General features: G+C 42.9%; 8 protein-coding genes, 1 long non-coding RNA gene and 1 pseudogene across 15 annotated transcripts in view; 3 read left to right on the top strand and 7 right to left on the bottom strand.

The window, feature by feature from the left end:
- Positions 1–123: 123 nt before the first annotated feature.
- On the bottom strand, positions 124–12,417 carry LOC110520269 (vesicle-trafficking protein SEC22a). Its single transcript, XM_021597452.3, has 7 exons — positions 12,141–12,417; positions 11,146–11,360; positions 8,340–8,503; positions 7,855–8,028; positions 4,866–4,984; positions 4,515–4,583; positions 124–924 (listed from the first exon to the last, which is right to left on the bottom strand). Exons 2-7 carry the CDS (start codon positions 11,325–11,327, stop codon positions 724–726), a joined length of 909 nt encoding a protein of 302 aa, XP_021453127.1. The 5' UTR covers positions 11,328–11,360; positions 12,141–12,417; the 3' UTR covers positions 124–723.
- A 22,532-nt stretch (positions 12,418–34,949) lies between these two features.
- LOC110520270 (protein disulfide-isomerase A5) lies at positions 34,950–85,132 on the bottom strand. Its single transcript, XM_036974745.2, has 17 exons — positions 85,000–85,132; positions 73,527–73,656; positions 71,719–71,806; positions 67,521–67,604; positions 67,301–67,346; positions 66,173–66,265; positions 64,907–64,967; positions 62,664–62,731; positions 59,512–59,603; positions 57,529–57,600; positions 55,900–56,036; positions 53,329–53,396; positions 52,029–52,192; positions 51,329–51,459; positions 48,807–48,877; positions 39,133–39,267; positions 34,950–38,975 (listed from the first exon to the last, which is right to left on the bottom strand). Exons 1-17 carry the CDS (start codon positions 85,063–85,065, stop codon positions 38,904–38,906), a joined length of 1,578 nt encoding a protein of 525 aa, XP_036830640.1. The 5' UTR covers positions 85,066–85,132; the 3' UTR covers positions 34,950–38,903.
- A 1,291-nt stretch (positions 85,133–86,423) lies between these two features.
- On the top strand, positions 86,424–273,222 carry LOC110520272 (semaphorin-5B). Of its 7 annotated transcripts, none has more exons than XM_021597457.3 (23): positions 86,459–86,634; positions 118,125–118,198; positions 155,253–155,506; positions 174,222–174,321; positions 177,036–177,081; positions 195,517–195,579; positions 196,413–196,511; positions 197,213–197,426; positions 208,601–208,886; positions 217,235–217,370; positions 218,568–218,778; positions 219,044–219,251; positions 231,362–231,479; positions 231,883–232,064; positions 232,825–232,968; positions 233,334–233,481; positions 237,852–238,077; positions 249,817–250,029; positions 251,887–252,057; positions 255,387–255,524; positions 256,645–256,689; positions 266,406–266,611; positions 268,454–273,222. In XM_021597457.3, exons 3-23 carry the CDS (start codon positions 155,308–155,310, stop codon positions 268,622–268,624), a joined length of 3,324 nt encoding a protein of 1,107 aa, XP_021453132.2. In that variant the 5' UTR covers positions 86,459–86,634; positions 118,125–118,198; positions 155,253–155,307; the 3' UTR covers positions 268,625–273,222. The 7 variants fall into 7 exon arrangements, with proteins under 7 accessions (XP_090086123.1, XP_021453132.2, XP_021453130.2 ...); XM_021597455.3 differs by having other exon boundaries at positions 266,406–266,623; positions 268,454–270,524; XM_090229997.1 differs by lacking the exon at positions 118,125–118,198 and having other exon boundaries at positions 86,424–86,634.
- A 35,399-nt stretch (positions 273,223–308,621) lies between these two features.
- On the bottom strand, positions 308,622–374,772 carry LOC110520273 (solute carrier family 49 member 4). Its single transcript, XM_021597462.3, has 9 exons — positions 374,145–374,772; positions 368,286–368,379; positions 352,084–352,367; positions 347,097–347,226; positions 338,239–338,347; positions 333,700–333,767; positions 326,781–326,908; positions 324,242–324,424; positions 308,622–313,062 (listed from the first exon to the last, which is right to left on the bottom strand). Exons 1-9 carry the CDS (start codon positions 374,437–374,439, stop codon positions 312,947–312,949), a joined length of 1,407 nt encoding a protein of 468 aa, XP_021453137.2. The 5' UTR covers positions 374,440–374,772; the 3' UTR covers positions 308,622–312,946.
- A 15,016-nt stretch (positions 374,773–389,788) lies between these two features.
- LOC110520274 (HSPB1-associated protein 1 homolog) lies at positions 389,789–400,232 on the top strand (annotated as a pseudogene).
- A 706-nt stretch (positions 400,233–400,938) lies between these two features.
- Positions 400,939–428,691, bottom strand: LOC110520276 (solute carrier family 15 member 2). The gene is made up of 23 exons (XM_021597463.3): positions 428,271–428,691; positions 427,102–427,148; positions 426,699–426,786; positions 419,089–419,230; positions 415,757–415,849; positions 415,546–415,645; positions 413,483–413,573; positions 413,280–413,357; positions 409,522–409,604; positions 409,246–409,329; positions 408,865–408,954; positions 408,349–408,393; positions 408,084–408,119; positions 406,051–406,139; positions 405,064–405,145; positions 404,695–404,820; positions 404,182–404,346; positions 403,979–404,025; positions 403,668–403,775; positions 403,346–403,442; positions 402,953–403,096; positions 402,446–402,550; positions 400,939–402,165 (listed from the first exon to the last, which is right to left on the bottom strand). The coding sequence occupies exons 1-23, from the start codon at positions 428,284–428,286 to the stop codon at positions 401,935–401,937; spliced, it is 2,187 nt and encodes a 728-aa protein (XP_021453138.1). The 5' UTR covers positions 428,287–428,691; the 3' UTR covers positions 400,939–401,934.
- Positions 428,692–439,571: 10,880 nt separating this feature from the next.
- cyp27a3 (cytochrome P450 family 27 subfamily A member 3) lies at positions 439,572–459,686 on the bottom strand. The gene is made up of 9 exons (XM_021597464.3): positions 459,168–459,686; positions 456,256–456,446; positions 452,954–453,153; positions 450,061–450,258; positions 446,696–446,859; positions 446,247–446,413; positions 445,844–445,925; positions 445,299–445,511; positions 439,572–441,152 (listed from the first exon to the last, which is right to left on the bottom strand). Exons 1-9 carry the CDS (start codon positions 459,408–459,410, stop codon positions 441,030–441,032), a joined length of 1,581 nt encoding a protein of 526 aa, XP_021453139.3. The 5' UTR covers positions 459,411–459,686; the 3' UTR covers positions 439,572–441,029.
- A 30,879-nt stretch (positions 459,687–490,565) lies between these two features.
- On the bottom strand, positions 490,566–501,468 carry LOC110520278 (ELL-associated factor 2). The gene is made up of 6 exons (XM_021597465.3): positions 501,080–501,468; positions 500,547–500,641; positions 500,323–500,459; positions 499,956–500,128; positions 499,386–499,655; positions 490,566–492,163 (listed from the first exon to the last, which is right to left on the bottom strand). Exons 1-6 carry the CDS (start codon positions 501,180–501,182, stop codon positions 492,114–492,116), a joined length of 828 nt encoding a protein of 275 aa, XP_021453140.1. The 5' UTR covers positions 501,183–501,468; the 3' UTR covers positions 490,566–492,113.
- Positions 501,469–503,498: 2,030 nt separating this feature from the next.
- On the bottom strand, positions 503,499–506,724 carry LOC118963713 (uncharacterized). The gene is made up of 3 exons (XR_005050883.2): positions 506,489–506,724; positions 504,788–504,850; positions 503,499–504,458 (listed from the first exon to the last, which is right to left on the bottom strand). It is a non-coding gene; the product is annotated as an uncharacterized LOC118963713 (long non-coding RNA).
- The window catches only part of arhgef49 (Rho guanine nucleotide exchange factor 49), a 72,912-nt gene continuing 53,827 nt past the window's right edge, over positions 505,916–525,000 (top strand). The window contains exon 1 of the mRNA XM_021597468.3: positions 505,916–506,203. The gene's annotated coding sequence lies outside the window, so the exon portion shown is untranslated. The remainder of the gene's footprint in view (positions 506,204–525,000) is intronic.

Consider the following 525,000-nt stretch of genomic DNA (forward strand, 5'->3'; position numbering starts at 1 on the left):
TGCCATACCCAACTCTGCTATCAAGCAATAGCATATGACTGATGCCTGCAACAAAAAGTACAGGCTTAGTAAGTGTTCATAATTGCATGCCTTAATCACTGGCCAAAATAAAAGTAGACCATAATCATGCACATCATTTATTCAAAAGTAAATTCATAATCAATACAAATATTTACTAGCCATGTCAACAACAAAAAATTGAACTACAAAAATGGTCTAAACATGTGAGACACGTATGGGATGTCAGGGATTCAGAGAATGACAGTTGAGTACTGGCCTAACCCTCACTGGACATGCAGTACACATGGCAAAAAGAGGACCACATTAAGAAACCCTGGTCTCCAGTAGTCCAATTTACTAACATGTCCTAATAGTCTAAGACAGAAACCCCTGTTCAGAATCCTGTTAATTCCACCAAAGACATTCATGATTGTTATTAGCCAATTAACTAATAATTTAGCTGTAGCGGCACCACCCATTAATCCTATTGGTCTGCATCACTTTGGAGGTCACTCGAGTGAGCTCAGCATCCATCAAACCTGAGCTGTGGTGGAGAAGCAATGGAAGGAAGATAAAGGCAGAGATACCTCTTTTCCTTAGACATTGTAGTGGTTTCTAGTTTTGCTGTTGGCGGTAAGTATCTTTCAGACAAAGTTGGTTTGTTTTAGTATCTCCCCCACCCCACTCTTGTTGTTTGGTTGTAAGTCTCGTGGTTGTGGTTTGTCAGACGTTGTAGTCCGGAGATTTGCTCTGCAGCTGCCTCAGTCTGATCTGTAGTGTCATGAAGGCCGCTACAGTCACGTGGAAGAGGATCTGCCACACGTTCCTCAGTTCAAACAGGCAGATGTTGGACAGACAGATCAGGGCGAAGGCCAGGAATGACTTACTGTTCCTCCTCACAGAGAAGTAAGCAAACAGGTAAAACTGCAGAGAGAAAGGTCAGACTAGAGCTACTGCATTGTATTGAAAATTAAGATTCCTTGCAGAAAGCCAATCTTTTTGCTTTCAAACCAAGCAAGTAACGATCAATGATTTTAAAATCAGGATGCCCCAATTTAGTGCACGCGTCAATCCGCTACGAGAAATCAAAAAAAGCCATGGGCTCCATTTAAAACAAATACATATTTTTCAATGTACCCAAGGACACTTGAGTACAATGTGAAAATAGTAGCTAGACTACACAACCAAAAGTATGTGGACACCTGCTAGTCGAACATCACATTCCAAAATCATGGACATTAATGTGGAGTTGGTGCCCCATTTGCTGCTATTACAGCCTCCACTCTTCTGGGAAGGCACCCACTAGATGTTGGTACATTACTGCGGTGACTTGCTTCCATTCAACCACAAGAGCATTAGTGAGTGCGGGCACTGATGTTGGGCAACTAGGCCTGGCTCGCAGTCAGCATTCCAATTCATCCAAAAGGTGTTCGATGTGGTTGAGGTCAGTCGACAAACCATTTCTGTATGGACCTCGCTTTGTACACGGGGTCACTCATGCTGAAACTGGAAAGGGCCTTCCCCAAAACTGTTGACAAATTTGGAAACACAGAATCTAGAATGTCATTGCATGCGGTAGTGTTAAGATTTCCCGTCACTGGAACTAAGTGGCGTTGCCCGAACCATGAGAAACAGCCCCAGGCCATTGGCACTACGCATTGGGTAAGGTAGCGGTTCTCCTGGCATCCGCCAAACCCAGATTCATCCATCAGACTGCAAGATGGTGAAACATGATTAATCACTCCAGAGAAGGTGTTTCCACTGCTCCAGCATCCAATGGCGACGAGCTTTACACCACTCCAGCAGTCACTTGGCATTGCACATGGTGTGGCTGCTCAGCAATGGAAACCCATTTCATTAAGCTCCCAACAAACAGCTATTGTGCTGACGTTGCTTCCAGAGGCAGTTTGGAACTCGGTAGTAAGTGTTGCAACTGAGGACAGCATTTTTTACGCACTGTGCTTCATCGGTCCCTTTCTGAGAGCTTGTGTGGCCTACCACTTCGCAGCTGAGCCGTTGTTGCTCCTAGACATTTCCACTTCCCAATAACAGCACTTACAGTTGTCCGGGGCAGCACTAGCAGGGTAGAAATTTGACAAACTGACTTGTTGGAAAGGTTGCATCCAATGACAGTGCCACATTGAAAGTCTCTGGGCACTTCAGTAAGGCCATTCTACTGCCAATGTTAGTGTATGGAGATAGCATGGCTGTGTGCTCAATTTTATACATCTGTCAGCAACCTGTGGCTAAAATAGCCTAATCCACTCATTTGAAGGGGTGTCCACATACTTTTGCATATACAGTGAATTTGGGAATTATTCAGACCCTTTGACATTACAGGCTTATTCCAAAAATGGATTATCTTTCTCTCCCACATTCTTGCTGTGCTGTTTTGTTCAGTTTAATTCAGTAGCTAGCTAACTATAGCTAGGTGTCATCTAAAAATAACCCTAATTTATAAGACTGTTCTTATTTGATTAATGGAAGTCAGACCCATCTATGTGAAGCTAGCCACAAGTGTATTTTGCCGTTAGTAGAATTATGCCATACTTATGGCCATTTGTATTACTGTCAACACTTATTTTGAAGGCAAACGGCAAATGCCACTATTGTGCCTAATCCTTACTGTGGCTAGCTTCACAAACCATAACCCGGTGCAGTCGAGTCTCACTAGCCAGATGAAGCTAGCTGGCTGCTTATAAGGTTAGCAACTTAAACCTGTTGCCCAAGCTAACTAGCTATTTATTTTCATGAACTGAAGTTCAATTTCAATAGGCGAACGGTTGATTGTCAAGGGCAATGAATTCCATTTTCTTGGCTTCAATGGATTTCGTACTTGTTACTCTGTTGACTGCTCGATCCACACAGCATACATTGTGGGCTAGTTTAGGAATGCTGTGTTGCACATATAGTGCCACATTTTTCGTGGCGTCATTAAGTCACATACGTATGTTATATAGATATGCACGTCAGCTTTGACATCGGTCGATACCAGATGTTGGCATTTTTAGCTAATATCGTCCGATTCCGATATATTGTGCATCCCTAAAAACAGGTTTAGAAATGTTTGCAATATTACATTTACATAAGTATGCAGACTCTTTACTCAGTACCTTGTTGAAAGCCCTTTGGCAGCGATTACAGCCTTCTTGGGTATGACACTACAAACTTGGCACAGCTTTATTTGGGGAGTTTCTCCCATTCTTCTCTGCAGATCCTCTCAAGCTCTGTCAGGTTGGATGGGGAGTATCGCTGCACAGCTATTTTCAGGTCTCTCCAGAGATGTTTGATCGGGTTATAGCTGGGCCACTCAAGGATATTCAGACACTTGTCCCGAAGCCACTCCTGCGTTGTCTTGGCTGTGTGCTTAAGGTCGTTGTCCTGTTGGAAGGTGAACCATCACCCCAGTGAGGTCCTGAGTGCTCTGGAGCAGGTGTTCATCAAGGATCTGTACTTTGCCTCGATCCCGACTAGTCTCCAAGTGTTTGCAGCTGAAAAACCATCTTCACACCACGATGCTGCTACCACCATGCATCACTGTAGGGATGGTGCCAGGTTTCCTCCAGACATGACGCTTGGCATTCAGGCCAAAGACTTCAATCTTGGTTTCATCAGACCAGAGAATCTTGTTTCTCATGGTCTGAGAGTCCTTTAGGTGCATTTCCACAAACTCCAAGTGGGGTTTCATGTGCCCATTACTAAGGAATGGCTTCCATCTGGCCACTTTCCCATAAAGGACTAATTGGTGGAGTGCTGCAAAGATGGGAGAACCTTCCAGAAGGACAGCCATCTCTACAGAGGAACTCTGGAGCTCTGTCAGAGTGACCGTGGTCACCTCTGACCAAAGCCCTTCTTCCCTCATTGCGCAGTTTGGCCAGTCAACCAACTGTAGGAAGAGTCTTGAGAGTTCCAAACTTCTTCCATTTAAGAATGATAGAAGCCCCCGTTCTTGGGGACCTTCAATGCTGCAGAAATATTTTGTTACCCTTCCCCAGATCTGTGCCTAAACATAATATTGTCTGAGCTCTGCAGACAATTCCTTCAACCTCACGGCTTGGTTTCTGCTCTGACAACTGTGGGACTAATTATATATGAGTGCCTTTCCAAATCATGTAGAATCAATTGAATTTACCAAAGGGTAAATTCCAATCAAGCTGTAGAATCAAGGATGATAAATGGAAACAGGATGCACCTGAGCTCAATTTGGAGTCTTTTTTTAAATTTTATTTTTTACTTTTAATACATTTGCAAAACCTGTTTTCATGTTATCATTATGGGGTAGCATAGATTGATGCGGAACTTACTTATTTCATACATTTTAGAATAAGGCTGTAACATAATGTGGAGAGGGAAGGTGTCTGAATATTTCCCAAATGCACATGGTCTAACACCCCCCTCTGTACACAGAGTTGTGACGTAAATCATTCTGTGATGTAAAGTGCAGGGTTGTTAGTCACTCGGCAGTGTCAGCCAGGCAGAGGCAAGCAGCTCTTACTCATACTAGCATCACTTACCTGATACAAACCAGCTGCTGTGCCCAGGAAAAAGGAAATCATGTCATTAAAGTCTTCGTCGTTGTAACTCTGCAGATGCACAGGACAGGTAAGGAGGTAGAGAAGGGAGAAGTATAGATTGAGGTAAATGAATGTTTAGCAGCAGGTAGGCTTGGTGAAACCAGAAACAATAAGCTAACAAAGGCACTGGACAAAAATAGCTGCTGAACTGCGTAAGCTCACCTCCAACTAAGAGGTGTTTAAATGATTCCTATGAAGGCTTGGTTTTACATATTATACTTACAGGTGTTGACTTTTGTCATACCCATAGAATGAAATAAAATGCAATGCATCTCTCCGGTCTTACTGTACCTGCATAAAGCCCTCTACGGCATGAAACCCTTGGAGTAGATTGAGGCCTCCACAGAAGATGCTTAGCACACAGGAGATGATGCCAGGTAGAGACACCGGCTCAAACTGCTGGCTGGGAGCTGGGAGGAGAGGAAGGGAACTAAAGAATCAGCAGTAATGACCTGCTGGCCAATGAGCCATAGATGCATTAAGAAGCTCTGATAAACAGCCACATCCTGTCCTGAAGGACATCACAATACACACTCCCTGCCAGAGACTTCACTGACTTAGGGTTTGGTGTGAAGTAGTCATCATATCAATATTAAAAATAGCTACATAGAGGATTAGTTTACGGGTTCTGAGAATAGGTGAAAAATAAATGGTAAAGCACTACACCAGGGCTACTCGACTATATTTGTTATGAGAGTCACATTCAAAAAGTTAATTGCTGGAGGGGACAGACACCAACAAAAAGACAACCAACAGCAAAACTAGAAACCACACCATCTAAGGAAAAAGAGGCATCTCTGCCCCTGCTATATTCCTCATGTTGCTTCACCACAGCTTAGCATTGTGGGATGCTGAGCTCACTCTAGAATGGCCTCAAAGTGATGCGGACAAACAGAATTAATGGGCGGTAACACTAAAGCTAAATTAGTTAATAAGTCTCATACGAATGTGTTTGGGGTAATCAGGAGTCTGAACAGGGGTTTCTTAGCTTATTAGGACATGTTATCCAATGGGACTACTGGATGCCAGGGTTGCTGAATGTGGTCTTCAGAAATATCAAAAACAAATGCCATACAAAGCACTTAAAATGTTGATTACAGTAATCAGGTAGTTTTAAAATCCTCTGAAAACAAAATGCTTCCTCCTCTAACAGAGTGAAAACATGGACCAGCAAGCTATTTATTTGATTCTCTGTTTTAAGAAACATGTTTGAAGCTGACCTTGCCATCCTCTCAATAAAAGTTATAAATAACAAATAGATGGCAATCAAGTAACCCAATTCCAAATGTCAGTCTGAAGGCTGCTTTGAATTCATTTCCCCCGGTCATTAGGTTATAGCGTTACATTTGAACATGTTGCAGCAGAGAGAAACAGAAGACGTGTACAGTATGTGTTCCTGGAACATACTTCCTTCAGACTGAAATTTGGAGTCGTAGTGCTCATGCATGGGGTCATAATAGCTTATAGTCCAAACCATTGAAAGAGCCAAAGTCAGTGAATTACTTTTATTTATTTATTTTAAACATACCAAATTAGCGCTAGAAAAATAGCCAGAAACCACACTAATAGGCCTTGTAGCACTTGCCATTTTGACAATAGGTCAGAATTGTTTTTAATTCATGTTCACTATGGAATAAATGTACATTTTTTAAATTGATTCAAAGTATTCATTGTGATGCAATGCCATTTCTTTTCTGCATCAACTCAGCATTCATTTAATCCATTAACTGCACTGTCACCTCCAAACATTACCAGTTGTATTGCCTAATTGGTGGGAATGGCTAATCGACACAGGTGCTGTGTTTCCTGAATGTGTTGAAAAAACATTTTGTTTTAGCCATCAGCCATGTGCGTTTACTTTATGAAAGTACTTCATTTATTTTTAAAACTGCGGACTTACTGAAAAATAAATGTTTGTTCCTCTTTCAAGCCTTTAAGATGACAAGGTATCAAATCAGCCAGTCTGTCACAAGGGACAGGACTAAATTGATGAAAGGGTGAGATCTAGCCCTCGGGCCTCCAGTTGAATAGCCCTGCACTACACCATCATGCGCAATCTTAGAATTCTCCCAACATCTGAAAAGAAACCACTGATTCAATCCCAAAATGTGGAATCTTAACTACAGCGTTAAAACAATGTGATTATCAATCCCCCTACTCTTCCCATATCCACAGTGAGCAATAGGAAGGTGAATAGGAAAGCAGTGGTTCTTGAGGGAGAGAGAGGAGCTGTGGTAACATATTTTACAGTGCTTAAAAGCATCAAAGGCAGCTAGGTGCTTTGATTGAAAAAGGCCTCAGCCAACAAGTCACTAGCCAAACACTGGGACAGTTGTGAAAGAAGTAGGCCTAGCCAAACACTGGGACAGTTGTGAAAGAAGTAGGCCTAGCCAAACACTGGGACAGTTGTGAAAGAAGTAGGCCTAGCCAAACACTGGGACAGTTGTGAAAGAAGTAGGCCTAGCCAAACACTGGGACAGTTGTGAAAGAAGTAGGCCTAGGTCACATTAAAATAAACATTTTAAAAAGCAATGAGTGATGCAACAGATCAGAGCATATAGCTTAAAATGTTGATAAACTTATTTATTCACATAAGTGCAGCAATGCACACAAGGCAGTAGGCCATGCAGTAATGTTTGTTCCATAATGCAATTAGAGGGAAAACAGTTTGACAGATACAAATATCCATTATAAAATTTAGAAAGAGACCAATAGGCTACTTTGACATGCCTCATTATGTATTTAAACATTCAGGTTTCAAACAATGAAGTATGTCTAAATACATACTGCCTCCAGCTCATTACAAAGTGGTGTGACCCCGATTAAGCCTGCCTTCAGTTGCTGCGTTCAGTTATTTTGAACTCGGAAAGATCTGACTTCGAGCATTCAAGACAACTGGGGGGGAGAGACTTGTAAAAATGTACTTCAATTGTCATCCAACTCGGGAACTCTGGCCTCTTTCTAGATCTCAAATTTCCAATGCTCTGCATCTGTATGCGTGTGTTAAGATGCATAATGAATATACTGTACGTGCCAATTTAATTCAACTAAATCATGCAATTTAACCTATAGACCGATCAGCACGCCCAGTCAAATGTATTTACGTCGACTGGCATGTCAATCATTGAATAGGCTAAAAAGCATGTCGCAACGGGAATTGTTTTATCCCGGACAATTGGCCAGCACCAATATTATTCATCAGCTTTTCAAAAAAATAATTCCAGCCAAAAGCCAGCTATTACCTAACGGAAACCCCGGTGTGTGCATGTGTGGAACTTACTTATGCTCTTGTACTGGAAGACCTTGCGGCGTGAGAAGCCGAACCGTAGGTCCTCAGAGGACAGCTGGTATGTCGGTATCATCTTGAGCTCTGACTGCATGTCAGCCAGGTTGATCTTAGAGGTCAGAGAGCAGGAGTTATTGTAGCGCTGCTTCGTATCCTGGAGGAAGTCGTCTGGAAGTGCCAGTTTTAAAAAAAAGGGTATTAAAAATACAACCCACGCTAGAAAGGAAGGTCATAGCATCATCTGTCGTTACAGGATTAGTATAATAGTAATTAGAGGTACAACAGGGTTTTAATTTGAAAGTTGTTTAAAAAAAATAAAACAGGGAAACACGGTTTGATTTGACAGTAAGGCAAAATATGCATTTGTAGAGAAAACATAGCCGGGGTCACATATGTTGTCATGCGATACCGACCATATGAGTTGGTTACAGGACCAACAAACATGGGACCAGGCTAGGGAAAACAGAGGAGAGACTCACCAAACTCTCTGAAGGAGTAAGGCCTCACAGCGTTGCGGATGAGAAAGCCGTCGCACCTTTGGAGAACCTCGTTCTGCAGCTCTTCCAGGAAACAGAAGGCCATGGCGTTGGGACAGTTCTCCGTACACACCACCAGATATCCTATTCCCAGAGAACTGGTGAAACTAACACACAACCATCATCTACTGCAATTGCAGTGCTGAACAGTGGGAAGTACAGTATCTAAGTACACCAACCAAATCAGAAAAACTAAGAAATGTCCCTGCATGTGATGACCTTCAAGACCAAATTCAATTAATGTCTGTAACAAACACTGGCATCATACCATCTGTTTGGAGAATGATCTAAGATATAGCCTAACAAAAAAAAAAGAAACCTCCCCACAGACGTGTTTCCAAAAAATTAATCAATAAAACAGAAAATCTAATCAACATCAGGTGGCTTGAAGGCTTGTTGTGTGACTGCATTATAGAGCAGAGCGATGCCAGTATGTTTACCACTAAATAACTTCAGAAAGAAACACTCACCCAACATGCATTTAAAAGAGAGGGGGAAGTGGGAACAGCGAGCCCCCCCCCCTCTCTCTGTGCTTATGATGAATAATTAGGAGAGTTCCAGGCAGGGGCTGACTAAAGGCCCCACCCACCCAGAGCAGAACCCCTTAAAGGTCCAATACATCCGAGTTAGGCATTGCCCAAAAGGATCTTTAAATCTTTCCATTAAATTAACCAGTGATTTAAATGCTGTCTGGCACGTCCTCAGTTACGTTCCTTCAGTGTCAAGGCCAACGTTGAGTCTTGATTAAAGGACCTTGAGATATCAAATGAGGCTTCAGACTGTAGAGTGTATGGCCAACCAACCCTGCTGCTGGAGAGAGGGATGTGTGTGTATACACTCCTTTTTATTCAAGCCAATATCTGCTGTCTTAATGGGACCAATTAGCTAATAACCCATTTCCATGTAAACAGATGATCTCTAAGCATTTTATAAAATGAGGACAGAGTGATAACACCACCATTCAAAGCAAAATTATACTATCAAATATTATTGGTCCCGTAGACATTGTAGGTTTTTGCAAGTGCAGAGAAATGCTCATGTTTTATAACAGTGCAGTAATACCCAACACACACAAATCTCAAAAATGTCAATGAAGGAATTAAGAAATATAATTAGCCATATCAGTCCAGAATATGACGGTAAATGGACAGTAAATGAATAGAAGGTGTTTACAGCAGTAGTTATATAGGATAAGCCTAGACCACAATACAGAATATACATATGGTGGGTAAAAGAGTATGTCAACATTAAAGTGACCAGTGTCGAATGACTGTACACATAGGGCAGCAGTCTAAGGTGCAGGGTAGAGTACCGGGTGGTTCCTGGCAAGGAATAGTGGCTAAGTTCAGGGCAGGGTACTGGGCAGAGGCCAGCTAGTGGTGACTATTTAAGTCTGATGGCCTGGAGATCTAAACAGTTTTTTTCAGTCTCTCGGTCCCAGCTGTACTCTCTGCGTCTTCTAGATGGTAGCGGGGTGAACATGCCGTGGCTCGGGTGGCGGAGGTCCTTGAGCTTCTTGACCTTCCTGTGACACCAGGTGCTGTAGATGTCCTGGAGGGCAGGCAGTGTGCCCTCGGTGATGCGTTGGGCTTACAGCACCACCCTCTGGAGAGCCCTGCAGTTGTGGATGGCGCAATTGCCATATACGAATGTGATACAGCACAACAGGATGCTCGCGATGGTGCATCTGTAGAAATTTGTGAAGGTTAAGGGACAAGACACATTTCTTCAGCCTCCTGAGGTTGAAGAAGCACTGTTGCGCCTTCAACACATTGTGAATGGATCATTTCAGTTTGTGAGTGATGTGCACGTCGAGGAACTTGAAGCGTTTCAACCTCGCCACTGTGGCCCCGTCGATGTGGATGGGGGCGTGCTCTCTCGGCTGTCTCCTGAAGTCCACGATAGGCTCCTTCGTCTTGTTGACTGAGGGAGGGTGTTTTTTTGTTTTCTGGCAACACTCTGCCAGAGCCCTCACCTCCACCCTGTCTTGTCATTGTTGGTAATAAGACCTATCAATGTTGTGTCGTCTTCAAACTTGATTGAGTTAGAGACATGTGGACACAGTCATGGGTAAACAGGGAGTACAGGAGGGGGCTGAGAACGCACCCTTGTGGGGGCACCATGTGTTGAGGATCGGCATAGTGGAGGTGTTGCCCACCTTCACCACCTGGGGTCAGCCCATTAGGAATCCGTTGCACAGAGATGGGTTCAGACCCAGGGCCTGAGCTTAGTGATGAGCTTGGAGGGCACTATAGTGTTGAAGGCTGAGCTGTAGTCAAAAAACAGCATTATTATAATTATACATAGATATTCCTTATGTCCAGATGGGATTGGGCAGTGTGACTGCGATTGCGTCATCTGTATCTTTTGGGGCGTTACGCAAATTGTAGTGGGCCTAGGGTGTAGGTTAAGTTGGAAGTCATGTTCCTTAACTCTCAAAGCATTTCATGAGTGAAGTGAGACCTACAGGGCGATGGTAACTGAACAAAATTACTTTTGCTTTCTTGGGCACAGGAACAATGGTGGACAGCTTGAAGCAAGTAGGGACAGACTGGGATAGATGTTGAATACATCCATAAAAACTCTAGCCAGCTGGTCTGCACATGTTCAGAGGACACTGCTTCGGATGCAGTCTGAGCGGTTATAGAGAACTGCTAGCAACTTTGGGTGGTGAAAATATCAAAGTCTACAAGAGTTAATATAAAATATTGGATAATACCACTATGATTCACAGTTAAGCCAAACTTACTGGATATTGAACTTTCCTGTCTTCAGAGAGCAGCGGCTTGGGAACGTGGAGAGTTTCTCAGACAGAGTTTTGATCTGCTTCTTGGTTTCCTGTAGGCCTTCGTCCTGCTCATAGTCTGTGGTGGCAGACAGGGGTAGACCATCCGTACTCCTCATCACCAAGGCAAACAGGACCATGGACATCTTTACTGCTCTATACGCACTCCGGACTGACACCTTCAAAACAGAGCATGTTCATAGATTCAAGGGCATGAGGATTGTGAAGTCATGAGCATTCTGATAAAATTTAACTAAATCTGATCAATTTGAACTAAAATTGCCAGATCAGCCTGGCAGCATATCAATACTACCATCTAATCTAGACTGCCACGGTTCAGTACCTTGGATAGCACCTTGGATAGCACCTTGATGAACTGCTAGTACTAACGACAACTGTGTGCCCACCACACCGTCTAGACGCTCGCTAGCAAGCTAGTTATTAACAGGGTATATGTGTCTTGAGTGAGCCTGAAACATTTGTCAGTTTGCCATGATATGGTCCACGCATAAGCGATTGTCTGGGCATTGCTAGCTCAGCAACACTGGACAAGTAGCTAGTTACCTTTTGCAGCAGGATAATGCTGGGTAAACTTTTGAAGGTGGCGCAATTAAAGATTGTGCTAGTTAGCGGTTTAGCTTAATTTACATCGCATATTCAATAGTCGGAGCTTTTAAAAGCATTGCAAAAGTATTGCAAAATCTAGCTATATCTATGTCGCATAACTTCAGAAACAAAGGCGCCACCTTGCTAAAGTTATCTGGCTAGTTAGTTAACGTTAATTCCTCAAACAAGCCCTTTGCGCTCTCCTACCTGCTGTCAATTAGCTAACTAAAGTTACCAGCTAGTTAATGCACATGGCTACTGCTGTAGGACGCTAGCTAGGAAAAGCAAAACTAACATGGTCAAGCATGGCCTTCAAAACACATGGACATGAATTGTTATTTTTGCAAGCTAACCTGAAAAGACACGCGTCAATGCACCGCTGCGAAGTTGCTGCTACCGTACCATCACTGGGCACGTTTCATTTTTATAGCTACATCCATTCTTCTTCTATGGTGTATTGGCAATCACACAATTGTATGTGCACCCGCCACCTACTATGCGGGATGGAAACAGAACAAAAAAAAACGAACTAACTAAAAAAAAATCGAACAACTTTTCTGTTATTTTTTTTTACTGATTTGACCTGATGCTTACACAGGCTCAAGGGGAACATGGGAGGGCGGGTCTTCCGGTGCCAGTACCCCTTATAAGTCTTCAGAAGTAAAATCCTTATTAAGTCCCCAAAACGTTTCTGCCACAGCCACAATAATGTCCAGTTTCTTAGACTTCTTTGAGACTTGTACTGTACAATTTATAACTGTGGCAATGAATGTAACAAATTCCAACGTTTTAACACACAGAGTATCTTTTGTCTGGAAGCAAACATTTACCAAAGGCTGTGGAGTATCCACTACCATATCTTCACTAGCATCACTCAATTTTCTCAATTCTTTTAATCGCCTCCATAGGAGATTCGATTGAGCGCTCTAACTTTTGCAACCTCAATCTCCTACACCCTTAAAGGTCACTCCAGGAACTCATGATCCCCACCACAATTGCAACACAGTCGTCCTTCTACACACCGTTCTTCAGTATATTCTGTTCGTCTGCACACACTTTAAACATGGCCAAATCCTTTACAATTCATACAATGCAGGGGTTTGGGGATGAAACCTCTTATGGCGGATCTTATAAAACCAAGAAACACTTGCGTAGGTATTTGCTCGACATCAAAAAAACAACAGGACCAACAGACTTTCGTCTTGTTCGCCATTCACCCAGTTGGTCAATTGCTGGGCACCAACCACACCAGGAATTCTCTTCAGGTATTCAACCTGAATATCCGTCATCACCCCTGAGATGACTCCTGTGACGGGTGCTCTACCCCCGAAGTTCAAAACACACACTTCAGTTGTCCGGATCCTTTTGAGACCCACTGAAATCTTCCTCTGTTCTTCAGAAATACAATGAATGAAATACAATGTAATACATCCTTACTCAACAAACGCATCCCAACAAACGATTCATTAGCATTCACACACGTATGCTCCACTCCAATTTTAGACAATTTCCTTTATGTTCCAGTTTTTGATACTACTGTTGTCCATTCAGAACCTTCGTCTTCACCAAATTTGCTCGACACACTGTTTGATTCGAACTCTGCATCCACTTCCGCCATCTTCCCACCAAGCGTGGTCCGTTCCAGTTACATCCATTGGAAAGCTAGCTAACTACTGTACACACAGGATATAAACTGTCTGTGTTTACCAGACAGAGTTTAGATAGACATCACAAAATTGTATCTGTCACATTATGGCATCTGTGAGAGCATGGCAGCGCCATCTTGATTTTGAAATAGTCAATTTCTTCTTCTATGAGTTGGCAAACAAACTGAAAGTGTGCACACTGTCACATAGAGCAGTGGTTCCCAACCTTTTTCGGTTACTGTACCACCAACTGAATTATGCTCTGCCCGAAGCAACCCTGAAGCAGTGGAGGCTGCTGAAGGGAGGATGGCTCATAATAATGGCTGGAACCTAGCTAATGGAACGGCATCAAACCATGTGTTTGATGTATTTGATACAATTCCATTCATCCTGCTCCAGCCATTACCATCCACAATTAAGGTGCCACCAACCTCCTGTGCCCTGAAGTACTTCCTCATGTGTATTTCACCAGTAAGCCTATGGTCTCATGAGTCCTATCAAGTACGCCCTGTGGATAGGCCAAGTACCCCCAGGGGTCCCTTATATCCCTGGTTGTGAACCACTGAATTAGAGTGTGTTGTTTGAACAGGTATAAAGGTTGGTGTTTTACTGTCACCTGCAGTTCTGGAATGTTCCCTCACGAGTATAATTCATTGGCTGAGCACTCCTGGTGACCTGGATGGAATTATGTGATCCTTCCTTAACCCATAGGAAGTCCCACCCAGTTGACTACTTCAAAAATGTGAATGTACTCAATGGCACAAGAAGGGGGTATCTGCATCCCAATATTCTGTTTTTCAGGATGAGTCAGTCAGTTTTACAAAAATAATTGTAAATTTTCAGTTATGAAACTGAAAATGTAGTAGACTGTATTTACAGTGCATTCGGAAAGGTTCTTCTCCCCCAATTGCTCAGTTTGTCAGGGCGGCCAGCTCTAGGAAGAGTCTTGGTGGTTACAAACTTCATCCATTTAAAAATGATGAAGGCCTTCAATGCTGCAAACATTTTTTTGGACAATTCCTTCGACCTCCATGCTTGGTTGTTGCTCTGACATGCACTGTCAACTGTGGGACCTTATATAGACAGGTGAGTGCCTTTCCAAATCATGTCCAATCAATTGAATTCACCACAGGTGGCTCCAATTAAGTTGTTGAAACATACATCATTTTAGCACATAGATTGTGGTTCCAACAATGTAATTGTCGGAATCATTTACAATCCCCCATATATATAATTGCAAATAATATACTTTTTTCTTTACATAGTTGAATGTGCTGACAACAAAATCACACAAATGATCAATGGAAATCAAATGTATCAACCCATGGAGGTCTGGATTTGGAGTCACACTCAAAATTAAAGTGGAAAACCACACTACAGGCTGATCCAACTTTGATGTAATGTCCTTAAAACAAGTCAAAATGAGGCTCAGTAGTGTGTGTGGCCTCCACGTGCCTGTATGACCTCCCTACAACGCCTGGGCATGCTCCTGATGAGGTGGCGGATGGTTTCCTGAGGGATCTCCTCCCAGACCTGGACTAAAGCATCCGCCAACTCCTGGACAGTCTGTGGTGCAACGTGGCGATGGTGGATGGAGCGAGACATGATGTCCCAGATGTGCTCAATTGGATTCAGGTCTGGGGACCGGGCGGGCCAGTCCATAGCATCAATGCCATCCTCTTGAAGGAACTGCTGACACACTCCAGCCACATGAGGTCTAGCATTGTCTTGCATTAGGAGGAACCCAGGGCCAACCGCACTAGCATATGGCCTCACAAGGGGTCTGAGGATCTCATCTCGGAACCTAATGGCAGTCAGGCTACCTCTGGCGAGCACATGGAGGGCTGTGCGGCCCCCCAAAGAAATGCCACCCCACCCTAATTTGAATTTGCCAATCTTGGTGTTCTCTGGCAAATGCCAAACATCCTGCACGGTGTTGGGCTGTAAGCACAACCCCCACCTGTGGACGTCGGGCCCTCATGCCACCCTCATGGAGTCTGTTTCTGACCGTTTGAGCAGACTCATGCACATTTGTGGCCTGCTGGAGGTCATTTTGCAGGGCTCTGGCAGTGCTCCTCCTGCTCCTCCTTGCACAAAGGCGGAGGTAGCGGTCCTGCTGCTGGGTTGTTGCCCTCCTACGGCCTCCTCCACGTCTCCTGATGTACTGGCCTTTCTCCTGGTAGCGCCTCCATGCTCTGAACACTACGCTGACAGACACAGCAAACCTTCTTGCCACATCTCGCATTGATGTGCCATCCTGGATGAGCTGCACTACCTGAGCCACTTGTGTGTGTTGTAGACTCCGTCTCATGCTACCACTAGAGTGAAAGCACCGCCAGCATTCAAAAGTGACCAAAACATCAGCCAGGAAGCATAGGAACTGAGAAGTGGTCTGTGGTCACCACCTGCAGAACCACTCCTTTATTGGGGGTGTCTTGCTAATTGCCTATAATTTCCACCTGTTGTCTATTCCATTTGCACAACAGCATGTGAAATTTATTGTCAATCAGTGTTGCTTCCTAAGTGAACAGTTTGATTTCACAGAAGTGTGATTGACGTTGAGTTACATTGTGTTGTTTAAGTGTTCCCTTTATTTTTTTGAGCAGTGTATATACAGTGCCTTGCGAAAGTATTCGGCCCCCTTGAACTTTGCGACCTTTTGCCACATTTCAGGCTTCAAACATAAAGATATAAAACTGTATTTTTTTGTGAAGAATCAACAACAAGTGGGACACAATCATGAAGTGGAACGACATTTATTGGATATTTCAAACTTTTTTAACAAATCAAAAACTGAAAAATTGGGCGTGCAAAATTATTCAGCCCCCTTAAGTTAATACTTTGTAGCGCCACCTTTTGCTGCGATTACAGCTGTAAGTCGCTTGGGGTATGTCTCTATCAGTTTTGCACATCGAGAGACTGAAATGTTTTCCCATTCCTCCTTGCAAAACAGCTCGAGCTCAGTGAGGTTGGATGGAGAGCATTGTGAACAGCAGTTTTCAGTTCTTTCCACAGATTCTCGATTGGATTCAGGTCTGGACTTTGGCTTGGCCATTCTAACACCTGGATATGTTTATTTTTGAACCATTCCATTGTAGATTTTGCTTTATGTTTTGGATCATTGTCTTGTTGGAAGACAAATCTCCGTCCCAGTCTCAGGTCTTTTGCAGACTCCATCAGGTTTTCTTCCAGAATGGTCCTGTATTTGGCTCCATCCATCTTCCCATCAATTTTAACCATCTTCCCTGTCCCTGCTGAAGAAAAGCAGGCCCAAACCATGATGCTGCCACCACCATGTTTGACAGTGGGGATGGTGTGTTCAGCTGTGTTGCTTTTACGCCAAACATAACGTTTTGCATTGTTGCCAAAAAGTTCAATTTTGGTTTCATCTGACCAGAGTACCTTCTTCCACATGTTTGGTGTGTCACCCAGGTGGCTTGTGGCAAACTTTAAATAAAATTTTTATGGATATCTTTAAGAAATGGCTTTCTTCTTGCCACTCTTCCATAAAGGCCAGATTTGTGCAATATACGACTGATTGCTGTCCTATGGACAGAGTCTCCCACCTCAGCTGTAGATCTCTGCAGAGTGATCATGGGCCTCTTGGCTGCATCTCTGATCAGTCTTCTCCTTGTATGAGCTGAAAGTTTAGAGGGACGGCCAGGTCTTGGTAGATTTGCAGTGGTCTGATACTCCTTCCATTTCAATATTATCGCTTGCACAGTGCTCCTTGGGATGTTTAAAGCTTGGGAAATATTTTTGTATCCAAATCCGGCTTTAAACTTCTTCACAACAGTATCTCGGACCTGCCTGGTGTGTTCCTTGTTCTTCATGATGCTCTCTGCGCTTTTAACGGACCTCTGAGACTATCACAGTGCAGGTGCATTTATACGGAGACTTGATTACACACAGGTGGATTGTATTTATCATCATTAGTCATTTAGGTCAACATTGGATCATTCAGAGATCCTCACTGAACTTCTGGAGAGAGTTTGCTGCACTGAAAGTAAAGGGGCTGAATAATTTTGCACGCCCAATTTTTCAGTTTTTGATTTGTTAAAAAAGTTTGAAATATCCAATAAATGTCGTTCCACTTCATGATTGTGTCCCACTTGTTGTTGATTCTTCACAAAAAAAATACAGTTTTATATCTTTATGTTTGAAGCCTGAAATGTGGCAAAAGGTCGCAAAGTTCAAGGGGGCCGAATACTTTCGCAAGGCACTGTATGCTGAGCATTTGTTGGTTGCTTTTCCATCACTCTGCGGTCCAAATCATCCCAAACCATCTCAATTGGGTTGAGGTCGGGGGTTTGTGGAGGCCAGGCCATCTGATGCAGCACTCCATCACTCTCCTTCTTGGTCAAATAGCCCTTACACAGTCTGGAGGTGTGTTGGTTGGGTCATTGTCCTGTTGAAAAATGATAGTCTCACTTAGCACAAACCAGATGGGATGGCGTATCGCTGCAGAATGCTGTGGTAGCCATGCTGGTTAAGTGTGCCTTGAATGCTAAATAAATCACAGACAGTGGCACAGGCAAAATACCCCAACACCATCACACCTCCTCCTCCATTCTTCATGTTGTAACCACACATGCGGAGATCATCCGATCACCTACTTGGCGTCTTACAAAGGCAAGGCGGTTGGAACCAAAAATCGCAAATTTGGAATCATCAGACCAAAGGACAGATTTCCACAGGTCTACTATCTATTGTTCATGTTTCTTGGGCCAAGCAAGTCTCTTCTTCTTATTGGTGTCCTTTAGTAGTGGTTTCTTTGCAGCGAAATAGATCATGAAGGCCTGATTCACGCAGTCTCCTCTGAACAGTTGATGTTGAGATGTCTCTGTTACTTGAACTCTGTGAAGCATTTATTTAGGCTGGTAACTCTGGGTAGTTCTATCTCAATCTCTTCCTTCAAAGACTCAATCATGGACACTCTTACTGACAGTTATGGCTGCTTTGCGTGATGTATTGTTGTCTCTACCTTCTTGCCCTTTGTACTGTTGTCTGTGCCCAACAATGTTAGTACCCTGCTTTTTGCTGCTACCATGTTATGCTGCTGCCATGTTGTGTTGCTACCATGTTGTTGTCATGTTGCTACCATGCTGTGTTGTCATGTGATGCTGCCATGCTATGTTGTCATCTTTGGTCTCTCTTTATGTAGCGTTGTGTTGTCTCTCTTGTCATGATGTGTGTTTGTCCTATAGTTTTATTTTATTTATTTTATTTTTAATCCCAGCCTCCATCCCTGCAGGAGGCCTTTTGCCTTTTGGTAGGCCGTCATTGTAAATGAGAATTTGTTCTTAACTGACTCGCCTAGTTAAATAAAGGTTAAAAAAATCCCTTAACACAACTGATTGGCTCAAATGCATTAAGAAGGAAAGACATTCCACAAATTAACTTAAAACAAGGCACACCTGTTAATTGAAATGCATACCTCATGAAGCTGGTTGAGATAATTCCAAGAGTGTGCAGAGCTGTCATCAAGGCAAAGGGTGGCTACTTTGAATAATCTGTGTATTAATCATGTATTCTGATTTGATGAACACTTTTTTGGTTACTACATGATTCCAAAAGTATTTTCCTCAATTTTCCCCTAACCCTACCATCCCTCCCCTAATTGGAGTAAACTAATGGACAACTCCTCTTAGGTTTCTACTTCCAGCTTACACATAAAATATACATTTACAGACACAGTATAGTTTACAAGTTATCTTTTGTTTGTTTTTAGTCCCATCCTTCAGCTCCACTCAACCCCTCCCATCTATCTCTGAATACCATCCAGTTGTTTTCTATTTGCCATATATTTTCAAACGTTCTGAACCTTTCTATTCTCATAGATTCTACATATCGTAAACACATTTTTTTTTGCTATGAGTATTATTATATTATTGATTGTCTTCCTACATTTTTTATTTATTTAACCAGGCAAGTCAGTTAAGAACAAATTCTTACTTACAATGAGGAACAGTGGGTTAACTGCCTTGTTCAGGGGCAGAAACACAGTCCAGTTGGCGACTGATGTCAGCTTGAAGGTGCCTGGCCCGCTAGAGCACATTGGGACAAGGAAATCCCGGCCGGCCAAACCCTCCCTTAACCCAGACGAGCCTGGGAAAAGTGTGCGCCGCCTCATTGGTCTCCCGGTCACGGCCGGCTGTGATACAGCCTGGGATCAAACCCAGGTCTGTAGTGACACCTCAAGCACTGCGATGCAGTGACTTAGACAGCTGCGCCACTCGTGAGGCCCCAAGCCAGACAGTTTTAGGGGAATTTTCAAAATAACTGCCAACATGCCAAATTTCCATTCAAACAATGCAGCCAATAACATTAGCCAGATAAAAACTATAATAATATATATATACAGTACCAGTCAAAAGTTTGGACACACCTACTCATTCAAGGGTTTTTCTTTATTTTGACTATTTTCTACATTGTAGAATAATAGTGAAGAGATCAAGGCTGTGTAAAGGCTATTTGACCAAGAAGGAGAGTGATGGAGTGCTGCATCAGATGACCTGGCCTCCACAATCACTGACCTCAATCAAATTGAGAGGGTTCGGGATGAGTATGACCACAGAATGAAGGAAAAGCAACAAACAAGTGCTCAGCATATGCGGGAACTCCTTCAAGACTGTTGGAAAAACATTCCTCATGAAGCTGGTTGAGAGAATGCTAAGAGTGTGCAAAGCTGTCATCAAGGCAAAGGCTGGTACTGTGAAGAATCTAAAACATAAAATATATTTTGATTTGTTTAACACTTTTTTTTGTTACTACATGATTCCATACGTTATTTCATAGTTTTGATGTCTTCACTATTATTCTACAATGCAGAAAATAGTCAAAATAAAGAAAAGCCCTTGATTGAGTGCTGAAGGTGTGTCCAAACTTTTGACTGGTACTGTATATGTTTATTTCTGTCTAGAATATATTTTATTTGAAGGCCCTCCTTTCGGAATGACGACAGGTGCAGGAAATACTGTAACCCAGAAAGTTATGTATTGCAGCAGGGTTGTACAACTCTGGCCCATGGGGAGCCACTGTGTCTTCATGTCAATCATTTACTCCTGTTACAAAGACTCAATTCATTGCCATAATTTGAATCATTTTAAAGTATACCTATTCTGCTTGCAACTGCTTGAGCTAAATGGTTCTGTTTGCCATATATATTTTGGGCAACAGACATAAATGAAAAGGTATCGTGCAAGTGACTCAAGCAAATTGACAATAGAAATAGGCAGGTGAATATCACTCCTTAGAGAAAGCACTTGAGGGTACTCATAAAACGAATGAACCCACTTGATGGAAATCCACAGTGCCCTTTCTCTTTCAGTGTGTGTGTGTGTGTGTGCCTGGAACGGTAGGATCTCCATTAGCCGTATGTAATGTTATGACTGTGACACTTCTAATAATATTTTGAAGATAAATACACAACGCTGAGGACGAGAGGTCAAAAGTACTAAAAGTCAATAGAGTACTAACATAGGGAATTATCAATGGAAATAGTTGGTTTTCAGTTCAACTGTTAGCAATGTCAATCCTGAACTTATGGGGTTGCATGTTCTCATTGGTCCAACCTGAAATAATAGGATAGTTTTATTGCAAGGAATTCTAATTGGTCAACCACAGGCTAGGGCTGGGTTATAAACTACATCCTGTTCCTTTGTTCTGTGAAGAAAAGCACTGAGAGAGCATCACTGAGGACAGGGGAGAATGCTCATCTGCCACCCCGTATGATTTGTTCTCTTTGAATTAACCTATTTTTCTGCCCCTGATTTGCTTTGCTGTCTGTTTTATTCAAAAATAACATCACCTGCTAACACACTGATCGGAGGTAAGGTTCACAGAGAAGAGGAAAACACCACCTCATCACTGCTATTCCTATTTGCATTCATGGAATTGCCATATGAGTATCACCATGGAGAACTAGCTAGCTACAGTTTTTGTGCTCTAATTATTAAAAGTCCAGCTAGTGCTCAGGTGAAGCAGACCTGCATTAAGATTCAGCACACGCAGCATTACGGATGAACTAACTGTGTCCAGCTGTGGATGTGTCCCAAATGGCATCCTATTTTTTATATGGTGCATTGTTTTTGATCAGGGCCCATAGGGTTCTGGTCAAAAGTAGTGCACTATCTAGGAATAGGGTGCAATTTGGGATGCAACCTGTGTGATTCTCCATGCACCCTTTAGGAATGCATGGATTATTGATGAGCCGGTAAATATTTGTAATTACTGTGGTTCAGGTCTGCTAATGATTTTCAGATACGCGCTCCTCCGCTCCTGCAGGTTTGGGCTTTTACCTTTAACCTTTTATTAAATATGTGCTCCCCAGTGGATTGGAGTAATTTGCATTGGCAAATATTAGACTCAGTCAAACAAAGCTCAGTGTTCTGTTGTTATCATTATGGTTGGGTTTACTTGAACTGTTCAGACTGCAAGTTGATTATGACCTGATATTCTAGTAATGTGATTGACATAAAGAAAAGGAAGCATTATTAACTTCAATGCCCTTTCATCATTGGTGGCAGTCTTGAGAGAGAATGTATGAATGACAGAAATAATTCCGACCTAGCCTACCAACAGCTAATTCTGAATAAACAGTGATAAACCCCTTGAAAGGCAAACTTATTGCACACTTTACATTGCAATGGAAAATACTCAACACATGAAACAATAAAAAGATGCAATTAACATAAGCATTCCGGTTCCTGGTAAGGTTAGTAAAAAATCTCCAAGACAGGGAGAAACCACATGACAAGAGACCTTTGCAAAAGGAGTGAATTTCCCAGCCCACCTAGGATCGAACAATAGAGATTCAATTGCTAAACATTTCTATATAAATTATATGGCTAGCAGGCATTTCTTATTTATGAAACAGAGTATTATAATCTCCACCCGGCACAGCCAGAAGAGGACTGGCCACCCCACATAGCCTAGAAACCTGTAGGTTTCTTCCTAGGTTTTGGCCTTTCTAGGGAGTTTTTCCTAGCCACCGTGCTTCTACACCTGCATTGCTTGCTGTTTGGGGTTTTAGGCTGGGTTTCTGTACAGCACTTTGAGAGATCAGCTGATGTACGAAGGGCTTTATAAATAAATTTGATTTGATTTGAGTATTGTAGCGAATTGGAGGGGTGGCCCCAACAGGGTCTCAACCAACGATTTACAGTGAGCTGTAAATGTGAAATGTGTTGTTGTTTTGGCTCTGTACTCTGGCACTTAGAATTTGAAATTAATTTGCTTAATTTGCTTTAATTTGAAGGCATTTTCATCCATATCGTGTGAACCGTTTAGAAATTACAGCACTTTTTGGACATTGTCCCCCCATTTTAGGGGACCAAAAGTATTAGGACAAATTCACTTACATGTGTATTAAAGTAGTAAAACTCTAAGTATTTGGGGCCATATGCATAGCACACAATGATTACATCAAGCTTGTGACTTTACACACTTTAAGTATTTGGGGCCATATGCATAGCACGCAATGACTACATCAAGCTTGTGACTTTACAAATTTGTTGGATGCATTTGCTGTTAGTTTTGGCTGTGTTTCAGATTATTTTGTGCCCATTACTGAAACCTTAAAAGTTCTAAATTATGTTACCAGTGCCCTTGATTCTTAGCAATGTTGTGCTGCTATTTTTATTGACTTACCCATAGCTTTTGATATGGTAGACCATTCCATTCTTGTGAGTCAGCTAAGGAGTATTGATGTTTCTGAGGGGTCTTTGGCCTGGTTTGCTAACTACCTCGTTCAAAGAATGCAGTGTGTAAAGTCAGAACATCAGCTGTCTCAGACACTGGCTGTCCTCCAATAAATCGGGATATCGGCGTTGAAAAATCATAAATCGGTCGACCTCTACTATGTACAGGTGCAGTGATCTGTAAGCGATCTGAAACACAGCCAAATATAAATCGGCATGTAAGGGTGGCTAGATGTTCTTACCATTTGGCCATCAGATTTGCTACCAATGCTCCTTATAGGACACATCACTGCACTCTATACTCCTCTGCAAACTGTCCATCTCTGTATACCTGACGCAAGACCCACTGGTTTATGCTTATTTATAAAACCCTCATAGACCTCACTCCCCCTTATCTTAGATACTGTACCTACTGCAATCCTCAGCCACATACAACACTTGTTCTGCCAGTCGTAAAACCCTCAGACCCCACTCCCCCCTATCTGAGATACCTACTGGAATCCTCATCCTACACATACAACACCCCATTCTGTCACATTCTGTTAAAGGTCTCCAAAGCACACACACCCTGGGTCGCTCCTCTTTTCAGTTCGTTGCAGCTAGCGACTGGAACGAGATGGAAAAAACACTCAAACTGGACAGTTTTATCTCCATCTCTACATTCAGACTCAATCATGGACACTCCTACTGACACTTGTGGCTGCTTCGCATGAGGTATTGTTGTCTCTATCTTGTTGCCCTTTGTGCTGTTGTCTGTGTCCAACAATGTGTGTGCTGCTGCCATGTTGTGTTGCTACCATGCTGTGTTGTCATGTATTGCTACCATGCTGTGTTGTCATGTATTGCTACCATGCTGTGTTGTCATGTGTTGCTGCCATGCTGTCTTGTAATGTGTTGCTACCCTGCTGTGTTGTCTCTTCATGTGGTGGTGTCTCTCTTGTTGTTATGTGTGTTTTGTCCTACATTTTTATTTTGAATCCCTAGCCCTGTCCCTGCAGGAGGCCTTTTGCTTCTTGGTAAGCAGTCATTGTAAATAATAATTTGTTCTTAATTGACTTGCCTAGTTAAATAAAGGTTAAATAAAATAAATAGAAATGAATCATAAATAATGTATTTTGTCATCTTGGAGTCACTTTTATTGTAAATAAGAATATATGTTTTCAAACACTTAATGCTACCATGATTATGGATAATCCTGAATGATGAGTGAATAATGATGAGTGAGAAAGTTAGACACATATCCCAAGACATGCTAACCTTTCTCCATTCCAATAACAGGGGAGGGGGGGTTATGATATTTGTGTCTAATTTTTTTACTCATCATTCAGATTTTCCATAATCATGGTAGGATCCACATTAATGTAAAGTGTTAAAAAACATATTCTTAATTACAATAATCTGAAACACAACCAAAACAAACATATGGAACCTACTTTAATACACATATACTGTAAGTGAATTTGTTCCAATACTTTTGGTCCCTTAAAATGGGGGGACTATATACAGTAGGTGCTGTAATTTTTAAACGGTTTTCCCGATATGGATGGAAGTAAAGCTGACACTAACTTCCTAGTCATGATATAATTTCAAATCCAGAGTGCTAGAGCACAGAGCCAAAACAACAACACATGTTTCACTGACCATGTGTCACTGACGCACAGTTTTCTGGAAAGTAGCACATCGCTTAAGGTCTTATTTGGGATAAGCTGTTTACATGCACCTTTGATATCTCGCTCCCAAGTATTCCTGTAATAAACAGAATATTCCTAATTTAAGTTTATATGGGTTAGATGGAATAGTAAGTGAAATATGGACACTGACTGTAGGCCTATAGCCTCTCACATGTAACATAATATAATATTAACTCCAGCAGAATTATGCATTTCTTGCAATAAAATGTTATACAACAAATGTTAATTTTGTCTCAGAAAGTAGAGAAATATGATTTTTCTTTCATCATTTCGAGAAAATGCAAATGTGCGTGTAATGCGTTATCTTTGACACCGTTATGCAAGCAGACAATATTTCAACCACATAAAATATGCACTTAAGACGAACTGAAGTCTTATCAGAAATGTGTTTCACCCCAGGACCGAGTCTGTGAAACCCTACTATGGTGCTTCTTCTGAGGAGTACCAATAGGGCCTACCGGAGGCTTCAAAGCCTCTCATTGGCCAAGACACAGCATCAGCAATTTAGTGTTTATATACATCATTGTTCTCAAACCCGAATCCAACGACTGTCAAGTTAACTTAACTGTCATGCCAAGAGGCCTGAACCTGATAAAGAGGTCGCTAGGTTAACTATCGCGACATTAACCCCTTCCTTCGGGAGAGCGCATCCACATGCTTTTCTAAACCAAGCCCCTTATGTGTACATGCCTCTATGATGGACTCACAGCACCAATGTGGCGAATTTGAGGGAAAGCCCGGTAGCACCGACCGGGACTCAAATCCAGGTCCAGCGACTGTCAAGCCAACACCTTAACCGTTATGTCACGAGGTGCAAACCTCTTGATGAGGTCGCTAAGTATTTGGTTAAGGCTGCTAGTACAGTGTTTTACTTGGCTAGCGGTAGCTTAGCAAGTTGCAAGCACCATGCTCTACCAACTGAGTATCAGAAAAAGAGAATAATCACATTTGAAGCCAGTTTCTCATCACTCCCTCACTTTAAACAAAACCACCCAATATCCCCAGAGTGCACTGATCCTCATGTGGCCATTTCAGCATGGAGGGACATCCCTGAATCCTTGTCTTCCAGCTCTCTCAGTTCCAGCAGGCCAGGCTGTGGGTCCTGTAGCTACACGTTGACGATGATGGATGTCTGCTGCACTGTCAACTTGATGAATGGCCAGTGGTCCAGGGGAATGTTTTGGGGTGAAAGACTGTCAGGTGAGAGCAAGACGATGCTGTCATTCACACGGACTAAATAAATGGGGAGGGACAGTGGCACAGAGAGATGTGGTCTCTCTCTCTCTCTTGTTTATGTAACGCTGATTCACTTGTGATTGGCTGTAAACTTTTAAAAGCATTTACCTTAACCTTGATGTTCTCAACAATCAAATGTATTTTATAAAGCACTTTTTACATCAGCAGTTGGCACAGAGTACTTTACGGATACTCCGCCTAAAACCCCAAAGAGTAAAGACTGCACTGGGTAGAGATTTAGGAGTACATGCAGCCATTAAGGTCAGATCATTTTTGAAGATGTTCAAATGTTCATAGATGACAAGCAGGTTCAAATAATAACCATGGTGACTATAGAGGGTGCCACAGTTCAATACGTCAGGAGTCAACGGCAGTTGTCCTTTCACAGTTAGGCATGGTCTCTTAATTGATTTTTGGAGCAGAGTTTTTCACCAGACCAGGTAGAGAGATAAATTAATGTCTATTGAAGACTAAGTCAGTTTAACATTATAATGATGGGAGTTTGGGTGTGAATCAATCAATGTACTGGATCTAGGCAGGCTGCAACCCCCTGGGCTCGATATCTGAAAACCTCGTCTTCCTGTAACAACAGCCAACGGTCGATTCAACTAGAAACACTGATCAATTTGGGATACATTTCGACCCATTCAACATGGTGACTGGATTTGAAAGCCATTTCAATCCACCTCGATTCACTTCGGTTTCTCCCACTCAGTTTCTCCCATTGACAGTACACTTTTTCATTCAGCTTTTCCCATTGATAGTGTAGACTGGAGCAATGAAGTATGAACACTCAGTTCTGACATAATGGAACTGAGATGGGCACGCAAAACTATCATTTTCCAATTTCTATCAGCAAACAAAGAAGGAAGCAGTTATAGTGGCCATTGACTGGCAGCTCTACAGCACTCCGAACTAAATGAGAGTATGGATCTTTCAGCTGAGGGTGTAAATCATTTTGATTACTGCGTTGAAAGAAAGCAGGATAAAATCTTTATTTTGCCAGATAGACCCTGGAAGATCTGCTCTATTTATTTATTTGACTTCTATTATTCAGACCAATTTGTTCACACGCCTCTGTGTAGTCTTCCAGGCAATTCATTTCCCAAACCTCATGCAGGCATAGCCACAAAGGCAGAGACCTTTTTGTTTAGGATCAATGTCTAATATTTCCAGAGATGCAAAAATATAAAAGGGAAAAAGATCCAAGCAATAGTTAACAGGATGGTATTATATATATATATATATATATATATATATATATATATATATATATATATATATATATATATATATATATATATATAGAGAGAGAGAGAGAGAGAGAGAGTATTTTGTCAGCACAAAAGGACCAACCCACTGAGAACAGACCAATTCAACATGACGTGGAAACAACGTTGATTCAACCGATGTGTGCCCAGTGGGAAGTGGGTAGTTGTGTCTTCCTGCCTGATACTAACAGCTATATCAATCATTTAAAGTCTGGACATAACAGTTCAGTGTTATGAAGTACAGTGCCTTCAGAAAGTATTCACAACTCTTGACTATGTCCACATTTTGTCGTGTTAGTCAGAATTGAAACTAGATTAAATTGAGATTTTTTGTCAATGGCCTACACACAATACCCCATAATTTCAAAGTGTAATGAAAAGCTAGATGAAAAGCTGAAATGTCAATACGTTTTTAAACTTTGTTTCCATTCAACATGCCATACAAATAAAGACATTTTAATTAATTATATGAAGAGTGCCTTGGTCCTCCTTTCTTTTTTATGACCAATTTACCCCTTTTACCAAAGAACACCTGTCTAAAAAAATATACTATTGTGTACCTTAGCAGCACTTCCCTTTTCTACAAGTATTCAACCCCTTTGTTATTGCAAGCCTAAAGTTCAGGAGCAAAAATGTGCTTAACAAGTCACATAATACGTGGCATAATCTCACTCTGTGTGCAATAATAGTATTTAACATGATTTTTTATTGACTACCTCATCTCTGTATCCCACACATACACATACACACACACATAAGGTCCCTCAGTTGAGCAGTGAATTTCAAAGACTGGGGAGGTTTTCCCAACACCTCGCAAAGGGCACCTATTGTAAAAAATAAAAATAAAAGCAGGCATTGAATATCCCTTTGAGCATGGTGAAGTTATTGTATGGTGTATGAATACACCTAGTCACTACAAAGAAACAGCTCAGGGATTTCATCATGAGCCCTATGGTGACTTAAAAACAGTTTGTTTTCTCCTGTCACAGACATTAAAATCTGAGGGTGGATCAACAACATTGTAGTTACTCCACAATACTAACCTAAATGACAGAGTGAAAAGGAAGCCTGTACAGAATAATTAAATATTCTAAAATATGCATCCTGTTTGCAATTAGACACTAAAATAAAAATACAAAAAAATTGGCACTGAAATGTATTTTATGTCCTGAATACAGAGCGTTATGTTTGGGGCAAATCCAACTCAAAACATTGTTTTCATATTTTCAAGCATGGTGGTTGTTGCATCGGGTATGTCATCGGCAAGGACTAGGGAGTTTTTTTGTTGATTAAAAGAAATGGAATAGAGCTAAACAGTCAAAATCCTAGAGGAAAACCTGGTTCAGTCTGCTTTGCAGACAAATTCACCTTTCAGCACAACAATAACGTAAAACACAAGGCCAAATATACACTACAGTTGCTTACCAAGATGACATTACCGAGTGGCCTAGTTAAAGTTGACTTCAATCACCTTGAAAATCTATGGCAAGACCTGAAAATCATTATCTAGCAGTGATCAACCACCAACTTGACAGAGCTTGAAGAATTTTAAAAAGAATATTCAAATATTGTACAACTCAGGTGTGTGCACAGCTCTTAGAGACCTACCCAGAAAGACTCCCAGCTGTAATCACTGCCAAAGGTGATTCTAACATGTATTGACCCAGAGGTGTGAATACTTATGTAAATGAGATGTGTTTTTCATTTTATACATTTGCAAACATTTAAAAAAAAAAAAAAAAATCACTGTCATTATAGGGTATTGTGTGTAGATGGGTGAGAAATAATTATATTTAATCCATTTTGAATTCAGGCTGGAATAAACTAAATGGGTCTGAATACTTTCTGAAGGCACTGTATACAGTGTAGCTACTGAATACTGGAAGCAATTGACGGTACGGTTTAATTTAGAGTATTGTGTCTTTATTCTGAGTAAAATGTATCTGCTGAAAGAATGCTGGAAAGAAAACAAAACAAAAAATCCAAGCCAGCAGTAAACACTTAGCATGAAAAGCACAGGTCTGGGAAGATCAAGAATATGCATAGAGAACAGTTGGAGGACAAGAAGATGGGACCCATTTGTTCGCAGTGCAGCTCTCAGACAGAACCCAATTACCTGGAAGGAAATCTGTTTTTGTTAAGGAGACCTAATATCATTCCAGACAGTCCTTGGGTTGCATTAACACTCCGTCTTATCGCTTATCCTCTAGTTCCATTTCCTTGTACCTTTTGCAACCCTCCTTTCAACACAAAGGATTGTGACCAGCCAGGAGAAAATGGCCCGCTCCCTCCAAAATCCTCCCAAGTGAAATTATGATTGAGTGGAGTATCTAGTCCTGCTCTCTCAGGCATTAATCAGCTGGACTGGCTACTGCAGTCGTACGTTGTATGCATCTACCAAGCAGTATTTTATCCAAGTAGCCATGCATAGTCTTAAATAAGCTAAAGTTAAAACTGAGTCTAGGTTTTTAGACTCAGTCCAGTTTCCAAGTCTTGTAGTCAAGTTTGACATAAGAACTCTAATGGTGACACCTTATGGTCTTGCTGAGAGGGAGGCTTTTAATAACGACACATGGCCATTCTCCTCCAGTCATCTCTCACAATAAACTCCTGGGTGTCAGCTCTGCTGAGCACTGCTACAGGTCTATTTGTCTTTAATCCTGGATGATGGAGAACCAGGCCAGACCCCAGACAGAGGTCCAAATGTGTGGGTTAAAAACAGCTTTCACTTGTCTGGGTCCCAGATCTGTTTGTGCAGTCTTGCCAACTTCTTGTGGAATTGTAATGCCAAACGTTGTTTGGGAAACATACAGATCTGGGACCCAGGCTAAGCTTTCACCGGTTATGTCAATCAAGTCGCTGACCTTTAGAGGTCAAACTATTTATTATATTTCTACTTATTGTATGGCGGTGACAGTCTTATATTGTGTAAACTCAGCAAAAAAGAAACATCCCTTTTCCAGGACCCTGTCTTTCAAAGATAAATTATTTGGGTTTTTACAAATTCACAGATTTTCATTGTAAAGGGTTTAAACAGTTTCCCATGCTTGTTCAATGAAACATAAATAATTAACATGCACCTGTGGAACGGTCGTTTAGACTAACAGCTTACAAACGGCAAGCAATTAAGGTCACAGTTATGAAAACTTAGGACACTAAAGAGGCCTTTCTACTGACTCAAAAACAAATCAAATCAAATGTATTTATATAGCCCTTCGTACATTAACTGATATCTCAAAGTGCTGTACAGAAACCCAGCCTAAAACCCCAAACAGCAAGCAATGCAGGTGTAGAAGCATAGTGGCTAGGAAAAATTCCCTAGAAAGGCCAAAACCTAGGAAGACACCTAGAGAGGAACCAGGCTATTAGGGGTGGCCAGTCCTCTTCTGGCTGTGCCGGGTGGAGATTATAACAGAACATGGCCAAGATGTTCAAATGTTCATAAATGACCAGCATGGTCAAATAATAATCACAATAGTTGTCGAGGGTGCAGCAAGTCAGCACCTCAGGAGTAAATGTCAGTTGGCTTTTCATAGCCGATCATTAAGAGAATCTCTACCACTCCTGCTGTCTCTAGAGAGTTGAAAACAGCAGGTCTGGGACAGGTAGCACATCAGGTGAACAGGTCAGGATTCCATAGCCGCAGGCAGAACAGTTTAAACTGGAGCAGCAGCAAGGCCAGGTGGACTGGGGACAGCAAGGAGTCATCATGCCAAGTAGTCCTGAGGCATGGTCCTAGGGCTCAGGTCCTCCGAGAGAGAGAAAGAGAGAAAGATAATTAGAGAGAGCATACTTAAATTCACACAGGACACCAGATAAGACAGGAGAAGTACTCCAGATATAACAAACTGACCCTAGCCCCCGACACAAACTGCTGTAGTATAAATACTGGAGGCTGAGACAGGAGGGGTCAGGAGACACTGTGGCCCCATCCGATGATACCCCCGGAAAGGGCCAAACAGGAAGGATAACCCCACCCACTTTGCCAAAGCATAGCCCCCACACCACTAGAGGGATATCTTCAACCACCAACTTACCATCCTGAGACAAGGCCGAGTATAACAGGAAGATCACATTAGTGGCTCAACCCACTCAAGTGACGCACCCCTCCTAGGGACGACATGAAAGAGCACCAGTAAGCCAGTGACTCAGCCCCTGTAATAGGGTTAGAGGCAGAGAATCCCAGTGGAAAGAGGGGAACCGGCCAGGCAGAGACAGCAAGGGTGGTTCGTTGCTCCAGAGCCTTTCCGTTCACCTTCACACTCCTGGGCCAGACTACACTCAATCATATGACCCACTGAAGAGATGAGTCTTCAGTAAAGACTTAAAAGGTTGAGACAGAGTCTGCGTCTCTCACACGGGTAGGCAGACCATTCCATAAAAATGGAGCTCTATAGGAGAAAGCCCTGCCTCCAGCTGTTTGCTTAGAAATTCTAGGGACAATTAGGAGGCCTGCGTCTTGTGACCGTAGCATACGTGTAGGTATGTACGGCAGGACCAAATCAGAGGGATAGATAGGAGCAAGCCCATGTAATGCTTTGTAGCTTAGCAGTAAAACCTTGAAATCAGCACCGGCCTTGACAGGAAGCCAGTGTAGGGAGGTTAGCACTGGAGTAATATGATATTTTCTTTTGGTTCTAGTCAGGATTCTAGCAGCCGTATTTAGCACTAACTGAAGTTTATTTAGTGCTTTATCCGGGTAGCCGGAAAGTAGAGCCTTGCAGTAGTTAACCTAGAACTAACAAAAGCATTGATTAATTTTTCTGCATCATTTTTTAACAGAAAGTTTCTGATTTTTGCAATGTTACGTAGATGGAAAAAAGCTGTCGTTGAAACAGTCTTGATATGTTCGTCAAAAGAGAGATCAGGGTTCAGAGTAACGCAGAGGTCCTTCAGTTTTATTTGAGACGACTGTACAACCATTAAGATTAATGGTTCAACAGAAGATCTTTGTTTCTTGGGACCTAGAACAAGCATCTGTTTTGTCGGAGTTTAAAAAGTAGAACGTTTGCAGCCATCCACTTCCTTGTCTAAAACACAGGCTTCTAGCGAGGGCAATTTTGAGGCTTCACCATGTTTCATTGAAATGTACAGCTGTGTGTCATCCGCATAGCAGTGAAAGTTTTCAAATGACATCCCCAAGAGGTAAAATATATAGTGAAAACAATAGTGGTCCTAAAACGGAACCTTGAGGAACACTGAAATTTAGTTGATTTGTCAGAGGACAAACCATTCACAGAGACAAACTGATATCTTTCTGACAGATAAGATCTAAACCAGGCCAGAACTTGTCTGTGTAGACCAATTTGGGTTTCCAATCTCTCCAAAAGAATGTGGTGATCGATGGTATCAAAAGCAGCTCTAAGGTCTAGGAGCACGAGGACAGATGCTGAGCCTCGGTCTGATGCCATTAAAAGGTTATTTACCACCTTCACAAGTGCAGTCTCAGTGCTATGATGGGGTCTAAACCCAGACTGAAGCATTTCGTATACATTGTTTGTCTTCAGGAAGGCAGTGAGTTGCTGCGCAACAGCCTTTTCTAAAATTTGAGAGGAATGGAAGATTCGATATAGGCCGATAGTTTATATTTTCTGGGTCAAGGTTTGGCTTTTTCAAGAGAGGCTGTTTTATTGCCACTGTGAGTTTGGTACACATCCGGTGGAGAGAGACGTTTTTTTATGTTCAACATAGGAGGGCCAAGCACAGGAAGCAGCACATTCACTAGTTTAGTTGGAATAGGGTCCAGTATGCAGCTTGAAGTTTTAGAGGCAATGATTATTTTCATCATTGTGTCAAGAGATATAGTACTAAAACACTTGAGTGTCTCTCTTGATCCTAGGTCCTGGCAGTTGTGCAGACTCAGGACAACTGAGCTTTGAAGGAATACGCAGATTTAAAGAGTCCTTAATTTGCTTTCTAATAATCATATTATTTTCCTCAAAGAAGTTAATGAATGTATTACTGCTGAAATGAAAGCCATCCTCACTTGGGGAATGCTGCTTTTTAGTTAGCTTTGCGACAGTATCAAAAATACATTTTGGATTGTTCTTATTTTCCTCAATTAAGTTGGAAAAATAGGATGATCGAGAAGCAGTAAGGGCTCTACGATACTGCACGGTACGGTCTTTCCAAGCTAGTCGGAAGACTTCCAGTTGTGTGGTGCCATTTCCATTCCAATTTTCTGGAAGCTTGCTTCAGAGCTCGGGTATTTTCTGTATACCAGGGAGCTAGTTTCTTATGAGAAATATTTTGTTTTTAGGGGTGCAACTGCATCTAGGGTATTGCGCAAAACACAAAAAGAAAGATGCCCAGGGTCCCTGCCCATCTACATGAACATGCCTTAGGCATGCTGCAAGGAGGCATGCAGATCTGGCCAGGGCAATAAATTGCAACGTCCATACTGTGAGACACCTAAGACAGCGCTACAGGGAGACAGGACGGACAGCTGATCATCCTCACAGTGGCAGACCACATCCAACACCTGGATCGGTACATCACACCTGCAGGACAGATACAGGATGGCAACAACTGCCCGAGTTACACCAGGAATGCACATTCTCTCCATCAGTGCTCAGACTGTCTGCAATAGACAGAGAGCCTAGACTGGGGGCTTGTAGGCTCACCAGACATCACCGGCAACATCGCCTATGGACACAAACCCACAGTTACTGGACCAGACAGGACTGGTAAGTGCTCTTCACTGACGAGTCATGGTTTTGTCTCACCAGGGATGATGGTCGGATTTGCATTTATCGTCGAAGGAACGAGCGTTACACCGGGACCTGTTGGATCGGAGGGTGAGGGCTAGGGCCATTCCCCCCAGAAATGTCTGGGAACTTACAGGTGAGTTGGTGGAAGAGTGCGGTAACACCTCACATCAAGAACTGGCAAATCTGGTGCAGTACATGAGAAGATGCATTGCAGTACTTAATGCAGCTGGTGGCCACACCAGACACTGACCGTTACTTTTGAGCCCCTTTGTTCAGGGACACATGTTAGTCACGTCTGTGGAACTTGTTCAGTTTGTCAGTTGTTGAATTTTTTATATTTTTTTACCTTTATTTAATTAGGCAAGTCAGTTAAGAACAAATTCTTATTGTCATTGACGGCCTAGGAACAGTGGGATAACTGCCTGTTCAGGGGCAGAACGACAGATTTGTACCTTGTTAGCTTGGGGATTTGAACTTGCAACCTTCTGGTGGCTAGACCAATGCTCTAACCACTAAGCTACCCTGTCGCCCCAAATACAAATATTTACTTGTTAAGTTTGCTGAAAATAAACAGTTGACAGTGACAGGATGTTTTTTTTGCCCACTTTGGACACCCATGCTCTGACTGAGTTTGTAAGTAACTAAACAAAAGAGCTCAGCTGCACTCGGTATGTAGGAGCTCACAGGACATAGGTTGAACATACTGGAACAAAGGTTGGACACACAAAATCCCAAGCTCTCACCATCTTTGGCTCTGATTTTATGTTACATGGTATTCTTCACTCAGTTTATTGGCTCAGTTTCAAATAATCTATAAGTAAACAAATACGTCGCTATTGCATTATAATGAAAATTAAGAGATTGACAACAATATAAATCGAGAATGAGAAAGGCCATCGAGAACATGTCTTGGAAATGTTTGAGTTTTTATTTTTTGCAAAGTCCTTATTCAAAAGGTGCAAAACTGTACATATGGCTGGGCACAGAAAATCAACAAATTGCAACAATGACTTCTTGGCATAGGTGTGACAGTTTATACACAATACGAAGTGCTTTGGGATAAGACAAAAGGTTGTCTTTATGAAAGTTTATGTAAAGTCTTCAACCATTTGCTAGAACTGAGGCCATGTGATGAAGAAACAATAGTGAAAGGAGACAAAGAAAATGATCAACAGAAAAATAACAGAACATCTAAAAACAGCAGTAAAGCAGTATTCCAACACTCTGTGATGCAGTTAGTTTTGCATGTTGCAGAAATGTAATGGTAACATTAAATGGAGATCTTGTTCTGTCAGTCAGCAGTCATTCCAAACGGACCTAATTTGGAAGTAGCCAATTTAGAATACCAAACAATGTATTAGTTCATTAACCCCCATATGGACCATGTTTTTTTTTTTTTTTAATACTTCCTGCCATGATTCAGCACAGGAAATGTAAACGACCATTTTAAATCTATACATTTCATTTTTCATACAAGACAAATGTAAACAGTTCTTTTAAATGTGGCGACTCTAGAGCACAAAACCTTCCAACTGCAATGCAAACAAGCTAGTTCCCTTTGTTTTCACTATCCCTGAGAACCTTATTCAATAATGAAAGGACCCAAACTCCTGAATAATACAAGTTCAGCTACAGATAGGCCTTTAAATATTTATGGCGGCTTAAGCAGATGAGTTGAAAACATACAGCATTAATGTTGCCAAAGATAATGGTAATGATCCGGTATCAATGATACTGCCAAGCTCAGGGAGTGTGTGTGTGCACCAAATGTTTTATTTAATACTTCCTGACCATTTTAAATCTATAAAAATGTTACTTTTCAAACAAGACAAATGTAAACAGGTATTTTAATTTGGCAACTCTAGAACTCAAAACCATTCAACTGCAATACAAACAAGCTAGTTCCCTTTAATTGTGTTTTTGCTATCCTGAGAACCTTACTCAATAATGAAAGGAGCCAAACTCCTGAATATTGAAACACAAGTTCAGCTACAGATAGGCCTTTAAATATTTATAGCGGCCTAAGCAGGGGAGTTGAAAACACAGCATTAAAGTTGCCACGAAGGTAATGGTAATGGCTCCAGTATTGATGATAGTGCCGAGTGTTAAGGGGGTCCGTCGACTTTCTCACATCTCTGCGCTATTGTGAAATCTGAAGTCATCCAGTTGGATGTGTTGGGACATAAGGGATAACATTTCCCAGACCAGGGCACAGAGACAGTCATACAGAGGCATTCTGCATCTTGGATCATGGAATTTTATTCTACGGAGGTGCAGCTTCTGCTCGTTCGGTTCTAACTGATAATGAATTGCCCCCACCTGCTGTCCCAGGTCTAAATCAGTCCCAAGAATATAAAAAAAATGGTTCTAGACTATATTCATATTCCCATATGCCTACTGATATTGAGTTGAATGGTTCTGACTGCTAACCAAACAAAAGGAGGAAAAGATGGACTGGGACAGTGTCTTGTTCCAGAAAACATTTTAAGGATGGAGCAAAAAAGTCATGTTCAATAGGAGACGGCACATTAACGACCATATTTGGTCCATAGCTTTTCTAAAGCCTCTGTTTTTGATGGAATACACTAGAGTAATGCAGGACTATTATAAAGCGGTAATACTAGGCATATCACTACAACAGGAGGATTCTGTAAATCATTGTCTGGAAATGAAATGTACAGTAACAATAATTCTGATTTATTTGGCACTTTACGTTCCTGTCAGATTTGATTTACTTGTGTTGCCAAGTCAACCATGGGACATGGCAGAATGGAAGCACCAGGCCTCAAAGCACCACTACAAGAGCTCTGCTATGTTTAAGAGCCTATGATCATTCACAACTATCCTTCTGACTCAGATGAGTGATTAACTTCCGTACATATATTTAAGGCCACAGTTTTCAGTTAATAGATCATTGTCCTCCTGAAACAAACCAAGACCTAACATGACAGACCGGTCGGTACAAAAATATTGAAACCGTAATATTGGAAGATCGTATTCCTCTTCAGGGCAACAAACCAAGGTGGATAGGACAGTAGTGTAGTGATCCTTGTAGCTGGCTGTAGGTGGCACATGCAACACAACCACAGCTCAGCTAGCCCACCAAATCACAGATTCTCAGGAGTGGGAAGGGAGAGTCTGGTATTGCATAGATACAGTAAGGCAGTGTTTCCCAAACTCGGTTTGGACTGAGGACTGAGTTTGGGATACCCTGCAGTAAGGTGTAGCTTTCCACAAATGCAGTCACGGTATTTGGGCAAAATTTTCCTGCTGATTTCTTTCTGGTTCTGTTTTTGATTTTTTTATCATTCCATCAAAATGTAAAAAAAGAAAGTGGCCACTGGCATTACAAACATGATCGCTAAAAAAATAGCTGTGTTCTGGGAGAGGCTATATGGACACGCCTGGTGCCCAAAATGTATGACATATGTGGTGCAACGAGAGTTGAGTGTCGACGAATGGATTCAGTTCAGTCAGTCCAGTCAGTCGTACTAGTGAGCCCTCCCCAGCTAACTAGTTTATGCTTGCGTCTAGAAACTTCAACGAGAATTTGAAATTTGTCTCCCGAATTTCAGAATCACTGTTTTTATCAAAGTAATTCTTTGTTTTTTAAAATCGGGGTAACAATGTAGATAATGCCGTAATTGTAAATTTTCTGTGAACATCACCACAATAAATGTGCAACCGATATCAGAACAAGATGACAGCTATCTAGTTATTTCCCTCTCCTGACTGTAGGACAGAGGTGCTCAGCAAGCGGGAGCGAAGTCAACACTGTGGCTCGTGTGGTGTTGCCCTCACTGTCACTCAGAAATGATTCCAGTGTCTGCCTGCTGAAAATCCTTCCCAGTTAGGTCTGGTCTAGCTCTCAAACTCTAGATGGCATTATGTGTAATGGAACTGAGAGTCATGATCAAGGGCTAGCTCTGGTCCAACGTTAGTTAAGCCAACTCTAAAGTTCAGAGACTTTCAGAGATCCTTCATAGAAGCCACTCCTCCGTAACAAAATGCCCAGCGCTCTCCTCACCTGCAAAAATTCAGTCGCATGTCACTCTACACTACACTTTGTCCAAAGCATGTACATAGCTTGCCTGCACCATACTGCTTTATCCATTGGTGAAGTAACTTAATGTTGAGCTAAATGTTAATTAAAAAAAAAAAAAAAAACACGAAATAAACCTCTACTTTTTTGGGGTTCGAAACGGTTCAGAACTTTTGCTGGTCGGAACAGTGGAATAAAATGAAGAAAAAAAATTGTTCTGTTCAGACCTAAATTATTTTGGTTCCAGTTTCTGCTACTAATATTACAAGTTATTTCTCGTGTAGGCTGCTATCCTACTCAAGTGGGATGGAACAAATTGGCTACATTAGCTGATACAGCATATGATACAGCTGCCGGTGAAGCAAATGCTGCTCAGTGGGAAGCACCGACAACATCGTTGCACTGGTCATTCACACAGGCTTGTCATTACGTTAGCTAATAGGCATGTCATGGTAACATCTAGAGTGTGACCAATACTACAAGTTATTTCTCCCTTGCCCATCAAATTACACATCACTTTCTGTAAAAATAAAAAAAATAAACTAGCGCCATGCTGCTGTTTCCCGCATGAACTAGCTAGCTGGGAAGGGCTCACCAGGACGACTGACTGAACAGAATCCATGAGTCTCCCAGCTGCGCAACATGTCATCAATTTAGGTACCCGGCGTGTTCATATAGCATCTCCCCTGAAACTCTGAGGTTCTCAAGTCTCCACCCCGTGATTACACGTCATGACGACATCACGTGATGTCAGTGCTAAGAGGCCCCTGCCACGGTCACAGTGCAACGACAGGCTCCTCCCCCTCTCCACACCCTGCCTTAAAGCTCCTCTTTCCTCTTGCCCTGGTCCCGCCCCCGCAGGCTGCGCATGAAACCTATAAATCCTGCCTCCTAGGGAGAGGAAGAGAGAAGAGGCCTGTGATAAATATAATAACTTAGTATAGGTTAATGGTGTAAATACAGTACATAGTGAAATATTATCTTCAACGGTAACAAGGATACAGTGCATAAATGAACATAACTAAGACTAAAGATCAGTGTCGCTTACCCCTCGGTCTCCGTTGTATTTTTCTGCAAACTTGCCATAGTTGTAGTAGTTGAAGGTGGGGTAGCCTTCCACACTCTCCTGCTTGCACAGCTCCTGGTTCTGTCCTTTAGTGCAGTCCACGGCAACATAGGCTATCTGGGGGTATAAAGCAGGTAGAAGCTTAGCTTCAACATATGGTCATACACAGAAAGCAATATGTAACAGCAACCACAACTTCCAAAATGGTCAGCTACATAAGAACCAAATGTGTGCATGTTGCAGAATACTGTAAAGTTATGCACAACAAGTAGACATTTCAAGTATATGCTTTCAACAAGGCTACTTTGGCACTGAGCTGTTCTGCATCCACATTGATTCCCTCCACATTCCCAAACTGAGCCTGCCAGGTTCCCAGTTAGATGAACTTCACCTGCTCAGTTGCCCCTATCCCTCCCATTGATTTTGAGCTAGCTGTGGTGTCAGTTTGTAGTGGCCGTTTAAAGCTGGAATCCATAGTGGTGAAACTGCCTTGTCTGTTCGGAACTAAAAAACAACAAATAAGTTATGCAAACAGTTTTGTTATCACGGCACAGTTATTCAAATATCTGAACATACGTTAATATTCGATTACTTGGGAGAGTATTCATTTGAGAATTAAAAATAAATAAATGTAATGCTTTGTCACGCATACTCCTTCCTCCCTCCGGCACTCGACGTCACCGGTCTACTAACCACCGGTCCTGGCAACCCAAATTAAGCACACCTGGACTTCCCCCTGATTACTCTCCCTTTATTTGGTTCTCAGTAGTATTAGTCATTAGTAGTATTAGTCAATGTTCTCTCACGTTCAGAACGCTTCATTTTGTTCATCTGTATTGGTTCATTATTAAACTCCCATTCTCAAATCAAATTTAATTTGTCACATGCGCCGAATACAACAGGTAGACCTTACCGTGAAATTATTACTTCTGCACCTGCTTCCCGGCATATATATATATATATATTTTTTTTTTCCAGGCTTTATCTAACATTTTATGAAACGATCTGTGACAGATCATTTGAATGTAATGGTCCATCATTAAGCTTGATGTAATGGTCTATCATTAAGCTTGATGTAATGGTCTATCATTAAGCACACTATAGAAAAGATGCACTAGTAGCCTAGACACATTTCACACACGTAGCTTGTTATTGTCAGAGTCACTAGTTAGAGGCTCCATGTGTAACAAGTGGGAGAATTCTAATCAATGCACAATGGAATTACAATTACAGAATTAAGCTTGCTAAATGAGTTTGCAATTCAGTTTGGCTAGTTTCTCCCTCTCTGGCTGTCTAAACTTACATGCGACTTCTGATATCAGAATACGAAGATCGCTTCGAAAAGACCGGTCTAAAAACGTACGAAAGTCCGGTTGTGGTCGGATTGTGTTCAGATCTGGCTGACCAGCATTGTGCGTGGATTTCTCCTCAGTCTGGACTAGAGCTGTTGCAGTGACGCATTACAGCCACGCCGGCAGTCACGACTGCAGCCAAATTCCCTGTCACGGTAATCCCAACAAAACTATACAAAAAAAAGCAATTTTTTTTACTATTTTATCAAACCCAGAGCCATTACAAAAAAGGGAGAGAGAGAGAGAAGGGCACAGAGCGAGCAGCTGTAGGCTATTAGAGTAGAGGCCGTGCCGTGTGTGTAAGAATGTGTGAGTAATAAAAGCTTCCGCATGCATGGGAGCATAGGCTTGTCAATAAGGTTAGGGGAAGCTAAGCTTTCCCTAAAGTGCATTTAATTACATTTCCAAAATGATAAAGCTTAATTAGCCTACTCCAGACTATACAAAAATAAAATAATTCAAAATAGGCTACTACACCAGAACACATGATTTGGCCACACATGAACATTAGCTTCTTTAAAATAAAAAAAAAGCTGTTGACTACAGTTATGGCCCATAGACTACTTTCAGGGTGCGGAACCATCTAACATTAAGTTGTACACAACTGAAATGTTCCTTTAAGAAAAAATTACTACTACACTCCTATCAAGCTAGACCACATCCCCATCAGGCTAGACCATGAAGCAATCACTCCTACTTGAAAACGACAAGAGATGTGTCTTGGCTGTCGCAGCCAGAAAGAAACAGGACAGTCGTAAATACCATCTCTGATACAGTGCACCCCTTCCCCTCCACTTGTCTTTTTGGATAGATCAAATGGCACCCTATTCCCTATGCAGTCCACTAAATTTGGCCAAGTGGTGCACTACACAGGGAATAGTGGTGCCATTTGGGACATAGACAGCCTCAAAGACAACGCAGCACATTGCGCTTGTCACCATTAAGTAATCACCAGCCGTCTCCTGAGGACCAATATGTTGAACATTAGTTTAGCTGAGGCGGAACTAATTTGACAAGTTGCAATCATTTTGACTTGCAATAGGTAGGACAGTTTTTGCAAAAAGGATGATCAATGTTTCCATTGATCATCCTTGAGATGTTTCTACAAATTGACTGGAGTCCATCTGTGGTAAAGTCAATTGATTGGACATGATTTGGAAGGAATTGTCCGTAGAGCTCAGAGACAGGATTGTGTTGAGGCAGAGCTGGGGAAGTGTAACAAAAAAATGACTGCAGCATTGAAGTTCCCCAAGAACACAGCGGCCTTCATTCTTAAATGGAAGTTTAGAACCACCAAGATTCTCCCTAGAGGTGGCCGCCTGGCCAAACTGAGCAATTGGGGGAGAAGGGCCATGGTCAGGGAGGTGAACAAGAACCCGATGGTCACTGACAAAGCTCCAGAGATCCTCTGTGGAGATGGGAGAAGCTTCCAGAAGGACAACCATCACTACAGCACGCCACCCATCAGGCCTTTTTGGTAGTGGCCAGACGGAAACCAATCCTCAGCAAAAAGTCACATGACAGCTGACTTGGGAGTTTGCCAAAAAGGCACCTAAAGACTCTGGCCATGAGAAACAAGATTCTCTGGTTTGATGGAACCAAGATTGAACTCGGCCTGGACGCCAAGCATCACATCTGAGAAAACCTGGCACCATCCCTACGAGAAAGCATCTTGGTGGCAGCATTGTGGTGTGAATATGTTTTTCAGTGGCAGGGAGACGAGTCAGGATAGAGGTAAAGATGAACAAAGCAAAGTACAGAGCCATCCTTGATGAAAACCTGCTCCGGAGTGCTCACAACCTCAGACTGGGGCGAAGGTTCACCTTCCAACAGGACAAGGATCCTAAGCACAAAGCCTAGACAACGCAGGAGTGGCTTCGGGACTAGTCTCTGAATGTCCTTGAGTGGCCCAGCCAGAGCCCGGACTTGAACCCGAACGAACATCTCTGGAGAGACCTGAAAATAGCTGTGTGACTCTCCCCATCCAACCAGAGACGATCTGCAGAGAAGAGAAACTCCAAATTCACTACTTTATCATCCAAAAATGCAGCTCACGTCAGCGGGATGGGGTGCCTTTTCATTAAGAGAGATGTCTACCGTGGATCGCTAATATAATGATTATCAAATATTTGTCACGTGCGTGATGTTGACAGCAAGGAACTTTAAGCTCTCAACCGGTTCCACAACAGCCCCGTCAATGAGAATGGGGGCGTGCTCGGTCCTCCTTTTCCTGTAGTCCACAATCTCCTTTGTCGTGATCACGTTGAGGGAGAGGTTGTCCTTGCACCACATGGTCAGGTTTCTGACCTCCTCCCTATAGGCTGTCTCATCGTTGTCGGTGATCAGGCTTACCACTTGTGTCATTAGCAAACTTGGTGTTGGGAGTCGATCAGTCATGAGTGAACAGGGAGTACAGGAGGGGGACTGAGCACACACACACCCGAGGACCCATGCATGCTCAGAGTACACGTCATGGTAATCCGTCTGGCCCCGCCTTGCGAATGTTGACCTACAATGGTCTTACATTGGCTGCAGAGAGCGTGATCACAGTCATCCGGAAGAGCTGATCCTCTCAAGCACGTTTCAGTGTTACTTGCCTTGAAGTGAGCGCATAAGTAGTTTAGCTCGTCTGTTAGACTGTAATGGTTTGCAAGCCCTGCCACATCCGACGAGCATCGGAGGCAGTGTAGTACTTCTCAAACTTAGTCCTGTAGTGACGCTTTGCCTGTTTGATGGTTCGTCTGAGGGCGTAGCGGGATTTCTTACAAGCTTCCGGGTTAGAAGCAGCAGCTCTAGCCTTTAGCTCAGTGCAGATGTTGCCTGTAATAAATGTTTTTTGGTTGGTACATACAGTTACTGTGGTGACGACATCATCGATGCATTATCGATGAAGCCAATGACTGATATGGTGTACTCCTCAATGCCATCGGAAGAATGCCGGAACATATGCCAGTGTGCCAACAGTCCTGTAGCTTAACATCTGCTTAATCTGTCCACTTTTTTTAAATTGACTGAATCACTGGTGCTTCCTGCTTTAATTTTTGCTTGTAAGAAGGAGAATATAATTATGGTCAGATTTTCCAAATGCAGGGCGAGGGAGAGCTTTGTACGTGTCTCTGTGTGTGGAGTAAAGGTGGTCCAGAGTTTTTTTCCCCCTCTGGTTGCACATTTAACATGCTGATAGGAATTTGGTAAAAACGGATTCAAGTTTCCCTGCATTAAAGTCCCCGGCCACTTGGAGCACTGCCTCTGGATGAGTGTTTTCCTGTTTGATTATGGTAGTATACAGCTCATTGAGTGCAGTTTTAGTGCCAGCAATGTGTTGGAGGCTACACCGTGCACCTGGCAACCTTGGCTAGCGCACACTGCGCCCAGGACACGCCACAGGAGTCGCTGGTGCGCGATGAGACAAGGACATCCCTACCAACCAAGCCCTCCCTAACCCGGACGACGCTAGGCCAATTGTGCGTCGCCCCACGGACCTTCCGGTCACGGCCGGTTACGACAGAGCATGGGCGCGAACCCAGGGACTCTGATGGAACAACTGGCGCTGCAGTACACTGCGCCACCTGGGAGGCCCAGCTGTATGTTCTTAATGTCGTCGTTTAGCCACGACTCGGTGAAACATAAGATATTACAGTTAATGTCCCATTGTGATTCAGTCAATAATTTATACGTGCTTTCAGTTCGCCCCATTTATTTTCCAGCGATTGAACGTTAGCTAGCAGGGCAGAAGGCAAAGGCAAATTATTGACTGAATCACTGGTTGGTTAAGAGCCAATAAGGCGGCAGCCATCCCCGCCGGTGCTATCATTCAACCATTATGATCACACTTCCTCAATTTAAATATTATGTGGACACCTATACATTTGGCAGCCAAGCACAATATCTATACAACTAGAATAAAAACCTCCAGGCTATCATAAATCTCAATTCAATAAAAAGGAAAATAATTTTAGGGGGCAGATACCAGACGGATGGATCCCGTTGGAAACAGCCTTCTGTTAAATCTAGACGCTGCTTTATCAAGCAGACAATAGCAGATGACCAACATCAATTGAGGGATATTGACTAATTGTCCCGCTGATGGCTCATCAGGTGTCAATGTGGGCTCTTAAAGTATTAAGATGATTGGATCATCATGTAAGTCAATACATGGCACAAGTGGGGGGGGCTTCACTTTTGTTCTCTATTGCTCCTCAAGCAAAGGGGGAGGCCGATGACATCATGGATCCCCATCAGACCAACTCCTTGAAGTTCAGTTGTGTCTCTGAAGAGGTAGTATTTCCTACCTGTGCAGCTCAGTCATATTCAGTGTTCTTTTCATAGAAAAAAATGCAACTGGATCTTAAATATTGGTTAAATTCACTAGTAGACTAATACTCCTCCAATCAATGGAGATTCTTTGGGCTGCTGATAAGTTCGAGGGGGATCAGCCAGGAAAAGCTGCAGTGCCTTGCTAAAGGCAATTAATATCCAACATATGCTGTTTGAGTATACTTTCCAAGGAAATAGGAGTTTAATTATTGAAATTGGATTCTTAAATGCATTACTACCAGGTTAAAATGACTAGGTTTCTTTGTTTCTTCTAGGCTATTGAACATGGGAATGTTTATTTAAATACTACATATATATAAGTAGGCTTTTAGATTAGGCTAGTACATTCGTCAAGTAATCCGCCCAAACCTGGCTACAAGAAAAGGCAACAAAAGGCACGCATGCTTCCTGTGGCTTGTTAAATCACACCCAGCTCAGATTGTCAATAAACAAAGATGTAGTAGAGGCTGTTTTTAAACCAGCTTAAAAACAGCCAGCAGTGACACACCAGCAAACGCACAGTCAAAAGAGTGGCCCACGAAGGAGTTTGCTTCTGTAGCATTCACTGTAAAATACACCGCTTTGCAGCAGTGCTGTGAAGGGATGAGAAGGTGCATGAGGAGTAAGAGAAGGTACCCCTGTGTATGTTGCATTGGAACACCTGCTTCCTCACCCAACCACAACACCAAGCAACCAACCAGCCATCCCTCCCTGGATACACAGCCTCAAATGCTTAGTGGCAGTAATAGTTACTACACCACACCTGCACACAGTCTGTTTTAAGTGTTTACTCCAAGTTGACACATAAGAGATCCTTCAGCCAAGCAGCGTTAGACACCCGCTCTGCTCTGGGCTCGTTATGGAGAGTCTCAGTGACGAAGTGCACAGAGAGTGACTTGTTTCAGCCCCACCCCGTGACTGGGATCTAGGCAATAAAACAGAGCTAGTAGATGGTGATTCATGTGAATCTAGAATAAAGACAAATTCTTGGACCTAGGTGTGCGTTTAATGCCACACGTATCCACAGCAGAGAGATTCACATTCTGGGCTGAGGGTGCAGATCTCATTCTGAACAAGAACTAATATTTGCTTGATAACAATATGAACACCTAAGTCCAGAATAAAGAGTTACATTACAATCAGTGATTTAGTAAACCTTAAGAGATTTATTTCCACAATGTGAATAATGAAAACTACGCAAGCCAAATACCAAAAGAGCTTAGTCAGATTGAGTGACGCAACCATTATGCTTAATTTAACACTAAATACTTATGGCTGGGGGCAGTATTGAGTAGCTTGGATGAATAAGGTGCCCAGAGTAAACTGCTTGCTACTCAGTTCCAGTTGCTAATATATGCATATTATTAGTATATTTGGATAGAAAACACTGAAGTTTCTAAAACTGTTTGAATGATGTCTGAGTACAACAGAACTCATATGGCAGGCAAAAACCTGAGAAAAACATCCAACCAGGAAGTGGGAAATCTGAGGTTGGTCAATTTTCAACTCAGCCCCTATTGAAGATAGTGGGATGTTGGTCATGTTACACTTCCTAAGGCTTCAACTAGATGTCAGTCTTCAGAACCTTGTTTGAGGCTTCTACTGTAAAAGAGGGGCTCATAAGGGCCCTTTGAGTCAGTGGTCTGGCAGAGTGCCAAAAGCTTGTGACACTCGTTCACAAGAGTGTTAGCTCGCGTTTCATTGCATTTCTAAAGGAATTCTCCAGTTGGAACATTATTGAAGATGTTAAAAACATCCTAAAGATTGATTCTATACATCGTTTGACTTGTTTCTACAGACTAACCTAATTCTGACATTGTCTGCTCCTAGTGAAAGCGCTTCATGAGTTTTGGTTACCAAACACGCTAACAAAAGAAGCTCTTTGGCCATAAATGGACATTATCAAAACATTTGGAACTGGGATTCCTGGGAGTGCATTTTGATGAAGATCAAAGTAAATAAAGTAATTTGACTTCTTTTGACTGCACAATATGGCAGATATTTTTTGGTCTGAGCACCGTACTCAGATTGCATGGTTTGTTTTTTCCCGTAAAGCTTTTTTGAAATCTGACACAGCGGTTGCATTAACCTCTAGGGCATGTGGGACGCTAGCGTCCCATCTGGCCAAAATCCGGTGAGATTGCAGAGCGCCAAATTCAAATACAGAAATGCTCATTATAAAAATTCCGAAAACATAATCTTTAAACCTATGTAAAATATGTTAACTTCTTGTTAATCCAACCATAGTGTCAGATTAATAAAATGCTTTTTGGCGAAACCATACCTAGCCCAGAACATAGCCCAGTTGACAAATTATTACAAACAGTAACCAGCTAAGCAGAAGCGTTACAAAAACTCAGAAATAGAGATAAAATTAATCCCTTACCTTTGATGATCTTCATATGGTGGCACTCAGAAGACATTTGTTTACTCAATAAATGCTCATTTTGTTCGATAAAGTCTCTTTATATCCAAAAACCTTAGTTTTGTTCACGCGTTTTCAGTAATCCACAGGCTCAAACGAAGTCAAAAAAAATCCAAATTGTATCCGTAAAGTTCATAGAGACATGTAAATGTTTATATTCAAATCCTCAGGTTGTTTTTAGCCTAAATGATCTATAATATTTCAACAGGACAATAACGTCGTTAATATAAAAGGTAAACAAGAAATACACTCGCGGGATTGCGCATGAAAAAAGCTCTGTGACACAAGGGTCCACCCATTCAGACTGGTCTTACTCCCTCATTTAGAAGAATACAAGCCTGAAACCATTTCTAAAGACTGTTGACATCTAGTGGAAGGCATATGAACTGCAAATTTAGTTCTAAGTCAATGGATACTAATGTAATTGAATAGAAAACTCCAAAACCAACACACACAAAAAAAAAAAAAAAAAAACTTTCTGAATGGATTTCTCAGGTTCTGTTATACACAGACACTATTTTAACAGTTTTGGAAACTTGTGTTTTCTATCCAAATCTACCAGTTATATGCATATCATATATTCTGGGCCCAAGTAGCAGGCGGTTCAATTTGGGCATGCTTTTCATCCAAAATTACAAATGCTGCCCTCTACCCTAGAGAGGTTAAGGAGAAGTGTATCTAAGGTTCCATGCAAAACACCTGTATTTTCATCAACATTTATTATGAGTATTTCTGTAAATTGATGTGGCTCGCCGCAAAATCAGATGGAACTACTGAACATAAACGCGCCAATGTATACTGAGATTTGATATAAATATGAACTTTATCGAACAAAACATGTATTGTGTAATATGAAGTCCTATGAGTGTCATCTGATGAAGATCAGCAAAGGATAGTGATTAATTCTCTCTATTTCTGATTTTTGTGACTACTCTTTGGCTGGAAAAATGGCTGTGTTTTTCTGTGACTTGGCTCTGAACTAACAATCGTTTGTGGTGCTTTCGCTGTAAAGCCTATTTGAAATTGGACACTGGTGGGATGAATAAGAAGTGTATCTTTAAAATGTGTGCAATACTTGTATGTTCGAGGAATTTTAATTATGGGATTTCTGTTTTGAATTTGTAGTCCTGCACGGTCACTGGCTGTTGTCATATCGATCCCGTTAGCTTCCGTTTGTGGTCAGTTAGTGTTATGATCATTAATGCTTACTGTGAGTACAGCAAAGCACGCTTCCCTGTTGTTCAGCGAGTTCACGTTACAGTGTGTGTGCACAGAGGTGAGTCAGATAGGGTCTTGCTAACAACTGGAAACAGTGACTGAGTTAGGGAATCAGAACATAGACTTAAAGGAGGAGGGAGGCTGTCAGATGGATTGAGAGGATGGAGTCAGAGGTTAACTGAGGCTGGAGGTAGAGAGGGAGTACAGTATCTGACTTAAGTTCAAGCAAGAGAGTGCATCTAAAAGTAGTAATGCTTATGAAGGTCAACGGTACATTGAGACAGAAGAGGAATAAAGAAAAATAGACAATGTGTACATTTCAGGAGGGTTGGAGGGAGGCTCACCTTGCGGTCCTCTTTAAAGAGATCTGCTGCTGTGGTGAAGTGAGGGACAGCGTTCTTACAGTGGGGACACCCTGTTAGGGAGCAGAGAGAGACACACTCAAGGTTATTACAGAATAGACTGACCCTTGGCTCACCCCAACTACCTACCATTAATACCACATAAAGACAACAGGATTTATTGTAATTCAAAACACACAAAACCTAGTGATCATTATGCTCTCTCACATACTCAAACACACCCCCCCCCCTCCAACACTCTCCCGGGCTAGCCTGTCCCTTTCAGAATTACCCCACATTAGTGATGGCTCACTTGTATTTTATAGGGAGATATAAATCCCTTTATTGGAGTCATAAATGAAACCTCCCTGCCGCTTTCCGCGGGCCATCCATATCTGTCCCAGCCACCGGCTGGCTCCCTGAACTCCACCACACAAAAGGTATGCATGTGTGCGCCACCCATCCTCTAGTCACTGTACAGACCAGGACAGGCACATTTACAGCCCTCCTGTGTGGTACACCAGTCTGTTTGACATGCTGCCCACGTATCTAACAGAATGACATCACAGTTCACCAGTGATAAGGTTAGCAAAAAAGGTGACGCAAGCATTAACTCACTAAAAAGGTTTGTTGAATGACATTTTGAAAGATACAAATACATTCAGGTTTCGGGTTCTGTAAACAAAGCCTGGATTGTGCAACACTCTCCACTTCCTCATTTATGGACCATGACTGAAAATACATAATGGTGCAAAAAAATACTGTTTACAACCAATTTCCCCACTTCTTATTGTTGTTGTTATGATGATGACCAGCATCAGAGCTAAGGATGGGCCCTGCCTCATTGACCACAATTCCCTGGCTATGTTCCAAATGGCACCCTGTCTCCTATATAAAACACTGCTTTTGGCTCATAGGGCCCTAGTCAAAAGTAGTGCACTATATAGGGAATAGGGTGCCATTTGGGACAGACCACATTTACCAGGGCTCAGAACGGCAGGAATACCATTTTATACTAAAGAATGCTGGATATGTCAGATAATGACTGCCCCCTTGACTTTCAGCAAGGGGATGCACATCCACAAGAGACGCTTTACCTGCTTAGGGTCAACTACTGTAAGAACTCTTTTTTAAAGTGATTACTGATACCACTTTTGCTGCCACTGACTAAGATTACCAAGTAAGTGAATACTTCTGGATAGTTTGCTTTGCTGCTGAAAATGGACCAAAAAAAAAAGACATTAAATGAGAACCCTCTCCTTTTCACCATGAGAAGGCCTTCAGTCATTTCAGTCCCTTTCACATCAGTAATAATTGATACTCAACAATAGAACCACAGGGAGCTGCAGCAAGCCTTATGCTCTGATTTTCCCATTCTGTTGAATGTGAAATATGTTGAATCTTCTTATGTAATTGGTGTAAGAGCTATAGTAGTAAAAACGATGTGCTGTGTCTCTTCAATACATGCAGGGTATAACATACCAGTTTGTCCGATCCCATCTTGATTCTACACTTCAAATATTAAACTGACAATTCCCAACAAGTCCAATTGAAATATACAGTAGCTTTCTGGTGTAAGCAGAATGTTAAATGTTAATGCTTTCTTATTTACAAATAATTTCCAGTATTTAGCCTAAAAAGGTATGATACAAATAAGCATTTATTGAATTGCAACAAATAACTAGGAGGAAATTCCTGGGGATAGGAGTAGGTAGCGTTGCTCTGATACATGTTAGAGGTAGCAGTTTAGTTCAGAAGATCTGACGAAGAGGAGGCTGCAATTAACAGATGCCCTCCTTTAGCTAACAATTTACATATTGTCTGAAGGCATTAGATTAGACAGTCTTCATGTGTAAGTCAGTAGTTTGATCTCTCAAAGCCCCTAATAGGCGGTTGTTACAAAGAGGATTAGGAGAAGAGGGACAAAAACAGAGAGCAGGTTGTTATTGCTGTGTTCTGCTGGGTCTCCACTCTTCACAACCTCTTTGAAAGGCGTTGTTTTGTTTCATGTTAACTAAGAGGAAGACGGGCGGTGCAGTGATGTGGTCTTTTAAGTCTCTTATCAGACAGGGACTGCAGAGCTTCTTTACTGTCAGCCTGCACAGCCCATGAACCTGTCCTGAATTACTTGGGAAGGAAGGGTGTGCGAGTCCACTGAAAGGATATGAGATGCTGTATTGGCCTGACAATGCTGTCTACTACTCCCCCCCATTGGTACTATAAGGCTATACTGAGCATTGTCATTTTCCACCAGATGGCAGATCTTGGCAAGAAAAAGTCTAGAATGATTGTATTGGTGGTGTAAAACCTTAAACCCTTTTGTTCCTTACGGAGCATAGATCATTTAAAAACAAAAAAAAGTGTAAAAAGTTCAATCAAATGTTGTTATAGCGGACACTAACAAGCGGTGCAGTGTCATCGTCACTAGCAGGATGCTAATGTAGCAGAGACGATTTGGACTCACTGTCTCGTGATGAGGTAGCCCTGCCTGAGACTAGTTATTCCAAATGTCACATTCGTCTTACATGGTGCGTAGAACATGACGAGGGCATGCTTCTTCTTCTTCAAAACTTCCCTGAAGTCCTCCATTCCAAGATGGCTGACACCAGATGGCTTGTCTTCCCAGGACTGCTCTGGGGGAGGGGGCGCCTGGGGGCTGGGGTCACAAACAATGGAAAAATTGTGGATCAGTTTGAAAAGAAAAGACATTCAGCAACTTTTGATAGCACTAGCTTAATAGAAGGAAAAAAATAAATCTCATAGTTTTAACAGAGGGTTCCAACAATACAAAACATGAGCATTACATCACTGCATCTAGCAGTATAGTAAAGCACCCTCAAAGCAGCTTACTGTTGTTCATTTGCACCATCTAACATCCTCGTGATCTCGCAAGACTTCATAGTCCACTGGAGATAACAGGCATCATATATCTAGCCAGTTAAGCTCAGCAGAGAATGTGACGTGTCAGCCCGAATCCTAACATACTACATCAAGTCAATGAAGGGGTGAGACACACCAACACTTGACTCCAGAAATTGAGAACTGCCTCAGTTTAAGCCCATTTTCCATAAACTAATCTGGAACTGGTGTGTTGACCTGGTCCTAGATCAGTTTGTGCTGAGAATATTACTAGGAATTGGCAAAATAGCACAAACAGATCTGGACCAGGCTTATGTTGACCCTGGGTTATGGAAGGACAAAGTACTATAGAAGAACATGGCTCACTTCTGTAGATATTCAATGATCTTGTCCTTGCTCCTAAGGTGGGGTAGAGTGAACTTTTCCTCTCCCTTCTCAAAGTACTTGACGGTGGGGAAGCCGGAGATCTTGAAGCGGTCTCCCACCGCCTTGTGAATGGTGGTGTCCACAGCTGCCAGAACCCCAGGGCTCTGGAGCAACAAAAGGGCAGGAGTCAGATCAGGATACACCACCACATAGATCAGCTAGTTCAGACTGGATCACAGCACTTAAAGGTCAACTCAGCCCAGTGAGAACAGAGGAGAAAAAAAAAAACTCACAGAAAAGTAAGCACATGCAGTTCACGCCACACAAATAACTCAGGCGAGATTAAAATAAGTTCAAAATACTTTTGGAACATCATTGTAGAGGCAAGAAAAGCCCAAAAACTGTTACTCAGATACAAATTCCCCCCCCAAAACTGGTTGACCCTTCTAGAGTGAGGTAATTCAGAGGCTGAATATAAACCCTGAAAAGTACACCTCATCATTTCTAGAAATACATACACTGACTGAGTATACCAAACATTTGAACACCTTCCTAATATAAAGTTGCACCCCCCCCCCCCCTTTGCCACAAGAACAGTCACTTCATTGGGGCATGGCCTCCACAAGGTGTCGAAAGCATTCCACAGGGATGCTGGCCCATGGGGAACCCAATGCTTCCCACAGTTGTGTCAAGTTGGCTGGATGTCCATTGGGTGGTGGACCATTGCTGATACAAAATCCAGCAGTGTTGCAGAAGAGCGGAACACAGCAGATCGGGGATGGAAGAGATAATTGTTCCAATCCCCATGCGTTCTCTGCTGATTTGTATTGGCCTGACCCTGGCTCTGGGCTGGGGAGTGTAGAGGGCAGACACACCCAGCTAATCAGAAACACATAAGGAGCTCTGACAGCACCAGCCAAGTAGAAGGGTTTAACTCTGTTCTGGTGTTCACTTCAGGCAATATCTCACAGCTGGGGTTTGGAATAAATTGGTGTTGAAAGGCTTCAACAGAAGTATGCACATACATATAAATACACACATCACAAGCACTGTTTTTAGAGCGTTGGGCCAGAAACTGGAAGGTTGCTGGATCGAATACCCAAGCTGACAAGGTAAAAATGTGTTCTGCCCCTGAGCAAGGCAGCTAACCCAGTGTTCACCGGGCGCCGAAGACGTGGATGTCAATTAAGGCAGCTCCCCGCACCCCTCTGATTCAGAGGGTTAAATGCAGAAGAAGCATTTCAGTTGGACAACTGACTAGGTATCCCTCTTTCCCTGTTACATACACCATCGTACTTACATTTGTGTCTTTGAGGTATTCAGCGGCTTCCTCATACTCTGGCTTCATCTTTTTACAATGGCCACACCCTGCGGTTCAAAACACAAAAACAGACATGAATAGCTGAGCGAGGATGACTTAATGCTAGGGATTCTCACCATACATGCCCATAATCACATTATAAGTGGCCTTATAATAGAAACAGAAGAGCCTCTTGAATGAATCAAGCCATTCGCAACACTATGTTCTCAGTAGGGCCTCATCCAAGTACATTCAATTAAAATTCTCCTCCCCCCCACCTGTTTTCAACTTACCATTGGCAGTTTTACTATATTAAAAATGTAGAACACCTAATGTTGCCCAACTTGTGCTTTGTTTACTTAACAAGTCAGACACCAACACGCAGAACTAATGAGCAACATTCTCACCTCGTAATCAAGTGGGTTATTTCCCTAGAAGGGACAGTAAATTGTAAGACATTTATCAGAGTGAGTTAACTCCCTGAAGTATAAGCCTGAAGGATATAGTCATGTCTGTCCACTAACTATAGGCATGACTCCATCCATATGGCAGGGTGTAGCTGTAGGAATTGAAAGGTTTTGTCCTCATCACCTCTAGCCAGTGTAACGGGAGAAAACAGTGGAACTGAGACCAGTGACGTGAGAGGATAATAGGACTAATGTTCCCCACAGCGCAAGCTCGTCAACACAGCTGTAACATTGAATTCCAGCATCATGAATAAATGCAGCGCTTTTATATAAAAAAAAAATAATTAAAAAAAAAATTAAAAAATGATGAGCTCAGCATCTTATTTTTAGAACTGAAAAAAAGTTCAGATTCTGAACTCAATATTTGTAACCAGCATCCACTAGAGGTTTTTGTAAGGCCTGTATTGCCTAAGCTCTGAAGAGCAGAATGCATGCTGTGTTTGTTTTCTAATAGCATTGCTGTGCATGGCTGGATGCATCTGCTAGATCTTAAGTTGGCACATGGCCGTTTTGAATATGGCAAGGAACAGTCCTCAGTAACATCTGAACTCCACATTACACTGTTGCATGCAAAATACTTAGTGTTTAATTTGAATCTTTTGTAGAATTGTCAGACAGGATTTGTGGAGGAAAGCACTGCCTCTGACCTTAAAATAAAAGTTGTTTAAAAACAGGAGACAGAATAATAGTGCTTTATTGCTTCATCTTCTGCATCACCTCACCTCTGCTGGTTTCATCACCTTCATTTAGTGTCTGGGAAAGGAGAGGAGTTTTGGGGGAGGGCTAAGCTACATGAAATGTTGATTCACAGCAGGGGAGTGTGCATTTCCTTTTGGAGTGTTGAACAGAAAGACTTCTTGGGTATTAAAATAAGGCTGCTCTGCTGAGTATGGCTCAGTGTGTGTCTGGCCATGTTTCCTCCTATCACTGGTCTGAATAGACTAGTGGATGATGGTAATTTGGCCAGATCCTGTTTTTAACCTTGGTGTGTGTGAACAGGTCTGAGACACACGCCCACATATATCACCAGCATCCGTCATGCTTGAGAGGATCCACCAGGGCCATTCAGACAAACCAGTAATTTGGTCTCTATACATCCTGCGTCGGCAGATGCACACAGACAAGGGAAACTCCGTAAGAGTTTGGACAAACGCTGTTGCTCTTGACCATGAGGCCATTAATCTCACTATGACAGCTTGACCATTAAACTGCTTCCAGGCAAGTGTGTGTTTGTGTGTATGCATTTGGTCTTGCTAGGAGGGGCTCCTGTGTGTGTTTGAGAGAGCTGAAATGTCTGCCTGATGTGCTTATATCAGTTGGTTGCTCTTGGCTTGGGCATCTCAGTGAGTGGCCACAGCAGTTCCCAGTGGAGTGTGACAGCCAGGATGTGCATTGTGAGAGGCAGGGCACCATGGGGCGAGGGTGGGTCGGTCTAGTGGCCTTTCTGTGTTATAACAAGGAGCCATATAAAAAAGGGGCTTTTATCCCCAGTGAGCCATGGTCCTTTATATACACACCACGGGTGGGTACCAGGTTGACAGGCAAAGTAAAGAGGGCCTAAGTGAGGACCAGCCAGGAGGAGGTCATCCGCAGACAAGAGGGAAAGATTTGAAAGTGCTGAAAAACCTTTGATTTTGAACTAGTTGAGCTCGAGTCAAACAAGACATGTGGATTGTTTTCAAAACCTTAAATAGTGCATTAACTAGGCAGGGAGAGCATCTTCATGCAGATTCGGAGTGTAACAATGCACAATTCAGTTGTGCAACTATTGCATTCTAAAATGTGCATGTACAGTATTTACATATATTTGAAGTTATACAGTGAGCCATGACAATCACTGCTTTTCAACTGTCAAATCATTCCCCTGACGTTTACTTGCTTCTCTACTCACAGATCAGATGAGTTTTGTATGAGGATGTTTCGCAATGGAAATCTAAACAGCTGAAGATTTTAACTTTGGCACTTTTACAAAGTGTTTGCTATTGTTACAATGTGTTGCATAAGCTCTAGCAATGACACGATGAAACTTATGTAAAGCGTATGATGTCATAATAACCTGTTACTTTGAGTGTGTGTGTGTGTGTGTGTGTGTGTGGCTACTCACATGGAGCGTAGAACATGATCAGGACAGACGGGTGTTCGGCCAGGAACCCATCGAAGGAGTCGTCAGTCAGGTGAAAGACAGGGGAGTCAGTCTCCGACCACTGGACCTCTGGGACCTTCGGCTGGGGGGGCTGGGGACTGGAGAGACAGGCGAGGGTGGGAGTGAGAAAAGAATGATTTAAAGAACTGAGAAGTGAGCTAAAACATGTTTATGAATAGAGGCAGGCCCAGCTGTACTGTAGCGCCTACTCCACCTCACGGCATGTCAGACACATCTGGCCTGTAGTGGTCACACCCATATGACAGAGCCCTCCCTAGCACAGCCAAGACCTTGGAGGCACACAGACACCACTTCTTACAGTCTTTTACTCCTACTAGCCACGAGTCCAGGAGAAGACATACGAGTGTTAACAACCGTCTACAGCACGTGTAAATGAGCCTAGGAGGTTGAATCTGTTTTCATGTGCAAATGGGATGCAGCTACAGATTGACAGCTCCTGGACAGTGTGCTCCAGAGTACTGCATGTCATCGCCAATATATTCAAGTGCACAGCAGGTGCATACCTATTCACAGTACTCATTCATAGCCAGATGTCCAGCTCGTTTCTAGGCAACATCAGGTGCACTTCCTTATTACTTAGCCTACTGATGCCTGCTGCAGTACCACTTTGTGTGCGTGTGGTGTTCGTGCCCCCTTTCATAACGACAGACAGCCCATAATGTCACCATGGAGGAATCTAAGCACCAAGCTCTGCAGTGTTTTTCTCCTCTGCCCATTCAGGTTCAGCTCATCTTGCAGAGGTGATGTGAGGACATCCACAGAGGCATGTAATGTTCACTAAGGATATTGGATCATTAACTATTAGTACTACAGACCTCCTAGCAGGTCATACTGGACCCTAGAGGAAGACTGAGTCAGGATCATTTCTACAGTGTGTACGTACAGGTGTGTGTATGGGTATATACCGTGGGATTGTTTCTGAAGTGGTTAGTGTACTCCAAGGAGAGGAAAGCTGTCATGCCTTGAAGCATCTGCCTGCGAGAACCACTGGAGACTCAGTTTCCGCCGTCTTTGTTCCCTGCAATAGCTGTGAAATCTGCTCTGTGCCCTTTCAATAGACTAGAGCACGGTGAACAGTCGAGTGTGACAGCCAACCGGGATCAGAGTGAGTGGGCACATTTAATTTATTTTACCTTGATTTAACTACGCATGTCAGTTAAGAACAAATTCTTATTTTCAATGACAGCCTAGGAACAGTGGGTTAAGTGCCTTGTCCGGGCAGCAGAACAGCTCTGGGATTCGATCTTGCAACCTTCCAGTTACTAGTCCAACGCGCTAACCACTAGGCTACCTGCCACCCCACAAAGGGGTGAGACCACAGGGTAGGTTGATAAACTCTGTACAGGTGTAATATGCCACTTACAAGATACTTTTATCCAAAGAGTTACAGTACGGCAAGTATACATACTCATTTCATTGGCCTAGGGGTTGCTAACACCATGCTCCTACCAACTGAGCCACACAGAAACATGCCAGAGTTTTCCCAGCTCTCTAACTCGTGGTCAGTAAATCCTCCTGACCCTATTTTATGAGGGGAAGTGATGAAGGAAAGGAAACAGTTAAACTCACTTCTTCATCCAGTCAGTGATGTCCTTGGCTGTGCCCCCATAGTTTTCATAGTGGTGCCGGAACTTCCCCTTCCTAAAAAGGAATATAAAACATTGCTGGCATCAGTACAGTATCACCCAGAATAATTACTATATTTAGGAAACCCACTAATCCATGTCACGCGTGTTGCACAACATTCTGAGTTCAGCTTCTAGAAGTTCTAAGAACGATGGAAAAACTACAACGTAACCTACTGACTTCACTGAAAGAGTTGACCTCTAGGAAAGTGCATTTTATGTCCAGAGGACATGTTTCTTCAGTGAGATACAGAGAGATCGGGGTCACTTGTGGAAAGTCGAAAGTAAATGCTTTGTGACAAGTTAAATTGAACATGAATTGTTTTACCCCTTCCTTAAATGTACCACTAGTTAAAAGAGCAGAAGTACATGTCCATTGTCCCCTCACCATGTATTATAAATAAGCTAAAAACAGTAGCTAAAATTACAATTGTGTGGATATCTATGTGGGTCTTCCCACACAGAAACGGATCCTCATGTAACAGCTTCTTTATCCTTTCCGATCTCCTGAGACAAATGAATCAGCAGCGGAGGGTAGGGAGCGAGGAGCACTAGCTGCTGCAGCTGAACAGAATGCCTGCAGATCATGCTCATCTGTAGGGAACCGTAAACATCGGGCCAATGGAATGTAAAATTCAAAACAGCAGCCGTACAGTATTAGTGCCACGCATCACACGTAGTTTAAGAGGCACAGAGGGAGAGAGCTTGGACGCTTACCTTTGTTTCAGTTCAGCAAAACTGTTGGAAACACTGGACATGCAGGTATAACGCATTATGATACAGCTATCTAACGAGTTAGAAAACACTTAAAGCCTGCAGGTAGAATGCTATCAAACTGTTTAACTGTGTGCCCTTGCTCTCCTTAGATACATTTTCTTTCCGGTACAGAGTGGGTGTATTTGAAAAGGAGCTTGAACAGCAAGACTGAAAGACAATTCTAGAAGCAGCAATGATTGGTTCCTGGGCTAATGCACTCATGTTTATCAGTGAGAGAAACTTATTACTGTAACCAATGGTACTGTATGGTTGTTAGCCCCACCTCCCCCCTGGGCCAAGGACTCTGCTTAATTAGCCCATCAATAATTAAAGGGCTAACAGAGAGAGACGATACAGTACTTAACACGGAGAGGACAATGCTGCTAAGTGTTGAGGCTGGGCTGGAGGTAGAGGTTGGCCTGAGATGAGAGCCTAACGCCAAATTGGAGAGGATTAGGGCTGGAGGCTTGAGAGAAACACTGTTTACAAGAGACCGTTTGAGTTGACAGAGGTGATCTAGGGTCAGACTGAGCGCACTTTGAGTCTGTCGTGACAGTTACTTCTAGGACCCCCTGATGTGTGACGTCTGAGACTTGGGGACGTTGATGCAATGCAGAGGAGAGAGAAAGCCCAGACCAACCTCCTTCAGATGCCCAGATATCTTTGAACCAACAGCCAAGGAACCCACTAGACACCAGGCCTATGTCCTCCCCAGCCAGCCACAGCCCCCCATTGTGAGCCTGCTTCAAACAGAATACGTTAAGACCCAACCAAAACCGCAAAGAAACTTTTAAGTGATAAACAGATTCAGAACATCTGGAGCAACACTTGCCTCCTGTAAGGAAGGAAGGGGGAGTGAGGTCTGCCAGTGCCTACAGACAGACCCACCACCTCTACCTTCTCTCCATCCTACCTACATTCCCCACTGCTAGAACACTCTGAAGCCCTCCCCGCTGCTGCAAGAACCCTCTGAAGCCCCCCCCTCTCCTCCCTGCTGCGAGAATTTCTGAAGCCTTTACTCCGGAGTAGGCAACTAGATTCAGCCACGGGACGATTGTCAGAGCAAATGGTAGGACCAGACCACAACTAGGCTTGCCTGTTAATGGAAACAGTATGACTGATTGAGTTGTGGTGTGTGCGCATTTACAGTGGCCTATAGCGAGAGACTCACTCAAAGTAGCAGAAGGTCGGGTAGCCCTTGACATTGTACTCCTGCTTGAGGCCATCAAACTCAGCTGGGTGCACGTTCATCCCAGCCAGCACCTAAAGACCAGACACACAGGGAGCGCGCACACAGTTAATTCATCATAGAAACACAAAGTTCCACTAAATGAAGAGGATTCAAAAAAGGAGGGGAAAACATGTAAAACAGAATGACACCTGAAAACCAGATGTTAGATGAAAGGGGACAATGAAATATGCATGGTAATAATCTACCTAGGTTAGCTTTCAAAGGGCAATTCAAAAAGCTCAAAGCAACCCATCTGCCATATCTAGTTCAAATCTGTGAGGTTCCCTGCCTTCATAACGTGAATGTTTCATTACTTGGGTGTCGACTCAATTTGGACTCTTATGAAGACTTGGCACATACTCAAGCTTGATGAGGAACTAAAATAAACTTCAGGAGAAATTATCATCACAGATGTAGGAAGAGGATTTAGGGAAAAATGTGTTGGATCGGATGACTTGGCTGACCGTTGTTTGCGCAACAAAAATCACTTTTCGCACACCACACACAGCCAAAACAGAACACTCCACATGTGTACATGAGCTAAATGCATCGATTATGCAAATCTCTAAACAGGAGACTTCATTTATTCACTCATCAGCCTGCCTTGCTGAAATTAGACAAAGTATGTGTCCCAAATAGCACCCTATACAGTGTACTACTTTTGACCTGGGCATGTAGGCACTTTAAAGGGAATAGGGTGGTATTTGGGACGCACATAACACCTTCAATTAGAACCCATTCTTTTCCATGAGGCACACACACACGGAGTGATTACATTGTTTTCTCTAGAAGAAGCCTCTCCTGTATGTTTAAACACTGGGTGTACTTTCTCCCTTCAGACCCTCGGCTGTGAACACTTAGTTCTCTTACAGAAGATGAATCATGCAGCAAGGCGTGTTTCTAAGCGGTGGCTGGGTGTATTTTCTCCCCAGACTTTCTGCTGTGCCTGCTTTGCTAGGGGATGAGCGTGTTAAACAGTCTGTGTTTTTCTAGGTGGTCACATGGGGGTTTCTTACGTGATTTCGATCTGTGGTTGACTAGTCCACCTCTTTGTTGAGACGTTTTATTTCAGCCCAAGAGCCCCGTTGCCTAATTGTTTTGTGCACCCCCCCAAAATAAAACATTATTTTATATATTATTTTAGAAATAACACCCCAGCTGTGCACATTCGGTAATACTATATGTATATACACACACGGTATGGTACAGAAAAATACCATATGAAAATCTAGATACTGCCCCAACCCTACTCTGGGGAAGTACAGTACCAGTCAAATATACACCCATTTAAGAGTTTCCTTTATTCTACATTGTAGGAAAAATCCTAGAGCTCATTAAGGGACATCTCTACCACCACATCACTTCCCAAGTCTCTGCTTACTTTTGTCAAAAGTAGTGCACTATGAAGGACATAGGTTGCCATTTGGGACAGGGCATACGTTTAGTTCTGAATCTTGACAGTTCTGATGTACAGTACCAGTCAAGTTTGGACACCTACTCATTGCAATGTTTATCTTTACACTGTAAAAAAGTAGTGAAGACATCAAAACTATGAAATAACATAGTAACCAAAAAAAGTAGCCACCATTTGCCATGACAGCTTCGCGCACTCTTGGTATTCTCTCAAACAGCTTCATGAGGTAGTCACCTGGAATGCATTTCAATTAACAGGTTAAAAGTGACATTTGTGGACTTTCCTTTCTTACGTTTGAGCCAATCAGTTGTGACAAAGTAGGGGTGGTATACAGAAGCAGTCCTATTTGGTAAAAGATCATGTCCATATTATGGCAAGAACAGATCAAATAAGCAAAGAGAAACTACAGTCCATTACTTTAAGACATGAAGGTCAGTCAATTCGGAAAATGTCAAGAACTTTGAAAGTTCAAGTGCAGTCGCAAAAACCATCAAGCTCTGATGAAACTGACTCTCATGAGGACCTCCACAGGAAAGGAAGAGCCAGAGTTACCTCTGCTGCAGAGGATAAGTTCATTAGAGTTACCAGCCTCAGAAATTGTTCAGAGTTCAAGTAACAGACACATCAACTGTTTAAAGACTGCATGAATCAGGCCTTCATGGTCAAATTGCTGCAAATAAAATCACTACAAATAAAATCACTACTACTGGTCTGATGAGTCCAAATTTGAGATTTTTGGTTCTAACTGCCATGTCTTTGTGAGACGCAGAGTAGGTGAACGGATTATCTCTGCATGTGGTTCCCACCGTGAAGGACGGAAGAGGTGTGATGGTGCATTGCTGGTGATTTGTTTAGCAGTCAAGGCACAGTTAACCAGCATGGCTACCACAGCATTCTGCAGCAATACACCATCCCATCTAGTTTACGCTTAGTGGGACTGTCATTTGTTTTTCAACAGGACAATAACCAAAACACACCTCCAGGCTGTGTAAGGGCTATGTAACCAAGGAGGAAAGTAAGTGCTGCATCAGATGACCTGGCCTCCACAAATCACTGACCTCAACCCAATTGAGATGGTTTGGACCGCAGAGTGAAGGAAAAGCAGCCAACAAGTGCTCAGCATGTGGGAACTCCTTCAAGATTGTTGGAAAAGCATTCCTCATTAAGCTAGTTGAGAGAATGTCAAGTGTGCAAAGTTGTCATCAAGGCAAAGGGTGGCTACTTCCAAGAATCTCAAGCTAAAATATATCGATTTGTTTTATACTTTGTTGGTTATTACATGATCCTATGCGTATTATTTCATAATTTTGATGTCTTCACTATTCTACAATGTAGAAAATAGTAAAACCCTTGAATGAGTAAGTGTCCAAATTTTTGACTGGTACTGTAGATAAAGTGCTTCATCGCCAAACTCCTGAAGTATCCCTTTAACCATGATCACTTAACAGAGCTTCAGTGCATTCAAAGTAGCTTTCTACCAAGAAGTGGGGCTATGGTAGACAGGCAAGCAATTGAATACTTTATTAAATTTGACTGGCTGAACGGATTTGAGCCGTCTTCGAACCGAGAATGTTTGGGACATAACTACTTGACAACTAACCCAAAAATGAATTCAGAGACAGGCAACAAAGTATTAAGATTTTCACGCAATGAAAATGAGTGAGAGGAGTTTACTTACAAATTTACCCTTGGTCTCTGTAGCTGCCTGTTGAAATACGGGCTGCATCCTCTTACAGACACCACACCCTGTAGGAAAAATAACAGAAGACATTACAGAAGCTCTAAGGACTCATCAGTCAGCTTGTCAACATACTGAATAAGAGGATCATCTCATCATTCTATCAAGGGACCAGTAAATATGAACAGAACTTTGTAGTAATGCATGATTTATCAAGATGGACACAACACAAAAATAATACTGCAATATTAACATTCATGCCAAGGACCCAGTGTTTTTCCTTTATACAGCTACAAAGGGGCAATTGTTAAGATTTAATCTTCATGAAAAAGTTGGAAATAGTTTTATTTTTAAATTTTAAAGTATAATCTAGAGCTTCCAATTTGGCCAGAGGAGCCTGGTTGAACATTTCATGAACAATTTTATTCAATAAATCTGATTATCAAAATCAATGACAAGCTGCAATGGTAGAGTCTAGCACTGAGGGAAAAGGAAAAATCCAAGAGAACCTTAAGGGACTTCCCGCTACCACCACATAATCTTACACTAAGCAGAGTTTTGAGAAGTTAAGTCCCAAATGGCACCCTAATTTCCAATGAAATACACTACTGTACTATGAAGGGCATAGGGTGCCATTTGGGACAAGACATAAGTTTCATTTCCCATCTTGACGGAGTTCACTGATGTACAGTACCAGTAAAAAGTTGACGAACCTACTCATTCCAGGGGTTCTTCATTTTTTACATTGTAGAATAGTGAAAATATCAAAACTATGAAATCATGTAAAAAGTGTTAAAATCAAAATATATTTTATATTTGAGATTCTTGAAAGTAGCCACCCTTTGCCTTCACAGCTTTGCACACTTGGAATTCTCAACCAACTGAGGTAGTCACCTGGAATGCATTTCAATTAACAGGTGTGCCTTGTTAAAGTTAATTTGTGGAATGATGCATTTCAGCTAATCAGCTGAGTTGTGACAAGGTAGGGTGTTATACAGAAGATTGCCCTATTTGGTAAAAGACCAAATCAAAGTTCATATTATGGAAAGAACAGATCAAATAAGCAAAGACAAACGACAGACTTGGTCAGTCATTTCAGAAAATTTCAATAACTGAAAGTGCTCATGTGCAATCTCAAAAAACCATCAAGCTCAATGAAACTGGCTCTCATGAGGACCACCACAGGAAAGGAAGAGCCAGAGTTACCTCTGCTGCAGAGGATAAGTTCATTAGAGTTAACTGCACCTCAGAATGCAGCCCAAATAAACGCTTCAGAGTTCAAGTAACATGCACATCTCAACGTCAACTGTTGAGGAAACTGCATGAATCAGGACTTCATGGTCAAATTGCTGCAAAGAAACCACTAAAGGACACCAATAAGAAGAGAATTGCTTAGGCCAAGAATCAGGAACAATGGACATTGGAAATCTGTCCTTTGTGGTCTGATGAATCCAAATTTGAGATTGGTGCCAACAGCTGTGTCTTTGTGAGACGTTGAGTAGGTGGTGAAGCATGTAGGAGGTGGTGTGATGGTGCTTTGCTGAAAACAGTGATTTATTTAGAATTCAAGGCACACTTAACCAGCATGGCTACCACAGCATTATGCCATCCCATCTGGTTTGAGCTTAGTGAGACTGTCATTTGTTTTTCAAAAGGTCAATGACCCAACACAACTCCAGGATGTGTAACAGCCATTTGACCAAGAAGGAAAATGATTGAGTGCTGCATCAGATGACCTGGCCTCCACAATCACCGGAGCTCAACCCATTTGAGATGGTTTGGGATGAGTTGGACCGCAGAGTGATGGAAAAGCAGCCAAGTGCAAAGCATGTGGGAACTCCTTCAAGACTGTAAGAAAATAATTCCAGGTGAAGCTGGTTGAGAATGCCAAGAGTGTGCAAAGCTGTCAAGGGAAAGGGTGGCTACTTTCAAGATTCTCAGATATATTTAGATTTGTTTTACACTTTTTTGGTTACTACATGATTCCATAGATGTAACATAATAGTGTAGACAAACTATGAAATGACAATGCAGAAAATAGTAAAAAAAAAAAAAAGAAAAACCCTGGAATGAGCAGGTGTCCAAACTTGACTGGTACTGTATATTCTATGCAAGTCATAAAATATGATATACCAATAGGCGCCACTTGCTCTTATCCTTACTCTAAACTGCATTGGTAGGAGCGCTTATCATAAGTAAATGTGAACTCAGGTGCGTGTCGGTCTGTGTATGCGATGACTCACATGGGGCGTAGAGCATCATGAGGATCGGCCTCTCCTCCCTCTTCAGAAGCTTTCTGAAGTCCTGAGTGAGATAAGAGAACTAGTGATCTCAGAGGTCATCGTGCACAATGTTAACTGTCCTTTTCCCTCAGTGTGTGGCTTCCTATGGGTCACTAAAATCAAAGCGACCGGTGTCATCTTTAAAAACCAAGTTGTTTTCCGACATGACGCTAGTCCCTCATTGAAGATGGTGTTATGTCAGACGCACAATTTCCAAGAGTTATCACAACACTGATACTGACAAACCTGCTCATCAATACACCAGAAGTAGACAGTGTTTGAATAGATGCCTTTGATAGAGAGGAGATGAGGCTTCACTTAGAGGGTGAGCTCTATTTCTTTAGTCATCCTTCCTCATACTCTCATTCAGTAGAAGCTGCAGACACCCCTCAACACCCCCAGGCATGGTACACCACCAAGTAGAGGAGTACAAAATAGGATCTCAAGTAATCAAAATAACTTTCCTGTGTACGCAGAGCTGGGTTCTGATTGAGCGTCAGCCTCGCTGTTGGAGAGCTGTCTGTGAGAGTGCCAACTGCAGTCAGACCAAAGCCCCATTAATAGATTGTGTTTGAACTTGACTGAAGTGAACTGCAGAGATTCAGCTTTCTGGTGTAGTCTACTTTTATGTGTGGTTTATATATTAATCTGTGTTGTCAGCTTGGGATGCATCAAGGTTGGAGGGTAGAGTGGACAGAATCTCTCGGCTCACAACTTTGAAGGGATGTTAAGGCATTGGTCTGTGGGTTGATGGTAATTAACGAGACCGGGCCTCAAATAATATTTAGGGATTTTCTGATGGTTTCAAAAGATATTTAGAAGTAAGTATTTTGAAAATACAAGTACTTGAAAATCAGAATGTATTTGGAAATACAGCTGGAAAGCTGCCATGAATTTGAAAATACAAATACTTAAATACTCCATGCATTTGAACTTAGTTCTGTTTGTCCTAGGGGTATTTAAAATAAATGTATTTGGAAACAGGTATTTGCAAATAGTAAGCCATTTATATGATTTTAAAAATATTCTTTCAAATAGAAGTAGTTGATTTTCAGCCACACTATTTGAAAATACATTGAAAAGTATTTCAAATACGCCCATTTTAACCCAGGTCTGCCATCTCAACCCATTTCCGTTCTGAACTGAAGAGTGTCCATATCGTGCCAGTAAAAACATGACCATGCAGATGCACCTTGTTGTAAGACAACGTGTTATTTCTGTACTTACTTTTTCAGTTTCTACATGAACAATATCTTTGGCTTCTGGGTTCTCCTCCCAAAGAGGGGCTCCTGTGGGGTCTTTTAAAAACGCCACCATGGACTGGCGAGAAGGAGCACGTGAAAGAGAGAGTAAACATTTAGCATACTGTAACAGATTAACGTGAGGTTAACCCTAGAGTCTAGACATAGTGCTAAACAGAGACATTCCATAATTTATCCCAGTCTTCATATTAAACCAAACAGGAGGAGTTCTAATAGATGGCAGATGGCATTAACTTCCATCTCAATGTTCATCCATCCATCGTAAAGTAACCATGTAAGCAATTTCCCCACGTTCACGGTTCATAATGAGTTTGATAAGCCTTCCAGGCCAACATGAAGAGCCATATGCCTCCAGAGACAGAAGGTAGGACAGGAAACATTATTCACCCCTAACTAATACACTTCTACTGACAATGACACAGCAGTTAAATCATGAAACATTTTCCTTGATTTTGAAGAATGAATTCTATAAAGACCTTAGTGAGAACCCTCATCTTAACGTATCATGACCAACTAGGCTACTACTAACATGTTCAGATTATAGAGGTCTAGCAAAGGCCAGTCCTAATAGTGCAGACAGTACCTTTAATACAAGACGAGCAACCAGACTGACAAATGACCATCAACGTTGAGTTTAAAAGGGGGGACCCTTTACATTATGACAAGACAGCTTTCTTAATGTCCATGAGTATCGATGTGCTCACAGGCTCATCCCCAGCCAATGGGCTGGCTAGCCAGGCCAGGGAGACATCAAGGTCAACCCCAGAGCAGAGCACTCCATTACTCCAGATACTCTTATGCCAGCACCCTGATTATAAAGCACTCATAAACCCATTGGATTATCAAGTCTTGCCTAAGCAGGACTCTGTCCAATTGGCATCATGTAGGAAGAGAACCATCATAATATACAAAAACAGTAGGAGACAATGAACCCCCGTTCATTTAACCAGGAAACAAATATTACTTGAATAATTGCAATGTTTCATATTAATTACTGTACTGGTGTCTTCCTTAAGTCAACATTGAAATAAATACATTATATTACTGTTGATTGAGACCTTGGGGGACAGTGGGACAATGAGTCAGTAATTACCTTGTATGTAGCAGGCCTGTTGTATTCTGTATGGAATGTCCCATCTCTGCAAGAGACAAGCACATTGTTCAATCAGGGAAGAGAAGTAGATGACTTTGTTTAGCATGGCATGACTCCCTAGAGAACATTCATACATGTCATTCTCTTCTGACAGGTGGCATCACAAGCCTCTGGACATACAGTAAAACAGTGAGGTACATGTTAACGTTGAGATACTCACTTATAATGCAAGAGTTCTGCGCCACCACTTTTTGAGCTGGGATCTACCTTCACTTTCTTACACAGTTTACGACCCTCTGAATCCCTGAGAGACGAACGACACAGAGAATGAGATAGAAATGTTGACAACAATAGCTGAGGTTCCAAAAGGGATATGTGGAATTATTATTCACAGCATCGAGACTTGTTAAATGAAGACTGTCTATGCAGAAATCTTATTACCATAAATTATTCTCTGTCAAACACACTCATGTCGGTGAACTGATATATCGGTCGGGCTCTAATATACAGACACACTGATCTATGGAGAGGAGGTTGATTAGACTGGTGTATGTAAACACAAATCTACATAAGTACATTGAGCCTCACTTTTGTAATTGAAGAGGTACCATCTTTAGAGAAATGCGCACACCCTCTCCCTTTATATCCAGTGACCCACACATTCACAATGCAAGCACAGGTCTCTCTTGACAATAACTCCCCTTCTCTCCACTGACAATGAGCATGGAAATTAATTACCTGAGTACACACAGAGCGACAGACTGTCCAACTACCTAGAGCAGAGCTATGCCCTAAGCTAATGGAAGAGATGGAATTAAATTACAACTGACAGCACAGGCCCCCCCCATCAGCAAAATATATCCAGCGCTCTGTCCTTTAAGATAAGAGACACCATTATTAGTGATACATACATGGCAGAGAGAGCCCATTGTCTGCCAGGAGAAATAGTCAATGCAGACCTGGAGCAGGAGGAAAAAGGGTATTTGTCTGTCAGGTGGCGATGGTAGACTATCATTACACTTGAGTGTCCCAAATTGCACCCTATATAGTGACTCATTTCGCTCTAGCGACTCATTGTGGTGGGCCATGCGCCTGCAGGCTGACTTTGGTCATCAGTTGGACGGTGTTTCCTCCGGCACATTGGTGCAGCTGGCTTCCGGGTTAAGCGGGCGGGTGTCAAGAAGCGGTTTGGTGGGTCATGTTTCGACCTTCGCCTCGAGCCCGGTGGGGAGTTACAGTAATGAGACAATATCGTGATTGGAAATCACGAAATAGGAAGAAATTTTAATTTATAGCCCTTTGTTTCAACCCACCGGAGTCTTCACAGCAATCAGATTGACTCACTGACCAATCAAAACCCCCAGCTGGTGGGAAAGACACTGATTTGGCAAAGCTCAGCAGCACCACCCACAGCCAGGAATCATGCCATGTCACACTACCTGATAATGGTGATGTAGTGTAGCCTCTCGCTAAGGTGCGTCAAATCAATTACAGACAACAGGGTGGAAGAGGGAACACAGTGGGTGTTGGAAGAGGCAAGAAGGAGAGTGGTGGGAAGTTATGGAGTGTTAAAAGGACGTTCCTTGAAAAGTTGTAAGTGATGAGGGAACTGTCAGCAATTCACCTCCAGAGGTAAGGTGAAATCAAATTGATAGGCAAGAGACAAGTACTCCAGAAAAGTAAGCCCAGTGTGCAAAACTGCTTGTGGCTTTCCTGCTGGGAAGAGGCTTCAGGATACCATTTAGTCTGATTGTACACCAAGCAGTCAGATTGATTAGCCTATTGCTCATTAGCAAAAACAACAAACTAGTCATTTTGTTACGAATCTCCTTGTTTTATCAGCAGCAGCGTCTGTAGTCTGGCATCCATGCCTGACCTGGCACTGTCTCCTGCCCAGTTCCTCTGACATCACTGTTGGCCATCTCTCAGGTCCTGTCATGTGGTGAGTGTCATCCTGGGCTTTCATCCCTCTGTTGGCATGGGCCACCATTCTCATACTGACACTCGTGAGGAGGTCTCTCTCCCTGTCCAAGCGCTCAACTAAGCTTTTTTTTTGGGGGGGGGGGGGGGGACTGGTCCATTGGAGAAGGTGGGAAAACCATAGCCAGTCTCACAATGCTAAGCTAGCACTGAATCACCTATGTGACTGAACAGCAGCAAAGAAGCATGTCATCTAATGCCCCGTAAAGGGTCTCTGGCACAGGTATATGTACAGTAATTGCTGTGAATTTTCAGAAGATTCCACACCTTTGAGTATTTTAGATTTTTTGGAGTGGACTGATGGTTGAAATGAATGGGGAGAGGGGGAGATCGGGTAGTGGGCAGGATTCGTACCCTCGCTGAAGGTAATATACTGTATACAGTATGTGCTGCAGACGGCAGTGTTTACCATTAGACCAGCCTCAGGCACCACATCCTTCAGTATTAAGGCATACGGTGGAGAAAGAGGGTTGACAGATTTACTGCACTGAAAAGAAAGAAACTCATTGTAAATATTTCTAGGTCTATATAAAAACAGCTGCCCAGGCTACATTGTTCTTAAACACTTTTCCTTATTCATTCATCCATCTTGGACAGGTTTGAGAGAAACTTTGAGGGATCCTTTAAGTGGTAGGTGTCAGAGGGGTGATCTTTATTCTTTTGTAGTTCTGTTAAGACTTTTCTCCCCAGAAAAAAAAGTCTCATGTGGTTGAGGTTGACAGGTAAAAAAAAACTGGAAGATAAAATGGAAGGAAATCATGTAGGGTAGAGGTCAGATCACACGGGGGGGGGGGGGGAGAAATGTTTAAGGAAAACAATTCTAGTGCGCGTCTTGGGACCGTGGTGGATCCTCCCAGTATGAACACTTTCAGAGACTTAGTTTCAAATGGTTCATCTGCCCAGACAGGTCTATTGAGTGGGCTTCAGGAAGACAGATATGGGAAAGCGTGTTTTTTTTCCGAACAGTGCCTATAACTCATTCGTAGTCATACGGACAACACAAATGTAGGGTCCTTATTTCTATCTGCCGTAGAGCCCTCAGCATGGAGAAAGAGACTCCCTATTTTAATGAGCATATCTATTCTCCAATCTCCACTGACTTCAGGAGGATATGCCAGGGAGAGATGGAGATGGCATGGGTAGAAAGAGATTTGACATGAGCGCATTCAGCTGGCCTAGGCTTCAATAGCTGCTATCGATTACTTAGTCCAGGCCTGTCTGACTGTGCTATTACAAGGCAGCCATATAAAGAGGGTTTTACATCTTCCTTCCTATAGCTATACATCTGAGCTGGGAGGAATGCCTCAACATTTTACAAACCTAAAATGTTATTCAGAAGCATAATGGGACATAACGTACGTGACTTGGACATTTTTCCTAACCTAAAACGCTTCTTGGAAATCTCTTTGAAGCTATATACTAGTGATGCACGATATATCAGTGAACTTATCGGAATCGGACGATATTAGCTAAAAATGCCAACATCGGCATTGGCCCGATGTCTAGTTTAGCGTCGATGTCAAAGCTGACATTCATACCCATAACGTAGGTACATGACGCATTCCTAACCCACAATGTCTGCTGTGTGGATCAAGCAGTCAACAAGTCGAGCAGTCATTTGAAAAATAACTTCAGCGAGACAACTCAAAGGCAAACTCCATTAAAGCCAAGATAATGGAATTCATTGCCCTTGACAATCAACCGGTCGGTCATGGGTGATGTTGGCTTTCGCCGACTCGTCGAGCACTGGTACACACTACCAAGTGCATAATTTCAGACGTTGCCCTACCAGAGTTAAATAATAGCATCACTGCTATTAGCTTCACAACTGAAAATGATGGAAATGGACACAGTGAGCACTGAGGAAGAGGCAGAGATGAAACCACTGCTTGACATGCATGATGAAATTCTGGCTGAGACTGAACGTAAAAGCACAGCAAGTAAGTGAAAGAAATAGGTTTTGATTATGTTTTACTGGTAATGGGAACATACATAAACGCCAACAAAATAACTTTTTGGTCAGTGTGGTATGTGTAACCTTTATTTAACTTGGCAAGTCAGTTAAATTCTTATTTACAATGATGGCCTACCCCGGCCAAACCCAGGCGATGCTGGGTTAATTGTGTGCCACCCTATGGGACTCACAATCACGACCGGATGTTATTCAGCCTGGATTTGAACCAGGGACTGTAGTTACGTCTTGCACTGAGATGCAGTGCCTTAGACAGCTGCAGCCATGTGTATGTGTTATCTATAACTGTACAGGAATGCTTAAAAGGTTTTTCTTAATATTAAATTGAAGTTATTTAATAATAGGTATCGATTTTTTTTGGGGCAAGGAAAATCAGATATTGGTGCATCACTACAATATACTGTACAACATGTGTGACACATTGACTAATGTATTAATGCATGCCATCAACCAATCATGTACTTACCCACAGTTGACCCAGGCGATGGTGCCCTGTCCTTTGACGACCTGGGCCACATCAGACAGCAGCTTGAACTTAGAGTCCCCGGAGGTAGCTATTTACACACGATAAGAGGGGTGAGTTAGGCCTATATTTCACCAAAACACAATTCAGTTTTACTACTCAAGTCGCCTTATGATAAACAGTAAACAGGTTATAATTAGGGTTGCAATTATATTCTAACTTTCTCTCAAAATCATGGTTGTAGGATTCCGGATTTCCTGCCTACTCCTTACGGAATCCAGGAAACTTCCAACCAGGGTTAAAGGATAACCTGGGAAAGTTTCTGAAATTTTGAAACCCTAGTTAGAATTCAATGAAGGTTGGAGTCAGAGGTCATAACACTAAAAACACAGACTATGAACTCAAACAGCAATCACACAAGGGTACCATATCCATGAACATTAATCTAGTGTTACTTCAATAGACCTTGTCTCTGGGAGAGCATACGAGTCACACATCACCTAACAGAGTCGTCACTAAACTACTTCCACCATGTTATAAAAATCATAAACACATAGTCCAAGGCCTAGTGAGAAACCATCAAATAATAAACTGCATTACACAATGTCCTTTGAGATACAATGTGGATTCAGAGAAGCAAGCACACTGATTCTGCCATCTCTGTTGCACAACAATACATACATTTCACAACCCCTTCAACATTTATAGTATTGTGTGTTGGACACCTCTATCGTACATTTTGGGGCATTGCCATGGTCATCTGGAGGTCCTGAATCACACCAGGTTGGTTGGTGGTAATACAAACATTGGGCATTGATGTTATGTCACCATATATGTTGAGTTCAAATTGCTTGCAGATTCAAGTTACTGGAGAGACTTTTCCTCAAGTTGGTGGTGGGGTCTCAAAAGTTGGAACACTTATTGTCTGTCACAAATACTTCTGGAGCTTTTTGGGCCCCTCTTGTGAAGGAACCAAGTAATGCACCAGTGACGGTCAGGGAGAGTATCCGACAGCAGGAAATGGAGTGAGTAAACATTCCTAAACCTTCCCTTCGGAGAATGCCAGAACGCAACAGTACTGGCAAGCAATCAATCCCAGGGTGACATTCGATACGTGCAAGTCTTATCCAATGACCTAACACTGGCTGAATTATGAAGCCGTACACACACACACACAAAATTCATGGGAGTGGTGGGGCCTTGAGACGTAGATTGTTTATGATCAGCATAGAGCAGCACGTACTGTACACACTGCACTTTCTGGCCTGAAATATGCTAATGAAAATGTAATTAAATGCAAGAGAGGGTGATTTCCCTAATGGCTGTCAGTGAATGTAGTTTCATGGCTTCATTTGATCACATTGAGCTTTTGGGTGTCTTTCTGAACAGTACACTGTTATATGTAGCACTTCCAACTCCAGGGAATAGAAGAGAACAAGATAAGCTGCAGGTCATTATAAACAAGCAGTGTGATGCATAACCACGGCCCTTCCAATGATTTACCATTATAAATGACGGATTGTCAGAGATAAGAGAACACTTTTAAGAGGTCATTTACAGCGAAAAAGGCAGCTTGGGGACCATATTCACAAAGCGTCTCAGAGTAGTGCTGATCTAGGATCACTTTAGCCTAAATAATGAATAAGATTACATGGAGGTGATCCTAAATCAGCACTCCTATTCTGAGAGGCTTTATGAATACAGATTTCAGCCTTTTTTTGTGCCAGTCAACAAAGGCCTAAAGTACACCCACTAACTCACCTGACAGGACTGACTTAGGGTACAGCACCAGGACATTGGCTCTAACCCACCTGACTTAGTGTAGAGCACCAGGACATTAGATCGGGTCCTCAGGAGCTTCTTTAAGTCCTTGTGGTCGCTGACCTTCTCTATCAGAGGAGAGACCTTCACCGCCGCCTGCAGCACAGACGCCAGGCACACCTGCAGACAGATACCATTTTATTCATTCACTGTATTATTTCAGAGGCCGACTCATTCAGACTAACTCACACTTTGGATGCTTCAGTGCAGAAGAATGGTCATTTTTGTGATATGAGATGCCAGACACCTCATGTGCAAAACAAAACCCTATGGTGGTCAGCATCAGGTGAAACAAAGACTGAGCCATCGCATTGTGTGTGACTGAGGGTCTCAATGGTGGGCACAGACACATTAGATTATGTAAATGGGGTCTAAGGTACAACATGTGAATATGAAAATAGTAGTTTGAGTTTAAATATTTTACCTTAAGTTTAAGAATCAGACCCTTTTTTTTCAATTTTTGCCTAAAATGACATACCCAAAGCTAACTGCCTATAGCTCAGGACCTGAAGCAAGGATATGCATATTCTAGATACTATTTGAAAAGGAAACACTTAAGTTTGTGGAAATGTGAAACTAATGTAGAACACAGATCTGGTAAAAAAAATAAGGGGGGGGAAAAAGTGCATTTTTTTGTACCATCATCTTCAAAATGAAAGAGAAAGGCCATAATGTATTATCCAGCTTAGACAATTTAGATTCTGGACACTAGATGGCAGTAGTGCATGTGCACAATTTTAGACTGACCCAATGAACCATTGCATAACCGGTTCAAAATGTATCAAGACACCAAATGTGCCCAATTGGTTTATTAAATCATTTAAGTTTATAATTGTACACGCTACTCAAACAATACATGGTATTATTTCACTGTAAATTGGACAGTGCAGATTAACAAGAATTTAAGCTTTCTGCCCATATCAGATGTGTCTATGTCCTGGGAAATATTTGTTGCTTACAACCTCATGCTAATCATGTTAGCCTACATTATCTCAACCATCCCGAGGGACACACACACGTTGCTTTCTGAGCACTCCTACAATAACTGTATGCAAAAAAAAAATATTAGTTAAGACAAGGAACATAACTGATATTGACGATTGAGTGTGAGAATGAGTCAGTCCTCAGCTATTTGATAGTTCAAGAGCTGCCTTCAGCTGCTGAGGCAGAGCAGGCTTATTTCACAACTACATTAACATTAGAACCTTTAGAAACGTAGGAAAGGCTGGTGATGATTTCTCCCCCACACGATCACATTTCTCCAGGCTCATTTGCGACCTTAGAGTGGGTGTGCATAGCGCATATTGTTGAGAAGATCAGTGAAAACGTACAAAGAGCACAATTACATTCACAGGAAATTGATGGACAGCATAGTGTTATGGTGAAATGAAAGCAGCACTATGGAGAGTGGCAAATGTGAGGTTGGGAGAGGATGCGGAGGCGAGGAAGGACACAGACATCAGCATGGATGGAGTTACACAGAACGAGTAGAAGATTTGCAAAAACCTTTCCTGGAACATTGACCTTGTAGTGCTCGCCGCTCACGCATCACATGCCCTGACAGCTGACAGGCAGCCAATACTGCAACAATGGCTGGGCAATCAGTGCATTGGTTGGTTTCCTTACCTAGGTACCTACTCCTTGGCTAAGGCTACATGACATAATGTCACTGTCCCATGTCAATGTGAGCAGCATCCTAATGACGGTCTGCTTCCGCAATCCCCCCCCTCCGTTATATTAGCAACATCTAGTGAACAGCAGGAGGACTGTCTCAGACTAGAGATTAGACTTCCAATCGATGGAGACAGAACAGACAGGGGAAATACACTGCATGCTAGGCAGCTAATCATCCACAGCTGAAGAGGTAAAGGCCTAGCTCATGTCCATAGCCTCAGGGATGTTCTAGTGAGCTGAGAAAGTAATGAGGGGAATTTTTTTTTTTTAAGTCCCCTTGGATGTCAGGCACTTATTTCATGTGGTTGGTTATAAGACAATTAGCTTATTATGTATTTGTATTAGAGGTCGACTGATTAATCGGAATGGCTGATTAAGTACATAACAATCGGAAATCGGTATTTTTGGGCGCAGATTTATTTATTTATTTTTTTTACACCTTTATTTAACTAGGCAAGTCAGTTAATTTTCTTACCAATTCTTACCATGTCCATTATTAAAATAGGATTTCCTGCATATAGAAATAATTTGTTCAACATTTATCACAGGTAACTTTATTTTTATTCAAACAGTTGCGTATTTCTCCTAAGCAGACTTCAGTATCATTGTCACTTCAGAGCTGTGTGTGTTTTACAGATGGCAGAGAAAAGCAGAGCACCAGTGTGGGACTATTACATGGAATTGGCACCACGGTAAGCAAGGTGTCTTATTTGTGATAAAGATGTAAGCATGGGGTCAGCAATGGTTAAATAAAAAAATACCAACCTGTGGAGCCACCTTAACACCCAGCCAAAAGTCCATATGTATTATATTAAGTTAAAATAAAAGTGTTCATTCAGTATTGTTGCAATTGTCATTATTACAAGTGTATAATAATATATATATATATATATATATATATATATTTTTTTTAATTGCCATCAGCTTTTGTCCTCCAATAATCGGTATCGGCGTTGAAAAATCATAATCGGTCGACCTCTAATTTGTGTATTTCTTTCTGGTGAGTGTTTGAAGCTGAAGACCGAGGCTAGCTGTTCTGTACACGTGTATCATGTTTCTGAAGATATACCTACTCCCTTTACCACACAATGCACAACTCAAACTAAGCCTATTGATACACTATGATTCACCAAATCACGTTGTTTTCTTGTTTGCATTTGGGCAATTCCACAGTAACAGTGAAGCTGAGACTCTTTTTCACTTTAAAATGGATGTCAAACCAAAACCATTACGTGCAAATTTACACCATACAACTCGATGCACAAGGATTCCTTTTAACAATGTCCACAATTCAGGAGTCTCAGCATCACTCTTACCATGGAATTGCCCATACAGTCATGGCCAAAAGTTGAGAATGACAAATATTAATTTTCAGTCTGCTGCTTCAGTTTGTATGATGGCAATTTCCATAAACTTCAGAATGTTATGAAGAGTGATCAGATGAATTGCAAAGTCCCTCTTTGCCATGCAAATGAACAGAATCCCCCAAAATACATTTCCACTGCATTTCAGCACTGCCAAAAAAAAGACCAGCTGACATCATGTCAGTGATTCTCTTGTTAACTTTTGGGATAGGGGGCAGTATTTTGACGTCCGGATGAAAAGCGTGCCCAAAGTAAACTGCCTGCTACTCAGGCCCAGAAGCTAGGATATGCATATAATTGGTAGATTTGGATAGAAAACTAATGTTTCTAAAACAATGTCTGCGAGTACAACAGAACTGAAATGGCAGGCGAAACCAAACAAACCATCCCCACAAAATATATATTTTTTTAAATAAGACACCTCATCCTACGACTGATTTCAATGGCTGGCACTTATAACAGGGCGAAATCGTGCCCGATTGCAGTTCCTAGGGCTTCCACTAGACGTCCGTCTTTAGAGCTTTAGGCTGATTTTTGGAAAAATTAGCCAGAAATTGTAGTTTTAGGTGACTCCCATTTTGGCTGTAGTGTTTCCAAGCACATGAATGAGAGTGCGTTTTGGTATTTTTCTCCGGTAAAGACAATAACGATCGTCTTAAATTTGATCGTTTATTTGCGTATTACGGTACCTAAGGTTTGATTATAAAAATGTTGATCGACTTGTTTGGATAAGTTTATTGGTAACATTTGGGATTCATTTTGTAGGGAAACCAAGTGGATTGACTGAACCGCACCAGCTAAACTGAGTTATGGATATTTAAAAAACAAAACAAAAAGGACCATTTCTAATGTAACTGGGACCTTTGAGTGCCAACAGAAGATCTTCAGAAGGTAAGGCATATTATATCGCTATTTCTGACTTTCGTGTTGCAACTCCCTGGTTGAAAATGAGTTATGCATTTGTGTGCTGGGCGCTGTCCTCAGATAATCGCATGGTTTGCTTTTGCCGTAAAGCCTTTTTGAAATCTGACACGGCGGCTGGATTAACAAGTTAAGCTTTATTTTGATGTATTGCACTTGTGATTACATGGTTTAATATTTATAGTAATTTAATTTGAATTTGGCACTCTGCAATTTCACACTAGCGACCCACTGATCCGCAAGAAGTTTAACACAGGTGTATGTGTTGACGAGGACACGGCTGGAGATCACTGCCATGCTGATAGAGTTCGAATAACAGACTGGAAGCTTCAAAAGGAGGGTGGTGCTTGGAATCATTGTACTTCATCTGTCATCCATTGTTACCTGCAAGGAAACACGTGCAGTCATCATTGCTTTGCACAAAAAGGGCTTCACAGGCAAGGATATTGCTGCCAGTAAGACTGCACCTAAATCAACCATTTATTGGATCGTCAAAAACTTAAAGGAGAACGGTTCAATTGTTGTGAAGGCGTCAGGGTGCCCAAGAAAGTCCAGAAAGTGCGCGGACCATCTCCAAAAGTTGATTCAGCTGTGGGATCTGGGCACCACCAGTACAGAGCTTGCTCAGGAATGGTAGCAGGCAGGTGTGAGTGCATCTGAATGCACAGTGAGGCGAAGACTGAGGATGGCCTGGTGTCAAGATGGGCCGCAAAGAAGCCACTTCTCGCCAGGAAAAACATCAGGGACAGACTGATATTCTGCAAAAGATACAGGGATTGGACTGCTGAGGACTGGGGTAAAGTAATTCTCTGAATCCCCTTTCCGATTGTTTGGGGCAACTGGAAAAAAAAAAGCTTGTCCGGAGAAGACAAGGTGAGCGCTACCATCAGTCCTGTGTCATGCCAACAGTAAAGCATCCTGAGACCATTCATGTGTGGAGTTGCTTCTCAGCCAAGGGAGTGGGCTCACTCATCTTCAGAGAGCAACTTCTCCCAACCATCCAGGAACAGTTTGGTGATGAACAATGCCTTTTCCAGCATGATGGAGCACCTTGCCATAAGGCAAAAGTGATAACTAAGTGGCTCCGGGAACAAAACATTGATATTTTGGGTCCATGGCCAGGAAACTCCCCAGACTTTAATCCTATTGAGAACTTATGGTCAATCCTCAAGAGGCGGGTGGACAAACAAAAACCCACAAATTCTGACAAACTCCAAGCATTGATTATACAAGAATGGGCTGCCATCAGTCAGGATGTGGCCCAGAAGTTAATTGACAGCATGCCAGGGCACATTGCAGAGGTCTTGAAAAAGAAGGGTCAACACTGCAAATATTGACTCTGCAACAACTTCATGTAATTGTCAATAAATAGCCTTTGGCACTTAAATGCTTGTAATTATACTATTATATAGTAACATCTGACAACAAAACAAATCTCTAAAGACACTGAAGCAGCAAACTTTGTGGAAATTAATATTTGTGTCATTCTCAACTTTTGGCCACGGCTGTACACTTAAGGATTATGGTTTAAGATACCCTGACATTAGTCCTTTCTGCACTGAATTGAAAAATAAAAATCTTATTTGGTAATGCTGAGTGCAAAAGACAAAGGTAACTAATATCACACAGAATATTGTGAACTGATGGCGCTGGAAGATGGCAGCTGTTGTCTGTGGGGGGGGGGGGGGGGGGGGGGTGTTTACGTTGGAAGAAACATAACAGCAATAAAAAAAAAAATTAAAAAGCACTTCTGGATATCAGGAAAGCGATCACACACACACACACACAACCCCCCTTTGGTCATTAATATGATCGAATCCGGAAACTATCATTTCGAAAACAAAATGTTTATTATTTCAGTGAAATACGGAACCGTTCGGTATTTTATCTAATGGGTGGCATCCCGAAGTATAAATATTCTTGTTACATTGCACAGCCTTCAATGTCATAATTATGTAAAATTCTGGCAAATTAGTTTGCAATGAGCCAGGCAGCCCAAACTGTTGCATATACCCTGACTCTGCGTGCAATGAACGCAAGAGAAATGACACAATTTCACCTGGTTAATATTGCCTGCTAAACTGGATCAGTAGTTATAATTAGTGATTATGATTGATAGTTTTTTTATAAGATAAGTTTAATGCTAGCTAGCAATTTACCTTGGCTTCTACTACATTCGCGTAACAGGCTACTCGTGGAGTGCAATGGTTAGAGCGTTGGACTAGTTAACTGTGCGGTTGCAAGATTGGAACCCCTGAGCTGACAAGGTGAAAATCTGTCCTGCCCCTGAACAAGGCAGTTAAATGGGGTTAACTGACTTGCCTAGTTAAATAAAAGGTATATAAAATATATATAAGAAATCTGCGCCCAAATAGCGATTTCCGATTGTTATGAAACTTGAAATCGGCCCTAATTAAACCGGCCAATCCGATTAATCGGTCGACCTCTATTACGTGCATACCCCAACCAGAAACTATGGATTACAGACAACATCCTCACTGAGCTAAAGGGTAGAGCTGCCACCTTCAAGGAGTGGGACGCTAACACGGAAGCTTATAAGAAATCGCTCTAGGACAGACGAACCATCAAACAGGCAAAGCACCAATACAGGACTAAGATTGAGTCGTACTACACCGGCACTCGTCAGATGTGGCTGAAAACTATTAGACTACAAAGGGAAGCACAGCCGCAAGCTGCCCAGTGACAAGCCTACCAGACGAGCTAAAAATCACTGCTATGCTCAGAGGCAAGTAACACTGAAACATGCATGAGAGCATCAGCTGTCCCAGATGACTGTGATCGCACTCTTCACAGCCTGTGAGTAAGACCTTTAAACAGATCAAAATTCACAAGGACGCAGGGCCAGACGGATTACCAGGACATGTACTCCGAGCATGCGCTGACCAACTGGCAAGTGTCCTCACTGACATTTTCAAACTCTCCCTGTCCAAGTCTAACACCAACATGTGTCAAGCAGACCACCACAGTCCCTGTGCCCAAGAACACTAAGGTAACCTGCCTAAACGACTACCAACACATAGCACTGACGTCTGTAGCCATGAAATACTTTGAAAGGCTGGCTAACATTAACACCATTATCCCGGACACCATAGACATACTCCAATTTGCATACCACTCAAACAGATCCAGAGATGATGCACTCCACACTGCCCTTTCCCACCTGGACAAAAGGAACACCTACGTGAGAATGCTATTCATTGACTATAGCTCAGTGTTCAACACCATAGCACCCGCAAAGCTCATCACTAAGCTAATGATCCTGGGACTAAGCACCTCCCTCTGCAACTGGATCCTGGACATCATGATGGGCCACCTGCAGGTGTTAAGGGTAGGTAACACGTATGCCACGCTGATCAACACTGAAGCCCCTCAGGGGTGAGAGCTCAGTCCTTTCCTGTACTCCCTGGTCACCCATGACTACATGGCCAGGCACAACCAACACCATCATTAAGTTTGCAGACGACACAAAGGTAGTAGGCCTGAACACTGACAGCAACGAGACAGCTTATTAGAGGTCAGAGAACTTGCCAGGTGGTGTCAGAATAACAACCTATCCCTCAACGCAATAAAGACAAAGGAGCTTGTGGATGACAGGAAAAGGAGGACCGAGCACGCCCCCATTCTCATCGACGGGGCTGTAGTGGATCAGGTTGAGAGCATCAAGTTCCTTGGTGTCTACATCACCAACAAACTAGAAATGGTTCAAACACACCAAGACAGTCGTGAAGAGGGCATGACAAGCCTATTCCCCCTCAGGAGACTGAAAAGATATGGCATGGGTCCTCAGACCCTCAAAAGGTTCTACAGCTGCAACAGAGAGCATCCTGACTGGTTGCATCACTGCCTGGTACGGCAACGGCTCAGCCTCCAACCGCAAGGCACTACAGAGGGTAATGCGTACGGCCCAGTACATCACTGGGGCTAAGCTGCCTGCCATCCAGGACCTCTATACCAGGTGGTGTCGGAGGAAGGCCCTAAAAATGGTCAAAGACTCTAGCCATCCCAGTTATAGACTTCTACCACATGGCAAGCGGTACCGGAGCGTCAAGTCTAGGACCAAAAGGCTTCTCAACAGCTTTTACCCCCAAGCCATAAGACTCCTGAACAGCTAATCAAATGTCTAACCGGACTATGTATTGTGTCCCGCCAAACCTCTACCAACCCCTCTTTTACACTGCTGCTACTGTTTATCATCTATGCATAGTCACTTTAACTAATCCTACATGTACATATTACCTCAAATAGCCCAAATAACCGGTGCACCATTGACTGTACCGGTACCACCTGTATATAGCCTCTGCTACTGTTACTTATCTATTGGTTTACCTAATACCCATTTTTTACAAAAACTGCACTGTTGGTTAAGGGCTTGTAAGCAAGCACTTCACTGTAAGCATTGCATTCAGCGCAAGTGACAAAAACTTTGATGTGTTAAATCAAATCATTAGGTATATCCCATTAATTCTGTTTAGTGCAGAACTATAATCTATGGCAAATCCTTTCATTATTGATCACATATGCCATAGCTCAGCATATCCAATAAAGATATGACGTACGCAGCTGTCTGTATTGTAGGCCTACGTGCAGGAGCTCCTCTCAGAAACTGCATCCCAAATAGCACATTATTCCATATGTAGCGCAATAGAAAGGGCAGCACTTGGGAAACCGCCAGAATACATTCAGGAAGTCTATTAGAACACTACCCACCTACCTTTATCTAAAGAAAAGTGTCACGTTACATCAGTGTAAAAAATATCACGCTAACTAAGCAGCCAGCAGAGAGAAACCCAGCCGGTCATCACACACTCGCTCATCGGCGCCCGCTGTACCCGCCATCTGGCGTGACAAATCTGCTTAATAAACAGCATCCTGTTTTAAGTTTTGTTTTAACGTGAGCACTTAATCAGAACAAATCAGGAGTGGGTTTGTCAAACACTTCAATTTGTCTGATTCAAATCAAAATCAAATTTATTTTATACAGCCCTTCGTACATCAGCTGATATCTCAAAGTGCTGTACAGAAACCCAGCCTAAAACCCCAAACAGCAAGCAATGCAGGTGTAGAAGCACAGTGGCTAGGAAAAACTCCCTAGAAAGGCCAAAACCTAGGAAGAACCCTAGAGAGGAACCAGGCTATGTGGGGTGGCCAGTCCTCTTCTGGCTGTGCCAGGTGGAGATAACAGAACATGGCCAAGATGTTCAAATGTTCATAAATGACCAGCATGGTCCAATAATAATAATAATAATAATAATAATAATAATAAGGCAGAACAGTTGAAACTGGAGCAGCAGCACAGTCAGGTGGACTGGGGACAGCAAGGAGTCAAGGAGTCTGATTAATGACTCAAACAGCAGTAGAGAGAATGTGTGTGTGTGTATGTACATTGTGTTATTCCCTCTGTGTGACTGTGTAGGCCTACATGTTTGTGTGTGACCATGCAAGTGTGTTTGTATGTACATGCATACATAAGTACTTAACTATGGGTGTGTGAGATGCTAAGGACACTGCATCTAATAACACCATTTTAGCTGATATTTAGATTGCTACACAACACTGAACAAAAATATGAACGTAACGTGTAAAGTGTTGGTCCCATGAGCTGGAATAAAAGTTCATCTAAATGTTCCATCCGGGCAAAAACCTTACTTCTCAAATTTAGTTTACATCCCTGTTAGTGAGCATTTCTCCTTTACCAAGGTTATCTATCCATCTGACAGGTGTGGCATATCAAGAAACTGATTAAACGGCATGCTCATTACACAGGTGGACCTTGTGCTGGGGACAATAAAAGGCCACTAAAAATGTGCAGCTTTGTCACAACACAATGCCAGAGATGCCTCAAATTAAGGGAGCATGCAATTGGCATGCTGACTGCAGCAATGTCCACCAGCGCTGTTACCAGAGAATTTAATGTTTATTTCTCTACCATAAGCCACCTCCAATGTCATTTTAGAGAATTTGGCAGTAAGACTAACCGGCCTCAACTGCAGACCACATGTAACCACACCAGCCCAGGACTTCCAGATCCGGCTTCTTCACGTGTGGAATCATCTGAGACTAGCCACCTGGACAGCTGATGAAACTGAGGAGTATTTCTGTCTAATAAAGCAATTTTGTGGGGTAAAACAAATTCTGAATGACTGTTCCTGGCTTCCCAGTGGGTGGGCCTACACCCTCCTAGGCTCACCCATGGCTGCACCTCTGCCCAGTCATGAGAAATCCATAGATTAGGGCCTAATGAATTTATTTCAATTGACCAATTTCCTTATATGAACTGTAACTGAGTAAAAATCAATGAATTTGTTGCATTTATATATTGATTACTGCACTGTTGGGTAGAACATGCACAAGAACAGTGAAGTGCTTAACTTGCATGTGACAATTGAACTTGAATTCAAACACACAATTTCCCCTGCTTGCCATTACACAACAGCAGTACCCACCTTTGTTTGACATGGCAGTTACTAAACCACCAAATAGGATACTGAACAAATAAGGTCCATGAGCACAAGTTGTGTGATTGGAATGATGTCAAAATTCAGCCATTATGGAGACAATCAAGGGATGAGTGTTGGTAACAAAGTAAAATAATGTAGGCCTAATGTAACATGTCAAATTTGTAGCAAACAAGGTTACATTTCTAGCAATCATTCCTCAATAAAATGTAGTTTTATTAAGATATACTAATAAAAGTGTAGACATATGTTCAAATGACTGGCCAACATACCCATCCATGAGTCATAATAACCCCACCTCTAGTTCAAACACCTAGCTGTCTGTAACTGATTCCAAAAAGGCATTTTCAGCAAACGTAACCATGCCCACCCCGGAAAAAAAAAATTGCAACTTGTGGGGGGGTGGTCTTTGTCAGTCACACTTCAAAAGAAAAGAAACCGTTCAATTTAGGAGGCTAATTTACGCATTCAGCCAAATCAGTTCTGTTCCCAAAATCTGTGTCCCAAAATAGACAGCGCAAAAAACGACTACTGTGCCTTGAAGCCAGGCAATCACATGAATAACACAACACAGACGGCCAAGGTTTGCAGGACAATTAGGTAGAAAAAGAGGAATAAACTTCAATAGGGATCTGCAACAACGTAAATGAGATTGGGTTCTATTGTAGAATGTGGAATAATTGTCCCCCCCATTTTCAAGGTTCTGTTCCAGCCAGGTTAACTTTACGTCATCATAGGAATTCTATATCCATTCCCGGAAAAGGGACACTAGATGCCTGTTGTGCTGACAATCCATTCAGGAGGATCTACACGTTTTGACCAAACAATATGAAACTATAGTAAGATTATTATTAAGCCTCAGGTTCAGGCTTGGATTTAAAATTGCTATGGCTGTCAACTTTGCCTCCCTGCACAAAGACCAGGAAAAGATACATAGCAGGCTTTTGTAGATTAAATAAAACGAACAACATTTACAGTCAAACATGTCTCTGTTTACATGACACAAAGAATGAGCACAAACAACTTACCAACAAGACGAATATGTACATTTTCAGCTCTCTCATCCCACTCCCGTAGCGGTTCCAAGAAGCCATGATGCCGTTGCCACGTTTGGATACGCACGCGCAATCGGGCTTTTCACTGATTCTTGAGAAGCCCGCAAGGCTTCTTAGGAAATGTAGTTTTGGAGGATAGCCCGTTCGCATTACCAGGAATGGGCCCTGGCCTCGCCACAGACATTTAAGCGCTTCTAGAATTTGAGAGCTCTCAACGATATTTGGTTGACCCCACCCCAGCTTTTAAAGTTAATGTCCTGAAATTCTTCAAATTTTGCTATGGGTTGTAGATACATTTTTAAATCACATTTTCCCCAATTCTAAACATTTAGCAGATTTTAAACTAATTTCATGTGATTCTACAAATTCTGCCATGGGATGGATACTTTTTTGGGCAGTTTTAAAGCTAATTTCCTGCAATTCTACCATGACTTGTGCCGGTCATTTAGCAGATTTAATCTTTATTTAAATAAGCAAGTCAGTTAAGAACAAATTCTTCTTTACGATGACAGCTTACCTCAGGCAAACCCTAACCCAAAAGACACTGGACTAGTTGTGCACGCCCTATGGTAGTCCCAATCACGGCTGTTGTGATGCAGCCTGGAATTGAACCAGGGTCTGTAGTGACACCTCTAGTGCCTTACACCGCTGCACCATCCAGGAGCCCCCAGATGCTTTTATCAAGAGCAATTAGGTTTAAGTGCCTTGCTCAAGGGAACGGCGACAGATTTTCACCTAGTCATCTCGGGGATTTGAATCAGCAACCTTTCGGTTACTGACCCAACACTCTTAACCTCTAGTGCACCTATCCTTACACCATAATCTATTTAAATGCAAAGTTGCTCCAGGTCTATGTTATTTATCTGAAAATAAATGGGAACATAACTCAGGCAACGATCCAAGTCTGGAAAGGCAGCTCGATGTGGGCGCATCATGTAGGCTACTGCTCTCAACCTGTGCTAGTGCCGGGAAATCAGGAATTGCCACTACAGTCAGACCACTGTGACTGAACTAAACCATTCAAACTTCAAAACTGAAATCAACTGCCATCAGAGATAATTTAATGTTTTTATTTTTTTTATGTGTGAAAATTATCTTGAACTTCCGTAGATTCAGATATAAAGTCATTGTAAGCAGGTTGACATGGGTTCCCTTAAAAAACAACAATAGTCAGGCTTTATATTGGTACCAACCTCACATAGAAGATCAGCATCCGGGGAGACCATGAACAATGAGGGGTGTTTTTGTGAGTAAAATAACATTTATTGCACATCACCAGATAATAATTAAACAAATCACGTTAGTGAAGTGTCTTTAATATGAAACACAGGGAGGTCATCACAAACCTTTACTCCATACTCCAAGTATGTATATGCGCTTGTCATTTTTTTTATAGCAAATTCTCTCTTGTGCACCCCTCTCGGTTAGAGTTGCGATGGTCCTTGTAGTAGCTTCCAACTCGCAGAGAGAGCGCAGTAACCAGCTGCAGGTCGTTTTGATCGAGACATTGGAGAGAGGAGGGAGATAGACTTCTGTTGAGCCTGAAGAATCAAGGAGAGCCCTCGTGCTTTGCGTGACATTTAGAACGAGTTAGAAAAAACATCAAAGGTAAGAAAACACTTTCATGTATCTATTGGACTGTTGAATTGCATGGCTCTTTGTCATATTGGAATATTTGCGATGGCACAATAGTAATTCGATTTAAATTGAACTTTTAAAAATAAATAAACAAATAGCCTAACTTTCCAATAAACATTTTATTCTGGAATGATTATCCTTTTCCAAAATGGTGCTAGTTATAGATGAGGAATAAAACACTTTTTTTGTCAAGGTATTGATAGAATAGCTTATATTGAGCACCGTTTCCACATTTTACATCCAAATCATTTATCATGCGATGAATTAGAAGTTTCAGTTAACAAATCCTGTTACTTACACATAACAGTATTTCTGTGTGCCTCCTATCTTGTCAATGTAATCATACATTGAATAGAGGGCACTGTTGGCGTCGTAGTTTGTTCCATAATATCTTATGTTAATTCAGAGCAGTTAGCGGGTCTTTTATACCGCTCGAGCTTTACTTTCTACTCACGTCCAGCCGAGGATCAGAGGCATTTTTGGGCTGCAGGAACCTACCGCCACATTTCCACTGTTGTAAACTTAATTGTGTTGTGCTGTCCGTAATCAGGACCCGTGGGGTAAGGTTAGAAAGATGCAGAGGTCCAGAGAGTAGACTCTCCACATTCGCTTTTCTCTTTCTTTCGTTATCTCTTTTGTCCTATGATTAGAAATGTCTGTTTTTCTCAAATAAATGAAAAAAGTAGTGTCATAAAATAACAATGAAATGACTCATGCAGCTTGGAGAATAGACCTTGCACCGGTTGTCCTTTTTCTTTAGTCTTGCGCAACGGCATGGGTGCCAAGTTGATAGTGGATGTATAATAATATTGCAGATGTATTACTGGCATCCCGCTGATACCTGTTAAATATCAGTTTTACAGCTTGCGGATTTTGCACCCACAAAAAGAGCGAAGGTAGGTCGTTGCGCACAGAGAACATTATATTCCCAACAACCGCGAGTTGCCTTCCCTTATTCCCATATTCCTCCTTGATGTGAAGTTGATTCATTATTAGTTTGTAGAAATTAAAAACTATAAACGAATGCAGTAAATGTCACATTTCTGAATTTAGCATTGATTCTTATGGTAGGTGAAGTCTTTCTCCCCTTTACGCATCTCAGACACTTCTATTCTGCAAGCCATGTTCACCCTGCGGCCACATTGCATAGAATAACATATAATTACTTCAGGTATTACAACACACCCAAAAACAGAGAAAATGTAAATAATGACGACTAGGCTAAAACACAAATTGATTGCTTTTCAAGTTCAAGGCTCCGTTTAAAATTGGTATTGAATCCATTTGAGAATGTTGCATTTTTAGAACGCGATAGAGGGCAGTGTTCTGCAAAGCTGCACAGCTGTAGAACCACAGGCAGGTGAGAGGGAGAGAGAGTGTGGAAGCAAATGTGGCCGAAAGCATGTACACCTGCATTGCTGACATATTTTCGTATACTTTCATATTTTTGAATACTTTATCTAAATATGAAATCGCCTCTTATTTGTTGGGCTTGAATTGCCCTGAAATACTGTCGGGAAAAATGTTGTTTTGTTGGGCTACAGAGTGAGGACAGTGAGGCTATCTGTCTCGAAATCCGAGGTTTATCGTTTATTTTCGGAATCGTTTGTCTATGGAACCTCTGCAGACACATCTGTTCCTGTTAATTAACGAATTGCGGCTACGCTGTTGAATGTTGTTCACTAAGCTATCTGCATGTCAAATGTATTAGTTCAGCCCGTGAGCCGTTGGTTCGTTTATCTTTAGTCCGTTTGTTTATACTCAGAAGTCTGTCATAAAAATAGGTTAATTGTAATTAGATACAATTTTTTCAGTAGGCCCATAGCAACCAATTGGTTAATTCAGTGCGTACCACTATGCATCAAAGCTCTTGATAGACTGTGGAGATGTGCGTAAATTTGGTTTGTTTTTCCACAATTTGCGTAAAAAACATTTTACGCATCGCGTTTACGCACAATACTTTAAATGCGCTTGGTAGTAAACTATTTTCAAAGTTGCTGCTTATTGCTGTCACTTCCTTATTACTTTTCGTGTTTATATTCAACTCTTGGATACTCACTTCCCTATAATATTTCCATTATAGCCTATATCAAGCACCATGAAAGTTGAGAATTTGTTTCTAATTTACACAATCCTCCCTTTATCTGGCATTAATTGGCTTTTGTATAGACAGTGTATCAGTAACAATGCAAAGGGATTTTCCAGCCATTCACAATAGCATTGGGAAACAATCACGGTATCAGTGAACTAACGTGAAGCATACTGCACTGCTGACAGCTTCTCTCACAGTCACACAGCGTTGCACATAATAACACATTGCTTATTTCTGATTTGATTCTATCTAATTCTTATTCAAACCTGGATGTATACACTGTTTTCCATCAGACACCTGTAATGAGACCAGGGTAATGTTTTCAGTCTCCAGTTTGCCCCGAGCAAACAAATATGCTCATCTGGTGTGCATCCCAGACTGCACCCTATTTTCTTTATAGTGTACTACTTTGGACCAGAGCCCTTGTTCAGCAGTTCACTGACGTCTTTACAGCACCATGCCTTGAACAAATGCCCTGCCCATTCTATTACAATTCACACAAACCCCTACTCAGATGGACGTTAATTCAAGTACTGTCTTAGTCCGTCCTTTCAAATGTAAAACAGGTTTTCATCTTTAATGAACTTATGAGGGCCCTTGACAGTTCTTGGTTGGTGGGTTAACTGAGCAAAGGGTCTCTCTGAGACAAACACACACCAAGCCTTGTGGACAGACGACTATAGTGGGGGTCTATGTAACCATGGTGTCCACATATCTATTATATGGGGGTATGGCAATGTCAAAAGCCATCTGATATCAGCATAAATTATTTCTATTCATTAATATGTCGGATGGGTGGAATGAGTCCTTGGCGCTCATCAAAGTTTTAATAGTGCATATTTAAGCCATATGAATTATTTCTGATGTCGGCAGTCGGCGCATCAATTGAGAGGGGACAACTGAGATAAAAGTTTAATGCAGACAGACCGAGGAACTTGATCTGACCGACCTGCCGGCTGCAGTTAGATGTCAGTACCTGGATGGAAAAATGGGAGACCATGAATACGTCCGAAATGGCACCCTATTTCCTGTTAGTGCACTACTTTTGACCATAGCCCTATTTCAGACGCAGCCCATGCTCAATATAGTCCTGACTGCTGGATGCTAGAGGAGAGCGTGCGTGTCAGAGCCAAAGGAGATAACGAAGACTCTGAAGATACAGTGGATCTGGTGTTGTGTACTATAGGGGAGAGATAAGGCGCATGCAGAGGTTTAGCTCCATTTCAATTGCACACAATCACTTTAGTTTATGTGCAGCTGCCAGCTAATGTTGATGTGAGAATATGATTTTAGAAAATACACCTTTTTTGGGCCCAGAAATAAATGATATGTTGATTGAACTACGTTTTTCATAAGGTCTACATAATAATGAAATGCTATACCAGTGTTATTTCTCTCAAAGCATATTGAATAGCCAACCCTTGGTATTCAAGGGGACTCCTGCCACAATAGAGACAGATTCATCGTTAGAATGCCCCTGAGTTATTCTGTCAGGAATGCCCCTTGACAATAATAAACATATAAGCTATACAGCACCTCACCTATTGATCTGTCGCTTGGCACAGAGAAGTTGTTTACATAATCCACGCTTTTACAATGGTGGAATTGTGAGTGAAGTATGCCACTACTTTCAAAGCAACTTGCCAATGCCATACTTTGACTTGGTAAAGATGCCAACAGAACTGCTGTAAGGCTGTCTGGCTCTGTCGTACCTCCTTCTCCTTCCAGTCTGGGGAGTTTGGTTTTTCCTGTTGAGCTTTGTTCAGTGCTGTGGGCCGTTGGAGGGAGAGGGAGAGTGATCTATCCTTTAAAAGTGGGGTTCAGTTTTATTCATTTGGTAATTTGGTTAGTGGTGAGCAGAAAAAACCCAACTACGTAGCTACCCACGTGCCTTTTCAGAGAAAACCTCTCTCTGATGTGTTTGGTGGTATTGGTGCTAGATCTAAAGGTGTGTGTGTGTCAGTGCGTGTGTGTGTGTGTGTGTGCTACCCACCTAGTTTTGTGGCTTTGCAGACCCCTGTTCTTTACTATCAAATGTTTAATATTCTGAACACAAATGTCAAACACAGTCAAGTCCTTCCATCGCCATCCACTGTGTAAATACATTGGAATAATAGCTTGAGACACAATGACTTGTGAAGGCCCTTCTTTGCCATTCCATCTATCTGGAGATCCTTCAGTTGTTTGTTTGTCCACTGGTGCTGATGATAGGTTTCCTCCCTGATGGGACTGTCATGGGGCTTGTTTGGTGTAAGGAGGACAGGTTAGACTGTCACCAACTCCCTAAACTCTTGGCTCTGCCTCAAATCCATCTCTGTGTGACCAAAGAGCTCTATTTTCATGTCATCCAACAATTGTAAACACCGGCAGTTTGCTAAATGGTATTGGCACTTGGTTTGGAACCGGTGCTTTGGTCAGGATGACATGTAAATAGAGCTCTTTGGCCATGCACACCAGTGGTGGGTTTGGCGTCGAAATGAGAATGCAGGAGCAGAAAAGAACCCCATATCTACTGTAAAATACTATGGTGAACCTTTGATGCTATGGGGCTATTTTGCTTCCGCTGGCCTGGGGCATTTGTTAAGGTCAACAGCATCATGAACTTTACCCAGTACCGACATTTTTGCCCAAAACGTGGTTGTCTCTGCCAGGAGGCTGAAGCTTGGCCACAAGTGTATATTCCAGCAAGACAATAACCCCAACCACACATCAAAATCCACAAAGAAATGGTTAATTGAACACAAAATCAACATTTTGCAATGGCCATCTTAGTCTCCGGACTTAAAACCTGTGGTTTGAATTGCAGTCCATAAGTACAGAGGGAGGATATCAAGGATGTGGAAGGATTCTGTATGGAGGAATGATGTAGGGGCTCAGACACACCAATAGCTTTTGCTGGCTGAGAGTACTTAGCACCTTTGAACAGTGTGCCGGCCATAATTTGAGAACTGAGTGAGCATCGATGTAGAATTGCATGAAAATGTCGTGATTCAGGTGTACTGAGGGTGGTACCTAAAATACACTAGATCCACATTCGGTGTGATGTGTGCAAGCCTTAAGATCCTACCCAATGTGGGGAAGGCTCTACATTGTAGAAAAAGGTTAATTTCCGTTATTCTCACAAGGTGAGGTATTGAAAGGTATTCAAAACAGGTGTGTCACTTATATTGACCACTGTGTTGTTGAGAGGAAAAATATATATTACCTGTTAAACAAAATATATTTCTCTGAGCAATTGTATTAGTATAAAATATAATTTCCATTTTTTTCCATACAATATAGCTCAGTATGTTAATAATTTCTTTTATACAGTCATTATTGCTCATCTTTATCAAGGGTGTTAATAACTTCGGACCCCACTGTATTTCACCTGCTGCTGGTTGACAGTAAAAATACTGGTGCCTTTGTGGACAGCTGGTCAGGGCCCTAGATTTCTCATGTGAGGGGGAAAGATAACATAATGGAAAGTGCCTATTTAGCAGAGTGATAACTGGGACCTGTTGCTTGTTTGATTCATTATTTCACTTGCCATTAAGCAGGAAAAATGAAGGCTAGTTCTGGGATAGTTTGACTATTTTTTATTGTCTCGTTGCCAGCAAAATACAGGGACTTTTCTTAGGCCTTAATGCAATAAGGAAGTGAGGGTAGAGTGTTGAACGGATGAAAAGTAATTTTTAAAGCTTTATCACCAGACAATCTAGACTAGTGAGAAAAGGGAGAGCCTACGTGGGGCTTCTCTCTGGGCGGAGAGGTTGCTCACACAGAGAGAATACATGGATAGAATGTGAATGAATTATTATATGAAGTGTCTCTGGACTCTGACTGGACCCATTCAATCTCTCAGGACCCATGGTGGTCATTGTGTTTGAATGCTGTGTATTTGGCATGGTCTTCAGTGTCTGTCAGTGTGCGTCCTAAATGGCACTCTATTCGCTGTAGTGCACTTTGGCCAGAACCCTATGGATAGGGTGCCATTTGAGACAGATCCTCCGTGTGTAACCTGGTCTCTGCGGTTCACTGCTCTAGCCAGTTTCACCAGCCTGTGAAATCCGATATGGCCGCTCTGCCTCCGGGCCGCGTACTGTGTGCAACCCTTAATTAATGCTTGATGCGAGCGAACAGGCTCAATTTGTCTGCTGAGTCTTATCGATGTTGTCCTTGTTGTTATTGTTTTCCTCATCCTCCCCTCCTTGTTGTCGTAAACAGACAGATTGGAGAAGAAAGAGAAGACAATGGCCATTTAAAGTCCGGGAGTTAAAAAAAATATCTCTTTAAGTGCTGAAATTCAGTTGATTGACAGTCTGGTCAACAGTTTATGAAGGGATTGTTCTGCCCTGAAATGACCTTGTTATAATCATTGTTACTTGCACACATGTATGTTTGTTATGGTCCTGAAGGGGCACTATAGTGTATGTATCTCATCCTAACCTCAAATGACCACATAAATTATGTATTGTTGATATGCTTTTGTTGTTGGACAAGAGACTATGAATGTGCTCAGCTTTTGTTTTTACATTTCTGACCATTGTCGCACCCCCTTGCTGTCAAAAGAAGTCTAGCTGTAGTTGTACATGAAGCAACGTGAAGGCATGTGCCTGTTCAGCCCTACAAGGCCTCAATGAGGAGGAGAAAGAAAGGGGGAGAGGCAGAAAACGCTCCCACAGTTGATTTGGCCATTGTGGGGGGAGGAACACTATTCCCATTGATGCCGTGGATGCGTGATAGTGAAATGGTGAACCCCCCCCAAAGCTTTAGGAAAGGGGTCTCTTTGAGAGGAACAGGCGACCCGGAGGACTGTGTTAGGAGATGGGTGTTAGAGGCTTTGTGGTGATGGTGGGAACATTATCCCTGCTCCAGTGATTTAATACCCCTGTGTTCAAGGAGGAGCACTCTGACTGTGTGTGTTGTGTGAGTGAGTGAGTGTGTGTGTGTGTGTGTGTGTGTGTGTGTGTGTGTGTGTGTGTGTGTGTGTGTGTGTGTGTGTGTGTGTGTGTGTGTGTGTGTGTGTAGGCCTCTGAGGCTGTCTCCCCTCACCATACCCTCTATGAGTCTTTGGTCTTGTGGCCTTTTGCCCAGGGTCAATGTCCCGTAGGAACAGGTATTTTGTGAAAGTGGAAATGCACTGTCACACAATACAAAACCTTTCCCTTCCTTTTTAGACTTACCTGAGGGGAGAGAAGTCTCTATTCTTGCCTAAGGCTTTGCTCCGAGAGGAAATAGCTGTAGGCGTACTGTAGGGCATGGTTCATATAGGAAGACGCCTCTAGCATACATCAACGCAGTCTAGCTAGCAGACCCCAGGACTATCACGTCTGGCTTTTCACTTTTTATATTTTTGTAGCACTGTTGAATATTAACATTTTCTATCATTTTTTATTTTAATTTACAGTCACCTGTGTTTTGGCCTCTTCCTCTTCCCAGTCCAATAACACAGAGGGGTTGTAAAGTGAACCAAACAAATTTGCCCATGAACTGTATTTGATTAGCTGTCTCGAGTGGGACATACTGTATAATGGTCTCATTAGTGTTAGAGACTGACAGTCCTGTGGTCCTCAGCATGACTAGAGAACAGCCAGTGGCTTTAACAGTGTGTGTGTGTGTTTTAGTGTGCTTGTGCATGTGTGTTTGTGTGTGTGGCATGGCTAGAGAGCTGCCAGAGCCATTGGTGACATCCTCTCCCCCTGGTCAGTAACTCTTCAACACAATCAGATAATCAACAGTAAGGGTGTCTCCTACATGGCTCCCTATTCCCTATATAGTGCAGACTTTTGACCAGGACCCGAAATACTGTAATACTGTAATTAACAGTTGATTATAGTAACACTGGTGAAAATAGTGCACTATACAGGTAATAGGGTGCCATTTGGGATTCACCCTAAGCATCCAGCCTTTTCTCTTTTTCCCTCCCGGCTCTCTTCATGTTCTCATGTCTATTTCGTCATATCTCATCAGCACGTTCAAATAGAGCAGGGGTCAGCCCGCAAGTGATTTTGGTATTAAAAAAAAGACTGTAAAGTCACCATTAATTCAGCTTAAAATATTTTTTTATGTAGGTAATCTGATCACAAGTGTGACGGTTCTCACTTCGTCACCATCTAGTATAAGTCATCACAGATACAAAGGTGCTATTTAATTGTTTATTGAGCACCGGTGTGTGTAATGTGCAGCTGTATGCGCAAAGTGTTTGTTGCTCGGGGCAGACACACAGCAAGCTGGCACAGAAGCAAAAAACAACACATTTTAGCAATCTCTTGGCCATTATTACACTGATCACCTAATATTGTTAAGAATCCTAATTCTGTTCTCTGTATGTGAATACCTGTTCTCTAACCGCGGTTGAATTTCAGAAATTGAGATGTGTACTTACAGTAACTTGATTTAGGCCTCATCCTGGGAGTAAAGGAAGTGAAGGCGCATTCAGACCCTTTTTATGAATGGGTTCCCGCCACTGTACAAAGTTTGCAGTGTACAAATGATTATGTTCTGGCCCCCCATAATTGGCCACCAGCTGAATCTAGTTACCTACCCCTGAAATAGAGGGTCTTAAAACTTCTGAGGGCTAGGCCCTCTTTTTTTCCATTTCCACCTGAATGACGTGTCCAAAGTAAACTGCCTGTTGCTCAGGCCCTGAAGCCAGGATATGCATATACTTGGTACCATTGGAAAGAAAACATTTTGAAGTTTGTAGAAATTTTAAAATAATGTAGGAGAATGTAACACAATAGATATGGTAGGAGAAAATCCAAAGACAAACCATACGTAATTTTCATTTTTTTGAGAGATCATCCTCTTACAATGGCAAGTATAAGGTCATAAGGAAAATTTGCTCCCTGGATGCAATTCCTATGGCTTCCACAGGGTGTCAGCAGTAGATGTCCAAGGCTTGTAAATTCAAAAACGAATAAGAATGAACAGTTTTAGTAGAAGGACACAGTCATGGAAATTCGCCATGAAGACAGGGCACCTGCTAAAATCGGTTTCACATTGAACATACTTCTTTCCGTAAGAAATAATATAGTTTGATTACATTTTAGGGTATATGATGGGTATATAGAAACTTATTTTGACTTGTTGAAACAAAGTTTACGGGTAGAATTTCGGAATCCTTTCTCATGTTGAACGAGTGGATTACTCAAATCAATGGCGCCAACTAAACTGACTTTTGGGGATATAAAGAAGGATTTTATCTAACAAAACAACACAACATGTTATAGGGACCCTTTGGATGACAAATCAGAGGTAGATTTTCAAAACGTAAGTGAATATTTAATCGCTATTTGAGAATTTATCAAACCTGTGCCGGTAGAAAAATATTTTGACGTGGGGCGCCGTCTTCAAACAATCGCATGGCATGTTTTCACTGTAATAGCTACTGTAAATCGGACAGTGCATTTAGATTAACAAGAATTTAAGCTTTCAACCGATATAAGACACTTTTATATGTACCTAAATGTTTAATATCCCACATTTGTATGATTATTTATTTGAATTGGCTCCCTCCAGTTTCCCCGGAAGTTGTCTAGCGGGACGCCTAGGCTTAAGAAGGTAATTACACTGGCTGAGAGTCACAGTGTGGGCCTAATAATATTGCAAAGCTAAATGTGATGGGAGAATCAGAGTTTGTTAATAAAACCATGGACAAATGTAACACCCTGGGGTTGATTGACAGTTACTGTATTGTTGGGATAAACCCACACAGTTCTGAAACTTGGATGGATGGACAAGGTCCCTAGGGGATGCTGTGTTTGGGTCCCATCCTTCCAGGCTGTTTCACAACTGGCCGTGATTGGGAGTTCCATAGGGCAGCGCACAATTGGCCCAGTGTTGTTCGGGTTAGGGTTTGGCCGGAGTAGGCCATCATTGTAAACAATAATTTGATCTTAACTGACTTGCCTAGTTAAATAAAGGTTAATAAATAAATAAAAATGCAAGGCAAATGCAGCGTTCCATTGGAAATTAATGCACTTCTGGTGTACCAAATCGCAATGAAGCTGTCGGTGGGATCGAAGCATTACTCTACATCTGTTGTTTATGAAGCATGTGACAAATAACATTTGATTTGATGAGGCTAAGGTTAGAAGGCTGGAATAGCCCTACTACACTGGCCTGATACAGATACAGGCAGTGGTGGAAAAAGTATTGAATGGTCATACTCAAGTTAAAGTCAAGATACCTTAATAGAGAATGACTCAAGTAAAAGTGAAATTCGCCTAGTAAAATACTACTTGAGTAAAAGTCTAAAAGTATTTGGTTTTAAAAATACTTAAGAAAAGTAAATGTAATTTCAAAATGTATATATATTTCAAATATACTTAAGTATCAAAAGTAAAAGTATAAATCATTTCACATTCCTTATATTAAGAAAACCAGACAGCACCATTTTCTTGATATTTTAATTGACCAATACCCAGGGGCACGCTCCAACACTCAGACATAATTTACAAATGATGCATTGGTGTTTAGTGAGTCTGCCAGAGCAGAGGCAGTAGGGATGACCAGGGATATTCTCTTAATAAGTATAACAATTGTTGTCGGGAGAAAGAGAGGACCAAGGTGCAGCGTGGTAAGTATTCATTGTAATTTAATAAAGAATGAATACTGAAACAAAAACAATACATGACAAACAAACAGTCCTGACCGGTGCAACAAAACACAGAACAGAAAATAAACACCCACGAAACACAGGTGGAAAAAGGCTACCTAAGTATGATTCTCAATCAGAGACAACTAACGACACCTGCCTCTGATTGAGAACCATACCAGGCCAAACTCAAAAACCAACATAGAAAAACGAACATAGACAACCCACCCAACTCACCCCCTGACCATACTAAAACAAAGACCTAAATAAAAGAACTAAGGTCAGAATGTGACAATAAGTGTGTGAATTGGACCATTTTCCTCTCCTGCTAAGCATTTGACATGTAACCAGTACTTCTGGGTGTCAATGAAAATATATGGAGCAAAAAGTACATCATTTTCTTTAGGAATGTAGTGGAGTAAAAGTAGTCAAAAATATAAATAGAATAGTAAAGTACAGATAGCCCAAAAAATGACTTAAGTAGTACATTAAAGTATTTTTACTTAAGTACTTTACACCACTGGATATAGTATGTGTCCCAAATTGCACCCTATTCCCTATATAGTGCCCGACTTTTGACCAGAGCACTATGGACCCAGGTCAAAAGTAGTGCACTATAAAGGGAATATGGTGACATTTGGACCTGATACAGTAGAACCAACTGCACTCAGCAGCCAGGCGTTCAGGGGAATAATTCTCTTGTCTCTAAATGACCTTTTGTTTGGCAGTTGAGAGGAATCCATTAGTCTGATGCCAAAACCCCAAGTTATCCTCCACACTCCCAAAAAGGGTCTCTTACCAGGGCTCTGAGTAGCTGGATACCAAGCAGCACTCTGGTTATGGTGAGCGGATGCAATGTGGGTACAGTGACAGTTCAGTGGTCAGACACAATGGGTGACATTTCGACAGCCGGAAAAACACAGACAGAGCTATTGTCAAACCAGATAAGATCACTTCCAATACAACAGCACTGACTCAGCACCACAAGGCATTCTGAAAGCTGTTTCGATGCTAGCCTTGCTTTTTTGCGTTCTTAAAATGGGGGCCGAATGTGTTTCATGGTTTGTATGGTTGAGAGGTGTCTTAAGTCCTCAGCCTCAAACCATACAGTTCAGGGAGGCATGGTCTCATCCAGGCTAAAGAACAGCACACAAGAGGCTCTGAATGTTTTCTCAAGAGGTAAACACTATGAAAGGCAGCATAAAGTGTCATGTATATCCTTGCAGCTTTTATAAATTAAAGCTGCAATATGTAACTTTTTGAACGACCTGACCAAATTCACATAGAAATGTGAGTTATAGATCTGTCATTCTCATTGTAAGCAAGTATAGGAAGCAGTGGATATGTTTTATGTGCGCTATTTCTATGCTTCCCATTAAGTTTAGTTTACTTTCAGTTTTGTACATCAGCTTTAAACAGATTAAAATAAAAATTAAAATAAAATAAGATTAAATTAAAATATATTTGGTAATTGAAAGGAACTATTCGAATTTTGGTAACCAGGAAATGGCAGAGCAATTTCTGCATATTGCGCCTTTAAATGCAGAAATACTTTGTGAGCTAAACCAAACCACTTCTCTCCTTGTCACTGGCTTGTTTTGCGTCAGTTTGGCGCTTGTTTCTATGGCAATCAGTAGTTTTGTGCGGGGGCACTGATGTTCCTCCCAGACATATTTAAACAGAGGAGAGGGTTGACAGTGATTAATGTCCAGGGTGTGTGTGTATGTGTGTGTGTCCAGTCAGAACCAGCCCGCAAGAAATACAATGCCATCCTAGTCATGTTTCTATAGCCTCCACTACTTCCTACAGTGGGACTCAAAGTTTAGTAACCAAACACTTTGTTTATAACCAACTTGATAAATTATCTTTCTCATAGCTACAACCCACTTGTTTATGGCCAATTTCGAGCCACCCTGAATCTGTACAATACTGGAAAGAAATATTCATCTCTGTGGTGTCTTGGACAAACCTTTCCCATTATTTCCTCCTAGCCATGTCGTTGATTACGATACCCACCCAGCCCCATCCTCTCCCCTCTTTTCATTTTTCCATCCCGAGACATCAAAGAGGTGTTAGCGTTTTCAGATGACACGAGGGCCAGTCAACTCTGAGATGTGGTGCAGTACGGCATGGTGCCATGGTTAGCGTGCAACCCATTAATGAGGCAAACGACTCTGATAAAAGACTGCAGGCAAGACGCCTGCATGACACAGATAAGGACCAACCCCTGTTTCCAGTCACTGTTTCCTCATATGATTCCAGGAACACTGCACAGTACTGTCAATATCTACCTGGGATATTTAGCTCCGAGGTGTTGGAATAATGTCAGTGTTCATACTGTACGTGCCTTTCCATAATCATAGCCTTTCCCAAATGGCACCCTATTTCCTATGGGCCCTTGTCAAAAGTAGTGAACTATATAGGTGCCATTTGGGACACAACCATAATATTAATGGGAGAAACCATTAACCAGGATCCCCTATACATCTCCTATAGCTAATCCTTTAACAGTTTTTCTCAGTCGCTTTGGTGCATTTTTCACATCATCCTTAACATGTGCAAAATAATAAGTGCATTTCTCAGAACAATATGTACAAACTGCAAAATACAATAGATATGTTTCTAAAGCTAGTCAGTCACTAAAAATCCTTAGTATATCTCTCAAAAGTAAATATTCATGCCAATGATCATGTCATTGTCATCAGAATGATAAGTCATTGAGTCATTGTTCACGAACATCAAAATGTTTAGGCATGTTGTCAATGTAACTGTGTACTTTGACAGTATTACCTGATGTAAACTTAGGCTACAGTTTGGATGACAGTTACTGTATTGAAAATGGACAAGGCTGCACTTCTATGGCATATATCAATTTCAACAGTACTATTTACATATTACTGTATGTGGGTTATTGATTGAAAGAGACTGGGGCACAAGAGAAAAGAAAGAAACACAGGAAACACAGGAAACCACCCCTAAGGCACAACTTTGCCCGCAGCACTGTTGTGCTGTCTCTACACATCCAGAAGTTCCTGTCTGTCGGCCCACATACTCTCATCCACATCACACCGGATATTTTCCCTTCCAATGCGTGGAAAGAATCTTTTGGAATGCCTTATCCATCCTCTGCAGGCGTCTACTGTGATGTCCTCACATGCTGCATCCATTGCAGCCAGCAGGGTCATCTGTGTGTGTGGCTGACGATCGTACACCTTCCACCTCCATGCTGAAAATAACTCCTCAATTGGGTTAAGGAATGGTGAATAAGGTGGGAGGAATTCTATGAGCATCCTCGGGTGGGTCACAAACCATTGCCTTATGATGTTTGATCGATGGAAACTCACATTATCACAAATGACCACATACTTTGGCAAATCCTCTCTAAACTGACCCCTCTCATCATCAGGGATGAGAGCCCTGTAGAGAGTCTCTAAAAAGTTGAGTAGATGCTGGGTGTTGTATGGCCCTATGGGTTAAGACACCATGCTCCGAAATAGCAGCACACATGGTGATATTTCCTCCCCGTTGGCCTGGCAAATCCACAGTAGCTGTGACCGATGATATTCCGACCCCGCCTTCTGCATTCGGTCAGGTTGAAGCCAGCCTCATCCACGTATACAAAGTTGTGAGAGGGTTCACTTGATTCCAACTCCATTATACGCTATATCCCAGAACACACAGTTGAATTTGTTTTGGTAAGGAAGAGTGACATAAAATGTACATATATTGCATGTGTAACAGTAGCATCGTTACCCATCGCTCCACAAAAGCCGCGGCCCTTGCAGAGCAAGGGGAACTACTACTTCAAGGTCTCAGAGAAAGTGACATCACCGATTGAAACGCTATTTAGCGCGCACCGCTAACTAAGCTAGCCGTTTCACATCCGTTACACATGTTCCTTCCACAGCAATGGAAACTATAAAATGTTACTGTAAAGTAGTTACATAGATATATGTTTTACCTGTACATATTGGTACCGTAGCTCTTTAACTCTGTCCTCATTCCTTTGGAATGGTACACGGTACAGCTGTTTCATACTCATCTGGTTTCTATGTAGCACCCTGTCGATAGTTGAGATGCTAACCGTATGGATGTTTTCAAAGGCCTCCTTCTATAATGGTCCTTTGTATTTCCCTGAATCTCATGGCATTGTTTGCTCGGACCATGGTGCAAATAGCCTCCTCCTGTTGAGGTGTGAAAAGGCGTCCTCTGCCACCTGTTTGAGGTAATCTTGCAGTCCTATGTGAGAAAAAAATCACACACTTTCACATAGACAAAAACTATGCGAACACACATTTTACTGTAAAACATACAGGTGGGTGCATGTAAGGTGCAGTATGTATCTGTATAGAGTATATTTCTGTATGCTGTGAAATACAAGTGGACTACTGTAATATGAAGCATGTAGGAAGTATACAGTATACTGCTTATATACAGTAACAGTGCACTGTACATTGGTGGACATACCTGTTCTCTCTTCGAAACGTTTGAACAATTGAGGACACGGTTGATCTCCCAATATTCGGCTGCACCCTTCGACCCGCCTCAGCCATTGTAAGGCCATGATTGACAACATGGTCTACAATAGTGGCCCTTATGTCATCAGATATGCGCCTATGTCCTCTTCTGCCTCTTCCTCTGTTTTGCCTTCCACCACGCATCCTTGCTCCTCTTCTTCCTCCTCTTGCTGTTGACCCTGTTCGTTTCCTGGTCCATCCATTATTGGAAAATTGCAACTCTGTGTTGTGGTCTGTCTATATATGCTTGCCAATTGATTCTTCATGAGATGCACCTTTGAGCAATTTAGACAACTGGTTGATTGTTGGTTGAACTAACACTTTACATTCCTTCATGAGTGAGGGTCAATTTCACCTGCACAATTCATCCATTCACGTTTTTGTACAAAAGGTCTAATAGAAATGTATAAAACTATGCTTGACAGTTTATGACAAATAGTTCAACAATTTTGCATGTAATGGCTTATGCAAGGAACTAATGCCTAGATGTTTTGAGGGGAAAGACTATTCAACAGAGAACCATTTACTATATTTTGATCAACATGACATGAGCAATTGATAATGTGGAAAAAAGCTGACACTTGTACATTATCAACTGCAATTTGTTCAAAGGAATAAGAAATTGCTTTAATGATGTGCACAAGTGACTAGATGATTTGGAATTTGTACAAGTAGTATCAAGAATTGCACTTTTGATCTAAGAAATGCACCAAAGCGACTGAGAAAAACTGTCACACATGGATTAGCCTGACCTCAGCTCCATGTTAATGTGAAGGGAAACCTCAAAGCGGTGATAGTGGGACCTGCTTTCCTTTCATGTTCTGACTGTGGCCAACCAGGCTGGGATTCCAGGAACATTTAAATCCCTTTGAGGGCCTTTACTTTGGGAAAGGTTTCCTCTATATTTCTCTCCCTCATCCTCCCCTCCAATGCTCCCTCTCCTTTATCCCTGGAGAAAAGAGCACCTGTTGGGCTGGTGTGTGTATGTGTTTGGTTAAGCATCATGGTCATAGGAGAAAGGCCTCCATCTTTGGATGACCTTCACACCTGGCTTCTCTCCCCTCCTACCCTGTGGCCTGGAGCAGACTGGGGGAGACTGGGGCAGACTGGGGGAGACTGGAGGAGACTGGGGGAGACTGGGGTGACGAGCGACAGACAGACAGACAGACAGACAGACAGACAGACAGACAGACAGACAGACAGACCTGCCTGACCCTGGAAGGGAAGCACAACACTCCCTCCCAACAGAGTGTAAGTCAGGCTGGGCTAAATGTTTTATGTCTCAAAGTAAATATGTCTGCTGCCAGGCCTCCCCTCCTCACAACTGAGTCCAATGCCTTGGCTTGGACAAGGGCCCCATTGAAGGCTTCCCAAGTGGAGGGTGTTTACAGGGTTAGAGGTTTAATTTAAGGGGAGCAGAGAGAGGACACGTGGAGGTGGGTTGGGCTAGATGAGGGGGACATGCTGGCCGGTATTTGACAAGTTTGCAAACTTGTCAAAAACATTGCAGCAGAAATTGCCTCCTGGACAGACCTGGTGGATCTTTATCTTTTCATGTGACAACACTGAAGAAATGACACTTTGCTACAATGTAAAGTAGTGAGTGTACAGCTTGTATAACAGTGTACATTTGCTGTCCCCTAAAAATAACTCAGCACCAGAGCTTCACAGGTTGCCTCTGGAGTCCTCTTCCACTCCTCCATGACGACATCACGGAGCTGGTAGATGTTAGAGACCTTGCACTCCTCCACCTTCCGTTTGAGGATGCCCCACAGATGCTCAATAGGGTTTAGGTCTGGAGACATGCTTGGCCAGTCCATCACCTTTACCCTCAGCTTCTTTAGCAAGGCAGTGGTCGTCTTGGAGGTGTGTTTAGACATTAATGGCTGTGTGTTGAATTACTTTGAGGGGACAGCAAATTTACACTGTTATACAAGCTGTACACTCACTACTTTACATTGTAGCAAAGTGTAATTTCTTCAGTGTTGTCACATGAAAAGATATACTCAAATATTTACAAAAAAGTGAGGGGTGTACTCACTTTTGTGATATACTGAATGTGTGCCAAAACAAATTCATTTATGTCTTATTTTCAAACCCTTGGCCTGAATCTTTGATGGGCATGTTGGTATAAGAACAGACAAGACATCTGAGTTTGTTCAGACAGACATCAGTGCTCCCCTGTGTGTGTTTAGTTAACACACCAGACCAGCATCAGCCCATGCATGTATCTAGTCTGTCCCTGTCTGTCTAGCATGTGTGTATGTACGTACGTGTGTGTGTGTGTGTGTGTGTGTGTGTGTGTGTGTGTGTGTGTGTGTGTGTGTGTGTGTGTGTGTCTAGCATGGCCTTGAAGACTGCATGATGACTGACATTTTGTCTCGACAGCCTTGTCTATCTGCTCAGCTCAATGTGGCAAAAGTCCTGCCTGAGGGTTGTGTGTTCAATCCCAGTGCTAGGCACTCGTTGATTTGTTATTTTGTTTTAACCCTATCCCAAACCTTAACCCTTACCATAAGCATTCAGAATGAATCCCTAAACCCTAACCGTCGAAATTTGACGTCCCCCCCCCCAAACAAATGTTGACTACTGAAGTCAAACCATGTCGAACCGTGATAACTTGTTGGGATGTTCTAGGTGTCTGTTCATGTTGTAAATCAAATCAAATCAAATCGTATTGGTCACATGAGCCGAATACAACAGGTGTAGACTGAACAGTGAAATGCTTACTTACGAGCCCATTCACAACAACGCAGAGTTAAAAAGTAAGACAAATATGTGCTAAATAAAAAAGGAAATAGTAACACAATAATAACAATAACGAGGCTATACACAAGAAGCACCGAGTCAATGTGCAGGGCTAGGAGGTAGTTGAGGTAATTGAGGTAATACAGTATGTACGTGTGAGTAGGGGTAATAGTGACTAGGTAATCAGGATATATAATAAACAGTAACAGCAGCGAATGTGAAAGTGTGTCAATGTGTGAGTGTGTTTGTGTGTGTGGCATCAATATGCATATGTGTGTGTGTGAGCGTATGTAGTGTGTGTGTGTTGGGGGATGGATGGATGATGGATGGTGCAATGATAGAGAGATTGATAGTTTGATGGGTAGGTAGCAGATGGACAAAGGTAGGACTTGTAATTACACTATTTCAACACTGGTGTATGTCTTTTTCAGCTGCACTGCTCTCTCATTTCAGCAACGTGTTGTAAGTGAGTTATGATGTCCTCTGGGAAAGAGAGACATAGAAGAGGTTTGGATGACAGTTACTGTGGGGCTGAAGCCAGGTTACCACACTGTATCAAGGCAGTAAGTCAGGTTACCACACTGTATCAAGGCAGTAAGTCAGGTTACCACACTGTATCAAGGCAGTAAGTCAGGTTACCACACTGTATCAAGGCAGTAAGTCAGGTTACCCCACTGTGTCAAAGCAGTAAACCAGGTTACCACACTGTGTCAAGGCAGTAAGTCAGGTTACCCCACTGTATCAAGGCAGTAAGCCAGGTTAACACACTGTATCAAGGCAGTAAGTCAGGTTACCACACTGTATCAAGGCAGTAAGTCAGGTTACCACACTGTATCAAGGCAGTAAGCCAGGTTAACACACTGTGTCAAGGCAGTAAACCAGGTTACCACACTATTTCAAGGCAGTAAGTCAGGTTACCACACTGTATCAAGGCAGTAAGCCAGGTTACCACACTATTTCAAGGCAGTAAACCAGGTTAACACACTGTGTCAAGGCAGTAAACCAGGTTAACACACTGTGTCAAGGCAGTAAGTCAGGTTACCCCACTGTGTCAAGGCAGTAAACCAGGTTAACACGCTGTATCAAGGCAGTAAACCAGGTTAACACACTGTGTCAAGGCAGTAAGCCAGGTTACCACACTGTGCCAAGGCAGTAAGTCAGGTTACTCCACTGTGTCAAGGCAGTAAGTCAGGTTACCACACTGTGTCTTGGCAGTAAGTCAGGTTACTCCACTGTAACAGTCAGTCATTACAGTCATTACATGTATAATTCCCATGGGAATGCATAGTAGTTTCTGATTCAACCCCCCCCCCCCCCCCCCCCCACACACACACACACACACACACAATGATGCGCCCTGCTGTGCCTCTGCTGGCATAGAGCCCAGCCACCCGGCTACCCTCAACAGTTTATAAAGCAGTGGTGATGGTGGCAGCCCGCTCTTTGACTTTGCCTCATTAAGCTTTGGACAATGACAGAGTCTGCTTCTGTTTCTGCTGTGAGAGGAGTAAACAAGATGTAAAACAGGTGGGTGTTAAAGACTCAGACAGACAGTTTTTGTAGGTCTTACGCTGTTAAGCTTTTTTCTCTGCCTCCTTTGAGAGGTGCTATATCTATATCAAATAGGTAGAGCAAGGCAGGCAATTCAAATAACTGTGTAATGGCCTTGTGTCCTTTTGAAAGATTTACAATAGAGGCGTCATTGAAGCTCTGCAGATTTTGTTGTGAGGATACAGAATCAATAGACCATTTATTTTGGTATTGCCTGTTTCTGGTCTCAGATTCAGGAATGGCTGAAAATGCATAGCATTGATCTAAAATTGACCCTAGAAATAGTATTGTTAGGAGATATGGAGAGACCCGGTCAGTCAATTACTAATATACTAATACTTTTAGTAAAAGTATTTATCTTCAACACGCAGTCTGAAGATTCTATTCGATTAGATAGATTGAAATTGTACGTTAAACATCATAGCATAGTTGAAAGATATGTGTTGCGTAGAAACACGAAGTGGGTGGCCAGCAGAGATAGATGGGATGGGCTGAGGGATGCTGAGGGTTGGGATGTGGAATTAGAGACAAGTGGGAGTGGAGTTGCTGTGTGAGAGAGAGAATGATGGTCAAAAGATAGAGGGGGGAAAAAAGTCAAAATAAAACAAGAAAAGTACATTTGAATGGCACTAAGTGGCAGTGTTTTTACAACTAATGCCGGTTTGCCTGAGGCTGATGCCTTGCAGGTGTTTGTACACATGCATATATACACACTCTCATTCAAATAAACACATACAAGAACACACACATACATGTAATAGTGCCAGAAATGCACACAAACATATACAGTTGGCATTGCTGTTATGATTTTAGTTGTCCTTGATGTCCTTTATTTAAACAATATATTTGTTATATTTGTCTAAAAAATATATTTTGCATTGATGTTTGCTGTTTTCTTCTGTCCTTTTCTTTTTTCTCTTTAGTTCATTCTCTTGGTTGTTGGTACATTGGATTGGGGGGTTCTTGGGGGTGGGGAATGGAATTCATTGTTGTTGTTTTTTTCTTCGGGGGGGGGGGGGAGCTGTGGGAGGGGTCTCAAATGGTTGAGGGACAGCTATTGGGGAACTATGGGGGGATCTTGGAGGGTTCGGGTTTAACAAGGTTACGATCATGAAAAAGGAAACTATGACATATATTTTATATCACTATCATGCACACGCACCCTCACACATAAGGATGGCTCTGCTGCGGAAAGACTGATACATGTTTGATAGTGTCTTGATGCTGTATTGTTTGTCCTTCATGTTCTAATATTTTAATGTTACCCCTTCCTTGTGTTTTTTTTGTAATAAATTATTTTTTAAAATTGTGACGTCGGTACCAAGTCAGAGATGTGGGCACTCTAACTGTTTGATTATCTATCTCGCTCCCGTTCTTTTCCTATTACTTACAACATTTCTTCATCACTCTCACACAGTTCATGTGTACAGTATGTATTGTAAGCATGAAAAAAAAAAGTCTAACAAATTTAAAGAAAATAAATAACAAATAAATAAATACATACATAAAAAAATACAAAATATAAATAAAATTGTAAGCATGAAGTTTCCATTATAATGAGTGATGTGATCCTCTCCTCTAGAACAGGTTCACAGAGCAGAATGGCCAAAGCGGTTCCTGGTTAATTCATTGGCATCATCATAGCTAAAGGCTGTAGTTTATTCTGTCTGTCTTCCACAGAAAGGTGGACCAATTTAACCCAGCTTCTCCTGCTGCGATCTCAGGGTTTGATGTTGAGATCAAACCTACTGTGGTGGGCATGGTGGAGAGGGTGTCCTGAAGATACTCCCCAACCCCACTGAGAAGATAGTCAACCATTGTATGTCATTGGATCTCCTCCTGGGCTGATGTAGATTTATGTATGGCAGTCTAAACTCTGCATTTGTTCTCCGTGCCAGTTAGCTCTCCTTCCCCCAAGTGTTGGGCCTGTGAGGTCTCAATTGAGACATTGACAGCATACGCCGAAACACCCAGCTTTGCAATTCTTGACACACTCAAACCGGTGCGCCTGGCACCTACTACCAGGCCCCGTACAAAGGCACTTAAATCTTTTGTTTCAATTGTCTCAGTGCTTAGAAATCCTTCTCTAACCTGTCTCCTCCCCTTCATCTACACTGATTGAAGTGGATTTATCAAGTGACATAAATAAGGAATCACAGCTTTCACCTGGATTCACTTGGTCCGTCTATGTCTTTGAAAGAGCAGGTGTTCCTAATGTTTTGAACACTCAGTACACACACACACACACACACACACACACACACACACACACACACACACACACACACACACACATTCCTGTGTGAGTCTCATGCTGTCCCACCCTGTGGAGGGAGACACTGAGACACAGCAGCTGTTGTGGGGATGTGTTTGTGCGTCCGTGCGTCCACGCTTGTCTGCTTGTGTGACGTGGGTGCGTGCCTGCAACCTGCGTGTGACGTGTGTGTGATGTGTGTGTGACGTGCGTGCTTGAGTGGTGGTGCCAACATCAGTGATCTAGTGTCTCTGCTCAGCCCTCAGAGACACTGCAACAGAAACCTGCCAGGACACTCTCACATTGACTAAAGGATCCCACTCTTCTGTGTCATCCTCCTCTTCTATCCTCCTTCTCTTCCTTGTCCCCATTTCCCTCTATCTCTCTCTTCCTCTGCCAGAAGTTGATTCACTTTTGGTGGGCGTGTGCAGTGATCTACACACCTGATGCAACTACTTTGGAATCCAGGTGAAGTGAAAACTTGTCATAGGGGGAAAAGATTGCGTTCAAACCTTGCCTTGATGAAAAACGATGGTGTCACTCAGTCTTGTGGATGTCATAAGCTCTGTTGAACAGCTCAATGATCATATATTTTTTTATTATAGAAATGTGCTTCTAATCGAATGGTGTGCTATTTGATGCATGGTCATTTTTTTGATGTTTTATTGAATATCCTCGCCAACAGCAGTAATTAATAAGGAATGTCCCATGGTGATTTGTTACATCCTCCTGATCCACATGGTCTTACTTTAACTGTGTTCCATTTAGACTGAGGGTTTGTCTCAAAAGGGTGTGTCCCATTTGGAACCCTGTCCCCTATATAGTGTAGTGTAGTAGTAGTGTAGTGTCCCATTTAGGACACATCCTGACTGTTTTCCCTCTAAGCTAAGGGATTTATACTATGGCATTAATTGCAGTCATGTCTATTGGGGAAGAAAGTGTAGCACTGAGGACGCACCCTTTTGCCTTTGAGTATTTGTCTCTCTCTGACGGTATTTACTTATTGGATTGGCGCTTTATTCAGTGGCTTCAATTCAATGGTATTATTGAAGTGTTTCACATAGTTTATGAGGCTCACACAGTACTCCAGAAGGGCAGCATAGACAGAGGATATGCTTTAGAGGAGTAGTGCCTATTGTTTTTAGAAAGTCACTTAAATGGGGTTCATCATTAATTGCAATAAGTGCAGCTTGGAGCAGGGGTGGATCCCAAATGGCGTCTGATTCCCTATAGTGCACTATATATAATGGACCATATGGGCCCTGGTCAAAAGCAGTGCTGTATATAGGGAATAGGGGTGGCACGTAGCCTAGTGGTTAGAGTGTTGGGCCAGTAAACGCAAGGTTGCTGGATTGAATCCCCAAGCTGACAAGGTAAAAATCTGCCAATCTGCACCTGAACAAGGCAGTTAACCCACTGTTCCCCGGTAAGCGGTCATTGTAAATAACAGTTTGTTCTTAACTTACTTGCCTAGTTATATTTAAAAATAGGGAGCCATTTGGGACATGCGAAGGGTGGTGGGAGTTTAATCTGGTCTGTGTTTGATCATCTGTGGTCTTTAAACAGACAGTGGGATGATATGATTTAGTTGTAGACAGATAGTATGTATGTGTGGGTCTATTATATTACCTTCCCCTCTGTGTTGTCAGTTTTATGCTCCACAGGGGACAAGTCAAGTCAGTAAGTGTTGTTATCAGGAGAGAAGCTAATAAAGTTGTCTCCAAGTATGACATATTGTTTGAGATTTTATACTGCAGCCATTATCAATGTTTTAAAGCCTGAGACAATTGGACACACACACGAACAGAGACACATGTCCGGACACACACCCACACACACACACACACACACACACACACACACACACACATACTTTTCAGGCTCTTTGTCTATTTATTTCCTTCTTAGGATACGATCTCTTTGAACCTAAATTAACGGCCTCTTTTAGTATGTCGCATATCATTTGAACCTGTCTCTTGGCTCGGTTATTCAATGTTAATTGCTAAGTGCTTTAATTTAAAGAGTTGTTAAGCATAGGCATGTACAGTATGACTGATGAGTCTCTGGCAGTAAACATCACATTATTCAATCATTCCTCTTGTTTTTCCTTCAGTCATTCAGAGATAGGTGAAGCTCTTCTGAAATGCCTGTGTTTTCATGTTCTATGCAGTCCACTGGTGAAGGCAATGGCACAAGGCATTGCATGGTTTGATGGTCCTCAAGTTAATAATGAATAGTCTTAAATTCTAGCTTGTGAAATGAAAAGGAATTGAGTCCCACCCCATCAGTGTGATTTCTTCTCTGTTGGTCTGTCCTACTGTTTGTCTCTGTTTGAGCCACATAAGTCCTCCCTCGCTATTTCCCAGTGGAGTTTACCCAGAGTGCTTTGTTTTTATTAAACAGAGTCAGACAGTCCTTCACGTCTGAGCCCAGGCCGAGTCCAACTGAAGCCTCCTTGAAGCCTTTTATGTTATAAAACTTTGCCTCACTTCTTCCCATTTTCCCTCCTTTTCTGGCTGTCAGCTACAAAAGCAGATGAGTCTTTAAGACAACTGAGCGGCATGACTGAGTGGCAGAGGGACTACTACTGCGATAGGGAGGCCTAAGACCGTATTCATAGGACTGCTGATCTAGGACCAGGTCCCCCCTGTCAATATAATCACATTCATTATAATCTAAAAGGCAACACTGATCCTAGATCAACACTCCTACTCTGAGATGCTTTATGAATATGGGAGGGCAATAAGCACATCAGACATCAGATAGCTTAGGGGTCAGTGTGTGGCATGGCATGGATTGAGCTCCTAACACATTAATGGTGAGAGGTCACGTCAAACAGACCAGATCAAACTGTGGCCAAAATGGATGTTGGGTCAGGTCAGCACCATGTTCTGTGCATGGAGAGAACTTCGTCTTAGGCTTATGTAGCCAATCTGAAGTCAACTGAGTGACATGCTTTCTTCTTGGTCTGTCAGTTAGCACAACTGTCTTAGGTCTGCATAGGGCTAAACAGACGCCTCACAAGTCCTCAACTGGCAGCTTCATTAAATAGTACCCTCAAAACACCAGTCTCAATGTCAACAGTGAAGAGGCGACTCCGGGAGTTCCTCTGTCCAGTATCTGTGTTCTTTTGCCCATCTTAATCTTTTATTTTTATTGGCCAGTCTGAGATATGGCTTTTTCTTTGCAACTCTGCCTAGAAGGCCAGCATCCCCGAGTCGCCTCTTCACTGTTGACGTTGAGACTGGTGTTTTGCGGGTATGTCACGCCCTGACCTTAGAGCTTTTTATGTCTCTATTTTGGTTTGGTGTGGTTTGGGTGGGCACTCTATGTTCCTTTTTCTTTGTTTTGTATTTCTTTGTTTTGGCCGGGTATGTTTCTCAATCAGGGACAGCTGACTATCATTGTCTCTGATTGGGAACCATACTTAGGTAGCTTTTTCCCACATGTGTTTTGTGGGTAGTTATTTTCTGTTTAGTGTTTTCTGCACCTGACAGGACTGTTTCAGTTTCGGTTATTCTCTTTGTTATTTTGTTGTAGTGTTCAGTTTAAATAAAAAGCAATCGAACCCACAAATGCTGATGCTCCAGATACTCAACTAGACTAAAGAAGGCCAGTTTTATTGCTTCTTTAATCAGAATAGCAGTTTTCAGCTGTGCTAACATAATTGCAAAAGGGTTTTCTAATGGTCAATTAGCCTTTCAAAATTATAAACTTGGATTAGCTAACACAATGGTCCATTGGAAAACAGGAGTGATGGTTGCTGATAATGGGCCTCTGTATGCCTATGTAGATATTCCATTAAAAATCAGCTTTCAGTTTCCAGCTACAATAGTCATTTACAACATTAACAATGTCAACACTGTATTTCTGATCAATTTGATGTTATTTTAACGGACAAAAAAATGTGCTTTTCTTTAAAAAACAAGGAACTTTCTAAGTGACCCCAAACTTTTGAACGGTAGGGTATATAAAAAAAAGAATTTGCTATTCAAATAATTATAACAGTGACCGCGGTCAATTGGCTGACAAATAACCGTCATCCAAAATTCCATGACCGTCACAGCCCTAGCTTTGCATATTCATTGCAAGTTATCTGCAGACTCGGCTTCCACTACGAGATGTGTTTCATCTGTTCTGAATTCCCCTATAGTGAGGTACTGTGTGCCGCACTGCGTCCTCTTCTCCTTTCCACCCACTCTCTCTCCCAGGCACTGGGGCCTTATTACACCCCCAGTCGGGGTCATAATTAGTGACGCTCCCCCTCCACTCCAGCTATGGCTGTTTCCAGGCCAGCAGTGGTAGGGAGAACAGAACAGGGCTGACTGGAGTGGTGCCTGGTTCCCCCCTCCAGGTGGTCTCTCCTGGATCAATGTCCCACCTCCGCACTGCATCGTGCCTCTTCTTTATCCCAGAGGCACTGTTTTGTTCTGGGCCTCGCCTCAGTTCCCTGCATGCCTCAGACAATGCAGCCTGGAGTAACTAGCTGGGAGAAAAATTGCAAACATGAAACATTCTGATGCTATACTGGGTCTGCAGCATATCAAACATGTTTCTATGTCAGAGTTGTGTGCCTGATTCAGGTCTGTTGGAAGCCTGCGGGAATGGAAAAATAAATGTTGGTATTAGGTATTGGAAGCCTCTCTTGTTAGGGGGTTTCAGCTATGAGGGGCAGAGAGGAGATGGTAAAATGGATAGACAGATGGAAAAATCATAATGGAGATTGAATTACTACATAACATATGTGATTTCTATGTGATTTATTTTATTTATTTAGCTCCTTTGCAACCCAGTATCGCTACTTGCACACTCATCTTCTGCACATCTATCACCCCAGTGTTTAATTTGCCATACTGTAATAATTTCGCCACTATGGCCTATTTATTGCCTCGCCCTCCCCTTATCCTACCTCATTTGCACACACTGTATATAGACGTTCTCTATTGTATTATTGACTGTATGTTTGTTTATTCCATGTTTAACTCTGTGTTGTTGCTTGTGTCGCACTGCTTTGCCTTATCTTGGCCAGGTCGCAGTTGTAAATGAGAACTTGTTCTCAACTAGCCTACCTGGTTAAATAAAGGTGAAATAAAACAAATCGAAATAAAAAATTCTGTCAGTTTGTGGGGTTTGATCTGTGTCAAGGTTACCCTGACCCCAAGTCCATTGGTGTATCAACTCTCCATTGTCTGTCTGAGAGACTCTGTGTGTCTGAGAGACTGTGTGTCTGAGAGACTATGTCTGTCTGAGAGACACTGTTTGTCTGAGAGACTCTGTGTGTCTGAGAGACTATGTGTCTGAGAGACTATGTGTCTGAGAGACTCTGTCTGTCTGAGACACTGTTTGTCTGAGAGACTCTGTGTGTCTGAGAGACTTTGTGTCTGAGAGACTATGTGTCTGAGAGACTATGTGTCTGAGAGACTCTGTCTGTCTGAGAGACACTGTTTGTCTGAGAGACTCTGTGTGTCTGAGAGACTATGTGTCTGAGAGACTATGTGTCTGAGAGACTATGTGTCTGAGAGACTCTGTCTGTCTGAGACACTGTGTGTCTGGGAGACTGTGTCTGAGAGACTATGTGTCTGAGAGACTCTGTCTGTCTGAGAGACTCTGTCTGTTTGAGAGACACTGTCTGTCTGAGAGACTCTTACCTTCATTACCTCAAGGATTGGCCTTTCACAGGAAAGTAGTAGTGCTTTTCTCCCAACTTTAAAAAAAAGTAAAGCTTTAATCCTACTGTATAATCCAAGTGTCTGTGATGATCCAGATAGGAGACATTGGAATGAATTTGATTTTGTTTATCTGGAAGCAGTTGTGGATTGGCTGGTTGGCTTTTAGAGCTGGCTGTGTGTGTGTAGCTGCAGACTGAGGCTGTCATGGCTGATGCTAATACCTCAGGGTGCTCTAATGGCTTCGCTATTTAATTACTACAGAGTGCCACTTCAGTCTCCTGTGTGTGTGTGCTCCAGTCTCCAGCCCAGTAACACACACTCAAGTGGAGAAACAGAAACACACAAGGCCCTAGGGGGTTTTACTTAGCCAGTCTGAACACGGCTCTCTCTGTATCCACAAGCTCAGACTTGTTGTCAACGCTCTCTCACACACTCATTCACTAGTGACTGTGGTTACACAAGTTTACACAAGTTTATAATTGAGCTCCTATCTTTTAGCGCCTGTGAGCTCAAGAGAGAAGGAGACAGAGCGAGAGAGAAAGGGAGAGGGGGAAAAGAGAAAGATAGAGAGCCCTCATTTCCATGGTTCTGTCAAGATGTGACCGTTGGTTTCAGTGGTGGTTAACTAGCTAGAGCACACTGCTGTCAAGGGCTTTGATGAAGGGCTAGAGACATCTGAAACTGGGCTGGAAACTACGTTCCTCTGCCAACACAGGCAGGCGACTGTCTGAGATATAGGACCCCGTTTTATAGGGACAGACCACGGAGGGAGAATAGAAGAATAGGGTAATGCAGATCTTCCCCTGTCAGCGTGATACCATGGTTTCAGGTGTGGAAGCTAAGACGCTAGCTGCGTCCCAATTCAAATTCACTATGTAGGGACTAGGGTGTCATTTGGGACGCAGATGCTGTCTAGCTCTGTCAGGCTGACCTTTTTAAAGCAGCGTCTCTCTGTGTGTTAATGGATTTATTGAGCGTGGCCCTCTGATGCGGTCATCTCATCTCATCTCATCTCACATCGTTCTGAGCTCCCAGCTCTCAGCCTTCCGGACCAGTCTTATTATCTACTTCCTAATTACTATCCCTCTATTTTACGCTGTCACTTTTTTTTGGCACACTCTCTCTCTCTATCCTAGCTCCCTGAATTTAGCTTTGCACTTTCTCCCTCTCTCGTTCTCCCTCTCTGCTCTCTCTCTCTTTCTCCCTCTCTGCTCTCTCTCTCTTTCTCCCTCTCTGCTCTCTCTCTCTTTCTCCCTCTCTGCTCTCTCTCTCTCTTTCTCCCTCTCTGCTCTCTCTCTCTTTCTCCCTCTCTGCTCTCTCTCTCTTTCTCCCTCTCTGCTCTCTCTCTCTTTCTCCCTCTGCTCTTTCTCTCTCGTTCTCCCTCTCTGCTCTCTCTCTCTTTCTCCCTCTCTGCTCTCTCTCTTTCTCCCTCTGCTCTCTCTCTCTTTCTCTTTCTCTGCTCTCTCTCTCTTTCTCCCTCTCTGCTCTCTCTCTCTTTCTCCCTCTCTGCTCTCTCTCTGTTTCTCCCTCTCTGTTCTCTCTCTCTTTCTCCCTCTGCTCTTTCTCTCTCTTTCTCCCTCTCTACTATCTCTCTCTTTCTCCTTCTCTGCTCTCTCTCTCTTTCTCTATCTCTGCTCTCTCTCTCTCTTCCTCTATTTTTATTTCTCTCTTCCTCCTTCCCTATTTCCTTCACTCCCACCCTCCAGCCATCCATCTATCTATCTTTCCCGCTCTCCAGCTTCTCTAAAGAGACTGTGACCTCCAGGCAGGTATTCAGGGAGAACTCTAAAACTTTTAAACCCTGTGCCCAGCTGGCACAGCCCAGGCAGGCTAACTGCAGCTCTGTCTCTGTCCTCCTCTAATCTTAATTAAGTCCTGCACTGACTGCCGCACCTCTCCTCCTTCATCAGTTTGGGAGGCTGTGGGTACCGATGGGGCCGTGGTGCTGTTGGATGGTGTTCGAGGCAGATCTGAGGAGGCCTAATGGAATGTGTGTGGATTGATAATGCCTTGAGTCAGTCAGACTGACTCAGCAGTGAAGAGGTCAAATGAATTGGTCTGACGTATGCCGGTACTTTCCTCAGACTTTCATATCCATTAACCTTGATATAATCTTGATGCACCGGCTCCCTGTCCAAGTAAAGAAGTCAAGTCTGAGGGCAGTCCGGATGGCTGTGAGTAAAATGTCTTCTCTATTAAGACCATGAGTTACGTTTGTCTATGAGTCCCAGACCATTTTAATAAAGACGATGAGGAAAATCCAACCTACAACTTGTCAGATCGTTCATCATCGTGCTGTGCTCCTTTACAACCACTAAATAAGCATTTCATTCACATTGCCTTGATTCCCCATTGAGTCTAGTGCATTCCTGCTACACCGTGTTACAGTGTGTGAGCATTGTAATCGTGCAGGGTACAGTGGCACCTGGCTCCCACCAGGGGACAGAACATGGAAATGGCTCCAATTAAGACCAAAGTGGAGCCTCTGGTGCTGTGATTTACACCACTTGTTTAGCATGCTGTGATTTTAATTGGGATTTTAAGTGGCATCCCACCACAGCCACTCCTCTCCATCACTCTGGTTCTGGATGAATGGTTGGATGTCCTGTCCCGCTGTGAGCCGTTGTTTCAGAGGTGGGAGGTGGGAATAAGAACGAGGTGAATCAGCACACTTCTCTTAACAGTTTACCATTAGCATTCTAGTCAATCTCACAAATATTTATTTGTTTCTAGACATGCTGTGCATGTTTGTCTAAGAGTTTGTCTCAGTCTGTCTCTCTGTGTGTCTGTGTGTGCGTGCATAATTGAGAGAGTGAGCAAGAGCGTTAGAAGGAAAGCAAGGAAGAGGAAACCTTTTAAAGTGGCCGAAGAGAATAGTTTAGACATAACCAATGTTAAAGCTATAACCCTGTTACTCTTTGTATTTGTGAGAATTCTCTGACCTCTTGATTTGGTGAAAGAGAGAGAGAGCATTAGGCCATGTTGACACTAGGATGTGGGTGCTTGCTTTGTGCAGCCATAACATTCCTGCTACTGTCTGTCTGTAGTGGTGCTGCCTAGATCCAAATTCAGGGTCTGTGTCCATAGCAAATCATCCAGACATTCCTATTTGCATTGGTCCACCTGTTTTTGTGTTTGCTCCCTAATAAGGATATTAGAACTAAGTAATCAGAACTTGCAGAGAAGCAGGCATCAATCTGCAGTTTATCTCCAATCGTCAAGGCTCCGCACTAGTTACGGGAACTAGTTACGGGAACTTTCTCAAAAATGGTATGTGCTGGCTTAGTGGCATTCGCTGATACACGTCCAGAGTCTAGGGTGTCTAAGCCTAACACAGCGGTTGCTGTAGAAACCGCAGAACACTATTATGATCCAATTTGCTGATCAGAAGCCTAAAGCCCAAATGGTAACTGTAAAGTATATTAACCTGTTAGTTTGATTGAACTGTCTGGAGCGTATAGATCTTGGGCAGATATATATTCATGAAGTCTTTAAATTAAGTTACAGTAAATTAGGCTTTAAATTATAGCCTACAGTGCGTGGTTTAACATTTGAACCGTAATGGACTTGTTGGGGAGATTTAGTTGGGGTGGAGATCCACCTTTTCCCAGTTCCATCTCACCCCCCGCCCCCCACAGCCCCCCCAGAGCCCATAAAGCCTAATAAACTCCAGTTTAAATGCCATTCCAGGTCCGCCCTCTCTCCACCATTGACGGTTTGGCGGTTTGTTTACAAGAGTGTGAGTGGTTCTTTGTGGCACTGCACACTACTTGTGGGAATGAGGCGAATGACTAGTGTGAATTGAAAGACTCACCCCTCCCCCTTCTATTTCTTTCTCTCTCTCTCTCCTCTCTTCTCTCTCTCTCTCCTCTCCTCTCTTCTCTCCTCTCTTCTCTCTCTCTCTTCTCTCCTCTCTTCTATCTCTCTCTCTCTCTCTCTCCTCTCCTCTCCTCTCCTTTCTTCTCTTCTCTCTCCCTCTCTCTCTCTCTCGCTCTCTCTCTCTCTCTCTCTCTCTCTCTCTCTCTCTTTCTCTCTCTCTCTGAAATAGGTTTCTAAAAGATAGAACAGCCCTCTCAACCCATCCCTGTAGCCACAGGACCATGTGCCAGTGATGACTAGCTGGTGAGTACTATGCTTCGCTTCTTGTACAATTGAATCTAGTTCAAAACGTGATTGTCCATTTTGGGGTTAAAATGGAAATGTATCTTTGGCTTAAAGGCATATCTTCCTACTTTATTATTCTGATAGGAAGCAGTGAATGTCCTTTATGTCTGTTTTCTACCCTCGTCAAACTGATCATGTATTTTCTACAGTATAGGGTTCATTAGACAAAGTCCTTTCAAACTCTAGCCTACACATTACTTTTTGTTACGCTTTTGTAGAAGTTTTCAGGTTGGGATTGATATTGGTTTTGTTTGGTACGTGTGTATATTAGATATTAGGTTGGACAGTGTTTAGTTTCCGACTGCGTCCCACACGTCCCCTTGTCCCATACCTCTGAGATCGTTGGACCCAGTGGAGACCAAACGTAGGAAGCTCAAAGTCATCTATCATTCCTTCTCTCTCTCTCTCTTTTCCCTCCCCTTCTTCTCTACAGCCCATGTAGTAAAGTGCCTGAGGCAGGGAGCCTTTTATGTAAAATCCCTTTATTCTAACTCAGAAAGGACCGTTTTGAAAAGAGGAGCGTGGTGGTGATGGAGAGATGGAGAGAGGAAGGGTGAAACCGGTTATTAAATCCAGCCTGTTAATGGTGAAGTTCTCTCGCCCACAGCTCCTCTCTCCTCTCTTCTCTCCTCCGTCCCACAATGAGTGTTTGGCGGCAGGCGGAAGTCCACCAGGAACTCGGCTTCATCTAATTGGCTCTATGTGGGCTAATCAAAGAATCAAAGCTCAGAGGTGATGTGTTTAAAAAAAACTGCCTTTGAAATCTCCTCTCTTCTCTGCTCCTCTCCAAGAATGTGGAAGTTTATGTAATTGATTTATGTAATAGCTAAGTGTACTGTATGCAGCTATCAGTTATTTATCTTCTAAAAGTGTTTTATTGAGATAGTTGTCTCTGTAAGGTGAGGATTGAGGAATGGATGTTTTTCCAGTACCAGAGGGTGTGCTTCCTTTGAGTGGAGAAAGAATGCCCGCCCGGCCAGTAAAGATTTGAGCTCATTGAGCACCTAAAGTTTCAGACGCCAACTCTCCAACTTCCTCACCCAGTTGTCATGATAAGGCGCATGGGCCAACTCTGTAGAAAGTCGACCCTATTGAAGAGCCTAGTTGGCTGGCACTAGCTTCTATTGCGCTTTCTAATTTCCTTCTCCTTCGTTGCTCTGACTTGCCCAGCTTGATTCGTTTTGTGCCCCAAATGTCTCCGCAAACCCTGTCAGTGGACCAGAAATGCCCCGTCCTGTTTAGGCCTTGTGTAAAAGCCTGTGAAGAAGCTCCTTTCTGTTTGTTGTTTTTGTTGTCCTCCTTTGTCTTCCTTTCTCCTGGATCTATGTGGACTATCTGAAGCCTGTGAAGCGCGGGCCGTGTTAACTTGTGTCGTCGTCCCCCCCTCCCTGTTGTTTGCTGATATTTGGTTCAGGATGACAACGAGCCGCTTTTCAAGTGTAAATGGAGGGATGGAGGGATGGAGGGAGAATATAGAGATGATGGAGGGAAAGAAAACCCAGTTTAAGGGCTCATCTCAACTGTAGTCTAGGGCTACATCCCAAATGGCACCCAATTCTCTTTATAGTGCACGACTTTTGATCAGAGCCCTATGTGTACTATATAGGAAATAGGATGCCATTTTGGAGGCGCCCCCAGTCTTAAAGGCTCTGTCAGTTATTGCCCTTCAGGCGATTTAAAGGGAGCATCATTCTCCCTGGTAAATTACCACATCGACTTTGTCGGTCAGCTATGGTACGTTAGTGTGCCTTAAAAATGTGGCCTAGCGCTGTCCATTCAGGGGACAGAGAGAGGGCCGCTGGCAGAACCTTTGCCGATCACACAGAGGAGCCATTCACACAAGACGAAGGATCGAAGAGAGTCTTACCAACGATGAGCATTGGTTCTGTACTTACACAACCATGAGTTTCGCTGCATCTAGCCACCCCAGTGACTTCCATAGCTTCATCTAGCCACCCCAGTGGCTTCCATCGCTGCATCTAGTCACCCCAGTGGCTTCCATAGCTTCATCTAGTCACCCTAGTGGCTTCCATTGCTGCATCTAGCCACCCCAGTGGCTTCCATAGCTTCATCTAGCCACCCCAGTGGCTTCCATAGCTTCATCTAGTCACCCCAGTGGCTTCCATAGCTTCATCTAGCCACCCCAGTGGCTTCCATAGCTTCATCTAGTCACCCCAGTGGCTTCCATAGCTTCATCTAGCCACCCCAGTGGCTTCCATTGCTGCATCTAGCCACCCCAGTGGCTTCCATAGCTTCATCTATCACCCCCAGTGGCTTCCATAGCTTCATCTAGCCACCCCAGTGGCTTCCATAGCTTCATCTAGCACCCCCAGTGGCTTCCATAGCTTCATCTAGCACCCCCAGTGGCTTCCATAGCTGCATCTAGCCACCCCAGTGGCTTCCATAGCTTCATCTAGTCACCCTAGTGGCTTCCATTGCTGCATCTAGCCACCCCAGTGGCTTCCATAGCTTCATCTAGCACCCCCAGTGGCTTCCATAGCTGCATCTAGCCACCCCAGACGCTGCCATAGCTTCATCCATCCATACCCAAGGAGTTTCCAGGCCATGTGAGTTATGATAGAGGTGAGGATTTTTTTGTGGATGTCTTTGAACAGTGTAGGTTTGGATGTAGACCATGTGACCACTCACCTGGGTTTAAAGTGATTAGACAGGTTCCGATCTATCTACTTTCTATACTTTGATGAAGTGCTTATAGTCCTCATGGGGTATAGTGTTTGTCCCCTTTCATCCACTCAGAATTCAGAATTTCAGACATTGCCGAAGACTTGCAGGATCAAATGACTCTATCAATCAATGATTTATTGTGTTCTTTGCCTGATTTTGAGCCTTGTATTGCATACACAATATGCAACCACTTACGAGATTCTGATGAAGATACCAAAAAAAACTGATCACACAGTACTGTCTATTTAGAGTTGTGTATGGGCCTGGAGGATGTACGATCAGGAGGTGATGCAGAGCGTCTTGGTTTTCTCAGAGGAACATTTCATCACTCTTCTAACATTGTTTTCTTCTTTATGAACTACGTCTCTCCCCAGCAGTAAATGAGAATAGAGGGAGGGCTTTTGTCTATGGGCCACGATGGGGCCACAGAGCCCGTAAATCAGCTCCTCTCTCTGGGTCATTAAGTTGGCAGCTCCCCTGGTCCTCTTGTCCTCTGGATCTTTATCATCCTCCCTGGCCCTGGATCAGCAGCCAGAACAGAGCAGTAGCTAACTGGCTAATGATTAGCTGTGCTGTCCTCAGCCTCAGCAGTACCATTACTGTAGGATGGTAAAGGCTATGAAAACATATGAATCAGCTTGGACATTCTCTCTATAGTACTCTTGTGAGAGTTATTCCATATTGGACCGATTGCGATGTTTGGGCTGGTGTCTTAAGCTGACAGTGAGGATAACTGCTGGAAGTGGAATCAAATGGGTGATGAATAATGCAATGGTTTTTGTCTGTGTGTAAATGTTTATTGGTACAGTTGAAGTCAGAAGTTTACATACACCTTAGCTAAATACATTTTTCACAATTCCTGACATTTAATCCTAGTAAAGATTCCCTGTCTTAGGTCAGTTAGGATCACCACATTATTTTAAGAATGTGAAATGTCAGAATAATAGTAGAGAGAATGATTTATTTCAGCTTTTTTTTTTTTCATCACATTCCCAGTGGGTCAGAAGTTTACATACACTCAATTAGTATTTGGTAGCATTGCCTTTAAAGTGTTTAACTTGGGTCAAACGATTTGGGTAGCCTTCACACAAGTTTCCCACAATAAGTTGGGTGAATTTTGGCCCCTTCCTCCTGACAGAGCTGGTGTAACTGAGTCAGGTTTGTAGGCCTCCTTGCTCGCACACGCTTTTTCAGTTCTGCCCACACATTTTCTATAGGATTAAGGTCAGGGCTTTGTGATGGCCACTCCAATACCTTGACTTTGTTGTCCTTAAGCCATTTTGCCACAACTTTGGAAGTATGCTTGGGGTCATTGTCCATTTGGAAGACCCGTTTGTGACCAAGCTTTAACTTCCTGATTGATGTCTTGAGATGTTGCTTCAATATATCCACATAATGCTCTTTGGCTTGCAAGCCTCCCCTTTTTCCTCCAAACATAACGATAGTCATTATGGCCAAACAGTTCTATTTTTGTTTCATCAGACCAGAGGACATTTCTCAAAAAAGTACAATCTTTGTCTCCATGTAAAGTTGCAAAACGTAGTCTGTCTTTTTTATGGTGGTTTTGGAGCAGTGGCTTCTTCCTTGCTGAGCGTCCTTTAAGGTTATGTCGATATAGGACTTGTTTTACTTCAGATATAGATACTTTTTCACCTGTTTCCTCCAGCATCTTCACAAGGTCCTTTGCTGTTGTTCTGGGATTTATTTGCATTTTTCGCACCAAAGTACGTTCACCTCTAGGAGACAGAATGCGGTATGAATCCTTCCTGAGCGGTATGATGGCTGCGTGTTCCTATGGTGTTCATACTTGCGTACTATCGATTGCACAGATGAATGTGGTACCTTCAGGTGTTTGGAAATTGCTTCCAAGGATGAACCAGACTTGTGAAGGTCTACAATTTATTTTTCTGAGATCTTGGCTTATTTCTTTTGATTTTCCCATGATGTCAAGCAAAGAGGCACTGAGTCTGAAGGTAGGCCTTGAAATACATCCACAGGTACACCTCCAATTGACTCAAACGATGTCAATTAGCCTATCAGAAGCTTCTAAAGCCATAACATTATTTTCTGGAATTTTCGAAGCTGTTTAAGGGCACAGTCAACTTAGTGTATGTACATTTCTGACCAACTGGAATTGTGACACAGTGAATTATAAGTGAAATAATCTGCCTGTAAAGAATTGTTGGAACAATTACTTGTGTCATGCACAAAGCAGATGTCCTAACCGACTTGCCAAAACTATAGTTTGTTTACAAGACATTTGTGGAGTGGTTGAAAACAAGTTTTAATGACTCCAACCTAAATGTATGTAAACTTCCGACTTCAACTGTTTGTGTGTGTGATTAATTGGCAGTAAATGCCTGTATACAGGTTACTTTGTGTGTCTGTGAATCTGTCAAACAGTATTTTTTCCACTTTCAATTGAAAGTACATTTACATTTACATTTTAGTCACAGAGCGACTTACTGTTTGTTCATTCATTCATCTTAGGATAGCTTGGTGGGACAACCACATATCACAGTCATAGTAAGTAAACAGATGGTTGAATCTGAGAGAAAGATGATTGGACATCCTGAGAAGAGAATGAGAAAGAACAGAGCAGGACTTGTGTTTTGGATAATGATTGTAATCTGTGTGCTCTATAGAGAACACCATATAATCACCTTTACTCGCAGTATAGACATTATTGTCATGTGAACATGACTTTATTTCAATTCTCTACAGTCTTTTTAGAATACAATGGAATGGTAACGATTCTTTAGTGCTGTCTTGTCCATTTATCAACAATTATTTCCCACCAATGTGGTTAGAAGTCGATAATGTGCAATTATGACTTGATCTTTGGAAGGAGGCGTGTGATTGTCTCAGAATGGTTGACATGAACTCTGAATACAATCCTCCAGATCATCTAACAGCATTGCACATTCACAGACATGATGCTCCAACAGGTCTGGTCACATGACTTCAGAGGCTTTGTCTGAACTTAAACTCAAATCTAGACCTGAGTGCAAGGCTGCTCTCTCTCTCTCTCTCTCTATCTCTCTCTCTCTCTCTCTCTCTCTCTCTCTCTCTCTCAGTCTTTTGGGTTCCTCCAGATCCATGAAAATTGTGGGAAATGGAACAACAAAGCACCAAACCCTCAGCCCAGCCAGTTGTCAATTACTCCTATAATCCTGTGTTTCTGCTTAATCATTCAGGAATTATAGAGCTGGCCTCTCAGCCTCTCATGTAGCAGTATACACACAGTGCACCTCGTCTTGGAGAGGAGCCAGAGGGTCTGTGTTATGGAGCTCCTTTTTTCTCTTTCACTTTCTCTTCTCTCTCTCTCTCGCTGGCTCTCTCTCTCACTCTGTCTCTCTCACTCTGTCTCTCTTCATCCTCTAGTTGGTCTGAGAGAGAGAACAAATAACTTTCATTTTGAGTTAAATAACCTAATGATAGAATCATTATTAGAAATCCCTTCTTATCAAATATGGAGCGAAATACATCAAGACTGAAAATAAAATGAGATTTTTTTTACTTAGAACACAATAAACTAAACCAGTCGCTGTTCCGTCACATCCTTTTCACACTTTAAGAACAATAGGTTTGATTAGTGCTACTTGAAAAACCCATCAACCCCATTTCTTTCTTTTCTATTTCCATTTCAAGTATGTATTAGGAACATAATGCATCTTTGTTGAAGCGCTTTCTGTCAAGGTCCTTAGATGAAAATAATATATTATCAATGCTCCCAAAATCTGAAGAGATTAACATTGAGTGAGTGTTGACAATCATAAATGAATCGTCTTTAAAGGTAGACTCAGCGATATGACGTAGATGCAGAAAGTAAACACCATAGTGGGTCATAGTGAGGCTCAACTCAACTACCTTTAAGATAGATGACTTGAGAGAGCCTGTATGGACATCTTATATCTCACGTCCAAGTAGACATACAGTGAGCTCCAAACTATTTGGACAGTGACTAAGCATATCTAACATTAATGTGAAGACTACCATGACTACGGATAGTCCTTTACGGTTAGACGCACAAATAACATACCCCCAAGACATGCTAACCTCTATTATAAGTACAAGGGAGGTTTTCATTCTTGAGGGGGTATGATATTTCTCACTTATCATTATTCACGATTCAATCAGGATAATCATGGTAGCATCCACATGAATGTAGAAGTGTTTAGAAACACATTATTTACCATTAACAATTTAACTTTTCTTTTTTTAAACACAAGTGAAAAACAAACAGTAAATGCTTCCAACAAGTTTGTAGAGTCACAAGCTTGATGTAATCAATGCATGCTAGGAATATGGGCCCAAATACTAAACTTTGTACTACTTTTAAATCACATGTTAAGTGAATTTCTCCCAATACTTTTGATCTCCTAAAATGGGGGAACTACAACATGTACAAAAAGTGCTGTAATGTGGCTGAAAAGCTGCCAGTCCCCACTTTAACATAGTCATTGTATCATTTCAAGTCCAAAGTGCTGGAGTACAGAGCCAAAACAACAGCAAAGTGCCACTGTCCCGATGCTTTTGGAGCTCACTGTATATATTTATGATGCTGCTGTTGCAATAGCACTGTATGTGCCCATCCTGTGAAGCTTCAAGGAGACTTGAAAAGTGAGGTGGACAGTGGTGAAAGATGCAGAGATGGAAGGATATGAGGTGCCACCCTCCTCCTCCTATCCTCTCTTCTTCTCTTGCCCATGATTGCACAGAGATGTCTAATACTTTTCGGGAACTTCTGACAGACTTCAGAAACATGCTAGTGGCAGTGTTCCAAAATGCGCACTTTTGTTCTGTGTTCTCCCGTTCTTTCAAAGGTGATCTTCCAAGAACGTCTACAGTGTAGCATGGAAGAACGGAGAGCGCTAAAAATCTGTTACACTGAAATGTACTTCTGCGTGACCTCTTAGCATAAACAGGAACCAGCATCATCACGCAGCAGGCGTCAACAAAGCGAGCTTTTATGCGAGCTAGATACGTCTGTTTACATTGTATCCAATGTCGCAGCGTGAGCAACTAGTAAACAAGTAACTGAATCGATTTTCTCAGTACCTGTTGGTTAGTGATTTAAGCTGACACCGACCAGAATCATTTTATGTGGGGTCCTCCACTCACAAATTGCAGGTAAGTTTTCATGCATTGTACAGAGGTTGAAGCAACAAAAATAATTACATTTGCTTACTGTTTAAGAATGATAAATAGCCAGAATAGTGTTGTTTCACTGTGAAACTAATATTGCATTAGGACGGCTGGTGTTGCATTTCCAATTAGCAGGCTTGCATTGTGATACTTTCATACAACTACAACACCTATGCATATTATGTGACACTGACGTGCAACATAGCCTGGTTTTATTTTCACCTTATATTATATTCACCTAAATGATAGGCAATATGATACAATACAACTAGATTAGAAGGCCTAGGCTACTTCATCCTAATGTAAGCTAAATACAAAACAAACACTGAGATATTTGCAAGTCAAACAGGAATATATATTCAATGAAATGCATATACCATTGTAATATTATGAATGTCGTCCTTTCTCCTTGCAGGGGATTAGACAGATGATTTGCACCCCACAGATACCCAAGCCTCAAAACCAGAACACAGGACAGGAGTTTACAGGTTTTTGTTCCAGCCCTTCATTAACACCTCATTCAACTAATTGTGATCTAAATTGTGGACCATGAATAGTTGAACATGGTGTTTGTGCTGTGCAGGAGTAAAAACGTGTACACGGGGCAGTAATCCCCCACGTCTGTATTTTAGAATGGGCTTCAAATATTCCAATGAGTTGACAATTCTGCATGATAGAGACTAACGCGTGGATTTACTTCTACAGTGATGTTGCACACGGCTGAATAAACTCCGGACTAAACTCCTGGGATAGGGTGATATTCCTGGTGGATGGGAGATTCCCAAAGTTCTTTCCATCTGTCTGGATGATGGGGTGGGATGTGCTTCAACCTGAGGAGAGCAGAGCAGAAACATAAGGCCAAGGGGGGAGAAATTAACCTCACTGTTCACATTTCAGTGTTGGTTTAATTTGCTGAGAATAACAACTACCCGCGTTAATGTGCAATGTTTTCTAAACAGTTTTGCACATTCATAGCCTTAAGTGGTCAGTTTGACATTGAATTGATAATTTCGTTATTCAAAACATGTTCTTATATGCAATGGTGAAACACAGAAGGGGAAAGTGACTAGAAGAAAGTTAACTAACATTAGGTAAACAGACACTGCATGAACATATTGACTGATTGTCGGGAAGAGTGGGGTGTGCCCGACTATACAAGCAGCAATGAGTAAACACACAACAAAAGAGTTCAAGTTTCAGACGCTTTTACTTGAGCTTTTAGTGTCTCTAGCACTCTAGTCCACAAGCCAAGCGAGAGGGTGTTTAAAGATGGCAGCCACCTGTGGCGGTGTGGCCTCACTGGCAGAGTCTGTGGAAGGAGAGTGAACAACAGTTGAAGTGGGCGAGCAGGCACGCTCTGGCTGTGTCTTCCTCGCTGTTCCACTTGAGTGAGGTCCAGCCTGCACTCTTGTGCCAGTCAGTTGATTAGGGAATTCCTTGAAGGTGTGCTGATTAGTAATCCTGCACAGGTGTGTTGGGTGAGCAAAGCTGTTGCGCTGTCTTCGGCTGGCCTGGTGCTGAAGGTAGTGCAGCCTTCCACAGTGCTGAACTGAGTGCCGCTGTCCATGGTGCACTGGGAATCCTTCACTCACACCCATGACCATGCCTCTCACGGTGCCACTCTGATCATGTAAGAATGCACAAGTAACTTGGCTGGCTAGCAGGCCTAGATTGAACAGAACATAGCTTGCAGCATTTCCTACGTTTTTAATCGGGCACAACTGTTTTGTCCTGCCAAGCCAATGCTATGGAGTGAAATGAACGCATCAGTTGCTATCTGTCCCTTGCTCAATTTGTCATTGGCTGGCTAGCATGTTCACCGATTCAGGATTAAAAAGCTGTCCAGGTCTTCACAATTGATGCTGCTGATTTTTGTTCGTTTAGATGTTCATCACTAACGCTTCAAACACACCGACAGCGTCATTGCCTTTTGGTACACCAGAGTTCCATTCATTTCCAATGAAATGCTGCGTTTGCCTTGCAGCCTTGCGTTGCAGAGGCAGTTGCAATGCGTTCGGTGTGGTGCATACGTTGGATTTATTGAATGTATGCATCAAACTGTATGCCTGGATGGCTTGACAGAAATGGTAGCAGAAGGTGAATGTTGAACTTTTGTTACATACATATCCAGATGATGCTGCATCCTATTTTGCGCAATGACGTTGTCGGTGTGTTGGAAGCCTAAACAGCTGATAACCAGGATGAGGACATTCTTATGTTTGAAATCGCACTTGAAAATGACAGTTGACTTCCGTACTTGCTATACGCTCTAGATAGAACACAAGTACTCATGTTGGAACACAGCTAGTGTGTGTTATAGCAGCATGCTTTGTTCAGGTCTAAGGTTGATATCAAGTCACAGGGAATCTAAAGCTCCATTTTTCTTCAAGGCACCCCATATAATGAATGTAATGATTTAATCTATATGTGATCACAAATATCACGTCGAATGACTTTAAATACTGTAAGATTATCTGCACTGTATTTTCCCCACCAAAGTCATATAATTAGGCATTGACATGGAAGGAACCATGTCTGCCAATAGAATTTCAGAGACTATTCCCCTCTGTGTAAAGTCCCTCCCCTGAAATCAAACATGTCCTCTCTCTATAAAGTAGTTCCAGATAAGCCCCTTCTTTCAAAAAATGCACTCTGTCCCCTGTTTCTTACAACAGTCTGACCTCTTCATCTGTAAAGGAAGTTGGAAGTTGGCGTTCTTACCAAATTAATTACTCTGAGGTTTGGGACTGGCTAGCTAAGGATTCAAAGCCTTGGATTATCTCTCTCTCTTTCTCTTTCTCTTTCTCTTTCTCTTTCTCTTTCTCGTTCTCTTTCTCTTTCTCTCTCAGACTGAGCCATGTGGTTCTTTGTGTCTCCCTGTGTTTACCTCAGCAGGAACGACTGACTGACAGCCTCATTAGCTGGGCTCTCTCTGTGGTTATGTTGCCGTCAGAAAACATGAAACGGTCAAAGGGCTCAGTTTAAAACCTTTACAATGGCTTGAGAGAGTGAAAAATATACATGATTGTACATTGGGAGAGTTAGGATGTGTCCTAAATGGCACCCTATTCCCTTCATAGGGCTCTTGGTCAGAGGGTTTAGATATTTTCTTCTTTAAGGTTGTAGCCCCTATCATCGCAGAGCCTATCTATCACCTTTATAACGTATCTCTCCTCTCTGGGGAAGTTACCAGTGCTTGGAAGGCAGCCCCGGTACATCCTTTATATAAACTGTTATAGAGGCTATATACAGTAGCGAGGCTATAACAGTAGTGAGGCTATATACAATAGCGAGGCTATATACAGTAGCGAGTCTATAACAGTAGCGAGGCTATAACAGTAGCGGGACTATATACAGTAGCGAGGCTATAACAGTAGTGAGGCTAAATACAGTAGCGAGGCTATAACATGTGTGTGGTGGGTGGCGGGACACAGTGCAGATAGGCCGGTTAGCCAATGTGCGGGGGCACTGGTTGGTCGGGCCAATTGAGGTAGTATGTACATGAATTTATAGTTAAAGTGACTATGCATATATGATAAACAGAGACTAGCAGCAGTGTCAAAGAGGGGTTGGGAGGGGGCACACAATGCAAATAGTCCAGGTAGCCATTTGATTATCTGTTCAGGAGTCTTATGGCTTGGGGGTAAAAACTGTTGAGAAGCCTTTTTGTCCTAGTCTTGACACTCCGGTACCACTTGCCCTGCGGTAGTAGAGAGAACAGTCTATGACTGGGGTGGTTGGGGTCTTTGACAATTTTAAGGCCTCCCTCTGACACGCCTAGTGTAGAGGTCCTGGGTGGCAGGCAGCTTAGCCCTAGTGATGTACTGGGCCGTACGCATTACCCTCTGTAGTACCTTGCGGTCGGAGGCTGAGCAATTGTCGTACCAGGCAGTGATGCTCTCGATGTTGCAGCTGTAGAACCTTTTGAGGATCTGAGGACCCATGCCAAATCTTTTAAGTTTCCTGAGGGGGAATAGGTTTTGTTGTGCCCTCTTCACAACTGTCTTGGTGTGTTTGGACCATTCTAGTTTGTTGGTGATGTGGACACCAAGGAACTTGAAGCTCTCAACCTGCTCCACTACAGCCCCGTCGATGAGAATGGGGACGTGCTCAGTCCTCCTTTTCCTGTAGACCACAATCATCTCCTTAGTCTTTGTTACGTTGAGGGATAGGTTGTTATTCAGGCACCACCCGGCCAGGTCTCTGCCCTCCTCCCTATAGGCTGTCTCGTCGTTGTCGGTGATCAGGCCTATCACTGTTGTGTCGTCTGCAAACTTAATGATGGTGTTGGAGTCGTGCCTGGCCATGCAGTCGTGGGTGAACAGGAAGTACAGGAGGGGACTGAGCATGCACCCCTGAGAGGCTCCAGTGTTGAGGATCAGCGTGGCAGATGTGTTGTTACCTACCCTCACCACCTGGGGGCGGCCCGCCAGAAAATCTACGATCCAGTGGCAGAGTGATGTGTTTAGTCCCAGGATCCTTAGTTTAGTGCTGAGCTTTGAGGGTACTATGGTGTTGAACGCTGAGCTGTAGTCAATGAATAGCATTCTCACATAGGTGTTCCTTTTGTCCAGGTGGGAAAGGGCAGTGTGGAGTGCAATAGAGATTGCATCATCTGTGGATCTGTTTGGGCGGTAAGCAAATTGGAGTGAGTCTAGGGTTTCTGGGATAATGGTGTTGATGTGAGCCATTACCAGCCTTTCAAAGCACTTCATGGCTACGGACGTGAGTGCTATGGGTCTGTAGTCACTTAGGCAGGTTGCCTTCGTGTTCTTGTGCACAGGGACTATAGTGGTCTGCTTGAAACTTCCAAATGGATATCACTAATTTGGGGAGAAAATGGGGTAAGAATAAATACAATAAAACTAAACATCTATAAAAATGTGTTATGGATGTGTCACTGCAACTTTAAAGGTCCTAAATGATGTCACCACTGCCCTTGACTCTAAGCAATATTGTGCTGCTATTTTTATTGACTTGACCAAAGCTTTTGTTACGGTAGACCATTCCATTCTTGTGGGCCGGGCTAAGGAGTATTGGTGTCTCTGAGGGGTCTTTGGCCTGGTTTGCTAACTCTCTCTCTCTCAAAGACTGCAATGTGTAAAGTCAGAACATCTGCTGTCTCAGCCACTGCCTGTCGCCAAAGGAGTACCCCAAGGCTCCATTCTAGGCCCACGCTCTTCTCAATTTACATCAACAACATAGCTCAGGCAGTAGGAAGCTCTCTCATCCATTTATATGCATATTATCCAGTCTATCCATACTCAGCTGGCCCATCCCCGGATTTGGTGTTAAACACTCTACAACAAAGCTTTGTTAGTATCCAGCAAGCTTTTTCTGCCCTTAACCTTGTTCTGAACACCTCCAATACAAAGGTCATGTGGTTCCACCGGTGCGATTACTATTGCTGAGGTTTTAGAGCTTGAGGTAGTCACCTCATACAAGTACTTGGGATCATGGGTAGTATGGATAGAGTATGGTACACTGTCCTTCTCTCAGCACATAATATCTGCAGGCTAAGTTTAATCTGTATTTGGTTTCCTCGATCTATTTTGAGCTCCCAAATGGCGTAGCGTTCTAAGGCACTGCATCTCAGTGCAAGAGGCATCACTACAGTCCCTGGTTTGAAACTAGGCTGTTTCTAATCTGGCCGTGATTGGTAGTCCCATAGGGCGGCACACAATTGGCCCAGCGTCGTCCGGGTTTGGCCGGTTTAGGCCGTCATTGAAAATAAGAATTTGTTCTTAACTGACTTACCTAGTTAAATAAAAAAATATATATATCATAGTCGCTCCTCTTTTAACCCAGCTGCCAAACTAACACTGATTCAGATGACCCTCCTACCCAGGCTAGATTCTGGAGACTTAGTTTATAAATCATGTTCAGATATTCTTACCATTCGGCCATCAGATTTGCCACCAATGCTCCTTATAGGACACATCACTGCACTCTATACTCCTCCTCTATACTCCTCTGTAAACTGGCCATCTCTGTATACCAGGCGCAAGACCCACTGGTTGATGCTTATTTATAAAATCCTCTTAGGTCCCGTATCTGAGGTACCTACTGCAGCCCTCATCCTCCACATACAGTACAACACACATTCTGTCAGTCACATTCTGTTAAAGGTCCCCAAAGCACACACAGCCCTGGGTCTCTCCTCTTTTCAGTTCGCTGCAGCTATCGACTGGAATGAGCTGCAAGAAACATTCAAATTGGACAGTTTTATCTCCATCTCTACATTTAAAGACTCAATCATGGACACTTACTGACACTTGTGGGTGCTTCCTGTGTTGTATTGTTGTCTCTACCTTCTTGCCCTTTGTGCTATTGTCTGTGCCTAACAATGTTTGTGCTGCTCCAATGTTGTGTTGCTACCGTGTTGTTGTCATGTTGTGTTGCTACCATGCTGTTTTGTCATGTGTTGCTCCCATGCTGTGTTGTTGTCTTAGATCTCTCTTTATGTAGTGTTGTGGCGTCTCTCTGGTCGTGACATTTGTAAAACTGTTTTAGGACAAAAGAAGCCTTTTGCCTCTTGGCAGGACGTGCTTATAAGAATTTGTTCTTAATTAACATGGCTAGTTAAATAAAGATTCAATAAAATAATTAGAAATAATTAGTAAGGGCTTTAGAAATGATTTATTTTACAATGTTATGTTACAATTTCAGTTATACGACAAGCTCTCTCTTCAGAGGGGGAGAGAGCGAGAGAGAGGAAGAGCAGGAGAGAGAGTGAGCGAGAGGGGGAGAGAGATAGAGAGAGAGAGAGAGAGAGAGAGAGAGAGAGAAAGAGAGAGAGAGAGAGAGAGAGGAAGAGCAGGAGAGAGAGAGAGAGAGGGGGAAAGTGATCAATTAAAAAAGTTAGAGAGAGAGAGCAGTGTGACCTTTTGAAATCCAACAGCGGAAGTTGAGCTGTTGTTCCACAGCGGCTGAGACAATGTAGGCAATGATCACAGTGTGTTGTTCTCATTTCATCTTCACATTTCCTGGCACATTTCCTGGTCATGCATCAAGACATCTGTAACGGGAAATTGTGTTGTGAGACCACAAAGCAATTAAAATAGGAAGCAAGATGTTTTTTTTCTAATTATATCACAATGAATGTAATTATTGTTGTGTGCTTTGCCAGCAGCAACATTGTTGTTGTTGTCTAGTGTATTGAAGCAGCATTGGGTTGATCAATAACTTTGCTAAAATGATGCCCTCCTCCCCTTGCTCGTTCTACTATAATGAACATTCTAAATGATGGAACCAGACTCAAACTAGCTCATTATGTATTTATACACTGTTTATTGAGTACATATGTAAATGTATAGTTACATTTACACATGCCAATTCATTGTTCCATTCTCACGTGTCATGCCTTGTAATTTCACTACTCCCCATGCATGTCCAATTTGTACTGCTGATTGGACCGTATGATAACAACCTGTCTATCCATTCACAAAGTGTGTTATTGGATGTTTCCTCTGATTAGCCTAATAGCAGCCTAATAAAAACATGTTCAGTATACAAATACACAGTAATGACAATGACAAAACCTCAGATTCAGATTCAGATTGCACTGTTTCAGGCTATAGTCTACGATGATGCCCTGGTGTTTCATTTCAGCTCCACATCCCTCCTTCCTCCCCCCTCTCTCCGACATGAACAGAGGCTCTGACAGCCCTGGTAGAAAGGTGATATTGGCTGCTGTATTCAGGTGTTAGTGGTCTGTGGTTAACCTCAAACCACAGCGCAGAGCATGTCAGCTAGCTACCTATCACAGGACTGTGTGTGTGTGTCACAGAGCGGGATGCCACAAACCTCATAGCCTGCCACCACTTTATGAGTGGAAAGCTGAGGGAACCAAGATCACGAGATCAGATAGAAGTGGCCTGAGGAAAACGCTCTTAAAGACTTACTTAGAAAAACACACGGCTGTAATTGCTGCCAAAGGTGATTCTAACACGTATTGACTCAGGTACTTGAATACTTATGTAAATTAGATATTTCTGTGTTTCATGTTCAATAAATTTGCTAACATTTCTAAAAACATGTTTTCACTTTGTCATTATGGGGTACTTTGTGTAGATAGGTGAGATTATTTAAATGGTTTTATCCATTTTGAATTCACGCTGCAACATCAAAATGTGGAATAAGTCAAGCGATATGAATACTTTCTGAAGGCACTGAAATTATTGGTTGAGATAAAAATAAAAAAAATCCATATATGTAATTATAAGTTCATTACAGGAAAGTATACATGTTTAAAAAGCAAGCATGTCTTTAAAAAGCTATTCCGGGGAGGTATATGGTAAGTACAGTGCATTCGGAAAGTATTCAGACCCCTTGACTTTTTCCACATTTTGTTACAACCTTATTTTAAAATTGATTTAAAAAAAACCCTCATCAATACACTGTAACGGTTTTCTTCCTGGGAAGGAGAGGACCAAAATGCAGCGTGGTTATGGTTTAACATCTTTAATAAAGATGATAACGTGAACAATATACATATATAAAACAAGAAACCGTGGAACAACCGAAACAGTCCTAACTGGTGCAAAACACAGAGACAAGAAACAATCACCCACGAAATACCCAAAGAATATGGCTGCCTAAATATGGTTCCCAATCAGAGACAATGATAAACACCTGCCTCTGATTGAGAACCACTCTAGGCAACCATAGACTTACCTAGAATACTACACTGAACACAACCCCATCAATCTACAAAACCATGTCACACCCTGGCCTAACCACAATAATAAAGAAAACACAGAATACTAAGGCCAGGGCGTGACATACACCCCATAATGACAACAGGAAAACAGGTTTTAGACATTTTTGCAAATGTATTAAAAGTAAAAAAAACAGATACCTTATTTACATAAGTATTCAGACCCTTTGCTATGAGACTACAAATTGAGCTCAGGTGCATCCTGTTTTCATCCTTTTTCTTTTACCCAAATTGGTAGTTGGAGTCTCATCGCTGCAACTCCCGTACGGACTCAGGAGAGGCGAAGGTTGAGAGCCATGCGTCCCCCGAAACACAACCCAGCCGCACTGCTTCTTGACACAATGCCCATCCAACCCGGAAGCCAGCTGCACCAATGTGTCGGAGGAAACACCTGTGACCTGGTCAGCATGCACTGCACCCGGTCTGCCACAGGAGTCGCTAGTGCACCATGAGACAAGGATATCCCTGCCGGCCAAGCCCTCCCTAGCCCAGACGACACTGGGCCAATTGTGCGCCGCCCCATGGGCCTCCCGGTCGCGGCCGGCTGTCACAGAGCCTGGACTCGAACCCAGAATCTCTGGTGGCACAGCAGCAGTGCCTTAGACCACTGCGCCACCCGGGAGGCCCTGTTGCCATCCTTGATGTTTCTACAACTTGATTGAAATCCACCTGTGGTAAATTCAATTGATTGGACATGATTTGGAAAGCACACACCTGTCTATACAAGGTCCCACAGTTGACAGTGCATGTCAGTTCAGAAACCAAGCCATGAGGTTGAAGGAATTGTCCGTAGATCTCCGAGACAGGATTGTGTCAAGGCACAGATCTGGGGAAGGGTACCAAAATATTTCTGCAGCATTGAAGGTCCCCAAGAACACAGTGGCCTCCATTATACTTAAATGGAAGATGTTTGGAACCACCAAGACTCTTCCTAGAGATGGCCGACCAGCCAAACTGAGCAATTGGGGGAGAAGGGCCTTGGTCAGGGAGGTGACCAAGAACCTGATGGTCACTCTGGCAGAGCTACAGAGTTCCTCTGTGGAGATGGGAGAACCTTCCAGAAGGACAACCATCTCTGCAGCACTCCAACAATCAGACCTTTATTGTAGAGTGGCCAGACGGAATCCACTTCAGTAAAAGGCTCATAACAGCCTGCTTGACGTTTGCCAAAAGGTACCTAAAGGACTCTCAGACCATGAGAAACAAGATTCTCTGGTCTGATGACACCAAGATTGACCTCTTTGGCGGAAACCTTGCACCATCCCTACGGTGAAACATTGTAGTGGCAGCATCATGCTGTGGGGATGTTTTTGCTTTGTCATTATGGGGTATTGTGTGTAGATTGATGAGGAAAAAATCAGTTTAATCCATTTTAGAATAAGGCTGTAACGTAACAAAATGTGAAAAAGTCAAGGGGTCTGAATACTTTCCAAATGCACTGTATATACTGGTGTGACTAACTACCCATTGTTCTGTCAGTCAATCTCTCAGCTGGCACAGTTCTGCAAGAGGCGTCTGAATTAGGCTGTTTGAATACCACAGTTCAAAGTTGGTCTGCAAATTCAAAGACATTTTACAGTTTTTTCCAACTGCTTACACACAAAATCTTTTCATGTCACACGATTTTTGAAACCTCTCACTCAAAGTGCAAAACTACACACCAAATATCCAAATCCATAAGCTATTTCTCAGCCTTTGAATCAGTTGTCAATTGCATAAAACACTTTTTTCAAAACACTACACAATTCTCTACCTAAAACACAAAAATCTTGCTTTCCTTTCCAAACACAACCAATCAAAATGCTACACTTATTTACCAGGTCTCACACACTCCTCACATGTGCAAACACTAATAGCTTAACTTATCACTAACCAATCACTGCTTTACTGTAGTATAGGCCTATAAATAGGTCAAAGGTCAGATGACCTGTTTTGAACAATGGATGCCAACAATGGACAGAGAGCAAGAGGAGTAGGAGGGAGAGGAAGAGGAAGAAGAGGACGAGGGCAAAGAAGAGAAGGAAGGAGAGCCATCTCTGATGAGATTAGGGCAACACTTGTTGATCATGTGATCAACTATGGTATGACCATGAGAGAGGCTGGAGAGAGCCCAACTTGAGTCGATTTACAGTGGCGTCCATAATTCTAACCTTCAGAAATGAGAACAGGTATGCAAATATCTAATGACTATTCTAGCATTACAGTGATGTACTGTAAAATACGTATGACTGCATAGTATTGCATAAACATTTGTAACTCTAAGCCATCCATTTACTGCACGGCATTGAATGAATGAGGTTGGTTATCATGCTGTACTACATTTTTTTATACATTGTTTACAGTTCCTATGCTGAACACATACTGTATTTGAATTCTGTACAGAGTGGAAAGGCAAAGACATCATGGTGGACGAGGACGCTTGTTTACAGATGTACAAGAGACTGCAATTATAAATATGGTTTTGGCCAACAATGCAATTAGGATTTGAGAGATAAGAGAGCATATCTTGAATAATGAGACCATATTTAACAACATCAATGCTGTAAGCCTGTCGACCATACAACGCATCCTCCAACGACACCGAGTGACGATGAAACAACTTTACAAGGTGCCATTTGAGAGAAACTCTGACAGAGTCAAGAATATGCGACATGACTTTGTAGAGGTATGTATGCAACACTACTTCCAGTACTTCAGACATACCATATTTACTCATCTGTATAGCCTTTTGTCTGTTACAGAGAGTATTGGAGCTGGATGCCCATGTAATTCGCCATGAATTTATGTGGATGAGGTTGGCTTCAACCTCACCAAAACCAGACGCCGCGGAAGAAATGTAATAGGACAGAGGGCAATTACCAATGTCCCTGGACAGCGTGGGGGTAATATAACTAACTATATGTGCTGCCATCACTCAAAACGGGGTCCTCCATCACAATGCCACACTGGGTCCGTACAACACCGGCCATATGCTCAGGAGCCTGCTAGATTTGTGATTTTATGGGACAATGTTCGTTTTCACCGGGCTGTTCTGGTCCAAAACTGGTTTGCCACCCATCCACAATTTGTAGTTTTGTACCTACCCCCATATTCACCTTTTCTAAATCCCATAGAGGAATTCTTCTCAGCCTGGCGCTGGAAAGTGTATGATCGCCAACCCTATGCCCGCATGCCGCTTCTCCAGGCAATGGAGGACGCATGTGGGGACATAGAGGTTGCCTCTGTCCAAGGTTGGATACGCCATGCTAGGAGATACTTCCCTCGATGTTTGGCAAGAGAAAACGTATCTTGTGATGTGGATGAAGTATTGTGGCCAGACCCAGGCCGGAGAAGAGACAAAGCTTAGCACTAGTGACTGCCCCCCCCCCCCCCCCCCCCAATTCCTGGACTGCCCCCCCGGGACCCCACACACACAATTGTGTTCTTTACTGCATTCTAAAGAACATACTTTTGGTTTACATATGTTTCTGGTTTTGTTGCATGCTACTGTATACAACTGTAATGTTTGGCCTAATAAATATGTTCTGTTTCTGCATTGCATTGGTGTTTACAGTGTACTTGTTACACCTCTCAGCAGATTACTTTCACTGTAGAACATTGCATTGGTGTTTACAGTGTACTTGTTACCCCGCTCAGCAGATTACTTTCACTGTAGAACATTGTATTGAAATGTAGATATAAGCCTATGAAAGACCAAAGAGCTTTAGATTTAGAACAACAGTGTTTACATGGTATATCCAAAAATGTACTATTATGAAAGCAGTGTTTGCCATTTGATATAAATGCTTCATTCTGACATGTGTTTATGTCATTTTGGATGCAGTGTTACATTTTGAAGGAGATGTGAGGCATTTTGCATTTTGTGTGTGCAGTTTTGGGAATTGTGTGTAGAGTTTTGAAAAACAAAGACAGTTTTAAAAAACGTGTGCAAGCAGTTGGAAAAAACTGTAACATCTGAAAATTAAACAGGAAATGTTCTCAAAGCCCTTTGAATACAGTGTGATATAAAATATGTTTGGTTTTGACTCTCCCTTTCCTCAGCACACATTGCATTGTTCTGCTGTAATCTGGTAGTAATCCTGATCAGAAGTGGCCTGTGTGTGTGTGTGTGTGTGTGTGTGACAACAGCTTTCCCCTCAGAACACTCAGAAGAGAGGGAGTGGGGATCTAAAAGAGGGGAATGAAAGGAAGCGATGGTACTCAGAGAGAGATAAATGGACAGTGAGAAAGAGAGGAAGAGAAGGGGGATGTCCTCAAGGGGCTCGATCCATCCCTCTGACACTCCAGAGCATCTAAGGAAAGTGGGAAGAGGAGGTGAAGGGGGATTGAGGAATAGGACCTTGAGTGGCAGGTGCAGCTACAGTCTAAAGATCCCCCTGGAATGGGGTGTGTGTGTGTGTGTGTGTGTGTGTGTGTGTGTGTGTGTGTGTGCAGTCACTGAGCTTCCAATTGGACTCTAAAACAAAGTAGCTCCTACAGATAACCAAGGCCTAATCAAGACATTAGAGACAGACCAATTCATGTGAAGGTAAACCAATTAATTGATGTCCCAGGCTAACACTGGCATACAGACCTGTTGCAGGCGTCCTGTTTCAAGGTGGTTTTAGAGTCTGGGGAAACTTGTTCAGAGGCGTACATCTTTCCCAGACTAGTTTCCCATCCTGGGCTCCCCTGATGGAGACTGACTAGACAGAGATACTACCGTCCTGTCCTGGGCTCTCCTGGTGGAGACTGACTAGACAGAGATACTACCGTCCTGTCCTGGGCTCTCCTGGTGGAGACTGACTAGACAGAGATACTACCGTCCTGTCCTGGGCTCTCCTGGTGGAGACTGACTAGATAGAGATACTACCATCCTGTCCTGGGCTCTCCTGGTGGAGACTGACTAGACAGAGATACTACCGTCCTGTCCTGGGCTCTCCTGGTGGAGACTGACTAGACAGAGATACTACCGTCCTGTCCTGGGCTCTCCTGGTGGAGACTGACTAGACAGAGAGATACTACCGTCCTGTCCTGGGCTCTCCTGGTGGAGACTGACTAGACAGAGAGATACTACCGTCCTGTCCTGGGCTCTCCTGGTGGAGACTGACTAGACAGAGAGATACTACCGTCCTGTCCTGGGCTCTCCTGGTGGAGACTGACTAGACAGACTACTTCTCAAAGTCATTAACTTTCTTCATCCTTTAGAACGTCCCGTTATCTCAGTAGAACTGGGAACTTTGACTGCTATTGTTTCATGGATGGTTATGCGACCGTCACCAACAACATGTATGGGTTTTCTAAAACGTTCATTTTGGAAGACAAAAGCTTTCCAGACAGGCCCCTTGGAGCCGTTGGGAGGGGGGACAGTTTTATTTTATTATAAGTTTTGTGTTCATTCCCTCGGGGTGTGGCGTGTTTGATCCCTGGGCAGCACAATAGCTCTGAGTGATTAATGCCTTCAGCCAAAATCCAATAAAGGGGATGTAGAGTGGGAAGAGGGTGGTACGGCATCTCTCTCTCTATCCCTCCATCCATCCCTCCCTCCATCTCCATCCATCCATCCTCTGCCACCAGGGTCTAAATCAGCCTGCCGTTTGTTCTGCTGTGATCAATGTGTTCTGACAAAGTGAGAAGCCAAATTGCGGCACTTTATTGAAATGCTTCCTCCCACCTCCTCCTACCTGGCTGCCTGCCCATGTCTCCTGTGGTTTCAAGCAGCCGCAGCACAGGGACCAGACGTGTGTGTGTGTGTGAATATGAGGTTGTGTTTGTGTGTCTATCTTTGGTTTCAGGAAGCCAAAGCTAGAGCACATATATGCACAGACATCAGAACCTGTCAGTCTGTCTGTCTGTGTGTATGTGCCAGGCTGATTCAGTGGCATGAGAATGCGGTCCTGTTAGTGCTTCTACAGACAATGAGAAGACGGACAAGTTAGCACCACATCAACTGAACTTAATTTGAATGCTCTAGGTTTTATATTGAATTCTGATGTAATAGTAATTCGGCTGTGTGTGTGTTTGCGTGTGTGTGTGTGTTTGCGTGTGTGTTTGCGTGTGTGTGTGTGTTTGCGTGTGTGTGTGTTTGCGTGTGTGTGTGTTTGCGTGTGTGTGCGCATGCGCATTTTAACACCAGCACCCTGTTTTTCTTTTAAATAGAGAGGGTGAAATAGGGTTGGAAATCTCTGGTGACCTGACCTCGCCTCCAGTTGAAAAAGTGCTGTGTATTTTACTACACTAATGAACTTTTTGGATGAATATGTGTGTGTTTGCCATTGTCTTGCAGTGCCAAGTGGCACGATTGATGATCAGGACAGAATCAAAAAAGACAGGCCTGAATGTCTTAGAGCCTGTGTCAATGAGACCATTACATGACCTCAGAGTTATTCATTATTCAGTCCTACCAGTGTCATCCTCCCCTTAGAGATACAACAGTATCTCCTTTCACTCAGTAACGATACCAGTCGGTCTCATCATGCAGTCGGCCTCACAAATGGTTCCATTGTGTATGGGTGGGGAAGCATATATACTGTATATATGTTTTGAGAAGATTCAAACCAGACCACTGTGTAGTTGACATTTTAGGACACCCTCATGCCTCAATGGACAATCAAGATATAAGGACTCAGTTCGTGATGTGCAATCAATTCATTGTACAGTATCAATTATCTGTCTTCCAATCATATCATACTCCTCAGCCCGTATGTGCTTGGTGTCTATTAAGCATGTTGTTTGTTCTGCTCCACTGGACCTGTGTGTGTGTGTGTGTGTGTGTGTGTGTGTGCACTCCAGTGGACCCTCTCTATAATGAGATCCATGCTTAGAGACCATTCATAATTGAATTGATAATGAGGCGTTAGGAGGAATGCTCTGGAAAAGAGGGGAGATGGAAATAAAACATATGCACGTGAGATTACATTGGCATTAAATATTTGTCTGCTATGGGCCCTTTTCAAAAGTAGTGCACTATAAAGGGAATATGGTGCCATTTGGGATGCACCCCTAATCTGACTGTTTAAACTGTTGACGATGACATGCCATGTTGACCTTCAGTGTCTGGAGTGGAGGCATCTATTTTTCTCATGCAACTACGGTACTGCCTACTTCTCTACTATACAGTACAGGATCCATCGTGTCCTTGAAGCTACATTTGATTCTCTGAATGGGGTGATGGCGAAATGCGTAGCTTCGCTTCATTTTATAGTGCTTTCCTGGGTAACTCAGAAGTTCAATCAGTTGTTCTAAGTTGAAAAACTATTACAAAAGGGACTGAATGCTGAGGTCCCCATGGAAGGCTTTTCCTCTTACTCTGAACTGCACTCCCGTACAAGCTTAGCCTCTGCAGGCTTAAAGAGATTCAGTGTGTGTGTTTGTGTGTGTGTCTGTTCCGTGTGTGTGTCTCCAAGTAGCTAAGACTTGATTGAATTCAGCCAGGCCTCTCCCAGGCAGGTCACTCATGATCTTGACAGAGGGTCTTTTCATTGCCCCCCTGTCTGCCTGTCTGTCTCTGTGTGTGTGTCTGCATGCGTGTGTGTGTGTGTGTGTGTGTGTGTGTGTGTGTGTGTGTGTGTGTGTGTGTGTGTGTGTGTGCGTGTGCGTGTGCGTGTGTGTGTGTGTGTGTGTACTAGTGGACAAGACAGGTTCTCTGATGGGGGGTGTTTCCATTGCCCCCCTGTCTGCCCTCCAGGCCGCCTTCTGCTGATGGGATCAGGACTGAGGCTCAGTACCATTAATAACAACCACAGCCTCCTGGACCCCTGGTCTATCGGGTCCCTGTCCACAGCCTCCTGGACCCCTGGTCTATCGGGTCCCTGTCCACAGCCTCCTGGACCCCTGGTCTATCGGGTCACAGTCCACAGCCTCCTGGACCCCTGGTCCATCGGGTCTCTGTTCACAGACACACACTGTATTGCCATCAATACCTCCGATTATTAGCCTCGCTGTAAGGAAATTATGTGTGTGTGTGTCTGTGCATGTGCGTTCCTGCGTGTGTGTGTGTATGTGTGCATCCATCCAGCTGTTTCTCTGTGCATTCATGAGTCTATTCAGGAGTGTGCAGAGTCTTGTTAATCATATCAAGAGTTCTCTTTTGATCTATGCAGCTGTCCTTTTGAAGTCTGTTGTAATCAATTTGCTCATCATTTAAAGTGTCTGGCGGCCCTTGTGTGTGTATGTGTTTTGTTTTGTTTTGTGTCCGCTCCAGTTAATGAGAACAGCACTCCTTCTGTTGTCCTTGAGATAGCAGCTAATTAGGCTGAGCCGTCTCTGCATCATTGGCTCATAATTCCCGCTTCACTCCCATAGAATGCCATGCAGCCCAGTAAAACGGTGTGATAATTCACTGCAATCTGCTGAAATGGTGGTGTATGGTGGATTGCATGGCTCCAAGGAGAGGCTCTGGAGGTTGGTCATGTGTACGTGAGCAAGACAGCCTGTCTGATAGGCTATGACTTTTTTGAAATCGACCAATTCCAAGGCTGTAAGCCGATTCAAAGTAACCCCAACCCACATCTGTTTGTATGAGTATCGCAGCCATCCTGTTGACATCACATGCTCCTGTTATCAGTTCTTTTCAGCTGTGGCATACAACCCTGGCACATCTGTCTCCCATTATGGTAAGGATGGTGACATTTCAACATTTGTCCTTCATTGGTCCATCCCTGCGAGAGAGAGAGAGAGCAAGAGAGAGAGAGAGAGCTGACTCGGCCCTCACAGAGGTTCTTTATGAGTTCTCGTCCCGGGCCTGTCTCAGCACTCACGCTCTAAATTCTACCGAGGTTTGTGGACAGGATGGCAGTGAGTTACGACTGCAAGGAAAACCTTCATCCAATGCGCACACACACACACTTGCAGACACACACACAATTATACACTGACTCATACTGACACAGAATCACACACACACCTATCTTTCAGAAAGAACATTGAGTCTAAAATAATCGAGAGAGAGAGAGAGAGAGAGAGAGAGAGAAAGCGATCTAGCAAGCAATCGAACAAAAGAGAGAAAGGTGTTGACCTCTCCAACCCTGTTAACAACCTGAGTTTTGTGGGATGGACAATCAGAGGTCGTCACCCCTGGTTACTTGTACTCTTTGTGTTTCCTAGGGAAGAAACTGACCACTGAGAGAGACCTAGATGGAAGCCTATTCAGAATAATTGATGACACAATTTATTTTGATACCATTCATATTTTTTTATAGAAGTAGAGTAGCACAGCCTATTTTCAAATGTTTTCTCAGAATGGGGTGAATTTTGGAAGTAATCAAACGCGATGGGGACAAGTCAAATGCAAGACAATGCTCTATACTACAGGCTTTGCATTGGAGCTTAGAGATTTGGAAACGGTATGTTGACTCATACTGTGAGAGGTTAATATGGAACACATCAAAGGATTGGCTCAGTGATTCTCAGTGGACTCAGTGGTTCTCAGTGGACTCAGTGATTCAAGGCAAGTTGTTGAGTTAAGGAGCGGGTCTTTTCCAATTCCAAGTTCCAACAAGGTATTTAATTTTTTTTTTAAATTAGAGTATCTAGCAGCAGTATCTCCTGTACAGCATAACTTCTTGTTTAACTATTTCATTTTGAAGGTTTTAACTGTTTGTTTAAAACACTACCTGCAAAACCTCCCAAACAAATCAAAACAAGCCCCAGGGTTAAAATTCTCTCAGTGACTGTGCACAATGAAGAGGTATCAGGTAAACTTGAGATATGCACTTGATGTGGCCCTGGTCAAAAGTAATGCACTATGTAGGGAATATGAGACTGTGAGACTGTCTGCCAACTAATGTCAATAATATATATTTTGAAGGACAGACACTGTGTGTTATTACAGATCAGACTGGGGTGGAGAGCTCTGTGGTTGTGTGTCTGGGTGTATGTGTCTGGGTGTATGCGTCTCTGCTTGTGTGTGGGGCACACTGACAGGCCCAAAGATTGGAAGATACCCTTTCCCTCCCCTTTCCCTCCCAGATACCCTTTCCCTCCTTCTGACCAACCATACATCACTCTAGACTAGGCACAGCATTACTATCTGGAGTCTGATGATACAAACGGTTCTCAAATTATCACTACATGACATGCCATATCAAATCCATTTAGCTGCTCACAGCGCAGTGTGATTGGAGGGCAGTGTGATTGGAGCGCAGTGTGATTGGAGCGCAGTGTGATTGGAGGACAGTGTGGTTGGAGGGCAGTGTGATTGGAGGGCAGTGTGATTGGAGGGCAGTGTGATTGGAGGACAGTGTGATTGGAGGGCAGTGTGATTGGAGGGCAGTGTGATTGGAGGGCAGTGTGATTGGAGGGCAGTGTTATTGGAGGGCAGTGTGATTAGAAGGCAGTGTGATTGGAGGACAGTGTGATTGGAGGGCAGTGTGATTGGAGGGCAGTGTGATTGGAGGGCAGTGTTATTGGAGGGCAGTGTGTTTAGAAGGCAGTGTGATTGGAGGACAGTGTGATTGGGGGGCAGTGTGATTGGAAGACAGTGTGATTAGAAGGCAGTGTGATTGGAGGACAGTGTGATTGGGGGGCAGTGTGATTGGGGGGCAGTGTGATTGGAGGACAGTGTGATTGGAGGACAGTGTGATTGGAGGGCAGTGTGATTAGAAGGCAGTGTGATTGGAGGACAGTTTTATTGGAGGGCAGTGTGATTAGAAGGCAGTGTGATTGGAGGACAGTGTGATTGGAGGGCAGTGTGAATGGAGGGCAGTGTTATTGGAGGGCAGTGTGATTAGAAGGCAGTGTGATTGGAGGACAGTGTGATTGGAGGGCAGTGTGATTGGAGGGCAGTGTGATTAGGGGGCAGTGTTATTGGACGTTAAGAACAGGTCAATGAGTGGCCCTCTCGCCTCAAGCCTTTGTATCCTAATCAAAATTGAATTTCTTCATTGTTGGAGCCTATTTTGACTCTTTGAACTGTGCTTCACGCACCATAATAAAACCCTGGATGTGCTGTAAAAAGTTGTTTTGATACAATATAAATCAGGCAACGTTAAGGGGTGCAATCTGCGATTACAATCAGGACTTTTCTTCTGGAGTCTGTGTTGGAGTCTGAGTGGTGCAATGCAAGTTGTTCTCACTCAAAGGCTGTGTCCCAAATGGCACCATATTCCCTATATAGTGCACTACTTTTTGACCAGGGCCCATAGGCAGAGGTCCCTGGTCAAAATTAGTGCACTATAAGAAATAGGGTTTCATTTGGGATGCAGACAGACTCTGAAGCAGTGCTAGAATACGTAACCACACCAGTCTGGGGAAACTGTAAGAGTGTAATAGGCTCTTCAACACTTGGATTTTCAGATTGGCAGCAAGGCCACTGGGTGCTTTCACTGATGTAGACAGACCGCAAGTGATGATTGCCCTCCCTGAGATTCTACTGGCTGCTGTGTATGAGTACTCACTTCCCAAAAAGACACAGCCCACAGACACACATTCTGTAGCACTACACAAAGACGAAGATATGCACTTTGTACTCTGTGGACTGTTTCCACTCTGGAGAATGAAAAGTGCAGACAGACACACAATCATATTATTTTGTTGTCTGGGGCTTTATGCCTGGATAGATCACAGTCAAATAAATGACATTCCATATTATTTGATTCAAGCCCGTCACGTCCTGTCAATGCCGTCACTCCCATATAATTAAAAATATAATGTTTATTCCTATGTTCAGTCCCAATGCTATTTTCTGTGTCCGAGACTCCGAGGTCAGATGTCATTCAAGCACATTCCTTGGGAAAGCCATTTCTTCTCTTTTAACGGACCTACTCAAGCGTGAGCACGGCGACTCAATAAGAGATTTCTACTACCCTCCCATCACCCTTTTACCAAAAAGGTCATTTTCTATCAGCCCTTCCTCATCTTGTCCCACATTCCTATGGTCTTCCCCAAGTGTGTAGCCTACATATTACCCCCCCCCCCCCCCCGCTCCCCTCCTCTTTGGCTCTTAACGGGCCTCATTGTCCCCCTCCCATCGCCCATTGCCCAGACCCCTATAGGCCATCTCAGAGCAGGCATTAAAAAGATTGGTGAGGTTCAGCTATTGAGTAGAATTAGACATGGTCAATGTAACTGCCGACGGGACCAAACCCCTTGGGGAGAAAGGGGGAGGAGGGAGGAGAGAGGGGGAGGCTGAATAGGGATGAGAATATGGTAGCAGTATGTTTGTTCGTGTGTGTGTAGGGGGAGTGTGGTGCCTCATGACTACTAGTTATTTATGAGTTTAGGTGGTAAAAGACAGTGTGAGTTGAACTTATAATTGGTGAATGTTTTCAGATGCTATAGTGTGGCAATAGTTAGTAGGCTGTAGATATGTCTTCTTACTTTCTTACTTTTCTTTCTATTTCTCTTGGTGCTATACAGTAGGTTGGTATGCTTTGCGCTCTTGCTGTGTGTGTTTGCTTACCTTAGTTATTTCCCTAAGGGAACAATAAACATGACAAGTGGGAAATTAAGCGTGCAGCATCTAATTTTATTTCCTAAAAAAAACATTTGATTATGTGGGTAATCAAATGGTTTTAATTGAGAAATGTGGGTATTATGTAGATTTATTTGAGAAATGTGGAAATTAAGTACACTACCGAAATGTCCTTGCCTTTGAAAGAAAAGCACATGAAAGAAAAGCAGATGCATTGGCCCCTTTTTTTCAATTCAATTTTCATACCCAAATCTAACTGCCTGTAGCTCAGGCCCTGAAGCAAGGATATGCATTTCCTTGGTACTATTTGAAAATAAAATAACATCAAATTGATCAGGAATACAGTGTAGACATTGTTAATGTTGTAAATGACTATTGTAGCTGGAGACGGCAGATTTTTTTATGGAATGTCTACATAGGCCCATTCTCAGCTACCATCACTCCTGTGTTCCAATGGCACGTCGTGTTAGCTAATCCAAGTTTATCATTTTAAAAGGCTAATTGATCATTAAAAACCCTTTTGCAATTACGTTAGCACAGCTGAAACTGTTGTTCTGATTAAAGAAGCAATAAAACTGGCCTTCTAGTTGAGTGTCTGGAGCATTTTTGGGTTCGATTACAGGCTCAAAATGGCCAGAAACAAAAACCTTTCTTCTGAAACTCGTCAGTCTATTTTTGTTCTGAGAAATGAAGGCTATTCGATGCGAGAAATTGCCAAGGAATTGAAGATCTTGTACAGAGCTGTGTACTACTCCCTTCACAGAACAGCGCAAACTGTCTCTAACCAGAATAGAAAGAGGAGTGGGAGGCCCCGGTGCACAACTGAGCAAGAGGACAAGTACATTAGAGTGTCTAGTTTGAGAAACAGACGCCTCACAAGTCCTCAACTGGCAGCTTCATTAAATAGTACCCACAAAACACCAGTCTCAATGTCAACTGTGACTCCGGTATGCTGGCCTTCTAGGCAGAGTTCCTCTGTCCAGTGTCTGTGTTCTTTTGCCCATCTAAATATTTTATTTTTATTGGCCAGTCTGAGATAAGGCTTTTTCTTTGAAACTCCAACTTTTCTTTGCAGCTTGTATTAGCTAACACAATGTGTCATTGGAACACAGGAGTGATGGTTGCTGATAATGGTCCTCAACTGGCAGCTTCATTAAATAGCACCCGCAAAACACCAGTCTCAACGTCAACAGTGAAGAGGCGACACCGGTATGCTTGCCTTCTAGGCAGAGTTGCAAAGAAAAAGCCATATCTCAGACTGGCCAATAACAAGAAAAGATTAAGATGGGCTAAAGAACACAGACGTAGGACAGAGGAACTCTGCCAAGAAGGCCAGCATTCCAGAGTCGCCTCTTCACCGTTGATGTTGAGACTGGTGTTTTGCGGGTACTATTTCATTAGTCTAAAGAAGGCCAGTTGTATTGCTTCTTTAATTAGAACAACAGTTTTCAGCTGTGCTAACATAATTGCTAAAAATGTTCTAATGATAATCAATCATTTTAAAATGATAAACTTGGATTAGCTAACACAATGTGCCATTGGAACACAGGAGTGATGGTAGCTGATAATGGGCCTCTGTACGCCTATGTCGATATTCCTAAAACATCTGTCATTTCCAGTTACAATAGTCATTTACAACATTAACAATGTCTACACTGTATTTCTGATCAATTTGATGTTATTTTAATGGACAAAAAAATAGCTTTTCTTTAAAAAATAAGGACATTTCTAAGTGACCCCAAACTTTTGAACGGTAGTGTAGGTTAAATTGAGAAACGTGATATTATGAAGGTTTAATTGAGAAACGTGATATTATGAAGGTTTAATTGAGAAACGTGATATTATGAAGGTTTAATTGAGAAACGTGATATGATGTAGGTTTAATTGAGAAACGTGATATTATGAAGGTTTAATTGAGAAACGTGATATTATGAAGGTTTAATTGAGAAACGTGATATTATGAAGGTTTAATTGAGAAACGTGATATGATGTAGGTTTAATTGAGAAACGTGATATTATGAAGGTTTAATTGAGAAACGTGATATTATGAAGGTTTAATTGAGAAACGTGATATTATGAAGGTTTAATTGAGAAACGTGATATTATGAAGGTTTAATTGAGAAACGTGATATTATGAAGGTTTAATTGAGAAACGTGATATTATGAAGGTTTAATTGAGAAACGTGATATTATGAAGGTTTAATTGAGAAACGTGATATTATGAAGGTTTAATTGAGAAACGTGATATTATGTAGGTTTAATTGAGAAACGTGATATTATGAAGGTTTAATTGAGAAACGTGATATTATGAAGGTTTAATTGAGAAACGTGATATTATGAAGGTTTAATTGAGAAACGTGATATTATGAAGGTTGAATTGAGAAATGTGATATTATGAAGGTTGAATTGAGAAACGTGATATTATGTAGGTTTAATTGAGAAACGTGATATTATGTAGGTTGAATTGAGAAATGTGATATTATGTAGGTTTAATTGAGAAACGTGGATATGATGTAGGTTTAATTGAGAAACGTGATATGATGTAGGTTGAATTGAGAAACGTGGATATTATGAAGGTTGAATTGAGAAACGTGATATTATGTAGGTTTAATTGAGAAACGTGATATTATGTAGGTTGAATTGAGAAATGTGATATTATGTAGGTTTAATTGAGAAACGTGGATATGATGTAGGTTTAATTGAGAAACGTGATATGATGTAGGTTGAATTGAGAAATGTGGATATGACGTAGGTTGAATTGAGAAACGTGATATGATGTAGGTTGAATTGAGAAACGTGATATGATGTAGGTTGAATTGAGAAACGTGATATGATGTAGGTTTAATTGAGAAACAAGTGCTGTATTTCTTCTGCCACAAATCAGATACCTGGGAGCATCTTCTGATCTGATGAGCTGGTGTTGGTATTCCACTGGTACTAAAGCTAATGTCGAGGTTAGCGTGTTTGTGTGAGCTTGTGGTTGTGTGTGCGTGTATGTTTTTGTGTGTGTGTGTGTGTGTGTGTGTACATGTGTGCGCAACAGAAGGCTTAGTGAGAACAGCACATGTTTCATACACTTACTGCTCATGGGGCCTCAATAATACTGTACATCCTGATATAAGATGCTTAACAATCACATCCACTCAGCATAGCTTAAGATCAAATGCATCAAAGAACCCATTGGAGTGGAACCAGTCCTCCATGGAGTCTTTCCCAAAGGAAATTACCAATTTAATTTCGATTAGTTTTTTTCTTGTTATTTTCTTGAAGCGTAAACATCAATAGCTACATCCGTTCATTCGCAGTGAAACACTTTATTTCTCTGATATGGGGTAGGTAGCCTACCTTGTTTTTTATGAACAGCACCAGTGATTGCATGCATCCCAAATGGCACCCTATTCCCTATTTTTCGTCAAAAGTAGTGCACTGCATAGGAAATAGGGTGCCATTTGGGACACAGACATTGTCTTCTCAATGGGCTGGAAGCAATTTAATCAGTGTCCTAATTGATTCAGATGAGATTTGGTTGAAGGACTTTCTATTGAGTTGTAATTAGAAGCAGTCCCCTGGGCAACAGGGTAGAGAGTAGACCCATCACCATCCGGATGAGGGAAGGTGCAGGCATGGGCGCTCAGGGCCCTAAATCATCCGTCTCCGGTATGGCGAAGCAGAATGGAGCCGGAGAGGAGAGCCAGTGATTCATCCTAAACCTTTATGGCTGGTAGGGAGAGAGAAACTGTCTGACACACCTGCAGGCCCAGCGGCCTTGTGGAATGGGATAAAAGCCCTCTGATATTATTAAAAGACAAGAGTGTTTTGAAGGAGTTTTTATGGCCGCTCATTCGTCCGCTCCGCCTCTCCCTTCCTGTCCGTTGCTTTTGTTTGAGTGAAAAGGCAACATTTTGAGTGAGGCTGTTGCGTTTAAAAGGTCTGAAAGACTGGGGGGGGGGGGTGCACCGCACCCCAAAGATGCACCCCACCCCACCCCAACCCCCACACAGCAGAGAAAGAGAATATGAACAAGGTAAAGAAGACAAGCTATAAAGTGTCTCTACTCATAGGCTATTATTCTGTCTCCAGGGCCCTTTGCCTGCTATTGCACCATCCAAGCTACGCAACTATTTACATTTCATGGCATTAATCAGACTTTACTCTCTCTCACCTTGCTTTTAGATACGCAGTATGTGGGTATCACTTAGTGGGTAGGGAAAACATATTTAGCATTTTGGTCTAGAAGATGTACCTCCCTCACTTTTGATGCTTTTCCTATGAGGGTATTTTCATGGCCTACATTACATCATCAATCTCTGAGCTGCTCTTTCTCTCTTCAGAACGTTTTCTCTGATGTGTCTTGACACACGCTGTGGGCTCAGTGCAAACACTCTACTCTACCTGGCCCCATCTACTTCAGACCTTGTTCAATATATTCACTGTTACCATAGCTACAGGATGGCATCCAATGTCAGTGAGTGAGCTGAGAGACAATATGAAATCAGAGCTATCTCAATGACTGAACCTCCCACCTCCTGTGTGTGTGTGTGTGTGTGTGTGTGTGTGTGTGTGTGTGTGTGTGTGTGTGTGTGTGTGTGTGTGTGTGTGTGTGTGTGTGTGTGTGTGTGTGTGCGCGCGCGTGTGTGTGCATATGTGTGTGCATATGTGTGTGTGTGTGCATATGTGTGTATCTCAGGGACTGTACCTCCTGCTTCCAACAGTAGTCACTCTGCTCGATTGTCAGAGGGCTATTGACAGGGGACGTGTCTGGGCATTCATTAGTCAAAACCCCTGGAATTTCCCCTCTAAGCCATGAGCACACTGTCCACAGTCCATGGATAATTTACTGACTGACTCCTTCTCCCAGCCAGGCAGTCTGTTATGCGTTTGTGTTTGTGTGTGTGTGTGTGTGTGTGTGTGTGTGTGTGTGTGTGTGTGTGTGTGTGTGTGTGTGTGTGTGTGTGTGTGTGTGTGTGTGTGTGTGTGTGTCAAAGACAAGTGTAGCTGTGGGTTGGATTCACAAGTGGGATGTAAAAGTGTTGGATAGACAGCTGACAGAACTGACAGAAGTACCTGTGTCACAGAGAATCGACCGCCTTGGTTTCAACTTGGCAAGTAGTGTTCAAGCAGGAGAACAACAGAGAGGGTCTGTCCTACACTCTTAGACCAAAGATGTTATCTAGAACCTAAAAGTTTTTTGGGGCTGTCCCCATAAGATAACCCTTTGAAGAACAATGTTTGGTTCCAGGCAGAACCTATTTGGTTCCAGGTATAATTGTTTTTTCACAGAGGGTTCTACATGGAACCCAAAAGGGTTTGTCTCCCTATGGGGACAGCCGAAGAACCCTTCTGGAACCTTTTTTTCTTAGTGTAGTGGGCCTCTTTGATTGTCCTTGCTAAAGGAGCAGTGGTGGACACACTCACCCAGGCACACACACGCTTGGTGCCAGGTCTGCCTGCTTGCTGTGACTCAGAGGGGACTGTGACCAGCTGTTCAAGGCTTTAATTCTCCAGTTTTGTGAGTTAGACATGTGTGCATACTTGTGTGTGATTTGATGATGTGTGTATGTAGACTGATGAAACCACATCTGTCCACCCAAAGTGCCAGTGGAGCCTAGTCTACCCACTCACACCTCCACCTGCTGTTAGCGTTTACCCATGGGTCTAGTTGACTGTGTCTGTGCCAAGACCAGCACTGCTCTATGGGTGGTAGACCTGCTGCTGGCCCTCCTGGTCTTCTCTCTCTACACCAGCCAAGCACTATTTTAATTAACACCAGTTCTATTTTAGTGTAGGGACTACCTTTAAGTTTGAATATACTTTACATAGCAGTGTATCTAACAGTAGTGTTTTCCTTTCACGCAGATTCACTGCATACTTTTCACTGCAAATGATGTTCTAGCTAGGGTTGACATGAGGAATATTGCACCAAGTAACCCATCCCTTCTTGAAACTGTTTTCCGTGAAAACGCACGGAATGCTGTATGCTTAGGGCTTTTCGATGTATGTCTAGTGGCACTTCTGTGTTCCTTGGCATCTACCCTGAGCCTGTTGTGTTGACTGTTACTGTATTGTAATGACAAACACCCGAGCAGCTCATGTGCATTTGCCTAATTAGTTACCAGCTGTAGTGAGAGGGAGTGGGTTAATGGATTGTGGGCAATAAGGTTGATTTTAAACTCAACCAACCTAGTAATGTGTTATTGATCGGTCCATTTAAAGGAATACTATTACAAGGAGACCTAACCCTGTGAATGTGAGAGCAGGAAGTAAGTTATTAACCTACTTTACTGGTATTACGTGCCACAATGGTAACATTGTAAGAAGGCTCAAGGGTGGGTGATGATGGACTACAGGTTTCAGCCAAGCTGTATTCCCTTGTATATTATGTCTGCAGGAAATTACATTTACTACGAAGGAGGAAGTGGAGAATTGTGTGGTACTGTTCAAGGCTGCTTAACACGGTTTATTCTGGAGTGGTTGAACTGATATGCACTGAGAAAAAAATATCTTGATTCGACGTACAATAATGTTGTTGAGCAAACTCACAACAAAATGTTTATGTCTGAAAATGTTGTTCAGCAAATTCACAATCCTATTGTAGCGGGTTACCTTACAATTGTACGTTGAATCGACTTTTTAGTTTCTTTACTGTGTGGCTGAAGGAAAAGACTATGTGCTTAAACCGACCTGGAGCCAGCGAAGTGCAGCCAAATGTAAAGTTTACATGAAGGCAAAAAGGCGCAACTATCACTCTTCAAGTTAAAACGTTCGGCCAGATGGTCAAACCATGAATGCTTTTATCTTAAATAAATGACATTTTAAGAATGAGAGCTCATGTGAACTGAGATTGCAGCAATACCTAGGCAATTTAAGTACTGTGAGAGGTGTTGGGATGAAATGATGACTAAGATATTTCAGCTTTATCTACTCAAAACAATTAGTTTAAAACATTGTTTTCAGTAGAGGGATCTCTCTAGAGAATAGCTGAAGAGAGTGTTTTTCTTGTGTTAAGCTCATTTCTATGAGCCATAGATTTGAAGCTCACAGTGTTCTGGTACATTAACTCATGGTAACTTGCACCCCATTGAACAATCCACTACCCTTTCATTCAATTTTCTGATTTTAATCAGCCGTTAAATTAACTTCTGAGGTTTAATTGCGTATTTTGAACGATTATGGTGAGGTCAGGGGTTAGGTACTTCACAGACATGGCTCCTCAGTGTTTAGGTGTCTCTGTTTGCAATTTTCTCTCCTCACTCTCTCACCTGTCTCTTTGTTTTTCACCTTGTTTCATATTCATATACACCACCGTTCAAAAGTTTGGGGTCACTTAGAAATGTCCTTGTTTTTGAAAGAAAAGCACATTTTTTGTCCATTAAAATAACGTCAAATTGATCAGAAAGTGTAGACACTGTTAATGTTGTAAATGACTATTGTAGTTGGAAACGGCAGATTTTTTAGGAATATCAACATAGGCGTACAGAGGCCCATTATCAGCAACCATCACTCCTGTGTTCCAATGACACGTTGTGTTAGCTAATACAAGCTGCAAAGAAAAGTTGGAGTTTCAAAGAAAAAGCCTTATCTCAGACTGGCCAATAAAAATAAAATATTTAGATGGGCAAAAGAACACAGACACTGGACAGAGGAACTCTGCCTAGAAGGCCAGCATACCGGAGTCACAGTTGACATTGAGACTGGTGTTTTGTGGGTACTATTTAATGAAGCTGCCAGTTGAGGACAAACTAGACACTCTAATGTACTTGTCCTCTTGCTCAGTTGTGCACCGGGGCCTCCCACTCCTCTTTCTATTCTGGTTAGAGCCAGTTTGCGCTGTTCTGTGAAGGGAGTAGTACACAGCGTTGTACGAGATCTTCAGTTCCTTGGCAATTTATCACATGGAAAAGCCTTGATTACTCAGAACAAGAGTAGACTGACGAGTTTCAGAAGAAACACCAGTCTCCGGGATTGTACTTATGTGTCAGGAACCAGAGGTGTTATCATGCAACCACAGACTCTTTGCAACACATCTTCTTTTTCAAACTATCTCTCTTTCTTCCCTTCTTTTCTCACAGTTGTATCCCAGAGGCCCACCTTGGCAGTTAGAGGAAAGGCTCCGCCCCCATCACCATGACAGCAGCGTTGCCACGGAACGCTGCCCCCCTGTCTGTGCCTGGCCTGTTGCTCCTCCCCCTGCTTCTGCTGCCCCTCCCCATCGCACTGTCCCAGAAACCCATGCTGCCTTCCCCACCCGCCCCCACGCCCGCCCCCCAGTACCTATCCCGGCCGGAGTGTACCCAGAGAGAACACCCTGTGGTCACCTTCCAAGGTAAGTCTTAATATACTGTACACTGTACACACCCTCCTGATTGGACAGGGCCATTCACGAGGCCCTTCCTCTAACGAATGTATGCAAACTTGATTATTTACAGTAGACTTAAACCCATTTTATTACTCGACATAACATTGGTCTTAGATACCCCATTTATAACACTCTCAATCCTTTCACCTCTATAATGCATAGTTTCATGACCTGAAGGCTCTTCTTGAACCAGTTTGGATGAAATTGTTTGACCTAAGAATGTTTTGCCAAAGGGATCCGTGTGAAACTGTACACTCATTATGATTAAATCAGTGAAGAGAATGACTGAACAGACTACAAGCCTAACAGGTTACAGGGAGGAGCAGCCCTTGGTACAGACAAGCGCTATAGCCATCTCTCATATCACGCTATACAGCAGGGGTCTCCAACCTTTTCTGGCAGGAGAGCTACTTAAAAAAGATTAAACATATCGCGAGCGACGTTTTTTTTTATTGCTTTCAAATAGGCACATTATTCTCTTCTCCTCTACCCTGAAACTCTTCACCGGGTCCTTGGTGTACAAGAGATGTGTTTTACGTCAATATACTGTACCTAGTAAGATAGTGGTTAATAAACAATATTTTGGCATGACAGCCCCATAGAATTATCTTTTCTATTTTCCCAAATTCTGTTTGTTTTTTCCTGGTTTGGGATTTTTTTCAGTTTTTTACTCTTAATATTAAAATGATTCATAAAGACACAACGGATGTGGATGTTCAGAGTCGATGTCAATGCTTAAATCACATCAGAAGACCGTTTTTGAGGCCTGGAAAAAAAAACTAAGCAATTCAGATTATTGTTGGTGTACTTCCCCTTTAATTGCACATTTAGCAAGAGAGGAAATGTGTCAATCTAGCGATGTTTCTGCTGTTAGGCCTACTGCTGCAGCACATGTCATGACAGTTTGCAAAACAATGGCAACACAATTGATCCAAATAATCATGATATAGTTCTGTCAGGTAAGCCGATTTTGTATTTAACAGTTAACATTTAATTGCGAAGGTTAAGTGGGGAAAGTATTTCTGTCTACCCACAAGACGGCTATCATTAGCATCGACAACAGACGACGGCAATATTGCTGGAAATTAATTGCCTGTTTAAACCAATAGTAGGTAGCCAGGGGTGGGATAATGTCAATGTGGCTTTGATTGGATAGTAGCCAGGCGCCTTATGTTTACGACAGTTTTCAATGGAATACATGAAAAAATGCACATACTTTCGGGAATTGATTGGCGAGCTACTCATAAGTGGGCTGCGAGCTACTGATAGTTTGTGATCCACCTGTTGGAGAACCCTGCTATACAGAGAGAAACAGAGATGCTTTATGTTGGTGCCAGCACCGTTTGACAAACATACCAGTAGACAAGGAGATAAACACTTTTCATTTCAATCTTTCTGGCTGCCAGCTTCAATAATTCCACATGTTGGTTGGTTTACACACACTCAAATGCACATACACACATAACAGAGACAGAGAGAACATTGTGTACAGGGATACCCCTTTATCTTCTCTGTTCATCTATGCAGCGGGTTAAGAAACAAGGTGTTCTCCATAGTGAGAACTAGACATGCAGAGTGAAGGAGGGAGGATAACACTCAAATGGCTGTTTATTTCAGGAGAAGGTGTTTTTGTTAACCTTTCCAAGGGCCATGAATAGATAGATTGGTCAAATAAATTCCGTTCAGTGTGTGGAAAGACGGAAATAAATAGTGAAGTGAGAGCTAGAGGTTTTACTTATTATTGGAAATATGCCCAAACCTCTCTAAAATCGATGGGTCATATGAACGTTTCCTGGGGCCCCTATAGCCTGCTTTTTATTGCAGTGCAGCATTATCACCTGAAATGGTCTTCTTTCAGGGGCCAGTTTATTAAAGTGATCATGAGGTTGACTGGGGTCCAGGTGGAGGGCTGGAAGCCAAGGAGGACTATTTTTTTTTCAAATTATTCCATTTTCCATTTACAGGTTCAGATTTGAATGAATCAGTAGAAAAGAGCAGGGGATATCGTTAAGACTATTCAATGTCACCGTTTCAGCACAAGGCCATTCTCAAGACCTATTCAGTATCTCTAATGGTAAGTTACCTGGATCAAAAATATCCTTTCACTCAGCTCCATTCATACCTACCTACCTTTAGTGTGCTTACAGCTACCAGATAATCCTTAGACTGATGTCAGTGCTGCCTACTGCACATCAAAGGCATACTTCACCCACTTTAGGATGACTCTCACAGATGGAGAGCAGACGGCCCATTTGCTTTGCATAGGTGGCAGCATAACCCTTTATGTGGGGGGAGCAGCTATAGAAATGCCGGAACAATGAAGGTGTCAGGCTAAACCTGAGATTAGTCCCAGTGATTGATGAACGTTTTATCGCAGGGTGGTGGAGCGGTCACTGAGCCAAGTCACCTTGTGGAGGGGTGGGGTGGGTTGCACACGGGATGGGTGCCCTTTTAATCTGGCTGGGGTGATGTGTGTGTGTGTGTGTGTGTCTGAGCAGGGAGAAGGGATCAGGATCAGGGGCATCTTCTTGGCCTTTCTAGCCTCTGAAGCTGGTGCACTTCACTGGAGCATGGTGTTCCATCCTCATTTAGGGGCCCCTTCCCCATCCTCTTAAAATGTTTCTGGTGGCAGTGTGTTAACCGCCATACCGTGGAGGCCCCTCTTCTTTGAAAAGGCTTAAACACCAAAACGGATCTCATGCCGAAAAAAGTCCCCTGACTGGCAGTGAGGCCCCTGACTGTATAACTTAGAGTAAAGGTAACAGTCACCGTGCACTATTGCTGTTGAAGGACTGGACAGGTCACTAAGTTTGTCCCAGTTGTTGTTGACAAACGCGATTGTGATCATTATCATACTCAAGGTGTTGGAGAGAGAAACTGTAAAAGGCTCTCTGTCATTATCATCCTCTTTGTCACCTCTGTCCCAGTGGCCAGTATCACATCTCACATCTATCCATCAAATGAGGCCAGTAGGAGAGATAATCTAGCACGGTAAGAGGTGGTGCCAGAGTATCACCTCAGAATCATCTCCTCTCACATTCCATCCAGAGATCTGAGGCACTGAACCTCCATTCCTCCACCCTGGAGATGCCAAGTAGCCTAATCTCTCCTCTGAGCCTCCCAGTGATAGCCTGGTCCCAGATCAGATTGTGCTGTCTTGCTAACTTCTATTGTCATTGTCATTCCACGACCATAGGAGTTGGCTATACAGCACAAACAGATCGTAGGTTATTGCTTTCATCATTAATCTTGTTCTGGAGGCAGCTCTGCAGAGTGGTCACTAGCTGGCACAGCCACAAAGTCATAATTTCTGATTTTAAACAAAACCATAACCGTAGCCAACTGTTTTCACTAATTCCTAACCCTAACCTTAAATGAAAAAGCAAATGTTTGTTTTCAGGAATTTTTACAATGTAGCCAATTATGACTTTACAGCTGGCACAACTAGTGGAAATAGCACAGTTCTGCCTCCAGGACAAGACTCATCCCAACACACGTTGTCAACCTGCAAAGAGATCTGGGAATAGGCTGTCCTGTTGAGGCCCTGACCATCCTAGTGTCTGGTCAAAAGTATTGCACTAAATAGGGAATAGTTTGCCATTTCAGATACAGACCTAGTTTGTCTGAACACGCAGTACACCATCCTCAAACTCAGAAAGGATTGAATCAGCCCACTAGTACAGCTTTACCCTGTCATCCATCCTGACCATTCCACCACCCACAGAGAAAATAGCACCTATAAAAAGGAGGTAACCATGATAATGCCAGGCACCTAGATGCATTCTACTGCTATGGGTCCATACCAGAGAGCAGTTGACTTGAACAGTGAACCCCACCAAGAATGCTGTACAATTCAGAGCAACTTGGCCATTGATTTGGAGGTGGGGGGAGGGGGGCAGAGTTGTCTGTATTTTCAGCCTGCTGTCATGATGATTCCACTGGGGTTGTGTGTGAATAGGGAAGAGGAAGAAGAGGCATTTTAGTTGAAAATTGCACATTTTCCTCTCAGAATTGTCGCTCTTAAAGCCGGTTCACCTGCTTCGTGAACTCAGTGACACAAGTTGCAGAGCCATCTTCTTCTCGTCTCTTTCCTCTCCTCTTTTCTCCCTCGCCTCCATCTCTGCCTACCTCCTCTTCTCTCCTCTTTCCCTTCCTCTCCTTCACTCCTCTTTCCCCTCCTCTCCTCATCTCTCAACCCGAAGCTGCTGTAATAGGCAGTGGATTGTTTAGTCTTCTCCGGCAGGATTGTCTCGCTATCTGTTCTTGTCTGGATAATGACGCTGTCGTTTAAGCCGTGTCACTGTCCGAAGGGCCTCTTGAGATCTTGAGAAAGAGAGAGAGTGAAAGAGTGCAAGAGGAAGAGAGAGATGGTAAAAATTCTCTGTGCTGTGATAACGGATAGAAAAGGGAGGTGTGAAAGTTTGAGCCCCCAGTGTGTGATTTGACTGGTCCTGTGATGGATCCATCAGTCATTGTGTTGAATGGTCCTCCAACACTTCAGTTCTCCTCAGACTGTTGTTAGCAGGCTGCTAGTGGGGATGCTGCTGGGGCTTCATGGTCACTTCTGATTGGCTATCTCACTCAGAGCCTGGGGAAGGAGGAAAATAATGGATGGAGGGAAAGAGTTGGACTTTATTGGCACTTCAGTTGAGTTAAAGGGAGCGGTATTCTCTCTCTCTCTCTCTTTCTCTCTCGTTGTCTCTCTTTGTCGCAGAAAATGAGTCATAGTGGTACCTGCTCTGTGAGCCTCACTCTTGTCCTCAAACACACACCCTCTCCCACCTTTCCAAAGAAACAGGTGTAATGCTCCTCACCAGACCCCTTTGCCAAATTTCTAGCTGTCCTGGATGTTTTCGGAAAAGACACCTCCTTTAAAATTTCTGCCTGGCTGGCTGCTTGACATGCCGATTACCCCCTGGTTCTGAGTGTGTCCATCCATACCCCAGCGTAGTGTATGTGTGTCCAGCCCAGCCTCGCCCCAGCCCTCTCTGGAGTGGCCCCGGCCTCCATTATCACTGCTCACTCTGGAGGAGGGATGTGCTTCACTGAGGCATAGTAGCATTCACACACGGGAGAGAGAGGAGAATGGAAGATCATCTGGCAGGAAGCATCTGAATACTTCAGGCTGTGACACACCCACTTGGCCTTTTACCTGAGTTGGGCACGGTCCATGCTGTCTATTAGCATTGTTTGTCTGGGACATTTGGATCATTGTTATTTCATGCAACAGATGCTGTGGCTTTCCTGATACACCACTGTTCATTGAATCTGCCAAAAAGGATGCTTTCTCAGTCCTACCATGTTAGTAGTACTTAGTATGTGCTGAAAATGTCCATTCACTCAATGATACAGTGGGGCAAAAAAGTATTTAGTCAGCCACCAATTGTGCAAGTTCTCCCACTTAAAAAGATGAGAGGCCTGTAATTTTCATCATAGGTACACTTCAACTATGACAGACAAAATGAGAAAAAAAATCCAGAAAATCAGATTTTTAATTAATTAATTAGCAAATTATGGTGGAAACAAGTATTTGGTCACCTACAAACAAGCAAGATTTCTGGCTCTCACAGACCTGTAACTTCTTCTTTAAGAGGCTCCTCTGTCCTCCACTCGTTACCTGTATTAATGGCACCTGTTTGAACATTTGTAGGATTTTTAATGAATTTATTTGCAAATTATGGTGGAAAATAAGTATTTGGTCAATAACAAAAGTTTATCTCAATACTTTGTTATATACCCTTTGTTGGCAATGACAGAGGTCAAACGTTTTCTGTAAGTCTTCACAAGGTTTTCACACACTGCTGCTGGTATTTTGGCCCATTCCTACATGCAGATCTCCTCTAGAGCAGTGATGTTTTGGGGCTGTTGCTGGGCAACACGGACTTTCAACTCCCTCCAAAGATTTTCTATGGGGTTGAGATCTGGAGACTGGCTAGGCCACTCCAGGACCTTGAAATGCTTCTTAAGAAGCCACTCCTTCGTTGCCCGGGCGGTGTGTTTGGGATCATTGTCATGCTGAAAGACCCAGCCACGTTTCATCTTCAATGCACTTGCTGAATCTCACGATACATGGCCCCATTCATTCTTTCCTTTACACGGATCAGTCGTCCTGGTCCCTTTGCAGAAAAACAGCCCCAAAGCATGATGTTTCCACCCCCATGCTTCACAGTAGGTATGGTGTTCTTTGGATGCAACTCAGCATTCTTTGTCCTCCAATCACCACGAGTTGAGTTTTTACCAAACAGTTCTATTTTGGTTTCATCTGACCCTATGACATTCTCCCAATCTTCTTCTGGATCATTCAAATGCTCTCTAGCAAACTTCAGACGGGCCTGGACATGTACTGGCTTAAGCAGGGGGACACGTCTGGCACTGCAGGATTTGAGTCCCTGGCGGCGTAGTGTGTTACTGATGGTAGGCTTTGTTACTTTGGTCCCAGCTCTCTGCAGGTCATTCACTAGGTCCCCCCCGTATGGTTCTGGGATTTTTGCTCACCGTTCTTGTGATCATTTTGACCCCACGGGGTGAGATCTTGCGTGGAGCACCAGATCGAGGGAGATTATCAGTGGTCTTGTATGTCTTCCATTTCCTAATAATTGCTCCCACAGTTGATTTCTTCAAACCAAGCTGCTTACCTATTGCAGATTCAGTCTTCCCAGCCCGGTGCAGGTCTACAATTTTGTTTCTGGTGTCCTTTGACAGCTCTTTGGTCTTGGCCATAGTGGAGTTTGGAGTGTGACTGTTTGAGGTTGTGGACAGGTGTCTTTTATAGAGGACAGAGGAGCCTCTTAAAGAAGAAGTTACAGGTCTGTGAGAGCCAGAAATCTTGCTTGTTTGTAGGTGACCAAATACTTATTTTCCACCATAATTTGCAAATAAATTCATAAAAAATCCTACAATGTGATTTTCTGGATTTCTTTTCTCATTTTGTCTGTCATAGTTGAAGTGTACCTATGATGAAAGTTACAGACCTCTCTCATCTTTTTAAGTGGGAGAACTTGCACAATTGGTGGCTGACTAAATACTTTTTGCCCCACTGTATATACATAATCTGTGAAATACAGTAGAATTAGCATAAACAACACCTTGCTATCTAACAGTTATATTGTCTGCAGGGTAACTATTTCACTTGTTTGCATCTGTAATGACAGACAGGTGCCTTCAACACAATGTGTCATTCATACCTCATTAACTAGTTAGCCCCTGAGGTGAGCAATCAACACCATGCTCAATTCACGTACGAATGAGAAAAAGCATTTCTCACATTTGTTTTCTATTTCTGATGGAAATGTAATGTAATTAAAGTTCTGCCCCCAGAAGCCAAACTGTAACATAAGGCTCCAAAAAACATTTACTGCAAATAAATAGTTTTGGTTTCCAAGGTTATCGGACCGACCCCAAGGTCAACTGCCAGTGGTTTGTTATGGTTTGGGATTTGAAAGTCAACAAAAGGCATTAACATACTGACGATAGAGGCCTACGCAGAACTGAGAGAAAACATAATCTCTCTCATTCTAATTAAACTGGTGATTTGAATACTGAAATAAAGAGTTGTCTATAATCTCCCATTAGATATTAATTCAAAAGCTTTGCACTCTGTTTTGCAATGGGGCCCTACCAGGCCCTGTCTTTCTGAAGGATATCTGGGGTCACACTCACACAACAGCCATCGCAGAGTAGACCTCCTAGACTAGATAGGACTGATCATCAGGATCAACAAATTGCATGACTCTTAAACTCTGTTTCCATCAAAACCCTGATGCCCAGCAAATCTGATATTAGCCAATTCAACAAGCTACCCAAAACACTACTGGATTAGGTAAAGGAAGATTGTGGTGGCAGAATGATGATGTCTGTCTATCGGGCTGTCCATTCATGTTGTTTTAGTGTATAAACTACAGGGATTCCATCAGATTGCATGAGATGAACGGATCTGGAATACGCTCGAGAGAGAGTTTGAGTTTCCTTTCCCTCAACTGTCTGTCTAATTCTGCAATTACTGAGAACAAATTTGGTGGGCTTTCCAAGCTGCCTTTGTGGCTGCCAAGCCCTCTTGTGTATACCTAGTATATTTGCGGCGAGACAGAGACACTACTTCTTATTCAATAGAGGCTGTCTTTCTGTTTAAAATAAAGCAGTGAGTCTTTTTTAATTCTGTCAATGTGGGTATATAAAGGTTAGGATTCATGTCCCCTCGAGTGTCTAAGGCAGTGTCCACTCCCGCCAGCTCTGGTGGCTAATGCATTAATCTGTCACTCCACAGAACAGTGAAAAAAATGTAATAATCGTCCATCAACTGCAGATCCAGGCCAGGGGCGTCTATTGGGGTGGAGGGCTTTCATATTTATCTCTCTTAATTGTTCTCTCTGTCTGTGTGTGTGTGTGTGATGGATTGCCCGACAGACTATGAGGTGAAGGGAGCTGGCCACCCATGTAAGACCATTTGTTAGCATGGAGATGAATGTCTGTCAAGATAGATAGGCTTTTACTGTCAGAAAGCCTTTTAACAAAGTAAACAAGCCAAGCTGTCAAGTGAATCCAATTCAGCTGGCCACTTTGCAGGCTTATAAAAAGCTCTTGCATGTACCAGAACATTTATCTCTGTGTGACGTTATTACAATTCAATCAAAGAGAGAATGTAACCTGTAAACATATTTGGAACAAGATCGAGATCGGGTTCTATACCTGTCAACAGAGCAAATTCTTGGCTGATTTATTAAACATTACTCACTTGTTGGACACAGATCCAACATGATTGCATTAGACATGGTGTCCTTTCTATGTGTGTGTTTGTTGGCTGCTGTGTGTGTGGTGTGTGTGTGTGTGTGTATGGGATGACCCAGAGGTTATCAACACCCTCCTACACCCGGAGAACTCACTCTGCTGTCAACACTACTCCCACTCACACTGTCTCTCCTGGCACGCCTGCGCACACACACGCATACACACACACACACACACATGCATACAGTATACTACACTCCCACTCCCCATATCTCTCCTCGCACACTTGGCACGGCACACCACACTCCCCCAGACAGCCATCGTATGCTGGATACACGTGCTAGTTAGTTAGAGGCCCCTGGGTAACCATGTCACTTAACCACACTCTGACATGGTTGTTGCAAAGTGTGACTGTTTTGACAGTGTTTATGGAACGTGGTGTGTGGAGGTTGTTAAAGCTAATGCAACCCCTTCTGCTCTGTTCTGATCTGACAACCATCTTGGGAGTTGATTGTACAAGATGATGTGCAGTACAGCACAAACACTCCATTGCTCTCTGCACAGTCCACCCCCACCTCTATAACGATGTTTAATTTTCAACACAGATTAGGTGTTTGGATAAGCCTGTGAGAGATATGTCCCCTCTTCTCTCCTTCCCCTCCCTCTCTCTCCCCCTTCGCTCCAGGCTTCATCCATAGCCATTAATCACACAGTTTGACATGTAGATGTTTCTTCTCATTCAGTGTATGTGTGGTGTGTGTTTTTGTTTTGTCCATGTATGTTTTCTAGATAAGCACGTCCCCATACAAGACATTAAACCACATAATTACATGTTCAACCTGAGTGGGTTGGATGTGTGTTAAATGGGAAATCTGCAATTGGTACATCTATGTTTAGACTTTTTAATTAATGATATATATAGTACCAGTCAAAGGTTTGGACACACCCATTCCAGTGTTTTTCTTCATTTTTACTGGTTTCTACATTGTAGAATAATAGTGAAGACCTCAAAACTATTAAATAACTCATTTGGAATCATGTAATTTAGTAACCAAAAAGTGTTAAACAAATCAAAATATATTTTACATTTGAGATTCTTCGAAGTAGCCACCCTTTGCCTTGATGACAACTTTGCACACTCTTGGCATTCTCTCAACCAGCTTCATGAGGTGGTCACCTGGAATACATTTCAATTAACAGGTGTGCCTTGTTAATTTGTTTCCTTCTTAATGCATTTGAGCCAATCAGTTGTGTTTGGACGAGGTAGGGTTGGTATACAGAAGATAGCACTATTTGGTAAAGTCCATATTATGGCAAGAACAGCCCAAATAAGCAAAGAGAAACGACAGTCCATCATTACATTAAGTCATGAAGGTCAGTCAATGCGGAAAATGTCAAGAAATCTTCAAGTGTAGTCGCAAAAACCATCAAGCGCTATGATGAAACTGGCTCTCATGAGGACCGCCACAGGAAAGGAAGAACCAGAGTTACCTCTGCTGCAGAGGATACGTTTATTAGAGTTACCAGACTCAGAAATTGCAGCCCAAATGAAATGCTTCACAGAGTTCAAGTAAGACACATCTCAACATCAACTGTTCAGAGGAGACTGTGTGAAAGAAGAAAGAAACCACTACTAAAGGACACCAATAATAATAAGAGAGTTGCTTGGGCCAAGAAACAGGAGCAATGGACAGGTGGAAATCTGTCCTTTGGTCTGATGAGTCCAAATTGGAGATTTTTGGTTCTAACCGTCGTGTCTTTGTGAGACGCAGAGTAGATGAACAGATGATCTCCAGATTTGTTTCCCACCGTGAAGCATGGAGGAGGTGTGATGGTGTGGGGTGCTTTGCTGGTGACACTGTTGTTGATTTATTTAGAATTCAAGGCACACTTAACCAGCATGACTAACACAGCTGGGATAGATAATCTGGACCCTCTCTTTCTAAAATTATTGTCCGCAATTGTTGCAACCCCTATTACTTGCCTATTCAACCTCTCTTTCGTATTGTCTGAGATCCCTAAAGATTGGAAAGCTGCCACGGTCAACTCCCTCTTCAAAGTGGGAGACACTCTAGACCCAAATTGTTACAGACCTGCCCAGTCCTGCCCTGCCTTTCTAAAATCTTCGAAAGCCAAGTTAACAAACAGATCACCGATCATTTCGAATCCCACCGTACCTTCTCCACTATGCAATCTGGTTTCCGAGCTGGTCATGGGTGTACCTCAGCCACGCTCAAGGTCCTAAGCAATTTCATAACCGCAATCGATAAAAGACAGTACTGTGCAGCCGTCTTCATCGACCTGGCCAAGGCTTTCAACTCTGTCAATCACCGCATTCTTATCGGCAGACTCAACAGCCTTGGTTTCTCAAATAACTGCCTCGCCTGGTTCCAGACCTCTGGCAGTCTCTATGGGGGTGCCACAGGGCTCAATTCTCGGGCCGACTCTCTTCTCTGTATATATCAATGATGTCGCTCTTGCTGCTGGTGATTCTCTGATCCACCTCTACACAGACAACACCATTCTGTATACTTCTGGCCTTTCTTTGGACACTGTGTTAACAGACCTCCAGACGAGCTTCAATGCCATACAACACTCCTTCCGTGGCCTTCAACTGCTTTTAAATGCTGGTAAAACTAAGTGCATGCTCTTCAACCGATTGCTGCCCGCACCTGCCTGCCCGTCCAGCATCACTACTTTGGACGGTTCTGACCTAGAATATGTGGACAACTACAAATACCTAGGTGTCTGGTTAGACCGTAAACTCTCCTTCCAGACTCACATTAAGCATCTCCAATCCAAAATTAAATCAATAATCGGCTTCCTATTTCGGCAAACAAAGCCTCCTTCGCTCATGCTGCTAAACAAATCCTAGTAAAACTGACCGTCCTACCAATCCTTGACTTTGGCGATGTCATTTACCAAATAGCCTCCAAAACTCTACTCAGCAACCTGGATGTAGTCTATCACAGTGCCATCTGTTTTGTCACCAAAGCCCCATATACTACCACCACTGCGACCTGTATGCTCTCGTTGACTGGCCCTTGCTTCATATTCGTTGCCAAACCCACTGGCTCCAGGTCATCTATAAGTCTTTGCTAGGTAAAGCCCCTCCTTATCTCAGCTCACTGGTCACCATAGCAACACCCACCCGTAGCACGCGCTCCAGCAGGTATATTTCACTGGTCATCCCCAACGCCAACTCCTACTTTGGCCGCTTTTCCTTCCAGAACTAATTGCAAAAATCACTGAAGCTGGAGATTTATCTCCCTCACTAACTTTAAGCATCAGCTGTCTGATCACTGCACCTGTGCACAGCCCATCTGAAAATAGCCCACCCAACTACCTCATCCCCATATTGTTATTTATTTTTGCTCTTTTGCACCCCAGTTTCTCTACTTGCACATCTATCACTCCAGTGTTTTTAATTGCTAAATTGTAATTATTTCACCGCTATGGCCTATTTATTGCCTTACTTCCCTTACTACATTTGCACACATTGTATATATATATTTCTCTATCGTGTTATTGACTGTACGTTTCTTTATCCCATGTGTAACTCTGTTGTTTTTGTCGCACTGCTTTGCTTTATCTTGGCTAGGTCGCAGTTGTAAATGAGAACTTGTTCTCAACTGACATACCTGGTTAAATAAAGGTGAAATAAATAAAAATTGTAAAAGCTTTCTGCAGTGATACGCCATCCCATCTAGTTTGCGCTTAGTGGTACTGTCATTTGTTTTTCAACAGGACAACGACCCAAAATACACCTCCAGGCTGTGTTAAGGGCTATTTGACCAAGAAGTAGAGTGATGGTGCTGCTTCAGATGACCTGGCCTCCACAATCACCAGACCTCAACCCAATTGAGATGGTTTGGGATGAGCTGGACCGCAGAGTGAAGGAAAAGCACCCAACAAGTGCTCAACATATGTGGTGTCAAGGCAATGGGTGGCTACTTTAAAGAAGTTAAAATATATTTTGATTTGTTTAAGATGATTCCATATGTGTTATTTCATAGTTTTGATGTCTTAATGAAGAAAATCCCTGGAGTGAGTAGGAGTGTCCAATCTTTTGGCGAATACTGAATACCTATTGATTCTTAAAGAATATAACTTATAAAAATGCCTCTTGAGCTTAGTTCAACTGTCATACACCTTCAGAACCCAAAATAGAAGTTTGTATAACTCCTTTGTTTGTAAACAATGTTATTGTACTATATATCCTCAAAACATGGCTAAAACTATAATTTCTTATGGATTGTCAGTTCTTGCATTCATAGCTCTGTCTAGGAATTTGAGTGTACCAAAACATTGGTGACTGCTTTGTTATTGTTTGAACTGCAGATTGTCCCTTTAAAGTGTGTCTGTGAACATCTCAGTGATACCTGTCATGCTCAGTGGATGAGATTCCATCATACACAAAGGTGCTATCTAGAACTTAAAACTGTTCTTCGGCTGTCCCCATAGGATAACCCTTTTGAAGAACCCTTTTTGGTCCCAGGTGAACCCTTTTGGGTTTTTTGTGAAACCCTTTCCACAGAGGCTTCTACAATGAAGTCAAGTGTTCTACCTGGAACCAAAAAGTGTTCTCCTATGGGGACAGCTGCAAAACATTTTGAAACCCTTTATTCTAAGAGTGTATGATTACTCTGTTATCGTCTAGTTTTGTCTTAATAATCCATCCCTATGATTACTCTGCTCCCATCCCACTATGTCTTAATAAAGGATGCTCAGGATAATGGGGCCATATGATTCTAATCAATCCTAATGTAGGCTTTTTATTCGCTGGTTTAGCTAAAGCCTGTAATGTATTGGAAATCTGTGGGTCTAATTGGTTTTCCCAAGAGCTTTGCCAAGAATTCAGTTAAGTGTGAATTGTTATATCATCCATGCTATGAATTTCCTCTCTCAAGCTGATAGTAAGGTTGTATTTTAGTTCACGATATCTGGAGAGAGATTAATCAGAATGAGCTTACTTTTTTTTCTTTAATCTGTTTAGTTTAGTTTTTTTTTTATTCAATCACTCACTTCCTCCCTAAATGGCAAATGCATTTTACAGCTTCTTGCAGTAAACAAACTGGGGCTGTCCAAAGTTGTCTTGCAGGGGGCAAATATTATCCCCATTATTTGTGGAAGAAATAGTTTTTTAAGTCCACAATGAATTTCGAAAATGTCTTAAAAGGCTTTCTGCTATGTAATATGCTACTGAACACACTATAATTATGAATATAAGCATCCAACTGCTGCAATATTGTTTGTCTAAAAATGTAAATCCCATTTGCCTCCCATGTGGAGAAATCCATTTAGTAAACCCACGCTCCGGTCACATGGAGATCAGCTGGGCCCTTTTGGTAGAAAATGTTATTTTTGTGTATTTTTTCTTCTACTCGAAATGACCCGCCACTCTACTGTGTGACTCCCTGTGATTCTGCTGGGAGAATTTTTTTTTGATCTGTGAAAGCGAGTGCCAAATGTCTGAAATGGCAGGCACTGTGGCTGTGGTTGGGATCCTGGCGTGTGTCCTCGAAGGGGTAGTTTTGACTGGGCGTTGTGTCGCATTAGGATCAGTATGCTTGATGTGGCTACGGACTTGATGTGGCTACAGTATTGTCCCTCTCTGCTGGATCCCACAGGGTGCTCAGAGCTCGGGGCACGGGGCAGAAGGGAGTAGAGCAGAGGAGGCTGCCAGTAGCTGGACACAATCACAATCTTCTCAATAACTCATTCACTGCTGCTGCAAACCACAAAGCATAGGTCGTTTCCCACTAACAGACATCTGTGCCTCCTTAGATGCTACTTTGTACGTTTACATTATAGGCCTACTGAAACAATATGCAAAGGTGAAATCGGTGATAGTGTGCTGTTTTGTTTCTATGACAATGTAAAGAAAGAGACACTGTTTTGTTGAACCTATAACAACACAAAATAGATCATGACGACCATATCAGAGCAGAGGGTGTTTCCAGTATATCTATTGTAACCCACTTCAATTTGAATTAGAAGTGTTCAGGTTCCGAATCTTTTTATTACATTTATTTCACAGACATTACTCATGCTGCTGTCACCTTTAATTTAACTCTACTGAACACGCTGCCCCAAGAGGCCAAGAGTTTGACAGATTTATCATGTTACAATATAGTAGAGAAACAGTGTCTGTGGTCCTTAATTAACTTAACTCTCTCTAACTCGCTCAAAATTCAATTCAGTAGACTTTATTGACATGGCATGTTAAATGACTTACATTGTCAAAGTATACATATAACAAAAAACGGTGGGACCAGCATCAATAAGGCATCAATTCTAATAGTAGTGGAAATGGGATTACTATTAACAGCAACTACAACAACAATATTAATGAGAATAACAATACTAGAGGTCGACCGATTAATTGGAATGGCCTATTTAATTAGGGCCAATTTTTTTTTTTTTTTTTACAAAAATGATTATTATTATTATTTTTTTTCCAAGTTTTCATAACAATTGGAAATCGGTATTTTTGGCCGACTTTTCAAATGTATTTTTATTTTGTATTATTTCTTTACACCATTATTTGACTAGGCAAGTCAGTTAAGAACACGTTCTTATTTTTAGTGACGGCCTAGGAATGGTGGGTTTACTGCCTTGTTCAGGGGCAGAACGACAGATTTCGACCTTGTCAGCTCAGGGATTCAATCTTGCAACCTTACAGTTAACTAGTCCAACGCTCTAACCACCTGCCTCTCATTGCACTTCCATCATAATCACTAGTTAATTACACATGGTGGTTGATATTACTAGTTTATCTATAGCGTGTCCTGCGTTGCATAGAATCGATGCGGTGCGCATTCGCGGTAAAAGGACTGTCGTTGCTCCAACGTGTACCTAACCATAAACATCAATGCCTTTCTTAAAATCAATACAGAGAAGTATATGTTTTTAAACCTGCAAATCCAGGTTAGCAGGCAATATTAACCAGGTGAAATTGTGTCACTTCTCTTGCAATATGATATGCGATAATAATAAACGTTTTGTTTTCGAAATGATAGTTTCCGGATTCGACCATATTAATGACCAAAGGCTCGTATTTCTGTGTGTAATTATGTTATAATTAAGTCTATGATTTGATAGAGCAGTCTGACTGAGTGGTGGTAGGCACCAGCAGGCTCGTAAGTATTCATTCAAACAGCACTTTTTTACCGAGATTAGGGTGGTGTAACCGATGTGAAATGGCTAGCTAGTTAGCGGGGTGCACACTAATAGCATTTCAAACATCACTCGATCTGAGACTTGGAGTAGTTGTTCCCCTTGCTCTGCATGGGTAATGCTGCTTCGAGGGTGGCTGTTGTCGATGTGTTCCTGGTTCGAGCCCAGGTAGGGTCGAGGAGCGGAACGGAAGCTATACTGTGACACTGGCAATACTGAAGTGCCTATAAGAACATCCAATAGTCAAAGGTATATGAAATACAAATGGCATAGAGAGAAATAGTCCTATAAATACTATAACTACAACCTAAAACCTCTTACCTTGGAATATTGAAGTCTCATGTTAAAAGGAACCACCAGCTTTCATATGTTCTCATGTTCTGAGCAAGGAACTCAAACGTTAGCTTTTTTACATGGCACATAGTGCACTTTTACTTTCTTCTCCAACACTTTGTTTTTGCATTATTTAAACCAAATTGAACATGTTTCATTATTTTTTTGAGGCTAAATTGATTTTATTGATGTATTATATTGAGTTAAAATAAGTGTTCATTCAGTATTGTTGTAATTGTCATCATTACAATTTTTTTTTTTTTAATCGGCCGATTAATCGGCATCGGCTTTTTTGGTCCTCCAATAATCGGTATCAGCGTTGAAAAATCATATTCGGTCGACCTCTAAACAATACATTAAAGCAATAGTAGACCAGTCTCAACATGACTGAGAAGCCACATGACATGGTATGAAAGCCAAAACAAAACCAAACTGGGAAATATTATTGACATTACAATTTTCTCTCAGGTTGTGTTAGGGGGGCACATATTTGGCTTTTCAACCAATACATAATTTTTTTTTTACATTTTAAAATGTTTAAATTCTTTATACTGAATTGATAATTTTGGGCAAGAAAGATTTCTCTGAGGTCTGATTATTTGTCAAAGTGTAATAGGGAATGCAGCTCTGTCTCTACCCGTCCCCTGGAGCGGAGTGAGCACAGCCTGTCCTCTCTGGGCAGCCAAGTTTGCCTCTGATGACTGGTGTCTATAGCCAGACTGTGCTCACTGAGTCTGTATCTAGACACTGTTTTCCTCAGTTTTCTATCAGTCACAGTGGTCAAATTGTCTGCCACCATGTACTGTTAGTTCAGAGCCAAATAGCATGGATGTTTACATAGATTTTTTTGTAGTGTCTTTCCAATAGGTGATATATTTTTATTTTTGCTTTATGATGATTTGGTTGTGCCAGATTTATATACACTGCTCAAAAAATAAAGGGAACACTAAAATAACACATCCTAGATCTGAATGAATGAAATAATCGTATTAAATACTTTTTTCTTTACATAGTTGAATGTGCTGACAACAAAATCACACAAAAATTATCAATGGAAATCAAATTTATCAACCCATGGAGGTCTGGATTTGGAGTCACACTCAAAATTTAAGTGGAAAACCACACTACAGGCTGATCCAACTTTGATGTAAGGTCCTTAAAACATGTCAAAATGAGGCTCAGTAGTGTGTGTGTGGCCTCCACGTGCCTGTATGACCTCCCTACAACGCCTGGGCATGCTCCTGATGAGGTGGCGGATGGTCTCCTGAGGGATCTCCTCCCAGACCTGGACTAAAGCATCCGCCAACTCCTGGACAGTCTGTGGTGCAACGTGGCGTTGGTGGATGGAGCGAGACATGATGTCCCAGATGTGCTCAATTGGATTCATTTTCTTTTAGTTTATAAAAAATACCTTTGTGTCAAATTGAATCAAATGCTTTCTTGAAGTCTACAAAACATGAGTAGATTTTGCCATTGTTTTGGTTTACTTGTTTGTCAATTAGAGTGTGGAGGGTAAGTGCTGTTCCTTTTTTGTTCTTAGGGTGTGTTAGTATTGCTTCAGTGTTTCCCCATATTGAAGGCGTATATTTTTGTTGCCTGGTTTTGTGTTTTTGATTAGATATATTTTTCAATGACTTCCTTAGATTTTTGCAATCATTATCAAACCATTTTCATTATCTATTCTTTTTGGTTTGTTCTTATGTTTCTTTAGACTAGCCAAATAGTCTAATTTGTCAAATATAAAGTTTATGTTCCAAACAGCCAAATGTACACCTTCATTGGTGTAGGAGAATGTTAAGGCTAAAAAGTTGTCCAGGAGAGATTGTATTTTTTGGCTACTAATGGCTTTTTAGTAGATTTCTGTACTGTTTGCACTCCATCTATAAGCATGTTTAGTACCATGTAATTTATTGGGCCGTGATGCTTCATGGTTGGATTCCACTCTTCTCAGATACACTGTGGTCTGAGAGAGGTGTTAGTGGGTTGAGGGGTGGTGGTGTATGTGGGAAGGGAAAGGTTGTTGCTTCTCGGTAGGTGTTCATCCCCATGACTGTTAATAGTGTCTAGTTATTCTGCTGTTCTAGCATTGAGGTCTCCACAGACCAGTACATTGCCTTGGGCCTGAAAGTGACTAATCTTCCCCTCTAGAATGGAGAAACTATTTTCATTGAAGTAGGGTGACTGAGGGGTGAATGTATGCTGCACAGAGGAAGACGTTTAAGATTGGTTAAGATAGCCTCTTTGTTGATTTTTAACCAGATAAAGAATTCTACTGTTTTAATCAATTCGATTGAATGAGTTAGTTCAGATTCATACCATTGTAGCATTCCCCCTGAGTCTCTGCCCTGTGTGATTCCTTTTAATTGGGTGATTCCTTAATTGTAATTTATCATTTTGTGATTCCTTTTAAATCTCTCTCATTCCCTACTTTATTCCTCTCTTTCAGCCCTGAGTCCTTGGATCACTATATTCTCCCACCCGGATGTGAGAGACTACTCTCAACTGACTCTTGACCTGACCAGGAATGAGTTGATAGTGGGGGCAAGGTAAGAATGCATTCCTTAACGTATCCCTAATTCGTGTGTTCATTTATCCCATATTCATGTGTTCATTTATCCCATATTCAGTTGTTCATTTATCCCTTATTCATGTGTTCATTTATCCCTTATTCATGTGTTCATTTATCCCTTATTCATGTGTTCATTTATCCCTTATTCATGTGTTCATTTATCCCTTATTCAGTTGTTCATTTATCCCATATTCATGTGTTCATTTATCCCTTATTCACGTGTTCATTTATCCCTTATTCACGTGTTCATTTATCCCATATTCATGTGTTCATTTATCCCATATTCATGTGTTCATTTATCCCATATTCACGTGTTCATTTATCCCATATTCAGTTGTTCATTTATCCCATATTCACGTGTTCATTTATCCCATATTCACGTGTTCATTTATCCCATATTCAGTTGTTCATTTATCCCATATTCAGTTGTTCATTTATCCCTTATTCATGTGTTCATTTATCCCATATTCAGTTGTTCATTTATCCCATATTCACGTGTTCATTTATCCCATATTCACGTGTTCATTTATCCCATATTCAGTTGTTCATTTATCCCATATTCAGTTGTTAATTTATCCCTTATTCATGTGTTCATTTATCCCATATTCAGTTGTTCATTTATCCCATATTCACGTGTTCATTTATCCCATATTCACGTGTTCATTTATCCCTTATTCAGTTGTTCATTTATCCCTTATTCAGTTGTTCATTTATCCCTTATTCATGTGTTCATTTATCCCTTATTCATGTGTTCATTTATCCCATATTCACGTGTTCATTTATCCCATATTCACTTGTTCATTTATCCCTTATTCATGTGTTCATTTATCCCTTATTCATGTGTTCATTTATCCCTTATTCAGTTGTTCATGTATCCCTTATCCAGTTGTTCATTTATCCCTTATTCAGTTGCTCATTTATTCCTTATTCATGTGGTAATTTACTCCGTATTCATGTGGTAATTTACTCCGTATTCATGTGTTCATTTATTCCTTATTCATGAGGTAATTTACTCCTTATTCATGTGATCATTTATCCCTTATTAATTTGTTCATTTACCCCTTATTCATTTCTTAATGTATCCCTTATTCATTTGTTCATTGATCTCTTATACATGTGTTAATGTACCCTTATACAAAACACTCTGCCTGGCCCTATACTGCACTGCTGCTGAAAATTGGAGATTAATCATTTAAAAGTGATAGTCATGTATAAGTGTCATGTTTTTTTAATGAGCATGGCTGTCATATTCCATTCACCCTGCTCAATGTAACATTGATAGGTTCAGGCTACTACATGATACTCTAATTTTCCCTATACCCATCATGAGATTGCTACAACCTAGCCTATGAATGAAAGTTTACAACGTAGGTGCACAGGTCGAGATAAATATTAGAGTAATCAAGGTGACAGTGACACATTCAATACCACCTTACACACTCTTGTCGGCATCTAGCTGATCTAGGATGTAATCATTAGTCCAACAATTGCAATCGAGAGTTTCTATTGGACAAATTCAGGTATGTCTATCCCCTTTTCGTTCCGTTTAAGCAATGTTTTTCAACAGAATCTGTTTGAATGGATAAACCCCTGATCATATCATAACCACTAACCACTACATACAGCCTACATCATTGTCACCATATTAGCTAATGTCATGGTCAACATATCTAGAACTAATGCATTACTAAACCAGCTACAATCATGCTGTACAGTCAGTATGCAGTTTAGCAGTTGCACCGGCGATCCCAGTGATAATAAATTAATAAAACCAAATGCTTACCTTGACTTGGAAGACTTCCAGTGTTGGCTAGCCATAGCCAGCTAGCTAACATAGCTTATATCTCTGTTTGAGTCGGCAACACTAGTTAGTTGCATTTGCTAGCTAAGTGAAAGTGAAAAAATACTATGAAATACAGCTAGCTCTCTCTCTCTCTTGCTTCTCCTTCATTTTTAAAGAAATGAATTTATCTGAAACTGTTCAACTATTGTCTTTCTCTCTCTGAGTCAACTACTCAACACTTTTTATGCACTGCAGTGCTAGCTGGCTGTAGCTTATGCTTTCAGTACTAGATTCATTCTCTGATCCTTTGATTGGGTGGACAACATGTCAGCTCATTCTGCAAGGGCTCTGACAGATTGATGGGCGTCCTCTGGAAGTTGTAATAATAGTTGAGTAAGTCTATGGAAGGGGTTGAGAACCATGAGCTCCCTAGGCTTGTATTGAATTCAATGTACCCAGAGGAGGACAGAAGCTAGCTGTCCTCCGGCTACACCATGGTGATACCCTACAGAGTGCTGTTGAGGATACAGTAGATATTCATTGCAAGACAATGTGTTTTTATCAACTATTTGGTGATGTGAATATATTTAGTGTAGTTTCAATATTTTTATTTTTATGAAATTCACTGAGGAGGATAGTCCTCCCCTTCTTCATCTGAGGAGCCTCCACTGTAATATATAGTCTTCTGAGGCTTGTTGGATAATGCCTGGTGTGGAATTTGGCAGCTGGAGTATTTGAAACAACTTCAAATTTCAGAGAGTTCTTATGTGACTACAAAATATCAGTGCCCTGAGTTGAACTCACTGTAAGAAAAAAAACACACGTATTTGCCACGTAAACTAAGTGTTTATTAAGTTTATAACTGTTTAAACTAACTGTTTTTTCCCCTCTCTATTGATTCTACACAGAAACTTCCTCTTCAGATTGAGCCTCAACAATGTCTCTCTCATCCAGGTAAGCTGAGCTTCCAACCCACCTCTTCCTCTCCCCTATCCCTGTGTGTGTGTGGTCCACTGGTGGATAACAACCCACGCTCATCCGTCCGCAGCCAGTGTTCCTCTTTTACTGGGCTCCCAGACCTGCCTCTCTTCTCCTCCTGTACTCCTCTCTCTACTCCTCTGGTCTGCTGCTCCTCTCTTTAACTTTCCTGGCAGCAGTCAGACAGCATTGGCTTGCTGTTATTGATTCTGTGGTTTTCGGACTGGAGTGTTTTCAGCTCCTCGAATGGGGTGGGATGGAGAAAGAGTATGATTAATTGTGTGCATGAGTGTTTGTGTGTGTGTGTGCATATACTATACGTGTGTGGTGTGTGTGTGTGTGTGTGTGTGTGTCTGTGTTGACGTGTATCCTTGCCTGCGGGTGTGAGTGCCTGTCTCCATGGTAATGTGATGTCTTTATGTAGGTAGCTACTGTTACATTTTACATTTACATTTTAGTCATTTAGTGACTTACAGTAGTGAGTGCATACATTTTCATATTTTTTTCGAACTGGTCCCCCGTGGGAATTGAACCCACAACTCTGGCGCTGCAAGAGCCATACTCTAACAATTGAGTTACAGTGGGCCTACTGTACTGAAGGGTCATGTGGTGATATGGGACCGGTCTAAAAGTTGTGGAGCTTGGTAGTGTACATCAGACACACTAAACACCTTGGGTTCAAATACAGTACCAGTCAAAAGTTTGGGCACACCTACTCATTCAAGGGTTTTTCTTTATTTTAACTATTTTATACATTGTAGCCACCCTTTGCCTTGATGACAGCTTTGCATACTCTTGGCATTCTCTCAACCAGCTTCATGAGGAATGCTTTTCCAACAGCCTTGAAGGAGTTCCCACATATGGAGAGCACTTGTTGGCTGCTTTTCCTGTGGTCTAACTCGTCTCAAACCATCTCAGTTGGGTTGAGGTCAGGTGATTGTGGAGGCCAGGTCATCTGAAGCAGCACCATCACTCTACTTCTTGGTCAAATAGCCCTGACACAGCCTGGAGGTGTGTTGGGTCATTGTCCTGTAGGAAAAAAATTATATTCCCACTAAACGCAAACCAGATGGGATGGCGTATCGCTGCAGAATGCTGTGGTAGCCATGCTGGTTAAGTGTGCCTTGAATTCTAAGTAAATCACAGACAGTGTAACCAGCAAAGCAATCCCACACCATCACACCTCTTCTTCCATGCTTCATGCTGGGAACCACACATGCGGAGATCACCCGTTCACCTACTTTGCGTCTCACAAAGACACGGCGGTTGGAATATGGACTCATCAGACCAAAGGTCTAATATCCATTGCTCGTGGTTCTTGGCTCAATCAAGTCTCTTATTGGTGTCCATTAGTAATGGTTTCTTTGCAGCAATTCAACCATGAATGCCTGATTCACACAGTCTCCTCTGAACAGTTGACATTGAGATGTGTCTGTTACTTGAACTCTGTGAAACATTTATTTGGGCTGCAATCTGAGGTGCAGTTAAATGAACGTATCCTCTGCAGTTGAGGTAACACTGGGTCTTCCTTTCCTGTGGAGGTCCTCATGAGAGCCAGTTTCATCATAGCGCTCAATGGTTTTTGCGACTGCACTTGAAGAAACTTTCAAAGTTCTTGAAATGTTCCACATTGACTGACCTTCATGTCTTAAAGTAATGATGGACTGTCATTTCTCTTTGCTTATTTGAGCAGTTCTTGCCATAATATGGACTTCGTCTTTTACCAAATAAGGCTGTCTTCTGTATACCACGCCCTACCTTGTAACAACATAACTGATTGGCAAAAAACGCATTAAAAAGGAAAGAAATTCCACAAATTAACTTTTAACAAGGCACGCCTGTTAATTAAAATGCATTCCAGGTGACTACCTCAAGAAGCTGATTGAGAGAATGCCAAGTGTATGCAAAGCTGTCATCAAGGCAATGGGTAGCTACTTTGAAAAATCTCAAATATAAATATATTTGGATTTAACCCTTTTTTCACTCCATGACTCCATATGTGTTATTTCATAGTTTTGATGTCTTCACTATTATTCCACAATGTAGAAAATAGTACAAATAAAGAAAAACCCTTGAATGAGTAGGTGTGTCCAAACTTTTGACTGGTACTGTACAGTAGTTCTACATTTTTCAAATACTACAGCTGTACTGGCCGGGCGAGATGGAACGCTCAAAGTATTTGAAAGAAGATGAATCCTATTTGAACCCAGGTCTGCCTAACACCACTAAGAGGAAAGGGGTTGAGTGAGATGAGTGAAGGCTGTATGTTTGGCTTGCTTCTACAGCACTATAGCACTACAACCTATTCTACTACACTGAGATGTGTGTATGAAAACGTATCACCACCCAGTCTTGGGATTCTCTGACAAAGTGCTCTTTCAGAACAGTCACAGCATAGTGACATAATATGTGAGCGGCTGCCACCAGTGTGCCAAAGTCAATGTGGGCTTTGTTTTGGTGCTCTTGTTGTCTTGTTTTTGAATGTGGAAGAGGACTGGGGTTCATAGGGTTTACTTTTGTTTAATCTGAGTTTCACCAACTGAGTTCCTCTACTGGCAGTCCTGAATCAAACGCCCATCTTTCAACATCTATATCCCACTTTCCTGGCATGCTCACAGACGTACGCACACAGACACACATACTTTTTTGGCTTTTCTTGAGCTGGGGGATAAACAAAGTGGCTCCCTCTTCGTTCTGTTCTAACTGGAGGTGTCGCTAGGCGTGCCAGGGCCCAAAACGACGAGTACAGAACATTGCTGCTGCCCACTTAATAGGAGGAGAGGATCTGAGCCTGCCAGTATGCCTAAACAGATGAAAGAGATGGAAGGATGCTGCTTCAAACTACCCCTCCCCCTACTCTCCTCTCCTGCTTGTTAGCCTGTTAACCAGTAACCACCCCTGCAAAGCAGGAGAGCGCGATACAACCCAATCCTGGGGGACCACAGTGTTGGCTGCTAAATCTGCACAATCACACAGACCTGAAATGGAGGTCATGTATTGAAATGGGGTGAAAGTCAGTCTACGTTACCTTCTGTCCTCTAGTTTGAAATGAGTCACTGATTGGTTGAGAAGTAACTGGAGCAAGTAACGACCACAAAGCAGTATTCTGTGTTGCAGACATATTCATATACTGAACAAAAATATAAACGCAACATGTAAACTGTTGGTCCCATGTTTCATGAGCTGAAATAATAAATCCCCAAAAGTTTATTTCTCTCATCATTTTGGGCACAAATTTGTTTATATCTCTGTTAGTGAGAATATCTATTTTACCAAGATAATCCATCCACCTGACAGGTGGGGCATATCAAAATGCTGATTAAACAGCATGATCATTACACAGGTGCACCTTGTACTGGGGATAATTAAAGGTCACTTAAGTTTTGGGGGAGCGTGCAATTGGCATGCTGACTGCAGGAATGTCCACCAGAGCTGTTGCAAGATTAATTGAATGTTCATTTCTCTACCAAAAGCTACTTCCAATGTCGTTGTAGAAAATTTGGCAGTGCGTCCAACCGGCCTCACAACCGCAGACCACGTGTCACCACGCCAATCCAGGACCTCCACATCCGGCTTCTTCACCTGTGGGATCATCTGTATGGGGTTGGGAGGAGGGTGCTGAGGAGTATTTCTGTCTGTAATGAAGCCCTTTTGTGGGGAAAACTTATTCTGATTGGCTAGGCCTGGCTCCCAAGTGGGTGGGCCTGGCTGCCAAGTGGGTGGGCCTCCTGCCCAGTCATGTGAAATCTGTAGATTAGGGCTTAATGAATTATTTTATATTGACTTGAATTCCTTATATGAACTGTTACTCAGTGTAATCTTTGCCATTTTTGCATGTTGCGTTTATATATTTTTGTTCATTAAACATTTGATCGAAGTCCCGTCTTTATCCAAGCAGAACCATTATCACTGTATCCATATCCCTCCTCTCACCGTCCCTACCTCCCTCTCTCTCTCTCTCTCTCTCTTATATCTATAGCTCCCTTACTCTCTCATTCTCCCCCACCTTACCTCCCACCCACACACCCTATTTCCTTCCTTCTTTCCTTCTCTCTCTCTCTCTTTCTTGCTTTTTTCCCCCCTCCCTCTCTCTGTGATGCTATTAGAGTCACCCTGTGTGTTGCCTAGAGGACTATAGGGCCCAGTACCCTGCCCTGAACTTAGTCACTGTTACTAGCAGGCTACCTCCCAGTACTCTACCCTGCACCTTAGAGACTGCTACCCTATACAGAGTCATTGAACACTGGTCACTTTAGTGTTTACATACCGTTTTACCCACTTCATATTTATATTCTATATTGTAGTCAAGGCTCATCCTATATAAATACTGCTGTAAACACCATTTCTATTTGTATACTGTCCATACTGTCTATACACACATTATATTAAATATGATGGTGCTGGAGAAGAAGGCAGATGTTTTACGTGCCCCCCAACCGATTGTGTTTTTTTGTTTGTTTATTTGCATTGTTTGTAACTTATATTTCTACTTATTTTGTAGATAATGTTGCCGCTACAATCTCTTAGGACCGAAAATAACTTCTGGACATCAGGACTGCGATTACTCACCATGGATTGGCAGAATCGTTTTTTTCCTTTAACGAGGCCGACGCTAATGATATACTGCTTTCTCGGGAACAGGCCCAGATCCCCGTAATTTGCGCGAAGAGGAGGTGGAGAAAAAGGGGCCGGAGGGCAGGCTGCCTTCTGACAATTCGTAGGTGATCGAATAAACCCCCACTTCCTTCCATTCTGCGAGCAAACGTGCAATCTTTGGAGAATAAAATAGATGACCTACGTGGAAGACCAAAGGGATATTCAAAATTGTAATACTTTATGCTTCACGGAGACATGGCTGAACGACGACACTATCAACATACAGCTGGCTGGTTATACGCTGCACCGGCAGGATAGAACAGGGGTGGGGTGGCGGACTATGTATTTTTGTAAATAACAGCTGGTGCACGATATCTAAGGAAGTCTCGAGCTGTTGCTCGCCTGAGGTAGAGTATCAAATGATAAACTGTAGACCACACTACCTACATAGAGTTTTAATCTGTATTTTTCGTAGCTATTTACATACCACCACTTTCAGAGGCTGGCACTGAGACAGCAATGAATGAGCTGTATTCTGCCATAAGCAAAATACAGCTTACGCTCACCCAGAGGCAGCGCTCCTAGTAGCAGGGGACTTTAATGCAAGGAAACTTAAATCTGTTTTACTAAATTTCTATCAGCATGTTAAATGTGCAACCAGAAGAAAACAAACTCGGACCACCTCTACTCCACACACAGAGACACGTACAAAGCTCTTCCTCGCCCTCCTTTTGGCAAATCTGACCATAGTTCTATACTCCTGATTCCTGCTTACAAGCATAAATTTAAGCAGGAAGCACCAGTGACTAGATCAATAAAAAAGTGGTCAGATTAAGCAGATGCTAAACTACAGGACTGTTTTGCTAGCACAGTCTGGAATATGTTCCTGGATTCCTCCGATGGCATTGAGGAGGACACCACATCAGTCACTGGCTTCATCAATAAGTGCATCGATGATGTCGTTCCCACAGTGACTGTACGTACATACCCCAACCAGAAGCCATTGATTACAGGCAACATCCGCATTGAGCTAAAGGCTAGAGCTGCTGCTTTCAAGGAGCAGTATTGATGCTATGCCTGTTTGATGGTTCGTCGGAGGGCATAGCGGGATTTCTTATAAACTTCGGGGTTAGAGTGGTTCTGCTTGGCGGATGTGGCAGGCACTTACAAACCATTACATACTACAAAGGAAAGCACAGCTGAGAGCTGCTCAGTGACACAACAGCCTACAGCTAAACTAGTTCTATGATCGATTCGAGGCAAATAACACTGAAACATGCTGAAAGTTCGTTCTGAAAGATTGTGTGATCACGCTCTCTGCAGCCGATGTTTTTACCTTTATTTAACTAGGCAAGTCAGTTAAGAACAAATTCTTATTTTCAATGACGGCCTAGGTGGGTTAACTGCCTGTTCAGGGGCAGAACGACAGAACAACCTTGTCAGCTCGGGGGTTTGAACTTGCAACCTTCCGGTTACTAGTCCAACACTCTAACCACTAGGCTACGCTGCCGCCCCATGAGTAAGACCGTTAAACAGGTAAACATTCACAAGGCTGCAGGGCCAGATGGATTACCAGGACGTATACTCCGAGCATGCACTGACCAACTGGCAAGTGTCTTCACTGACAATTTTCAAACTCTCCCTGTCCGAGTCTGTAATACCAACATGTTTGAAGCAGACCACCATAGTCCCTGTGCCCAAGAACATGAAGGTAACCTGCTTAAATAACTACCGACCCGTAGTACTCATGTCTGTAGCCATGAAATGCTTTGAAAGGCTGGTCATGGCTCACATCGCCGCCATTATCCCAGAAACCCTCAACCCATTTTAATTTGCATACCGCAGCAACAGATCCACAGATGATGCAATCTCTATTGCACTCCACTGCCCTTTCACATCTGGACAAAAGGAACACCTATGTGAGAATGCTATTCATTGACTACAGATCAGTGTTCAACACCATAGTGCCTTCAAAGCTCATCACTAAGCTAAGGACCCGGGGACCAAACACCTCCCTCTGCAACTGGATCCTGGACTTCCTGACGGGCCGCCCCAAGGTGGGCTGCCCCAAGGGTAGGTAACAACACATCCGCCACGCTGATCCTCAAAACAGGGGCCCCTCAGGGGTGCGTGCACAGTCTCCTCCCGTACTCCCTGTTCACTCATGACTGCCCTGCCAGGCATAACACCATCATTAAGTTTGCTGATGACACAACAGTGGTAGGCCTGATCACCGACAACGATGAGACAGCCTATATGGAGGAGGTCAGAGACCTGACCGTGTGGTGTAAGGACAACAATCTCTCCCTCAACGTGATCAAGACAAAGGAGATGATTGTGGATACAGGAAAAGGAGGACCGAGCACGTCCCCATTCTCATGGACGGGGCTGTAGTGGAGCAGGTTGAGAGCTTCAAGTTCCTTGGCGTCCACATCATCATTAAACTAACATGGTCCAAGCACACCAACACAGTCGTGAAGAGGGCATGACAACATCTATTCCCCCTCAGGAGACTGAAAACATTTGGCATGGGTCCTCAGATCCTCAAAAGATTTTACAGCACCATCGAGAGCATCCTGACAGGTCACATCACTGCCTGGTATGGCAACTGCTCGGCCTCCGACCGCAAGGCACTACAGAGGTTACAGGGTACGGCCCAGTCCAAGAGGCTTCTAAACATCTTCTACCCCAAGACATAAGATTTCTAAACATCTAACCAAATGGCTACCCAGCCTATGCACCCCCCCCCCGTCCCCCCGTCTACGCTGCTGCTACTCTGTTATTATCTATTATCAACCAGACGTTGAGACTGGTGATTTGCGGGTACTATTTAATGACGCTGCCAGTTGAGGACTTGTGAGGCATCTGTTTCTCAGAGTCCAAACGGTACAAGACGATAGGTAGGCTCGAGGTCAGGGGCAGGCAGAGTGGGCAAGCAGACTGGCTCAGAGTCAGGACAGGTAAGGGTCAAAACCAGGAGGATGAGAAAAGAGAGACTGGGAAACGCAGGAGCTGAGATACAAAAACGCTGGTTGACTTGACAAACAAGACGAACTGGCACAGAGAGACAGGAAACACAGGGATAAATATGCAGGGGATAATAAGCGACACCTGGAGGGGTTGGAGACAAGCACAAGGACCGGTGAAACAGATCAGGGCGTGACAGTAGTACACAGCGTTGTACGAGATCTTCAGTTTCTTGGCAATTTCTCTCATGGAATACCCTTCATTAAACAGAACAAGAATAGACTGATGAGTTTCAGAAAAGTTATTTGTTTCTTGCCATTTTGAGCCTGTTATCGAACCCACAAATGCTAATGCTCCAGATACGCAACTAGTCTAAAGGCCAGTTTTATTGCTTCTTTAATCAGAACAACGTTTTTCATCCGTGCTAACATAATTGCAAAAGGGTTTTCTAATGATCAATTAGCCTTTTAAAATGATAAACTTGGATTAGCTAACACAACGTGACATTGGAACACAGGAGTGATGGTTGCTGAGAATGGGCCTCTGTACGCCTATGTAGATATTCCATAAAAAAATCTGCCGTTTCCAGCTACAATAGTCATTTACAACATTAACAATGTCTACACTTTATTTCTGATCAATTTGATGTGATTTTAATGGACAAAAACAATAATTTCTAAGTGACCCCAAACTTTTGAACGGTGGTGTATGTATATTTTTTTATATTCAGGACTCTGACATTGTTCGTTCTAATATTTCTTAATTTGTTTGTTTTCCTTTTTTTTTTATTACTGCACTTTTGGAGCTAGAGATAAGCATTTCGCTGAACCTGCGATAACATCTGCAAAATGTGTATACGACCAATAAGTTTATTTGTTTTTATAATGGAGAGAGAGAGACAGTGACAGAGCTCGGCTTTCCATGCCAAACACGAAGCACCTGGCAGGCAAGATCAGTAGGACAGACCTAGCTCTTCCCTGTGATGTTCTGGGGTGGGGGGATGGGGTGGGGGGGAGTTCTGATGCTTCCGTGGCTTTGAGGGCATGCCCAGGCCATTCTAACAGACACCTGTGAGAACACCTGTCATTGCCATCAGTGGGCAGGCAAGCATGGAGGGGAGAGGGAGAGCGGGAAAGTGAGAAAGAGGAGCAGAGAGAGGGAGGGAGGGGAGAGAGATGGGAGGAGAGGTAGGGGGAGAGGAAAGAGTGAGAGGAAGAGAGGGAAGTCTTTCTTTCACCACAGTCCAACTAAACATTCCCAATCTGGCCTTCTGGCCAGCCCAACACACACCTAACCCAGCATGACACCTAACCTGCACAGGACACATCCATGGAATTTGGATGGATTTTTATAGCCCACCTCTCTTGTCTTTATGGAGGAGTAGCTACCTCTGCCAAACTGCAGAAATCAAAAGAATTTTCCCTGATACCGATAGAATGTGCACACACACACACACACACACACACACACACTTAGAGCTCTCAGCTCTGTGTGTATAGGAGTCTAAGCTGGTAGGTGTTGTGGAGGGTGTATATGAATTAATGATCTCCTTTGTCATCTTAACAAACACATACACACACATGCACGCACACACATAGGAGGTGGGCCCTCCGATGGGATCACTGTCCTTCTCAGGTAAAAAAACAAGGACACTGAACATCTGAGACTATCGTCAGTGCTCTTCTTCCTGGAAAGTATCTCACCCCCCGCTTCTCTCTCTGTGTTTCTCTCTCTCTCTCCATCTCACCCCTCTCTCTCTGTAGGGGAGAGTGAATGAGGGATGTGAATGTGGTGAGGGGAATGTGATTTTCTGATTGAGCCCCACCCACACACCCTGCTGAAAGTATGTTTCTGTGATGTAGACTGCCTGCTCCACCAGTGGGCCTGCTCACAGGAACAATAAAACAGCAGAAAGCGGAGAGAAAGAGGGACTGTTTCCTTCATCTGCGTTCCTCTTTTAGTGTTTGTTTCCCTTTGGAGCATGTCATTCAGATAGGCCAGATGTCTCTGTGTATGTACTACAGGCAGGTACAGTATTTCGAGTTTTTGTCTTCTTTTGATCTGGAGAGTCTGGTCTGTGTTTCCTTTGCTTCACGTTGAGGTGATGGTCTGGTCAGTTTGCTTATTTGTACCAAGAATACCACACTTTCTGCCTTGTCTTCTCACTGCTTGTAGCTCAAAGCCCACTCACTCACACATTCCTTCATGCAGTAGTGGAAATAGTACTGTAAAAGTAAAGATACCTTAATAGAAAAGTGAAAGTCACCCAGTGAAATACTACTTGAGTAAATGTCTAAAAGTATTTGCTTTTAAATATACTTAAGTATCAAAAATAAATGTAGTAATTTAAAATTGTCAAAATATAAATAGTCAAGTAAAGTACAGATAGCCCAAAAAACTACTTAAGTAGTACTTTACACCTTTGCCTTCATGTTACATAGGGCATGACAGTGGCTGCATAATGTCGTCTTCATACAACCACATGTCAGTATAGTGTGGTAAGTGGGAGTTACAGAGCATGCAATATCTTCTGGCTTGACAACTGGTGTAGGAGAAGTCAGGGATGAGAGGTCAGGGATAGGAATGTCGTTCCACTGACATGGATGGAGAGAGGGGTTTGTGATTCTAGGTGGGAGATGGGAGAAGAGGTGAGGAGGTTAGGAGTTTGGAATGTAGGTTGGAGATGGCGGGAGACGGGAAAGAGGGATGAAGGATTTGTGAGTGGGGGTTGAAAATGAAGGGAGATGGGAGAGAGGGATGAAGGATTTGTGAGTGGGGGTTGAAAATGAAGGGAGATGGGAGAGGGATGAAGGATTTGTGAGTGGGGGTTGAAAATGAAGGGAGATGGGAGAGGGATGAAGGATTTGTGAGTGGGGGTTGAAAATGAAGGGAGATGGGAGAGAGGGATGAAGGATTTGTGAGTGGGGGTTGAAAATGAAGGGAGATGGGAGAGGGATGAAGGATTTGTGAGTGGGGGTTGAAAATGAAGGGAGATGGGAGAGAGGGATGAAGGATTTGTGAGTGGGGGTTGAAAATGAAGGGAGATGGGAGAGAGGGATGAAGGATTTGTGAATGAAGGTTGGATGTTGGAAATGGAGTGAGAGGGGGAAAAGGAGAGGTGAGAAGGTATGTTTAGGCCAGCTGAGCTTCCTTGTGAGAGGTAATAGTTGAGCTCCGCAGGGTTGGAATATAAACAGCCTGGGCCTGCAGGAGCATACAGTCCAGAGGGAGATACAGCCCTCTACAGCCAGCAGAACCAACCTCACAATCTGTCTCTATCGCCATCCCTTTATTCATCTATACCTCTACACCTCTATTCCTCTATAGCTCTATAACTCATTCCACATCTCTCTCTCTCTCTTCCTAGAACTAAACTCTCCCTCTCCCCTCCCCTCCCCTCTTTCTCTCCCCCCTCCCCTCTCTCTCTCTCTAGAACAAAACTATCCATCTTAGTCTCTCTCTACTCGCTCTCTATATCTCTCTCTCCAACCAAACTTCCTTGAAATTGATAATACATACTTCAACCCATCAGGGTACCTTAACCTAGCCCTGCCATGCTGCTAATAGCACAGCCTTGGGGACATCAATTTGTTTTCCAAGTCAAACTCCAGGCCAACTAAGACGTACTGTTTTCTCAGCTTCACTCTTCAGCCAGCTTGTCCTCCCAATCGTCCACTGAGTGTCTTTTTGGGTCAAGAGTCACTCTGTCCCACGTGACTGGAATGAAAGTTCCAGTGGTATATTTTTCCAAACATGGAAGGGAAGGTAGTTATTTTCTTTTTAGACAACTGGGGTTTTGTGTTCTCTAGTTCAGTTTAGTGTGATCTCTTGAATGTTCCTCAAGGGGAATTTGTTTGCATTATAAAAAGTAATGACAAATATGATATTTACACATGTGGATGGCAACTGAGATGATCTATTCTGAGGTGCATACCTCAGAGATGTTGTTCACCCACCTGAACCATTCTCTCAGATGATTAGAGTGCAGTGAAAGAGAAAGAGAGAGAGAGAGAGAGAGAGTGAGAAAGGATGTTGAAGTCTTCAGAGCGGTAAATAAAGTGTTTAGTTCAACTTGTATTCCTGTCTCTTTAAGCTCTGAAAGACACACATTTAGTCTGACCCGGTGGCTCTCATGTTGAATTGCATTCTTCCATTCGGCAGAGCATAGCAGCTGCCATTTCCGATGATTGTTTTCCTCCTCTGTAAATGTAAGGAAGGTATTGCAGGGAGTTTCTTTGTGATTATCTCTTTCCTTTCGAAAATACAGTGTAGTGTGCCCATTCTCTCTCCAAAATGACCCAATTTCAATAACCATTATCCCAAATATCAGGCAGACGTTTTGTTTGGGAGAAGCGAGAAAGAAATCCATTCAGGTCAATTTCTCTCTATTGTTGTCCATATTTTCCACAAAATACTTTTCAGTTTCTACAGATAATGTTTTAGAGCATCTTGAGAAACGGGTAACCTTGTGCACTGCTGAGACCCAGATCTGTCCTCAGACCAGTCATTAACCAGGTCCGGAAGCTAGAGAGGACTCTCAATTTGCTGGACCCAGATCAGTTTGGCCCCAGTTGGCCTACGGTATGTTCCATGGCTCTTCTCAAACACCAGGGCTCTTTCTCAATTCATCTTTCCACAATTCCTCACTTCCTCTTTCTAACCTTCCCAACTGTATTGAAGGTGAAGGTCCAAGGTCCCTTCCCACAGACCTTCTCCTACAATGTCTTTTGGGAAGAGGTGATGCAAGAAGATGTGTGGAATTGAGGAAAGATTAATTGAGAAAGAGCTCTGGCCTTATAGAATCAGATGTGACTGAGTCATAAGGAAGCTGAAAGCTGTTTTCGGTCATTGGGGGAAAGCCTTGTTTGACTTGCATTGTTTTGGGCTGTGAGGACCAAGGTCAGGGGAGTAGAGGTGACCTCTGAACTATATCTTCCCCAAACAACAGGATGTTTTCTCTTCAAACTCCCTGGTCAACAGATGTTTGTGGGAAACTCTTTAGGCTCGAGAAGGAAAATAAATGATTTTCTCTTGTTTAGATTTACTTACTTATGTAAACTTCTTGAAGTAGGTTATTGAAGGACGGAGAAGAACAAAATGACATCTGGTTGTTTGAAACATCTTGACATGAAGATGCAACGACTGAAAGGTATCAAATCCAAATAAAATAAATGTCACATGTGCCGAATACAACAACTGTAGACTTTACTGTGAAATGCTTACTTATGAGCCCTTTCCCAACAATACAGTTAATAAGTAAGAAAATTAGCAAATAGATTAAAACAATATATTAACGCAAAATAAAAATATCTTGGCTATATACAAGGAGTACAGAGTCAGTGTACTGGGGTGCGAGGTTGTTGGGGTTATTGATTGAGGTAATATGTACATGGAGGTTTGGTTAGGTGATTGATTGATTGAAGTACTATTTACATGTAGGTAGGAATCCAGTCTTTCACAGGCACAAATGTGAATTGCGTTGGTGTAAGTCTTGCCCATAGCCATACGGTGTATTTTGGGGTTAAAGTCTTCACTTTCTGGTATCCTCATCAACAATGCCCCTCACATACAACTGTACATTATGACAGTGGACAGACTGGTATTATAAAGACAGTAGAGGAGGGTGTTCACACCCTGCAGTTGTCCTCAGAAGTAAAGCACCCAGCTCCATCCCCAGCTCCATGACCCAGCCCCAGCTCCATGACCCAGCTCCAGCCCCAGTCCCAGCTCCATGTCCCAGCTCCAGCCCCAGCCCCAGCTCCATGACCCAGCTCCAGCCCCAGCTCCATGACCCGGAGTTTGAGTCACGCCTGATATCATTCATCCAGACTCATGATCACATTTTCCTGCTGCAATTTCAAAAGAGAATGAATAATTGATGTGGTCTTTGTCAGAATGGGAGGATAATCTGTGGCCTACAGAGCCAGATAGGGACAAGTCATCTGCTAGTGTCTCACAGCAGGACCGTGTGTGTGTGTGTGTGTGTGTGTGTGTGTGTGTGTGTGTGTGTGTGTGTGAGAGAGAGAGAATGCGTGTGTGCATGTGGTGTGTGCTTTTGCGAGTGTATGTGTGTGTCAGCGTATGTGCTGAGGGATGATCCAAGATGGTGCAGCTAATCAAGGAGACGGCCCAGCCGGCCTGTTTCTGCCTCATCTCTCCTCTGATGTAGAGTAATGGTCTGTAGGAGACTGTAGGAGGCACCACTGGGGCAGAGAGGAGCTAGCGTGCACCACACTCACAGATTAAAGTCATCATTCACCCACTCTTACTGGATAGGATACTGCCCCTAGCCCCCTTCACAAGGAGGCTGAGGGAGCTGGGAGTTGCTACAGATGTACAGGAGTGGTGATAGAATGGTGTTCTCAGATGGTTTACTGTCCCCTCTATCTCTTTCTCCATTTCTCTCTCTCCGCATCACTCTCTCTCTCTCTCGTGTACATATTGGGTCAGAACAGCTGTGGCACTTCAAAGATGGTCTACTTTACGGACAAACACACGAGCACACACTCAGGGAGGAGGAGAGGGCCCAGTAGAGGGCTGGAGTGCACAGCACAGGGAGGAGGAGGGCAGCAGAGGAGGGCTGGAGGAGTGCACGGGGGAGGGGAGCATATCTGCGCCCTCTTGTGTAGGGATCAGTGTTCATGGACAATGAGGCAGAGCCATTGAGAGTCCTGTCACATCCGTCAGTAGGGCAGGGGGGAGAGGGCGGGACTGGTGAGTGGACAGGGGACAGGGTGAATGAAGAGGGGAGTGGAGAAGGGGACGGAGGAAGGAGAGGGAGTGGAGGGTGGGTCGGTTGGAGCCTGAATAGGGTACTCTGTAAGAGTATGTAAGAGGACGAAGCAGAACGGGATGCTGGCCCATTGAAATGAGGGGACCTTGGAGTAGAGCAGAGAACAGCTAGCAGGCTATAACATGCTGTACAGAGCTGGGTGATCTCTGCCTCCTCTCCACACTTTCATCACAGATCAGTATGCAAATAATGTTCCCTACTCTTCACGTCAAAGGAGGAAGAGGTTCGACAGAGATTTTGAGGTTGAGTCAAGGATATAGGGAGGGAAATGTATTTAGCAGTACATAGATTCAACAGCAAATATATTCTCAGTCCACTAAATACATTTGTAGAGTCTATAAAGGTACGAAGGTACGTGTACAAAGGGAAGTCCACAAGAGTCAATGTACCTACAGTCCACTGCATGGTCCCAAGCTATCACAGTGGTTGTGATCGTAGTACTAAATACTGTACTTGTAGCCTACTAAAACCAAGCACACCAACTGAAATGTTCTGTTGTGGCAAAATGGTTATGTTACAGTCTAATGATATGTAAATGCTTGAGTTGAAAAGTACTATCTATCGATCTATCGATCGACCGACCGGTAATTTTCCATAGCTGTCCACTACCCTCTTCACACACCGCACAAAGGCGTGATTTGCTGGTGGCTCCTTATCGCTTTGGGCACCAGAGACCCAGCTCAAGGCCAAATTCTTCTTCATACTGAATAGGCTTTAAAAAACAAATCACTTCCTTCTCTTAGACATGTAGGCTAGGAGAGGCAAGCAGCTCATTGTGTAAAATAAGTGTATAATGACTGTGTGACTCTAACTTTTGAGTTCCTCTCCTGTTTATCCTGAGTGATCTCCCTTGCAATTGCTTGAATAAACTCTTACTGCTGATAAAGAAGTTCTGCCTGATTCCTGGAGTAAGTTTTTGTCAACACTCCTCTACAGACACATTTATTCCTCATATTTACAAACCATAATTAATAGTCAACATGATTGTTGTCAAATGTCACTGAACGACAGTCTTATCTACAGAGTGCCATCCATGTTTAAGGAAGAGCCATTGCTCATCTCTTTAACTGTCTGGCTCACTGTTAGCGGTTTGTTTCATTAGCATTTATTACTTCCTCTGTAAAAATAGAATTCATTTCCCTCCCAAACATAAGTGATGAATCCTTCATCCTTTCACTAATTGTACTTTCAGCTATTTTATTTGCCCATGAAAAATCCATGATTTTTTTCCTGTAGCGGGTTGCCGAGGGCAGAATACTTATTGCCTCCAAAAGTGGCAAAGTTGGAGAAATGAGGTGTCACACTTGGGTTTGAGGGTAAATAGACAGTGTTGTTGGAGGCACATCATTGTTGCTGGCCCTACTAATAGAGGAAATGCATCTGAGAGTGCTGTCGCAATTTATCTGCAAATCAGTCCAGGTCTGGAATAATTGACTTCATTTAACTTCATTTAGTTTTTTTAGTAATGGCCATTTTCTATTGCTCAAACCAATGTGTTATAGTCCTCTTCAAATTGCCATGTCGAGTGAATGACTTGTTGAAATTGTTTCTTCTGTTAGTTTTACTTTAAAATGTCAGTAGCTCAATTTAACAAAAAATCATCCAAAATGTAATGTCAAACTCATATAACAGGATTAGGAAACTGGTCTAGAATACTTTGTATTGGACATGAACAGTGATATTGACATGTCCTCCACCTCTCCTCATCACTATGTCATATATCATTATTTCTAAATGAACACTTGTAGTTGGAACTGTAACACAGGTTCAAGCCTCTACACTGTGACCTCATTCCACCACTGCCTACGGGCCTGCTCACAGGCAGACATACAGTACAAACCGCTCCATCCATCCCAGCCCGGGCAGGCAGGAATTGTACAACCGTCACCCCACTCAGAGTGCCTGTCACAGCTGGGGGGGTAGAGTGGTATTGGTATTCTGAGTGCATGGGCCCTGTGGTATTCAGAGTAGGACTGGCTTTGAGCTGGCTTTGTTCCAGACCGGGGTGAAGAGAGGGAGGGGCGGTAGGGGCGAGGGGTCAGGGGTTAAGCCGATGGGATCCTCGGAGATGGGGCCTCGCTGAGAAAAGATGGTAATGACCTGAACGATGATTCACCACATAGGCATCCATCACACACCAACCTCCCATTGAGACAAACAGCTACGGCAGTGGAAGGAGAGGTGTGAATGTGTGAGTGTTTTGAATCATGTCATCTCAGCACTGCTAGCGCGGGGGTATGCGTGATGGTATTTGAAGTGCTTGTTGACTGTCATGGTGGTAGAGTAACGCCTTCATATAATAAAAAGCTTCTGTTTTTCTTTTTCCATTTGAGGCCCGAGCTCTTATCGGTTGTGAGTTTAAACTGTTCTAGTTGTCTAATTTCATCACAGTGTGTCAGTATGGCTGGCTGGCCTACATGACAGACTGCAGCTTTCTCTCTCTCAGCTCATTTCTCTCTCTCCCTCTCTCTCGTTCATTCTTTCTGTCTCTGTCTTTCTTTCTGTCTTTCTCTCTCATTTTTCACTCTCCATCTCTCTCTTCCCCCCCTCTTTCCCTCGTTCTCTCTTTCTCCCCCACCCTTTCTCTTTCTGTATCTTTCTCCCCCTCCCACCCCTCTCTCGCTCTCTCTCTCTCTCTCACTCTCTCTGTTCAGTGCAGTATGAGCAAGGTTAATTAAAGAGTCTCTCAGAACAGAGAGATAACACCCAGCCTCATCTCAGGGACAGCAGACACATCACATGCATCCCAAATGGCAACCTATTCCCTATATAGTGCAGTACTTTTGGCCAGGGTCCATTGGGCTCTGTTCAAAAGTAGTGCAATACGTAGTGAATAGTTTGCATTTGTGACACAGACACGGCTAGCTTACTCCTCTCTCTCATCGAGTTAAATATCGATTTATTTCACTAATCAATTTGTCTCTTTCTTTCTTACTCTCTTTCCTTTTCTTTCTGACGCTTTTGGACAAAATTCCAGTCTTGGGGTATCTGTTTTCATACCACGATGTGGTCTTTGTAGTGTCCCCTAGCCCTGTTGTGCATGACAATGTCCCACTGTGTGAAGAATAAGCCAAAATATTGGTCGATGTGGTTGTGTTGTGTGTTATGGATGATCCGTCTTAAAGTCAATACTCGATAGAGAACCCGAATGGCAGACTCTTTCTCCAGTGCGCAGAGAGGACCCCCATTCACTGTAAGAGATTAGAGGAGAGAGAGAGGGGGAGAGAGGAGGGAGACAAGTGACACAGTGGGGGTATAAGCTGGACCTAGTCCGTGCCAACTCCAGCCTCTCTCTCTCCCAGCACTAGGGTTAGGCCAAGCTATTTTTAGTGAGACTGAGAGACCTAGACACAGTAACCAACATGAGAGAGAGAGGGCCATCTCCCAGGCTCCCATACAAAATGCCAATGCTGCTCTGATAGCCAAGTGTGTGTGTTTGTGTGTGTGTGCCCCAGCACTGAGCAGCAAGACCAGTCTCCTGGTGCAGCATTCGTAATTAAACCCAAGACATACGGTTAAAAAAAAAAAAATGCAATTGGGCAGTGGAGAAAAAGCATGTGGTGGTGTGGTAGAGGATTGTAGGACGGTGTGTGTCTGCCTCGTGTGTGTGTGTGTTTGTTTATGTGTGTCCCAGCACTGAGCTGGGGCTGGGGCTGGGGCATTCTTAATTAAACCCAATGCGGTTCTAAAGGAATGTAAGTGGGCTGTGATGTGGTAGAGGATCGGAGGATGATGTGTGTGTGGAAGATTGGACGTTGAAACACATTTCCATTATAATGACATCTCGGCCGCAAATTAGGACGTAGCCCTGGTCCTATCTGGTTACCTGACCTCATAATCCACTGGCTGGCCCACTCAGATCCATGTTGACGCAATTAACAAACATCAATAAGGTTCATGTCTTTTCATTGCATTTGTGTTGTTAGTAGCAATATTAAGCTCAACAGTTGCATCATTGTCAGGCAGCCAGCAGGCACTAGTCAGGCAGCCCCCTTGGCAACAGGTGAATGCTGCATCCAGTCACTCTTTTATGTGTGTTTATTTTGGTTTCCTAGGCAACGGAATGGGGTCCAGACGATGACACCAGGAGGTCCTGTCAGAGCAAAGGGAAGACGGCGGTAAACGATGACTTTAAGGGTGTCCCCCCCAACCCACACACACACACACACACACACACACACACACACACACACACAGGATGCCACCCTGAATAAAAGCTTTTGCTTTAAAAGCGGGCAGTTGATTGGATGAGGAAGTGGCCCTTCTCCTCTCCTTCCAACGGCTGATAAACACTGTGATAATTTTGTTATTTCACTTTTTCTTTGTAGGAATTGAATGCCTTTTTCTCAAGAGGGGAGAAACAAAAAAGCAGTCACTTCTTTCTGAAACCTTTAGAACCTCGTCTGACCTCAAGTTCTAAAACAAAGTTACTCTATTTGCCAAAACAATATATTTAAGGAAAACTAAGAAGTTTCATAAAAAAAATGTCCCCCTCAATCGTCAGACAATGGTTCCCTCAATGTGTATGACAAACCTGCAAGTAAAGCAATTAGTTGCACTGTGTACTCCATATACTGCATATCACCTGTATATGACAAATAAACAAACTTGAATTCTTTCTAATAATGAGATGTGATTGGACTAGGTTTAGATGTGTTACATTTCATCTCACAGATGAAAGATAGACAGTCATTACAGTCATATCATTGAAGTGAGTGGTGAGTAATGCTGGCTCGTATTCATTAGTGCATACTGTAACAAACTGTAGCCAAATGTTTTGCAATGAAACAAGCAGCTTTTTAAATCAGGTTTCTTATCAAGTACAGGTAGACCCACGCAGTTTCGGTCAATTTTCTTCCATTTGGTTTCTAGTGAATACAACCATGCAATTGTATGAATTGTATGTAATTCTCTAACCTATAACATCTCTGTACTCTACCACCCCCTGTAGGTGGAGTGTCAGAACTACATCCGCGTCCTGCTGGTCAATAAGACTGAGGTCATCACCTGTGGAACCAACGCCTTCCAGCCCCTCTGTATCACCCGGGAGGTAAGGGGGAGGGATGGATGGAATGATATCTGTCAGGGTGGATGGGGTTCAAGGAAGAAGTAGAATGGAGTGAAAACCTAGGGGGTAAGGGGGATAGGGAAGGAATGATAAGAAGGTAAAGGAGGATGGTGAGAGGAAGAAAGAGTGGATGGAGGGAAGAGGGGGATAGAGTGATAACTGGCAGGGTGGGGGGTGAATGATGGAGGGAATAAGATACAGACTTGAATATAAACATCAAACAGCCATATGGTCTGGAGGAGACTTTAGAGGTAGGGGAAGACAGTAACAACACTATAATTTTCTTACTCTCTATCTCTATCTCTTTCTCTATCACCCTATTTATCTTTCTCTCTCTCTATCTCTATCTTTTCTATCTCTATCTTTTCTATCTCTCTATCTATATCTCTATTTTCTATCTCTATCTATATTGCTCTCTATATCAATCTTTTCTATCTCTATATCTCTATCTTTTCGATCTCTATATCTATCTTTTCTATATCTATCTTTTCTATCTCTATATCTATCTTTTCTATCTCTATATCTATCTTTTCTATCTCTATATCTATATTTTTTATCGCTATCTATATCGCTCTATATCTCTATCTTTTCTATATCTCTATCTTTTCTATATTTTCTATCGTTATATCTATATATCTCTATCTTTTCTATCTCTATCTCTATTCCTCTTTCCCTCCTCCCAGGTAGGGAATATGAGTAGTGTGTTGGATCGCGTGAACGGCGTGGCAAGGTGCCCCTACGATCCTCGCCATAACTCCACGGCGGTGGTGACGGAGAGCGGCGAACTATATGCCGCCACAGTCATCGACTTCTCTGGTCGCGACCCTGTAATCTACCGGAGCCTGGGGGGCATGCCACCCCTCAGGACGGCCCAGTACAACTCCAAGTGGCTCAATGGTAACATACACACACACAAACACACACCACACACACACACTGCCCACCATGTGTTAGCTCATTTATCATTGTGTAGTGTCAATTAAAGTGGATTGTTGCATAAGGGCTAAGATCTTTGTCAGAGATCCAGCGCTTCCAGATTGTTAATTGTCTTGATGCAGTCTATCAACCATGTTTCTCAGTGGAACTATGTCCTACCCTTTCCTAGTATCCTAGTACAAAAACCATGGTAATTTGGCACCCCAAAAAGCGATTTGTGTAATCCACCACAGTGTTGTTGAATAGGGATCACAGAGGTAGGAAGGGTGTGGACAGTATGAGCTGGTGTTGGCTGGCACCGTAGAAAAGCTAAGTTAGATAAACCTCCATCAGCCCCAAAAGTCATGGCTATGTGTCTATAATATCCCTGTTGCTGACACTAAGTTTTTTTTTTACTGAATGCACCTCCAAAATACATCCTGACTCATGCAGAAAAAAGACAAACCTTCCAGAGACGGTGCTTCTCATCTGCAATAATTCAAACACAGCAGCCACACAGTTCTTGGCTTCACAGAGTAGGGGGAGAAAGGGGAAGGAAGGAGAAGAAAGAAGAAGAAGAGGAAGAAAAGGGGAAGAAAAGGGGAGAGAGGAAGTGTGAGTAGGTAGAGGTAGACGCCACAGTGGTAGACCAGGAGAGAGGAGAGACACTCAGGAGTCAATGAATGGTGTAAGAATGGGAGGAGAGGAGGTGAGGCTTCATTAGTGGGACAAAGAGGAAAAGGGTAGGAGGCTAGAGAAGAGAAGTAAGACTCAGTAGGAGCAGACAGAAGGAGAAATGGGGTGAGAGGAAAGGTAGGAGATAGTGGTATACAGGCCAGGCACAGGAGAGGTGATATACTCAGAGACTCAGAAGGCAGTGAGCAGTGTAATTATTCCTCGCGTCAGGGAGAGGGTGAAATTACAGCGTGCTGCATGCTTCATGCTACACAGGGCTCTCTTCTGACAGTGTGTGTGTCTGAGGTGTGTGTGTTGGGGAGGTGGGCTTTACCGAAGCCTCTCTAGCAAGCGAGTGAGGGAGCAAGCAAGGGAGGGAGGAGTGGAGAGGCGAAGAGAGCGCTCTGCTCATCAGCATAATCACAGCTAGTTGCAGACAGACAGACACCACACCACTCACTTTAGTTACACACCACCTTTTCTTTCCGTTCCCTCAGCCCACCTAAAAATACACACAGCCTCTTGGGGCAAAGCTCCATTTCTTCCTCCAGAGTCTTGAGCTGGATCGAGCAACCTCAGAGGAGACTGAGTAAGAATTAAAATCTCATTTCTAGTCATAAGCCTCCCCAGTTAGGGGGATTCACAAACAAACAGACAGAATAGAACAGAGGGGGTTCTGAATCTAATCAATCTGTTCTTTATTGGATTGGGACCTGCCAGGTACTGACCAACTGTTTTTATTATAAATGAGAATGAAGTGGGGAGCTTGGGGAGCATTGAGGATGTAGAAGTCCCTAAAGAACACAGGCAGGCAGGCAATAATCTCTTCTCCCTCTCTCTCTCGCTCTCTCTCTCGCTCTCTCTCTCTCGCTCTCTCTCTTGCTCTCTCTCTCGCTCTCTCTCTCGCTCTCTCTCTCGCTCTCTCTCTCTCTCGCTCTCTCTCTTGCTCTCTCGCTCTCTCTCGCTCTCTCTCGCTCTCTCTCTCTCTCTCTCTCTCTCTCTCTCTCTCTCTCTTGCTCTCTCGCTCTCGCTCTCTCTCTCTCGCTCTCTCAAATTCAATTCAAAGCACTTTATTCAATTCAATGCAAATGGAACAGACAATAATCAAAATGTAATTAAACAAGGTAAAACATTAGTGAACATTGCACTCACATAATATATATATATATTTTTTTGCCCAAATAATAATAATTATATTATTGCCAATGTACAGTGTTGTAACAATGTGCAAGTAGTTGAAGTATGAAAGGGAAAATTATTATACAGATAAATATACGTTATATTTACAATGCTCCACTGTTTGCCCTTTTCTCATGGCAACGGGCCACAAATATTGCTGCTGTGATTGCACACTGCGGTATTTTTCCTAACAGATATGGGAGTTTATCAATGTTTGATTTGTTTTCAACTTCTTTGTGGGTCTGTGTGATCTGTGGAAAATGTGTGTCTCTAATGTGGTCATCCATTTGGCAGGAGGTTAGGAAGTGTAGCTCAGTTTACACCTCATTTTGTGGAATAGCATTCTAGATTGCGCTGTTATTTTTGTTGATTCTTACCATTGGTTCAAATATCTTTTTGCTTTTTCATAATTTGGTTGGGTCTAAATGTGTCTGTCCTGTGGCTCTGTGGTGTCTGTTTTTGTTTGTGAACAGAGCCCCAGAACTAGCTGGGTGAGGAGACTCTTCTCTAGGTTAATCTGTGTAGGTGAGGGCTTTGTGGTGGAATGTGTGGGCATTGCTTCCTTTTAGGTGGTTGTAGAATTTAGCAGGTATAGTCCTAATTCTGCTCTGTTTGCATTACACAAAGTATACTTTGGCAGAATTCTGCATGCAGAGTCTCAATTGTGTGTTTGTCCCATTTCATGAATTCTTGGTTGATGAGTGGACCCCAGACCTCACAACCATACAGGGCAATGGGTTTGATAACTAATATAAGTATTTTTACCCAGATCCTAATTGGGATGTTGATTTTTATGTTCCTTTTGATGGCATAGAAGGCCCTTCTTGCCTTGTGGAAGTTACCTGTGGTGTTGATGTTTAGGCTGAGGTAGGTGTAATTCTGGGGCAACAGTGTCTAGTTATAGTTTGTATTTGTTGTCTTGGCTTTTTGGGGGAAACATTATTTTTTGTCTTACTGAGATTCACTGCCAGGGCCCATGTCTGACAAAATCTGTGCAAAATAGCAAAGTGCTGCTGTAGGCCCTTCTCGGTTGAGTCCGTAGGGTGAGGCCTGGTGAGGTGCTGCAGACTGTTCTAGTTCCATTTATCATCCTTGAGATGACAGTGCATGTCAGAGCAAAAACCAAGCCATGAGGTTAAAGGAATTGTCCATAGAGTTCCGAGACAGGATTGTGTCGAAGGCACAGATCTGGGGAAGGGTACCAAAAAATGTCTGCAGCGTTGAAGTCCCCAAGAACATAGTGGCCTCCATCATTCTTAAATGGAAGAAGTTTGGAAACACCAAGACTCTTCCTAAAGCTGGCCGCCTGTCCAAACTGCGCAATCGGGGACGCAATCGGGGACTCCAAAAATGAGTCACAAGCTTTTTTTGAAATCAACAAAGCATGATAATATTTTGTTTTGTTTTGTTTGTTTGTCAATAAGGGTGTGCAGGGTGTATATGTGGTCTGTCGTACGGTATTTTGGTAAGAAGCCAATTTGACATTTGCTCAGGACATTGTTTTCCTTGAGGAAAGAGTCTGCTGTTGATGATACTGCAGAGGATTTTTCCAATATTATTCCACGGTATTTATCTGGGTCAAATTTATCTTCACTTTTGTGGATTGGGGTGATCCGACCTTGGTTCCAAATTCTAGGAAAGATGCCAAATTTGTGGTCTGTGTATTTTATCCTTTCGTTTAGTATACCATCAACACCATAGTCCTTTTTGGGTTGGAGGGTTTGTATTTCTCTCTCTCTCTCTCTGCATCCTGGGAGTGTTGGTGCATGTTGGGAATTGTATGAGTGAGTGTGAGTGGTGTCTGTAGTTAGATCGCCTCTGTTTTCTGTTTCCTTTCTTGGTGGTTTTCCTTTTTCTATGCATGATTGAGTATTTTTGTGTTTTAGTGGTAGAATTAGGTATGTTGTAGTTCTTGTTGGAATTGCCATTGTTTTGGTGGGGATGGCGACCCACATGGGGATGCCATCCCTGTCACTTCGGCATGGCTTCACGTGTGTTACTGAAGCTACTGTCACTGGAGGAGTTTCTGGTCACTGTAGGAGAGAAGGTAGGCTATGGAAATGTTGCTTATGTTGGATGAATAAAGCAATGGTGTTTTTTGTTAAAGAAGAGCGTCTTGTCGATCGGATGGTTGTGCATGGTGCAATGGTGTTTTTTGTTAAAGAAGAGCGTCTTGTCGATCGGATGGTTGTGCATGGTGCAATGGTGTTTTTTGTTAAAGAAGAGCGTCTTGTCGATCGGATGGTTGTGCATGGTGCAATGGTGTTTTTTGTTAAAGAAGAGCGTCTTGTCGATCGGATGGTTGTGCATGGTGCAATGGTGTTTTTTGTTAAAGAAGAGCGTCTTGTCGATCGGATGGTTGTGCATGGTGCAATGGTGTTTTTTGTTAAAGAAGAGCGTCTTGTCGATCGGATGGTTGTGCATGGTGCAATGGTGTTTTTTGTTAAAGAAGAGCGTCTTGTCGATCGGATGGTTGTGCATGGTGCAATGGTGTTTTTTGTTAAAGAAGAGCGTCTTGTCGATCGGATGGTTGTGCATGGTGCAATGGTGTTTTTTGTTAAAGAAGAGCGTCTTGTCGATCGGATGGTTGTGCATGGTGCAATGGTGTTTTTTGTTAAAGAAGAGCGTCTTGTCGATCGGATGGTTGTGCATGGTGCAATGGTGTTTTTTGTTAAAGAAGAGCGTCTTGTCGATCGGATGGTTGTGCATGGTGCAATGGTGTTTTTTGTTAAAGAAGAGCGTCTTGTCGATCGGATGGTTGTGCATGGTGCAATGGTGTTTTTTGTTAAAGAAGAGCGTCTTGTCGATCGGATGGTTGTGCATGGTGCAATGGTGTTTTTTGTTAAAGAAGAGCGTCTTGTCGATCGGATGGTTGTGCATGCCGTACTTCTTAAATGTATGTTTATTTAAGTTACTCTGCTTTTTCTCCATCTACAAAGGTAACGATTTTGAATGTACCGCCGTTTATTCCCAATGAGCTATTGGAGATGAGAGATGTTTTACACATTTCTAAACTCTCTGATGTGAATGTGGGTTTGCTTTCTTTGGATCAGGAGAAAGCTTTTGACCATCTTTGACGACCAGTACTTGTTCAAAATAGTGAAAGCCTTTTGGGGATGTTTTTTTGTCTTGGATGAGTCTAAAGTATGCTGGGGTTCTCATGTATGGTGAAGGTGGGGGTGGTTTGAGCTGACCCTTTCCCGTTCATAGGAGTATTAGGCAGGGATGCCCAATTTCAGGACAGTTATCTTGTCTGGCAATTGAACCAGTGCTTTGTTTTTTATAAGTGAGGTTTCTCTGTGCCAGGGGTTATGAAGGGTCCCACAATAGCACTGTCTGCTTATGCAGATAACGTGTAAGTTTTTATTACAGGGGTTGAGGATGTTATGGTTCTCTCAAATGCTCTTAAGGTGTATGAGGAGGCCTCCTCAGCTAGAGTTAATCGGGAATAGAGTGTGTTCCTGTGGGCAGGTCATCTTCAAATAGGAACCACTCCATGGTTACCATGGGGGCTTCAGTGTGGCAGAGATGGGATGAAGACTGGGATTTATTCTAGAATCTGATCTGAAAAAATGTGTGTGCCTGATTGTCTAGGTGGAAATGGGTTCTAGCCCAGCTGTCTTATAGGGGAAGGGTGCTGGTAGCCAATAACCTAACCAACCGCCTCTACCCTGTGGCACAGACTAATGAGTTTACAGACACCAGGGGGCCTGATAAAAGAGCTTCAGAGGACCCTTGTCAATTTCTTCTGGTCTGGACAACATTGGATTAAAGCTGCAGCCCTGTACCTGCCACTGCACGAGGGTGGGTAATACCTGGTGGACATTTCTTCTAGGGTCATGGCTTTCTGGCTTCAAGCAGCCCAGAGACTGTTGTACAGTGATGGTTCTAGCTGGGTTGATACAAATCAAATCCAATTTTATTTATCATATACACGTTTAGCAGATGTTATTGCGGGTGTAGGGAAATACTTGCGTTTCTAGCTCCAACAATGCAGTAATATCTAACAATTAACAACAATACACATAATACACACAACCTAAAAGTAAAATAATGGAATTGAGGAATATATAAATTCCTAAATTCCTACAGCCTACACATTGATGAGGAGAGCGGGCTGTTTGTGCCTAGACAAGCACCTTTTCCTCTTAATAAGGGTCTGACCCTTTTTTTCAATTTTCACCTAAAATGACATACCCAAATCTAACTCTAGCTCAGGACCTGAAGCAATGATATGCATATGCTTGATACCATTTTTTTTAAACACTTTGTGGCAATCTCAAATTAATGTAGGATAATATAACACATTAGATCTGGTAAAAGATAATACAATGAAAAAAACCTGTTTATTTTTTTTCATCATCTTTGAAATGCAAGAGAAAGGCCATGATATTATATTGCAGTTTAGGCGCATTTTAGATTTTGGACACTAGATGGCAGCAGTGTGTGTACAAAGTTTCAGATTGATCCAGTGAAGCATTGCAATACTGGACAATATTTTGTCTCTGCCCAAATGTGATACATTTTCAAGTACATAACTACAGAGAACATACAAAAATGATATGGTAATACAAAATTTAAGTTTACACACTCCCAGGAATGTCATACATGATGGATCTTTAGCTTATACACTAACTTTCACACATCTAGATGGCTGAGTAGGGTGGGTGTGGAGCCAGAGACAGCAGGGGTTCAAACTGTAGATCCCACTTCCTACATTTGAATATAAAAATTGATTTTATCAAACAAAACTATGCTACATTTGATCTCTGGGACCCTCGGGATGACAAATCAGAGCAAGATTACTGAATGTACATTATTTACCTTCAGAGGTGAATGTATCAAACAAGTTGCTGTAAAAGTGTTTTGTTGTTGTGCACTCTCCTCAAACTATAGCATGGTATTTTTTAACAGTAATTCCTACTGTAAATTGGAAAATGCAGTTAGAGAATTTAAGCTTTCTGCCCATATAAGACCTGTCTATGTCCTGGAAAGTTTGCTGTTACTTACATCGTCATGCTAATCACATTAGCGCACGTTAGCTCAACCGTCCTGGTTGAGGAACACTGATCCCGTAGAGGTTAAAGCTAGAGGGAGTGATTTATCTGACCTGACTCCATTCTATGAGTCTGTTATGCAGGCTTGGAGAGTTTTCGACATGTCCCGTAGGGCCGGCACACCACTAGGGATGTGGCTTTTTGAAGAGGCTCTTTTTTTATAACAATGTCATCCAATCCCGTGCTAAGAGCTCAGCCAGCCTACGTTCATGTCTGTTAGGTGTGGGGTGTGCCAAGCTGAGTCATCTGATGCTGAGCAGGAGCAGATTGTTGGAGGAGCTGGGAGAAAGAGCGGAGATCCGATCATCTTGCCTACTGTGAAAGGTCGTAGCTGAGGTCTGCGATTCCTTGCCAGTACTTCATCGGCAGTGTGTGACTGATACTTCCAACTCTGATCGATGGACGGAGGGTCTGGATTATGTTTTCCCTGCGCTGAATGTAAGTGCTGCGGTGGGGGCATTCAAGAAGGACATGGGTATTCTGTTGTCCTTCGACACCCCGGAGCTGGGGGAGTTCAATGCGGTGGGAAAGAAGGCCACATACATAATATGTGTAAAAGTGTCCCCTGCTTCTTCCCTGGAAGGGGTAAAGTCGACGAGGTGGTCGGATGTGTTGGTCAAGGTGCCTCCCCAAAAGGCTGTTGGCGGTCTTTATATAAACTGCCTATTGATAAGAGGACAGCTGACCTCCAATGGAGGATAATACATGGAGCTATAGTCACCAACATGCATCTGGTACACCTGGATCCAACTGTTGGGGAGGGGTGTCCATTCTGAAACTCTGGCACATCTGTGTACCAGGTTGGTCGGGATGATTTGACCTGATTACTACTTGGTTCTCAGCTCTGGGAGAGGTTTTCTCTTCCCAACTGTTTATATTTGGGCCAAAGTACAGGTTTAGTCAAAGGGGTGTAGTGTTCTTACTTAACCTTTTTGGCGCAGGTGTTCCGCTAGCGACCCCCCTCGACAACATCCGGTGAAATTGCAGAGCGCCAAATTCAAAATACAGAAATAGTCATAATAAACATTCATAAAAAATACAACTGTTATACATCGGCTTAAAGATGAACTTCTTGTTAAACCAGCTGCTTTGTCAGATTTCAAAAAGGCTTTACGGCGAAAGCATACCATGCGATTATCTGAGGACAGCGCCCCGCCTACAAAAGCATACAAACATTTACAACAAAGTAAAGTAATTATAAAAGTCAGAAATAGCAATAAAATGAATCACTTACCTTTGAAGATCTTCATATGGTTGCAGTCACAAGAGTCCCCGCTACACAATAAATATTCATTTTGGCGCATTTTGTTCAGTAATCCACTGACTCAAAGGTGATCAAAACATGCAGACGAATACATCCAAATAGTACCGGTTAAGTTTGTCGAAACATGTCAAACGGTGTTTATAATTAATCCTCGGGTTGTCAATTGTCTAAATAATCAATAATATTTAAACTGAACAATAGCGTCTTCAACAGAAAGGAAAAACAACGAAGGGCGCGCACTCGGTCAGGCGGGCACTCGGTCAGGCGCGCAAACCAGCTCTGCATTCTTCCTCAGTCCACAGACAGAAAGGTCTCATTCTTCTTCATTTTTCAGAAAACAAGCATTAAAACAATGTCTAAAGACTGTTGACATCTAGTGGAAGCCATATGAACTGCAATCTGGGTCCTAACCCATTAGAGACTCTATAGGCATTCAATTGATAATACCCACATCAAAAAAATGCCACTTCATGGATGGATTTTCCTCAGGTTTTCGCCTGCCATATCAGTTCTGTTATACTCACAGAGATTATTTTAACAGTTTTGGACACTTTAGAGTGTTTTCTATCCAAATATACTATTTGCATATCCTTGCTTCTGGGCCTGAGTAACAGGCAGTTTACTTTGGGCACGCTTCTCATCCAGACGTCAAAATACTGCCCCCAAGCCATAAGAAGTTTTAACTTAGTGTCAGGGGCAGCTAAATTAGCAATCTGGAAGATGAAAGAGCAGTATTCGGGGACAGGCTTCTGTGGACGTGGTGGGTATGCTGGAGGAGATGTTGGCAGCAAGACAGAGGGTTGAGTTTGCCTATTATAAACTGGTTAATGACATTGGGCTGTTATGAGCATATGGGGTATTCAGTAGTTGTTGTGTTAAGTTACAGTGGAGGAAGATTTGGTGTTGTGTTTTTAATTGATGTTTAACCATTGATGTTTGAGTGTTTTATTGTGTTGTGGGTTCCCAGACCTAAAGTTTTTTTAAAAACTCTCTCTCTCTCTCTCTCTCTCTCTCTCTCTTGTTCTCTCTCCTCCTCCTCTTCCCCATGGTCAGTCAGTTACAGCCCTCAATCAGACTGTGTGGAGATTGAACAATCTGTTTGTTGGATTGACGCCCACACACGTTACGCAGCCTAAACATGTATATTATACTGTATCGACTGTGTATAGAGTATTAGCTCATTCAAATGCCACCTCTGACAGCAACCGGGCCGTGTGTGTGTGTGTGTGTGTGTGTGTGTGTGTGTGTGTGTGTGTGTGTGTGTGTGTGTGTCTGACAGCCTTGGGGAAGCAGTAGTGTTAATATACGCTGAAGCCTTTTTCTGGCTTCTCTCTCTCTGTGGTAATTATCTAGGACCCAGCACGAGGTCTGGTGAAACAGTACCACACGCGCACACACACACACCTTCATTTACATGGCTGTAAGCATCGGTTAGCTGACTGAACTGGGGAACTCGGTCCTCCATTAAACAGTATCATGAAGAGCCAGGTTAGGGAGGTAATGGTAGATTTGTCATGATAGCTTATCAGAAATGGATTACATGATTTTACATGGATTACATTACATGTAATTATTTACAGCAAAGCTGTGGGTTGTATAACATGGCTCCCCATGCTGGCATGTTAACATTAAGCTTACCCTAGAGACAATGATCAAACAGTGCGATAAAACATATGGAGAAAGCTAACTATAGGATAAGAATAATGGGACAGTGGATGAAGCTACAGCTGACAAGAAAATGTTGGTTAACATTTTATTTTGATAGTCCATCTATAGATGCTCCACTAACTATCAATCGACTATCATTAACATGTCAATGCATGTCTTTGGACTTGCAGCAGGGAAGCATCTGTAGATATCACCAAACATTGTGCTATTTGGTGAACTAGTCCGTCTCTACCACCATTTCACCCATTCCTATTGGCTGCCGCCAGCTACTACCTGCAGTTGTTTTTTTATGAGTGTTCTGAAATGGAATTATGCGTTCTGTTATTGCTTCTGATGCTGTTTCCATTCCTGCTGACCGCCTGCGTTCTCCTATAATCTCATTCTCTTAAAAGGTAGTGCTGGCCCCCGGGGCACTTATCATCATGACTGTTTGCAGGTTAATATCTACGCTCTCTGCTCTGCATCCAAGCTGTCCGTTTGTGTAAGAATGTGTGTGTGTGTGTTTGATATCACTGAGAATGAATGTTACCTTAGGGAAAGCAGCATTGACTGCACATACTGTGTTGTTCTCACAGCCCCACTGCTTCTCTAGTCATGAACAATCCTCCTCTACAGTATAACTCTACAGGGGAGAAGGCATGCTACTGGTTATCACATCTGGGTTCAAATAGTATTTAACATCTTTCAAATGCTGTCATTGAGTGTTTGTTTGAGCCTGAATGTAATGCCAGATGGGCAGAGTTTGCACTTTTGGAATTAAACCATTGGTTCCATTTTGTCCAGGCATGCTCAATAAAGCATATTTTAAATGTTGTTTGAACCCTGCTATGTCTGCTGTTAATGTGTTCAGTGTTGGGACTGAGGCTAACCCGTGTCTGTAATAATAACAACTCACAACAGGGAGACTGTTTGAGTGGCCGTACCATGTAGTGTTTCTGAGCACCAACTAGAATGGACGATGAAGTCACAGTCTATATTGATTTTGTTCCACTCATCGAGTGCATTTGTCTCATGTCTTTACCACATCAAGATTGATCATGTGTTCTGCCAATTTACAGATGGAGGAATGAATGCAGTGTACGTTTTATAGGATGACTGTGACTAATGAATTTATCTCCCAGGATGACTTTATTATCAACTTGACTGGACACATTCATTCGTCAGTATAAACTAGCATGACATTAAGAATCATCCCCTATGGCTGCATGGACTCTAATGCTCTCTCTGACTTTGTCTCCTCTTCCCCTCTGCCCTTCTTCCTCTCCTTCTCTGTCCCCTCCCCTCCTCTCTTGTCCTCTCCTCCTCTTCCTCAGAGCCCCATTTCATCTCAGCCTATGATGTGGGTCTCTTCACATTCTTCTTCCTGCGTGAGAACGCTGTGGAACACGACTGTGGGAAGACCGTCTACTCCCGGGTGGCCCGCGTCTGTAAGAACGACATCGGAGGGCGGTTCCTACTGGAAGACACCTGGACCACCTTCATGAAGGCCAGGCTGAACTGCTCGCGCTCCGGAGAGTTCCCCTTCTACTATAATGAGCTGCAGAGCACCTTCTATCTGCCTGAACAAGACCTCATCTACGGGATATTCACCACCAATGTGTGAGTGATGAGTAATAGTCTTCTTATGCAAGACACACACACACTCAGGAAAACACACACACACACACGCACTCATGTACAGGTGCAGTAACCACGCACGTACCCTCTCCCTCCCACCCCCACGCAAACTCCATTACTGCAGTTTCCAGGCCTAATGATTATCATTATTCAGCATCCACTTTTTGAGAACACTTAAGCTGTGTTTGAATACTCATACTAACTGCACTAGCCATACAATTTATGACATAAATTGAGTATATAGTATGCGTATTGGTCATAGTATGGGTATAGTTAGTATGCCGAAATTTCCCGGATGTCGTGCTACATTCGCCAAAATACGAAGTATACAAACAGTGGACACTATTTCCATGCTTTTAGTGCCCATAATGCAATTCTTCAGAAAATGGGTTGAGGGTTCATATTTTTTTCAGATTTGAAGAAAATGGCATAAAATATGCAGCCAAAATCCAACGAGAAAGGATACAAATACAAATAAATATTACTTTAACTAATTTTGATGTTAAGAATGTTAATGTTAAGAAACTGTTGAGCAAATAAGTTACCTTACACGTTATGTTGGCTGACAATTTGTTAGCTATGCTATCCTTACAAACAGTGATGGAAAAAGTATCCAATTGTCATACTCAAGTAAAAGTCTTAAAGTATTTGGTTTTAAATATACTTAAGTATCAAAAGTAAATGTAATTGCTAAAATATACTTAAGCAACAAAATATTTTCAAATTGCTTATTTAAAGCAAACCAAGATCACCATTTTCTTGTTTTTGAAGTTTACGGAAAGTCAGGGGCACACTCCTAAAATCAAGACATAATTTACAAATGAAGCATGTGTTCAAATCAAATTTTATTTGTCACATACACATGGTTGTGTTTAGTGAGTCCGGCAGAACAGAGGCTGTAGGGATGACCAGGGATGTCCTTTTGATAAGTGTGTGAATTAGACAATTTTCCTGTCCTGTTAACCATTCAAATTGTATCAAGTATTTTTACTTAAGTACTTTACACCTCTGCTTACAAACCACATAGCATATCATTACAGCAGTAGGTACCGGTATGTTAGCTAGCTAGCTAATGTTAGTTGGCTACTATTACATCAAACTTGCCAGTATATGAACGAAATACTATCTAACTAACTACCCAAAGTTTATTGACTTGATTATCCCTGTCATTCTTAGCTAAGTGGTATAGTCAATGTGTGTTCTCAATGGACATTTGGGTGCTTTCGTAAATTCGCTCTGGCTATCTACTCCGATTTCAGAGCACTCTCGTCTGAGTGTACCAGAGCGCAGGATAACTGATGAATTTACGAATGCTCAACAGCCGTTGAATATGGTCGGTGTCAGTAAACGTTGGCAAAAAAAGGCGTAATAAAATTGTTGCAAGCAGCACAGTTACAGTCACCAACACTCTTGATAACATGAAAATTGCCTAACCAGCTCTGCTTGGGCGAGTAAAATAGTCAGAGTGAGGTGTCCTCTCATTTGTGTCTGGAAGTAGCTAGCAAGTTAGCCAGTTAGCTTGGGTGCTTGACTGCAGTTGTAAGGTCAGAACACTCGAATCAACCCTACTGCCAGAGCGTCCAGTGTGCTCTGAACACTCCAAGAGCGAAACGCTCTGAATTTACAAACGGGCAATCTGACAACACTCTGAATTTACGAACGCTCAGATTGAATTTAAGAACACACCTGAAGTCGTAAAATGTCTAGCTAGTAATTTGTTATGCTAACAAGCTAGCAAGAGGTTGAATTGCAACAGCATCAACTTCCGGTAGACAGGCGAAGCGATAGTACGCTCAACTGAAAGGATAACGTTCCTTTACAGAATACTAAAATGAACTAATAGTATGTAGTTTTTACTCATTAAGTATGTATTATGCAGTATGTTAGTATGTCATCGACGGGGCTGTAGTGGAGCAGGTTGAGAGCTTCAAGTTCCTTGGCGTCCACATTACCAACAAACTTACATGGTCCAAGCACACCAAGACAGTCGTGAAGAGGGCAAAACCTATTCCCCCTCAGGAGACTGAAAATATTTGTCATGGGTCCGCAGATCCTCAAAAAGTCCTACAGCTGCACCATCAAGAGGATCCTGATGGGTTGCATAACTGCCTGGTATGGCAACTGCTCGGCCTCTGACCGCAAGGCACTACAGAGGGTAGTGCGTACGGCCCAGTACCTCACTGGGGCCAAGCTTTCTGCCATCCAGGACCTCTATACCAGGCGGTGTCAGAGGAAGGCCCTAAAAATTGTCAAAGACTCCAGCCACCCTAGTCATGGACTGTTCTCTCTGCTACTGCACGGCAAGCGGTACCGGAGCACCAAGTCCAGGTCCAAGAGGCTTCTAAACATATTCTACCCCAAGACATAAGACTTCTAAACATCTAACCAAATGGCCACCCAGACTATTTGCACCCCCCCTATTTTAAACTGCTTCTACTCTCTGTTATTATCTATGCATAGTCACTTTAATAACTCTACCTATATGTACATATTACCTCAATTACCTCGACTAACCGGTGCCCCCTCACATTGACTCTGTACCGGTACCCCCTGTATATAGCCTCACTATTGTTATTTTACTGCTGCTCTTTAATTACTTTCTATTTATTTTATTTTATTGTATTTTTCTTAAAACTGCATTGTTGTTTAAGGGCTTGTACGTGAGCATTTCACTGTAAGGTCTACCTACACCTGTTGTATTCGGCGCATGTGACAAATCAAATTTGACTTGATTTGATTAGCATGAGTATTCGAACACAGCTTTAGCCTGATTTGAGCAAGTGAGGCAGAGTAAGGCAGAGAGCCTTTTTCATTACACATTCTACCTGCACTAATGAGAATTGGGATGGTTAGAGGAAGGAATCTGTGGTTGTTTTCCAAATGGTACCCTATTCCCTACATAGTTTACTACTTTTCCTTTTCCTATAGTGCATTACTCTATGGGCCCTGATCAAAGGTAGTACACTACATAGGGAATAGGGTGCTAATCGCGACACATCCTGTGTGTTACTGTACTGTGTGAGCTGTGCCCTGACTCATAAGCCTGGGTTACACAGACCATTGTTTAAGGAATGGGGTATCATCCACTTCACTAGAGGGAGAAATGAGTGTGAGCAGAACAGAAGATGCATCCACAATGTGGATGTTGCCCTTTTGTGGAAAAGAAAGAACATGAATGTGGTCCATAGGTGAAGAGGAAGTGAGAGAGTTTTACCCTTTTCTGAAAGAAAGAAAATCTCACTGTGATGCTTTCACAGACTGAGGTTTTGGAGTGTGGAGTTGAGGGGTGTGGTATAGTACAGTTGTTGGTATTCAGATGTGTTCCATGCTCTGCTCTGCTGTGCTCTGCTCTCTCTCAGGGGTGAGGAATCATCCCCCTCGCCTGCTGCTGCTCTCACCTGTAAAGTTCTGACTCCCAGTAGGTGGCTGTTCTCCATCACTACCGGAGCTGAGGCTATCATTACTTCTCAGTACAGGACATATGTGCGTGGATGTGCATGTGCGCGTGTGTGTATCCCTCCCTCTTTCCCATTCCAATCTTTTGTCTCGGTCCCTATCTTTCTCTCAATCCCCCAGTCCCTCCCTAAAACTATTCTGAATAGTGTGATATCATAATGCAATCACAGGAAGCACTGTCTCCAACTGTCTGTGTTAAATTGAACATGGTCAAAGAACTCCCAGGAGTTTGAACTGTAAAACAGAACAGAGAGAGGGAGGGAGGGAGAGAATTAAGGGGGGAGTGAATGAGGGAGGTAAAGTTTGAGAGAGAGAGAGATATGCTGGTCTCCATCTGCATTTGCTTTTAGCAGCTGACTGGGTTTGCAATCATTATCTCGTCAGAGTAGTGAACTTAAGACCCTCAGAGCATGCTGAGGCCTTATAATTAACTCTGGACCTTATTGGCATCTCCCTCCCTCGTCCTTCCCTCTGTTACGGCCTCTGAGTGAGGCTTGACAGCATCTGTGTTTCTCACATTGAAATGGGACTGTCACTGGCTAATGTTGAAAATCCTGAGGTGATTTCATTGCAATGGCTTTCTCCATATTTGGTATGCGTTCTGAATGAGCAGCTGGATGCTGCTGCAGGTGTTATCGTAGAAGAAGCTGATTGGCTCACACAGTGATCTGATTTGGCATGTCTCCTCAGTAACCTGGTAACCATGGTGTCCTGGCATGGTGTAACGTGTGTGTGTGCAGCTATCTGAAGGGTGATACATATTTTTGCCTGATTTTGCCAGATTTTTTTCTAAACTTTTTCCTTCACCTCAACATAATAACATCAAATGCACCTTGAAATGAGCTATATTCCCCCTGGAACATGTTGGGTAAGAATCAAATAGATATACTATTACTATGATTATTCGCTTTACTTTTACAAATTATTCTTTCAGCTAAAAATACTACTTCCAGGCACCTTTTTTTAGCATGTGCACAATACAGTAATCTTTTGTACTGTATTGTAACATAGCTGCTGCTGTTTTATAGCTACCTGACTCAGTCTCCACTCATCAAAGTGATTGTTTCAGACTATAGCATTGTAGCTCAGATACTGCATTGTTATGCAGTAAAAATATATATGGATGGGCCTCCCGAGTGGCGCAGTGGTCTAAGGCACTGCATAGCAGTGCTACAGTAGCAGAGCCACTAGAGATCCTGGTTTGAGTCCAGGCTGTGTCGTAGCCGGCCGCGACCGAGAGACCCATGCGAGACCCCCAACCCCTTCCCCCAAAAAATTATAAAATAAAAAATAAATATATATGGATAATCTTAGCCTTACTTCATTTTCTGCTCGCTGCCTCCCTGCCTGTCGTACGGTACAGGGGATGCTGAGTGTGCTTTTTGTTTCTGCTGCGATGCAGGTATTCACTGGTTGGAAAAACATTTTTACCTTAACTGTGTCCCAAATACCATAGGGCTCTTTTGAAAAGGAGTTCACTATATGGGGAATAGGGTACCATGTGGAACACACTTGATGTATTTTTTCTGGGGTTTTTTTTCAATTGAGGTGAGGTGCACAGACTGCATTAGCTCCATATACCCTGCTGAGACTAGAGCCTGCCAATGATAGGCACAGCACATCTGTTACTGTGTGTGTGTGCATGCGCGCACTTGTGTGTAATTGTGTGTGTTAGAAAGTATTTTGTAATCCAGGTGTCTCTATGCCACACATACAGTTTGTATATATATACAGAGGAGAGAACAAGTATTTGATACACTCCCGATTTTGCAGGTTTTTCTACTTACAAAGCATGTAGAGGTCTGTAATTGTTATCATAGGTACACTTCAACTGTGAGAGATGGAATCTAAAACAAAAATCCAGAAAATCACATTTGTATGATTTTTAAGTAATTCATTTGCGTTTTATTGCATGACATAAGTATTTGATCTGTTGGCTGCTTTTCCTGTGGTCCAACTCGTCTCAAACCCTCTGAATAGGGTTGAGGTCGGGTGATTGTGGAGGCCAGGTCATCTGATGCAGCACTCCTTCACTTTTTTGTCCTGTTGGAAAAAAAATGATAGTCCCACTAGGCGCGAACCAGATGGGATGGAGTATCACTACAGCATGCTGTGGTAGCCATGCTGGTTAAGTGTGCCTTGCTTCACTGTGGGAACCACACATGCAGAGATCATCCGTTCACCTACAGTACTCTGCGTCTCACAAAAATACGGCAGTTAGAACCAAACATCTAAAATTTAGACTCATCAGACCAAAAGACAGATTTCTACCAGTCTAATGTCCATTGCCTGTGACTCTTGGCCCAAGCAAGTCTATTCTTCTTATTGGTGTCCTTTAGTAGTGGTTTCTTTGCAGCAATTCGACCATGAAGGCCTGATTCACGCTGTCCCCTCTGAACTGTTGATGTTGAGATGTGTCTGTTACTTGAACTCTGTGAAGCATTTATTTGGGCTGCATTCTGAGGTGCAGTTAACTCTAATGAACTTGTCCTCTGCAGCAGAGGTAACTATGGGTCTTCCATTCCTGTGGCGGTCCTCATGAGAGCCAGTTTCATCATAGCGCTTGATGGTTTTTGCGACTGCACTAGAAGAAACGTTCAAAGTTCTTCAAATTGTATGCATTGACTGACCTTCATGTCCCAAAGTAATGATGGACTGTTGTTTCTCTTTGCTAATTTGAGCTGTTCTTGCCATAATACAGTATGGACTTGGTCTTTTACCAAGTATGTATATCTTCTGTATACCACCCCTACTGTACTTTGTCACAACATAACTGATTGGCTCAAACGCATTAAGAAGGAAAGAAATTTCACAATTGTTTTGGTTACATGTTTCCATGTGTTATTTCATAGTTTTGATGTCTTCACTGTTATTCTACAATATAGAAAATAGTAAAAAATAAAGTATAGAACCTTGAATGAGTAGGTGTGTTCGGACTTTTGACTGGTACTGTATATATGGGCCATCTGGTGTGATGATGTGTATCATCCATGCTAGTCTGCTCTCTATGATTTATTATCATAGAAGCCTTCACCACTGAGCTCCACTGAGCATGTGCAGAAGCAGGCAATGGTTGTGTCCCAAATGACACCCTAATACCTATATAGTGTGACACGTTTGACTAGACCCTATGGGCCCTGGTCAAAAGTAGTGCACTGAATAGGGAATAGGATGCCATTTGGGATGAATCAGTGTCACTTAGCTGCACTGAGCATGTGCAGAAAAATGACAAAGTCCAGTGGATGTTGTTGAAGTCACCAGCTCTGGTTGGGCTCTTCTGCCTTTTTCTCCCATAACACTTTGCAGCCATAGGGGAACTGTACAATGACACAATAAAAACTGCTGTGTTATCCTGTCCGACTGGTTGGCTGGTGTGGTCAGGGACATCAACCTTTTACTCCCATAACACTGGCCATAGGGGAACACCAGCCAGCCACAGAGGAACAGTACCATGACCCCACAGAAAGGGTTGTGTCATCTGTACCGACTGGCCGGCTGGTTTATGTAAGAACATGAAGGGCACTGTGGATTATATCTCTTCTGCATCCCTAGGCTACATCCCAAATGGCACTCGGTTCCCTTTTTATTTCACTACTTTTGACCAAGGCCTAAGTCTAAAGCCCTGCTCCGCTCTCTACTTGGCTGCTGATTGCCCTTTTTGTGAGAGGAGCAGAGGAGGGACTGGGCTCGTGTTTTCTGACACTCTTTTTTCACTGTTCTCATCCCTCTCTTTCTCCCACTCTTTCCCCTCCACATTAAGACATAAAGACACAGTGAGCTGAGTGTGATTAAGAGGTTCTGTTTAATACCATAGGGACTGACTCATTGAGGGGAGGTTTTAAAATAGCCTAAATCTTTATTAACGGTTTAGACGTTAACAGTAACAATGGCTTCATTTGTAACTGTAACCACAGCCATGGTCACAACATAACACTTGGCTGCAGACTGCAGTCCCTGGGACACCACAGTGTCAGGGAGGCGGGGAGAGGGTGTATCTAGCTCTGTGGCTGCAGCCTGGTTAGTGGTTGTTGCAGCTAATTGTCTGTGGTTTTGTAAGTTGGGTTAGGTTGCTGGCTGCTCACCGCAGGAAGCACACTCACTCACTGACGCAGTCTCACACTCTCTGACAGTGTTAATGCATTTCTACAGAGCTCAATCGGATCTCCACGATGGTTGCTGGATACAAACCACTAAGGTGTAGGGACAATAAACGTATATACGTTTATAAGGCATGTATGACATACAGTGTTCATACTGTTCTCTGTAAGAACATAACAGATATAGAAATGTATAAAAGAAGAACGTAACAAATGTCAAACCATACAGTGATTCCATAGGGCCCTATTGTATCGTACTCCTCACCATCCCCGTGCTACAGTGTACCAGCCCATTTATGAGTGTGCTGGCATTCCATACAAAGGAAAGTATAGTAAAGTAGAGTTTATTGTACAGTAATTGTATTGTACAGTAAAGTCTGTTCAGTGCAGTGAGTGTGTGTGTGCGTGGGGCGAGGGGGGAGGGTGTATCTATTTGTGTGTGTGTGTATCTTAATTCACTTTAGCAGTCTCATGACAATTGTGAAGCACAGACACAGCTTCCAGCAGAATCACACGGGCAGTGTCTTTAATGCACCTGTAAAAGATGGGACTGTTAGACAGTGTGGTGTACATAATGGATCAATTTGAGCTCTCAGTTAGAGAGACGTATGAGCAACACTGTAACCTCTTTGTTCACTGGGTTTTTAACACTGTCTCTCTCTCTGTCCCTCTTCTCCCCCCTCTCTTATTCTCTCTTTCCATCTCTCTCTCTCTTTCTCCTCTCTCCCTCTCCTCTCTCCCTCTCCTCTCCTCGCCCTCTCTTTCTCTGTCCTACAGGAACAGTATAGCAGCGTCTGCAGTGTGTGCATTTAACCTCAGCTCCATCACCCAGGCCTTCAATGGGCCCTTCCGTTCCCAGGAGAACCCCCGCTCTACCTGGCTGCCCACCCCCAACCCCATCCCCAACTTTCAGGTACTACCCATCCCGACATTCATGTACTGCCCACCACCAACCCCACCCCCAACTTCCAGGTACTGCCCACCACCAACCCCACCCCCAACTTCCAGGTACTGCCCACCACCAACCCCACCCCCAACTTCCAGGTACTGCCCACCCCCAACCCCAACTTCCAGGTACTGCCCACCCCCAACCCCTTCCCCAACTTCCATGTACTACCCAACCCCTTCCCCAACTTCCAGGTACTGCCCACCCCCAACCTCTTCCCCAACTTCCAGGTACTGCCCACCCCCAACCCCATCCCCAACATCCAGGTACTACCCACCCCCAATTTTCAGGTACTGCCAAAACATCTTCTCCAACTTCCAGATACTGCCAACCCCCTACCCCTTCCCCAAATGTCAAGTTCTGCCCACCCCCAACCCCTTCCCCAACTTCCAGGTACTACCCAACCCCTTCCCCAACTTCCAGGTACTGCCCACCCCAACTCCATCCCCAACTTCCAGGTACTGCCCACCCCAACTCCATCCCCAACTTCCAGGTACTGCCCACCTCAACTCCATCCCCAACTTCCAGGTACTGCCCACACCAACTCCATCCCCAACTTCCAGGTACTGCCCACCCCAACTCCATCCCCAACTTCCAGGTTAGTGCTGGTCTGGAGCAAAATCCTGCTCACCCTGCGTGTTCCCAGAAACAGGACTAACAGACTCTGCATCTAGGTGGCACTGCATATAAGAACCAGGGATTGTGCACCCCAAAGCCCACATCATTGACTTTTTAGCAATGCAACTGTAGCTTTATGAAGACATTCATGTCATCCGGCATTTCAAAAGCATATTGTTGCTGTAGCTTGCCAGACACAGAGCTGTTGTTTGCCAAACAACAATCATTACAGTGTAACAGTATTGTAAGTGTGAATAAGCGTGATTACTGGAGGAGAAAATAAGAAGGAAATGACCACAGGCAGAGGCATAGTATTGATTTATTCAAAGCAACAATGACTATTAAGATGAAGTATTATTCCTTTTCAGTAACTTATTTTTTTCTCTCTCTCTCTTTCTCTTTCTTTCTTTCCCTCTGTCTTTCTTCACTCTTTCTCCTGTTCTCTCACTCCTCTCTCGCACTCTCTCTCTCATCCCCCCCTTTCCCTCCCTCCCTGTCTCTCTCCCCCTTTCTCCCTTCCCTTCCCATCCCCCCTCCCCTCCTCAGTGTGGTACCATAGATGACGACGGCGGTCCTAACGATGGTCTGACGGAGCGCAGCCTCCAGGACGCCCAGCGGCTGTACCTGATGAACGACGTGGTGCAGCCCGTCTCTGTGGACCCCTTGGTCATGCAGGATGACGTGCGCTTCTCCAGGCTGGTGGTGGACATCGTACAGGGTCACGACACACTCTACCATGTCATGTACATCGGCACAGGTCAGTTGAGTTCAAAGGTCAGGGGTCAATCATTTAAATTGACTTATAAAGGAAAGGGCACATTAGCAAGGTAAATCTCCCTAGAAGGAAGAAACCTAGAGAGGAACCCGGCACGCTTCACTAGCTGTCCAGCCAAAGGATTTTCTATAGTCATATTATAGAGCTCTGAGTTTTGACCTGAATAGGAAAACCTCTTGACTCTAGGCTGTATACAGCACAATCAATGATTTCTCATCATCTTCTTCCTCCTCTCTCCTCCAATCAGAGTACGGCACCATCCTGAAGGCTCTTGCGACCACCAATAAGAGCCTTCAAGGGTGTTACCTGGAGGAAATCCAGCTCTTCCCCGCTGGGGTGCAGGAGCCAATCTTGAGCCTGCAGATCCTTCAAAGTGATAGGTCACTGTTTGTAGGACTCAACAACAAAGTTCTGAAGATCCCTCTGGAGAGATGCTCCAACTACAAGACTGAGATGTGAGTTTCTTACATTTTTCTGTTTTGTACAAGTGCAATAAAAGCCAACCTAGCCAATAAACCCAACCTTATGGAAGAGTACAGGTGAGCAAAAGCTGCAACTACAAGACTGAGACATGAATGCCTCAGACTGATAATTATTCCACATTCTGCATGTCATCCCAGGGTTGTGGTCAGTGGTGTAGTGGATGGTAAACGCAAGTAGACACATCTTACCAACCTTTCGCGGGAAAAAACATTGAAAGTATAGGAAGCGTTACTTTTTTCACCGTTCCCGGCAATCAGAGACTGCGCACCAATGTTTTTACCACTACATCACTGGTTGTGGTATATTACCATAGAAATGTACAGAGTGTTGTTTATTGCTTAATTATAGTCACTTGCCATAAGTATAAAGTGCTGGAATTATACCAGCCTGAGTAACTGACTGTGCAGTCTTATCTCTTGGGACTCGGTACTAATATATGAATTATTTGATGATACACTACCAAAACAATAACACATTTAATTTGTTGCGGTGTTGCTTTTAATTAACCAAGCAGTGTTTCTAACAAAGAGTGAGAACAGAGAAAGGAAGCCTTACTTTATATTTTACTGTCTCTCTGATTCACGCTCATTTAGTGGGAGACGTGTGGCTCAGACTCTGCCCTGCCTGACTCCTGCCAGTTCAATATGAGTCTCTGAGTGTGAGCTCTGCTCAATGCTCTGGCTGTCATCTCCAGAATAAGCTGCCTGATGGCTGCCTCTGTCGTTCATCTAAACCTCCCCCCTCTCTCTCTCACGGCTGAGTGAGGAGGAGAAAAGCCCTCCCATCTCCCTCTCTCCCTCTCTCTCTCCTCTCTGTTTGTCAGGCCTTATGCATTTCATCAATGCTTTCAATCAACTCTCTAGAGCTGCATCCATGCTTTGTCAGCTCGCTGTGCAATATACGTATGCGGGTGTGCATGAAGGGCAACCGACTGTATAGGAGATTGTTGTATGTGGAGGAGTGTGTGTGTGTGTGTGTGTGTGTGTGTGTGTGTGTGTGTGTGTGTGTGTGTGTGTGTGTGTGTGTGTGTGTGTGTGTGTGTGTGTGTGTGTGTGTGTGTGTGTGTGTGTGTGTGGGGGGGGGGGCTCATGCATATGATGAATCAGCTCGCTCCTTTCTCCATCACATGTCACCAGCGGTAACACACACACAGACGCGCACACACACACACTCACTCCTCTCCGTCAGGTACAGTGGTGAATACTAAACAAGGTGTGAGTGAGGAGATGTGAGAGCAGAGCGGAAGCCTCGGTAGCCAGGCCTATTTAAAACACAGTGGGGTGGAATAATCACACTGGGCTTCAAGGGCACAACAGGGGAACACTGTCCTTAATCCTGCATGCTGCCTTATATCTGCCAGCCTCAGTAGCAGACACAGTCAGTTGTCAGGCGACACAGAGAGAGAGAACCATGCAGAACTGCAAATATACATGACAGGTGACGGGCTGTCAATCACTGTGATTTATTGTGATAACTAAGGTCGGCTCAGAACATGCAGGAAAGTGTGAAGGGCCTATTATTCTTTAGTTTAGGCTTTTAGGAAATCTTATTCAAATAAAAGTTGATGCAGAATGCATACATTTCACAGCCATAGATAAAGACACAAACAGGATTTACACAGAAATTGACATGGTTCTATTTTCTGTCTTTGCATATTGTTTGTCATTGCAATCCCAGGCTATTCTGTGTCTCAGCCCTCTGCCTCTGTGTTATTAAATCAGTCTGCAGGAGACAGTCCCAGGACAACAACACTCTACCTCTTTGTTATTAAATCAGTCTGCAGGAGACAGCCCCAGGACAACAACACTCTACCTCTTTGTTATTAAATCAGTCTGCAGGAGACAGCCCCAGGACAACAACACTCTGCCTCTTTGTTATTAAATCAGTCTGCAGGAGACAGTCCCAGGACAACAACACTCTGCCTCTGTGTTATTAAATCAGTCTGCAGGAGACAGTCCCAGGACAACAACACTCTGCCTCTGTGTTATTAAATCAGTCTGCAGGAGACAGCCCCAGGACAACAACACTCTGCCTCTTTGTTATTAAATCAGTCTGCAGGAGACAGTCCCAGGACAACAACACTCTGCCTCTGTGTTATTAAATCAGTCTGCAGGAGACAGCCCCAGGACAACAACACTCTACCTCTTTGTTATTAAATCAGTCTGCAGGAGACAGTCCCAGGACAACAACACTCTACCTCTTTGTTATTAAATCAGTCTGCAGGAGACAGTCCCAGGACAACAACACTCTACCTCTTTGTTATTAAATCAGTCTGCAGGAGACAGTCAGAGGACAACAACACTCTACCTCTTTGTTATTAAATCAGTCTGCAGGAGACAGTCCCAGGACAACAACACTCTGCCTCTGTGTTATTAAATCAGTCTGCAGGAGACAGTCCCAGGACAACAACACTCTACCTCTTTGTTATTAAATCAGTCTGCAGGAGACAGTCCCAGGACAACAACACTCTGCCTCTTTGTTATTAAATCAGTCTGCAGGAGAGAGTCCCAGGACAACAACACTCTGCCTCTGTGTTATTAAATCAGTCTGCAGGAGACAGTCCCAGGACAACAACACTCTACCTCTGTGTTATTAAATCAGTCTGCAGGAGACAGCCCCAGGACAACAACACTCTGCCTCTTTGTTATTAAATCAGTCTGCAGGAGACAGTCCCAGGACAACAACACTCTGCCTCTGTGTTATTAAATCAGTCTGCAGGAGACAGTCCCAGGACAACAACACTCTACCTCTTTGTTATTAAATCAGTCTGCAGGAGACAGTCCCAGGACAACAACACTCTACCTCTTTGTTATTAAATCAGTCTGCAGGAGACAGCCCCAGGACAACAACACTCTGCCTCTTTGTTATTAAATCAGTCTGCAGGAGAGAGTCCCAGGACAACAACACTCTGCCTCTGTGTTATTAAATCAGTCTGCAGGAGACAGTCCCAGGACAACAACACTCTACCTCTGTGTTATTAAATCAGTCTGCAGGAGACAGCCCCAGGACAACAACACTCTGCCTCTTTGTTATTAAATCAGTCTGCAGGAGACAGTCCCAGGACAACAACACTCTGCCTCTGTGTTATTAAATCAGTCTGCAGGAGACAGTCCCGGGACAACAACACTCTACCTCTTTGTTATTAAATCAGTCTGCAGGAGACAGTCCCAGGACAACAACACTCTACCTCTTTGTTATTAAATCAGTCTGCAGGAGACAGCCCCAGGACAACAACACTCTGCCTCTTTGTTATTAAATCAGTCTGCAGGAGACAGTCCCAGGACAACAACACTCTGCCTCTGTGTTATTAAATCAGTCTGCAGGAGACAGCCCCAGGACAACAACACTCTACCTCTTTGTTATTAAATCAGTCTGCAGGAGACAGTCCCAGGACAACAACACTCTACCTCTTTGTTATTAAATCAGTCTGCAGGAGACAGTCAGAGGACAACAACACTCTACCTCTTTGTTATTAAATCAGTCTGCAGGAGACAGTCCCAGGACAACAACACTCTGCCTCTTTGTTATTAAATCAGTCTGCAGGAGAGAGTCCCAGGACAGCAACACTCTGCCTCTGTGTTATTAAATCAGTCTGCAGGAGACAGCCCCAGGACAACAACACTCTACCTCTTTGTTATTAAATCAGTCTGCAGGAGACAGTCCCAGGACAACAACACTCTACCTCTTTGTTATTAAATCAGTCTGCAGGAGACAGTCCCAGGACAACAACACTCTACCTCTTTGTTATTAAATCAGTCTGCAGGAGACAGTCCCAGGACAACAACACTCTGCCTCTTTGTTATTAAATCAGTCTGCAGGAGAGAGTCCCAGGACAACAACACTCTGCCTCTGTGTTATTAAATCAGTCTGCAGGAGACAGTCCCAGGACAACAACACTCTACCTCTTTGTTATTAAATCAGTCTGCAGGAGACAGTCCCAGGACAACAACACTCTGCCTCTGTGTTATTAAATCAGTCTGCAGGAGACAGTCAGAGGACAACAACACTCTGCCTCTTTGTTATTAAATCAGTCTGCAGGAGACAGTCCCAGGACAACAACACTCTACCTCTGTGTTATTAAATCAGTCTGCAGGAGACAGTCCCAGGACAACAACACTCTACCTCTTTGTTATTAAATCAGTCTGCAGGAGACAGCCCCAGGACAACAACACTCTGCCTCTGTGTTATTAAATCAGTCTGCAGGAGAGAGTCCCAGGACAACAACACTCTGCCTCTGTGTTATTAAATCAGTCTGCAGGAGACAGCCCCAGGACAACAACACTCTGCCTCTGTGTTATTAAATCAGTCTGCAGGAGACAGTCCCAGGACAACAACACTCTGCCTCTGTGTTAATAAATCAGTCTGCAGGAGACAGTCAGAGGACAACAACACTCTTCCTCTGTGTTAATACATCAGCCTGCAGGAGACAGCCCCAGGACAACAACACTCTGCCTCTGTGTTAATAAATCAGTCTGCAGGAGACAGTCCCAGGACAACAACACTCTGCCAGAAGCCTATAAAGAGGTTATGTCTTTCTGAATTGGATTATCCAAAGACCTCTCCCTTTCTCTGTCCCCCTCTTTCTCCGTAGGCGTGGCGGATGTCAGTGGGTCTTATGAAGGACACCCACCAGGTGGGGTGACAAAACACATTGTCCTGCTGTCTGTCTGTCTGGCTGAGCCGGCCAGGCTGTTCTCCAGTCGGTCAGTGGCCTAGCCTGATCTGTGGGTGGCCATCCCAGTCCCATTCACACATACAGCCTTTCATAATGAAACCTCATAATAACTAGTGGAACTACAGCAATACATCAATTCATATTGGCTTCTTCAGCCCCCTCTGTGTGACACAATGGAGGTTTCTGTGGAGCAGTCTTGTGTAGAAAAACTACAGAGGCCATGGCATGGTTTATTTTGAAGTCTAAAGTTATCCGTTTTTTTTACAGAGATAACCCCTCGCTCTGGAAAAGGATCCTTCCTCTGTTACCACATGAATGGCAGTACTATACTAGTGTTCAGCCAGAGAAGGAAATGATTGGTTCTGTCTTTGCCCCCTATATTAGCATGAATGGATAGGATGTTAATGGAAATACATCACTGGGAAAACTCCTAATGTTTAAGTGCTGTTATTATGATATTTTTTATATCTGTGGCCATTCAGGGGGTGAACGGACAAGACAAAGATTGTAAGTGCCTTTGAACGGGGTATGGTGGTAGGTGCCAGGCGCACCAGTTTGAGGGTCAAGAACTGCAATGCTACTGGGTTTTTCACACTCAACAGTTTCCCGTGTATATCAAGAGTGGTCCACCACCCAAAGGACATCCAGCCAACTTGACACAACTGTGGGAAGCATTGGAGTCAGCATGGGCCAGCATCCATGTGGAACGCTTTCAACACCTTGTAGAGTCCATGCCCCAACGAATTGAGGCTGTTCTGAGGGCAAAAGGGGGTGCAACTCAATATTAGGAAGGTGTTCCTAATGTTTTGTATGCTCAGCTAATGTGTACAGCTTTGAACGGTACAGTGTGCCTGGTGTCTGTTTAGGGATCAAATCAGCCATATTGCTTTGCACAGTGTTGTCTGTTTAGTGGTGACTTACTGCTATGTGCTGCACCGCCTACAGAGGTGGTGTAGTCTGCCCTCTGTTAGTGAAAATGACATCTGACCTCCCCAATGGCCACTACCTACTGCTAAGTACAGCCTCCACCTCCACTCTCAATCTCTCTCTCTCTCCTTCTCTCTGTGTTTTCCCTCTCGAACTCGCGCTCTCTCCCTCTCTCACCTCCACTTTCTGTAAGTAAGTAGCCTTATTTATTCTGCAGCGGCTGCAGTGTTGTTTGCATGGTAGTGATACGTTGTAGCCAAGCTGCGCCAGCAAAGTAGCTCTGTCAACACTTTCACTGAGGCAAGGTGTTCCAGGTCCATACATACAGCTCAATGGCAGGATTGGGAGGTGGCGTAATAATGTTGTGAATGTGTTAAATCAAGATAGAAGCCCTGAGATGCTAACCACTTACCCCTACTTCCCTGCCAACCTCTTAAGTGTAGTACCCTTGATGTTTAGGTGGTGAAGGTGAAGACAGAGTAGGAGTGGGAGTTTTGCTTGCTTTGTGATTTACAGCACTACCATAGCTGCAACTAGCCAGTCAGGGGAGGTAGCAGATTAGTGGGCCTGTGCTGCAGGAGTTTATAACAACATCATGAAACCACAAAGTGGCTGTCTCGGTGTGTTCACCATGAACATGACCAGCTCATTTTTCCAGTGTAGAAGTTCAATGATTTCCTGATCCTCTCTAGCTCAGGGAACTTCAGGTGTTTTCATTGTTTATGAAATTATTTTCACAATCAGACCATTTGTGGATAGCAAGGGTAGCCTAGTGGGGCGGCAGGGTAGCCTAGTGGTTAGAGCGTTGGACTAGTAACCAGAAGGTTGCAAGTTCAAATCCCTGAGCTGACAACTGAACAGGCAGTTAACCCACTGTTCCTAGGCCGTCATTGAAAATAAGAATTTGTTCTTAACTGACTTGGCTAGTTAAATAAAGGTGAAATAAAAATAAATGTCTACAGCTCTATTTCACAGACCCTCAGGCAAAATAATAGTTATTTGCTTTTACAGGTGGGAACTATTCAATTCTCAAGTTTATTTTGTTGCCCATGGGCATTTTTTTATCTTATAAACCCTGGTCATCAGCATTGAGTCCTGAGGTTGGGCCCTGGGGACAATAATAACCTCTTTATATATAGTATTCTGGCCTTAACATCTCCAGAGCGTCCCAGGAGCCCTGAATAAATCCAGTGTTTTATTGTCTGTGTGAGAAGAACTTAAATTCCACCCACTGGTCCTTAGCAGAGACAATTTATGGTCTGTTGATGCTGCCGCCAGCCTGTCAACAGGGTTCTAAAACACAGTGCTGTTAAGCCTGTATGAACACTCCACTCCCAGGAACACACCAGGGAGCCATGGACAAAGAGGGAGAAGGGGGAGAGAGAGAATGGGGGAGAGAGGGGATAGAGAGATGGAGAGGGAGGGATTGTTAGGGAGAGGGGGGATTGAGTGAGGGGAGGAGGGGAGAGGGGGATTGAGAGAGATGGAGAGGGAGGGATTGTTAGGGAGAGGGATTGAGAGAGAGAGAGTGAGGGGAGGAGGGGAGAGGGGGGATTGAGAGAGAGAGAGAGAGTGAGGGGAGGAGGGGAGAGGGGGATTGAGAGAGAGAGAGTGAGGGGAGGAGGGGAGAGGGGGATTGAGAGAGTGAGGGGAGGAGGGGAGAGGGAGATTGAGAGAGAGAGAGAGAGAGTGAGGGGAGGAGGGGAGAGGGGGATTGAGAGAGAGTGAGGGGAGGATGGGGAGAGGGGGATTGCGAGAGAGAGAGTGAGGGGAGGAAGGGAGAGGGGGGATTGAGAGAGAGAGAGTGAGGGGAGGAGGGGAGAGGGGGATTGAGAGAGAGAGTGAGGGGAGGAGGGGAGAGGGGGATTGAGAGAGAGAGAGTGAGGGGAGAGGGGGAAGTAATCACAAAGTGTACGTATTCATCACTGGTGCAGAATGTTTTTGCTTTTAACGGGCTCTCCTCTCTGGCAAACCCCAAATATTAAAAGCATTTATATTTCTCTCTCTATCCCTCTCTCACTCACTCTCTCTCTCTATCCCCCTCTCTTTTACACATTCTTTCCCTCTCTCCCTCTTTCTCCCTCCTTCCATCTTTCTCCTTTTTCCCCCTTCAGCCTTTATTTGGGCAGGCAGTTTGTCTTAACCTGCCTCACACCCTCCCAGCTGCCGAAATGCTTACAAACTTTCCCTATTTTTTCAGTGAGGTTGTACCGTCTGCTCTGCCTTCTCCTCTCTCTCTCTGTCTCTCTCTCTCTCCCACACACCTCTTTCTCTCTCTCTCACACCTCTCTCTCTCTCTCTGTCTCTCTCTGTCTCACACCTTTCTCTCTCTCTGTCTCTGTCTCCTGCTACTATGTGTGCACTGTAGTTTAGTATCAGTGAGGTGACCATCACACCCCCCCCCCCCCCCCCCCTTCCCCCATAGGACAGTAGAAGAGGGATAGAGGAAGGACAGCGCAGCAGACAGGAGGACAACTCAGTAGGCAGAAGGCTCCTTCTGGCAGGCAGCCATCTTTCTGCTTCTGGACGTTTCAGCCCTCCCCAGCCCTCTAGCACGGTGCTATGAGGCTAATTGGATCCTGAGCTGCGATTAGCGTGTAACGCTACGCTAAACCGGGGGATTTATCTGGCCAAAGGTTTATGATGAACCATGGCCGGCACGTCAGAGCAGCCCAGCGCAGGCTGGAGGGAAGCCCCAGGTACAGAGCCTCTCTTCTGGGATGAGGAAGCCTTAAAGCTGGCCTGTCCCCTGGGGGGGGGGGGGGTACATTCAGGAATCTGCCCGCCATTTGCATTTCAGACGTCCCCAATATGCCTATTGGCTATGACAGCTTACATTTCTAATCAGAATATTTACACAACCTGTCTGTCTGTCTCTGTCTTGTTTACAATTATGAGGTCATGATTTGCAGTTAAACGGAAAGTGATAACTGCTGTCTTTATGACGTTCTATTAAAAGGCCTAGTAAAGGACAGCAGGTTTACAGCTCTCACAATCCCTTTTAAAATGTCCATTAAGCCCCCTGGCGAACTCTGGAGATTTATCACAAGCTGTCTGTCGACAGCCAAGCCACATTGTTTTATCGTTTGGTTTATCCAGTCGCTCTGTTTAAAATTGAACAGCCCGTGTTTTGTTTTGAGGCTTCGCTGTTTTGATATAGTGTGCTATGTCACCAGTAAAAGAGGCCGGTGAATTAAATATCTTGGGTTGGTGTCAGAACCATACAGAAGCCTTCTCTCTTTCATGTAACCTTTATATCTCCCTTAGTCTTCTCACAGTCATTGAAACACACACACACACACACACATACACATCATTGGGCGGCAGCTAGTGGTTAGAGCGTTAGACTAGTAACCGAAAGGTTGCAAGATCGAATCCCTGAGCTGACAATGTAAAATGCTGTCGTTCTGCCCCTGAACAAGGCGCTGTTCCTAGGCCGTCATTGAAAATAAGAATTTGTTCTAGTTAAATAAAGTTTTTTTTTTTTTTTTCTCCCCAATTTCATGGTATCCAATCTTGTCTCATCGCTACAACTTCCGTACGGGCTCGGGAGAGACGAAGGTTGAAAGTCATAACCCAAACAAGCCTGCTTCTTAAAACAGTGCACATCCAACCCGGAAACCAGCCGCACCAATGTGTCAGAGGAAACAACCTTGCACTGCGTGCACTGCGCTGGTGCGAGATGAGACAAGGACATCCATACCGGCCAACCCGGGTGACGCTGGGCCAATTGTGCCGGTCGCGGCCGGTTACGACAGAGCCTGGGCGCGAACCCAGAGTCTCTGATGGCACAGCTGGCGCTGCACCCTTAACCACTGCGCCACCCGGGAGGCCAAATAAAGTTTTTTTTTTTAATTGGTTGATCTAATTTGACTTATTGCACATGTGACTGAGATGGTTATTCCAGTTTAGATGATTGAGGTAGTCTCAGTATTTAATCTGCCCTATGCTGGCAGTCATTGTGAATGCAGTGATAAAACATTTCACTTGTTGGCTATCCTAACCCTGGCTGGATTCCAATAGGAATAAGACATCACTTTGCAAACCAGCATAATGTGACTTGCAGGCCTGATGTGGCCTGAAAAGCAGGAGCAAAACAACTTCTCAAGCCACATAATGTGACTCTGTAAAGGGATCTACCTAGCACCAAAAAGGGTTCCCTTATGGGGACAAACTGAAGAACCATACATGGTTCTACTTTTCTGAGTGTACCTGCTCCCACTTCATCCCTTACAGAGCCTACATCAGAGCCTTGTCTGTAGCTGGCTGGCTGATCTCCTGTACTTTTACAATGCCCTGTGAGCTTTGGCTGGCCAACAGTTGATGCAGCTGGAGAAAGGTCAGATGGGATCGGAGCTAAACCCTCACTGTAAATCCTACAAAAAAAGGTGCGATCTAGAACCTAAAATGGTTGTTCGGATAACCCCATAGGAGAACTCTTCGAAGAACACTTTTTGATTCCAGTTAGAACCTTTTTGCTTCCATGAAGGACCTTTTCCACTGAGGAGTGGAAAGAGGGTTCTCCTATGGGGACAGCCAAATAACCATTTTAGATTCTGGACAGCACCCTTTTTTTTGTACGATTTACAGTGTAGACTAGTGGGTTTAGCTTACTGTCCACACTGTGTGTGTGTGTTTGTGTATGTGCATGCTTGTATGTGCGTGCATGTGAGAGAGAAAGAGACAGAGAGAGATCGGGATTACCCCCAATCTCTTAATCTAAAGAATTCCTATGAGGCCCATTGTTACAGTAAGCTGGCATGAGTAAGGTGAGCAGACGGGACGGTTGGCATGCCCTGCCCTGCGGTGATGTTTGTACTGCAGGGTGGCTCTCCTTTTCTCTCTGGTAAACCCGTCCTCCACTGCCCCTCTCACTCACTGCGCTCGTCAAAAAACGTCAAGTCAGCATTCTTTTCAAGCTGACGCATTTTCGTAGTCTTAAGAGCTTACATGGATGGCTGGCTTTCATCGCTGTGTGTGTGTGTGTGTGTGTGTGTGTGTGTGTGTGTGTGTGTGTGTGTGTGATTTCTTCACTGTAATTAATGGGTCCAGAGTAAACTCTTTCAGCTGAAGGCATTTTAGCTTTGAGGTGTGCGCCCTGAGGGTGGGTGTGTGTCCTCGGGCCTGACTTCTGGCTTACTGTAACGGAGGGTAATTGGACCTCAAATCTGCACCATGCTCTTAGATATTATCCTCCTCTAAGAAAGAGATCTGCTTTACAATGAATTATTATGCACATCCACCTGGCTTCTTACGTGTGAGTGTTTAGTCTGTCTGTAAGCAGCATTATGTGTCTGACTAAACAGAATGCACACTAACAGTGCTTGGTGAGGCAGCTAAACGTAATCAACATGTTATGCTTGCCAGGTCTTCACCCTCTCACTTACCACTCATTTAAAGCTATGGTGTAGCAGAAGCGTTCCCATATCTCTGATGTCACCACAACAACAACACCACAACAACATGGATCCCTTCCCATAGCCTCTCTCTCCCTCTAGCTCTGAGTCAGGCCATCTCTGATGCAGGTTGATACAATATGTCAGCTCAGCACTAACTCCTAAAACACCTTCCCCACTGCAGGACTTGGCTCGGGCTTGGCTGTGTGTTCTGTAACAACACAAAGTGATGCTTAGACCTCCTAGCTGAAACACCAGAGGCCCCACTCAAATAAACCAAGGGGGCTGGTGCCAAGAATATAATTCTCTTTCTTTCTCTCTGCTAGCTAAGGGGGCTGTAAAGAGGTAGTACAGGCAGGAAATAAGGAGCATATATGGGTTCAAATAGTATCTGAGATCTTTCAAATACTTCAAGCATTTGCTTTAGCCTGCCTGGAACTTGTTGGTACTTTTCTATTGGTTCTACAGCAACAGACCAGCTCTATCAAGTGTTTGAAATTATATCAAATACTATTGAACCCAGGTCTGCGAGGGAGGCAGTCAGGAGTTGGTACAGGGCAGTAAGGACTGATGTGTTTATTACAATAAGTTCTCTCTTTCTCTCTATTTCCCTCTCTTTTCTCTTTCGCTCTCTTTTGCTCTCTCTGCACTTTTAGTCTCTCTCTCTCCAGCTCTCTCTTTCCCTCCCCATCTTTCTCTCACTCCCTCTCACTCCCTGTCTCCCACGGCCTAACTTTATTTAGATGTTTAGATTTAATTACCCCTCATTAAGCTCCTGTTTTACTGGGAACTTGCATATTTCATCGATGTTTGGTTGCTGCACGGCTGTGTGTGTGTGTGTGTGGGGGGGGGGCACTGAATTGTTTACCTCTAGTCAGACGCTCCTTAGTTTAGGAATCACAGGGGTACGGGCTGTGTGCCTGTAGGGAGAGTGAGTTTATTTGTACATGGTTTAGTGGGACAGCCTCACAGGGCTGGTGGGTGTTCTTTGCTTGTGTTTACTGCTTTGACTGACTGCTCTCTCTTTCACCATCTCCCTCTCCCTATCCCTCCCCCTCTCCTCCATCTCTCTTGCCCCCTGTAGGCTATGCCTGGAGGCCCGGGACCCATACTGTGGCTGGGACAGGAAACAGAGGCGATGCACCACCCTGGAGGATAGCTCTAACATGAGCCAGTGGAGTCAGAACATCACTGTGTGTCCGGTAAGTGCCAACAGGGACCCCCAATTCCCCCTACCCCACTCGTTTTGTTATTTCCCTAGGTGTCAATATTGTCACTGGTAAGCCCCTGGGGCTGCCTGCGTCACTGCTGGCTGTCTGACAACCTAGAATACCTCCACTCTGCCTGGTCTCTCCTGTGGACTCTGGTCATATACAGTACAGTAGTAGTCTGACAGTTTAACATTGTAACATTTTGTTTTGCCTTGGGGACTCAGTTTGTCCAGGTTGCCCTTGGAAAATATTTTTAGCCTCAGGTGTCTTTCCTGATTAAATAAAGGTAAAATAACAGTTTTCCTGTGTCAAGGTTATTGTCACATGATTAATGATATCCAGTAAATTCCCTGACACTCTTATCTCTCTCTCTCTGCCCTGTGTGGATTTTCAGCTGAGGAACCAGATCACCATTGGCGGCTTTGGACCCTGGGCAGCGTGGCAACAATGCAGCAACGACGATGGCGAAGGCACCAGCACCTGTCTGTGTCGCTCCAGGCAGTGTGACAACCCTCCAGCTCGCTGTGGTGGGAGGAACTGTGAGGGGCCCACCATCGAAGTCTCCAACTGTTCCAGGTATGTAAAAGAAATAGGGATTTATATAGATCCTGATTGGAGGATTGCGTATTTCCTGCTTCTTCCTTCCTTCCAAGCAGGATTTCTGGAAAACCTGGTAATTTGGGGAAAGTTACAGGAATTTTGCCACCCTAACCACCAACCACCATCTAATTTAGGGTGTGAAATAACAACCCATTCCCTATATAGTGTACTACTCATGAACTCTGGTCAAAAGTAGTGCAGTACATAAGGGATACGGTGCTGTTTCAGACGCAGCCTCATATGTCTGTCTGTCTGGAAGTGGCTATTGAAAATTGAGAAATGCTTTCAGAGGAACAGAGCACTTAAGCAGATTGAAGAATGTGTTTCTGGTGTCACATTTAGCTCCTGAGCAAGTGGTTTTGCTTCCCTCTCAGAATCCCAAATTAGGGCCATATTCATAAGTGTGTTGAGTGCTTAAAGAGATTGTACGGAATCTTAAGCACTTACAAATTTGTTCTTCTATAATGCATATTTTAGGGAAAATATCTTTGGTACAAAACATTCTGTAATCTTTTTTCGTTTACCTGGAATATTGGAACCGTTTTTTACCTGAAACTTTTTATTTTAGATTCTACAAATAAACGTTTTACTCTGTACTCATCAAGCCATCGTTTCCTTTTGGACTCATTGGACTTATTGGATGTACTTATTGGATGTCTCAATCTTGAAACTGGTTTCCCCACGGCGCTACAGCATTCTTTGAACCTCCTATAACATCACATTTCTGTTGCCGTAGAAACGGAGGCTGGACCCCCTGGTCGTCATGGGGACAGTGCAGCACCACCTGTGGAACGGGGTTTGAGATGCGCCAGCGCTCCTGCAACAACCCGTCGCCCCGTCACGGTGGTCGCGTGTGTGTGGGCCCCGTCAGGGACGAAAGGTAAGAGGAGAGGGGGAGATGGCAGATCTATTTGTGAACAAATGTTGGTTATGTAATGGTTATGTCATTTTTTTGCTGGATAATGAACGTGTTCGCTTGACTCAAAAGAGCAAAACTCTCAAACATGTATAGGTGATTTACTAAGAAAGGATAATTATAATTAATTGATGAGACGTGTTTTGCACTTTTCAGTAACAGTATTGGCCCTCAGTATCTTTTTGGGCATGATGGTCTTAGGTAAATATCAGCCTTCTTACACATGCCAGTGCCTCTCACCGTGTAAGGCAGAAGACACATTTACATTTCTTCCAAAATAGATATCAGTTTCTACCCTCCCGTTCCGTCTCCTCTCCTCCCCTCTCTAGGTTCTGTAACGAGGGTGTGTCATGTCCCCAGCCTATCTTCTGGTCCCCGTGGGGTTCTTGGACTAAGTGCAGTGCTGAGTGTGGAGGTGGGGTCCACTCCAGGGTCAGGAGCTGTGAGAATGGGAACAGCTGCCCAGGCTGCGCACTGGTAAGATATGGATGGACGGACAGACGGATGCATGCACACACACACACACACACACACACACACACATACACACACCTCTTGGCTCACAGAGCTGCTCTGGACCTGTATGTGAGCCTGAGAGGCGCCCCTTAGCCCTTCCAGTCCTCAAAGTGCACTTTTTGTTGATGGTAGAATTTAACCAAAAAGGTTTGTAAAATTATTTTTTACAAATTGGTTGTTGTTGTTGTTCTGAACCTACCGCATGCCGTTGTTAAATTCTCATCTATGTTTCAGAACCAAAAAGTTGTGTCTTGATTGTTGACCAAGGACCATTAATCAGCACAAAGGACTGTGTGCATATCCAGATTAGTGACCAGAAAGAATTTCCTCCAGTTTTTCCTGGAATAAACAGATAGGTCTACATTTATCATCCATATAAAATACAGTTTATCTACTACTGACTCATCTTTACCAGAACTATAATAGGCTACCTGGCAATTTTATTGGTACTTTTCTTATTTCAGATAGGCCTAATTTAGGTGGTACTGGCAATGTGTCTAAAGATAAGCAGCTGTAACATCGCACTGACTTCAGTATTATGGAATTACGATGTAACATATTCTGGTGAATTTATGAAGATATTTGTGAGGAAGCACAGGTCTACTCGGCAGCCAACAAGCTTCTGCAGGCAGGCTGCCCTCCAAAGTGATGGAGCGGTACGGACACAACATGCTTTCCATCAGATCCTGCAACATTCACTACAAGTAGGTGTTGGATTTTGCTCTGGTTGACCTGGCCTCCACAAACACCCGACCTCAACCCAATTGAGATGGTTTAGGATGAGTTGAACCGCAGAGTGAAGGAAAAGCAGCCAACAAGCGCTCAGCAAATGTGGGAACTCCTTCAAGACTGTTGGAAAAGCCTTCCAGGTGAAGCTGATAGAGAGAATGCCAAGAGTGTGCAAAGCTGTCAAGGCAAAGGGTGGCTACTTTGAAGAATCTCAAATATAAATATATTTTGATTTGTTTAACACTTTTTTGGTTACTACATGATTTCATATTCTACATTTACAATGTAGAAAATAGTAAAAACTTTCTTAAAATGTATTGGAAACTATGGCCCTGCTCTGGACTCCGGAGAAGTGAGATAATATATCGCTAGTTGATATTGGCTGCTAACATGAATGACTTTCAGCACCAAATGCAGGTGTAAAAGGCAGTTTATTTCTGTAGCCTATCTTGCGTTTTGAAAATAAATCACAGTTTATGGCTGGCTACATTTGCGCAAACGATTGTGCGCACACTTCCATGTGCATGTGTGGGGGTCGCAAGTTTTGTACCACTCTTTTTTGGGAGTCGCAGGTCAAAAATTAAAATTAAAACACTGGGATACATGTTACTGGCAACAAATCTAGTTGGGTTGGATATAGTAATAGTAGGCTACAGTATTTCTTACAATCTTCTATTTTGGCTGGAATTGTGTTGGTCATTGTTAATAAATGCAGCATTTATTCTCCCCCCAAAAAATGTTTTGCCTGCGCTGAACATATTGGACTAGTAAAGTCCCAGTGCACTATTTTTGTGAAGAAATGTAGACTAAATGTATTTGAGTGTTTACCAGCATTTGTAACTTGAGTCTGATAATTATATGTACAAAACAGTTCATTTTATACTTGTGGAATATAAAAATACTTGATATCCAATTACGATCTTGTCTCATCACTGCAACTCCACAACGGGCTTGGGGAAAAGCAAAGGTTGTGTCATGTGTCCTACAAAACATGACACTCTTCTTAACACCTGCTCGCTTAACCCAGAAGCCAGCCACACCAATGTGTCAGAGGAAACACAGTTCAACTGAGGACCGAAGTCAGCCTGCAGGTTCCTGGCCCACCACAAGGAGTTGCTAGAGCGCAATGAGCCAAATAAACCCCTCCCAGCCAAACCCTCCCCTAACACAGACAACACTGGGCCAATTTTACACCGTCCTATGGGATCGAACTCCAGGCTGTAGTGACACCGCAGCACAGTGCCTTAGACTGCTGCGCCACTCTGGAGGCCCGCAGCTTATTTCTATGTGAGAACTGAAATGGTCTATTCATTCCTTTTCCATAGACACTCTTATCCAGAGGAATGTACAGTAGTGAGTGCATACATTTTCAGACTTTTTCATGCTGGTCCCCTATGGGAATTTAACCCATAACCCTAGCATTGCAAGCACCATGCACCATCTACTAACTGAGCCACATCATCACATTATATCCTCACAAACCACCTGATGCCTCAATGTACTCAATTACTGTATTATACATTGTTTTTCTTCATGGTGATGGACAATCTACAGGTACAAACCTAGATGACCACATTAAGTGGTTTGTAAGGATGTAGATTAATACTGCACAAAACATTTTTTTTATGTTATTTGATAAAGGAAAATACACTGCTCAAAAAAATAAAGGGAACACTTAAACAACACAATGAAACTCCAAGTCAATCACACTTCTGTGAAATCAAACTGTCCACTTAGGAAGCAAAACTGATTGACAATAAATTTCACATGCTGTTGTGCAAATGGAATAGACAACAGGTGGAAATTATAGGCAATTAGCAAGACACCCCCAATAAAGGAGTGGTTCTGCAGGTGGTGACCACAGACCACTTATCAGTTCCTATGCTTCCTGGCTGATGTTTTGGTCACTTTTGAATGCTGGCGGTGCTTTCACTCTAGTGGTAGCATGAGACGGAGTCTACAACCCACACAAGTGGCTCAGGTAGTGCAGCTCATCCAGGATGGGACATCAATGCGAGATGTGGCAAGAAGGTTTGCTGTGTCTGTCAGCGTAGTGTCCAGAGCATGGAGGTGCTACCAGGAGACAGGCCAGTACATCAGGAGACGTGGAGGAGGCCGTAGGAGGGCAACAACCCAGCAGCAGGACCGCTACCTCCGCCTTTGTGCAAGGAGGAGCGGGAGGAGCACTGCCAGAGCCCTGCAAAATGACCTCCAGCAGTCCACAAATGTGCATATGTCTGCTCAAACGGTCAGAAACAGACTCCATGAGGGTGGTATGAGGGCCCGACGTCCACAGGTGGGGGTTGTGCTTACAGCCCAACACCGTGCAGGACGTTTGGCATTTGCCAGAGAACACCAAGTTTGGCAAATTCGCCACTGGCGCACTGTGCTCTTCACAGATGAAAGCAGGTTCACACTGAGCACATGTGACAGACGTGACAGAGTCTGGAGACGCCGTGGAGAACGTTCTGCTGCCTGCAACATCCTCCAGCATGACTGGTTTGGCGGTGGGTCAGTCATGGTCCTCAGACCCCTTGTGAGATCATATGCTGGTGCGGTTGGCCCTGGGTTCCTCCTAATGCAAGACAATGCTAGACCTCATGTGGCTGGAGTGTGTCAGCAGTTCCTGCAAGAGGAAGGCATTGATGCTATGGACTGGCCCGCCCGTTCCCCAGACCTGAATCCAATTGAGCACACCTGGGACATCACAGACTGTCCAGGAGTTGGCGGATGCTTTAGTCCAGGTCTGGGAGGAGATCCCTCAGGAGACCATCTGCCACCTCATCAGGAGCATGCCCAGGCGTTGTAGGGAGGTCATACAGGCACGTGGAGGCCACACACACTACTGAGCCTCATTTTGACTTGTTTTAAGGACATTACATCAAAGTTGGATCAGCCTGTAGTGTGGTTTTCCACTTCAATTTTGAGTGTGACTCCAAATCCAGACCTCCATGGGTTGATAAATTTGATTTCCATTGATAATTTTTGTGTGATTTTGTTGTCAGCACATTCAACTATGTAAAGAAAAAAGTATTTAATATGATTATTTCATTCATTCAGATCTAGGATGTGTTATTTTAGTGTTCCCTTTATTTTTTGAGCAGTATATATAAATCTGGCACAACCAAATCATCATAAAGCAAAAATAAAAATATATCACCTATTGGAAAGACACTACAAAAAAATCTATGTAAACATCCATGCTATTTGGCTCTGAACTGACAGTACATTCAGATCTAGGATGTGTTATTTTAGTGTTCCTTTTATTTTTTTGAGCAGTGTATTTAATTGGATGTGGATGTTTTGTGTCTTTTCCCATAACTTTGCACCTTTTAATGTAAATGTTTGAGGACAGGTTTTTGTTCTTTCTGGGTTCCATTACAATGACAATGGCAGAGAAAGGGACACGGCAACAACTCTTACAATTCCAACTATTGAATCCTGCAAGATACTGTTCTTAATTAAACAACTACCTTTTTTTGCCAAAGATGAGATGCAGAATTGTCCCCCCCCCTCAGCACCCATATAGCTATGCTTTTATAATAAAGACCTCTCTTTCTCTCTCTCTTTCTTCTCTCTCCCCCTCAACCCTCCCCCTACAGGAGTACAAGGCGTGTAACCTGGAGGCATGTCCAGAGGTAAAGAGGAACACCCCCTGGACCCCGTGGATGCCCATCAACATGACCCAGGGCGGGGCACGCCAGGAGCAGAGGATGCGCTACATGTGCCGCGCCCAGCTGGCAGACCCCCACGAGCTGCAGATCGGACGACGCAAGGTAGAGACCCGCTTCTGCCCCAACGACGGCACGGTTGCCTGCGAGACCGACAGTGAGTATCCGATGTGGAATCGCTAGTTAGTTGTGATGTGCTAGAGCATGTTGAAGGAATCCTCCTGTTAGTGTCTGTTAGTGTTTGAGTGTCTAATAGTGTCCGTTAGTGTGTTACTGTCCGTTATTGTGTTAGTGTCCGTTAGCGTCAGTGTCTGTGTTAGCGTATTAGTGTCTGTTAGTATGTTAGGGTTTGTGTCCTCATGTCAAAGTGAAGAAATTCAATGAAGCACGGGTAAAGGGCAGGAGTGATTGTGACTCCCTTAATAACAGAGTCACAATCACTCCCTCCCTTTAACCACGCTTCAATGAATTTCTTCACTTTGACATGAGGAGCACCGGTCGAAGCGGGGCTCGTCTCTTTTGAACGTGAGCCATTTGACCCTCGGTTGAGCCGCATGGAGAGGCAGACTCTTTTGAACGTGAGCCATTTGACCCTCGGTTGATCCACATGGAGGGGCAGACTCTTTTGAACATGAGCCATTTGACCCTCGGTTGATCCGCATGGAGGGGCAGACTCTTTTGAACATGAGCCATTTGACCCTCGGTTGATCCGCATGGAGGGGCAGACTCTTTTGAACGTCAGCCATTTGACCCTCGGTTGATCCGCATGGAGGGGCAGACTCTTTTGAACATGAGCCATTTGACCCTCGGTTGATCCGCATGGAGGGGCAGACTCTTTTGAACGTCAGCCATTTGACCCTCGGTTGATCCACATGGAGGGGCAGACTTTTGAACGTCAGCCATTTGACCCTCGGTTGATCCACATGGAGGGGCAGACTCTTTTGAACGTCAGCCATTTGACCCTCGGTTGATCCACATGGAGGGGCAGACTCTTTTGAACATGAGCCATTTGACCCTCGGTTGATCCACATGGAGGGGCAGACTCTTTTGAACGTCAGCCATTTGACCCTCGGTTGATCCACATGGAGGGGCAGACTCTTTTGAACGTCAGCCATTTGACCCTTGGTTGATCCACATGGAGGGGCAGACTCTTTTGAACGTCAGCCATTTGACCCTCGGTTGATCCGCATGGAGGGGCAGACTCTTTTGAACGTCAGCCATTTGACCCTCGGTTGATCCACATGGAGGGGCAGACTCTTTTGAACGTCAGCCATTTGACCCTCGGTTGATCCGCATGGAGGGGCAGACTCTTTTGAACGTCAGCCATTTGACCCTCGGTTGATCCGCATGGAGGGGCAGACTCTTTTCCGGCTACGGGCCGTTAATTCGCCTACAAGCCGTCTTGTGCAGTGCACTACTTACCTGGAAACAAATTGTCTAATAGTATGTTAGTGTGTTAGTGTCTAATAGTATGTTAGTGTGTTAGTGTCTAATAGTATGTTAGTGTGTTAGTGTCTAATAGTATGTTAGTGTGTTAGTGTCTAATAGTATGTTAGTGTGTTAGTGTCTAATAGTATGTTAGTGTGTTAGTGTCTAATAGTGTGTTAGTGTCTAATAGTATGTTAGTGTCTAATAGTATGTTAGTATGTTAGTGTGTTAGTGTCTAATAGTATGTTAGTGTCTAATAGTATGTTAGTGTCTAATAGTATGTTAGTGTCTAATAGTATGTTAGTGTGTTAGTGTCTAATAGTATGTTAGCGTCTAATAGTATGTTAGTGTCTAATAGTATGTTAGTGGCTAATAGTATGTTAGTGTATGTTAGTGTATGTTAGTGTGTTAGTGTCTAATAGTATGTTAGTGTCTAATAGTATGTTAGTGTCTAATAGTATGTTAGTGTCTAATAGTATGTTAGTGTCTAATAGAATGTTAGTGTCTAATAGTATGTTAGTGTCTAATAGTATGTTAGTGTCTAATAGTATGTTAGTGTCTAATAGTATGTTAGTGTGTTAGTGTCTAATAGTATGTTAGTGTGTTAGTGTCTAATAGTATGTTAGTGTCTAATAGTATGTTAGTATGTTAGTGTCTAATAGTATGTTAGTGTGTTAGTGTCTAATAGTATGTTAGTGTCTAATAGTATGTTAGTGTCTAATAGTATGTTAGTGTCTAATAGTATGTTAGTGTCTAATAGTATGTTAGTATGTTAGTGTCTAATAGTATGTTAGTGTGTTAGTGTCTAATAGTATGTTAGTGTCTAATAGTATGTTAGTGTCTAATAGTATGTTAGTGTGTTAGTGTCTAATAGTATGTTAGTGTCTAATAGTATGTTAGTGTCTAATAGTATGTTAGTGTCTAATAGTATGTTAGTGTCTATTAGTATGTTAGTGTCTAATAGTATGTTAGTGTCTATTAGTATGTTAGTGTGTTAGTGTCTAATAGTATGTTAGTGTCTAATAGTATGTTAGTGCCTAATAGTATGTTAGTCTATTAGTATGTTAGTATGTTAGTGTCTAATAGTATGTTAGTGTCTAATAGTATGTTAGTGCCTAATAGTATGTTAGTGTGTTAGTGTCTAATAGTATGTTAGTGTCTAATAGTATGTTAGTGCCTAATAGTATGTTAGTGTCTATTGGTATGTTAGTGTGTTAGTGTCTAATAGTATGTTAGTGTCTAATAGTATGTTAGTGTCTAATAGTGTGTTAGTGTCTAATAGTATGTTAGTGCCTAATAGTATGTTAGTGTCTATTAGTATGTTAGTGTGTTAGTGTCTAATAGTATGTTAGTGCCTAATAGTATGTTAGTGTCTATTGGTATGTTAGTGTGTTAGTGTCTAATAGTATGTTAGTGTCTAATAGTATGTTAGTGCCTAATAGTATGTTAGTGTCTATTAGTATGTTAGTGTGTTAGTGTCTAATAGTATGTTAGTGTCTAATAGTATGTTAGTGCCTAATAGTATGTTAGTGTCTATTGATATGTTAGTATGTTAGTGTCTAATAGTATGTTAGTGTGTTAGTGTCTAATAGTATGTTAGTGTCTATTAGTATGTTAGTGTCTAATAGTATGTTAGTGTCTAATAGTATGTTAGTGTCTAATAGTATGTTAGTGTCTAATAGTATGTTCGTGTCTAATAGTATGTTAGTGTCTAATAGTATGTTAGTGTCTATTAGTATGTTAGTGTCTGTTAGTATGTTAGTGTCTGTTAGTGTGTTAGTGTCTAATAGTATGTTAGTGTCTAATAGTATGTTAGTGTCTAATTTTATGTTAGTGTCTAATAGTATGTTAGTGTCTGTTAGTATATTAGTGTCTAATAGTATGTTAGTGTGTTAGTGTCTAATAGTATGTTAGTGTCTATTAGTATGTTAGTGTCTAATAGTATGTTAGTGTCTATTAGTATGTTAGTGTGTTAGTGTCTAATAGTATGTTAGTGTCTAATAGTATGTTAGTGCCTAATAGTATGTTAGTGTCTATTAGTATGTTAGTATGTTAGTGTCTAATAGTATGTTAGTGTCTAATAGTATGTTAGTGCCTAATAGTATGTTAGTGTCTATTAGTATGTTAGTGTGTTAGTGTCTAATAGTATGTTAGTGTCTAATAGTATGTTAGTGCCTAATAGTATGTTAGTGTCTATTGGTATGTTAGTATGTTAGTGTCTAATAGTATGTTAGTGTGTTAGTGTCTAATAGTATGTTAGTGTCTATTAGTATGTTAGTGTCTAATAGTATGTTAGTGTGTTAGTGTCTGTTAGTGTGTTAGTGTCTAATAGTATGTTAGTGTCTAATAGTATGTTAGTGTCTAATAGTATGTTAGTGTCTAATAGTATGTTCGTGTCTAATAGTATGTTAGTGTCTAATAGTATGTTAGTGTCTAATAGTATGTTAGTGTGTTAGTGTCTAATAGTATGTTAGTGTGTTAGTGTCTAATAGTATGTTAGTGTCTATTAGTATGTTAGTGTCTAATAGTATGTTAGTGTCTAATAGTATGTTAGTGTCTAATAGTATGTTAGTGTCTGTTAGTATGTTAGTGTCTGTTAGTATGTTAGTGTCTAATAGTATGTTAGTGTGTTAGTGTCTATTAGTATGTTAGTGTGTTAGTGTCTAATAGTATGTTAGTGTCTATTAGTATGTTAGTGTCTATTAGTATGTTAGTGTCTATTAGTATGTTAGTGTCTAATAGTATGTTAGTGTGTTAGTGTCTATTAGTATGTTAGTGTGTTAGTGTCTAATAGTATGTTAGTGTCTAATAGTCTGTTAGTGTCTAATAGTATGTTAGTGTCTAATAGTATGTTAGTGTCTGTTAGTATGTTAGTGTCTGTTAGTGTGTTAGTGTCTAATAGTATGTTAGTGTCTAATAGTATGTTAGTGTCTAATTTTATGTTAGTGTCTAATAGTATGTTAGTGTCTGTTAGTATGTTAGTGTCTAATAGTATGTTAGTGTGTTAGTGTCTAATAGTATGTTAGTGTCTATTAGTATGTTAGTGTCTAATAGTATGTTAGTGTCTATTAGTATGTTAGTGTGTTAGTGTCTAATAGTATGTTAGTGTCTAATAGTATGTTAGTGTCTATTAGTATGTTAGTGTCTAATAGTATGTTAGTGTCTAATAGTATGTTAGTGTCTAATAGTATGTTAGTGTCTAATGGTATGTTAGTGTCTGTTAGTGTGTTAGTGTCTAATAGTATGTTAGTGTCTGTTAGTATGTTAGTGTCTAATAGTATGTTAGTGTGTTAGTGTCTATTAGTATGTTAGTGTGTTAGTGTCTAATAGTATGTTAGTGTCTATTAGTATGTTAGTGTCTAATCGTATGTTAGTGTCTAATAGTATGTTAGTGTCTAATAGTATGTTAGTGTCTGTTAGTATGTTAGTGTCTGTTAGTATGTTAGTGTCTAATAGTATGTTAGTGTCTATTAGTATGTTAGTGTCTATTAGTATGTTAGTGTCTAATAGTATGTTAGTGTGTTAGTGTCTAATAGTATGTTAGTGTCTAATAGTATGTTAGTGTCTAATAGTATGTTAGTGTCTATTAGTATGTTAGTGTCTAATAGTATGTTAGTGTCTATTAGTATGTTAGTGTCTAATAGTATGTTAGTGTCTATTAGTATATTCGTGTGTTAGTGTCTAATGGTATGTTAGTGTCTGTTAGTGTGTTAGTGTCTAATAGTATGTTAGTGTCTGTTAGTATGTTAGTGTCTAATAGTATGTTAGTGTGTTAGTGTCTATTAGTATGTTAGTGTGTTAGTGTCTAATAGTATGTTAGTGTCTATTAGTATGTTAGTGTCTAATAGTATGTTAGTGTCTGTTAGTGTGTTAGTGTCTAATAGTATGTTAGTGTCTAATAGTATGTTAGTGTGTTAGTGTCTAATAGTATGTTAGCGTGTTAGTGTCTAATAGTATGTTAGTGTCTATTAGTATGTTAGTGACTAATAGTATGTTAGTGTCTATTAGTATGTTAGTGTCTATTAGTATGTTAGTGTCTAATAGTATGTTAGTGTGTTAGTGTCTAATAGTATGTTAGTGTCTAATAGTATGTTAGTGTCTAATAGTATGTTAGTGTCTATTAGTATGTTAGTGTCTAATAGTATGTTAGTGTCTATTAGTATGTTAGTGTCTAATAGTATGTTAGTGTCTATTAGTATATTAGTGTGTTAGTGTCTAATGGTATGTTAGTGTCTGTTAGTGTGTTAGTGTCTAATAGTATGTTAGTGTCTGTTAGTATGTTAGTGTCTAATAGTATGTTAGTGTGTTAGTGTCTATTAGTATGTTAGTGTGTTAGTGTCTAATAGTATGTTAGTGTCTATTAGTATGTTAGTGTCTAATAGTATGTTAGTGTCTGTTAGTGTGTTAGTGTCTAATAGTATGTTAGTGTCTAATAGTATGTTAGTGTCTAATAGTATGTTAGTGTGTTAGTGTCTAATAGTATGTTAGCGTGTTAGTGTCTAATAGTATGTTAGTGTCTATTAGTATGTTAGTGACTAATAGTATGTTAGTGTCTAATAGTATGTTAGTGTCTAATAGTATGTTAGTGTCTGTTAGTATGTTAGTGTCTGTTAGTGTGTTAGTGTCTAATAGTATGTTAGTGTCTAATAGTATGTTAGTGTCTAATAGTATGTTAGTGTCTGTTAGTATGTTAGTGTCTAATAGTATGTTAGTGTGTTAGTGTCTATTAGTATGTTAGTGTGTTTATGTCTAATAGTATGTTAGTGTCTATTAGTATGTTAGTGTCTAATAGTATGTTAGTGTCTAATAGTATGTTAGTGTCTAATAGTCTGTTAGCGTCTGTTAGTATGTTAGTGTCTGTTAGTATGTTAGTGTCTAATAGTATGTTAGTGTCTAATAGTATGTTAGTGTCTAATAGTATGTTAGTGTCTAATAGTATGTTAGTGTCTAATAGTATGTTAGTGTCTGTTAGTATGTTAGTGTCTGTTAGTATGTTAGTGTCTGTTAGTATGTTAGTGTCTAATAGTATGTTAGTGTGTTAGTGTCTAATAGTATGTTAGTGTCTAATAGTATGTTAGTGTCTAATAGTATGTTAGTATGTTAGTGTCTAATAGTATGTTAGTGTCTATTAGTATGTTAGTGTGTTAGTGTCTAATAGTATGTTAGTGTGTTAGTGTCTAATAGTATGTTAGTATGTTAGTGTCTAATAGTATGTTAGTGTGTTAGTGTCTAATAGTATGTTAGTGTGTTAGTGTCTAATAGTATGTTAGTATGTTAGTGTCTAATAGTATGTTAGTGTCTAATAGTATGTTAGTGTGTTAGTGTCTAATAGTATGTTAGTGTCTATTAGTATGTTAGTATGGTAGTGTCTAATAGTAAGTTAGTGTGTTAGTGTCTAATAGTATGTTAGTGTGTTAGTGTCTAATAGTATGTTAGTGTCTATTAGTATGTTAGTGTCTATTAGTATGTTAGTGTCTAATAGTATGTTAGTGTGTTAGTGTCTATTAGTATGTTAGTGTGTTAGTGTCTAATAGTATGTTAGTGTCTAATAGTATGTTAGTGTCTAATAGTATGTTAGTGTCTATTAGTATGTTAGTGTCTAATAGTATGTTAGTGTCTATTAGTATGTTAGTGTCTAATAGTATGTTAGTGTCTATTAGTTTATTAGTGTGTTAGTGTCTAATGGTATGTTAGTGTCTGTTAATGTGTTAGTGTCTAATAGTATGTTAGTGTCTGTTAGTATGTTAGTGTCTAATAGTATGTTAGTGTGTTAGTGTCTATTAGTATGTTAGTGTGTTAGTGTCTAATAGTATGTTAGTGTCTATTAGTATGTTAGTGTCTAATAGTATGTTAGTGTCTGTTAGTGTGTTAGTGTCTAATAGTATGTTAGTGTCTAATAGTATGTTAGTGTCTAATAGTATGTTAGTGTGTTAGTGTCTAATAGTATGTTAGTGTGTTAGTGTCTAATAGTATGTTAGTGTCTATTAGTATGTTAGTGACTAATAGTATGTTAGTGTTTAATAGTATGTTAGTGTCTAATAGTATGTTAGTGTGTTAGTGTCTAATAGTATGTTAGTGTGTTAGTGTCTAATAGTATGTTAGTGTCTAATAGTATGTTAGTGTCTAATAGTATGTTAGTGTGTTAGTGTCTAATAGTATGTTAGTGTGTTAGTGTCTAATAGTATGTTAGTGTCTAATAGTATGTTAGTGTCTAATAGTATGTTAGTGTGTAATAGTATGTTAGTGTGTTAGTGTCTAATAGTGTGTTAGTGTCTAATAGTATGTTAGTGTCTAATAGTATGTTAGTGTCTAATAGTATGTTAGTGTCTAATAGTATGTTATTGTCTAATAGTATGTTAGTGTCTAATAGTATGTTATTGTCTAATAGTATGTTAGTGTCTAATAGTATGTTCGTGTCTAATAGTATGTTAGTGTCTAATAGTATGTTAGTGTGTTAGTGTCTAATAGTATGTTAGTGTGTTAGTGTCTAATAGTATGTTAGTGTGTTAGTGTCTAATAGTATGTTAGTGTGTTAGTGTCTAATAGTATGTTAGTGTGTTAGTGTCTAATAGTATGTTAGTGTCTAATAGTATGTTAGTATGTTAGTGTCTAATAGTATGTTAGTGTCTATTAGTATGTTAGTGTCTAATAGTATGTTAGTGTCTAATAGTATGTTAGTGTGTTAGTGTCTAATAGTATGTTAGTGTGTTAGTGTCTAATAGTATGTTAGTATGTTAGTGTCTAATAGTATGTTAGTATGTTAGTGTCTAATAGTATGTTAGTGTGTTAGTGTCTAATAGTATGTTAGTGTCTAATAGTATGTTAGTGTCTAATAGTATGTTAGTGTCTAATAGTATGTTAGTGTCTATTAGTATGTTAGTGTCTAATAGTATGTTAGTGTGTTAGTGTCTAATAGTATGTTAGTGTGTTAGTGTCTAATAGTATGTTAGTATGTTAGTGTCTAATAGTATGTTAGTGTGTTAGTGTCTAATAGTATGTTAGTGTGTTAGTGTCTAATAGTATGTTAGTGTCTAATAGTATGTTAGTGTCTAATAGTATGTTAGTATGTTAGTGTCTAATAGTATGTTAGTGTCTAATAGTATGTTAGTGTGTTAGTGTCTAATAGTATGTTAGTGTCTATTAGTATGTTAGTATGGTAGTGTCTAATAGTAAGTTAGTGTGTTAGTGTCTAATAGTATGTTAGTGTGTTAGTGTCTAATAGTATGTTAGTGTCTATTAGTATGTTAGTGTCTATTAGTATGTTAGTGTCTAATAGTATGTTAGTGTGTTAGTGTCTATTAGTATGTTAGTGTGTTAGTGTCTAATAGTATGTTAGTGTCTAATAGTATGTTAGTGTCTAATAGTATGTTAGTGTCTATTAGTATGTTAGTGTCTAATAGTATGTTAGTGTCTATTAGTATGTTAGTGTCTAATAGTATGTTAGTGTCTATTAGTATATTAGTGTGTTAGTGTCTAATGGTATGTTAGTGTCTGTTAGTATGTTAGTGTCTAATAGTATGTTAGTGTGTTAGTGTCTATTAGTATGTTAGTGTGTTAGTGTCTAATAGTATGTTAGTGTCTATTAGTATGTTAGTGTCTAATAGTATGTTAGTGTCTGTTAGTGTGTTAGTGTCTAATAGTATGTTAGTGTCTAATAGTATGTTAGTGTCTAATAGTATGTTAGTGTGTTAGTGTCTAATAGTATGTTAGTGTGTTAGTGTCTAATAGTATGTTAGTGTCTATTAGTATGTTAGTGACTAATAGTATGTTAGTGTCTAATAGTATGTTAGTGTCTAATAGTATGTTAGTGTGTAATAGTATGTTAGTGTGTTAGTGTCTAATAGTGTGTTAGTGTCTAATAGTATGTTAGTGTCTAATAGTATGTTAGTGTCTAATAGTATGTTAGTGTGTTAGTGTCTAATGGTATGTTAGTGTCTAATAGTATGTTAGTGTCTAATAGTATGTTATTGTCTAATAGTATGTTAGTGTCTAATAGTATGTTAGTGTCTAATAGTATGTTAGTGTCTAATAGTATGTTAGTGTGTAATAGTATGTTAGTGTGTTAGTGTCTAATAGTATGTTAGTGTCTAATAGTATGTTAGTGTCTAATAGTATGTTAGTGTGTTAGTGTCTAATAGTATGTTAGTGTCTAATAGTATGTTAGTGTCTAATAGTATGTTATTGTCTAATAGTATGTTAGTGTCTAATAGTATGTTAGTGTCTAATAGTATGTTAGTGTCTAATAGTATGTTAGTGTGTAATAGTATGTTAGTGTGTTAGTGTCTAATAGTGTGTTAGTGTCTAATAGTATGTTAGTGTCTAATAGTATGTTAGTGTCTAATAGTATGTTAGTGTCTAATAGTATGTTAGTGTCTAATAGTATGTTAGTGTCTAATAGTATGTTAGTGTCTAATAGTATGTTCGTGTCTAATAGTATGTTAGTGTCTAATAGTATGTTAGTGTGTTAGTGTCTAATAGTATGTTAGTGTGTTAGTGTCTAATAGTATGTTAGTGTGTTAGTGTCTAATAGTATGTTAGTGTCTAATAGTATGTTAGTGTCTAATAGTATGTTAGTGTCTAATAGTATGTTAGTTTCTAATAGTATGTTAGTATGTTAGTGTCTAATAGTATGTTAGTGTCTATTAGTATGTTAGTGTGTTAGTGTCTAATAGTATGTTAGTGTCTATTAGTATGTTAGTGTCTAATAGTATGTTAGTGTCTATTAGTATGTTAGTGTCTAATAGTATGTTAGTGTCTAATAGTATGTTAGTGTCTATTAGTATGTTAGTGTCTTTTAGTATGTTAGTGTCTGTTGGTGTGTTGGTGTCTGTTAGTGTGTTGGTGTCTGTTAGTGTGGTCGTGTCTGTTCTTGTTTAGTGTCTGTTGGTATGTTAGTGTCTGTTGGTATGTTAGTGTCTGTTGGTGTGTTAGTCTCTGTTGGTGTGTTAGTGTATGTTGGTGTTTTGATGTCTGTTGGTGTGTTGGTGTCTGTTAGTGTGTTCGTGTCTGTTGGTGTTTAGTGTCTGTTGGTGTGTTAGTGTCTTTTGGTGTGTTCGTGTCTGGTATGTTAGTGTCTGTTGATATGTTAGTGTCTGTTGGTGTGTTAGTGTCTGTTGGTATATTATTGTCTGTTGGTGTGTTCGTGTCTGTTAGTGTGTTCGTGTCTGTTCGTGTTTAGTGTATGTTGGTATGTTAGTGTCTGTTGGTATGTTAGTGTCTGTTGGTATGTTAGTGTCTGTTGGTATGTTAGTGTCTGTTGGTATGTTAGTGTCTGTTCGTATGTCCGTGTCTGTTGGTGTGTTAGTGTCTGTTGGTATGTTAGTGTCTGTTAGTGTGTTAGGGCCTGTTGGTATGTTAGGGTCTGTTGCTCTGTTAATGTCTGTTGGTGTCTGTTGATGTCTGTTGGTGTGTTGGTGTCTGTTAGTGTGTTGGTGTCTGTTGGTGTGTTGGTGTCTGTTAGTGTGTTGGTGTCTGTTGGTATGTTAGTGTCTGTTGGTTTGTTAGCGTCTTTTGGTGTCTTAGTGTCTGTTGGTATGTTAGTGTCTGTTGGTGTTTTGATGTATGTTGGTGTGTTGGTGTCTGTTAGTGTGTTCGTGTTTAGTGTATGTTGGTATGTTAGTGTCTGTTGGTGTATTAGTGTCTGTTGGTGTGTTAGTGTCTGTTGGTATGTTAGTGTCTGTTGGTATGTTAATGTCTGTTGGTGTCTGTTGATGTCTGTTGGTGTGTTGGTGTCTGTTAGTGTGTGGGTCTCCCAGCAGGCACGCTATGCTGCTGGTCACAGTCCGACTCTCCTCTCTTGATGGCAGCTTTACGCTCTCCGCCCACTGTATTGATTAACTGTAGCTGGCTGACAGTGGCCAGGCTGGCCAGAGTGGGCTGTGTAGGCAGGGTGGGTAGATAGGAGGACAGGAGGACAGGCTCAGAGTGCAGCTGATGAACTGCTTCTGAACAGGAAATACAGTCCAGACTGGACAGGACTGAAGGCTGGCCTCTCTCTCTCTGTCTCTCTCTCTATGTCTGGCCAGGTGGCTCTGTCTGTTGTATATACAGTATATTCAGTTAGTGAGGTCACTGTAAAACACTTAAACACTTCCCAACGTGTCACAGTCGAGCCAGACTTACCCAGAATAAGACCAGAGCTGACTTGAGTAAGATATGAATAAAGTAAGACTCCTTCCTCAGAACAGAGAGGAGATGATTTTTCAGTTGTATGACTCTCCATGAAGGCAGGGTTGAATAATCTGAATGACTTCAGAATGGAGAGTGTGTTTCAGTATAAAGAAATCCTGGTCCTATTGATCCCGTGGTATCAGTGATCTTTCGCTTGTATGTGTGCGCTATTCCATACACCTATATAATATACAACGGTAGCATACTACTCTATATCTATGACCTGTGTAATGTAGAAATCATTCAGTGTATTGAACAGACCAGTAACCTGTGTATTAACCCTTTCCTCTTCTGCTAGCTCTAGTGGAGGACCTCCTGAGGACCCCTGTGGTACGAGTGGCAGGCGCCGACTGGTCGTCATGGGAGACATGGTCCGCCTGCTCCCAGGACTGTGCCAAAGGGTACCGCACCCGCAAGCGCACCTGTACCACCCCAGAGGGCAAGGCTGCCCCGCCAGCCTGCAGGGGCTCACCCGTGGAGTACCAGGACTGCAACTCTCAGGCCTGCCAAGGTAAAGGGGAAGAGAACATGCGCACACACACACACACACACACACACACATGCACTTGCACACACATAAACACACACACACTACTTCCATAACTATACATCAATGACCTCCAGTTGTGTTTAGCATAATACACACATTAAAAGACACCACCAGGGAGAGAGCTGTATGCTGATGCTAGTCCTGTAAAGTTATGCTGAGGGGACCATTACTTCCATTAGCTAATGAAACAGAACCAAGGACTCCTTGGTTACAGTAGCTGAGTCTTTGTAGCGTTGAAACTAAAGCTTCTCATCATCCCCTAATCATGCCGTTGGCCTGCTTTAACCAGTAGTAACTCCACCAAGCTCTGCTCTTAACACTCATGTAGATGGGATGTGGACCGGCTATATTAATGTTGTATGGTTGGTGCATCACTGATGATCATCCCTTGAGTGTATCATTTAGTAATGGTCATTGGCTGTGTGTGCCAACCTATTCTCTTATGTCTATATACTCAACTCTTAATTAACCTGACCTAAATGACTCAGTCTGTAATTTCTCTCTCTCTCTCTGTCTGTCTGTCTGTCTGATAGTTGGATATTATGTGACTGAGGGAGGGAGGAAGGGTACGTGCGAGAGAGGGAGAAGTCCTTGATTGAGAGACAGAAAAAGACAGAGAGAGAGAGAGTGAGGGAGGGAGGGAGAGACCGGTCCTTGACTGATAGACAGAGAGGGAGGGAGAGGTACCTGATTTACAGAGGCAGAGCAAGACTGACAGAAAGAGACAGTGAGACCGTGAGACCAAGAGACCGTGAGACAGTGAAGTTGACAGATGGAGTGGCAAGGGAGAAGAAAATAGATTTTCACAAGATTAAGAGATGGTAAAGAGTGAGAGATGGTAAAGAGTGAGAGATGGTAAAGAGTGAGAGATGGTAAAGAGTGAGAGATGGTGAAGAGTGTTACAGAGAAAGGGCTATAAGGAGAAGCCATCTTTATTTTACAAGCCTTCTGTTTGCTCGTTTTCTTGAGAGGCTCTCTCTTTATATTCCTCTTTCCCCAAAATGTCTTTCCCAGTCCCATCACCATGCAACACTCAGAGGGGCTAGACAGACAGCCAGAGGAGTGTGAGGCAACCAAAGCAGTCAGGTCCCAGTTCACTCTCCCTACTGTCTAATCCACTGAAGTAAATGGAGTTTTCTAGAGCATGGGGCGATGGGGGCGAGGACGGCATTACAGCCCCGGCTCCTCTCACCACTCACCTCCATCTCTCTCTGTCAAACGCATTCTTTACTGTCTCGCTTCCCTCATCGTTCACACTCTCAGCTCAAACACTCTCATTCAGATGGACATGCGGAAAGTACAATGGGGTGGCAGGTAGCCTAGTGGTTAGAGTGTTGGGACAGTAACCAAAAGGTTGCTGGATTGAATCCCCGAGCTGACAAGGTAAAAATATGTCGTTCTGCCCCTGAACAAGGCAGTTAACCCACTATTCCCGGTAGCCGTCATTGTAAATAAGAATTTGTTCTTAACTGACTTGCCTAGTTAATTAAAAACAAATGTGAGTGGAATGACAACACACTTAATATAGCAAGTCTTTATAGAGGGGTTAAGCATAGCAGAGTTATTCTTAGGCATGAAAAGTGCCGTGTAGGGACAATGGACAGCAATGTAGTTTTTTAAGTAGATAATATATCTGGTCCTCTGGGTAGACTTTGGTTGTGTTTATTGCAGCTACAAGAGGATAACATTTATTATGTTTATTTTTGACTAGTTAGTGATGAGAGTGATAGACATTTGACCTTTCTTATATGTTTATGTCTTTGCATGTGTGTTTGTCTTTTTGTGTGTGTGTGTGTGTGTGTGTGTGTTCCTGTCCAGTGAGTGGAGCCTGGTCGTGTTGGTCGTCCTGGTCTCAGTGTTCAGTGCCCTGTGGTGGAGGGCACTACCAGCGTACCCGCTCCTGTAACAACCCCAGCCCTGGCAACGGAGGAGATATCTGTATTGGTCTACACACTGAGGAAGCGCTGTGCAACACACACACCTGTGATGGTAAGGCACACACACATCACACCCAACACCACCCCAACACATCCATCAGAGTCACAGGCTTCCCTGTCCTTTACATCAGGACGATCATTACCTCTAATCAATACATTACAACTAGTCTATCATGATAATTACTTACTGATCAATACTGTGCCAATCAACACCTTGTTATGTCGCTCCAGAGAGGGCTGTGATGGAGTCCCCGGCCTGTCTGCTGCTTTCCTTTTGCAGCCTCAGTGCCAGCCTTGTGGTGGTGCAGACCGGTGGTGTGCCTTTTGGCCCAATATTGTGTGATGATGGGATCTGATACAGTGGGGCAAAAAATTATTTAGTCAGCCACCAATTGTGCAAGTTCTCCCACTTAAAAAGATGAGAGGCCTGTAATTTTCACCATAGGTACAACTAACTTCAACTATGATGAGAAATGAGAAACAAAATCCAGAAAATCACATTGTAGGATTTTTAATGAATTAATTTGCAAATTATGGTGGAAAATAAGTATTTGGTCAATAACAAAAGTTTATCTCAATACTTTGTTATATACCCTTTGTTGGCAATGACAGAGGTCAAACGTTTTCTGTAAGTCTTCACAAGGTTTTCACACACTGTTGCTGGTATTTTGGCCCATTCCTCCATGCAGATCTCCTCTAGAGCAGTGATGTTTTGGGGCTGTTGCTGGGCAACACGGACTTTCAACTCCCTCCAAAGATTTTCTATGGGGTTGAGATCTGGAGACTGGCTAGGCCACTCCAGGACCTTGAAATGCTTCTTACGAAGCCACTCCTTTGTTTCCCGGGCGGGGTATTTGGGATCATTGTCATGCTGAAAGACCCAGCCACGTTTCATCTTCAATGATCTTGCTGATGGAAGGAGGTTTTCACTCAAAATCTCACGATACATGGCCCCTTTCATTCTTTCCTTTACACGGATCAGTCGTCCTGGTCCCTTTGCAGAAAAACAGCCCCAAAGCATGATGTTACCACCCCCATGCTTCACAGTAGGTATGGTGTTCTTTGGATGCAACTCAGCATTCCAAACACGACGAGTTGAGTTTTTTCATTCTCCCAATTTCATTCTCCCAACATTCTCCCAATCGCCTTCTGGATCATCCAAATGCTCTCTAGCAAACTTCAGACGGGCCTGGACATGTACTGGCTTAAGCAGGGGGACACGTCTGGCACTGCAGGATTTGAGTCCCTGGCGGCGTAGTGTGTTACTGATGGTAGGCTTTGTTACTTTGGTCCCAGCTCTCTGCAGGTGATTCACTAGGTCCCCCCGTGTGGTTCTGGGATTTTTGCTCACCGTTCTTGTGATAATTTTGACCCCACTGGGTGAGATCTTGCGTGGAGCCCCAGATCGAGGGAGATTATCAGTGGTCTTGTATGTCTTCCATTTCCTAATAATTGCTCCCACAGTTGATTTCTTCAAACCAAGCTGCTTACCTATTGCAGATTCAGTCTTCCCAGCCTGGTGCAGGTCTACAATTTTGTTTCTGATGTCCTTTGACAGCTCTTTGGTCTTGGCCATAGTGGAGTTTGGAGTGTGACTGTTTGAGGTTGTGGACAGGTGTCTTTTATACTGATAACAAGTTCAAACAGGTGCCATTAATACAGGTAACGATTGGAGGACAGAGGAGCCTCTTAATTAAAGAAGAAGTTGCAGGTCTGGGAGAGCTAGAAGTCTTGCTTGTTTGTAGGTGACCAAATACTTATTTTCCACCATAATTTGTAAATAAATTCATAAAAAATCCTACAATGTGATTTTCTGGATTGTTTTTCTCATTTTGTCTGTCATAGTTGAAGTGTACCTATGATGAAAATTACAGGCCTCTCTCATCTTTTTAAGTGGGAGAACTTGCACAATTGGTGGCTGACTAAATACTTTATGGCCCCACTGTATTTATGCTGTATGTGTAACCAGGCCCTCTGCTCTGTGCATCCCTCTGTGTAGTCTCTTCTCCCAATAGGACACTGTCATTCGTATGTGTGATTCTGAGCCAGCTAATCCTGGCCTGGGTAGAAAGTTACTCTCAGACGTGTCTCTGAATAAGCCTACAGCCCTAATGAGACACCATTTCTAAAGAGTTTCTCTTTTGTTTTATCTGATTCCTAATCTTTTCTTTATTTCCTGGAATTTGCTAGCCAGTTCTTCTGTTGCTGCTGCGGCGTGTGGCTCTGTGTGTGTGTGAAATGCGTTCGAAATGTGTGTGTGTGTGTGCCTACCCGGCTGCCTGTGGTTGTGTCCACAGTTTACCATGCTAATGACGTGGCCATTTCATTTGTCTCCGGCTACGGTACATTTACTGACAAGCAGGACATTGGTCATCTATGCACAGATCCCTGCTCACTTCCCGACAGATACAGTGCACCTCCAATTAGCCAAAAGGCCTTGTGTCTGTCAGTCCCCGGACTATCTGATGTCCCTTTCAGAGGTGGCTTGACTAAAGAGATTGTGCTAACTAATGGAGGACAGGTGTGTTTGTGCTTTTGTGTTTGTGTGTGTGTGACCGTTATTACAGTCAATGCTAATAGAGGTGCCTCTGGGTTTTATTTCTGCCATGATCCAATTCTACAGCTCAGACGCATTGGTTTGGTTGAGTGACGTAAATAAATGAATGAAATGAATGAAGCAATTATAGTAAGAGGGCTGGTTTGCTGCGTTATTAAACATAATTGTAATATTATGCAACAGTACGGTGTCCATATTAGGACAGGCTCAGAGTCACAAGGCCACCAACTCCTGTTAGACTCTGAGCCTGTCCTAATATGGATGCCATCCTAATATGGACACCGTACCGTTATATTCTGTTGTTCTACCAACACAAGTTGTGGGAGATCAAAGAGCAGGTGGAGCAGCTTCAACAGCCAGTGACTGAGTATCTGACTGATACGAGAGGTAAACAGAATGGCTGCAGTCATAGAGCCTTATATATGTACAGTTTATTTGGATTAATGGGTTTTGTCATTATGTGTTGGGAAACCGGGATTGGATCCTTTCTGTTTAGTGTATACAAGTGCCTGCGGGCCGGGAAACATGACTGGCACTTGGCTCTGGACACAAACATCTCGGCTATGCACTAAACAAACTATGGGTTTGCTTACTCAATACAGTTTACCTCACAAACATTTGGGTCTGTTTGTATATGGCTAAGGTTGTTTGTGGCTGTGCTGTGGTGGGGCTAGTTTGTTTGTTTGTCTCATGCTCTTGGGTGGGCATGTTGGGTTCCAGCCATTTTAAGACTGCAGCAGTTACTTCAACTCAGGGTGAGTTCATGCTCATTTGTCTGTGTACTGACAGTCATAGTGTGTGTGTGTGTGTGTGTGTGTGTGCAGGCGGCTGGATGGCCTGGTCTCTGTGGTCAGTGTGTGACAATGCAGGGCTGCAGGTACGCAGCAGGGTCTGTGGAGCTCAAGGCTCATCCCCCTGTGTGGGAAACAGCACCGAGCACAGGGACTGCAATGAGATCCCAGGTGAGTCAGACACACCTTCATCATCATTATCATCATTGTTATCATCATCGTCGTCGTCATCATCATTATGTAACATAGACACACACTGAAATGAGCCGTATCATCACGCCAGTTTTCCAGAATAAGCCATTTCTTGGTCTGAAAATCATGTTAAATTGAAAGTACTTTTAAATCCATTAGTGTCCGGGAAACTGCCCCATATACTATCAAACTCCTCCAATCCCCACCAGACAGAGGCCTTGCCCATCTCCTATCTTAATTAGTGTTAATCTCAGTAAATCAGGCTTCTCTGACTGCTCCTCTGATGTCTCTGTCTGTTAAGTCTTCTTCCTTTATTTTTGCTGTAGTCGTAGTGATCTTTCAGGGCCTGGCTGCCAGAGACGAGACAAGATAGACCCACTAGCCCAGAATACCAAGTGAATTAAATCAAGGCTTCTCAAAATTAATATTAATGTGTCACAACACCAAGGATGCATCCCGAATGGCCCCCTATTCCCTATATAGTGCACTACTTTTGACCAGAGCCCTGTGCCCTGATCAAATGTAGTACACTATATAGGGAATAGGGGTGCCATTTGGGATGCAACCCAAATCACATCTAATTTATTTCAATTTTGGATGAGGCGATAGAAATCGTAAGGTCACTGGGATTGCGTGTGACACTGCCTGGGGGAAAATTGCCCCAAATTTAATCATTGGATTGTTGCGTCTCAATTAAAAACACACCCTTCCCTCCCTCTCGCCCACTACCTTCCTGATGAATTAGTGGAAGGCAGACGTGGTTTAACTTTAAATGATTGGCTTTACTTTGATTAAATGATTGGCTCAGGCTACACAACATTCAACATTGAAGACATTTACAACATTCCACTGGAGAAATGATTCATTGATTTGTGTTTCATGATGTTTGTTTGTGCTGTATGTACCGTATACAATATTTCATCTTCCAGTTAAAATGAAAGTCTACTCTGGTGTCTTGGGGTGATTCCAGCTGGTCTGTGGGTGGTAAGAATCTGCATGTGCTGGTAGCTGACTGTGTGTCTGTCTCTGCATGTCTGTCTGTCTGTCTGTCTGTCTGTCTGTCTGTCTGTCTGTGTGTGTGTGTTGTGTTGTGTTGCAGTGATTCTCCCTGCGTCTGGCTTTGATAAGGACCAGCAATGCGGAGGTAAGTGGATTGACAACTATCTACGTGTGTGCATGTGTGATCGTTTGTGGGGGGGTTGGAGGTAGGGTGGGTGTAGGGATAGAGCAAAATATGAAAACATGTTTTTAGAAATGTTAGCAAATGTATAGCTAGTTTACATGTGTATTTTGTAGAAGCAGCTTTGGCAGCGATTACAGCTATGAGTCTTTCTAGGTAAGTCTTAGGGTTGTATCACATTTCAGGTAAGACCCAAATGTAGACTGTGTTGAAGTAACAAACAAGAGACAAAGGACTATGACACATGGATTTACATCTAGACACATAAAAAGTAGGAAGTATACAGAGGCTATGGGACAATAGAGGACGAACAGCAAAGGGGCTAATGATTTTGGAGAAGGGGGGAAAGGTCTCAGCTTCCGAGGGTGTAGCCGCGGGGCTATAGCGGCATGCCAGCACATCCGGCTTAACATCCTTGGGTACCAGGTCGGTGTTGTGGAAGTGAAGTGGCCCGGGCCTTACTAAACCCCTCCCGGAGGTCCTGGTACTCCACGGGAATGGCACAGAGGTTCTGGGCTATTTCCAAGCACCCACCCAGGAAGACGTCCCGGGGCAGGCAGAAATGATTTCAGGCAATGATCGTGGAAGAACGGGCTCCAGCCCATGATGGCACTAGTAGACCAGTCAATCGAGGGATTGTGTCACTGGAGCCAAGAGAATCCCAATACCACAAGAACCTGTGGACACACCTGTGGTAGATGGGGGTGGTATGGTGGGTGACCCAGCCTATAGAGCGCCCTTCCAGCACTCTAACATCCATGAGAATGGAGAGGGGTTGAGTGGGGATGTCCAGCTCGGACGCCAGGGTAACATCCATAAGACTGAAATTGTCCCCTGCGTCGATGAGTATCTGGAGAGACTTGGACTGGTTTCCCCACAGAAGGGTGGCATGGAGAAGGGGGCGAGTAAGGGGAGAAGCAACATTATCCTTAAGACCCACCATAATACTCATTCCTACCAATGAGCTAGGTCTCTTGAAGGGACAGGTAGCCACATAATGACCGGCAGTCCCGCAATACAGACAACACTGGGTGTTAAGTCTGCGTACATGTTCGGCTGGAGACAGCCTAGCCCTGCCAAGCTGCATCGGCTCGGGAAGAGGCAAATTGGCTGTCTTCGGAGGCTCTTGGAGGAACTTGGGTAAGCTCGGATCCTCTCTGGGACGAAGACGCCGGGGACTTCCGGAGTTCATCAGATGCAAGGTGGGATCCTTGAGTGAGCGATTGCGACCTTAATCAGACCTCTTCTCCCTCCTACTTTCCCGAGCTGACCATCGATCAGGATGGTTAAAGCGATGAGTGAGTCGAGATCTGTCGGTAGTTCCCGGGCTGCAAGCTCGTCCTTTACTTCCTCTGATAATCCGTGCAGGAACATGTCAAACAGCGCTTCCGGGTTCCAGGCATCCTCCGCTGCTAGCGTGCTGAAATCCACTGCATAGTCCGCCACACTGACGGAGTCCTGCCAAAGCTGGAGAACTTCCAGGCAGCCTCTCTCCCGGACACCGGAGCCTCAAACTTTTCTCACCTCCACCACGAATATCTCCAGACTGAGGCAGACGGTGGATTGTTGCTCACACACCGCCGTGGCCCAGGCGAGTGACCTCCCGAACATCAGCGTAGTAATGTACGCTATCTTCGAGTTGTCCGGGGGGAACGAAGAAGGCTGCTGCTCAAAAACGAGGGAGCACTGGGAGAGAAAGGTCCGGCAGGTTCTGGAATCTCCATCGTAGTGCTCCAGGGGAGGTAAGCGGGGTTCCCGGGACACCGGGGTGACTGCGCCGCTTACCAGCCGGGTTACTGAGGGGCTGGGAGGTTACTGTCGTGGTAGGCTGCCTAGTAGGCATCCCATGGAATTGCTCCCGCAAAGCGTTCAATGCTAGGTTGTGACTTTCGGCCACATCCTGGACCCCTTCCATCAGACCGCAAAGCAACTCTTCATGTCTACCAATGAGGGCCCCTTGGGAGGAGATGGCGTTGCAGAGCTGGTCCAAGTCTGCTGGTCAGTCATGGCCAGTTCATACGATCACCTTTCAGGTTAGACCCAAAGTAACAATGTTTATTACAGCAACGGGGTAGGCAAATGGCAGGTCAAGACACGCAGAGGTCGATGATCCAGAGTAGTGGGGCAAGGGTACCGGACGACTGGCAGGCTCAGGATCAGGCTAGGCAGAGGTCGGTAACCCAGAGTAGGGGCAAAAGCACAGGACAGCAGGCAGACACAGGGTCAGGGGCAGGCAGAGTGTTCAGGCAGGCGGGCTCAGCGTCAGGACAGGCAAGGGTCAAAACCAGGAGGATGAGAAAAAGAGAGACTGGGAAAAAACAGGAGCTGAGACAAAACGCTGGTTGACTTAAACAAACAAGACGAACTGGCAACAGACAGAGAACACAGGTATAAGTACCCTGGGGATAATGGGGAAGATGAGCGACACATGGAGGGGGGTGGAGACAAGCACAAAGACAGGTGAAACAGATCAGGGTGTGACAGGGTTGAATATTTTGCTGGAATTTATAAAATGTTCCATCCAGAGAATAAATCACTTTTCTCCCGGGTAACCCGGTATTTCCCGCCAAAACCGGAAGTGTCATTCAAAATGATTATAAAGCATATAAATATGTCTGGTATAACCTGATGCTACCTGAGCCTAATGAGCCATATACAGTATTAAATACATTTTATGGGCCAATACATATGAGCCAATACATAATGTGCAGTACATATATACTGCACATTATGCACGACAGAAAAACATAAACGGCCATAGATGTAGCTAGCTATATGTTCTCTTGGTTAAATAAATTAAACTAGCTCCAGTAGGCTAATCTTTTTGAGTGTTTACTGTATTGCTGTATTGTATAATACTGTATTATATGGAGTGGAATTATGCACATGGTTCAAACCATGATAAAGCAGAAGAGAACATACAATTCTGGTGCAGCACATGCGGCCAACAAAGTAGTATAGGCTAGGGAATTAGATATGAATTTTGAAGAAGAAAATGGGGCCTATTTGTGTAGTTACTAGGCTGATTCATATGTACCTTTCATAATATTTATCTTAATGTTATTAGCCTACCTCTTCTGCAAAAGAGCCCTCATTTCGTGAGGTGATGAAAGAGGAATTGCGCGAGGCGCTCACAGGCTTACGAGAGGAACTTCGAGAAGATGTAAGAAAATAACTAAATGAGTTCAAGAAGGACATTAACCAGAAACTGGAAGAAAACAAAATAGAACTTCACAGCATAGCTACAAGAATGGGGGACGCAGAACAGCGCATTGGGGAAACGGACACATGGAACTCTGCAGGAAATACTTGAACAGTCACTGAAAAGCCAACACGCACTACAGGCAAAAGTGACAGAACTCGAAGATTTCTCACGTCGAAACATTAGACTTTATAACATAGTAGAGGGCGCAGAAAAAGACTCTATGCCCAACTTCGTGGAGGACCTATTCAAGGGCATACTTGAAGACGACACTGACCTGGGAATCGAGAGAGCACACTGAGCCCTGGCCTCAAAACCCCCCAGCGGCACCCCACCAAAAATGCGGGTATTTCTGGAAAATGGCCTGGTTACATACGAGCATGCAGACGAGGCGGCTGAAGTCACTCCTGCTATATTGTGGGATGCAGCTAAGGCGGTTATTAGAGGGAAGATCATAGCCACATCATCTCTCAAGAAAAAAGATTAAAGCACAGAAACTGCTGAAATTACAGGAAACCCAGGTACGATCTCATGGTCAACACAAAGACCATCTTATATTACGAGCGATTCAAAAGGTAAAACAGGAAATTGACCAGATTTATAGAGAAGAAGTAGAGAAAAAGCTTAGGTTCCTGAAACAACGATATTATGAAGCAGGCTCAAAGGCAACCAAATTACTAGCATGGAGACTCAGGAAACAACAAGCACAGAATACCATTTTCAAAATAAAAGACCCCAAAACAAAAAAGATCACATGCAAATTAGATGAAATACAGAATGCATTTGAATCATGTTACACAAATCTGTACAAGCAACCAGAGAAGGCAGATGCACAGACAATAGAGCACTTTTTGAACTAACTTGATCTCCTCTCAATTGGGACAGAGCAAAATGATAGACTAACTTTAGAAATATCCACCGAAGAAATTAATAAAGCAATATCTCAACAAAAAGTCAACAAGTCTCCAGGCACTGATGGCTTTCCTTCAGAATGGTTCAAGACCTTCAGAGAACAATTAGCACCTCTACTTAAGGCCTGTTTTAACTGGACTCTGAGGGAGGGGGGTCTCCCACCGTCATGGAGAGAGGCCATCATATCAGTAATCCCAAAAGAGGGTAAAAATAAGAAAGAATGCAGTTCATATAGACCTATCGCAATTCTTAACACATGGAGAACATAATCCCAGAATTGATTGACGGAGATCAAACTTTCATACAAAATAGGCAGACATAGGACAAAATAATGAGAACACTACATGTCATGGACCACATTACTCAGAATAAGACAAGTGCAATATTAATCAGCCTAGATGCAGAAAAAGCATTTGATTCAGTGGGATAGGATTACCTATTCCAAGTTATGGATAGATTTGGTTTCAATAAAGAAGTGATACAGTGCATCAAAACACTGTATTCATGTCCGACAGTTAGAATGAATATAAATGGACAGTTGACACGAAAGATCAAATTAGAGCGAGGGGCAAGACAAGGCTGTAATCTTTCACCCGCGCTCTTCTCCTTGTACCTCAAACCATTAGCTCAGGTAATAAGACAGGACCCAACCTTAGAGGGAATAACAATAAGAGACAGTGAACATAAGATATGCATGTATGCTGATGACGTTCTGTTATTCCTTAAAGACCCAAGTGTACCTAGATTGATGGATGATTTACAAACATTCGGAACATATTCAGGGCATGTGCTCAACGTACACAAGACCCAAGCCCTAGTTTATAATTATACCCCACAGGAAGAGCTGAAGAGTAGGTATAACTTCCACTGGACCTCTTCATCCATTAAATATCTGGGAGTAAACTTACCAATAGATACACCCAAACTTTATGACATGAATTACGATCACATCAACAAGAAAATATATGATGACCTGGACAGGTGGAATTCACTTCCCTTAGATCTTAATAGTAGAATTGAAACATTCCAAATGAACATCCTGCCAAGGTTACTGTATTTGTTCCAATCACTGCCCATAGAAATCCCACCTAAACAGTTTAGGGAATGGGATAAACGGATATCAAGGTTTATTTGGAACAGTAAGAGACCAAGAACTAGATATACAACATTACAGTTACCAAAAAACTGTGGGGGTATGGCCTTACCAAACCTAAAAAATTATTATGTGTTAGCCCAATTGAGACCTCTGGTGTGTTGGTGCAATTCAGAATACGAATCCAAATGGAAAGACATCGAGACTACTTTGACAGAGATACCCATACCGTCAGTTTTGGGAAATAATGACATGGTAAAATAAATATACAATAGACAAAATCAGTGGATTAATTTCTCTCTGAAGACATGGTTTAGGGTAGTTAAGCAAAATAATTTAGACGGAGAGATCAAACTGCTGAGTTGGCTCGCATACGACCCCAGCTTCATCCCTGCAACTCAGGACAGCAGGTTTAAACAATGGATGCAGAAAGGCATCACATCACTCAGTACAATTATAAGGAATGGGAACCTAGATACAGTGCCTTGCGAAAGTATTCGGCCCCCTTGAACTTTGCGCCCTTTTGCCACATTTCAGACTTCAAACATAAAGATATAAAACTGTATTTTTTTGTGAAGAATCGACAACAAGTGGGACACAATCATGAAGTGGAACGAGATTTGTTGGATATTTCAAACTTTTTTAACAAATCAAAAACTGAAAAATTGGGCGTGCAAAATTATTCAGCCCCTTTACTTTCAGTGCAGCAAACTCTCTCCAGAAGTTCAGTGAGGATCTCTGAATGATCCAATGTTGACCTAACTGACTAATGATGATAAATACAATCCACCTGTGTGTAATCAAGTCTCCGTATAAATGCACCTGCACTGTGATAGTCTCAGAGGTCCATTAAAAGCGCAGAGACCATCATGAAGAACAAGGAACACACCAGGCAGGTCCGAGATACTATTGTGAAGAAGTTTAAAGCCGGATTTGGATACAAAAAGATTTCCCAAGCTTTAAACATCCCAAGGAGCACTGTGCAAGCGATAATATTGAAATGGAAGGAGTATCAGACCACTGCAAATCTACCAAACCCTGGCCGTCCCTCTAAACTTTCAGCTTATACAAGGAGAAGACTGATCAGAGATGCAGCCAAGAGGCCCATGATCACTCTGGATGAACTGCAGAGATCTACAGCTGAGGTGGGAGACTCTGTCCATAGGACAACAATCAGTCGTATATTGCACAAATCTGGCCTTTATGGAAGAGTGGCAAGAAGAAAGCCATTTCTTAAAGATATCCATAAAAAGTGTTGTTTAAAGTTTGCCACAAGCCACCTGGGAGACACACCAAACATGTGGAAGAAGGTGCTCTGGTCAGATGAAACCAAAATTGAACTTTTTGGCAACAATGCAAAACGTTATGTTTGGCGTAAAAGCAACACAGCTGAACACACCATCCCCACTGTCAAACATGGTGGTGGCAGCATCATGGTTTGGGCCTGCTTTTCTTCAGCAGGGACAGGGAAGATGGTTAAAATTGATGGGAAGATGGATGGAGCCAAATACAGGACCATTCTGGAAGAAAACCTGATGGAGTCTGCAAAAAACCTGAGACTGGGACGGAGATTTGTCTTCCAACAAGACAATGATCCAAAACATAAAGCAAAATCTACAATGGAATGGTTCAAAAATAAACATATCTAGGTGTTAGAATGGCCAAGTCAAAGTCCAGACCTGAATCCAATCGAGAATCTGTGGAAAGAACTGAAAACTGCTGTTCACAAATGCTCTCCATCCAACCTCACTGAGCTCGAGCTGTTTTGCAAGGAGGAATGGGAAAAAATGTCAGTCTCTCGATGTGCAAAACTGATAGAGACATACCCCAAACAAAGTATTAACTTAAGGGGGCTGAATAATTTTGCACGCCCAATTTTTCAGTTTTTGATTTGTTTAAAAAGTTTGAAATATCCAATAAATGTCGTTCCACTTCATGATTGTGTCCCACTTGTTGTTGATTCTTCACCTCCAAAATTAATCCAAGTATTCACTTACGCATACAACTTGGGGAGTAACAAAAAAACGATTTCAAATCTCCACTTGGGTATTCAATCCTCAAAGAAACATTCTACAAATTATATTAAAAAGAAATGGGAGGAGGAACTTAACATTGAAATAACTTATGAAACATGGTTGAACATATTAGAGACTCAACAAAGCTCCACCAACTCAAGGTCACTGGGGAGCTTACTGGGGAGAAATAAGATCTAACATTGGAAAAATAATGTGATTTGACATAGAACAAACATTCATTTCTTTGTACATGGGTGAAATACCTGATAACTTACACAATAGAGAAACGTACTTCTTGAAGGTCCTACTGGCAACCAGTAAAAAGGCTATCACTAGGAAATGGCTACAAAAAGACCCTCCCACAGTGACACGATGGATAGACATTGTAGAAGAAATACACCACATGACCTTTGCTTTAAGAACTCACCAGGAGAGAGGTCAAGAATACTGGGAAAAATGGGTTTCGTACATGGAAAAGGTCTAATTCAAAGATGTCAATGTAACTAATATGATGATGAAGGTATGAAGTGCACTGTAACTGCCAGATCTTTTTTGTTGTTCTTTTATTTGTACTTTCTTTGTGTTCCGACAATAAAAACTAAGTATAAAAATATTAAAAAATCTCAAAGTTCTGTCAAATTGGTTGCTGATCATTGCTAGACAACCATTTTCAGGTCTTGCCATAGATTTTCAAGTAAATCTTAGTCAAAATTGTTAATCGGCCACTCAGGAACATTGTCTAGCACTGTCGTCTTGGTAAGCAACTCCAGTGTAGATTTGGCCTTGTGTTTTAGGTTATTGCCCTGCTGAAAGGTGAATACATCTCCCAGTGGAAAGCAGACTGAACTAGCTTTTTCTATAGGACTTTGTCTGTGTTCATAGCTCCATTCGGTTTCTTATTTATCCTGAAAAAAAACCCCAGTCCTTAACCATTACAAGCATACCCATAACATGATGCAGTCATCACTTTGCTTGAAAATATGGAGTGGTACTCAGTAATATCTTGTATTGGATTTGCCATAAACATAACACTTTGCATTCAAGACCAAAGTTAATTGCTTTGCTACAATTTTGCAGTATTACTTCAGGATGGGGGAGCTGTGAAAAAAGAGACTAATTGGTCCACTAATACAGGACTCGTAAAGGCCCAGTGCACTACTTTTGTGAAAAAATACTAAAATAATGTCCGCGCTACAGACTGAAATATTTGTCTGCTAGTACAGGACTTTTGTGAAAAAGCACCCTCAGTTCCCCTACTTCCCACCGCTATGCAAACAGGGTGCATGTTTTGGAATATTTCTTATTCTGTATTGTTTAGTAATTACAATGTTGTTGATCCACCCTCAGTTTTCTCCTATAACAGCCATTCAACTCTGTAACTGTTTTAAAGTAATCATTTGGCTCATGGTTAAATCCCTGAGCGGTTTCCTTCCTATCTAGTAACGGAGTTTGGAAGGACACCTGTATCTTTGTAGTGAATGGGTGTATTGACACACCATCCAAAGTGTAATTAAGAACTTCACCATGCTCAAAGGAATATTACATTTTTCACCCATCTACCAATAAATGCCCTTCTTTGTGAGGCATTGAAAAACCTCCCTGGTCTTTGTGGTTGAATCTGTGTTTGAAATTCACTGCTTGGCTGAGGAACCTTACAGATAATTATATGTGTGGGGTACAGAGTTGAGGTAGTCATTCAAAAATCATGTTAAACACTATTATTACACACAGATTGAGTCAATGCAACTTATTATGTGACTTGTTTAAGCAAATGTTTTCATTTAGGCTTGCCATAACAAAGGGGTTGAATACTTATTGACTCAAGATGTTTCAGCTTTTCATGTTGAATAAAAAATACATTATGGGTTATTGTGTTTAGGCCAGTGACAAGAAAATCCAAATTTTATAAATTTTAAATTCAGGCTGGAGCACAACAAAATGTGTGAAAAGTCTAGGGGTGTGAATACTTTCTGAAGGCTGCTGCTGGACAAAATCAGGATGGCACAAGCCTTTGAACCAATCATTAGATGGGGAATATGCATTATGGGGGATGGCCATTAGAATGAGGTGTAGGTAGCGTCGTGGGAATGGTAATGGTTTGAAAAGGCTGTGCCGCCACACCATTAGACATTTTCCAGGAAGATGCCAGGGAAACTGAGAGCTTGGTGCCCTTCAATAAACCAACATTTTGCTAGCCTGGTCACCGATCTGTTTGTGCTGTCTTGCCAACTCCTGTGGCTATTGAATGACCATAGGAGTTGGCAAGACAGCACAAACAGATTATTGACCAGGCTACTGAAGTAGTGCTTGTTGCCCCTGAATGAACCACCATTTTACTGCAATATAATAGCTGATGGAGGACAGAAAGAGAGAAAACGACAGATTACAGGCACAGATAAGTGAACCAAACATCCTGACTGATCTCCTACCATCTGTCGGCTTTGTTGTGTCTTCCCAGCATTCACCTCGCTGCACCTGATAGCCACAGGCGTGTCCTGTTTCCTGGGGGCGGGCCTTCTGTCCTTTCTGGCCTACGTGTATAGCCAGCGCTTCCACAAGCCCTCGCAGGAATCCGCCGTCATACACCCCACCACACCCAACCACCTCAACTACAAGGGCAACACTACACCAAAGAACGAGAAGTACACGCCCATGGAGTTCAAGGTATTGTCACAGGTATTCAAGGATTCTCACACACGTAGACACGGACGCACGCATGCAGACACGTGCTCGCATACCCACACCATGAAACACCATTTTCTGCGTAGCACAACGATTAGGTAACACCAGTCATTCATTTGATTTTGACAGGAGATTCCATATGCATAGGTTTATTTCATTACATTAACTACTGTACAGGGAATAGAGATATGGTGGGAGCTCAGAACATATATTTCTTATTTCTCTTCACCTGGTTTCCTTACTCCACTTTCTGTTCACAGTCTCAGTCCTTATTAATGGCCCTCATTAGCCTGTTATACCCATGGACTCCCACTGCTGTTTATAATGCTGGAACCAGCATCTTTTGAGGGATGTAACACCTGTGTGTGCCTGTGAGCCACGCTCCGATCTCATCGATCTATCCCACAATGGCATTGCCCTCCCTGCATGTGGCAGGGTTAGCCCTAGGACCGACGTTGTATCATGATCCACCTAGTATACATACTGTTTTTGCAGCATTATGCGGCAGGTAGCCTAGTGGTTAGAGTGTTGGACTAGTAACCGAAAGGTTGCAAGATTGAATCCCCGAGCTGACAAGGTAAAAATCTGTCGTTCTGCCCCTGAACAAGGCAGTTAACCCACTGTTCCTAGGCTGTCATTGAAAATAAGAATTTGTTCTTAACTGACTTGCCTAGTTAAATAAAGGTACATTTTAAAAAATGATATTGCCCCATAATTAGTCAAGTACTATGCTAGGACGCTCTTTATCTCAGGTGACGGTTGCTGCTTCTTAGGGTGGAACCTGATTATTTTCTGAAGATGTTAGCCACCAGCTGGCTGAGTGATATGTTTGTGGCTGAGTGAGGCTGGGTCCTCATGCTGGGCCCTAATTATGAGAGTCATACGTTGAGAGCAGTGTCTCATTAGGTTAACAACCAGACCAGGCAGGTTTCATACTACAGGTAGTTAGCTAGCTATTTGCCTGGCATCCTCATGGATTTCTCTAAGTTTCACCATTAAGTGCAGCATTGTCTGGTTTAACCAGGCTACCTAGCTAGAGCCACTGGCTCAACCTGAGAACTACTGCTGTTATTGTTGCTTTAGCCATTACATTATGCGGTTATTTCTTCACAGGCCCTCACCACCCAACGTTGTTGTGCATTTCACTGATTCTGTAAACCATTTACAGAGCCGTGTTTGGCCTGGCTGTTAACATAAATGACATTACTCAGCAGCCCTCCGTAAAGTGTTCCCTTCGTCGGCACATTGTGGCTTCTAGCTGCCACGACCTGCCTCTAAAGTGCAAGTGTATTAAATTAAGTGTGTCCCAAATGGGACCTAATTTCCTATATAGTACACTCATTTCCCTATGGGCCCTGGTAGTGCACTATAAAGGGAATAGGGTGCCATTTGGGATACAAACTAAATGTTTTTGTATTGCGTTTTTTGGAGCCACCTACTGTAATTTATTCATGCCTCTCATATTTGTTCATTGATTACGCTTGATGTTTGGCTGCTAAATCATATTTGTTGAAGGGTTGTACCTTACTTAGAAATCCACTTACAGTACCCAGCACTGTTGCCCACTTTTCAACCTGTAAGAGTCTAATATATTGATATTGCTCCTGTCTGAGTCGTTGGTAAACTAACCCATCTGTTACAGCACTGGTATAAAACTCTTATGTCACTGTTATAACACTGTTATGACTGTTTTCTCTACTCTTCCCACCTCACCCAGAAAAACACTTTACTGAACAGTACGTACCTTTTCAACTGATCAGTGTTTTTTGTCTAATTTTGTAGCCACTGTCACCTGTTATGACACTGTCTTCTCTCCTCCTCTAGACTCTGAACAAGAATAACTTGCTCCCAGATGAGAGGTCTAACTTCTACCCTACACCCCTGCAGCAGACTAACATGTACACCACCACCTACTACCCCACAGCGCTGGGCAAATATGACTACAACAGGCCTGACTCCTCCCCTTCCCCCTGCAGGACCTATAACAACAGCTGAGACACCCCGCCCCCACCCCCATGGCCCCCGGCACCGCCCACCCAGACTGAACTGAACTCCACCCCAATCACAATGGTGACAGATGGAATGGTGACTGAACCCATCCATTTTTGCTCCCCTCTCCTTTATCCCATGGTATCTACCAAATGGTGAGAGGGGTGTAAGGGTATACCTGGAACATACCATCAGCACTCTGTATAGGTGCTGATGCCTCCATTAAACTCGCTAAGTAGAGCCAGGAATTTGATCATAGTTTGGGGTATATTTTGGGGGGTGTGAGTACTGGACATCACAGTGTCAACGTAGTGCTTCGGTGGAGAGATAAATGATGAGCTCTATAAGACACTATAAGCTACATTATGGAGTTGAATTACTTATCCCTGTGGAACTTGACAACCTGAGCGCCTTACTGAAGGTGTTGTGTTGCTATCCAGAGAGGCTAGAGTTGGCCATAGGAGAAAACTCTCTTCCCTGGTCTGTCTGGTCACCTCTATGATTGAGTCTCTTTTTAAAATGTAATTTCTTTTTTTTACTCCCTTTTTCTCCCCAATTTTCAATCTTCTCTCATCGCTGCAACTCCCCAACAGGCTCGGGAGAGGCAGCCTAACCGCGCTCCTTAACACCACCACTAGTTTAACCTGGAGGCCAGCCACACCAATGTGTCAGAGGAAACACTGTTCAACTGGGGAACGGGGTCAGCCTGCGGGAACCTGGCCTTCCACAAGGAGTCGCTAGAGCGCGATGAGCCAAGTAACGCCACATCATCCAAACCCTCTCCTAACCCGGATGACGCTGGGCCAATTGTGCGCCATCATATGAGACTCCCGGGCCATGGCCGGTTGTGGCACACCCCGGGAATGAACCCAGGTCTGTAGTAACACCTCCAGCACTGCGATGCAGTGGCTTAGACCGCTGCACCACTTGGGAGGCCTATAAATCTCTATGACACCAACATACCCTCGGTCTGCAGCATCCATCCCCATGATAAACACCTAATTCTCCCAACAACAAAAGCAGTTACCCAGAACAACCCTACCAGCGCATATCATTTTGTCTGTCCTTCAGTATGGTGGATGCGAATCGGGAGGGAACAAAAAAAAGAACTAAATTAATTCAAGAGATGAAGAGATCAATATCAGTATTGTGTTTGGAGGTGGATGGATGCACTCAGGTCACCTCGCCTCATCAAATGACACGAGGAGGACAAGTACCTGGGACCTCAGCTCTGCTGTTGCGCCATGTTTTTGGGTGGTACTATGGGACCAGGGGAACAGAGGCACATCCAGGAATGGCAGCGTGTGATCTGTTATAGGAAAAGTGCCTACACTAGACCACATAGATACAGACATACTCACTGCTGGAGATAATCTCTATCTGCTTATGCCCAAACAAGGCCCACACCTCAGGCTGGCTGTGTTATGTACTGTATGGGTATGTTCACAAGGCAATGTTTCCCAGGGAATGATCTGAACATGGGCTAGAGAGATGAGGTGTCTGACTGAAATACAGTGGGAATCATCCAGCTTTGGGTATACAATAGACAGGATCATGTAGAGTCAAATTTGACTTTCTATCACTTCTTTTTTATGATGATATAAAGACTTTTGGAAGGAATTCCCTTGGTTCTAGAATGGAATGGATGTATTCTACTGAGTACTATACCTACCTACCGCTCAGTGGTCATATTAAATATGGCCAGTGTGCAGAACTGGACTGCAACCGATTTTATATGATATCGTACAAGGTGGGATAAAAAAGTAGTGGGGCATTTTTTTATGAGGGAGGTTATTTGTTTGATGTTCAAGAGAGCAGTAGGATAGGAGGAAATATTTTATTTCACAAATAAGGGATAGCTGATTCACTTTTGAGTTTCTCATCGGTTTCACACCACAACATATAAAAAAAATCACAGCAGCTTAGTAGCCAATAGGTGTCTGACAAATGAAAGGAGAATATTGCTTTATTACAACCACGTCTTTATTTTTGAAGGCATGTTATAGAAGAGTCCAGAACTTTATTTTTGAAGGCATGTTATAGAAGGGTCCAGAACTTTATTTTTGAAGGCATGTTATAGAAGGGTCCAGACCGTTTTTGTTGTTGTTGCAATTTCACTTGTTTTTGAGAAACCAGCGAGTCACAACCTCATCCTCGTTGTGCAGTACGGGAGCTCTGAAAAAACATGAACAAATGCTCCAAAAACACTCAAATCCTTTTAGAAACGCAAAACCTTCAGTATAGTGATGCAGGTCTTTAGATATTGTACACGTGAAATTGTGTCATTGCGAACTTTATCCGCAACATTATATTCCATTTTGTGCAACTCAAGCTGTTTCCCCTATCCAGCTGTTCCATTCTCCTAGTGGCCTGCTGCTAAAATGGACGGAGAGGTATCATTCCAACAAAATGGAATATAACGTTGCGGATAAAGTTCGGAATGGCACAATTTCATGTGTACAACATCTAAAGACCTGCATCACTATACTGAGAGGGTTCCTGTTTCCCCAAGAAAATGTTTTGAAGCATTTGTTCATGTTTTTTCAGAGCCCCCGTACTGAACAACAAGGATGAGGAAATGACTTGCTGGTTGGGGTAAGTTAATTCAAATAAAATAAAAAGTGAAATTGCAAAAATAAGTGTCTGGACCCTTGTATAGTACTGAATAATTCAGTACATATAAAATTGAGATTTGGTTGTAAAAACACACACTATTCTCCTTTAAGATTTTACAAAAATAAAATAATGTAGAAGCAAATATTCAGACTGACTGTAGCGAATATCAATGTGTCCCTCTCTTTACAATGCTAAATCATGCTTAAAATGCTTTGGTATGAGATTATTGTTGTGTGTGTGCGTGTGTTTGCATGTGTGTGTGTGTGTGTGCGCGCATGTTGGCGTGTGTGTGTGTTTGCTTGCTTCGTATGTGTATGCCTGTGAGAGGGAATGAGGAGAGGAACAGACAACTGTATGTATTTTGTACAATGTAAATGTAATTCTTTCTTACATATGACTGTGTATATAATGGGATCTGTAAAGGGGTATGTGCATTTTTTCCACACATTATGATGATAGCACTCCTAATGTTCCACTGGGTTTCCATATGTTCCATGTATAAGATGATAATCACTGTAAGTTAACGAGAGCTGCGCAGTTCTCATAAGGAAACACTATTTATAGTGAAGCTTGGATCATAAAGGGCATTTCAGAAACAGAACTGAGCTATATTTTATTATTATGCCCGCTGTTAAAATGAATGCTAATTTAGCAGCAATGCTTTCAGTTCCACTCATAGAAATGGTATGATTCTATTCTATCGTTCTAATTCTATAGTTCCCGTTATATGCACGAGAGCTCTATCTGTACATAAGAGACAGCCTTCGATCTGCAGAGCATTAATGACATCTAAAGGTTAGTATAATGTAAATGTATATTGTTGTATAGCTAACACTGTTTAAAAAAAAAAAAGCCTTAGTTGAAAAAAATCTATAAAAAGTGCAGCAGCTATGTACTCACCAACCATGGGGTTTGTAAGGGGATAGAGTTTGTCAATGTGACTGGTTGACTACGGCCTGGACAACTTCTCCAGCTGTTTTGTAACTTTCTATAGATGTACAGTTTGTCCAGATCCTATGTAGTATCTTAATCCCCGTTTATACCTGGTGCTAACATACATGCCTTGTCCTGATTGTGTCCACATCCTGATTGTGCCAACATATGCAGACAGGTATAGATGATCAAAAGACACATTATGATCTGATTGTGATTAGATCTTACTGACCACCTCTGGAGGTAGTCAGGGACTCATTCTGTCTGGCTATCTCACAAGTCTCTGGACAGTGAAACTATTTAAATCATAATTATATTGCCTTCTAAAAGAATTGACATGTGTCTTAAAATAAATAAATAAATATTATTTTGAAAGAAATCCATCAAATCATTTTCGTACAGTGAGGGACCATGAAATCTGGTCACAGTGCGGACACGGTGGATGAATAAGGCTGTCTGTCTAAACGCAGCCTTATTCATCCACCGTGACACGGATTTAGTTTTTTTACTAAATGTTCACCAGGTATAAATACGGTTTAGACAGCCTGTCCTTTTAGAAGCACTCGTGCCATTTTAATACAAAATATCACCACAACAGTTTAAAAAACATAAACATTTTAAATGAACAAGAACAAGACACAGAAAATGGTGAGTAGTGTATAGTAACAGTATTACGATAGTCCATTGACTAGATCAAAGTAATTCAGCTGTTTAGAGGATTTACAGCAACCCCTCCACCCAGTGGTTTTCCTTTTCCCCACTTGCCTGACCCACATTTTTTGGGTTTGTGATTGGCTCCCCCTAAATGATGACTCCCTTTGATTGTCTTCCTCTGGCCCTGTAGTAATTTTTGATTGGGCAAGCTGGATGTCACATTGTGAATCTTTGTCCCCTGATTGGCTCGGTGCCCTTCTATGCAACTGACCTGGTGGTACTATTAGATATGTGATGTAGACTGTAATCACTGCCTTTTAGACACTGTGAATTTTTTGGTACTCTATATTTTTGTATATTGTACATTATAAAGGATAATAAACCTTGATGCCAACATGGCGTGTGTGTGTGTGAACTCCATCATTCCATCAGGTCACTCCAATGCCTCTGCAAATTACGCTATGCGGTATGTACAGGTATCACCTGAAATTGACAACACATCATCCCTATCAATTTATACCTAAACTTCCCTCACGCTGAAAGTATCCATATACTGTATGTAGCCTACAGTACTGTGCTTGGCAGGGCTGAAAACAATCTGACAAGTCAGAAACCCCCACCCCACTCAGGTACAGTGCTTCCTCATTTGGCTGGGGTGCTGCCCTGGCTGTGCCTCTCCATTACCCAGAGAAGCATAGGACTAATGAGAGTGTCTTTATTGATGAATGCAGCAATTGCATTAATCACCTCATCTGCTGAGCTGACCCACAGGCATGGACATGATGGAGTGTGATCATGGTGTGATGGGAAAGCTGGCTCACCATCTATAGTAGTCTCGTCCTATAGGCTAATACTGCTGAGTGTTGCCCTATAGGGATGGCTGGTGTGTGAGGTAACTATCCATCAGATGATGTAATGAGAGTCAGAGTAGAAATGAAGAGGACTATACAGGACACCACTGCTGCAAAAGAGGTGACCCCCTCTCTCCACTCTGGTTTTTAATGATCTATGTCACCATGGGAGTCCATCCTCCTCCTGTACAATGTCCTCTGGGCTGCAGAGCTGCAAGTTAGAACAAAGTGTTAACACATGACTATGCTTATTGGCTCCAGTGCTTTAAAATTAGTGTCTGCATAAGTGTGCCACGGCCCTCTGATGTACATTACACCATGACCAGTGGCCTTTGAGAAACATGGATCTTAAGGACTGTCCTCGTTATTGGCTCCAGTGCTTTACCATTAGCTTAGCATCAGTGCGTCCGTCTGATGTACATTACATCACCACCAGTGGGCCTAGTAGATCTTAGATGCTCTAGTTCTCTCTGATGATGTTTATCAAGTGGAGGGCCGTTGTTGATCGTGTTGAAGTATTGCTTCCCCAGAGGGAGGATCAAGAGTGGGATGCAGAGACAGACGTGTTTGTGTGTTTACATGACAGAGAAGATCACACAGAACCCCATCTCTGAGCCAGACGATGGCTCTCATCGCAACGTCTGTGGGTTCTGGATCGTGTCGTCATGTTCAGTGGCCAGTCTCACACACACACACTCACAAAAGCTCAGATCTCCATCCTCTGAGAAATACTGGGAAATTGTTTGATGCATTAGCTAACAATCTACCAGCCAACTCTTCTCTGACGTGAACGATGGAACTTTGCCTGAAATTAACTCAAAGGGACTTCATGGCATTTGAAATCTAATTAAAGAGTCTAGATTCTACTGTGTCTTGGAACAACAATTATAAGGTCCATCTACCGGTTTGCAGACATTTAGGTTTTGACACTTTCAAACTGACCATTTCAGTGATCTGTCTTTATAAAAAGTCAGCAAATTTGAATCAGAGGCAAGTTTCAGTGTTCACTCTGCTAATCAACAACCTTTGTCGAATCAGGTAGAGCTGTGGTGCAGTTGACCAGTGGACAACACTGGAAACTATGGTTGACGCAAGGGTTATGGTTGAACCAGGATGTGGACATGAAAATTAAGCGGAGCCAGTTCAGAAAGGAAACTTGAGGGCCCTGTCTCAGCTGACGCATTAGCTGAGATGGTACCAATTAGAGGGCAGTATCAAACACTACCAATCCCGCCTGATAATGGCGCCAGAGGAGATTGCTGCAGTTTTACAGTCCCCTAACCAATTGTGCTATTGTGTGTGTTTTTTCGCATTATTTGTAACTTATTTTGTACATAATGTTTCTGCCACCGTCTCTTATGACCAGAAAGAGCAGGACAGTGATTACTCACCTTGTACTGGAAGAAGATTTTTTGTTTAATGAGTTGGACACAAAGAATATACTTCAGACACCCGACAAGGCCCTCATCCCTGTCAACTACGATCATATTTGTTTTCCTTTTTTTTCTTCATCTTTATCATTATTTTTTTTTTTCTCCCCAATTCCGTGATACCCAATTGGTAGTTACAGTCTCGTCTCATCGCTGGATCTCCTGTACGGATTCGGGAGAGGCAAAGGTCGAGAGCCGTGCATCCTCCGAAACAACCCAACCAAGCCCCACTTCTTCTTGACACAATGCCCGCTTAACCCGGAAGCCAGCCATGCCAATGTGTCAGAGGAAACACCGTACACCTGGCGACCATGTCAGCGTGCAATGCGCCCGGCCCTCCACAGGAGTTGCTAGTGCGCGATGGGACAAGGACATTCCTGCCGGCCAAACCCTCCCCTAACCTGGACGACGCTGGGCAAATTGTGCGCTGCCCCATGTGTCTCCCGGTCGCGGCCGGCTGCGACAGAGCCTGGACTCTAACACAGAATCTCTAGTGGCACAGCTAGCACTGCGATGCAGTGCCTTAGACCACTGCGCCACTCGGGAGGCAACGATCATGTATATCCTACCAACGAGCCATTAACAACTGTAATATCTTATGTTTCACTGAGTCGTGGCTGAACGACGACATGAATAACAAACAGGTTTTACGCTGTATTAGCAGGATAGAACAGCCGCCTCTGGTAAGACCAGGAGTGGCAGTCTATGTATATTTGTAAACAACAGTTGGTGCATGAAATCGAATCTCGAGGTTTTGCTCGAGGTTTTGCTCGCCTGAGGTAGAGTATCTCATGATAAGCTGTAGACCACACACATCAAGAAAGTTTTCATCTATATTCTTCATAGCTGTCTATTTTCCACCACAAACCGATGCTGGCACTAAGACATGACTCAAGGAGCTGTATACGGCCATAAGCAAACAGGAAAACGCTCATCACGAGCCGGCTCTCCTAGTGGCCTGGGACTTTAATGCAGGGAAACTTAAATCTGTTTTACCTCATTTGTACCAGCATGTTAAATGTGCAACCAGAGGGAAAAAACCTCTAAACCACCTTTACTCCACACACAAAGACACGTACAAAGCTCTCCCTCACCCTCCATTTGGCAAATCTGACCATAATTCTATCCTCCTGATTCCTGCTTACAATCAAAAACTAAAGCAGGAAGCACCAGTGTCTCGGTCAATAAAAAAGTGGTCAGATGAAGCAGATGCTCAGCTACAGGACTGTTTCTCTAGCACAGACTGGAATATGTTCCGTGATTCTTCCGATGGAATTGAGGAGTACACCACATCAGTCACTGGCTTCATCAATAAGTGCATCGATGACGTCGTCCCCACAGTAACTGTACGTACATACCCCAACCAGAAGCCATGGATTACAGGCAACATCCGCACTGAACTAAAGGTTAGAGCTTCCGCTTTCAAGGAGCGGGTCTCTAACCCGGAAGCTTATAAGAAATCTCGCTATGCCCTCCGATGAACCATCAAACAGGCAAAGAATCAATACCGGACTAAGATTGAATCATACTACACCGGCTCCAATGCTCGTCGGATGTGGCAGGGCTTGCAACCTATTACAGACTACAAAGGGAAGTACACCTGTGAGCTGCAAAGTGACACGAGCCTACCAGACGAGCTAAATTACTTCTACGCTCGCTTCGAGGCAAGCAACACTGAAACATGCATGAGAGCATCAGCTGTTCCAGACGACTGTGTGATCACGATCTCCGCAGTCGATGTGAGAAAGACCTTTAAACAGGTCAACATTCACAATGCCGCAGGGCAAGACGGATTACCAGGACGTGTACTTTGAGTATGCGCTGACCAACTGGCAAGTGTCTTCACTGACATATTCAACCTGTCCCTGACTGTCTGAAAAACCAACATGTTTCAAGCAGACCACCATAGTCTCTGTGCCCAAGAACACTAAGGTAACCTGCCTATATGACTACCAACCCGTAGCACTTAGGTCTTTAGCCATTAAGTGCTTTGAAAGGCTGGTCATGGCTCAGATCAACACCATTATCCCAGAAACCCTAGACCCACTCTAATTTCATACTGCCCCAATAGATCCACAGATGATGCAATCTCTATTGCACTCCGCACTTCCCTTTCCCACCTGGACAAATAGAACACCTATGTGAGAATGCTATTCATTAACTACAGCTCAGCGTTCAACACCATAGTGCCCTCAAAGCTCATCACTAAGCTAAGGACCCTGGGACTAAACACCTCCCTTTGCAACTGGATCCTGGACTTCCTGACGGGCCACCACCGGGTGGTAATGGTAACAACACATCCGCCACGCTGATCCTCAACACTGGGGCCCCTCAGGGGTGGGTGCTCAGTACCCTCCTGTACTCCCTGTTTACGAATGACTACATGGCCAGGCTCGCGCCAACAACATCATTAAGTTTGCCGATGGCACACAGTGGTAGGCCTGATCACTGACAATGATGAGACCACCTATAGGGAGGAGGTCAGAGACCTGGCCGTGTGGTGCCAGGATAACAACCTCTTCCTCAACGTGATCAAGACAAATGAGATGATTGTGGAGGACCGAGCACGCCCCCATTCTCATCAACAGGGTTGTAGTGGAGCAGGTTGCAAGCTTCAAGTTCCTTGGTGTCCACATCACCAACAAACAATCATGGTCCAAACACACCAAGACAGTCGTGAAGAGGGCACGACAATGCCCATTCCCCCTCAGGAGACTGAAAATATTTGTCATGGGTCCTCAGATCCTCAAGAGGTTCTACAGCTGCACCATCGAGAGCATCCTGACTGGTTGCATCACTGCCTGGTATGGGAACTGCCCGGCTTCCAACCGCAAGGCACTACAGAGGGTAGTGCTTACGGCCCAGTACATCACCGGGGCCAAGCTTCCTGCCATCAGATGAAGGCCCTAAAAATGTTAAAATACTCCAGCCACCCTAGTCATAGACTGTTCTCTCTGCTACCGCACGATAAGCGGTACCGAAGTGCCAAGTGTATTTCCAAAAAGCTTCTTAACAGCTTCGACCCCCAAGCCACCTCAAGCCACCGTGGGACGGTTGAGGTAACGTAGCCTAATGTGATTAGCATGAGGTTGGAATCATAAAACACGGGGCGAGATGTTAAAAACTGTCCATTGTGCCAATAGATGATGTGCACTCACATGAGATTTGCCGTGATGTTGACAGAGTGGCATGGGAGATTTATTTCTTAGACTGGGTTAGGATGTCAATTTTGGGACACATCCTCAGTAGTGTGCCTTCGAATCAGTGGGTGTTTCGGCCTTTAATCACTAAACACCCTCATCAAAGGTGGCCAGCTGAAGGGTGATCAAGCCTTAGCTTGATTGTGTCCCATGCCCAATTAAGATTTCCCACGGGACTATGCAAGACAGGTGCGTCCTCTTCCCTGAGCCAGCCCTACAGCTGACCGCATAGCTCATATGCCCTCCTCAAGTTGGAGGGATCTGAATTGGGTTCTCAGGTGGGGGTGGGGGGTCATGAAGTTATAGCCCAGCAAGGGTCCTTCCGTTTGATCCAGATCCACTGGCTGCCTCTTTCAGCTGCTTGAGAAATTGCTCTGACGGTCTGCCGCAGAGCCTGTCCATGGATTCAAAGTTCTTTCACCATCCTGATGGTGAAAGAAGCCGTGAATCCTCTGCATCCCACTTCAACTGGCCAGACTTTTGCATTCCAGCCACGCTGATTTGCGTCTGCTGCCAACTCTGTGTAACGCAGTTTCGTACGCTTGTAGGCCTCTTAAACAGAGTTTTCCCACGGGACTGTGAGGTCTATGATGTACACAGCCTTTCATGAAGGGGACCAGAGTACCATGTCTGGTCTAAGGTTGGTGGAAGCAATCTCAGGGTGAAAAATGAGTTGCTGGCCAATATCGACAAGCATCTTCCAGTCCCGGGCCATGGCTAGGTGTCCAGTTTCTGGCTTCGTAGGAGGATGCTTGGGCTATTTCTGTCCCTCCCGGATTAATGTTGTTGTTTTGACGGGATTGCTTGTTTTTGGAGGTAATGAATTGGTTGCACACCTCTTGGTCTCAAGTTCTGCAGCCAGGTTCTTGGGGATCTGATTGTGACTCTAGGTGTAGCGGCCTTGTGAGAGGCTGGTCTTGCAACCTGTCATTATATGCCTGAGAGTCGCTGGAGCTGGGCAGAGGGGGCAGGTCGCGTCCTCTCCATACCATTGATGTAGGTTTTTTGGTGATGGAAGCACATCATAAACAACTCTTATGATGAAGCCGATGTTGCTTGCCTCAATTTGCCAAAGCTCACTCCATTTGGTCTTTCTCCTCTCCAGGCCTTCCCACCGCATCCATTGCCCTTGTTTAGCAAGAGAGACAGCCTTTGCACTTCTTGCAGTCTCCTCCTGTCTGTGCACCTCCTCGACCACCAGCTTCCTGCATTCAGATGTTGTTGCCTTATGGAACGTTGGTTTGCTTGCTGCCAGGCCAAAGCCTCCTCTTCCATGCTGGATATTCACCACAATGTCTTGGTGTCTCAGGGCTGAAGTTGCTTGCTGCACAGCCTTGGATGATGTCCATTTCCGTCCAGTTTGTAGGGGAGGTGCAGCCTTGCTAATGGTCGGTCTGGTCTTTTGGAGTCCTTCAATGTCATCTGAAGTCTTACTTTAGAGCACTTGTACTCCTCCGTTAGACTTGTAAGAGGTAGTTCAAGGACCTCTTTGCCATAGAGGCCGATGTTACTCAGGCATCATGGGACACCCAGCCATTTAAGTAACAAGAACATTTCCCAGGACATAGACATATCTGATATGGGCAGAAAGCTTAAATTCTTGTTAATTTAACTGTGCTGTCCAATTTACAGTAGCTACTACAGTGAAAGAATACCATGCTATTGTTTGAGGAGAGTGTACAGTTATGAACTTGAAAATGTATCAATAAACCAATTAGGCATATTTGGGCAGACTTGATACAACATTTTGAACAGAAATGTAGCAGTTCATTGGATCAGTCTAAAACGTTGCACATACAAATTGAAATTGCACCTTACCTGGAATAATACATTGATCTTTTACTTGTGTTTCAAGGATGATTAAAAAAAAAAATCTTTGGATGGCTGGTATTTTTTTCTTTGTTTTATCTTTTACCAGATCTAATGTGTTAAATTCTCCTACATTAATTTCACATTTCCACAAACTTCAAAGTGTTTCCTTTCAAATGGTGTCTAGAGTATGTATATCCTTGCTTCCGGTCCTGATCTACATGCAGTTAGATTTGGGTATGTAATTTTAGGCGAACATTTTTTTAAAAGGATCCAATCCTTAAGCAATGAATAATGCAAGTCTTGGCGATATAGGCTCTGCTCCTTCATGTTAGCTCACTGTGCAAGAAAAGCGGCCATATAAAATATAGCCTACGAGCAGTGATTGTGGTAAATTATACTATTCCCCCGGCAGGAACACTGAACCTAAAAGGTGGAGGCTGAGGTAGTGGTGGGCGCAAGAAGCCAGTGCATTGAAGCAGTAGCAGCAAGTGCCAACAGGATGATTGAGCAGACCCTTCAGCTTAAATAGCCTGCCCAATAAATCAAATCAAATTTTATTAGTCACATGCGCCGAATACAACAGGTGTAGGTCATCTTACAGTGAAATGCTTACTGTAGCTTCATGTCCACATCCAGAGATGGGCAGTATTTCTGTTACATGTATCTAAAATATGCATGTCAATTATTTATGAGTATTTTGTCATTTGTATTGCACTGGGCTGAACTACATTCCAATGTATTTTGTAACAAGATACTTTCGAGAGCTGTATTTTCAAAATACAAAATACTTTGTCATTTTTTATAGCGGTTCACCATTTTGTGGCCCCTTTTCACTCTGCATTAATATCATTAGTCTATTGGCACTATGGTGTGATAAGAGAATCTGCTAAATGAACTAAATATAAATGTGTATATATAATATTTTAATTGCAAAGCATGCTGGGTAGTATTCAAATGAGCGCCTCCCCAAAACAAGGTTTTGTCTTGAAGTGATACACCTTTTGCCAAAATTGACTTTTCGTAGCAGGTTGAGGAGACCTTACGCAGCAGGTTAGGGGAATCCGGAGAACAAAGTTAATCATAAACATTTTACTGTAGTGGGCTAAATCAAGGTCACTCAAAGGGATTATTGGTGTCTTATACAAATCTAATTTGAAACAAAAATATATGCCTCACACACATGACTATGGGCTTTAAAAAAGAAGACACCTGTACCATGTCAGATATGGAGATGATATTTATTCAATTTTGAGTTTGCATCACAGAAGACTGAAATACAACAAACATGTTTGACATGGAAACACCGGATTTGTCAGTTTTCTTTGAAATAATATGAATATCATTATAAAAATATGAATAACATTCCACCCATGAGGCCAAAAGGGGCACTTTTGGTCATTGACTGCAGGAAAGGGCTACGAGTCTATTGATTCACCTGTGCGTCAATCTAAGTAAAATAATTTTCAAAATCCCCATCTAAATCCATCAGTTTAAGCTAGATATATCTGTTTTGCATGGGCTGTGTCTCAATCCACCACATCAGCAAATGGCAGCCTTCTGTATCTGTGGTGGAAGGTGGCTGAGCCGTTGCTTGTCAGACCATGAAAATCGGTCTTCTCACAAAAAAACATCTGTAGAGTCAGAACGGTTTGGCCTACAAACTAATATGATGCTGTTCTCCGTTTGGTCTACGACCCTCATAAATGTCACAGGACTCGTATGAAGGTAACAACGTGCAGGTTAAAATTCATGGAAATATGGAGTTAGTTTTGTGCCAACCGAAAAAAGGTTAAATATGTGTCCAAAAAACTAAGATATTTCTTGAGCTTTCTTATATCTCCTAGATATAGGACAGACACTTCAAAACCTTATTCCTTATGATAATTTTTTTACTGTCTGTTTTTTCCATTTATGAACATGTTATTCAATGCATTTCCGTGGGCTATAGTGAAACTCTGGGGGCAGTATTTCATTTTTGGATGAAAAACATTCCCGTTTTAAACAAGATATTTTGTCACGAAAAGATGCTCGACAATGCATATAATTGACAGCTTTGGAAAGAAAACACTCTGGCATTTCCAAAACTGCAAAGATATTGTCTGTGAGTGCCACAGAACTAATGCTACAGGCGAAACCAAGATGAAATTTCATACAGGAACTGAGCCAGATTTTTGAGGCGCTGTGTACCAATGTCTCCTTATATGGCTGTGAATGCGCAAGGAGAGAGCCTACACTTTCTGTCGTTTCCCCAAGGTGTTTGCAGCATTGTGACGTATTTGTAGGCATATCATTGGAAAATTTACCATAAGAGACTACATTTACCAGGTGTCCGCTGGGTGTCCTCCGTCGAAACTATTGCGCAATCTCCAGGTGCGCGCATTTTTCCATTTTGAAGAGAGGAGAAACCAAACTGCCAGGAGTGACTTATCATCGAATAGATGTAAAAAAACACCTTGAGGATTGATTCTAAACAACGTTTGCCATGTTTCTGTCGATATTATGGAGTTAATTTGGAAAAAAGTTTACATTGTTATTACTGAATTTTCGGGTTTTTTTCTCAGCCAAACGTGACGAACAAAACGGACCGATTTCTCCTACACAAATAATATTTTTGGAAAAACTGAACATTTGCCATCTAACTGAGAGTCTCCTCATTGAAAACATCCGAAGTTCTTCAAAGGTAAATTATTTTATTTGAATGCTTTTCTTGTTTTTGTGAAAATGTTGCACGCTGAATGCTACGCTAAATGCTACGCTAGGTATCAAAACTCTTACACAAATGCTTGTTTTGCTATTGTTGAAAAGCATATTTTGAAAATCTGAGATGACAGTGTTGTTAACAAAAGGCTAAGCTTGAGAGCTAGCATATTTATTTCATTTCATTTGCGATTTTCATGAATAGTTAACGTTGCGTTATGGTAATGAGCTTGAGGCTATAAATAGGATCCCGGATCCGGGTTTGCTCGTCGCAACTGGTTTAAAGGCCAAATTCCTTTTTTTTTTTTTTTTACCTACAGGTAAAAATTCAAAACATGACCTAGAAACAAGGCCAATGATAAATGGTGTGCTTTGCAGTTAATTTTGGTATGTTCATTTTCACATATATATTTACATTTTGTTAATTTAGCAGACACTCTTCTTACAGTCAGTGAATTCAACTAAGGTAGATAAACAACACATATCACAGTCATGGCAAGTAAAACGTTTCTATAACCATTACTGAGAATGTTGTTGCTGTTCATGTTGGCTACTTGCAAATATATTTCTATATTTCAAAATTAAACACATTTCAAAATATAAGTATTTTTTTGTTTATTTTGATACATTTATCTTTATGGTATTTTGTAGTTGTATTTTGTCATTTCTTCCCATCCCTGTCCAGATCCTGTTTCAACCCTAACCCTAGATGACCAATAGAGGACCAGAGGTCAGAGTTGATCTAACAACTCCAGTGCCTTGTATCCTCCAACCTCCATTAGCCAGACCAACACAAGAGGATGGGTTGATGTTGGTACTGGTTAACATAGCCTGAAGGTGAGTGATGAGTGGGAGGCAGAGAAAGGGCAGTGATGTAGGGTCTTCTCCTGTACACCATCCCTCCCCGGTCCTCTCTAATGACAGAGAGAGGAATGAAAGAGGGAGGGATCCAAACAATGTTAGAACACCATGAGGCTCCATCCATGCTCACATCTTTAAAAATAAATATAGTACCAGTCTCAAATTACATGCTAAAATCAATTCTAGAATGTTTTACTTTTATATTTATTTTATTAGGGACTCATTTGAGCACCTCCAGTTTAAAGTTGTTGGTTGTTGCGAGGCTGTAAGGTATTGATGGAGACATCCATTTGTGTTTTATTTAATCTACTTAACCACCTGACAGGGGTTGTAAATGCTAAAGCACACTATGAGGAGTGGGGATATTGATGACTTGGCCGTAAAACTTACAAAAAAATTGCTGATGGCACGAAAATGTGGATGGAGACATGCATAAATCTAAATCTAATGGTATAAAAAGGGACTCCAGCATGCCCAAATAAAGGAAACAGGGTCTTACTGAATCATAGACGCCTGTATACACTCAAGTTGCCAAATGATATATAACACATTTGACACAATTGTTGTGAAACCACTTATATTTTTGTGATGCTACAGAGAGTTTGTCTGCACAAAAATGTTTAAACAACCATTATCCGGTGTCTATACAGGTAATTACTTTTTGCATAGAAAAACTCTGTTGGCCTCCCGGGTGGCGCAGTGGACACTAGAGGGCACTGCATCGCAGCGTGCCACCAGAGACACTAGCTGTGCCACCAGAGACTCTGGGTTCGCGCCCAGGCTCTGTCGCAGCCCGCCGTGACCGGGAGGTCCATGGGGCGACTCACAATTGGCCTAGCGTCCCCTGGGTTCATGGAGGGTTTGGCCGGTAGGGATATCCTTGTCTCATCGCGCACCAGCGACTCCTGTAGCGGGTCTGGCCCAGTGCGCGCTAACCAAGGTAGCCAAGTGCACGGTGTTTCCTCCGACACATTGGTGCGGCTGGCTTCCGGGTTGGAGGCGCGCTGTGTTAAGAAACAGTGCTGCTTGGTTGGGTTGTGTTTCGGAGGACGCATGACTTTCGACCTTCGTCTCTCCCGAGCCCGTACGGGAGTTGTTGCAATGAGACAAGATAGTAATTACTAACAATTGGATACCACAAAATTGGGGAGAAAAGGGGGTCATAAATAAATACAAATAAAACTCTGTTGTATCAGAACCGTTCTGCCAAATGCGTAGTTATCACGACTCAGGATATGGTCCAGATGCAGACACGGGAGGCAGATAGTACAGTTCTCACATGATTTATTGGAAACAAGGGGCAGGCAAAGAGCAGGTCGAGGGCAGGCAGAGGTTCATGATCAGGTCTGTCAGGCAGGTACAGAATGGCAGGCAGGTTTTGGGTCATGGCAGGCAGAGGTTTGCCATCAGGTCAGAGTCAGGCAGGTACAGGATGGCAGGCAGGTTCGGGGTCAGGGCAGGCAGAATGATCAGAACCGGGAAAAAATAGGAAACAGAACTAGAGAAACAGGAAGGCGGGACAGAACGCTGGTAAGACCTGACAAGACAAGACGAACTGGAAAACAGATAAACAAAGAACACAGGTATAAATACACAGGGGATAATGGGGAAGATGGGCGACACCTGGAAGGGGTTGGAGACAAGCACAAAGACAGGTGAAAAAGATCAGGGTGTGACAGTAGTACTGGACATTGTACAACTAATCTGCATGTGTACAGTGTTTTTCATAAGTACAAGGAGTAGCCAGCCAAATAGAAAAAGTTGCCAGCTAGGGAGCTCAGGGCTGGGGGAACATGCCCCTGGGGAAAGAAATTGCAGAAAAATCTCTACTTTTCTGGCCTCTGGTACATTCTAATGCCTTGAATCCATCTGAAATACACAGACAAATTATTGTGTACTTTAAAGGGTGACTGCACTTTCTGATTTGGCCTCGTTTTAGATTTGGTTAATTAAGAAATGCTAGCGGCCATTACTAAATTAAAACGCGAGTTGGTTTCGGGGTGTGGTTTGATGTGCTTGTTTTGTGTGTGTGTGTTCTTTTCACTATACTGCCCCCCCCCCCTACCCTTCCATCCCTACCCTAATTTGAGTAAACAAACGGACAACAATACTTCTACTGTTATTTACGGCAATTTCACTCACATCTATGGTACCTGTAGTCAAATAATTATATATAGAGTATATTCCTCATTTTCTTTTTTTTCAAGTGCTGGATTTTCACCCACAGTGGCCAATACACTATTCATTCTGATCTTAACTCCAATCTTCCGTTGTCCACAGATTTAAAAACATACAGAAATTCCAGTGTTTCTATGTCAAACGGTTTTGTTATATTCCAGTCTTCTGTAAAGTTGAAGACGGAAGTTTACATACACTTAGGTTGGAGTAATTAAAACTTGTTTTTCAACCACTCCACAAATGTCTTGTTAACAAACTATAGTTTTGGCAAGTCGGTTAGGACATCTACGTTGTGCATGACACAAGTAATTTTTCCAACAATTGTTTGCAGATAGATTATTTCACTTATAATTCACTGTATCACAATTCCAGTGGGTCTGAAGTTGACATATACTAAGTTGATTGTGCCTTTAAACAGCTTGGAAAATATGTCATGGCTGTAGAAACTTCTGATAGGCTAATTGACATCATTTGAGTCAATTGGAGGTGTACCTGTATTTCAAGGCCTACTTTCAAATCCAGTGCCTCTTTGCTTGACATCATGGAAAAATCAAAATAAATCAGCCAAGACATCAGAAAAAGTCTGGTTCATCCTTAGGAGTATTTTACAAATAACTGAAGGTACCACATTCATCTGTACAAACAATAGTACGCAAGTATAAACACCTTGGGACCATGCAGCCATCATACCAATCAGGAAGGAGACGCATTCTGTCTCCTAGAGATGAATGTACTTTGGTGTGAAAAGTGCAAATCAATCCCAGAACAACAGCAAAGGCCCTTGTGAAGATGCTGGTCGAAACAGGTACAAAAGTATCTATATCCACAGTAAAACGAGTCCTATCGACATAACCTGAAAGGCCGCTCAGCAAGGAAGAAGCCACTGCTCCAAAACCGCCATAAAAAAGCCACACTACAGTTTGCAACTGCACATGGGGACAAAGATCATACTTTTTGTTGAAACAAAAATAGAACTGTTTGGCCATAATGACCATCGTTATGTTTGGAGGAAAAAGGGGGAGGCATGCAAGCCGAAGAATACCATTCCAACCATGAAGCACAAGGTGGCAGCATCATGTTGTGGGGGTGCTTTGCTGCAGGAGGGACTGGTGCACTTCACAAAATTGATGGCATCATGTGGGAGGAAAATTATGTGGATATATTGAAGCAACATCTCAAGACATCAGTCAGGAAGTTAAAGCTTGGTTGCAAACGGGTCTACCAAATGGACAATGACTCCAAGCATACTTCCAAAGTTGTGGCAAAATGGCTTAAGGACAACACAAAGCCCTGACCTCAATCCTCTAGAAAATGTGTGGGCAGAACTGAAAAAGCATGTGCGAGCAAGGAGGCCTACAAACCTGGCTCAGTTACACCAGCTCTGTCAGGAGGAAAGGGCCAAAATTCACTTGTGAAGCTTGTGGAAGGCTACCTGAAACATTTGACCCAAGTTAAACAATTTAAAGGCAATGCTACCAAATACTAATTGAGTGTATGTAAACTTCTGGCCTACTGTGAATGTGATGAAAAAAATAAAAGCTGAAATAAATCACTCTCTACTATTTTTCTGACATTTCACATTCTTAAAATAAAGTGGTGATCCTAACTGACCTAAGACAGGGAATTTTTACTCGGATGAAATGTCAGGAATTGTGAAAAACTGAGTTTAAATGTATTTGGCTAAGGTGTATGTAAACTTCCGACTTCAACTGTAGTGTAATATTGGGATGCCAACTCAAAATGTAATACATTTCAACTCTGACATGGTACAGGTGTCTTCTTTGTTTTAAGCCCATAACCATGTGTGTGAGGTGTATCATTTTGTTTCAAAGTAGATTTGTTTAAGACTACCAAGAAACACTCTGTGCGACTTTGATTTAGTTCACTGCAGTAAAAGGTTATTACACTAAAGACTTACCATGTCTTGTAGTGGCTGCAGCTCTATCACCTCTTTCTGCTGACATAACATGAGACTTGTGAAAGCGGACTTTTTCTACACTTGAGAGGATCCGGAAAATAAAATCATCACCAAATCGTCTGTGAAACCCAAATCGTGTGAGCTACAAACTTAAGTCACCACCATCGAAAGATGAGACTCTCCACAAACACAAAAGATGAGACTCTTCACAAACACGAAAGATGAGACTCTCCACAAACACGAAAGATGAGACTCTCCACAAACACCAAAGATGAGACTCTTCACAAACACGAAAGATGACTCTCCACAAACACGACAGTGTCGTTTGTTTGGCTCTTCAACATCCACAAGCTTTGCAGCGTTTCGAGGTCTTAGAGTCTCCAGACCGAACCGTTGGAGCTACAAACTAATGTTTCCCCAATATTGAATGGGGAGACTCTCACCAACAAGAAGATGTCAGTTGCTTCAGGGGAGTCATCTGAAGGTGACCCAGTAGCCTACTTGACTGTAAAACTTGCAAAAGGTTCATAGGGGGTAAAATGTGCCACGAAAAACATCACCAAACATGGGTCTAGATATATATGTATTGTATCATATCTGCTGCTGCTCATTCTTTCCACAAGATTGGTGTGTAGCTTGTTGTTGTTGTTGTCCAATAATAAGTAATCAAAGCAGCAGGGCAGTAGGCTACAGTCATAGCCTCCGTGTGGGGCAAAAGTTAGGCGATATCTAGTCTATGGAAGATGTCATTTAAATGCTGCAATTAGCAGGGGGATAGGCTACAATGATCAAGAGACAACAGGTAGGCTGCTACTGAAAAGAAAAGCACGGACAAACATACAGTGGTTCCTCCTTTAAAAGTTGCATCATACTGCGGCACACCTTGCGCTGCCTCATCATTCTGTGGCACCTCATTTCATTCTCAGCCATTTTTTCTGTTACTGCAAGTTATTGTTAGTTTGACCACCAGAAGGCATCTTTGAGAAGCATTTGATAGTTGTCCAAATTGCAGACACTGGAAGACCGGGATTCAATCCCCCAACGGGGAGGAAGGAGTAGGCTGTCCTTGTAAATAAGAATGAGTTCTTAACTGATTCCATGTGTTATTTCATAGTTGTGATGTGTTCACTATCATTCTACAATGTAGAAAATAGTAAAAATATAGACATGTAGTGCAAACGTTTGACTGGCACTTGATTAATATTATGGTGTTTGAAAAACACAAAACCCTCTGGGTAAATTCAGACCATTTCGCTCTCGGAGCGGACACTGGATGTTTGGGCCGAGGCAGTCAAGCACCCAAGCTAACATTGGCTAGCTACTTCCAGAAACAAACGAGACCACATTTTACTCGCCCGAGCAGAGCTGGTTAGGCAATTTGTGTTAATCAGAGCATTGGTGACTGTAACTGTGCTGCGGGAAACTATTTAATTACACTTTTTTGCTGACGTTTACTGACACCGGCCATATTCAACGGGTGTGGAGCGCTCGTAAATGCATTATTCTGCGCTCTGGTACACTCAGACGAGAGTGCACTGAAATCGGAGTAGATAGCCAGAAGGAATTTACGAAAATACCCGAATGTCCATTGAGAACGCACACCGACTATACCATTTAGCTAAGCTAAGAATGACGGGAATTATCAAGTCAATAAATGTTGGGTAGTTAGTTAATATACTGTCAAGTTTGAAGTATAACTACTAACGTTAGGTAGATAGCTAACATACCGGTACATACTGCTGTGTCACGATCGTTATAATGAGTGGACCAAAGCCCAGCGTGATCTGGGTTCCACATATTTTTATTACTAGGTGAAACTCACAGCAAAATAAAACAATACATCTCAAAATGAAACGTGAAGCTAACAATAGTGCTAACAGGCAACTATACATAGTCAAGATCCCACAAAGGGGAAATGGCTGCCTAAATATGATCCCCAATCAGAGACAACGACAAACCTCTGATTGGGAACCATACCTGGCCAACATAGAAACATAATTCACCTAGATGACCTACCCTAGTCACACCCCGACCTAACCAACATAGAGAATAAAATGCTCTCTATGGTCAGGGCGTGACATGCTGTAATGACATGCTATGTGGTTCGTAAGGACAGATTGTCAGCCAACATAACGTGTACGGTAACTTATTTGAATAGTCATTACTTTATTACATTGAGTAGCAAGCTACCGAGGGGACACGCTTTATCAACTCTGCTGCTTGAGCGTGCATTTGGTGCACTGTCGATAGCGCGCTGGACTTCGGGGGAAGAAGGTTGAGGGTTCGAAAACCTGCTCCCTGCTTGTTTCATTTGAAGTCATTCACAATTATCAGTTTATTATTTGGTTTATATTGCCCATTCATTGTCAGTTAGACAATGGTGCGTTGGGACCCAAAAGCATAATCAGTGCTCTAACTCCCCCTTGGTCGTTAACTTCACTAGGGTAGGGGGCAGCATTCGGAATTTTGGATGAAAAGCGTTCCCAAAGTAAACTGCCTGCTACTCAGGCCCAATTATGCATATAATTGGTAGATTTGGATAGAAAACACTCTAAAGTTTCCAAAACTGTTAAAATAATGTCTGTGAGTATAACAGAACTTATATGGCAGGCGAAAACCTGAGGAAAATCCATCCAGGAAGTACTATTATTTTGAAAGACTTTAGGACCCAGTTCACAATCTCTATGGCTTCCTCTACATGTGGTCAGTCAATAGGCATAGTTTCAGGCTTTTACTCTGAAAAATGAGGGAGACATGAGTGCAGCATGTAATCATGTTTCTCCTTTTCTGTTGATGAAGCTTTTGTCCGGTTGAAATATTATTGATTATTTATGACAAAAACAACCTGAGGATTGATTTTAAACAACATTTGACATGTTTCTATAAACTTTTATGATACTTTTTTGATTTTTCATCTGTGTTGTGACCGTGCTTTGTTTCAATGGATTGCTTGGACATAAAGAGGGACATTATCGAACAAAATAAACATTTTGAGTGCAACCACATGAAGATCATCAAAGGTAAGTGATAGATTTTATCTCTATTTCTGACTTTTGTTACTCCTCTTCTTGGCTGCTAACTGTTTGTAATGATTTGTCTGCTGGGCGCTGTTCTCAGATAATCACATGGTTTACTTTCGCCATAAAGCCTTTTTGAAATCTGACACAGCGGTTAGATTAACAAGAAGTGTATCTTTAAGCTGGTGTGTAACATTTGTATCTTTTATGTATGTTTATTATGAGAATTTCTGTTTTGTTGAGTTTCACGCTCTGCAATTTCACCGGATGTTGTTTGAGACAGTTCGATTATTGAACAAAACGCTCTAACAAAAGGAGGTTTTTAGATATAAACATGGACTTTATCGAACAAAACAAACATTTATTGAGTAAATGGGAGTCTTGTGAGTGCAAACATATGAAGATCATCAAAGGTAAGTGATTAATTTTATCACTATTTCTGACTTGTGTAACTCCTCTACTTGGCTTGTTACTGTTTGTAATGATTTGTCTGCTGGGCGCTGTCCTCAGATAATCGGATGGTATGCTTTCGCCATAAAGCCTTTTTGAAATCTGACGCCGTGGTTGGATTAACAAGACATTTATCTTTAAACCCATGTATAACACTTGTATGTTTCACAAATTGTTATAATGAGTATTTCTGTTTTTGAATTTGGCGCTCTGCAATTTCACTGGATGTTGGCCAGGAGGGACGCTACCCATACCCCCTAGTGAGGTTTTAAGGCGAATCTGGTCTGTGATAGGATGGGGTTTTCACACCTAACTCGGCTATTAGACTATTATTTAGTTAAGTTTGAATAGTCTATTGTTCAGCTATTAGCCCCTCTCCCCAACTTGCAACAAATGGATGTATTTCGATGTATGTGGAGAGCAAAACTTTTTTATTTTCAATCAAAAAGAATTGTTCTGAAAGCAAAAACGAGGCTTCAAAGTAAAAAAACATGTTTTGCAATCAAATATTTGGTAATAGAACGCAAATCTTTGCATTTTATTCCCCCAAAATATTTTGAGAACAAAAAGTGTATTTGAAAACAAAACTCCAATTTAATTTAGTTATCAACAACCCTCCATTTTGGCCATTTTTTGAGGGTCAGTTTGGCTACAACCAATACTGTTCAGCCTTTCTTTCTGACACAAAGGAAGTCATAGCAGACACCTATGAAGAAGGACTGTGTGATGATGGCATCTCAGGTAAGCAGCACTGTGTGTTCTTCCGTCCAACTTTTACATAGCTAGTAGTTAGCTCCTACGATTCAGTGTCGGTTCATGACATTGTACTATATTACATAGATACATACTTGTGGTCGACCGATTAATCGGAATGGCCAATTAATTAGGGCCGATTTCAAGTTTTCATAACAATCAATAATCTGCATTTTTGGACAACGATCATGGCCGATTACATTGCACTCCACGTGGAGACTGTGTGGCAGGCTGACTACCTGTTATGCGAGTGCAGCAAGGAGCCAAGGTAAGGTGCTAGCTAGCATTAAACGTATCTTATAAAAAACAATCAATCTTAACATAATCACTGGTTAACTACACATGGTTGATGATTTTACTAGTTCATCTAGCTTGTCCTGTGTTGCATATAATCGATGCAGTGCCTGTTAATTTATCATTGAATCATAGCCTACTTCGCCAAACGGGTGATTTAACAAGTGCATTCGAGAAAGAAGCAGTGTCGTTACACCAATGTGTACCTAACCATAAACATCAACGCCTTTCTTAAAATCAATACACAAGTATATATTTTTAAACCTGCATGTTTAGTTAATATTGCCTGATAACATTAATTTATTTTAACTAGGGAAATTGTGTCACTTCTCTTGCGTTTTGTGCAACAGAGTCAGGGTATATGCAGCAGTTTGGGCCGCCTGGCTCGTTGCGAACTGTGAAGACTATTTCTTCCTAACAAAGACAGCCAACTTCGCCAAACGGGGATGATTTTAAAAATGCGCATTTGCGAAAAAAGCATAATCGTTGCACGAATGTACCTAACCATAAACATCAATGCCTTTCTTAAAATCAATACACAGAAGTATATATTTTTAAACCTGCATATTTAGTTAAAAGAAATTCATGTTAGCAGGCAATATTAACGAGGGAAATTGTGTCAGGGTATATGCAACAGTTTGGGCCACCTGGCTTGTTTGCCGAACTAATGTGCCAGAATTTTACGTAATTATGACATAACATCGAAGGTTGTACAGTGTAACAGCAATATTTAGACTTAGGGATGCCACCCGTTAGATAAAATACGGAACGGAAAGAATAAACGTTTTGTTTTCGAAATTATAGTTTCCGGATTTTACCATATTGATGACCTAAGGCTCATATTTCTGTGTGTTATTATGTTATAATTAAGTCTATGATTTGATATTTGATAGAGCAGTCTGACTGAGCAATGGTAGGCAGCAGCAGGCTCATAAGCATTCATTCAAACAGCACTTTCGTGTGTTTTGCCAGCAGCTCTTCACAATGCTTCAAGCATTGAGCTGTTTATGACTTCAAGCCTATCAACTCCCGAGATTAGGCTGGTGTAACCGATGTGAAATGGCTAGCTAGTTAGCAGGGTGCGCGCTAATAGTGTTTCAAACGTCACTCGCTCTGAGACTCGGAGTAGTTGTTCCCCTTGCTCTGCATGGGTAACGCTGCTTCGAGGGTGGCTATTGTTGATGTGTTCCTGGTTCGAGCCCAGGTAGGAGCGAGGAGAGGGACGGAAGCTATACTGTGACACTGACAATACTAACGTGCCTATAAGAACATCCAATAGTCAATATGAAATACAAACGGTATAGAGAGAAATAGTCCTATAATTCCTATAATAACCTCAACCTAAAACTTCTTATCTGGGATTATTGAAGACTCATGTTAAAAGGAACCACCAGCTTTTGTATGTTCTCATGTTTTGAGCAAGGAACTTAAACGTTAGCTTTCTTACATGGCACATATTGCACTTTTACTTTCTTCTTCTTTTTGCATTATTTAAACCAAATTGAACGTGTTTCATTATTTATTGAGGCTAGATTGATTTGATTGATGTATTATATTAAGTTAAAATAAAAGTGTTTATTCAGTATTGTTGTAATTGTCATTATAAATAAAAAATATAAAAACAATCAGCCGATTAATCAGTATCGGCTTTTTTGGTCCTCCAATAATTGCTATCGGTATCGACGTTGAAAAATCTATAATCGGTCGACCTCTAATACATACATACCGTAGAATGATAAATCATGCAATTATTATTCTCAAGCTAACCAAAAGCATTTAGCTACGAATGCCTGTTCTCGCCATTTTCAGTTGAATTAATCTAACTTTATTTCATGGCAACTCATAAACAGGTCATGTCGTATTTGTTTCATAGTTGATATGTAATCATATTTCATGACAGTGTAACGGTTTGCTTTTTTTTACAGAAGAATGAAAGAACACAATATGTCTGTCAGGGAATGCTATTCTGATATGTCAGATGAAGAGTTAGACCAGAAAGTCAGCGCCATTAAGGCATGGATGCCCCATGTGGGCTTTAGAATGGTCAAAGGAAGTCTCAGAGCAATGGACCATCGTGTACAACGGCGAAGAGTCTTTGCAGCGTGTAGATGGTGCAGGTATCATTTCCAGAATGATCCAGCTTCGTTGCATTGCTCGGGAAAAATACTCTGTTCCTGCACCCATGTCTCCCGTCCACATTGATACAAATCAGAAATTGATAAAGTATTAAGATGTATAATGTCTCCATCAAATCTAAGTTATTTTAACTTTTTATTCTTACTTATCCGTCAACAAATGTTCAATGATGTATGAAATTGGAGTTGTTCTTCATCAATTGGTAATACATAAATAATGAAGCAGGTTAATAGGTTAAACATTTCACTTTTAATTCCAATGCTTTTTCTTAAGATACAGGTAAGAGGTAAGTACATTATTTTGTATACATGTTGCATATTTCCCATCACCTAATGAACAACCACAATACCAGTCTGGTGTTAAGCTTTCTGTGCTGTATTGACGTATCCTGAAAGGGACATCTGCTGCTTTAGATTAAACGGTCATTTCAGTTATTGTTTTCATATCTACAAAAAATAAGCTATTTTCTTTACTTTCAGAGTGTGAGCTGATCAAGGGGTCGAAAATGTAGATATGGCCAGATGTTCACTGCCTGAGGAGCAGGCTGTGGAAGCTTTATTGCTGGCAAAAGTGTCCATAACCAGAGGTAATTAAACTGTTCTGTGTTATTTTTCTCTCTACCTCTCTGCCTGTCTTGTTGTACATGGAACCTGTCTCACATGCACAGTTTGGAGGAAGAAGGATACCTTGAACTGTCGAATTCTTTCCACCTCTTCTGTGTGGGATATGTGTTCCTACCTCGTCTGCGGGTAGATCTGCAGCATTTCACAGAGAGTTGGAATAATCGCCCCTTAAGTACAGAGGCGAACCTGACACCTCACCAGCTGTGGCATATCGGAATCCTCCAAACACCTGTGCACATTTTTGTTGTTGCCTCAGCACTACACAGCTGATTCAAATGATCAAGTCATCATCAAGCTTCAAGTGGTATTTATGTCTAATAATGACATTATCTTCTATTGTTTGTCCTCATGTGTCTGTTTTTCAGCATAAAGTACTCTTTGGCCACTTAGTGTGGACACCAGTTAAGACCACACACACACAATAACACTCTCTCCTTCACTTCATCCTTCTCCCTAAATCCTCTAGGTTATATCAGCTGTGTCGGGGAACCCCTCCCGCATCTGAACTGGCTGTCAAAGAGGGCACAGCATGATCACAGATGAGAGGTCAGGTCGACAGGAAGTATCATTAAAGAGATGCTTTACATTGAAATACAGATAGAGATGTAGTAGTCCCACAGTTAATGATCCAAGGTCAGTTTTGAATTTTACCTCCTGATGATTATGATGATTGACCGTATTAGAATTTTAAAAAACAAGGCATAATCATGCTCTCTACCCATCTGTCTCTCGTCTGCAGGCATGTTTTGATGTGAGAGAGGAAGCCAGTCCCGTCATCGCCACCTCACCCACTCTTAAGATAACCGTTGGGCCAACTGTGGGCCCAAGGCTGGTTAGGAGACACCGCCAGAGACACTGAAATTGTGATGAACTGAGAGAATATTAGGGTAGCACTGTAATTAATTAATCATATGCTGTCTGCCTCTGTTCTTACCTCTTTCCCTTTCTGTCTTCTACACCTCTCTCCCCACCTCGTCTTTCTTCCTCGTTTTATAATGCACACCATATGTGCATTGAAGTACAGATTGAACTTGTATTTATAATATAATATTACAATTATCATAATTATAATGCATGTATTATGTATTTATAACACCTGGATAATGAACTTCTTTCAATAAAGCGTTTCACATTCTCCACTGGCTGAAATTAAGTATCTCATTGAAATACTACCCTGTGTCCTGATTAATGCAGATGAAGGGAGTTAGATATGCATAGTTTATTTTCATTCTGTATATATGAATTACACATCACCCTTTACTTAAATCATGTTTCTAGTCTATTGCATAGTTTCAATGTGTAATCATTGTTATCCCAGGAACAGGAGTGGTAAACACTGTTTAAGTGTATAGTTGTAATACATACATGCAGACACATTATCATTCAAAGAATGTAGTTTGATACACCTGGTATTGGATATGACTGAAAAATAATGTCTCAGCGATTCATACCTGAACCGCACCTTTATTTGCCAAGGAAGAGTACATGATCAGTGAATATATTCAATGTACAGGCTACAATGCCTCATGTGTGGTAATAAATACAGCACATGTATATAGGACTTGTATCCTTGGCACAATAAAGTTATTATATTCTACTCAATCCATAGACTTCATTAATGCCATTCAGACTTGAAGTTGATACAACAACTATGATAGCTGAGGCTCATAGATTGGTATGAATATTAGTTCAGAACCTAACGTTTTAGGGTCCATACACAGATCGGCTGGCTACATACTGTAGCTAGCTACACATCCATAGGCATACAGTTATTTTTATCCTCCATTACACAATAAGCAAGTAAATAGTTAGCTAACGTTAGCTATGTTACTTCAGCTGCATTGCATGGTAAGGCAATATTACACAATTGTACATTCAATTTGCAGTAAATGCTTCAGCTAGCTAGATTCTTTACATCCATTGTTTCCCAAGACGACAGCCTGGTTTACTGGTTTTCTCAGGAGTCCCTAAAACATTAAACAACACAAATTACAATGTCATACTGTACTCATGTCATAACACCAGCTAGCTAGCTGGCTAATGTTAGCTAGTCAGTTAACTTGCTAAATCGTGATTTTCGTAAATTAACTTTGACAAAAAAATATGCATAATTGTACATTTTTAGTTTGACTCGTTATGACGTTATAACTACTTACATCTGCTTCCCCCGTAATGTTTTGTCAGTCAATTTTGTTGAAGAACGCCACCAGGGACCGGTGGCTCCCGTCAAATTTGTCATTGGAACCACTCAATATTGTTGGTCATATAAAAACCTTGGGACCAAAATGCATAATGAGTGCTCTATCTCCCCCTTGTGGTGGTCTGGAGAAATTACGCCGTGATGCTGGGTACCTCTAAGTCTCGCGGTGCAAGCTCGCAACTTTTAGCCTCTCTGATCTCCCAAACCCGGATCCGGTATCGTGACTACAGCCTCAAGCTCATTACCATAACGCAACGTTAACTATTCATGAAAATCGCAAATGAAATGAAATAAATATGCCATCTCGCAAGCTTAGCCTTTTGTAAACAAAACTGTCATCTCAGATTTTCAAAATATGCTTCTCAACCATAGGAAAACAATAATTTGTGTAACAGTAGCTAGCAAACAAAGGATTTAGCGTTAGCATTAGCGTTAGCATCCAGCACGCAACATTTCAACAAAAACATAAAAGCCTTCAAATAAAATCATTTACCTTTGAAGAACTTCTGATGTTTTCAATGAGGATACTCTCAGTTGGATAGCAGATGCTCAGTTTTTCCAAAAAGATTCTTTGTGTATTAGAAATAGCTCCGTTTTATACATCACATTTGGCTACCAAAAAAAAAACGAAAATTCAGTCCTCAAAACGCGAACTTTTTTCCAAATTAACTCCATAATATCGACTGAAAACATGGCAAACGTTGTTTAGAATCAATCATCAAGGTGTTTTTCACATATCTCTTCATTGATACATCGTTCTTGGACACATGCTTTCTCCCCTGAATCAAATGGTAAAGTGGAAGCAGCTGGCAGTTGCGCACCGAATTCGACGCAGGACACCAGGCGGACACTTGGAAAATGTAGTCTCTTATGGTCAATCTTCCAATGATATGCCTACAAATACGTCACAATGCTGCTAAGACCTTGGGCGAACGACAGAAAGTGTAGGCTCATTCGTTGCGCAATCACAGCCATATAAGGAGAGAATGGAAAACAGAGCTTCAGAAATTCTGCTAATTCCTGGGTGATGCATCATCTTGGTTTCGCCTGTAGAATGAGTTCTGGGGCACTTACAGACAAAATCTTTGCAGATTCTGAAACTTCAGAGTGTTTTCTTATATGCATAGTGCATAATATGCATAGTCGAGCATCTTTTCGTGACAAAATATCGCGCTTAAAACGGGAACGTTTTTTATCCAAAAATGAAATAGCGCCCCTAGAGATCTAAGAGGAGGAACCACTGTAGTTACAAGGTGGGCATTTCATAATGTATATATTTGTAAGTATTGACCTTGGGATATTCAATGTAGTCGGAGCTAGATTCCACAAAGCCTGGTCTCGGATTCACACTGTTGGAGAAGTTCATCAGAAACTTCCTTCACCATGGAGTGGAGTTTAGTCCGCTAGGCCCCTGCTAGAGCGTCACGTCTCTCTACCTCCTCTCCCTCGCGCTTTATCAGCTCTGGTTAATAAAGTAGTTTAAAAATGGACTTTTCTGCTGCTTCCCTCACTCGGATCGGATTGGACCGGGTCTGGATCCAATCAGGTCTATACGGAATGGGTCTAGTTGTCCTCGGGTCCGTTCGGAACGGGTCTCTATATTTATTTTAATTTATTTATGCATATCAGGTCCGGATCGGAAAGCCCCTGTCCATTTCGGGAACACGTCCAACTTTTTGGATCCATGAAGGCCTCTACAGTACGGGGCCACAGGGTAGCTTCAATCCCGGCTGTTCTAGGTCTGGTAATGGTGCGATATTTAGCAGTGCAACACTATACAGTGAGTACTAGTGTAAATGATAACAGTCCAATGTACCACAGGGAGCTATCCCCAACAGTATATCCTTGTGTCATCGTTTATTGGCCTTTTATAGGGACAAGGCTTTTGTCCTAAAAACAGTAAGTTCTTTCTCTATGTTAGCAAACACAACAACCCACCCAGGACCCGAGGGGCATGGTATAGACGATTAAAGCCCAATTCCAGATCCATACTTGATAGTTTCCTCCCTCCTGTCACAACTGATAAGACTCACATCTTAGTTTTGCTGCAAAACAGTTTTTTTTCAGGACCTCTGAGATTCAGATCGTTTGTTTTCTTCTACAGAGACTAGTTGCTATTCTCCACAATAGACGCATCTTGATTTATATTTAATCCATTCTCATAGGTCTCACTGCGATGACAAATAGGCTTCCTGTTCCCCTGCTCCCTGTGGGAGGTTAATGCGTTGAAACCGAACCCAACCTGGGTAGCTAAGAACAAGTAGCTAAACCTGAATAATTTATGTAGAATGCTGCAAGCCTTTTTCTGCCCCCTTGTATCCATCTGAAGTTGAGAGTTCTGAAAGGGGTGCAAGCGCGTGCTTAGGCAACAAAAAAGGCTCTCGATGGTAGTGCATTAAACTTTGAGAAACAAGAAATCAGGAGGCAGAAAGTAAGTGAAAATCAGTGTGTCAGGTCATATTCTAGGCATTCTCCACTAGGCTTTTAAGCAAATTTCCTGTCCTTGTGTTTATTTGAAGCATTTTGCTGCTGTGTCCCTGAAAAGTTCACGCACGATCACGGTCGCAAACACACACATACACACACACACACAAACACACACGACGCACTCTATATGAACCATCAATTTGTTCCAACAAAGCTAAGGTGTAGTTTGAAGTGATGTGTTCTTATTTCCGCCCTCAAAACACTTTCATTTAATTTTCATTTAATTTTTTGAAACAGATGTAGAGACAGATGTGTACAACAATCTTGTTTTATGTTGAATAAGCCAACATCAACCAAACATAAAAATCTGAATTCAGTGGGAAACAATGAAACAGGTCAGGCGCCTATGGTCTAAATCAAAGTGCTTTTTCAGCAGTACCGTGTGACCTGTATACAGTATGTACATTACAGAGTGACAGAACTCCTTACTGTCATTTCAGAGCCGCTAAACCACATATTATGCATGATGATGCTGCTGCTAGTCGTCGCACAGACAGTATTTATATAAAGCTACAGTGCTGCAAAGGCCATACGTACTGTGTATGTACCGAGTGGCAGAACTTCCAGAGCCTTTCCACCATATAATCATGCAGTATTTATATAAAGCTACAGTAGAGGGCTGAGAAGGTCAGGTGTTTTTTCTGATTCATAGTGGTCCTTATGGGGAGGGTAATTTAATGGATAGATTGTGAGGTAGCTTTTCCACCTCTCTGAGGCACACGCACGGGGGCACAGACACACACACACACACACACACACACACACACACACACACACACACACACACACAGCTTTCCTCTCAGAGGAGGAAAGGACCTATTTCCTCTCAGCTGGAGAGCATTATGTCTGAGAGGGCTGGAGCAGCTATGCACAGGGCCTCTTCTAGGACGGCTGTGTCCCACATGGCACCCTATTGCACATATACAATGGTGCACCCAATGGGCCCTGGGCTGTTGTCAAAAGTAGTGCACTATATAGGGAATAGGTCAGTTGGAACAAGGTCAGTTGGAACGTTGTTACGTTCCCCAGATTATGTGTTGTAGTTTGTGTATTTGCATGTGTTTATTTCAGGAAATGGCTTCCTGAAATCCCTCAAGCAGCTGATTGGTCGACTCCATGGCTAGTTTGAGAGCTGACCCCGCCCCCTCGTCAAGACGCATCTGTCTCCAATTGCCTATTCCTTCTGAAGCTATATAAAAGCCAGTGTTCTGTTCAGGAGAGAGGTTCATTGCTGGAAGGTCATTGCAGAGCGATTGAATGTGAGGGAGGTAATTGCTGAGAAAGGAGGCTGATGGCTGTGGATAATTGACTATGTTAGTTGTTGGTAGCAGTTGGTATGTTAGAGCTTATTTGATGTCCTTTGTTTCTTAGTTTGTTTGAGAAATTATTTATTCTCCTGTTTCATTTGTTCCGAGGGGGGAAGGGGAAGGCACCTAGAGAGTGCTTAGGCAAGAGGCCTGAGGGCATACATATACCCGTAGTATATTGTCATTGTCTAGGCACAATAGGTAAGACCTGGGCGGACCACCCCCTGTATTTTGGTTAGGGCACCAGGTGGTGCTAAATTAGGTAAGTATTGGTTAGGTAGGTAAGATAGGAGAGGGGGCTTTGAGATTTACTTTCTTTGCTTTGGTTCCGTCCAGCCCCTTTTCCCCATATTACCGTGTAAAGGAATAAAGTCCTTGTAAACGGTACCACATTCTGCCTGTTGTCATCCTTACTCACGCCTACAGTCCATGCCTCTTTCACTTCACGGAGAGTTTAGTTGTAGCAGGGTGTTGCGTTCCCTCTTCATAGAGGCGTGCGTAACAATGTTCACCACTCAAATCTTTTCAAATGGGTCATGCCTACGTGCTGAAATGTATTTCTGTCTTTCCATTTGTTTCTGTTCAATAGTGATGAAACTGTTGCAAAGGTTTTTAAAGTTTAGATATCCTATAGTATAGTGGGTTTTACTTGGTTTAAATGTGTGCAAGCATAGAAGAGCTATTTTGGTCACTCTTGTGATCTATAATCTTGCCTGAGACCAGAAGACTTGCATTAGCTCTTCTAGCGAATGCCTAGGCTTGAACTTAACAGGCAGTTTTGGGTTCCATATTAACTCTGGGTCTTTACCTCCATTGGGCCTATTCAGACTTATTTTATATTAAACCTTTATTTACCAGGAAGTCTCATTGAGGCCCCAAATGAGGTTCAGGGAGAGATTTGATGGTTCTTCAAGGAGTCTTTTCTCACCTTACATCTCAGGTAAGCCCCTGTAAGCCTCTGGGGACTCTGGCTCTCCCTGTAGGGGCCCCATGTGAACAGAGACAGAGCTGCACTGTGTTCAACTTAAAAGCAACAAACAGTTTCATTGTTAGCAGATCTCTCCTGGCAGTTGCCTTTCTTTAGCCTGTATTATCCTCTCCTCTCCTGCTGTGAAGAGGGCCGTAAGCTGCTGAGAGGATCTATCTAGTCATGCTAGCTCTCTCCCTCACAGCCTATATACCCTCTATGCTGAGTGTAGGAGGAGGAGGGGAGGGGGGGGGGGGGGGTTAGGATATGAAGATGTGGTACATCTTGGTGTTCAAAAGAAAAATCTTTATTTCACCAGGAAGATCAACATACCTCTTACCCTTAAGGGAGGTTTTGGCAAAGAGCAAGCTAGAGGGATGTACTATGTAAAGCCAACATAGATACTGTCTCCCATGAGATATGAAGGAGGATGCGACTTTTATTTGGGGGAGGTGTTTAGCAGACTATCTGCTCAGGGATTTGAATCGATCTGTTCAAAGATTAGAACAGTTGGCTGATTTGTTGCAGGGAAATCCAATTACTTTACAATGTGGTAGTTCTCTGCCAACGTACAGTAGGTGGCAAGACAATTATAAAAATGTATAATACCGGGGATGTCTTTCACTGTAACCGGTTATGTACTTGGTCAGCCCTGTCCTCACCTGTGTCTCCCCTCACACCCACTCATCCATTGGCAATGTAAGCCACCCCAACTGGGAGGCAATGTGTTTCAATCCTAGTGTCCAATTGTGAGTGTACTGGCTGCAGTCACCTCCCAGAAGGGAACATAACAGACAGGGTCCAGGCGCTCTCACGGCAGCACAGATATGTGTATATATATAAGTATTCAGACACCTTTACTTTTTCCACATTTTGTTACTTTACAGCCTTATTCTAAAATGGATTAAATTGTTTTTTCCCCCCCCATTAATCTACACAAAAGAGCCCATAATGACCAAGCGAAAACAGCTTTTTAGACATTTTACACCTTTTTTAGACCTATATTATAAAAACGGAAATATCACATTTACATAAGTATTCAGACCCTTTACTCAGTACTTTGAAGCACGTTTGGTAGCGATTACAGCCTAGAGACTTCTTGGGTATGACACTACAAGCTTGGCACACCTGTATTTGGGGAGTTTCTCCCATTCTTCTCTGCAGATCCTCTCAAGCTCTGTCATGTTCAATCAGGTTGAAGTCTGGGCTCTGGCTGGGCCACTCTAGGACATTGAGACTTGTCCCGAAGCCGCTCCTGCGCTGTCTTGGCTGTGTGCTTAGGGTCGTTGACCTGTTGGAAGGTGAACCTTCGCCCCAGTCTGAGGTCCTGAGCGCTCTGGAGCAAGTTTTCAACAAGGATCTCTCTGTAGGGATGGTATTGGCCAGGTGATGAGTGGTGCCTGGTTTCCTCCAGACGTGACGCTTGGCATTCAGGTCAAAGAGTACAATCTTGGTTTCATCAGACCACGCAATCTTGTTTCTCATGGTCTGAGAGTCCTTTAGTTTACTTTTGGCAAACTCCATGTGGGCTGTCATGTGCCTTTACTGAGGAGTGGCTTCCGTCTGGCCACTCTAGCATAAAGGCCTGATTGGTGGTGATGCAGACATGGTTGTCCTTCTGGAAGGTTCTCCCATCTCCACAGAGGAACTCTGGAGCTTTGTCAGAGTGGTTTTCGGTCACCTCCCTGACCAAGGCCCTTCTCCTATGATTGCTCAGTTTGGCCGGGCGGGCAACTCTAGGAAAAGTCTTAGTGATTCCAAACTTCTTCCATTTAAGAATTATGGAGGCCACTTGGGGACCTTCAATGCTGCATAAATGTCTTGGTACCCTTCCCCAGATCTGTGCCTCGACACAATCTTGTGTCTGAGCTCTGGGACAATTTCTTTGACCTCATGGCTTGGTTTTGGCTCTGACATGCACTGTCAACTGCGGAACCTTTTTTAGCCAGGTGTGTGCCTTCCAAAATCATGTCCAATCAATTGAATTTACCACAGGTGGACTCCAATCAAGTTGTAGAAACATCTCAAGGATGATCAATGGAAACAGGATGCACCTGAGCTCAATTTCAGGTTTCATAGCAAAGTGTCTGAATACTTATGTAAATGTGATATTTAAGTTTTTTATTTGTAATACATTTGCCAAAATTTCTAAAAACCTGTTTTCACTTCGTCATTATGGGGTATTGACTGTAGATTGATGAGGGAAAAAACAATTGAATCAATTTTGGAATAAGGCTGTAAACATAACAAAATGTGGAAAAAGTCAAGGGGTCTGAATACTTTCCGAATGAGAGAGAGAGAGAGATGCTACCTCCATCTTTAAGCACTCTACCTCAATATTAATCTCTTTCTCTCTCTCTCCCTCTCTCTCCTACTTTCTCTCCCCCCCTCTCTCCCCTCCTCTAAGAGAGCAGCAGTAGAGAAACATCCCCCTTGTGTGTGACAGAGACTTGGAGCCCATCTGACTTAGAATCCTTGACGTCAGCGCCAGGCCGGTGATGGTCTGGACTGGAACAGCTGTTGTGACAGCAGCCGGTCACAGCAGAGGTCTCAGTGCCACTCCGCTATGCCACAGGGACAGGAGACTATAGGTTAATGAAACTGGTGACACACACATTGGACGCCCAGTTGCCTGCTGATTGCACCTTTGAATGAATGTACCTCTGACTCTCCCCCAGCCGTTTTCTACCTAAACCCGGACACGTTTTTATCCAGAGGGATGAAACTGTAGCCCACTGAGCCTCTGCATCCCCCAGCTATTCAGTCACCCAAACCCCTACTGATCCACCATGGATGCCCAGTTTTCCACTGAGTACACCTCTGACTGTCTCTTTCCGAGTCAGTCACCCAATTCCCTGCGGATCCATCATGGACCCTCAGTCGCCTACTAACTGTACCTTTACATCCCCCCCAGACATTCCCTACCCAAAACTCTGACTGCCACATCATCCAGAGGGACAAAGGAAACTAAGTACCTGATCCACCATGGTGGCTCAGTTGCCTACTGACTGTGCATTTGCAGCGCCCAACCGTTCAGTCACCCAAACCCCTGCCGAGCCACCATGAACTCCCAGTTGTCCAGTTGCCTACTGACTTGCTGCTCTCAGACCTTCACTAGTCAGCCAAACTCTGGTTGCAACGTTTTCATCCAGAGGTAGAGTCCCTGGCTGTACCCCCTTAGTCCCTGGCTGTACCCCCTCCTACACTTTGTTCAGGGTGCTGAGTCACATTGTCTGAACACAGCAATCAAAGGAAACCATGCTGTCCGGTAGCCACATGAAACAAAACAAAAAATATGTTCATTTTTGAGGAGGGGAAGGGAGGGGAGGAGGAGAAGGTCTGTATGTGTGTGTGTGTGTGTGAGTGCGTGCAAGAGACTGCTCCCAGGAATCCACAGAGGTACAGCCAGACTTCTGGGGTGACTTTCTGTGAGCCTGATTGCATTAGCTAAGAAAAGCATGCATCTCTCTGTAGGTGTGTGTGTGTGATTTAAGTAGGAAGCCTGCTAGATCAAAGAGTCCAGTGTTCTCCTGGCCGTGGCGTTTCCGCCTGCCTGGTTATCATAATTGCCTTAACTCTGAGGACATGCTGATTCCGTTAGACCTTGTCTCCCCACATTACAGTTAGGAGACTGAACTCTGGTCTGGCTGTCTGCTTGCTTTTTCTTCTCAACCCTTTACAGTTAGAAATGGAAGTGTTGAAAATATTGATGTACTGTAGCTCTTTTTGGGGTGGACAGGAAAAAGAGAATTTGTACCATAAACGCTTTTAACAATTTGTAGAGTCCATGCCCCGACAAACTGAGGCTGTGATATGTGGTTGACTAGCTATCTTAAGAGGAAGTCAAAAGATGAAATCAAAAGTAAAATGTCTAACATCTGGGCTCATATTCATAAAGTGTCTCAGAGTAGGAGTGCTGATCTGGGATCAGTTTAGCCTTTTAGATCATAATGAATAGGACAAGGGGGATATGATCTATATGGGGCTTGGAATTTCTTTATATATTGCCAGCTGCTAATCTCCTTCCAAGTATACCCCTCACACACATCCATACAAGGCCATCTGTTTCCTTCTCCTCTGTCTCCCTTATCCCCCCATCCTCAGTCTTCTGGTTAAAATTGTATACATGTTGGGATTTATTTAAAGGTATGTCTCCAAAAGATAGAGGCTGGAGGGTACCAGACACAAGCTAGGGAACACCTCAAAGTCACTTCTGATGGTGTGTGTTTGCGTGTGTGTGTGTGTGTGTATACACCTCAAAGTCACTCATGATGGATACTCCAATTAGGATCCAGCTGTCATGCAGCTCGTCGCTCCGGCCCCTAAACCCATCCATCCTCATCAACACTACAGCCCGGTAATATGTAGAAGATAAGTTACAGCCAATATGATAGCATTGATGCTAAATGAGCCATTTGAAAGTGCAGCCCATTTTTCATAATCCAAGGTTTTCAGTTAAGACACATACTGTAGCTAAGGGAGTCCCAAGGAGACAGAGACACAGGAGACTTGCCAAGGATGGAGGGAAGCGAAGCAGGGTTTTTTTCATAAAAAAATAAGGGGGGAAAAACTACCGATATCATAAAAGAAACAACACAGATATGAAGAGTGGCAGTTGGAATGGAAAACAAATGATGGGGTATAAAAATGTCACTTGGACAGACAGGGAGGCCTATTTTCTCCCAGCCAGCCATTTGGTCTCAAAACCTATGACAGACAGGAACAACAATGGGAGAATAGAAAGACAGAGAGAGAACAAAGCCAAAAAGAAAATCACCAAATTGCTTGTCAGACAATGAAAACTATTGTTTCCAACAGGCTTCTCTGCTCCCAACAGACCTGCTGTCAACAACAAAGATGTGTTTGTGTTGTGTGTGTGTGTGTGTTGTGTGTGTGTTAAACAGGCAAATTGTTGTGTTTTGTTTTCCTGAACAATTGAAACTGTCTGCATCATTGCCCTATCTCTCTCTCTCTCTGACAATATAATATGGAGGCTCCTGCATCCACGCTTACTACACTACAGTATAAATACTATTCTTGCCTTTTGCACTGATGCAATGAACTGTAATCCAATTACCTTAAAAGCTAAATAATTGTGTGTTTGACTGAGGCCCTCTCTATTCCCATAGAGCGGTGGTCTCAAAAACTGTTTTGCTTCATGACCCACCAACTGAGGTGTCTGATTCGCGACCCACCATAACGTTTGAGCAGCGAAAATACGTACACAAAGCCAAATAATAAGTACTAAATATTTGCAGGTCCAAAGCTAAACTCCTGCAATTCCACACATCCTGTCATGGAGCTGAAAGAAAATGTTGCAGTGTTAAAGCCAATTTCCTGCAATTATACGCATTTTGTCACTTGAGAGAAAATATTGTTTTTAAGCTAATTTCATCCAATTCTACACATTTTTACATGGCTAATGCTGTGTTCTAATGCTCAAAAATCAAATGGGGCCCTTTTATTTTGTTGATTGCAAATTCTCGAAGACTATTGAAAAATAGAGGTCCATTATGGGGCAGCAGGGTAGCCTAGTGGTTAGAGCGTTAGACTAGTAACCGGAAGGTTGCAAGTTCAAACCCCTGAGCTGACAAGGTACAAATCTGTCGTTCTGCCCCTGAACAGGCAGTTAACCCACTGTTCCTAGGCTGTCATTGAAAATAAGAATTTGTTCTTAACTGACTTGCCTGGTAAAATAAAAATGATCTTTTTACTTTTAGTCATTTAAGTTTACACTAAAAACATTTGGGCAATGTCATCCCACGGCCCACCTGCCACGATCCCCAAGTGGGCCCCAACCCACAGTGCTGTTGAATTCCAGTTCACCCCCTGGGTCATGAGCACTGTGTATTGCGTGTTCTGATCCAGGTTGAGGCACACCATGATGCAGAGTGCTGTGCTGCACCATAGCCTGGTCTCAGATCTGTTTGTGCTGTCTTGCCAACTCTTATGGTCTTTGTCACAAGAAGTTGGCAAGACAGCACAAACAGAGTGGGACCAGGCTATCCAGATCTGGGACATACAGCTTCCCAGTAGCTGGTCTCTCTTGTCTTTGAAAACATCTTGCACTCAACTCCAACACCTGACAGATGGGTTAGGAGAGAGATCAATCAGATAAACACACACCTATGGGTCAGATAACAAATCTCTAGATTGAGGAGAAACATGAGTGAGAATCTCTGCAACTAAAATCAATCATAGCATCTAGTGTATCCAGAGAGCCAGTGAGTCAGAATGAGCCAGAGCAGGTCACCTCCCTTTGCATGCATGGGGACCCCAGAGTCCAATATTCCGCCCTGATCGTAGCCTACATATGACTTCATGCACAGCTGGGAGAGGGTCTTGTGTGTGTCTTCTAGAGGGAATAGGCGTCTTCATGGACTTTACACAAGTGAGGTCATGTATGTTGATCTTCATTTGTTTCATTAACTGGAAATGGGGAAATGAGTGCTGACATTTCCTGGAAGAAAATAAGGTGAAATGTCCTGCAGTTTTTTGTACTTTTACACTTGGTCTACAGTTGCATTCATTGTGAAATAGAACATGAATGGGATGAGAAGAGTGGATGATGGAGAAGAAGAGAAGAGTGGATGATGGAGGAGAAGAAGAGTGGGTATACTGTATTTCAAAATGTATTTTTAATAAGCTGCTTAAAATCTCACATACATTTGATTTTGTTTTCACAGGACAATAACATCTATACCCCCCAAACACATGATAAGCAGTGTAATAGGAACGAGTTTCACTACTGTACACATACGGACTACCTCATCATCACAGAGTGGGTGGAGAGGACAGAAATCACAGGGAATTAAGGCAACATGTCACAAGGTTCTGAAGGTAAAGAGCATGAAGACAGTGTTCTATCACTGGGTCGATCCACGAAGAGTGTCTTTGGCATCCCTTTGATATTTTAAGTAGAAATTGTGCATCAATATTGGATTTCAAAAGCCTGTTTTATTAAATGAAGTGCCCTTTAACCTAGACCACATGTAGAATTGAATCCATCTGAATGAATAAATAAAGTGCCAAAAATCAGCATTTTGACATGTCCCTCTGTCTACCTTCTGTGACTTCTAGGAAGATGTTTTTTAACCCACTTAATCCCCACAAGTTCTCACCATCATTGTAAAGCCCTAGTTATTTTGCTGCTTTGACAAAGTCATTTCTGAAGATGATTATTTATTTTGTGTGATTAGTGATTCATTTACATCTGTCCCTCACTCTAAAGGTCAACCCTGTTACGTGAACTGAACTCTCATTGTAATATGGTGAAACTCTTCCTTTTAAATATTTTTTTCAAAAGAAACCATAAACATCTAATAGCCAAATCATAGCGTAAAAGCAGGTGAGATGGTTCTACTCTGAGCGGATCAAGCATAACATGTCAACCCGGTTACCCATACATAGACAGGCTAGAAATATATTTTTTATTTTACCTATTGAGCTGGGAAAATGTGTTTTAATGAACTGAACATGTGCTCTGACAGAATGTTAAAATGAGGTGAAATTCCTTTTTCTTTTAACAGTTGTCAAAAGGCACCAAATTGGTGGAACGACCCCAAGGGGTAAAGAGAACTTACTGTACAAGGTGAGAGGAAAAGACAAGCGCCATTCAGAACATACAGTTAAAGTGGGAAGTTTACATACACTTAGGTTGGAGTCATTAAAACTTGTTTTTCAACCACGCCCCAAATTTCTTGTTAAACAAACTATAGTTTTGGCATGTCGGTTAGGACATCTAATTTGTGCGTGACAAGTCATTTTTCCAACAATTGTTTACAGACAGATTCAAAATACAGACCTTTTCAAAATATCACAATTCCAGTGGGTCAGAAGTTTACATACACTAAGTTGACTGTGCATTTAAACAGCTTGGAAAATTCCAGAAAATGATGTCATGGCTTTAGAAGCTTCTGGTAGGCTAATTGACATAATTTGAGTTAATTGGAGGTGTACCTGTGGATGTATTTCAAGGCATACCTTCAAACTCAGTGCCTCTTTGCTAGACATCATGGGAAAATCAAATGAAATCAGTCAAGACCTCAGAAAATAAATTGTAGACCTCCACAAGTCTGGTTCATCCTTGGGAGCAATTTCCAAATGCCTGAAGGTACCATGTTCATCTGCACAAACAATAGTACGCAAGTATAAACACCATGGGACCACGCAGCCATCATACCGATCAGGATGTAGAAGCGTTCTGTCTCCTAGAGATGAACGTACTTTGGTGCGAAAAGTGCAAATCAATCCCAGAACAACAGCAAAGGCCCTTGTGAAGATGCTGGTTGAAACAGGTACAAAAGTATCTATATCCACAGTAAAACAAGTCCTATATCGACATAACCTGAAAGGCTGCTCAGCAAGGACGAAGCAACTGCTCCAAAACCGCCATAAAAAAAGCCAGATTACGGTTTCAACTGCACATGGGGACAAAGGGAGTACTTTTTGGAGAAATGTCCTCTGGTCTGACGAAACAAAAATATAATTGTTTGGCCACAATGACCATCATTATGTTTGGAGGAAAAAGGGGGAAGCTTGCAAGCCGAAGAACACCATCCCAACTGTGAAGCACGGGGGTGGCAGCATCATGTTGTGAGGGTAATTTGCTGCAGGAGGGACTGGTGTACTTCACAAAATAGATGGCATCATGAGAAGGGAAATTAGGTGGATATATTGAAGCAACATCTCAAGACATGAGTCAGGAAGTTAAAGCTTGGTCGCAAATGGGTCTTCCAAATGGACAATGACCCCAAGCAAACTTCCAAAGTTGTGGCAAAATGTCTTAAGGACTACAAAGTCAAGGTATTGGAGTGGCCATCACAAACCTCTGACCAATCCCATAGATAATTTGTGGGCAGAACTGAAAAAGTGTGTTCGAGCAAGGAGGCCTGCAAACCTGACTCAGTTACACCAGCTTTGTCAGGAGGAATGGGCCAAAATTCACCCAATTTATTGTGGGAAGCTTGTGGAAGGCTACCCAAAACATTTGACCCTAGTTAAACAATTTAAAGGGAATGCTACCAAATACTAATTGAGTGTATGTAAACTTCTGACCCACTGGGAATGTGATGGAAGAAATAAAAGCTGGAATAAATCATTCTCTCTACTATTATTCTGACATTCTTAAAATAAAGTGATGATCCTAACTGACCTAAGACAGGGAATTCTTACTAGGATTAAATGTTAGGAATTGTGGAAAAATGAGTTTAAATGTATTTGGCTAAGGTGTAAACCTCCGACTTCAACTGTACATACTATATACCGTATCACCCAGGAAAAACATTTTCTGTGGTTTGTCTGTGGCACAGCCGAGTAATGGGAGTTGGTGAGTGGTTTTGGCATGTTGAAAAAATAAGTTCCCAGTTAAAGTCCCTTGTAGATTAGTGCCTTTCAGGACCAGTCACTCCACAATCTGGACAAAGGTGGTTCTTTCCCGTTCCCCTCTTTTTCATGTTGAACATCAGTTCAACATGTGTTATTTCTCCGTGGGAAAGTAAGCATCCCCTCCAAGTCCAATCCTGACCGTCCAGACAAGGAGGTGCTTACCGAACCACTACCTGCCTCTTGTTGTCAGTGTCCTCAGCACAGTGACTACTGCTGGTGAACGCTGTGCGTTAGATGTAGAGCAGCTTCGTGGTGACTTAATAGTTTGTGGTTTCCACAGAATCAGCCACAGTCTCAGCTGTGCAACAGCGGTATTCACATATTTCATGACAGTCTTTGTATTTGTCTCTGTATCTACTGTGTTAGTGTTCTGATCCCTCTGTAATAATAATGGACATTTCTACTGAGAAATATTTCATGTTAAAACCATTTAAAAAAAACATGCCTTTCTCACTGAAACAAGTTTAGTTCAAAATTCAAAAATCTCCTATATAGTATAACAAACTGTAAACAGCAACAACAAAAAACATTTGACCATTTTGAAATGTTCGTCTGCATATTAACCAACTCCAAACCAAAATATCTGACTCCCGTTGTCAGCTGAAAGGTCAGAATGACACGGGGAAACTACTACGTCCAACGTCCATATTCTGAACTGCTCATTAAAACGGACTGTGTGGTAACATCATGAGACCCGCGCAGCAGAGCCTCGACACACACAGAGAGGAGAGTTTTAAAGCAGTGACTTTGCATGCAGAGCGAGGCGGTCTCTGCGGCTCATCCAATCATATCCCAAGACACTGGCGTGCACCAGGGTGGTGTCCAATCATAGTCGACGACACTGGCAGGAACCTGCACGGCCTGCAATCAATTCAATCCCATAGGGAGAAAAAATGTCTTGCATAAGTCTTGAGAGAGGGGGATATAGTAAAAAAAGGAGACCATATGTCACTATTAAAAGACATGTAATATCACAGGTAATTCAACAGAACAGCTTAGTTTGACAGTTTTAGCCCCCTGCAATTCATAACCAGCAGTTATGAGTGACACTAAAATGCTATACGGTCCCTTGTTAGCACAGATTGGTGGGGCTTGCTGATTGGCTGCTAGAGCTACTCAGCCAATCAGGCCTCTCTTCTCTCATTAAGATCAGAGGACCAACAGGCCACAGGGAAACCACCTGCCACAGAGTGCATCTTTAAACAAACAACAGTCCCTCATCATACCATGACCAGGTCCCACTGTAGTTTACATTATAAAAAAGACAAGACAATGCTGCATCAGAGGACCAACTGGCCAAACCGACACTTATAAAGACTTAACATGAATTACTAATTGTCTGAGGCCCTTGGCTGGCGCTTCTCATTGGCTACAAGGAAATCACAATGAATCACCGACCACCGTCATATTACAAGTTTACACCTACAGCTATACTTAAAACGTAAAAGAGCGCAAGTTGCACTTCTGAAATCCATTTTTCTTCCTCTTCTTCTTTGTGCAGTGCGTTTCAAATGTTCCTGTCTTTTTTCTCCTCGTGTTCCAGTCTTTTTGTGTGTGTCAGACTGAGACAAAGACGTCTAGGTAGAGGCGGTCGTAGGATTCCCTGAAGAAGAGGATGAGGACGAGGCTGAAGGCACAGGAGCCCGTCAAACACCAGTTTAGCCACGACAACTCTGAGGAGAGATGGAAAAGGTTAATTAGATCACTGAAGGTTACTCCTTACATCTGTACCTCTACGCTCACTGCAGGCCAGGCATTGCCGGTACACTACTGTACATCAAGATCACAATGACCTTTATAACAGACGACAAGAACAACCAATCATTAAGTTAAAGTATTGACTCCATGACTGTGTATAAACCCAACCGACGACATGCAATAGTAGTAGTATAACGTGTTCTAATAGTTTAATGTGGGGAGGTTATTCATGTCCGCTAACTCAAAACAAGCCCTAATCATGCAATGTATAGACTAGAGGGTGACATGGTTCTGAACTTTGTGTCATGCATCTAAATAATGTCAGTAATGGCCTGTTTTCCCTTCCAGCATTGAACTAAACTTGAACCCCAATGTTTTTCCTTTTCCCTCCTGTTTTGCTGTTTAAGCTCCAGTGGCCCTAGTTAGCCTGTAATGAAGAGGTAATGGAAAGCCACGTGTAGAGTGAGACTAATTGGTGTGAGCCATGGTTCTAACACACACACACACACACACACACACACACACACACACACACACACACACACACACACACACACACACACACACACACACACACACACACACACACACGTAGAGCAACATATACCTTGACAGACACATTACTTCCTGTTACTGCACCAGAAAGAAATCGATATAGGTCTCCTTTCAGCTGCACAGCACTAGGCATGCCCTCTCAACATGATGCAGAGGTGTGGGTGGGGGGAGAGAGAGAACGAGAAAGAGAGAGGGAATACAGAGAAAGAGTCACTAGAGAGAGAGAGGGAGACCAGAGAGTGAGAGAGAAACAGAGAGACAGAAAGAGAGAGAGACCAGAGAGTGAGAGAGAAACAGAGAGACAGAAAGAGAGAGCAGAGAGAGAGAGAAACAGAAAGAGAGAGAGAGCAGAGAGAGAGAGAGAGGGAGAGAGAGAGAGAGAGACTGAGCGGGGTGTCCAGCACCCCTACCACTAAGACAGGAACCACACGGCCTGATAAGGTAGAAGATGACAGCCCTCCAGCAGCTGGCAGGGACCTGATAAAGAAACAGCAGGACTAAATATAGAGAAATGAGGTCAAAACACACCAACTTGAGTGGAGCATGCATCTTAATTCCCCCTGCAGGGCATTTCAATTTCAGTTGCCCGGTCCTATAATGCAGTTGATCAATTGCCCCTGAAGTGAGCGGCTCAATCGATGGGTGAGAAGTGAGACTCAAGCTAGGTCAGCCGTTTGGCCTGTTTGGGTAAATTCTATGATTTGGCCCTCTGGCACATCTCAGAGTGAGTCAGCCAGAATGGATCCACCTCTCCACCAGGGTAAGGTGAAGGAGACAAGGGTGCATTGCACACAGGAGAAAAAAATAGGCCTTTTGACTTACTCTTTCACTTATTGTTGCTACCTAAACCTACACAGAAAACAGTAATAGTGTCCAGAGGGGAAGAGGACATAAGGGAGAGAGTAAGAAAGAGAGAGGCTCCTCCTAAGGACAATGTGAAGGAAAATAATATTTTTTCTTGCTTATCCTTTCATTTGTCTCTCCACTAGGGTACAAAAAGAGCCTCTTCCTGAAGCCAGGAAGAGAGAACATCTGTGGATCCAGAACACAGTGGACAGAGAGCGAAAACATCTGTGGGTCCAGAGCACAGTGGACAGAGAGAGAAGATCTGTGGGTCCAGAGCACAGTGGACAGAGACAGAAAACATCTGTGGGTCCAGAACACAGTGGACAGAGAGAGGACATCTGTGGGTCCAGAACACAGTGGACAGAGAGAACATCTGTGGGTCCAGAACACAGTGGACGGAGAGAGCAACAGAAAACATCTGTGGTTGCAGAACACAGTGGACAGAGAGAACATCTGTGGGTCCAGAGCACAGTGGACAGAGAGAGCGAGAACATATGTGGATCCAGAGCACAGTGGACAGAAAGAGAGACAGAGACAGAGAACATATGTGGGTCCAGAACACAGTGGACAGAGAGAGGACATCTGTGGGTCCAGAACACAGTGGACAGAGAGAGCGAGAACATCTGTGGGTCCAGAGCACAGTGGACAGAGAGAGAACACCTGTGGGTCCAGAGCACAGTGGACAGAGAGAGAACATCTGTGGGTCCAGAACACAGTGGACAGAGAGAGCAAGAATATCTGTTGGTCCAGAACACAGTGGACAGAGAGAGCAAGAATATCTGTGGGTCCAGAGCACAGTGGACAGAGAGAACATCTGTGGGTCCAGAACACAGTGGACAGAGAGAGAATATCTGTGTGTCCAGAACACAGTGGACAGAGAGAGAATATCTGTGTGTCCAGAACACAGTGGACAGAGAGAGAACATCTGTGGGTCCAGAGCACAGTGGACAGAGAGAACATCTGTGGGTCCAGAACACAGTGGACAGAGAGAGAATATCTGTGGGTCCAGAACACAGTGAGCAGAGACAGAGAACATCTGTGGGTCCAGAACACAGTCGACAGAGAGAGAACATCTGTGGGTCCAGAGCACAGTGGACAGAGAGAGAACATCTGTTGGTCCAGAGCACAGTGGACAGAGAGAGAACATCTGTGGGTCCAGAACACAGTGGACAGAGACAGAGAACATCTGTGGGTCCAGAACACAGTGGACAGAGAGAGACAGAGAGAGAACATCTGTGGGTCCAGAGCACAGTGGAGAGAGAGAACATCTGTGGGTCCAGAGCACAGTGGAGAGAGAGAACATCTGTGGGTCCAGAGCACAGTGGGCAGAGAGAGAGAAAACATCTGTGGGTCCAGAGCACAGTGGACAGAGGGCAAAAACATATTTGGGTCCAGAGCACAGTGGGCAGAGAGAGCGAAAATATCTGTGGGTCCAGAGCCCAGTGGACAGAGAGAACATCTGTGGGTCCAGAACACAGTGGGCAGAGACAGAGAACATCTGTGGGTCCAGAACACAGCCGACAGAGAGAGAACATCTGTGGGTCCAGAGCACAGTGGACAGAGAGAGAACATCTGTTGGTCCAGAGCACAGTGGACGGAGAGACAGAATCTGTGGGTCCAGAACACAGTGGACGGAGAGACAGAATCTGTGGGTCCAGAGCACAGTGGACAGAGAGCGAAAACATCTGTGAGTCCAGAACACAGTGGACAGAGAGAGTGAGAATATCTGTGGGTCCAGAACACAGTAGACAGAGAGAGAACATCTGTGGGTCCAGAGCACAGTGGACAGAGATAACGTCTGTGGGTCCAGAGCACAGTGGACAGAGAGAACATATGTGGGTCCAGAACACAGTGGACAGAGAGAGAGAAAACATCTGTGGGTCCAGAGCACAGTGGACAGAGAGACAACATCTGTGGGTCCAGAGCACAGTGGACAGAGAGACAACATCTGTGGGTCCAGAGCCCAGTGGACAGAGAGAACATCTGTGGGTCCAGAACACAGTGGGCAGAGACAGAGAACATCTGTGGGTCCAGAGCACAGTGGACAGAGAGCGAAAACATCTGTGGGTCCAGAGCACAGTGGACAGAGAGCGAAAACATCTGTGGGTCCAGAACACAGTGGACAGAGAGAGCGAAAACATCTGTGGGTCCAGAACACAGTGGACAGGGAGAACATCTGTGGGTCCAGAACACAGTGGACAGGGAGAGAGAAAACATCTGTGGGTCCAGAGCACAGTGGACAGAGAGCGAACATCTGTTGGTCCAGAGCACAGTGGACAGAGAGAGAACATCTGTGGGTCCAGAACACAGTGGACAGAGACAGAGAACATCTGTGGGTCCAGAACACAGTGGACAGAGAGAGAGACAGAGAGAGAACATCTGTGGGTCCAGAGCACAGTGGAGAGAGAGAACATCTGTGGGTCCAGAGCACAGTGGAGAGAGAGAACATCTGTGGGTCCAGAGCACAGTGGACAGAGAGCGAACATCTGTTGGTCCAGAGCACAGTGGACAGAGAGAGAACATCTGTGGGTCCAGAACACAGTGGACAGAGACAGAGAACATCTGTGGGTCCAGAACACAGTGGACAGAGAGAGAGACAGAGAGAGAACATCTGTGGGTCCAGAGCACAGTGGACAGAGAGAACATCTGTGGGTCCAGAACACAGTGGACAGAGAGAGAGAAAACATCTGTGGGTCCAGAGCACAGTGGACAGAGAGACAACATCTGTGGGTCCAGAGCACAGTGGACAGAGAGACAACATCTGTGGGTCCAGAGCACAGTGGACAGAGAGAACATCTGTGGGTCCAGAACACAGTGGGCAGAGACAGAGAACATCTGTGGGTCCAGAGCACAGTGGACAGAGAGCGAAAACATCTGTGGGTCCAGAGCACAGTGGACAGAGAGCGAAAACATCTGTGGGTCCAGAACACAGTGGACAGAGAGAGCGAAAACATCTGTGGGTCCAGAACACAGTGGACAGAGAGAACATCTGTGGGTCCAGAGCACAGTGGACAGGGAGAGAGAAAACATCTGTGGGTCCAGAGCACAGTGGACAGAGAGCGAAAACATCTGTGGGTCCAGAACACAGTGGACAGAGAGAACATCTGTGGGTCCAGAGTAGTGGACAGAGAGAACATCTGTGGGTCCAGAGCCCAGTGGACAGAGAGAACATCTGTGGGTCCAGAACACAGTGAGCAGAGACAGAGAACATCTGTGGGTCCAGAACACAGTCGACAGAGAGAGAACATCTGTGGGTCCAGAGCACAGTGGACAGAGAGAGAACATCTGTTGGTCCAGAGCACAGTGGACGGAGAAACAGAATCTGTGGGTCCAGAACACAGTGGACAGAGAACATCTGTGGGTCCAGAGCACAGTAGACAGAGAGCGAAAACATCTGTGGGTCCAGAACACAGTGGACAGAGAGAGCGAGAATATCTGTGGGTCCAGAACACAGTGGACAGAGATAACATCTGTGGGTCCAGAGCACAGTGGACAGAGATAACATCTGTGGGTCCAGAGCACAGGGGACAGAGATAACATCTGTGGGTCCAGAACACAGTGGACAGAGAGAGAGAGAACATCAGTGGGTCGAGAACACAGTGGACAGAGACAGAAACAGAGAACATCTGTGGGTCCAGAACACAGTGGACAGAGACAGAGAACATATTTTATTTTATGTTTTTATTTCACCTTTATTTAACCAGGTAGGCAAGTTGAGAACAAGTTCTCATTTACAACTGCAACCTGGCCAAGATAAAGCAAAGCAGTTCGACCCATACAACGACAGAGTTACACATGGAGTAAAACAAACATACAGTCAATAATACAGTATAAACAAGTCTATATACGATGTGAGCAAATGAGGTGAGATAAGGGAGGTAAAGGCAAAAGGCCATGGTGGCAAAGTAAATACAATATAGCAAGTAAAACACTGGAATGGTATATTTGCAATGGGAGAATGTGCAAAGTAGAAATAAAAATAATGGGGTGCAAAGGAGCAAAATAAATAAATAAATAAAATACAGTAGGGAAAGAGGTAGTTGTTTGGGCTAAATTATAGGTGGGCTATGTACAGGTGCAGTAATCTGTGAGCTGCTCTGACAGTTGGTGCTTAAAGCTAGTGAGGGAGATAAGTGTTTCCAGTTTCAGAGATTTTTGTAGTTCGTTCCAGTCATTGGCAGCAGAGAACTGGAAGGAGAGGCGGCCAAAGAAAGAATTGGTTTTGGGGGTGACTAGAGAGATATACCTGCTGGAGCGTGTGCTACAGGTGGGAGATGCAATGGTGACCAGCGAGCTGAGATAAGGGGGGAATTTACCTAGCAGGGTCTTGTAGATGACATGGAGCCAGTGGGTTTGGCGACGAGTATGAAGCGAGGGCCAGCCAACGAGAGCGTACAGGTCGCAATGGTGGGTAGTATATGGGGCTTTGGTGACAAAACGGATTGCACTGTGATAGACTGCATCCAATTTGTTGAGTAGGGTATTGGAGGCTATTTTGTAAATGACATCGCCAAAGTCGAGGATAGGTAGGATGGTCAGTTTTACAAGGGTATGTTTGGCAGCATGAGTGAAGGATGCTTTGTTGCGAAATAGGAAGCCAATTCTAGATTTAACTTTGGATTGGAGATGTTTGATATGGGTCTGGAAGGAGAGTTTACAGTCTAACCAGACACCTAAGTATTTGTAGTTGTCCACGTATTCTAAGTCAGAGCCGTCCAGAGTAGTAATGTTGGACAGGCGGGTAGGTACAGGTAGCGATCGGTTGAAGAGCATGCATTTAGTTTTACTTGTATTTAAGAGCAATTGGAGGCCTCTGTGGGTCCAGAGCACAGTGGACAGAGAGAGAGACAGAGAGAGAAAACATCTGTGGGTCCAGAGCACAGTGGACAGAGAGAGAACATCTGTGGGTCCAGAGCACAGTGGACAGAGAGAGCGAGAACATCTGTGGGTCCAAAACACAGTGGACAGAGAGAAAACATCTGTGGGTCCAGAGCACAGTGGACAGAGAGAGCGAGAACATCTGTGGGTCCAAAACACAGTGGACAGAGAGAGAACATCTGTGGGTCAAGAGCACAGTGGACAGAGAGAGAGAGAGAGAGAGAGAGAGAACATCTGTGGGTCCAGAGCACAGTGGACAGAGAGCGAGAGAACATCTGTGGGTCCAGAACACAGTGGACAGAGAGAACATCTGAGAGTCCAGAGCACAGTGGACAGAGAGAGAGAGAGAGAGAAAGAGAGAGAACATCTGTGGGTCCAGAGCACAGTGGAAGACAAAAGAAGAAGTGAAAAGGTGAAGGACGTTCCATTGTGCAGTAGCACAGTCATTAATCAAGTTAGCTCAGTAACCTGTTGCCTGTTGGTGTGGAGGCCCGTTTACGGAGTTGTGTTTCTCTGACTGTGTTGTCACCACAACCCGCCTGCCCCGGATTCATCCATTTAGAATGGAGATTAAGAGATATGTGAACGGGTGTAGAGTCTGAATGAATGCTAATGTGTCTTTGTATGCTTACCAACAAGTATTTGTTTGTGAAGATGGGGCTAAGTGGCTTGTGCGGTCATGGTCCCTCTGACATCGTCAGTGAGGAGTGGTGGGCTGTACTTTGTAGAAAGTTGCTTGAACAGCAATACACAGGGGAATAGGAGTGGACTGAATCTATTTCCCTTTCTGTACATTCATAATGAAAGAGCCTCTGGGGAGAGATACGCTGATGCAGGCTATCATAGCTCCAGTAGCTCAGTGATAATACCCAACTGACAGTTAGAAAGGACAATTGAAATGATGTTTTCACTTCTCCCTCTGGCTATATTGACGCCTCACCCTGCGCCATCAGCCAAAGCCGCTTATCATACCAGAATTATTCCTAATTGTCGCAGATAATGCCGCGTTTTAAAATGGATGTAGCTTTTCAGAGCTGGTTAAATGTCTTCTCACTTTACATAGCTGTTTTTTTTAGGGGAATGGAGCTGGCTGACTGGCTGACTGGCTGACATTAGCCAGAAATAAATGAAATGAAATCATAAAACGTTCAATGAAACAAAATGAGAATAATTATTTTCTATTACTGTCAGAATGTTGCGACTGGGTGGGTAGACATTAAGACTGTTTAATATGACTGTGTGTTCCTAATAGGGTGTGTTTGATTACACTGTCAACTGTTCCCACGACGATCCTTCAAAAACATCCCAGAAATAAAAAGTGCAACTGCAAAACAAAAGGCTTGTTAATGATCAACGTGGCGCTACAGTCTGACGCCTCCATAACATTCACAAAAGGTTAGGAATTACAGATATGCCAAATAACATGTTATTCATCTCATAGTGTTGTACTTCAAGACAAACACAGCAAAGTTTGACAAAAACTAAGTTTAAAACAAAAAGAAAAGCGGCAATTATTTTCGGTCTGTTTCCCTCGTAGAAGTCTTGGCAACAAACACAACGATATAGCTGCCTATCCCACACAACCGCTAACTCCTCCACATAGACGAGGAATCTTTGACTCTACACTTCACAATAAGGCTCCCTACTTTGTATTCCACCCACCTCTCCCTAGCTAAATCACAAACACAGAGACGATGAAATCTAAAGTACCAACAGCTGTATTCATATGGCCAATGTTGTCTCCATTCGTGTTTTCAGACAGATTCAGTCCTATATAGAGCAAAGGGTGCCATTTGGGAGGCACCCTGAAATACCCTGCTGGAATAGAAGGAAGTTGGGACCCGCTGAGCCGAGACCCTAGCAACCCTTCAATATTAAAACAATATGTATACAAATATATTTTTTAAAGAAGTTAAAGCATTGATACTTCAGAATTTGTTATTTTGGCAGTGAGCAGCGAATGGAAATTTTAAATCAACTGTAACCAAAAAATAAATGAACATCTTTGAGGCTGAGATTGCCAATTTAAAATGAAGGATGGAGCGGGGTTGATTTTGAAAAGGCAAAGATTTATATGGAATTCTTCTGCTTTTAATTCCACACCACCGCATATGCCACATCGATTACTGTATAAGGCTGAAATGAATGAAGTAGAGGTAAAAAATAAAATATTGTAGCCCTATCATACAGTGGAGGCTGCTGAGGGGAGGATGGCTCATAATAATGGCTGGAACAGAGCAAATGGAATGGCATCAAACCATGTGTTCGATGCATTTGATACCATTCCACTCATTCTGCTCCAACCATTACCACAAGCCCGTCCTCCCCAATTAAGGTGCGACCAACCTCCTGTGCTATCATACGGTCCTATTCCTTACAAATCTGTTTTGTGGTGGTTGAATGTTATCCTCCGTTCATCCACATTGGTTGATAAACAGGACAGAGACAACAGGAACTGGATTTAGTCGTAGTTGTCCCCCACAATGAAATCAAAAAGGGGACTGTGGATACGTCTCCGTCCGTTAGTACGTTTGTACGTTCGTCACACACGATATCTCAGACAGCACTGGACCGATTTTGACGAAACTTGGGTGAATGATGTGTCTTGCCATAGAGAGCCAATATTTACAAATTTGCTAAATTCATGAGGGACAACATGTTTACTATTACCTTTTAATAAGTTGTCTCAAATACATGTAAACCAATGGTCTAAATTCCTATAGGGACATGTACATATCATATTAATTGTTCCTAACACTGATTCCTGAGGAACACCAACTGCTCTACTTTTATAGGGCCGAGCTACTGGCAGTCATCAAGAGTGTCCAGTCCTCACAGGAATACCACAGGATTCTGAACTCAAGATGTCTTGGGCCCTTAACAATAGATCTCAGACCAGTCTCAGCTGGGTATAGTCTCTGAGCATCACTCAGTGCAGAAGGGAGGGAGCGAGAGACCCAAGGGTAACATAAACCACACTACTGCCTGTGACCACAACAGGGTTATATTTTAAAAGCTAAAGCTGCGCCAAAGCGCTCTCATCTCAGTTTAATCTCCTGGGTGTCAGAGGGAAAGAGGGTAGGAAGCCGCCAACACTGTTCCCTTCACAGTTCCCACCATATGGGCAGCATCCAGCACACAGACCCCTCTGTACACATCCACCAAGATGTCATCAACCACCACCAACAACTAGAAGAGAAAAATGTATACTTTTGCTGATCCTACAGTACATACATCTCCATCTGACACAGCCTGGCTATTGACAGTCGACACTTTGTCTACCTCCCAAATAGCACCCTACTACAGTGCACCACTCTGGGGAACCAGCCAGACTGTACACCCCCTGTACTCTGGGGGACCAGCCAGACTGTACACCCCCTGTACTCTGGGGGACCAACCAGACTGTACACCCCCTGTACTCTGGGGGACCAGCCAGACTGTACACCCCCTGTACTCTGGGGGACCAGCAAGACTGTACACCCCCTGTACTCTGGGGAACCAGCCAGACTGTACACCCCCTGTATTCTGGGGGACCAGCCAGACTGTACACCCCCTGTACTCTGGTGGACAAGCAAGACTGTACACCCCCTGTACTCTGGGGGACCAGCCAGACTGTACACCCCCTGTACTCTGGGGGACCAGCCAGACTGTACACCCCCTGTACTCTGGGGGACCAGCCAGACTGTACACCCCCTGTACTCTGGGGGACCAGCCAGACTGTACACCCCCTGTACTCTGGTGGACCAGCCAGACTGTACACCCCCTGTACTCTGGTGGACGAGCCAGACTGTACACCCCCTGTACTCTGGTGGACCAGCTAGACTGTACACCCCCTGTACTCTGGGGGACCAGCCAGACTGTACACCCCCTGTACTCTGGTGGACGAGCCAGACTGTACACCCCCTGTACTCTGGTGGACGAGCCAGACTGTACACCCCCTGTACTCTGGGGGACCAACCAGACTGTACACCCCCTGTACTCTGGTGGACGAGCCAGACTGTACACCCCCTGTACTCTGGTGGACCCAGTGAATCTCACGAATAGTAATCCAGTTTGCACAAATATGTGTACGTATATATTCTGTCTATTTACTCAAAAGGGTTTGAGGGGGGAATGCTGTCAAGTTCTAGAAGCATTATTCATCATTCCACCTGAGTGGCTTTGTGATTAGCCTTTACTGGAAGGTTAGACAATCAGACAAAGAAGAGCTCTGCAAACAGAATGTAGCTCAGCCAACAGAGGAGAGAAACAGAGGTTTCTTCCCAAGTGACACCCTAGTCCCTTCATAGTGCACTATTTTTGACCATGGCGGCAGGGTTGCCATGGCGGCAGGGTTGCAAGTTCAAACCCCCGAGCTGACAAGGTACAAATCTGTCGTTCTGCCCCTGAACAGGCAGTTATCCCACTGTTCCTAGGCCGTCAATGAAAATAAGAATTTGTTCTTAACTGACTTGCCTAGTTAAATAAAGGTAAAAAAATAAAATAAAAATGGCCTGGTGAAAAGCAGCACACTATGAAGGCAATTGTGTGCCATTTGGGATGCACCCACGGAGAGGAGGCATGATGCTTCGGATCCACTGACTTTATATTTCTACAGGTTCCAGACCTGCTCCTGGAGCCTGTAATGTAATGTGCTCTACTTACAAATTATACATGAACCTCCACTAGACCAAGACCATGAATACCAGGCTGGGAAATTATTATAATCAAAATAAATATTATATCTTAAAAGATCTGGGAATCTAATGCTAATTCTTATATCTATTTGACCTCTTGACCTGGATGTAAATCTGACCTACTGCTCTAGAGCTCTCTCCTATCCACTTCTTTCTCTTCCATCTTGTGTTGTAGCTGTACTCTACCCGTCAGTCTTACCTGTGCTGTAGAAGGTGAGGAAGAAGAGGAGGCAGCCGGTGACCAGGTTACCGAGGAAGGTGACCACGCCACAGGTGATGCCCTCTGGCACGGGGTACACGGTCTCGATGAAGAGCTCAAAGAAGATGGGCACACTACTGTTGATGAAGATGCCCACCAGGATACAGGAGGTGTAAAGAGTAGCTGAGGGGAAGAGGGGAGGGGGGTTAACCAATCAATCATCACATTTTATAAAGCAGAGGACAGGGATTCATGGGTTAACCAATCAAATGTGACTTATAAAGCCCTTTTTTACATATGGCACTTTAACTAGTATGAGATGACACTAGTCTAGTGTGACCATAAGAACAGTGTCACCATGAGAAGGCCTCCAAGTTCTCATTGTTACATATCAAAGCTTACTCATAATGTCATTCCAGCTAAGACAATGGTGGTTCAACAGTGGGTGGTGGATGGGGGGAAAAACACAGGCAAAACCACCTGCTGTGCAGCTTGTGTTTTCATGAGATTGACTACAGTTAGTTATTCTCAGGGCACAGGCAAATTGCGTTGGTAAGTGCCATATGCTGCTGGCCGATTCTCCCAGTGTGTGTGTGTGTTTGTATGTGTGTACGGGTGCCCGTGTGTGTGCATCTCAACTAGTGTGTGTGCATCTCAACTAGTGTGCATGCGCGTGTGTGTGTGTGTGTGTGTGTGTGTGTGTATGTGTGCTCACAGTATCTGTGCGTGCGTCCGTGCTTGTGTGCCTGTGTGTCTTGGCCACCACTGATCGAGGTCTCAGCTGCTCTGAGGCCGAGCCCGGGGGCCCTGGGCTGGGAGAGGAGATTAAGCCATCACCGTGGAGCAGAGCATTGTTACATCCCAAATGGCACCCTATTCCCTATAAAGGGCACTACTTTTGACCAGAGTACTACGGTAGTGCACTATATAAGGAATAGGGTACCATTTGGGACAGAACATGGCTCAGTCTCCTCTGTCTCCTTTATCACTGCAGATTGGGCCAAATCAACTCCTCATTAGCCAGCACCGCTCTAAATCACATTGCTGCCTCAGAGGACCCAGCCTGCCTGCCTGCCTGCCGTTGTCACAGAGAAACTGAGGCAATGCCACTGCACCGACGACACAGTCATCAAATCCTGAATGAATATCCCCTCTTCCCTCTCATCTCCCCTTTGTTCAACCACCCCCGTCCTGCTCTAAGACAGGCTGGTATCAAACACAGACAACCTCTAGTGTCCCACGGCTGCTCTGTTCCTCCCACTCTGTCTCAGTCTCTCCCCGGTTGTAGCTAGTTGATCCCCAGGGGATGGTGCCGCTTCATCGCAACATTGTAGACTTTTCCAGTAGGGGAAGTATTGTAGTAGAACCATGAAGAATGTGTCCAAGGGAAACCCCACGCTGTCAGCGAATACCTTAAAAAAAAATTTGGACCCCCTTATTTATCTCCCAATTTTAATTACGATCTTTTCTCATCGCTGCAACTCCCCAACGAGCTCAAGAGAGGCGAAGGTGGAGTCATGCGTCCTCTGAAACATGACCCGCCTAACTGCGCTCTTTAAACACCCGCCAGCTTAACCCAGAACCCAGCTGCACCAATATGTCGGAGGAAACACCGTTCAAATGGCTACCGGGGTCAGCCTGCAGACACCTGGCCCGCCACAAGGAGTCGCTAGGGCACGATGAGCGAAGTAAAGCCCCCTCCGCCAAACATTCCCGTCACCCGGACGATGCTGGGCCAAATATGCCATGGCCGGTTGTGGCACAGCCCAGGAATGATCCCGGGTTTATAGTAACGTCTCTAGCACTGCGATGCAGTGCCTTAGACCGCTGCGCCACTCGGGAGCGGATCCAGCGAATCACTATTGCATGAATGATAATAGACGTCGTTGAAGAACAAAACCAGTGAAGTTGTGTAAAAAATACACATTATTATTAATTTAATAAGTGCGCAAGCTGAGGATTTCAAAAAAGGGATAACAAAGAGAGGTGTGTAATGTGGAAGAGGCTCCTACCAGAGCTATGTATATTACCAGCCATGCACAGTACACCAGATGGCTGGGCAATCCTGGGGTCTGTTAGCTTGGCACTGTCAGCCAGTAGCGAGAGGACTGAAAAAAATACTGATGACAAGCATGAAAATGATGATAGATGAGAATGCTAGAGCTGGTGAATGTGAAGTTCATGTGTTTGTTTGTTTCAAGGGAATCTGCTAATGTGCTACTGCATCGCAGTCCATATCTGCCCTGAGATTGGAGGGTTGGGAGTTCCATCCCCGGCCGAGTCATACCAAAGACTGTACAAATGGGCACGATGCATCTATTCTTGGCCCTGCGATAGACAAGAGTCTTGTCCAGGCGGTGTACTTGTACATCAATCTGCCTCACGCTACAGAAACAGGAGATGTACTTGGTTTACTCGGTCCATGCGTCCCTTCCTAAATCTAAAGGACAAGTCTGCTATTGAAGTATCCATTGTGGCTCTATTGAAATATCTATTGTGGCTCTAGGATTCTCTGGAAACCATGCTCTACTAGGCCTACCTGCAGTGGAGGGTAGGTGTGTGAGCCTGGTCAGGCAGGTTAATGTGAACCAGGTGGAGGCCAGGGAAGCACCAGCCATCATCAGGACCAGGATGAGCTTCAGCATGCCCCGGATAGAATCTGCAAACCTGGGGAGAGACAGAGATGGAGGTAGTAAACCTGGAGAGAGACAGAGATGGAGGTAGTAAACCTGGAGAGAGACAGAGATGGAGGTAGTAAACCTGGAGAGAGACAGAGATGGAGGTAGTAAACCTGGAGAGAAACAGAGATGGAGGTAGTAAACCTGGAGAGAAACAGAGATGGAGGTAGTAAACCTGGAGAGAGACAGAGATGGAGGTAGTAAACCTGGAGAGAGACAGAGATGGAGGTAGTAAACCTGGAGAGAGACAGAGATGGAGGTAGTAAACCTGGAGAGAGACAGAGATGGAGGTAGTAAACCTGGACAGAGATGGAGGTAGTAAACCTGGAGAGAGACAGAGATGGAGGTAGTAAACCTGGGGAGAGACAGAGATGGAGGTAGTAAACCTGGAGAGAGACAGAGATGGAGGTAGTAAACCTGGAGAGAGACAGAGATGGAGGTAGTAAACCTGGAGAGAGACAGACATGGAGGTAGTAAACCTGGAGAGAGACAGAGATGGAGGTAGTAAACCTGGAGAGAGACAGAGATGGAGGTAGTAAACCTGGAGAGAGACAGAGATGGAGGTAGTAAACCTGGAGAGAGACAGAGATGGAGGTAGTAAACCTGGAGAGAGACAGAGATGGAGGTAGTAAACCTGGAGAGAGACAGAGATGGAGGTAGTAAACCTGGAGAGAGACAGAGATGGAGGTAGTAAACCTGGAGAGAGACAGAGATGGAGGTAGTAAACCTGGAGCACACAGATAGAAACAGGATTGTTTTTAAACAACAACAAAACAACAACTGAAACGGGTACAACATTGCCTAATTTGGTATGTTTCAAAAATGGCTTAAAGGAAAACTCTACTCAAAAACTATATTTTGGTATTTTCTTCCACTGTTGGAAGTCCAACACTGTAGTCCACTGTTGATACGGTCCCAAAATGTTTTGCATGTCAGGAGTTTAAGATATTGGACTTTCAAGAAGCAAGAAGCAATGTGTCACTCGCCACATCATCATGATGATGCAAATCATGACATGCTTCAAACCACAACAAAGAGTGTAAACAAGTCTCAGGGTGACTTATGTGCCTCCATGTCACCATCGATAAAAGGGAAGCAGTCATGGTGTCAGGAGAATGTAGCTGTCCCTGGGTTACAACTGGTGACAGCTTACAGCGATACACCATGATATGAGTTGATGTAATTTAGATCACCAGTGACTGTGAAGCAAGCAGGCAGATATTTGATGTCTGCTACTCCCTATCCATCCAGACACGCTAAACAAAGCCTTGTGTTTTAGCGTTCAAAATCAAATCAAATTGTATTTGTCACATGCGCCAAATACACACAGGTATAGATCGACCTTACAGTGAAATACTTACTTACAACCCCTAACCAACAATGCAGTTAAACCCCCCCACCCCCAAAAATATATAAGAATATGAAATAAAAAACAAAATAATTAAAGAGTAGCAGTAAAATAACAATAGCGAGGCAATATACAGGGGGTACCGGTACAGAGTCAATGTGCGGGGGGGAGGCACAGGTTAGTCGAGATAATTAAGGTAATATGTACATGTACACTACCGTTCAAAAGTTTGGTTTCATTTAGAAATGTCCTTGTTTTTGAAAGAAAAGCTATTTTTTTGTCCATTAAAATAACATCAAATTGATCAGAAATACAGTGTAGACATTGTTAATGTTGCATCCTGGAGTCGTCTCTTCACTATTGACGTTGAGACTGGTGTTTTGCGGGTACTATTTAATGAAGCTGCCAATTGAGGACTTGTGAGGCGTCTGTTTCTCTAACTAGACACTTTAATGTACTTGTCCTCTTGCTCAGTTGTGCCCCGGGGCCACCCACTCCTCTTTCTATTCTGGTTAGGGCCAGTTTGCGCAGTTCTGTGAAGGGAGTAGTACACAGCGTTGTACGAGATCTTCAGTTTCTTGGTAATTTCTCGCACGGAATAGCCTTCGTTACTCAGGACAAGATTAGACTGACGAGTTTCAGAAGTAAGTTCTTTGTTTCTTGCCATTTTGAGCCTATAATCGAACCCACAAATGCTGATGCTCCAGATACTCAACTAGTCTAAAGAAGGCCAGTTTTAATGCTTCTTCAACCAGGACAGTTTTCAGCTGTGCTAACATGATTGCCGGTTTTCTAATGATCAATTAGCCTTTTAAAATGATAAACTTGGATTAGCTAATACAATGTGCCATTGGAACACAGGAGTGATGGTTGCTGATAATGGGCCTCTGTACGCCTATGTAGATATTCCCTAAAAAAACAATCTGCAGTTTCCAGCTACAATAGTCATTTACAACATTAACAATGTCTACACTGTATTTCTGATCAATTTGATATCATTTTAATGGACAAAAAATGTGCATTTCTTTCAAAAACAAGGACATTTCTAAGTGACCCTAAACTTTTGAACAGTAGTATAGGTAGAGTTATTAAAGTGACTATGCATAGATAATAACAGAGAGTAGCAGCAGTGAGGAGGGAGGGGGGGGCAATTAGTCTGGGTAGCCATTTAATTAGATGTTCCTCTCTCAACATGTGTTGAACTATCCCTCCTGACAAGTAGGCTTGGGTAATATATAGTTTATTCCATATACAGGGGTATTTTGAAATATCGTTGGTATGATTTTCAATACCGTAAACAAATTGTTTTATTGTAAATTGTTTTGGGGTTGAGGGCAACCCTACATCGCGAGGGCTGCATGCTACGTCACTGATGAACTGTAAGTTAAGTATAACTATAAGATGTGTCAAATGAACGATATCAAACTCAGGGCTCCAGCTATGCATTTAGTTTCCTATGGAAGTGGCTAGATGTCAATATCAAGCTTCTTGGTTACAGCAGATATTTCTAATCCCCTCTTGGATCAAGATCCCTGTTGACAATATTATTATTTTTTTTAAAGTGTTAGTAAGTTTTAGAAATAGTGTTTGTCCCTTGTACTGTATGTACTTCTGGTAACACTCTATACCCCGGTATGGTACAAAAATACAGAAAATATGGATACTGCCCAACCCTACTGACAAGGTTTACTCCTGGACTGACAAGGTTTACTCCTACCTGTCCGACATCGCACATATTGAAGCTCGTAGTGGAAAGACACTAATTGCCTTTGTTTTGTTGTGCTCAGACAAAATGCTTCAGAAAAATTGTTCAACCCAACAAAGAACTATTTGTGAAAAAACACCCGCAGGAAATGTTGAATTTGTCAAACAGTCTCTCAGAGTTCAATAAAACTGTAGCAGGGGAACATAAGGGAAATCTGTTTTGGACAGCCTCACAGACAACAAAACTATTTAACTTCAAACCATTTATTTTTGCACTGTCTGTGTGTGGCTACGAACCATATGTCACTCAGACTGTCTGATAGTATGACCCCCATAGTGTTCTGTCTGAGTGAAGAATACATCTAGGATCGACTTTCTATTCATGAATGGACAGAGCAGTCTGCCTAACATGCTATTATGTACCTTTTGGAAGAAAACACAACAGGGATGCTGGGCCATGGAAGGAGGTGCTTTGGCAGGGACAGGCAAGTACTGCCCAGCCCAGTCTGCTCTCTCATTCCCCAGCCAAAGCCAGCCTCTGCTCCTACCCATCTGCCACTAGCTCCAACTCTCCCCTGGCTGTGCCAGAGACTACAGCCCTGCACCTACCCAGTCAACCCCTCTCCTCTCTGGGTAGAGGACCACAGCTAAGTCCTCTACCCAAACAGCACCAGTATCCTATTATATACGCCTCCTACACCCAGCCAAACCCTTGTCTCACTGGGTAGAGGAGCACAGTTAATGGTCCCCTACACCAGTGGTTCCCAAACCTCTCCTCAGGGACCCGCAGCCATTCCATATATTTGATCTATTCCAGAGCTAGCACACCTGATTCAACGTGTCATCTATCATCAAACCATTGACTAGGTAAGCCAGGTGAGTTAGTTCGGGGCTATTACAAAATAGTGAAATGTCTGGGGTCCCCGAGGAGAGGTTTGAGAACCACTACCCTACCCTACACCACCACCACCACCACCAGTATCATAATTACTATCACCCCTCTCACATCTAATTTGTTTACTGAGACCTGCAATAAATGCAGCATGCATCTAAGTAGTATATTTCAAGACTCCTTTATGCCCTACAATGTCAGCTGACAAGACTGGAGCATACTGTACGCCTATCTTGCTGTGAGGTAATGTCTAAATTAAAAGCACATCAATAACAGTTGTGCCAGATTTATTGGCTAGAAGATAGTGACGCTTAAATCTCCTCTGGCATCAGATTTCATTTTGTGCATTCTCCTCTGGCTAACTGCAGGAATAATTCAATTCTTATTCCATTTGATATTATCATTATTAGGTCTATTTGTCTCCATTCTGTGCCAAGACAAGGGCATGTACTGAATGAACAAACCAGTCTGATAGATGGCTGTAATGATATCACTGACAGACAACGGCCAAAACAAATTCAGTTATTTCCATTTTCCATTTTAAATATCTTGTTTACCCCTCGTTTATCTAAGATAAATACCTGATCATCTCTCAGGTCTCTAGTGGCAGTTAATGTGGTTAAAAACTCTTCCACCTCCCTCCCTCCCTCCCTCCCTCCCTCCCTCCCTCCCTCCCTCCCTCCCTCCCTCCCTCCCTCCCTCCCTCCCTCCCTCCCTCCCAATGCCTCTCCTCAGGTTGATAATGGGACTTGGCTTATAATGGTGGGGATAATGTTTAACAAAGGATAATGGGAGGTGGTTATTATTATTAATTTCCACCAGCTCTGTTCTGTTCCAGGTATGGTCTTAAAGCAGCATTTTCACCCCGACCACAAGCTGCTGGCCGACAATTAAAAGGCGCAGGCTCATTTGTCAAACGTGTCTCTGACGCACGCACAGACACAGATAAACACAGACAGACACAGACAGACAAGACACAGACAGACACACCTCTGAGCACCTGTCGCTAATTGCCCCCACAGTGACAAATACTGCCATCCATCTAGTGGTGGGCGCATCTCAGGGGGAAGAAAAATTAGGAATGTGTGTGTGTTGGGGAGTGAGTGTTTGTTTGGCTGTCACAAAGCCCTCCCGGGAAGCAAACCACTTAGTATTTGCAACCATAACACCTGCAGCAAAAGTTCTTGAATGTCTGCTGCCTGTGGCAAGCTGCTCTCTGATGTGTGTGTGGCATAAGGTGAGACAGAGGTGTGTTATAACTTACGTTCAGGCACGAGAGTGTGTGTGTGCGCGTGTGTGTGTGTGCTCTGTACTGTAACTCAGCAGCTCCATCAACACCAAATCGTCAGGCAAATGATCATTAATGGTTCCACAAAGGTCCCAGTACTATAGAGGTAAACAGGGGCATCTGCTACTGCGCTTCCCAAACACAACACATCACCAATCACAGCAAAACCCAAACAAACACATACATGGAACGCAACCCCACCCGAAGCACCGCTCTGCTCAGATCAGCTCCCCAAGCTAACCGCCAACAGACGCCAAATTAAGTCAGACGTGAGAAGGAAGCCAATCAACTGGCTGACTGAGACTCTTTAATTAGTTAGTTTCTGTTTCTCTGCCATGACATCAACTGAGGCTGCAAACCTTACCCAACCCTGATTAACCCTGGATCTATAGTTAACACACAATGGTTTGTTAAATAGCTCCAGTCCACTCCAGCCTATACCAAGAACAGAACAGTTCCATGAATCAAGGCTGGAGTTATGGCCTAGTTTTCCAAATTAAAGAGTTGTGAGACTTTGGCCCTGCCTGGAAGTGCTGATTGGACCGGGCGATGAGCATATACATGTCAGCTGGACGACGGATCCATTCCTTTTGCAGAGTCCACAGATTGGGGCCTACGGTGTGTCAGTCTATCCATCAGCTAGAGAGATGTGGCCCATTGCATTAGCATTCACTTACTCACCTCCGTCTATCACAACAACCATGGATTTAATACACTAAGAGAGATGGAGGGAAGGAGTGGATGAGGTGAGCTAAGGGGTTTGAGACGGTGGGCGCATCCCAAATTGCACCCTTTTCCCTATATAATGGACAACTTTTGACCAGAGCTCATAGACATTTAGGACACACCCTGAGACTCCTACCCCCCTCCAATACCACTAAACACAGTAATGTTTCAAGAAAGTGAGCGAACCAGACTGGAATGCAGCATAAGCAGACAGAGTAATAGACTCATTTATTCTTGTGAACATGCTTAGTAATGGGTTTCTAGTTGCTAATCTTGTTGACAGGCCTTGGAGGCAGAGCCAAAGCTATTACGACCAAACATGGGCTGTGTATTTTCATGCATACTTAATCTGAAGATACTAAGCGAGTGTATGGAGTTCACGATAAATGCTTATCCTCCAATTTGACGGCTCACCTGGTCCAAGGAGATGGTTTAGGAATGAAATGATGAGACAGGCTTATTAATGGGAGGATCTCTCCTCACACATCGCTGAACGAGAGCTAGCTGTTGGTAGTCAGGCTTAGTCCAAGCCCAGCCTACCTTCAGACTGTACTGGGCCTACTACAGACAACCTCTAACTAGAAGCCGGATTCATCGTTGAGATAAGCACACTCAACTCAGACTTTCACAAAATTCATTCAGTGACGTCAATAGGAGAACATCTGAGTTAAGCGAACGGATCTCAAGTCAGAAAACTGTCCGGGGCCTTTAAGGACATCAAATATCTGACACCCCATCAGGGGTTATCTGTGGGCACATTCAGGTCAAGTCATGCTACAATGCTAAACCACATGGAAATGGTCTGCTGTTTCTGTTGCTTACCTGGCCATGGCCACTCCAAACACACAGCCGCCCACAATGGACCAGAACCCGATCCAGCCAGCATCCACCTTGAGAGACAGACAGAGAGAGAGAGAGATAGATGGATACAAAAGGAGAGATCAAGAGAGAATGAGGGTATTGACAGAGAACGAGATAGCAAGGAAGAGAGTGTGGAAGCGAGAACGAGAGACAGAAAGAGGGGAGCATTATTCCATGTTCAGCATGCCAAACACGACTCAGGGGACCGAGGCTAAACAGAGAGCAGGCACTGTGTCTGAAGACTGGGGAAAACGGTCAATCAAGCCCAGGGTAAATTGCAACCCTGTATTCTGATAGTGGTGGGAGTCAACGGCTGGTGGTGTCAATGTGATGATTCATCACAGACAAACGCCTGCTCTGACAGATGGAGAAGAAAAGAACAAACATTATGACCAGGGTCTTGTTCTGTAGGGAGAAAACAGAGTAAAGCAGGGAAACACTACCACGACTTGCCCAATAGGAAGAGAGATGTTTTTCTACAGTGTTCCCTCCTGAACTAGACCCAGGGTCTACTGCTGTAACATCAGCATGAGAGACTGACTGCATCACAGACGGAGGCCAATGTGTCACCCACACACAACACAAACGCTCTCACACACACAAACACCTCTCTGGGGAAGCTGAGTGCCAATGAAGGTGTGCTGGGGTTCACATCAATCTACCTTAAACTATAACTCAGGTAGAAAAAAAGAGGAGCCACGTTGAAAGAGGCCAGATGTGAGTATAAACAAGATGAGACCAGAATGTGAATAAAGCATTGTGTACAGAAGAGATCCGTGGTCTAGGGGCCTTTTCTGAAACTTTCTTGAAAAGGAACAAAGGTTGTGAAGCTGAATGCAAATCGTTCTGCATGCTATTTAAGTGTCAGGGAAGAGATCATAGCATTTTGTGTGTGTGTGTGTGTGTGTGTGTGTGTGTGTGTTTAATTAACTGCAATATGCTCAGTCCTAGATGCAGCCGTACAGGCCTGATTTGTCCGTGCTCAGCTTAATAATCATGCGCGTTGTTACTACTGTGTCAATAACCAGGAAATGGTTTCCGTGCCGAAGTTATGTACGGTGTGGAAGCCAGGGCTTCAGGCTCCTGGCACATCCACTTATTTGTCTTTCTTCAATTTTCTCTTGTTTCTGAGCCTTTTAAGCCAGTAATCATGGCACTTACCCGTGGGTGTCGCACAACACGATGGCATTGCCATGCTAATTCATTCAGAGGTAACCACGGATAGCCTCAAAAGACACCACGGAAGTTAGTTGGTACACTGTCTGCCTGCCTGCCTGCCTGTCTGGAAGCATAACCAACCACCACTCTGACTGGGCCCATAGCCACAAAGCATTTAAGAGTAGGAGTGCTAATCTAGGATCAGGTTTCCTCTCGTATACATTATTATTCCTAGCTTAACACTCCTTCTCTGAGATGCATAAAGGTTACAGTTCACCGTCTGTCTGGAGGCAGCAGAATTAACCACCACAGCTAGATGTAACTCTAGATCAGGAAAAGTACCAGGAGTTCACAACAGTGACTTTCTCAGTGCAGAAAGCCTCTCTGTAATCAGAAAGCTGAAGCCACTGCTGTGCTTTCAGGTGAAGTATCAACTTTCAGAGTGTTTTTTTCTGCGTAGCGACTTAATGTTTACTCTCCATTAACGGAGCAATTACATATGAGTGATTAACGCACTGTGGGACCTTGTTCTTAAAGCGATGTTAATTACGTACAGCGACACAGAGCTACGTGCCTCAGGACATGGTCTTGCCAAGCACTGGGCTGGGTGTCTGGAGGGAGGGAGGGCTCCTGCAGAGTTCAGACAATAGTCCAGGTTTGCCTCAGCCTCATCTCCTACACCCTTCCCAAGTCACGTTCCAAACTCCAGCCCCTTCAACCATCACATCCCCTCCACCTGTCCCCAGCATACTACTCTCTGATGACATATCCCCAGCTGCTGCCCCATTCTTGTCTATTATTTATAGGATCACTTCCCCGTGGGGAGAGGAGACACCGGTTCTGTCACAAATAGCACCCTATTCCGTACATAGGCCTCTGGTAAAAAGTAGTGCACTATGGGAATAGGGTGCCATTTGGGATGCACCCACTGTGTGGAGAGGGACGCTATGGGATGTCACAGAATGCATTCTGTCAGCAGGAAGAAAGGGTCACCTTAGAGACACTGCAAACGGCCACTACTCATCAGCTAGGCAGCGTGGTGGTTGACACTGTTATTGCCACTGGTGGGTGAACCACCTTAGGTTGGACAGCTACAAAATGAACAGGAAATAATCTCAGAAGGCTGGGAGGAAGGTTGGGACTGTGGAGGTGAGGGTTTGTGTGTTCTGGGAAAGACAGGATGAAGCAGGGGTGAAAAACAAAGTAGACACCTTCACAGATTTTCTTTGTATAAAAACAAAAAATGCACTGACTGCTTTGTCTGCACACACACCACACACCCCTCCCCTGTGGGTGGATGTACTACATGGCGGAAGATTGAAACCAGTGTTTGATATCTGCAGAACAGAGCCTGTTAATGGGAATGCAGAGAACAGCACGGCCGCTGCAATGGCTGGAGGGACACGGCAGCAGTAAGATTGGCAAGTGGCATTTGAGTGGAGAAGTGGAGAGCAGCTGGGAGGTGATTGGAAGGCAGTGAAGGGGGACGAGGGGCTAAAGCAGCGCCTCTGTATTGATCGCCTCGCTGCAGAGAGAGAGAGAGAGCTGTGTCTGGGATGACAGTGGGAGCGCACAGCGTGTAGTGTAGAGGGAAAGAGAGTGTGTGTGTATCACATCACCCACTTTGTCAGCACTGTTTTCCTGTTGATCCCTGACCTAAATATGTTTAGTACGTGTGTCAGACTGTCACATCCATAGAGATATCATTTCACACCTTATATCTACCCTCATTGTATTCCTCAATGAATGTTGCTGCTGATAGCATCTTATCAGAATATGGTCATGGTTTGTTGGTGCCAAGGCACCTTGCAGGCTGTATGGGATCGTAAGTTAGGTAGGCTAATGTGTTTTACAGTAGTGTGTGGTTTGCAATGTGAAACTCTGAAATCAAGATCAAACATAAAACATACTGAAAGTTCTGAGGAGTGAACGCTGCCGCTGCAGTAGTGATGCATTGTAACAACTCTGTTTCTAAGTTTTGAGCCTGGGAAAAACTCTGTACAGAGTTTAGGTAAGGCAGCATCTTTGTGACACCATGTTTAGACAGCCAGATAAAGGCAACTTGGATGAGAAAAGTTCCTTAACATTTCCTTTTGACGACAAATGAAACTGTAAGACATAAAGAGGATAAAGAATTGATGATACTCCCTGTGGGTTCTGACAGAAAGGAAAGATAGCGAAGCGAAGGTGTGTGTGTTATCCCACAGCTTTGTGATTTCTTCTCAAGTACCTGTCTGATGGTAACCTTGAAAAGAAGCCTCTTTTGTCTCCTTTGAGCCACTGCGATCGTGTTAAAAGTAGAGGGTGCTCTGCTCTGTATCCCAACATCTCTCCTCTCATTCTCTCTCATCCTGGATCTCTGATGCTAATCCTGTACCGTTGAAGGGTCTGAGATGCAGCCGGTCTAATTAAGCTAAGAATCTAAAGTGTTAAGCGCCTCGCTTTCTTGACATGCTCCACATTTTCCCATATGCAAATCATGTGCTGTGGATTCCACCCATGTTTTATTAGACCCTTAAAAAGTTAGCTACACTTAGAGAAGAAGATGGTCCGATAGGAGAGAGAAGAGGACGGACCAACCAACCAAACAAGCCTATGCGGAATGGAGGATAGTTTTAAAAACTTGTAATTAGGTATTTTTTGAGGGTGGGTTTTGAAGTTCAAAGTGGTATTCACAAGGGCCTGCTGCTTTTTAATGAGTCCAGGATGGGAAAGTAAAAAGGAATTTGTGAAGAAGATATTTTGAGTTGCCATGCTGGGCTCGAAGTTATGTCAATACTGTATGGCATGGGCCACTGGGGTTAATTATGAGTCAACATCCATTTCCGTCTGGGAAATTACAGAGTCTGAATCCAAAATGGCATCCTACTCCCTAGATAGTGCACTACTTTTGACCAAGGTCCATAGTGCACTATGTATGGAATACAGTGTTATTTGGCATGTAAACGTTCACTTCAGCAAGGGAAATTACACCTCACCCAAAATGTGCCACATCACAGGCGCTTTTAGAATGATGGGGATGATTTCAGGAAGGCTAGCAGTCCCATTTCAGTGCTTCAATAGGTGAGTGCCAACACTGAAAGCTTTTCATTGTGTGTTGTACCAGAGCAGATCATTTGGAGGAGATTGGAAGCAGATGTTATAAATACTCTGTTGTAATAAATGCCCTTTGTAATGATCAGTTTGAACATGTCTAAATTGTCTTCCAGAACTGCTATTACTGTACTACCATTCAGAGTGAATAAAGTGAGTAATGCTAGGATAATTGGGAACAGACAATCTGTGTCTTTGGTATGTTCTAAACTCATGTTATGGGTGTTGGGTCAGGTGTGTGTTCCTTACCTGGCTGACTCTGGCAGGGGTGAGGATCATGTCCAGAACTCCTGACCAGCCTGCCACCACCCCTGTAGGCACCGCGTAGGCCAATGCTATCATCAGGAACCGGAGGTTACTGGAGGGAAAGAGAGAGAAACAAAGGCTTTTTAGCAGCAAGTCCTACAGTATCCCTACCTAGCAAACTTCCTTCTCTCTGGTTGACAGTGTCTGGAGACCTGCCACCAGACAACCTCTTGCTTTCCTATCCTGTCAGCCCACACCATCTCTTATTGTCAGGGAGGATCGATCCCACCTCAGTGTAGTGACAGAGAGATAAACACCTGGTCAGGAACCAGGAAGAGAAGAGCTGCCTGACAGGCTGGCAGGGCTAGGCTGGAGGTGACACCATGATGAGGTTTGAATACAGGGGAGAACAACAGCTATGCAATGAGATTGAGATGAAGAACCAATAACCTTTGATGAGGTGACACCAACCACACAACAAACTGATCTACTTAATCATGTATTTATTCATATTAATGGGTTTGGCAATAGTAGCATGTCCACAAATAAAGTCATTTCACATCTTAGATGATGATCCAAGACAATGACTCCCTCCGATTGTTCTGTGAATCAAAAGATCCCTGGAAGGAAGGTCATTCCAAAGTCAAAAACTATTTAGCTCCATCTAATGCCCCATCTAACGTCCCCCACAGGCATACTTTCCCAGACCAGATAGTGGCATTATCGCTTTTGCTTTCAAGTAGATTAAGCCAATCCCATTTAAATCAATTCCCCAGGCCTGATTCCTCTGTGGTCTACAAACGACACATTTACCACCTGCTGTAAACAGTTTGTTGATGGTTATGAGAACGTTCTAGGTTTATGCTCTGCCATTGAGACATTAAGAGGGTGTATCGGGTAGAACCAAGGCATAGTTCAAACAAGGGAACTAAGTGAGATGCCTACAATATGGAACAAAAGCTAATTTTGTGTGGTCTCTGGCCAAGTAACAGTCTGAGATGAGAGATCAGGGGTAAATCTAATATAAATAGTTGGAGTTGGTCATATCAATGTTGACTTTGGCCAGGTCTGTCAGTCTTTGTAAACACTGACAAACCACTAAGAGGTGGGTTATTCTTAAGCATGAATTTTACAAGATGCTAATCAAGATCATGACCACGATGCTGGTTGTTTGTCCATCAATGTGCTCCATGAATCTGTATCTCTGTGGAGGTTCTCTTCAAGGAGAATAAAGCTGCAACATTGCGGTCTAAAGTGCCAGAGGAATACATTGATGTCATATAGTGCTATGCAGCAACTTGGGACAAGTTTACTCCTCAACTTAGTTTGAAACAAAACAATAGACTTTCAAGTCTAAGTCTATGTAGCTGTGAACTATATTTTCCTCAGAGTTGCTTTTCATCCCCCCTCCCTCCCTGAGGATGAGGAACGCCTTAAGCATTCGCCAGATGTCCCTCCGAGATACATACAGGACGCAGCCGGCATATCAATGGATGTCATGAACAAATGCATGAGTAAACGCCAGCCGTCCATCCTGAACAGAAGCTAGGAAAACAAACAGTCCTGAGAGAGAGAGAGAGAGAGAGAGAGAGAGAGAGAGAGAGAGAGGGAGAGAGAGAGGGAGAGATTTCCCCTTCTCTGACGGCTGCTGTCACTGTCAGACCAGAAGGCTGGAGATTTAATGGTGCTGTTAGAGAGGGGTGAAGTGATGGTCCTCAAATTAAATCAGCGACATGGCAGGGACAGGGTTTTGGGGCGGAGGCGGCAGTGATGAGAACAAGGTGTTATGGATGATTGTAATTGGGCAGAGAGTGATTGGAGGGGTGCCAGACAGACAGTGTTAGCAGCTAGTTGAGACGGAGGGTTGGGGGGGGCTCCTCTTTTAGGGGGAGTCTTCTCTCTGTGTTCAGATACACAGAAGCACGCACGCACGCACACACACACGCACACACACACACTCCTGGCTACACAGACCTGGTGATTGGCGAGACACTCGTATAAATGCTAATAAAGCATGATGGGCTGGCACCACTCTTAACTCTCTCAGCTGATTACCTCAGTCTGTGCTGAGATGAAACTGGGATAAACAAACTCTGAGGAGACAGACAGACAGGAAAACAGACTAGGGGATGTATTGTATGTATCAACTAGAGGTCGACCGATTATGATTTTTCAACGCCGATACCGATACCGATAATTGGGGGGCCAAAAAAAGGCCGATACCGATTATTTTATCTTATTTTATTTGTAATAATGACAATTACAACAATACTGAATGAACACTTCTTTTAACTTAATACACTGCTCAAAAAAATAAAGGGAACACTAAAATAACACATCCTAGATCTGAAAGAAATATTATTTTTAAACACTTTTTTCTTTACATAGTTGAATGTGCTAACAACAAAATCACACAAAAATGATCAATGGAAATCAAATTTATCAACCCATGGAAGTCTGGATTTGGAGTCACACTCAACAAGTCAAAATGAGGCTCAGTAGTTTGTGTGGCCTCCACGTGCCTGTATGACCTCCCTACAACGCCTGGGCATGCTCCTGATGAGGTGGCGGATGGTCTCCTGAGGGATCTCCTCCCAGGCCTGGACTAAAGCATCCGCCAACTCCTGGACAGTCTGTGGTGCAACGTGGCGTTGGTGGATGGAGCGAGACATGATGTCCCAGATGTGCTCAATTGGATTCAGGTCTGGGGAACGGGCGGGCCAGTCCATAGCATCAATGCCTTCCTCTTGCAGGAACTGCTGACACACTCCAGCCACATGAGGTCTAGCATTGTCTTGCATTAGGAGGAACCTAGGGCCAACCGCACCAGCATATGGTCTCACAAGGGGTCTGAGGATCTCATCTCGGTACCTAATGGCAGTCAGGCTAGCTCTGGCGAGCACATGGAGGAATGCCACCCCAAAGAAATGCCACCCCACACCATGACTGACCCACCGCCAAACCGGTCATGCTGGAGGATGTTGCAGGCAGCAGAACGTTCTCCATGGCGTCTCCAGACTGTCACGTCTGTCACATGTGCTCAGTGTGAACCTGCTTTCATCTGTGAAGAGCACAGGGCGCCAGTGGCGAATTTGCCAATCTTGGTGTTCTCTGGCAAATGCCAAACGTCCTGCACGGTGTTGGGCTGTAAGCACAATCCCCACCTGTGGACGTCGGGCCCTCATACCACCCTCATGGAGTTTGTTTCTGACCGTTTGAGCAGACACATGCACATTTGTGGCCTGCTGGAGGTCATTTTGCAGGGCTCTGGCAGTGCTCCTCCTGCTCCTCCTTGCACAAAGGCAGAGGTAGCGGTCCTGCTGCTGGGTTGTCTCCTGATGTACTGGCCTGTCTCCTGGTAGCGCCTCCATGCTCTGGACACTACGCTGACAGACACAGCAAACCTTCTTCCCACAGCTCGCATTGATGTGCCATCCTGGATGAGCTGCACTACCTGAGCCACTTGTGTGGGTTGTAGACTCCGTCTCAAGCTACCACTAGAGTGAAAGCACCGCCCGCATTCAAAAGTGACCAAAACATCAGCCAGGAAGCATAGGAACTGAGAAGTGGTCTGTGGTTATCACCTGCAGAACCACTTCTTTATTGGGGGTGTCTTGCTAATTGCCTATAATTTCCACCTGTTGATTGTGTGATTGACTTGGAGTTACATTGTGTTGTTTAAGTGTTCCCTTTATTTTTTTGAGCAGAGTATAATACATCAGTAAAATCAATTTAGCCTCAAATAAATAATGAAACACATTCAATTTGATTTAAATAATGCAAAAAAAAAGTGTTGAAGTAGAAAGTAAAAGTGCAATATGTGCCATGTAAGAAAGAAAACGTTTAAGTTCCTTGCTCAGAACATGAGAACATATGAAAGCTGGTGGTTCGTTTTAGCATGAGTCTACAATATTCCCAGGTAAGAAGTTTTAGGTTGTAGTTATTATAGGAATTATAGGACTATTTCTCTCTATACCATTTGTATTTCATTAACCTTTGGCTATTGGATGTTCTTATAGGCACTTTAGTATTGCCAGTGTAACAGTATAGCTTCCGTCCCTCTCCTCGCTCCTCCCTGGGCTCGAACCAGGCACACAACGACAACAGCCACTCCAAGTCTCAGAGCGAGTGACGTTTGAAACGCTATTAGCGCGCACCCCGCTAACTAGCTAGCCATTTCACATCGGTTACACCAGCCTCATCTCAGGAGTTGATAGTCTTGAAGTCATAAACAGCGCAATGCTTGACGCACAACAAAAAGCTGCTGGCAAAACGCACGAAAGTGATGTTTGTTGTATGCTCAGTCAGATTATATGCCACGCAGGACATGCTAGATAAACTAGTAATATCATCAACCATCTGTAGTTAACTAGTGATTATGATTGATTGATTGATTGTTTTTTATAAGATAAGTTTAATGCTAGCTAGCAACATACCTTGGCTTACTGCATGCGCGTAACAGGCAGTCTCCTTGTGAAGTGCAACGAGAGGCAGGTGATTGAATCACCCGAGCTGACAAGGTGAAAATCGGTCGTTCTGCCCCTGAACGAGGCAGTTAACCCACCATTCCTAGGCCGTCATTGAAAATAAGAATATGTTCTTAACTGACTTGCCTAGTTAAATAAAGATTATATAAAGGTGTAAAGGGAAAAAAAAAAAAAAAAACGGCCAAATCAGGGCCCAAAAATACCGATTTCCGATTGTTATGAAAACTTGAAATCGTCCCTAATTAATCAGCCATTCCGATTAATCGGTCGACCTCTAGTATCAACAGTAGGATTGCTGAGGATCAGGTCACCCCTGTCCATTCATTACAATCAATGAGGCAAAACTGATCCTGGATTGGCACTCCTACTCCTATCCACTGTAAGAGAGTGTACCCCAGTACCCTGTCCTGTGGTACTTGGGCTTGGAGGAGTCTAGACGAGAGAGAGTGTTATAGACTCATAAAAGTGACTTGCCCTCTCTCTCCAGCTACCAGCTGCTACTGTATTATTAACCTTGCTGTGATGGCGGCCGGCGGGAAATCAATATACTTGCACCTTTTTCCGGCCCACAGCTTATTTAGATTACTGTACAGTAAGGTTTTGTCTCAAATGGCACCCTATTCTCTGTGTAGTGCACTATAGCCCATAGGGCTCTGGTCAAAAGTGGTGCACTATATAGGGAATAGGGTGCTATTTGGGACTCAGCCTAAGTAAGCACAGCACAGGGCAATGCACCGGAGGGTGAAATATTCTGGGGAGCCACGAAGCCAGCAACATCATCAGCTAAGTGCCATTTGTCCTTGGCAGGTCTTGGCTGGAGTTCAATGCATCAGAATGAGCAGGATAGAACCTTCCTAGGCAAAATGATTCATACATCTCACTCAGACAGCTGTGCCAGTTCCTTTCCATAGCTTTAAAATCCTCTATATTTATGACATCAACCAACTTCAATTCTGTCTGTTTGTATTTACATTAAAAAACAAATCTACTCCCTGTTTCTTTTCAAATTGCTATTCACATTTAATACTCAGGTCCACCACTACTCCACTAGAACTGACACCGATCTCCACACCTCTTTTTCCCGTAGAAGACTAGGCCAATTTTCCATCTCCTACAGAGGTCCATCTCCCACAGAGGTCCATCTCCCACAGAGGTTCATCTCCCACAGAGGCCCATCTCCCACAGAGGCCCATCTCCCACAGAGGTCCATCTCCCACAGAGGTCCATCTCCCACAGAGGCCCATCTCCCACAGAGGTCCATCTCCCACAGAGGCCCATCTCCCACAGAGGCCCATCTCCGACAGAGGTCCATCTCCTACAGAGGTCCATCTCCTACAGAGGCCCATCTCCTACATAGGTCCATCTCCTACATAGGTCCATCTCCTATAGAGGCCCATCTCCCATAGAGGCCCATCTCCTACAGAGGCCCATCTCCGACAGAGGTCCATCTCCGACAGAGGTCCATCTTCTACAGAGGTCCATCTCCTACAGAGGTCCATCTTCTACAGAGGTTTTTGGAACAGTTTCCTGGAACACCTCAAGCACTGCAACTCTATGCACTGTACTTGAATTTTCTTTTGACTTCTTTACACGCTTGTTCATCATCTATTTTGCTACTTATTTTTGTATGGTTTTGTTTTCTAAACATTGAAAGGGAGGTGCCTACAAGCCCGTCTGGGTTTCTTACCTCTCCTGCATATTCTTTTAGATTGCCTTTTAAACCTTCATCCTTTTGTATTTTCTTGTGTAAATAAATAATTTGTAAATAATTATAGTGGGACCATTAGCAATACTAATGCTGCTAACTAACGTCATCACTATTCTAAGAGTAGTTGTCAGGTAGTACTGAGAACTTTTCTACATGTGTGGAGAGCTGGGCTGTGTCCCAAATGACGAAGGTTGGCATTTATTGTCAAGACTCGTGTACTGTGCAGAGTGGTCCCTAGCTGGCACAGCCACTGTTATAACATCAGATTTTAAACCAAACCATCACCTAACCCTACATTAAGACCAAAAAGCTAATTTTGGTTTCATGAATTTCTATAATTTAAACTTTTGATTTTGCAGCAGCACAATCTAGCAGAACTCGCTCAGTTCTGCCTCCAGGGCAAGATTTTTTTATTATTTTTTTTCTCCCCAATTTCGTGGTGTCCAATAGTAGCTACTATCTTGTCTCATCGCTACAACTCCTGTACGGGCTCGGGAGAGACGAAGGTTGAAAGTCATGCGTCCTCCATTACACAACCCAACCTAGCCGCACTGCTTCTTAACGCAGCGCGCATCCAACCCGGAAGCCAGCCGCACCAATGTGCCGGAGGAAACACCGTGTACCTGGCAACCTTGGCTAGCGCGCACTGTGCCCGGCCCGCCACAGGAGTCGCTGGTGCGCGATGAGACAAGGACATCCCTACCGACCAAGCCCTCCCTAACCCGGACGACGCTAGGCCAATTGTGCATCGCCCCATGGACTTCCCGGTCGCGGCCGGTTACGACAGAGCCTGGGCGCGAACCCAGAGTCTCTGATGGCACAGCTGGCGCTGCAGTACAGCACCCTTAACCACTGGGCCACCCGGGAGGCCCAGGGCAAGATTCTTGTTCATGACAAACGTCAACCTGCCCAAACGGCACCGTATTCCCTATTAGTGCGTTACTTTAGACCAGAGGTCTTTAGACCCTGGTCAAAAGTAGTGCACTATAAAGGGAATGTGGTGCCATTTGGGACACACCCCTGCTCTGTGTTGTGATGAGGCTCTGCATCAGACCTGAACAGATGGGGTAACCTATCAAGCTCCAGATCATTAACTATGGTTCAAACTCTCTCACCAACAGGAGTGGAAGAAAGGGCAAAAGTGGTGGCTTAGAATCCAGCTCAAGACCTAGCTAACTCTGGGAAACACTGGTACAACAGAAGTGGAAAGTCTGGCTTAGAAGGAAGGATACAACTCAAGACCTAGCTAACTCTGGGAAACACTGGTACAACAGAAGTGGAAAGGCTGGCTTAGAAGGAAGGATACAACTCAAGACCTAGCTAACTCTGGGAAACACTGGTACAACAGAAGTGGAAAGGCTGCCTTAGAAGGAAGGATACAACTCAAGACCTAGCTAACTCTGGGAAACACTGGTACAACAGAAGTGGAAAGGCTGGCTTAGAAGGAAGGATACAACTCAAGACCTAGCTAACTCTGGGAAACACTGGTACAACAGAAGTGGAAAGGCTGGCTTAGAAGGAAGGATACAACTCAAGACCTAGCTAACTTCAGAAAACAGAATGTTGCTGCTAACCCAAGTTTATCTTTCTTTGAAGTGTGGAACTTACACAAATAAGGCCCAGCTTTTATTTTTTTCCCTTCTGTCTACAATCCTCAGCCAGACAGCTACTGATGCTGCTTGAGTGTGAAATAGGTCAGACTGGCCACTGGAAGGCTGCCTATCAGTGGGACTCCAGATGTGTGTGTGTGTATGCATGCGTGCATCAGACAGTGTCTTCATTGGGTTTATGTCAGCTTGACTGGTATTATCCCTCTCTTGAAGCTGTGTGCTTTGCAGGGAGTTTGTTATTGTTAATCAGAGAGAGTCAGTGAGAACTAGGGAGAGAGAGAGAGAGAGAGAGAGAGAGAGAGAGATCAAGTGAGTGAGTGAGCAAGTGATAGACAGAGGGAGAGAAAAGGACAGAGCGAGAGAGAACGAGAAAAGAAAAAGAATAAGAGAGATAGAGAGGAAGAGAGAGAAAAAGAAAGAGTGCTCCGTCTGGCTGGGGGGGGTCGACTGTAGGGAGTTCAACCAGCCTGCTCACTGGCGGTCTGTCCACAGCCCAGCGCGTGATCCCCGGCCCACAGACAGTGCATTCTGAATGCAGGCTGTATGAGCATGTTACATGACCATGGCCTCCAGAGAACCCTGGCTATGTGAGCATGTTACATGACCATGGCCTCCAGAGAACCCTGGCTATGTGAGCATGTTACATGACCATGGCCTCCAGAGAACCCTGGCTATGTGTGGATGAGGAGAAGAGGATGATGATGATCTATTTATTCAGCAGGGCCAGGGGAATGCCAGTGCCATCTTATGACTGTAATTAATCTAGGGGGAGAGAGGATGTCTTTGATGCACATTAACCAGCAGGCCCAACAGATGGCGCATGGCAGAGGAACAAGACCCCTTCATTTAATTTCTCCATACCCACTAATCAAACAGACCCATTCATTCCTTCCTCATCTCAAAGTTAAAACAGGACAGGGCATGTTGAGAGGCGACCGAGGACACCCCAGGCCCTTTTGTGACAGTAGTTATGAATCATTTTAATCATTTTAAGGTCTAATAAAAAAATGACCACTTAAGGTGTGTGATGATGGCAAAGGACCCGACAGTACATACCTGAGTAGTCTGCAGATGCTGCTCCTGTAGCTGAGTCTCTGGCTGGCAGCAGCCACACTGGGAGGAATGGGGGGTCGGGAGGGGAAATAGAGCAGTACCGCAGCAAACAGCATCGCCACCACACCAAACTCTTTATGTCCGGAGGGATACAGAGACACAGGAAAAGACAGATCAGTAGCTTATTAACACAGTCAAATAGAAGGGTTATTATTGGTTTACTACCTACCTGAACTCAGTCAATGTGTCACCAAAACCATTCCACCCAGAATCACATGGCTCTGATTCCACCCTACTTTGAGATAGAACTGTGTAGGACTGGCAGAGCACAGAACCTGAGGACATACGGTGTGCCTTCAGAAACTATTCACACCTCTTAATCTTTTACACATTTTATTGTGTTACAGCCTGAATTTAAAATGGATTAAATTGAGATGTTTTGTTACTGGCCTACACACAATACCCAATAAAGTCAAAGTAAAATTATGTTTTTAGAAATGTTTAAAAAATGAAAAGCTGAAATGTCTTGAATCAATAAGAATTCAGCCCCTTTGTTATGGCAAGGCTAAATAGGTTCAGGAGTAGAAATGTGCTTAACATGTCACATAATAAGGCTCGCTTCGAGGCACGTAACACTGAAACATGCATAAGAGCATCAGCTGTTCCAGACGACTGTGTGATCACGATCTCCGCAGTCGATGTGAGTAAGACCTTAAAACAGGTCAACATTCACACGGCCGCAGGGCCAGACGTATTACCAGGACGTGTACTCCGAGCTGAACAACTGGAAAGTGTTTTCACTGATATTTTCAACCTCTTCCTGTCTGAGTATGTAATACCAACATGTTTCAAGCAGACCATCATAGTCCCTGTGCCCAAGAACACTAAGGTAACCTGCCTAAATTACTACCGACACGTAGCACTCAGGTCTGTAGCCATGAAATGCTTTGAAAGGCTGGTAATGGCTAACATAAACACCATTATCCCAGAAACCCTAACACACTCCAATTTGCATACCAACCCAAAAGATCCACAGATGATGCAATCTCTATTGCACTCCATACTGCCCTTTCCCACCTGGACAAAAGGAACACCTACGTGAGAATGCTATTCATTGAAAGCTCAGCATTCAACACCATAGTGCCCTCAAAGCTCATGACTAAACTAAGGACCCTGGGACTAAACACCTCCCTCTGCAACCAGATCCTGGACTTCCTGACGGGCCACCCCCAAGTTGTAAGGGTAGGTAACAACACAACTGCCACGCTGATCTTCAACACGGGGGCCCCTCAGAGGTGCGTGCTCAGTCCCCTCCTGTACTCCCTGTTCACTCATGACTGCACGACTCCAACACCATCATTAAGTTTGCCAATGACACAACACTGGTAGGCCTGATGACCGACAACGATGAGACAGCCTATAGGGAGGAGGTCAGAGACCTGACTGTGTGGTGCAAGGAAAACAACTTCTCCCTCAACGTGATCAAGACAAAGGAGATGATTGTGGATACAGGAAAAGGAGGACAGAGCATGCCCCCATTCTCATCGACGAGGCTGTAGTGGAGCAGGTTGAGAGCTTCAAGTTCCTTGGCGTCCACATCACCAACAAACTAACATGGTCCAAACACACCAAGACAGTCGTGAAGAGGGCACGGCAATGCCCATTCCCCCTCAGGATACTGAAAAGATTTGGCATGGGTCCTTAGATCCTCAAAAGGTTTTACAGCTGCAACAGAGAGCATCCTGATGAGTTGCATCACTGCCATGTATGGCAACTGCTCGGCCTCCAACCGCAAGGCACTACAGAGGGTAGTGCATACGGCCCAGTACATCACCGGGGCCAAGCTTCCTGCCATCCAGGACCTCCATACCAGGCGGTATCAGAGGAAGGCCCTATAAATTGTCAAAGACTCCAGCCAGACTGTTCTCTCTGCTACCACACGGCAAGCGGTACCGGAGCGCCAAGTCTAGGTCCAAGAGGCTTCTAAACAGCTTCTAGCCCCAAGCCATAAGACTCCTGAACATCTAATCAAATGGCTACCCAGGCTATTTGTTATTTTTATCTCTTACTTTTTTGGGGTGGGGAATTTTCTTAAACCTGCATTGTTGGTTAAGTAAGCATTTCACTGTTAAGTAAGCATTTCACTGTTAAGTAAGCATTTCACTGTTAAATAAGCATTTCACTGTTAAGTAAGCATTTCACTGTTAAGTAAGCATTTCACTGTTAAGTAAGCATTTCACTGTTAAGTAAGCATTTCACTGTTAAGTAAGCATTTCACTGTTAAGTAAGCATTTCACTGTTAAGTAAGCATTTCACTGTTAAGTAAGCATTTCACTGTTAAATAAGCATTTCACTGTTAAGTAAGCATTTCACTGTTAAGTAAGCATTTCACTGTTAAGTAAGCATTTCACTGTTAAGTAAGCATTTCACTGTTAAGTAAGCATTTCACACACCTCTTGTATTCGGCGCATGTCACAAATACTATTTGATTTGAATAAGTTGCATGGACTCACTCTGTGTGGCATAATAATGTTTAACAATGATTTTTGAATGACTACCTCATCTCTGTACCCCACACATACAATTACCTGTAAGGTCCCTCAGTCGAGCAGTGAATTTCAAACATAGATTCAACCACAAATACCAGAGAGGTTTTCCAATGCCTTGTAAAGAAGGGCACCTATTGGTAGATAGCTAAATAAATAAAAATAAAGCAGATATTGACTATCCCTTTGAGCATGGTGAAGATATTAATTACACTTTGGGTGGCGTATCAATATACCCAGTTATTACAAAGATACAGGCGTCCTTCCTAATTCAGTTTCTGGAAAGGAAGGAAACCGCTCAGGGATTTCACCATGAGGTCAATGGTGACTTTAAAACAGTTGCAAAAGTTGAATGTCTGTGATAAGAGAAAACTGAGGATGGATCAACAACATTGTAGTTACTCCACAATACTAACCTAAATGACAGAGAGACAAAAAGGAAGCCTGTACAGAAGACAAATATTCCAAAACCTGTATCCTGTTGCAATAAGGCACTAAAGTAAAAGTGTGTGTTATGCATGTGGCAAATCCAACACAACATATTACAGCGTACTACTCTCCATATTTTCAAGTACAGTGGTGGCTGTATCATGTCATGTGCATGCTTGTAATCATTAAGGACTAGGGGTTTTCAGTATAAAAAAAGAAACAGAATGGAGCTAAGCACAGGCAAATTCCTAGTGGAAAACCTGGTTCAGTCTGCTTTCCACGACTGGGAGACAAACTGACCTTTCAGCGGGATAATGACCTAAGAGACAAGGCCAAATCTACACTGGAGTTGCACCAAGAAGACAGTGAATGTGGGTGGCCGAGTTACAGATTTGACTTCAATTTACTTAAAGAACTATGGTGAACTAATTCCTAATTCCTGAAAATGGTTGTCTAGCAATGATCAACAACCAATTTGATAGAGCTTGAAGAATTTTGAAAAGAATAATGGGCAAATGTTGCACAATCCAGGTGTGGAAAGCTCTTACAGACTTACCCAGAAAGACTCACAGCTGTAATCGCAGCTGAAGGTACTTCTAAAAAGTATTGACTCAGGGGCGTGAATCCTTATGTAAATGACATTTTTCTGTATTTAATTTTCAATACATTTGCTAACATTTCTAAAAACATGTTTTCACTTTATCATTATGGGGTACTGTGCATAGAAAGGTGGGGGGGGGGGATATATTTAATCAATTTGGAATTCAGGCTGTAACAACAAAATGTGGAATAAATCAAGGGGTATGAACACTTCCTGAAGGCACTGTAGAGTTCCAGCCCTGCTCTATTGCAGATGCCCAGATTAGTCAATTAAGAGACAAGCGGCTTATCAGAGAGCTGGGCCTGGGACTACATCACTCAGCTGGCACAGAGACTGTAGAGGTCTCTGATACTCTCTCTGTCAGCATGCCCTAAAGGCCCTGCCTTCCAGACAAGCTCCTAAATCCCCCAACCCCTTTCACTGGGCTTGGCCTGGCCTGGGCAACCAAACGGGACCCATTTCTATTTGAAAGTCCACAGCATTTTTAGTCTGTCCATTCCCAAAAAGTACCACCAGAATCATAAATCATGCTTTTTCCTATCATAATGTGCAGTTTGATTGGACAGCAGCTGCATTTTTACTCTCTGGCTGGCACAGGACAGGGTCCATGCCAGATCACATTGATTTTTCAAACCAAAACACTTGGCACAACTGTTGATTGCTGCTTTTCTGTAGTGCAGGTGTGACTGCGGAAGTGTATAATTTATTCTCCTCAGAGGAGCAGGAGGAAAACGTCAATGAATTGAATTCCATCTAAATACTTTCTGACCTCTAAAGCTCTCAGTTCAGGAAATGTGTCAGTTCTGTCCTTTGAAATGTAATACTAATAGTTAACACAAAGCCTCAATCTACTATTGTTGGGGATGATGTTTTTTTCTTTCTTTAAATGCTTTAATTTTCTGAATCAGTTAAGCAGAACAGGCTAAGCCTCCATCTTTTTATGGCAGCCAGTTCTGTTCTGAATGTTATGTTGTTGAGACGTTTGAGTCTGATATTTGCGTGATGAGACAGACAGTCGCATCACTTTCAGCTGATTGTATTTCTCTCCCTGGACTAGACAGGGCAGACATGATCCAGAGATGATCTGCTATTGATTCCTGTTGGGTAATGATGAATGACTGAGAGGCTGCGGTGCTGTCAGTACCTACCTGCATACATAACATGAGAAGATATTCAGCTACTCTTGGTAGGACAATTGCGCCATAGAGTTGCTGAATATCTTCTCATCTTCAGTATGCGCCAGTGTTTCAAAGTGAGGTAGAGACCGCATTTCTTTTTCTCAGTACCTGCCTGCATACATAACCATTTGGATCTCGTCTCTTATGTATCTGAATAACACTTCACAGTTTGGCTCCTTATAAAAGCTTTATGAATGCATACATTACAGCTACATAAGATATTAGAACATCAGTACCTGCATACAAAACCAGTTGGATTCTGTCTCGTATGTGGTTCATCTGGGTGTCTGTCGAGACGTCGGCTCGGTTCACCATGGCACGTGTGGTGTCGTTGGGGGCGGGCACAAGCAGTGGGCCGACAATGAAGGAGCACGCCGCCCCCAGGTAGCTCACCAATGAGGCGACAGCGGTGGCTGTGGCTCGTTGGTCCGGAGCGAACCATGTGGTGGAGAGGAGGGGGCCGGCACTCATTATGGTTGGACCAGCCAAGCCATTCAGCAGCTGACCGGCGTGTATTAACCTGAAGAGAGGATCAGGAAGGAAACATGAAACATTAATATCACATTATGCATATAGACAACAGATGCAATGTAGCCAGACAGTGTAACCAGAGAGATGCCATTAACTAGAAAGAATCCATTTCCCTCAGCATGTTTCCATGTGAGAAACTACCTGCAATTTTCATTCTAGTGTTAGCCTATAGGGAAAAGTAGTTTAAAAAATGAATAAATATAATTCTACATTTTTGAAAAATATATATCTCTATGGGTATGGTTATTTATGACCATATTTCTTCTTCTTTCTATTTACTCCTGTCGGAGTCAGGATTCTCTCATGAAGTCTGAGTCCTGCTGCTGCAGAGTGAAATCTGAGTCATCCCCTGTGCCCTGCCAGCCCTTCCCAAACCAGTGTGTCTGAGTGGCAATAGAAAACATCATCTAAACAGGGGTGGACAAACTACGGATCTGGCCCACGAACCCATTCAATCAGAACCGAAGGAGGTTTGACGTAATTTCCTTTTTTAAATAAATACAGTGGAGCAAAAAAGTATTTAGTCAGCCACCAATTGTGCAAGTTCTCCCACTTAAAAAGATGAGAGAGGCCTGTAATTTTCATCATAGGTACACTTCAACGATGACATACAAAATGGGAAAAAAAATCCTGAAAATCACATTGTAGGATTTGTTATGAATTTATTTGCAAATTCTGGTGGAAAATAAGTATTTGGTCAATAACAAAAGTTTATCTCAATACTTTGTTATATACCCTTTGTTGGCAATGACAGAGGTCAAAACGTTTTCTGTAAGTCTTCACAAGGTTTTCACACACTGTTGCTGGTATTTTGGCCCATTCCTCCATACAGATCTCCTCTAGAGCAGTGATGTTTTGGGGCTGTTGCTGGGCAACACAGACTTTCAACTCCCTCCAAAGATTTTCTATGGGGTTGAGATCTGGAGACTGGCTAGGCCACTCCAGGACCTTGAAATGCTTCTTACGAAGCCACTCCTTCGTTGCCCGGGTGGTGTATTTGGGATCATTGTCATGCTGAAAGACCCAGCCACGTTTCATCTTCAATGCCCTTGCTGATGGAAGGAGGTTTTCACTCAAAATCTCACGATACATGGCCCCATTCATTCTTTCCTTTACACGGATCAGTCGTCCTGGTCCCTTTGCAGAAAAACAGCCCCAAAGCATGATGTGTCCACCCCCATGCTTCACAGTAGGTATGGTGTTCTTTGGATGCAATTCAGCATTCTTTGTCCTCCAAACACGACTAGTTGAGTTTTTACCAAAAAGTTCTATGGTCTCATCTGAGCATATGACATTCTCCCAATCTTCTTCCGGATCATCCAAATGCTCTCTAGCAAAAGCAGGGGGACATGTCTGGCACTGCAGGATTTGAGTCCCTGGCCGTGTAGTGTGTTACTGATGGTAGGCTTTGTTACTTTGGTCCCAGCTCTCTGCAGGTCATTCACTTAGGTCCCCCTGTGTGGTTCTGGGATTTTTGCTCACCGTTCTTGTGATCATTTTGACCCCACGGGGTGAGATCTTGCATGGAGCCCCAGATCGAGGGAGATTATCAGTGGTCTTGTATGTCTTCCATTTCCCAATAATTGCTCCCACAGTTGATTTCTTCAAACCAAGCTGCTTACCTATTGCAGATTCAGTCTTCCCAGCCTGGTGCAGGTCTACAATTTTGTTTCTGGTGTCCTTTGACAGCTCTTTGGTCTTGGCCAAAGTGGAGTTTGGAGTGTGACTGTTTGAGGTTGTCTGATAACAAGTTTAAACAGGTGCCATTAATACAGGTAACGAGTGGAGGACAGAGGAGCCTCTTAAAGAAGAAGTTACAGGTCTGTGAGAGCCAGAAATCTTGTTTGTTTGTAGGTGACCAAATACTTATTTTCCACCATAATTTGCAAATAAATTCATTAAAAATCCTACAATATGATTTTCTGGATTGTTTTCCCCTCATTTTGTCTGTCATAGTTGAAGTGTACCTATGATGAACATTACATGCCTCTCATCTTTTTAAGTGGGAGAACATGCACAATTGGTGGCTGACTAAATACTTTTTTGCCCCACTGTATTATTTGGATTAAAAAACACTCCAGGCCACTCTTGATCGTCTAAAACTAGATAGGATAGTAAGTATGTCGGATTTACAATGGACCTATATATTGTCAAATAACTTCCCTTTTCTGGCCAAATTGCTTTTGACAACAACAAAAAAAAAAAAAAAAAAAACTTGCGACCATCCACTGAATTTTGAAGCCCCAACGAGGCCCGAGACAAAATTGCCCACCTCTGGTGCAAATCCTTTAACGATTTTCATTATTAGCATTAATGTGGGTATGATTTAAGATAAAATGGTTATCTTTCCAGATAGAAGCTTCTTCAGCTTGGTAAATGTACAATAACTCTTCGAAAAGATTACAAGGCAGGCAACAAAGGTGAGACTAAAAAAAACTATTAAGAACCTGTGCATCTTCTTTGCTGAGTCTTATCTCGAGGAAAAGAACACAGCACTAATATTGACAGACATTCTGCTACAGTCCTGGCACCCGTAAACCAGTCGAACACTGCTGTCTGCCTTGAGTTCAAACCAGATAAGCTCATAGCAGAAGACAAAGAGCTGTCAACGCTGACAAGACAGATCGATGGAAGTGTAGCTATCCCATATCTCCTCCTGAGATCTTCTCAAACGACGGTTAACTCCCCCCTCCCTCCATCTCCTACAATACTCTCCCTCACATCTCTCTCCCTCTCCCACTGCTTTCCCTCAATCCCTTTCACCTTCCTCCTCTCTCTCCCTCCCCTCACTTAACACACTCCTTCTCCAGCTCTCTCTTCCTTCCCCCAGTCTCTCTCCCTCCTCCACACTCCCTCCATCTCGCACCCGTCCCCAGTCTCCCTCCCTCTCACGCTGTGATCATTCATTCCATTCAAGTCAAACAGAATGATCAAAATAATTAAAAGATTTATGGTGCCCGCTTGTCCACAAATCTATCTTCCATCTTGTACACTTGATGACAACACATCCTAAAACTGACCTCTTTTGGATTACTTTCCCTTTAAGAGGCATTAGAAGACAAAAAGGATCCATCAAACGCATTTGGTGTGTCATCATAGTGGTCTCTGATTTGGTCAGACTCACTAAGGTGGAACAAATTAAAACCGGCACCCTTTTTCAATGCCTGAATTGAATGTCATTGAGAAAACAGAAAGGTGTCAATGTTTTTTTTTTCACAAACATCTTTTCGGAATCCAAAAAGTAATCTAGTTTTTCAATAGTATCTGTAATCTGATTACAATATTTTTGCTGGTAACATAACTGATTGAAGTTAGTTTTAATCAGATCACATGAGTAACTCTCCAACCCTGGGTGTGGAAGAGGGGAGGATGGAGGGAGGGCAGTCGTTCTGTGAGAGATGATTCACTTAATGTATATTGATGAACCCTGTCAGAGAAAATCTCATTGCTCTGAGACCAAGCCAGCCCAGCGTGCAAGTCAGTCAGTTAGATATACGATATGGTCGCGTCTCTAACCTGGCACTGTGCGACAGAAATGATCCCACTGCCACTTCCAGATACCTGATCGAATCTAATGTACAATCAGAGAGGCCATGGCAGTATCATTGGCACAGTGGCAAAGTTTGCAGTTGGTACAGGGACACAACACGTCACGGTTGTGTGTGTGTGTGTGTGTGTGTGTGTAGCCAATCAACGAGATGTGAAGATATTTCTGAGAGAGAACCTTTGCATCAGTTCTCTGTATTTGCAAACATTTGAGCATTGCCTGCTTTAATTCAAGAGTTATCATATTGGTGCTCGGACCTCTGTCAAATTAGTGACCATTGTAATGATGTCTTGTCTTTTCTCCTCCTCCCCTGCCCTGGCCTCTTTTCAGATATTCTGACTCACACAAAGATCGCCTTCAGGTACGTTTCCTTACTTGAACTACACCAGAGAGCAGCTCTGACAACAGGAAGGTGTTTCAATCTCACAACCCACTCCCTTTGATTCTCAGAAATGAGCTCCAAACTGAACAAAGTTTACCCTCCAGAGCATATGGTGAAGAAATACGCCCATCGAACATGAAACGATTGTTCTCCCTCTTTAAAAATATGATCTAGTGTGTGCTGTCAGGGGAGCCATCCTGTTTCTAAATCAATCTTTAGGAGGGGATGAAAATCAAAGACTCTGTTTGATCGCTGGCTGGGATGCACTTGAACTCACTCAGCTCCTTTCAGATTCTCTCCTTTTCTATCTTCACCTCTTCTTCTCCGCTCTTCTCCTCTCAGCTCTTCCTTCTTCTCCTTTTCTATCTTCCCCTCTTCTCCGCTCCTGTCCTCCTCTCAGCTTCCTTCCTCTCCTTTTCTATCTTCACCTCTTCTCCTCCTCTCTTCTCCCAGCTCCTGTCCTCTCAGCTTCCTTCCTCTCCTTTTCTATCATCTCCTGTCCTCCTCTCAGCTTCCTTCTTCTCCTTTTCTTTCTCCTCTCTTCCCTCAGCTTCCTACCTCTCATTTTCTATCTTCACCTCTTCTCTCTTCTCCTGTCCTCCTCTCAGCTTCCTTCCTCTCATTTTCTATCTTCACCTCTTCTCCTCCTCTCTTCTCTCAGCTCCTGTCCTCATCTCAGCTTCCTTCTTCTCCTTTTCTTTCTCCTCTCCTCTTTTCCTTCTCCTCTCAGCTTCCTACCTCTCATTTTCTATCTTCACCTCTTCTCCTCTCTTCTCCTGTCCTCCTCTCAGCTTCCTTCTTCTCCTTTTCTATCTTCTCCTGTCCTCTCTCAGCTTCCTTCCTCTCATTTTCTATCTTCTCCTCTCCTCCTCTCAGCTCCCTTCCTCTCCTCTTCTCTCAGCTCCTCTCCTCCTGCTTTCCTTTTCTCTCCTATCTGCTCCTCTTTCCTTTACTTCCCTCACCTCTCCCCTCTTCTACCCTGTCTTCTCCTCTCCCCGTTCATCTCCTCTTATTCCCACAGACCTCTCAACAGATCAGCAGAACCTCTTACCATTGGTCGTATCTAAAATCACCGTCGTAGCCCCAGCAGCACCCACACTCTTGACGTTTCAAGAGAGATGGAAATTGAATATTTATGTGTGTGTGAGACAAGTAGATGGCAGCAGCATGGGTAAAAATAACACAAACCCCATGTCTCAGATCTCGAACTGTGCAGCCATAGACCTGTGAGCAGCAGCAGCAGCAAACGCAATGCAATGAGTGACACCTGCTGGTGACTTGGGGATCTGTTTCTGAATAGATCATAGGCTGTTAGATACACAGCTCAATAAGGCTTTACTGTTCAGTGGAAATATTAAGGAATCATATACGCCTAAGTGAAAGTGTCAGAGGTTACCTCAGGTTATCTGTTCTGATCTCCAAAGGTCAGAACAATTTCAAGCCCTCTGAGAAACTTCATAAATCTTTATGGTTTAAACGCACAGTGGCTGCTTGCTCAGGAACCGCACAACTCACAGAACAGTACGGTTGCCATGGTATGAGGGAGGTACTCCACTCGCATGGCATAAGGATCTACCTTCCCTCTAGGAGTATATTTTGACATCACTAACGCGTTTTCATAAAAGGCACAAAGTTGATCATAAAATCCTCCCTTACTGGCATTACAACTGTTACCTACTCTTAAATACTACAACTATAAACATAGGTTGACATGAATTAGTACAGGAGTTAGGCGTGGTAAGCGTGTCTTGAATTGTTTGTCCCGTATAGGCTAGATGTATAATGTAATCACTGGAACTGTGAGAGGAGAGACACCATCTCAGGGATAGTGCTTAACATAGATGGGTGTTAAACCTTTACGTATTGGCACTTTATCACCTCGATAGCAACACTTTCTGGGTCTCAGTTGGATGCGGAGATCTTATAATCACAACAGCACTCCACAGAGTACTTTGTCTGCAGAGTGCGGTTGTGTAGGCATCCTTACTGCCTGCAATGTAACACTCCTCCACGAGAACCGCCTCTCTTGTTTGATGGTGTATGCCTCAGTGTGACCCTGTATTTCTCACATGACAAAGTACAACAGCATATGCCCTCTTCAGCCACGTAGGCATAGTCACTGTAAAAACGTCCACACCAACACAATATTATGTCATGCTTATGGATGACCCTTGGCCAAGGACATGTAGTTTCAAGTCAACTTTATGCAGATCTCTAGTCTAGTACACATACACACACACACACACACACACACACACACACACACACACACACACACACACACACACCTATTCTGTTGTTCCATACTCAGCTGCCCTCTGAAGCATAGAGGTGACACAGGGAGAATGAAGACTTGTGGGGCATGAAGAGGTTGTTGTCAGTTACATGCAGTAATGGCACATAGCCTTAGCCTGGTCCCAGATATGTGTTGTAGCATAAACAGATTTGGGACCAGACTTTACAAAGCCTGGGGCAAACACAATATAAAAGTTTATACTTTCTTCAAACACCTTTATATCATTTTCTACAATGAAGGAATCATTCATGAGTCTCATTTCCTAAGCATCTCTCCTAAAACAAGAGCCAATCTTTCCAATTTATTTTAGACTTTTTAGTCTGTATTAATATAGCAATAAACTTAACTAAATGGTCTCATTTTACAGACCCAATCAGACTCCGAGAAAATGTGCCGTTAGAATACAATGAGTTTTTAACCTAACCTTTGGGAGCAAAATGAACAAACCTAACATCATAAATTCAGTTGGTGAAAGTGCTATACACCTCATTAAGGGAATACAATTTCCTTCCTCAATTGAAATACCCTTCATGTATCACCTGACTCGAGCTCATTGTGGAGCCTAATAAGAAATACGTGGGAGATGAACAATAGAGCAGGTAGGATAATAAAAGTACCTTTATAAGTAATCCAGATAACCTTGCCTAGGCCTCCTTTCAACACACAGATGCTTTTTTAGTATTGACTATATTTTTTAAGAGAGCAATGGAAGAAAGGACATGGTTTCCTTCTCGGGGGTTTTCAGCTGGTGGAAATAAGGATGGCAGAAATGACAGTGTGAATGAAAGCAGTAGTCAATAAGAGCAACAAAAAAGAAGCATCCACACAATTCAACAATTAAAATAGAATTCACATTTTTAGGAGGAAACGGTGAGCCTCAATCCCATTTCCAGGTCTCTGTTATTGTGAGGCATTCAAAACGAGCAGGAACTATTTCAATGTGACAGTTCAATATGAGTGTCAAACAAGTGGTTCATGAATTCTTTCATCCATCAAAACTATGCTCAACTAGATGGGTCCTTTCTTTTCTCCCTAAAGCTGCAATTTAAAAGCAGAAACCAGCAAATTACCATAGCTATTCAAATGATTTGTAATTTTAATAAATATACAATTCTGTGTAGCCTACGTTTGATCTGAGTAGCCTACGTTTGATCTGAGTTTTCTAGAGAAATAATCTCACAACATTATGGGGCATGATCTTGTATCGAAACTCATGCCAGAGTACAGTGCATTCGGGAAAGTATTCAAACTTTGACTTTTTCCACATTGTTACTTTACAGCCTTATTCTAAAATGGATTAAATAAATAAAAAATCCTACATCTACACACAATACCCCATAATGACATAATGGTTTTTCGAATCTATTGCAAATTTATTACAAATAAAAAACAGAAAAACCTTACTTAAATAAGTATTCAGACCCTTTGCAACGAGACTCGAAATTGAGCTTAGGTGCATCCTGTCTCCATTGACCATCCTTGAGATGTTTCTACAACTTGATTGGAGTCCAACTGTGGTAAATTCAATTGACTGGACATGATTTGGAAAGGCACATACCTGTCAGAGTTAACAGTGCATGTCAGAGCAAAAACCAAAACATGATCGAAGGAATTGTCCGTAGAGCTCCGAGACAGGATTGTGTCGAGACACAGATCTGGGGAATGTCTCCAAAAACACAGTGGCCTCCATCATTCTTAAATGGAAGAAGTTTGGAAACACTAAGACTCTTCCTAGAGCTGGCCACCCGGCCAAACTCAGCAATCGGGAGAGAAGGGCTTTGGTCAGGGATGTGACGAAGAACATGATGGTGACTCTGACAGAGTTCTTCTGTGAAGATGGGAGAACCTTCCAGAAAGACAGCCATTTCTGCAGCACTCCACCAATCAGGCCTTTATGGTAAACTGGCCAGACGGAAGCTACTTCTAAGTAAAAGGCACATGACAGCCCGCTTGGAGTTTGCCAAAAGGCACCTAAAGGACTCTCAGACCATGAGAAACAAGATTGTCTGGTCTGATGAAATCAAGCGTCACGTCTGGAAGAAACCTGGCACAATCCCTACGGTGAAGCTTGGTGGTGGCAGATTCATGCTGTGGGCATGTTTTCAGCGGCAGGGAATGTGAGACTAGTTAGGATCGAGGGAAAGATGAACAAAGCAAAATACATAGAGATCCTTGATGAAAACATGCTCCAGTGAGCTCAGGACCTCAGGCTGGGGCGAAGGTTCACCTAACAGGACAACTAACCTAAGCACACAGCCAAGACAATGCAGGAGTAGCTTCGGGACAAGTCTCAATGTCCTTGAGTGGCCCAGCCAGAGCCTGGACTTGAACCCAATCGAAAATCTCTGAAAATAGCTGTGCAGAGACACTCCCCATCCAACATGACAGAGCTTGAGAGGATCTGCAGAGAATAATGGGAAAAACTCCCCAAATACAGGTGTAATTGCTGCCAAAGGTGCTTCAACAAAGTACTGAGTAAAGGGTCTGAATACTTATGTAAATGTGATATTTCAGTGCTTTATTTTTAATACATTTGCAAAAATGTCTAAAAACCTGTTTTTGCTTTGTCCTTATGGGGTATTGTGTGTAGATTGATGAGGAGAAAAAACTATTTAATATATTTTGGAATAAGGCTGTAACAAAATATGGAAAAAGTCAAGAGGTCTAAATACTTTCCGAATGCACCGTAGACCAGGTTTGAGCAGAATCATACAGCATGGAGCAAAAAGTCAGGTTCAAAATTATTGGCACCTTTGATAAAGATGAGAAAAAAAAGACTGGATAACTTATTCAAATATTGAGCTATATTGTCATGACGTTGTCCTCTTTGGGTACAGCAAGCCCATCCCCCTCTCCCAGCCTCCCCCTGCCTCCTTCAACTAGGCTGCTGTGGTCAGAGAGAGGTCGTAAATTCCTGAGAAGACCCAGCCTCATGGCCACACAGTATAAGAGACAGAGTGAATTTTCATAGAGAACAAAGGAATTTCTTCCACCTCACAGAACTTGAGGTCCGAACAACATTTATGTTCCGGAGAAAGTATAAAAGATCGGTGAAGAATCCAGCTATGAACTGGTCCGTTACATTTTGGTGAGGCTCATGGGAGACGGTGCGGCCACATTACCATAACGCTGTTTATATAATAGCCTCAGATATGAGATTTACATCTAATTGTTGTATAAGATGAATGAGTGAGTATGATACTGTTTGTAAAATTGTGTGATGTGATTTTAGACTGTTTAATGAAGGAAACTCCAATTCCCTTTTGAGTTTAACTAAATCAGAGGACCGCCCTTTAGCCCAGTTAGGGTCAGGCATTCTGGGACAGCCCTTTTCTGCAATTCTGAATAAAACCCAACTTTGAGAAATTATCACCAGACCATGTTTTTCTCCATTAGGAGGGGACGAAGGTTGCAGACCATTGCTGAATCCTTTAACCATACCACGTGGTTAAACTCTTAGACAATCGATACAGACAGAATAAGACAAGTCTTTGATATTAATTACTAGTCTGCAGCTAGGAATTTGGTATCATTGAACGCGAAGAACGACAACCGCCGAAACATTCACTCCATAACGAAACGGATGAATGTCGCTCTGAACTATCCCCTCTAACCTGGACAAACTCTCCAACAGAAACTAACTTTTCAACAGCGATCAAGATGACACACTGAGCGTAAATATATATATTGATTGCAATTGTTCCCGAATGAGTGAGCGTTCATGTGCAAAGGATTAGTATTTCAACTGTTATAATTATTACTCTGTAGTGACTTCTCAGCTGACTCCCCCTTTTGTCCACCAAGCCGCGATGCCGGTTTAGCCCACTAGGGCACATTCCCCTATCATTTCTTGTAACCATATTTACCTTGATTGTTTGTTCATGTATTTCTGTGAATTACTTAGTTAGTAATAAATAAATGATTTAAGACAATTGATGTATGGATGACTCATAGTGAAGACTGGGTTCGTGCAGATAACCAACAATTTACAACGTTTGGAATGAGACTAACGTGAGGTAAAGTAAATAATTCATTAATCAGAAGACTATGGATCAGATATGAAAATATCTTTGTAATCTGAATATTTTGTAATCTGAATATTTTCCTTGGTGCCCCGACTTCCTAGTTAATTACAGTTACATGATTAATCAGTTTGATCGCGTAACACTAATTACAGAGAATCTTTGATAAAAACTATAAGTCTTCAGTTTAATGATAGTAAAGACACTACAGTATGCTGAAAGAAGTTGGATAATTATTTTATACTAATATCATTGCTCAGTGAAAGATTTTGTTTAACAAACAATATAATTATTTCTAAAAGGTGACAATTATTGGTACCCCTTAACATTCTTATAAAAAAAAAATCTAAATAAATTAAATCTGCATTAACATTCTATTTTATTTCAGTTAATCTCTTTTTAAGAAACTGTACTGTGGCCTTCCATGGCTTTCTGTTTCACTGGGGTATAAAAATTAGTTAACAAGCATGAAAAAACCATTAAGAAGTTTAAACCACTGGAACAGTGGTAAACTTGCCTGGTATTGGACACAGGTGTACTGTATCTTGTTAAAGTCAATGGGATTATGAACTTTACCAAGTACCAGGACATTTTAGCCAAAGACCTGGTTGCCTCTGCCAGGAACCTGAAACTTGGCCGCAAGTGGACCTTCCAGCAAGACAATAATCGCAAGCGCATATCAAAATCCACATAAACAGCAAAACCCACATTTTTCAATAGCTAACTCAGTCTCCGGACTTTGAAGAGGGCAGTCCTTAGGCGCAGACTGAATGATATAAAGGCTCTGTAAAGATTCTGTATTGAGGAAATATATATAAAGCAAGGGTGGGCAATAATTCTGGACCTGACTGTATCCCTATATAAAGCAAGGGTGGGCAATAATTCTGGACCTGACTGTATCACTATATAAAGCAAGGGTGGGCAATAATTCTGGACCTGACTGTATCACTATATAAAGCAAGGGTGGGCAATAATTCTGGACCTGACTGTATCACTATATAAAGCAAGGGTGGGCAATAATTCTGGACCTGACTGTATCACTATATAAAGCAAGGGTGGGCAATAACTTTGGCTTGAGGGTCACATCGGGATGTGAAAATTCAACAGAGGGCCGCACAGATCATTTCTCAGACTGGCAGGTCAAAGGGCAGATATTTGGAAATATATGTAGGTCCATTATAATTTCTACACACAACAATTGTTTTTGCCCGCACACACTTTTTCAATTCTGCCCACACATTTTCTATAGGATTGAGGTCAGGGCTTTGTGATGTGTGGTGGTTTATTTCTGCTTTACCAAATGAGGAGAGTTACAAACTTCACACACCAGTCAGAGTTATACTTAAAGTACATCTTAAATAATAAGAGCTTTGCAATAGCCTTTTGACTTTCAATGATGCGCCATCTCTAATGAACCAATGAAAGTACCAACATAAAAGTACAAAGATCTTTTATAGCCAAGATACACCCCTCTCAACTTACATGACGAACCACAGATCTTAGGAACAGTTCACAAAGGGACATTATAATTGAGAAAGGAGTATTTCTTAGCCAGATAACAATCACTATAAATTATCGTTCAGTTTGGTCCCTTAAGACGAGGTTCTAATCTCGTTCCTGGTAATTCATAGCACAGAACCATTACCTCATGTTATCTGGAATGCTCTTTAGGTTTTATCACCCAAAGACATCGTAAATCTCCTCTGTCAGTGCTCTCTCATAGAGGCCCATCCTCAGTGGAACACACACACAATAGTTAACAGAATACTCTATTATGGTCGAATAAAACAACCATTATAATGCAATACAAGCATTATAACATAATCTTGCAATTTTCCACGACAGATGGCCACTCCAATACCTTGACTTTGTTGACCTTAAGTCATTTTTCCACAACTTTGGAAGAATGCTTGGGGTCATTGTCAATTTGGAAGACCCATTTGTGACCAAGCTTTAACTTCCTGACTGATGTCATGAGATGGTTTCAATATATCCACAGAATTTTCCTTCCACATGATTTCTTCAATTTTGTGAAGTGCACCAGTCCCTCCTGCAGCAAAGCACACCCACAACATGATGCTGCCACCCCCGTTCTTCACGGTTGGGATGGTGTTCTTCGGCTTGCAAGCATCCCCTTTTTCCTCCAAACATAACGATGGTCATTATGGCCAAACAGTTCTATTTTTGTTTCATTAAACCAGAGGAAAGTTCTCCAAAAAGTACAATCTTTGTCCCCATGTGCATTTGCAAACCGTAGTCTGGCTTTTTATGACGGTTTTGGAGCAGTGGCTTCTTCCTTGCTGAGCAGCCTTTCAGGTTATGTCGATATAGGACTCTTTTTACTGTGGATATAGACACTTTGTACCTGTTTCCTCCAGCATCTTCACAAGGTCCTTTGCTGTTGTTCTGGGATTGATTTGCACTTCTTGCACCAAAGTACGTTCATCTCTAGAAGACAGAACGCCATACCGCGTTCCTGAGCGGTATGACGGCTGCGTGGTCTCATGGTGTTAATGCTTGCATACTATTGTTTGTACAGATAAACGTGGTACCTTCAGGCATTTGGACATTTCTCCCAAGGATGAACCAGATTTGTGAAGGTCTACAATTTGTTTTCTGAGGTCTTGGATGATTTCTTTTGATTTTCCCATGATGTCAAGCAAAGAGGCACAGAGTTTGAAGGTAGGCCTTCCACAGGTATAGCTCCAATTGACTCAAATTATGTCAATTAGCCTATCAGAAGCTTCTAAAGCCATGACATAATTTTCTGGAATTTTCCAAGCTGTTTAAAGGCACAGTCAACTTAGTGTATGTAAACTTCTGACCCACTGGAATTGTGATACAGTGAATTATAAGTGAAATAATCTGTCTGTAAACAATTGTTGGAACAATTACTTGTGTCATGCACAAAGTAGATGTCCTAACCGACTTGTCAAAACTATAGTTTGTTAGCAAGACATTTGTGGAGTGGTTGAAAAACGAGTTTGAATGACTCCAACCTAAGTGTATGTAAACTTCCGACTTCAACTGTGTATACAGTATGGACCGGGTTGATCATGAGCCACCAGTAACTCTCAGGCCACCTAGGAGTAGCTCACCAAACAATTCTGAAAGTACATGAAATGTTCACGTGTTCTACCTCACAAGAATCAGACACTGCAACCTCCCAGCAACAAAACATTGACATTATTTAACCCCTGGTTAGCCAGTATTGGCTTTAAAAGCCAAACCCGTAGCACACGCTCCAGCAGGTATATTTCACTGGTCATATATATATATATATATATATTTTTCTTTAAAACCTAACACGTTATCTGCCAATTAATTTCCAGCAATATTGCCCATATGTCTGTGTGGTGCGCGTGTTTGTCGATCACTCCGTGTGTAGACAGTTGATGTGATAACAAACTTGTGGGTTGACAGAAATACTTTCACCAAAACCTCCTCAATTAATTGTTAACTGCATAGTAGGCTTACCTGGCAGATGTACAGTACCAGTCAAAGGTTTGGACACACCTACTCATTCAAGGGTTTTACTTTATTTTTTACTATTTTCTACATTGTAGAATAATAGTGAACACATCAAAACTATGAAATAACACATATGAAATCATGTAGTAACCAAAACAAGTGTTAAACATATCAAAATATATTTTATATTTAAGATTCTTCAAAATAGCCTTCCTTTGCCTTGATGACAACTTTGCACACTCTTGGCATTCTCTCAACCAGCTTCATGAGGTGTACCTCACCTGGAATATATTTCAATTAACAGGTGTGCCTTGTTAAAAAAAAATATTTGTGGAATATCTTTCCATCTTAATGCATTTGAGCCAATCAGTTGTGTTGTGACAAGGTAGTGGTGGTATACAGAAGATTTGGTAAAAGATCATGTCCATATTATGGTAAGAACAGCTCAAATAAGCAAAGAGAAATTACAGTCCATCAATACTTTAAGACATGAAGGTCAGTCAATGCGGAACATTTCTTCAAGTGCAGTCGCAAAAACCATCAAGCGCTATGATGAAACTGGCTCTCATGAGGACTGCCACAGGAAAGATAGACCCAGAGTTACCTCTGCTGCAGAGGATAAGTTCATTAGAGTTACCTGTCTCAGAAATTGCAGCCTAAATAAATGCTTCACAGAGTTCAAGTAACAGACACATCTCAACATCAACTGTTCAGAGGGGACAGTATGAATCAGGCCTTCATGGTCAAATTTCTGCAAAGAAACCACTACTAAAGGACACCAATAAGAAGAAGAGACTTGCTTGGGCCAAGAAACAAGAAACGGACATTAGACCAGTGTAAATCTGTCCTTTGGTCTGATGAGTCCAAATGAGAGATTTCTGGTTCCAACCGCCGTGTCTTTTTGAGACGCAGAGTAGGTGAACGGATGATATCCGCATGTGTGGTTCCCACCATGAAGCCTGGAGGAGGTGGTGTGATGGTGCTTTGCTGGTGACACTGTCTGTGATTTATTTAGATTTCAAGGTACCCTTAACCAGCATGGCTACCACAGCATTCTAAAGCAATACAGTTTGACACATACAACAACACAGAGTTACACATGGAATAAACAAACATACAATCAATAATACCCCAATAATACCACATCTGGTTTGCGCTTGGTGGGACTATCATTTGTTTTTCAACAGGATAATGACCCAACACCACCTCCAAGCTGTGTAAGGGCTATATTACCAAGGAGAGTGATGGAGTGCTGCTTCAGATTACCTGGCCTCCACAATCACCTGACCTCAACCCAATTGAGATGGTTTGGGATGAGTTGGACCGCAGAGTGAAAGAAAAGCAGCCAACAAGTGCTCAGCATATGTGGGAACTCCATCAAGACTGTTGGAAAATCATTCCAGGTGAAGCTGGTTGAGAGAATGCCAAGAGTGTGCAAAGCTGCCATCAAGGCAAATGGGTGGATACTTTGAAGAATCTAAAATCTAAAATCTATTTTGATTTGTTAAACACTTTTTTGGATACTACATGATTCCATGTGTTATTTCATAGTTGTGATGTCTTCACTATTATTTACAATATATAAAATAGTAAAAAATAATAATAATTGAATGAGTAGGTGTGTCCAAAATTTTGACTGGTATTTGTTATTTGCAAACTAGGCCATGAAATGAGCAGCAGCAGTACAGAACCATCACTAGACAGGCACATTAGACGGCACATTCCTCACTCACTAGATGCGCAATAAAAAATAAATAATCTACTTGTTAGTTTTCTTCCAGACCCCCACAAGAAATGGTCTTCTGTTGTAATTTAAGCATTTACATGAATATCCAATTGTTTCTCTATAAACAATTGTAATGTTGAGAGTGAAAAACAAAAACCAGGAAAAATTCAACTGAGAAAACATAATTTGGGAAAATATCAAACATAATTTGGAGAGAGAAAATCACAGATTTTATAGGGCCATCCTTTTATTAAGAGTTGTTAATTTACCATTATTTATTTTACCAAGTATGTTGACAGAAAACGTTATTGTGTACAGTAAGGACCAGTGGAAGAGTTGCAGGCAAGAGGAAAAGAGAATAATTTGAAAGTTTGAAAATAAATGAGTAGCTCTCATGCTAGAAAAGGTTGGTATGGACTATATATAAAGTATTTAGCATGGCTCTGGGAGTGAGGGTTGTTACCATCGTCTTAGATGCTGTTCTTGTACAGGGACACTTCGCAGCGCTGTCCCAATCACCATGAAGAAGGCTGACAGTAGAAGAGACACCCGCAGACCTGCAGCACAAGAGGGGAGAGATGTAGCATGAAAGGGGCGAGGTGGAGAAAGAGGGGAGAGATGGCGAGAGAGTAAAGAGAAGAGGGGAGACAGCGATGGGAGAGGTGGGGTTGAAGTAGGTTAGTTTGGGGACTAGAGAGAGAAAAATGGGAGGTTATTCTGTAAAACTGTTCCAAATGTTACAGTACTACTACACAGTGCATTCGGAAAGTATTCAGACCCCTTTACTTTTTCCATTTTGTTAAGTTACAGCCTTATTCTAAAATATTTATTTTTTAAATATCATCAATTTACACACAATACCACGTAATGACTAAGTGAAAACAGGTTTTAAGAAATGTTTGCTAATTTATAAAATTTTTAAAACAGAAATACCTTATTTACATAACTATTCAGACCCTTTGCTATGAGACTCGAAATTGAGCTCAGGTGCATCCTGTTCCCATTGAGCATCCTTGAGATGTTTCTACAACTTGATTGGAGTCAACTTGTGGTAAATTCAATTGATTGGACATGATTTGGAAAGGCACACATCTGTCTATATAAGGACTCACAGTTGACAGTGTATGTCAGAGCAAAACCAAGCCAGGAGGTCGAAGGAATTGTCTGTAGAGACAGGATTGAGTCAAGGCACAGATCTGGTCCCCAACAACACAGTGGCCTCCATCATTCTTAAATGGAAGAAGTTTGGAACCACCAAGACTATTCCTAGTGCTGGCCGCCCGGCCAAACTGAGCAATCGGGGGAGGGCCTTGGTCAGGGAGGTGACCAAGAACCCAATCGTCACTCTGGAGCTCTGCCAGAGTTCCTCTGTGAAGATGGGATTACATTCCTGAAGGACAACCATCTCTGCACCACTCTACCAATCAGGCATCTATGTTATACTGGCCAGCAAGAGCCACTCAGTAAAAGGCACATGACAGTCTGCTTGGAGTTTGCCAAAAGGCACCTAAAGACTCTCAGACCATAAGAAACAAGAATCTCTGGTCTGATGAATCCAAGATTGAACTCTTGGGCCTGAATGCCAAGTGTCACTTCTTTTTTTCCCCTTGTTTTATTATTTTTGTTTTATTTTACCCCTTTTTCGTGGTATCCAATTAGTAGTAGTTACTGTCTTGTCTCATCGCTGCAACTCCTGTACAGACTCAGGAGAGGCGAAGGTCGAGAGCCATGCGTCCTTCGAAACACAACCCAACCAAGCCGCACTGCTTCTTGACACAGTGCACATCCAACCCAGAAGTCAGCCGCACCAATGTGTCGGAGGAAACACCATACACCTAGCGACCTGGGCAGCGTGCACTGCGCCCAGCCCGCCACAGGAGTCACTAGTGCGCGATGAGACAAGGATATCCCTGCCGGCCAAACCCTTCCTAACCCGGACAACGCTGGGCCAATTGTGCGTCGCCCCATGAGCCTCCTGGTCGCGGCCGGCCTGCAGCAGAGCCTGGGCTCGAACCCAGAATCTCTGGTGGCACAGCTAGACCACTGCGCCACCCGGGAGGCCCGCCAAGTGTCATTTCTGGAGGAAACCTGGCATCATCTCTTAGGTGAAGCATGGTGTTGGCAGCATCATGCTGTGGGCATGTTTTTCAGCAGGGACTGAAAGATTAGTCTGGATCGAGGGAAAGATGAACGGAGCAAAGTACGATCCTTGATGAAAACCTGCTCCAGAGATCTCAGGACCTCAGACTGGGTGAAGGTTCACCTTCCAACATGACAACAACCCTAAACACACAGCAAAGACAATGCAGGAGTGGCTTCGGGACAAGTCTCTGAAAGTCCTTGAAATGGCCCCGCCAGAACCCGGACTTGAACCCGATCGAAGATCTCTGGACTATAGAGACCTGAAAATAGCTGTGCAGTGACGCTCCCCATCCAACCTGGGAGAAACTCCCCAAATACAGGTGTGCCAAGCTTGTGGTGTCTTAACCAAGAAGACTCAATGCTGTAATCGCTGCCAAAGGTGCTTCAACAAATTACTGAGTAAAGTGTCTGAATATTTATGCAAATGTGATATTTCTGTTTTTCATTTGTAATCTATTATATGTCCCCCAAAACGTTTTTTGCCTTGTCATTATGGGGTATTGTGTGTAGAATGAGGGAAAAAAATATTTAATACATTTTAGAATAAGGCTGTATCAAAATTTGGAAAAAGTCAAGGGGTCTGAATAATTTCCGAATGCACTGTATATACAAAAGTATGTGGACACCACTTCAAATTAGTGGACTATGCTATTTCAGCCACACCCGTTGCTGAACGGTGTATAAAATCGAGCAAACAGCCATGCAATTTCCATAGACAAACATTGGCAGTAGAATGGCCTTCCTGAATAGCTCAGTGACTTTCAACATGGCACCATCATAGGATGCCACCTTCCCAACAAGTCAGTTAGTCAAGTTTCTGCCCTGCTAGAGCTGCCCCAGTCAACTGCAAGTGCTGTTATTGTGAAGGGGAAACATCTAGGAGCAACAACGGCTCAGTTGTGGTAGGCCACACAAGCTCACAGAACGGGACCGTCAAGTGCTGAAGCGTGTAAAAATTGTCTGTCCATGGTTGTAACACTCACTGTGTTCCAAACTGCCTCTGGAAGCAACATCAGGACAAGAACTGTCGTCGGGAGCTTCATTAAATTAATTTCCATGGCCTAGCAACCACACACATGCCTATGACCACCATGCGCAATGGCAAGCGTCGGCTGGAGTGGCCATTGGACTCTGGAGCAGTGGAAACGCATTATCTGGAGTGATGAGTCACACTTCACCATCTGTTAGTCTGACGGACTAATTTGGGTTTGGAGAATGCCAGGAGAACGCTACTTGCCCGAATGCATAGTGCCAACTGTAAAGTTTGGTGGAGGAGGAATAATGATATGGGGCTGTTTTTCATGGTTCGGGCTAAGCCCGTAAGTTCCAATGAAGGCAAATCTTAATGCTACATCATACAATGACATTCTAGACGATTCTGTGCTTCCAACTTTGTGGCAACAGTTTGAGGAATGCCCTTTCCTGTTTCAGGACGATAATGCCCCCGTGCAAAGCGAGGACAATACAGAAATGGTTTGTCATAATCGGTGTGGAAGAACTTGACTGGCTGGTACAGAGCCCTGACTGCAACCCCATCGATCACCTTTGGGATGAATTAGAACTCTGACTGCGAGCCAGGCCTAATCGCCCAACATCAGTGCCTGACCTCACTAATGCTCTTGTGGCTGAATGGAAGCAAGACCCCGCAGCAATGTTCCAACAAGGCTTCCCAGAAGACTGGAGGCTGTTATAGCAGGAAAGGGAGACCAAGTCCATGCCCATGATTTTGGAATGAGAGATGTTCGACGAGCAGTTGTCCACATACTTTTGGTCACATAGTGTATTTTCTATAATTGTTGAGATCATTCTAAACATTATCCCAAATATGAATCACTAGTCCCCAGTCAACTCCCCCCAAACCACAACATCCCAGTTCTCTTCCTCATATACACACCCAGAGAAATGCAGCTTCCTTTCTGACTTAAGTCTACATTTTCAGTTTCCACCACATGACCATCATTTAAGAGAACTTCTGTTCCCCTAGTCATTATCTGTTCCCCAATTTCCCCTTGGTAGTGATGAGTGCGAGTCACTAGCTGAAAAAGTACACAATTGGTGACAAATTGATAATCCTATCATCAGATAAACTAAATCTGATTTTGATCACTGCCTAGTTAATTAATGGTTTAATAAATACAAATAAAATAAAGAAATGTTGGGGAAACATGAATTCTGTATCTCCAAATGTTTCTGCGGGTTCCCTTTAGGAAATCTGTTCCTGTCTGTCAGATCTCCATGTACTAAAGATGGCACAACTAAACAATGGCAGATGCTGGTATGTGGATCCTGTGTACAAAATACATTTAATTATAATCTCTACCAGACAGTCATTGGAGCTGCTTTTCATCAGGGTTGGCCTACATACTACAGTAGCAAAAAATTATATTACACTGTATGACCTGTTTAGATTATGTAACACCCATAGCACTGTCATCATTTTGTTTTTAGAGAGACAGTCATGTCCCTAGATGACTAACTAACCACATGACAAACTTATGACAAATGCCCTTTGCTTTAATATGCTTTATATGTTATTTGCTTTTATGTTTCCTGGGGGATAAATTAACTGTTTTTGTCACCTGACAGTGTGTTCTGTGTGTTAGATGGGTGTTAGCTAACGGTGTCAATCAAGTGATGTGGAGGAACTGGTTTAGTTTGGTGGTTAGCTAGCCCGTATGGGAGCGCTTGTCGCGACACTTATACATGGCTCCTTTTAAGTGTTACTTGAACTGCCTGTAAATTACACTTGACTGGACTGTGTTGTTTGAGAGATTGGTGAACGAGATTTCAGAGACTACACATAAGTGGGTCCTAGCAAAAACTCCACAGAGGCAGTAAGTCAGTCACCATTTCTTACAGGAACATGTTATTCTGTGGAGGCTGGTTTGTAATGGTTACTAAAACGACTTGGTGAAAAGAACATACTGAAAAGACAGAAACATTATGTTATTTATGGCTGTGTTATGGCCGTGTGGTGCAAGGACAACAACCTCTCCCTCAACGTGATCAAGACAAAGGAGATGATTGTGGACTACAGGAAAAAGAGGTCTGAGCATGCCCCCTTTCCCATCAACGGGGCTGCAGTGGAGCAGGTTGAGAGGTTCACGTTCCTTGATGTCCACATCACAAAACAAACTAACATAGTCCAAGCACACAAGACAGTCGTGAAGAGGGCACATCAAAACCTATTCCCTCTCAGGAGACTGAAAAGATTTGGCATTGGTCCTCAGATCCTCAAAAGGTTCTACAGCTGCACCATCACTGCCTGGTATGGCAACTGCTCGGCCACAAGGTACTACAGAGAGTAGTGCGTACGGCCCAGTACATCACTGGGGCCAAGCTTCCTGCCATCCAGGACCTACATACCAGGCGGTGTCAGAGGAAGGCCCTAAAAATTGTCAAAGACCCCAGCCACCATAGTCATAGACTGTTCTCTCTGCTACCGCACGGCAAGCGGTACCGAAGCGCCAAGTCTAGGTCCAAGAGGCTTCTAAACAGCTTCTACCCCCAAGCTATGAGACTCCTAAACATATAATCAAATGGCTACCCAGACTATTTGCATTGCCCCCCTTTTTTTACACCGCTGCTACTCTCTGTTATTATCTATGCATAGTCACTTTAATAACTCTACCTAAATGTACATATTACCTCAACTAACTGGTGCCCCCGCACATTGACTCTGTACCGGTACCCCCCTGTTTATAGTCTCGCTATTGTTATTTTACTGTTGCTCTTTAATTACTTGTTACTTTTATTTCTTATCCGTATTTTTTTAACTGCATTGTTTGTTGGGGGCTCATTAGTAAGCATTTCACTGTAAGATCTACACCTGTTGTATTCGCTGCATGTGACTAATACAATTTGATTTGAACAACATTGCAACTAGGTCAGTCTGAGGGAAATGTTAAGATGTTTCTTTGTTTCCTTTCTTGTGGTTGATTTGGTTTGGAGGGGGGGGGGGTAGCTTAGCTGATCAACTTTGATCTATGATTTCTCAGAAATATCGTATCTTGAAAGTTTTATAGGGATTTGTGTGTCAACAATTCACAACTTCATGCACTGCAATAAAACTATATAAATGTTGGAATGGAGACAAACATTTGTTTTAAATGACATGAAGGAAAGTACATTGTGTTCCAGTACAGTATTGTCAACTGTCATTTAGAACAAAACAACTCACCCTTTTTGTCCATTAGCCATATAAATAGCAGCCAAGGCGCGAACCCCACTGGCCCCCAAAGAACAAGCACGGCGATGTCAGATTTGGTGAAATCGTACGCATGCATGGCAGAGTTCTGAATTGGGCCCCAGGTGTTCCATACTATCCCTTGCATGAACGCCAACAAGGAAAACAGAGTCAGAACCAGCCATCTTCTCCCGTAGACTTGGCTGTAAACTGGCTGAATGCTCGTCTCGCGGTCAGGAGGAACAAGAAGAGGTTCCCTTTCACCCTCTGTGCTCGATGCAGCACCCATCGCATTTGATACAATGTAGCGTTCGTTCAGCAGCGATTTAGTCCGCGCGCTATGTCCAATATTCGATTACACAATGGCAACAAATGTACCGGTATCTAACTTCAATATCAGTTGCCCAGAGAAACAACAACAATCGATGTCATTGCTACTTCACTGCGCATGCCTGGACGTTCACGGAAATGGTCACAATTTTGAAAGCGAAACCTGGGATGTACAGTAGGCATTAATTACTATTAGTTGGATTCCGTTGAAAAACGTTTCGTCTGTTGCAAAACGTTTCGCAACGACAAATGAATGTAGGTCCCGCTCCGTTTATTTCCTTTAGCTAGTGTTGCTTCCGTTTGGTTCCTAAAGTAAACGGTAAACAATTCCCGTTGCAAAACATTTTGCAATAGATGAAACATTTTCCAGCGGAATCTGACTAAATTAAATCAAATTTGATTTGTCACATACACATGATTAGCATATGTTACTGAGGGTGTAGCGAAATGCCTGTGCTTCTAGCTCCGACAGTGCAGTAATATCTAACACGTAATATTTAACAAATTACACGACATATACCCAATATACACAAATCTAGGTAGGAATTAATTAAGACTATATTCATATGAACGAGCGATGTCAGAGCAGAACGGACTAAGATACAGTAGAATAGTATAGAATACACTATATACATATGAGATGAGTAATGCAAGATATGTAAACATTATTAAGTGAATGAGATACCGTAGAATAGTATAGAAAACAGTATATACATATGAGATGAGTAATGCCAGATATTTAAACATTAAGTGACTAAGATACCGTAGAATAGTATAGAATACAGTATATACATATGAGATGAGTAATGCCAGATATGTAAACATTATTAAAGTGACTAGTGTTCCATTCCTTAAAGTGGCCAGTGATTTCTAGTCTATGCCTACAGGCAGCAGCCTCTAATGTGCTAGTGATGGCTGTTTAACAGTCTGATGGCCTTGAGATAGAAGCTGATTTTCTCGGCCCCAGCTTTGATGTACCTGTACTGACCTCGCCTTCTGGATGATAGCGGGGTGAACAGGGAGTAACTCGGGTAGTTTATGTCCTTGATTATCTTTTTGGCCTTCCTGTGACATCAGGTGCTGTAGGTGTCCTGGAGGGCGGGTAGTTTGCCCCCGGTAATGCGTTGGGCAGACCGCACCACCCTCTGGAGAGCCTTGCCATTGCGGGCGGTGCAGTTGCCGTACCAGGCGGTGGGTACAGCCCGACAGGATGCTTTCAATTGTGTATCTGTAAAGGTTTGTGAGGGCTTAGGTGACAAGCCAAAAAAATGTAGCATCCTGAAGTTGAAGAGGCTCTGTTGCGCCTTCTTCACCACACTGTCTGTGTGGATTGTCCATTTCAGTTGGTCAGTGATGTGCATACCAAGGAACTTGAAGCTTTCCACCTTCTCCACTGCGGTCCTGTCGATGTAGATAGGGGGTGCACCCTCTGCTGTTTCCTGGAGTCCACGATCATTTCCATTGTTTTGTTGTCGTTGAGTGAGAGGTTGTTTTCCAGGCACCACACTCCCAGAGCCCTCACCTCCTCCCTGTAGGCTGTCTCATCATTATTGGTAATCAAGCCTACTACTGTTGTATCATCTGCAAACTTGATGATTGAGTTAGAGGCGTGCTTGGCCATGCAGTCATGGGTGACCAGGGAGTACAGGAGGGGGCTGAGCTCACACCCTTGTGGGGCCCCAGTGTCTTAGGATCAGTGGAGTGGAGGTGATGTTTCCTACCTTCAGCACCTGAGGGCGGCCCATCACAAAGTCCAGGACTCAGTTGCACAGGGCGGGGTTCAGGCTCAGGGCCTTGAGCTTAATGATGAGCTTGGGGGTTACTATGGTGTTGAATGCTGAGCTATAGTCAATGAACAGCATTCTTACATAATTATTGCTCTTGTCCAGATGGGATAGGGCAGTGTGCAGAGTGATGACGATTGCATCGTCTGTGGATTGGGGCGGTAAGCAAATTGAAGTGGGCCTATGGTGGCAGGTAAGGTAGAGGTGATATGATCCTTGACTAGTCTCTCAAATATTTTTATAGTAAAACCAGCTTATCAGTTTTAGAGATTTACAACAGATAAATCGTAGTGTTATTGTTTCTTCTCATTGTTTCTCCTCATCAACATAGCTTGCTTGTTTGACAATAATTGCTATTTACATCTGTTTGGAATCCTATCTTGCATCATGCCTATAATTTACTGATTTTTAAAAGCCTCCACGGTCATGATCATAACCAATGTCAGCCCTTGTCAATTATGTTACATAGCTAGCTGGTAAAACTATAATGAACAAAAATAAATGCAAAATGCAACAATTTCAAAGATTTTACTGAGTTACAGTTCATATAAGGAAGTCAGTCAATTTCAATACATTCATTATGCCCTAATCTATGGATTTCGCATGACTAGAAATACAGATAATGTACGACCACGTATACCTTAAAAAAAAGGTAGGGGCGTGGATCAGAAAACCAGTCAGTATGTGGTGTGACCACCGTTTGCCTCATGCAGCGTAACACATCTCCTTTGCATAGAGTTGATCAGGCTGTTTATTGTGGCCTGTGGAATGTTGTCCCAGTCCTCTTTAATGGCTGTGCGAAGTTTCTGGATATTATCAGGAACTGGAACATGCTGTCGTACACGTTGAACCAGAGCATCCCAGACATGCTCAATGGGTGGCATTTCTGGTGAGTTTGCAGGCCATGGAAGAACTGGGATATTTTCCGTTTTCAGGAAATGTGTACACATCCTTGCAACATGGGGCCATGCATTATCATGCTGAAACATGAGGTGATGGCGGCGGATAAATGGTACGACAATGGGCCTCAGAATCTCATCACGGTATTGCAATGCATTCAAATTACCATTGATAAAATGCAGTTGTTTTCATTTTCTATATCTTATGCTTGCCCATACCATAACCCCACCGTCACCAAGGGGCACTCTGTTCACAACGTTGAGATCAGCAACGGGAGCTCCCGAGTGATGCAGCGGTCTAAGGCACTGCATCTCAGTGCTAAAGGCATTAGTACAGACCTTAGTTCGATTCCGAGCTGTTAACCAACCGGCCGTGATTGGGAGTCCCATAGGGCCGGTTGGCCCAGCGTCGTTCAGGTTAGAGTTTGCCCTGGGTAGACAGCCATTGTAAAACATTATTTGTTTTTAACTGACTTGTCTAGTTAAATAAAAAATAAATAAAATAAAAAATGAAGGTTTTTCGAAGGTTACGACACCGAACTGCAGTCAGGTCAAACCCTGGTGAGGATGACCAGCACGTAGATGAGCTTCCCTGAGACAGTTTATGCAGAAATCCTTCGGTTGTGAAAACCCACAGTTTCGTCAGCTGTCCTGGTGGCTGGTTTCAGTTGATCCCGCAGGTGAAGAAGCCAAATGTGGAGGTCCTGGGCTGGCGTGGATACACACGGTCTGCGGTTGTGAGGCGGGTTGGACGTACTGCCAAATTCTCTAAAACAATGTTGGAGGCGGCTTATGGTGACAGCTCTGGTGGATATTCCTGCAATCAGCATGCCAATTGCATGTTCCCTCAAAACTTGAGATATCTGTGGAATTGTGTTGTGTGACAAAACTGCACATTCTAGAGTGGCCTTTTATTGTCCCCAGCTAAAGGTGCACCTGTGTAATATAAACATGGGACCAACTCTGCATGTTGCATTTATATTTCTGTTCAGCATTTACAGTTTCTGATGTTTGCAAGTTTGCAAAAAAAGTTACAAATGGTAGGCCTAGTGTAACAGTACAAATTTAGACCGTCCCCTCGCCCATACCCGGGCGCGAACTAGGGACCTTCTGCACACATCAACAGTCACCCTCGAAGCATCGTTACCCATCGCTCCACAAAAGCCGCGGCCCTTGCAGAGCAAGGGGAACTACTACTTCAAGGTCTCAGAGCAAGTGACGTCACTGATTGAAACGCTATTTAGCGCCCACGCTAACTAAGCTAGCCGTTTCACATCCGTTACACTCACCCCCCTTTTGACCTTCCTCCTTTTTTCCGCAGCAACCAGTAATCCGGGTCACGGCACCAATGTAACAGTACAAATTTAGACCGTCCCCTCGCCCATACCCGGGCGCGAACTAGGGACCTTCTGCACACATCAACAGTCACCCTCGAAGCATCGTTACCCATCGCTCCACAAAAGCCGCGGCCCTTGCAGAGCAAGGGGAACTAATACTTCAAGGTCTCAGAGCAAGTGACGTCACTGATTGAAACGCTATTTAGCGCCCACGCTAACTAAGCTAGCCGTTTCACATCCGTTACACTAGCATATAGTAACAAGTTAGCTAGCTAGCCAACTCCAGTCATGTGCTCACGTTTGCTGGTAAACCTAGCTTAGGTGGCTGGTTGTAAGTTAAGCTTGCTGTTTAGTAGCCATATCTATGGCTAAAAAGAGAATACGTTTTTAAATCGAGATACAATAGATCTCCAATTGTAAAACCTAAACCTAGATGTAGATTTTCAGAGACTGGAAAAAATGTGTCAGCTTATATATTTTGGAATAAATCAGCTGACAGGAACATCGCTGAAAGACATCCAATGGCTTTATCGAACAAGGACAACCATATCAACAAGCACAAAACATATAGTGTGATCAGTATCACATAGAGCCTCTGCGAAATGTCACAAAGCAGGACTACATTTAATTTCAGATCTTGCCCCCCAGATCAGTACACCAGAAGCTGAAATAGGGTGTATATTCAGCACGAGATGCCCAGACCTGCCTTCCTATTGGGAAATGATGTGTGAAACACCTCTCACTGACCTAGAAATGCCTTGGACATGATGAAAACAAGCCCATATTCCCCAAGGGTGAAATTCCCCTTTAAGAGAAGAGGGAAAGGGTGATCGATAGCAGTTGCTTCACAAGGCTGAAAATATATGATCTAAGTGATTGATAGTTGGTATTCCACAGTCATAAAAGCATAGGCAGCATAGGCAGCAGCTTTATAGAGATGAGATTCTATGATTTGGAATGAAATAATATAGTCATCAAATAAAACAAATATTTTATTAAAGTCATGTAAATAAATGATGCAGTAACGGGCAGTCACTACAATCATGGGACTTTTCTTAAACCTCCCTTGTAGCGCCGTTAACGGGATTGATTTGACAACACCCAGTGAAATAGCAGCACGCCAAATTCAAAAACAGAAATACTCATAATAATAATTCATAAATCATACAAGTGTTATACATTGGTTTAAAAATGAACTTCTTGTTAATCCAGTCACAGTGTCAGATTTCAAAAATAGCAAACCATGCTATTATCTGAGGACAGCACCCCAGCAAACATACACATGAAAATCATAATTCAACCCGCCAGACACAACACAAAGTCAGAAATAACATATAATGCATGCTTTACCTTTGAATATCTTCTTCTGTTGGCACTCCAATATGTCCGTTAAACATCACAAATGGTCCTTTTGTTTGATAAATTCTGTCGTTGTATATCCAAAATGTCAATTTATTTGGTATGATTCAGAAAATACACCGATTCCACGAGCGCATGACTACACATTATCTAATTTGTTACCTGTAAACTTGATCCAAACATTTCAAACAACTTTCCAGATCCAACTTTAGGTATTTTTAAACGTAAATAATCAATCAAATTTAAGACGGAAAAAACTGCATTCAATAACGGAGGAAAACAAAGTGGAGCGAGCTTTTAGGTCACGCGGTCACCCGCAACCACAACAGTACACATCACTCGACCCTCGTTCTGAACAGGGCTACTTCTTCATTTCTCAAAGGAAAAACCTCAACCAATTTCTAGAGACTGTTGACATCCAGTAGAAGCGATAGGAACTGCAAGCAACTGCCTTAGAATTATAGATTCCCAATGAAAACCTGTTGAAAAGAGAGTGACCTCAAAAACAAAATCCTGGATGGTTTGTCCTCGGTGTTTCGCCTGCCAAATAAGTTCTGTTATACTCACAGACATCATTCAAACCATTTTAGAAACTTCAGAGTGTTTTCTATCCAAATCTACTAATACTATGCATATCCTAGCTTCTGGGCCTGAGTATCAGGCAGTTTACTTTGGGCACACTTTTCATCCGGACTGAAAATAGTGCCCCCTAGCCTTAAGAGATTTTAAGTGTTTTATTCAGTGTTGTTACAGCAATCAGTCCACACAATGCATAGAGCAGTTAATGTTGAAAAAAAACGTGATCTTTTTTTATAATCGCACAGCACTAATATAGCTCCATTGTTCTATTTGATTTCATTACTTGTGTTACTATTTAATTAGAATTATTATTATTAAACTGCATCGTTGGGAAGGGCTCGTAAGAAAGCATTTCACGGTAAAGTCTTCACTAGTTGTATTCGGCACAAAATGTATTTGATTAATTTTGGCTGTGTGTGTCAGACTGTGGACCACCTGTCACGATGTCTAGGAGGGAAGGCTGTCAGACTCAGAATGGGAGAAGGCATGAGAAGAAGAGTAAGAGAACGGTCCAGTGCAGAAACAACTCTAAGCCCTAGGCTTTTCATGTATCCACTGCACCTTAGCCACTTCTTATACTGAACAAAAATATAAATGCAACAATTTAAATTATTTTACTGAGTTACACTTCATATAAGGAAATCAGTCAATTTAAATAAATTCATTAGGCCCTAATCTATGGATTTCACATGACTGGGCAGTGGTGAAGCCATGGGTGGGCCAATCATGAGTTTATCCACACAAAAGGGCTTTATTACAGACAGAAATACTCTGGTGGACAAAGCAGAGTCTTTACATCCCTTGATAACTACACCATAGCACCCATCGAGTTTAACAGAGAGGCGACAAAGACATCTACGTGTAAACATATACATTGCATTCCTTTCCTGAATGAGCGGTCGTTCATGTGCAAAGTATTCATATTCCCGTGAGCATAGCTTCCAACTGTATGTACTATAAGTCCACTCTCTTTGTCTCTCCAGCTCTTTATATTATTGATATCATATTGTTCCAAGATGGCATAGCAGTCAGACGTCCTTTGTCCTCATCTTGTCGTGTCCCGTGTATATATATATATATATATATATTTCTTCACGTATCTTTCATATATTTTCTTTTCCAAAAACTCAACTTAAAAACACTCTCCTGCAACCCGCCTCACCAATTTAAAAAAAAGTATTATTTACCTCAAATCTGAAATCCACAATAGAAGCTAGCCAGAAGCTAACCAGAAGCTAACCAAAAGCTAGCCAGAAGCTAGCCAGAAGCTAACCAGAAGCTAGCCAATTTACTAGGTAATGTTAGTATTCAGCTAACCACGGTTTGTAGTCATCAGCTATCATTTAGCTCGAAAAGCTATCGCCAGTTTTGTACAACGCGACTCAGACCAGAACATACCGGACCTATTTTTCTCTCCATAACCGTAAGCTCTGGACATTTTCACCTGGATCTCGCAGCTAGCTAGCTGCTATCCGTGTGACTATTGGCTTACGCCGATCCAGGAGCTCACGTCAATCCAGGAGCTAGCCAGCTGAAGAGTTCCATCAGCCACTCCTGGGCTACAATCACCTATCCGGACCCGTTTTACTGCCGATGCGGAGCCCCACCGGGCCTTCACGACTGGACTACCGACGTTATCTGCTCGAGGGAGTTATCCAACTGGCCCCTCTGCCGCGACGTTACCTGAACGCCCATCTGTGGCCCGCTAATCGTCAGCTGTCTTATCGGCTGCTATCTGAATAGGTCTATCGTACAAATGTTCTTGGGTCACTATAACTATATCTATTTTGCCAATTGGATTGATCCCCTCTACCACACGGAACCCCACTAATCTACCGACGGAAACGCACGATGTGGCTAAAAACAGACCTCCATCCTATGCTAGCTTGCTACCGATAGCCCGGCTAGCTGTCTGAATCACCGTGACCCCAGCCAACCTCACTATTCACTGGATCCTTATGATCACTCGACTAAGCATGCCTCTACTTAATGTCAATATGCCTTGTCCATTGCTGTTCTGGTTAGTGTTTATTGGCTTATTTCACTATAGAGCCTCCAGCCCTGCTCATTATACCTTATCCAACCTTTCAGTTCCACCACCCACACATGCAATGACATCACCTGGTTTCAATTACGTTTCTAGAGACAATATCTCTCTCATCATCACTCAATACCTAGGTTTACCTCCACTGTATTCACATCCTACCATTCCTTTGTCTGTACATTATACCTTTTTATCGCCCCCAGTTCCGGACGTTCTAGACGACCAATTCTCATAGCTTTTAGCCGTACCCTTATCCTACTCATCCTCTGTTCCTCTGGTGATGTAGAGGTGAATCCAGGCCCTGCAGTGCCTAGCTCCACTCCTATTCCCCAGGTGCTCTCTTTTGATGACTTCTGTAACCGTAATAGCCTTGGTTTCATGCATGTTAACATTAGAAGCCTCCTCCCTAAATGTGTTTTATTCACTGCTTTAGCACACTTTGCCAACCCGGATGTTCTAGCCGTGTCTGAATCCTGGCTTAGGAAGACCACCAAAAATGTTGAAATCTTCATCCCTAACTACAACATTTTCAGACAAGATAGAAGGTCCAAAGGGGGCGGTGTTGCAATCTACTGCAAAGATAGCCTGCAGAGTTCTGTCCTACTATCCAGGTCTGTACACAAACAATTTGAACTTCTACTTTTAAAATCCACCTCTCTAAAAACAAATCTCTCACCGTTGCCGCCTGCTATAGACCACTCTCTGCCCCCAGCTGTGCTCTGGACACAATATGTGAACTGATTGCCCCCCATCTATCTTCAGAGCTCGTGCTGCTAGGCGACCGAAACAGGAACATGCTTAACACTCCAGCCATCCTACAATCTAAGCTTGATGCCCTCAATCTCACACAAATTATCAATGAACCTACCAGGTACCACCCCAAAGCCATAAACACTGGCACCCTCATAGATATCATCCTAACCAACTTGCCCTCTAAATACACCTCTGCTGTTTTCAATCAAGATCTCAGCGATCACTGCCTCATTGCCTGTATCCGTAATGGGTCAGCGGTCAAACGACCTCCACTCATCACTGTCAAACGCTCCCTGAAACACTTCAGCGAGCAGGCCTTTCTAATCGACCTGGCCGGAGTATCCTGGAAGGATAACCAAAGTGTAAGAAGTGGACCAAAGCGCAGCTTTGTAAGTGTTCATGATTTAATAATAGAACTGAACACTGAATAACAAAACCAACAAAGAGAACGAACAAAACCAAAACAGTTCTGTTTGGTGCAGACACAAAAACAGAAAACAACTTCCCACAAAACACAGGTGGGAAAACACAGCTGCCTCTGATTGAGAACCACACCCGGCCAAAACACACAGAAGTAGAAAACATAGAACACAAAACATAGAATGCCCACCCCAACTCACGCCCTGACCAAACCAAAATAGAGACATAAAAATTATCTCTAAGGTCAGGGCGTGACATCCACTGCAAATCTACCATTCCATTGTTTTACTTGCTATATTGTATTTACTTCGCCACCATGGCCTTTTTTTTGCCTTTACCTCCCTTATCTCACCTCATTTGCTCACATTGTATATATACTTATTTTTCTGCTGTATTATGACTGTATGTTTATTTTACTCCATGTGTAACTCTGTGTTGTTGTTTTTGTCGAACTTCTTTGCTTTATCCCCACCCCCTTTCCAATGTGTAACAAGCCGTTATATCGGGTTAGTCCACTAGGGACTTTTCATTGCATTATGTTTGTGATCAATATAACCTATACCGTGTGTGTGTGTTTTTGTAATACTGTGTGATTGTTTAGTTAGTTAGTAAATAAATAATTAAGCCAATTTGTGTATCGCTGATTCATCACTTAGGCTAGGGTTTGTGCTGATATCCATGACTGGTATGATATGATATTGATGTGTTCTTGAGTTAATTCGGGAAACGGTAACTCATTAAAAAAAACTTTTCTCGTGGTGCTCCAAATTTCTAGTGAATTAATTGTTACATGATTAATTTAATCAAGTAATAATTAAACGTAGGAGGTAATTATTCGATGAATAGCAGTCATCACATTAATGATAGTCACGTCACGACACCAGTTATTTCAGAGGCTGTATGTATTAAGTGTCTCACATTAGGAGTGCTGATTTAGGATCAGTTTTGCCAAGTTAGACAAGTGCCTGTAGGAGCTATGGGCTGTGTCTGGACTGGGCCAACTTTGCATTACCTCACCCAGCCTGCTGCACTAAAACTTCAGGCATTGTCAGGAAGATATTTTACGCCACCATTCTTCATAATTTATGTGCAGTCAGCCATTGAGCTCTGTGCATCTTGCATGGCTATGTTGCCTCTTTGGCTCCAAAGACCTTGTTGTTTACTGTTATAATTACTGAACAATTTGTAGGCCTATGTTTAGTTTAGTTGTGATACATTGTGCTTTCCCAATGTTCTCAAGCCATTGTCTTTATCATCACTTGGCACTTTATCATCACTTTTTGGCTGCAGAATGACCAACCTCAAGCTTCCTCCAGTTGCTCTGGTCTCTGGCAGGTTTTGCAGTTTGATGTGGTCTAAAATAAAGCTCCAGTAAATTGTTTGTACATTTGGTAGTGTAAATATTGGCTTTGGTCTGCCAGCCTTCAGAATGTCAAAAATATTTTTAAAGGTACATATTTTGTGGCAGCAGACCGAAGGTATAATTTAACATGGTTAATTATAAATGTCATCACCCACCCTTGATCCGACTGACACATTGTTCAAGCAGAATAAACCAAATGGAGACGCCAGTAGCAGTGTTTCCCATTAGTGCCGGCTGTCGGCTAATCAGCCGGTTACGGACTCATTTTCAGCCGGCTACATTTTCCACTTCATATTTACTAGGCTACTTTTCATTTTCATTTAAAAGATTCAATTTGCAAGTCCGTCGAGACCTCTCCCACTAGAATGAACAATATGCATCTTCTAACGATCTATTGATAGGATAGGCGCCTGTCAGTCACAAAGTGAGCGATGACAGGGAAATGTGCCAGAGAGGAAGAGGCAAAGTGAGAGGTTTCACCCTCTGCTATGAGACTTGAAATTGAGCTCGGGTGCATCCTGTTTCCATTGATCAACCTTGAGATGTTTCCACAACTGGATTGGAGTCCACTGTGGTAAATTCAATTGATTGGACATAATTTGGAAAAGTCCCACAGTTGACAGTGCATGTCAGAGCAAAAACCAAGCCATGAGGTCAAAGGAATTGTCCACAGAGCTTCGAGACAAGATTGTGTCGAGGCACCGATCTGGGAAAGGGTACCAAACATTTATGCAGCATTGAAGGTCCCCAAGAACACAGTGGCCTCCAACATTCTTAAATGGAAGAAGCTTGGAATGACCAAGACTCTTCCTAGAGCAAGCCGCCCGGCCACCACTCATCACCTGGCCAATACCATCCCTATGGTGAAGCATGGTGGTGGCAGCATCATGCTGTGTGGATGTTTTTCAGCAGCATGGACTGGGAGACTAGTCAGGATTGAGGGAAAGATGAATGGAGCAAATTGCACAGAGATCCGCGCTCAGGACCTCAGACTTGGGCGAAGGTTCACCTTCCAACAAGACAATGACCCTAAGCACACAGCCAAGAGAACACAGGAGTGGCTTCGGGACAAGTCTCTGAATGTCCTTGAATGGACCAGCCAGAGTCCGGACTTGAACCCGATCTAACATCTCTGGAGAGACCTCAAAATAGCTGTGCAGCGACGCTCCTCATCCAACCTGACAGAGCTTCAGAGGATCTGCAGAGAAGAATGGGAGAAATACAGGTGTGCCAAGCTTGTAGCGTCATACTCAAGACTCTGTTGTAATCGCAGTCAAAGCTGCTTCATCAAAGTACTGAGTAAAGGGTCTGAATAATTATGTAAATGTGATATTTCAGTTATATTTTTTAAATACATTTTCAAAAATTCATAAAAAAACAGTTTTTGCTTTGTCATTATGTGGTATTGTGTGTAGATTGATGAGGGGAAACATTTTTGAATCCATTTTAGAATAAGGTTGTAACGTAACAAAATGAGTAGAAAGTGAAGGGGTCTGAATACTTTCCGAATGCACCGTACAGATCTCTGGTGCAGTCAAATGTCTTTACACTGAGGAGGGAGAGAGCGCGATGCTTGTGAATTTTAATGTCCCATGTTGACTAATGTAAGTTGTAACAATGAGTCGAAATCCAGGATTTAGCCTAATTATTGTTTTCTGACACATTCATTTATTTTCTTTTGCGTGTTTCACATAGCCAGCACGCATAGTAGGCTATTTAGGCCACTGTGTGTTGATTGACAACTAAACAGCAAGTGTTGACAAGTTCATAAAAGGTATCAAACTGACTGAATAAAGTTGATCTCCTCTTCCCTTTGTTATTCATAAATCATGCAACGTGGTTATATGTCCATGGTATCGCATCAGGACACGTAAACCAAAGGATTTCCCAGGATGTTGGGTCTTGCCAGACAGTAGCTATGTTTCTGTTAACTTGTAGAGGGATTGTTGGTCGACATTTAAAAAGTTTTCATAGAAAATAGGTGTGACAATTGCCTACTTGGGTGCGTTTCCACTTAACTATTTTGTGTCGATAAAAACAGTAATGACGTCACATAAAGACAAAGTTTTCGCAAAAAACACAACTTTTTCCATGACCCATTTAGTCAAATTGTGCATTAATAAATTGGAGACAGCCTGTATACCCTGCACCAGTAATGTAAAGTACTTAAGTAAAAATACTTGAAAGTCCTACTTAAGTAGTTTTTTGGGGTATCTGTACTTTACTATTTATATTTTTGACAACTTTATATTTTTACTTTTGCGTAAACTTTGTCTTTATGTGACGTCATTACTGTTTTCCCTGGACACACAAAAGTACTTGTTACATTTTGAATGCTTAGCAGGACAGGAAAATGGTCTAATTCACACAATTATCAAGAGAAAATCCCTGGTCACCCCTACTGCCTCTGATCTGGCAGACTCACTAAATACTAAATGCTTCATTTGTAAATTATGTCTGAGGGTAGGGGCATGCCCCTGGCTCTCTGTAAAAACACATGGAAATGGTGCGGTCTGGTTTGATTAATATTAGGCATTTAAAATTATTTATACTTTTACTTTTAATACTTCAGTATAGCAATTACATTTCCTTTTGATACTGAAGTATATTTAAAACCAAATACTTTTAGACTTTTACTCAAGTAGGATTTTACAGGGTGACTTTCACTTTTACTTGTCATTTTCTATTAAGGTATCTTTACTTTTACTCAAGTATGACAATTGGGTACTTTTTCCACCACTGCCCTGCACATGCAACATTTTGGCAATTCATATATTGCAGTACAACTCTAAATAAGACTTTAATCTCAAGAGAATATGGGTTAAATGTTTAATCTTCTTTTACTTAGAATATAATGTATTTACATTGAATTAACACATTATCAATAATACAATTGTAAATTCATGTCTTTCTACACAATACCACAACACATTTTTCCAATCTGGGAGGTGAACTTGAAAAGGTATTCAATCATTTCACTATGTATTTCAGATGGAATCAAGGCATTAGAATGTACCAGAGGCCACCAAAATAGAGATTGTCCTGTAAAACTTTTTGAACTCGGGGTGGCAATTCAGTTCAAAAGGCTTTATCAGCATGGGAAACATATGTTCTCTCCCTCTCCCTTTCGATCTTTTCATTGTCAAGCACTTATTTTTGAGCTCAGTGCTCATATGTAGAGGCCAGACTTGAGGAGTATCAGTCCTGGACAGAGGGTCAGACAGACTGGTGCAGATGTTGGGTGTTTTCTGACTACCACCTCTCAGAGTACTGGGCCTACTGGGCCTACTGCAAGTACATGGCACTGCTGCTCAAAGACAAGACATGTTTGAGGTAAACTACTGTCTATTTCAGATGTACACACCCTCCTCAATCAATCTCATGATGCTACACAGTCATATATATCTTATCTAATCAAGGAACTGAAAAACATAATTAAGAATTATTAGTCTTTTCAGCACTGACGGAATGTTGAGAAGGATTACATGTTGTCACTCTGCAATTTGTCTGCCTGTGATTTCTTACTTTTTGTATGCTATTTCTGTCCTCAATCACTAACTTTCTGTTTGCAGGTTGCCAGGTGTGATGAGTAACTTGTAGGGTGGTTGAGGACAGGGCTCACATTAAGTGCTCAGCCTTAGACAGATTCAAGCCATGGGGTTAGTTCTATGGAATGTTCAAGTGGTTCTGTCACAATCAAAAGCCTGTCCCTTGAATCAGTCTGCTGAATTAAAGCCATTTTGGTTAACACATGGGCTGCTCTGATCTGTTATATTCAATGCACAGACACAACTATATGGGATTTTTCCTCAGTCCATTCAGGTCAAGAGATGTATTTGAAATTCCATTCTTTAATAAAGTTGTACTCAGAGAAAATAATGGACGATTATCAATTTGTGCCGTGATTTTTTATTTATTCATCAATTGAATTAAAATGAAATTGAGTCCAGTTCTGACAGTATCACACCAACATGTAAATGTAAAACAGATGCATGGGTATCTTTAATGAATTCCTTTGCCCCATCAGCGATCCTGGAGAAGCTAACTAGCCTAAGCCTAAATTGATACAGACACGTACAAATCAAAAGTGACAACTTTAGCAATCAGCAGACATTCTCTCTCTTTTTGATGATATCCTGTCGTGATAGGACAGACATTTTCAGTGGAACTTTTCAATGGCAGCCCTTTTCCTTTTGAGTCCTCGGGCAGTCAAGGCCTTGAACGTCCACTCTAGTTCGAGCTGGCCTCCATTAATTCATTTTCCTTTAATGATAATAGATGCTTAAGGGGCGGCCTGCATTTTTTCACAGGTCTGACGAAATTCATGCCTTAAAGACAGGCAGTCAGATGCCTTTTTAAATGATGAATAGCGCCATTTAAAAGTTGCTGAAAGCCAAGATTGTGAAGTCTATCATTTACAGTTGCCTGAACATGGTAATGGTTTCATTATCCAGGGTGCTGGGCAGAAACTCCACTTTTTTTTGTTGCTTTTTAACAGGAAATGATTGACAGCGCAAATGGTTTGACAAAGAGCCTACAGACAACAAACATCTTGTTTCCTCTAGAGAGTGTCTGTCCCTATTGGCATCCTATTCCTACATAGTGCACTACTTTTGACCAGGGCCCATAGGGGTCTGGTGAAAAGTAGTACAATATATAGGGCATAAGGTGTCATTTGGGGTACAACCTTTGTTGACAGTCATTGCACTGCCTATTAAGCAACCCATGAGATGGTGAATGGGCATGCATTTTCACCTGTGTCTAGTGACAATGGAGGTTTCCCTCGGGATGTATTGCTGCCATACCGTAATATTGAAACTGATCATGGCACATTGACATATTTGTGCCATGAATATGAATTGTTTTCTTTACAATGACATATTTAAAATGTTAGATGAGATTATTTAAATAGATGACCGCATAAATTGATATGAGATTATAGCAACCATGAATATACAGTATGATTGATAATTACAGTGTTAGTAATTGGAACTGTATTGTGTGCATTACAGGACGTGGTGTGGTCTCAGTTTGGGTTACTGGGTTGTAGTGGGAGAGACAGCACATTGTGGATTGATACAGAAGGTGCCAATACTCTCTGCCACCTGAACTCCTATGGGTAGAACCTGGTACTACAGGTGCAAGGAAGGTAATTGTACAGAACTGGGTAGTGTTCAGTAGGCACAAAACAAGAAAAATAAAAACTGAAATGGAGAAGGACTACCTGGACATGTCCAATAAGAAGCGCCTTTTGTTTTCTGTTGCTAATTGTTTTGCTTCAATGAGCCCTAATGAACAAAACATCTCTCACTGGCAAGTGGTAGTAGTGCACACAGACGATGGATGTTTCCCTTCACAGAGGGAATTGTACAATAGATTAGAATGAAACAATTTAACAGCATTATAGCTGAGAAGAAAGGAGTGGTACTGGAGTCAGACAATAGATACAGCAAATCAATAGAATGAGAACTGTCTGTAGGGCAAAGATCTACTCACCATTCATCCCTCTATCTCTGAGGAAAGAAGGTTTAGAAACTACTTTTGGAGGATGTAGAGGTGGCTGTTTTTATTTCCTGGGAGGGGAGTGGGGTGAGGGGCTGAGAGGAGGGAGGTGAGAGGCTGAGAAGAGGGTAGGGAGACAGAGGGGAAGGGGATGAAACTCACTTGTGGAGATCATCAGATGGGTTCTCTGGTCCCTGAAAGAGAAAGTCATTCATCGAGGTCTCATGAGCGAGAGATGGGGGTATGAGGTGAGGCGCTTTAGTTAGTTAGTTGTGTGGAGCACGGAGTCTGACAAAAGATACAAATATATTTGTGCATATTATCGTCTCACTGCTTTCACATTTGAAGATCACTAGTCTTGTTTCTTTAAATTGGCTGTTGAAACCTTTCACATTGATGTGATGACCTAACCAAAGAACTAACATTACATAATATTTCAATAAAGAGACATTATATTGAACTATAGCTTAAATTGAATGGCGATAGATTCCAGGTTTCCTCAACTACATAGAATAGAACCATTGTGGTTTCAAGTTTTATTTGGCACATGCTGAAGTACAGTAACATGCTTAACTTGCAATGAAGCATGCAATGGCTTTGGTGAAGATGGCTTTCCCTTTAAAATAAACTGAACCTAGATCAGCACTCCTACCCTGTTATATTTCAGGAAGCGTTGGCACCTGTTCCCCCCTGCAAACAAGCGGTCTGTACCCCAGCAGGATCTCCTATGAGGAGTCTAGTGTGACGTACTCCAGACAGACCTCCAAAGGTTCCCCACAGACACACCAAGGCCCACAGTCACCCTCTAGCCTGGACAGGTACACACTGTGCCAGATCCTCCCTTGATCATGCTTTTTTTTTTTTTTTCAGGACCTGGCTTAATCTGTGTCGAGGGAGTCAGGAAGCAGGTGCAGAAGGTGAGTTTAATAATAAGAAACATGAAGATAGTCAAAACAGGGGTAGCGTATTCAACATAAACCATACCAATACTGCCTGAAGACTGAGGGTGATGATGAAGTCCAGGTGTGCGCAATGATGGTTGCCAGGTGTGCGTAATGTGGGTTGCTAGGACCGGTGGTTAGTAGACTGGCGACGTCGAGTGCCGGAGCGGAAGTGACAGGAGTAGGCGTGACAGTACCCCCCTCCACTAGCCGCAGGATGACGCCAGGCCCATACCCTCCCAGTACACCAGGTACTGGAGCCAACCCCCACGACGTCAGGAGTCCAGGAGGGACCTGACGGCAAAGGCGAGGCACCCATCGATGTCCAGGGGCGTCGCGGGGGGCGTCCACCGGGACCCAACAGCGCTCCTCTGGACCGTACCCTCCCAGTCCACCAGGTACTGGAGCCAACCCCCTACGACGTCGGGAGTCCAGCAGGGACCTGACAGCAAAGGTGAGACTCCCATCAATGTTCAGGGGCGGGTAACCAGGAACCACCGGGTAGTTGTAATCTATAGGTTACCTCGTTGACCGGAGGACCTTAAGTTACAGGGCCCCATAAACCGGAGACTCAGCTTCCTACAGAGCAGGCAGAGCAGGAGGTTCCCGGTGGCGAGTCAGACACGATCACCAGGATGGAATACGGGAGCCTCAGTCTGCCGGCTCCACCTGCTCCTTCTGAACTACTCGTCTGCCGCAGAAGCGTCGGTCTGGCTTGGGGTCCATGGAGCCAGAGCTGGTTGATATCCCAGGACACACTGGAAAGGGGTCTGCCCGGTGGAGGAGTGGCACAGTGCATTCTGGGTGTACTCTATCCAGGGATGGAACCAGGCCAGCACCTAAGCAATCTCCCCAGCTCCTGGTTCATCCTCTCCACCTGCCCGGTGGACTGAGGCCGGTACCCAGAAGTGAGGCTGACGGTGACCCCCAGCTTCTCCATGAAGGCTTTCCATACCCGTGACGTGAATTGGAGGCCACTATCGGAGACGATGTCCTCCGGAAGGCCATAGTGTCGGAAGACCTGCTGGAACTGTGCCTCAGCGACCTGGAGAGCAGTAGGGAGACCGAAGAGAGGGATAAAATGGCAGGATTTAGAGAATCGTCTTATTCCACAGTCTGGAAGATGAGGGCGTACTCTGCAGTGATCTGGGCACCCTGACGGAGCAGTCGCTCACCTCCCGCTCTGCTCTCAGGTGGATGATCGCCATAAACAGAGCCATGAACCTCTCATAGGAACTCAGCTCCTCCTCTCCTAGAAGGCCATAGCCCACTCCAAAGCCCGTCCGGTAAGCAGGGAAATGACCGCAGCAACCTTGGACCTCTCGGTGGTGGGGGCTCCTGTCTGATGATTGAAGTAGAGAGAGCACTAGAGTAGTAAGCCACGACATTCCGATGGAGTCGGGTCATTTGTCCGGTTGGGATACATACATACATACATACATACATACATACGGATCGGCTGGGGATCTGGCTCGCTGGGACGACTCGTGGTGGAGGATCATCCACTAGTTGGAGATGAATTCTCGCGGGTGGTGGGGAACGTGGAGGACCTGATCCATTACCGTACCCAGTTGAGCCAGTTGGTCATGGTGTTGGCGGAGTAGGTGTTCCTGTTCGTCGACCATCTGGGAGATATCCTTAACTTCTGCTGCTTCCATATCTTGAGAGGCAGTATTCTGTAACGTAAACACAGGGAGTCAGGAAGAAGGTGAGTTTAATAATAAAACCATGACTATGCTCAAAACAGGCGCAAACCAAAACTGCCTGAAGACTGAGCTACTGAGGGCTAAATAAAGGGAGAGTAATCAGGGTGATGATGAAGTTCAGGTGTGCGCAACGATGGGGAGCAGGTGTGTGCAATGATGGTTTCCATGTGTGCGTAATGTGGATTGCCAGGACCGGTGGTTAGTAGACCGGCCACGTTGAGTGCCAGAACAGGAGAGCGGGACAATGACATGTTTGTTTTATCGGTTAATAATTGAGTAATCGTGACAGAACAGAAGCTTTAATGTTAAACATTATTGACTCTCAAAAGGAGCATGTTTCTCTGCCTCAGCTCACAGCCTCTCATCTGTTAGGATTCAGGATTGGTGACAAGGACTTTGGTTTATAAATCCAATTAAGACCTAGCCATAATCTATAACACTGGCTGCTGAGGATTGTTCTGGCAGAGCAGAGATTCATTATGGATGAAGAGGACAGGTATGCTACATGAAAGTAAGATTGTAACATCAGCCACCGAGACTTCTAGGAGTTCCAAATAGCACGCTATTCCCTATATAATCCACTTATATTGACCAGATTCACCAATTCAGACGCAGCAGCCCTAGTCAATGGAATATTAATCATTGGAAGGTTCAGCCTTACTCAACCCCACATTGCTGCTGCACAGTATGAGATCTGAGTGAGCTTGCAGGTCAAAGATGTTTAAATAATTTAAATTCTCTTTGTCTCATTATTCATACTTTGGTTTGTGACCACTGGCCTTTTCCTGTCTTGATACGGACTCTAGAAGCTAATTAGGAGAGGGGTTGTGTTGTCTTTTGTCTCTGTGATACCCACCACTCTTTCACCCTTCAGATTCCAGCAGTATAAGCCAGCACATCCACACGCTCTCTTTGAGTCAAGACAGTGGCAAAGCAATGAGTGTCTGTCCCACTTCTTATCTCTGGGAAACTAAGTGCTCCTGCAGAATACTAATGAAGTTAGTCACAAGTGATACCACTAAGAAGCAAAACAGTGGGGGCTGTTCAATTGGTTTATACGTTAAACCTATAACCTATTATGTATGTACATGACACCTAGTTTAAAGGGAACTTCAAAGAATTAGGTCTTTAGAGGTTATACACTTATAACAGATGTCTGTTTTCCACGGCTCTATGTCTGTGGGGTTGAACTAGGACGTATCGTCTATTGTGTCAAGATTAAGCTCAGTTACCCCCTAGAATAAAACACTTATCACTGTGATTTATTGAAATATTGTTAAGTCTGTCCAAATCAAACATAGCACGCAGCAGACTTATCTCTAGGCTGAATGAATTAAGACTGCAGTGGAACCAGAGGATCAATATGGCCTGGTCACTTGAATAAAGACCAGAGCCACATTATGAATTGGACAGAAGCCTCTTAGAGGGAGTGGAGGGAGGTCACAAGCTGCCATCTAGTGGCTAGTGTCCCCACTGTGTTGAACCAGTCTCAAATTTCTGTTTCATATGTCACGAACCGGCTCGAAGCCCGTAACAAAAAAAAGAGTTGGAGATAAGGAATAACAAAAATATATTTAACTGAGGCAACCTATATACAAATAAAACCGGGGACCAACAAGGACCCCGGAACACCACACCAATCACACAAACAACAAAATACTGCCCTGGATCCTAGTCCTACTGCCCCAGCCAACCTCGTCCTCCCCAGACCTCAGCAACCTTTGACAACAGGAAGCAACCTTTAAGAGGAAAGAAGAAAACGAGGCCAGAAGGGAACAGACAGGAGCAACAGAACAGGACAATACCAAACAAAATAAACAACGGTCAGTCATGTAGACATTCAGGAACAGGGCGCACAAGACCACGTCAGCAACAAGTTCCAACGAAAAGAACGTCTCAGGGTCCTTCCATTAAATTTTGGCAACAACCATAAGTTTACAACAATATCAAATGAGCCCAGGCACAACCAAGAGCGACCCCTAGGTAAATCTGGGTCACCTTCCCAGAGCAAACTCTCCCTGAGAGCTTTCCTTCCCTAACCAACTCTAGCAGCTCTTGTTGCAATTTGATTTTAGTACGCTCCAAATCCTGTTTAAATGCCAATTCCTTTTCATACTTTACACGATCATGCTCTAGCTTAACACAATCATGCTCTAGCTTAACACAATCATGCTCTAGTCGTAACAGAAGAAGTTATTTTTGGAGTTCAAAAGACTACTAGGGCTAACAGATGGAGCGGCGATTGAAATGGGGAGACGGCGAGTCCTCGGCAGAGGCTGCCCCAGTGGGACCTTCAAGAATACCAATTTGCATCAGATTGAATGGAAATGTTACGTTTATCACTAATTTCAACCTGGTAGTGATCAGCGATCTTCAACAGATGCTCTTTAGTACATATTTGAATAGTTCCTCTGATGGAAAGCGAATGAACTTGTCTACATTAGACACCATAGTCACAAGTAAATACAACATGATTCTCTTCCCTCTGCTGAGCACACCAGACCACAAGAGAAATGCCAATCACACTGGGCACCACAGAAGACAGATGAGATATATGGAGCTTCCCCAAATCCTACAATAACTCAACCCTAGTCTTTGTGCGGATTCATGATGGGTAATGAATGACACACTGTACCCCACTGTTAAGAGAAAAACCCCACCAGCACACTGGCAGATTCCCCCCAAGCCACAGATGTGCCACCGAGACAACTGCTGAGTCCACACAAAAACAAACAAAAAAACCATGCCCAACCTATTCCAAAATGAAACACATCGCTAAGCCTAACAGGGGAAAAAAAGAAAGGCTATAGCTCCAGGTAACAAATGGCACTACCCTACCTATTTCTCCCACTGAGGTACACTGCAGATTGTATTCACCTCAGACCGTCCCAACAGCGAGTAGAGCAAGAGTTTCCAGCCTGGGCAGGGGCCTGGAAACTAACCAATGTACTCTCCAACGCAGCACACAATCAACTATCCACCACAGTGGCAAGTTTACCAAACAAAAAGGCAACCAACACAGCACCAAACATTACAACTCAAAAAATCTGTAACAAAATATGCAAACAAAGCACCTACAGAGGTTTCCAACATTAACTCCGCATTTTCTACCAAACAATACACATACCAGTTAGCCTAATGACACTAGTATTAGTCCTTCATAATGCCAGAAAGTGCAATACACCAAAATGTCTAGGAACCAACTTTATGATCCTGGATGACTCACACCACAAAGCCAAAATCATAACTTCAAAATCCCAGCTGACTCGCACCACAACACGAGAAACATACCTTCAAAACCCTAGATGAGCCCCCACTTGTCACGAACCAGCTCAAAGCCCGTAACAAAAAAGGGAGACAACATGGAGATATGGAATAACAAAGATATATTTATTAAGTGAGGTAACCTATATACAAATAAACAATGGTGTTTAGTCAGTAGTGTAAGTGAGTGGTTGCATGTATAGATGTGATAATGAGGCGCATTGAACGAGGCCAACACAAACAACCCAACCACAACAAACTCAAACAGCATGTCTGCATGGAGAGAGTCTCCTCAATGAATGGGGAAGAGGTCTATTTATCCCGGGACACACCCATGCCCAGCTCCGCCCACCGACATCCTAATAAGGAAAACAAGAGCAAAGAGAAAGAATTTGTCAGACAGAGGGGGAGGGTCATCACACAGAGCACTCAGCATTCTAATCTTTACAGTCCTTGACTCATTCAGCTCTACTACTTATTGACTGGCTATGCTCTGCTCTCTGACCCCTGGACTGTGATCTGTGGTGCTAGAAGACAATTCCAGACATTTTTGGCTCCTTCAGTACTCCTACTAAGAAATACATTCCTTATCCATATTCCTACCTATCACATTGTGTTTCTTCTGACATCTGACCCTGTTGCCCTCCTACTGCAATAGGTGCTATTTGTTCCCAGACACTGGGGGCACCATGTGGAGTCTGTCGACCCTGTTAACGTCTCCATCAACTCCTGGATTGAGTTGGTAAGTACAGTAAAGTCACCTCATATGCTTCAGAGGAAATTAAACGTTTCAGAGGGCCATATTTACAGCTTGATGTGGTTTTCCCACCACAAGCTACCCCTACCGCCCATAGGGCCCTGGTCAAAAGTAGTGCACTATATAGGGAATAGGGTGTCATTTGGGACGCAGCCTCACGAGGGATGGATGTGACGGGTATTGAGATTCCCTGATGATGACTGTGGGTTTTTGAGTAATGAACAGGCCTCAGAGTAAAGCTATGGCTGTCATAATGATTTGTGGGTGTGCATGTAAAAGAGTGGTGCACTGCATAACACATTGATATATCTAGATGAGAGGAATGTGTATTCAGGTAGTGTGTCACCTCTGGCGCCTCCTGATAACTGGCTGTGAGACAACGTCACAGACACAATCAATTATGCCTGCTGCACATAATGTCTTTATCAGCGACTTCTTTCCCATGATAGGAGTTTTTCTTTCTTCTTCCGGATCTGATACAGGAGGTTGATGATGAGGCAAGAGTAGGCGAGGCCCTCGCCAAAGCCATTGTCTGTGCTCTGAGGACGACACTTAGTAACGACAATGATGATGACTGGCTCAATCCCACGAAGGTACAGTATCCTGACTGTTTGTGCTGTCTTTTTATTTGTTTTTTTAAATTGCACCTTTATTTAACCAGGTAGGCTAGTTGAGAACAAGTTCTCATTTACAACTGCGACCTGGCCAAGATAAAGCAAAGCAGTGTGACACAAACAACAACACAGAGATACACATGGAATAAACAAACATACAGTCAATAATACAATAGGGAAAAGTCTATATACAGTTGAATATATACCAATTGTCATTGACAATGACCATAGGACTTGTGAAGACGGCATAAACAGATCTTAGACCAGGTTACCTTGACCCCGACTTATCCTCTTCACACTCTACTGTATGTCAAAATATTGACAGTTCATTTGGCACTTGTCACAAGCCACAACGAACCCTCTGTACCTTGCCGAATCTGATGGTACATTTGTCATGCACACTCAGGGTCATTCTCAGTGCAGTCCGACCATTTGTTGTCCTTATAAGAACATAGATCACAGGGAGGAATTTGTCCCATTTCGCTGAGGTCCAGGGAAAGACAAAAGTCCCAGGAATGCAGCATAGAACAACAGAGAGGAGATGACTGAATTCCAACCCACCCATATTGACAAATCTGTCTAGCTCCAATTAGCATTCAAGCATTTGAGTTGTTGACTGACCTTATGCTAGAGATTGCCCAGCCTAAAACTTGTTTTTTTAGGTAAGAAATTAAGAGCTCGAAAGAGGGTACAGAACAAAGGATTACGTGTGTGAGACTAGTTAAGAGACAGAGACCATGTAAACATACAGTACTGACCATAGTCCCTGAGGTATGTCAACCCTGAGTAAGGTGGATGGTACCGAAACATTGATTATTTTGGTTTCGACTTTCTTTATTTGTCTGAAGGAGGGGTTGGTGGTACTGATGTGAACATGCAGTACCTGAAGCTGGCTGTGGGGGCCTGAATAGAGAGGAGAGGGACAACAAGTCACCGTGACTAACAGATCCAGGATACCCCAGCAGGGGGCCATCCAGGGACCCGTATAGGGGCATATCGTGACTCCAAGGGCCAAGCTTAGAACACTAGCCCTTCATCACCACAGCAGAGGACTCCTACTCACCCTCCTCTTCCTTACAATCTACTGTACCCTTCGGCCCCCACCTCATCCCTGTGACCTGGAACCAGAATGGCAAATAGAAAACTACAGAGCAGAACCCCAAAGAAAAAGACGGACCATCAACATCCAAAGACTGTGACATAGTCAGGCCTAGCAGACCTGGTTGTGGGAGTAGAGCCCACATCAGCATGGAGGGGAGCCATGTCCAATCGCCAGTTCAGCCTCAGACCCTCTAGTGTTACCAGAGCCAGGCTACAGAGATATAGGAAGGCCACCACCTGGGGACAGATACGAGGTCAGACACTGCCCCATATCCATCATCACCAACGACCTACTGCAGTGCCTGGTTCACCCTGAGGTCATCACTAGAGTCACTGAACTACTGATGGAGAAACAGTCAGATCATGGACAGTCCCAACATAGCCTCATAGTCTGCATTACAATGTTCATACTAGCATACTACTTAGAATGAATGCCATACTACATTACTTCATACTAAGTGGTAAGCTAATATGTGGATATTGCAGCAGAGTCTAACACTCACAGAATAAGTAGATTGACTGTTAAAAGAGTAGTTAACTATTTTACAACTTGATGTTAGATGGTTAATTGCCTGGAAAGTAGTCTATGGGCCAGGAGAAACTGTAATCTATGGTCCAGTTCTCTTTAAACATCCACTACAAACTTCAGCTAACTTTAGCCACCACAAGCTAACAATCAATGGAAGTGATGGGGTATGTGAGCATGTTTTTTTCAATGGCCAAATCACCTTTAATATAAAACTAAATGCGGAGTTGATTTTAATTGATTTCAGGGGATTTTGACCTTTTACATGCTCTCTCTTCCATTGATTGTTAGCTTGTGGTGGCTAAGATTAGCTGGCATTTGTTGTGGCTGTTTAGAGAAAAACTATAATTCAGGGTTCAGTTATCTTGGCCCATCGACTAATTCATGGGTTAAGAAACATCTAATATCAAGTTGTAAAATAGTGAACTACTCCTTTAATTAAGTTCCCTCAATTGTTAAAAGGCATGAAAACAGGTCAGGAAGTAATCTGTAAGTATATTGTTTTGGACTTAGTTGAGTAACACTTAAAAAGCACCACAACACTCATCAAAGAAGTAGATCGTAAATAAGTTCCCTTAAGTGTTAAAAAGGGGGAAGGAGATCAGTAAGACAGTTGACTTGAGTAACTGAGGTAGTGAAGGTAGATCATAGTAGTAAAACCTCTGACAGTGGCTCTTTTGTCCTCTAATACTACTGCTGAGATTCTCTCTGTGGAGTTAGCAGTGTTTTAGAGATTTGGAAACCACGGAATGAACTTCTGTGTTCTGCAGGTGCCCACATGGGAAATCCTGCCTGGCTCATAGTTATTCCAGTGTCAGAGAAGGAAAAAGGAAAGAGATGCTCCTTCTTTTTCTACCCCCTTAGATATGGTTTATTGTAGTCTGTTATATGACTATTATAATCTTGGGGACTCAGTTCCATGAGGTCAAATCCAAGACAAGATTATTTCTTACATTCTTACCATGTTTTGTTGTCTTGTGCTATTAGTTTAATTCATTTAATTCTATACACGCCGAGCAAATAGCACTCAAATAGCACTTAGAATTACTTTGTATGATCCTAATCTTTGTAATAATAGTGATATCTCTCAGACGTCGGCTACATTTTCTGCATTACATTCCCCAGCTGTTTACATCCCAAATGGCACCCTATTATCTATTTAGTGCACTACTTTTGACCAGAGCCCTATAGGTGCCATTTGGAACTCAGAGAGAATGGTAGAATGGCAGCCTGTTATGAAACCGTGATTAATGAAGGTTGTCTAAGGAGTGATGGATGTAATATGTCCATTACTAGGAAGTGGTGTGATTGCTTTCTGTCGGTAGTCATTGATCTGTGATAAGGGAAGGAAATCCCACGAGCCAAAGCCATGAATGAGTAAAGATTATAAATGTGCATACCGATTCCATCAACAGTGAGCTAGTCCTGCAAAGCCATAAGAGTAGTAAGCTTTCTAGTGACACCATCAGAAATAAAAGTATAAAATATTCAACTAGAGAAATGTACACCTTTTTATTTAGCATTTCATTTTTTATTTACAGTAAAATTACAAGAAAATGTTTCTCAAGATTAGAAAATGTTATGCTGATGATTAGGAGCAGCATGTCTTCTCTAGAGTGTCTTGAGACTTTTCCCTGACTCCATAGTTGTCCCCCACGATGAAATTGGGGAGGGGACTGTGGATTTGTCTCCATCCTTCCTTTTGTTCATACGTTAGTCACACACAATATCTCAGACACCACCGGGCCAATTCTGACGAAAATTGGGTGAATGATGCGTCTTGCTGCAGAGATCTGGCTTTTACAAAATTACACTGATTGGCCAAGGCGTGGAGCTATAGTAATTAACAGAAATTTGCTAGTCACACACAATATCTCAATTAGCCCAAGCTGGTGGCGCTGCATCATTTGTGCGGGACTACATGTTTACTGTTGTCTTTGTCATCTGTACTTTGGTTTAGTCAAGTATTACTGGACTTCCGTCTACTCCAGTTTTGTCTCAAGTAGCCTGTATGAAGAGGGACCATTTTTACAATGTTCTGTTATTGTGTTGTTTTTGGATAGGTTCCCTTTCATGTATCATTAACTATAAGAGACAGTTGTGTTCCTTGTCTACTGTGAACAACATTATAAACAGGAAGCTAACGTTTGTTTAATTATGTGCAGTACTGCAAAATTCTGTAAAATGTTATAAATTCACAAAAATTACATTTATTTTGCCATAAAGTATTTCAACAATGTTGTTTTGTTCCTACTGGTCCTGGGTTTCACCTGTGGATTTTGAGGTGTCTAGGTTGGAGTGCTAACTCTGGTTAGTACATAAGATCACACAGACAGTGTGACAACAACAAACTACATACAGTAAGGCTCAGTCAAAATATACTCAAACAGCATTCACCAAATCGTAATGCTTTGCTTTGATTTACCAATGCATAAAAACATTCCACAATAGGGGCTTACAGGTCTATCGAGGGGGAAGTCGTAACACAGTACGTCAGTCACCAAGCTACATCTTAGTGCGCTTCTCTATTGGGTTCAAGTACATACTGTTGTCTGTCTGGTCCAGGTGGTATTTCTGGTTCTTTTTCAAGTTGTCTTCATCGTCGTCATTGACTGTCTTGTCTGGGAACAGCTTGTCTAGCTCGTCAGGGTCTACGTAGGTGTAGAAGTAAGCCATGATGGAGAAGATGATGCAGACTGCCACCAGGAGGCCAGCGAACAGCAGGAACTCCATCCACTGGGAATTAGAAGTTTGACTCAACGTTAAACACATTTAACACAGGCCTATGTTGTTATTTGAAGGCCATATTTATTACCCTGGTGTACTCTACTTGAGAAAGGGACCAAGACAGTAATGATGTTGTGATTGGTTGCCCTCTAGTGGACTACCACAGACATTTGGTTCTGTGTTTTTAACTGTTTTATGCAGTCTATGGGTTCAATGGTGCAATGACAAGATCTTCTAAACAGCACAGTGAAAACAAAAGCACTCTTCTACTACTGGGACTGAGACTTACCTGATCCAGACCTGCCCCCTCTGCGACGATCAGCACAATGACATTGCCAAAGGCTACAGTCAGCAGCCAGCCGGCCTGCAGCACTGACTTCATGTTAGCTGGGGCCTGTATTGAACATAGACCAAACTATTGTTTATCATTGGTGGGGAAAAGCAGGGACAGATCACACAGCTCTGGGGGATATTAACGATGATGCACACGTTCTTCACTCAAACATTATATTCTCTCCTTGTAAAGGCGGAATTCCAAATAATCAACCCATAACCTTGTAATCCCCCTATGCATTTCATGTAGATCTGAAAGGGTTCCGGTTGGTATAAGCAATATAGTTTTAGCTTCATCTTGCCCTCTGAAAGTCTAGGTAGAATTTTCATCATATTGGACACCCCAATTCTTTCAGATATTCAGAGGTACCTACAGTATGTAGGCATTTTAGGCTTATTATCAATACTCAACCAATAACCAATTACTAATCACTGCTGACCTGCGAGTAAGACAACTACTGACCTGTGAGTAGGAGAACTCGAGGCCTGTGATGGAGAACATGACTTCTCCCGCTGTGATCAGGACGTATTGTGGAATCTGCCAGGCTATGTGGACATTGTTGGCCTTCACATCCTCCATTTTCTGTAGAATGATCTCTCCAGGATCCTGGGAAAAAAAGTAAAGGAGGTTAGTACTGTATGCCAGTGCAGGCACTGAAAATGCTAACAATACCAAGGTTGTGGGTTCAATTATCGCAGGGATCACATACACTTACTAGATTAACTACCAGGTAGCTAGTACTGTGCTAGTCCAGGTATTTATAGTTATACTGGCATCAGGCTGTAGCAGGAAACACATATAGTATCTACAGTATGGTATTTTGTGGTCTCATGTAAAGCCAGTGGTCTGACTCACTCCTTTGAGAATGACAGTGTACGAGGCTCCAAAGTCAAGCAGGCCCAGGGTGATGAGGAAATTCTGTGAGCCTGATGTACACTTATCATTTGTGTACCTGTGAGAGATGGGATAGGTGAAGGATTTAGAGAAGGCAGAGGTAATATGAGATATGATCTAGTATTGTATCTATTACTGATTTGTTAATATATCAGTCAGATTTTCAATGTTAGAAAATTAGGAATATCAATTATAGGATATTCTGTCAGTGGACTGGGATGAGATACTTTAATATTTGTTAAGATGAACTGCAATGGAAAGGAAATATGCAAGTCATACTCACTCTTTTCTTTCCACACTGTTATGGGGAGATATGCCATAGTCAGCAGGTACGTAAAAATCCACAGCACCTACTGTTATGTTCACAGCCTCGCTCCGTGTGTTGATGAATCTGTTCGAGACAGTGACCATGTTAAATGCTTCAGCTCCAATACATTTCTAATGCAGGTATGCAGAGATGGGATAACATATATTCATGGATCTATAGCTGAGAGTCATGGGGAACATGTATTTTTCCATTGTACAAGATGATTCACAAGATGATGAACTCTTATTCTTTCCTCCAGTTAAATTCAGACATAGAAACATCATTACCTCAGGTACGCTTCCATTTTTTCACTTTTATGTATGTTGTCTGTTGCCTATATTATGAAACAATAAATACAAAATTAACAGAACAGATCATGAAAGTTGGAAATACAGAAATCATTTCTGTAGTAGGTTATTAAGAAGAGCTACCACATCGTTCAATAACTTTTGTAATCATTATGGTGCTTCAGATCAGACTTCAGACTCACTAGTTGACACACAATCTCAGAACCATTGCTGTGCAGGACGAGAGTGTAGGCTTTCTGCTCTGTGAAGGTCTGGACACACTGGTAAAGGATTTCATTTTGGGTGACCGCCATAGTGATGGTCTTGTTGTGTCCCCCTAGTTGAATATGCTGATATGCTGGTGGATCCTAATGGACAGACACAGTGGCAGAGTGAATTGACAAGGTTTATGTTCAGCTATATAGCCAAAACAAAAGACACGCTGACCCCAGAAGAACACACTCCTATCTGGTAGGACTGCTTTCTGTAAGAGCTGCTGTCAACGTTTATAAATACATGATGTGTTATAAGCATAGCATTATCAACTTAAGTTAAGTTCATAGAAATATAATTACAGGAATGTACAAAGCCACACAGACCACAGCAATTTGGCCACACCCTCATGGGTACATTAATTATATGGTTAGGTTACAGTAAAACATCCTGTAATGTGCTTTACTGTTGTATTGTTTTACAAAACTGCCAATCTAGTTTACTTCATAGGATTTGATGGGTTGTGAGAAGAGGTTACTCCCAGGGATGTTCAGTTTGACGTCACTGACAGCCAGATTGTAGACCTGTAGCAGACATTGTCCCTGTGGTGCAGGCTCCACCACCGTTTTCTACCAGAGGCAAAGAGAAGATAGAGGGGACATTAGAATCAAGGTAGTCTCTTCCCACAGCTACAGCTGCTATAGGTAGGGTAAACGCCATGATTCTGTCACTATGGATTTAAAGAGGTTGTTTCAGAAGTTATTGAGAATTATGATAATCTTGCAAAAACACGATTAGGGATTGTTCTGGCCTTTGGCAAGTTATACAAACAAAATCTAAAGTGAAATTGAGCCAGAGATGTTTAGTCTTACCGTGACATTGACCTCCACCAAGGTGGCAGAACCGAAGGCCAGCGCAGCAAAGATCATACCCACAGCCATCTTCTTCAGCGGCCTGAGAAGAGATGGAAGAATCTGACAATCAAACAATCTGACACCACCCTACCCTTAGATACCTTACACTACACTACACTTATAGACTTTTAAAGATGCCCTCTAGGATCTTAAGCACAACAAATTTGTTACATATAGTACGAATTGGATAACTTTTTTTGCATGACATAACAAAGCATACGAAATGGATGTATATGATTTGATGACGTAGTTAGTACACAAAACATGGGGACCCCTTTTGGCTTGTGAGCACCACTTTCAAAACTACTGGCTGAATTTATACAAACGTTCGAGAGTGCATCTTTAACAGAGTGCTTTACGGTCAACTCACACTGGTCAACATTGTCCCTAACACAGTTGTTACCACGTACTACTACACAGTGCTAACCAGTAGTACACAGTTGCTACTACACAGTAACAACCATTTCTGTTCCCAGAAATGACTCATTTGGTCAGTTGTTTTATATCTCTGTAGGAGAAGACGTTTGCACGACATTGTTTCCACGTATCTTTCACCCATCTCTATGACATGATAAGATCACAAGGTTTGGTAGAGTAGCTACAAATGTTTTCTTTATGGCCAACAGGCAGCTGTGTAAGCCACATGATGCCTGTTCTTGCACCATTCCTTACTCCCTTAGTTTCCTCATAAAAGATGACTGTGGAACGCTGTAGTGTCCACCGTCAGCTAAAGCTCCCGCTCGTTTAGAGACGGGCTGTATCTGAAAACGTAGCCTTGCTTCCTTCCTCCTTGCTTCCCCAATTATCCTTAAAACGCATTGGAGAAGATGATCCAAGGTCCCTCCTACAATGATACTTTGATAGGAAAGGCAAGGAATTGAGGAAATAAGGACGGAAGAAGCAAGGATGAGACAGCTAGTGTTCAGACACACAAGGTCCACTCACGTGAGATTGATCCTACACAGGCCTATGAGTGGGTACACAACCATGTCAAAGATAGGCACAAACACGAGGATCAGCAGAGCGTTTAACATCTGAAAAAATAAGCAAGAACAAAACACAGGGCACACGCCTATAAATGACAATAAAAACCCCCCTAAAAATATCATAAAATCATAAAGGTTAATGCAGCATACTTATAAAAGACACCAGTAAATATTTGTGCTCAATGTTCTCAATAAAAAGATAGCATTATGGTGGTAATATCCATTATAAAAGGGTTTGGGTTCAGGAGAAAACAAGCGTGATCTTAGTCAAGGCCATGAGAGAGATAACCTATGGTTACAGTTCTAAACTCAGCAAAAAAAAGAAATGTCTTCTCACTGTCAACTGCGTATGTGTAAATATTTGTATGAATATAACAAGATTCCACAACTGAGATATAAACTGAACAAGTTCCACAGACATGTGACTAACAGAAATTGAATAATGTGTCTCTGAACAAAGGTGGGGTCAAAATCAAAAGTAACAGTCAGAATCTGGTGTGGCCACCATCTGCATTAAGTACTGCAGTGCATCTCCTCCTCATGTACTGCACCAGATTTGCCAGTTCTTGCTGTGAGATGTTACCCCACTCTTCCACCAAGGCACCTGCAAGTTCTTGGGCATTTCTGGCGGGGAATGGCCCTAACCCTCACCCTCCGATCCAATAGGTCCCAGACGTGCTCAATGGGATTGAAATCCGGGCTCTTCGCTGGCCATGGAAGAACACTGACATTCCAGTCTTGCAGGAAATCACGCACATAATGAGCAGTATGGCTGGAGGCATTGTCATGCTGGAGAGTCATGTCAGGATGAGCCTGCAGGAAGGGTACCACATGAGGGAGAAGGATGTCTTCTCTGTAACGCACAGCGTTGAGATTTCCTGCAATGACAACAAGCTCAGTCCGATGATGCTGTGACACACCGCCCCAGACCATGACAGACCCTCCACCTCCAAATCAATCCCGCTCCAGAGTACAGGTGTAACGCTCATTCCTTCGACGATAAACGTGAATCCGACCATCGCCCCTGGTGAGACAAAACGGCGACTCGTCAGTGAAGAGCACTTTTTGCCAGTCCTGTCTGGTCCAGCGACGGTGGGTTTGTGCCCATAGGCGACGTTGTTTCCGGTGATGTCTGGTGAAGACCTGCCTTACAACAGGCCTACAAGCCCCCGGTCCAGTCTCTCTCAGCCTATTGCGGAAAGTCTGAGCACTGATGGAGGAATTGTGCGTTCCTGGTGTAACTCGGGCAGTTGTTGTTGCCATCCTGTACCTGTCCCGCAGGTGTGATGCTCGGATGTACCGATCCTGTGCAGGTGTTGTTACACGTGGTCTGCCACTGCGAGGATGATCAGCTGTCCGTCCTGTCTCCCTGTAGCGCTGTCTTAGGTGTCTCACAGTAAGGACATTGCAATTTATTGCCCTGGCCACATCGATAGTCCTCATGCCTCCTTGCAGCATGCCTAAGGCACGTTCATGCAGATGAGCAGGGATCCTAGGCATTTTTCTTTTGGTGTTTTTCAGAGGCAGTAGAAAGGCCTCTTTAGTGTCCTAGGTTTTCACAACTGTAACCTTAATTGCCTACCGTCTGTAAGCTGTTAGTGTCTTAATGACTGTTCCACAGGTGCATGCTCATTAATTGTTTGTGGTTCATTGCAAGCATGGGAAACAGTGTTTAAACTCTTTACAATGAAGATCTGTGAAGTTATTTGGATTTTTACGAATTATCTTTGAAAGACAGGGTCCTGAAAAAGGGCTGTTTCTTTTTTTGCTGAGTTTAGTATAAAGATTATAAACAGTAGTAATGTATTATGTACTGTTAGGAAGTGAGTAACCTAACGGAGCAGGCGTAAAGAAACTATTGAGCGGAGACCCCATATCCATTTTTCAGGGGAAGCGGAAGTTAGGTTGAAATACTGTATCCCTGAAAACTGGAAACATCGGCTTTCTGTCGACCGCGCAGAGAGTGGGAAGAGAGTAAGGAACTGCAGGTACCTGCATTTGATCAGGCTTCAGGACAAATGTTGATCCCTGTAACATGGAGACAGATTTTACAACAAGATCTCAATTTCAGATTAGAGTCAACGATAATAAAACAATTCAGAATACTATGAAATCATAAATATTGTACAATCATCTTTTACCACAGTTGTAAAGCACATTGCTACACAAGGAAATAAACTTACGAAGACCATTCACTGCGAGACTCATACCACTGTTGTTATGTACTGTACATTGAAAGAAAGAAAAAGGAACTTACGAAGGCCATGTTCATCCGAGTGGCCTGGAGAGTCCAACGGGATCCCTACAGCATCACAAAACAAAGACGGCTGAATGTTATCATGTTATCACTGGCCCATTCATTGTATTCTATGGCACTGGATAGCTGGTTCGCCATCACCATTCACTTCAATGGCATAATCAGACCTCATTAATCCAATGTCCTTGGCTTCTAACATGCCTAATGGAAAGCCAAACGAAATGTTAGATGTGTGTTTGGAATTTGCAGTTATCCCTAATCAGATGGTAGTGTGGTGCTGTTTGTTGTTGGCCAGAGGAGAGGAGAGGAGCCTTAGGCAAGCAGAACTTGGGGTCCCAGAGGGCAAAGCTGGTTGAAATTACTGTCTTAACTCAGTCCATACTCACTGTATTGGACTGTATCCTGGGTTTCAGAATCATGAAAGGAATTGCTTAGGCCGGGGCTTTTTAACAGCGAGGGTGGTGATTACTGTTCTCGTGAGGCTGGTTAGGGTAAGGGTAAGCGTTGGGTCCTTACCTGCTGGTCAAACAGAGCCCAAAACATGGGCAGAGGGATGTAGAGCACTAGAACCCTTAGGACCATCTTAATCTCATGGATCAGACGTCTCTGTAGAGAAACACATAGGAAACCATACATTATGGGTCACTATCAGGAGAGACTTCTTTATACATACACATTTACCTTCTCCTGTAGACGTTTACCTGTATGCCAGATCACCAAAGACAAAATGCAATTTTATGAACATGTTAGGGACAATAGCGTTTTCTTATCTTTATATTATCTTATCATATCTTAATCTGAAACACAGTTAATGGGGGCAATTAAAAGCTCTATGAAGTCATTCTAGTCGTCACTGGAGTTAATCAGAAAAAGTTATTTCATTCTTGATAATCATACCGGATACTTGTCCTCTGCCCAGTCCAGCCAGTGTTTCTTCTTAGGGTCATATTTAGAGCTCTTCCAACGATTCTTGATGGCCAACTGTAGGGTGGAGGGAACAGGAGCAGTCATGGTACAATATTCAGCCCAGGGACAGAGGTTTATCTTTCTGTAATCTCAGAACCCAGAACCAAATATTGAGTGTGCTGGCCAGAAATGTTAACAGTCTGCCACGAGAGACATCTTTCTATGGAAGTATATGACTGCTGAGAGAATGAGAGATGGATGACTTACCCCCATGCACTTACACACATCCAACAAGATGTTCCCTTCCGGTGGACTCTTCTTATACATCCCACTTCCAGAGATGAACACAACTACAAAGACATGAACATATAAAGAGTGGAGTTTGAGTAGATGTTGAGTAGAAGTTGTGCTAAACTCAGCAAAAAAAGAAAAGTCCCTTTTTCAGGACCCTGTCTTCCAAAGATCATTCGTAAAAATCCAAAATAACTTCACAGATCTTCATTGTAAATGGTTTAAACACTGTTTCCCATGCTTGTTCAAAGAACCATAAACACCTGCACAGGATTGGTACATCCAAACATCACACCTGCGGGACAGGTACAGGATGGCAACAACAACTGCCCGAGTTACACCAGGAACGCACAATCCCTCCATCAGTGCTCAGACTGTCCGCAATAGGCTGAGAGAGGCTAGACTAAGGGTTTGTAGGCCTGTTGTAAGGCAGGTCCTCACCAGACATCACCGGGAACAACGTCGCCTATGGGCACAAACCCACCGTCGCTGGACCAGACAGGACTGGGTAAAAGTGCTCTTCACTGACGAGTCGCCGTTTTGTCTCACGGGGGTGAGGTCGGGTTTCACGTTTATCGTCGAAGGAATGAGCGTTACACCGAGGCCTGTACTCTGGAGCAGGATTGATTTGGAGGTGGAGGGTCCGTCATGGTCTGGGGCGGTGTGTCACAGCATCATGGGACTAAGCTTGTTGTCATTGCAGGCAATCTCAACGTTGTGTGTTACAGGGAAGACATCCTCCTACCTCATGTGGTACCCTTCCCGCAGGCTCATCCTGACATGACCCTCCAGCATTGCAATGCCACCAGCCATACTGCTCGTTATGTGCGTGATTTCCTGCAAGGCAGGAATGTCAGTGTTCTGCCATGGCCAGCGAAGAGCCTAGATCTCAATCCCATTGAGCACGTCTGGAACCTGTTGGATCGGAGGGTGAGGGCTAGGGCCATCCCCCCAGAAATGCCCGGGAACTTGCAGGTGCCTTGGTGGAAGTGTGGGGTAACATCTCACAGCAAGAACTGGCAAATCTGGTGCAGTCCATGAGGAGGAGATGCACTGCAGTACTTAACTTCTCTAGGGTAGGGGGCAACATTGGGAATTTTGGATGAAAAGCGTGCCCAAATTAAACTGCCTGCTGCTCAGCCATAAAAGCTAGAATATGCATAAGTAGTAGATTTGGATAGAAAACACTCTGAAGTTTCTAAAACTGTTTGAATGATGTCTGTGAGTATAACAGAACTCATATGGCAGGCAAAAAACTGAGAAATAAATCCAACGAGGAAGTGGAAATCTGAGGTTTGTAGTTTTTCAACTCTTGGCCTATCGAATACACGGTGTCTATGGGGTCATATTGCAGTTCCCAAGGCTTCCACTAGATGTCAACAGTCTTTAGAACCTTGTTTGATGCTTCTACTGTGAAGTGGGGGCGAATGAGAGGGGAATGAGTCAGAGGTCTGCCAGAGAACCACGAGCTGGCCACGCTCGTTCACGTGAGAGTTAGCTTGCGTTCCATTGCATTTCTGAAGACAAAGGAATTCTCCGGTTGGAACATTATTGAAGATTTATGTTAAAAGCATTCTAAAGATTGATTCTATACTTCGTTTGACATGTTTCTGCGGACTGTAACATAACTTTTTGACTGATCGCGCGTCATGAATTTGGAATACTGTGCTAAATGCGCGAACAACATGGAGGTATTTGGACATAAATGATGGACATTATCGATCAAACAGACATTTATTGTGGAACTGGGATTCCTGGGAGTGCATTCTGATGAAGATCATCAAAGGTAAGTGAATATTTATAATGATATTTCTGACTTCTGTTGACTCCAACATGGCGGATATCTGTTTGGCTTGATTTGTTGTCTGAGCGCTGTACTCAGATTATTGCATGGTTTGCTTTTTCCGTAAAGTTTTTTTGAAATCTGACACAGGGGTTGCATTAAGGAGAAGAGGATCTAAAATTCCATGCACAACAGTTGTATCTTTTAGCAATGTTTATTATGAGTATTTCTGTAAATTGATGTGGCTCTCTGCAAAATCACCGGATGTTTTGGAACTACTGAACATAACACTCCAATGTAAACTCAGATTTTTGGATATAAATATGAACTTTACTGAACAAAACATACATGTATTGTGTAACATGAAGTCCTATGAGTGTCATCTGATGAAGATCATCAAAGGTTAGTGATGAATTTTATCTCTATTTCTGCTTTTTGTGACTCCTCTCTTTGGCTGGAAAAATGGCTGTGTTTTTCTGTGACTTGGCTCTGACCTAACATAATTGTTTGGTGTGCTTTTGTCGTAAAGCCTTTTTGAAACCGGACACTGTGGTTGGATTTACAACAAGTTTTTCTTTAAAATGGTGTAAAATACATGTATGTTTGAGGAATTTTAATTATGGGATTTCTGTTGTTTTGAATTTGGTGCCCTGCAGTTTCACTGGCTGTTGACGAGGTAGGACGCTAGCGTTAATACTAGTGCAGATGGTGACCACACCAGATACTGACTGTTACTTTTGATTTTGACCCCACCTTTGTTCAGGGACACATTATTCCATTTCTGTTAGTCACATGTCTGTGGAAATTGTTCAGTTTATATCTCAGTTGTTGAATCTTGTTATGTTCATACAAATATTTACACATGTTAAGTTTGCTGAAAATAAACACAGTTACAGTGAGAAGACAATTATTTTTTTGCTGAGTTTATTATACATTTGTACCTAACTGCAAACAAACTATCATCACTGTTGTCTTTCTGTCAGACCAAGGGGGAACTGAGGGGAGACGGACGTGTGGGAGTTCCCAATGAGTTCCCGAAGTGAAGTCCTTTTGGCATGTAAAAATTTGAATTTTAGGAGTTCCTAGATAAGCTTTTTCCACCCATGGTCATCCCCGAATGGTTAGAAGTAATCAAGACCCTTACTCTCTGTTATAGTACATTTCTTGACTACACACTGAAGAGTGTTGATGATGTGTGCTATCTGGGTAGATGACATTTGTTTAGGAACTAAAACAAATTAGCCAAAAGACCTACAGACTGTATTTACATATGTCAACAACATGTGTGTCCTGTTTGTATTGTTACCGTAACCCACCTACCGCTACATCAATAATATGTTTTAACGGACAAGATCAGCAATTAGCCAATACCAGCCATCTGTGTGTGTGTGTGTGTGTGTGTGTGTGTGTGTGTGTGTGTGTGTGTGTGTGTGTGTGTGTGCGCATGTGTGTGTGTGTGTGTGCGTGAATGTGAGTGTGAGTGTGCGTGTGCCTATGCATGTTTATGTGTGTCTAACACAGTTCCGTGTTGTTTTGACTGGCAAGGCTCCATGTTTACCAGGCCCTACACACACATCGATGTTCCTGCCATTAGGGTCTTTCTGCTGACTGCCTCAGAATCCCATTCTTCTTTAGGGTTCACTGCCTCTGCCAGGCTAAAGCATGCTCTATCAAAACAAACTCTGTTTTCCGACTCGGGGGCCACAGCCCCCCACTGTGACCCATAATGGTAGCTTGGCTATGTGAAAAGTAGCTCATGTATACACGTCTGCTGCACAGCCAGGCCTGTGCTGAATGCATTCAATACATACTTTACCCAGCAGGCAAGGTTGTAATCTGGTAAAGTAATAACATCCTTTCTACCAGGTTTACTAACTGGGTATATTTTAGTCTCAAGTAGAAATTCAGACTGGCTTCATAAGAAGAGGTGTGAAGAAGAGAATACACTCACCTAGAGCAATGACCATCAAAATCGCTGGTACTCCGAAGGCAAGAGCATAGCAGTCACCACCAAAACACTGCACATCTCCTGCAAGTATAAGAACACACATACAGTACAGTTATGCTGTGCTATCTATGCAGCAGCCATATGCAATTTCAGAAGCCAAAGCCCTCAATATTAAGGTTAGGATTAAGGTTAATGTTTACACGAACCTCGCAACATTGGTGTGATGAGTGTCGATAAGACACTCCCACCATTGATGGACATGTAGAAAATGGAGAAGAATTTCCTCCTTTCATTTGTCTGAGGTGAGAGGGGAGAAAACCAATGATGGTGAACACTGTTTAATATCAGACAATCAATTTAGATTAGTTATTTTACAGCTCAATAAAGTTGTTTTCTTCCATTCATGGCTGAATTTCTATCATATTTCTACTTCAATAGCCCTTCAACAAAACACATTTTAGTAATCACAGATGTTTGATTGAACCATCCCTCACATATTGCAGTGACAGTATGAAAGCAGGGGTTGGAACTGAAAATAGTTTCTAATTATTTTGTTCTGAACAGAAGTATTATTATTTTTTCTTCGTTCCACTGTTCTGAACCGGTTCGGGCCCCAAAAAAGTACAGATATACACTACTGTTCAAAAGTTTGGGGACACTTAGAAATGTCCTTGTTTTTTGAAAGAAAATCACATTTTGTCCATTAAAATAACATCAAATTGATCAGAAATGCAGTGTAGACATTGTTAATGTTGCAAATTACTATTGTAGCTGGAAATGGCTGATTTTTAATGGAATATCTACAAAGGCGTACAGAGGCCCATTATCAGCAACCATTACTCCTGTGTTCCAATGGCACGTTGTGTTAGCTAATCCAAGTTGATCATTTTAAAAGGCTAATTGATCATTAGAAACGCTTTTGCAATTATGTTAGTATAGCTGAAAACTTTTGTGCTTATTAAAGAAGCAATAAAAATGGCCTTCTTTAGACTAGTTGAGTATCTGGAGCATCAGCATTTGTGGGTTCGATTACAGGCTCAAAATGGCCAGAAACAAAGAACTTTCTTCTGAAACTTGTCAGTCTATTCTTGTTCTGAGAAATGAAGGCTATTCCATGCCAGAAATTGCCAAGAAACTGAAGATCTCGTACAACGCTGTGTACTACTCCCTTCACAGAACAGCGCAAATTGGCTCTAACCAGAATAGAAAGAAGAGTGGGAGGCTCCGGTGCACAACTGAGCAAGAGGACAAGTACATTAGAGTGTCTAGTTTGAGAAAGAGATGCCTCACAAGTCCTCAACTGACAGCTTCATTAAATAGTACCCGCAAAACACCAGTCTCAATGTCAACAGTGAAGAGGCGACTCCAGGATGCTGGCCTTCTAGGCATGTTTTTTTACATTTAGCTTGACATTAAATTGCTTCACCAATCAGTGCGGATAGAACAGCTTGCTTTGGAGCGGGTAAGCGATTTAATCTGTATAGGAAAGTCATTAAGAGCTAATTGTATTTTGCCGTAACAGCATAGTTTCAATCATAGTGAAAGAAAAACAGTCAGTCACAGTGAAGTGCGTGAGATGCTACTGAAATTTTGCCAGCGGCTTCTATGGAGGAACGTCTTTGATCTTCAGCATTGGTTTAACGTTGAACCAGAGCAAACATTAGCTCTGGTCCACAAGCTAACAAGCTAACAAGCTTCAGAGGGGAGGGGCAGCCTACACATAAATGCATACCCACTGGCAAAGATTTCCAGCTAGCAGCAATACAATTAAAATCCCATTTTACCTTTTGTAGTTAATAAATCCACTGTGAAATGTGATAACTATAGTATCCTTAACTAGCATTGAAAAAGCTAATCCATTCTTTTAGACAACTCTTCCTCATTTATGGATCATGCTTGTAATGTTGTCAGTAGGCTACAAAGTAACCTATGCTTCAGAGGGGAGGGGCACCCTACAGATAACGCATATCCACTGGCAAAGATTTCCAGCTGGCAGGAAGACACTGGAATAAGTTTCAAAGAGAGCTTTGCATAGGCTCTTTGTTGTAATTTTTGTGGGACTGGAAAAAAATGCCCGGAATGTAAAATTACATTATTTACTGTTTCCCATGCCTTTAAAATAAAGTTTCTGTTTCGGAACAGTATAGGTCGCTTTCGTTTCCGGTTTGGGTTCTGTTCCTCAAATAATTTTGTTATTTTCCGTTTTTTTGGTTCTGTTCCCTGAAAAGTTCCAACCCTTGTATAAATGTTGGATATAATAGTCTCTTACATGCTCTTCATCAAACTGGTCGCCTCCGAACGCTGCTACACAGGGTTTGATACCTCCTGTACCAAAGGCTATGAGGATCAGACCCACCATAGACAGTACTCTAGAACACACACACATACACACACAGAGCACAGCGTTAGATGTCAGATTGGTCAACGCATTTACAGGGCAACATTTCTAGCTCTTAACCAATCAGTGATCAACTACTCACATGTGTATGGTTGAGTCCCCCACACTCGGTATGGCCCCAACAGACTTGACGATGTGACCGAGCACATAGACAACAGAGAGGTAGATAATGGTCCTGTGGAAGACATGACACACAGTAATTACTTTCACAATTAGCTTAGAATAGAAAATAATAGAATAGAATAGAATAGAATACTTGAAACCACAATAGATCAAACAGAGTATATTTCCCTTTAAGGGATGAAAAGACTCTGAAATTTCCATCCCTAACTATAACATTTTCCGACAACATAGAACTGTAAAAGGGGGTTGAGTTGTAATCTACTGCAGAGATAGCCCAAAGAGTTGTATCTTACTATCCCGGTCTGTGCACAAACAACTGGAGCTTCTACTTTTAAAAATCCACCTTTCCAGAAACAAGTCTCTCACTGTTGCCGCTTGCTATAGACCACCTTCTGCCCCCAGCTGTGCCCTGGACAGCATATGTCAATTGATTGCCCCCCATCTATCTTCAGAGCTCGTGCTGTTAGGTGACCTAATCTGGGACATGTTAACACCCCAGACATCCTACAATCTAAGCGTGATGCCCTCAATCTCACATAAATCTCAACCCCAAATCTGTAAATACGGGCACCCTCATTGATATCTTCCTAACCAACCTGCCCTCCAAATACACCTCTGCTGTCTTCAACCAGGATCTCAGCGATCAGTGCCTCATTGCCTGCATCCGTAATGGGACTGCGGTCAAACGACCACCCCTCATCACTGTCAAACGCTCCCTAAAACACTTCATCGAGCAGACCTTTTTAATCGACCTGTCCCGGGTATCCTGGAAGGATATTTATCTCATTCCGTCAGTAGAGGATGCCTGGTTATTATTTAAAAGTGCTTTCCTCACCATCTTAAATAAGTATGCCCCGTTCAAAAAATTTAGAACCAGGAACAGATATAGCCCTTGGTTCACTCCAGACCTGACTGCCCTTGACCAGCACAAAAACATCCTGTGGCGTACTGCATTAGCATCGAATAGCCCACGCGATATGCAACTTTTCAGGGAAGTTAGGAACCAATATATACAGGCAGTTAGGAAAGCAAAGGCTAGCTTTTTCAAACAGAAATTTACATCCTGCACAAACTTCAAAAAGTTCTGGGACACTGTAAAGTCCATGGAGAATAAAAGCACCTCCTCCCAGCTGCCCACTGCACTGAGGCTAGGAAACACTGTCACCACCGATAAATCCACGATAATTGAGAATTTCAATTTCAAGCATTTTTATACGGCTGGCCATGCTTTCCACCTGGCTACCCCTACCCTGGTCAATAGTCCTGCATCCCCCACAGCAACTTGCCCAAGCCTCCCCCCATTTCTCCTTCACCCAAATCCAGATAGTTGATGATCTGAAAGAGCTGCAAAATCTGGACCCCTACAAATCAGCCGGGCTAGACAATCTGGACCCTCTCTTTCTAAAATGATCTGCCGAAATTGTTGCAAGCCCTATTACTAGCCTGTTCAAACTCTCTTTCGTATCGTCTGAGATACCAAAAGATTGTTAAGCTACCGCGGTCATCCCCTTCTACAAAAGGGAGAGACACTCTAGACCCAAACTGCTACAGACCTATATCTATCCTACCCTGCCTCTCTAAGGTCTTTGAAAGCCATGTTAACAAACAGATCACCGACCACTTCGAATCGCACCGTAACTTCTCCGCTATGCAATCTGGTTTCCGAGATGGTCATGGGTGCACCTCAGCCACGCTCAAGGTCCTAAATGATATCATAACCGCCATCGATAAAGGACAATACTGTACAGCTGTATTCATCGACTGGCCAAGGCTTTCGACTCTGTCAATCACCACATACTTATCGGCAGACTCAACAGCCTTGGTCTCTCAAATGACTGCCTCGCCTGGTTCACCAACTACTTCTCAAACAGAGTTCAGTGTGTCAAATCGGAGGGCATGTTGTCCGGACCTCTGGCAGTCTCTATGGGGGTGCCACAGGGTTCAATTCTCGGGCAGACTATTTTCTCTGTATACATCAATGATGTCGCTCTTGCTGCTGGTGATTATCTGATCCACCTATACGCAGATGGCACCATTCTGTATACTTCTGGCCCTTCTTTGGACACTGTGTTAACTAACCTCCAGACGAGCTTCAAGGCCATACAACTCTCTTTCCGTGGCCTCCAACTGCTCTTAAATGCAAGTAAAACTAAATGCTTCAACCGATCTTCAACCGATCACTGCCCGCACCTGCCCGCCCGTCCAGCATCACTATTCTGGACGGTTCTGACTTAGAATATGTGGACAACTACAAATACCTAGGTGTCTGGTTAGACTGTAAACTCTCCTTCCAGACTCACATTAAGCATCTCCAATCCAAAATTAAATCTATAATCAGCTTCCTATTTCAAACAAAGCATGCTTCACTCATGATGCCAAACATGCCCTCGTAAAACAGACTATCCTGCCGATCCTTGACTTCGGCGATGTCATTTACAAAATAGCGTCCAACACTCTACTCAGCAAATTGGATGCAGTCTATCACAGTGCCATCCGTTTTGTCACCAAAGCCCCATATACTACCCACCATTGCGACCTGTATGCTCTCGTTGGCTGGCCCTCGTTTCATATTCGTCACCAAACCCACTGGCTCCAGGTCATCTATAAGTCTTTGTTAGGTAAAGCCCCGCCTTATCTCAGCTCACTGGTCACCATAGCAGCACCCACCCATAGCACGCGCTCCAGCATGTATATTTCACTGGTCACCCCCAAAGCCAATTCCTACTTTGGCCTCCTTTCCTTCCAGTTCTCTGCTACCAATGACTGGAACAAAATGCAAAAATCACTGAAGCTGGAGACTCATATCTCCCTCACTAACTTTAAGCACCAGCTGTCAGAGCAGCTCACAGATCACTGCACCTGTACATAGCCCATCTGTAAATAGCCCATCCAATTACCTCATCCCAATATTGTTATTTATTTTTTGCTCCTTTGCACCCCAGTATCTCTACTTGCACATTCATCTTCTGCACATCTATCGCTCCAGTGTTTAATTGCTAAATTGTAATCATTTCGCCACTATGGCCTATTTATTGCCTTACCTCAATTATCTTACATAATTTGCACACACTGTATATAGACTTTTTCTATTGTATTATTGACTGTATGTTTGTTTATTCCATGTGTAACTCTGTGTTGTTGTTGGTGTCGCGCTGCTTTGCTTTATCTTGGCCAGGTCGCAGTTGTAAATGAGAACTTGTTCTCAACTAGCCTACCTGGTTAAATAAAGGTGAAATAAAAAATAAAAACATCTATATATATTTTTGAAAGTGGCTTCTACATCGAACTCACTTGAACTTGCCCAGCCAAGAGTCAGCGATGAGGGCCCCCAGCACAGGGGTGAAGTAGCAGAGGCTGGAGAAGGCATGGTACACTGCTGTGGAAAGGTTCGGGTCCCAATGCAGGTAGTTGATGAAGTACAGTGTCAGCACCGCTACAAAGAAACACAGTGAGCACCAGGTTAGGGATCTGGGTTTTGCAATATAATAATGTGGCTAAACAGTCTTCTGTTCTTATTTTCAATTAACGTACAATACTACAATGTATTTTTTTTATATGTGAGACTACGTAAACTATTTGCTACTGAAAATAAGGATGAGATTGTGTAAACTCTTTACTACTGAAAATAAGGAAACACACTTAAAACCTTTTAAACTTTAAGTCCCCTATTTAGGAGACTTTCGTTATAATGTAATTGTTTTATCAAGTCATATCAAGGTTATTGGCTTATTAATCAACTTCTGTTACAGTGGGTTTTCATCAACAACGAATTTGACTGCTTCAATTAATTTAGCCTCAAATTACTCTGGGGTATCCGGTCATATATCCACAGCCATTGGAGACTTGGGAGTACCACCTTATCGCGCATTCACTGATTGGACTGTCTGTCAATTTGTGTTGGAACGGTACATCACCGGTACATCACAGGCAGATAAGCTGCATATAGCTGCAAACTGAGAGTCTACTGGAACGTTAGAAAGTAGTTCCATCGTTCTATGACAAACACACATCAATTTATATAGAATTACATTTTAAAAATTGAACAGTTTGAAGATGTGAAACAAAACCACTTTGTTCATCAAAGAGGGACAAACTTAAAAATAGATGAAAGATGAGATTGTGATGAATCAGTAGAGTTGCTGGGGGAGAGAGACTACAACGAATGAGAGCAGTCCACTAGGACTGAGCAGTCCACCAGTCGTTAGATTTTCCCTGACCACTAGTTACACTTGAAGTCAGAAGTTTACATACACTTAGGTTGGAGTCATTAAAACTCGTTTTTCAAACAGTCCACAAATTTCCTGTTAACAAACTATAGTTTTGGCAAGTCGATTAGGACATCTACTTTGTGCATGACACCAGTAATTTTTCCAACAATTGTTTACAGAATGATTATTTCACTTATAATTTACTGTATCACAATTCCAGTGGGTCAGAAGTTTACATACACTAAGTTGACTGTGCTTATAAAACAGCTTGGAAAAATCCAGAAAATTATGTCATGGCTGTAGAAGCTTCTGATAGGCTAATTGACGTCATTTGAATCAATTGGAGGTCTACCTGTGGACGTATTTCAAGGCCTACCTTCAAACTCAGTACCTCTTTTCTTGACATCATGGGGAAACCAAAAGAAATCAGCCAAGACCTAGAGACCTCCACAATCAGCCAAGAAATGGCAGACCTCCACAAGTCTGGTTCATCCTTGGGAGCAATTTCAAAATGCCTGAAGGTACCACGTTCATCTGTACAAACAATAGTACGCAACTATAAACACCATGGGACCATGCAGCCATCATACCGCTCAGGAAGGAGACGTGTTCTGTCTCCTAGAGATAAACTTACTTTGGTGTGAAAAGTGCAAATTAATCCCAGAACAACAGCAAAGGACGTTGTGAAGATGCTGGAGGAAACAGGTACAAAAGTATCTATATCCACAGTAAAAAATAGTCCTATATCGACATAACCTGAAACGCCGCACAGCAAGGAAGAAGCTTGCAAGCCAAAGAACATCATTCCAACAATGAAGCACAGGGGTGGCAGGATTATGTTGTGGGGGTGCATTGGTGCAGGAGGGACTGGTGCACTTCACAAAATTGATGGCATCATGGGGTAGGAAAATTACGTGGATATATTGAAGCAACATCTCAAGACATCAGTCAGGAAGTTAAAGCTTGGTTGCAAATTCAATTCTTCAATTCAATTCTTGGACCGACTCTCTTCTCTGTATACATCAATGAGGTCGCTCTTGCTGCTGGTGAGTCTCTGATTCACCTCTACGCAGACGACACCATTCTGTATACTTCCGGCCCTTCTTTGGACACTGTGTTAACAACCCTCCAGGCAAGCTTCAATGCCATACAACTCTCCTTCCGTGGCCTCCAATTGCTCTTAAATACAAGTAAAACTAAATGCATGCTCTTCAACCGATCGCTACCTGCACCTACCCGCCTGTCCAACATCACTACTCTGGACGGCTCTGACTTAGAATACGTGGACAACTACAAATACTTAGGTGTCTGGTTAGACTGTAAACTCTCCTTCCAGACCCATATCAAACATCTCCAATCCAAAGTTAAATCTAGAATTGGCTTCCTATTTCGCAACAAAGCATCCTTCACTCATGCTGCCAAACATACCCTTGTAAAACTGACCATCCTACCAATCCTCGACTTTGGCGATGTCATTTACAAAATAGCCTCCAATACCCTACTCAACAAATTGGATGCAGTCTATCACAGTGCAATCCGTTTTGTCACCAAAGCCCCATATACTACCCACCATTGTGACCTGTACGCTCTCGTTGGCTGGCCCTCGCTTCATACTCGTCGCCAATCCCACTGGCTCCATGTCATCTACAAGACCCTGCTAGGTAAAGTCCCCCCTTATCTCAGCTCGCTGGTCACCATAGCATCTCCCACCTGTAGCACACGCTCCAGCAGGTATATCTCTCTAGTCACCCCCAAAACCAATTATTTCTTTGGCCGCCTCTCTTTCCAGTTCTCTGCTGCCAATGACTGGAACGAACTACAAAAATCTCTGAAACTGGAAACACTTATCTCCCTCACTAGCTTTAAGCACCAACTGTCAGAGCAGCTCACAGATTACTGCACCTGTACATAGCCCACCTATAATTTAGCCCAAACAACTACCTCTTTCCCAACTGTATTTAATGTATTTATTTATTTTGCTCCTTTGCACCCCATTATTTGTATTTCTACTTTGCACATTCTTCCATTGCAAAACTACCATTCCAGTGTTTTATTTGCTATATTGTATTTACCTTGCCACCATGGCCTTTTCTGCCTTTACCTCCCTTCTCACCTCATTTGCTCACATTGTATATAGACTTGTTTATACTGTATTATTGACTGTATGTTTGTTTTACTCCATGTGTAACTCTGTGTCGTTGTATCTGTCGAACTGCTTTGCTTTATCTTGGCCAGGTCGCAATTGTAAATGAGAACTTGTTCTCAACTTGCCCACCTGGTTAAATAAAGGTAAAATAAATAAAAAAAATAAAGAAAATGCGTCTTCCAAATGGACATTGACCCCAAGCATACTTCTAATGTTGTGGCAAAATGGCTTAAGCACAACAAAGTCTAGGTATTAGAGTGGCCATCACAAAGCCCTGACCTCATTCCTATAGAAAATGTGTGGGCAGACCTGAAAAAGCGTGTGCGAGCAAGGAGGCCTACAAACCTGACTCAGTTACACCCGCTTTGTCAGGAGGAAGGGGCCAAAATTCACCCAACTTATTGTGGGAAGCTTGTGGAAGGCAACCTGAAACGTTTGACCCAAGTTAAACAATTTAAAGGCAATGCTACCAAATACTAATTGAGTGTATGTAAACTTCTGACCCACTGGGAATGTGATGAAAGAAATAAAAGCTCAAATAAATCATTCTCTCTACTATTATTCTGACATTTCACATTCTTAAAATAAAATGGTGATCCTAACTGACCTAAAACAGGGAATCTTTACTAGGATTAAATGTCAGGAATTGTGAAAAACTGAGTTTAAATGTATTTGGCGAAGGTGTATGTAAACTTCTGACTTCAACTGTATATAAAACATTATTAGGCAGCACAAATCTTATAGCATGTCAATTGTAAATGTTCATAGCATGACATTTGAAAATGAAATCTATGATGTGACTTTCTAACAGTGTAAGGCATTACAACCTACTGTTCATGGCACTCTCATGAAGATATGTTTTTTATGCCCATCCACTTAACATTGACGTTCAACGGGTGGCACCCTTTTCCCTATATAGTGCACTACTTATTAAAACACTACATAATCAATAGGGTGTCATTTGGGATGCATTTATCTCTTTTTTCTTTAAGTGTGTTTCACAGGAAAGGATGTAAGTCAGGCAGTCAGACAGAAAGACAGAGAGACAGACAGACAGACAGGGGGTCTAGATCAAGTGAAATGAAGTTCAGGTCTGAGGCCAAAATGGATACATAGTGTGGACCCTCTGTCAAAATGGCCTCATTGACTTATTGTATTTGACATGGGCGTTTGCTGCTTCTCATGACCAGGGCCATGCACAGACATACTCAAAATAACCTGTGACACATGTCAGATCCAACTTAAAATGTGGATGTCTGCCCGGCACCATTCCTGCCACCCACAGCCAGTGGCCACTGCATGCAAGTCAAACGAGTGTGCTCTTGGGGCAGAGGAGGCGATTCAAGAGCTTATGAAAGTATCTAGCTTGATGTGCAAATCGTTACATTTAAAATGAAAAGAGACTCAAAATTTAAAAAAAGTACGTTATAACATTTTTTTAAATCCATGGAGCTACAAGAGCACTTTCATAGGAGGGCAAAAGGGCAGGTGCTCAGGCACTGGTTGAGCCCCAGTGGAAGCCACTGATTGGCTGAATACTGGACTTTTCTTTAAGAAGATATATCATGTGATCTGTGCATTTGAACAACAGCATACATACACCGACTTCAACCGAATGATCGGTGCTGCACATGCTGCCAATGTTTTGAACAGATTAGATTATACTATTTAGAATGAGCAGCTAGCTCACGTCACAAACTAATAAGTGCACCAGGAAGAACACAACAAGCATTACTTAACTGGGGATATCTAGCTAATATAATGTCACAAAGCATGATGCACTAGCCAGGTAACTTTCATTCTGAAATAACTTCATATTTCTGAGTTAGTCAGATATTAGTTTAGAAAGACTTGAAATTGGCATGGGAGCTAACTAGCTAGCAAGTTACTAGCAGCTATAGCTAGCTAGCTAGCTGCTTATCAAAGTTAGATAACTAGTTAATTTGAACAAAAAATCTACCAAACTATTTCTCAATGTTTCTCAAAATGACTGTAGCTGGCTAATTCATTTGATTACGCTTTGTGAAACACACAGTTGTATACTGTTTTAGTCCACACAACACGTTGCCCTGTCACTTACAGTAGAACCTGATGAACAACATGGTGGGAAAAAATAAAATTGGTCATGCTTTTTGTGTTACAAGATCCACTATGGGAAAGTTCTAGCTAGCGTATCCCTGTCCTTCGACACTTGTTGGATGTAGTTGTCCGGTTTATCAGGTCCCAGGCTACCATGACTGTTCTGATTATTTATTTACATGTTAATTACAATTAGTTTTTTGCTTTAGGGCCATCTGTACCTGATAGAGCAGATCTAGCCTCACATGCGGAAGTAAGCAGTCTGATGCAAGAGAATCATTGGTAGGGAGACTAGAGCAGAACAAGATGTTGTGACTGAACAGACGCACATTTGAGGGCCCCAGAATGGTCCATTTACTTTTTGCTGTTATAATTTATGCTCCTGAGATTTAATTGGGTCAGTTCGCCCTCATAAGCAAATAGGTGGAAAACAATCCATGTTCGCATGCGCCCACGGAGGTAGAGCTGCTGCTGCTGGCAGTTACTGAGGGGCAGAGTAGTAACTGAACAGCTTGTTTTGAACAATATATTTTTGAAACATGAAAAAGTACACATTTACCACACTTTTATGATGATTTAAAACATAATCCATGAATTATATATTTTATTTACACAGAACAAAAATATAAGTGCAACATATAAAGTGTTGGTCTTATGTTTCATGAGCTGAAATAAGATCATAAAAATGTTTCATACGCACAAAAATATAATTTCTCTCAATTTACATCCCTGTTAGTGAGCATTCCTCATTTGCCAAGATAATCCTTCAGCCTGACAGGTGTGGCATATCAAGAAGCTGGCCTACATACTCACCAGAAATGTCACCCATTGAGCATGTTTGGATGCTCTGGATCGACATGAATGATAGTGTGTTCCAGTTCCCACCAATATACAGAAACTTCGCACAGACATTGAAGAGGAGTGGGACAACATTCCATAGGCCACAATCAACAGCCTAATCAGCTCTATGCGAAGGAGATGTGTCACGCTGCATGAGGCAAATGGTGGTCACACCAGATACTGACTTGTTTTCTGATCCACGCCTTACCTTTTTTTAATGTATCTGTGACTAACAGATGCATATCTGTATTCCCAGTTAAGTGAAATCCATAGATTAGACCTAATTTATTTATTTCAATTGACTGATTTACTTATATGAACTTTTATGTAACTCAGTAACATTTTTGAAATTGTTGCATGTTACATTTATATTTTTGTTCAGTATAATTAAATATATATATATTTTGCCCCTAATGCCCTAATGGGAGGGCCACCGCTGTTGAACCCTATCTGTGTGTAACCAACTTCACATAGCCACCCAGAAGAAAGGCACATGGACACCCACACTTCAGGTTGACTCGGTTTTTATCTGCAGTAAAAGTTATTAAACAGTGATGACAGGGCGGTCACAGCCACACGTTCACTGCTCTCAGAATATCTCTGACTCATACACAAAGTGATCGTATAGTATGCGTTGTGTTTAAAAAATACAGAAAAGCATACAAGCAGTAAAAGATATCAACCAGTGATGACAGGCTTTGACATGACGGTCACAGCCACACGTTCACTGGTTAGGTAGGACACAATATATACTTTAGATAAGAGCAACAGTAGTGATACATACTCTCAATCTGATGTGATATGAATCCATAAATATAGAGCACAAGTACAACCCTTTTTACATAAACCTTTTAAGGTAGTAAGAAAATAAACATTCACTTAATATTTCAATAAACCACCAGCTAGCAAATCACCTGCAAGCAATAGTGCAGTGACCAACGCTGCTAGTTAACTCGTCATTAACATGGCTAGCTAAGCCAGCAAAAACTTGGTTAATTTGCCGAAATATGTCTTAAATACATTAACGGCTAAATAAATATATTCATAGTCACATTCGTTTTTGACATCAGTATACTATTGTGTTGTACAGTTTTAAACCGTTTTATATACAGAGGAAGGAGACACAAAAACGCTCTCAGAATACCTCTCTCACACTGAAGAGCAGGCAGACCAACATCCCAAATAGGGGAGAAGCACTCAAAACCCACCAGTTGTCTTTCATAGAAAATAATACAAAAATGGTAACTCCAAAGACCTCTCGTATTGCCAACCTTACTAAAATGGCAGCAAATATTATTATGAATTCAGCAACACATAATGAAAGGAAACTTTATTTATATCACCCCTTTTCCTGAAGTGAATGGTTTCACCTACTACTCCGAACTGCGGCGGTCTTTGATATCTACATTCCACGCGAAGTTGATGGAAACACTACATTTTCACTTTGTCACATGTGCACTTGCCTGCTCATGTCGCTTGTTTGTGTCTTAGGTGAACTATTTTTCAAGCCATTGTAGGATAACCATTCTTAGTAATGTTCTTAGTTAGGTTCTTACTTAGGAGAACAATTGTATTATATTCTTAGGTTCTTAGTTAGGAGAAACATTCTTAATTATAGGTTACTATACCTTTCATTCCATAGTAGGAGAAGCGTTCACAGAACTCATTCACCACTATAAAGGAGATGCTGACAGGGTAGTTGGTCCCACATAGTTTCTGAGCAGAAAGGAGAGAGAGAGACAGAGAGAGGGGAGAAGGGAGAGAGAAAGAGAGAGAGGGAGAGAACAAATAGAGAGGGTACATAAAGACTTTATGCACAGTTCACCGGAGTATCCAATATCCATTCTAACTACAATCAGTTAAACAATACAATTATGACATTATCCATTCATGGTACAAATAAATTAAAAGTACTACTAAAGTCTGAAGAAGAAGAAATTATTGTTGAAATGTTGCTCAACTAAGAAACCCAGAAAACAAAGACAGGCCTATGGATATAGTGCAATGAAACACATAAATATAAAAAATTACCGGTGATTTGCTTGTCTTTCCATTTTCATGAATTTTTAACTCATGTTCTGTAAGGAAATCACAAAATAATTTAACATTGGAGGTATTGTATTTACAAGATGCATGTACATGACATGACGTACTGTATCTACATTTCAATTAACTGTCCAGTATTTCCAGATTTCTATGAAATAAGACCTATAATTAATTACAATATGAGTGAAATCGTTTCCTTCCACTTTTTTAAATGAAGTATGATAAAAAGCAGCTTTTCTGTGTTGGAATGGTGTGGGTGTACCCCAACAACAGAATGGTGTGGGTGTACCCCAACAACAGAATGGTGTGGGTGTACCCCAACAACAGAATGGTGTGGGTGTACCCCAACAACAGAATTGTGTGGGTGTAGCCCAACAACAGAATGGTGTGGGTGTATACTGGTCCATAAAAATATGAATTCAAGTAGACCGCTGATTGGCCAGCTCATCCTCATCAGGAAATAGTAAGCATTTTTAAATGCCTGTTTGAGATATAGGTTTGAGGTGGGGGGTTTTAAGTGTTTTTTTTCTACAATGTAGGCTTTGGCCACAAGTACCAGTATAGGATAGGACAACATTATTTGAGTATGAGTTAACAGAATATGAACTTTTAAAAGTGAGATTTTCACTGGACAGTTACTTTAAGCATAATATCTCATAAATGCAGGCCTTCTGACAAATACTAGTCAATAAGGTGCATCATTTCTGGGAATAGCCATACTGACTATTAATAATAAAATAATAATTAACGCCAGACTACTCATTATTATTACGCTCTATGGCCTATGAGAAGAGAGTGGTTTATGGTAATAATGGGTCAAATTAATACAAACGATCCGATGATGCGCCTGTTGACTCAGTTCCATTGCAAATAGACAGATGTGATGGAAAACATATTCCGAAGTTTTGCAGTGAAAACCAACCACTAAATGCAAAATGACAAATTCCACATATTTCAGCATTTCTATAAATCGAGCACATGTTACACATTTGCCTACATCCATCCATCTTGTCAAGCATTGGCATGCATAACGACAGTCATTCACCATTTGTCACTCTACAAAAAACTGAAAACTATTGATAACAAAGTTTGCGTGTAAAACTCTTTCCTTCAAAAATGCATGACCATGGATCCAATAAAAAGACACACATTACCCTTTCGTTTCTCCATTTCCTCTGTTTTTTTCTGGAGTGTTTTTGGCACACTAGCGTCGCATCGGTCTGTGGACCTCTTGACGTGCGTCCAAGTCCGTTCCTCTCTTGTCTGTGACTGAGCGCCCTGCGCAGCATTGGAAAACGCAGCTCTCTTATAACATATGTTCAACCCGTTAGTTAATATTCGACTCCAGATCCATGAATTTGTGATTTCAAGGGCTGTTCAGTACAGATCTGCTACTGTCAGTAGAATAGCATATCTTACTTTACTTTCATATAGCCCAGCATAGTCTGGACTGTGTGGGAACCTGCCTGTGAACCAGATTCTGGATGCACAATAGAGTTCTTGTTTGGGTTTTTGAACCCGCAAACCTGAGCATGGAATGCCTGTTGGAATTGGCCTGAAGTGATCATAGCCTGTGAGTCCCACTGGTGGATAGTAGACTAACAGTAGTGTTTTCTTACGCAAAATTAGGGTAGGCTAAGCCTACCTTTTGATAAGAAAATGATTGACACAAAGTTTAGAGAACATTTATCCATCATAATTTTCTTATCAAATCATTTGTCTGCCTATTTAACTGATTAAACTGTGGTAGTAGTTGGCTTGATGTGAATTCATAATTCGTAACTTGTAACTTCGTTCGTCTAATCTGACGAAGTCCATGCTGCTGAAACGCGTCCGAGTTTTTACATATGTGTTCCATTAAACATACTGTAAAAATGAAGGCATTTTCATTGTACGAAGAGTGCCTCTGGTCCTCCTCGTTTTTTGAATACCTTCTGAATTGGATAACTTCCATATGTTCTGGCACTTTTAACTGAGACATTCATGCATTTTTAGGGTTTTGTTGTCGTGCATTTTTTTTTCTCATGGAGAGTGCTATTGTTGAAGTGAAGGAATAAAACAAACTGTTCACACCAAAAAATTTTCATGTAGTTCATCTCTAATATTTCCTGATTTCCACCCACACAGTTGTAGGATCTCAATTTGACCTGTATTGTTACAGCAAAATAATCATGCAGAAACAAGATTTCAATGTAATGTTGCTTGATCAGGGGTTATGCTATTAGCTGGCCAAAAGTAGGCTACATGAAACGTGCAATACCGTTAATATAACCATATTAGTGTGGGTTTTCAGTGAATGTATGTAAATCGCAAAGCTCATCTGCATTCCTTGCAGTGCAGGACAATTCTCAGCAACAAAATAGTGGATTGTATAACTCAATAGTATATACAGTACTATTAGCATATAACTATTTCCCCCATGAAACCCCTACCATGCTGTTTGGTTGTATTTGCCATGTCAATAGTCTCCAATTGTAAATACATGAATGGTCAGCATGTCACATTTACATTCTCCTTTGATGTGCTATGATGTTCCACCCTGGTGCCAGTGACCATCCCCTATGCATGAGCACCATAGGCGGCAGTAGAGACACTGACTACATAACAGCGTGACTTTTTAATTGGTTGTTGAATGTGTGTACTTAAAAAAATATATATTGAACCATTATTTAATTAGGCCAGTCAGTTAAGAACAAATTCTTATTTACAATGATGGCTGACACCGGCCAAACCCGGACAACGCAGGACCATTTGTGCTGCCTTATGGGATTCCCAATTATTAGAGAGAGCATACTTAAATTCACACAGGACACCGGATAAGACAGGAGAAGTACTCCAGATATAACAAACTGACCCTAGCCCCCCGACACATAAACTACTGCAGCAGGCTACTGGAGGCTGAGACAGGAGGGGTCAGGAGACACTGTGGCCCCATCCGATGATACCCCCGGACAGGACCAAACAGGAAGGATATAACCCCACCCACTTTGCCAAAGCACAGCCCCCACACCACTAGAGGGATATATTCAACTACCAACTTACCATCCTGAGACAAGGCCGAGTATAGCCCACAAAGATCTCCGCCACGGCACAACCCAAGGGGGGGGCGCCAACCCAGACAGGAAGATCACATCAGTGACTCAACCCACTCAAGTGACGCACCCCTCCTAGGGACGGCATGAAAGAGCACCAGTAAGCCAGTGACTCAGCCCCTGTAATAGGGTTAGAGGCAGAGAACCCAGTGGAAAGAGGGGAACCGGCAAGGCAGAGACAGCAAGGGCGTTTCGTTGCTCCAGAGCCTTTCTGTTCACCCTCACACTCCTGGGCCAGACTACACTTAATCATATGACCCACTGAAGAGATGAGTCTTCAGTAAATACTTAAAGGTTGAGACCGAGTTTGCGTCTCTCACATGGGTAGGCAGACCATTCCATAAATATTGAGCTCTATAGGAGAAAGCCCTGCCTCCAGCTGTTTGCTTAGAAATTCTAGGGACAATTAGGATCACGGCCGGTTGTGATACAGCCCGGATTCGAACCAGGGTGTCTGTAGTGACGCCTCTAGCACTGAGATGCAGTGCCTTAGACCGCTGCCCCACTCAGGAGCATGAAGACAGGATATGTACCCACTGTCCACAAAATGAGGTGGAAACCAAGCTGCACTTTCTAACTTCCTGCCAAATGTAGGACCATATAAGAGACATATATTTCCCTCAAATTACACAAATCCACAAAGAATTTGAACACAAATTCAAAACCCCATATCTGTTAGGGGAAATACCTCTGTGTGCAATCCCAGAAGCAAGATTTGTGACTTGCTGCCACAAGAAAAGGTCAGCCAGTGAGTCAAAAATACCAATGTAAATATATATATGGCCCTCCTGCTCTCCGGGGATGTACAACTCAATCCTGGGCCCAATATCACCGAGCCAGTGATACGCACCGGAGTGGAGAGCGGTGGATGGCCTCGTCCACTGGTCGTCGCCGCTGTGGAGGTGGGTGAGTGCTATGGTCCTATGGTTTCTCTCGACTCACCCGGCTCCAGGATAGATTTTGACTCTTCAAACATACCAGAGTCGCTATATGCGATCCCTGACTCTGTTTCTGGTACGCAAGCTATTTTAATTAGTTCCCCGCATCCAGTGCAGGCGGGAGGGATTGTTAATTGCGCTACCGAACTGCCCCTAATCAAAACGAAACAAAACGGCCTAAACCCAGCCGTCAGAAAACACAGAAAATTTAACTTTTTTCAATGTGTCAATCACTCTCGAGTCATCTGGGACCCACGAGCTAAGCCCAAGGGACTACTAGGGGGGCACTTGAACATTCGTAGTGTCATTCCAAAAAGTGATCAAATTCAACATCTACTCACAGACTCCAACCTTGACTTTCTCTGCCTCTCAGAGACATGGCTCCATAAACACTCTCCATATGCTGCTTTGATTGTGCCTGGCTACAATGTTTTCAGGAGAGACAGGATTGAAGGAAGAGGAGGGGGTGTGATGATATACATTAAATAACATATCCGATGTAAATAAATTGAGTGGTCATGTGATAATGAACTAGAATGTATCGGCCTGAACGTTACACTGTCTCCCCAAATGTCTTTTACCCTCATTGGAATGTATAGGCCACCTTCCACCAAAATGGTGTTTTTTGATCAGTTTAATACCATGCTTAGGGAATGTGATTTTGGGAAAGAGGTCATCTTAATGGGAGATTTTAACATTAATTATGAAGACAAGTGTTGTAGGAAAACCCTCAAACGGATCACTAATACCTTTGACCTTACACAGCTAGTTAAAGGGCCAACCAGGGTGACTTGTTGCTCTAAAACACAGATTGATTTGGTGTTCATTAATAAACCAGAGAGAGTGACTAAATCATTCAATATGGTTACTGGGCTGTCTGATCATAATCTGACACTTATAGCCAGAAAGCTGTCTAAGAGCAGGTTTAACCTCTCTACTGTTAGAAAGCCGGATCAACTCAGAATACCTAAGAGTGAATTAAACTATTTTGAAAAAGCAATTAAGGGAATAAACTGGAATGATCTCTTGTCCTATACAGACGTGGAAGCTGATAGTCAGGTTTTTCTATCCACAATCCAGACTACAATAAATGGCTTCCTAAAGAAAATCAAATCCAAACCTGGCCAAAAGAGCACTCTTCCTTGGCTAAATGGAGAAATCTGGAAATTGATTATTGATTATGCTCTAAAAATAGCCCTAAAATCTAAATTAGAGCATGACAGACGTAGGTTTACCGTGTTGAGAAATAAGGTGATGAAAGAAATCAGACAGGCCAAGGCAAACTTTTTTATTAACATAATTGGTGAAGCAAAGGGAAATTCTAAATTGATATGGGAGAATCTAAAAAAGTTAACAGGGAAAGACCATAGTAACACTGCAAAAAGACTAGAAATCATGGTGAATAACAATCTAACACAGGATGCAGTCGAAATAGCAATAGCCTTCAATTCCTACTTTATTGACTCTGTCAGGGCACTGACACAGAACCCCTCCACTTGTTTCTTGGGCTCAGTGCTAGTGAATGACACTCAACCTGTCTTCATCATAAGGGAGGTTTCTGAGTCAAAGGTGAACAAGGTGATTAGCTCACTAAAGAACTCTAAAGCCAAAGATGTGTTTGGGATGGACTCTACCTTTCTTAAAAACTACAAAGAGTCACTCATTGGCCCCATTACTAAGGTCACCAACACATCTATTGGTCTCGGTGTGTTTCCAAGGGTATGGAAGTCGGCCATAATAATGGCCATCTTTAAATCAGGTGACCCTGCTGACGTGAGTAACTACAGGCCCATTACTATACTACCTGTGGTGTCAAAGGTTGTTGAAAAGTGTGTAGCAGAACAACTGATTGCCCACCTCAACAACAGCCCCTTCACATTACACTCCATGCAGTTTGGCTTCAGAGCGAAACACTCCACAGAAACTGCCAACTGCTTTCTTCTGGAAAATGTGAAGTCCAAGATGGACAAAGGGGGTGCTGTTGGGGCTATGTTTCTGGACCTAAGGAAGGCTTTTGACACTGTTAACCATGAGATTCTCATCACAAAATTGTCCAAGTTCAACTTTTCCCCTGATGCCTTGAGATGGATGAAATCATACCTTGAAGGCAGAACTCAGTGTGTCAGAGTGAGCAATGAGCTGTCGCCCACTCGTAGCTATGATGTGGGCGTGCCCCAAGGGTCAATACTGGGGCCCCTCCTGTTCAGCCTGTACATTAATGATCTGCCTTCTGTCTGTACTGGGTCTGAAGTTCAAATGTATGCAGATATACAGTGATATATGTGCATGCAAAGAGCAAACAACAAGCTGCACAAGAACTCACTAATGTAATGGTCCAGGTTACAAAGTGGCTCAGTGACTCGTGTTTGCATCTCAATGTGAAAAAAACTGTTTGCATGTTCTTCACAAAGAGGGCAACAGATGCTACTGAGCCAGATGTCTATGTGTCAGGGGAGAAGCTCCAGGTGGTATCCGATTTTAAGTACCTTGGCATCATACTTGATTCCAACCTCTCTTTTAAAAAGCATGTGAAAAAGGTAATTCAAATAACCAAATTCAACCTAGCTAATTTCCGATTTATACGAAATTGTTTGACTACAGAGGTAGCAAAACTGTACTTCAAATCTATGATACTCCCCCACTTAACATACTGCTTGACTAGTTGGGCCCAAGCTTGCTGTACAACATTAAAACCTATTCAGTCTGTCTACAAACAGGCTCTCAAAGTGCTTGATAGGAAGCCCAATAGCCATCATCATTGTCACATTCTTAGAAAGCATGAGCTCTTGAGTTGGGAAAATCTTGTGCAATACATCGACGCATGTCTTGTATTCAAGATCCTTAATGGCCTGGCTCCCCCTCCACTCAATATTTTTGTTAAACAGAAAACCCAGACATATGGCAGCAGATCCACAAGGTCTGCCATGAAAGGTGACTGTATAGTTCCCCTAAGGAAAAGCACCTTTAGTAAATCTGCATTCTCTGTGAGAGCTTCCCATGTCTGGAATACACTGCCATCAGACACACATAACTGCACCACATATCACACTTTCACAAAATGCTTGAAGACATGGCTAAAGGTCAATCAGATTTGTGAACATGGTCCCTAGCTGTGTGTTGCCGCTTTCCATGTTGTCTGTTGTCTGTAGCTTGTGAGGTGTGGAAACACTTTGTTGCTTTTATGAATTTTGTCTTGCTGCTTTTTGTTTTATGTTGCTCTGTCTGTATGCTACGTCTTGCTTGTCCTATGTTGCTCTGTCTGTATGCTATGTCTTGCTTGTTCTATGCTGCTATTGTCTATATTGTAATTGTTTTTAATAACCTGCCCAGGGACTGCGGTTGAAAATTAGCCGGCTGGCTAAAACCGGCACTTTTACTGAAACGTTGATTAATGTGCACTGTCCCTGTAAAAATAAAAAAATTAACTAAACTAAACTATAACCAACATGTATCTGCCTATTTAGTTCCCTTCAATCAATCATTCATTCTACAAGTTGCACATTGTCGCAATAGCTTACTAATAGCCGCTACAGCCTATTTATTGCCATTCTTCCCTAATCTTGCCTCATCTGTATATAGATTTTTTTCTATTGTGTTATTGACTGTACGTTTGTTTATTCCATGTGTAACCCTGTGTTGTTGTGTGTGTCACACTGCTTTGCTAAATCTTGGCCAGGTCACAGTTGTAAATGAGAACTTGTTCTCAATTGGCCTGCCTGGTTAAATAAAGGTGAAAAAAAACAAAACTATGTCACATTTTAAATGTGTATTGTTTGCTGTCTGATTGTTTTTGTCTTTGTTTAATTGCTTTGTTGGTTTTTGGTGTTATTTAGGCAATATATTCTGAAGAAAAATATAAACACAACATGCAACAATTTATACGATTTCACTGAGTTACAGTTCATATGGGGAAATCCGTCAATTTAAATGAATTCATTAGGCCCTAATCTATGGATTTCACATGACTGGCAATACAGATATGCATCTGTTGGTCAAAGATACTTTAAAAAAATGAGGGGCGTGGATCAGAAAACCAGTCTGTATCTGGTGTGACCACCATTTGCCTCATGCAGCACGACACATCCTTCACATTGAGTTGATCAGGCTGTTGATTGTGGCCTGTGGAATGTTGACCCACTAATCTTCAATGGCTGTGCGAAGTTTCTGGATATTGGCGGGAACTGGAACACGCTGTCGTACACGTCAATCCAGAGCATCCCAAACATGCTCAATGGTTGACATGTCTGGTGAGTATGCAGGGCATGGAAGAAAATTTTCAGCTTCCAGGAATTGAGTACAGATACTTGCGACATGGGCCCATGCATTATCATGCTGAAACATGAGGTGATGGCGGCAGATGAATGGCACAACAATGGGCCTCAGGATCTTGTCACGGTATCTCTGTGCATTCAAATTTCCATCGATAAAACACAATTGTGCTCGTTGTCTGTAGCTTATGCCTGCCCACACGATAACCCCACCGCCACAACTGGGGGCACTCTGTTCACAACGTTGACATCAGCACACCGCTTGTCCACATGATGTCATAAACATGGTCTGAAGTTGTATAAGGCTGGTTGGACGTACTGCCACATTTTTTAAAATTACGTCGGAGGGGGCTTATGGTAGAGTAATGAACATTAAATTCTCTGGCAGCTCTGGTGGATATTCCTGTAATCAGCATGCTAACTGCACGCTGAATTTAGAGAGAGAGAGAGAGAGAGAGAGAGAAAAAAAAAAGAGAACTCTGATGTGAAAAGAAAATCGAGCCTGCAAGTTCAATATGGAACCACTTCCAAAAGGGTTAACAGTTTCAAACATTGGTTATTTCCTAAACATGTTGTGCCAACTGAATCGCTGCATCTATGGTAACTAAAATAAGCAAATAGATCTGATAGTGATATTACCCTTATCATCCAGTGACTTCAAATGACCTCTAAATCCACAACACTGATTTGTCAAGTGCATTTTAAGTCACAATTAACTCCAAATAATGCCATAAAGTGTAAAGGTCCCCTGTTTTATATTGCAATTTCATGCCAACACCTTTCTTTTATTCCTTTATGATATTCGAATGAGGACAGAAACTGCACCATTTGGCTTGGTTATCTAGGGATGAGGATGCACTTGAAGCTATGCTGTTTGAAGGGGAGATTAACAGCCAGATCATTGAGTGAGTGGAGGACTATAAATACCTAGGAACCAACATTCACAACAAGCTCTCCTTCAAAAGGAACACTGAACAGATTCACTCTAAATGTCAACAATGGCTGTTCTTTTTACAGATATGTAGGCAGTTTAATGAACACCCAGCCATCCTCCAAGCATTTCATAAATGCTTTATAGATTCCATCCTAGATTTTAATATTGTGTGGTGGTTTGGTGCTCTATGGAACACTAGTTAAAGCTTTCACAAACCGTCTCAAAGCACGAAACAAACGAGACAACATGGAGATAGGGAATAACAAAATATATTTATTTAACTAAAGTTAACTAAATATAATTAACAATGGTGTGTGTAATCAGTAATCAGTAGTGTAAGTGAGTGGTTGCGTGCATAAATGTGATTATGAGGGATGTTGAAAGGTGCCAACGCAAACAACCAAAATCAGCCACAAAAAATACAACAACCAAAATCTGTGTCTGCATGCAGAGAGTCTCCTCAATGAATGGGGAAGAGGTGCATTTATCCTGGGACACACCTGAGCCCAAGTGTGTCCCATTTCACTGACGACCCTCCCGGCTCCGCCCACCGACATCCAAAGAGAAAGAATTCGGCAGACAGAGTGGAAGGGTCGTCACAGAGCCCACTGTAATAAAAAACAGTGGGAAGGTCATTGGAGAAAGCCAGAAACCCCTTAGTGACATCTATAAAAAAAAACAAGGAATAACGGGGAACAAATAGCCTTGAATATTATGCACATACTCCATTACCAGTACAGTCCCCTACCCTCCGGACACAGATATACTGTAGATCTGTCATACAATTCTAAGAGAGCAGCTTCTCGTTTTAATATATATTTTTTTATATGTGTATATACAGTGGGGCAAAAAAGTATTTAGTCAGCCACCAATTGTGCAAGTTCTCCCAATTAAAAAGATGAGAGAGGCCTGTAATTTTCACCATAGGTACACTTCAACTATGACAGACAAAATGAGAAAGAAAATCCAGAAAATCACATTGTAGGATTTTTTATGAATTTGTTTGCAAATTATGGTGGAAAATAAGCATTTGGTCAATAACAAAAGTTTATCTCAATACATTGTTATATACCCTTTGTTGGCAATGACAGAGGTCAAACGTTTTCTGTAAGTCTTCACAAGGTTTTCACACACTGTTTCTGGTATTTTGGCCCATTCCTCCATGCAGATCTCCTCTAGAGCAGTGATGTTTTGGGGCTGTTGCCGGGCAACACAGACTTTCAACTCCCTCCAAAGATTTTCTATGGGGTTGAGATCTGGAGACTGGCTAGGCCACTCCAGGACCTTAAAATGCTTCTTGCGAAGCCACTCCTCCGTTGCCCGGGCGGTGTTTTTGGGATCATTGCCATGCTGAAAGACCCAGCCACATTTCATCTTCAATGCCCTTGCTGATGGAAGGAGGTTTTCACTCAAGCATGATGTTTCTACCCCCATGCTTCACAGTAGGTATGGTGTTCTTTGGATGCAACTCAGCATTCTTTGTCCTCCAAACACAACGAGTTGAGTTTTTACCAAAAAGCTCTATTTTGGTTTCATCTGAGCATATGACATTCTCCCAATCTTCTTCTGGATCATCCAAATGCTCTCTAGAAAACTTCAGACGGGCCTGGACATGTACTGGCTTAAGCAGGGGGACACGTCTGGCACTGCAGGATTTGAGTCCCTGGCGGCGTAGTGTGTTACTGATGGTAGGCTTTGTTACTTTGGTCCCAGCACTCTGCAGGTCATTCACTAGGTCCCCCGTGTGGTTCTGGGATTTGTGAAAATTATTTTTGTGATCATTTTGACCCCACGGGGTGAGATCTTGCGTGGAGCCCCAGATCGAGGGAGATTATCAGTGGTCTTGTATATCTTCCATTTCCTAATAATTGCTCCCACAGTTGATTTCTTCAAACCAAGCTGCCTACCTATTGCAGATTCAGTCTTCCCAGCCTGGTGCAGGTCTACAATTTTGTTTCTGGTGTCCTTTGACAGCTCTTTGGTCTTGGCCATAGTGGAGTTTGGAGTGTGACTGTTTGAGGTTGTGGACAGGTGTCTTTTATACTGATAACAAGTTCAAACAGGTGCCATTAATACAGGTAACGAGTGGAGGACAGAGGAGCCTCTTAAAGAAGAAGTTACAGGTCTGTGAGAGCCAGAAATCTTGCTTGTTTGTAGGTGACCAAATACTTATTTTCCACCATAATTTGCAAATAAATTCATTAAAAATCCTACAATGTGATTTTCTGGATGATTTTTTTTCTAATTTTGTCTGTCATTGTTGAAGTGTACCTATGATGAAAATTACAGGCCTCTTTCATCTTTTTAAGTGGGAGAACTTGCACAATTGGTGGCTGACTAAATAAATGTTTTGCCCCACTGTATAGCCTGTGATTGCATAGATTAGATTAGAAGCAATCTGTTATACTGTTAATGTTTCTGTGTTCTATTTTGCTATGTTGTTAAGTGTCTTGTATGTATCACCCTGTCACCGCTCATGAAGTTCCCTCTCAGGACATAAACGTTTTTTGAATTGAATACTAGGGAAACATGAATGACAGGACTTATACTGAATATATTTTGTGATAAAATACTGTTCAGTATGCATAAGACTTATCTAGTCTTATTATCCACGGCTTGAAGTCACCATGCTTGGTGGAGAAAATCTAACTTTTTCTGTGGTTCTGACTAAAGGGAGTACAGCTACGACCGGAAGTTACTTTTTTTGTAGCAGGTTAGGATAATTAAAGTGGCAGGTTAGGAGACTTAGGTTAAGGTTAGGAAAAGGGTTAGGGTTAGCTAAAATGCTCTCCTAACCTGCTATGAAAAGTCACTTCCGGTCATGGCTGTACTCTCTCTAGTCACAACTCTTTTCTGTGGCACGTTATATTACAGTAGCTTTAAGCCAGTGTAACAACAGTGTACTGTCACACTGTTACAGATGTGAGTAAAGTAGTAAAACAAATAGTGCTGTGGAATTGTGGAACCTCATAATTAAAGTTTCCCAGCAGTACAAGCTGTTATTCCACAGTAGCATCTCTAGTAGTGTTGAGGCTAAAGGTGTGCGTCCCAAATGGCACCCTATCCACTATGGGCCCCGGTCAATATCAGTGCACTAGGGGATAAGGTGCCATTTGGGACATAAGCCAGCTTTCATCCGGCAAAGTCCAAACTGTCTTATCAATCATTGTAATACTAGAGAATGTCCTCAAAAGGAATCTCTGTGAAAAATACATCACAAAAGTGGCTAAAAGGCTATTTTATTGTGTTACATTCATTTAGAACATCTTCAATACTGAATCAACAGCATAACTTTGTAGGTAATTATACATCTATAATATGTGCATTGTCATATATCATAAAATACATTTTAAAATCATAGAACTTTAAAAAAACATACAAATTAAACTGTGTTAATTAGCAACAAATAACACAGCCTCACATGGAGCAAGACAGTTGTTAAATTAAACTAAACCTATCTACAGAAATACATGTTAATTTAATGACAACACACTGTCAACAACAGGGTCTTACTGTGGTCTCGCTGTGTTGTGGTCCTGACGTTACACATTTGTGGGTCACTTATTAAGGCATGGGAAAGTTAAGTGAGGTAAAGTAGTACACTTAGTGACTTGTCCATTAACAAGTGCTTGGTGACAGGAAGACTTACACGGTGTGTATACTAACAGAGATGAAGCGGAGTTATACGCTGCCCAAAATCTGTCCATGAAAATAAGCATACAAAGTAAGGAATGTTTGTATGGAGGCCAATCAGTGTCTAATTTGGTCATCAAAAAAATGAATTGCTAATTGATGCTTATTTGATTAAATATACGTATCTTGATGCTTAGGTTGTTACGAATGCACTGATATAAGTGGATGCACGTGGCATTTCGGGCTACTTTGAGTTGTGCCTGTGTCATAGAGATAAATAGATAGATAGAGGACTCATCATGGATATACGCTTTGGCAAATATTATACGCTTTAGCATGGACATTGCCTTTGAGGGCTTCCACCATTTTAAAGTAGTCAACTGGGTGGGAATTCCTATGAGTTGGGAGTCCATGCTCCGTTGCAACCAGCCGCGACCGGGAGACGCATGTGGTGGAGCACAATTGGCCAAACGTCGTCCGGGTAAGGGGAGGGTTTTTGCCGGCAGGGATGTCCTTGTCCCATCGCGCACCAGCAACTCCTGTTGCGGGCCGGGCGCAGTGCACTCTGACACAGTGCACACTGACACGGTCGCCTGGCTTCCAGATTAAGTGGGCATTGTGTCAACAAGCAGTGCGACATTGGTTGGGTTGTGTTTCGGAGGACGCACGGTTCTCGACCTTCGCCTCTCCCGAGTCCGTACGGGTGTTGCAGCAATGAGACAAGACTGTAACTACCAATTGGATACCACGAAATTGGGGAGAAAAAGGGGTAAAAATGTTTTTTTTTAATAATCAAATAACAAAAATAAATATATAATAGCACAGATACAAAGATGAGTCCTCTATCTATATCTTTGGCCTGTTGTTCACACACATCTGCCCTTTCATTGGCTAGAATGGCCTCACCTGATCTGGCTTCCTCTATCTTTCAGGACATATATTTCCATTGTCACAGCGGTCACTTGTTTATCTTGTCAATATAATATACCACCTTTGATACTAATGTGGTTCATAGGGAAATTCCTTCTGCTGCCATTGGTTCCTCTTGCTACTGGACTGTCCTATTAATAAACTGCAGGTTGATTGGGGTAGCAGGGACAAGAAGGGTTCTTGTGATTGGCTTAACTGTGGCTCCAGCAGGATCTGCACGTATCTCATAGTGTTTTATCAACTGGGAGGACAGAGAGAGGAAAACATGTTGACATTAGTATGTTATTGTCCTAGTCTGAGAGAATATTAGCTATCCATGTGTTCAATGGAAAGATACATACTGTACATAATAGATAAAAGGAACAAAAACTCTTGAATTGCACAATAACCAAGAAATATAAACTCTCCTAATTGAAACATGTACAGTAAATAGATGTGAAAGTCATTGTTTTATCCTATTATTCAACTGTGTCTCTGAATCAATAAAACATATGAGAACACTATACAGGATCTTAAAGGCTGGAGGTTTGAAAGTACAACTCCTTCCTTCTAACAATCCAAGTTAAGTTAATGATTACATATTCCTTGCCGACAGACAGATTCATGGTATCACCATGTATCCAGATGGGCTGAATCAGACCAAAGGTGAAGGTCTGGTCTGCCAAAATCAAATCAAATTTATTTGTCACATACACATGGTTAGCAGATGTTAATGTGAGTGTAGCGAAATGCTTGTGCTTCTAGTTCCGACCATGCAGTAATATCTAACAAGTAATATAACCTAACAATTTCACAAAAACTACCTTTACAAGTGTAAAGGAATGAATATGAATATGTACATAAAAATATATAAATAAGTGATGGCCAAGCGGCATAGGCAAGATGCAGTAGATGGTATAGAGTACAGTATATACATATGAGATGAGTAATGTAGGGTATGATAACATTATATAAAGCGGCATTGTTTAAAGTGGCTAGTGATACATTTAATTACATCAAGATGGCAAGATGCAGTAGATGGTATAGCGTACAATATATACATATGAAATGAGTAATGTAGGGTATGTAAGCATTATATAAAGTGGCTAGTGATAAATTGATTACATTCATTTTTCCATTCTTAAAGAGGCTAGAGTTGAGTCAGTATGTTGGCGGCAGCCACTCAATGTTAGTGGTGGCTGTTTAACAGTCTGATGGCCTTGAGATAGAAGCTGTTTTTCAGTCTCTCGGTCCCCGCTTTGATGCACCTGTAATGACCTCGCCATCTGGATGATAGCGGGGTGAACAGGCAGTGGCTCGGGTGGTTGTTGTCCTTGATGATCTTTTTGGCCTTCCTGAGACATCGGGTGGTGTAGGTGTCCTGGAGGGCTGGTAGATTGCAACCGGTGATGCGTTGTGCAGAGCCTTCCGGTTATGGGCGGAGCAGCTGCCGTACCAGGCGGTGATACAGCCCGACAGGATGCTCTCGATTGTGCATCTGTAAAAGTTTGTGAGTGTTTTTGGTGAACCTCAGCCTCCTGAGGTTGAAGAGGCGCTGCTGCGCCTTCTTCACCACGCTGTCTGTGTGGGTGAACCATTTCAGTTTGTCCGTGATGTGTATGCCGAGGAACTTAAAACTTTCCACCCTCTCCACTACTGTCCTGTCAATGTAGATAGGGGGCTGCTCTCTCTGCTGTTTCCTGAAGTCCACGATCATCTCCTTTGTTTTGTTGACATTGAGTGTGAGGTTATTTTCCTGACACCACACTCCGAGGGCCCTCACCTCCTCCCTGTAGGCCGTCTCGTCGTTGTTGGTAATCAAGCCTACCACTGTAGTGTCGTCTGCAAACTTGATGATTGAGCTGGAGGCGTACATGGCCACGCAGTCGTGGGTGAACAGGGAGTACAGGAGAGGGCTGTGAACGCACCCTTGTGGGGACCCAGTGTTGAGGATCAGCGGGGTGGAGATGTTACCTACCCTCACCACCTGGGGGCGGCCAGTCAGGAAGTCGAGGACCCAGTTGCACAGGGCGGGGTCGAGACCCAGGGTCTCGAGCTTAATGACGAGTTTGGAGGGTACTCTGGTGTTAAATGCTGAGCTGTAATCGATGAACAGCATTCTTACATAGGTATTCCTCTTGTCCAGATGGGTTAGGGCAGTGTGCAGTGTGATGGCAATTGTGTCATCTGTGGACCTATTGGGGTGGTAAGCAAATTGGAGTGGGTCTAGGGTGTCAGGTAGGGTGGAGGTGATATGGTCCTTGACTTGTCTCTCAAAGCACTTCATGATGACGGAAGTGAGTCATTTAGCTCTGTTACCTTAGCTTTCTTGGGAACAGGAACAATGGTGGCCCTCTTGAAGCATGTGGGGACAGCAGACTGGTATAAGGATTGATTGAATATGTCTGTAAACACACCAGCCAGCTGCCATCTGGGCCTGCAGCCTTGCGAGGGTTAACACGTTTAAATGTTTTACTCACGTTGGCTGCGGTGAAGGAGAGCCCGCAGGCTTTGGTAGCGGGCCGTGTCAGTGGCACTGTATTGTCCTCAAAGCGAGCAAAAAAGGTGTTTAGTCTGTCTGGGAGCAAGGCATGGTGATCCGCGATGGGGCTGGTTTTTCTTTTGTAGTCCGTGATTGACTGTAGACCCTGCCACATACCTCTCGTGTCTGAGCCATTGAATTGCGACTCCACTTTGTCTCTGTACTGACGCTTAGCTTGTTTGATTGCCTTGCGGAGGGAATAGCTACACTGTTTGTATTCGGTCATGTTTCCGGTCACCTTGCCCTAATTAAAAGCAGTGGTTCGCGCATTCAGTTTTGTGCGAATGCTGCCATCAATCCATGTTTGAATAGACACTGTGGGTACAACATCACCGATGCACTTGTTAGTAAACTCGCACACCGAATCAGCGTATTCGTCAATGTTGTTGTTCGCCGCAATGCGGAATATATCCCAGTCCACGTGATCAAAGCAATTTTGAAGCGTGGAATCCGATTGGTCGGACCAGCGTTGAACAGACCTGAGCGCGGGTGCTTCCTGTTTTAGTTTCTGTCAATAGGCTGGGAGCAACAAAATGGAGTCGTGGTCAGCTTTTCCGAAGGGTGGGTGGGGGAGGGCCTTATATGCGTCGCGGAAGTTAGAATAACAGTGGTCTAGGGTTTTGCCAGCCCTGGTAGCACAATCGATATGCTGATAGAATTTGGGGAGTTTTGTATTCAGATTAGCCTTGTTAAAATCCCCAGCTACAATAAATGCAGCCTCAGGATATGTGGTTTCCAGTTTACATGGAGTCCGATGAAGTTCTTTCAGGGCCGTCGATGTGTCTGCTTGGGCGGGAATAGACACGACTGTGATTATGATTGAAGAGAATTCGCTTGGTAGATTATGCGGTCGGCATTTGATAGTGAGGAATTCTAAGCCAGGTGAACAAAAGGACTTGAGTTCCTGTATGTTATTATGATCACACCACTTCTCGTTAATCATAAGGCATACACCCCTGCCCTTCTTCTTACCAGAGAGATGCTTGTTTATGTCAGCGCGATGCGGGAAGAAACCAGGTGGCTGTACCGACTCAGATAGCGTGTCTCGAGTGAGCCATGTTTCCGTGAAACTAAGATCGTTACAGTATCGGATATCTCTCTGGAATGCTACCCTTGCTCGGATTTCATCTACCTTGTTGTCAAGAGACTGGACATATGCTCGGGAGCGGTGTGCCCGTCTACGGAGCCTGACCAGAAGACAGCTCTTCTACGCTGCCGTTGTTTTGGGTCGCCGGCTGGGATCCGATCCATTGTCCTGGGTGGTAGGCCAAACAGAGGATCCGCTTCAGGAAAGTCGTACTCCTGGTCATAATGTAGTTGAACTGACGTTGCTCTTATATCCAATAGTTCCTCCCGACTGTTTGTAATAAAACCTAAGATTACCTGGGGTAACAATGTAAGAAATAACACATAAAAATACAAGATACTGCATAGTTTCCTAGGAACGCGAAGCGAGGCGGCCATCTCTGTCGGTGCCAGAAGTGCCATGTTTTCCTTCCAATGCAGAAGCTAACAGAGGAACACCACAACAAGTTGAACCAGATTCTACAAGACTGTTACTACAGACTAGAGCAACACTAACTAACTTACTCAATGTCCTGGTTTTGGGGCTAAAAAGTAGGTTAAACTTACTGTAGCTTTAACCTCTCAAACCTCTAGCGTCACTGTCAAATGAAATATGAAAATTGGTGTAGGAAATGTATTATAGCCAGAGGATGCTGTATTGACCCTTGACCATTATCAGATGCAGAAAATCTAGCTTTTTAACAAGTGGTCAGCATCCCAAGCTACTATAACAGTCCTACATAACAGAAGAATGCTGTTTGATGAAGGGTAGCTACTACAGAACAGGCCTGGAATTCTTACCCTTGAAAGGATGAGGTACATCTCCAGCTCGGCCACCCTCCGGCCCAGGCAGGCCCGGACCCCGAAACCGAAGGGCACGGAGCCGAAGGGGTGCTGGTTCTTCTTGTCTTCCCCCCGGCCACCACGGAGCCAGCGCTCTGGCAGGAAGGCATGGGGCTCCGGGAACACTGTCTGGTCATAGGACACGGCATAGTGACACAGGTGGAACAGGGTCTGGAACAGAGAGATGGAAAGAAAGGAGGAGAGAGAAGTGATGGAGGGAGAGGACAGAAGAGAGGAGAACAGTCAAACATAGTCGCTCTCTAACTCTGATTAGTGGTATACTGTATAATTGTTTGGTGTGAGCGATATTGACAAACCAAAACTCTACCCTGGTTTTGAACTAAATAAAATATTGAATGGTGAAAGTGCATGTATAACTCTGGATAAAACTGAATATACAAGTGTGATCGGATCTCCTCTCCATACAGGATGAAAAGAAAAGTAATTAAGTTCACCAATAGCAACCATTTCCAACAGTACAAGATGACAAAAGTAAAACTCACATTTTTGGGGAAGAGGTGGTCCCCCACGACTATTTCATTTTCCACATTGATGCGGGCATTTCCCGGTACTACTGGGTACATCCTGAGGAGGGAGAATACAAGAAAGTCACTAGGAGTAGAGAGGGTAGTGGAGTTTGTTTCGCCTGCAGAGTTCATGCTAAAAAATAGCGCTATGTGGTCCATCTTCGGGAGAGAAAGGGATTTGCTCCATTTGACTAATTAACAAGAAATAAATCATTTTAAAAAACTACACATAAGCACATTGGCGTATAATGAATTTAACAACTCATTATGAGGACCTCATTATGAATATAATAACTTTAATAACCCATTATTAATTTTATTAATTAGTGAATCTACTGAAAATGACCTGAGTGGGGATGACAGATGACTAATAACGTACCGTAGTGTCTCCCTGACAACAGTCTTAAGCCAGGGCATTCTGGCGATGTCATCACTAGTTGGCACCTTGTCCCCCGGGCAGACACTGATCACTTCCTGGTACAGCTTCTCCTGGATTTCTGGCTCCAGGGCCATGTGGTACAGAGACCACGAGACGGTGTTGGACGTCTGGAGCATACAAAAACAATTACAATAGGAATAGGTTGTAAGCTAATAATATTGTATGGATACTGTTATGCTGCTGTTGTAACTGTACATGACGAAGTTAGCAAATGTGGTATGTTGCAAACGTTCATTCAACAAATCACAATCTAAAGTGGTTGAAATTAAGAAAAAAAACATGCCCACCCCCCAGGCCATCACCCCTTTCCCCACCTGTTTTCACCCCACTGTGAAACAGCTCCTCACTGGTATTTTAAGACACACACACACACACACATCCCTCCTCACTGTGTCGACCCCAGCCAGCAGTAGCTCAGTGATGGAGCCCAGTATCTCAGTGACAGACATCTGTTCGCTGACAAGGAGGTGTGTGAGGTACTCTCCCTGCACTGGCTGGCCCAGGGAGATCCTCTCCTGGATCTCCTCCATCTTCTGACGCACCTGCTCCTCCGCTGCATGGGGAGAGAGCTGAAGTCAGAGGATATAGCAACCAGCACAAAGACAATATAAATACTTAGGGTGAATCTCAAGTCTTTTCTCAATCCTTGTGTAGCAGATAGGGATCTGTGAAACTCACTCCTCAGCCTAAAGTGTCCCACTTGCTCTGCAGAATAGCTTGCTTTTCGGTGGCGCAACTGGGTAAGATGCTTCAGGAGGGCAGTTACAGGTGATTGCAAGTGAGAGGTCCTGTGTTCAAGCCTCAGTATGAGCTGAATCATGAGAAAGTAGGACTGGCTAAGCAAGCAGTGTGACATCCTTTACAATTGCAACAAGAGCAAGGAGGGCATTGGATGTTCTTCTCGGCCCTCACTTCCCTCTGATGTTCTGAGGAGGAGGCAAGGAGAGGAAGCGAATAATCGAGGAAAGACACTTGATATGGACCTGAGTCATGATGGGATGTTATTTTTGCTCATGTAGGATATCTGCCACTAGATGGCGATATACAATGTAATATGACAGCCTATTATTTATTTTATTTTTATTTCACCTTTATTTAACCAGGTAGGCAAGTTGAGAACAAGTTCTCATTTACAATTGCAACCTGGCCAAGATAAAGCAAAGCAGTTCGACACATACAACGACACAGAGTTACACATGGAGTAAAACAAACATACAGTCAATAATAAAGTATAAACAAGTCTATATACGATGTGAGCAAATGAGGTGAGATAGGGGAGGTACAGAAAAAAAAAAAGGCCATGTTGGCAAAGTAAATACAATATAGCAAGTAAAACACTGGAATGGTAGATTTGTAATGGAAGAATGTGCAAAGTAGAAATAAAAATAATGGGGTGCAAAGGAGCAAAATAAATAAATAAATCAAATAAATAAATACAGTAGGGAAAGAGGTTTGGGCTAAATTATAGGTGGGCTATGTACAGGTGCAGTAATCTGTGAGCTGCTCTGACAGTTGGTGCTTAAAGCTAGTGAGGGAGATAAGTGTTTCCAGTTTCAGAGATGTTTGTAGTTCGTTCCAGTCATTGGCAGCAGAGAACTGGAAGGACTGGAAGGAGAGGCGGCCAAAGAAAGAATTGGTTATGGGGGTGCACCCTGAGCTCAAGTCAACAAGCCAAAGATTATCAGTGTGAACTTTGCTTTGATTTGCTTAGAGCTGAAACACAGCCATTGAACTTTTGAAACCTCTGCTGAAACTAAAGGAGACAGTATTGTAGGGTATGTGAGGGCACTCACACCTTTTACATGAGAAATCAAATCAAATCTTATGTCTCATGCTTCGTAAACACAGTGTAGATTAACGGTGAAATGCTTACTCACTGGTCCTTTTTCAACAGCACATAGTTAGAGATAAATACACTGTGAATAACGAGTAAAAATTAACATGGCTATATACAGCGAGTACCAGTACCGAGTCAATGTGCAGGGGTAGCTATGTACATTTAGGTAGGGTTAAACTTACTAGGCAACAGGATAGCCAATAGACAGTAGCAGCGGGTAGCCATTTAATTAGCCATTTAGCAGTCTTGTTTAGCAGTCTTATGGCTTTGGGGTATAATGCTGTTCAGGGTCATGTTGATTCCAAAGTCAGTGCACTGGTATCGCTTGCTGTGCGGTAGCATCGAGAACAGTCTATGGCTTGGTTGGCTGGAGTCTTTGACCATTTTTTTGGGCCTCCCTCTGACACCGCCTGGTATAAAGGTTCTGGATGGCAATGAGCTTGGCCCCAGTGATGTCAACACCCTCTGTAGCGCCTTACGTTGTGGTGCCTTGCAGTTGCCGTACCAAATGGTGAGGCAGCCAGTCAAGATGCTCTCAATGGTGCAGCTGTATAACTTTCTGAGGATCACTACTGCCCTGTCGATGTGGATGGGGGTGTGCGCACCCCTCCATTGCCTGTAGTCCACTATAAGCTCCTTTGTCTTCCTGACACTGAGGAAGAGGTTGTTTTCCTGACACCACATTGCCAGGTCTCTGACCTCCTCCCTATAGGCTGCCTCATCGTTGTCGGTGATCAGTCCTACCACCATTGTGTCATCAGAAAACTTGATAATGGTGTTGGAGTCGTGCGCAGCCACGCAGTCGTGGGTGAACAGGGAGTACAGGATGGGACTACGCACCCACCCCTGAGGGGCCTATTTAAAGGTCTTACTCACATCAGCTACAGAGAGCGAGATCACACAGTCATGCTCTTCTGCATGGTTCAGTGTTGCTTGCCTTGAAGCGAACATAGAAGGCATGTAGCATATCTGGTAGGCTCGCGTCGCTGGGCAGCTCGCGGCTGGGTTTCCCTTTGTAATCCGTGATAGTTTGCAAGCCCTGCTACAGGCATGGTAGGATTCGATCTTAGTCCTGTATTGATGGTTTTCCTGTTTGATGACTTGTCGGAGGTGTTAGCGGGATTTCTTATAAGCGTCCGAATTAGTGTCCCACTCCTTGAAAGCGGCTGCTCTAGTCTTTAGCTTAGTGCGGATATTGCCTGTAATCCATGGCTTCTGGTTGAGGTATGCTCGCACGATCACTGTGGGGATGATGTTGTCGATTAACTTATTAATGAAGCCGGTGACTGATGTGATAAACTCCTCAATGTTATTGGATAAATCCCGGAAAATGTTCCAGTTTGGGCTAGCAAAACAGTCCTGTAGCTTAGCTTCCGCTTCATTGAACCTCTTATTCCGTATTGAGCGTGTCACTAGTAGGTCCTGTTTGAGTAGTTGCACAGGTGACATGCTGGTAAAAATGACATAAAGCAGATTTTAGTTTCCCTGCATTAAATTCACTGGCCACGAGAAACACTGCCTCTAAATGTGCATTTTCTTGTTTGATTATGGCCATTTACAGCTCGTTGAGAGCGGTCTTAGTGCCAACATCGGAAAGTGTGCAATGTGTATGTTGTTGTTAATGATGTAACATAACATCAACAACATTAACTCATTGTACCATTCGCATGTTTCACATGCGAAACGAGTGAGTGCCCTCCAAATATACCCTACATCACGCCCCTCACTTGCTTGCATGTAGTAGAGGTTACTTAGGTTCATGGCTACGTGATGATGTGTTATGTTGTGAAGTTTTACTGTGTAACTTTTTAAACTATTTTCTATACGTGATGTAGCATGTGATGCAAAACTAATTTCTGTGCAATTGTGAAACATGGCATGATTCATTCTGGAAACCAAGGCTTCTGGATCACTCACCAACTTTGAAGAGGTGATCCCAGACAGCCACAAAATGTTTCCAGACGGGGAGGTAGGGCCAGGTGGACTTGGGGAAGAGAACGATGATGGGGGAGAGGCGAAACATCTCTCCTACTGAAAAAATGAACTTCTGGGTCTCTTCAGGAACCTCCTCATTCAGACAGCCCATACGGGTCTCAAACAGCACAGAACAGATCCCTGAGGACAGAGACAAACAATGGTAGTAGTTTATTTAATTGGATATAGATTAGATAGATTGGATATATATATATAAATAAAGTATAAATCTAAGGCATCAAATTCAATGCCGGTAGAGAAATTAACAGGTATTTACTTAAAAGTGCATGGTAAAAGGGTAATTACACAATTAGAACCTATGAATTACTTGTTTGTTTCTTTAGGACAATGTCATGACTATGATGACATTATGTGAGGTTAAAGGGTACATTACAGCATCAGGATGGTAGTTTACACAGTGTATGACGGTGATGATGTCACATCATACAATCGCGATATGCGAGCAAAGACCATAGTACGGATCGAGAACAGGGGTGTCAAACTCATTCCATGGAGGGCCAAGTGTCTGAGGGTTTTTGGGTTTTCCTTTCAATTAATTCCTAGACAACCATGTGAGGGGATTTCTTCAATAATGAATTACCTTAATTAATCAATCAAGTACAAGGGAGGAGAAGAAACCCACAGACACTCTGCCCTCCATGGAATGAGTTTGACTCGTGATCTAGAACATCCAGATAGACATTTTTCATCACTACTGCCCTTGACCAACTGAATACGCTGTCCTTCAAAATTATATTAAGAACTGCCTACCCAACAAGGTAGTCAAACAATCAGCTACTCAGTATCTACTCAACTTCCAAGGCTAAAGACACTGTGCAATTACTTCAAGGTCATCACTTTCTAACAGATATAGCCGTCCACAACCCTCATAATGCACCTTGTCCTTTCACATTCACACGTTTCTCCCAATTCACAGAAAATAGATACCAAAGACACAGAAACACTTGTACCTGTGCCAGAACGTAACGTCAAAATGACATAATTGTAAGATCATGATGAGGACAGCTTTTTAAACTTCATGAAGCAGATATCAGTTCCTCGATTGTTCTAAGATTTTCCTTTCTAATGACTAGACCAGGGGTATTCAAATCTTACCCTACGAGGTCTAGACTACTTCTGGTTTTCTGTTCAACCGTATAAATAATTGCATCCACTTGGTGTCCCAGGTCCCTGATTAGAACAGAATACTTTTTGAAAGCAGTGGAACTGGCTTAGAGGTCCAGATTTGAATCTGATGGGGACTAGAACATTATTACAGACAGTCATTTCCTCTGTTAACCTCTCTGCGCACCGAACCCGGTAGCGGCAGCATACGGTGATCGCTACATAAATAGTCATATTAAACATTCATGAAAATACAAGTGTCTCGCATGTTTCGAAAGCATGTTTCGAAAGCCTCTTGCTAATGCAACTGCGTTGTCAGATTTAACAAAGGATTTACTGCGAAAGAATACGATGCGATTATCTGAGGATAGAGCCCCATAAAAAACAACTATTTCAACCAGCACAGGCGTAACAAAATCACAAACTGCAATAGAATAAATTGTTTACCTTTGACGATCTTCCTCTGTTTGCAATCCCAATGCTCATTGTTACACAATGAATGGTCTTTTGTTTGATAAAATCCATTTTTATAGCCTAACAAGAAACATTTTGTGAACTGCTTGTGTTGTGAATTCCGTCTCATTCCATTTTCGACGACACATTCCAGGTAAATACACACACAGAACGTGACTTTTCCAGTCATGTTTGGTTTCATTGCAATCAACTGGTTTGTTTGTAACACAACCAAATGTGATGGGTCATTTCGCGGGACGTATTGACTGAAATAAACCGATTTGAAGACAACAAGTAATGACATCATTGTGCACCAATGATATGACCGCTGTTTCGTTGATTGACTGTATTTTATTCAAACTGAACATTTTCTTTCACAGTGACACTGACTCCAAATAGGAGCCCCCAGTGCCAAGGTGTCCATCCCCCCACTGAAGCTGGTTCATCCAGCTCCTGCCACAAGTGGTGCTCATCTGCCCAAATGTATTTCTGCAGGCATGGATGTGCCTCAGGGCCAAAAGGGCACAGCATGGAGGCGTCGCTGTGTTCTTTGCAAAATGAAGTCCCCCATCACCTGCACCACATGCTTGGTGACCCTCTGCTTTACAGCAGAAAGAGATTGCTATGGCACCTGGCATCAGCAGCACAATATTGTGTAGAGGACTTAGGGTCTTCCAAATATTGAAAGTGTTATTTTGTAAATGTATATTTTTTTTTTCCCTCATGTTTTTTCTCAATTTTTTTGGGGGGGTGTGTTAGAATACCATTTTGGTATTTTGTATATAGTTATTCCATTCAAAATGTATAACTTCACCAATTTGGCCACTTGGGTACATTTGGGCTACTTGTGTGGGACACCTGGGTGACTTCATGATAAATGTCATGAGCACACTCATTTTGGAAGTTAGCATTCTGAAACGTTGCACAAGTACAGTTGCCCTCTTATATTTTTCACTGAAATTGTCCCCATCATCCTATCTGAATGTTTGTTTTATCTTGTTCATTTTAAAGATGATGATACAACAATAAAAATAAAAAACATGTTTTTTTTCATTGTATTATCTAAACCAGATCTATTGTGTTATATTCTCCTACATTCAATTCACATTTACACAAACTTCAAAGTGTTTTCTTTCAAATGGTACCAAGAATATGCATATCCTTGGTTCTGTGCCTGAGCTACAGGCAGTTAGATTTGGGTATGTCTTCAGGCGGAAATGGAAAAAAGTAGGGGGGTAGCTGTAAGAGGATTATTAACCTTCAAAGGCGAACTTGTAGAGTTCTCCAGCCAGGTCGTTCACCATGACCCCTTCTCCCTTGGTCTCCCTGAGCCATGCCACCTTTTCTATGAAGTCTGTGACCACGTCATTGATGGCGTTGGTGTAGGCTGAGACATGCTTGGGCTTCAGCATCCGCGGGTTCAGGATACTCCTGATCCGCTGCCACTGAGCACCGATCCTGTAGTATAGACACAAATGGAATCATGCTTTAACATGGAGAAGAGATGTACTGTATAGTAATTTGAAACAAAGAAGAACTGTTTCAGAGAGAACATGCAAAACACCGATAGGTAGGCAAACCCTCTCATGTGTGCTGTTTTCCATTGTAACTGAGCTCCATTTCCATTTAATCTAACATTTCTACCTTAGACAACTTGTTATGTACAGAGGTAGGATTTTAATTTGATCACTATTTTGTTGCCTAGAATTTTCCACACCACAGGAAATGCAGATTTGTGATTTAGATAAATTCACTGAAAACCAACACTTTATGCCAACTTGTTATTCCAGCTTGTTGTGCCAACTTGTGACAGAGTGATGTACCACTGACATATTGTTGTGTGCATAAAGTGACACAATCGATTTGTGCTGGATGTGTCAATGGGTTCGTACATGCATAATCTATGACCAGAATAACTATTTTTTACCTAATTTAGCCACAAAATACTTAGTTTGAAAGCAAATGTTTTTCTGAAAACAGTGCTGCGCCACTCTCCTAAAATGTGGTCCCACGTGGGCCAGCCCCTAGCAATTTGAGTTCTAGCCAATGAGCTGTAGCCATTCGGGTGACAACTAGCGAGATTCACACACAGCAGAGCGGGAAAGAGAACAATGACATGGTGCGCATATCTGCACTTATGTGACGTAGTACGCTATTTTTCGGGGACCACTTTGGCTTGTGAGCGCTGCTTTCAGAACTACTGGCTAAAAAGTATTCAAAAGCACCAGAAAATCTCTTTAACATATCCCCCAGATGCACCACAATCCTTTGCTAGTACAAGACTGGTTCAAGCACGACATGATGGATCATGCTGAGGTTTTATGTCCTAGGTTTTGTGTTTCATGTACAGTCTGGCTCATCTAGGCTCTGTATATGCAGCCCATGGTTCAAGTGTTTGTGCTTGTCAAATTCTTGCATATTGTCTTGTACATGTTCCTACTACTACACGGATATTTCACTGTGGTGTTGGGACAAGCAACACAGGAATAACTACATACCAGTGGAGTGACATTCATACTCCACAAGACTTGCAACCAGAAGACTCTTCCCAGTCCCTATAACCAAAACAAATTCAAGGCAACACACAGTAATGTATGTGATAGCATTAAACTCCTTGCAATCTCAAATGACTCAAGCAAGCAGCCAAAGCAGCAACATTTGCTTTAAAAAACAAGTAAAACAGCACAACGCCTCTGACCTAAATAGCTTGTAGCATCTCCCTCTTGAGAATATCTGGTATTTAGGCTGAAGTTCAAGATAAGGTGTGCCCTTGGCATTAGGATATTAGGGCCTGCTCAGAGAAAGTAATTGTAAACAAAGCCTCAGTAGAGTAAGGATTTCTGTCATGCTCCGTATGACATGATAGTCTGCTCAGCTCACTGACTAGCTGATGTCTTGAGAATCTCTCAGGTTGTTTAAAGAACATTGGTGCAGTGACATTAGGATTTCAGGGCCTGCCTCAGTAGATCAAAGTATTGTTGAAAAGTAGATGTATGGAATGTTAGGCTTAAGGGTATGAAGTGTGTATTCTTATTTTAAATTTAGGTAACCAGTTCTGTCCTTGAGTTGTTACCTACAGTGCATTTGGAAAGTATTCAGACCCCTTGACTTTATCCACATTTTGTTACAATACAGCCTTATTCTATAATGTTTTAAATTGTTTTTTTCCCTCAATCTACACATAATACCCTATAATGACAAAACAAAAACAAGATTTTAGAAACGTTAGCAAATGTATTGAAAATAAAAAACTGCAAAATACATTTACATACAGTTGAAGTGGGAAGTTTACATACACCTTAGCCAAATACATTTAAACTCTGTTACACAATTTCTGACATTTAATCCTAGAAAAAAATTCAGTTAGGATCTCCACTTTATTTTACTGTGGATATGGATACTTTTGTACCTGTTTCCTCCAGCATCTTCACAAGGTCCTTTTCTGTTGTTCTGGGATTGATTTGCACTTTTCGCACCAAAGTACGTTCATCTCTAGGAGACAGAACGCGCCTCCTTCCTGAGCGGTATGATGGCTGCGTGGTCCTATGGTGTTTATACATGCGTACTATTGTTTGTACAGATGAACGTGGTATCTTCAGGAATTTGGAAATTGCTCCCAAGGATGAACCAGATTTATTTAGATTTTCCCATGATGTCAAGCAGAGAGGCACTGAGTTTGAAGGTAGGCCTTGAAATACATCCATAGGTACACCTCCAATTGGCTCAAATAATGTAAATTAGCCTATCAGAAGCTTCTAAAGCCATGACATCATTTTCTGGAATTTTCCAAGTTGTTTAAAGGCACAGACAACTTAGTGTATGTAAACTTCTGACCCACTGGAATTGTGATTATAAGTGAAATAATCTGTCTCTAAACAATTGTTGGAAAAATTACTTGTGTCGTGCACGAAGTAGATGTCCTAACCGACTTGCCAAAACTATAGTTTGTTAACAAGAAATTCGTGGAGTGGTTGAAAAACGAGTTCTAATGACTCCAACCTAAGAGTATGTAAACTTCCGACTTCACTGTAAATGTAGGAAAGCATGTATAAAAAAATATGTAGTTCTGTCCTTGTCTATTAATGTTATGTATTATGTCATGTTTTATGTTTTGTTTGGACCCCAGGAAGAGTAGCTGAAGCTTTATGGGATCGTAATAAAATACTAAATAATACTAAATACTAAATATCCTGTCTGTACAATGACAGTAGCCTGATCCTAGATTGTACACTCTTAAAACAAAGAGTTCCAAAATGGTTCTTCTGCAGTCCCCATGGGAGAACCCTTTTTGGTTCCAGGTAGAACCTCTGTGGAAAGGGTTCTACATGGAACCCAAAAGGTGTCTACCTGAAACTAAAAAGCGTTCTACATGGAACCTAAAAGGGTTCTTCAAAGGATTCTCCTATTGGGACTGCCAAATAACTTTTTCTAGATAGCACCTTTTTTTCTAAGAGTGTATGGCCCTCGTCATGACCATAGGAGTTGGCACGGCCGCACAAACAGATCTGGGATCAGACTACAATGAAAGGGTCTGGGACTGGGTTTCCACTGTCTACTCACTCTGTGAGGGGCCCATAGGCGTGGTTCCTCAGCTCACGGTAACTCCTCCAGTGGGGCATGTCCATGCGGGTGGGATGGCGGCCCTCCTGTCTCAACACCTGCTCAATCAGCTCAGCACTGGCCACGTTCACGATCACCAAGGGCCCGTACTTTGACTTCCACAGAGGGCCATAGATCTTGCTGTGTTCAATCTGGGGGAGAGGGGAGAAGAGCACAATTGCAGTGTGAGGCCTACAGTAAATGCAAAACAATTTTATGGAATGGTTTTGATAAATGAGTGCATGCATGGCACTTCTGGAAAGTACAGCAAGACATAATTGTCCAAGATGTGAAGATGATAGGTTGAAAAAAGTATAACTGCACATTGTTTTGTCTAATAGAGGCCTTGGTCACATTGTGCAAACTTTTTTATGATGTTTACCTAGCAAAAAACACAGTTCAGATTGTTCAGACTGGTCGAAACATACATACATATCATTACATTACATACATACTTCAGGAATCCCATGCATGGCTTTCTACAGTGTGGCAGGAAAAATGTGATACAGTGCCTTCAGAGAGTATTCACACCTCTTGACTTTTTCCACATTTTGTTGTGTTACAGCCTGAATGTAAAAATGATTAAATTGAGATGTTGTGTCACTGGCCTACACACTATAACCAATAATGTCAAAGTGGAATTATGTTTTCAGAATTTTTTACAAAATAATTAAAAATGAAAAGCTGAAATGTCTCGAGTCAATAAGTATTCAATCCTTGTTATGGCAAGGCTAAATTAGTTCAGGAGTAAAAATGTGCTTAACAAGTCACATAATAAGTTGCATTGACTGTGTTTAACATGATTTTTTGAATGACTACCTTATGACTAACTTAAATTTTAAAAAGCAGACATTGAATATCCCTTTGAGTATGGTGAAGTTATTAATTACACGTTGGATGGTGCATCAATACACCCAGTCACTAGAAAGATAATGGCGTCCTTCCTAACTCAGTCGCCGGAGAGGAAGGAAACCGCTTAGGAATTTCACAATGAGGCCAATGGTGACTTTAAAACAATTACAGAGTTTAATGGCTGTGATAGGAGAAAACTGAGGATGGATCAACAACATTATAGTTGCTCCACAATACTAACCACAATGCTAGCCTGTACAGAATAAAAGTATTCCAAAACATACATTGTGTTTGCAACAAAGGCACAAAAGTAAAACTGCAAAGAATGTAGCAAAGTAATTTGCTTAATGTCCAGAATGTCATCGGCAAGGACTATTACGTTTTTTAGGATAAAAATAAATGGAATAGAGCGAAGCACAGGCAAAATCCTAAAGGAAAACTTGGTTCAGTCTGCTTTCCAATAGACACTGGGAGACAAATTCACCTTTCAGCAGGACAATAACCTAAAACACAAGGCCAAATATACACTGGAGTTGCTTACCAAGACAACATTGAAAGTGGCATAGTTACAGTTGAAAATGGCAAGACTTGAAAATGGCTGTCTAGCAATGATCAACAACCAATTTAAAAGAGCTTGAATAATTATTTTTTTCTTGTGTAAATATTGTACAATCCAGGTGTGCAAAGCTCTTAGAGATTTACCCAGAAAACTCACAGCTGTAATCGCTGCCAAAGATGATTCAAACATGTTTTGACCCAGGGGTGTGAATACTTATGTAAATTAGATATGTATTTAATTTCCATTAAATTTGAAAATATGTCTTTTTTTTTTTTTAAATCTCCCTTATGGGGTATTGTGCGTAGATGTCCTTAATTTAATCCTTAATCAAATGCTATCCTTTAATCCTTAATAATCTTAATCTTCAAGCATGTCAAATTGATATATACATGTGAAATCTCATGAAATATTGCAATTTAGGATCTTCAGAAATCAGTGATTTGGATAACATTTTGGGCATATTCTCAGAACAATTTGGTGAATAATTTAACATCTTTATACAGTATATCTGACACATCCGGGTTATTTGGCTGGGTATTCTATATCACGGTGAACATTTATGATTTTATTGGGCATTATACAATTATATTTCATACAGGTATGGTCATGGGAAATTTATCCAATAAGACTCCATTAAATTGTTTGGCGGCCATATTAGAAAAAGGCTTCTCGTGGATTAATGCATGAATCCTGTGGTGGCCCTGTATCTACAAATCTTTTTAAAACACTATTCTAGCTGTGCGAGTGCAATTTGGTGCTTCTATCACTTAAGTTACAATCCATGAACGTAGCTCTCCCACTACATGGAATTCTATGGCTAAACTTCCAATATTCTACGGTCAAATTACTGCACAACATGGGCTATTTTTAAACAATAGTTGTAGGTGGTGCTTTGAAAGTTGTTTTAATTATATATAATTTGAAAGGTAATTTGTGACCGTTCAGAACCACTTGTCAAACAAAGTGTAAAATGTATCAGGGTTTCTTTTTTAAAGCAATTTATACAGGCACATCTGATATGTACCCTAGAGGTCAAAGGTCAAAGTCTATTGACCTGAACATTGCGAAAATATGCCTAATGGATAGCTGTGGATCTAAGCTTTCCAATTATATATGATTAAACTGTATACATGACAAATAACTTGTTGTATACTGACAATGTTTGCCAATGGATAAAATACCTATTGGAAAATGTTATGTGATGGAGGGAGGGATGGATGGAGGGATGAAAGCAATCAAACAAAGCTGCCATTGCTACACTGCTATCACACATTTTCTAACTCTATGGACAAAGAGCTTCAAGAAAAATCATTATAAAACATCGTCACACCACCCCAAATCAACCTGACCGAACCCCTGGCACATGGACTAGGAGATTAGACATAATAATACGCAACCAGTGTGGTATAACACTAGCAGCTAGGTTTCGCAATGCACTGTAATGACACTGTACAGCACTTACTTGCATTTGATGTGTTGTTTGAAAATACCCTTTCCCGAAAAGCCAATATAAAGATCTCAGAAAACTAGGCCCATCCAAATCATCCATAGTTTTCTGTTTATTGTTGTCCCCCACGATAGTGGTAGAGGAATCGCGCCGCCTGTCACTAATGTAGGTTAACGTCGGTGTCACTCTTTTAATCCCGTTCCTATTCTCCTGTGTACAAACACGCAGTCCGATCTGTAATAAAGATCTGCTAAACATGTTGACGCATAAATTGTCCTTCCGACTGCTGGAAAGTGTAGTCTGTTATTCTTATCCGTACGACTGAGCTCTCTCCTGCCTATGATATGCCTATTATAATGGCCACTTGTTTTTATATACACTGAGAGCGCAGCCAGCCATCCAACTGCCACTATTGTCCTAGTTTTTCAGAACGCTAGTGAACTTTGATACCGTTTGTTGTCGGCTATCCATGTGAACTCATCTTTACTGCCAGAGGAAACCTTTCCCTACAGTCCAAGGTTACAGTCAGTGTCTAGAGCTCTATAAATCATCAAAGCAGAGGTAGAACAAAGCACAATCATGTTTTTTCACATCTCTAATGTCTCCCATTTTTATGAAATCGATGATTGTAAAAAAATATTTAACTGCAAAAGTGGTTAAATTGATAGATACTGTGACATCTCACACCCTCCAACCGTGAGAAACAAAGAGACACATAAACTCATATAATCCAATATCAGAATCTCTGATATTTCTAACATTTGTAATACAAGTAGTCAATACACAAACAAACAGCGTTAGGGTATCTTAATGCATATTGGAAATATAGACCACTAAACACAGAGATACAATAGGTTGAAATATCTACCATGAACAGGCTATTGTTGTAAGAATGTGCCCAAAATGTCAAATTAGGGTTTTAAAAAACACTCAGCTATCTACTCACAATACCCTATAAATTGAAAAAAAAAATGTGGTTATACAGTTTTTCAAATTTTACAAAAATGAAATACAGCAATATCTTATTTACATAAGTATTCACACCCTTGAGTCAATACATGTGTCAAGGGTCCCTCTGGAACTTTCATTACGCACACCTGTCCCCTATTCCCACTGATTAGTACTTGTCACACCCTGACCTTAGAGAGACGTTTCATTTCTCTATTTGGTTAGGTCAGGGTGTGATTAGGGTGGGCAGTCTATGTTTTCTATTTATTTGTTTTTGGCTGAGTGTGGTTCCCAATCAGAGGTATCGTTGTCTCTGATTAGGAATCATACTTAGGCAGCCTTTTTCCCCCCACCTAGGTTGTGGGTAATTTTTTATTTTCTGTACGTCACGTTTACCTGGGCTTTTGTGAAGGTTTCACTACGATTAAAAGAAATGTGGAATTACATGCATGCTGTGTCTTGGCTCATCTATGACAGGGAGTTTGAGGACAGTGAACGTGGCAATACTTGTATAAGTGTGCCCTTTGTTCACCATGGTGCTGTCGATTATTGTTACTATGTCCGTTGGTGTGTGATACCTGTGCTGTGTGTTTTGGGCAGATGAGTTGGGTCTTTCTGTTAAAGGATTTTATAAAGATTTACCATTTGGAAAACTTTTGCTTTCCGTTTGTGGTGATGGTTGGTGACTGGTCCCGTCCCGTGCGTTAATCATTGTGCACGTGTATTTATTCAAGGTACTCGTTCTTTATTTGAGGTACTAGTTCTTTTGTTTGGGTTTCAACTTTGTTTTTGTTACATAGTTGCTTGGTCTTCGTCCCCCGTGTCTTTACACAGTACACCGTAATTTGTGTCTTTTTTTTTTTTACTATTACGCATTTCTGCGCCTGTCTCCCGAATAATTTATACCAGCTTGACAACATGTTACTACCCATCCCGGGAGCGTAATCATCACCTGACACTAATTAGCATAACGCAATGGACATAAATATTACTAGAAAATATTCCTATTCATGAAAATTACAAGTGAAATATATTGAAACACAGCTTAGCCTTTTGTTAATCACCCTGTCATCTCAGATTTTCTAAATATGCTTTACAGCCAAAGCAAGACAAGCATTTGTGTACGTTTATCGATAGCCTAGCATAGCATTATGTCCAGCTAGCAGCAGGTAACTTGGTCACGAAATTCAGAAAAGCAATCAAATTAAATCGTTTACCTTTGAGCTTCGGATGTGTTAATGATTAGTTATTGGAGAAACAAGACCAAGATGAGACTCTGGACAAGGCGGATACGGTATATTAGAGGCCGTTTATTCAAACATAATAATATCTGGCAAACGTGCAGCACGGCTCCTATTCGTCCAACCCTTAGGGAGCTTTCGGAAAAAGAGGAGGTACAACATATTTGGGCAGTTCATTTATACATTGAAATGAAGTAGGTAGATTCTGGTAGTCCTGGCTCCTGGTTGGTTGTTCGTAGGTGATAGACAGTCCTCTCCAGCCTGGTGTCAGTATCCCATTGGTTCTCGACAGAGTTCTTTGTCTTTGGAGCCCATCCCAAAGGGTTTTGAGCAGTGTATATTTATGGGTTGTCAGTGTGTTTTATCTTATTCCGCCACCCTGGTGGGGGTTTCCCGTGCAGTTAGTATATTGAGAAACAGAGAGAAGGGACAGAGTACACAGAGTACAAGCCAAAATTGCATGGTTAAGCCCAGGCAGACAACAGTCAGTGAATGCGTCATTACATGGTTTAATATGTTATTACAACAGATGTTTTCACTCAAGACTCCCAGTTAGATAGAAAATGTTCCTTTATTCCTTTATTCCAAAAAGATAATTTTTGTAGGCGAAATAGCTCCGTTTGTTCTTCACGTTTGGCTGAGAAATCAACAGGAAATTGCGGTCACGAAAACCTAGAAAAATATTCCAAATTAGCTCCATAATATCGACAGAAACATGGCAAACGTTGTTTATAATCAATCCTCAAGGTGTTTTTCAAATATCTATTCGATAATATATCCACCGGGACAATTGGTTTTTCAGTAGGAGCAAAAGGAAAAATGGCTACCTCTGTATTTAACACGAGATTCACTCTGAGAGCCATCAGGTGACCACTTAAGTAATCTGGTTGATAGCCCACTGAGGAGCAGGCAGACCAACATCCTAAATAGGGGAGAAGCACTCAAAACCCACTAGTTGTTCTTTCATAGAAAATAATACAAAAAAAGTCCAAAGACCTCTCGTATTGTCAACTTTACTACAATTGGCAGCAAATATTCTTATGAATTCAGCAACACATAATTTAATTATATCACCCCTTTTCCTGAAGTGAATGGTTTCACCTACTACTTCCGAACTGCTGCTGTCTTTGATCTCTAAATTGCCGTGAGGTTGATGGAAACACCACATTTTCACTTTGTCACATGTGGACTTGCCTGCTCATGTAACATAACTTTATACCGTCCCCTCGCCCATACCCGGGCGCGAACCAGGGACCCTCTGCACACATCAACAACAGTCACCCACGAAGCATCATTACCCATCGCTCCACAAAAGCCACGGGCCTTGCAGAGCAAGGGGAACTACTACTTCAAGGTCTCAGAGCAAGTGACGTCACCGATTGAAACGCTATTTAGCGCGCACCACCGCTAACTAAGCTAGCCGTTTCACATCCGTTACACTCACCCCTCTTTTGACCTCCTCCTTTTTTCTGCAGCAACCAGTGATCCGGGTCAACAGCATCAATGTAACAGTATAACTGTTCCAGATGACTGTGTGATCTCGCTCTCAGGAGGGGACTAAGCACAGACCCACGGGACCTATTTAAAGGTCTTTAACTTTATTAACTTTAACTAAGCTAGCCGTTCACATCCGTTACACTCATGTCGCTTGTTTGTGTCTTAGGTGAACTATTTTTCAAGCCATTGTAGGAGAACCATTCTTAGTAATGTTCTTAGTTAGGTTCTTACTTATTAGAACAATTCTTTATTATATTCTTAGTTAGGTTCTTACTTATTAGAACCATTCTTTATTATATCTTAGTTAGGTTCTTAGTTAGGAGAAACATTCTTAATTATAGGTTACTATACCTTTCATTCCATAGTAGGAGAAGTGTTCACAGAAATCATTGACACTATAAAAGGAGATGCTGACAGGGTAGTTGGTCCCACATAGTTTCTGAGCAGAAAGGAGAGAGAGAGACAGAGAGAGGGGAGAAGGGAGCGAGAAAGAGAGCGAGAGATAGAAATGCAGAGAGAGAGAGGGTACATAAAGACTGTATGCACAGTTTACTGGAGTATCCAATATCCATTCTAACTACAATCAGTTAAACAATACAATTATGACATTATCCATTCATGGTACAAAGAAATTACAAGTACTACTAAGGTCTGAAGAAGAAGAAATTATTGTTGAAATGTTGCTCAACTAAGAAACCCAGAAAACAAAGACAGGCCTATGGATATAGTGCAATGAAACATGAAAGTAGAGAAATATCAAAAATTACCGGTGATTTGCTTGTCTTTCCATTTTCATTAATTTTCAACTCATGTTCTGTAAGGAAATCACAAAATAATTTAACATTGGAGGTATTGCATTTACAAGATGCATGTACATGACATGACGTACTGTATCTACATTTAAAGTAACTGTCCAGTATTTCCAGATTTCTATGAAATAAGACCTATAATTAATTACAATATGAGTGAAATCGTTTTCCTTCCAATTTTTTAAAATTAAGTATGATAAAAAATCAGATTTTCTGTGTTGGAATGGTGTGGGTGTACCCCAACAACAGAATGGTGTGGGTGTACCCCAACAACAGAATGGTGTGGGTGTACCCCAACAACAGAATGGTGTGGGTGTACCCCAACAACAGAATGGTGTGGGTGTATACTGGTCCATAAAAATATTAATTCAAGTAATCAAATCAAATGTATTTATATAGCCCTTCGTACATCAGCTGATATCTCAAAGTACTGTACAGAAACCCAGCCTAAAACCCCAAACAGCAAGCAATTAAAGTGTAGAAGCACGGTGGCTAGGAAAAACTCCCTAGAAAGGCCAAAACCTAGGAAGAAACCTAGAGAGGAACCAGGCTATGTGGGGTGACCAGTCCTCTTCTGGCTGTGCCGGGTGGAGATTATAACAGAACATGGCCAAGATGTTCAAATGTTCATAAATGACCAGCATGGTCGAATAATAATAATCACAGGCAGAACAGTTGAAACTGGAGCAGCAGCACGGCCAGGTGGACCGGGGACAGCAAGGAGTCATCATGCCAGGTAGTCCTGAGGCATGGTCCTAGGGCTCAGGTCCTACGAGAGAGAGAAAGAAAGAGATAATTAGAGAGAGCATACTTAAATTCACACAGGACACCGGATAGGACAGGAGAAGTACTCCAGATATAACAAACTGACCCTAGCCCTCCGACACATAAACTACTGCAGCATAAATACTGGAGGCTGAGACATGAGGGGTCAGGAGACACTGTGGCCCCATCCGATGACACCCCCGGACAGGGCCAAACACAAAGGATATAACCCCACCCACTTTGCCAAAGCACAGCCCCCACACCACTAGAGGGATATCTTCAACCACCAACTTACCATCCTGAGACAAGGCCGAGTATAGCCCACAAAGATCTCCGCCACGGCACAACCCAAGGGGGGGCGCCAACCCAGACAGGAAGATCACATCAGTGACTCAACCCACTCAAGTGACGCACCCCTCCTAGGGACGGTATGAAAGAGCCCTAGTAAGCCAGTGACTCAGCCCCTGTAATAGGGTTAGAGGCAGAGAATCTCAGTGGAAAGAGGGGAACCGGCCAGGCAGGTTTGTTGCTCCAGAGCCTTTCCGTTCACCTTCACACTCCTGGGCCAGACTACACTCAATCATAAAACCCACTGAAGAGATGAGTCTTCAGTAAAGACTTAATGTCATGTATTGTCATGTTGTGTCTTGTTTCTGTCCTTTCTCTTCACCCTGTCTCCCTCTGCTGGTCGTGTTAGGTTACCTTTTCTCCCCCTCTTTCCCCCAGCTGTTCCTTGTCTCCTCCTAACTACCTCGTCACCCCTTTTCCCACCTGTTCCCTTTTTCCCTCTGATTAGTCCTCTATATCTCTCTCTGTTTCTGCTCCTGTCTTTGTCGGATTCTTGTTTGTGTTATTCATGCCTGAACCAGACTATCGTCATGTTTGCTGCAACCTTGTCCTGTCCTGTCGGAATCTGCCGGTCCATCTGAGCCTGCCTATGTTTGGTTATTAAAGAAGCTCTGTTTACGTTAATTCGCTTTTGGGTCCTCATTCACGCACCGTAACAGAAGAATCCGACCAAGAATGGACCCAGCGACTTCGGATCCTCTCCACTCAGCCGTCGAGATCCAGGGAGCGATGCTAGGCAGACACGAGCAGGAATTGTCTGCTGCTCGACATGCCGTTGAGACCCTGGCCACCCAAGTCTCCAACCTCACAGAACAGGTTCACCATCTCCGCCTCGATCCACCGGCCACTTCCAGGGCTTTCGAATCTCCGGAGCCCAGAATCAATAACCCGCCGTGTTACTCTGGGGAGCCCACTGAATGCCGCTCCTTTCGAGTTCGTGATTTCTTATCGTCCGGGCTCTAAGAACACCAAGCCTGATGCTTTATCTCGTCTCTTCAGTTCTTCAGTAGCCTCCACTGACCCCGAGGGGATTCTCCCTGAGGGGCGTGTTGTCGGGTTGACTGTCTGGGGAATTGAGAGGCAGGTAAAGCAAGCACTCACTCAAACTCCGTCGCCGCGCGCCTGTCCTAGGAACCTTCTTTTCGTTCCCGTTCCTACTCGTCTGGCCGTTCTTCAGTGGGCTCACTCTGCCAAGTTAGCCGGCCACCCTGGCGTTCGGGGTACGCTTGCTTCCATTCGCCAGCGTTTTTGGTGGCCCACCCGGGAGCATGACACGCGTCGCTTCGTGGCTGCTTGTTCGGTCTGCGCGCAGACTAAGTCCGGTAACTCCCCTCCTGCCGGCCGTCTCAGGCCGCTTCCCATTCCCTCTCGACTGTGGTCTCACATCGCCTTAGATTTTGTCACCGGACTGCCTTCGTCAGCGGGGAAGACTGTTATTCTTACGGTTGTCGACAGGTTCTCTAAGGCGGCTCATTTTATTCCCCTTGCTAAGCTTCCTTCTGCTAAAGAGACGGCACAAATCATCATCGAGAATGTTTTCAGAATTCATGACCTTCCGTCAGACGTCGTTTCGGACAGAGGTCCGCAATTCACGTCTCAATTTTGGAGGGAGTTTTGCCGTTTGATTGGGGCTTCCGTCAGTCTCTCTTCCGGCTTTCACCCCCAGTCTAACGGTCAAGCAGAACGGGCCAATCAGACTATTGGTCGCATCTTACGCAGTCTTTCTTTTCGCAACCCTGCGTCTTGGTCAGAACAGCTCCCCTGGGCAGAATACGCCCACAACTCGCTTCCTTCGTCTGCGACCGGGCTATCTCCTTTTCAGAGTAGCCTCGGGTACCAGCCTCCGCTGTTCTCATCTCAGTTCGCCGAGTCCAGCGTCCCCTCCGCTCAGGCTTTTGTCCAACGTTGCGAGCGCACCTGGAAGAGGGTCAGGTCTGCACTTTGCCGTTATAGGGCGCAGACTGTGAGAGCTGCTAATAAGCGTAGAACTAAGAGTCCTAGATATTGTTGCGGTCAGAGAGTTTGGCTCTCCACTCAGAACCTTCCCCTTAAGACCGCTTCTCGCAAGTTGACCCCGCGGTTCATTGGTCCGTTCCGTATTTCTCAAATCATTAACCCTGTCGCAGTGCGACTTCTTCTGCCGCGATATCTTCGTCGCGTCCACCCGGTCTTCCATGTCTCCTGTGTCAAGCCCGTTCTTCGCGCCCCCGCTCGTCTTCCCCCCCCCCCCCCATCCTTGTCGAGGGCGCACCCATCTACAGGGTCCGTAGGATTTTGGACATGCGTCCTCGGGGCCGTGGTCATCAGTACCTAGTAGATTGGGAGGGGTACGGTCCTGAGGAGAGGAGTTGGGTTCCCTCTCGGGACGTGCTGGACCGTGCGCTGATCGATGATTTCCTCCGTTGCCGCCAGGCTTCCTCCTCGAGTGCGCCAGGAGGCGCTCGGTGAGTGGGGGGGTACTGTCATGTATTGTCATGTTGTGTCTTGTTTCTGTCCTTTCTCTTCACCCTGTCTCCCTCTGCTGGTCGTGTTAGGTTACCTTTTCTCCCCCTCTTTCCCCCAGCTGTTCCTTGTCTCCTCCTAACTACCTCGTCACCCCTTTTCCCACCTGTTCCCTTTTTCCCTCTGATTAGTCCTCTATATCTCTCTCTGTTTCTGCTCCTGTCTTTGTCGGATTCTTGTTTGTGTTATTCATGCCTGAACCAGACTATCGTCATGTTTGCTGCAACCTTGTCCTGTCCTGTCGGAATCTGCCGGTCCATCTGAGCCTGCCTATGTTTGGTTATTAAAGAAGCTCTGTTTACGTTAATTCGCTTTTGGGTCCTCATTCACGCACCGTAACACTTAAAGGTTGAGACCGAGTTTGCGTCTCTCACATGGGTAGGCAGACCATTCCATAAAAATAGAGCTCTATAGGAGAAAGCCCTGCCTTCTCAATCAGAGGCAGCTGTCAATTGTTGTCCCTGATTGAGAATCATACTTAGGTAGCCTGGGTTTCACTTTTGGTTTGTGGGTGTTTGTTTCCGTGTGAGTGTTTGGGCCACACGGTACACACGGTACTCATGTAGGATATTTGCCACTAGATGGCGATATACTACAATGTAATATGACTTAGCCTATTATTTACCCTGAGCTCAACCCAACAAGCCAAGGATTGTCAGTGTGAACTTTGCTGAGTGGGGCAAGTCTCTAGCCAGGAGTAGTGCACTTGTTTGATTTGCTTAGAGCTGAAACACAGCCATTCAACTTTTGAAACCTTTGCTGAAACTAAAGGAGACCGTATTGTAGGGTATGTGAGGGCACTCACTCCTTTTACATGAGAAATCAAATCAAATCTTATGTCTCATGCTTCGTAAACACAGTGTAGATTAACGGTGAAATGCTTACTCACTGGTCCTTTTTCGACAGCACATAGTTAGAAATAATGTAAATAGTTACACAATGAATAAATAAACAGTGAATAACAATAACGAGTAAAAATTAACATGGCTATATAGAGAGTCGAGAGTCGATGTGGGGTAGTTATGTACATTTAGGTAGGGTTAAACTTACTAGGCAACAGGATCGCCAATAGACAGTAGCAGCAGCAGGTAGCCATTTAATGAGCTATTTAGCAGTCTTGTTTAGCAGTCATGGCTTTGGGGTATAATGCTGTTCAGGGTCATGTTGGATCCAAAGTCAGTGCACTGGTATTGCTTGCTGTGCGGTAGCATCAAGAACAGTCTATGGCTTGGTTGGCTGGAGTCTTTGACCATTTTTTGGGCCTCCCTCTGACACCGCTTGGTATAAAAGGTCCTGGATGGCAATGAGCTTGGCCCCAGTCATGTACTGGGCCGTACTCACCACCCTCTGTAGCGCCTTACGTTGTGGTGCCTTGCAGTTGCCGTACCAAACGGTGAGGCAGCCAGTCAAGATGCTCTCAATGGTGCAGCTGTAGAACTTTCTGAGGATCACTACAGCCCTGTCGATGTGGATGGGGGCGTGCTCGCCCCTCCATTGCCTGTAGTCCACAATAAGCTCCTTCGTCTTGCTGACATTGAGAAAAAGGTTGTTGTCCTGGCACCACATTGCCAGGTCTCTGACCTCCTCTGTATAGGCTGCCTCATCGTCGTCAGTGATCAGTCCTACCACCATTGTGTCATCAGAAAACTTGATAATGGTGTTGGAGTCGTGCGCAGCCACGCAGTCGTGGGTGAACAGGGAGTACAGGAGGGGACTAAGCACACACCCGCGGGACCTATTTAAAGGTCTTACTCACATCGACTACAGAGAGCGAGATCACACAGTCATCTGGAACAGCTCATGCTCTTATGCATGGTTCAGTGTTGCTTGCCATGAAGCGAACATAGAAGGCATGTAGCATATCTGGTAGGCTCGCGTTGTTGGGCAGCTTGCGGCTGGGTTTCCCTTTGTAATCCGTGATAGTTTGCAAGCCCCGCTACAGGCATGGTAGGATTTGATCTTAGTCCTGTATTGATGGTTTTCCTGTTTGATGGCTTGTTGGAGGTGGTAGTGGGATACCTTTTAAGCATCCAGATTAGTGTCCCGCTCCTTGAAAGCGGCAGCTCTAGTCTTTAGCTTAGTGCAGATGTTGCCTGTAATCCATGGCTTCTGGTTGAGGTATGTACGTACAGTCACTGTGGGGATGATGTTGTCGAGGAACTTATTAATGAAGCCGGTGACTGATGTGGTAAATTCCTCAATGTTACCGGATAAATCCCGTCCTATTTGAGTTTTTGCTTGTAAGTAGGAGGATAGAGTTATGGTCTGATTTGCCAAAGGGAGAGCGAGGGAGGGTCTTGTGTACGTTTCTAGGCGTGGAGTAAAGGTGATCTAGGGTTTTGTCACCTATAGTTGCACAGGTGACATGCTGGTAAAAATGACATAAAGCAGATTTTAGTTTCCCTGTATTATATTCACTGGCCACGAGAAACACTGTCTCTGAATGTGCATTTTCTTGTTTGCTTATGGACATTTACAGCTTGTTGAGAGCGGTCTTAGTGCCAACATCGGAAAGTGTGCAATGTGTATGTTGTTGTTAATACTGTAACATAACACCATCAAATTGTACCATTTGCATGTTTCACATGTCAAAAGAGTGAGTGCCCTCCAAATATTCCCTACATCCCGCCCCTCACTTGCTTAGATGTAGTAGAGGTTACTTAAGTTCATGGCTATGTGATGATGTGTTATGTTGTGAAGTTTTACGCTGTACCTTTTTAAACTATTTTCTATACGTGATGAAGAATGTGATGCAAGCATTCTGCGCAATTGTGAAACATGGCATGATTCATTCTGGAAACCAAGGCTTCTGGATCACTCACCAACTTTGAAGAGGTGATCCCAGACAGCCACAAAATGTTTCCAGAAGGAGAGGTAGGGCCAGGTGGACTTGGGGAAGAGAACGATGATGGGGGAGAGGCAAACATCTCTCCTACTGAAACAATGAACTTCTGGGTCTCTTCAGGAACCTCCTCATTCAGACAGCCCATACTGGTCTCAAACAGTACAGAACAGATCCCTGAGGACAGAGACAAACAACGGTAGCAGTTTATTTAATTGTATATAGATTAGATAGATTTATACTTTATTGATATCCAAAGGCATCAAATTCAATGCCGGTAGAGAAATTAGCAGGTACAGTGTCTTGCGAAAGTATTCGGCCCCCTTGAACTTTGCGACCTTTTGCCGCATTTCAGGCTTCAAACATGAACATATAAAACTGTATTTTTTTGTGAAGAATCAACAACAAGTGGGACACAATCATGAAGTGGAACGACATTTATTGGATATTTCAAACTTTTTTAACAAATCAAAAACTGAAAAATTGGGCGTGCAAAATTATTCAGCCCCCTTAAGTTAATACTTTGTAGCGCCACCTTTCGCTGCGATTACAGCTGTAAGTCGCTTGGGGTATGTCTCTATCAGTTTTGCACATCGAGAGACTGATATTTTTTCCCATTCCTCCTTGCAAAACAGCTCGAGCTCAGTGAGGTTGGATGGAGAGCATTTGTGAACAGCAGTTTTCAGTTCTTTCCACAGATTCTCGATTGGATTCAGGTCTGGACTTTGACTTGGCCATTCTAACACCTGGATATGTTTATTTTTGAACCATTCCATTGTAGATTTTGCTTTATGTTTTGGATCATTGTCTTGTTGGAAGACAAATCTCCGTCCCAGTCTCAGGTCTTTTGCAGACTCCATCAGGTTTTCTTCCAGAATGGTCCTGTATTTGGCTCCATCCATCTTCCCATCAATTTTAACCATCTTCCCTGTACCTGCTGAAGAAAAGCAGGCCCAAACCATGATGCTGCCACCACCATGTTTGACAGTGGGGATGGTGTGTTCAGCTGTGTTGCTTTTACGCCAAACATAACGTTTTGCATTGTTGCCAAAAAGTTCAAATTTGGTTTCATCTGACCAGAGCACCTTCTTCCACATGTTTGGTGTGTCTCCCAGGTGGCTTGTGGCAAACCTTAAAGGACACTTTTTTATGGATATCTTTAAGAAATGGCTTTCTTCTTGCCACTCTTCCATAAAGGCCAGATTTGTGCAATATGGACAGAGTCTCCCACCTCAGCTGTAGATCTCTGCAGTTCATCCAGAGTGATCATGGGCCTCTTGGCTGCATCTCTGATCAGTCTTCTCCTTGTATGAGCTGAAAGTTTAGAGGGACGGCCAGGTCTTGGTAGATTTGCAGTGGTCTGATACTCCTTCCATTTCAATATTATCGCTTGCACAGTGCTCCTTGGGATGTTTAAAGCTTGGGAAATCTTTTTGTATCCAAATCCGGCTTTAAACTTCTTCACAACAGTATCTCGGACCTGCCTGGTGTGTTCCTTGTTCTTCATGATGCTCTCTGCGCTTTTAACGGACCTCTGAGACTATCACAGTGCAGGTGCATTTATACGGAGACTTGATTACACACAGGTGGATTGTATTTATCATCATTAGTCATTTAGGTCAACATTGGATCATTCAGAGATCCTCACTGAACTTCTGGAGAGAGTTTGCTGCACTGAAAGTAAAGGGGCTGAATTTTCAGTTTTTGATTTGTTAAAAAAGTTTGAAATATCCAATAAATGTCGTTCCACTTCATGATTGTGTCCCACTTGTTGTTGATTTTTCACAAAAAAATACAGTTTTATATCTTTATGTTTGAAGCCTGAAATGTGGCAAAAGGTTGCAAAGTTCAAGGGGGCCGAATACTTTCGCAAGGCACTGTATTTACTTAAAAAGTGCATGGTAAAAAGGGTAATTACACAGTTAGAACCTATGAATTACTTGTTTGTTTCTTTAGGACCATGTCATGAGTATGATGACATTATGTGAGGTTAAAGGGTACATTACAGCATCAGAATGGCAGTTTACAGAGTGTATGACGGCAATGATCGGCTATGAATACCCAACTGACATTTACTCCTGAGGTGCTGACCTGTTGCACCCTCGACAACTACTGTGATTATTATTATTTGACCATGCTGGTTATTTATGAACATTTGAACATCTTGGCCATGTTCTGTTATAATCTCCACCCGGCACAACCAGAAGAGGACTGGTCACCCCTCATAGCCTGTTTCCTCTCTAGGTTTCTTCCTATGTTTTGGCCTTTCTAGGGAGTTTTTCCTAGCCACCATGCTTCTACACCTGCATTGCTTGCTGTTTGGGGATTTAGGCTGGGTTTCTGTACAGCACTTTGAGATATCAGCTGATGTAAGAAGGGCTATATAAATACATTTGATTTGAATTTGATGATGTCAAATCATGCAATCGCGATATGCGAGCAAAGACCATAGTACGGATCGAGAACAGGGGTGTCAAACTCATTCCATGGAGGGCCTAGTGTCTGAGGGTTTTTGGGATTTCCTTTCAATTAATTCCTAGACAACCATGTGAAGGGAGTTCTTCACTAATGAATTACCTTAATTCATCAATCAAGTACAAGTGAGGAGAAAAAGCCCACTTTGTTGTCCAACTCTTTGGAAGTATGCTTGTGGTCATTGTTCATATGGAAGACCCATTTGTGACCAAGCTTTAACTTCCAGACTGATGTCTTGAGATGTTGCTTCAATATATCCACATAATTTTCCTTCCTCATGACACCATCTATTTTGTGAAGTGCATCTGTCCCTCCTGCAGCAAAGCACTCCCACAACATGATGCTGCCACCCCCGCGCTTCACGGTTGGGATGGTGTTCTTCGGCTTGCAAGCATCCCCCCTTTTCCTCCAAACATAACGATGATCATTATGAACAAACAGTTCTATTTTTGTTTCATCAGACCAGAGGACATTTATCCAAAAAGCATGATTTTTGTCCCCATGTGCAGTTGCAAACCGTAGTCTGGCTTTTTTATGGTGGTTTTGGAGCAGCGGCTTCTTCCTTGCTGAGCGGCCTTTCAGGTTATGTCGATATAGGACTCGTTTTACTGTGGATATGGATACTTTTGTACCTGTTTCCTCCAGCATCTTCACAAGGTCCTTTGCTGTTGTTCTGGGATTGATTTGCACTTTTCACACCAAAGTACGCTCATCTCTAGGAGACAGAATGCGTCTCCTTGCTGAGCGGTATGACGGCTGCGTGGTCCCATGGTGTTTATACTCGCGTACCATTGTTTGTACAGATGAACGTGGTACCTTCAGACATTTGGAAATTGCTCCCAAGGATGAACCAGATTTCTTTTGATTTTCCCATGATGTCAAGCAAAGAGGCACTGAGTTTGAAGGTAGGCCTTGAAATACTTCCATAGGTACACCTCCAATTGACTGAAATGATGTCAATTAGCCTATCAGAAGCTTCTAAAGCCATGACGTCATTTTCTGGAATTTTCCAAGTTGATTAAAGGCACAGTCAACTTTGTGTATGTAAACTTCTGACCCACTGTAACGATTGTCGTCTTCCTCGTCTGAGGAGGAGTAGGAAATTTTGGACCAATGCGCAGCGTGGGACGTGTTCATGATGTTTATTTGACTGAACACTGAAATACAAAATAACAACGTGTATAAACGAAACAAACGAAACAGTCCCGTGTGGAACAAACACTGACACTGAAAAATAATCACCCACATAACACAGGTGGGAAAAGGCTACCTAAGTATGATTCTCAATCAGAGGCAACGAACGACACCTGCCTCTGATTGAGAACCATACCAGGCCAAACACATAACCACAACAAAAAGGAACATAGACTACCCACCCCAACTCACGCCCTGACCATACCAAAACAAAGACATAACAAAATAACTAAGGTCAGAACGTGACACCCACTGGAATTGTGATTCAGTGAATTATAAGAAAAATAATCTGTCTGTAAACAATTGTTGGAAAAATTACTTGTGTCATGCACAAAGTAGATGTCCTAACCGACTTGCCAAAACTATAGTTTGTTAACAAGAAATTTGTGGAGTGGTTGAAAAACGAGTTCTAATGACTCCAACCTAAGTGTATGTAAACTTCCGACTTCAACTGTAAAAGCTGAAATAAAGCATTCTCTCTACTATTATTCTGACATTTCACATTCTTAAAATAAAATGGTGATCCCAACTGACACAAGACAGGGAATTTTTACTAGGATTAAATGTCAGGAATTGTGAATAACTGAGTTTAAATTCATTTGGCGAAGGTGTATGTAAACTTCCAACTTCAACTGTATGCCAAGACTTGAAAATGGCTGTTGAACAATTATCAACAACCAACTTGAACGAGCTTGAAGAATTTTTAGGAACCATGTGCAAATGTTGTACAATCCAGGTGTGCAAAACTCTTAGAGATTTACCCGGAAAACTCACATCTGTAGTTGCTGCCAAAGGTGATTAAAACATGTTGTCACGCTGGTATAAATTATTTGGGAGACAGGCGCAGAAATGCGTAATAGTTTAAAAACAATTGTACACAAATTACGGCGTACTGTGTAAAGCCACGGTGACGAAGAACAAGCAAACATGTAACAAAAACACAGGGTTGAAACCCAAACAAAAGAACGAGGATGTCATTCCCTGACCTTGGATATCTCTGTTTTCTTTATATTTTGGTTAGGTCAGGGTGTGACTAGGGTGGGTAAGCTAGTTTTTGTATTGTCTAGGGTTTTTGTATGTCTACGGTTGTTGTAGGTCTAGGGGTTTTTGTATTTCTGTGTTGGCCACATATTGTTCTCAATCAGAGACAGCTGTTTATCGTTGTCTCTGATTGGGGATCATATTTAGGTAGCCATTTCTCTTTTGTGTTTGGTGGGATCTTGTCTATGTGTAGTTGCCTGTCAGCACTCGTTTGTTTAGCGTCACGTTTAATTTTGTTATTTTGTTCAGTGTTCATTCTTTTAATAAATAAGAATGTACGCATAGCACGCTGTGCCTTGGTCCGATCCATATGACGAACGTGACAGAAGATCCCACCAAAAATGGACCAAGCAGTGTGGTCAGGAAGAATGGACCTGGGAGGAGATTTTGGATGGAGCAGGACCCTGGACGCAGGCTGGGGAGTATTGCCGTGAGACAAGCACGAGAAGCAGCCACATAATTTTTTTTTTTGGGGGGGGGGGGCACGAGGAGATTGGCTGAGTCAGGTTGGAGACCTGAGCCAACTCCTCGTGCTTACCGTGGGGAGCATGTGACTGGTCAGACACCGTGTTATGCAGTGATGTGCACGGTGTCTCCAGTTTGCATTCATAGCTCTATTCCAGCTCCTCACATTTGCCGGGCTAGAATGGGCATCCAGCCAGGACGGATGGTGCCGGCTCAGAGCTCCTGGTCTCCAGTACACCTCATTGGAGCAGGATATCCTGCACCGGCTCTACGTACTGTGTCTCCGGTGCGTCTGCACAGCCCAGTGCGTCCTGTGCTAGCACCCCGCACTTGCTTGGCTCAAGTGAGCATCCAGCCAGGACGCATTGTGCCAGCTCTACGCTCCAGATCTCCAGTGCGCCTCCACAGTCCTGTACGTCCTGTGCCTGCTCCCCGCACTCGCCCTGAGGTGCATGTCACCAGCCCGGTACCACCAGTGCCGGCACCACACACCAGACCTCCAGTGCGCCTCCACAGTCCAGTACGTCCTGTGCCTCCTCCCCACACTCGCCCTGAGGTGCGTATCTTCAGCCCGCTGCCACCTGTACCGGTCCCACGCACCAGGTCTCCAGTTCGCCTCCAGAGTCCAGTACATCCTGTGCCTGCTCCTCGCACTCACCCTGAGGTGCGTGTCTTCAGCCCAGTGCCACCTGTACCGGTCCCATGCACCAGGCCTCCAGTGCACCTCCACAGTCCAGTACGTCCTGTGCCTGCTCCCCGCACTCGCCCTGAGATGCGGGTCTTCAGCCCGGTACCACCAGTGCCGGCACCACGCATTAGGTCTCCAGTGCGCCTCCACAGTCCAGATTTTACAGCAACAGTTCCCAGTTCAGAGCTTCTGGCGACAGTTCCCAGTTTAGAGCTTCTGGCGACAGTTCCCAGTTCAGAGCTTCCGGCGACAGTTCCCAGTCCAGAGCTTCCGGCGACAGTTCCCAGTCCAGAGCTTCCAGCGACAGTTCCCAGTCCAGAGCTTCCGGCGACAGTTCCCAGTCCAGAGCTTCCGTCGACGTTTCACAGTCCGGAACCTACAACGACAGTCCCCAGTCCGGGGTCTCCAGCGACGGTTCCCAGTCCGGGGATGATCCGCAGTCCAGAGCCTCCGGCGATGATCCGCGGTCCGGTTCTACAAAGGCAGAGGGATCAGCGTGAAGAGGGGGGGCTGCACCCAGAACCGGAGCTGCCAATGCAGAACCGAAGCTGCCAAATACACACCTATAGGTTCAGGTTTGCGGCCGGGATTCCGCACCTTTGGGGGGGGGGGGGGGGGGGGGGGGGGGGGGGTACTGTCACGCCCTGACCTTAGATATCTCTGTTTTCTTTATATTTTGGTTAGGTCAGGGAGTGACTAGGGTGGGTACGCTAGTTTTTGTATTGTCTAGGGTTTTTGTATGTCTACGGTTGTTGTAGGTCTAGTGGTTTTTGTATTTCTATGTTGGCCTGATATGGTTCTCAATCAGAGACAGCTGTTTATTGTTGTCTCTGATTGGGGATCATATTTATGTAGCCATTTCCCTTTTGTGTTTGGTGGGATTGTAACGATTCTCTTCTTGTGAAGTAGAGGCGGACCAAAGCGCAGCGTGGTGGTTGTTCATTGTAATTTATTGACGACACTATACATGAACAAACTAACGAAAAAACAAGAAACGTGAGAACTCAAAACAGCCCTGTCTGGTGCAAACACAAAAACAGGAACAATCACCCACAAACACACAGTGAAACCCAGGCTACCTAAGTATGATTCTCAATCAGAGACAACTAATGACACCTGCCTCTGATTGAGAACCATACTAGGCCGAAAACATAGAACTGCCCCAAAACATAGAAAAACAAACATAGACTGCCCACCCAACTCACGCCCTGACCATACTAAATAAATACAAAACAAAGGAAATAGAGGTCAGAACGTGACAGTACCCCCCCCCAAAGGTGCGGACTCCGGCCGCAAAACCTTGACCTATAGGGGAGGGTCTGGGTGGGCGTCTGTCCGCGGTGGCGGCTCTGGCGCGGGACGCGGACCCCACTTCGCCATTGTCTTAGTCCGCCTTATTGTCCGCCTCCGTGGCTTACTCACCATGCCCACCCCTCTCAATGACCCCACTGGACAGAGGGGCTGCTTGGGACAGAGGGGCAGCTTCTCGGGACAGAGGGACAGCTGCTCGGGACAGAGGGACAGCTGCTCGGGACAGAGGGACAGCTGCTCGGGACAGAGGGACAGCTGCTCGGGACAGAGGGACAGCTGCTCGGGACAGAGGGGCAGCTGCTCCGGGCGGAGGGGGAGGGGCTGCTTCTGACTGGCGGCACTGGCGGCCCCTGGCTGACTGGCGGCCCCTGGCTGACTGGCGGCACTGGCGGCCCCTGGTTGACTGGCGGCGCTGGCGCTGGGCTGACTGGCGGCACTGGCGGCCCCTGGTTGACTGGCGGCACTGGCGGCCCCTGGCTGACGGGCGGCACTGGCGGCCCCTGGCTGACGGGCGGCACTGGCGGCCCCTGGCTGACGGGCGGCACTGGCGGCCCCTGGCTGACGGGCGGCACTGGCGGCTCCTGGCTGACGGGCGGCATTGGCGGCTCCTGGCAGACGGGCGGCACTGGCGGCGCTGGGCAGACGGGCGGCACTGGCGGCGCTGGGCAGACGGGCGGCACTGGCGGCGCTGGGCAGACGGGCGGCACTGGCGGCGCTGGGCAGACGGGCGGCGCTGGCGCTGGGCAGACGGGAAGCTCAGATGGCGCCGGGCAGATGGGAGGCTCCGGCAGAGGCGCCGGACAGGCGGGAGGCTCCGGCAGAGGCGCCGGACAGGCGGGAGGCTCCGGCAGATGCGCCGGACAGGCGGGAGGCTCCGGCAGATGCGCCGGACAGGCGGGAGGCTCCGGCAGAGGCGCCGGACAGGAGGCAGGCTCCGGCAGCGGCGCCGGACAGGCGGGAGGCTCCGGCAGAGGCGCCGGACAGGCGGGAGGCTCCGGCAGAGGCGCCGGACAGGCGGGAGGCTCCGGCAGAGGCGCCGGACAGACGGGAGACTCCGGCAGCGCTGGAGAGGAGGAAGGCTCTGGACGGATGGGCCGGAGAGACAGCCTGGTACGGGGAGCTGCCACCGGAGGGCTGGGGTGTGGAGGTGGTGACGGATAGACCGGGCCGTGCAGGCGCACTGGAGCTCTTGAGCACCGAGCCTGCCCAACCTTACCCGGTTGAATGGTCCCGGTCGCCCTGCCAGTGCGGCGAGGTGGAATAGCCCGCACTGGGCTATGCAGGCGAACCGGGGACACCGTGCGCAAGGCTGGTGCCATGTAAGCCGGCCCAAGGAGACGCACTGGAGACCAGATGCGTAGAGCCGGCTTCATGGCACTTGGCTCGATGCCCACTCTAGCCCGGCCGATACGCGGAGCTGGAATGTACCGCACCGGGCTGTGCACCCGCACTGGGGACACCGTGCGCTCCACAGCATAACACGGTGCCTGCCCGGTCTCTCTAGCCCACCGGTAACCACAGGAAGTTGGCTCAGGTCTCCTACCTGGCGTAGCCATACTCCCTGTTAGCCCCCCCCCAAGAAATTTTTGGGGCTGACTCCCGGGCTTCCATCCACGACGCCGCGCTGCCTCCTCATACCAGCGCCTCTCCGCTTTCGCCGCCTCCCGTTCTTCCTTGGGGCGGCGATACTCTCCTGGCTGAGCCCAAGGTCCTTTACCGTCTAATTCGTCCTCCCATGTCCATACCTCCTCGCGCTGCTCCTGCTGCTGCTTTTTCCTTTGCCCATTACCACACCGCTTGGTCCTGTTGTGGTGGGTGATTCTGTCACGGCCGTCCTCCTCTTCATCTGAAGAGGAGAGGCGAGATGGATCTGAGGACCAATACGCGGCGTGGTAAGTGTCCATGGTGAATCTTTAGTAAAGAAAGACTGAACACTATGCAAAAGAGTAACGAAAACAATAAACCAAATACGACCGTGAAGCTACAAAATGAGACCTGTGCTGACACAAGCCACTAACATAGACAATCACCCACAAACAAACAGTGCAACCCAGGCTACCTAAGTATGATTCTCAATCAGAGACAACTAATGACACCTGCCTCTGATTGAGAACCATACTAGGCCGAAAACATAGAACTGCCCCAAAACATAGAAAAACAAACATAGACTGCCCACCCAACTCACGCCCTGACCATACTACATAAATACAAAAACAGAAATAAAGGTCAGAACGTGACAGGGATCTTGTCTATGTGTAGTTACCTGTCAGCACTCGTTTGTATAGCTTCACGTTTCGTTTTGTTATTTTATTAGTTTGTTCAGTGTTCATTCTTTTAATAAATAAGAATGTACGCATACCACGCTGCGCCTTGGTCCGATCCATATGACGAACGTGACAGAGGAGTACCTCAAATAAATACACACGCGTACAATGATTAACGCACGGGACATGACCCGTAATCATCTGCGCAATCCACAAGGGCCACAAGGGCCATTTTTGCTTCATGGGTGCTTAGCATAGGTCCAAACCAGCGGTCTATAGCCTCAATGACCTCAGTGATTATGTGTGCAGTGAATGTCGCAATAGGTATTTTCTCTGAGAGCTTAGACTTCAAGCTTAGTTTCTCTCCCTGAAGAAGATTAATAAAGAATGCGAGTGGCTGTAGGACTGTACTGTACTACTTGAGAAAAGCAATCTCACAAGGATGTAGTTTGCTGCTTCACAGATTTGCCCCAGCTGGTCATCTGTGAGGGCTATGAGTTTGGAGATGGCACAGTACTCTGACCTCCATCTTGTCACACATGGCACAGTTACTTTCTTGCTTGCAATGTCCTCTATTGCCTCTGAAGCTAATGTAGACCTATGTGCTTTGTTCCAAATGCTGGAACATTTTGACATTGCACTTCTGTACAATTTTTGTGACGGACCTTGGGGTTCAGCTTTGTCCACCTCATTGATGGCGATGAGGTTGAGGGTGTGTGCCATACAACGCTGATGTGGAGGGAGAAAAAAGTTCAGTTCTTGCTCAACCTCCCCAAGAATCGCACCCGTATCATCAAACCCCACTCCATCATCCGTCTCATCTTGCTCCTCTTCATTTCCACTGAACTCCTGGAATGCCTTTACATGCCGAAGAATGCATCTCATGCCGAAGAAGCTTCAGTTATGGGCAGACCAGATGTTTAATATGGTGCAGACTGACTTTACGCTCTGGAGTTTGGTGGAGAGAGCTTCTTTCATGGACTCAAATTACCTTTCAATTTGTTGCATCAAAGTCTTTCTACACATTACATTTTCCCCACCACTGATTCCTTCTACTAGCTTGTGGAATTAAAGCACCTCTACTAGTGAATATGGTGGTTAATATTGTTTGTCTGGAAATACTCAAATATATATTTTTTTAAAACATGGACAAATATAGTATTATGCTTTGAGTTATTACTGAATAATAAAGGCATTTATTTGGGTTGAAAAAATAATTGAAGAGCAGGAAAACTGCAGTGTGGCGTTATTGATTTGGATACCATGTTACTCAGAAACCATAGCTAGCTAACTTGCTAATTAAGTTAACAACAACCCTGACAGTGACTTGTTATGTTGGGTTACAGAGTGCATCTTGCTTTCAAAACATTTGTTTTTTACTTTTGATTTAGCTAGCTAGGCTATATAGCTCAGTGAATCTCACCCAACAATCTACAACTGAAATATCTTAGTTAAAATATATTTTAATCAGAGAAATTTGTAACAAATTAGCACAATAGCATACTAGCTATGATATCTTCCTAACTACAGTAGCTAGCAACTGACAGAGCAACCTTAAGTGAGCAGCATACCACATAGTGTCCGAGAGTTGGCAAGCAAATTAGCAAACTAAACAGGCTAGCTTTCTAGAAATCTGACTAACTAGGTAGCTAGTACTCTCTGAAATCTCCGACCTATGCTGGAACATTGGAAACATTGTGAAGACAGCCTGTCTGTCTCCACAGACTAGCTAGCTAAGCAAGCTAACGCACCACACCTGCCAATCGCCATCCTTACCTCCAAGTGTTCTCTTCAAGTTGAGTCTCTGGATGTCGACAGCAGCTTTACCGTGGGCAAACATGGTTTGCATTGAACTGTTACATTCCTGTCCTTTTCTTCTTTAAAAAAAAAATGTTATTTGAAACGCCATCCAAAAAAATGCACTGCATTATTTGAGGGCATTTTCTGTTAAACTTTACTAATGCTTGTGTACTATAATATCCTTCTTTCAGCCTCGGCATTGGGCTTGAAATAGAATAGTGTGTGTGCATTAATAAGAGGCCTGTTCTAACTGTTCTGTGTGTGTAGCATGACCCCATGATATCTGGGCGCTCAGCCAAGCTGACAGATACTAACTGGTTCCTCTTAGCTCACCTGGAGACAGGGCAAAGTGTTATATTCTGCACACCAGTGATAGAGCTATTGTTCTGTTTGGAGCCTGTTTCTGGGCGAAAGATTCATGTTTTGTTTGTGTGTGTGTGTGACCAGTACAACCATACATCATCTGGGCCGACAGTCAAAGGCGCTTGCTTGCCCAACTTGGGGGAACCGTTGAGCTACTGTTAGAGGAAGTATGTCTGGATTGACTCCTGTCATTCTACCCCCTGCTGACCTCACTCAGTTGGGACAGACCGAGGCAACCTTTTCACCCATTTGTCTCCCTTCACCAACACATTCACATACATAGGGTCACGTGTTTTGCAGATGCTTGCATGGGGTAGTTTGACTATATACAGTGGGGCAAAAAAGTATTTAGTCAGCCACCAATTGTGCAAGTTCTCCCACTTAAAAAGATGAGAGAGGCCTGTAATTTTCACCATAGGTACACTTCAACTATGACAGACAAAATGAGAAAACAAATCCAGAAAATCACATTGTAGGATTTTTCATGAATTTATTTGCAAATTATGGTGGAAAATAAGTATTTGGTCAATAACAAAAGTTTATCTCAATACTTTGTTATATACCCTTTGTTGGCAATGACAGAGGTCAAAACGTTTTCTGTAAGTCTTCACAAGGTTTTCACACACTGTTGCTGGTATTTTGGCCCATTCCTCCATACAGATCTCCTCTAGAGCAGTGATGTTTTGGGGCTGTTGCTGGGCAACACGGACTTTCAACTCCCTCCAAAGATTTTCTATGGTGACTGGCTAGGCCACTCCAGGACTTTGAAATGCTTCTTACGAAGCCACTCCTTCGTTGCCCGGGCGGTGTGTTTGGGATCATTGCCATGCTGAAAGACCCAGCCACGTTTCATCTTCAATGCCCTTGCTGATGGAAGGAGGTTTTCACTCAAAATCTCACGATACATGGCCCCATTCATTCTTTCCTTTACACGGATCAGTCGTCCTGGTCCCTTTGCAGAAAAACAGCTCCAAAGCATGATGTTTCCACCCCCATGCTTCACAGTAGGTATGGTGTTCTTTGGATGCAACTCAGCATTCTTTGTCCTCCAAACACGACGAGTTGAGTTTTTACCAAAAAGTTATATTTTGGTTTCATCTGACCATATGACATTTTCCCAATCTTCTTCTGGATCATCCAAATGCTCTCTAGCAAACTTCAGACGGGCCTTGACATGTACTGGCTTAAGCAGGGGGACACGTCTGGCACTGCAGGATTTGAGTCCCTGGCCGTGTAGTGTGTTACTGATGGTAGGCTTTGTTACTTTGGTCCCAGCTCTCTGCAGGTCATTCACTAGGTCCCCCCGTGTGGTTCTGGGATTTTTGTTCACCGTTCTTGTGATCATTTTGACCCCAGGGGGTGAGATCTTGCATGGAGCCCCAGATCGAGGGAGATTATCAGTGGTCTTGTATGTCTTCCATTTCCTAATAATTTCTCCCACAGTTTATTTCTTCAAACCAAGCTGCAATTGGACATAAACATTACACAACATGTCGGAAATCGCAAATTCAACAATGAGTGGTTTGGAAGGAATCAGTGGATAACTGCGATGTGAAGTAATCAGTATTTTGTGGAGGGTGTGTAGTCCAAGTCTGGGTTTTAGGATTTAAAACATCTGTCAGAAAGTGTCTATTTTTCAAGCTTTAAAGGATAAACATTCACACGCAACACCATGGACCAGAAAAGGTTGAATACATTGGCCATGCTGCCAATCTGCTGTGTTCAAAACAACTGGGAACTCAGAACTGGAAAATATCGGACTTTGGTGAGTTCAAGACAACTGGGAACTCTGAAAAAACGGCTGGGAAAATAGGTTTTTAATGGTCATACCAAGTCGGGAACTTGGGTTGCTTTCTAGAGCTCCGGCTTTGCTACCAGAAGATCACTGAAGTCTTGAAAATACCATAAATACAAAGAATGCCAGACTTTGATGACAAAGTTTGCCCACAGGAAAGACCGCCGCGCCACCTTGTGAGCACAGTACAACAATTGTGAGTTGAAAAATAGGCCTATGTCTTGTATGCTGCTGCATAAATTATGTAATATGCCAGGGATATATGTATAATACTAAGTGTATATTGTGTAGTAAGCTGTTAGTAGCCCGTGTGTCTTACAAAAAATAATTTGGTCCCCCTCAGAACTTAGCCTACACTGTTCTGACTTGGTGGTGCACATGTAGCCTATGTCCAGTTTTATAGAAATATTGTAAAAGCTTTCATAGTTTGCTTATATGCCCCCGTTATTTATCCTACGTTTCTGACTGGGTGTAAAGTCTATCTCATTAGTATCTTATTCATCATTTTAGGCAATGTTGGAATGATGCATTTTTTTGTTTTGCTTACTTATAGCTCATGTTATTTTCTCCACGAAGAGGGAATACTATAATGTTGTTTGGTCTGTAACCATGTTTGTCAGTAAAAGTTCAGTATAAGACCCATGTAATTCCAGTTGATATTGCAAGGATTGTTTTTACACAATGCGCTGTCTGTGCATTGGTATAGGCCTATTGTCTATAAAAGTGGATCCTCATGATTCTATTTTCCTTCCTTTTTAGACCACATACAGTTCCTTGGGAAAGTATTCAGACCCCTTGACTTTTCCACATTTTGTTACACTACAGACTTATTCTAAAATGGATTAAATAAAAAAATCCTCAGAAATCTACGTACAATACCCCATAATGACAAAGCGAAAACAGGTTTTTAGAATTTATAACAGAAATACCTTATTTACATAAGCATTCAGACCCTTAGAAATGAGACTCGAAATTGAGCTCAGTTGCATCCTGTATCCATTGATCATCCTTGAGATGTTTCTACAACTTGATTGAAATCCATCTGTGGTAAATTCAATTGATTTGGCAGGCACACACCTGTCTATATAAGGTCGCACAAAAGCCAGTGCAAGTCAGAGCAAAAACCAAGCCATGAGGTTGAAGGAATTGTCCGTAAAGCTCCAAGACAGGATTGTGTCGAGGCACAGATCTGGAGAAGGGTATCAAAAAACGTCTACAGTATTGAAGGTCCACAAGAACACAATAGCCTCCATCATTCTTAAATGGAAGAAATTTAAGAATCATTCTTAAATGGAACCACGAGGACTCTTCCTTGAGCTGGATGCCTGGCCAAACTGAGCAATCAGGGAGAAGGGCCTTGATCAGGGAGGTGACCAAGAACCGGATGGTCACTCTGACAGAGTTCTAGAGTCCCTCTGTGGAGATTGGAGAACCTTCCAGAGGGACAACCATCTCTGCAGCACACCACCAATCAGGATATCATGGTAGAGTGGCCAGACGGAAGCCACTCCTCAGTAAAAGACAAATGACAGTCTGCTTGGAGTTTGCCAAAAGGCACCTAAAGACTCTCAGACCATGAGAAACAAAATTCTCTGGTCTGACGAAACTAAGAATTAACTCTTTGGCCTGAATCGTAAGCGTCATGTCTGGAGGAAACCTGCAGAAGCGGTGAAGCATGGTGGGGGCAGCATCATGCTGTGGAGATTTTCAGAGGCAAGGACTGGGAGACTAGTCAGGATCAAGGGAAAGATGAACATATCAAAGTACAGAGAGATCCCTTGATGAAAATCTGCTCCAGAGCACTCAGTATCTCAGACTGGTCCGAAGGTTCACCTTCCAACAGGACAATTACCATAAGCACACAGCCAAGACAATGCAGGAGTGGCTTCAGGACAAGTCTCTGAATGTCCTTGAGTGTTCCAGCCAGAGCCCGGACTTGAACTGGATCAAACTTCTCTGGAGAGACCTGAAAATAGCAGTGGAGCAACACTCCCCATCCAATCTAACAGAGCTTGAAGAAGACTCGAGGCTGTAATCGCTGCCAAAGTTGCTTCAACAAAGTACTGAGTAAAGTGTCTGAATACTAATCTAAATGTGATATTTCAGAGTTTTTCAAAATATAAATGAGCAAAAATGTCTTAAAACCTGTTTCTACTTTGTCATTATGGGGTATTGTGTGTAGATTGATGAGGAAAACTTTAAAATAAGGCTGTAACCTAAATTATTTTTTGAAAAAGTTGAGGTCTGAATACTTTCCGAAGGCACTGTAGGGCAAATAAAATTATTCAAATGGTAAATTAACCGCATCTCTCTCTCGCTCTGTGGTGACTTAAATAAGAGTCAAGTTAGGTTTCAACATCTTGCTGAATTTATCTGAACTAATTCCTATCTGAATTTCTGTCGGTGTCCATTTTGAAAGTGCTGAAGGAAGACCTACCCCGTCGCAGCTCGTTCGCTTGCACTTGCTTCTACTTAGAGATACTGTAAGTGTTAATGATATAAGAACAAACCTCATGAATTTACTGAACATAAATGTAATAATGTTTGTGTATGGTTCAAAACTCATGTTGGCATTCGTTATTATTGAAGGATAATGCGAATTACACAAATCCACAAGGAGTCAGTAGAAACCATATTTATTTAAGCAAGTCAGCCATATCAGCTATGGTTTTTAAAAGGCAGTTGAATTGATGATTGTGGACTACAGGAAAAGGAGCACCGAGCACGTTCCCATTCTCATCGATGGGGCTGTAGAGGAGCAGGTTGAGAGCTTCAAATTCCTTGGAGTCCACATCAACAACAAACTAGATTGGTCCAAACACACCAAGACAGTTGTGAAGAGGGCACAACAAAGTCTATTCCCCCTCAGGAAACTAAAAAGATTTGGCATGGGTCCTGAGATCCTCAAAGGGTTCTAACGCTGCAACATCGAGAGCATCCTGACCGGTTGCATCACTGCCTGGTACGGCAATTGCTCGGCCTCCGACCGCAAGGCGGGTAGAGGGTAGTGCATATGGCCCAGTACATCACTGGGGCAAAGCTGCCTGCCATCCAGGACCTCTACACCAGGCGGTGTCAGAGGAAGGCCCTAAAAATTGTCAAAGACCCCAGCCATGGCAAGCGGTACCGGAGTGCCAAGTCTAGGACAAAAAGGCTTCTCAACAGTTTTTACCCCCAAGCCATAAGACTCCTGAACATCTAACCAAATGGTTACCCAGACTATTTGCATTGTGTGCCCCCTCCAACCCCTCTTTTACGCTGCTGCTACCCTCTGTTTATCTTATACGCATAGTCACTTTAACTATACATTCATGTACATACTACTTAAATGGCCCGACCAACCAGTGCTCCCGCACATTGGCTAACCGGGCTATCTGCATTGTGTCCCACCACCCGCCAACCACTCTTTTTATGCTTCTGCTACTCTCTGTTCATCATATATGCATAGTCACTTTAATGATACCTACATGTACATACTTCCTCAATACGCCTGACTAACAGGTGTCTGTATATAGCATTGCTACTCTTTTTTCAAAAGTATTTTTACTGTTGTTTTATTCCTTTACTTACCTACACACACACACACACACACACACACACACACACACACACACACACACACACACACACACACACACACACAGCTTCCTTTTTTTCCCGCACCATTGGTTAGAACCTGTAAGTAAGCATTTAAATTGTTGTACTCGGCGCACGTGACAAATAAACTTTGATTTGATTTGAATTAAATGTTTCGCTGCCAGACAAGGCTCTGCTGATATCCAGGTGTAGCTGTGGTAAGGATTCACACCATGGTGCTGAAAGGAATGCTCCGCTGTTGGGACAGCTTTACGTAGGCCCTAACAGTTTGTGGGCCCCGTTTTTCACCTTTATAGTGGAAGTTATGTATTGTTTAGTGTTGTGGTTTTGCTGGCATGCATCTAAAAAAATGGTTGAGTTTGCCCCAACAAGATTTACATGCTAAAATCGCCACTGCTTGTGAGACTTGATTTTCATCTGTGTAAGCATATCTGTCCTTTATATCAGAGTGCTGATTTTTGCAGATTATGTGCTTTCTGTTCTGTGTCTAAACCAATCAGATTCCCGGAAATCATAGGTTGTGCAGGCCGGGCACAAAGCACATTAACTAGCAAAACGCTCACCGCTCCACTGTCCTCCGGTAAATATATACTGAACAAAAATATAAACGCAACATGTAAAGTGTTGGACTCATGTTTCCTGCTCTGAAGAAAAAGATCCCAGAAATGTTCCATATGCACAAAAAGCACATTTCTCTCAGATGTTGTGAACAAATTTGTTTAGATCGCTATTAGTGAGCATTTTTAATTTGCCAAGATAATTCATCCACCTGACAGGTGTGGAATATCAAGAAGCTGATTAAACAGCATTATCATTACACTGGTGCACCTTGTGCTGAGGACAATAAAAAGCCAGTCTAAAATGAGCAGTTTTGTCACACAGCACAATGCCACAGATGGCTCAACATTTGAGGGAGCATACAATTGGCATGTTGACTGCATGAATGTCCACCAGAGCTGTTGCCAAAGAATTTAATGTTAATTTCCCAACCATAAGCAGACTCCAACGTCATTTTAGAGAATTTGGCCATACGACCAACAGGCCTCACAGCTGCAGACCACGTGTAACCACGCCAGCCCAGGACTTCTGTATCCGGCTTCTTCACCTGCGAGATTAGCTGAGACCATCCCCCATGACAGCTGATGAAAGTGTGGGTTTGCACATCCAAATTATTTCTGCACAAACTGTCAGAAAACGTCCCAGAGAAGCTCATCTGCGTGCTTGATTTGACTGCAGTTTGGGTCGTAACCGAATTCAGTGGGCCAATGCTCACCTTTGATTGCCAGAACTGTACTCTTACAGGATTAATCCCAGTTTCAACTGTACCAGGCAGATGGCAGTCAGCGTGTATGGCATTGTGTGGATGAGCGGTTTGCTGATTTCAACATTGTGAACAGAGTGCCCCATGGTGGCAGTGGGGTTATTGTAAGGGAAGCCATACACAACGGTAAGCAAACATAATTGTGTTTTATACAATGGCAATTTAAATGCACAGAGATACCGTGACAAGATCCTGAGGCCCATTGTCATGCCATTCATCTGCCGCCATCACCTCATGATGCACGGTCCCATGTCGCAAGGATCTGAACAACACAAACATGAAAATGTCCCAGTTCTTTCATGGCCTGCATACTCACCAGACATGTCACCCATTGAGTATGTTTGGGATGCTCTGGATCGACATGTACGACAACATGTTTCATTTCCCACCAATATTCAGCAACTTCGCACAGCCATCGAAGAGGAGTGGGACAAGATTCAGGCCCCAATCAACAGCCTGATCAACTCAATGTGAAGGAGATGTGGCATTCTGCATGATGCAAATGGTGGTCACACCAGATACTGACTGGTTTTCTGATTCACAGACCTACCTTTATTTTTTCTTCAGGTATCTGTGACCAACAGATGCATATCTGTACTCCTAGTCATGTGAAATCCATAGATTAGGGCCTAATTAATGTATTCCCTTATATCAACTGTAACTATATTTATATAGCAAACCTGACAACACATCACTCCTGACATACAGAAGCAAGAACCCTTTACAGAAATGTATGTGAAGAAAACAAGATTTCTCAGTCTGCTCAACTGAGCTAATGATAACCACCGCAGCTACATAGGTTACAGCCAATGTGCTCTGTCCTTCTTGCCTGGGTTAACATAGTGGTAATGTAATGTAGCCTATGTATAGCCCATTTATTTGTGTTTGGATCAAATGTGAATGTGATCAAATTTGGTTAAATTCTACCTATTGTATCTCTGTGTTTACATGTCTATATTTCCAAGATGTATGAAGATATAATAGAAATTCATATGATTTATATGTTTAAGGTAATGTTAAGATAATGACTAAAAGTATTCTACCCTGTCACTGTATAATGGAGTGAAATGTATTTGAATCATAAGACTAGAATTCTTATGATTGTGTGTGTATATGACAGGTTAAGACTTTTAGAAGGACAGGTTAAGGACAGGTTAAGACCATTTAGAAGTATAGGCGAGACAGTGTGCCTAAGAAAATACTGAGAACAATTCAACTGTTTGACCCGACCAGGCTAAAACTCAGAGAAACTTATAATAGGACAGGGAGTACTTCTCAAGGTTTCTCTAATCTCGGGGGAATGGAACTGTCGGCTGGGTAGTGATACACAGTGGTGAGAACTATGGGGAAAAGATACAACTCACCTACTGTTCGTGTGTATGTATGTGCGTAGGATATCTACTGTTTGTGTGGAAGTATGTGCGTAAGTAAGGAGCAAGGTATAAAATGGATGTCTTTGTATAATGGACTTCAGAACGTTCTCGTGAATAAACTGTACTAACCTTTAGCTGAGTCTTTGCCTAATTATTATTAAACCCATGGTCTTACAAACCTCAGGGATTGGTCAAAGCTATTGATTGTTAGTTATCATTGGAATTGAAAATTATTGTGACAATACCCTAATGATGTTTGTTTGTGTATATAGGGCAGACAACTGACTACTTGTATTCCACATTTTAGCAATGTCAGAGCTTGCAATATTGGGTTAAATTAGTTTGTGGCCCACCCCAAGCCAGACATTATTCTGTACTTTTAGAGTTTAGGGGGTATGTCCCAATATCTATCAATTTAACCACTTTTGCAGTAAAATAGTTTTACACAAACATCCGTTTCATAAACGGGAGACAGAGATGTGAAAAAAACATGGTTGTTTTGTTCTACCTTGGGTAGGGGTATCTAAAAAAGATGGGGCCTTGCCAAATGTATCCCTCTGATAGCAAATCACAATATGTTTCTATATTTGGTAACATTTCAATTTACATCTAGGAATATCACTGGCAGAATTTCTAATTTGCAAAGTTTTTTTAACTATATTAGTATTAAACAGCATCTGGGGTCCCCCCCCCCCCAACTTGAGTAAGAGAATAGTGCATAACGAAGTATTCCAACATATAATAAGATAAATAAAAGAGACCTAACACAAACGCTGACAAACAATAACGTTTTATTTATCGAAAATGAAAAAAGTCAAAATAGCTACTTATTCATGACCACCTACTGAATCCAAAATTCTTCCAACATATTACTATTATTATTACAATTTCTCATTATTTATCCAGTCAGAGGCTGTTTCCTCACTCTCTGCCCTTCTTTCCCAGTTGCCCGAGTTTGTTATGAGAGGTCATGGTTGTTACATCCCAATAATCTCTCCTTTCTCCTGAAGTGTGCACTCATTCACAACTCCCCACAAATATAAAGTCATTGGATTGGTGGAGGCATGGGCAAGGTAGAGATTCCATTTGCCAGTGATTTCCTTTCGAATCCATGAAGGGAAGTGAACAAGTGCACACTTCGGGAGAAAGGAGAGATTGCGACGCACCATATGTTCTAACATAAAACACAAATTTCCTGTTTACAGAGATGGTGCAGTAGCAAGATACGAGATATGACCTGGGCTCTTTCTCAGAAGTCTTTCCTGGATTCCTCACGTGTCTCATGAATTCCTTGACGAATCACCTCTTTCTTAATATTCAAATGGATAAGATCCAAGCTTAATACCCTCAAGCCTTCTTCTCCAATGCATTTTTTAGAACGAGTCGATGAATCAAATCAGCAAAGCACTTTTGGAGACTCACCCCTGTAACAATAGCAACAGAAGAGATCGTAGTGAACGGAAAAGCAGTTCTAATTACAGGCACTAGGAGTTTACCTACACCGCCATTGCTCTGACGCCCATAGAATATAATAAGCTGTTGGTCTTTGAGTAAATATGTTAAATATAAATAATCATAAGTCAGATTCAAGTATTGAAGGTTTAAAGCTACAAAGCCAAGTAATCTTTCAAATACATTAAGTAGCAACACTGAGCAAAATCTAAGTTGTGTGTACCCCACACTAGGCTAAATCAATCCATTTCAAGTAGTGCAATAGTTTCCTCAAATACCCCCCACCTTGATATGTTGCTTGGCCAAATATATTAAACAAAAAAAGTAACTTGAAGATAATTCCTAATAAACTAAATGATGACTGCTTCAACCTATTCCCTATATTTTAAGAGTAATTATTTCACAGCAGAAAGGCTAAGTACTACAACTAATAAAACACTGACGCTATCCTTGATAACAGCAGTACCTTGTCTGTTCGAATCAGGAGTATGGTTCCCAGTTCACTTTGGCCAACTAGTAAATACTAAACTGTACAGTGAAAATAATCCAGTTCAAATGTGTAGATAAGAGAATTGATCACAACTATTGGCCCATGTCTGTCAAAAAGGCACTAACAGACAGACAAGTCAGACTATTGATAGAATTAAGACACATTAAAACTGAAATGCTGGTGGGGTGCTGAGCGGTGTTGCTTCCGGAGGTGTAGGGGTGCAGTCTTGTTTGGCATTAAGAAGATCACATCCATATTCCATCTTCTTATTCCACTTCTGTTGTAACTGTAAAGGACGCCCATCCATCTGGAGGTCAGTGCAGCTGTCCACAGACTGACCTCTTGAACACACCCACAGCATTATAGTGGTCACTCACTGGTCAGTCATCGTCACTTTCACTGCCCGACTCACTTAATTGCAGGTCATTCTCTGCAAAAAGGTGGAAGTGGGAAAGTTATAAATCCATAGAGTTCAAGTGGTGCATTTAACATCAACACCCCCATACCATGACACAATATAGAGAATTGGAAAAACACACTTCTAGCCTGACTAGGTTCTGTATAGGTCTTACACGTACAGTATAGCCTACATTAGGGTTGGGCGATATTACGGTATAAATCGTAAATCAACCATGTTTGACAGACATTGTCAATGGCGATGACATCATGATGTGTCAGACAATAGTACAGACGTGGCCAAAAGTTGAGAATGACACAAATATTAATTTCCAAAGTTTGCTTCTTCAGTGTCTTTAGATATTTTTGTCAGATGTTACTATGGAATACTGAAGTATAATTACAAGCATTTCATACGTGTCAAAGGCTTTTATTGACGAATACATAAAGTTGACGCAAAGAGTCAATATTTGCAGTGTTGATCCCCCGATCCCGCAGCTGAATCAACTTTAGGACACGGTCCTGGCGCTTGCTGGACTTTCTTGGGCGCCCTGAAGCCTTCTTCACAAGAATAGAACCGCTCTCCTTGAAGTTCTTGATGATCCAATAAATGGTTGATTTAGGTGCAATCTTACTGGCAGCAATATCCAATAGCCTGTGAAGCCCTTTTTGTGCAAAGCAATGATAATGGCACGCGTTTCCTCACAGGTAACCATATTTGACAGAGGAAGAACAATGATTCCAAGCACCACCCTCCTTTTGAAGTTTCCAGTCTGTTATTCGAACTCAATCAGCATGACAGAGTGATCGCCAGCCTTGTCCTCACAAACACTCACACCTGTGTTAACAAAAGATTCACTAACATGATGTCAGCTGGTCCTTTTGTGACAGGGCTGAAATGCAGTGGAAATATTTTTTGGGGGAGTCAGTTCATTTGCATGGCAAAGAGGAACTTTGCAATTAATTGCAATTCATCTGATCACTCTTCATAACATTCTGGAGTATATGCAAATTGCCATCATACAAACTGAGGCAGACTTTGTGAAAATGTATATTTGTGTCATTCAAAACTTTTGGCTACTGTTCAAAAGTTTGGGGTCACTTAGCTTTTCTTTAAAAAATAAGGACATTTCTTTTTTTTGTCCATTAAAATAACATCAAAATGATCAGAAATGCAGTGTAGACATTAATGTTGTAAATGACTATTGTAGCTGGAAACGGCAGAATTTGTATGTAATATCTACACAGGCATACAGAAGCCCATTATCAGCAACCATCACTCATGTGTTCCAATGGCATGTTGTGTTAGCTAATCCAAGTTTATCATTTTAAAAGGCTAATTGATCATTAGAAAACCCTTTTGCAATTATGTTAGCACAGATGAAAAAGGTTGTGCTGATTAAAGAACCAATAAAACTGGCCTTTAGACTAGTTGAGTATCTGGAGCGTCAGCATTTGTGGGATTACAGGTTCAAAATGGCCAGAAACAAAGTACTTTCTTCTGAAACTCACCAGTCTATTCTTGTTCTGAGAAATTAAGGCGAGAAATGCGAGAAATTGCCAAGAAACTGAATATCTCATGTAATGCTGTGTCCTACTCCCATCACAGAACAGCGCAAACTGGTGTCTACATTAGTGTCAAGTTTGAGAAACAAACGCCTCACAAGACCTCAACTGGCAGCTTCATTAAATAGTATACACAAAACACCAGTCGCAAAGTCAACAATGAAGAAGCGACTCCGGGATGCTGGCCTTCTAGGCAGAGTTAAAAAGAAAAAGCCCTATCAGGCACTGGAAAGAGAAACTCTGCCTCGAAGGCCAGCATCCTAGAGTCGCCTCTTCACTGTTGACATTGCGACTGGTGTTTTGCGGGTACTATTTAATGAAGCTACCAGTTGAGGACTTGTGAGACGTAGACGTTCACAACATAGACATTTACAACATTAACAATGTCTACACTTTGTTTCTGATCAATTTGATGTTATTTAAAAAATTGACAACATTTTTGCTTTTCTTTCTAAAACTAGGAAATGACCCCAAACTTTTGAACGGTAGTGTATACACACACGTAAAAAGTTAACACACCTACTCATTCAAAGGTTCTCTTTATTTTTACTATTTTCTACATCATAGAATAATAGTGAAGCCATCAAAACTATGAAATAACACCTATGGAATAATTTAACCAAAAGTGTTACACAAATCAAAATATATTTAACATGCTGACCAGACGTCGCGTGGGCCGCAAAATAAATTTAGAAATCCATGTTATTCAATTATTGCACCCACACTGCTCGCACACGCCAACGAGTGTCTGCGATGCCAAGGGCTAAAATATAACTCCTTTCTATTTCTGACGCAGATCGCGCTGAAAGTCCTGCCTCTCCCATCTCCTCAGTGGTTTATAGAAGCAGGTACCCACGTGCCATCTCCTCATTGGTTATACCCACGTGGGTATAAGACTAAGACTAAATGTTTTGCCGGTTGTCGTGGTAAAAGTGTAGATGCCAATCACCATATAAATTCAAAGATGAAAAAGCCTGGAAGGAGGAGAGATGACTTGAAACGATTCGGTTGGCCGTTTCGTGTGTGGATTAATTGTCGGAGTGGAAGACCTTGTGCATTTCAGGTAAAATAACAACTCAATGTTTATATCCCAGGACAAATTAGCTAGCAACAGCAAGCTAGCTAAATAGGACAAATTAGCTAGCGAGTGCAAGCTAACTAGCTAAATTGACATACATGTTTAATGCTTTTCAACCTGTCCCCAAATTAATGTCATTGGTTCAGAGTTTTTAAAATATTTTAACCTGCGTGTCGTGATCGCGTTTGATGTAGGGGGACAAAATACATTTATGCACGATGGTACACGCGCGCAGCCGGTCTGGGTTCCGTGTAAGAATCTTCAAAGTAGCCACCCTTTGCCTTGCCAGATTCACACACATGGCATTCTCTCAATCAGCTTCATGAGGAATGCTTTTCCAACAGTCTTGAAGGAGTTCCCACATATGCTGAGCACTTGTTGGCTGCTTTTCCTTCACTCTGCGGTCCAACTTATCCCAAACCATCTCAATTAGGTTGAGGTCGGGTGATTGTGGAGGCCAGGTAATTTGATGCAGCACTCCATCACTCTCCTTGGTCAATTAGCCCTTACAGTTTTTGGTTGTCATTGTCCTGTTGAAAAACAAATGATAGTGGGAATAAGCCCAAACCAGATGGGATGGCGTATCGCTGCAGAATGCTGTGGTAGCCATGCCGGTTAAGTGTGCCTTGAATTCTAAATAAATCACAGTGTCACCAGCAAAGCACCCCCACACCACCTTCTCCATGCTTCACGGTAGAAACCACACAGGCAGAGGTCGTCCAATCACCTACTCTGCAGTTGGAACCCAAAATCTCAAATTTGGACAAAAAAAAAAAAAGAAAAAAAAAGAAGAGAGATTTCCACCGGTCTAATGTTCATTGCTCGCGTTTTTGGCCCAAGCAAGTCTTCTTATTATTGGTGTAATTTAGTAGTGGTTTCTTTGCAACAATTTGATCATGAAGGCCTGATTCACAGTCTCCTCTGAACAGTTGATGTTGAGATGTGTCTGTTACTTGAACTCTGTGAAGCATTTATTTGGGCTGCAATTTCTGAGGCTGGTAACTCTAATGAACTTATCCTCTGCAGAAGAGGTAAGTCTGGGTCTTCCTTTCCTGTGGTGCTCCTCATGAGAGCCAGTTTCATCAGGGCACTTGATGGTTTTTGCAACTGCACTTGAAGAAACTTTCAAAGTTCTTGAAATTTTCCGGATTGACTGACCTTCATGTCTTAAAAAGTAATGATGGACTGTCATTTCTCTTTGCTTATTTGAGCTGTTCTTGCCATATCATGGACTTGGTATTTTACCAAATAGGGCTATCTTCTGTATACCACCCCTACCTTGTCACTACACAACTGATTGTCTCAAATGCATTAAGGAAAGAAATTCAACAAATTCACTTTTAACTGAAATGCATTCCAGGTGCATGAAACTTGAGAAAATGCAGAGTGTGCAACGTTGTCATCAAGGCAAAAGGTGGCTACTTTGAAAAATCTTACATATATTTTATTTGTTTAACACTTTTTTGGTTACTACATGATTACATGTGTTATTTCATAGTTTTGAAGTCTTCATTATTATTCTACAATGTAGAAGATTGTAAAATAAAGAAAATCCCTTGAATGAGTAGGTGTATATATATATATATATATTATTTTTTTTACAGACATGCCAAATTACCTACCTACTCCAATTTGCCATAGCCTTTTTCAATAAATATGTGGTAGGTAGGTAGACTTAGCCTACTATTCACATAATGCAAGAGTAGGTCTACAATGTATATTGTAGATGCAGCGCAGCGTGCCAAAAGCTGAGCAAAATGTCATGATCAACTTTCAAATGAATCTAGGAGGCCAGTAACAGAGTTCGATCTCAGAAAGTTGTTGTTGGTGAATAGCCTACATAAAAAACATGATATGGTAATAATGAGAAAGAGAGAACCAACAATTGCCATATAGAATAATCAAATGGGAAGTTAAAAGAAACCTTAATTTTCTGGCCTCCAACTGACCAAAGCTTCAGGAAAAACAAATTGTGTGCAGCCGGAAACACCATGCAAACCAATGAAGTAAACGTTACCGTTACAAGTTAAACTTAGAAATTAATATTTCTGTTATTGTGGAAGTGTTTATTCGCGTCCTTGAATTGCGCAACTGGCATTACATAAGCTCCAAAAGCAGCACTTTCGGTAAGCAGGAACAAAAAAAAAGAAGAAATGTCCCCTATAAAAAGACTAACACACCTTTGGATAGGCTACACATTACTAAATAAACAAGTGTTAAATTACCCCAAAAAATGACACTCCAAATAAGTATTTTAAGGCACAGAACATTTTGGCCTAGGATGCATGTGTGAATACAGGCTTTGAAAATTAAACAAATAAAAAGTGCAATGAAGAACCATTGACTATTTTTCCTGTCATTATATATTAGCTGACAATGTTCTGGCAAGGAACACAAGCATGTTCACCTTTTCTAGCTTTAATAGACTGCGGAGCAGGGTAACAATATTGCCTGCCGTTGGCCTACTGAAAACACATTCAGACAGAACGCTTTTTGCAAGCGAAGTTGGCCAAGAGCAGAAAGCGACCATCATTCCCTCTCCACCAAGCCAGAGGGTCATCATCTCCTCTGATTACATCTTTGACTACAGTGGCTTGTGAAAGTATTCACCCCCTTGGCATTTTTTATATTTTGTTGCCTTACAACCTGGAATTCAAATAGATTTTTTGGGGGGTTTGTTTCATTTTATTTACACAACATGCCTACCACTTTGAAGATGCAAAATATTTTTTCTTGTGAAACAAATAAGAAATCAGACAAAAACAAAAACAGAAAACTTGAGCGTGCATAACTATTCATCCCCCCAAAGTCAATACTTTGTAGAGCCACCTTTTGCAGCAATTACAGCTGCAAGTCTCTTGGGGTATGTAAGCTTGGCACATCTAGCCACTGGGATTTTTGCCCATTCGTCAAGGCAAAACTGCTCCAGCTCCTTCAAGTTGGATGGGCTCTGCTGGTGTACAGAAATATTTAAGTCATACCACAGATTTTCAATTGGATTGAGGTCTGGGCTTTGACTAGGCCATTCCAAGACATTTAAATGTTTCCCCTTAAAACACTTGAGTGTTGCTTTAGCAGTATGCTTAGGGTCATTGTCCTGCTGGAAGGTGAACCTCCGTCCCAGTCTCAAATCTCTAGAAGACAAACAGGTTTCCCCTCAAGAATTCCCCTGTATTTAGCACCATCCATCATTCCTTCAATTCTGACAAGTTCCCCAGTCCCTGCCAATGAAAAACATCCCTGCTGTGCCACCACCATGCTTCACTGTGGGGATAGGGTTCTCGGGGTGATGAGAGGTGTTGGGTTTGCGCCAGACAGTGTTTTTTTGATAGCCAAAAAGCTCAATTTTAGTCTCATCTGACCAGAGTACCTTCTTCCATATGTTTGGGGAGTCTCCCACATGCCCTTTGGCGAACACCAAACGTGTTTGCTTATTTATTTCTTTAAGCAATGGCTTTTTTTCTGGCAACTATTCCGTAAAGCCCAGCTCTGTGGAGTGTACGGCTTAAAGTGGTCCTATGGACAGATACTCTTGCACCAGATACTTGCACCAGATCTTATTTAGGGGCTTCATAGCAAAGGGGGTGAATACATATGCACGCACCACTTTTCCATTTGGAATGTTTTTTTCATTTCACTTCACCAATAAAAATCTGTTTAAAATACAGGTTGCAATGCAACAAAATAGGAAAAATTCCAAGGGGGACGAATACTTTTGCAAGGCACTGTAGGTAGGATGTGAGTTCTGCGCTGGCCCGCTGTTGTGCACTTAGTGTGACTGTTTGCTTAGCTCTCCCAAGAAGACTGCCCATTGATTTGTTCTATTGTGAACATGACCAATTGATCTCAGTCAAAATTGTCCGAAATCACCATTGAAAGGGTTTCGTATCGCACTGTAGGCCTACAATGTTTAGTTCCAAATCACCATTCAAAGTTATCAGTACCACATACAACCATTTGATTGGTTTATATTTATCAAATGTATTTGCACACAAGAAAATACAATATTGGTAAGATGATTTCCACATCGAAGTCTAATGATTAGACTCTAAATCGGGTGATTTGTGCATGACAGAGGCTTCATTACAGATAATTTACTGCGTTGCTAGGCAACACAACTACACGCTCCCCCAGCCCTGGGAAAAATAAATAAATAGACAATACAATCGTATATCAACAATGTTTGGACAGGTCGATGAGACGATGTGTGATTCCAGACATCGCCCAACCCTAGCCTACATCCACAGTAATGCAAAAATAAATTCTGATATGGCAATGCAAATATAAAAATGGTTCTATACAAGTATTTAAAAGCTGCGATGTGTAACTTTTTGGGCGACCAACCAAACTCTCATTGAAAGCAAGTCTAAGATGCTATGCTTCCTGTTCTTAAGTTGCTTTTACTTTCTGTTTTGTACACCAGCTTCAAACAGCTGAAAATACAATCTTTTTGGTTATTTAAATTATATTTCAGAGCGGTTTAGATGGTATAATGATTCTTGTTTTGTCACAAAGTGAAATTAAGTGAACTATTAGAGTTTTACAGGAGAGGAGACTGACACAGAAAGTAAGTGAGAGCGAGAGAGACAGGAAGATATAGGGATGAACTTACTTAGTGTGCTCAATAGGTGTCCTCCACTGCGAGTTGGTGATGGTGGGGAGGTGGTGGTGGTGACAGTGGTGAGGACAGGCATGCCCTGGTGGGGTGGTGGCCCTGTGGGGGGACCCCCAGGGGGTCTAGGGGGAGGGGGGTGCCGGGACTCGTCCTCAGCGTCACTACCGCTGGAACTGTCCCCACTACTGGAGGATGAGGAGCTGTGGGAGTCTGAGGACGAGTCCCCACTACTCATCTGGTCCATGACCCGCGCCTCTGCCATTAGCTCTGTAGCGCGCACACACACACACACACACACACACACACACACACAAATTGATATGACCATGGACTAGAATTTGTACAAATATACAGAACAAAAATATAAAACCCAACATGCAACAATTTCAAAGATTTCACTGGTCAGGTCATATCAGGAAATCAGTCAATTGAAATAAATAAATGATGTCCTAATCTATGGATATCACACTTGTCCCCAGCACAAATGTCAAATTACTGGAATATTTTATTAGATGGTTTGAGAGAAGGATAGCTTTTACACATGATGCTCTACTTGTGGTTACATACCTCTCTCAATGTCATCCATGGGGGAGGCAGGGGACATATTCTCTTTGGGAGGAGAGCTCTTGGAGCCTGCTGGGGTCTTGCTGCTGCTACCATTACCACTAGTCTTCATCTGCTGGCTCAGACGACTGGTCTGCTGCTCTATACGAGACTGGATCTTACTGCTGCCTTCAGCCCTGACAACAAACAAACGATTATAGTTAACAACTAAATATGTAATGCAAATCAGAATGACAAGATAATCTAGATAGGAAGCAGTTCAAAATGGGGAGTTAGTGTCCAATAAGAAATGCTTATTGTTTCTCCATTGCAAAAATGTTTTGCTACAGTTTGCCCAAATAAACAAGTTGACCGTAGTCTGTCCACCCACCTGGTCTTCTTGACAGCAATGTTGCTGTTGAGTTTCTCCAGACGGTACTCTCCAGTATCGTGGTTTACGATGAGAATACATTCCTTCATATAAGGCCTCTTGGATCCTTTGAAGACTGTTACAGGGGCAGTGGATCCCTATGTTAAAGCGGAAAATCAAGGTAATCAGTTGATCACTGGATATAGAGATTAAAGGAGGGGATAATTTATGTGCTTAATTCTTACCTCCAGATTGGGCAGTGTGATAGTAACTAGTTCTCCCTTTCCCACCTCCAGCTCCCCCACACAGGCGGTGTCAATGGAGGCTGGTTTAAAGTCATCTGGATCAAAGAGATAAGAACAGTCTGAGCTCCAAACTACTGAATTACACAGCAAAGCATATGGGCAGACTGAAGGCTACGCACAAAAACATCATTGGTTTGGTCCATTCTGATAAAATGAAGTTGAAGTTACCATTGTTCATCAACAGATGGAGCCACAAGGCCACCACTATTGTTGTAGCTACTCAAACGAATCAATGGATGCCAGAAGCAAGTGCGGCTAGCCAAAAGCCCAATTAAAAGTACAAACATGTAATAGAACGGTTTAAACTAAGGACTCTAAATGGACCACTAGATCACTTTTAATAAAGTGACATCGATTTAGACGAAGTAGCTAGCTATTTAATTTGAATCATACATTTTGGGGATTAACGTTAACTAGCTAGCTAATAGTATCATAGCAAGCTAGCTAGCAAGTATGATCAAAATGCCACTTACATCTCACCGTGTGGTAAGCGCCTTTTGGGTGTTTCTCAAATGTTTCGCCTAATTTCAAAACATGTTCGAGATTATCAAAGTTTGAGTATGTTATTCCATTCATATTCTAGTAAAGGTTTCAACCATATGTTAACAAACATTAAACTTTCCACCTCCATTCGATACCATCTATGAGCGAATTATGGACTTCAAGAGATAAAATTCTGCCCTTTCTTCGTTGTGATTGGGCAGACTGGTCTATTTGCGTTTTTTGATTCGTTCAAAGGCTTGTCAATCAACAATTGAATAATTCCAGGCGGAAGTAGTTTCCGTGCTAATGTCACATGACATGGATTTTCATAAAACAGTACAGTACAGTATGAAGATAGACTAAAACTGCTTCTCCAATAGAAATCCCCGATCACGCTTATAAACGATGTCATGGCGACGTTGGCTAGCTAAGCTCATGCGCAGAAACACGTCATCAGTTTGTTCTTATGTCAGAAGATTTTGTTGTGAGTTAGAAGATTTTATTTTAAAATAAACTACTATTAATGTTCATTGGAGAGACTGATATTTTGTTTTATTTTGATCCAAATGATATGGACGGTGATTTAACATTCACAGCTCATTTGTTTATTCTTTATCCATAAAATGAAGTGGGCGGAGAACAAAACCCTCTTCACATTATTGAAGATAGAATTGAAATATTATTTTGAAATGATCAGTAAATGTAAAAACAAAAAAGCAATACGCACCATAAAACTTTAATACAAATTGAAAATGTATCTTGACATGTAATACTGTTAGTTTTATGTACTATTTTTTGTATATTTCTGTTTTTGTGTTTGTTTTATTCATAATAATAAAAAATAAAAAAGTCTAACGGTCGTCTCGTGCCTAACCGCACATGTGCAGGCCGTCAAATCAAAGACACTCCTTCGATATAAAGTAGATTTTTACGAAAATGAAATGTTTCATATTGTCACTTTCACGACGTTGGAGTAATAACATGTTCAACTACTTAAGACATTGTGTGAAATCTAAGTTGTGCGTTTAGATTTTGAGACAATTCACAACTAATGAAGAATCTTTTACTTCTCTCATTGACTTATCAAACCCCAAACACCGGCCTGGTCTGTTTCGTAAACATTCCCGGGAGTCTCACGATGTTGCGCCTCTGGGTTTTGAAACTCTGTGTTATAACCTTACAAGTGTTTTATATTTATGGAGCTTCTACACTATATATACAAAATATATATACTATATATTCAACATGGCACCGTCATAGGATGCCGCCTTTCCAACAAATCAATTTCGTCAAATTTTTGCCCTGCTAGAGCTGCCCCATCAACTGAAAGTGCTGTTATTGTGAAGTGGAAATGTCTAGGAGCTACACCTGCAAAGTGGTAGGCCACACAAGCTCACAGAACAGGACTGACGAGTGCTGAAGCGTGTAGAGCGTAAAAATCATCTGTCATCGGTTGCAACACTCAATATTGAGTTCCAAACTGCCTTTGGCAGCAAGGTCAGCACAAGAACTGTTGATAGGAAGCTTCATGAAATGGGTTTTCTTGACCGAGCAGTTGCACACAAGCCTAAGATCACCATGCACAATGCCAAGCGTCAGCTGGACTGGTGTAAAGCTTGCCGCCATTGGACTCTGGAGCAGTGGACACACATTCTCTGGAGTGATGAATCACGCTTCACCATCTGGCAGTCCGACAGACTAAACTGGGTTTGGCGAATTCCTGGAGAACGCTACCTGCCCCAATGCATAGTGCCAACTGTAAAGTTTGGTGGAGGAGGAATAATGGTCTGGGACTTTTTTTCATGGTTCGGGCTAGGCCCCTTAGTTCCAGTGATGGGAAATCTTAACGCTACAGGATACAATGACATTCTAGACAATTTTGTGTTTCCAACTTTGTGGCAACAGTTAGGGGAAGTCCCTTTCCTGTTTCAGCATGAGAATGTCCCTGTGCACAAAGCGAGGTCCATACAGAAATGCTTTGTTGAGATGTGTGTAGAAGAACTTGACTGGCCTGCACAGAGCCCTCACCTCAACCCCATCGAACCCCTTTGGAATGAATTGGAATGCTGACTGCGAGCCAGGCCTAATTGCCTAACATCAGTGCCCAACCTTACTAATGCTCTTGTGGCCGAAAGGAAGCATATCCCCGCAGGAATGTTCCAACATCTATTGGAAAGCTTTTGCAGAAGAGTGGAGGCTATTATAGCAGCAAAAGGGGGACCAACTCCATATTAATGCCCATGATTTTGGAATGAGATGTTTAACGAGCAGGTGTCCAACATACTTTTGGTCATGTAGTGTATATGACAACATCACACAGAACAGAGTGTGATGGAGAGGAGTCGTCGATGGCCTGCTCCAAAGATTTGATGGGCCTATAATAAGTAGACAAACAAACACAGCCAAGGCCCAATTCAGACGTTTTTATATCAATATCAAATCATTTCTGGGTAACAATTAAGTAGGCTACCTCAATGTAATAGATTTCCATTAAAATAGGCAAAATAGCTGTTCAGCAAAAAACTCTAACTGAAAACTTGCTGGCAGAGAGGTTATTTTTGTTATTAGTCTATTAACCAATTTAATAGATGCCATGGAAAGCCAAAACTATTCAAACTTTCTGATTAGAAGGTACTGTGTAGATTGTATTCTCAACCAGCAACTATCAGGAAATAACACTGCACAATGTTTTTCATACTTTTACAGTGTTAGTTTCATCAGCTGTTGTAATATGAAATAAAACACAAAAATAAAACACAAAATAATGTTTTTGACTGCACTGGGCCTTTTACCCTTTTCAACTCTTAGAGCTTTTAATGTTATTAAAGACAACATACAGCATATAGCCAAGTATTTCATAATACAGAACAGCATTGTTTGCATTGTTAAAAAAGAGTTGTGATTCTTAAGACAATGAGAGAGATACAGTAGCCTAGTAGGCCAATACTTTGAACAGCTGGTCTAAGTAATGAATTAGTTACAGTCATTTGCTACTATGACGATGGAATAGCTGAGCCTATGGGGCCGGGCTCTAACCCGAAAGCCTTGTTGTGGTAATAATAAGCTCTTTTCCTTTCCTAATCTGCTAATGAATCCTAATCCTTTAATGCCTGCTATGTCTGTACTTTTGCTGTCTGCATAAACCATAGCCTATGTACCCCATTTAAACAGTAGGCTAGCTAGAGGATCAATTGTAGAGAAAGAGAATGTGAAGATTATGCAAGTCAAGACCACATTCATATGACAACATTGGTCACTGTAACTGTATATGCCCGAATCACCTCAACGAGCTGAAAAGGTTGAAGTGCCAATCCCATCAGCTTCGTCTGGACCATGTTGTTGGAAAATGACGTCAAGTGTGGTGTGTTCCTGTAAATGACAACCAGGTAGAGAGGGAGGGAGGGAGGGAGAGAGACAGAGAGGGAGGGAGGGAGACAGAGAGGTAGGGAGGTAGCGAGACAGAGAGGGAGGGAGGGAGGGAATGAGAGAGACAATTGGCAATATAATGAAAGAGAAAGGATGAGGTGAGGTAGAAGGGTAAAAGGCCTATAGAGTGGAGTGGAGAACACTGAAATGTAAATTAAAGGGGAGGGAAAGAGAGAGAGAGATTCTTTGCTAATTTATGGTGCAAATGTGTACAGTGCAGTACTTTTGGTAGACCCAACCAAAAACTTGGCATAGGCCTACTGCATCTTTACCATATTAGTGTATGGTATCCATGACGAGAGCTCCATCCATGTGAAAGGAAAGCAGTAGGGCTTCTGTCAACATGAAAATCAAATCAAATCAAATCAAATTTTATTTGTCACATACACATGGTTAGCAGATGTTAATGCGAGTGTAGCGAAATGCTTGTGCTTCTAGTTCCGACAATGCAGTAATAACCAACAAGTAATCTAACTAACAATTCCAAAACTACTGTCTTGTAGACAGTGTAAGGGGATAAAGAATATGTACATAAGGATATATGAATGAGTGATGGTACAGAGCAGCATAGGCAAGATACAGTAGATGGTATCGAGTACAGTATATACATATGAGATGAGTATGTAAACAAAGTGGCATAGTTAAAGTGGCTAGTGATACATGTATTACATAAGGATACAGTCGATGATATAGAGTACAGTATATACGTATGCATATGAGATGAATAATGTAGGGTAAGTAACATTATATAAGGTAGCATTGTTTAAAGTGGCTAGTGATATATTTACATCATTTCCCATCAATTCCCATTATTAAAGTGGCTGGAGTTGAGTCAGTGTCAGTGTGTTGGCAGCAGCCACTCAATGTTAGTGGTGGCTGTTTAACAGTCTGATGGCCTTGAGATAGAAGCTGTTTGAATGGAAGGAAACAAAGGCAATCCTATGGTGATATCAGTTGCCAGGGATTGCCCTTGAACTATCCCAGCAGCAATGTTGAACTTTCCCTAATGATATTGATGGGCCACAAAGGAGGATCCTCCATGTGCAGTAAGTTAATAGCCTGGCAGGGAGAGAGAGAATACCCCTGCCCCTTTTTTCACCATAGGCTCCAGTGTCAGGCTGTGTAACAGCATATTGCAGGCTGAGTGGCTGACTTTACAACTAAGATATGTCCATTCATGACCAGGTTTCATCTACTATTACGAGCTGAATGGAGCATAACCTGCTTATAGGCCTGGTGACAATAGTGTCAGTGTAATAAATTAAACAAAGCAACAACACAATGTAACAGTGTGATATACAGTATAACACATTTTTAATTGCCACTGGACATTATCTTAAATGTGTTGGATTTTTGTGTAGCCTATGCAAAATCCCCCCCTCCCCCCGTCCTGTTTCCAAGGAGACTTCGTTAGTGAAGCGTGCTGTATTACAGCGTTATACATTGGGGACACGAGTGTTCCCAAAAAATGCTCGCGCAACAAAGATACAAATATACCTATTATATCTCGTGAATTTGAAGAAGAAAAAATAGAGCGTTAAAACGTCAGCAAATCGATGAAAGCCAAAGCGCAGACAAGCGAGTTTAGCTGCAAGTGACACTGTTGGTCCGGGATTCGGACCATTTGGAATGGAAATCTGCTCGATTCTCTGAGGTGCTACTTTGAAAAGTAGCCTACTACTATACATGTAAGTAGGCCTATCAAATATACATACTTCTTTGGCTGTAGCAATTTTGCAAGATAATGTCCCATGCTGATTACAGTAGCGGTTTTCTATTGAGGGATACGGAACAAAGCGAGCTGTGATTGTAGCTAATGTCGAAGTAAACGATAGGCTTAATATTATATTGTTTTGTGACTGAATGTGTCACCTATTTGGGATGATTTTATTGCGTTATATTATTATTCTATTGTTGGGAGGGCAACAATTATACAGCCGTTATGCATGCACTGTACAGTAGAGTAGTCTCACCTTTCCACTCATTAGTGCTCATTCCGAAAAAAGGTGACAACAGGAACAGTTTGCCTTTGTCCATGCCAAGATGAGAGTATAGGGCTCCATGGGCTGCTGACCAGTAGCTCTGTCTTGAAAATTGTTATCAGATGAGTATAATTTGACTGGGGAGCTGTAGGACCATTTATAGGCTACTTTAATCGGTCTGTGTGGTCTCAGTGTTGTGTCTACGACCTATCTATCTCGTAAAACCCTGTCTAGGTGAGGGGGCAGTGAGAGCTGCAGGAAAGGTCATCAACAAAGCAATTTATGCTGCATGCGTGCCTGTAAATAACTTAACCGCATTACCTGAATAAAAGGTGTCAGGAATGGAAACAGCTGCCCCACTGAGCTGTAATCTCACCTGGGGAGTTCTGCTTTAGAGCAGGCTGCAGTCTGTCATCAACGGTACCAGGGCCGGTCTTGTGCCGAAAATCTCCCCCCTTCCAGAATCTTCTAATTTCCTTAATTTTGTGGCTGGAGTCAAATACTTTCTGTGTCACACATCAGAGTCAAATACTTCCTATAGAACAAACTTCACGTCAGGATAGGCAACCAAAATTAATAATGTATGTGTGTTATATTAAACATAGAACAGGGAGATTTCGGCACTACACTGTCTCTAGCTTTTTGGGTGCTCATTCACGACTGAGTGATGAGTGACCCATGGCTGCGCCCCTGTCAATTCTTGTGAAATCCATAGATTAGGGCCTAGTCAACAGGTAAAAAGTGGAGTTGCAATTCAACGGCTCAGACACGAGACATATGTGGCAGGGTCTACAGACAATCACGGATTACAAAGGGAAAACCAGCCAAGTCGCTGACACCGACGTCTTGCTCCCAGACAAGCTAAACACCTTTTTTGTCCACTTTGAGGATAACACAGTGCATTCAATGGGGCTCGCTCCCAAGGACTGTGGGCGCTCGTTCTCCGTGGCCGATGTGAGTAAGACATTTAAGCGTGTTAACCCTCTCAAGGCTGTCGGCCCAGACGGCATCCCTAGCCGCATCCTCAGAGCATGCGCAGACCAGCCGGCTGGAGTGTTTACAGACATATTCAATCTCTCCCAACCCAGTGTGCTGTCCCCACTTGCTTCAAGATGTCCACCATTGTTCCTGTACTCAAGAAAGAAAAGGTAACTGAACTAAATTACTATCGCCCCGTAGCATTTATTTATGTCATCATGAAGTGCTTTGAGAGGCTAGTTAAGGATAATATCACCTCAACCTTACCTGACACACTAGATCCACTTCAATTTGCTTACCGCCCCAATAGATTCACAGACCATGCAATCGCCATTCCACTGCACTTTGCCCTATCCCACCTGGACAAGAGGAATACCTAGAATGCTGTTCATTGACTATAGCTCAGCCTTCAACACTATAGTACCCTCCAAGCTCATTATCAAGCTCGGAGCCCAGGGTTTGAACCCCGCCCTGTGCAATTGGGTCCTGGACTTCCTGACGGGCCACCCCCAGGTGGTGAAGGTAGGAAACAACACTTCCACTTCACTGATCCTCACCACAAGTGCCCATCAAGGGTGCGTACTCAGACCCTCCTGTACTCCCATGTTCACCTATGACTGTGTGGCCACACACGCCTCCAACTCAGTCATCAAGTTTGCAGACGACACAACCATAGTAGGCCTGATTACCAACAATGACGAGACAGGTTACAGGGAGGAGCTGAGGGCCCTGGCGGAGTGGTGACAGGAAAATAACCTCAGGAGGCTGAAGAAATTTGGCTTGGCCCCCAAGACCCTCACGAACTTTTACAGATGTACAATTGAGTGTATCCTGTCTGGCTGTATCACCACCTGGTACGGCAACTGCACCGGCAGCAACCGCAGGGCTCTCCAGAGGGTGGTCCGGTCTGCCCAACGCATTACCAGGGGCACACTGCCTGCCCTCGATGATACCTACATTATCCGATGTCACATGAGGACATCAATCACTCGAGCCATGGCCTGTTGACCCCGATATCATTCAGAAGGCGAGGTCAGTACAGGTGCATCAAAGCTGCGACCGAGAGACTAAAAAACAGCTTCTATCTCAAGGCCATCCGACTTTTAAATAGCCATCACTAGCCGGCTACCACCCGGTTACGCAGCCCTGCACCTTAGAAGCTGCTGCCCTATATACATAGACTTGGAATCACTGGTCACTTTAATAATGTTTACATACTGCTTTACTAATTTCATATGTATATACCATATTCTATTCTACTGTATTTTAGTCAATGCCACTCTGACATTGCTCGTCTTAATATTTATATATTTCTTAATTCCATTATTTTACTTTTAGATTTATGTGTATTGTTGTGACTACTGCAATGTTGGAGCTAGGAACACAAGCATTTCGCTACACCCGCAATAACATCTGCTAAATATGTGTGTGTGACCAATAACATTTGATTTGATTTCCTTATATGAACTGTAACTCATAAAAATTGTTGAAATTGTTGCATGTTGCGTTCATATTTTTGTTCAGTATATAATGATATTCAATAGGCTGGGGGGGGGGGGGGTGCCTAAACACCTAAACAAATAGCACTACACCACTCCTCAGGGGCAAAACATTTTAGTGGTCACCCCCCTCTCCTGCAGTTCTGCAAATTTTGTCATTGGGCAGAGAGAAAAAATTAGCAGTTTTACAGCAAATTTATTACAATTCTACCCATTTTTCCATGGGGTGGAGATCAGTTTTAAAGCTAATTTCCTCCACTTCTTTACAACATGACTTATGCCATGTTTATGACATCTAAGTGAGAGACAAAAAAAATCAATGGAGGCCCCCTGGAGGTCAGGGCCCCTGGATATGCGCCCTGCGTGCCAGGTTTGTATTCGGCCATGATTGCTACAAGTTTAGATAGCTGGCTAGACTAACTTACGAATCTAAATTAGTTTATCTGACAAGACTAATTGAGTGACAGTCAGTGACTGACATTTCAAGAGAAAAATAGCTGATGCAGAACCAAGCGGCCTGGTGCCATGAGCGACCGCTTATGTTGCTTATGCTTATGTGCTAAGGCTTAATGTAGGACTAAAGCGTAGTATCATAATTTTGGTAGAGCAGGAGGAGCAGGTGCACTCCAGCCTTTAGGGAGCAGCATGGGTAAATGATGACTAAGCTCCTGGCGTTTCACTGGTTTGATAGGGCCCAAGAGCGGTAGAGGTTTTATAGAGTCAGAAGTACCTTTTTAAAGTTGCAATATGTAACTTTTTGGGCGATCCGAACAAAATCACACAGAAATGTCATTTATAGATCTGTCATTCCTTATTAAAAGCAAGTCTAAGAAGTGGTAGAGCTGTTGTATGTGCTCTATTTTGTCATCAAACTTTGTCATCAAAGTCTGGCATTCTCTGGATGAAATCATGCTGGATTGACCGCATGGCCAATGTTTTCAGACGCTTTAAATCCTTAAACCCAGACTTGGACCACACACCCTCTCCACCAAATAGCAGACAAGGGAAGCAAAATAGAGATTGCTTTGCGATGCTCGCAGTTAGCTACTGATTCCTTCCAAACCACTCATTTTGAATTTGCAATTTGCCAGTAGATTATCGATGTGATTCATGATGATGACTGCTTGTCTAGCTAGCTAGCTTGCTAGCTAAGATATTGAAAGTATGATGTTGACATGAGCTACGGTAGATAAAACGTGATTTGACATTTTGTCTGTGGCCAATGACCTTGAGCCTTCTTGGACGGGCACTTTTACTGTAAATCTATGGCAGCAGCCAAGGGGGCTTGAACTGCCTAGCTTGTAGATTCTGCGGTAACATAGTATCCCCATGAATGGCAGAACACTGAGCCAATCACGGCACAACTAGAGAAGATTTCCAACTCCAACTCCTACGCTCTGTTCTTTTGTTGGCTGCCCCTCATCACAGAAAGTACTGAGCTAGACCTGCATTTTGGAGCTTCCTTACTCAAGAAAGAGACCATGTTTGTATGGGGCTTTATTAACTCAAGGATACATTTTTACATTGTTTGCAAACTGATATGTGACACGAATTAATGCCATAATATAAAAAAGATATATTTATAGTACCAGTCAAAGGTTTGGACACACCTACTCATTCAAGGGTTTTCCTTTACTTTAACTATTTTCTACATTGTAGAATAATAGTGAAGACATCACACTATGAAATAACACAAATGGAATTATGTAGTAACCAAAAAAGTGTTGGTTACTACATTAATTTTAAACAAATCAAAATATACTTTATAGTTGAGATTCTTCAAAGTAGGCTTCCTATGCCTTGATGACAGTTTGCACACCCTTGGCATTCTCTCAACCAGCTTCATTATGTAGTCACCTGGGATGCATTCAATTAACAGGTGTGCCTTGTTAAAAGTACATTTGTGGAATTTCTTTCCTTAATGCGTTTCATCCAATCAGTTGTGTTGTGACAAGGTAGCGGTGGTATACAGAAGATAGCCCCATTTGGTAAAATACCAAGTCCATATTATGGAAAGAACAGCTCAAGTAAGCAAAGAGAAACAACAGTCCATCATTACTTTAAGACATGAAGGTCAGTCAATCCGGAAAATTTCAAGAACTTTGAAAGTTTCTTCAAGTGCAGTTGTAAAAACTATCAAGGGGAAATGATGAATCTGTGGCTATGAGTACCGCCACAGGAAAGGAAAACCCAGAGTTACCTCTGCTGCAGAGGATATGTTCATTAGAGTTACCAGCCCAAATAAATGCTTTACAGAGTTCAAGTAACAGACACATCTCAACATCAACTGTTCAGAGGAGACTGCGTGAATCAGGCCTTCATTGTCGTATTGCTGCAAATAAACTACTACTTAAAGGACACCAATAAGAAGAAGAGACTTGCTTGGGCCAAGAAACATGAGCAATGGACATTAGACTGGTGGAAATCTGTCCTTTGGTCTGATGAGTCCAAATTTGAGATTTTTGGTTCCAACCGCCGTGTCTTTGTGAGACGCAGAGTAGGTGAACGGATGATCTCCATATGTGTGGTTCCCACCGTGAAGCATGGTGGAAGAGGTGTGTTGGTGCTTTGCTTTTAAATTCAAGGCACACTTAACCAGGATGGCTACCACATCATTCTGCAGCGATACGCCATCTATCTGGAATGCGCTTAGTGGGACTATCCTTTCTTTCTCAATAGGACAATGACCCAACACACCTCCATGCTGTTCATGGGCTATTTGACCAAGGAGAGTGATGGAGTGCTGCATCAGATTACCTGGCCTCCACAATCACCTGACCTCAACCCAAATGAGATGGTTTGGGATGAGTTTGGGAAGTGTTGGACCGCAGAGTGAAGGAAACGCAGCCAACAAGTGCTCAGCATATTTGGGAACTTCTTCAAGACTGTTGAAAAAGCATTCCAGGTGTGCAAAGCTGTCATCAAAAGGCAAAGGGTGGCTACTTTGAAGAATCTAACATTTAAAATATATTTTGATTTGTTTAACACTTGTTTTGGTCACTACATTTTCCATATGTGTTATTTCATAGAAAATAGTAAAAATAAAGAAAATCCCTTGAAGGAGTAGGTGTGTCCAAACTTTTAACAGGTACTGTAAATATACCGTTGAAGTCAGAATTTACATAAACCATAAGCCAAGTACATTTAAACTCAGTTTTTCACAATTCCTGACAATTAATCATAGTAAATATTCCCTGTCTTAGGTCAGTTAGGATCACCACTTTATTTTAAGAATGTGAAATGTCAGAATAATAGTAGAGAGAATGGTTAATTTCAGCTTTTATTTCTTTCATCACATTCCCAGTGGGTGAGAAGTTTACATGCACTCAATTAGTATTTGGTAGCATTGCCTTTAAATTGTTTAACTTGGGTCAAACATTTTGGGTAGCCTTCCACAAGCTTCCCACAATAAGTTGGGTAAATTTTGCCCATTCCTCCTGTCAGAGCTGGTGTAACGGAGTCAGGTTTGTAGGCCTCCTTGCTCGCACATGCGCTTTCAGTTCTGCCCACCAACTTTCTATGGGATTGAGGTTAGGGCTTTGTGATGGCTACTCCAATACCTTGACTTTGTTGTCCTTAAGCCATTTTGCCACAACTTTGGAAGTATGCTTGGGGTCATTGTCCATTTGGAAGACCCATTTGTGACCAAGCTTTAACTTCCTGACTTATGTCTTGAGATGTTGCTTCAATATATCCATGTAATTTTCCATCTATTTCGTGAAGTGCACTAGTCCCTCCTGCAGCAAAGCACCCCCACCACATGATACTGCCACCCCTGTGCTTCATGGTTGGGATGGTGTTCTTCGGCTTGCTATGAGAGAGACAGCCAAACTGCCAATGTTTGCTTACCTTGGAGGAGGAACGTAGGATCCTTGAAGAGGATACCTATGTCGATGACATCCTGACTTCCCATAATGACTTGCAAAAGCTGGACCAGAACACCAAAAGAATTGAAGAGATCCTGAAGGCAGGCGGCTTCCCACTTTTTCCTCCAAACATAATGATGGTCATTATGACCAAGAAGTTCTATTTTTGTTTCATCAGACCAGGGGACATTTCTCCAAAAAGTATGATCTTTGTCCCCATGTGCAGTTGCAAACCATAGTCTGGCGTTTTTATGGCAGTTTTGGAGCAGTGGCTTCTTCCTTGCTGACCTGCCTTTCAGGTTATGTTGAAATAGGACTCGTTTTACTGTGGATATAGATACTTTTGTACCTGTTTCCTCCAGCATCTTCACAAGGTCCTTTGCTGTTGTTCTGGGATTGATTTGCACTTTTCTCACCAAAGTACGTTCATCTCTAGGAGAGATGTCTGTCAGTCTCAGGTGACTCAGTACTCACAACACTTGATAGGACGGACATCTTAGTTTATCATTGGTAATTTATGCTGTATAGATGAGGTAGGCGGCCGGTAGCCTAGTGGTTAGAGCATTGGGCCACTAACCGAAAGTTTGCTGGTTTGATTACCTGAGCAGACAAGGCGAAAATCTATGGACGTGCTCTTCAAATTTTACCCCCTTTTCTCCCCAATTTCGTGGTATCCAATTGTTAGTAGTTACTATCTTGTCTCACTGCTTCTTAACACAGCGCTCATCCAACCTGGAAGCCAACCACACCAATGTGTCGGAGGAAACACTGTGCACCCGGCGACCTGGTTAGCGCGCACTGCGCCCTACCCGCCACAGGAGTCGCTTGTGCGCGATGAGACAAGGATATCCCTACCGGCCAAACCCTCCCTAACCCGGAAAACGCTAGACCAATTGTGCATCGCCCCACGGACCTCTCGGTCGCGGCCAGCTGCGACAGAGCCTGGGCGCGAACCCAGAATCTCTGGTAGCACAGACCACTGCACCACCGGGGAGGCCCTGAACCTAACATTTCTACTTGTAGAATTGCAATGCTCGTTAAGTGGCCAACAACTTGACTTTGAGCAAATCAGAGAGCATGAACACCCACTTGGGGGAGCCAACGGGAGAGACAACAAAAAGGAAAAACGAGAGCATTTTCTCTGTACATCCACGGATGAGACAATAACACTTCATATGCAATGTTGGCTATGGGATGGTAGCTAGCTAAAACCACAGACGCAACACATACAACACTAAATACTTCCTCCAAGCTAGCTAACCACTGCAGCTAGTATTGATATTATAATTAAATCACAATGGATTAGCTAGTTTCCATGAAACAGCTGCCTGTGTTAGCCGCTGAGTTAGTGCAGAGTCCTTAGCTAGCTAACGTAAACTCACCCCATTCCGTACAAATGTGCGCAACCGAGACATTCAAACGAGGCTGCAGAGAAAACTAATGGGACTGTAGCGACTGTGTTGACTTCAAAATCTGGGTTGTGAACTACGTTTCTATTCAAGCGTTGATCGACATGGTAATGGCTCTATAGTATTGGAAAAAAGTTGAAAAAACGGACCCTCCGTTACATCGGGACGTGTCATGTCGTAACATACAGCACGCATAAAGCAACCATTTCTGTCTTACAATCGCTCTCCACCAGGTGTAGCACTTCTCTCATCGTTTAAAAACAAGAAATGGACAGTGACAGGGGTAAGGGGGGGGATACCTAGTCATTTTTTGCATTATCACTGCAAGCGATCATGACTCTCAAAGCCGCTGTTTACTTCTGAAGATCTCTTTAGCACCGCCCTAAAGAATTTGACACAAACCTTCAAATAGGTATGTAATGACACATTATATAAACTCTTTATAGTGTTTTATTTTCATTTTAGAGGCGATAAGGTGATAAGTTGGACAGATCGAGTGAAAAAAAGCCGTTTCCCCACACGACATCTCACTATCACGCAATAGTTTTGCTTACCCACCCGCCATTTTTAAAAAGACCTGGCGGAGCTCACTGCCTTCTTGAATCATGCAGAAATGGGCACCGTGGAGGTCTCGTAATGGCTTTTGTTGGAAAGGGTGCTTTACAATGGTATTGACATTACAGTTGATCTGGAAGTATTATGTTTTTTTGGCCTAAAATAAGGTCAATTGTACGGACCAAGGCGATGTACAAAAGTGAGTGAGTTTACGTTAGCTATCTATGTTGTGCTAACATTAGCTAGCTAGTATGGGATTATGGAGCGTGAATTGTCTTTGTCGTCTTGCTAGGTAGTTATCTAGCTGTGGCCATCTGGCCAGTATCAACAAGGGGTTTCTACAAAATAGTAACATTAGCGCAGCTAGCTAGCTAACATTAGAATCTAGACACACACAGACATGCATTGACAAACAACAGTACTGTCACCTTCTGGTTTTGAGTATTTTATCAAGGCTGAGTGGCTGACTACTTCAAGGTCTTTGCTGTGTGAAAATAAAAGAGATTGACTGGAAGGCAAACTTTTGAAAATCCTACTGGTGTGTCTGAGCTTCAAGACACAAGCTTGACATTGAACAACAAGAGTGATCATAGCCTTAACAGGTGGATTATTCACGCTGTGCCTCTCAGAGCTTAACAGGGATTTAATCAAGCGATGTGCTGTGGACAAAGGTCAGGAAATGTTGCTGTGGGCTCCTACACTACAGTATGTCTCTAGCTGGCCACACACACACACACACACACACACACACACACACACACACACACACACACACACACACACACACACACACACACACACACACACAGTGTAGCTCACTAAAAGAGTCAATAGCACTAGATGTAATTAGACAGACAGGCAGTTTACTCAGGCTGAAGCAGCATATATCCCTGGCAGGTAGGTCGGTGAGGAGTCTTATGCTGATGTACACTTGAGACAGCCACCCTAATGCCTATTGCTGATGCCTACTTGAGACTGTCATCGTACCGTAATGCAATCATGTTGGCATTACCTTTCTCCTCTGAGTGTAATTGTGTTCATTCCATTAAGCTTTTGGCTGAGATCAGGACTTTTAGGTCCAATGACTTCCAAATAGTTAAGTAAAAGCCATTAGAGAACAGTCATTAGGTGATTACGGTAATAACTCATATTCTATTTTTGTGTAGTATACCAATCAAGATGCAGTTACACTTCATAACTGAGCAGACCCATGTACTGAAGTTGACCGTAAAGTTTGAGGCTCCTTAATCTGTGTCCTTCTCAAAATGCTTAGGTTAGGCCTATTTACTGTAGCAAACACAGCTTGTGTTGCTGAGTGGATCTCTAACATACTGGCCTTTGGATTTTGGTATGAGTCATCAATTTGCTTCTTATTTGCACAAGCTCCACTGCCGACATATTTGTGACTGTGACAGACGGGAGATATTATATTTTTATACTTGGATGAAAATCATAGGGCGCCATAAATATTGCTTCATGTGTATCTTATTTGGAGATGGTCGGTGTCCCTCCTTCCCAGGGCAGCAGCTCAGGTAGCTCTGATTGGACTGATGGAGGGGAGGGTCTACCGTGTACCCCCCTCCACCTTGAAAGCACTGACATCAAATCAGTTGCTTGGCACTTACCCTTGATCAGAGGAATGCTGCCTTCTTTCAAGAGCACCATTATCTCTCTAATGTAAAAAGAATGTGGAAAATGACAAACTGATTAAATGACTCAATCTCCACTATCAAACTCCCTCGATATGGCTGCCTCATAGCGGGAATTCGGAATAAGTGGGACACTTTTTGCATTCCTGTCTTCTGTAACCTCTTTTGACATTTATCCAACATATTAGTCCAACACATGATACATTTCTGAAATCCTCAAGATGTTTCCTAATCACAAAAAAGAACAACAAAAAATGTTGATATTGTATCCACAGGAGGCATGACACACCTATTTGTCAAAACCATATTTTTAGTTTGCATTTGGTAGACTGGGACAGTAGGTTAGATGAACTGGGACACCATTATTAAAGTACTAATTGTACCCCAGTGACAATTTCAATTTGTGTGATTAGGAAACATCTTAGGTTTTCAGAAATTGACTAATATGCTGGATAGATCCCTGAAGAGGTTACAGAAGACAGGAATGCAAAAAGTGCTACAATAAAAAATGTAAAGGATTTAGGACTAGAAAAACTAGACCCCTGCCTAAACTATGTACTGTACAGGTGGTCGCTAATGTAAACTGGATCTCTTTCCTCCATTGGAAAAGCCTATATAAGACTGTCCCACTTTACCTACTCCATGCCTCCCTACTTTAGCTAGCAATGGTTGGTAAAGCGAGACAACAATGTTTTTTTATTTATTACAAAATGTAAACATAATATTGGCAACTTATATGTATTTTAATGCACCAGTACATAGTATGCACATTTACATCACAATAGGGCACAGTGCATTATTTATGAAAGTTTTAGAACTTTAACATCAAAACAGAAAAAAGCTATATCACTGATCTTACCGTGTGCTTTGTGGGATGAGCTTCCCGTTTGAAGCTTGCTCTGCCCCCCTCTATGATGTCACATCAATGAAGTGATGTGATTTTAATCATGTGGTTTCTCTGCAAGGGCTTAGTAACAATAGTTTTGATTTTCTCTTGTCAAACCAAGATAAAAACGTGTCAGGATTAAGCTGTCCCAGTTTATATGATGTCCCACTCTTTCCAAATTCACTATTGCTATAATAGATTGGTTACAGGTCAAGGTTCTAATGGAAAAACAGAACAATACAATGGCAATTTGATAGTGTCAGCCAGGTAAATAACGACTGCAGAAAGCCTGTTCATTTTAGAGGGCACCCCCGCCTTCTGCCCCCCCTCCACGACAGTAACCTCTTCCCCAGGGACCTAGGAGCAACCTTTTTTCCTGGCTTGTGGCTAAACAGATCCTATTGTGTCTTGTTAAAACATCAGTCACAGCTGCATGAAGAAAGGGAGAGAGAAAGAGAGAGAAGGAAAGGGAGATGAGAGGGAGAGGGGGATGAAAGAGAGAGAGAGAGAGAGATATAAAGGCAGAGGAGGATCCCCCTCCCAGACAGACAATCAACAAAAGCGCATCAGGCTAGGCAGGCCCGGGGCGGTGGTGCAGAGGGCGCAGCAGAGCACACACAAACACACACACACACATGGCTGTTGTGGAGAGACAATAATTACCATCACTGGGGTATTTAAAGACTATACAGCTGGGGCAACAACACACCACTAATGACTCACTGCAAGCTGATCTATAGCTGTTTAGGATAGTGAAATGGTTAATTAACACACATGCACACACACACACAGGCACGCCCTCACGCACACTCACACACGCATAAGGCTTGTTTTCAGCTGTCATCAGTTGTCAGGGTTTCCATCCGCGAACAAGGAGAATAAAAAGCCAAGTAGAAAATAAATGGCACTTAGTCAAAGAGGAAAGCAGCAAGGTCACCAGTCAGTCACCACCAAATAACATGCTAATACCCCTGCACTTACTGTACTACCCATGTTCTGCTGTGTCAAACAAAACATACCAGGCCTGTCTGTTGGGGCTTAGAGTCTAATTTGGTTCTGGATTGCTGAGATTAGTTGGGGGTTAAACCTCTTAAAATGGGAATGGGCCTTTGACTACTGGTATGTATGAACTATACTGAGCGAAAAATATAAACGCAACATTTAAAGTGTTAGTCCCATGTTTCATGAGCTGAAATAAAAGATCCCGGAAATGTTCCAAACGCACAAAAAGCTTATTTCACTCAAATGTTGTACACACATTTCTTTACATCCCTGTTAGTGAGCATTTATCCTTTGCCAAGATAATCCATCCACCTGACAGGTGTGGCATATCAAGAAGCTGATTAAACAGCATGATAATTTCACAGGAGCACCTTGTGCTGGGGACAATAAAAGGCCACTCTAAAATGTGCACTTTTATCACACAACACAGTCCTACAGATGCAGTTGACATGCTGACTGCAGGAATGTCCACCAGAACTGTTGCCAGAGAATTTAATGTTAATTTCTCTACCATAAGCTGCCTCCAATATCGTTTTAGAGAATTTGGCAGTACGTCCAACCGGCCTCACTACCACGCCAGCCCAGGATCTCCACATCCAGCTTCTTCTGGGGGGCAGAGTGGCGCAGCGGTCTAAGGCACTGCATCGCAGTGCTAGAGGCGTCACTACAGACTCAGGTTTGATCCCAGCTGTATCACAACCGGCTGTGATCTGGAGTCCCATAGGGCAGTGCACAACTGGCCCAGCGTCATCCGGGTTAGTGGAGGGTTTGGCCAGGGTAGGCCATCATTGTAAAAAATGATTTGTTCTTAACTGACTTGCCTAGTTAAATAAAGGTAAAATGAAATAAAAATGTACATTTACCAGCGGGATCGCCTGAGCTAGCCACCCGAACAGCTGATGACACTGAGGAGTAGTTCTGTCTGTAATAAAGCCGTTTTGTGGGGAAAACATTCTGATTGGCTGGGCCTAGCTCCACCCATGGCTGCACCCCTGCCCAGTCATGTGAAGTTGACTGATTTCCTTAAATGAACTGTAACTTAGTAAAATCATTGAAATTGTTGCATGTTGCGCTTATATTTTTGTTCAGTATAGTTACCTGTCATGTTCTATGTTGTTTCACCGTCCATGGGAATTCCACTATGGCATTCCCATGCACATGTTATAGATTATTTTGTCATCACATGATGCCCCTGGTCGACTGACAGCCTTTGAAATGATGTCAATACCTTTTCTCCACAAGATTCAACCTAGCATACAGTGCTAGGACCTGTTTGCATTTATAACACTATTAGTAAGATAGCTTGCAGACCAGCGGGAAAATATGACCCATAGCACTCATTGTTGGTGTTTGACTGAGTCACTGCTAAAATATTATCTCCCATTAATTATCTCCCATTAATAAACCTGAGATTAGCCGTTGTGCTTGTTCAATGCATGATTTAGCTATTTTCTTTGTTTCTTAAAGAACATTCAAGGTGGATGAAATCTATGGGTTTAGGCCTGTACCTATTTTGCGATACATGTGGTAGCCTATAGCTGTTCTGTCATAATGAAAGTCCCCCTTGTGCTAAAAGGCAGACATATCACAGTTCACAGCTTTCTGCTTGGTAAAAGCTCCCCCTGTGTGCTCTCTCTGTGTGCACACATCATTGGACTAGCCATGAGTAAATATATAGAGAGGCTCCAGCTGTGCTCTTTCCCACCCCTGTGCCTCAGCCCTCTTATCCCCCCCCCCCCCCCCCCCCTGCCCTGCCTGCCTGGCTGGCTGGCTGGTCCTTCTCCCTGTCTATGGACTGGCTGTGGTTGGAAGGTGGCTGGAAGGCTGAAAGGTAATGACTGATCACTCTTCTCTGTGGGGTGCCCGTGCTAGCATCCTAGCACACAAGACCCAGCCTACAGACTACAGCCAGCCACATAACAGCAGTTGCAGTCCACAGCACTCTCTTATTTTAGGACAGTAGCTCACCAGGAATTCCCATCAGCTCCTCTGGTGGAATTAGCTGCTAGCCACCATTGACTGTACCATTATGACTGAGTGGTTTAAGGTTTGGCCTTAAGCACATTTTAGAGGAAAGAACAAAGAAAAAAATCTCATACAAAGAGCTATTGTTATTTCATGCCGAAACTCCATATTTTTCAACTGTTGTAGATTATCTCCACAATTTCTCAATGGCTCCGAAAGGTATTCCTCACAAAGGGGTATGCATGTAAGCATGCCGAGAGAGCAATCAGCACACAGATGTGGAATAGTAATGACTGTAAAGGCATGCAGAAAATCATATTTACCTCCACGGTTGAAGGCAGGCAGTGTGTAACCTACAAGCAACGGAATACGTTTCACGGCAAAGGAATACATTGTTGGCTCCCAGTACAACAGGAGAACTATTGAGATTTAGGCCAGGTTTCAGACTCTGTCCATTTGTTGTTGAGTTGGGAGGATTATCCTCAAACGAGCTGAATCGTCATGCTTCTGGTTCTGAATCTCCACTGACTGTGTTTAGGTAAAAGGGTCAGTCTCAGTCGGTCAACATCCCTCCCAATGATAAGAGAAGCATTCTGATTAAAGAATTATAAGGCTTTGTCTGGTTTAATAGCATCCCTTGATAGTTGCAACTCACTGCATATGATAATTTTCAGGGACTGGTTAAGCAGTATAATCAAACGGCTGTTCTGACAGACTGTAATCTCGGTTAACCCAGAACTAAAGTCTCACATAATTGGTCAGCTGCTCGATTAAGTTCTGGGTCCATAAATGTTAATAGAAGACATCAAGAAATGCTCCCGGGTGGCGCAGTGGTTAAGGGCGCTGTACTGCAGCGCCAGCTGTGCTATCAGAGACTCTGGGTTCGCGCCCAGGCTTTGTCGTAACCGGCTGCGACCGGGAGGTCCGTGGGGCGACGCACAATTGGCCTAGCGTCGCCCGGGTTAGGGAGGGGTTGGCCGGTAGGGATGTCCTTGTCTCATCGCGCACCAGCGACTCCTGTGGCGGGCCGGGCGCAGTGCGCGCTAACCAAGGTTGACAGGTGCACGGTGTTTCCTCCGACACATTGGTGCGGCTGGCTTCCGGGTTGGATGTGCGCTGTGTTAAGAAGCAGTGGGTTGGTTGGGTTGTGTATCGGAGGACGCATGACTTTCAACATTCGTCTCTCCCGAGCCCGTACGGGAGTTGTAGCAATGAGACAAGATAGTAGCTACTAAAACAATTGGATACCACGAAATTGGGGAGAAAACAGGTTAAATAAAAAAAAAAAAAAAGAAGACATCAAGAAATGCTAGAATGAGGAGCGAAACTGGAACGAGGAGCTCCACCCTCTCTCTTTGCAAGTTATGGGCGAATGTCCCCTCTCCTTCCGACACCTGCAAAACACCTGCAAAATCGTGAACTACTGCTGGTCCTATCCTACACATCACATTTAGTACCGACAGATTGTCTTGGTTTACACGCAGAATCTTTCCACAAGAGATTAAAACAATGTAATTTTCTTTCTTTCTCTGTGGCTCCCTGAGGCTACAGTGGCTTCTCCAGGGCGGTAAATGACCATGCAACCTCTCAGAGTGGGGCGTCCATGTTGCATTTCTCTCTCCAAAAACAGAAATGGAGCCGTTCTGTCATGAAAAACAATAGAAATCCTCTCCTTATCTGGGGCTGAACGGATAGAGGTAAAGGCTGTAAGCATGAAGCTCTCCAGTGTGTCTGTGTGTGTCTTTAATGTGTCTATAATTCTGTGATAATGTACTGCCTGCCTGTAAGCTCTCCCTGCCGTAACAAAGGAATATTTGTCTAATGTTGTTGTATTGTTTCTGCATATTAACATCACTTTTAAAACAATCATGGTTTTTATTCAGTTCATAGCGGCTTCTACCCTCATGGATGCGGCTCTTAGTTTGAGCTGTCTGAGTTGGATACTTTGTTGGTTTTCAGTAGTCAAGATCTGTTTCTCAGGAATGGCCTTTTTTTCTCAGGTGCATTTCCTAGTAAACATCCATGTGTGTCCTTGAGGGTTTTTTACTGTAGTACTGAGTGTTCTGTGTTGAGTTCTAGAAGCAGGATGCTAGAGAGGTATGATCAAGTCATCAATGATACTTGTCCTCTTTAGTATGACACATCATTTAGGGCTGAGATTATGGTTTCAAAAGCAATAGGATGGACATGGACCACAGTGCAGGATTTTTTCTGGATTTAAATGCGGCTTAGGTGGAGTGCGTGGCAGGGAGTAGGCGTGGCCAATGGCGCGGTTGGCAACCAGAACTTTTAGATGTCCTCCTCTTGGCCGCAGAGACAAAATTATGCTGTTTTACATCTAATTTCCTGCAATTATACACATTTTGTGATGAGGCACAGAGAAAATTGTACAGTTTTAAATATGGTTTTAGCAGTTTAAGGTTACACTGAAAACGTTTTACTATCCCGGCTTAGGCGGACCAAGATAAAACGTAGAAGACTTTTTGTCCAAGACTTTTCCATGCAGAAAAAACCCTGCAGTGTCTGTAATGGACTCATCCTTGCCCGTCGCCTTCATCAAACCGTTGTCAGCCCAGCACAATATCACTCAGGATCCTTGAGCACACTGAATATTCTGCATCATAATACTCCCATCTTGGTGGCGGGATCTGTGATGAAAGGACTTCTCAAGGCTCCCCTGACTTTGTTGTGCTAATATTGATGGTGCTTCCTTACTATTACCATAAAGATTACTGGGTTGGTTTGGGTTCCACCCCCTCAACACACACACACACACACATACACACACACACACACACACACACACACACACACACACACACACATGGGTCAGTGGGTCCTTAAGGATGAGTGATTTGGATTGATTACTCAGAGAGTAACCAGCCAGGTCTATTTGCTGTGCAGTGAGACTCCTTATGGGTGAGGATGGAACAATATCGATCTGGTTGTGATGTGACGACCCTCGTCTGGGTATAAGGGGCTAAGCTCCTCCTGGCTGTGAGAGGATGATCCATGGATGATTCCATTGGCAGTTTGTCATCAGTATCGCCAATTCAAAGGCTGCTTCACCTCTGTGTGTATGACTTGTTACTGAGGCAGATGCACGGACACACGCACGCACGCACACACACACACACACACACACACACACACACACACACACACACACACACACACACACACACACACACACACACACACACACACACACACACACACACACACACACACACACAGATGCACCATTCCATTCCTAGACATCATCAGTGGCCTGGGGCCAGTATTTAATATATATCTGGTGAGACAGTTGATTAGGCTTCCCAATGTAATTGTCAACCAATTTGCAGTTGAGTGAAACTCAATCATAATATTGTGCCCTGTAGGAAGAATTAACCATACCATGTAATTTCCCTGTAGAGATTGTCAGGTCTGGTTATTTTCAGTATTGCTAGTCGTAGTAATAACAGCGCTTCTAGCCACCAGAGGATATGTATTTGTATTCAGATATAAGCCACTGGTAGCCACTAGCCTATAATTACCTTACAGCAGTGGTATTACCTGACTGTGGTATCAGCCAGCTACTGATTACTAGTGTAGTGAAAGGTAAGCCATGAATGCTTCCTTTAGCGGGATCATATTCCCAGACAGTGTACTGCAGAGAGATAGAGACGATGGATAGATAAGGAAATTGGATTTCATGGGTTCCCATCAGGAGAGTTGCTGATTTGATGTACTCTGCTGCTGTTGCTAGCAGCGTGATTGTGTTAGCATGCTCCCTCGACATGCATAACATTTAATCAGGACCCCAGACCTGGCCGTGCTAGGGATCTGCTGTAGCTACAGTATGCAGGGAGCCAGAGAGTCACATTATGTACAGACAGACTCAGAGGTTGTGTCCCAAATGCCACCCTATTCCCTACATGGTGCACTACTTTTGACCAGGGCCCTATAGGGAATAGGGTGTCATTTGGGATTAAGCCAGAGAGCTACAGTATGACCACTAGAGCCACCATGTTGCCAGGGGATATAGGTTACATTACTGTCTGTGGCTCTATGCAATGGATGGCATGTCCCTCCCTCCTAGTAAATTGTGTGGTGTTGTTAGTGAAAGCCATCATCAGTACCATCGCAGTAAGAGTAAAATGGAAAACGCTAACCTAACCTAGCCTTTATTCTTATATTGACCTGTGTCAATAGATCATTTGAAGAGCACAACCAATAATGTGACTATATAAATGTATGAGCCTGTCCTGTTTTGTATCTATGTGTGTCACTGTGTTCATTGTGCATTGTGTCTGTTCATCACTCAATCGATTGTCTCTCTCTCTAATTTACTGATCATAAAATACTCTAGCGGTTGCCAAGCACCAAGCCCCTGTTATCTATGTCCTTCTCCACAAAACAAATCAGTAGAGGACATTTTTTACGACGTCCGGTGGTCCTGTATTTAGGTATCCCCCTCAGTAAACAAACATGAGGCTACAAACAATGCATTGTTCCTCTCTAGGGGGTATCACACAAGTAGCCATTGTGTGGTCCTGAAGGTAGCAGAAAGCAGCGGAAGGGATGCTCTGTTAATTTACACAATGTGACTGTAAACACAGTGCCTGTAAAATGGTTCCTCTTCCTCTCTGTAGTACGGAAAACGTTTATAGACGGTGGTGGTCTTAAGGAGACTCTTATATCCTGTGTGT

Source organism: Oncorhynchus mykiss, chromosome 3 (genome assembly GCF_057628025.1).
Source record: "Oncorhynchus mykiss isolate SJ-2025 chromosome 3, ASM5762802v1, whole genome shotgun sequence".
In the NCBI taxonomy this organism is placed as follows: Eukaryota; Metazoa; Chordata; class Actinopteri; order Salmoniformes; family Salmonidae; genus Oncorhynchus; species Oncorhynchus mykiss.

What these genes read in the sequence shown, in the direction of transcription:
- LOC110520269 (XM_021597452.3), bottom strand. Translation starts at nt 11,327, where the DNA reads ATGTCCATGGTCCTGTTTGCCTTGGTGATGAGGAGTACGGATGGTCTA. An exon ending in TTACTCCTTCAGAGAGTTTG is followed by an intron (nt 8,029 to 8,339) that starts GTGAGTCTCTCC and finishes TGGCACTTCCAG; the next exon opens with ACGACTTCCTCCAGGATACG. An exon ending in CTTCCAGTACAAGAGCATAA is followed by an intron (nt 4,985 to 7,854) that starts GTAAGTTCCACA and finishes CTCTCCTCCCAG; the next exon opens with CTCCCAGCCAGCAGTTTGAG.
- LOC110520270 (XM_036974745.2), bottom strand. Translation starts at nt 85,065, where the DNA reads ATGGCTTCTTGGAACCGCTACGGGAGTGGGATGAGAGAGCTGAAAATG. An exon ending in TGTACATATTCGTCTTGTTG is followed by an intron (nt 73,657 to 84,999) that starts GTAAGTTGTTTG and finishes ATCTGTCTGCAG; the next exon opens with GTGTGCCTGGCGTCTGTGCT. An exon ending in AATACAACGGAGACCGAGGG is followed by an intron (nt 38,976 to 39,132) that starts GTAAGCGACACT and finishes TCCTCTCCCTAG; the next exon opens with GAGGCAGGATTTATAGGTTT.
- LOC110520272 (XM_021597455.3), top strand. Translation starts at nt 155,308, where the DNA reads ATGACAGCAGCGTTGCCACGGAACGCTGCCCCCCTGTCTGTGCCTGGC. An exon ending in TGTCATGTACATCGGCACAG is followed by an intron (nt 218,779 to 219,043) that starts GTCAGTTGAGTT and finishes TCCTCCAATCAG; the next exon opens with AGTACGGCACCATCCTGAAG. An exon ending in TCCAACTACAAGACTGAGAT is followed by an intron (nt 219,252 to 231,361) that starts GTGAGTTTCTTA and finishes TGCCCCCTGTAG; the next exon opens with GCTATGCCTGGAGGCCCGGG.
- LOC110520273 (XM_021597462.3), bottom strand. Translation starts at nt 374,439, where the DNA reads ATGGGTGCTGCATCGAGCACAGAGGGTGAAAGGGAACCTCTTCTTGTT. An exon ending in GAACAGCATCTAAGACGATG is followed by an intron (nt 352,368 to 368,285) that starts GTAACAACCCTC and finishes TCCTCTCTTCAG; the next exon opens with GTTAATACACGCCGGTCAGC. An exon ending in AGCATCTGCAGACTACTCAG is followed by an intron (nt 338,348 to 347,096) that starts GTATGTACTGTC and finishes CTTTCCCTCCAG; the next exon opens with TAACCTCCGGTTCCTGATGA.
- LOC110520276 (XM_021597463.3), bottom strand. An exon ending in TTTGATGGTCATTGCTCTAG is followed by an intron (nt 409,605 to 413,279) that starts GTGAGTGTATTC and finishes ATGTCTTTGTAG; the next exon opens with TTGTGTTCATCTCTGGAAGT. An exon ending in AACCCATCAAATCCTATGAA is followed by an intron (nt 404,347 to 404,694) that starts GTAAACTAGATT and finishes TCTGTCCATTAG; the next exon opens with GATCCACCAGCATATCAGCA.
- cyp27a3 (XM_021597464.3), bottom strand. Translation starts at nt 459,410, where the DNA reads ATGTTTAGCAGATCTTTATTACAGATCGGACTGCGTGTTTGTACACAG. An exon ending in CTACAAGTTCGCCTTTGAAG is followed by an intron (nt 450,259 to 452,953) that starts GTTAATAATCCT and finishes CTCTGTCCTCAG; the next exon opens with GGATCTGTTCTGTGCTGTTT. An exon ending in TGCTGGCTGGGGTCGACACA is followed by an intron (nt 446,414 to 446,695) that starts GTGAGGAGGGAT and finishes TGTATGCTCCAG; the next exon opens with ACGTCCAACACCGTCTCGTG.
- LOC110520278 (XM_021597465.3), bottom strand. Translation starts at nt 501,182, where the DNA reads ATGAATGGAATAACATACTCAAACTTTGATAATCTCGAACATGTTTTG. An exon ending in CGCTTACCACACGGTGAGAT is followed by an intron (nt 500,642 to 501,079) that starts GTAAGTGGCATT and finishes TCTTTGATCCAG; the next exon opens with ATGACTTTAAACCAGCCTCC. An exon ending in ACACCTATTGAGCACACTAA is followed by an intron (nt 492,164 to 499,385) that starts GTAAGTTCATCC and finishes ACCTTTTTGCAG; the next exon opens with AGAATGACCTGCAATTAAGT.